The sequence below is a fragment of the Aethina tumida genome, chromosome 2 (genome assembly GCF_024364675.1).
Source record: "Aethina tumida isolate Nest 87 chromosome 2, icAetTumi1.1, whole genome shotgun sequence".
Classification (NCBI taxonomy): Eukaryota; Metazoa; Arthropoda; class Insecta; order Coleoptera; family Nitidulidae; genus Aethina; species Aethina tumida.
In genome coordinates, this window is record NC_065436.1 from 5,453,333 (window position 1) to 6,022,585 (window position 569,253).

The following is a 569,253-nucleotide window of genomic DNA, read 5'->3' on the forward strand; positions in this document are numbered from 1 at the left end:
CACTATTTCAGTGACTTTTGACTATGGAAATCCAAAGTGTGTAACCAACCCTACAAGCTTTCTAAGGGGCTCCAAAGAGTATAAGTTTACCACATGGATAAGCCTTTTAACACTCCAACATCGAAGGAATAACAAGACAGTTCCACTTTCGTTAAAGTATATATTCAGGGCTGCATCTGCAGCTGAGTGTACAGAGATCTGCACCTCCACCTCTTCGCAAGTAAGTTAAGTCTTTTTGATTTTGTTTTTGAGGTACTAAATTTGTACATGTACTTGTAGCCCTTTAATAAAAGTGAATATCCAATATATAAGTTGGTGTAGCTATTCTGAGACCCCTCAAATAAAGCTTTCAAGGTGACACTATGCCAGACATGACAGAATTGCTACCCTTTAGTCGGTTAAATAATACTAACCTCTAAATTAATGCACCTTTCACAGAAATAACTATCTCTTTTCAGTTGTCTTTTACATTTACAAATAAACAAGTTGTTATAAGACAAAGTAGTTTTGTCCCTTGAAAAATATATAATTATTGTTAAGGGGAATATATAAAATCCCAATATCGCACATTATCTGGGTGGATAGACGAAACGAACAAGAATCGCCTACATATTCATTCAAGTGATCAAAATGCGCAGCAATAAAGTGGTTTTACTTATCTCCGTCGTATTTTCCTTGAATATCATTAACATACATTGTAAGAACTCTTTGTGCTTTTAAACTGTCCAACTACTAAATTGATGTACATGAAAATATATTTTATTTATTAAACATTTTTATTGTCTACTTGAATTTTGAAAGGTTCGCCACTTCCTTCTTCAGTTTAGCGATATCTTGATCTCGGTAGTCGATCTGATTCTTCAGATCTATGACGGTCTGATCTTTAAGAGTACAATTCTCAATTACCTGAAATAAATTAGCGTGTTACTCTAAGAAAATTAATATTAATAACTACATTCAAGGTGGTACATGTAAAACGTACCGTGAGGCTTGAAAAAAACTTTTGAACATTTGAGAAAATTGGGAATGAAACCGTCATTTAAGGGATTGAAGGATCTGCTATTTAATGTCAAATATTGTTTCCCTGACGAGTTTTTGGATTTCGTCGAAAGGGTCTTTTCCAACTATAATACCTCGAGGTATATTTTAGCTGGACCACCCTGTATAATTATTAAGCTAATAAAACAAATTTACTTCTAAACTTACCAATTTCCCACACTTTCTGAGTTCATTAATGAATTTAAAAAGCAGATTCTTCTCAATAAGCAAAACCTCCCTCGACCTTTTCAAATGCTTGACATTGTAATTTTTGTGACACAGCATTGTTTCTATTTCATTGATACGCTTCAGTTGATCGCTGATTATAAACAAAAAGTTGTCAGCGTTCTTTTGGTTCTCTAAGAATTCATGTACATGAGCTGTAGCTTGTTCCTGATACTCCTGTATCAATTTTTCTATCTCAGATGGAGGTTGAGACTCTGATGTTACCAAATCGTACATCTGAGTGTATTGCGATTTTAATTCGCTTATTTCTTTGGATCTGGAAAACCACCACCACGTGAAATTTTTACTTACTTTTTATTTATATGTTGAAATGTTACTTTAGTACGATGAATTTGTTCATGTTGTCCCATAAATGTCGATCAACTATAATGCTGTTGTTGTCTAGAACTTCCACTGACTCGTCTTTTTTCTGAAATTATTACCAAAAATTGGTATTAAAATATATTATATTATCCTATAGTGTATTCACATAAGGTAGGGAGTGAAATAAATAACAGGGATGGCAAATAATATTTTAGACAGATATTAAAAGAGTATTCTTTTGAATTCAATAATTTAGCATAAAAATGGACACTATAACTGGTATTATTGGCTGTAATTTCAAATAAATAATAAATTAAATAAATATGTAACCAGAATGGCATTATACTCTCTATATGCCTGAATGCAAAATTTCAGTATGAAGTAGATATCTACACCAGCCAATCAGATATCTGCGACCATGTGCTTATCAGGCAACTAAACTTATTTATTTTACTTCGTACGTAGTTTGAATTGAGTATAGTACATATTCTAGTTTTTCAATTTATAACTAGCTTCCAGAGAGAATGGCGAGAGGGAGTAGATAAATTAACTTTGTTAAAAAGGTTATTATAGTACTTCATTCGTTTCTGTCAGTCAAAAATAGAGTTAAAGCTGATGAAAGATTAAATTTAATACAATTTTACATAATTTTCTTCGTATCAGTAATTTGTTTGAATAAATAATTCTAATATTTTGTATCAAATAGTATATTTACCTGAACGTTGACCTTCTCAAGTCTTTCCTTCTCCAATTGATTAACCCTCTTCAGTAAATTATCTAATTCTAAGTTTTGCTTAGGTACTTCATTTTTGATATCGTTCACATTTATAGCTGGGGAGGAATTTAAGAAAAGTAAACATCCATAATATATTAGTATTTTTACTATAGTAATACGTCTAAGAAACTTACCGGTTAGACAAAATGGACCTTGATGCATCATGGCAAATTCACGCTGATACTCAATATTCTTGTGGATGTGTATCAGTTCCATAGTCATCTTTTCGCATTGGACTTGAATTTCTAGTTTATCTTCTCTTTCACGTTTAAGTTGTTTGTCTACTTCAGCCATCTGTTTGTTCAGTTCACGCATTTCGGTAATGTATCCCTCCAATCTCTCCGCTTTTGCATCCGTCTCATCACGTCTGGAAAAAAATCATATCAATTATACACCCTAGTTACGACGTAATCAATGTAACACTTTAATTCGAAATCCTGTCTCTCTGATAACATGTTCTGTAGGATCTGATCCTTCTCCTTCATGTTCTTCCGCATTTCATCTCGTTCCTTCAACCATTTTGTCTCTCTCACCTTGAGAGAGTCCTGCGTATTTCTACGAAACAAAAAATTATCTTGTGCTGTGTACAATTGATTATACGTTTACTTTATCTTCTTGGTAAGACTGTTGTTTTCTTCCTCAGTTGTTTTAATTTTACTCTCTAAAGTTCTTATTTTAGATTTTAATATATTTATGGTTTGGACGTTCATGGCTGTCCTAGTTTTAAAATCCGAAACGGTTTTTTTCTCACAGTCAATTCCATGCTCTAAAGTCTAAATTAATAATTTAACATAAATAATTAAATAATTATTTTTACTACTTTAGTACCTTTATCTTTTGTTCCAGATCTTTGATAACTTTGTCATGCATCGCTGCTTGAGACAAAAGAAACTTATTTTGTTTTAAGTACTTCTTCACACCATCAGCATCCGGAATTTGTTTATCAATTTTTGCACCTCCTTGTGCCAATCGTTTTACTACAAAATCATTGACTTTTTCCTCGTACGTGTCAGTTAATGAACGCAAAGTGTCCTGAATATTGGAGCTATCCAATTTTAAATCATGGAAGCTCCTCGAAAACTCATCGACCGTCATTTCAGACGTGGCCACTTTCTCCAATAACTCCTCAATGGAAGATCTGTCATTGAGTAAGTTGTGACAAATTTCCATTAACTTGCGTGGTGTCTCCTCCAGGCACGTTTTCACATCCACAGCTGGAATAGCTTCACCAGCTCCCAGCTCTCTAAGTGGTAGAATTCGCTGCAATTACTTACCATTAAAAGAGTCATACTTTTACCAAAAGATTGTCACCTGGTGCTCCTTTAATTCTTGAGAGAATTGACAATTGACCACAATAAGCTCCTCCAACATCACGTTCTTTCCCAGACGACTTAACTTGTGCTTAATTGTCACCAGGTCTTCGTACAACTGGAGGGCCGAATTATGTTTCTCCATAATGGAGTTCGTCAATGTCGACAGCATTTTCTTTTTGTTGTGGAACTGCAGTTCTAAAGTGTGCTTGTTGTTGGGCGCTGTAAGTCTACGAGGGTAACTGGCCTCTGGTTTAACATTACCAGTTAAACGAGCGTGTGCAGAAAGGGGCCTAGCCTGAAACAAATCATTGTCATTTTATGACAGGTCAGAAAAAAGCTTGTCACTTACCATTATACTTTTTTATGCGACGCAAATCTTAGAAATAGGCTGAAAATACAATAATTATTAGTTGTAGTAATTTTTGCTGAAGTGGGACTTACGTAAATTTTCCAAGTAATAATAAAAATTTTAATAAATTCAAGTGCTAAAAATGCGGTTTTAAATTTGTTGTCAGTACTTGGCATTTGATAAAAAAATATAAATCAAGGCTTCAAACATTGGCACACAACGGCTAATTACCCTCGTTTTGTACCTTGTTATTTAAGGGGCATGAAATCAGATATCATAGCGGTGCAACTCATGAATAAAAAAAGGAATACTGAAAATTTGACGCAACGCTACTTTGACATAATGTCACTGTCTCTAACAACAATATTTAACTCATAATAAACATTAAATAAAAAATGTAATCTATTAAAATTGCTTAATAACTGATAATTAAAAACACTTTACCATATTTTGGTTTAATTAAATTAATGAAATTTTAAAAATTCTTCATTTATTATCAATTCCTACAAAATACATTATAAAATTCAATTGTTTTCCCATTGAAGGGTTCAATAAACTGTAACAATTTAAGATATTCAGGCTTGAATTTTTAATAAGTCTAAGTTTTAAAAACTTATTTCAGTTTGGTTAAGTTAATAGACGAGAATTTAAACTAATCCAACGGAGTTTAACAAGTTCCGAGGGAAACTTCTTGGCCTTAATTAAGCTGGTGATATACTTTCACTTTCTCTAGTTTCAATGTGGAAAGGATAAGCCACCACTTTGATCCACACAAAATTAAATTTGATGTGTGTGCTTTATACATATATATTATGAAACTAAATCGTCTATTTCAAGCTATTAAAATATCAGTAACTAAATTGGTTGTGCTGATGGAAAAACTAGAAGTGGTTAATTACATAAGAATATTTAAATGTAGGGTTAGTTTCTATTTGTCACTTCAGCCCGTTTCTTTGTTTTGTTTGAAATAACTAAATTTTCTGGGAAAAATTTTAATTTAAACAAAATTTCTCAACAACTTAATAACATTAATTAATTTTTATAAGGTATTATTACAGTCCATTTGTTTGTTTAAGTTTTTTTTTCTCACTAATTTTAAAACAAGAAAATAAGCATCTATACGACATCGATCTATTGGTCTCCACAAATTATTTTTGATGAATTTGATCTCTAATCACAAAACTGAACTGAACCATAATCTCCATAGTTAACACTAAGAAAATCACATCAGTGTTACCATTATTATAATTAACCTATTCTGTTAACTATTTATAATCAATTTTTTTTTTTTTTTTTTAGTAAATATATAAAAATTATTAGTATTTCTAATAATGTGCAATGATGGTTTAACAATTTTTAATATGAATGTGCAAAAGCAAATTAGATGTTCCTTTCCAAAAATAAAAATAATATTATGTTGTAACCTAATTATAAAATTTTAAATGAATGTTTTTCTTTTAGTTTAATCATGGAAAGGAAAAATCACTTTGATCTTCACAAAATTTTGTGTGCCTTATTCATAACATATAATATATTAAATTAATTAAATATTAAAATAAGTCATAGTTTTTCAACCTTTAATAATAATAATTATGACGGATGGTGTGGTATATAAAAGAAAAATTATTCATATTTTGTGAAAATATTTCATACAAGAGATAAAAAATATATATTGATTTATTCTAAACCTAATTTTGTCTCAGAAATGTTAATTAATATACATTAGAATATTTAAATGGAGGTTTAATTTGTATTTGACACTTCAGTTAGTTTCTTATTTTTGTATGAAATTTCTACAAAAAATTTTGATATATATAATCTTTTTCAAGAAATTCTTCTTTTACTTAATAACAATGGTAAATGTCTCAACAGTATTGTTACAACCTAACCATTTAGTTTGTAATACTAAGGTATGAGTTTATGTCATCTTTGAATTGAAACATGATGAGGAAAAAATCTCGTGAATAATTTTAATACATCATAGTTTGTTAAGATACTGTTCTACTAGTTTTCACAAATTGTTTTAGTTTCTAATCGCCCAGAAGTGATCAACTCTCACCCAGACGAAGACCATCTAAATTAGTTAGAAGAAACGAACACAAAACTATGAAACTGTGGTAAAATAAACCAACTTTTCAAATCAATGGAACACAATTTCATTTGTTAAAACAACAGTTACTCTGTTTTGAACTAATTGTAAACGTATCAAATGACAAATAATAGATAAATCCTTAATTTTAATTGTTAGTTTGGTCTTTTTAATTATTCGACACCTGGAAGTGACCGTAGTTTAATTAAACACCTATTTCAAACGAACATGCACTTGACACTCATTTACCAACTAATAGGGTAATAATTAATGTGAATACACTCACTAATGGCATTATCCGTTCTGCTCCTTGCTTGTTCAGGTCTTCGACAAAGCTTACTTTATTGTTGTTCTCAGATTTTAAATCGAATATTCTATATAAACAAGTCGCAGATGATAAGTTGCAGTGGTTACACTAAAATGAAAATAATCCCCAAGCTCATATTTTATTATTGATTGAGGCTGAACCTTTTATACTTTTTTCAGATGGATATTTCAAACATTTTACGTTTAGTCAAAAGGGAATAATGTGTATGAACGGCAGATATTTCGAACTATTATTACAATCAACAGTTATTTCTAATGTTATAAATTTGTTATTAATATGATACTTTATAATTGTGTCATCCCTGTTTCAGGTTAGGTAATGTTAAGATATCCACATACATTTGTTTACTGACGCAGTGTAAAAACTTTATGCAAAAATTAAAATATGTACATAAAAACTTTTATTTGATACCTTTTATTAAAAGTTTCCTAAATTTTTTTTATAGTCGAAATACCAATAGAATATTTATTGTTGTCTTGAAATGAAGCTTAAACAAAAATTTTAGTGTTTAAATGACATGATGTATTTTCATGAACTTTGCCTCAACTTTTTCGACAAGCACCGAAATAAATATAGTTTACAGTATCATTGGTTTGCCTTTCCTCAATTTTCAACAACAACAGCCATTTTAAATAAATTGGGTCATTTGGTATGATCAAAATAAGGATACTTCTTAGTTCAAAAGTTTATAATTAATTAAATATAATTCATTCAATTTGTGATGGCAATTTATTAAGGCCTTCAAAGTATCAAAAAGTGTATAAAAAAATTGTATCGACAAAGCTTCAATGGACCTAAATCAAACTGGTTTATAGGAAAGTGAATTTAAAATAACTGGGGATTTGTCGAAGTTTAGGTAATTCGGATAAAACTTTATGCATACAAGAGGGAGAATTGAATTTTTGCTTAGGTAACGACCTGAACAACCTAAGTTGGTCAAAGACTTTAATCGAAATATGTGGCAAACCTCTTTACCACGTATTAAATAGTAGATAAATTTATACTGTTAAAACATAGATGCAATAAAGGCCACAAATTGTAAAAATATTTAAACAATATTCAGTGGAGGAAAAAAGTATGGAATATTTATTTACTTCATACACTTTCACAAAGTTCAATTACTCTTTTCTTAAATTGAAGTGAAAAGTAAACGTGTTTAGGCATTACTACGTTGATTCCAACTAAAAATGTTAAAAATTTAAGTACAATTGAATAATATTCCATACTCTTCCCAAGTCAAAAAAACGTATCCGGTAAAAAGACAAAAAAAAAGATAAACAAAAACTGTAATAACAAACTAACGAATTTGTTTAACACCATTACAACATATATGAAAAATCTCATTTTTAAAAATATTTCATATTTTTTCCACCACTATATTTGAATAAAGTTGATAGGCTGAACTCACACAAACTTTATCTAAATAAACGTAACACAAAAACTAATTTCAAACACTGAAATGGTACTTATGAAATCTGTCATCCAATTTGATTAGCAACATGACAAGAATATTATTGAATGTTTGTATATTAATATGCTGTGGATGAGTTTCTGATAGTTCGGAGAAGGCGGATGATCAAAATTAAATTACGGGAATTACATAATGTATTATTGAAAACTTGTTACAATAACAACTTTAATGTGATAAAGCCTTTATTTAATAAGCACTGTAATTTTTTCAATTACTGAATGAAAGTATCGTAATTATCACATCTTATCTAAGAAATTTAAAATAATTTTTTTGGTATAAATATGTCTTAGGATGAAAAAGAATTGATAGACATGTTACGACTCTTGTACTAAAAACTTTTTAACATCTTGGAATGCTTCGTAGTTGTAATAAAATCTTATGATTTCAGGAATAATCAGGATATCCATTTCAGTTTTACTGTTAAAATTACAGAAAATTTCAACGGACCACAAATTTACAAGACTCAAATGAATGAACAATGGAGAAATCTTTTGTCAAGTGTCATAAACATCTGAGAAAATTTGTCAGATTCCAATGCAACGTTTCTTACATGTACATATTTTGAAAATTGTTAAATTCAGTGGAGAAGTTTTATTATTCATAAAAATTCATTATTTGTCCAATATTTTTGTAATAAAACATACAATTTTTATGGCATGTATGCAGTTTAATATTGTTTATCTTTTGAACTATAATATTATTCATTAAAATCGAGGGATGATAAAAATGTATCTGAAATAGATCACATTAAAATTTTATGTAGAAATAAAATAATCGTGGTATCTTAAAATATAACATTTTTATGTAAAAGCGTTTAGAAAACTTTTATTAATCATTAACATATTCTCACCAACAACTGCAGAATGCAGTGCTTGTATCTAAGTTGTTAAAATGAATGACGATGATGAAACAGAAGAGGGTTTTGTTCCACATTTCGATAGTGGTGGTTGACGCTACTATTGAAGAATTATCCCTAAATTACATTCGACAATGGCTTTAACACACTTCTTTCCACCACTGTATGTTGTTAATACTGTTGTTCATATTTATTATACATATTTTTTAATTTGTACACCATTGTAGTTATACAATTATTAAATATCACAGAAAAAATTATGTATTTAGTGTTCTATTTAATAAAATAATAACCGTAATTTTGCCTCACAGCAGTTAGTAAATAAAAATGGGTGCTTTTTTTATTCACCTTTATGTGGACCATAAAAAAATAGGATTTTTTATTTATTTTGTGTGGATCGTAAAATTTTAAATTTTAATCCTGCAAATGTCACTTATTCAATTCGTCAAAAAATTTATTAAAAACCAATCAATAGATTTTAACATTGTTTTGCACACATTTTATTTTTTAATGCCTGTCCTTACAAAAATTCAACGTTATTTTAATTTTTTTTATATTATTGATTAAAACTGCACCTGACATTATTTTTTATTGTAGTTTATACCTCAGTTTTTAATAATTAATTAATAATGATGCATTGGCTATACTGAATATATAGTGTTAATTAAATATCTACTATAAAAAAAGTGTAAATGTTGTGTACTAGTGCCTATTTTTTCAGTTGTTCATCATATTTTTTCATGAGTAGGTGCGTAGTCGGTCGGACGAGCAATAAATTGTGCAATAAATGCCTCAATCAATGACATTGGGAACGACGTTCAAAGGATATCGTGGAACCAACGGACCACAAAACTCGTATTATTTGGTTACGCAACGTTTAACTCACTTTTTGTGATTGCCGTGATTGTAAATCAAAGCAATCGCTTCTCGTAACGTCCCTGCAGATTATTCAACAGCGGTTTTCTTCAGTTTTGTTATCTAAATGTTATGACGTGATTATATAAATTATTTTTTTAGTTGTCCTTGTTATCCTTAAAAGCATTCGAAGGAGATGTAGGGGTAATTTGGTTAATTTATAATTATACAAATTGATGGTTCATAAAAATAATGGAGGAGTTTACAAAAATAATGAACTACATCATAAAAATGATTTTCATCTTTACTACAAAAATCCGAGGTTGATGTAATCATCAGTTACGACTGCTTTTAACTTTGAACCTGTAAAAAAATATTATAACTTATTTAAAACATAAAAATATTCTAAAGAAAACAAATTATAATTTATGGTCTTTCATTGGTCTCTGTTCATTTAAATTGACTTACTAACTATCTTTTGCATATTATAATTATTTAATTATTAAATGAAATTATAAAAAAATTGTAATTCACCATCACCAAGACTGAGAGAAACAAGAAGAGATGACTAAAAGGGACGACTAAGGGTTTACAACTAAATAAGTCAATTTTTTCTCGTTTTATTGATGCTATTTTAACATTGCTGTTGCAATTTGTTATATACGTCAAATTAAATTTACTTAATTACAATAAAATTTTAATTGGGACGCATCCACCATTATTTAAAATTTAAATATAGACCAATTCTAATTTTTTCTTCTAATTTTCTAAAGTTTCTCCTGAAGAAAATACAGCCCATCAAATTAAAATTTAATTGATCAATTAAAATATGTTAAATTGGGACCAATTCTAATTTTTTCTTCCAATTTTCTAAAGTTTCTCCTGAAGAAAATACAGCCCCTTAAATTAAAATTTTATGAATTAATTAAAATATGTTAAATTGAGCCCAATTATAATTTTTTCTTCAAATTTTCTAAAGTTCCTCCTGAAGAAAATACAGCCCCTCAAATTAAAATGTAATTAATCAATTAAAATATGTTAAATTGGGACCAATTCTAATTTTTTCTTTTAATTTTCTAAAGTTTCTCCTGAAGAAAATACAGCCCCTTAAATTAAAATTTTATTAATTAATTAAAATATGTTAAATTGGGATCAATTATAATTTTTTCTTCTAATTTTCTGAAGTTTCTCCTGAAGAAAATACAGCCCCTCAAATTAAAATGTAATTAATCAATTAAAATATGTTAAATTGGGACCAATTATAATTTTTTCTTCTAATTTTTTAAAGTTTCTGCTGAAGAAAATACAGCCCCTCAAATTAAAATGCAATTAATCAATTAAAATATGTTAAATTGGGACCAATTCTAATTTTTTCGTCTAATTTTCTAAAGTTTCTCCTGAAGAAAATACAGCCCCTCAAATTAAAATGTAATTAATCAATTAAAATATGTTAAATTGGGACCAATTGTAATTTTTTCTTCTAATTTTCTAAAGTTTCTCCTCAAGAAAATACAGCCCCTCAAATTAAAATTTAATTAATCAATTAAAATATGTTAAATTGGGACCAATTCTAATGTTTTCTTCTAATTTTCTAAAGTTTCTCCTGAAGAAAATACAGCCCCTTAAATTAAAATTTTATTAATTAATTAAAATATGTTAAATTGGGACCAATTATAATTTTTTCTTCTAATTTTCTAAAGTTTCTTCTGAAGAAAATACAGCCCCTCAAAATAAAATTTAATTAATTAATTAAAATATGTTAAATAGAGACCCATACTAATTTTTTCTTCTAATTTTCTAAAGTTTTTCCTGAAGAAAATACAGCCCCTCAAAATAAAATTTAATTAATTAATTAAAATATGTTAAATAGAGACCAATTCTAATTTTTTCTTCTACTTTTCTAAAGTTTTTCCTGAAGAAAATACAGCCCCTCAAATTAAAATTTAATTAACCAATTAAAATATGTTAAATTGGGACCAATTCTAATTTTTTCGTCTAATTTTCTAAAGTTTCTCCTGAAGAAAATACAGCCCCTCAAATTAAAATGTAATTAATCAATTAAAATATGTTAAATTGGGACCAATTGTAATTTTTTCTTCTAATTTTCTAAAGTTTCTCCTCAAGAAAATACAGCCCCTCAAATTAAAATTTAATTAATCAATTAAAATATGTTAAATTGGGACCAATTCTAATGTTTTCTTCTAATTTTCTAAAGTTTCTCCTGAAGAAAATACAGCCCCTTAAATTAAAATTTTATTAATTAATTAAAATATGTTAAATTGGGACCAATTATAATTTTTTCTTCTAATTTTCTAAAGTTTCTTCTGAAGAAAATACAGCCCCTCAAAATAAAATTTAATTAATTAATTAAAATATGTTAAATAGAGACCCATACTAATTTTTTCTTCTAATTTTCTAAAGTTTTTCCTGAAGAAAATACAGCCCCTCAAAATAAAATTTAATTAATTAATTAAAATATGTTAAATAGAGACCAATTCTAATTTTTTCTTCTACTTTTCTAAAGTTTTTCCTGAAGAAAATACAGCCCCTCAAATTAAAATTTAATTAACCAATTAAAATATGTTAAATTGGGACCAATTCTAATTTTTTCTTCTAATTTTCTAAAGTTTCTCCTGAAGAAAATACAGCCCATCAAATTAAAATTTAATTAATCAATTAAAATATGTTAAATTGGGACCAATTCTAATTTTTTCTTCTAATTTACTAAGGTTTCTCCTGAAGAAAATACAGCCTCCCAAATGAAAATGTAATTAATCAATTAAAATATGTTAAATTGGGACCAATTCTAATTTTTTCTTATAACTTTCTAAAGTTTCTCCTGAAGAAAATACAGCCCCTAAAAATAAAATTTAATTAATCAATTAAAATATGTTAAATTGGGACCAATTATAATTTTTTCTTCTAATTTTCTAAAGTTTCTCCTGAGGAAAATACAGCCCCTCAAATTAAAATTTTAAAAATTGTTTTTAGTTATATTTCCTATATACTTTCGTCCAATCGTGTTAAAATTTGGTATATTTTATATATATATATATATATATATATTCAATACTATAATTGAATGTTGTAAACTTTTTCATAATGACACAGTAGCATAGATTTGACGGGTTTTACTCTTTTTCTCGCCCAATTTTTCTCGCCACTGAATATTTTTTTCTTATTCTTTACATAATTTAGAAGAAAAAAAGTTCCTTTGTTTATTTTGATTATTACAGCCGATTTTAAGATATTTCAGTTTTACTATTTGAAGAAAATTAAAGTGAACATTAAATCTTAAATATGTCTAAAGTGGCTGTGATAATCAAAATAGTCAAAAGAATCATTTTTCTTCTAAATTATGAAGTTTATGATATTAAATTGTACGTATGTATTTTAAAATAATACCAAATACTTATTTCCAACTCAATTCAGAAGAATATATGTAACATTTTTTATAATAAGAATATTTTAGTTATATACAGCATAAACCATAAATTAATATTATTTTAACAGTTCCCATTAAATAAAAGTTATGGCTAAAATATATTGTTATATATATTTACCTTTTATTATAGCAATTTTTTAAAATGGTCCAGTACCATTAATCTTTACCTGCTTTAACCCATGCATCCATCTTTCTGATTTATAAACATAGTTTTTATAATACAATAGTAAATTAATATTAATTTGTCTGTTCACATTAAAATTATGGTTAAAATATTTAATGGCTATTACAGTACCCACTACTGTATGCTGAATATAAACTTTTAAACTAAATTGGACAAAAAACTGTAGACAAACACTTTTATTGCTTAAGTGGGTCAACAGCCATTACTTCCCCAGAAGTGCAAAGGCCTAGATATTATTCAAATTTCCACATTATCCTCAGTTATGGAATTTTAATGTGGGATAAGGCAAAGCAGGAAAGGTATTTAAACTGTAGAAAAGAGCAATATGGTGTATATTTGGCTTGGGAACAAGATAATCCTGTAAATCTGGTTTTAGGGAACTCCAGATACTTACGCTAACATCGATGAATATTTTAGATGTATTAAAGTATGTTGTCCATCGGAGAACACAACTTTGGCACTAGTCTAATTCTTTGTTGTTGAGGCACAAAACATTTTAATAAAGTACCTGAAAAGCTCTAAGAAGTTAAGTGAATTGAAATGTACTTTTCATTATTGATTTATTTTTTGATGCTTAAAATTCATACCATTAAGTTTTGATTCAAATCACCGACATTAAAATATTTATATTGGGTAAATACTATTACATAATGCATTATTATCCAATAACCACTTTTGTACACCATTCATAAAATGAATTATGCTTAATTAAACTTATGAATTATTTTAATGTAGGTATTTAATCAAGTAAATGATACAATAAATCATAAGGCACTTGATCTCCGAGTTTACACACAACAAAACTCTAACGAAAATTTACAAGCTGTTAAGCTGTTTAAAATAAGTACACTATAAAGTACGTGTTTGGGAAGTACATCTAACAATGCAGCTGCAGCTGTTACCCAACGCCAAAACTATTGTGCACATAATAAATTATCCTGTAACAAAATCAAAGACTTATTAACATGTAACAGATTTACGACCACACAAATATGATTTTTATTCCAGAAATTTGGTTGCGGTTATTTTTTGTACGGGATTCGTTTGATTAATCTCGTACGTCTGGCCGCAAGCCTCGTAACTTTTGATTAGAATTTAAGTCCAGCGATCCGTTTTTTTTATACACAGTACGTGTGTCAACCGATGAAAGCATATCGATTGACGTGAAAAACGTGCGAAGACAAATGCATCTCCGAAGGTACATTTTAAGCTGTCCCGAAAGTTTGTTGCGGAGCTATTGAACAAAAAACTGGACCAGTCGATCACGGGGGTACATTAAAAATGGTATTTGTTATGTGGGATTCAATAAAACGCCAAGTATGTTATTTTTTATTTATATAAATACTCTAGTAAAAATATAATTATGGTTTAAATAAGGCACTTCTTAAAGCAAATAAATGGCCACATTAAAATCACATTCTAAATTGTACACTACACTATTATGATTTAGTTTTAACAATCAATTAATTAATTTACACACACTTCTAAGGAACTTGATGATCTTACGTTAATAAATTGTCATGCAAAATACTAAATAGAAGATAATACAGTAAGTACATTTTGTACTATTTTATTAGATTACAAATAAATGATTGTCTTTAATCCGGTTTAGTTTCTGGCTTATTCATAAAACATCCGTAAGTCCATCGATCTGAAACAAAAAGAATTGTCTTACATAAATTTAAACTCACTTTATTATTATTATACCACTATATTTAATTCAAAGGCATATACATAATAATTATTCCAGAGTTCAATTAATAATTTATATCTGACTGATTATTAATTTCATCATAAAGGCTAAAGTAATTCATCCAATTGAGTACGTGTATCAAATAATCTGATGATACATTAACTAATGTTGAGCTACGAAGCTATTTTCATTTGCTTCAATCATAAATAAATGATTATTCGATAGCCCAAGCAGATATCGTTCCAGTATGTCAAATAACTAAGAAATTGTTGACTATTACATAACTAAATTAAAGCAAAAAACTCATGAAAGTATTATCAATATGTATTTTCATGAAATGAAATAGAAATAAACTGTTCACAATCTCAAACATAAATTTAGACATGCATATTAGTCTACACGAAAATGTATTTTCGTATAGGCTCATTCGCCATTTTTTAAAAATATTTCTAATATATTAAACTTAATAATATTAAGAAATTAATTAAATTTGTGTACTTGCGTCAATATATCTTATTCTGAGATACCTTATCTTTTACCCCTTGCCTGAACTAAAAAGTTTTAAAATTAAAAAAAATCAAATAACTAAGAAATTGTTGATTATTACATAACTAAATTAAATTAAAAAAACTCATGAAAGTATAACCAATAAGTTTTTTCATCAAATGAAATTGAAATAAACTGTTTAGTATTAGTTTAGTAAATATAGTCATAGTTATTCTATATATAATGATGATGATTTTTTATGACGCATTCGCCATTTTTTAAACACTCCATGTTAGGTTCACTAGTACAATATTCATTAAATTTGTACACTTGTATCAACATATCTGAACCATGGATTTCACTTCTCAACTGAACTAATATCTTTTCTAAAATAAATTAAAAAAAAAATTAAAATCAAATAGCCAAATATCTAAGAAATTGTAGAGTATTATTCACCTATATAATAAAATTAATCTAAAAAAATAATGAAAGTATATTCAACATATTTCTTCATAAAATAAAACAGAAATAAATTGTTCACTATCTCAAACATAAACATAAATATACATATTATTCTATATACAAAATAATTAATTAGTAAGGGAGCATTCGCCATTTTTATACATCTAAAATGTTAGATTTAATAATATTAAGATATTCATTAAATTTGTGCACTTAGTTAATATATCTGAACCAAAATAAAATAAATTTATAAAAATAAAATCAAAGAGTCAATTAAGTAAGAAATTGTTGAGTTATATAACTAAATTAAACTAAAAAAAATAATAACATATTTTTTCATAAAATGAAACAGAAGTAAGTTGTTCACTATCCCAAACATAAACACAGACATACACATTATTCTATATACAAAATAATTAATTTTCGTAAGGGCGCATTCGCCATTTTTTAAACTTCTAAAATATTAGATTTAACAACATTAAGATATTCATTAAATTTGTGCACTTATGTCACAATACATCCGAACCAAAGATTCAATATATTTCTCTTCTCAACTGAACTAATATCGTTTCCAAAATAAATTTAAAAAAATAAAATCAAAGAGTCAACTAAAAAATTGTAGAGTATTACAAACTAAAAAAAATTAATAAAAGTATATTCAACATATTTCTTCATAAAATGAAACAGAAATAAATTGTTCACTATCTCAAACATAAACATAGACATTCACATTATTCTATATACAAAATAATTAATTTTAATAAGGGCGCATTCGCCATTTTTATAAATCTAAAATTTAACTTAACAATATTAAGATATTCATTAAATTTGTGCACTTAAGTCAATATATCTGAACCACAGTTATATTGTCAATTACCTCTTAACTTAACTAATAACGTTTCTAAAAGAATTTATTTAATATCTCGTGAACCCTTCTAAAACAAAGATATTACAACGCATTCGCCAAATTTCAAAATTTTAATAACACTTTGGATATCATTAGTTTATGCAAATTCACAAATTTGGGAAATATTAAATATTGTCTATAAATAAAGCAATATTTTTACTAATATAAATTTATAAAAAATTACTATTTATTTTAGAGAAAAATTTTAAGCTTATTATTAGTTTTACATCCAACATCAAAATCAAAAAAGTGTTTTATTATACCTTTAAATTATTAATATAATATAAATCGAAATTCTTCATTTTGTATTATCTGAGGCTTTGTTATCTTATTTTTCATTTTTGAATTAAATAAAAAGTGAAATTAAATTCTTATTATAAATATATATAAATAAAGTAAATATCATATATTAAATAAGTTCCTTTTTTCTGTCACCCCCAGATTCTTAACATCCCTTGATATTAAAATTTTTACTCAGGACCTGATTCACAGAAATTTTATTACACTTTTAATAATTCAACCTGTATATTAAATATTAAACATATTTTATAGTTTTTCCTTTATTGTCAATGAGAAATGATAAATTTCCAGTGAAAAGTTAAATAATTTTAGGGTTAATTTAATCAAATATGATTTGTGGAAGTACTAAATATTTATTATTTTAAATTTATGTGTTTACATAAATTTTTAATTATTAAAATTATTAAACTATTATAATTATACTTGATATATTATTTTTGTTTTTTTTACGGGTAGTTAATGAATATACTCATAAAACAACAAATAAATATGCAGTGTCTCAAAATAAAATTATCGTTTTGATTTTATTTACTTTGAAACAAAATGATTATTTTCTTTACTAACTAGGAAAATAAATACTAATTAAGCTGTATTAAACTTTATAAATTAAAAAGTTGCACAGTAATTAATTTAATAGAAGAGTATAATATTACAAACATTCTTTAAAATATCGTAAAATATAAATAAATAAGCAGTTAAAATGAAATGTTCATACAGTAAAAGAGATAATTAGTCTAACTTAATAAAATGTCTCTTTGAATAGTTGTTAATAAATCATCAAATCTACATGAAAAATTGATAAACCATTAATATTTACCCAATGAGAATATAAACGATATTTATTTACTTAATTGAAAAATATCTATCAAAGTTCAAAACGATGGTGCAGCATACAAAACAGTTTTACAATTAATTTTTAACGCTAGTAAAAGCTACTGACGTCATCAGTGGTTGTGTAATTGTACGAACGTATACGAATGTATACTTTTGAGACTGTTTTTAATTATGTCTGAGGCACAAAATGAGAACTGTGTAATACCTACATGTGAAATTACATTTACTGCAAAAATATTATAGGGTATATCCCCACAGAATTCAAAAGTTCTCGTAAAAACTAAACTTAATTTGGTCATCATAATTATATATAATAGAAAAAAAATATATTTTTTTTACTTATTGAATATTATTAATTACAATTAGTTTCTGATTATCACCTACATCCTATTTTATTGTTTCATTTACACTTTTTTATATGTGACTGTACATTAAATAAATATGACCATTTAGTTTATTAATTTGTTTCAGCAAATCGTTAATTTTATCAACCGTTTCATACTTTACTGATTAAATTGGCTCACTTTTTATGATTCTTGATTAATTTAATTGACCACATTTTATGATACAACTCACATTTGAAATGTTGACCATAAAATTGAAATATTATAGCTTAGTTTGTATTTTTTTTTACTCTTTTTTATAACGTTATTAATTAATTGAAACAAGTATTTATTATTTAGTGCCCCAAAACAGCTTTGTTTTTTAATTTATTTCAACTTAAATGGTTATAACTGTTCTTATGTTACTGCTTAGTAGTTTAGCTAACTGAAACTAAAATAGTAAAGCAGCCCATAGAAATGACATACAGTTTGATTCCCGTTGGATATTGTGGTAGAATAAGACAGGTCACATCTGAAACGGGTCCGCAAGACATAAACTTACGTTAAAGATCATCTCTGGGTGTGGATTTGACCTCGTTGACGATAACCGAGTCCTCGGTATCGCTAATGTATCCCTCGTCGCCCGTGTAATGCGTGGGATAAAGCAGGAGAGGCGCCGCCGAAAAAGCGACCAGATCACGGCGTGGAAAGTGAACCTTCCAGGCGTCCTGCGGGTGTTTATCGAACAGTATCGGTAAGTATTCGTCAACAGGCACCAGTCGTGATAATGGATCGGCGTTTAGCAGCTTCTGGGCCCCTTTCTGGCTGAGCACGTACCCCAGGGTCCAATAGGAGTAGCCGGCGTGAACCAGTAAATTACTGCCCTCCACCCAAGGCTCGTCGGCTTCTTGCAGGCGCTTTCGGCCGAAGTATCTGCAAGAAATGGAGACGTGTGAAAGAAGTTTGGATTGCGTCTGACGTAACTAATCGCTGTGATAAGCCTTTTCACCTTTAGTACTGGTTATTATCTTTGTAGGCAGCTTTGTAAATGATACACTACCTAAATTATTCATTGTTAAAGCAGAAATTAAAGAATACTAGACACAAAATTTGTAGTAACCAATTTTTACATAAAATCTTTTTCTCAGTTCTATTATCCAAAATATCTTTTCCATTTAATTATTGTATTTTTATTATTATCTTTAAAATACATTGTATTTTTTTAAATAAATCTTCATACATTTTCCTTAAAACTGACTCCTTAATTTATTTAAAAAAATGATATAAAAATAATTTCAGTGTATATTGTCTAAATATTTCATCCAGTACTTTTAGTACTGAATGTCAAAATAATTAAGACACTTCATGTACTGTATTTTTCAAATTATATATGAAACCAGAAAATAAAACTGAAATTCATAATTGAAAAAACTGTTGCCTATATTCATAACATTTTTTATTATCTGAGACCTTTTTATCATATTTTTCATTTTTAAATTAAATAAAAAGTGAAATTAAATTCTTATTATTATATAAATGAAGTAAATATCATATATTAAATAAGTTCTTTTTTTCTGTCACCCCAAAATAATTAAGACAATTCATATACTGTATTTTTCAAATTATGTATGAAACCTGAAAATAAAACTGAAATTCATAATGGTAAAAACTGCTGCTTAAATCCATAACATAGGTAATATTTCATATTTTTAACATATCAATAACTAACGGTTTGTTAATCGAAAAAGTGAATATAAATCTAAAATAAAACTTTTAAATCAATATGCTCCGATTTCCTCTTTGATATTTACCTTGCATGAAAATGGATGAATGAAGATTCCAGAATAACAACTCGGTGTATCAGGATCATAAATAGGTTCACGAATATGTCGTAAATCCTACTATCTATTTTAATGCTTCTCCTCTAATACAGATATTAAACCACAATACATTATTTATTGCTATATTTGGGTATATATATTTTAGGTTGAAACTATTATTTGCCACTGTATTTCTTGTGTAGAAATAGAATAACAAATTTTATTCTCGGTTTTATTTTTATTGACAACTTTATATGATTTTAAGTTATTTAAAATTTATTACTAAAGAAACATGGAGTAACGATCATTATTATAGCAACGTTTTAAAATGTTAACTATTTTAGCCACAATTCTTTTATTTAATGTGAACTGTTAAAGTTAATATTGTTGTTTTATACTATATTATAATATATTCTTGGTTTCTAAAATGTTACATATATATGTCTGAATTGAATCATCAATCCATCATAAGGTTGGATTGTCGAATTATCCAGTTATTGATTTTCTTTTTCAAACTCAGACAAATTTTTCGTAGCCAGTGTCTAAATTTTTTAATAATACGAGAAACAATTGACTTATTTAGCCTTATTTAAGTATCTCTTCTTGTTTCTTTCGGTCCTAATAAATTATTACTAATTATAAATTTCATACATACGTTGATAGTTCAAAGAATCTCAGTTTTGAAGCTAAAGTCAAAGACAGTCAAGTTACAACTGATGATCTCCATTATTTGGCCCCCGAGTACATTTATTTAATAACCTTTAATCAAGTTAAATGCTTATTAAGAAAACTAACTGATTTAATTAAAAACTTCACGGTTTACTTGGAACTTTTCCTTATTTGAATCGGGGTAAAATTGACAATTATTAATAAGTTTACGAGAATCTTACACGTGCTGAGTAAAATACATGAGTAACTTTGTAACAAAATTTATGCACGTAGCTGTTGTTAGCTAAAATTAATTCACATCTACAATACTGCTAATTAAATACACCTCCAACTCCCTGTAAAATGTACCCCAAAATCAAAACACATTTTTGATTTGTAAATAAAACACATGCTAATATTTATGTACTAGCCCCTCTTGAAAAACATATTTGTTTTTGATTTATGCAAAGCACATATTCACCTCGATTTTAATTAATCTTGATATTTATGCGTTCATAAATGTTAACTTAAATTACCAATGAAAATAGATTTTATTTGTAAATCCACAAAAATGTTATTAATAGAGTTAATATATGAATTTTTTTTATTATTAAAAATATCTTTCAAAAGTTTCCATATTTTTGTCCAGTTCAATTCAGAAAAATATAACTTTTATAACATTTTATAGAATAAGAAATTTTATAATACTGTATAAAACAACAATGGTAAATTAATATTATTTGAACAATTCACATTAAATAAAAAAGTTTGCCAAAAATTTTAAGATTTTAAAAAGTTACTATAATAATGACCACTACTGTACGTATATATTAAATGAATGACAAGTTTTATTTTTTCAGCATCCGCATAAAAATAAGGCACAACATCTTATTCAATGTAATAAAGTTTCTTACAAATGCGTAGATTCTGTGGGTTCTTTTCTTTTCGTCACCCTATTTTCTACGCCACTGAATACTATTGTGTAAAGAATATGAAAAAATTAATAGTTCTAAAAAATATTCAGGGATGAGGAAAATAGGGCAAGAAAAAGTGGGACTCAGAATCTACAACACTTTGTTATTATGGAAAAAGTTATTTATATTTATTGTGGGTACATATTTTAGGATAATACTTATCAAATTTAAACATGATTGAAGCAAATGTTACGGAAATATAAATAAAAAACTATTATTGAAAATTATATTTCAGGGACTAATTTTCTTCAGGAGAAATTCATCATTATTGGTCCCAAATCTTCTTAGAAACACCTTATAGATTATTTTTATTAGTATATTAAATTATTTTGTCCCACAGCTTAAAAGTAAGAAGAATAAATTACAACCTTTAATAATTCATATTAAAAATTTGATTATTATTATTGTCTATTCAAAATTTTGAAGAACATTAAATTTTTCGATGTTTAATCTATAAAATACTCTCAAAATTATTTCCAAAATTGTATAAAAGGTTTTTAATAAAAAAATGAAACGACTTCTAATTAATTAAAATTAATTAACGTATATAATTTATAAAACATCAGAAGTTCAGTGAAAGGTTTAAACAGAATTTTCAATAATTTGAGTATGGATGTTAATAATTTTAAAGTTTTAAGAAGAATAAACTACAACCTTTAATAAATCATATTAAAAATTAACTAAAATTTGATAGTTACTATTGTCTATTCTTTGAAATTAAAATGTGAGAGGCCGTATTTTCTTCAGGAGGAAGTTTAGAAAAAAAATTTACTTAGATTTTCTTCATTACACCTATTTTAGACACATAATAAAATAAATTTTATTCGTAAATCCACGAAAATTTTATTGGTAGAGTTAATAAATGAAATTTTTTTATTATATTTATTTTTTATTATAAAAATATCTTTCATAATAAATATTTTTGTCCAATTCATTTCAGAAAAATATAAATTTTAACATTTCATAGAATAAGAAATTTTATAATACTGTATAAAACAACAATAGTAAATTAATATTATTTGAACAGTTCACATTAAACAAAAAATTTATGGCTAAAAGTTTTAACATTTTAAAAAGTTACTATAATAATAACCACCACTGTACGTATATATTAAATGAATTAAAACCTTAGAGACCAATTTAAAAAGTTTAGAATATTTTTCATCTTTTTTTCAGGATCTGTATTTAAATAAGGCACAACAATCTTATCATTCTTGATTTTCTTAGACCTTAACGGTTTTGTAAACACCTAACCATCACTATTTGTGGAACTTGTGTTTTATAAAAAGAAAAACATTCAAATAAAAATAAAATACTTGAAATAAATTGTCATAGGCACATACCACTAAAATTCCACTTTTATCAGGCCTCGAGTTGGATATTTGTAAAGTTGATAAGTTTGTAAACAAATCAAAGAAGTCAATAAGAGTATTATATTAAATAACATAAGTAAAATTTCAATCACAATTATTATACTTAGTATTGAACCAAACTTTGTCCCGAATACACAACATAATAAATCTTTTGAATCATCTCAGACAAATCTAAGTTTCTAATGGTGATTAGAATATGCGAAGTGTATAAACAATATTGTCTAGTTATCCAAGTTTGAAATCAGTCGATGAGTTAGGTCTGAGGAGAATGAGCCCTTCAGAATTAAATGCTTTTCATAACCACTAATCCGGACTAATCTTACTTTACACATTATTCAGTTGAACTAATAGAAATAGTTAAACACAGTCCGTAAAACAAAAGAAAACATTCTTTTAAACTCCAGAAATGTATTTATGGAATGTTACCTACGTGCTAATGGTATAAAAAACTGGAAAAGTAGTGGAAACGTACAACAGAAATGGGAAAAAAAATTAACAGACCCATGTTAGCGGACGCGTTGCGGAACAAAGGAGGCGTTAGTATTAAAACTTTACTTACACCAGGTCCCAGTCAGGAATTTTCGCCAGTTCCTCCATTACACTTTTCACGCGGGCCCGAAAGAACGGCTCGAAACGGATGTCGTCCTCCAGCACGAGCGTTGTTTCGTAACCTTTGTCGATGATCTGCGAACATCAAAGACGAATGGGCTTAACGATTTCTGTGATATATGCATGTCGACGTTGCATCTTACCTCTTTCCAAATGTGGAAGTGGCTCAGGAAGCAGCCTATTTCGCCCTTTGTCATCGGTCTGGAATTAATTTTTTTGAATTAATACTTTATATAACATAAAAATAAATAACATATATAAAATGTATTATACGTCCTATAATAAAGGAAATCCAAATATTTTTTTCTAGCTTCCCCTAATAAAAATACAGCAACACAAATTTAACTTTGTATAAACTTTTTCCACATTCTCTTTTCTTTCCTTCCTCTTTTTGTCACCCTATTTTCTACGCTACTGTATTTATTTAAAAACTATTAAGCTTTTTATATTATTTGCACAATTTGGAAGAAAAAATCAATTCAATCAATTAATCAATTTTGAGTATCACAGTCGTTTTTGAGATATTTCAGATTTAATGTTCAGTTTAATTTCTTCAAATATTAAAACTAAAATATCTTAAAAGCTGATGTGATAATCAATATTAATCAAGAGGACCTTTTTTCTTGTAAATTGTACAAAGAATATGAAAAACTTATATAACTATATTTTAGAATCATATACACCAAATTTAAACACAATTGGACCAAATGAACTGAGTAAAAAACCATTATTTAAATTTAAATTTGAAGGGCTGTATTTTCGACAGAAGAAACTTTAGAAAATTATTTAGTTTTTTCTTATTATTATTATTTTTCCCTTATAGATTATTATATTATTTGTCCCTCATAGATTATTTATATTAACATATAACACTTCATAGATTATTTTATTAGCATATTAAATTATTTTGTCCCACAGCCTAAAAATAAGAAGGATAAAAACTACAACCTTTAATAATTCATATTAAAAAATAACTAAAATTTGATAATTATTAATGTCTGTTCAAGATTTTGAAGAACATTATTTTTGTTTGGATGTTAAAATACTGTCAAAATTGTATTATTTCCAAAATTGTGTAAAAGGTTCTTAATGAAAAAAATGAAACGACTTCTAATTAATTAAAATGATTTAATGTATATAATTTATAAAATATCAGAAATTCAGTGAAAGATTTAAACAGAATTTTCAATAATTTGAATATGGATGTTAATAATTTAATAAATTTTTTTCTAAAGTTTCTCTTAAAAAAAGTATAATACAAATTTGATACGCATTATTCTAAAATATGTGCCTTCAATTCAATATAATAAACTTTCTTACAAAGGCGTAAATTCTTTGAGTTCTCCTCTTTTTGTCGTCCTATTTTCTACGCCACTGAATACTATTGTGTAAAGAATATGAAAAACTTAATAGTTTTAAAAAATTTTCAGTGACGAGGAAAATAGAGAAGCAAAAAGAGGGGCACCCTTCGGAATCTGCAACATTGTGTCATTATGGAAAAAGTTATTTATGTTTATTGTGAGTACATATTTTAGGATAATACATATCAAATTTAAACATGATTAAAGCAAAGGTTACGGAAATATAAATAAAAAACTATTATTGAAAATTATATTTCAGGAACTGTATTTTCTTCAGGAGAAATTCATCATTACTGGTCCCAAATTTTCTTAGAAACACCTTAGGATATTAATTATTTTGTTCCATAGCCTAAAAGTAAGAAGAATTAACTACAACCTTTAATAATTGTTATTAAAAATTTGATTATTATTATTGTCTATTCAAAATTTTGAATAACATTAATTTTTTGGATGTTTAATCTATAAAATACTCTCAAAATTGTATTATTTCCAAAATTGTATAAAAGGTTCTTAATGAAAAAAATGAAACGACTTCTGATTAATTAAAATTAATTAACGTATATAATTTATAAAATATCAGAAGTTCAGTGAAATATTTAAACAGAATTTTGAATAATTTGAATACGGATGTTAATAATTTTAAAGTTTTAAGAAGAATAAACTACAACCTTTAATAAATCATATTAAAAATTAACTAAAATTTGATAGTTATTATTGTCTATTCTTTGAAATTTAAATGTGAGGGGCCGTATTTTCTTCAGGAGGAAGTTTAGAAAAAAATTATATTTAGATTTTTTTCATTACTGAACGTGTTCCCCACTTATTTCAGACACATCTTGTATATTAGACCATAATTATTATAAAAGGTTCCCTAAGAATCAGTGAGTTTTATATTATGAATAACTGCACCCCACTGACTCATTCTGAAGAAGCTGTTAAATTCTTATAACGATAAAATTATATTATCAAAATTTTACGTCTTATAACAATTTTATGATAGTAAAATACAAATAAAAACATGTGGTCCTTTTAAAATGGAAAAGAAATGTAATTTTAATAAAATTTAAATGGGATTAATAATACCAAGGATCAAAAAAGTAATGTTTATAATGAGTTACTTTCAAAAGTTAATTAAAAATGCGACTTTATTTGCTCACTTTGCTTATACAATAGAAAACTAGTATAATTCAATTTGGTCATCATTCATTTATTAATCAAATATTTCGTATATCATGTATTAAAATAAAACAAGCATAAACCTATTTTATTTCAAATTGACGTCATACAATTTGATGGAACATACAAAAGCTTTTCTGAGGATTTATGTAACTGTAATGAATGCAACTTTATCATTGAATTTTATAAAGATGTATAATTTTATTTAATACGAAATTATATCACAAATACAATATATAATTAAGCATATTATAGAAACTTAAGGAAATGTTCATGAATTATTACTTATACCTTACATTATAAAAAAAAAAATCCTTTAAATCAGTTGTTAGAACCAGCCAATTAGGTAGACCAAGGGGATAATATCAGATTATCAATTACAGGGAACACCTCGAAGTGTATCCATCGGGAATTACCGAATTATACAGTTCTACTCAAGTAAGGCGTGTGATCAATCAATATTGTGTTGCACATTATTGATACACGTTTACTGCTAATACGTTAGTTAACTGTATTCAGTTATTATATATTATTGACTGGATTGATTGGTGTCGCTTATTATCAATTGTTACAAATACAATTAATATTAAATTTTGTCGAATATATTATTATTTTTTTAATAAAGATTAATGGCACATAGTTTGTCAAATATATAACTATGACTAACAAAATTTAATTTTCATTTATTAGATTGTCAAGAAAGTTTTTACGTTTTTTGATATTTAAAGTATAAAAATTATATGAATCCAATAAATATGGCCATAGTTCCATTATATTAGTCTTATTAAGAAAATTTTTAAAAAAGGTATTATAAAGAACTTCCTCTATAAAATAAAAAAAAAGTAATTATTAAAAAAAAAAACATGATAATAAATATTTGGATATTTGATGGATGTTATTATTTTAATTTTTGAAGAGGTTGTAACATCATGTTACAATATATTTTTTATTTAATTGGTAAAAAACACTTGTTTTTATTGATTTATTATATTTTCACTTTGATTTAATAAAACTTGTCGTGGGGCAACACAAATTATTTTTATAAATATAAAATAACCATAATTAACCATATAATACAAATTTTCCTTCTTCAAACTTAAGTAATTTACTTCTTTATGATGTAGTCAAATAGTACGCCTATTCTGTAGCATCAGCATTTTTTTTTACTTGTATTTATATTATAAGAAGTCCTTAAATATAATTGTCAGAAGCAGCCAATTAGACATTACAAGTAAACAATGTCAGCTTATCAATGACATCAGAGGCTTCAGAGAACACCACACAATGTATGATGCCAAACTGTCGGGGAATTACCGAATTGTTCAGTTCTACACAAGTGAGGCGAAAGGGAATCAATCAATATTGTGTTGCACAGTACTGATACATGTTTGTTGATGTTACGTTGGTTAATTATATTCAGTCATTATATATTATTGACTGAGCTGATTGGTGCCGCTTATATTCAATTGTTACAATCACAATTGATATTAAATTTTGTCGAAATATTTATTGAAAGAACGTTTATTATATTTTAATTATATAAAATATAAAACTACATAATTAAACTATGAGGAATGTGATTTAATTTTCATACAGTATAGCCACAAGCAATTTATACAAGCTATCAGAATCCAATAAATAAGCCCGAAGTTCGATTACTTTATCCCAAGTGAGGAAATTTCCAAGTTCCTCCAGCAGGGGCATTATAAAGAACCACTTCTGTATAATAAAACAGTAACTAGACAGACTCCTCGTTTCCAACATACTTTTCAAAATGTCGTACTTCAATTCCAACAGACTTTTGTCTCTAAAATAGTACACCAAAGAGGCGTTATACTTTTCAAAAAGCTTCGCTATAACTTGCACATCCTTCTCTGTCATCCTCTGTATGGCGTTGCGCAGACACTCTCTTGTCAAGACGTCATTCCCCAAAACTCTCTTCCGTATGTTCCAAAAGTCGGTGATGTAATATCTGGGGGAACGTTCATCCAAGTGCTCGATGAAGTACTCCCTGGTACTGCTAATTTTGTTGAAGTTGCCTTTTTTAATGTACTTCAGGAGACTTCTGAAAATTTGACGGGTCCCATCATCTTCGTCGACTTCCATGTCTAATTCTCTTCACTTCTAAACTTTGAAGTATTGGTGAATTCAGTTAAAATATTCAGTTGTGTAATTAAAAACTTCTATAAACATTAACTACACACACACACACACAAATAGTTACTTTGTTTGATTGACATAATAATTGCCTGAATAATATAAAAATGACAGTTTTAACAAACTATGAAAGGACGAGATTTTGTTAATAAAATATTGGGATTTTCTTGTGCATTTGTCTAATATTTTCTTGTCAATATATGTGAGGAAAATACCTTCAGTAACTAACACACAGTCGACCATTAAAGTTTAAGTTTTATAAAGTTGTGTAATATAGACTTTCCATTATGATTGATGAAATACATCAAAACTCATCTAAAGAAGTATATATAAACTGAACTTCCCAAAGACATAAAACAATAATGCACTTTGCATTTTATGTACAATACACGTTTAAATATTGGTTGAGCAAGAAACAATGATCATGAATTTTAAAAAATGTGAAAAAAGTCATATGAAAGACGAGGTTCCCATAGGAATGGATCTAATTGTAGGAAATAAAGAGCAGCGAAACTTTTAACAATGAATGTGCGACCAGAAGGCTTTATAAAACTGCTCTGGAAACCACTACTATAACAAACTTAAATTGAGACTTAACATACGGATTTTCAGTAGTATATTTCGATAGACATAAAACTTTTTATATATTTAATAGACATAAAATAAATACATTTTATTTCTTATAAAATTAATACTAATGTGTTATTAATTTCCCAAAGAATTTAATAAAATTTGTTTAATTAGGACGAGAGAAAATACATTTATTTTGATATTAAAAGGCTTTACAAGTGGAAAAGGAATACATTGGGTGTCGTTTGAAGTGGATAATATATGGTAAACATATATTGGAAATAATTCTAATACCCATTAACGACAAATATGGGCAAAGGAAATACAGGATACTATTTCAAGAGCATAAAATTATTGGTAATTTTGATTTATCCATCGGAAAGTTATCAGAAACGAGGGATCAAAAAACAAAGGCTACATCACACTCAAGAAATAAGTGTGTTGACAAATCAGGATCATATGCACAGGACATTTGTAACTTCAGATCCACTTCTTTCAAACAAACAGACAATGTAACAGTAAAATTGTCAATGTAATATTTTTTTTAATTACTTGTTTGATTATAAATTAAAGAACTACATAAATTACTACAGATTATAGATTTTAAGAAATTTTATACATAATTATCAACTCTGTGGTTTCTGAAACAAAAATGAACAGTCTCAAATGACATCAATTATTTTCATTTAATTGCTCCACAAATTCATAATAGTTCTGCAACAGTTTTAAAAGGACAGTTTGTGAAAAGCTAGGTCTACTTATATTTAAAGTTTTCAGATATTTTTATAAAGAGAAGATTTAACATAACTCTACTTTCTTCTGTAAGAATTGGATTAGTTGTTGTTTTTTGAGATGGACCTCAGGAATATAAAAAGGAGGAAAATTAAGTAAACCTGCCTTACAAATCAGTAATAACTACATGAAAATATACAAAAGAAAAATATATATATGTGTACAGTAGTGGTCTATATTGCTATATTTATGTCCAGCTCAATTCAGAAAAATATATGTAAACAATAGTAATTTTTTTAATACTGTACATAGTAAATTAATATTAATTTAACAGTTCACATTAAATAAAAGAGTTATGGCTGAAATATTTAACATTTTATAAAGTTACTGTAATAATGGCCACCACTGTACATGTCATAATTTTTTATATTAACATTTTTCAAGCAAAATTCAATCTTTTTTGTGTACCATAATTATTTTAAATTTAAAAAACACAACAACTGAATTGGTACAACGTTAGACAGAAAGTTTTAAATAATTTTCCCTCACTCACATTGAAAAAAAAAATAAAACAATAAAAAACTGTTTTGAACTTTTAATTTTATTGTTAAAATTAATTAATTTTTCGCCTACCTGGTTCTATTGTCAGTTATATATGACGAAAATTCCGCCGCAAAAATTTACCGTGGGATTTTTGATGATAAAAAATCTTTTAATCCTATCAAAGGACGGTAAAGCAAATAATTTTTTTCGTGTACGTTGAGATTATCTTAAAATGCCATTATGCAGTTGCCGTCCGAAACCCGTATCATAATTGAATCCGATCATTTTGTCTCTTTGCCGCCGGCTTTGCACTTAGTTGCCAACAAACTTTTTATATGACCACGGCCAATTTATTGACAAACCGGCATTATCCGTTGAATGAGCTCGAAAATTGCTTTCCACTCGTGTGTTAAAAAAGTTAAAAAGGAACACTATTTACTTCGACTTTGAACAAATATTACCTCCATTATGAATTGTTAAAAAAAATTAATCCATTTTCAATTAGACCTAAAGAAAATAATTTAAAAAATGCACCAAAAAGTAAATTAACAGTCCCCGATTGTGAATCTTTAAAAATTTGCTCCAGAAGTTATGTTCTTATTGAATTACTGGCTACAAAAAAGAGAAATTTATTATTTCCAAACGGGCGAAACATTTCGATTCCGTTTCTATACAATTCTGCCATCGCGAACGTTTTTGGAACGTTGGCAAGCTTAAATCCGGAAGCCAATTTCTAAAAAAAACCTCAAAATAGCCGATATGACGATGAAATGATAAAATGCATTCGATGGTGGTGTCGGTTATTTGGACGTTTTTTCTTCGGAATCGACATTAATCACTCAACTCAAATCAATAGTTTATATCAGGATGCATCGGGTGAGATTAAAATTCGGGTATTTTAATCTGGATACAAATATAGGAGATGTATTCAGAACAACTACAACAATATTGAATAAAAGCTGATGAATAGTTTTTATTCATTAATTAATTTTTATATGGAAACATTATTAAATGAATTAAAATCATTAAAAATAATGCTGTCATATATATTAAGTCTTCTTCAACCTGTTCCTTGTCACTAAACATGCACTTTGTCATAGTTGATTCTGATTCATTCCTTCGCCTCCTTTTCCAATTTTAGTTTTTATGTATGTTCAAGAATTGTATGTCCTGATAAGAAAAATTGAATATTTAATAATATTCGAACAGTTGTTGAAAATTTATACAATTATAAGTAGAAAATTTATAGAAATCTCTTAAATATTGATTAAAAATTAGTTAATTTGTGTATTTGAATATTTTTAAATGACTAAAACTCACTAAGAATTATGTTAAAGCTAATTATTTTATTAAGTCTTCTTCAACCTCTTCCTTGTCATTAAATATGCACTTTGTCATAGCTGATTCTGATTCATTCCTTCGCCTCCTTTCTCAATTTTACATTTTATATATGTTTAAGAATTGCATGTCCTAATAAGAAAAATTGAATATTTAATAATATTCGAACAGTTGTTGAAAATTTATACCACTATAAGTATAAAATTTATAGAAATCTCTTAAATATTGATTATTCAATAATTAATTTTTGTATTGAGACGTTTTTAAACGAGTAAAAATCACTAAAAATTATGTTAAAGCTAATTATTGAATTAAGTCTTCTTCAACCTCTTCCTTGTCATCAAACATGCACTTTATCATAGTTGATTCTGATTCATTCCTTCGCCTCCTCTTCCAATTTTAGTTTTATATATATATATTTAAGAATTTTATGTCCTGATAAGAAAAATTGAATATTTAATAATATTCGAACAGTTGTTGAAAATTTATACCACTATAAGTATAAAATTTATAGAAATCTCTTAAATATTGATTAAAAATTAGTTAATTTGTGTATTTGAATATTTTTAAATGACTAAAGCTCACTAAGAATTATGTTAAAGCTAATTATTTAATTAAGTCTTCTTCAACCTCTTCTTTGTCATCAAACATGCACTTTGTCATAGCTGATTCTGATTCATTCCTTCGCCTCCTTTCTCAATTTTAGATTTTATATATGTTTAAGAATTGTATGTCCTGATAAGAAAAATTGAATATTTAATAATATTCGAACAGTTGTTGAAAATTTATACCACTATAAGTATAAAATTTATAGAAATCTCTTAAATATTGATTATTCAATAATTAATTTTTGTATTGAGACGTTTTTAAACGAGTAAAAATCACTAAAAATTATGTTAAAGCTAATTATTGAATTAAGTCTTCTTCAACCTCTTCCTTGTCATCAAACATGCACTTTATCATAGTTGATTCTGATTCATTCCTTCGCCTCCTCTTCCAATTTTAGTTTTATATATATATATTTAAGAATTTTATGTCCTGATAAGAAAAATTGAATATTTAATAATATTCGAACAGTTGTTGAAAATTTATACCACTATAAGTATAAAATTTATAGAAATCTCTTAAATATTGATTAAAAATTAGTTAATTTGTGTATTTGAATATTTTTAAATGACTAAAGCTCACTAAGAATTATGTTAAAGCTAATTATTTAATTAAGTCTTCTTCAACCTCTTCTTTGTCATCAAACATGCACTTTGTCATAGCTGATTCTGATTCATTCCTTCGCCTCCTTTCTCAATTTTAGATTTTATATATGTTTAAGAATTGTATGTCCTGATAAGAAAAATTGAATATTTAATAATATTCGAACAGTTGTTGAAAATTTATACCACTATAAGTATAAAATTTATAGAAATCTCTTAAATATTGATTATTCAATAATTAATTTTTGTATTGAGACGTTTTTAAACGAGTAAAAATCACTAAAAATTATGTTAAAGCTAATTATTGAATTAAGTCTTCTTCAACCTCTTCCTTGTCATCAAACATGCACTTTATCATAGTTGATTCTGATTCATTCCTTCGCCTCCTCTTCCAATTTTAGTTTTATATATATATATATATATATATATATATATATATATATATATATATATATATATATATTTAAGAATTTTATGTCCTGATAAGAAAAATTGAATATTTAATAATATTCGAACAGTTGTTGAAAATTTATACCACTATAAGTATAAAATTTATAGAAATCTCTTAAATATTGATTATTCAATAATTAATTTTTGTATTGGGACGTTTTTAAACGAGTAAAAATCACTAAAAATTATGTTAAAGCTAATTATTGAATTAAGTCTTCTTCAACCTCTTCCTTGTCATCAAACATGCACTTTATCATAGTTGATTCTGATTCATTCCTTCGCCTCCTCTTCCAATTTTAGTTTTATATATATATTTAAGAATTGTATGTCCTGATAAGAAAAATTGAATATTTAATAATATTCGAACAGTTGTTGAAAATTTATACAATTATAAGTAGAAAATTTATAGAAATCTCTTAAATATTGATTAAAAATTAGTTAATTTGTGTATTTGAATATTTTTAAATGACTAAAACTCACTAAGAATTATGTAAAAGCTAATTATTTAATTAAGTCTTCTTCAACTTCTTCTTTGTCATCAAACATGCACTTTGTCGTAGCTGATTCTGATTCATTCCTTCGCCTTTTTTCTTAATTTTAGATTTTATATATGTTTAAGATGTCCTGATAAGAAAAATTGAATATTTAATAATATTCGAACAGTTGTTGAAAATTTATACAATTATAAGTAGAAAATTTATAGAAATCTCTTAAATATTGATTAAAAATTAGTTAATTTGTGTATTTGAATATTTTTAAATGACTAAAGCTCACTAAGAATTATGTTAAAGCTAATTATTTAATTAAGTCTTCTTCAACCTCTTCTTTGTCATCAAACATGCACTTTGTCATAGCTGATTCTGATTCATTCCTTCGCCTCCTTTCTCAATTTTAGATTTTATATATGTTTAAGAATTGTATGTCCTGATAAGAAAAATTGAATATTTAATAATATTCGAACAGTTGTTGAAAATTTATACCACTATAAGTATAAAATTTATAGAAATCTCTTAAATATTGATTATTCAATAATTAATTTTTGTATTGAGACGTTTTTAAACGAGTAAAAATCACTAAAAATTATGTTAAAGCTAATTATTGAATTAAGTCTTCTTCAACCTCTTCCTTGTCATCAAACATGCACTTTATCATAGTTGATTCTGATTCATTCCTTCGCCTCCTCTTCCAATTTTAGTTTTATATATATATATATATTTAAGAATTTTATGTCCTGATAAGAAAAATTGAATATTTAATAATATTCGAACAGTTGTTGAAAATTTATACCACTATAAGTATAAAATTTATAGAAATCTCTTAAATATTGATTATTCAATAATTAATTTTTGTATTGAGACGTTTTTAAACGAGTAAAAATCACTAAAAATTATGTTAAAGCTAATTATTGAATTAAGTCTTCTTCAACCTCTTCCTTGTCATCAAACATGCACTTTATCATAGTTGATTCCGATTCATTCCTTCGCCTCCTCTTCCAATTTTAGTTTTATATATATATATATTTAAGAATTTTATGTCCTGATAAGAAAAATTGAATATTTAATAATATTCGAACAGTTGTTGAAAATTTATACCACTATAAGTATAAAATTTATAGAAATCTCTTAAATATTGATTATTCAATAATTAATTTTTGTATTGAGACGTTTTTAAACGAGTAAAAATCACTAAAAATTATGTTAAAGCTAATTATTGAATTAAGTCTTCTTCAACCTCTTCCTTGTCATCAAACATGCACTTTATCATAGTTGATTCCGATTCATTCCTTCGCCTCCTCTTCCAATTTTAGTTTTATATATATATATATATTTAAGAATTTTATGTCCTGATAAGAAAAATTGAATATTTAATAATATTCGAACAGTTGTTGAAAATTTACACCACTATAAGTATAAAATTTATAGAAATCTCTTAAATATTGATTATTCAATAATTAATTTTTGTATTGGGACGTTTTTAAACGAGTAAAAATCACTAAAAATTATGTTAAAGCTAATTATTGAATTAAGTCTTCTTCAACCTCTTCCTTGTCATCAAACATGCACTTTATCATAGTTGATTCTGATTCATTCCTTCGCCTCCTCTTCCAATTTTAGTTTTATATATATATTTAAGAATTGTATGTCCTGATAAGAAAAATTGAATATTTAATAATATTCGAACAGTTGTTGAAAATTTATACAATTATAAGTAGAAAATTTATAGAAATATCTTAAATATTGATTAAAAATTAGTTAATTTGTGTATTTGAATATTTTTAAATGACTAAAGCTCACTAAGAATTATGTTAAAGCTAATTATTTAATTAAGTATTCTTCAACCTCTCCCTTGTTATTAAACATGCATTTTGTCACAATTGATTCTGTTTCATTCCTTTGCCTTCTTTTTCATTTTTTATCAGTAGATAAGTCCCAAAATTGTATGACCTGATTAGAAAAAATGCATATTTAATAATATTTGATCTGTAATTTTTACTAAAGGTGATTAATTTCAAAAAATGGTAGTTTACTCAGTGTTGGTAAAAGATCTCCTGGTTCACACATAACTAAAAATACATTTCTAAACAAAAGGTAAAACCTTAAAGATGACATGATACAAATGCATTCAACAGTTAGTGTCGGTTATTTGAATTTTTTTCTTTGGAATCGACATTAATCACTCAACTTAAATCAATAGTTTATATCAGGATGCATCGAATGACATTAAAATTCGCTTGGCAACGAATATAGAAGATGTATGTAGAAATTAAAAATGAATATGTGAATATAAATACCAATAACTTATGTAGAATTTTATTTTCTCTTTCTGTTAATTGGTCATTTATCTCTATAATTTTTGCTAAATGTGACCAGTTTCAAAAACTGTCAGTATACTCAGTGTCAAAAGAACATATCCTGATCTCAGTATTAAATCAAAACCATCAAATAAGTAAAAATATATTTGAAATTGAAAAGATAAAAGATAATACAAATGTATTCGATGGTTAGTGCCGGTTATTTGGACTTTTTTCTTTGGAATCGACATTAATCCTCAACCCAAATCAATAGTTTATATCAGGATGCATCGAGTGGGATTTAAATTCGAGTATTTTAAACTTGGCAACAAAAATAGAAGATGGGTGCAGAAATTTAAAAAATAAATCTGTCAATATTGGATTAAAAGGATTCATCGAACTAACATATGAAAACATATAAAATGTTAAAATTACAAATATAATATAAAATTTAATATTTAAAAGAATTCCATTAGTCATCAAATTATAAATAGAAATATGTGTTAACAACAATATGGAGTCTAAGCCATGAAAAACTAAGATTTTAACAATGAATGCAAATTAAATTCTAAACATATTAACTATTATAACAGTTGTTATATATAATATGTTTCCATCCATTAAATTAGATGATATTGGATTACATGTAAGTCTTTTACTAACTTTAATGGCACGTATACATATCAGAATTCACTTCTTCCAGAAACCTTACGGCTACATATTAATGATTATGAAAAACCATATTTTACAATAAGCAAATTAAGGCTATATTTCAAAATCCTTACCTAACTAAAAGTATATTTTTTAAACAAAGGATAATTAGATAATGTCTTTCAATCATATTTATTGTAAAGGTTTAAAATGAAACCTCAAATATCTCCACATTTCCTCCTGTATGAATTGAATACTGATATCAAAACTTGCCCCTTGTACATTAGACCAGGGTTGTGCAATGTCTTTAATTATTTATATATTTAGTTACTTTTTTATCCTTTCGACAGATTTGTTTAATTAATACCAGTATGTTGTATACTTTTTCCAGCTCCACCGACTTTAAATTGATGATCAACAAACATCAAACTGTTCCACTAACGCAAAACCGTTTTTAATTAATTAAATTTGGCCCTCCTACGCGACGTGGATAATCAGTTTAAATTTTTATCTGTCACTTTTCGCACACACTTCCCATTTTATTTTTAGAGTGGGCTGAATTATAAATTAAATTAAAGTGGTTTTATCATCCCGCAAACAATTATAAAAAATATTGTTTTATAAAATTATAAAAATCATATTATACTAACAAATATTTTTGAAGAGTTGACACCATTAAAATATTCACAGTTATACAAGATGTTTCTAAAATATATGGTCATAATTTGGGGCAGATAGAACATCTCTGGTTTTGTAATTAGATAAATTTTAACTTTTAACTATTTCGGTGCAATTTTAGAGTGTAGAATCCAAAATAGTCATTATATTTCGTCTACAATATTAAGTTTTGAGACTATATTTATCATCTTATTTTTGAACTTACTTACTTTTAATCTTATAATAAAAATACAGAGTTAAATATAATTATGTATCATTTAAAAATTTGTCTGGATAGAGTAGTTTTTAGTTTAATCTGGAATTAGCCAGACTCTTTTATCATATCTTTCAGCTGATAAAAACATCTGTTAAATCTGCCTCAAAGTCTGTACCATCTTCAGACAGTACAGAAAGAGGATGTAATGAAATTTCTTCTAAATTATTGAGGTGTTATTGCTCAATACGGATCATTAAAAACATTAAAATTTACTAAAAAGCCAAGATGGCTGTCCCAAAATCATTAATACGACTAACTTTAGACAAAATTGTTACTTTCTTTCAATGCCTCTTATTCATGAAATTTCAGTAACATGCTCAGCCATGTATACAAAAGTAGATACAAGATAATATAGACCAAGGAAAGGTATATCTGGCTAATTGGATCTTAATTTTAGGTATAAAAATTCTATTTTGTCTTTAAAAAACATCTTTACTTATGTTATGCCCTTTATCAGTACCCAAATCAATTCAAAAACTGAAGTTAATAGACGAAGTCTGTACTTTAAAAACATCCTTCATCAGTACTCATAAAAAATATTTTGTTGACCTGCCTTTTTGATAATTAGTGAAAAATGATATTACAAATAACATTTTCGATTAGTCTTTTGAAAGCACTTGATGAACACACAGCATTAAAGATAGAAACAAATTTGTCATTTAAAAAGGCGGTTTATATGTATCGACGAGAATAAAAAAGATAATAAATATTTTCCGCCCCAAATAGCAAATTACCCCCAAAGTGCTTTTAGCATTAAACGCCGATAATATTCCCGCAATAACAAACAAAGAAATGTTATGCTTCTCCTTAATAAAGTAACAATTTGGAAATAATGTTACATACCTCTTGTGATACGGATCTGCATAATTGGGCAGGAACGTAATTTTCTGAAGCTCGTCATCGTCTAATGATCTGAAAATAAAAAAATAGTTTCATGCAACAGCAAAATATCAAAGAATATTCAACCAATTCAAACAAATTTGCATTGAAACTCATACATTTGTAACAAGTCATTTCGTTCCATAATTAAAACTTTATACCTGTTGAAAACTATGAATGCACAGTTCGAAAGCGGAATATTTTCTACGAATGAAAAGAGAAAATATTAGCAATTGTGAAAATTACGTGCAATGTATGCACATTTATTTAACGTAGAGCTGTTTGTCGTTTTAAATTACAATGTTTGGAATAAATGTAAAATTTTTACATTCATTAAGATTTATCATGCAAGTCGGGTTGTTGAATATTCATTATTGCATAAAATTGTACATTTTGAAATTACTTTTCAGTCCAATAGTTGATGTGGGAGGAAGTATTGTACCACTGATTTTTATCAACTCGCAAATAATTGAATATTAAACTGAAATGTCATACTTTTATGTCCATGACTTTCATTGATCATCAGGAATTAATTATTACATACATAATTAGTTGGAGGAAATATTTTTAGTCTCATAGCTGAGCCCCATGAAAAACGAAAACACTTTTATCATCCTTAACAATGTGTATCAAGGATTTATGAACATATTTTACATATCGATATACAATTCATTAAAATTGATAACAAGGCCATCAAAGCATTGCCCCGATAAATATATAGGTAATGCACTCGTAAGCCTCACAACGGAACCCACAATGCTCGTGTACTGGGTGGTACTGCTCTTTGGTGCAGCCTTCGCATCCGACTGTAACGTGTTGAAGACGAAAAACGGCAGTGTTTGTGTGTGTAACTCCACCCAATGTGACTCGTTCCCACAACTCTCAGCCTTGAACAGAAACCAGTACCAAATTTACACCACCAGCAAGGAAAAACTGGGTTACTGGAAGGTGCTGAAAACTTTCGAAAATGTAAGAAGACAATATAAGTCGCCACACACCATAAGAGTGAACAGAAATCGAAGGCTACAAACTATAATTGGTTTTGGAGGAGCCTTCACTGATGCCACAGGTATTAACATTTTGGCCATGTCAGGGAAAGTGCAATCCCTCTTGGTGGAAAGTCTTTTCGGAGCAACTGGCAACGCTTACACACTATGTCGATTTCCCATTGGAGGAACTGATTTTTCACTAAGGAACTACTCATTGAACGACGCCCCCGACGATACCACCTTAAACAACTTCAGCCTACAACAGGAAGACTTTAATTACAGAGTAAGTAGCAATTACGAAACGATTTACGTTTAAACTACATTATGATCTCAAAAGATTCCGTTCATCAAACAAGCCATCAACTTAACCAAACAACAAAACTTGGAGCTGCGTTTATTCGGTACCGCCTGGACGGCACCCATTTGGATGAAGTCCAACCACGACTGGACTGGCGTTGGGGTACTGCTCGATCAGTATTACCAGACCTGGGCTGATTACCATTTGAAGTGCATCGAGGCGTACGACAAGCTTGGTATTCCCGTTTGGGGGCTCACCACAGGGAACGAACCCTCCAACGGGTTCGTCCAGGCCAAGTTTTTCCGTTTGAATGACATGGGTTGGACTGTTTTTTCAGCAGTGAGTAATACCAAGAGTAAACTAGTTAAGCTACTTGAGTCTCTTTTAGTCCTATTGGATTGCCAATAACTTGGGGCCCACTATTAGGAACTCAACTTATAATAAGACTAAAATTATTGTATTTGATGACAACATGGTTGTAATGCCATTTGCTCAACAGGTAACACTTACAACAACAAGTCAAGTCGAGTTTTATCTTAACGTTGTGTTATAGTTATTACAAGACGAAGGTGTTTTAAAATATGCAGATGGAATAGGAGTACATTGGTACAATGACGATGAGTACCCAGCCAACTTTTTAGAGTTTGTCACCAAACCAGGAATATTCATGTTAAATACTGAAGCTTGCAATGGTAACTTCAATTTATACTAATTTAATGGAGGGTATTAATTAGTTTTGGTTCTTAAAGGTTTTGAAACTTTCTTTGGTAGAGACGTGGCTGTTGTTTTGGGCAGTTGGGAAAGGGGGGAAAAATACCTAGCAAACATTATAATGGTAAAACCCATCACAGTACCATAAGACCTTTAATCGAAAATGACATTTTTAGAAACTCCGATATCATGGTTGTGGGTGGTTAGAATGGAACATGGTCTTAGACTTGCAGGGTGGCCCAACAATGATAAGTAATTTCGTAGATGCTTCCATCATAGTAAATCCTAAAACTGATGAATTTTACAAACAACCAATGTATTACATACTTGGACATTTTTCAAAGTTTGTCATCCCCGGATCAATAATGATAGAAGTTGTAACCTCCATAAAAAAAGATATTGACTGCGTGGCCTTCCTAAGACCCGACCATAAAATTGTCATCATCGTTTACAATTGGTAAGAAATTTGATTCCGTTTTTGCCGCCCTTAATGTGACGTTTTTTTAGGGGTACACCGACCAACGTACTCATTGAAGAGTCCGGACGTCGAATCGTATTAAACTTGGAGGCAAAATCATTAAAGACTGTAATTTATAACGCATAAATTTTTGTTTTTTAAATATATCGTTTGTAAATAAACTTTTTTAAAAAAGTTCCCGCATTAAAAAACTTGTCGAACTCTTTCATACCGACCTTTCTCTTGTTTCCCACAGATGTAAGCGATAAACGTCCCGTAAAATTTAATGAGTAAAACACTGCTCGTAATAAACTTTCCTATCTCAGACATTCCTAAGGGGTAAGTAATAATGTAAAGCACGAACTTTAATAATCTCATTCACCTATACTTCAGTACGTTCGAAATGCCCCCGATATTCTCTCTGATCCACTGTCAGTGTGATAAAGTTTTAATTAATGTTTGACAATTGATTGGTCTCATTGGCTATTTATAGTGTTTTAAAATATATGTATAATATATAACTTTCTTATAACTGAATTTTGTTCAAATACCTTATTAATTACCCTTCTTTAGACTGAAAGATTTTCTATCTTCTCAATAGACTCAATAAAAATCAGTTTTATATTATTAGCAACATTATAGTTAATTAAAGTATTCAGCTGAAAAAGGAGTTATAGCAAACTGTAAATATGAACATGTAAATTTTCATCAAAAAATACATATTATTCAAGGGAAATTATTTTTAAATTAAGCCAGTTCATTTTATCCTCTGAAATGTATCACATTGTTTATTATTTTGTGAATTATTCTAATATCTAAATGTGAGATGTTATTATTGAAGAAATATGCAAAATAAGTTTATACCAAGAAACTCCTCGACAGTTTTGCACATATGCACATTTCTATTTCATACACCCTCTAGGAAAATAGTTTTTGATATTTTTCTCAAAAGTTTGTTATGTAGACACATCTGGTTTTGAATAAAATAAGTCTGCACATCTACATCAACTCTGGTTATATTTTTAGAAATATTGTTATATTTACATTTATATTTTAATACATGTTTTTAAAATATTGCTTCTCTTAACATTTCATAAAAGAACAATACACACTATTAATTATATTAAAGACGTCTCAAATGCTAATATTGGTAATAAAGCTGCTTATTAAATGCAATCTTGAATGTTAATATTGAGAATACGTCACAACAAATAAAACATTCTCCACATTCAAACTGACACAGAACATCTATTTAGATTTTAATTGTACTTTTCTAGGACTAATTTTAAAGCCATTTTTCCAGCTTTGACACATATTTAAAAACAAGTTGAAATATTTATGATAACATAATAATAACTTTAACCCAAACACAACAGAAATGGCCAATATGAACTTGAGTTTGTGATAATATGATACGTTATTTGCTTCTCTTTATATTTTATAAAATAACAATAGAAATTATCAAAAGAAACCTCGAATGATAATATTGAGAATAGAGTTTCTGACGTCACACCATAAGACATCCTCCACCTTCAAACTAACACAGAACATCTATTTAGATTTTAATTTTACTCTGTAAGACCAATTTTAAAGCCATTTTTTCAACTTTTACACATATTTAAAAAGAAATTGAAATATTTGTGATAACATAATAATAACTTTAACCTAAACACAACAGAAATGGCCAATATGAACTTGAGTTTGTGATAATATGATACATTATTTACTTCTCTTTATATTTTATAAAATAACAATAGAAATTATTAAAAGAAACCTCGAATGATAATATTGAGAATAGAGCTTCTGACGTCACACCATAAAACATCCTCCACCTTCAAACTGACACAGAACATCTATTTAGATTTTAATTTTACTTTGTAAGACCAATTTTAAAGCTATTTTTTCAGCTTTTACACATATTTAAAAACAAATTGAAATATTTGTGATAACATAATAATAACTTTAACCCAAACACAACAGAAATGGCCAATATAAACTTGAGTTTGTGATAATATGTTACATTATTTGCTTCTATTTATATTTTATAAAAGAACAATAGAAATTATTAAGAGAAATCTTGAATGATAAAATTAAGGACAGAGCTACTGAGGTCACACCAATAAGACATCACCCATCTTCAAACTGACACAGAATATCTATTCAGATTTTAATTTTACTTTGTAGGACAAAATTTAAAGCTATTTTTCAGCTTTTACACATATTAAAAAACAAATTGAAATATTTGTGATAACATAATAACAACTTTAACCCAAACACAACAGAAATGGCCAATATGAACTTCATTTTGTGATAATATGATACATTATTTGCTTCTCTTTATATTTTATAAAATAACAATAGAAATTATTAAAAGAAATCTCGAATGATAATATTGAGAATAGAGCTTCTGACGTCACACCATAAAACATCCTCCACCTTCAAACTGACACAGAACATCTATTTAGATTTTAATTTTACTTTGTAAGACCAATTTTAAAGCTATTTTTTCAGCTTTTACACATATTTAAAAACAAATTGAAATATTTGTGATAACATAATAATAACTTTAACCCAAACACAACAGAAATGGCCAATATAAACTTGAGTTTGTGATAATATGTTACATTATTTGCTTCTATTTATATTTTATAAAAGAACAATAGAAATTATTAAAAGAAATCTTGAATGATAAAATTAAGGACAGAGCTACTGAGGTCACACCAATAAGACATCACCCATCTTCAAACTGACACAGAATATCTATTCAGATTTTAATTTTACTTTGTAGGACAAAATTTAAAGCTATTTTTCAGCTTTTACACATATTAAAAAACAAATTGAAATATTTGTGATAACATAATAACAACTTTAACCCAAACACAACAGAAATGGCCAATATGAACTTCATTTTGTGATAATATGATACATAATTTGCTTCTCTTTATATTTTATAAAATAACAATAGAAATTATTAAAAGAAATCTCGAATGATAATATTGAGAATAGAGCTTCTGACGTCACACCAATAAGACATCTTCCACCTTCAAACTAACACAGAAAATCTATTTAGATTTTAATTTTACTGTGTATGACTAATTTTAGAGTTACTTTTGTCAGCTTTTACACATATTTAAAAACAATTTGAAATATTTGTGATAACATAATAATAACTTTAAGCCAAACACTACAGAAATGGCCAATATGAACTTGAGTTTGTGATAATATGTTACATTATTTGCTTCTATTTATATTTTATAAAAGAACAATAGAAATTATTAAAAGAAATCTTGAATGATAAAATTAAGGACAGAGCTACTGAGGTCACACCAATAAGACATCACCCATCTTCAAACTGACACAGAATATCTATTCAGATTTTAATTTTACTTTGTAGGACAAAATTTAAAGCTATTTTTCAGCTTTTACACATATTAAAAAACAAATTGAAATATTTGTGATAACATAATAACAACTTTAACCCAAACACAACAGAAATGGCCAATATGAACTTCATTTTGTGATAATATGATACATTATTTGCTTCTCTTTATATTTTATAAAATAACAATAGAAATTATTAAGAGAAATCTCGAATGATAATATTGAGAATAGAGCTTCTGACGTCACACCAATAAGACATCTTCCACCTTCAAACTAACACAGAAAATCTATTTAGATTTTAATTTTACTGTGTATGACTAATTTTAGAGTTACTTTTGTCAGCTTTTACACATATTTAAAAACAATTTGAAATATTTGTGATAACATAATAATAACTTTAAGCCAAACACAACAGAAATGGCCAATATGAACTTGAGTTTGTGATAATATGTTACATTATTTGCTTCTATTTATATTTTATAAAAGAACAATAGAAATTATTAAAAGAAATCTTGAATGATAAAATTAAGAACAGAGCTACTGAGGTCACACCAATAAGACATCACCCACCTTCAAACTGACACAGAACATCTATTCAGATTTTAATTTTACTTTGTAGGACAAAATTTAAAGCTATTTTTCAGCTTTTACACATATTTAAAAACAAATTGAAATATTTGTGATAACATAATAATAACTTTAACCCAAACACAACAGAAATGGCCAATATGAACTTGATTTTGTGATAATATGATACATTATTTGCTTCTCTTTATATTTTATAAAATAACAATAGAAATTATTAAAAGAAATCTCGACTGATAATATTGAGAATAGAGCTTCTGACGTCACATCAATAAGACATCCTCCACCTTCAAACTAACACAGAACCTCTATTTAGATTTTAATTTTACTGTGTATGACTAATTTTAAAGTTACTTTTGTCAGCTTTTGCACATATTCAAAAACAATTTGAGGTTTTGTGATAACATAATAATAACTTTAACACAAAAATAACAAGAATGGTCAGTATGCACTTGTTTGACATTATAAAAATGAATATTTCCTTAATCGCACACTTCTACATACGGAATTCATTAAAGAATGCAAATTAATGAGTCAAAAATAACACGGGTTGATTCCTGCAATCGCAGAAGTAAATTATTTCAAAAGTAATTATAATTTATATTAATATTAATAAAATAAAGTCTTGTTAAATCCTCAAATTTATGTTTGTTTTTTAATTAATTTTAGTTAGCTAAAAAATATTCGTCTTCATAACTTTAAATTGCTTTACAATATGAAATATTTTATCGGTAATAAAAATGCCTTGTAACAATTATTACGAGATTAACAGAGACCTGAATTATTAAGGTCTTTCAATATCGTAAGCCATTTCAATTAAGGAAGATTATCTTGGAACAATCGAATTTATAATTCAGCCGGCTTATAAAAAAGGTTACTACTTTGTAAGATAGATATAATTATCATTTTTGTTTTATTTTAACATATTTTTTCTATAAATATTTTAATAGTATTTAAATTAGTGCATAATTAGCAAATTTAACATGCACAAACAACGTAACGATACGATTAATTTTTTATGTGAGTAATAAATAACTGAAAATGTTTAAGAAATATTTCGATAAGAATACATTTTTTTAAAAAGTATTTTAATTTTTTATGTGAAAATTAAGAAAAAATTCATTGTTTTATTATATACATAATTTGTTGCCATTGCCCCTGTATTGTTTAAAAAAGTTCTTAGTTAGTTTTGATGTTTTTTGTTCGGTCTAATACGTCCCAAAGGTGCTCAACAGGATTTAGATCAAAGGACTGAGACGACCATTCAATCATTGTTAAGTTTTTCATTAGATACCGCTTTTTATAATTTTATTTTAATATATGTAAAAATTAAGAAAAAAAGTCATTGTTTTATAATATGAATAACAACAAAAATCATTTTTTATAAAATTCAATTTAAGATTAATTTAAAATGAAATTAGACCGACAACTTTTCTCGTTCGTATAATCAGAACAATAATATAAAAGAACACTTTTGAACAACTATTGCCCAGTCCAATTTCTACCTCAGATGGATGAGCTGGTAAAGCACCGGAGTAATTCGCAAAGTTAGCTTTCCAACTATTTAAAATGTTTAGTTAACAAAACATTTGATTAAACAACTTACTTTATACGCATATGTATGGGGTATATTTCATACATAGCATACGATGCTCAGATATTCATTTAAGTTAATAAACCCCCATATAATTAATGCACACATCTGAGGCGATAGTTTTAAAGTAATATTCAAATCGCATTACATATTAAATCATGAAATTCGTTCAAAGCGAGAACATGCATTTCCCCTGTGACAAAACGCAAGCTGCGATTAACCGAAATTCAATTCGTAACAAACGACTGACTAATTTGCATGAAGAATTATTCCTCTTCTCGACTTTCATCTCGAACAATTAAACAAGCATCAAATATTACAACTAACAACACACATAAAGCTGCAGTTACCATAAGAACTGTACGAGAATTAGTTAGTTGAAACGATTTTTATAGCAAACAAAGCTAATAAAGTTCCTTGTGAGTCAATAACTCCAATAATAACCATTTATCCCTGATTCTGCTGACCAAAATAATTTTTTGCCAACTACGTTTTGGCTCCTTAGGCACTCTATTATGAGAACACATTCGTTTCTATGTTCATTTTGCTCTGAAGTGATTGATTAATTTTGAATAGACTGCATTAGAGTCATTCGATCATATTTTTAATTAATGATTTCATTCATTCGAAGCACTGCAATGGATTATTTTAGATAGGAATTTATTGAGAAAATTTAAAAAGCTTCCGAGTTGGTTTAATTAATTTCCAAGCTTTTGATTTCCAAGTTTATTGTAAAAATTTATAATTCGTAATCAATATCTGAATAATGTGTAAAGAATTTTTTTAGCAGAAACATTTGTTAATTAGACGTGGCTCTTTATTAAATTAAAATTCATTATATTTAATCGATCTTTATATTTTTTTAATTAATTATTTTACCCAATGTGTCTTAATTATGTCAACTAAAATTTTATATATTAATTAAATAAAATAAAAAGGTCAATATAACAAAGATGACAATAAGAAATAGATCATATACAGTGTTGCCCAAAGATATAACCAAAATTTATAATCTAACATTTTGTCAGATATTTCATAAAAGGATTTAATGCAAATTTTATCCAATTAGTATAAAATTTTGCTCATTATATAAACTGGGCAACTAAATAAAATATGTTAAAGGTGAATATCACAAAGATGACAATAAATAATAGTTCATATACAGTGTTCCCCAAAGAAATAGCACAAAATTTATAATCTGACATTCTGTAAGATATTTCATAAAAGGATTTAATTCAAATTTTATCCAGTCAGTATAAAATTTTGCTCATTATATAAACTGGGCAACTAAATAAAATATGTTAAAGGTGAATATCACAAAGATGACAATAAATAATAGTTCATATACAGTGTTGCCCAAAGAAATAGCACAAAATTTATAATCTAACATTTTGTCAGATATTTCATAAAAGGATTTAATGCAAATTTTATCCAATTAGTATAAAATTTTGCTCATTATATAAACTGGGCAACTAAATAAAATATGTTAAAGGTGAATATCACAAAGATGACAATAAATAATAATTCATATACAGTGTTCCCCAAAGAAATAGCACAAAATTTATAATCTGACATTCTGTAAGATATTTCATAAAAGGATTTAATTCAATTTTATCCAGTCAGTATAAAATTTTGCTCATTATATAAACTGGGCAACTAAATAAAATATGTTAAAGGTGAATATCACAATGATGACAATAAAAAATAGTTCATATACAGTGTTGCCCAAAGAAATAGCACAAAATTTATAATCTAACATTTTGTCAGATATTTCATAAAAGGATTTAATGCAAATTTTATCCAATTAGTATAAAATTTTGCTCATTATATAAACTGGGCAACTAAATAAAATATGTTAAAGGTGAATATCACAAAGATGACAATAAATAATAATTCATATACAGTGTTCCCCAAAAAAATAGCACAAAATTTATAATCTGACATTCTGTAAGATATTTCATAAAAGGATTTAATTCAATTTTATCCAGTCAGTATAAAATTTTGCTCATTATATAAACTGGGCAACTAAATAAAATATGTTAAAGGTGAATATCACAATGATGACAATAAAAAATAGTTCATATACAGTGTTGCCCAAAGAAATAGCACAAAATTTATAATCTAACATTTTGTCAGATATTTCATAAAAGGATTTAATGCAAATTTTATCCAATTAGTATAAAATTTTGCTCATTATATAAACTGGGCAACTAAATAAAATATGTTAAAGGTGAATATCACAAAGATGACAATAAATAATAATTCATATACAGTGTTCCCCAAAGAAATAGCACAAAATTTATAATCTGACATTCTGTAAGATATTTCATAAAAGGATTTAATTCAATTTTATCCAGTCAGTATAAAATTTTGCTCATTATATAAACTGGGCAACTAAATAAAATATGTTAAAGGTGAATATCACAATGATGACAATAAAAAATAGTTCAGTGTTGCCCAAAGAAATAGCACAAAATTTATAATCTAACATTTTGTCAGATATTTCATAAAAGGATTTAATGCAAATTTTATCCAATTAGTATAAAATTTTGCTCATTATATAAACTGGGCAACTAAATAAAATATGTTAAAGGTGAATATCACAAAGATGACAATAAATAATAGTTCATATACAGTGTTCCCCAAAGAAATAGCACAAAATTTATAATCTTACATTCTGTAAGATATTTCATAAAAGGATTTAATTCAAATTTTATCCAGTCAGTATAAAACTTTGCTCATTATATAAACTGGGCAACTAAATAAAATATGTTAAAAGTGAATATCATGAAGATGACAAAAAATAATAGTTCATATACAGTGTTGCCCAAAGAAATAGCACAAAATTTATAATCTGACATTTTGTAAGATATTTCATAAAAGGATTTAATTCAAATTTTATACAGTCAGTATAAAATTTTGCCCATTATATAAACTGGGTAACTAAATAAAATATGTTAAAGGTGAATATCAGAAAGATGACAATAAATAGTAGTTTATATACAGTGTTGCCCAAAGAAATAGCACAAAATTTATAATCTGACATTTTGTAAGATATTTCATAAAAGGATTTAATTCAAATTTTGTACAGTCAGTATAAAATTTTGCTCATTATATAAACTGGGCAACTAAATAAAATATGTTAAAGGTGAATATCACAAAGATGACAATAAATAGTAGTTCATATACAGTGTCGCCCAAAGAAATAGCACAAAATTTATAATCTAACATTTTGTAAGATATTTCACAAAAGGATTTAATTCAAATTTTATCCAGACAGTATAAAATTTTGCTCATTATATAAAGTGGGGAACTAAATAAAATATGTTAAAGGTGAATAACACAAAGATGACAATAAATAGTAGTAATAGTAATAATAATTAATTCAAATTTAATCCAGTCAGTATAAAATTTTGCTCATTATATAAACTGGGCAACTAAATAAAATATGTTAAAGGTGAATATCGCAAAGATGACAATAAATAATAGTTCATATACAGTGTTGCCCAAAGAAATGGTATAAAATTTATAATCTTGTAAGATATTTCATAAAAGGATTTAATTCAAATTTTATGCAGTCAGTATAAAAAATATTGATGGGACCATATGGAACATACATGGAACATATATGGGACCATATGGAAAGACAAATAAGAGCACTTCAACCACCACCAAACACTTTAACCCAACTACTAAAGGAAAAGATTGGAAAGACATTGATCAAGACATTAATTTTAAGTATGAGGCAACATTGTCATCCTAAATTTATTTAAAAAATAATATAAGAATAATAACATACTTATTTCTTTGTGTCAATTTTTAAAAGTATTCCAACTTAAACAAAATTTTATTAATTGAAATAAAAACCATTTGAGTCAATACATTTTTGCCAACAAAAAACATGCTCATTTATATCAATGGAGTAGAACTCCAAGGTTCTCTAAAGGTGTATATTACCTCACATCAACACCAAATATTCATCACTAAGAAACCGTATAACAAAAAACGCAGTAACTTTCTTGACAATCTGATACATTATTATATAAAAAATATTTGTATACAAGTCAATAAATACAATATACATTTATTACATAAAACAAAGGAAATGTTATGAAAGAGTTGATTGATTAGATATACCAGTAGGAAATGTTGGGTAAACAGGAACAATAATAAATCAAATCCAAATAAAAACTGTGAATAAAAATCCACTTCCACCATCCACTTTTCAACATAATAAGGCACACAATTTATGTACATAGGTTTCTAATATATCTCCATTACAAAAGACAAAATATGACAACGTAGGCATGTTCGTATTTATAATTCACTCTTTAACCCTCCATCGTCTTCTTATAAATCGTTCGAGGACAGTGAAAATCTGCCTGAAGGATATAAAAACTACCTGTCTCCAAATAATTTTCTAGACAGCTGGTTTTTTCTCACATTACTTTTTAAAACGAGGGTGAGTAACAAAAGAAAAAGAATTGACATGAATTTAAATTAATTCTTTAATACTGAAATATGAACGAATAAATCTGACCCTGCGAAAAGCTTTTTTGCGTTTCCCGTCTGGGTTTATCACATTTATGATGTACAAGAACATTAATAATGACATAGTTTGGAACATATATGGATAATTTAACTTACTTGCCATCGACGGCATCCAGAATGGTGGCATTAATACCTAATTCGTCGAAGACGTTCAGCATCCTCCTCCTCCTTTCGGGTCGCCTCTTGAGATTGATCATAAATATTTCGTCGAAATCCAGCTTGTCTTTGTCCGGCAAGCTGGTGTATGGTTTCAAAAGGTCGTGCAGAGGAAGGGGTTCCTCCTCGGACAGGACTTCGACTTTAATGTTTTTTAAGTTTTCGTAGTCACTGGACAAGGGGTCGTCTTGTTCTAAGGGCACAGTGATGAAGCCGAAGTTTTGCTCGTTACAAATGTGTAAACTAATGTTGCTTGAATTGGCGCCAATGGCGAAAGTTATGATATCATCCGTTGGACCTTCGAAGTCTTTTAAATTGTCTGGTCTGTAGGTGAGATAATCTGATTCTTGTCGTCTTAAATCTATCAGAACACATGAGTGTACCATTGGTACGTTAAAACAGCCTTGAGTTTTCCTATAGACTACAGGTTTGTATTGATCAGTTCTTAGGTAGTAATAGTCTTCGGTCATCCCATACCAAAAATTTGAGTACAGACCGTCAGACTTTAACATTGGAGCTGCTATTGTGAAGTTCTTGCTTATTAGATAGTTTAAGGTATCCTCGTTGGTGAGAAATACATCACTGTCAATGCTCTGAAATAAGGCAACATTAGATAAACACCTTGTGAATAATACTATGTAGCATCTTACCAATAAATAGTCGGCCCATTTTCTTCTGGCAAAATTTAACGCGGCTTCCTTCAGATTGATGACGTGAGTAAACCGTTCTTTGGTCCAATGAGCCGGCCCCCTTTCGTCCGGAAAGTACGTTTCATTTTCATCAAACTCCGTGTGGATGGAATGGTACCTTTTCCTTACGGATTCCACCCAGACCTTTAAAATCTCGATGCTTCTATCTGAGTTATGGTCACTGCGAATCCTGTAAACAAATTGATAATTATTCACGTCAAGTGTCGACTGTTTGTTCACCACTTTTCAACGTGTTTCCGGAATAAATAGACAAATTTAATCCGGCCAAATCAGTGTCAGTTTCGACCGTATCAAAGTTTTACAGTGGACAGTTTTGTATGGAGTTTCACGAGAGTGACACCCCCTGACAATTTAAATTCATTAAACACGTAATTTCGACACTATTTCACGCTTATTTACAGAAACTCCCTAACATCAATTTTAATTTCACCCACCATAATACCATAAAATACAATTGACGTTTTACACATTTTTTATTATGTTAAATTAGTATTGGAATTCTGTTGTCAATCAATGACTTAATGCTAAAATTCCTCTATATTAAAAAATGTGATATTATTTCTTTTTAACTATCTTATTAAGAAAATAAAGATTTCTTGGCAATAATAAGTAAAAAAAAATTCTTGAATAAATCAAAATAAATATTTTAATATTGAAAATATTTAATAATAAAATGTATTATAAAAAGAATTGTATGTAATGAGTTTTTTACTGAAAAGAAATCTTAAATGAATATTTTTTAAAAATCTCTATGCCCAACAATTAAAAAAATGCAATGAATGATACAAATTTTAGTTAGTTATTTTTATATTTTATTTATACTTCACATTATATTCTATTACTATTATTATTTAAATTTATGTTATACCCAAAAACATTTGTACTTAATTATAAGGATAACCATAAAAAACAATATTGTTCTTTTAATTGCTTAATCAAAGAAATTAAATTAATTTTCTTGTAATATAATACAATGTAATTTAATAAATTTTTATTTTAATTAAATAAATTAATTTTCTTTAATAAGACAAAATAGATTAATATTTGAATATTTATAAAATAAATCTTTTACTAAAAATATATCTTGAATATATATTTTAATAAAAAATTTTATGTCCAACAATTTAAAAAAATCCAATGAATTTGATTTGCCTTTTTTTATTTGATTCACAGTATATAATAAATAATAAATGAAATTTAAAACAATATTTTAATACCATTTAATTATTTATTTTTATATTTTATTTATACTTGACGTTATTTTCTATTACTACATTATTCAAATTTATTTTATACTCAAAAATAATTGTACTTAAATACAAAGGTAACGATAAAAAATTTAATATTGCTTTTTTTAATGACTTAATCATTAATTAAATAAATAAATTATTTTTCTTTAAGTCAATAAATATTTTAATAATTGAATATTTAATAATAAAATATATTATAATTAAAATTATATGTAATTAGTTCATTTTTTAACTAAAAAGGACAAATATCTTGAACATATATCTTATGATATTATCTTATAAATAATCTCTATATCTAACAATTAAAAAAAATCCAATGATAGATTCAAATTTAAAACAATATTTGAATACCATTTAGTTATTTATGTTTATATTGTATTATTTTGTATTACTGTTGTATTTTGTATTGTTTAAATTTATTTTATACTCAAAAACAAATGTTCTTAAGTACAAGGACAACTATAAAAAATTTAATTAATTTAATTTATTTAATTGTTTTTTAATTAATTAATCAAGAAAATTAAATTAATTTGCTTATAATATAATACAATATAATTTAATAAACTTTTATTTTAATTATTTTTATTATAATTAATTAAATAAATTAATTTTGTATAATAAGTCAAAATAAATATTTAAATATTTGAATATTTAATAATAAAATTTATTATAATTAAAATTGTATCTAATTAGTTCATTTTTTTAATAAAAAGGATAAACATTTTGAATATATATTTTTATAAAAAAATGCCCAATGAAAAAAATTTTCATTAGGCATTTCATGAAATTTAAAAACAATATTTTAATAATATACCATTATTTTTATATTTTATTTACACTTCACATTATTTTCTATTACTATTATTATTTAAATTTATTTTATACCCAAAAACAATTTTATTTAATAACCATAGAAATTTAATATTGCTTTTTTAATTACTTAATCAAAAAAATTAAATTAATTTGTTTATTTAATAATATAATACGATGTAATTTAATAATTTTTTATTTTAATACTTCATTATAATTAATTAAATAAATTAAGTATAATAAATGAAATTTAAAAAAATATTTTAATATCATTTAGTTATTTATTTTTATTATTTTATTTATAATTCACGTTATTTTCTATTACTATTATTATTTAAATTTATTTTATACTCAAAAACAATTGTACTTAATTATGGGGATAACTATAAAAAAATAATTAATAATAATAATTAATAATTTTTTTAATTACTTAATTATGAAAATTAAATTAATTTGCTATTTGCTAATTTGTTTACAATATAATTTAATAAATTTTTATTTTATACTTCATTATAAATCGAAATAGATATTTTAATATTTGACTTTTATATAATTAAAAAAATATAATAATTTTAATATCAAGCTTTATTTTTGTGGTTACTACATCGAGTCAAAATTATCAATCCCAATATTATCATTTCAACAAAATCAAACTGATAATAAATTAGGTCACATAAATTTGTAAACTTTAATATACATTTAATTATATTTATTTGAAACTCAGAACTATAAAATATTTAATATTGTCTATTTAATTATCTAATCAAGAAAATTAAATTAATTTGTTTATAATATAATATAACCAGATAAATTTTTATTTTAATTTATTATTAATATAATTAATTAAGTAAATTAATTTTCTTGAATAAATTAAAGTTTATATTTTAATATTTGAATTTTACAAGAACATTTTAATATCAAGCATTATTTTTCTATAACTAATTATACATCAAGTCAAAAGTATCATGTTAATATCATTTTAACAAAATCAATGTGATAATTTGATATATAAATTTGATAGATATTTATTTATATTTTTTTGATACTCAAAAACAATAAAACTGTAATTATAAAAAATATAATTTTATTATTTTTTAATTATCTAATCAAAAAAATTAAATTAATTTGCTTTTAATATAATTAATTTTTTATTTTAATATATTATTAATTAATTAATTAAGTAAATCAATTGTATCAAATTTGTTCATTTTTTACTAAAGGGAACAAATATCTTAAATACATATTTTCATAAAAATCTTATTTCCAAAAATTAAAACAATAATCCAACGAATAATGCAAATTTTATTGGAGTGTCCCTTTTTATTTGATTCACACTGTATATTAAATAATAATTTGATTTTGAAACAACTTTCTAATATCAAACATTATTTTTCTATACATAGAGATAATAAATTAGGTCAGCTGTGATCAACTAATATAAAACTAATTTAGTAATATTAAAACTTTATAATAGTGGTCAAAAGGAACGAATAACTGTATCAATCAATATGACGGCGATTCAAAAGTCGCGCCAAAATGTTCAACAGGTAAACCAATAGTGTAGCGTGGGCGTGGCCTGCACACCTTAACACGTGGTGAATGTAAACAAAACAGCAATTGCCAAAAATTACCCCAAACGTACTCACCACAAGGAAATCCTCTCTTTGGGATAATTCAGTCTTTCAATGGTCGACAGAAAATAAGGCAACGTGTGCGCCTTGTTCCTCACAATCATCGAGAAAACGATCGTCGGCTTTTTTAATTCCGACGCACCGACGTACACGCACAACACGCACAGAAACAACGAGGCCAGTTTCATTTTTGTGGGAATGTTTGAGCGTTTGGGAACGGATGCTGTGGGTTATTAATTTTGATGGTTATTCCAGAAGTGTACACAGCTGATGCGGTGCCGCCATGGGATGTGTGTGTCTGTTGGATGTTCCAAGGCGGGCCATTTAAAAAGCGTGGTAGAAAGGCTTACGACATACACATGCTTATTTTTATTCTAATAATATTGATATATTCATATATTGTCTTAGTTTAATAGGTTAAGGGTTTTAAAGCACTTTGATCAATACAAAGTTTTAGTTATCTTATTAGATTAGAATAAGAATTAGGTAGTATTTAATAAAAATAAATAAACATATTAAAAATGAGTTGTTTCATCCCTTTTCCTATAATTTTCAGAATCTGCACCTCTGATACCTTACCAAAACTACTAAGGGGCTTCAACTCTAGTATTATTTATAAGATAATAATATATAATGTATAATTAAAACTACTATTTTTTCAAATTAATATTTTATTAAATACCCATTTACATTAAATAATTTTTATATAATAAAAATATAAAATTCTTATACGATAACACAGCCTTAGTTTTAATAATTAGGTTTGTCCTTCTCATTACTATTGAGCATACAGAAACATGTTAAATACAACATAACAGTATAAAATATACAAAGGTATGCAATATACGAAGTATACAATATGTATACCCCTTGAAGGACCTACATTAGGGATGCAGTCGCAATGTCCATGGCTCCTGAAACATTTCAAATGGCAATGGTGTGCAGTGATTGGCATCAAAATCTATCATGTACTTGCCCGCCTAAAATAAAAATAATTCTCTTAATTATTACGTTCTAATATCTATCTTGGAAAGTCTTTTATCCTACTGAATTTTGAGAGAGACACCATGTATGACAGAGACAGTAAAAGATTCCCACTACGAATTAAATATGCAGACATTTCCTGTCTCTGTCGTACATAATGTCTCTTTCTATATTCAGACGGGTCAAAAACTTTTCCTACTGTATATAATATTGATTGCGTTCCTTAATTAACGTTAACATTATACACAGGAAAACTTACCAAAAAGAGAGCCATATGGATTTTTTGTTTCTCTGAATAATCCTTTCCTATTTTCAAAGGATAAGCATTAGTATGTTCTGTCACGTAGTTCTGCAGTTTTAATTGGCACTCAAAGTCATTTATTTTATAACGATTTACTATGTTATCTAAAATATCAGTGAAAGCATTAACGAATAATAAAATGAATATATACTTACTTTGGTACATTCCGGTTAAGCTGAGGTATCTTGATAGTTCATTTATAACTTTTTCAGTAATAATGTATGGATAACGATGCTTTAGTATGTCAATTAGCAAAAAATTGGCTCTGTTCGACGCCAAATCATCCTCACTGTAACAAAATAAAGAATAACGGTACAATTTTGAATATTTAACTTAAATTTTGACTTACTCTAGGCACATAATTTCATCCCTTGTTCTCCTAATAATCAGAATAGGTCCAGGATAATTCACTAATAAGGCGGATATGTTTATATTTATATAATTATTTACCGCAGCTTCGACGATAGAATGAAGCCAGTTAGGCATGGAATGTTTAGCCAGTTCCATAATATCATCGAAAGCCCCATCTAAAACCTATGAAATCCATTTGGACTAAAATCATCAGCTTAATTTAACTTAAAGAACTTACTAAACTATTTCAAGGACAGTTACAACAATTTAATCGTGATAAATAAGTTAATGTACAAATAAATATTTAATGTTCTTACTACTCCTCTGCATTCATTGTAATTGGCAGCAGCCCAACTGGCCGGATAAGCACCGATACTCCAGGAGTAGAACAGTATGTCTTTTCTCTTAAACCCTAAACTACGGATGGCATATTGGAGGACTGCATCAATTGCGTTTTGTACTTGAGACGGCATCGGCTTGCCCTACAAAATGAATGAGCAATTCATGGAGAAACTAAAAGCAAAGATGATCTTACAGTGCTGTTTCCAAAGCCAGGGTGGTTCCACCCAAGCATGGAGTAGCCAGCATATATTGGAACTTTGATGAGGCACCCATCTTCGAAAAAGGAGGCACTACCTTCGCAGCATATCACCAAAACGTCACCGAATTTGCTTTGGTCTCTTGCGTCCAGAAATATTGTTTCTATGGTGTTGCCTTCTTTGGTTGTCAGCTTTCTTAGCTCGCAACCGTGTTCTGCCAACAGCTCACTTCGTCTGCTGTTCAACCCTAAATTAATACATAAGTTTTTAGTTAAGAAATCCTATGTATTAAGAATTTGGCCTCATCTAAAATTAACCCCGTTATTTTTAGCCTTAGAATCTGTTCAAAGTCGTCTTCCAGATGATCAACTATATACACAAAAAACAGTTCAGGAATAGTAAAAACTAAACACAGACGTAAACAAACTCTCGTGAAATTCCGGTGAATACGATGAACACATTTAGTTAAGATTACCGACTCATCACAATACTAATAATAACATTAATACGTTGTAAAATGACAGTGGGTTAATAATAATTAAAGTAAAGTTACCCAGTATCTTCGGCATGAAGCAACAGGAGCCCGGATACAGGATCTTCATACCGAAAGTGTGCAGACCAACGTAAGCCAACCATTTACGAAAAGTCTCCATAACGTACGAGCCCCACTCATTGCACTATCGGGTATGCCAAATAATAAACAGTCTTAGTAACTTGTTTGAACACAGGTTGATCTAAAAATTGCTCGTAGATAAGATAAGCACAATCAATTACCTAGATAGAGATAATGTTCGACAAAAATATCCAATTAATAACTGTACAACAGACAATACGATATGTAATCGTGTATTAACATCTAAACGTGGATTACAGATATCGGAATATTGCGAAATGTTAGTACAGTGACTAATTTTATAATTGATATTCAATCCTTGCATGTGTTCAATTAGGAAGTGGCTATCGACATTATTGCTTTGTTTTTCAATCTAATTAACTTTCGTAAGCATACTCAGTGTGGATCTGTTACCAATATTATATTACAGCCTTTGTTAGATGTGTAATTATATATTAAATTTTAAAACAACCGGATAATGACAATAAAACTATATTATATATACGTCGTATATTTCCGGTTTAAGAAAATATTGCTATTTGAATATTAATGTTTAATCATACATAATTGTAAGTATATTCAAATTATAGCTTAGCTAGCTGTGAGATGCTATATTTAAGCATTATTATTGTTAAAAGTTATTTCATTGTTTCATAACATTTTCAAACACGTGTGCCATACAGATGATGATGGATCATATTGAGGTGATAACGCATAATTCAATACAAATCAATATTTTCGTCAAAAATAACTAATAACAATTTTTATCAATGTTATAATATTAATAATATGTTTATCTCTATATATTGCATTCAATAGTTATTTTATTTTCAAAGTACTAATTCTAAATACCATCTAAATTATGTAATTTGGTTGATTTTTTAATGATATAAGTACGTTCCCATAAATTTTCATCACGAAGTTATTAATCTAGATTATGTATGGCATTTTAATATATCATCAATCAAGACACTTAAAAGCAATTAGAAATCAATATGTTGTTTCATAAGCATACTAAGGTTTTATCTCGAGGGACGTGACACCCTCAACCCACTTCTTAGGACGCTTTATTGTTATCTTGTTTAAATTAAATATAATTAATTAAGATGTCGTACCTGCATTGAATGAAGCAATAAATAACTGTGGCAACACATTAACATGAAACAGGACTATTATCACATCACATAAATATTTATACATGTTTGTAACTTACAATATAAATAACAAATTCAAGAAGTAGCCCTCAGACGCAAACATACGCACTGAATATTGGTAACTACATGCTGCTACATACTTGACGTTTGAATGAGTATCATTCCATTAAACGAATTGTTTGTTATTGTAATTATCAGTATTGGATCCCGTTTACTTCGCATATCTTGTTGTGTTTCAAAGAATGAACACTATCAGTAGCGTCACCAGTAAATTAATTTATGTTATAATTAGACAATTATCAAATATATATTGATTATAAATAAACATCATTTTTGGACATAGTTAATTTACACATTTTGAATATCTACTGAGGCATTTACTTCTTGTATTCTTGATTCTAAACTAGATCCTTGTGTTTAGCAACTTTTGGAGAAATTTAAGTAATTAACATATTGGTATTAATAAATGTGAATTGATGTGGTGTGGAGGGAAAATCAATAGAAAACTATTTCTGCTAAGTACCTTTAATGACCTTATACATACAATTACAGTTCTAATAACTATGCGCATATCTAAACTATACCATACATATTTTTTATATTTAAATCTATTCTCTACTTGTTAAGTTAGAACAAAACCGTCTTCAACTTGTGTATCCCAGGGTTCTGTAGGTAGGTTAATGCAATAAGTTGCTTTGAAGTCCTTAAGGTACCATCTGGCCTTAAAAATGTTGTTCTTTGACATCGAATTTAACGAAAATGTCCTGTGAAATATAAGCACATGAATTTTATGTTTCACTTGAGATTCAATGTTACCTTAGGAATGTCCAGAAAGGGCCAGATAGTCTCTTAGAGAACAACTTGATTGGCTTCCATGACCTATGGATAGCTGTATTGAAACAATTTAATCATCATTTGACTTCAACGCCTTCCTTCAAATATATAATTTCGTCTTTTTTCCCCTGATCAACAATATTGGTTGGGGATATGCTGTAGCCAGTTAGGTGACGTACAAATTCGTTTGCTCCCTTCACAATAGGTTCTAATCAAGACGGCATGTAGTTCTCTGCTAATGGAAGGATGTCGTCGAAGGTGGCGTCCAAAATCTTAAAATATTTATGTATATTTTTAAAAAGTTAGTAGTTATTTATGTATTTATAAGCCCAACCTGGGTACGTCATTACGGCCCAGCTGGATGAATACCTTCCGATGCTCCAGCCAAAGAACAAAACATTCTCCGGTTTAAAACCCAATTCATTTATGGCGAAGTGAACTACAGCATCTGCAGACTTGTGTTCTTGGTTGGGATACTGACGACAGTAGATAATAAAACCATTAACAATGGAATAAAAATCTCCTATAGTATTTCCCCCAAATCCTGGGGGGTTCCAGCCAAGCACCGAGTATTAGCACCAATTGGAATCATTGTAATTACTAGTTATTTATGTACCCATAAGCCCTTTGCAATCAAGGTACGTCATTATGGACCAGCTGGATGAATACCTTCTCATGCTCCAACCAAAGAACAACATATTCTCCAGTTTAAAACCCAATTCATTTATGCCGAATTGAACTACAGCATCTACAGCCTTGTGTTCTTAATTGGGATACTGACGACACTATTAACAATGGAATAAAAATCTCTAACTGTACTTCTCCCAATCCTGGATGGTTCCAGCCAAGCAATGAGTATTAGTACCAATTGGAATCATTGTAATTCCAAGTTCTTAAAATCCGCCCTCGCAACATATTACCAAAGTTCCACCCTTAATTAATTAATATTGTAATTAGACTATTATCAAATATAAATTGATTGTAAATATATGTATCATTATAGAATTTTGGACTCAGTTAATCCACTCATTTTTAATTCTTGTTCCACTAAGATATAAAAGTTAATTTTTGTATACTTGATTTTGAACTATTTACCAACTTATACTATCAAGAAATTTAAGTAATTAACTTATTGGTATTAACAAATGTGAATTGATGTGGTGGAGAGGGATAATAAATAAAAAACTATATCTGCTAAGTACCTTTAATGACAGATATGTGCCTTATACAATTATAGTTCTAATAACCATGCGCATATCTAAAATATACCATAAATATCTCTTATATAAATACATGTGTAATTCATTTAAATCTATTGTCTACTTATTAGGTTAGGACAAAGCCGTCTTCAACTTGTGTATCCCAGGGTAACTGGAACATTTCTGTAGGTAGGTTAATACAATGGGTTGCTTTGAAGTCCTTCAGGTACCGTCTCGCCTAAAAATGATTTTTATTAAATAATTAAAGTAAATATGTTATAATAAAGGTTTACCAAAAACAATGCGGTTTGATTTTTTTCTTTTATAGAAAATTCTTCACCAAACTTCATGGGATATTCTTTGGAATACTCGGATACGTAAGACTGTATTAAAGATTCGAATTTTTGTTCTTCGACGTCGAATTTGATGAACATGTCATCTGAAATTTAAGCACATGAGTCGTTAATGTTATTTCTAAGGTGTGAGTTACCTTGGGAATGTCCTGAAAGTGCCAGATAGTCCCTTAAGAGAGCAACTTGATTAGCTTCCATGACGTGTGGGTAACGATACTGTAACAATTTAATCAGGAGATCATTGCCCCGATTTGACTCCAAAACGCCCTCCTTCAAGCATATAACTTCGTCGTTCGTTCGCCTGATCAACGAAATTGGTCCGGGATATTTCATAGCCAGCTCGGCCACGTTCAGATTCACTTGCTCCCTTATGGCGACCCTTACAATAGGTTCGAACCAAGACGGCATGTAGTTTTCTGCGAGTGGGAGGATGTCGTCGAAGGTGGCGTCCAAAATCTTAAAACATTCGTCTGTATTTTCAAAATATTACCACCTACTTAGGCACTCACAAGCCCCTTGCAATCGGGGTACGTCATTGCGGCCCAGCTGGACGAATACCCTCCGATGCTCCAGCCGAAGAACAAAATGTTCTCCAGTTTGAAGCCCAATTCGTTTATGGCGAATTGCACCACAGCATCTATAGCGTTTTGTTCTTGGCTGGGATAGGGACGACCCTATTTAATTAATAAAAGCGTTAACACTATGATAATTATGGAATAAATAAATACTTACAGTGCTTCCCCCAAATCCTGGGTGGTTCCAGCCCAACACAGAGTAATTAGCGTCGATTGGAGTCATGGCAATTCCAATTTCGTAAAATCCTGCGTTTCCCTCGCAACATATTACCAAAGTTCCACCGTTAATTGTTATGTTTCTTTTGTCAATGAATATGGAATCAATGTTATTGCCGTCCACGGTGCGGAGCTTGAATCTTTCCCCGTGATAGATTTCGACTAGCCTGGACCTCCCCTGAATTAGGCTGGGCTCTGAAAGTTCATAATTTTATTTGGGGACTAGTACAAATAAAACATTTAATTTTGTGATTATATGTATTAATTAATTAATGATTTGATGTTATTTTTAAGATAAATTTAATTAAATATTTGAGATTTTTAATGTATATAATAAAATTTTTGTTATATATTATATGTAGCATATATATAAGGACAAATATTTGTAAATTTACTATTTATTTAATAGTATTAATAATAAGATTCAAAAATTCAATCATAAGTCTATTTAAAAATTATTTTTGGAGGAAATGAAATTAGTTTAAAGTCTGTGAGAAGATGGTTAGTGAATTGGGGTTCATTTAATCCCATACCTATAAGAAACACTCTGTTTTCTACTAAAAATGTGAGTCTAATTTGACTTCCATATGATGACATTTATTGGACCAGACAAAAGGGCGAGTATATTTTAGTGACGACTATTTAGTGAGTGCTTCATTCTTCTTGTAAGTCTCTTTACACTGATTTATGTACAGCAATATATTAAACAACAATTTGCTTCCATATATAGAAGAAATGACTTAAATAAATAAATAAATATGTTTCAATATGAAAATGAAAGAAGTTTTAAAATGTAAACCAATTTTGATGTATTGAAATGTTCATTTATAAAGCATCAAAAGTCCAAGTATAAATGTTCCACACTAAAATTATTTAACTTTAATCATTTGTAATAAAAAAGTAACATACCCAAGATGGTTTTCAGGAACCCTATGGTTCCAGGATATATCAATCTGATACCAAAAGTGTGCATGGCTAAATATCCAATAACTCTGCAGGGAATTAGGGAAATGTCTCGGAAGATTGAAGAGTTACTCTCAGATTTTGGACTCCTGTAAAATTGGATGTACATTTAAATAATCATTAAATAATCTATGACTACATACTTTTTAGTGACATAGTAATCCACTGGCCAGGCACTAAAATCATAGTCATACTTCTTCAATTCCCTGATGGTACTACCACTACCATCAGTTGTGGCATTCTTCCAAGTGGCCAAGAACTTAAGATATAATGGATTTTGGGACCGACCCAGTCCCTTACAGCAGTATGAGGCAATTAAAATAACCCCCACTGTAGTAACAAGTCTTGTCAAAGTACCAAGATTCTCAGACTCAAAGTATCCCCTTTGATACAAAATTCCAATCAGCAGTGGTGAAGTATAGACACTAATGCGCCAAATAACAAAAAACTAAAACAATACATGTGGTATGTTTTCTTAAGATAATCGACAAATACTTACTGAAGTAATGACCGAGTCACCCCATTTTTCAATGGAGCTGGGCTGATAATAACTCTGTAAGTGGCATAATTTAATAATTATATAATTGTACAAAATTATTAATTACCTCATCGGGCCCACCATGACACTTAATTAATCTTGGGGACGAGATACATTCCCAAATAACTTTTAGTGCTGACATTTTGATTTGTTACTTATGCGTTTGTGTTCCTGTTTATTTGTTTAAGTTGTATTGTCATTGATTGTCTAACACTTGAGTTATGAATGAAAATCGTTAAATGTATCAAAGTCTAACTTATTTACATCTCAGATCGATTGACATTTCACCTGTAAACAAAGCAAAATCACCTGCTAGAAACGCAGACAGTAGGATCCTGGTTTGCTGATCCGTAGTTTTGTCTCCGTCATGTTACCATGCAAAACGCAGGGCCGTACTAAAATTTAATAGGCAATAAAACAACTTAGTCCTTCTATATATTTTTATTTATTGCAATTTTATTGAAAATTGAGAACAACATTATTAGGTAATGGGTAGTAATAGATTTACGTAGTTTTAAAATCAGACCAAGCACGTTAGAAAAAGGTGGCAAGTTTAACCATTGCCATTTCAGTCCGGTACTGGTTTATTAGACATGCGCATAATTATACTTATATCCCGGGGTGTAAATTCACATTGTCACAAACCTTGTAAAGTTGCAGAATCGGTCACTCTAAGGAACATTATCTAGCGCATGCGTCGTGAGGCGCTGATTTCGCGCTTCTTGAACATTTTGAAGTGCAGTGTTGTCGGTTTGCAACGGTCAAAATATTCGAATCATTTTTTATGGTTGAATTATTGTTGTGTTGTTGTGTATGTATTATACTTTTTATTTTTTTGGTAAGTATAGTATTTCTTCTAATTTGATGATTATTGTTCGTTATTAAAATATTATACTTTACAGATTATATTCTCATGGCGTTTTTAAAAACAATATATTATTCCTATTCTTCTGCTAATTACTTTCTTAATTTATTTGTATGCTCATTTAATATATTTTACTTTATAGATCTTTCTCATTTTTAAAATATTTTACTTTTATTCCTTTAGTAAGATTATTTTTAATTTGTTAGCAGTCATATTTTAAGTTATCTTACTTTATAGATTATTTGTGTGCTGCATTTATTATTTTTTTTGTACAATCTTAATATAGGACCATGACTGTTCCTCGGAAGATCTGTTTCCATCGTACCTTCACGAATTCATATGGAGAAATAAATTTAAAAATCATAATATGTTTATGAGCATTTTAAATTGTATCAGGAAGCAATATCCAGTGGAATAGATTTTTTTGTTTTAATTGATTTTGTTTTTTATTATAAAATACATAAATATATCTTTTTTGTTAATTTTATATTAATGTTGTAAATTTACCTAATTATTTAATAAAGAACTTTTAATTAGATAGTTAAACTATCAAAGAAATATAGAGTAAATAAAAAATGAATATACTAATTATAAAGTGATTTGCCGAATTTTATCTCTTTTCGAATTCAACCACATAAATAATATAAGTCATACATGAAAAACATAATAAATTACATATATATTTTTCTAAAATTCATTTCTCTACATATTTCGTTAAAAATGAAATCTGGCAACTATGCTGTCTAAAATCTCCGAAACAGACGATTTCAAATCCAGTTGACGCATGCGCTACAAATATTCCTTAGAGTGACCGATTCTGCAACTTTACCCTTTTTTTAAACTAAATAACCTGAAAAATTCAATAATATTTGACTAATTGAAACAGTTTAAATTATTATCCACGAGTCAAATGAACTACCCACACATTTTAAACGTCAAAGACGTCAACAAACACAAAAGTGTGCAACATTTCTGTATTTTATAAAAAAATGTGAATGGAATGTGGTTTATTTTAACTGTTACTACTGGTTATTATGAGTTTAATAAGCGAACTACATTTCTGGACGACTCAGGAAGATGTTCTTGTCAAGCACACGGATTATGGGTCATTTAAGTACATTTTTCATACTTACAACTATTTAAATACTTTTATTTAATGTATTTTTAAGGTACTTTCACAAAAAGGAACAGCAGGAGTCAATTTACGGTGTTTGTAAAAAGAATTACTGTGAACAAAGGAATGTTATATGGCAGTTAAACAATAAAAGACCAAACAAATTAAAAGATCGGTATGTAATATTTCATAAAAATTACCTTAGTTAATAAGTTATTACAGGTTGAAAGACTTGGAAGAGGCATTAGTGAACAATAAAATCGTAAATTACAATTGGTCTGACAACAAACTTCATTTGTTGCTGTCCACAGGATTGTTAGTCAACATTGTTGTCAATAATTCCACTGGTGACATTAATAATATTGTATTTGATAAGCAGTTATCTGCCAAAATACAAGCAAACATAATATGTGATGGTAATTTAATAATTTTAACACCTTGAACTTTATTCAACTCTGAATGGTTGTAGGTATTACAATAAATGACCAAGTAATTTGTATCTGCAATGATGGCCATGTGGTGGGCTATGGTGGGTTCTGGAAAGAGGGTTGGGTCTTAGAGGGTGGCCCACGTAGGAAACTTAACTATTATGGGGAGTGGCTGGCAGTGTGGGGTAAAGCAAGCTCCGAACACCCACAACCATGGAGCCCACTAGCTAAAGATCATCAAAGGGCCAACCTTCATCTATACTGGATTGGGGCAAAGGATCCTGAACTGTTGGCCTACAAAAAAACTGATGGAGAACCTCTACAAGTGGTTGTCAGCAAGATTTGCAGCCAGATGTTGATTGTGATAGAACAGAAAGTGACACAGAAAGGTGACAAATCTAAACTTGTACTTCACATACATAAGTATTAACAATATTTGTCCTAATACAGGTGCTGTTTCTGTTGAAGTAAGCAACTTTGAATTAGTAGGAAACAACTTAAAAAGGGCTTCAGTTACATCAGTTCCCCTACAAACTCAAGTGAGTTGCACAGCTTTAAGTGATTGCGAAAATCGCCTTCTTATTGGCTGCATAGATGGATCCCTGGCCATCTTAAACAGGCACAGAGGATCAACGCGTACCGTCAAAGCAACATTTATACCGACGTTCTGCATTTGGCATCCTCAAGGAGCTTTGGTAGCAATTTCTAATGATAGGGGACAGCTCCAGTATTTTGATACTGCCTTAAACTGCGTCAAATCGCAGATCTTAAGCGAGGATTTCAGCTCTACACCACTAACAGACATCTCAGGTAAGAATTTAATAAGTTATAATCAGTGGCAGCTCACGAGGTTTGAGTCTGGTTATTAAAAACCTTTCTACAACTGAATCCACCAGACTGACACGCCATCTAGATGTTTTTTTGAAACATCGGTAATGTTCGGGAACTTGTGTATTTTGTCGGTATTTGGAATTATCTCATTGGCTAAAGGCTCCCCTACCATTGAACTAATAAGCCCGACCTTAAAGAGCATGCGCAGATGTTGGAACCAAATAGAAATATTCAAGATTTACTTATAAAACGGATTGGTGGAGAACTTGAGCCCAAAATATTCATTGAAATTTAATATAAAATTGTTATTGATTGTATAATTACCGATTTTGCAACATATTAACCCTCTATCTTTGTTTTAATATTAAGTTATATTCTATATATTTTTTAATATTAACTTTATTTTAATAAAATCTTTTCATAATTGAGGCTGCCTCAGGTATTAATTAAATTTAATTCGTTTAATTTTGTTTCAGGTTATTTAAATGGACAATTTAATGTAGCTTCCTTAAACTGGGGACCAAAGTATTTACTATTTTCATTGGAGCAAGGACCAATATTATGTATAACACATTATGAAAATGCTCTTACATTTAAAAATCTAGCTAGAAATTACATATCAAATAATAAAGTCGACAAAACTATTAAACTGTTGTTGAGTTGGGAGTTTAATGACGATAGTTTTGCTATTTTACAACAAGTTTGTGCCCATATAATGAGGCAGCCAATGACACAAGAGAATGCACAGCATCTACAAAATGCTTTGGGATTTTTTCACAATCCGCCGATACCACTCTCATCAAATGTTAGGCACCACTTTGGAACACAAGTAAAGTGTTACTTACCTTTAAAATATATTCATTATTTAATGCTATTTTATGTATTTAGGTGTTTTCTTTAACACGACGGTTTTTCCATCAACTAGTTCGAGCCAATATGTTTGAAACTGCGTTTCTGTTAGCAGTAGACTTAGCTCATCATGATCTCTTCATGGACCTGTATTACATAGCTGTTAAAATTGGCGAAACGGAAATGGCAGCAGCTGCCCGTGCCCAAGCTTCGGCCCTTTTAAGCAGATGCTCAAGTGAAGGTATTTGAGTTACAATTTAAAAATGAAACAGAAACTATTGTATGAGTTTTCAGCTTCAAATTGTTCCCGTTCTTCTTGCTCTCAGTGCTCCCATACGGAGTCCTCGATAAGCGACGAAGAAGAGTACCAGTCAAATCAGTGGGCTGAATCGAAAAAGGTTCCAGACGAAGTGCCGACTCAGAAAACACACAATGACAATTATTTGACGACGTATTTTAATCAAATGAATCCGTCTACTTATAAACCTGTAGTTCAGGACAGTAATTCATGTGCAATAAATATGGAGCCAACTAAGTTGGCCTACACACCAAAAGCTACATACGTAAAGGCCCCCCAGGTGCCGCCCAGCTTCAGCAAAGCACCGCCCAATCCAGTGGTGCCCCCCCTTCCAAACTTAGCCAATACTCTTTCCATCCCCAGTATTAATTTCAACCGAATTTCAGAGTCAAATGCTGACCTGTATAACTTTTTTAGTAACAGAAGTACAGCCGGTTTTAACAAGCAGTTCCCGCCAACTCCCGCCACATCACAAGGCGAGAGCTTGTACAACAAATCGAATAACCTTTTGTACGGCAGCGTACCCAGTTTCTCTCAGATAAAACCCGTAGTTCCGCCACTGCCCCAAACAACCCAAAACACCACAACAACACCCAACGTGAGCCGACCGTCAACTGCGTCCGGTTCCGGAGCGGCCAAGAAGAACCAGCCGAAAGTTAAGTTTTCGGACACGGTGACGGCGTTCATAGTGCCCGAGTTGGAGAAGCGACCGCAGGGTAGGCCGCCCCTTCCGCCCTACGTGACTGATCCGAAAAAGGAACTGGCGGACAGTCTGCCCCTGTGTCATCCGAATGAGGATTATCTGAAGGATTTCACCCCCGTGAAGAAGAACAGCGAATCTGGTAGTAAGGAGGTTCAAGCTAAGGTTAAAGTTGTTCATTTTGGAGTTGTTTGAATTGTTAATTAGTTAAATTTTTATTTAAACTGACATAGATCTTAGATCTCAAATGAATTTGGTTACTTTAATAATAATGAAAAATAACAGCAAATAGCTTTTTATTCAAAGCTATTAATTCGATTTTAAAAGCTAAATGTTTTAATTTAGCGTTCACTGATTTACTCCGTCCATATAAATATTTACTATATATTTAAAATGATTAGCCATAAGGTAATACATTTTTTGATAAAATCTATTTTTATACATGTTAAACAATATACCTTTGATATTTATATTTTTTCTATTTACAACGATTTTATACTAATGACATAAATATATATTTACTAAACATGATGTTTATTTTTTTCTTTTTATCAACATTTGACGTAATATGCAATTATTTGTTCATAAATTCTTTCGAAGTCGAAATATAAAATCAAAATATATTTAAAAATGATCAGTATTCCAACTTCTGGGATGAATATAATTAAATATAGAATTGAACAACTTTAACTTTGAATCTAGGAGTCGGTAAGTATAATTTTCATCCAAATTGTGTAGATAATAACTAATTTTTTAATACTATTACAGAAAGAAGAGGATGAAGGCTTTGTCAGCAGTATATCAGGATTACAAAGAGGCAATTTCTTCAGCAATAAGTACTTTGAAGTACCCCAAGACGTTTCCGAAACTGCATTCGTCGAGGAACGGTAAATTTACTGCCCCCTCCGATTCTCTGCACGAGTCTGACGGTGGGAACGATTTCGTAGATTTCGAAGAAGAATTTGATCCTTTAATTATCTCTTAATTCAACCTCTCATCTAACCATGAGGATACCAATTTCTTAAATGAGTTATTTTAAAACTAAAACTAGTTTTATTTTTGTTATTCTTCTGTTATTATTTTACAATTGAAACAATACTGATGTATAAATTTGTTGAAATTATCAGATACATTCTTTCTACAAGAACACGCAATATTGTTAACAATCACATTAATATTTATAAAATATTAAACATATACATTTTATAAGTATTATGTTGTATTTTGAATTTGTAAAAGGATAGCAGAAATGGGGGCAAAACGCTATGTCGCATTTCTGTTATAATAAAAAACACAAAACAATAATAAATAACACAAAAGGCATATTCAAACTTTAAATATTCCCGGATAATTACTCATGTTTTTAGGTGTAGGTGTGTTATCTACTGCAAGCACACTAAACCAAAGTAAAACATAATACAGGTTTCTGTAATTCATTCTGACTGAGTTCAATATATTAAGTATAGAGGGCGATGGGGCACGTACTTGTCAATTTTTTAATAATTCAACAATTAACAATAGTATAAAATTATGATTAAGAAAATTGTTACACATTCATATATGGTACTCTCGATTTATCAAACTATTAAATAATTATTTCAATAAATTACAATATTGTGTGACATGCTAGTGACATTTAACGCCTGTATAAACAACTGTTGTGATTTGCATTACAGATTTCGTTTTTAAAGCGAGCTGGTTCGCTATTAGTTTAGACTGTTACACATAGAGGGCGAAGATGCAGTTTCTGCTACCCTGATATAAAAACTCAAATTTGTTGAATTTTATAGTGTGCTAACGAAAAATGTTTGTGTAATTGATACAAAAATAAATATTTAATATAATAAGTATAAATAAATCTACTTCATTTATTCAGTTTTACATAACCTTAACAAGTAATTGATAAATTCTGTAAGTAATGTGTGTATAAAATAAAGAACAATTAAACTTGACTTATTGTTTTATTTAACAACATTACCTAAACAGGTAAGGTACAGGTAAGTCAAAAATTAAAAAAATAGAAATTCAAAAATACGCGGGAAAACTCCTGATAGCCTTTTGGAGGGATAATACCTCTTTGGGCGTCTGTGATCCTGATGCAAACTCGCAAAAATCGTAAAAATTGGGTGAGAAAATTGAAATTTTAAACTTTGTAACAGGATAACAGAAATGCGAGGAGGTGTGTGCTCCTAATACAAAAATGGCGGGAAAATTCAAATTTTTAAAAAAAGGCGGGAAAACTCCTGATCCTTTTTTGGCGGGAAAATACCTCCTCGGGTTTCTGTGATCCTGATACAAACTCGTAAAAATCGGGTGAGAAAATTGAAATTTTAAGCTTTGTAACAGGATAACAGAAATGCGAGGAGGTGTGTGCTCCTAATACAAAAATGGCGGGAAAATTCAAATTTTTAAAAAAAGGCGGGAAAACTCCTGATACTTTTTAGCGGGAAAATACCTCCTCAGGTTTCTGTGATCCTAATACAAACTCGTAAAAATCGGGTGAGAAAATTGAAATTTTAAACTTTGTAACAGGTTAACAGAAATGCGAGGAGGTGTGTGCTCCTAATACAAAAAAGGCGGGAAAAATTCAAATTTTTAAAAAATGGCGGGAAAACTCCTGATACTTTTTTGGCGGGAAAATACCTCCTCGGGTTTCTGTGATCCTGATACAAACTCGTAAAAATCGGGTGAGAAAATTGAAATTTTAAGCTTTGTAACAGGATAACAGAAATGCGAGGAGGTGTGTGCTCCTAATACAAAAAGGCGGGAAAATTCAAATTTTTAAAAAAAGGCGGGAAAACTCCTGATACTTTATTGGCGGGAAATACCTCCTCGGGTTTCTGTAATCCTGATACAAACTCGTAAAAATCGGGTGAGAAAATTGAAATTTTAAGCTTTGTAACAGGATAACAGAAATGCGAGGAGGTGTGTGCTCCTAATACAAAAATGGCGGGAAAATTCAAATTTTTAAAAAAAGGCGGGAAAACTCCTGATACTTTTTTGGCGGGAAAATACCTCCTCGGGTTTCTGTGATCCTGATACAAACTCGTAAAAATCGGGTGAGAAAATTGAAATTTTATCTTTGTAACAGGATAACAGAAATGCGAGGAGGTGTGTGCTCCTAATACAAAAATGGCGGGAAAATTCAAATTTTTAAAAAAAGGCGGGAAAACTCCTGATACTTTATTGGCGGGAAATACCTCCTCGGGTTTCTGTGATCCTGATACAAAATCGCAAAATTTGTATCTAATTAAAAATAAAGAAAAATATTGAAAAATATTTGTGATTTTCAACGCTAGTGTCATCTATTACAAATACATTGAACAATTCCAGAATATAATGCTCAGATTACAGGTTTCTGTTATCGATACTAGTTGAGTTCGGTCTATTACGTACAGAGGGTGCTGGAGATTGTGCTTGGCATTACAGATTCCTGTATTATGGCCCAGTACGTTAAGGTTTGTTCCCACTTAAAGATGCATTAAATCAAAATTCTAGAGATTATTCTGAATTTTTTGAAATAAAATAAATCGAAAATACTTACCAGTTTCAACAAATTTGTATAAAAATTTAAATTTGGTTTAATGGATTGGAAAAATAAAACAAAACATATCAAGTATAACTTTTTATTTCACATTTGCCTTAACACAGACAGATTTTTAAATAAATTAAACAAAATAATTACAAAGAATAAATAAATGTAATTTGTGATCTTTTTAAGTGATCATCATCACTGTAACTTATTTTATAATCTGTGAAATATTTATAAAACTTTATTACTAATAAAATAAAACAAATTTTTATTAATTTTTGACTATTACAAAAAAGTTAATGTCAGTGAATTGAACAACTAAATGAATCGAAACAAACAACAACTTTCAGTATTAAAACAATATGAAGTCGAAATATAAAATCAAAATATATTTAAAAATGATCAGTATTCCAACTTCTGGGATGAATATAATTAAATATAGAATTGAACAACTTTAACTTTGAATCTAGGAGTCGGTAAGTATAATTTTCATCCAAATTGTGTAGATAATAACTAATTTTTTAATACTATTACAGAAAGAAGAGGATGAAGGCTTTGTCAGCAGTATATCAGGATTACAAAGAGGCAATTTCTTCAGCAATAAGTACTTTGAAGTACCCCAAGACGTTTCCGAAACTGCATTCGTCGAGGAACGGTAAATTTACTGCCCCCTCCGATTCTCTGCACGAGTCTGACGGTGGGAACGATTTCGTAGATTTCGAAGAAGAATTTGATCCTTTAATTATCTCTTAATTCAACCTCTCATCTAACCATGAGGATACCAATTTCTTAAATGAGTTATTTTAAAACTAAAACTAGTTTTATTTTTGTTATTCTTCTGTTATTATTTTACAATTGAAACAATACTGATGTATAAATTTGTTGAAATTATCAGATACATTCTTTCTACAAGAACACGCAATATTGTTAACAATCACATTAATATTTATAAAATATTAAAATTCAAATTTTTAAAAAAAGGCGGGAAAACTCCTGATACTTTTTAGCGGGAAAATACCTCCTCAGGTTTCTGTGATCCTAATACAAACTCGTAAAAATCGGGTGAGAAAATTGAAATTTTAAACTTTGTAACAGGTTAACAGAAATGCGAGGAGGTGTGTGCTCCTAATACAAAAAAGGCGGGAAAAATTCAAATTTTTAAAAAATGGCGGGAAAACTCCTGATACTTTTTTGGCGGGAAAATACCTCCTCGGGTTTCTGTGATCCTGATACAAACTCGTAAAAATCGGGTGAGAAAATTGAAATTTTAAGCTTTGTAACAGGATAACAGAAATGCGAGGAGGTGTGTGCTCCTAATACAAAAAGGCGGGAAAATTCAAATTTTTAAAAAAAGGCGGGAAAACTCCTGATACTTTATTGGCGGGAAATACCTCCTCGGGTTTCTGTAATCCTGATACAAACTCGTAAAAATCGGGTGAGAAAATTGAAATTTTAAGCTTTGTAACAGGATAACAGAAATGCGAGGAGGTGTGTGCTCCTAATACAAAAATGGCGGGAAAATTCAAATTTTTAAAAAAAGGCGGGAAAACTCCTGATACTTTTTTGGCGGGAAAATACCTCCTCGGGTTTCTGTGATCCTGATACAAACTCGTAAAAATCGGGTGAGAAAATTGAAATTTTATCTTTGTAACAGGATAACAGAAATGCGAGGAGGTGTGTGCTCCTAATACAAAAATGGCGGGAAAATTCAAATTTTTAAAAAAAGGCGGGAAAACTCCTGATACTTTATTGGCGGGAAATACCTCCTCGGGTTTCTGTGATCCTGATACAAAATCGCAAAATTTGTATCTAATTAAAAATAAAGAAAAATATTGAAAAATATTTGTGATTTTCAACGCTAGTGTCATCTATTACAAATACATTGAACAATTCCAGAATATAATGCTCAGATTACAGGTTTCTGTTATCGATACTAGTTGAGTTCGGTCTATTACGTACAGAGGGTGCTGGAGATTGTGCTTGGCATTACAGATTCCTGTATTATGGCCCAGTACGTTAAGGTTTGTTCCCACTTAAAGATGCATTAAATCAAAATTCTAGAGATTATTCTGAATTTTTTGAAATAAAATAAATCGAAAATACTTACCAGTTTCAACAAATTTGTATAAAAATTTAAATTTGGTTTAATGGATTGGAAAAATAAAACAAAACATATCAAGTATAACTTTTTATTTCACATTTGCCTTAACACAGACAGATTTTTAAATAAATTAAACAAAATAATTACAAAGAATAAATAAATGTAATTTGTGATCTTTTTAAGTGATCATCATCACTGTAACTTATTTTATAATCTGTGAAATATTTATAAAACTTTATTACTAATAAAATAAAACAAATTTTTATTAATTTTTGACTATTACAAAAAAGTTAATGTCAGTGAATTGAACAACTAAATGAATCGAAACAAACAACAACTTTCAGTATTAAAACAATATGTTTCTGGACATATTCAATTATTCTACCACAAAACAATATAATATAAAATAAGTTACATTCAATTGACTATAAATAATAATAATAATACATACGAGCAGTAATTAAAATAGTGGTAGAAGTTCGAGTAGGAAATAATAAAAGAAAACATTCTAAACAAAATATTTTCTCTTATTTTAGGTAGTAAAATTAAAGAAAATACTTTTCTTTGAAGTAAAATTCACAAATTACATTACATACATTTAACAAGGGTAAATTGTCATGGTGGTACCAAACTACAAACCTCTCAATAAACAGAAAATCATAGAGGAGAGATAGTGAAAAGTTTTAAACGTAATACTGAACGCGACAAAAATCTAACAAAATATAAGAGTCCGATTTAGCGATTTACTGCCACGTCTGTTGGGCGGATGCGGGCGGTGACGTTGGGTAACAGCGTTTGATCCTCCGCACCTCCGAGCTAGGTGGAACGTCGCAGTGGACAAATCTATGGAGAAGCGACCTTGATGACAGTCAGGCGGAGAACTGTAACAATCACTGGAGGTACCGTAGGAGATGTTCGTGCCTTTGGTCACGTTGGAGAAGGTTAAATCAGTCTGGAACAAGAAAATCAGTAAGGTGGAGGGTTGATTGTGATGTTGGGGGACTTACTGATGATTTTAAATGAAGAGATGCTGAATCAGAACTTCCAAAAGTTACTTAAACTGTGTCGGTATCTGTTGATCAAGTCGCAGTTGTTGTAGGGGCGCGTTATGGAAAAGCGACCGTGATGACAGTCAGGCGGAGAACTGTAACAATCGCTGGAGGTCCCATAGGAGATGTTCGTGCCTTTGATCACGTTGGAGAAGGAGAAATCTGTCTGGAACACGAAAATCAGTAAACTGGAGGGTTGATTGTGATGTTGGGTGACTTACTGATGATTTTCAATGAAGTAACGTTGAGTCGGACCTTCCAAAAGTTACTTAAACTGTGTCGGTATCTGTTGATCAAGTCGCAGTTGTTGTAGAGGCGTATTATGGAGAAACGATCATGATGACAGTCGGGCGGAGAACTGTAACAATCGCCGAAGGTACCGTAGGGGATGTTCATGCCTTTGGTCACGTTGGAGAAGGTGAAATCAGTCTGGAATACGAAAATCAGTAAACTGGAGGGTTGATTGTGATGTTGGGGGACTTACTGATGATTTTCAATGAAGTAACGTTGAGTCGGACCTTCCAAAAGTTACTTAAACTGTGTCGGTATCTGTTGATCAAGTCGCAGTTGTTGTAAAGGCGTATTATGGAGAAACGACCTTGATGACAGTCGGGCGGAGAACTGTAACAATCGCCGAAGGTACCGTAGGGGATGTTCATGCCTTTGGTCACGTTGGAGAAGGTTAAATCAGTCTGGAACAAAAAAAAAACAGTTTGCTGGAGGGTTGATTGTGATGTTGAGGGACTTACTGATGATTTTTAATGAAATGACGTTGAGTCAGACCTTCCAAAAGTTACTTAAACCGTCTTGATAACTGTTGATCAAGTCGAAGTTGTTGTAGAGGTGTGTTACGGAGAAACGACCTTGATGACAGTCAGGTGGAGAACTGTAACAATCGCCGAAGGTACCGTAGGAGATGTTCATGCCTTTGATCACGTTGGAGAAGGTGAAATCAGTCTGGAACAAAAAAAAACAGTCTGCTGGAGGGTTGATTGTGATGTTGAGGGACTTACTGATGATTTTTAATGAAGTGACGTTGAGTCAGACCTTCCAAAAGTTACTTAAACCGTCTTGGTAACTGTTGATCAGCAGTTGTTGTAGAGGCGTGTTATGGAGAAACGACCTTGACAGTCAGGCGGAGAACTGTAACCATCGCCGGAGGTACCGTAGGGGATGTTCATGCCTTTGGTCACGTTGGAGAAGGTTAAATCAGTCTGGAATTCGAAAATCAGTAAACTGGATCGTTGATTGTGGTATTTGGGGACTTACTGATGATTTTAAATTAAGAGATGTTGAGTCAGACCCTCCAAAATTACTTAGACCGTCTTGGTAACTGTTGATGAAGTCACAGTTGTTGTAGGGGCGTGTCGACAAGTTAATCAACCTTAGAATACCATTAGTGTGTTTAATTACATTTAGTTTTGGTACTACCGTTTGTCGTAGAATCCAGCATAGTTCTTGGTGTTTGGTTATAAAGAAATTAAGTCTTCTGGTTCAGGAGTATCCATTTTAACATATAGCAATAAATACTGGGAAGTTTGTTCCCAAATCTAACGGAATAATCATCGTTCAGTGATGCCTTTATGTACAAATGGATCTCTTTACTAAACAAATCTACAAAATAATCAAGGTTATTTATTTGCATTATCGATGAGAGATTTTGTTATTAAATTACAGGACTTCCTTAGGTACTCACTTTTCTTCTTAGATCTGAATTCCCTTGCACAGAACTTTCTTCTATCTTTTTTTATTGTTCGATCTTCTGGCTCAATATAAACGTTTGGTCTGTATTAAATTAATGTCATATCTATTCAACCATTCAATGTATTAAAATCTTTGAGTCTCATCTTCTTAAATTGCTTTCTGTCATAGCTACAGATTTGTTGTATACGTTACAGAAATCACCACTATCCCTGCTCATTTTTTCTTTATTTAAGAAGCTCAGGATTAACACCTCCAGTCAAAATTCTATGACATTATTTTTCTTCACCCCATGTCCACAACCCTTCAAGCACTCCAACAGAATACAAATGTTAAGACAACCAGTTAAAAACAATTTAAGTAGAAATTATTTTGGTGTACAATTTAATAATAATTTAATTATTTTTTTCTGTTTTTAATCATGTTTACCAGCAAATTAAAAACTTTTAATTTAATGTGTTTTTTCATTAAATTTAATTATTCTTTAGAATTTATTATAATGCATTTATAAACTTTTTAGTATTCAAGGTAAAAATAATTACTGAAATAACAAAGAAATTTGAACAAATCACTGCGTCAACAAAATTGCAATTGCATAAACCATAAAAACATTGTTCAAATAAAACAAGTAAATGATATTGGCACAGGCACTTAAAATATTATAAATAGTGCGTACATGTTTATATTTAAACTTTAAATTTATATAAATGTAGTACTGTCAATTAATCTTGGTAGTACTAGTTTCATTTCAATTAAAAATAACTTGACTGATAAAATATTTGAATTTATCAACTAGTTTCTGTACATTAGACAATTAGTGACAATTTGTTATCAGTTTCATTGATTAATCACAACCGAATAATTTTCGTTCACACTAGTTGACTTTTTGAGCCTACCTCGTATAACAGTGGATAATCCCCTCCCGCAAAGGTCAACAAACAATACAAACGGGCGCGTTTTGAAAGTAAATTCGTTTAATACAGTGGGTCGCCCGATTAGGTTAGGTTTTTATAAAAATTTCAATACTATTGATCAACAACAGTTAAAATGTTGTTCTCGGTAATCGGTTTTGGAGTTTTCGTGTATGGATTTATATATTTTATCTTGACGTGCGTTTGTGACTGTGATGTGGAATTAAAGTTTTACGAATTGTTTGGAAAGTCACCCAGTAAGTACATTATTTATTAAAGTAACGATTAAATTATTGGTCCGACATATTATTTAAATATTGCGTATTATGTAGATTATAAATTTGTTTATTAATACTTACACAAAAAAAAACTGATAATTGTATATTTATATGTTTTTTATTATTTTCAATTTTATCTGTAGCTGTAAACAGATGATAACCATGATTGTCATCATTTATGTCTAGTACTATAAAATTGAAATATACTCAGTGACAGAGAAATTGCAACACCAAGGGGGCGTGAACTCCCCTCTCTTGGTTTTGCATTTTTTTTGTCACTGAGTACATATTTTTATACTTAACTTGACAGAATTTGAATTAAATCCTTTTACGAAATAATGGTTGAATTTTGTACTGTATATATAGTGTGGGCCATTTGAAAATGGCCCATAAAATTTATAATTATTTTCCATTGTGAAGCGAAAAATATGGACATTTCAAGTAGTTAGTATAAAATTTCAATATTGAAAAATAAAATAATTTATGCTATTTTTGACAGTTCATTTTATAAATTACATAATTAAAAAAATAAATTCATATGAAAAATATGGTTTTTAATTGTCCCATAGAATTATTAATATGCATATTTTTTTATGAAGATTTCAGAAGGTGCTCAATCCAGTGGTATAGTTAGATTTTTTTTACGCCTAAAAATTACCCTGTGGGTCTATAAGTCCATATTTTCATACATTACAATTGAAAAAAGTCAAAATCAGACAAGAAATTTTAATTTTATGAGGGTGTCCCGCTTTCAAATGAGCCACAATGCATAAATTAGCATATTAATTATTTAGTAAATTGGATTTTTTCACTGTCTGTAAAAAATTCTATAACATTTAAAGGTTAAATGTTTATTGAATAAGTGTTGTTTTTTAATAAGAGACTATTCGACATTAATTAATTTTTCTTATGTAGGTTAGCTCTTGAATAGATTGAAATTTATTAAATATAAGTTTTACTACTAATAATTTTAATTAGTAATGTTATAAAGAAATTTAATAGAATGCTTTACTAATTATTTACAATTATTATTGAAATAAAATCATAAAATACATGTAGTTTAATATTTTCATAATTTTAATGATATATTTTCTATTTCTCTCTTAATAATGAATTAATGAAGACTTAAAATTAAAAGGGATTAATAATTTATTTTACTTTACTAATAATTTTAATTAGTAATGTTTTAAAGAAATTTATTGTAATGCTTAGTTAATTATTTAGAATTATTAATGAAATAAAATCATAAAATACATGTAGTTCAATATTTTCAAAATGTTAATTATATATTTTCTATTTCTCTCTTAATAATAATTTAATGGAGATTTAAAATTAAAAAGAAATAATAATTTATTTTACTTTACTAATAATTTTAATTAGTAATGTTATAAATAAATTTAGTAGAATGCTTTGCTTATTATTTACAATTATTATTAAAATAAAATCATAAAATACATGTAGTTCAATATTTTCATAATTTTAATGATATATTTTCTATTTCTCTCTTAATAATGACTTAATGAAGACTTAAAATTAAAAAGGATCAATAATTTATTTTATTTTACTAATAATTTTAATTAGTAATATTATAAAGAAATTTAGTAGAATGCTTTACTTATCATTTACAATTTTTATTGAAATAAAATCATAAAATACACGTAGTTCAATATTTTATAATTTTAATGATATATTTTCTATTTATCTCTTAATAATGATTTAATGAAGATTTAAAATTAAAAAGGGTCAATAATTTATTTTATTTTACTAATAATTTTAAATAGTAATGTTATAAAAAAATTTAGTAGAATGCTTTACTTATTATTTAAAATTATTATTGAAATAAAATCATAAAATGCGTATAGTTCAATATTTTCATAATTTTAATGACATATTTCTTATTTCTCTCTTAATAATGATTTAATGAACATTTAAAATTAAAATGAATTAATAATTTATTTTACTTTACTAATAATTTTAATTAGTAATGTTTTAAAGAAATTTATTGTAATGCTTAGTTAATTATTTAGAATTATTAATGAAATAAAATCATAAAATAAATGTAGTTCAATATTTTCATAATGCATCGTCAAAGTTATTCTTGAAGACTCATCTTTGTCGCTACGTATTAATTTAAGTAGATACGATGTTTTTTTAATCTCATGTTTACTTTAGAATGTTAAACACATTCTTGAGTCAACTGTACAACTCTCTCCCGAGAACGAGAAGAAAGTAGATAAGCCATATGATCGACCACTTTCATACATTTAACACTTTGTAAATAATCATTATTTTCGTTTTGTTTTGACATTAATAAAAACCCACAACATGGATTGTGTTAAATTGTGCTACCCTTTAAAATTTTTAAACCAGACACCAAAGAGGGAGAAATATGCTACTTATATTTAAAATACAAATATTCTTATGGAACGGTATTGAATGTTCATAACAGGAAGAAGTTACTTTGCACAATTGATAAAACTATAAAGTTAACCTACGAATGTAGTTCTATGATAAATATGTTGAAATATTTATTTAATTATTGACTTTCTCACATTGCTCTCTGTGAATTTAAATCGATTATTTACTAGTTGTCTTTTGTTTTTATAATTATTTAATCATTGACTGAAGTGAAACTGAAAGATGAAGCATAACCAAAAGAAACAAGGAGATATGGCTAAAAAATTGTTATAACTTCAGTGGTGGTCTTACAATTATTTCAAAATTAAAGTCATTACATTTACATTTATGTCTATTTTAATTCAGAAAACTATATGTAATATTTTTTAGAATAAGAATATTATAATTTTTGAGTTATAGCAACTTTTTAAAATGTTAAATATAATGGTCCAGTACCACCAAGCTTTACCAGCTTTAACCCATGCATAAAGCCTCTTTCTGAGGCTTGATTCGTAACATCTAATTTACAAACATAGTTAGCACAGTTCAAATAATAAACACAAATTAAAACAAAAACGAATAAAGCATAATTTATCTTTTCCTATAGCTAATAATTTAAATTATATAACGAAGCAATAAATTATTTTTCAGGACGTCTGAAAGGCAAAGTTGTGTTTGTTACTGGTGCTTCCAGTGGCATTGGAGAACATTTGTCTTATTCCTTGGCCAAACATGGGGTCAAACTAGTTTTAGCTGCTAGAAGAAACGACGAATTGCAAAGGGTGAAACGAAAATGTTTAGGTAAGTATTACTATATATTTTGTTACTGCTGGCCATCCAATGGGGCCTTGTTATCAACTGCCATTATAAAACAAATATGTTACCAGTACATATTTAATTTAACATTTAAATTACATTAAATACAACGTTTATCGTAAAATGAACTTACATAAAAATCATTGATAGGCAGTAATGACACAAATTAGAGAGTACCCATATAGATTTTTTTTGTTTGTAACTAATTAACTTTAATGACATATATTTATGTCTTGTAATCAGTAAATATAATTATGTAATTAACTTGTTAGGCAGAATTTATCGAAATTTAATATTAATTTTTTTTTGTTAGTAGTTTTTATTTTAGTTTTTTATTATTCCATATTGATCAAATTGGGGGTACCTTTTGATTATATGTTGGACATTGATTTTTTCCTTGAAAGTACATCAGAAATAAAAATGATCCTGAAAATTTGAGCCCGATTCGATCAAATCCGGTCACTGGAGAATTTTTTGAAATTTGATTTTATTAGTCAAGTTTCAAAAATTTGTATCTCAGCTTCTATATAAATTAGAGGTTCCATTCAAACGGCATTGTCGTCTGTGAACCCTCTACTTTCAAAGCAAAAATATATATTAGCGTTAAACTTATTTCCAGCTTAGCTGCAAGCTTCCAACTAAACCACTGCATTAGCAACATTTTACCTATTTTGAATATGGTCTAAGATTTATAGCTTCTAAAGTATAAATAACACTGATATTTTTTATGGAGGTGTCATGTCCGTAGACCACATCTACAACACCACAAAACACCACATCTAACTAACAATTTACGATTAAAACAGTCAAAACACTCACCTGATCTAAATCCTATCGAGAACTTGTAGAGATAGCTCTGAGGGGTAAAGTTGTCACTAATAAAGAATCTCCCTGGTTCCTGATGGAGGTAGTGTGGAATTCAATTCATCAGAAAACGTGCTGAAACTTGATAGACTCAATGCCTCGTCGATGTTTAGCAGTTATTAAAAACTTAGCCACTAAGTACTAAATAGATAGAACATTTACATTTTTGACAATTCTGAAATTGCCCCTATTTTACTGAACATGAAAATTTAAAGAACTTTGTAAATTTAGTCAAAATGATATATCAAATCGACTAAATGTGACCCAATCAGCAATTGAACCAATGAAAGAAGACCTGGACAGGGGTGAACATGAATAACTTCATCACTACAAGACCGATATTTAGACAAAGATTTGTAACCAGTACTTTACTGCAGCAACAGTTTTTATTGACCCATAATGTAGAAATAAACCAAGACACCATAAGAAGAAGGCTAAACAAAGACCCCTGCTGTAACAGGTCCCTTATTGACTGCAACATATCATAGGAATCGACTGAATTTCGGTCGAGAATAATCTCATTGGGAAGAAGCTGAGTGGAGTCATGTATTGTTTAATAATGAGTCTAGGTTTTCATTAAATAGTCTTTACTCCACAAATTAAGAAATGTGCATCAGCCTCTACATATATGAAATAAAATACAAATACATTACAGAAAACTGTAATTTAATCTTCCTTTTCTAATTTCAGTGACAAATTTCAGATTGCACTTTCTATGAAGCAAAAGACAAATTTTCAGAACTCATTTCTCCAACACCCAATGTAACAAAGAGAAGTGGTAACTAGTTCAATACAAAAAGTAATTCTTTACTCACATACTAAATTATTTACTTACCAGACAGTTCCGTTGCTTTTCCAGAAATCAGTCTGTTTGGGTTAAAACAAAAGCTAGTTTTGTTTTGCACCCTTGAAATTCCTTCCAACAGATGTTCAGCCTGCACTGCGATCATACAGAATTCCGTTATTTTAGTTTCATTATTTTCTAGTGAAGGTAGACCGGTGGTTTCCAGATCCAAGAATACAAATGTCTTAATATGATCTTTTTCGGTCATGTTATTTATATTTTGACGATTATAAATGGTGTTGAGGCTGTGTGATGTGTACTGTTAATATTTTACACTGATAAAATTGCACAAAGAGATGTGAATTTATATATACTTGTAGACCATCCTTTTGAGATAAGTAATACAAATGTGTGACTCATTTAAAAACCAATAATAAATTTACAGTGGTGACCAGAGAATTGGTATAAAATTTAAAAGAAATTAATTCAAATATTGACCAGTCAGTAAAAAAAAAAAAATATATTTCAATATTCTATACTCTTTTTACTATTTTTATTACACAATTTATCAACCTCGGAGATAATACTCTAAAAGCATTTATTAGTCTGATTCGGTCAAATTAAGGATTAGGAATTTCTACATATATTAAAAAACAAGATCATACATGACTATCTCAAAAAATATGTGACTTTTTAGTTTAGTTACTTTAAAAAAGCCATTAGTAAAATAAAAATTGTCAATTTTAGATCTGTCCCGTGGCCAACTGAATGATACGGATGTGCTCGTCCTCGTAATGGACGTGACGGACCTGCAGTCCCACAAAAAGCATTTCGACCACGCAGTAAGACACTTCGGAAAAATAGACGTGCTCGTCAACAACGCAGGAAGATCCCAGAGGGCCCTTTGGGAAAACATCGAAATGTCGGTGGACAAACAGATGTTTGAATTAAACGTCTTCGGAGTCGTGAACCTTTCCAGACTGGCAATGGACCACTTCATCAAACAAAAATCCGGACACATTGCGGTTGTTTCCAGTTTGGCCGGGGTTATTGGAGTACCCTATTCGGGGACGTACACCGGATCGAAACATGCCATACATGTAAAAAACGCCTTTACGTTTGTTTTATTTATTTAATTGTTTTGTTTAAGGGATATTTTAACTCGTTAAGGAACGAAAAATCGGGCCAGGGCATTTCGGTCACGCTCTTGTGTCCTGGGCCAACTTTTACAAACTTTTTGCAGGAGAGTTTCACCGAAAAAAGTGGAGAGGTGACAAATACCTTGTTCATTAAGTAATTAAATAAAACATTCATTAAATTTCAGAAATATAATCAAACTACCCAACCCACCGATCGTAGGATGACCGCAGAGAGGTGTGGTGACTTGTGTGCCATATCCATTGCGAATAAACTTCGGGAATCCTGGATGGGACTCTTCCCTTTGATGCCATTTACGTACACAGCAGTTTATTTTCCTAATATTTTCAATTTGTAAGTGTCTATTATATATTTATTTGCTGCACGTATTAAATTTATTTAAATATGTTTCAGCGCCTTAAAAACTGTGGGGCCACAAACGTTGTTCAAATTAAGGGACAGCAAGAAACTAGAACTGAATGAGGTACATGTAGTTTAAAACAATTAATTGGATAAGGTCTTATTCTAGTCACAAAACCATCCAATTTTATTATTCACAGTACAATTCCAAATGGAAAATCTATTAAATATGTAATTTTTTAAGATTAGTTTGACTTACTTAGTTATTAAAATAAATTGAATATAAAACATTTATATAAAATATTCCGGAATTTTTAATTGGCCACCTTTTTACATATAATAATGACAACCATACAAACAGGTAAAAATTTATAACCAACCTAAATTGTACTAAATAAATAAAAAATACTCATGCATGCATATAAAATTTGCTGATAAAACTTTTATTTACTTCCGAGTTAATTCTATTATCTTAACACGATTTTTCCATTATACTAATTCCTTTAAATTTACAGGGAAAAATACACTAAGTCGGCTTTGGTGATGGTACTGATTCTTACTAATAGTTAGATTCCTTCTTTTTTCTTGGGTAATGGTGGTGTAATTAGATTATATTTTACTATGCAGATCTGTCTCTTCTTGTATTGTAATTGATTATAAATATGAGACTAATCTTTCTTTTAATTTTTTAGACTATAAAAGACATAAATGGACAAACAGACAGACACACCTTAAACTATCTGACTTCTTAAAGACAGAAATACAAGACTATAAGAGCAGTAGTTTTAAGTTAATATTTTTAATTAACTCAGTAGAATACTAATAAGTTTCTTTATTCAGCATATTATTACCTGTATTTACAATAAACGTTATTGTTAATTAAGATGTTCTTTTCTTTTCTGCCTACCTTGTTTAATCACTTCATAAAAAAGCTCAATCAGGGTAAGTGATTAAATTTGGACAATGACAGTGGAAGTAAGTTACACCTGGACCCAGATTATCCATTCCTTTGAAACATTAAGTTGTAGTGTTGGCTCTCTATGTAAAACCTATATTGCTAACAATAAAACGAAATATATCTAATATATATACAGGGATTGAAATCATACATGGTACATGGAAAATATCAGAGTAACAAATTTATGTGCATTTATTTTATTTTAAATATAATCAAGGCGGGTTTTGACCCAGCTCATTTGGTGGCTGTGGGGTTTTAGAGAGTGGTGTTTTAGTGTCTAGTTTTATTGCTCATTAATATCCTAAACTTTTGTTTACCTATTGAAAGACGTTTTCAGGGATGCACACAGTTATACACTGCTGAAATGGGGTTGGGTTCTGGTTTAAACAATCCCTAAATGTGTAAAAAAAGACTAAGGGTGTGCATTATAGTTTTAAGGGGTGGTTTTATTATGTGTGATATGATTAGTGGTTTTTGTAAAGGTGTGTGTACATTGGGGGTGATTTTTTAATGATGGGAATCAGTTTTAGATAAGCAGTAAGAACTTAAATTACTTTTTTGGGTCTTAATATTTCACTGAAAATTATACAAGGAGGAACATTGTAAAGAGAATCAAAATAAATAGAATATTATAAATAGTTTATTGAACCTAATACTCTATACTTACAATAAATATTATTGCTTACTAAGATGTTCTTTTCTTTTCTCTTTGCCTCGTAATATGGCTTGCTTAAACAATTTACAATAAAGTTCTATTGCAGCTGGGGAGTCATCATTTCCAGGTACAGGGTAAGTTATTAAATTTGGATTACAGTTAGAATCGACGATTCCTGTAAAAAGAAAAAGACATATTATATATGATTTTGTACATTCTAATAATTTTTACTGTTTTAAAACAATAATATGATTGAATAATTTAAACAATAGAGTTATACAGCAAAGTGATCTTAGACTAACCTATTGTTGCTATGGCCATTTTTGCAGCATCCCTGACTGCTGTATGTTGTAACAGAACATTGTTTTGTGTGTTCAAAAATATACACAAATCTGGCAATCTGGTAACTGCCCCAAACTGCTTATCAGCATTAGTAAAAATGCCTCCTCTCCAAAACCTAGTGTGTGCAAACTCCCCACATTCTTTGGCTGTTTTTTCTACCAGGTGAGAATTTTGGGCACCACGTAAAAAGAACAATATTATACCATCTCGGTAGGCAACATGTGCGGCAATGTTTAAGGCAGCCCTTAAATACTCTGCAGTTTTGTCCAAATCGAATATTAAATGTCCCAGTCGAGTGCCATAAATGTATGGCAACATGCGGTCATCTAATGAGCCTTCTTTATGACCATAGTGAACTCTGGCATCGAATAAATCTTTTACTGTAAATAGGTTGTGGACATTAAAGTAGTCTGGGTTATTCAGCACTGAGTCTTCAGTGTTTTTGGGGTTAAGTGCTAAAAATTATAATAATTAAAAGACACTAAGTTAAAATGTTACAATATTTACCTTGTGCTTCTTGTGGTAAAACTGCAGTTGCTAATTTTTGGACATTAGGATTTGTACACAACGGTCTAAACTTTAATAATCTAGTAGCAAACATATTTAGTTTATGTTTAACTTTATAACAAATAAACTTAATTCATTTAAGGTTAGGGTAATATGTTAGGTTAACTCACAGGTTAACCTTCAAAAGCCTCTTATAATTTGGGTATTTTACAACAATAAACTATAAATGTACATAATTATTTTGTTGAATACATAATCAGTTAAATTATTAACTTGCCCCTCGAACTCTTTGTTTTAATTTTTTTTAGGGGCTACATTTGTGACCAAAGATTTTTCATAATTATTTATGTCTTTAATTAATTAAATACGATTTATATAATTGTTTCAAACCGACAAAAGCATTTAAAAATTCATATTAATGTGTAACATCCTGTAAAAAGGTCATATATTTTTTTACTTGATCTATATTTACAATAGATAAAAATAAAAATGAATTTTATTTATTTACACAGAAAATCTTTATCATGTCGTATCTTGTTTAAGTCCTTTTTAAATTTCAAAATGTACTGTACCAGAGCATACCACGAAGATATTAAAACGTTCGTTTTTCTGGATTCAGAAACTACAGGATTACCCAAACTTGAACAAAATAAAACCAGAATAACTGAACTTTGTATAATTGCAATACAAGCTGAACATATTCGATTGGGAGTTTTCCCAAGGGTGCAAAATAAAATAAATTTTTGTTTTAATCCAAACAAACAGATCTCACCTGAAGCCACAAACATTACTGGTAAGTAAATTGTGGTTATAAATCACACACATAAATCATGAAAATATCTTTAAATGTATATTTAATTAAAAAAAGTTTTACCATTCGATTTTTAGGTTTAAATAACAATTTACTCGAATATCAGCCTCAATTTAATTCAAATGTGGCACTTTTAATTAAAAACTTTCTTAATGCACATCAAAAACCAATTTGTATTGTTGCCCACAATGGAAATCGTTTTGATTATCCAATTTTAAGGGCTGAGCTGAGCAGACAAAATTGTAATTTAGATAATGATGTTCTATGCATAGATTCACTAGAAGCCTTTAGACAAATTGAACTGGGGGCTAACAAAATTCCTAAGGCTGAACATAAACAGATACCAGTTGAATTTAGCGATGGTTACGATCAAATATTAGTAGAGGCAGCTGAGGCTTTGGAAAAATGCCTAATAAGACAAACGGAAACACAAAACAATAAGTTTGCATTAAAAACAATTGGTAGCACCCCAACATCAAATAATAGGTGAGAAATTGTATAAATATTCCTTGGACAAAAGTTTATTTTGATTGTTTCAGTTTCAAACTGGGGGACATTTACACAAGATACACTTCTAAACAGGCATCAAATGCCCACAATGCGGAAGGTGATGTAAACATGTTAATAATGTGTGCTGCAACATTGGGAGATGAGTTTGTAGACTGGGCTAATAGAAATGCAAAGAAATTTTTAGACATACCAATTATGACCCCTGGGATGAGACTGTACTAACTTTGTAATTTTATATTTGATTTTTATAAAATATATTTTATATTTTTAAAGTCAACCTTTGCTGAATACTTTAATTTAACAACTATTCTTACCATTTATGTCAGCATAATACTCATTATAAGTGTAGACAATAATTTATTATAATAAATACAAACCACAATTTTGTAACTCACATACCTAAGTGTTCTATAATCTTAAATGACTGGTTTTATGTAATTGTATAAAGTGAATGACAACAGTAAGTTCTAAATTATCTACAAATTACTATCAGTAATACTTTTAACTAAATCCCCTTCAGCATCACTTAAACACCACTGATGATCAATGATTTCAAGGGCTTCCCACTCTGCTTTAAAGGCAACCTTTGGATCTGGTGGCATTGCCATTGCTGCCCCAGACATTTGGTCCTGCATCTGTCGGCTTTGGTCAGCAGCATTGTTTTCTCCCAGCACCAAGGCATAAATACTCCTCAAACCGAAGACGTTTAAGAAATACCAAGACGCAGATGACACCTAAAAAAGAAACATTTTAATTGTGCCAACATTTATGTAATATTTTTTATGTACCCATGAAGCATCAAGATGGGACAATTCAATTCCTCTTTGCAACATGGATTTGAAACGTAGCGTCAGAGGAAAAGGCACTTTAGTCGTGATAAACCCGGAGAACACCCAGTTAATCCAACCGCCGACAATTATCATGGGTAACACGTTGGTCAGATTGCCTTTCAACATGTCACTCATCATAGCTGGATCGGTCATCATATTCTGAGTGACTGGCGGCCTTTTCTGAGTGAGGTAACCGTCTTCCTCCTTGTTGAACGCGTGACGGCGATTTAAGAACGCATTCTTCGGTAAATATTTGCAATTCTCCCTCAACAGTCTGGCCCTCAAGAGGATTTGGCTGTCCATCAATTGCTGGATTTCCACTTTCTTCTGTGACGTAAGTAAAATGGACACATAGTGCCGTAATATTCCTACCAAGAATGTTATCACTACAATGGGCAAAAACACCCAAAACCTGATTTGGGGATCTACTATTAAGTCTGCAGTCATCGCGTAAATAAAATTTTGAGGTTATGAGTGTTTTGACGTTGACGTTTAGTTCTTGTTAATTACACATGAAGTATTCTGGGTTGCAGAGTTGGTATGATGGCGTACACATTTTAAATTATTTAATTAATTGTTTTTATTGTGTAACATACGCACTTGTCACTGAGAGTCTTAATTGTAAATTTGGGGCAACTAATTGAGACAATGAGGGTCGATTCGTATGAGAGTCGAACTCGATCCGTTTCTCCCAGAACCAGTGGCGGTTCTCGAATGAGGCCGTTTGAGGCAGTGCCTCACCTATGAAAATAATTTTATTGACATAACGTTAATATTAACTTTAATATAAAATAGTCACAATTATTTAAACAAAAATAGAATCGTAACATGTAAAACCATCTATTAAACAAGCAATAACAGTTACCATGTCTTTTATTTTCATTTTAAAAAATATTTTTTATAATTATATTATGGATATTAGTTTGTTGTAAAAATTGCCACAATTTACAAATATATTATTAAATTATAAATCAATTACATTAATAAAGTTGTGTTCACTGATAATAGTTTCGTCTATGATATAATTTTGTGTATCAATGGACATATTATGATAGTACCATCTTCTGTAATCGTACTGTCTTCCAATATATAATTTAGGTTGAATTTGGAATACATACATTTTTTTATTCCTTTTTATTCATATGTAAAACTAATAGGGATAATTTGATTATTTATTCATTTAACTGGGGGGATTTTTTATTCAACTTCTTACTAAATATAAATAAAAATAAAACCACTAATTTAGTATTTTTAATAATTTTATTGTGGAAATTTATACATATATTACAAATTATAGCTGGTTTTATATTAAAAAATCGAATTTAGTTTAATTATTCCATTTAAAATAAAGTATATTAATTTTGCTATAAAACCAGCTATCATTTAATTAAAAAGGTACACAAAATGTTATGAATAATTTCCAAATTTTAAATCTTGCAAAAAAAACTTGGGAAAAGGAGTTTCCAACAAAGGTAAAAACTGTTTTAAAATCACTAAACAAGAACAAAAATAAAATAAAATTAAAATCAAATAATTAATGAACAGGTACAGTGGTATGTTCCACGATTGCGGATTCGCGAACATCCCTGTCTTTATCTGCTTGCAGTCTCTTTAAAACCGATTCCAGTCCATCCAAATGTTCGTTCTTTGGATTAATAAAGTATTCTGTAACAAAATGAACGTTATTAATTAAATTAGTCCAAACAAGGAATTTCCTGTGGTTATTTACCGTTGTTTATTATGTAATTAGAAAGACTTCTGGCAACGACAAGTCTTATGTTGGCCACCGGATCCCAACTCAGGTCCAACAGGTGAGGCATCACCTCAGATGCAAACTGCTCCTCAGGAATAGTTTTGTTTGCCAAAAGATCCGAGCACAACAAGGCGTAACTCTGTCTCCTCTTCCAAATCTTAGAGTGCGCAAATCTTTCGGCAAGCTTAATGAGGAGGTGAGGCGTTAAACCGGGCTCCGACTTAGTGCTGTTAATTATTTCGATTATCAGTTGTATGGCAGTTTGACGGACCGCCGCCACTTTATCGCTCAACAGACACTGAGCAATTTTACCGATGTAATTAGCGGTGTCGTTAGGTTGGAACAGCTTCACAGCCTGTTGCAGTTGAATCCCTAGCTCGTCTTTAAAACGCCAGTTCGCCACGTTGTCGGTGGACATGAACTCAGACAGCTTGGGTAAGTACGAGGCCCGCTTCTCCGGACTGATAACAGCAAAGAATTCAACCAAGTGTTTGAGCATACCAATCCTGACAACGTCCACGTCTTTTATGAAGCTGTCGAAAAGCGGGGCCAGGTCTTGGGTGGCTATTTCCGGTCCCAAAATGACGGCGAGCTCGTGCAAACTGCTCGCCACTATCTTCCGCACTTTGTAGTGCATGTCGGTGGCGAGGATTTCGACCGTTTTCTTCAGCAGCTTCCAGTTGTCGGTGCCCAAAGTCAGGGCCACCGCCGGCAAAGAATAGGCGCAGTGTGAGGTCAACGCCTGATCCAAACACATGACCATGTTTTGGTCCGTCATTCGGACGAAGTAATCCACCAGTTCTTGGGGTACGATGGTTTGTTCCGGCTTCTTTTCGACGAGCGGCGGAGGGGTGGATTCCTTACTGTCGTCGGATGTTTCACCATTGCCTGCAAACAATTAATTGGTTGTAAAATTGCCACAATTTATAAATATATTATTATTAAATTGTAAATGTTTCATAGTCTGCCTTATACAAAGTTGTCTTCACTGATAATCGTTTTGTATATGATATAATCATCTGTATCAAAGGAATTAATATATAGAAATAGTTTGGATACTTACTGTTACTTAGATTTCCATCTTCTGTAGTGGTACTGTCTTCCAATATATCATTTAGGTTGAACTTGGAATACATATCTTTTAGGGTTTTCTGCAAAAGTTAAAACTGGTTTAATTTCGTGTACAACTCAAAAATAGTTATGAAAATGTGAAATTATTTCAGAAGGACGTAAGAATTATCTTCAAGTATGTGTCAGAAGACCGTCGTCAAATATCATCATTAAAAAAAACAATTTATTTAAAATAATTAATTTATCTTGATTAAATAAAATTGAGCAATGTAAGTTGATGTTTAATTTGAAAATACTTTAGGAAATAGTCCACGTGGTTTTTGAACAAGCAGTCGTCGTCAAATATCATAATCAAAGCAATAAACTTGAAAAAATATTTTAAAAATTAAAGACCACGTGGTTTTTGAGCAACCAATTGTCGTCATCAAATACCATAAAAAAAACAGCAGTTTAAAATAAAATCAATTGAATTAATTAAATATGTAACTTGGGATAACTTAAAGAAATATTTTAAAAATTAAAATCCACGTGGTTTTTGAACAAGCTGCATTTAAATTCATTTAATTGTTTGATATGAATAAAAACCAAAATTAATAATAAATAAATGAAGAAACAACTCACCTATAGTATGCATTTTAAACACGATTAAGTGGATTGAATTTTACAGACCAAAGATCAAATTGAAACTGAACCAAGCCACATGCTACTTCTAAAGGAAGTGAGATAACATCGAGGGAAATGACGTAATCGACGTGACAATTTTAGATGGCGCTTTATAAAAAAACCCGCCAAATTATGAACCAATTAAATGTGTTGACTTAATCTTTTAATGTGTACTATAGGTGAGGAATGAAAATGTAATTGTTACAAAAAATGTCAACTTTGACAAGGCGAATAATCACTCAAAAAATATAAAAAAACACAAATACTTACAATGCCTATTCAATAACTAGTCGAAGCATTATTAACACAAAAAAAGCTATCACTACCGTCAACAAGTACTTACAGCAGCTATGACAAAAATAATGGACCGTTACTGTCTTGTTCTAATGAATGAAGATGTCAAAAAAGCATAAATTTTTGAATACAAAAAAGTGATTTCATAAATAGTTTTCAGAGTAATTTCGAATGGGAAAAATGAGTGGGTACTTACCGTGTAGTCTTCGTCCGATTCGGTGGTATCAGTCTGATTTAAAATGTCAGGATCTAAGGGCAACTCGGGCTTGATGTACCAATAGTTATATGAATTAAACAACTGCAAATTGTCATCCTCCAGTTCATTCTCACTATTATTTACCTGATCAGTTTCTGCATTGTCAACAACAGGTTCTGGTTTGGTATGAGGTATATTACTATTTTCAGTGGACTCGATGTTTTTATTAACATCAGTTTCATTTCCTAATGTACCATTACTATTTACAGTTTTGACATTTCCATTTAAAGTTTCTATTGAACTATCTAAGTTATCACATTGCTTAATATCATCGTTCGTTTCATTGGTATTTAAGTTTTTAGTCTTGGTTTTTTTCTTATTTAAATACAGGGGTTGCTCAAGGCAATCTGATGTGGACTTGTCGACGTCCAACAAGAAATCATCAGTGACTGGTATGGATTGATCAATTAAATCGTTTAGTTCTTTTTCTGATATACTAGGAAGTGAGAAGATGCTGGGAGAATTTGATAGTAAGTCTGATAATCCAGCTGGAATAGCCTGATCTTCTGATGAAGGCTGAATGATATTTTTTAGTGGCTTTTTATCACAATCCGACATGTCATTGTCGTCCTCAAGGAAATCGTTGTTGAACGGTGTGTCTGTTGAAATGTCTCTATTGCACGTGTCCATCCTGAAGAACAAAACGTAGTGTTAGTAAAACTTAGTTTAATAATGATTGTGTAATACTCACAGGTATTCACTTCCATCTTTGTTGACTAAAACCAACTGTCCAACATTGTTGTAAGTGGCTCTAGTGACTGTGGGATTTGCAAAGGTGGAAATGAAAGGTCCCAATGCGTGGAATGCCGACGACTTCACCCACCTAGATTCATCTTGCAACAGTTTGATTATAATGGGCGACAGTACCGCTTTTCTTGTTTCAGGTGTGCAGGCGCACGACACGAACATTATCACCTCAGCGCCAGACTTACGAACGCTCCAAGTTTCGTCGCTGCACAGCTTGATGTACGAGGGCAGCTGCAAACAAACTTAAATAGTTACAAGTCCCAACAAACGTCCGAATTAATTCAATAAAACTGGAGTCAGGATGACGAATTTTACTTCAATTATGTGTCAGAAGACCGTCGTCGAAAATCATCATTTAATAAGTGTGACTGTAATTTTTATGCATTTATAACAGGGACTAACCAAGATGTTTTCGAAGCTGTCCTTTCCCACGACGGAGCAAATGTCGCCGATGTGAAGGCAACAGACCTTCCGCACTATGAACTGCTCGTTGGCACATAATTCGGTGAACCTCTTCAAGAACACCCTTTCGGTCACATCACGTCCCAGGAGGGGTGCCAGCTTGCACATCAACTGCAAGAGATAACGTAAAACTATGTAGAATAATTGCTTTGCCTAAATCTGTATTATTAAATCACACTGATACATAATAAAACAGCAAAAAATTAAATGGCTAAAATGTTAATTAGTACTTATTTAAAAGGAATTTTTGAAAGGTAATGAAAAAATAGATTTTTCTACTCAATAAAAAATTAAGTTAATAGATTTTCACTCATAATAAATGATGAAATATTTTTAAAAATTGGATTTTTGCCCTATGGAATTTTTCAATTTGTTGTAATGGTGCAAAACACCAATTTTTATTGGATACATCTTTTGACTAGGAAGAAAGTGTGGAATTTAATTTAATTTGCGGTCAATTGTACTTAAATTCTTAATATTTTTGGACGGTTTCAACGTAATAATGGCTAAACACCTTTAGTTTTTTTTTCAATTTAGGAAGAGTAATGTGATGTGGTTAAACTTTAAATATTACCTAGAGTGATATTTGTGTAAATTTTGTATTCAAGGTGATGTTGAAAATCGACGTTGCAACTCAGTTGCAGCAAAAAAACCGCCGTTATTAAAGGAAAACAGGGCATTTAAAAAATCCCACTTGTTAGGAACTCAGAAATAATTGAACACTGTCTTTTGGAGGGACGAAAGTAATTTTAATTTGATGGGGTCGGATGTTAGAACATTTGAGACAGTCTAGGAGGCAACAATACCACTTTAAACACCAAATTCCTATAGTTAAACATGGTAGTGGAAGCATCATGGTTTGGGGACGCTTTTCTTGATCCAAAGTTGGACCCTTTATATAAGTTTTTATTTGCTGAGGAAGAGATGCCACCATACAGGATCAGTGGCAACAAATTCCTGTTGACACATGGCAGAGCCTGGCGGACTCTATCCCTAAAAGATGACAGGGAGTGATGAATTTTTTTTAATTTTTTAAGAATAATAAAACAATCCATACTTTTTTCCAAATCAAATTGATTTTTTATTAAAAAAAAGATGCAAAAACATGTGAATAAATAAAGATCATTTGGATTAATTGCAGTTTTCAACCACAATATATAATTAGATTTTTAGGCTAAATCATTAAGTATTTTGAGCATAAAAAACATGAGTAATATGTAACAAATAATAGTTGAGGGACCTCAAACTGATGCTGATTGTTACAAATAGATGTACTTTTGTCAATTTTCAAAAATTTAATTGTTTTTCAACCATTTTAATTTTTTGGGAGCAGAGTATAACAAAATTGATCTTACGTACACCCAATTTTGGACCCCAACGTTGAGCACACTATCGCTAACGCTCATCAAAGCTGGCTGTGATATGAGTGCAAAATACCATTTCACCTCCAGCTGATGAGCATCAGAGGTAGACACCTTTAGTTCGATACACAGGACATAGGAAAACAAAACAAACAAAATAAATAAAACACTGGATAAACAAGTAACACAAATATAAATAACGGTTTACAACAAATCACAGAAGACATGGGAATTAAATGTTGTATCGCTCATCAAAGCTGGCTGTGATATGAGTCCAAAATACCATTTCACATCCAGTTGATGAGGGACACCCCATTCCATAAACAAGGACAACGCACAACTTTACCTTTTGTAGATTAGACGTTAGTGTTGACAACGAAACTCGTCAAAATGGCTGTGATACCAAAACAACCACAGGATTCACAACCAAGTTGACAAGTCTCGGCATTAACAAACCAATTACCAGCAACTCCGACGTACTGACCTGCCACCTAGCTCATCAAAGTGGCTGTGATATCTTGTCAAACGAACAGAATTCACAACCACATTGACGAAGAGGGCGCAAGCACTTAAAAGTGGAGTTTCGAAGTCCAGTGGGTGGGCTGATGGGTTGCGACCAAACAGTGCTCATCAAAGCTGGCTGTGATAGGATCGAAACTCTAATACTGCCAACTCTGATGAGCACCGGCAGGCACATGCTCTTTTCAAGACATTTGGACACTGCGGACACAACTTTGATGTACGTGCAAGGTCTGCATGAAAGACAAGGTAGTGAGACGGAGTGGGACACATCTCACTACCCATGTCTTTCACGAAGCCAATGCAACAATTAATCAATTAATTAATTAAATGATAAGTTTTGTAACATTAAGTAAGTAAGAGTAGATGTGGGGGTGATGAGTTACCTCGACTGAAGCTGCGGCGTTTAGTTCGGACCTCGACAGGGATAGTATGGTGGGACATATTCTGATTTCGACCTGTGTTTTGTTAATGAAGCCCTGCTCTATGAGTTGGGTGAGGGCTGGTATCACACTTTTGGTGTTGTCGATGTTTTTGACCACTAACGTGATCAAATAATCGTTGACGATGCTCTTGAGTTCACTACAGTCGGCCGAGTGTTCCGTTGCTTTAGCGGCAATGAGAGGTACTTGCTCCAGTAAATCGGCCGTAACTATATGATCTACAACAAAATACACATCAGTCACAAACGTGGTTTAATTACGGTGTCACCACACACTTATTTACATCCAATTAATAGAAAATGGCTTGAGGTTGCACGTATTGGGATGAAAAGCCGCGTTCGCGTGCCCGTACGGCCGGCACGGCCGAAAAACGCGGTAAAACGTGAAAGCACGCGGTTGCACCACCATTTTGAATCGACCGAAAATACTCTTGCAGGTTAACCGGAAACGCTTCGCCGAAATGCGCGCCAACTAACGTCGCACCGACGACAAAAACGGCACGCAACTCACCCGCCCGCCACGGCCGTCCGTTCGACGCCATCCCGCGGCACCGGGACGGCCGTTTTTCGCGTCGCAACGCAAAAATGTCGGGAGCGTTGGTTACGGCCATGCCATGGGAAAAACATGCTGCGGGACCGCGGACGCTTGGTGGCATCGGCGCGGCGTGGCGCTGGCGTCGCGCGGCGGCAACCCAACCGGCCCGACCGGAGATCGTTGAACGTTCGTAGTACACGCCGTGGCTGGTCCGTTTCATTCAACTTCGCGCAGCACCGCCCAGCGTCTGTCAGGGCGTTTTAAGAGCGTTTTTAAATGTGCGTCCCCCCCGGGCCTCGCACACACACACACAACACACACACGCCGCACTAATAATGTCTAATCGCACTCAGTTGCGTCGTCGAAATCGGTTCGGTTTAGGTTGAAACGACGGTACACACACGCACGACACGATCGTCGTCAAAAATGCAACGAACGGAAGACCACGACGACGACGGCGACAACGACGATAGGCGTGGATTCGGAGCGGTTTTAGGGGGGGTAAACGCACTACGGGGGATACTACGCAAACAACCAATTTGACACTTGTAAAAACGCATTTTACGTCGTCCCGTTCAAACTATTTATTAATCGGCGTTCTGCGAAACAACATTATCACACACAACACACAGCTGAATAGTCAAAGGCCACGTTTTATCAATGGACGCGGCTGATATTTATGAATGAAATTATGAAAACTGATACGTAACACATAGAAAGGATGAAAAAAAAAACGGTTCTAACGGCCACCGTGTGTAGCGACCGAACGGTTGGGAGAGCGTGCGTGTGTGTGCGTGTGCACTTACTAACTAAATGCGTAGATTGTCGGCTCCGGAATTTTAAGCTGGTTACGCCCGACTGATGGAACAGATGCAGGTAGACGGGAGAGATACGCGATGCAAATAGGAAAAAGGTGTCGGAGGCGTCGATTTAATTCACACACACTCACACATCTTTCGTGTTGCTTTGTCGGCGGGAAATTATTATTTTTAATCAGACGAGGAATGTTTTTATTCCAGGTTTCTGGGATCGTTGACGGAAGTCGGTTAAATTTTAAGCCGACAGTGTGAAACGTGAATAAACTGTACATATTTACAGTAAAAAGTGCAGAAAAATACAAATAAAATCAATTTTTAATGAAACAACTAATACAAACATGGTAAAACTAACTTCACTGTATATTTTAGTTAATGAATATTTTTGATAAGTTGGTAAAGATAAAAAAACACTAAATAAAAAGTTGGGAACCATTGAAACATGTGCAGAGCTTTTAAAACAATAAGTTATGAACATCAAAAAAAGTTCTTTTGTGAATAATATTGAAGAACCAATATTCTTTTTTACTTAAAAATCAATTAATCAATACATTCAAATTCAAATAGTTCTTAAGAATTAACCTCCTTTAATAATCCCTTTGAGTAAAAAATCAATGAATACATTTTAAAACTTATACAGTTCTTGAAAAAGTTAGAAATGATTAAAAATTTGACAAATATATCTTAAAACTATATAATTTTGAAAATGTTCAATTAGTAAATAAAATTTAAAATTTCAATAAAAGTGAGAGCTACGAACACCAAAAGAGGATTTCTAAGAGTTCTTTTGTTATATATGAATGAATAGTTCTTAAGAGTTAACCTCCTTAAATCATCCCTTTCAGTAAAAATTCAATCAATATATTTACAAGTTTTACAGTTTTTGAAAAAAATAGAAACAATTAAAAATTTGACGAACATTTTCTTAATCTTAAAAAATTATAAAGTATAATCTGAGCAGAGTTCTTAAAACTATATAACTTTGAGAAGTTCAATCAGTAAAAAAATAAAAATTTCAAAAAAAAAAAAAAAAAAAATGAGAGTTATGAACACCAAAAGAAGATTTCTAAGAGTTCTTTTGTTAAATATGAATAGTTCTTAAGAATTAACCTCCTTAAATCATCCCTTTTAGTAAAAACTCAAACAATACATTTTACAAGATACAGTTCTTGAAAAAGTTAGAAACGATTAAAAATTTGACGAAGTAGTATCTGAGCAAAGTTCACAAACGTATATAACTTTGAGAATGTACAAACAGTAAAAAAATTAAAAATTTCAATAAAAATGAGAGTTATGAACACCAAAAGAAGATTTGTGAGAGTTCTTTTACTAAATATGAATAGTGCTTAAGAATTAACCTCCTTAAATCATCCCTTTTTAGTAAAAATTCAAACAATACATTTTACAAGTTTTGCAGTTTTTGAAAAAGTTAGAAACGATTAAAAATTTGACGAAGTATTATCTGAGCAAAGTTCACAAACGTATATAACTTTGAGGATGTTCACACAGTAAAAAAATTAAAAATTTCAATAAAAATGAGAGTTATGAACATCAAAAGAAGATTTCTAAGAGTTCTTTTAGTAAATATGAATGGTTCTTAAGAATTAACCTCCATAAATCATCTCTTTTAGTAAAAATTCAAACAATACATTTTTACAAGTTCTACAGTTCTTGAAAAAGTTAGATACGATTAAAAATTTGACAAAGTATTATCTGAGCAAAGTTCACTAAAGTATATAACTTTGAGAATGTTCAAACAGTAAAAAAAAATTAAAAATTTCAATAAAAATGAGAGTTATGGACACCAAAAGAAGATTTCTAAGAGATCTTTTACTAAATATGAATAGTTCTTAAGAATTAACCTCCTTAAAACATCCCTTTTAGTAACAATTCAAACAATACATTTTACAAGATACAGTTTTTGAAAAAATTAGAAACGATTAGAAAATTTGACGAACATTTTCTTAATCTTAAAAAAAAATTGAGTGTCCATTCTGAGCAGAGTTCCAAAAACAATATAACTTTGAAAATGTTCAATTAGCAAAGAAATTTCTAGAGTTCTTCAAAAGGTTAAAGAATAATTAAAAATCTTACGACCCTTTTCTTAATTTTATTAACTCATTCTGATCTGAATTTATCTTATCGTTTGGTTAGCTGATAAGTACTGATGGCGTTCATTTATCAGTAATATACTTTGGTACAAATACTTCATCCTATAAACCAGTTCACAATATCAAAGTTCTTAATATTGTGAACTGTTTATAGGATGAAGAATTTGTAACATAGCATGTAAATGTAAATGAACCTCATCAGCAAATTCAACTAACCAGACAATAAATTGATTGAGAAATTAATTAATTTGACACAATCTTATTTTTTATACACCAGATCTTCATTTATTTTATAAGAAAACCACCTAGGAAAGGCTGTAGAACTCTTTAGTTTATATATTAAGTCATTTTGTAAGAATAAATTAACGAATAAAACCACTACGTAACAATTAAAGAGCTAAAATCCGATTTATGCAACGTTCGGCGATTGGGAGCACGGTGCACGTAGGAAACGAAGCCGGCCGGAAACGGCGAAAGTGCGTGGGTGTACTTTTGTGTAATGCGGACGGGCGGAGGAGCGAGAGAGTCCTCCGCACTCTTTCCCTATTGATCCGGCCGCTAGTTCCTCTCTCGGTTGCACGCCACCGCCGTCGGATTCTTCGGCACTTCCAGAGACGGACACATCTCTCCCTCCTGTTTGATTTATGACCTCCTTGTGCCGCCGCCGCCGTACCACTCCACAGCGGAAGGGCGGCCTCACCCCTCCGTCCATCGCCGAGCCCCAAAACGGTTTATTTCACATTAATTTATGCACATAATCACGCCGGTTTAAGACAACTCTCATTGTCGAAGTATTGACCCAGCCCCGGTTTACATGTGTGTCTGTCACCATCTCCATTCGACGCCAATTAACCCAAATGCCGCATCTGGAGCGGATCAATTTGTGGTGCGGCGGCGGACGATTTTTCCCCCCCATGTGTGAGGAAACGGGATGGGGGCCGAGGGAATCGGGGGGGGTCCCGCCGGTGTCATCCACGTGCGCCGCTTCCTGTCAACGTTCGGGAGAGAGGAAGCGACGCTGCACCGCCCCAGAAATAGAACGCGAAAAGGCTCCAACATCAACACACGCCCGATTTTTATCGGCCACAACACAACAAATTTCACGTGCATAATTGCCGAACGTTCCCGATGCATGTCAAGTTCAGCATTAATAAGCCGTCGACGGGACATTTTCGTTTGGCCGTGTGCATCGCGGGACGACATACCGGAAGGCGAGATCTAAATATAATCGGGCGCACACACATGTTTCGCTTTAACGTTCGCTGGGGGTAAGTCGGACGCTGGCGTGCGTCGCGACGGCCCGGCCAAGGGAATGGGCGGGGGAGGACCGGCCCAGACGGAATACCTTCGGTCGAAATACCGAGGGGTGTCTGGCTTGTAAATACAATAATGATGGCTAAACCCGAAGCTAACAAATTAAGTCTGGATGAGTGGAACGAAATTGACATTATGTTTGTAAATATTAAAATTTTGTTCATTATCTTGTGTTTACTTCCGTTTCATCGGGAGGTTTAATTACTTTATTTCAGGCATTAAAACTATTTAATGTAAAAATCAATGTTTGACTGATGTAAAATAAGTGGGAGAGCTTTTAAAATGATCTTGTTGAACTATATGTTTATCAGACACCTCTTCTCTTAACTTATAATGAGCAGCCAAAGATAAGCAGAAAAAAAAATTAAAGCTACAGAAATAAAATGCTCATTAAAGGTCCCATTGTGACATTAAATGCTCTTACAGGTTAAGAACAGATCCAAACTGGCTGTGAAGACCTAATTGGTACCTTAAGTATAACACATGTGCATTTAATTAAATGATTATTCTACAAAATATATAATGTATATAAAAGTTAACAGTTAATAAGAATTGTTTTTCAATCTTTAATTATTTCCTTACTTAAAAGATTTCGTCGAAATGCGTATTTAAATAGTATTTCTCTCTCTTTTCTTACTTTTTCTTGTCTTAACGGAATTCGAATTTTTTTTCATAAGATCATTTAATTACACAATAGGGCGCCCAATTAGCTTTTAATGAGCATTCTATTTCAGCAGCTTTAATTTTCTTATTCTACTGACCTTTTTCGTATTTATCAGATTATTTCCTTAACTGTCTTCATTTAAGAAGGTAAATTCGTTAAAAATATTTATTATTGATCGTTTAAAATGTAATTTATGGCAAAATTGTTATAGTCAATTTTAAATATTAATAAATAATACCAAGATAAATATATTTAATTAAAATTTAGACAGTTTTGTCAAGTGTAAACTTAAAAGTTGAGGCATCGTGTTAAACAGTGTAGTCAAAGACTGTTGTAGTAATTTTTAAATTGTATAAAACTAGTTTAAATACTTTAAGATAAGATAGTTTTAATCAACCACAAAATTAACAGTTTAATAAGACAGTTTTTGTCATTTCTTAAATGTAGTTTTTTCACAATTCAAGGTAGCTACCAAATTAAGAGTTTAATGTATCATTTTAGTTAAAATTGATACAGATTTATTCATTTTGAAAAACTGTATACCAAGATAAACATTATAAATACAATTTAGATAGTTTTGTCAACAGTAAAATTGAAAGTTAAAGCATCATGTTAAACATTGTAGTCAAATTTAAGACAGTTGTAGTAATTTTTAAATAGTATAACACGAGTTTAAACACCTAAGTCAAGATAGTTTTAATCAACTATGAAATTTACAGTTTAATAAAGTACCATTTTAAACATTTTACTCAAAATTGGGGCAATTTTTGCCATTTTTTAAATGTATAACTTAAGTTTTTACACTACAAGTCAAGATAGTTATAGTCAGATACCAAATTAAACCTTTAAAGTATCATTTTAGTCAAAATTAATACAGATTTAGAGAGTTTGAAATTGTATAATATCAAGATAAACATATAATTACAATTTAAATAGTTTTGTCAACTGTAAAATTGAAAGTCTTTTCTTAAATGTATAACTTAAGTTTTTTCACTATAAGTCAAGATAATTATATTCAGCTACCAAATTAAGAGTTTAAACAATCATTTTAGTCAAAACTGATATAGACTTAGTAATTTTTAAACTGTATAATATTGAAATAAACATTATAATTAACATTTATATAGCTTTGCCAACTGTAAAATTGAAAAATAAAGTATCATGTTAAATATTGTAGTCAAATTTAAGACAGTTGAAGTAATTTTTAAATTGTATAACACCAGTTTAAACACCTCAGTCAAGACAGCTTTAATCAACTATAAAATTAACAGTTTAATAAAGAACATTTTGAACATTTTACTCAAAATTGAGACAATTTTTGCCATTTTTTAAATGTATAACTCAAGAATTTACACTACAAGTTAAGATGGTTGTAATCAACTACCAAATTAAGAGTTTAAAGTATGATTTAGTCAAAAATGATACAGATTTAGTAATTTTGAAACTGTATAATACCAAGATAAACATTATAATTACAATTTAGATAGTTTTGTCAACAGTAAAATTGAAAGTTAAAGCATCATGTTAAACACTGTAGTTAAATTTAAGACAGTTGTAGTAATTTTTAAATAGTAAAACACGAGTTTAAACACCAAAAGTCAAGACAGTTTTAATCAACTACAAAATTAATAGTTTAATAAAGCACAATTTTAAACATTTTACTTAAAATTGAGACAATTTTTGTTACTTTTTAAATATATAACTTAAGTATATAGTAAGTATAAGTATTTACACTACAAGTTAAGATAGTTATAGTGAGGTACAAAATTAAGAGTTTAAAATATCATTTTAGTCAAAATTGATACAGATTTAGTGATTTTGAAACTATATAATACCAAGATAAACATTATAATTACAATTTAATTAATTTCGTGAACAGTAAATTTGAAAGTTAAAGTGTCAATGTTAAACACTGTAGTCAAATTTAAGACTGTTGTAGTAATTTTTAAATTGTGTAACACGAGTTTAAACACCTAAATCAAGACAGTTTTAATCAACTATAAAATTTATAATAAAGTACAATTTTAAATATTTTGCACAAAAATTGAGACAATTTTTGTCATTTTTTAAATGTATAATTCAAATATTTATACTACAAGTTAAGATAGTTATAGCCAGTTAACCAAATTAAGAGTTTAAAGCGCCATTTTAGTCAAAACTGATACAGATTTAGTAATTTTTTAAACTGTTAATACTAAGATATCATTATAATTAAAATTTGTTAAGTGTAAAATTAAAAGTTAAGGTAACATGTTAAATATTGTAGTCAAATTTAAGACTATTGTAGAAATATTAAAATTTTCCATAAGTTAAGATAGTTTTAACTAACATTTTAGCTAAAATATAAAATATAAACACTGTTCTAGTTATTATAAAGAATATTTAGCAGTTTTTAGGACGAATTTTTAAAATATTATTATTTATTATTATCATCTAACTTTCAGTATTATAACTAAATATTAAAATGTAAAATGAACCCTAAAAAAGCAGAAAAAATAAAATCCATAAACCCATCCTTTGAAACGTTTAAGTACAAATAAAACCTTTGAAAGTACGTAAAATAAACATTCCACATCGATATCAGACGCTTTATCAAAATTTGTGTAAACGCTCCGCTTTAAAAATAAATAAACTTATCAGTTAAAATTCCATTTTTTGTGGCGCCGCTTTCGAAATACGTGCTAACAAAATTCATTACATGGAATGTATATTAGTTTGGGACACGGTAACCGACATCATTCAAAGACTACGACAACATTGAGATGCAAAGTTAGGGGTTGTCTGGACGCCAATCTAACAGATAACTCACCTGCGGGGGAACCCCTTACTATATCTAGAAATATTAAATGGTAAATCATTTAATTGTACACAATTTGCGGTGTTCCGAGATAAAAGTGATTCATGAAGTTGTTAAATGGAGTGATTTTTGACTGAATCATTCGTTACTCATTAATGTGAATTACACAGGAAAAAATTCTAAGAAGTGGGTAAATTACTTTCCCGCCACACCGTACGTTTCCAACAATTTGAGCCACACTCTTTCAAACAACGTAACAATGGACGACAAGCCATTAATGAGATAGCTTGACCTTCCCTAACTGGGGCACATGCACCAAAAGCGGCAACTTTCTAAACAGTCATGGTTTTCAATGGTACCGCGAATTTGCGTACACGCTGTCACTCACCGTTACTCAGCTCGGTCAAAATCCTCATGATTTCCGGCATGTCCTTAACCAGGGTCTGGGCCGGCACCGTGCGCAACAGATCCTGCACCTTCCTGGCCACCATCTTTCTGCAATAAACAAGAAACAAAACGTTAGCCCAACAATCAAAGGACACGCGCACCCAACAGCGTCACCCACATCGAAGGACATTATCCCGGCGCTAAGAAAAAGACGCACACCTAATACAAACACACGATCACACGTGGTGCGGACGGCGTCGTACCGGACGAGAATTGGCGGGAAACTGGCCAGGCCGACTGGAACGACGCATCTTGCGTACGAGAGCCGGACGGGTGCGCGCGCACCCCCGCTCCCATTGGACGGGGAACGGTACCCTTTTTCTTTTTCTCTTTTCCCGTTCTCGCCGTTTTGTTTGTGCCCCGGCGGGTTCGGGGTACGACCGCGAGAGCGTCGATTCCGAGAAAAGCGTGTTTATGTGCGGCGGGAGGGGGGCACACGCGCGCAAGGGCCCCCCCGATTCAGGGGCGTCGGGAGGATGGAGCGGGTTCACGTGTTTCGACGAGTCTAACCAAACATTTTTATCTAGATCAAATTCAGGTACTATCGTTTAAAAAGTTTTATGGTTAACGTTGCGGTGAACTGCTCAAATATATAGTTCAACGGTTAAAACAAGACTCTTTCCTATAAATACATATTTTTTAATAATTTTAGGGTTGTTGAGGGTGAGTACACCCATTTAATGGGCGGAATTTTATGTTTACAACGTGAAACTATAAATTTTAACAAATAATACCTTGTTAGCCATGAAAAAATGTAAAATTTTGGTCTCTTGTATTTTTTCGATAAAACTAATCTTTTGCCAGAAAATCTTGAAAACAAGAAGGAGGAATTTTCAATATATCAAACTAACCCAACAATTAATTAATAAACAATAGTTAAAATCTATTCAATATATATTTCAAGACTCTTCTTAATATAAATGTCTTAAGATGCACCCCCTCCCAACTACAGCCATTTAAAATCTGAGGGACAAAAATCGATTATTCAAATTTCTGACTATAGTTATAGGTGAAATCTTTTCAAAATTTGTATGCCCAAATTTTTTGGAAACTTTGTATAACTTATTTTTCCCTTAAAAAATTGGTCTTGATATAGTTGAGGGTGAGTACACCCATTTAATGGGCGGAATTTTATGTTTACAACGTGAAACTATAAATTTTAACAACAATACCTTGTTAGCCATGAAAAAATGTAAAATTTTGGTCTCATGTATTTTTTTGATAAAACTAATCTTTTGTTAGAACATCTTGAAAACAAGAGGGAGGAATTTTCAATATATCAAACTAACCCAACAATTAATTTATAAACAATAGTTAAAATCTGTTCAAATATATATTTCAAGACTCTTCTTCCTATAAATATGTCTCTTAAGATGCACCCCCTCCCAACTACAGCCATTTAAAATCTGAGGGACAAAAATCGATTATTCAAATTTCTGACTATAGTTATGGGTCAATCTTCTCAAAATTTGTATACCCACATTTTTTGGAAACTCTGTATAACTTATTTTTCGCTTAAAAAATTGGTCTTGATATAGTTGAGGGTGAGTACACCCTTTTAATGAGCGGAATTTTATGTTTACAACGTGAAACTCTAAATTTTAACAACAATACCTTGTTTGCCATGAAAAAATATAAAATTTTGGTCTCTTGTATTTTTTTGATAAAACTAATCTTTTGCTAGAAAATCTTGAAAACAAGAGGGAGAAATTTTCAATATATCAAACTAACCCACAATTAATTAATAAATAAATAATAGTTAAAATCTGTTCAAATATATATTTTAAGACTCTTCCTCCTATAAATATGTGTCTTAAGATACACCCCCTCCCAACTACAGCCATTTAAAATCTGAGGGACAAAAATCGATTATTCAAATTTCTGACTATAGTTATGGGTCAATCTTATCAAAATTTGTATACCCACATTTTTTGGAAAACTCTGTATAACTTATTTTTCGCTTAAAAAATTGGTCTTGATATAGTTGAGGGTGAGTACACCCTTTTAATGAGCGAAATTTTATGTTTACAACGTGGAACTCTAAATTTTAACAACAATACCTTGTTGGTCATGAAAAAATTTAAAATTTTGGTCTCTTGTATTTTTTTGATAAAATTAATCTTTTGTTAGAAATTCTTGAAAACAAGAGGGAGGAATTTTCAATATATCAAACTAACCCAACAATTAATTTATAAACAATAGTTAAAATCTGTTCAAATATACATTTCAAGACTCTTCTTCCTATAAATATGTCTCTTAAGATACACCCCCTCCCAACTACAGCCATTTAAAATATGAGGGACAAAAATCAATTATTTAAATTTCTGACTATAGTTATGGGTCAAATCTTCTCAAAATTTGTATACTCACATTTTTTGGAAACTCTGTATAACTTATTTTTCGCTTAAAAAATTGGTTTTGATATAGTTGAGGGTGAGTACACCCTTTTAATGAGCGGAATTGTATATTTACAACGTGAAACTCTAAATTTAAACAACAATACCTTGTTAGTCATGAAAAAATGTAAAATTTTGGTCTCTTGTATTTTTTTGATAAAACTAATCTTTTGTTAGAAATTCTTGAAAACAAGAGGGAGGAATTTTCAATATATCAAACTAACCCAACAATTAATTAACAAACAATAGTAAAAATCTATTCAAATATATATTTCAAGACTCTTCTTCCTATAAATATGTGTCTTAAGATGCACCCCCTCCCAACTACAGCCATTTAAAATCTGAGGGACAAAAATCGATTATTTAAATTTCTGACTATAGTTATGGGTCAAATCTTCTCAAAATTTGTATACCCACATTTTTTGGAAACTCTGAATAACTTATTTTTCGCTTCAAAAATTGGTCTTGATATAGTTGAGGGTGAGTACACCCTTTTAATGAGCGGAATTTTATGTTTACAACGTGAAACTCTAAATTTTAACAACAATACCTTGTTTGCCATGAAAAAATATAAAATTTTGGTCTCTTGTATTTTTTTGATAAAACTAATCTTTTGCTAGAAAATCTTGAAAACAAGAGGGAGAAATTTTCAATATATCAAACTAACCCACAATTAATTAATAAATAAACAATAGTTAAAATCTGTTCAAATATATATTTTAAGACTCTTCCTCCTATAAATATGTGTCTTAAGATACACCCCCTCCCAACTACAGCCATTTAAAAAATGAGGGACAAAAATCAATTATTTAAATTTCTGACTATAGTTATGGGTCAAATCTTCTCAAAATTTGTATACTCACATTTTTTGGAAACTCTGTATAACTTATTTTTCGCTTAAAAAATTGGTTTTGACATAGTTGAGGGTGAGTACACCCTTTTAATGAGCGGAATTGTATGTTTACAACGTGAAACTCTAAATTTTAACAACAATACCTTGTTGGTCATGAAAAAATGTAAAATTTTGGTCTCTTATATTTTTTTGATAAAATTAATCTTTTGTTAGAAATTCTTGAAAACAAGAGGGAGGAATTTTCAATATATCAAACTAACCCAACAATTAATTAACAAACAATAGTAAAAATCTATTCAAATATATATTTCAAGACTCTTCTTCCTATAAATATGTGTCTTAAGATGCACCCCCTCCCAACTACAGCCATTTAAAATCTGAGGGACAAAAATCGATTATTCAAATTTCTGACTATAGTTATAGGTGAAATCTTTTCAAAATTTGTATGCCCAAATTTTTTGGAAACTTTGTATAACTTATTTTTCCCTTAAAAAATTGGTCTTGATATAGTTGAGGGTGAGTAGACCCTTTTAATGAGCGGAATTTTATGTTTACAACGTGAAACTTTAAAATTTTGATCTCTTGTATTTTTTTGATAAAACTAATTTTTGGCTAAAAAATCTTGAAAAAAATAGGGAGGAATCTTCAATATATTAAATTAAACAACAATTAAAATCATAACAATTGTTATGGATGTTATGGAAATGTCCCTCCCCTGCTGCGAACTACCCTTCATTCCACTTAGAAGGTCAGAGGGCACATTCCAAGTACCTAGCCGGATAATCCCATACAAATTAAATCCATTGATTTGGAAAAACCAGATTTAAATGGTGATGGAATGTTAAACTTCAATGACTCACATCTTTTGACTAACCTTTAAAGCCACTTTGCCCAATAAATTGGACAAATGGTTTTACAAAAATGTGCAAAAAGAAAGTACCAATGAGCCCATCCCCAACAATTCCTGACCAACAAGATGATGATGGTAAAGTTTGGGATTTCTTGTTGTAAACCATAAAATTTTGATCAATAAAGTTCTAGACACTCCCCAATAGTCCCAAAATCAAGTTTGAAACTAAAAATAAAACACAAATTTACAGAAAAATGTCATCTAATCGAATTTTATTAGATCACTGTGTATAATAAAGGTACGCCAACATAGTTATTTTATAAAAAGCACGTAATAAAACTGATTTGCCCAATAAAGGTTTTGATAAACAACTTTTATTGAATAAAAGACGTCCCAATAACAATATTTTGGGCACAATTTCAATGATTTTTATAAAGCCAACCAAAAAGGAAGACCAGGTAAAATTTCATGAGTCGCAGCATGATGCACTTCTGAGAAAACTGGAGCCTCCATAATATAAATAACCCCCGGGTTTTGTATACAGCCGAAACATTAAAAAAATAGAACAAAACATGTCCAACTGGATTCCACAAAACGTCCAATGTATAGGATGGTAGGTGGAAAAGTACGTGTGCGAAAAACACCCCCCATCAACGAGCCAAGTACGAAAATAGTGGATGATTAAATGAGAGAAAAATTCCGATGCTAATTTATTTAAATCGGAATGGTGCAGTTTCTTGGAAATGGTAACGCCGCACAAAGAGAACTCATTTGCATTCGATGTAATATTTGGGGGACTATCCAAATAAATTCCGAAATTTTGTACAAAACACACAAATTAAGTAAATTTCTGACAATAATTAAATAAGGAATTTTTGAAATTTTGTCAACTGAACGCAACGTTGGTAATATTAATAATGAGGACTATAGTTTTATTATAATCAAAATCCAAATAAAATAACTTTTATAGACATTCTTATTCAAGATTATTCTATAAATAATACGAATTAAACTATTAATTTTATTCCACTAATATCTGGATAAATTTTTAGGCAATTCATGGTAATATTAATACTTTTTTACATAAAATAAGATAAAAACAAGAGTTGTATCAACGTTTTATATTATTTATATTACAAATTCTGTGACCTCAATCATTCTAATGCTAATCAGAAAATTCTAGAATAAAGTGGGTATGAAATCAGATCTTCTAAATGCGCAATTTAAAATAATTTCATCGGTGTATTAATGAATTATTTCATTAATTTATGTGTTAAAACGGTTTTAGTGTTCATACTAATTTTAAATCATTGTCAATATGAAATAGTTTCTTAATATTTAAGGATTTAAAGAGAAATAATCTATTTGTAGAATAAAATGTAAACTAGATGTAAAAAAATCCAGTTAAATTTGGTATTAAACAAATAATTAATTGTTAAATTTAATCAGGCTTTGAATTTTTTATAGGAAACTGTTGTGTGGACATATAATCACTTACTATTCTCAAACATTGATAATTTGAGAAGTTTTACAAGACTTGTTATTGACTGATTATACATAACATTAAATTAATTAACGTTATAATAATTATATAAACACAATAATTACAAAATTGCTGTAATTGTGTTACTTGTTTCAGTAAACTTATGAAAAGTTTAACAACTATGTTATAATTAAGTTTAGTCTTCACATTCATCTGGTTTCTGTGGCCCTCCTTGTACTTCAGAATAATGGAAATATAAATTATTAACATTCTTAAATAAAAAAAATTCGATGGTTTTATCAATATTTTCTATATTTAGTAGAAAATATGGGAAATAATTTAAGTAGGGAATAAAATAAAAACAAATAACATCAATAAAACCAATATATTTTACATATAAACGTCTAATTGGCATTATTTTCCAATAATCTGAACATAATTTTGGGATTAGATGGAACAAATACGAAAATAACTCAACTAAGGGATGCTCCCATATCTATACTTAGACGTTTAATGTTCCTTTTCTCTTTTGAATGCATAATAAAATCTAATATACAAAGGGATATTTTCCACATTATGAACTTATCCAGGGATAAAAAATTTAATTAAAGTGCTGAACAACATTTTGGGGGTAGAATTTGAATGTTCTCAAGTACAGTGCTTTCATTTAATTAACTTATACTAAAGAAATTACAACAACATAAATGAGAAAGTCATATTTGGTGCCTTTAGTAGTTATCTAACAAAACACCATTGTATGAGATCCTTAAGTCTTTAGCTCCAATGGAGCCAATTTGGTTAACATTTTGAAAAGAATTAAGAAAGGATAGTCCCTAAATAACACCTCTGTTCACAATCACCTGGTAAGGATAAGACTATTTAATTTTTTAGAATAATACAGGTTGTTATAAGCAAATCTCATTCAAAAATTTGGAAATTGGGCATTTATAAAACAATTTAACAATATTTAAAGGGGTACAAGTTTAAATTCTTCAAATAAGTTGTTAATATTGGTTGTATTGGTGCCAAGTTTCTCTCTACTAGGTTCTAAAATAATATGGTTTGTGAAAGAAGGAAAGGAAAATTTGGTACTATAGGCACAACAGAAGTACTAGGTAAAGCCATTATTAACAGAAAATTAACATCTGGCTTATGAAAGATGGAAATACCAATTTATAATTACTAAATTAGCAATAAAAAACTTGTAAATTGGCATTTTAAAAATCATATAATATATTTCTGGTAAATCTTAATTAGACATTTTTTTTTAATTTAAAATCTAAAATTAGACATCAGTAAAATGTTTTTTTTTTTATTTGGAAAATTTTTCATGAATTGTAAAAAGGAATATTCGAGTTAATGGTACCATTTGGTACTTTCAAAATTTGAAATAAATAGCAGTACCATACGTAACGCCATTTTTAACCGAAACTTAACTTCTATATTTTGAAGGGAGGAAGTTCAACAATAAAAATGTTATAACATTTTGAAACAATAAAATTAGTAAAATAGTACTATTAAATACTTAAAAGAAAAGAGTTAAAAGAGTCATTTTTTGAAACAACAGACTTTTAAGTTCTTACAATAAGATTCGACTTATTGGTACTACTGGTCCAATTTTCGAACCACTGGGATTTGAAAAGAAAAGCAGTACTTTAGGTAATGATGTTATTTTTAACAAAAATAAACCATCTAACACCTAAAAGGATTAAAGTTCTTAAAATGAAAATAAAAATGTTGTAAAATGACAATTCTCAAAAATGAAATTAGTAAAATAGTACTATTAAGTACTTAAAAGGAAAGATTCAAGTTATTTGTACAATTGGAGCCATTTTTCGATATACTAGGCTTTGAATAGGAGTCTCCTAGGGCTAAGGTAAATATTTAAAAAAAAAAATCAAGTACCACCTGGTTTATGAAAATAGGAACGCCGAAGGAACAAATGTATAAATTCAATTTATTGATACCTTTGACGCCAAATTTCTAACCACAAGATTTCAAAACGAATAGTAGTACCTCAGGTAATGTTGTTTTTAACAGAAACAAAACATCTAGCTCATGAAAGAAGGAAAGTTTATACAATGACAATAAAAATGTTATAAAATGTCAATTTGAAATAATCCTCAAAAAGAAATTAGTAAAATAGTACTACTAAGTACCTAAAAGGGAAGATTCAAATTATTGGTGTCAATTTTCGATATATCAGGCTTTGAATAGCACAAAAAAGGAGTCACCTAGGCCAAGTTGACTATTTAAAGAAAAAATCGAGTACCACCTGTTTCATGAACAGACAAACCCTGAAGAAACAGATGTTCTTAAAACTGTATACAAATTTCTATAAAATGAAATTTTATGGAATAAATTTTTATATATTGCATACAAAAATAAAATTTTAAAATATCCAGTACTCTTGGCATGGAATTTATTTTAAATATAAGAGAAACTATTGAAGGGATTTATTGAATTCGTATAAATATACCATTTTATTTATATTTGCAACATTGAATTTTTAAAATCTTAAAATGGAAGGAAGATTCAAGTTACTGGTACTAGTGGTACCATTTTATTACAAGTTGGTGTTGTTATTTTTAACAGAAATAAAACATCCAGCTCATGAAGAAAAGATAGTTTTTATTATGGCAATAAAAATGCAATTTTAAAATAATGGAGATCAATAAAATGGTAGTTCTAAGTACTCAAAATGAGTAGATTGATTCAGTTGGCGCCAATTTTCGATCCACCAAATTCCAAACACAACAAAAAGAAGCCAGCCATAGCTAAGGCGACCATTTGAAGAAAAAACAAAGTACCACCTGATCCTCGAAAAGAGGAATTCCGAAGAAACAGATGTACTTATAATTGTACACAAAATTTTATACAATTTTTGAGTTTTTAAAATCTTAAAATGAAAGATTCATGTTATTGGTACTATTGGTACCAACTTTTTATATACTATAAGTTGGTAACTTAATTTTTAACAGAAACAAAACACACAACTCACGAATAGAAGACAGTTCTTATTATGGCAATAAAAGTGCTATTTTAAAATAATGGAGATCAATAAAATGGCAGGTTTAGGTACTCAAAATGGTAGGTTTGAGTTATTGCTTCAGTTGGCGCCAATTTTCGATCCACCAGACTCCGAACACAACAAAAAGAAGCCACCCATAGCTAAGGTGACCATTTGAAGAAAAAACAAAGTACCACCTGATCCTCGAAAAGAGAAATACCGAAAAAAATAGATGTATTTAAAATTGTAAACAAAATTCTACAAAATTTTTGAGTTTTTAAATTCTTAAAATGGAAGATTCAAGTTATTGGTACTATTGGTACTGATTTTGATCTACTACAAGTTGTTAACTTAATTTTTAACAGAAACAAAACATGCAGCTCATTAAGAGAAGGCAGTTCTTATTATGGCAATAAAAATGCCATTTTAAAATAATGGAGATCAATAAAATGGCAGTTTTAGGTACTCAAAATGGTAGATTCGAGTTATTGCTTCAGTTGGCGCCAATTTTCGATCCACCAGACTCCGAACCCAACAAAAAGAAGCCACCCATAGCTAAGGCGACCATTTGAAGAAAAAACAAAGTACCACCTGATCCTCGAAAAGAGGAATACCGAAAAAAAATAGATGTACTTAAAATCGTAAACAAAATTCTACAAAATTTTTGAGTTTTTAAATTCTTAAAATGGAAGATTCAAGTTATTGGTACTATTGGTACTGATTTTGATCTACTACAAGTTGTTAACTTAATTTTTAACAGAAACAAAACATGCAGCTCATTAAGAGAAGACAGTTCTTATTATGGCAATAAAAATGCCATTTTAAAATAATGGAGATCAATAAAATGGCAGTTTTAGGTACTCAAAATGGTAGATTCGAGTTATTGCTTCAGTTGGCGCCAATTTTCGATCCACCAGACTCCGAACCCAACAAAAAGAAGCCACCCATAGCTAAGGCGACCATTTGAAGAAAAAACAAAGTACCACCTGATCCTCGAAAAGAGGAATACCGAAAAAAAATAGATGTACTTAAAATCGTAAACAAAATTCTACAAAATTTTTGAGTTTTTAAATTCTTAAAATGGAAGATTCAAGTTATTGGTACTATTGGTACTGATTTTGATCTACTACAAGTTGTTAACTTAATTTTTAACAGAAACAAAACATGCAGCTCATTAAGAGAAGACAGTTCTTATTATGGCAATAAAAATGCCATTTTAAAATAATGGAGATCAATAAAATGGCAGTTTTAGGTACTCAAAATGGTAGATTCGAGTTATTGCTTCAGTTGGCGCCAATTTTCGATCCACCAGACTCCGAACCCAACAAAAAGAAGCCACCCATAGCTAAGGCGACCATTTGAAGAAAAAACAAAGTACCACCTGGCCCCCCGAAAATAGGAACCCACAAGAAACAGATGTGCGCCCGTACATCCGGAGGCCCTGCGCCTCCGAGGCAAGAACCCGCCGGCCGCCGGGCACCACGTGACCCCCGCACAAGAAAAAAACCCCGGGTGAGAACGAAACGCGTCCGTACGATCGGAGACAACTGCGTCTTAAGTTGGATCGCGGTCGGCCATCTTAGGGTCCTTCCGCGGGGCGGAGCCCGTGCCCGTCCAATGGAACGGCTCGATCGGCCGCGGGAGAGGTACCCGTGGCCGCTGCACACGCGAACAATCAGCACACATGCCGCGCACTCCTTTGATCGGCCGCGGAACCGGCCGAATTGCGTAGTACGGAATGTGTGTGCACGTGGCGGTGCGGCCGAAGGATAATCGAGGAATTTTCCAGTACTTGGCTGCGTACGTGGACGCGGTCGGTGCCGGAGGTGGGCCACATCGTCGACAGGTCGATGAAGATGGGTTTTAGATAAAATAGTACTAATAATAAACCAATTGGACATCTCAGTGAGCTTGTAAGGGTACTGCCAATTGATGATAATACACAAAAGGTACCACCAATAAAATAGTACCAAGCAAACAATAAAATTATATTAATTTTCTAAATTTATAGATATAAATAAGGTTCAAGGTTAGTACGACACGAAGACTGAAATCTGACCTACAGATATTAAGGTATGGGTGTGATTCCCCCGGTTAATAATTTCTTTGAATCACTTAATGCGTCAGTTAAATTTAATTTGTTGGAATTTTTCCTGACACCATCCACTTAGCCATTTGAATGACTAGTATTATTTACTTCTGTTTGTTTATTCATTAAATGTCAATAAGTAGATTTGAAATTTTGCCCTTTTACTAAATAATATTTATTTAATTAATAATGTTTTTCTGGAACAAGGTAAAATATGAACAAATTATTATAATCATAATTCCTAGTTGTATAAATAGAGTATATAATATTATAATCATAATTCTTAGTTGTATAAATAGAGTATATAAAAATATTTTTAAACATCCAAGAAGAAATTATACATATAAATTAATGAAATAGTAAAATTAAAAATTTCATAAAATTTAATTCAAAATTTAAAAAATTCTAATACTAATTCAATTTTAAAACTATTTGATACAAAACGTTTTAATTAGGATGATAAAAGTAAAGAAAAAAATTGTAACGTAAGGACCTTCGTAAAACACAAATAAGAATGTCAAATTTAACTCTTGAAATAGTAATTTGCTAAATAATATTTGGGTAATATATGTATTTTTGTGGAACAAGGTAAAAAATGAACAAATTATTATAATCATAATTTATAGTTGTACTAATAGAGTATATAAAAACATTTTTAAAGATCCAAGAAGAAATTATACATAAATTAATAAAATAGTAAAATTAAAAATGTCATAATATTTAATTTAAAATTTGAAAATTTCAAAAAAATTTTACAACAAATTAAATTTTTAAAACTGTGTGATACAAAACATTTTAATTAGAATGATAAAAGTAAAGAAAAAAATTGTAACGTAAGGACCTTCGTAAAACACAAATAAGAATGTCAAATTTAACTTTTGAAACAGTAATTTACTAAATAATATGTGGGTAATATATGTATTTCTCTGGAACAAGGTAAAAAATGAACAAATTACTATAATCATAATTCCTAGTTGTATAAATAGAGTATATAAAAACATTTTTAAAAATCAAAAAAGAAATTACACATAAATTAATGAAATAGTAAAATTAAAAATGTCATAATATTTAATATAAAATTTGAAAAATTCAAAAAAATTTTACAACTAATTAAATTTTTAAAACTATGTGATACAAAACATTTTAATTAGAATGATAAAAGTAAAGAAAAAAAATTGTAACGTAAGGACCTTCGTAAAACACAAATAAGAATGTCAAATTTAACTTTTGAAACAGTAATTTACTAAATAATATTTGGGTAATATATATATTTTTCTGGAACATTGTTAAAAATGAACAAATTACTATAATCATAATTCCTAGTTGTATAAATAGAGTATATAAAAACATTTTTAAAGATTTAAGAAGAAATTATATATAAATTAATGAAATAGTAAAATTAAAAATGTCATAATATTTAATTTAAAACTTGAAAATTTCAAAAAAATTTTACAACTAATTAAATTTTTAAAAATATGTGATACAAAACGTTTTAATTAGAATGATAAAAGTAAAGAAAAAAATTGTAATGTAACGACCTTCATAAAATATATTTAAGAATCTCAAATTTAACTTTTGAAACAGTAATTTACTAAATAATATTTGGGTAATATATGTATTTTTCTGGAACAATGAACAAATTATTATAAAGATAATTCTTAGTTGTATAAATAGAGTATATAAAAAACATTTTTAAAGATCCAAGAAATTATTCATAAATTAATGAAATAGTAAAATTAAAAATTTCATAAAATTTAATTCAAAATTTGAAAGATTGAAAAAAATTTTACAACTAATTAAATTTTTAAAACTATGTGATACAAAACAGTTTAATTAGAATGATAAAAGTAAAGAAAGAAATTGTAATTTAAAGACCTTCGTAAAATACAAATAAAAATGTCAAATATAACTTTTGAAACAGTAATTTATTAAATAATATTTTGGTAATTATACATAAATTAATGAAATAGTAAAATTAAACGTCATAAAATTTAATTCAAAATAAGAAATTAAAATTAATTAAATTTTTAAAACTATGCGATATACATTTTAATTAGAATGATAAAAATATAACAAAAAATTATATCATAAAATACAAATAAGAATGTCAAATTTAGTTTTTGAAACAGTAAAATAGGATTTAAAAATTACCAATTTGTATTAAAAGAGATAAAATAAAGTAAATTTGTAAAAAATATAAATATTTACCATATGCCATTCTTAAAATTAAGTTTTAGAAATAATTTTTGGAAAACTGAATTAAGAAAGATAAAAACAAAACAGTAAAATAGGATTTAAAAATTACCAATTTGTATTAAAAGAGATAAAATAAAGAAAATTTGTAAAAAATATAAATATTTACCATATGCCATTCTTAAAATTAAGTTTTAGAAATAATTTTTGAAAAACTGAATTAAGAAAGATAACAGTAAATCAAAAAATTTTACTGTAGGAATCTCATAAAATACAAATAAGAATGTCAAATTTAGTTTTTGAAACAGTAAAATAGGATTTAAAAATTACCAATTTGTATTAAAAGAGATAAAATAAAGAAAATTTGTAAAAAATATAAATATTTACCATATGCCATTCTTAAAATTAAGTTTTAGAAATAATTTTTGAAAAACTGAATTAAGAAAGATAAAAGTAAATCAAAAAATTTTACTGTAGGAATCTCATAAAATACAAATAAGAATGTCAAATTTAGTTTTTGAAACAGTAAAATAGGATTTAAAAATTACCAATTTGTATTAAAAGAGATAAAATAAAGAAAATTTGTAAAAAATATAAATATTTACCATATGCCATTCTTAAAATTAAGTTTTGGAAATAATTTTTGGAAAACTGAATTAAGATAAAAGTAAATCAAAAAATTTTACTGTAGGAATCTCATAAAATACAAATAAGAATGACAAATTTAATTTTTGAAACAGTAAAATAGGATTTAAATATTTACAATTTGTATTATAGGGGATAAAATATAATAAATTTGTAAAAAATATAAATATTTGCTATATGGTATTCTTAAAATTAAGTATTAGAAATAATTTTTGAAAAACTGAATTAAGAAAGATAACAGTAAATCAAAAAATTTTACTGTAGGGATCTCATAAAATACAAATAAGAATGACAAATTTAATTTTTGAAACAGTAAAATAGGATTTAAATATTTACAATTTGTATTATAGGGGAGAAAATATAATTAATTTGTAAAGAATGTAAATATTTACTATATGGTATTCTTAAAATTAAGTATTAAAAATAATTTTTGAAAAACTGAATTAAGAAAAATAAAAAGTAAAGCAAAACATTGTAATACAAATAAGAAGTTAAATTTAACTTTTGAAACAGTAAAATAAGATTTAAAAATAAGCAATTTGGATTAAAAAAAATAAAATAGTAAGTTAATTAATAAATAAATTGAAGTGTATAAAATGTAATTATTAAATTCATAAAATGAACTTTTCAGCACTATTTAAACATTATTTCACAACAAAAAGGATGATCATTATCAAAATATTGTTTGGCGTAAATTTCAAATCCAACAATACACTTGTAGAGTTGGAACAAATTTTGTTTTGGCAATCCGTTATTATGAATAATTTTACAAATATATTCTACAAGCTATTTTTTGATGTACACATGTTATTTTATATAAAAAAGTATTTTCAACGTTTTACAGGTTCCGTAAATTGTGTTCATGTATTTGAAATTGGTTAATATTATCATTTGTGCTGTAAAAAGTATGAAGAATTAAAAATTGATTGAATTGGAACAAAATATTGAATTTAGTTTTAAAATAAGATGATTCTGGCAACATTTATTGTCATGAAATAAAAGGGGGAAAATTGTACCTCGAACAACCTGTAAAGGTTCCCAATTCAATGGTATCATTATAATTCAATAGAAATAAAACTAATGAACAACAAAAAGTGGTTAACAATAGCATAATTTCTAAAATCAATGAATCAGATTGTTGGGAACAATAACAAAAGCATTAGTCATAGTCAATTTAGTTGACTTTTACACGAATCCACCCTCAAAAACCCATGACTAAATTCAACACATCCATCAGTGTTTGGGTGTACGTGTGGGGGTGCACGAAAAGTCACACACCGGACTCGAAATAAATCGGTTCGATATATCACCCCAGAGGGTGATTTTTATATTATGCGGTTTAAAAACCAGAATCTTAAATATTAGGAAACGATATTGTACAAAATGACAAAGGATTTTTCTAAAAAAACGTAGTTGTCCTAAATTAAGCCGTAGATGTTACTTTAAATTCATCAAAAGCTTTTAATATGTGAACTTTATTTTAATTTATATCAACTTTAAATACAATAATAAAAAATAAAATTAATTTAATTAAGACATATTTTAATGATTTATATAATTTTCAGGTGACACACTCAATTGTATTTATTTATAACAAATAAATGGTTATTATTTATTTTCTTTGTTTATAGTACCAATTTATAATGTTTGATAAAATTTTCAGTAGTAATATTATATTTCATGAAATTTTTTGAATTTAACAACATTTATTAAGAAAAAATTGACAACTCTTAATTTTTTACTATTTTTCAATTTTTAATTAATATTTAAAACTAAGAATATTTTAATTAAATACCTATTTTGTTATAGAAACATATATTTTATCATATTTTCAATGTTTATGTTTAAAAATTTTATATTTATCACAAATTTTGGATAATTTTTTAACTAATTTTATACATTTTTTTAATTAAATTCTATATTTATTAAGAAAAAATGGCTTAAACTTTTTACTATTTTTTAATTTTTAATTAATATTTAAATTTAATATACGAATATTTTAATAAAATATCTTATTTTTTATAAAAAAATATTTTTCATCATATATTTAATGTTTTCGCAAAAAATTATGTTTATAAATTTAATATGAAATTTGTTTAAATCAAATATATTAAATAAGAAAAAATATACTACTTTTTTTTCTATTTTGTTATAAAAAATATATTTTAATCATTTATTTAATGTTTTACAACAAATGTTTTGTATATAAATTTATTATTTTCCAAGTTTTAATTAATATTTAAATTAAATAAATATTTGATAATTTTTTAAGGTAAGAAAATGTGGAATAATTTTCTTAATAAATAAAAAACTGACTACTTTTTTAATTTTTTAACATTTTCCTATTTTTAATTAATATTTAAATTGAAGAATATTTTAATAAAATACCTTTTTTGTTATAAAAATATATTTTTAATAATTTTTTTAATGTTTTATAACAAATTTATGTTCATAAAAATATTAAATATTTTATTTTCATTGCAAATTTATGATAATTTGTTATTAAATTTTATAAAATTTGTTTAACTCAAATATATTTATTATGAAAAAATGTACTACATTTTTAATTTTTTACTATTTTCTAATTTTTAATCAATATTTAAATTGGAAAATATTTTGATAAAATATCTTTTTTGTTATAAAAAATATATTTTTAATAATTTTTTTAATGTTTTACAACAAATTTATGTTTGTAAATTTAACATTATAAAAATATTACAAATTTTTGATAATTTTTTATTCGATTCTTTGAAATTTGTTTAACTCAACTATTTATTAAAAAAATTGGATACTTTTTTAATTTATTTATTTTTAATTAACATTTAAATTTGATAATTAAATACCTACGTTCTTATAAAAAATATATTTATTATCATAATTGCAATGTTTCAGAATAAGAAAATTATTAAGAAAATATTGGCTGTTATTTAATTTTTATTATTCTCCAATATTGAATTACTATTTAAATTTAGGAATATCATAAATTATTCAACACAATTTGTATTTTATTGATTAATTAATAAGTTTATTAATTTAATAAATTTGATGTAGAAATTTGGTGCCATATCCAAATATTATTTATTTAGTCCACATAAAGTATTTAAACAAATAAATAAAATCCAATCGTCTCTACGTTGATTATTTTATGAAAACTAAATCACAAAAAATAACAACTAAATAAATAATGACATAATTATTAACATTCAAATATAAAATACAATTAAAATTTAAACTTATGGAAATATTGATTTCAGCTTTTACCATTAATAATTAATAAAGTGATCATCAGTGCCTTAATGAGATATCAATAAATTTTATATTTATAAATAACATTGTTATAAATTTACAATGTTATTCAAGTACAAATATGACATCTTACCATGTTTTTTAAAGACTTTTATTGACATACCTGGAACATAAAAATAATATATAAATAAAATTGAATGACTATAATTAAAATATGCATTTTTCACATGGATAAAATTAAAATCAACTATAAAAATGAATTATATGTATATGGTAGTTTAGCTCAGCTTTTTCTGAGTATTATATAATTCTTATATTTTACTATAAAATGCACGTTATAAAAAATATATTTTTGCTTTTATGACATGTTACATATTAAAATTTAGTTGTGCATTAGAATAATGTACGTTTTATAGTTAATAAATATTTTATTATTAAAAACGTAGATAAAACAGTGAAGCATAAAATAAATGAACTAATAGATATTGATTTGGATTTGGAATTGTGTATTATATACACATAATAAATAATACATCATAACAGATAATGGTAATAATGTAATGTATTATTCGTAGTTTTTGTGAATTAAAAAAATTGTAATAGTAAGCCACAACAAAACTATGGTCGATCAATGTCACAGGCAAACTAGAATAGCTTATCTGGACCATTATCTGGTGGCACGACCTCGCCCCGATTCGGAGCCCAACACGAGTTTGGAAACTTCTCCCGGACGCACCATTGTACCGTACCACAAGCCCCGTTATCGACGGCTCCCCCGTCCCATTGTGTCGCCGAAAATCCCGACGACCGGTCTACCCTTAGGCCGCCATGCCGGTTCGACGGGGGGGTTGTAGTCGGGTCGGCGTTTCCGCGTCCGCGGAAATTGCACCTGGCCCCCGTCGACGCCCAATGGCGGCGGACGGGACGGCGGGCGGCGGTGATTTGTGCACCGGGTGCCTCCGGGGCGTTTTTTCTTCGAGCACGGCGACAATTTCCGACAGACACTGACCCTTAACAACGTTACCAGGTGTTTTAGGGGTGATTTTAAAATTGACGACGCCTTATTGGCATGTGTTAATATGAATTAGGAAGTAATTATTTTTTGAAATAAGAAATTATTTTATTTAAATTAATTATAGGACTTATTAAGGTTGTAAAATAATTTATAATTATAGAATAAAAAAACAATACATATCTTTAAAAATTAATAAATTATTTTAATTTAAATAAAGTCTTTAAATAAATTTTACATTATGATGTCAGTTTAATTAATTATCTTGTATATAAATAGAATTTAAAGATACTTTAAAGACCATAAAATTTATTTTTTATATTATATAACATTAAAAATTCACTGAAATTAAAGAAATTATAAAAAAATATGTTTTAACAGCTTAACTAAATAAAATAAATTTAAAAAGTGTGCAAAAAACATGTTTTTTTAACATAATAAAATGTAGAATAAGTTAGTTTGTTAAATAAATTTCACATATTTAAACAAAATTTAAACATATTTTAAGACAACCAAACATTTTTTTTAATTTTTTATTATATAAGTATTTTAATTCAAAATAAAGAAATTTTAATGTTTCTTTTTTGTAACGTAATAAAATGTAGAATAACTTTAATTTAAGTATCTTAAATAAATTCTACATTTTGACATTAATTATTCTAATTAAATTATTATATAATATAATATAATTTAAAAATATTTTAAGGCTATAAAATATTTTTTCAATTTTTGGATAGAGAAAAGAAATATTTAAAAATTTAATTAAAAAATAATATTCTGTCTAAATATTAAAAATTAAATTTAAATAAATATTTGATAATTTTGTTTTAGAATTAATTTATGTTTATAAATTTAGTATTTTATTATATTCATTACAAATTTATGATAATTATATATTCAATTTTATGAAATTTCTTTAACTCAAATATATTTATTAAGTAAAAATATACTACTTTAATTTAATTTTTTACTATTCTCCAATTTTTTATTAATTAATATTAATATTTAAATTGAAGAATATTTTAATAAAATATCCATTTTGTTATAAAAAATATATTTTAATCATTGTTTTAATGTTTTACAACAAATGTTTTGTTTATAAATTTAATAATAATAATGATAATTTTTTATCCAATTTTATGAAATTTGTTTAATTGAATTATATTTATGAAAAAAAAAACTTAACTATTTTTTTTAATTTATTATTTTCCAATTTTTAATTAATATTTAAATTTAAATAAATATTTGATAATTTTTTAACGTATTAAAATCTAGAATAATTTTAATTTAAGTTTGTTAAATAAATTCCATATTTTGATGTTAATTATTCTAATTAAATTATTATATATTTAAACAAAATTTAAAGATATTTTAATAACACAAAATAATTTTAAATTTTTATATTAATTAAATATTTTCAATGAATATAAAGAAATTATAAAAAAATATGTTTTAGTAGCTTCGAATATAAATTAAAAAAATGGTTATAAAGAAAAAAATATATATATTAAAAATTTAGTTTAATATTTCCACTTTTTTTAGTATATTACATTGAAATAATTTTTGATATTTTTTAATGTAATAAAATGAAGACAAATTTTAATTTTATTAAATTTTACATTTTGATGTCAATTTTTGTATTTAAATAAAATTTAAAGATACTTAAAAATCATAAAATTTATATTTCTAATGTTATGTAACTTTTAAAATTCCTTAAAAATAAAGAATTATAAAAAATTATATTTTAACAGTTTAACCAAATAAAATAAATTAAAAAATGACACTAAAATCAAAATTTAATTAAAATATTTTGTTTAAAATTGTTTCAATGATGTTTTAACAATTTAATTAATAATTCTAGATATTTTTAGTATGATAAATTTAAATATTTTTTTGACGTAGTAAAATATGGAATAATTTTAATTAAAATTTCTATAATAAACTGTACATTGATATTTAATTAATTGAAATTATTGTGTGTATTAAAATATATATAAAGTATTTTTTACAATTTTTCAATTAAATATTTTCATTGAAATAAATTAAAAACAAATTGTCAGAAACAAAAAATGAATATTTTAAAATTTAATTAAAAAATAATATTGTTTAAGTATTGATTAATAGGGTTGATTAATATGTTAATTATTTCCAAATTTTTCAGCCTATTTAGTTAAATTATAAAAAATGAATGTTTGTACAGAGTTTTGTGAGTGAAAATAAATTTACACAAATCTAAACGAATAAAATAATTTATCTTTTTAATTAACTCTTTATATATTTTTTAAACAATCATATATATTAATATTATTAAATTTAAAAGCCCATTGTGGATTTTAAAAAATTAATTTTACATATAATTTGATGTTTTAAGAAGATTTGTATTATTATTTGATATTAATTATTGTTTTTTATTAAAAGAATAATAAAAATTAATAAAATTTATATAACATTTTACCGATATAAACTCACAAAATAAAGCTAAAATTGTTCAATAATAAATAACAAATACACCAGTTAATATTTCTGTAGAGTAAAATGTATTAAACAGTTTTTAAAAAAGTTTATTATTTTTGTATATTATTTAACATAATTTAAAATAATTCAACAACTAGTTAAATATTTATAAAGTTTTTATTTTGTTTTGAATAAAATTTAACTCAATAAACAAACACAAATAAAATAATCATAATTAATTTCAAAATTTTGTTTATAATTAGCCTTTAATCAAATGCACATCCAAATTGATGCAATAACGATGGCGCTAAGCAATTGACCGCGGCTTACTCCTGATAAGACGACCACAATATTTACAAACCAACCAGAATAAAATCAAACAGTCGAACTAATTGTCCACCAAAACAACAATCCAGTCAAAACCCAACGAACCATTATCATAATTATAAGGTGCGCAGCTAAAAACCTCCACGTTTTTACTTGTTCACAATTTAATCTCGCGGATCACGGCCACCCACGCAACGAGACACGGCACGGCATCAATGAATGACTGTCGATCCATTGAACGACAAGAGACGCGCCAGAGAGAGGGTTGACGCTGGATTTACATGCATGAATCGCAGGTGTCGGACGATTCATGCCTTCAATTTTCGTGTTGCACTTAATTGTTTAATTAAATGTTGTGACTGTTTGTGTTCAATTAATCCCTCACACAAATTTTAATTTAAACAATCAACTTCTTTGTTATTTTGTTATTTGACTTTCGCCGTAAATTAATTAGGTAATTAAAACTTTTATTATTGTTTCAATATTTAATTAGCAGTTTGCAAAAGACTTCCTTAATAAAATCAGCGGGTTAACTTATTAAATTTATCAATATTGTTGTGGGTGTCACAACTATTGGATTAAATGGGATTTTTGGACCTTGAATAAGTTCTCGCTGTTTCTTCAAAAATTTAAGATTTAAGATTCTAACAATTTAATTACTATTTCCAGATCTTTTTTAGTATGTGAAATTTAAATAAATATTTGATAATTTTTTAAAGTAATAAAATGTAGAATAATTTTAATTCAAGTTTGTTAAATCAGCCGCTAAAGTTATTAAATTCATTAATGGAACAAAAGTGTGTAATAAATGGGATTATTGTGGACCTTGAATAAGTTCTCGCTGTTTCTTCAAAAATAACAGTCTACTTCTGTGCCAAATAAAGTGTATTTTGTTTTATTCAAAAGAAATCTACAGCTAATATCTTGTAGTGCTTCAAAAATAATGATTATGGAACATTATGGTGCACCGAAGGCAAATAATTGGAAGAATTACTTGATCACGGCCGATGTCAGACACTTACAGAACTTGGAGGAAGATTAGAAGAAGATGTGTCTACAGTTTCAAGTCATTTAAATGTATTAGGAATGATCTAGAAGCAAGAACATTGGATATGGTATGATTTGAACATGGGAGACGTCGAAAGGGGTTTTCTCACGTGTGAAATACTGCTTCAACGGCAGAAAAGAAGACGTTTTTTGCACCGTATAGTGACTTGCGATAAAAAGTAGACACACTACGACAATACAAAGGGTACAATCGTGGGGTAATCCCGGACAACCATCAACATTATCCCCAAAACCAAATATTCATAGTTCGAAGCTTATTCCCTTCATTTCGTAGGATCTACAAGGTGTAATTTATTATGAACTGCTTAAACTGAAGAGACTGTCACGGGAGATCACTGTTTCGACTTCAATTGAGCCATTAGAGTCCAGTTCCAAAAGAAAAATGGCCGCTGTTTTGGTACATGACAATGATCGAAGGGTAAATCCAATGAAAACCCACCTGGAAACGCTTCAATGAGAAGTTTTACACCACCTACAGTGTTGTCCAGATACAGCCCTTTTGATTTTCACCCCTCTATGGTATATGGTCTGTCTGAGCAGCACTTTCATATATATGAAGATACTAAAGAATGGAACGATTGTTGGCAAGCCTCAAAAAACATATTGGTCTTTTCGTCAAGGAATCTAAATGTTTACACACAAAGAAAGAAGAAACTAGTGGCCAATGATGGGCAATACTTTGACTGAAACATTTTTGTTCCTTTCATTTCAAATAAAGCTTTTATTTTGTAAAAGAAACAGCGAGAACTTATTCAAGGTCCTAATCAAGACAATTTTCACATAAATAAGTAATACTAAGTTTGGATCGATTCTTAGCAAGCCTCAAAAGACATATGGTCTTTCCAACAACGAATTTATATGCTTCTAAAAAGAAAGAAGAAATTAGTGGTCAGTGTTGAACAATACTTTGACTAAAACATATTTTTCGATTACATTTCAAATAAAGAAAAAGAAACAGCGAGAACTTATTCAAGGTTCCACTTAAGCAAATTTTCATTAAAATATACCCTAAAAAGTATTTTTACTCTTTATAAAAATTAAGTCAAGTCAATTAAATAGTTTGTTTGAATATTTTCCAAGTCAGTGGACAGTAAGGTTGTAATACAACCAAGTAAACTAATATGCATCAATGACATAAGACCCAGAAACAGAATTGCCAAGAGTATCAAATTCAGAATTTATACAATAAAAATCATAAATATGTAAATGTGAGGCAGTAAAGATTGTCATAAATAAAATAGTATTTAAGCTAACCTTCTTTATAATATGCATATTTTAATGGGCTCATATTTATGCAGAGTTAAATCATAATAATTTTAAAATTTGCATTTCCACAACGATTAATTAAAATGAATTTCCTCGCAATAATGATCGTCCAGTTCAGCTTACGTTATTGCCAATTATACAATATAGTTTAATTAAAAATTGTAAATCAACCAGACAATTTATAAATGTGTTGTCATAATATTATTTTTGAAGATACTACCAAAGTGATCACTTTAAGTAGACTAACATGATTTAAAACTTTCATTTATTACAACATGAAAATGACAAGCAGAATCTTGTTTACGTCCGATACTGCTGATTTAAAATTCTCGACGGACTATAATTCAATAAAAGATAAACTTGGTTACTTCGTAAATTGTCGGAGACAAACAAAATTTAATCATGTTCCTCGAAACATGAAAAATGTGACACACTGTCAAAATTCATACTGTTTCCTTCTGCGTAATTTTTCTTCATTACTAAACTAACTACTAATGTTTCTTTCTTTGTGCCAATCGGTTTATTTAGTTTTTATTCTGCAGTCGTGCACGACCATATTCTGACAAAACTGCACATATATAGAGCGGAATTACGTTGTTGGCCATGAAATGCGAACATAAATTTGGTCGTCTGGCGAGTTGGCAAAGAGAATACTTAAAATCGTGTGTAAACAAACAACCTTTATTTATGCAGTTTCTGAACCAAACGATCACGATCAATTCAAACGCAGACAATGGGGGTGGATTCATTTTATTAATATTGTTATTATTTTATTTAATATCATTTAAGATTCAGTACAAACTGCCACAATCAGCATTTAAATTTTTACACAATTAAACCAAAGTAAAGAGTAAACTTTATTAAATATTTAAGTAAAGAGCAAAGAATAGATAATACAGTAAAATCATGAGTGAAATACGGGTAAGGAAAAGACTAAAGTAAAAAAGTAAAATGCAGAGAAAAGAAAAGGGTATACAATGAAGTAAAATAAATAGTAAAGTGAAAACTAAGATTAATGTAAAGAGTAAAATAGAGTAAAACATGGTAAATGTCACTGATAAAGGTAAAGGAACTAATAAAGTGTTATAAAGTTAAAGTGAACTAAAAATAAAATAAAACAAGAGAAAAGTAAATTAAATAGTTAATTAAAGAGTAAAATAAAGAGCATAGAAGAGTAAATAGATAATAGAATAAAATAAGAGGTAAATAAAAGAGAAAAAAATAAAATATATACCCAATAAAGTATTAAATAGAGTAAAGAGTAAAATAAAGAGTGAAGTGTAAAGAAAAGATTAATGTAAACTTCAATTAATAATAAAGAGAATATAGTAAATTAAATTGTTAAGTAGAGTAAAATAAAGAGTACAGAATAGAGTAAAATCAAGAGTATAATAAAAGGTAATGAAAAGAGTAAAGTAGAAAGTTAAATAAATAAAGAAAAGGGTAAAAAACAAAGTAAATAATAAAATAAATAGTACAGAAAAAGATAAGAAAACAAAAAGGAGTTAAAAAAACAGACGAATGGATTTATAAATACTTTTAAAATCATTATTATATGTTATTTAATAAAAATTATTATTTTTTCAACTTTTCATTTAAATTAAATTAATTAATTCAACTCTCCTTCAAATTTTAAATGTAATTTTTATGTTGATTAAGTTTTTGTTTTAAATAAAATATAATCCAATTTAGTACCAATAAAATAATCTTAATTTATTTCAAAATTTTGTTTATAATTAGCTATTAATTAAATGCACAGCCAAATTATCCAAATTAATGCAATAACGATGGCGCTAAGCAATTGACTGTGGTTTACTTCTGATAAGGCGAGCACAATATTTACAAATCAAAATAAAAACCTGGATAAATGAGTAAATAAACGAATACAGATTAGAGCAACATAACTAAACTAAGGAGGGTAAAGGAAAGGGTAATGTCAAATAAAAAATAAAGAGAAACAATGAATAAATAAAGAGTAAATTAAAAAAAATATATAAACGGAGTAAAAGGAGAAAAGAGTAAACAGTAAAATAGAGTAAAAGGAGTAAAAAGAGTAAAAAGAGTAAAAAGAGTAAGGTATAAAAATGACAAAAGACTAAAAAAAAATAGAGTAAAGTAAAAAAAGAATAAAGAGTAAAAAGAGTAAAGAGTAAAAAAAGTAAAGAGTAAAAAAAGAAGAGAGTAAAGAGTGTAAAGAGTAAAAACAATAAAGAGCAAAAGAGTAAAACAATAAAAGAGTAAAAAATAAAAAAGGTACAGAGTAAAAAGAGTAAAATGAGTAAAGAGTAAAAAAAGTAAAGAGTAAAAAGAGAAAAGAGTAAAAAGAGTAACGAGTAAAAAAGAGTAACGAGTAAAAAAGAGTAAAGAGTAAAAGAGTAAAAGAGGAAAAGAGTAAAAGAGGAAAATAGTAAAAGTGTAAATGAGTAAAAGGGTAAAAGAGTAAAAGTAAAAGAGTAAAAGTGTAAAAGAGTAAAAGAGTAAAAGAGTAAAAGAGTAAAAGAGTAAAAGAGTAAAAGAGTAAAAGAGTAAAAGAGTAAAAGAGTAAAAGAGTAAAAGAGTAAAAGAGTAAAAGAGTAAAAGAGTAAAGAATAAAAAGGGTAAAGAGTAAAAGGAGTAAAGAGTAGAGAAAAGAGTAAAAAGGAGTAAAGAGTAAAAACGAGTAAAGTGTAGAGTAAAAAGAGTAAAGAGCAAAGGAGCAAAAGAACAAGAGTAAAAGATTAAAGAATAAAATAGTAAAGAGTAAAATAGTAAAGTAGTAAAATAGTAAAAGAGTAAAAGAATAAAAGAGTAAATGAATAAAGAATAAAAAGGGTAAAGAGCAAAAAGAGTAAAGAGTAAAAAGAGTAGAGTAAATAGTAAAAGGGGTAAAAACAGTAAAGAGTGAAAAGAGTAAAGAGTAAAAAGAGTAAAGAGTAAAAAGAGTAAAGAGTAAAAAGAGTAGAGTAAAAAGAGTAAAGAGTAAAAAGAGTAAAGAGTAAAAAGAGTAAAAAGAGTAAAGTGTAAAAAGAGTAAAGAGTAAAAAGAGTAGAGTAAAAAGAGTAAATAGTAAAAAGAGTAAAGAGTAAAATAGTAAAGAGTACAAAGAGTAAAGAGTAAAAAGAGTAAATAATAAAAAGAGTACAAAAATAGAGTAAAAAAAGTAAGGGTAAAAGAGAAAAGAGTAAAGAGTAAAAAGAGTAAAGAGGGAAAAGAGTAAAAAGAGTAAAGAGTAAAAAGAGTAAAGCGTAAAAAGAGTAAAGAGTAAAAAGAGTAAAGAGTAAAATAGTAAAGAGTACAAAGAGTAAAGAGTAAAAAGAGTAAATAATAAAAATAGTAAAAAAATAGAGTAAAAAAAGTAAAGGGTAAAAGAGAAAAGAGTAAAGAGTAAAAAGAATAAAAAGAGTAAAAAAAGTAAAAAGACTAAAAAGATTAAAGAGTACAGTTAAAGATAAAGTTAAAATATTTATTATTTATTTTGTAACCAATCTGTGGACATTTTTGCTAATTACATCGAATTAACAACAGGAAATTGCAACGTTCATAAAAATTATTTACTTGCAACAAAGAAAAAAAAAAAACGACAATCCGGCGTGTACAACTAAAAGATTGTTTGTTTATCGGAGAGCCGTCCCGAAAAACAAAAACAAGAGCCCGACGAACAACGTGGCGGCGCGCATTAATTTCTTGCGTTCCGTCGTGTGTGACGTTTTTACAGAACGCAAAACCGGAGGAGAAGCGGGAGGTTGTTGACTGGGGCCCCGGCGTACGTTGTTGTGATTCTGTCTGAGACCCGCATTCTTTTCACCGGGTCACACGGACGCCGCAAAACACACGCTGCACTGCACACACACACACACACACACACACATGGCCGGACTACCACATTTCTTCGGTCATTTTTTTTTTTGTTTTCTTTCTTTTCGTACTTTTTGCAGTCATTTTTGGTGGGAACAGGTCCGTTTCGGTGTTGACACGGTCGAACAATACGCGAGAGGCTGCGGAATGTGCAGAAATCGGGCGATTTTTGTCACTTAATCTGGGTCCGTTGGTAATTATCATTGACAATTCTCACAGATAATTACCGTGTTATTTATGTCACAGCTAAAAGTAAGCCAAGCATTTTTTATACCCTCAAAATTCGTCTAAAAAGTACACAATTTTGTCCAATATTATAACAAAGATAATTTCTTTTTATTATTGAAAAGATATTTAAACATAAAATAATTGTTTGAAAAACTTCTTCGTCTAATAATCAATGAGAAAACTATATTTAAAAAAATCACAGCAAAAAGTAAGCCAAGAATTTTTTATACCCTCAAAATTCGTCTAAAAAGTACATCATTTTGTCCAATAGTATAACAAATATAATTTTTTTTATTAAAAAGATATTTAAACATAAAATAATTGTTTGAAAAACTTCTTCCTCTAATCATAATCAATGAGAAAACTATATTTAAAAAAATATTGTTTCAGAGTAAAATAAAAAGTTAAATAATGAGTAAAAAAAAATAAAGAGTAAAATAATGAGTAATGTGGAGTAAAATAAAGAATAAAGAAAATATTCATATAATGTATGTTTTTATGGAAAATCTGTATTTTGAATTAAAAATTGTTCAAAGAAGTTGATGAAAATAATTTCCAAACTTTTTCATTTCAATGTTTACTAAAAAAAAAGAGTAAAAAGTAAAGTAAAAAGTACGAATAAAATAAAATGTTAAGTCTCTACTTAAAATAAAGAGTAAAAACAAGATTAAAACAAAAAATTAAATAATGTATGAAGAAAAAATAAAGGGTAAAATAAAGAATAAGGAAAATATTAATCTACAGATATAAAAAGTAAGAAATGGGTAAAGAAAAAAGTATAATAATATTACTGTTATGATTATATATTATTTAATATTAACTATTGTTATAAACTTATTCATTTTAATTTAATAAAATAATTTAATCACATTTTTTATAATATTGTTTTTGATATCTAATTGTCTGATAACAGTTACAAATATAAGACTTTTGAGTAATCTGTTTGAAATGGTTACTTAATGTATGTTTTTATAGAAAATCTATATTTTGAATTAAAATTTGTTCCAAAGAAATTGGTGAAAATAATTTCCAAACTTCCGAATTTCAAAGTTAACTAAAAATAAAGAGTAAAAAAAAAGTGTAAAAAGGAAAGTAAAAAGTATGAATAAAATAAAATGTGAAGTCTCCACTTAAAATAAAGAGTAAGAACAAGATTAAAACAAAAAATTAAATAAGGTATGTATTTTGAATTAAAAATTGTTCAAAAAGTTGGTGAAAATAAATTCCAAACTTCTAAATTTCAATGTTAACTTAAAATAAAGAGTAAAAAAGAGTAACAAGTAAAGTAAAAAGTAAGAATAAAATAAAATGAGAAGTCTCTACTTAAAATAAAGGATAAAAACAAGATTAAAACAAAAAATTAAATAATGTATGAAGAAAAAATAAAGAGTAAAATAAAGAATAAGGAAAATATTACCGTACAGATATAAATATATCTGTTTGAAATGATTACTTAATTTATGTTTTTATAGAAAATGTATATTTTGAATTAAAAATTGTTCAAAGAAGTTGGTGAAAATAATTTCTAAACTTCTAAATTTCGATGTTAACTTAAAATAAAGAGTAAAAAAGGGTAAAAAATAAAGTAAAAAGTACGATTAAAATAAAACATGAAGTCTCTACTTAAAATAAAGAGTAAAAACAAGATTTAAACAAAAAATTAAATCATGTATGAAGAAAAAGATATAGGGTAAAATAAAGAATAAGGAAAATTCATTTAAATTAAATAAAATAATTTAACTACATTTGTTATAATATTGTTTTTGATATCTAAATTGTCTGATATCTGTTACTAATATAAGACTTAATTAAATAATCCCTTTGAAATGGTTACTTAATGTATATTTTTATAGAAAATCTGTGTTTTGAATTAAAAATTGTTCAAAGAAGTTGGTGAAAACAATTTCCAAATTTCTAAATTTTAATGTTAACTAAAAATAAAGAGTAAAAAAAAAACGTAAAAAATACGAATAAAATAAAATGTGAAGTCTCTACTTAAAATAAAGAGTAAAAACAAGATTAAAACAAAAAATTAAATAAGGTATGAAGAAAAAATAAAGGGTAAAATAAAGAATAAGGAAAATATTAATGAACAGATATAAAAAGTAAGAAATGGGTAAAGAATAAAGTGTAATAGAGAGTAAAGAAAACAATATAATAATATTACTTTTATGCTTATATATTATTTTATATTATATAATGTTCTAAACCTATTCATTTAAATTTAATAACTTCTAAATTTTAATGTTAACCAAAAATAAAGTAAAAACAAGATATACAATAAAATGTTAAATAATGAGCATAGAAAAAATAATGAGTAAAATAATGAGAAGTAATATTTTAATAAAATAATTCAACTTCAACAGCTTAAAATTTACAGAAAATATATAATTTTATTTTCTGAATTATTTAACTTCTTATTGTTTTAATGATTTTGAGTAATAATTTTGTTAATTATTATTATTTTATTTATATATTGACATCTAATTTACCGATATTTCTTATAAATTTGTATGAAAAATTGTATTTTGGAATTAAAATTGTTCAAGCAAGCCAATAAAGATAATGAATAAACGTCCACATTTATTAAAAATGATGAAATTAACACTATTATGAGTAAATGCTCTTAAAATGCTTAATAATGCTAAAGTTTAAAGATTAAAATTTCGTAATAAGAGTATGTCGGAGTGATAAATTAATAAAAACTAATCAGTTTCTGGCAAATTCCAAGAAAACCCATAAAAAAACGTTAAGTTATTTGATTCATCTTATCATTAACAAAAATGCGCCTTCAGTTATTGAGGGCACACCCAAAAACCCAAGTTCCAAGAACCAAGCCATTATCTAAAAAAAAGACCCAACGTCCCATGGCTCCATCCCAACGTAACTAACTAACTAACTAACTAAGGAGGCCTCCATCAAAAGATCTGCTTTCGTCGCATGCACAGGCGGTGTGAAATCCACACCGCCAACGGCCTAACGGACGAACGGCACAAACGTACACAAAAGTCACACACGTATGCGAGGAATGTGCGGACAACGGTACCGAATAACTTGACCAATCACCAGGACCCAGAATGTGTCGGCAGACAGGAAATATCGAATTAGACGTACGTGACACCGCTGAATTCCGATGTGATAACGACGAACCCGCAGAGATGTCAATGCCGATGACACCGGCACAGAATCCGACCTTTGGACCGATCGAAATTGGAGCGAGACGATTGCTCCAATCTAGTTTCGTTTTGTCCAAAATGCAAGACAGGTGTAAATTGTGTGTGAGCGTGCGTGTGTGTGTGTGTGTGTGCGAGTTAGTGTGTGTGTGTGAGTGTGGATACGAGCAGAGCAATCAACCAGGCTGGGTCATTGCACCGCGACATTCCGGGAATGTCTGTTCTGTATCGGAAAAATACGAGGCGTAGTCATCAACTGGTCATTAAGAAATGCACGGAGAACGGGTGATTAGTCATAAAAATCGCCGAACAATACGACAAAATTGGTCAAAACACACGAATCTACGAGTGTATCACCGATGACGGTATGGCGGAGCGTCATCGGACCGATGACTCATACGGTCAGGAATGCGTTGTAGGCTCCTGTCCAAAAACACATTAAACTCTGCTTTAATCACAGTTGTCAGATGCGTCGAAGGGTTTTGGTACCACTTTTGAGGTTTTGAAACTGTGCTGCTTTTATCCACATGTGATGATTTTTTGTTTTAATATTTTGTACTAGTTTTTTCAATTTATTTTGTACTGTTTTTGTCCAAAGAGATGTTAAACTCTACTCAAAATGGAGTTTACAGGTATGTGATGGTCTTTCTTCAATACGAAGGATTTTGGAAACATATTTTAGGTCTTGAAAGTTTGAAGATTTTTATCTAAATGTAAGTCATTTTTTGTTATAATGTTTTCTACGTATTTCAATTCATTTTGAAGTCTCCTTGTCCGAAAATTTGTTAAATTCTGATGAACATAAGAGTTTTCAGATGTGAAGGTTTTCCTTTTAATATGAACGATTCTGGTACCACTTTTGAGGTCTTGAAACTGTGCAGGTTTTTATCCAAATGTGATGATTTTTTTTTGTTTTAATATTTTGTACTACTTATTTCAATTTATTTTTAAATGTTCTTGTCCAAAAAGATGTTAAACTCTACTTAAAATGGAGTTCTGAGAAGTGAAGATCTTCCTACAATATGAAGGATTTTGGAACCATATTTGAGGTCCTGAAAGATTGAAGATTTTTATCTAAATGTAGTCATTTTTGTTATAATGTTTTGTACGTATTTTTTCAATATACTTAGAAGTCTTCTTGTCCAGAAAGTTGTCAAATTCTGATGAAAATAAGAGTTTTCAGATGTGAAGGTTTTCCTATTAATATGAACGATTTTGGTACCACTTTTGAGGTCTTGAAACTGTGCAGGTTTTTATCCACATGTGATGATTTTTTGTTTTAACATTTTGTACTAGTTTTTTCAATTTATTTTGTACTGTTTTTGTCCAAAGAGATGTTAAACTCTACTCAAAATGGAGTTACCAGATGTGATGGTCTTCCTAAAATACGAAGGATTTTGGCACCATATTTAAGGTCTTTAAAGTTTGAAGATTTTTATCTAAATGTGGTCATTTTTTATTATAATGTTTTGTATGTATTTTTTCAATATATTTTGAAGTCTTCTTGTCCAGAAAGTTGCTAAATTCTGATGGAAATAAGAGTTTTCAAATGTGAAAGTTTTCCTTTAAATATGAACGATTTTGGTACTACTTTTGAGGTCTTGAAACTGTGCAGGTTTCTATCCAAATGTGATGATTTTTTTGTTTTAATATTTTGTACTACTTATTTCAATTTATTTTTAACTGTTCTGGTCCAAAAAGATGTTAAACTCTACTTAAAATGGAGTTCTGAGATGTGAAGGTCTTCCTACAATATGAAGGATTTTGGTACCATATTTGAGGTCCTGAAAGATTGAAGATTTTTATCTAAATCATCATTGTTATAATGTTTTGTACGTATTTTTTCAATATACTTAGAAGTCTTCTTGTCCAGAAAGTTGTCAAATTCTGATGGAAATAAGAGTTTTCAGATGTGAAGGTTTTCCTTTTAATATGAACGATTTTAGTACCACTTTTGAGGTCTTCAAATTGTGAAGGTTTTTATCCACATGTGATGATTTTTTGTTTTAATATTTTGTACTAGTTTTTTCAATTTATTTTGTACTGTTTTTGTCCAAAGAGATGTTAAACTCTACTCAAAATGGAGCCACCAGATGTGAGGGTCTTCCTTCAATACGAAAGATTTAGGCATCATATTTGAGGTCTTGAAAATTCGAAGATTTTTATCCAAATGTAGTCATTTTTGTTATAATGTTTTGCATGTATTTTTTCAATATATTTTGAAGTCTTCTTGTCCAAAAAAGTTGCTAAATTCTGATGGAAATAAGAGTGTTCAAATGTGAAGGTTTTCCTTTTAATATGAACGATTTTAGTACCACTTTTGAGGTCTTCAAATTGTGAAGGTTTTTATCCACATGTGATGATTTTTTGTTTTAATATTTTGTACTAGTTTTTTCAATTTATTTTGTACTGTTTTTGTCCAAAGAGATGTTAAACTCTACTCAAAATGGAGCCACCAGATGTGAGGGTCTTCCTTCAATACGAAAGATTTAGGCATCATATTTGAGGTCTTGAAAGTTCGAAGATTTTTATCCAAATGTAGTCATTTTTGTTATAATGTTTTGCATGTATTTTTTCAATATATTTTGAAGTCTTCTTGTCCAAAAAAGTTGCTAAATTCTGATGGAAATAAGAGTGTTCAAATGTGAAAGTTTTCCTTTCAATATGAACGATTTTGGTACCACTTTTGATTTCTTGAAACTGTGCAGGTTTCTATCCAAATGTGATGATTTTTTTTTGTTTTAATATTTTATACTACTTATTTCAATTTATTTTTAACTGTTGTTGTCCAAAAAGATGTTAAACTCTACTCAAAATGGAGTTCCCAGATGTAAAGGTCTTCCTTCAATACGAAAGATTTAGGCATCATATTTGAGGTCTTGAAAGTTTGAAGATTTTTATCCAAATGTAGTCATTTTTTGTAAAAAAGTTTTGTACGTATTTTTTCAATTTATTTTGAAGTGTTATTGACCAAGTTGTTAAACTGTGCTAAAAATAGAGTTTTCAGATATGAAGATTTTTTTTTTTTTAATACGAAAAGTATTGGGTACCACATTTGAGGTGTTGAGAGTTTAAATATTTGTATATAAATGTGATAATTCTTTGTTACATGTTCAAAAAGTCATTAAAATCTGCTCAAAATAGATTGTCAGATGTGAACTTCTATTTCAAAATAAAGTGTTATGGTACCACCTTTGAGGTCATGAAGATTTAAACATTTTTATTCAACTTTTAAGGTATTTATCAAATAACTATTATTATTATTATTATTATTATTTACCTTAAGAAGGTTTTTTAAAAATCCTCGTTGCAGGAAACCTGCCAAAAACTTTCTGGCACCACAGTCTTAAACATACGTCAAAAGTAGCAGTACGCAGGTAACATGTCACACTTATGATTGGTCGTTAGTAATTTGCATATGGTATGCATAAAACCCGACTAGATTCGTCGTAGTTAATTGGCCACCTACCAGAGTGTGATCGTGGCAAGGACTGCAAGAAATGAATCGATTTGATTTGACGATTGTATGGCGATGACAAACTGCATAACATCGTGTGCCATGAATCAAACCAACTCATTTTTTATTCATGGACGTACCATGTGTAACATATGAATGTTGTTTGCGGTGGATTCTGGAATGATTTTAAATAAAATAATATGTATGCAGATACAGTACCAAAGGCCACCTTCCAATTTATCGAATGTTACGTTTCCTGTCTTTGCCGGAAATGTCAGAAACTCTGTTATTTAAATTCGTATTATTCCACAATGCCAAGTTCTTAATGCTAAGGCATTGTTATTTAAATTTCGCCTTGGAGCTGGCCGTGTCAATAATATCAGTTCATTGTACATTTTCGGGTTTCCTCTCTCCACACATCTCCAGAACAAAATCCGACCCGTACCGAAAAACCGGCGGAAAAACTTATTTTTAAACGTTCGCAGTTAGGAAAATATTTCGGTATAAATCCGTTACTTTTTTTATTTTTTTTTTTTTAAATACCCAGACAAGCGTTTTCTATTTCTCACCGGCGTAAAAATAAATTTTATCAGTCTGCGTTCTAAAAATACGCTCGGATACAGGTCAATAAAACCGTTCTCGAACCATTTAGCTCGGACGGCCGAACACGAAAAAGACAGTCGGTCAACGAGCCGAAACGATTTTTGGGACTGGCCAAAATTTCACCGGCCAGGTAGGATAAACTTTGTTTGGATTGGACAATTGCTAATAAATTTCGGTCAGGTAGGGACACAAGCAAAAAAAATGCCACAAAAATGCGTTTGTGGTAAGACATTTTTGCACCTACCACTCGTATACTATTACTAAATGAATGTTTTTTGGACAATTTACTACATAGTCGGTGTGTTTATCCCCTGAGGCAACTAAAAGTCATCTTCTTCATTGGCCAAGTTAAAAACAAGATTTCCTCAAGGTATTCATACCTTTATAATTATTAATTCATAAATAATATACAAAAATAAAGATAATGTAAGAGTTATTTAAATTATTGATCAACACACAACTAAGTAATTATTTCTTTATAATATATAAAATAATAGTTTTTACAGTACAAACTTTGGTCATCATCTGAATGTACATCAAGATGTGAACATTATCAAGGACAATCATCAGGTTTTGATAATTATCTGGAATTTATTATAAGATCCAAAATATTTAACTTTTTAATATTATTATTGTTAGTTTCTTAAGAGTAGTGGTTTGTATTTTATTGATGAAACTATCTGTTGTAATTTGTAATACAGATAATGTAAGAATTATCTAAATTATTGTTCATCACATGTCGCCTTCAACTAAGTAATTATGTCATTATAATGGACAAATTCATAGTTTTTAAAATACAAATATTAGTTATCATCTAGATGTTTATCAAGGTGTGAAAATTATCAGGACAATCATCAGATTTTGATAATTATCTGGAATATATTGTAAGATCCAAAATATTTAGATTCATAATATTATTATTGCTGGTTTTCTAGAGTAGTGGTTTGTATTTTATTAATAAAACTATCTGTTGTAATTTGTAATACTGATAATGTAAGAATTATCTAAATTATTGTTCATCACATGTCGCCTTCAACTAAGTAATTATGTCATTATAATGGACAAATTCATAGTTTTTAAAATACAAATATTAGTTATCATCTAGATGTTTATCAAGGTGTGAAAATTATCAGGACAATCATCAGATTTTGATAATTATCTGGAATATATTGTAAGATCCAAAATATTTAAATTCATAATATTATTATTGCTGGTTTTCTAGAGTAGTGGTTTGTATTTTATTAACAAAACTATCTGTTGTAATTTGTAATACTGATAATGTAAGAATTATCTAAATTATTGTTCATCACATGTCGCCTTCAACTAAGTAATTATGTTATTATAATGGACAAATTCATAGTTTTTAAAATACAAATATTAGTTATCATCTAGATGTTTATCAAGATGTGAAAATTATCAGGACAATCATCAGATTTTGATAATTATTTGGAATATATTGTAAGATCCAAAATATTTAAATTCATAATATTATTATTGCTGGTTTTCTAGAGTAGTGGTTTGTATTTTATTAATAAAACTATCTGTTGTAATTTGTAATACTGATAATGTAAGAATTATCTAAATTATTGTTCATCACATGTCGCCTTCAACTAAGCAATTATGTCATTATAATGGACAATTTCATAGTTTTTAAAATACAAATATTAGTTATCATCTAAATGTTTATCAAGGTGTGAAAATTATCAGGACAATCATCAGATTTTGATAATTATCTGGAATATATTGTAAGATCCAAAATATTTAAATTCATAATATTATTATTGCTGGTTTTCTAGAGTAGTGGTTTGTATTTTATTAATAAAACTATCTGTTGTAATTTGTAATACTGATAATGTAAGAATTATCTAAATTATTGTCCACCACATGTCGCTTTCAACTAAGTAATTATGTCATTATAATGGACAAATTCATAGTTTTTAAAATACAAATATTAGTTATCATCTAGATGTTCTATCAAGGTGTGAAAATTATCAGGACAATCATCAGATTTTGATAATTATCTGGAATATATTGTAAGATCCAAAATATTTAAATTCATAATATTATTGCTGGTTTTCTAGAATAGTGGTTTGTATTTTATTAATAAAACTATCTGTTGTAATTTGTAATACTGATAATGTAAGAATTATCTAAATTATTGTCCACCACATGTCGCTTTCAACTAAGTAATTATGTCATTATAATGGACAAATTCATAGTTTTTAAAATACAAATATTAGTTATCATCTAGATGTTCTATCAAGGTGTGAAAATTATCAGGACAATCATCAGATTTTGATAATTATCTGGAATATATTGTAAGATCCAAAATATTTAAATTCATAATATTATTGCTGGTTTTCTAGAATAGTGGTTTGTATTTTATTAATAAAACTATCTGTTGTAATTTGTAATACAGATAATGTAAGAATTATCTAAATTATTGTTCATCACATGTCGCCATCAACTAAGTAATTATGTCATTATAATGAACAAATTCATAGTTTTTAAAATACAAATATTAGTTATCATCTAGATGTTATATAAATATATATATATATATCAATTATCAGGACAATCTTCAGATTTTGATAATTATGGAATGTATTATAAGATCCAAAATATTTAAGTTTTTAAAATTATATTGTTGATTTTTCAGAGCAGTGGTTTGTATTTTATTAATGAAACTAACTGTGGTTATTTGTAATATTAAGAAATTATGTGATTATAATGGGTAAATTCACAGTTTTTAAAATACAAATTTTGACCATCATCTGGAAGTTTATCAAGATGTGAAAATTATCAAGGACAATCATCAGGTTTTGATAATTATCTGGAATTTATTATAAGATCCAAAATCTTTAAGTTCTTAATATTATTAATGTTGAATTTTCAGAGTAGTGGTTTGTAATTTATTAATGAAACTAACTGTGGTAATTTGTAATACAGATAATGTAAGAATTATCTAAATTATTGTTCATCACAAGTCTCCTTCAACTAAATAATTCTGTGATTATAATGGATAAATTCATAGTTTTTAAAATACAAATTTTGGTCACCATCTGGAAGTTTATCAAGATATAAAAATTATCAAGGACAATCATCAGGTTTTGATAATTATCTGGAATTTATTATAAGATCCAAAATATTTAGGTTCTTAAAATTATTATTCTTGTTTTTTTTCAGAGTACTGGTTTGTATTTTCTTAATGAAACTAACTGTGGTAATTTGTAATACAGATAATGTAAGAATTATCTTAATTATTGTGCATCACAAATCTCCTTCAACTAAGTAATTATGTGATTATAATGGATAAATTAATAGTTTTTAAAATACAAATTTTGGTCACCATCTGAAAGTTTATCAAGATATAAAAATTATCAAGGACAATCATCAGGTTTTGATAATTATCTGGAATTTATTATAAGATCCAAAATATTTAAGTTCTTAAAATTATTATTGTTGTTTTTTTCAGAGTAGTGGTTTGTATTTTCTTAATGAAACTAACTGTGGTAATTTGTAATACAGATAATGTAAGAATTATCTAAATTATTGTTCATCGCAAGTCACCTTCAACTAAGTAATTATGTGATTATAATAGATAAATTCATAGTTTTTAAAATACAAATTTTGGTCACCATCTGGAAGTTCATCAAGATGTGAAAATTGTCAAGGACAATCATCAGGTTTTGATAATTATCTGGAATTTATTATAAGATCCAAAATATTTAAGTTCTTAATTTTATTATTGTTGATTTTTTAAAGTAGTGGTTTGTATTTTATTAATGAAACTAACTGTGGTAATTTGTAATACAGATAATGTAAAAATTATCTAAATTATTGTTCATCACAAGTCTCCTTCAACTAAGTAATTATGTGATTATAATGGATAAATAGTAGTTATAGATAATAGTTTTTAAAATACAAATTTTGGTCAACATCTGGAAGTTCATCAAGATGTGAAAATTATCAAAGACAATCATCAGGTTTAATAATTATTTGAATTATTTCACATCACATTTTTTAACCATGCAAATAACTTTTAATTGATAATTATCTGGAACACTCAATATTTATTATAAACTTCAATGATCAATGATATGTTCTGTTCACACAAACACGGTGTGTTAACGTTTATAACTCGGAAGACGTCAGTGAAGCACATTTAAAAAAAAAAAAATATATATGTTGTTAACAACGTGTAAAAGAAAGTCGACACAAGCGACCTTATCTAACCGTTCCAGTTATTCGAAATGGATCGTCGACGATACGATAACGTATCGCTTGCGCCATACCCACACCATGAATGAATGAGACCCGAAGACTCACCCGATTGTAAATCATTCACAAAACAACAACAACAACAACAACAACAATAATAACAGAAAAAAATGCGACAATTTCCAATAATAGCGCGTCCAATTAGGACGTTGCCCATCGGAAACGTAAATGTGTTTGTGGAATCGCACACGAAAATAGACGCTGAGTAATAAAAGGCGGGAATAACGGTTCCAGATTTTTCGCTTTCGAGAACCGCGTATCCATTAAGAATCGATCTTGCCGGCCGTTCTATTTTCAAGCGTCACTTATATTAATAAACCCGGCCTGGAAGTCGCCATCGAACGTAGTCCGGGGGACACATGCGGCGGCGACCGGAAGGGCCACACCGGTGGTGCGGCCGATGAATGAAGGACACGTCGGTGCGTACGCGTAACAGCCCAAGGACGGGACCGATCGAGGTCGGCCACGACACGTACGTAGGTGGTACGAAGGAAAACTAAACATAGCCCCGACCTTCGGAGCCGGAAAGTGCAACGCATCCAAGCCCACGGTAGTACCTGGTTGGGCGCCAATCCGGATGAATGGACGCACCACGGAGAGGACGCGATCGACCTTGCCTCCGCGTCCAACACGAAAACATCACAGATACGCCAGTTATGCGCAATTAAACCGCGGCCCGGAATGAGCCGGGGGCCCGGGGGGGAAACCGGGGGGGGCACACACGACGGTGTTTTGTTTGTAACGGTACGCGGCGCATTCCGATGTCCGGAATGCTCTCACGGTACCGAAATGAGTTTAATTGCCAATTTAGGCGGAGGTCCGTGAGGAGATCTTACCTCGGGCGCACGTAATAAACGGTTTCCTGTTTGATAGCATCCTGTCGGTGCGGGGCCCTTGCACGTGTTCACCCGAAGCGACATCCTGTGTGCGGCAGACGACACTGGTACCGACACACCAACAACAGTCATCGGCAACTTTCACTCTGCTTTACAACCAACAATAATAATGATAATGATGATGATGATAAACACACTTTGGGCCCGAACTGCACTCAAACCATCACCATCAATCTGTCCGTGGTGGTCACTGCTGGGAGGAGTGAGTACTGTACTCGGTTGTGCGTCGAGAGTGTGCGTCGCTGAACAGCAGAGGGAACAGTCCAGTTAGAGACTTGCACAACGACTGGCGTGTACGACGAGATCGTTCAGATGGCGCGCCGGTGGAAGGGGGCATTGCTCTACCACCCCAGCGTAAATTTGGACTCGCCCGGAAGTTCCATACAGAATTTAAGACGACCATTTAAATTGACGCACAACAAAACCAAACCGCACTTGTCTCGGCTCCCTTAGCCGGTCCGACCTTCCCTTCCTCCACACGACGAAACTCATTGATGGAGCCGACCTCCACCTCGGGAGTCGAGTGCGTCACCGCTGAAAACCTACGGCCGTCGGGCCGATGTGTTTAAAAATCGATTCCGGATGACGTAAGGCGTACACAACAACAGTTTGTAAACAAACTTGCGAAGACGCCACGGTGCGCAAGGGGGCGCTCCTGCCTTCGACGTCCCTTCGAGACCTTGAACCCTCGTGACTCCTTATCGATTTTTACCTAAATCTCGCCTCTCTCTGTGTGCCTGTGTGTGTGCTGGCGCACACACAACACCACAAAACCCTCATCCAAACCAAAAAAAACCCAAACTGACTTAACACAATAAGTGATCCAAGTGATGGAGAGTGGAGACGGCGAAGCTGGCCTTTATTGTTTGTTTACGTTGGCGAGCTCGTAAAAAGGGAAACCGAGTCAGGGGGTTGATGCCGTCCGACGAGTGCAACATTCTGCGACGATGCCTCCCTAACTCATCACCCCCTCCCCCTCTCCACAGGCTCACGCCGCACCCTTGCCAACGTCGCAACTGGGCGAGAAGATGAAGATTTGCTATCAGCAACTAAACGGGCAAATATTGATTTCGAACGGTTCGGTGCTTCCGGCCCAACTGAGCAACTAACTTCTTCTAGCACTGAAACATCGAGTGGACGGTACCACACGTGATAATGGGTAATGTCACCAGAAGGAACGAAATTCCTGTCCGTTATATAACTGTGGCAGCGGCAGAAAGTGAACGGACAAGCGGAGCGTCGTCGACGGCCCGTTTGGACGGACGCCGCTGCCGCGACTTGGGCGGCCCCCCCCGATTGGGTCAATGCCACCGCACCGCAACTACGGACGACGGGATATTGGATGGATCCGACGTGCGGCGTGGTTTTCGTGTGGTGCATTCATTGCTGCGGACGAGTTCTTTGCCGGCGACGCACCGTGGAATTGTTTATTGGACGATCGGGGAATGGCTCGTTTGGTGTAACCAATTTATATGCCCGGATTAGACTGTTTTATTTATTTGACAGGTTCTTGAGGATTTACAATTAAAGATTTTTTTCATTATCTTTAATGTGAGACACATTAACTAAATTCTTCTCAGTTATTCTGTCGAGTAACGCTATTTTTTACCCAAAAAAATGAAGAAAGAAGTGAAAATTATGTTGCATTTATCAATTTTATGAAAATTTAATTAATAATAATCTAAATCTTGAGGTTTTACGAGTTACAGAAGTGCCAAAAAGCAGATGCAAGTAAAAGAATAACTAATGAGCTAAATAATTTCCATAAAAAAATGAAAAAGATAGTTACTTTCGTTAATTTTATGGACAATTAATTTATAATGTTAATTTACAATTAACAGAAGAGAAAAAATGAAAGTGAGAAAGAAATATTAACTAACTTATTCCTAGATGTTTAATTAGATAACGTTGAGTTGTTTCATATAAATAAAGGTGAAACAAATATGAAAATTTTGCCACATTTGTATCATTTTTTTAAAAAATTAATTTTTAATGAAGTCTTGAGGATGTATCAGTAAAAGAAGTGTCAAAAAGCAAGTGTGAATATATAAATAACTAAACTATTATTTATTGCTTAATTATAAAAGGAACTTCAGAATTTCCATAAAAAATTGAAAAAGAAAAAGTTACTTTCGTTAATTTTGTAGACAATTAATTTATAATGTTTAACTGTGAATTTACAATTAACAGAAGAGGAAAAATGAAGCTGAGAAAGAAATATTAACTAACTTGTTCCTAATTGATTAATTGGGTAACGTTGAATTGTGTCACATAAATAAAGGTGAAATAAAAATGAAAATTTTGCCACGTTTGTATCAATTTTTAAAAAAATCAAATTCTAATGATGTCTTGAGGATTTATCAGTAACAGAAATGCCAAAGAGCAGGTGTGAATGTAAAAATAACTAAATTTAATGATTATTTGCTGTTTTATTAGAAAAGGAGCTTCAGAATTTTCATAAAAACTTGAAAAAGAAAAAGTTACTTTCGTTAATTTTATAGACAATTAATTTATAATGTTTAACTGTGAATTTACAATCAACGAAGAGGAGCTGAGAAAGAAATATTAACTAACTTGTTCGTAGTTGATTAATTGGGCAATGTTGAGTTGTTTCACATAAATAAAGGTGAAATAAAAATGAAAATTTTGCCACATTTGTATCAATTTTTTGAAAAATCAATATTTAATGATGTCTTGAGGATTTATCAGTAACAGACGTGCCAAAGAGCAGCTGTGAATGTAAAAATAACTAAACTTAATGATTATTTATTGTTTTATTAGAAAAGGAGCTTCAAAATTTCCATAACAAATTGGAAAAGAAAAAGTTACTTTCGTTAATTTTATAGACAATTAACTTATAATGTTTAACTGTGAATTTACAATCAATGAAGAGGAAAAATGAAGCTGAGAAAGAAATATTAACTAACTTATTCCTAGTTGATTGGGTAACGTTGAATTGTGTCACATAAATAAAGGTGAAATAAAAATGAAAATTTTGCCACATTTGTATCAATTTTTTAAAAAATCAATATCTAATGATGTCTTGAGGATTTATCAGTAACAGAAGTGCTAAAAAGCAGATGTGAATATAAAAATAACTAAACTTAATGATTATTTATTGTTTTATTAGAAAAGGAGCTTTAGAATTTCCATAAAAACTTGAAAAAGAAAAAGTTACTTTCGTTAATTTTATAGACAATTAACTTATAATGTTTAACTGTGAATTTACAATCAACGAAGAGGAAAAATGAAGCTGAGAAAGAAATATTAACTAACTTATTCCTAGTTGATTGGGTAACGTTGAATTGTGTCACATAAATAAAGGAGAAATAAAAATGAAAATTTTGCCACATTTGTATCAATTTTTTAAAAAATCAAAATTTAATGATGTCTTGAGGATTTATCAGTAACAGAAGTGCCAAAAAGCAGATGTGAATATAAAAATAACTAAACTTAATGATTATTTATTGTTTTATTAGAAAAGGAGCTTTAGAATTTCCATAAAAACTTGGAAAAGAAAAAGTTACTTTCGTTAATTTTATAGACAATTAATTTATAATGTTTAACTGTGAATTTACAATCAACGAAGAGGAAAAATGAAGCTGAGAAAGAAATATTAACTAACTTATTCCTAGTTGATTGGGTAACGTTGAATTGTGTCACATAAATAAAGGTGAAATAAAAATGAAAATTTTGCCACATTTGTATCAATTTTTTAAAAAATCAATATCTAATGATGTCTTGAGGATTTATCAGTAACAGAAGTGCCAAAGAGCAGATGTGAATATAAAAATAACTAAACTTAATGATTATTTATTGTTTTATCAGAAAAGGAGCTTTAGAATTTCCATAAAAACTTGAAAAAGAAAAAGTTACTTTCGTTAATTTTATAGACAATTAACTTATAATGTTTAACTGTGAATTTACAATCAACGAAGAGGAAAAATGAAGCTGAGAAAGAAATATTAACTAACTTATTCCTTGTTGATTGGGTAACGTTGAATTGTGTCACATAAATAAAGGTGATATAAAAATGAAAATTTTGCCACATTTGTATCAATTTTTTAAAAAATCAATATTTAATGATGTCTTGAGGGTTTATCAGTAACAGAGTGTCAAAAAGGAGGTGTGAATATAAAAATAACTAAACTTATTATTTATTTATTGTTTTATTAGAAAAGGAGCTTCAAAATTTCCATAACAACTTGGAAAAGAAAAAGTTACTTTCGTTAATTTTATAGACAATTAACTTATAATGTTTAACTGTGAATTTACAATCAACGAAGAGGAAAAATGAAGCTGAGAAAGAAATATTAACTAACTTATTTCTACTTGTTCAATTGGGTAACGTAGAGTTGTTTCACTTAAATAAAGGTGAATTTTGCCACATTTGTATCAATTTTTTAAACAATCAATTTTTAATGACATCTTGAGGATTTAAAAGTAACACAAGGATAAGATTACTTAAGATTTACAGAAGTGGAAGGGGAGTAAATAAATTCCTCAATTGTTACTAAGTATTAAAAGTAAAAAAAGAAGGAAATAGTAGGTAATTTTTAATAAAGAGTATGTCCCAGAAATATATCATACGATTCCATGTTATGAAAGCAAAGCAAAACAAAATGACCAATCCGCAGCTAATGTTTGTGGTTGCTAACGGTGACAAGGGGTACATTATGGTTGTTCGTATCGATTGGCGGCTAATGAGCGAAAGTAATTGAATATATATCTCCTGCTAGTCTAGATAATTCGTGTTCGGTAATTAGCAATTAGCTCCGCCAATAATTATCAAAAGAAATTAGTGTCGTTGATGGTGTATCGTCACTGTTTCGTGCACAGACGCCGTCTAATCAGGACCCCCTCCTAGTTGGTTCGAAGCACCCAGGTGGGCGCACGTATGTGTACGTCAATCGATATTTCTTACTCGGTTTGGCAATTTTGGCGGCGCTAATGCACAACCTGATTTATCGATGTCGATTGGATAAGACAAGACTCGTTGTAGTTCCAGTTGCTTTGCTCTGCCTCTGCACTGGACGTTTAATTATCGACTTCAAAAATATCTTAAATAAATCTCGACTAGTTCGAGACACGATGTTGGAGAGTCTGGACAATTTTAAGCTTTATCATTGTACATGATGTTTTTGTGCAGTTTTCTGACATGTCGTTCACTAAACTACTAAATCTTGTAAACCAAAATGAGATCATATTTCAGATAATAACATTATGATATAAATTCTACAATTTACACATTTTATGTCAGTTTGAGACTCTGGACAATTTGAAGCCTTATTATTGAATGTGATGTTTTTATTAAGTTTTTCAACAAATGGTTCACTAAGCTGCTAAATCTTGTAAGTTCAAATGACATCTTATTCCAGAGAATGTCTTTGTGGTCTAAAATGTACAGTGTACACGTTTTCAGTCTTTTACCCTGGTTCATCAATCTTAGGAGTTTAATTAAGGACATCAGGAATATCCTTAATAAATCTAGTTAGTTGGAGACACGATGTTGGGAACTCTGGACAATTTGAAGCCTTATTATTGAATGTGATGTTTTTATTAAGTTTTTCAACAAATGGTTCACTAAGCTTTTAAATCTTGTAAGTTCAAAAGACATCTTATTTCAGAGAATGACTTTTTTGGTCTAATATTTACAGTTTACACATTTTCAGTCTTTGATCCTGGTTCATCAATCTTAGGAGTTTAATTATGGACATCAGAAATATCCTTAATAAATCTAGTTAGTTGGAGACACGATGTTGGGAACTCTGGACAATTTGGAGCCTTATTATTGAATGTGATGTTTTTATTAAGTTTTTCAACAAATGGTTCACTGAGCTGCTAAATCTTGTAAGTTCAAAAGACATCTTATTCCAAAGAATGACTTTGTTGTCTAAAATGTACAGTTTGCACATTTTCAGTCTTTTATCCTGGTTCATCAACCTTAGGAGATTAATTAAGGACATCAGAAATATCCTTAACTGTACAATGTACACATTTTCAGTCTTTTATCCTGGATCATCAATCTTAGGAGTTTAATTATGGACATCAGAAATATCCTTAATAAATCTAGTTAGTTGGAGACACGATGTTGGGAACTCTGGACAATTTGAAGCCTTATTATTGAATGTGATGGTTTTATTAAGTTTTTCAACAAATGGTTCACTAAGCTGCTAAATCTTGTAAGTTCAAATGACATCTTATTCCAGAGAATGACTTTGTGGTCTAAAATGTACAGTGTACACGTTTTCAGTCTTTTACCCTGGTTCATCAATCTTAGGAGTTTAATTAAGGACATCAGGAATATCCTTAATAAATCTAGTTAGTTGGAGACACGATGTTGGGAACTCTGGACAATTTGGAGCCTTATTATTGAATGTGATGGTTTTATTAAGTTTTTCAACAAATGGTTCACTAAGTTGCTAAATCTTGTAAGTTCAAAAGACATCTTATTCCAGAGAATCACTTTGTGGTCTTAAATGTACAGTTTACACATTTTCAGTCTTTTATCCTGGTTCATCAATCTTAGGAGTTTAATTATGGACATCAGAAATATCCTTAATAAATCTAGTTAGTTGGAGACACGATGTTGGGAACTCTGGACAATTTGAAGCCTTATTATTGAATGTGATGGTTTTATTAAGTTTTTCAACAAATGGCTCACTAAGCAGCTAAATCTTGTAAGTTCAAAAGACATCTTATTCCAGAGAATGACTTTGTGGTCTACAATGTACAGTTCACACATTTCCAGTCTTTTATTCTGGTTCATCAATCTTAGGAGTTTAATTATGGACATCAGAAATATCCTTAATAAATCTAGTTAGTTGGAGACACGATGTTGGGAACTCTGGACAATTTGAAGCCTTATTATTGAATGTGATGTTTCTATTAAATTTTTCAACAAATGGTTCACTAAGCTGCTAAATCTTGTAAGTTCAAAAGACATCTTATTTCAGAGAATGACTTTTTTGGTCTAATATTTACAGTTTACACATTTTCAGTCTTTGATCCTGGTTCATCAATCTTAGGAGTTTAATTATGGACATCAGAAATATCCTTAATAAATCTAGTTAGTTGGAGACACGATGTTGGGAACTCTGGACAATTTGGAGCCTTATTATTGAATGTGATGTTTTTATTAAGTTTTTCAACAAATGGTTCACTGAGCTGCTAAATCTTGTAGGTTCAAAAGACAACTTAATCCAGAGAATGACTTTGTGGTCTAGAATGTACAGTGTACACATTTTCAGTCTTTTATCCTGGATCATCAATCTTAGGAGTTTAATTATGGACATCAGAAATATCCTTAATAAATCTAGTTAGTTGGAGACACGATGTTGGGAACTCTGTGCAATTTGGAGCCTTATTATTGAATGTGATGGTTTTATTAAGTTTTTCAACAAATGGTTCACTAAGCTGCTAAATCTTGTAAGTTCAAAAGACATCTTATTCCAGAGAATGACTTTGTGGTCTACAATGTACAGTTCACACATTTCCAGTCTTTTATCCTGGCTCATCAATCTTAGGAGTTTAATTATGGACATCAGAAATATCCTTAATAAATCTAGTTTGTTGGAGACACGATGTTGGGAACTCTGGACAATTTGAAGCCTTATTATTGAATGTGATGTTTTTATTAAGTTTTTCAACCAATGGTTCACTAAGCTGCTAAATCTTGTAAGTTCAAAAGACATCTTATTCCAGAGAATGACTTTTTTGGTCTAATATTTACAGTTTACACATTTTCAGTGTTTGATCCTGGTTCATCAATCTTAGGAGTTTAATTATGGACATCAGAAATATCCTTAATAAATTTAGTTAGTTGAAGACACGATGTTGTAAACTCTGAACAATTTGAAGCCTTATTATTGAAAATTATGTTTGTGCGAAGTTCTCCAACTAAACTGTTAAACCTCATTCAAAGTCCAAAACAGATCATACTTCGGATAATAACTTTGTAGTATAAAATGTACAATTTACACATTTCCGGTCATTTATCGCAGCACATCAATATAATGTATATAGGCATTATGTCATTAGGTTAAAAAATGTTAAAAACTTAAGAACATGCTTAGAGACAATTACAGAATACGTTATTAGAAAATTAAACGCATTTAGTAATTAGTTAAATTAGTTTTTATGGTCTTCCCTAGGTAAGACTTTCAGACTTAAAATATCGTACCAGAAACAACCGCAAACAATACTGTATAACAATATAAAATTAATACAAATGTATTCATTAACTTTCTTTTGGTTCATTTTATTGCGCCATTATATTCAGAGTTTTACGGTTCTTTTTTAGATCTTCACTCTGAACGATTTCCTTAGTGTGTTATTTGGTTAAAGGTCCCACGCAATTTCCTGAAGGAATAATAATGGCTTCGAAAAACATTATGTCACGTTACAACAATCATATTACTTAAGAAAGGTATAATAAAATTTAGGTGTTTGTATGCTGATTTATGTTTTATGTTATTCATTCATTAAGAGAGAAAAATCCGAGATAATGAATAGTCTCTTTATGAAAACCGTTAGATTTTTATCTCTGCACATAAATACAAATGCAAAAAATGCAGCAAAGAAAAGTTTTCTGAGGAAATTACATGTGAGTGTTTCGTCTCTTTTACATATTCAACAGAAAATTAGAAAGGAGATATTAATAAGGAAAAATGCATTTATATGCTTGATTCATTTTCTTTATATTATTTAAAATGTTAAAGTGGTCAAAAATCTCTTTTAAAATAAATAAAATTGAAGATCTGAATACTTCAAAATTTACCATTATTCAGAAAATTATCAAAATTATTATTATTATAATTATAAAATTATTATTAATTTGGATATTTTTAAACCTTTTGTACATAACTGTCTAAAACTATCTAAAAATCTCTTTAAAATGAGCAAAATTGTAGATTTGGATATATTAAAATATTGATCATTAATAGGACAATTATCAGAAATAAAATTTTGAAATTTTTTTGGACAATCTGGACAAAAAACTAAAATAAAAAAGTAGTTTTTTAATAAAAAATAATAAGTTATATTAAGTCTATATTCTGATTAAAATTTGTGATTAAAAAGTAAGAATTATTTAAAATTATTTTAAATTTAAATATTTAACAGACCAAATATCTCTTTAAAATAGGTCAAATTGTATATTTGAATATATAAAAATGTTGATCATTAATTGGATAATTATTAAAAATAATAATTTGGAAATTTTTTGGACAATTGGGACAAAAAAACTAAAATGGAAAAATAGTTTTTTGATCATACAGTCATAATGCATTTATATTTTTGATTAATTGATCAAGTTCATTGTATTGTTTTTGTCCATTTTTAAGATTTATTAAAAATTCTGATTATATTTTGTGATATAAAAATAAGAACTTGAAAAATCATTAATCATTTTTTATTTTAAATATTTAACAGGCCAAATATATCTTTAAAATGAGTCAAATTGTAGATAGGAATATTGAAAAATGTTGATCATTAATTGGATAATTATTAAAAATAATAATTTGGAAATTTTTTGGACCATTGGAACAAAAAAACTAAAATGAGAAAGTAGTTTTTTTGATCATTCAGTCATAATGCATTTATATCGTCCATTTTTAAGATTTATTAAAAATTATGATTATTGTTTCTGATATAAAAATGAGAATTTGAAAAATTATTAATTATTTTCTATTTTAAATATTTAACTGGCCGAAAATCTTTTTAAAATATCTCAAATTATACACTTCAATATGTAAAAATATTGATCATTAATTGGATAATTGGAAAAGTAGTTTTTTGATCATTCAATCATAATGCATTTATATTTTTGATTATCTGATTAAGTATATTGTATTGCTTTTGTCGATTTTTAAGATTTATTAAAAATTCTGATTATAGTTTGTATTATAAAAATAAGAATTTGAGAAATTATTATTATTAAATATTAATAATTAATTGGATAATTATCAAAAATAAAATTTTGGGAAAACAATTTGGACAAATAAACTAAAATTGAAAATACTATTTTAATCCAAAATTCATAAGTCATAATGCATTATTATATTTCATTAATTGACTAATTTCTTTCTATTGTTTTGTTCAATTTTTAGATTTACTAAAAATTCTGATTATAATCTGTGATAAAAAATAAGAATTATTTAATATTTCTATTATTATAAATTTTGAACTGGCTAAAAATTTCTTTAAAATGAGTAAAATTGTAGATTTGAATATATAAAAATATTGATCAGAAATGGACAATTAACAAAAATAAAATTATGGAAATTTTTTGGACAATATGGACATTGGAAAACTAAAATGGAAAAGTAGTTTTTTATTTATATTCTTGATTATATTATATTCATTGTATTGTTTTTGTCAATTTTTAACGTTTATTAAAAATTCTGATTATAATTAGTGATAAAAAAATAAGATTTATTTTTTTTACTTTACATATTTAACATATTTAACTGTAAATTTGTAAAATCGTAGATTTCAATATATAAAAATTGATCGTTATTCGGGCAATTATCAGAAACTAATAATTTAGATTTGGACAATCTATACATTAAAAATCATGAAAAATATAAAAAAGTATAAGAGAAAAGTGTATTATCGACATTAACACAGAACAAGTAACTTTTTTATTAAAAATTAAAGATATACCATATTCTTAATTATTTTACCATTTTTATGACATTGTTTTTATACATTTTTAAGATTTAATTATAACTAATTTTTAATTTTAAATATTTAACTGACAAAAAATCTCTTGAAAATGTGTAAAATTATAATTTATAATTCTGACAATAATCAAAATTAAGTAATTCAAATATTTTAGAATTTAAGAGAAAAATTTATTATAGGTATTCATATCAAATAGTCTTTTTTCCATAAAAATTAACATTTTTTAAAATTTTGATTAAGATTTATTAAAAGTTCTGATTATAATAACGAATTTTTTATTCTTTATAAATATATAAAATTAAGGAAAATTCTAAAATTATTATAAAGACCAACTCATTCAATAAATTGACCAAGAAAACAACAAAACATTTTTAAAACGTATAAATGAATGAATTTAATACATTTGTATTCCTCATCTCATATTTCTTTAATTAATTAATATTAAAAGCTTAATCGTTGCATTATTAAGTGGTGAATGTGTGCATTCAAATGAATATTACTCACGTCCGACGATAGAACAATGCGTAATTATAAAAAACTTACGTATTAAATGTTATCCAGTATTTTATTCTAAAGTATACAGATGTGCATATTTACTATAAACCATTCATTGTTATTACTTTAAATATTACATTTTACACCTTTTTCAACATAAATTTTGGTTATAGTTATGTTTTAATCAGATTTAATTCATTTAAATTATATTATGGGAACTACATATAATTAGAAAAACTGATTTATCAATTTATTTGTTCATTGTTGCCTTCCAAGTACATTGTAAATGCAATATGCAAATGAAGTAGTAGATAAAATGTGCTTACAACTAATTACAACAAATGGAACTCAAAAATAAATGACATCATTTTTACAAGAATTTCATAACTAGTCACTCTGATGCATTTACAACTGAAAACACAATAATAAATATGTATGTTTGACTTTAAACGTAATTTTCTCCCGGTGTAGTTATTTTATCATCGCTATTCAAGTTAATTATATTATTACGTTACGTGAATAACGCGATGGACGGATTAGAAGCCATTTAAAGGCCGTGGAGAAGTCTTAATGACTAGCGCCGCAGCACTCTTATGTTAATGTAGACTCTAATATCCGGAAACCGTGAACGAATCAACGGAACTGAATCGAGCCTACTGTGTGACCAAAGTTTACGACGACCATGCCCATCCTGACTTATCGGTGAAGCTTATTTTGCGTCTGAATAATCCAGTAATGAGTCCAAGGAAGGGACAAACAACGATTTAACAACGAAAACACGGTCAATGCGGCAAACCGACTCGTCGAGCGTTTTAATTTCAGGGAGGCCTGAAGCCAGTAGGCCTTGAGAGCACCGCTGGTCGTTGTTCCCTTTTGCTCGGCGGCTCTAACGCCACATTCCGATCGTCTTGGTGCAGCGGCCAGCATCGCCGGGGATCAGCGGCCGCCTTTACCGAGAAATCCGGAGTCAACGTTTGGGTTTTTGAGCTTACGAAGGTTCGCCACCCCCTCGGCGATCGGGCGTTCGGACGGTGCGCGTGTCGGCTTGGGCACCCGACAAATCGACACCCCGAGGCCGGTTCCACGAAATGACAGAAAGTGATTTTCGGGCGGACTGGGTGACTGTCACGTACGAACCTACGGTGGTTTGAAGAGGTACCCGAAGCCAAAGCGTTTGGCTGAATTCTGTTGGTCGTAATTGTCGGATAAATCAGAGGCCAATCGGTATCCTTCCGTTTGTAACCACATACAGGGTGATTCGCCTAACTGATTCATTAGATAACCAACTGAGATATAAATCTAAAATTTTGATTACTTCAAGAAAACAATATTATCCGTTATTCTTAAAATATTTTGAGAGCAAAATCACTTCCGGTTGGACCGGAAGTGGCCTTAATATTATCGTAAATTTTAAATTCCAGATAAAACTTAAACTGCAAATGAAAATAGGAAAGTGATTCAAGGTCCAAAATTTTATGTAGAATTTGTTAATTATAATTTTAATTTAGGTAAAAAAACAATTTTTTAAATATTTTATTTTCAATATTTTCTAATTTAATTAATATTTTACTTAATTTAGTTGTTTTTACTTTACTCATTCATTATTCTCATCACTAAATTATTCAGATTATATTAAATTAACACATTTACATTTACTCAATTTTTATATGTTTAGTATATAAACAATTTACAATACAACATTCGCATTACCATTATTTATCTCTTCATTCATTTTAAATTACATATTTTGTTTAAATTTTTAATTTAAATTAAATATTTTATTAATTTATATTAAATATTTTGTTAATCATATTTAATTTTGAATAAAATATTTTAATATATTTTTTAATATTTTTAATTATAAATCAAATATTTTTCATTAAATTTTATTGTATATTTTAATATTTTTTAAATTTTAATTATGACATTAATAATATTTCTTAAAATTTAAATTTAAATATTTTATTTATTTTAATTTAAATTAAATTATTTTTCATTTTTTTAAATTTTAAATTTAAATAGATTTAATTATTAATTATATTTTTATTTTTCATAATATTATTAATATATGTCACATGTTCATATACAATATTATTGTATAGTTTTAATTCCATTTTTTGTAATTTTAATTTTTATTTGAAATAAACAAAAATTAATAGTAATTAATATTTCAATTTTTTCTTTTTTTTATTTCATTTAAATCAACATTTAATTTTTTTATTTTAAATTAAATACTTTATTTTTAATATTTCTCACTATTATAAATTACATATCTAATTATTAATAATATTTATGTGTTTTTTTTAATATTATATTATACATTTTATAAATTTTTCAAATGAAACCAATATTTCTAATATTAGGTTCGTCTTAATAAAGAAAAAATATTATATATCATTAACATATTTTTATAAATTATTGATATTATTCTCTAAAATAATTTTTAATATATCAATTTTTTATATTCTCAATATTTACTTCAATTTTTATCCATTATTATTAATTTTTCTTACCATATTAAATTATTGCATATTTAATAATATTGATATATTTTAAATTTAAATATATAAATAATATTAATTATATTTTTATTTTTCATAATATTATTAATATATGTCATTGTATAGTTTTAATTTCATTATTTGTAATATTAATTTTTATTTGAAATAAACAAAAATATTTAATGTAATTAATATTGCAATTTTTTCTTCATTAAAATTGAATATTGTAATATTTTTGAATAATATTTTTAATTTTAAATTAAATACTTTTATTCTTAATATTTCTTACCATTGTAAATTACATATCTAATTATTAATTATATTTATTTTTCTTAATATTATATTATACATTTTATATTTTTTCAAATTGAACCAATATTTCCAATATTAGGTTTGTCTAAATAAAAAAAAATATTTAATATCATTAACATATTTTTATAAATTATTGATATTGTTCTCTAAAATAATTTTTAATATTTTAATTTTTTATATTTTCAATTTTTACTTCAATTTTTATACATTATTATTAATTTTTCTTACCATATTAAATTATTGTATATTTAATAATATTGATATATTTTAAATTTAAGTATATTTAATTATTAATTATATTTTTATTGTTCATAATATTATTAATATATGTCACATGTTCATACACAATATTATTGTATAGATTTAATTTCATTTTGTGTAATATTAATTTTTATTTGAAATAAACAAAAATATTTAATGTAATTAATATTTCACTTTTTTCTTTATTAAAACTGAATATTGTAATTTTTTATTTATTTAATATAATATATTTATATATTTCTAAAATAATTTCTTAATTTTTTAATTTTTTATAGTTTCAATTTTTATCCATATTGCTGATTTTATTTTTAGTTTAATACTTATTTTTATTTCAAAATTTAAATAAAATATATTATTAACTTAATATTATATTAAATAATTTTATTATAAATAATATAAAATATTAAATATTTAATTATAAATTATAAATATTCTTCTTATTATTATTAATATATTTACACTTTTTCACTTTGTTTAATGTCACTTTTTATCTGAAAAAAATATTTGATATTTTAAATATTATTTACACTTTGAAATAATAATATAGTACCTGTTTTGTTGATTTTTTTATTAGTTCATTTTTTATACTTAACATTATTAATATTATTTTTTCATTTTTTTTTCTGAGGTACAATTTATTTGAAGATTTTATTCAATATATTATTAATTTTATTTATTTGTTTTTTTGTGTTCAAGTGTTTTAACTGTATTTCCCATAAAAATTTAATTTTGTAGTATAATAATAATAAATAATTTTTTAAATATTATTTTTTTATGGTCTCACATAATTACTCAATATTTATTTTTATTTTTTCCATTTTACTTTCCATTTCTATACACTTGGTTGGTTTTATTTCATCTATCCATTTTTCTCATTAGAATAAATAATATATTAATTATTAATTATTTTATTTTCTCAATTTTATTAATATTATTGAGTATTTTTTCATACAAAAGAATTTCCATTGTATATTAATAAATATTTAAATTAATTTCTTCTAATTTAATTTTTTATATAGAACAATAAATAAATATTTAATTTAATAACAAATTAATTAAAATAATATTTTGTAGCAAAAACTAATTTAAACTTATTAATAATAAATTTTTACGAAAAACAAAGAATATTCAAATTTTTATTTTTGTTTATTCTCAAATAATTACTCAAAATTTTTTATTTCTTCTTTATTTAATAAAAACTTCTTATAAAATTTTTTAACTATTTTTTCATTTTTTTGAACAACATAAATAAAATAAAAATAAATTTATTATATACTTAATAATTTTATTGATTTTTTTATTTTCTGTTTGACCCTCAATTTTTATTCATTTATTCATTTCACTTTATTTATTGATTCTCTAATTATTTTTATCCTTTCTAAATTTTATTTTTTTATTAATTCAATTTTCTACAAAAATATTTAAATTTTCTTTTTTCCATTTTTCCAAACATTTAATAACTTAAGATTTTTGAATAATTAATTAAAAGTTAAACGACAGTATTTTTTGTTTGTTAACAATTTTTAAATTTTATATATTGATTAACGATTAATATATTAATTTTTTTTTTCTTTTTATATGTTAAATTATAAATTTGTTAATTATTTTATTTGAAATAAATTATTATTTTTCTTATTATTACAAGCTTTTTCTTCTTGTTATTTTTTTTTGGTCATATCACCATTGAATATTTTTTTAAAAATATTGATCTTTTCATATTCTTTACAGAATTTAGAAAACAATAAATTAAGATGATTAATTTTTAATAATTTATTTTTAATGTTTACTTTAATTTTCTTCAAACTCGTAGTAATAAGTTAAACCACCTTAAAAAATTTAAAAATATAGAGAGGACCAACAATTTTTTACTGCTTCTGTCAATTTCTAAAAACGTCTCATTTATTGCTTCAATAAAACACCAAAGAACAATTCCGTTGAAGTCGAAGTGTTAACTGTCAGCATAAAATCGGCGGAAACTACAGAAAAGTTTGGGCAGTCACAAACAAAACACACATCAAAATTATTGGCGGCCCGGACATAAACCTTGCAAATTGGCCCATCGAACGGCGGCCCGACGAGCAAATAAATCCCGTAATTAGGGGCTGCTTCCCATGCGTCGGTCATTGGAAATTGTCGTAATCTTTTTATTGGCCCGTCGTATACTTTATTATTATTCGTATCGTATATAAGTGGAAGATTACGTGAGAAAAAACATAATCTCCGTAGAAACGGGAGAGGATGGGAAAAAAGGAAAAGGAAAAGAAAAGGGACGGCCGATTCTTCTTCGCAGTCCCGTCATCTTGGTCGGCGACCCGATAATCCGAATGATGTTTCCTTTCGTTGCCTTCTGGTGCACAAATACGGAATGGGTGCCCGTTGTGTTTGTGTGTGAGTGTGTGTGTGTGTGCGTTGCCGCTTTTGGGGCCCATAGCGGTCGTTTCCGAGAAACCGGGCGGCCTGCATAATTTTTGGCTTGATCTTTTTCGAACACGGAGGCCCTCTTTATATATCTCACAATCGGACTGACGGTAATTACTAATTAGATCGCGGTTTATACCGTCTTTTTGCCGTTGTTGCTTAATATGAGTGCACGTTTTGCCAATCACGTCATGCCAATTATCAAAATAAACATGTCAAAATAATAGTTTTGGAAATGCCATGCACAAAGTTCAGAAGCAATTTTTAGATTGGTTTTTATTGCTTTAATTTTAATAATAAATACAAATTTTAAAAAATTAAGTATGTAAGAAGTCAAAGAAGATTACACTTATTCATTATTATTATTATTATTATTATTTTTTATCAAACATAAAAATATTAAAGACAGTTCTGGATTCTTGATAAAAAAATTAATTTCTTTTGTTATTTTAAATATGCACTGAAAAACGAATGAATAAAGTAGAACCAACTAAGTGAATAGACATAAGACAAAAGACTATAAGAAATTAAAATATTAATTAATTATTTCAGAGAGTAAATAATAGTAATTTATAAAAATAAATGTTAATTACATTAAATATTTGCTGAAAAAACTAAAATAAAGAACATAAAATTCCTATTTGAAAACAAAATGCTCAATTTAAATTAAAAAATATAATTAAAATTAAAATTAAATATTAAATTTAAAATTAAAAAAATATATATAGAATATATTTAAAAAAAATGAATTTAAATTAAAAAATATTAAAATGTGAATTTAAATAAAGAAAATAAAATTAAAAAAATAATAAAATATTTAATTTTAATTAAAAAATCACAAACTTGAATAATTTATGGTGGTGAAAAAAATTAATATTTAATTTGATATAAAAAATTAATAAAATATTTAAATTAAAAAAATTTAAAAAAATAAAATATTTAATTTAAATTGAAAAATAATAAAATAATTGATGTGTTATTTAAAAAAATATAAATAAAATGTATTATTCTTAATTTAATTTAAATTAAAAACATAAAATATGAATTTAAATTAAGAAACTAAATTAAATATTTAAAAAAATAATTAATTTAAATTAAAAAATCATAATAAAAAATTAATAAAATATTATAAATATGAAAAAATGTAAAATATATTAATTATATTAAGAAAAATAAATTAATATTATTAATTAATTAATAATATATTTAAATTGAAAAATAATTAATATGTTATTTAAAAAAATATAAATAAAATGTATTATTTTTAATTTAATTTAAATTAAAAACATAAAATATGAATTTAAATTAAGAAACTAAATGAAATATTTAAAAAAATAATTAATTTAAATTAAAAAAAAGAAAAATTAATAAATAAAAAATATTTAATTTGAAATAAAAAAAATAATCAAATAATAATATATTTAATAAAAAAAATAAAATAATTAATATTATATTAAAAAATAATAATAAAAAGTATTATTTAAATTTAAAAAATAAATATTTATTTAAGTAAATAAAAAATATTTAAAATAAAATTAAAAAATCATAATAAAAGAATTAATATAATATTATAAACATGAAAAAATGTAAAATATATAATTATGTTAATAAAAATAAATTTAATTAATAATTAAATATGTACTTGAATAATTTAAGGTGGTGAGAAAAAATAATAAATAAAAAATATTTAATTTGATATAAAAAAATAATAAAATATTTAAATAAAAAAAAAATAAAAATATAAAATATTTAATTTAAATAAAAAAATAATAATAAAATAATTAATATGATATTTAAAAAATAATAATAAAATGTAGTATTTAAATTTAAAAAAAATATTAAATATTTAATTTAAATAAATAAGAAAATATTTAATTTAAATTAAAAAAAACAATAAAATGAGAATTTAAATTAAGAAAATAAATGAAATATTTAAAATAAAATTAAAAATAATAAAATATTTAATTTTAATAAAAAAAATCATAATAAAAGAATTAATATAATATTATAAACATGAAAAAATGTTAAATATATTAATTATATTAAGAAAAATAAATAAATAAAAAATATTAATTTGCAATAAAAAATAATAAAATATTTGATTTAAATTAAAAAATAAGAATAAAATAATTAATATGATATTAAAAAAATAATAATAAAATATATTATTTAAATTTATACAAACAAATATTTAATTTAAATATTTAAAATGGAATTAAAAAAATAATAAAATATTTAGTTTTAATTAAAAAATCATAATAAAAGTAATTTAAATTAAAATAATAATAACAAAATATTAATTTAAATTAAAAAATAAATATTATAACTATGAAAAAATGTAAAATATTTAAATATGTACTTAAATAATTTAAGGTGGTGAGAAAAATTAATAAATAAAAAATATTTAATTTGAAATAAAAAATACTTAATCTAATAAAAACTATATAATTTAAAAAATAATAAAATAATATATTAAAAATAAATAAATATTTAATTTAAATTAAAAAAAATAAAATACTCAATATTGAATTTAAAATTAAAAAATTAATAAAATATATAATTAAAATTAATGTAACAATGATGATAATATATTTAATTTTAATTAAAAATAATAATAAAAGAATTAATTTTTGTATTATAAATAGACAAAAAAGTAAAATATATTAATTATATTAAGAAAAATAAATGTAATTAATAATTAAATATGCACTGAATAATATTTATGAGGGTGAGAAAAATTAAAAAATAAAAAGTATTTAATTTAAAATAAAAGAAAATAATAAAATTTTTAATTAAAAAAATAATAATAAAGAATTTTATTTAAATTAAAAAAAAAAAACTAAAAAATTTAATTTAAAATGAATAAACACATAAATAATGTAAAGGAGAACTGAATAAAAACAACTAAAGTAAAATCAACTAAACGGACAAAAATTGAAATGAAAAAACTTAATTATTAAGTAATTATTTCAAAGTGTATATATTAATACTTTATAAAACTATGAGTGTTAATTAAATATACACTGAATAATTTAATCTGGCGAGAAAAATGAACGAATAAACTAAACTAAATTAATTAAAATGTTAGTTAAATTGGAAAAAATAAAATGTTTCATAATTGTTTAAAAGGTTAAAAAATTTAAATTCTTTTAATAGGTTTAATAATTTCCTTATAATTAAAATTATAATTATCAAAATATATTACATATAAAAAAAAATTGTTTCAAAGGTTGTTTTTATTTAAATAAAAACATGGAGACGTTGAATAAACTTAAATAAAACAAGAAATATGATATACACTCATTAGGTTAACAGTAAATCCGGAATTAAGGTAAAAATTTAATTTACATAAAAAACCAATTTCCTAGAAAAAAAAAATGTATATTTTCTCTTCAAATTTAGAGATCGTTGTCGGTAATTTATTGTGCAAGCACATCAACGAACCGTGTGGTCGTACTGATCCCGATTGATAGGAGGACGCGAGTCGACGGACGCGCCGACAAATAAGCACTAGGTGCACTCTTCGCACCGTGCGTCCTCTAGGTCGCACCGAAAACGACCGCTTGCGTCACCGCACCGGACGCAACAATTTTTTTCCACGTAAAACGCACGTAAATAAATCGCGTCCGTTCTTCCGTTTCGCGTGCACACCCCGAACAAATCGAATCAACGCTTCGCCGACAATTCATTACGTACGAATGCGACGTTTTTAATTTGTTGCCCCCGACGGTCCGAAACGTCGTTGAAGGACCCCCGTCTTGACGATTCCGTTGTTTTTTTTTTTTTTCACGTTTCGTCGGGGGCATCGACGAAAACTGGACGCGGACGCCGCCCTGTCATTACCCGGACGTTCGGGGCAGCGGCTCCGATGTCAACATATTACGGGGTGTGTCATTAACCGGCCGAACGCATTATCTGCTGCTTATGCGGGGAACGCTGATCCGGTGATTACGGTCGGGAATCAATTTTTTGAGGGACCCCTTTTTAAATATTTATCGGCTTTAGTCAACTACTACTAAATTTACTACACTCTATTTATTAAACTAAAAGGAGAAAACAAAAAGTTAACCTGTTACCGAAAAGCCAATTATATACAGGGTGTCTCAAATATCTCCTTAAATATAAACATATTTTAAGTTTCTACAAATTTAATACATATTGTCGTTTACAAATCAAACAGAACAAATTTAATTTAAAAATATATAAATATTTAATTTAAATTAAAATATGAGTTTAAAATGAATTTAAATTAAGAAAATATATAAAATATTTAATTTAAAATTAAAAAAAACAATAAAATATTTAAGTTTAATTAAAAAAATAATAATAACAAAATTAATATATTATAAATATGAAAAGATGTAAAATATATTAATAATATTCAGAAAAATAAATCTAATTAATAATTAAATATGTACTGAATAATTTAGGGTAGTGAGAAAAATTAATAAAAAAACATTCAATATAAAATAGGAAAACTAAATTAAGAAAATAAATTAAACAAGAAAATAATTTATTAAAATTCAAAAAAATAATAAAATAATTAACGTAATATAATATATAATAATTAAAAAATTAAGTATTTTATTTAAATTTAAAATAAATAAATAAAAAATTTAATTTTAATTAGAAAAACTAATAAAATAATATATTAAAATTAATAAAATATATTTATATTAATAAATTTAAATAAATAATAAATATATAAATTAAATAACTAAATATTTATTTTAAAATGAAAAATTAAAATATTCAATATATTTTAGTTCAAAAATTAAAAAACTAATAAAATACTTTACTTAAATTAAAAAAAAATAAAATATTTAATTTAAATATATAAATAAATAAATATTTACTGAATAATGTATAGTGGTGAAAAAAATTAGTAAAAAAATTAATAAAATAATTTTAGTAAAATTAAAAATATATTTAATTTAAACAAATAAAAAAATATATAAATTTAAAAAATTATAATAAAATAATTAATATAATCAATCAAACACATTATTTAAATTTAAAAGAATAAATAATAAATATATAATTTAAATATATAAATATTTAATTTTAATTAAAAAATAACAAGAGAATTAATTAAATATTATAAAAATAAAGAAATGTAAAATATATTAATTATATTCAGAAAAATAAATTTAATTAATAAATAGAAAAATAATTAAATATTTTATATAAACTTAAAAGAAAAATAACTAAATATTTATTTTTAATAAATGAAAAAATAAAATATTCAATATATTTTAGTTCAAAAATTAAAAAAATAATAAAATACTTTACTTAAATTAAACAAAATTAAAATATTTAATTTAAATATATAGATAAATAAATATTTACTGAATAATGTATGGTGGTGAGAAAAATTAGTAAAAAAATTAATAAAATAATTTATTAAAATTAAAAATTTCACTTAAATAAATGTAATTACGTTGCAAAAATATATTTAATTTAAATAAATAAAAAAAAATATATATAAATTTAAAAAATAATAATAAAATAATTAATATATTCAATCAAATATATTATTTAAATTTAAAAGAAAAATAGATAAATAAAAAATATTTAATTGAAAATAAAAGAAAATTGTAAAATATTTAATTAAAAAACAAAAAATAGGAAATTTAAATTAAGAAAATAAATAAATATTTAATTTTAAAAAATAATAAAACTCTTAATATAATAGAAAAAAAATAAAAAAATATATAATTTAAATTTAAAATAAATAATAAAATAATTAATATAATATTAAAAAATTAATTAAATATCTTTTTTAAATTTAAAAGAATTATGTTATGTTTATTTTAAATAAATGAAAAAATAAAATATTCAATATATTTTAATTCAAAAATTAAAAAAAAAATAAAATATTATACTTAAATTAAAAAAAGTGAAATATTTAATTTAAAATGAATAAACACATAAATAATGTTAAGGAGAACTGGATAATGTATTGTAAATAACACAGATTTAATCATTATGTCCACTTCAGTTCAGTAAAATATATGTAACATTTTATTGAATAAGAATATAGTAGTTTTTATGATACTGCAGAGAATAACAATAGTAAATTAAAATTATTTTAAATGAAAGAATTATGGTTAAAATAATTAACATTTTAAAGAGTTACTATAATTGTGGCCACTACTGTATATTATTAAATTCAAGATCAATAATTATGTCATCTGTTTCTGCGTCTTTAGTAAATATAAAAATTTAAAAACAAATAAAATAAATAATCATGTTTCTTAGACAAAAATTTTAGATTTTTATAGGAAAACAATATTTTTTAATTTTTTTTTTGAAACAATTATAAATAAAAACCTATTGTTAATTAAATACACAAAGGGCATTTTCAGAAAATATTAATAATAATTAATTATTATAGGTGTGGTATATTAATTTCTTGAAACAGTGTATTAATCATCTCATCTTATATATTAATAATTAAGATAGTTTAAGTCATTTCTGCAATATCTACGAAAAATGACACTATACAGATTCAGAAAAACTGAAGATTTTTATCCTAAAATAAGCGACTGTTAAGTATTTAAATATAATTAACCGGTTAATCTCATGGTTTGATCATATAATACTCACAGTTAACAAATGCATTTCACGCTCACCCACTCAAACTGAATTGAAAATCGGACGTACCTGTAAATAAAAAAGGGGCTTTAGCATTATTTAATTAATTAACACATAAGGTTTATTAAAGAATTTATCATTCATACAATTTAATAGGAATTTCACGCGTATTCCAAGACGAATTATGTTAATGGGATAACCATTCAAGGCTATTAGAGAGTACTTATACTGAACTTTCATTACTACTATCAACCGACTCATCAATCTTACTAATGTCTTAATACCTTCAGCAGTGCAAAAATAATAAAAAAAAGAAACACGAACGAATTTCTCAGAGGAAATGATTTAGTCAAGCTACGAATGAAATTGTTTCACTGAGGCAAGATAACATTGTGTCCTTTTTAAAATTAAATTTATGATTTTATGTACAATTGTCTACTTTTCATATTTTGATTAATGACTTTAAAATGGAGGTTTAAAACGAAAAATTTCAAATTAAGTATAAATAAAATAACAATAAAAAATTGGTTCAAATAAATTAAGAAAATAATCAGTATTGAGACCTTGAATAAGTTCTCGCTGTTTATTCAAAAATGGCATTAGTAGTACTAAAGGCGTGGTATTTCGAGTGGTACCGCACCTGCAAGGAAGTACTGGATCTAACCTTAAATTTCACTCTACGGCAGTTCATTTTAGTAGAAGTATAAATAAAATAACAATAAATAAATTAAGAAAATAATCAGTGCCAATAATATTGAAACCTTGAATAAGTTTTCGCCTGTTTATTCAAAAATGGCATTAGCAGTACTTAAGGCATGGCATTCGAGTGGTACCCACGTACACCTCTTGTGGTACCACCATAACTGGTATCGGTTGGAGTTGTTGAATGAAAAAACACGAATTGTCATCCTATAAAGAGCAAAACTGCGTTTCCTCTAATATTCAATTCAAAAGAACCAATTTGCCTACATCATTAGCTTTGATTGAACGTACGCTTGCACTGGCACACACACTCACGCATAACATGCGAGGCAATCAACCGAACAGGTTGATTCTGAGCCAGAGGAAAGAATGCATATCATTAGCGATGTTGATTTATTGCGTTTTATTAAAGCCGGATCGCCGCCGACCGATATCGCAGCGAGGCGGCGGGGTTGGACTTGGAACCCGGTCTTCTTCGTTTCTCGACTATTGGAATTTGTTCCGATGTACGGTGCGGGAATCTCATGAAATTTTGATGTCTTAATTAAAATTGCCAAGTGTTGTGGGTTTTTTGCCAAGTTTTCAATAACAGTCATTGGATTATCACACTAATTAATGGTTTGTGCAAAGATGGGGGAAGAAAATTGATCATTTTATGATACTCATGGTACTTACTTAATAACATATATCACCTACAAATTATGTTGGTAATTTATGATTTTCAAATCAGATAAACATATATATTTTCTGTTTTAATAAACTCCTTAAAAGTATTGAAAACAATTAATAGATTTAATTTATTATATCACTTTCAAGTGTTTGTTATTTTTGACCTGGAATATTGAATTCTCTATAAAAAAAAACAACAAAGAATTAGTCAAGTAAAAGTACCATACTTTCAGTTTTATTTAGTATATATTTTTAACTATTTGTTGTATTTTGAGCAACAATTAATATTTTATCTTAAAAATATAGACTTCTAAATTAATTGTTGTTACTTATTTCATATTTCATCGTATTATTTTAAATTAAAATTAGAATTTCCAATTGTTCCACTTTAAAATTTTTACATAAGCTGATGATTAAAACAGTTTTATGTCCATAATTTATATTTTTATTATTTCAATTTCATTTTCATTTTTCATCTAATATATTTTTATATATTTCAGTGGTTTCATTTTTTCATTTTTTTGTTTTGAATAATGACTGCTTTAAAACAACAATAAACAATAAATATTTTATGTTTAATTACATATTTCCTTCCATTTTCTACTGTATTAGTTAAACATTTTTAGCTTTATTCTTTAAATACGTTTCCAACCGTTTTTGAAAAAACAGCGAGAACTTATTCAAGGTCCTATAAAGTTAACACATCGGAGTCGATGGTGAAGAAACTAAGATACTAAGCATGTTTCATGGTAGTTTATCTTCTTCTGCGTCAAATCAAATTGGTGAGGGAGTTAATAACAGAATTGGACAGACATATCGTAGATTATACGAGCACCTACGAACCCGAGGACCAAATAGAATGGAGTCTAGTTTTGGTTGAAATCAAAGGTTTCATGACGTCCGACTTCTTGATGTCCTGTGTTACATCCAGATACGAAACCTATTGATCTATCCCACAGGTACTATTAAGTTATGCCAGCTTGGAAACTTAATTAATGGGCACGTCTCTAAAGACGTAAGTTCTCTCACAACATCTCCAGAAGAGAAGTCTCAGTACATGAACAGAACCTTGCAAGAAATTCTAATCGTAGGTAGTACTTCTGAGCAAGTCAAGTTTTCGGAACTCACGATGGACATGTTCAGAATGATTCAGACCCTACAAAGGGAAACAGAGGAAGAATATAATCACATCTATGATGCATCTTCGGCATCTGCAAGAGTTCCTTACAGGGTTCCTAGTCAAAAAGAGTACCACCTTAATCAGCAGGTTACTTAAATCACTGTTTGGTTTTAGTTATTTGGAGAATCGTGATCAGTCAGGAACAGCAGAAAATCCTCACAAATAACTATGATGTATCTTCGGCATCTGGAAGAGTTTCTTACAGAGTTCCTAGTCAAAAAGGGTACCACCTTAATTAGCACGTGTTGACACTTAAATCACTGTTTAGTTTTAGTTATTTGGAGAACCGTGAACGGTCAGTCAGTAAGACGAGAAAATCATCACAAATATCTTTTGTATAAACCTACTCTTAGTTAAGTTCTTGTGGTTTTAAACGTTTTGGAACTGTTGCTTCATCTACTTCTAATATTTTTCCAGGTTTTGATAGGGTGCGACATCGTTTTTGAACAAGTAATTCATCTAATTATTTGTTTTCAAATTTTTTCGATGCACCAGAATGTTTTTTACCTTTCAAGTTCAAAATCATTATTTTTAAAGAGTCTAAACCAGTTTCTACATGTCGTACCTGAAAGTGGATTGTCACCACAAGACTAGTGCACTTCAGCTGCAGATTTATTTTGTATATAATTCCTCACAAATACACTTTATTTGACATAAAAATAGACATTTTCAGAACCAAAAAAAAATTACTTTGTGTACACTAAAGTGAACTGGCATAGAGTGAAATTTAAGGTTAGATTCAGTACTTCCTTGCAGGTGCGGTACTACTCGAAAAGTCATGTCCTGAGTACTGCTAAAGCCATTTTTGTAGAAACAGCGAGAACTTATTCAAGGTCCCATATTATTGGCACCGATTCGACAACAAGCCGCCCCACAAAAAGATGAAGAAAAAGATCCGAACCGAAAACCGAATTACAATAAATATACGGGGAATTTCGGACCTGTTTGCATCGGTGGGGCGGCGTGCGTGGCCATTTGCCCGCAAGATTGGACGATCATCGTCCATTGCGGCACATAATAACACCGCACGGTCCGCTCGGTGGTCTGTCCACGGTTCAATAACACTCTCTCCACGCCGAACAACAACAACAAGTGTAACATTCCATCCATGGCGGCCCCACCGATAAATCTTCGATGCGTGTCGACGAAAAACTGTACGATCGAATTGGGGCCCACATTAAATTGATTGCTCTTAAGTCTGTTGATCTAGTAAATAGTGAATTACTAGTACTAGACCAACCCCGGGACATGGTTAAGTACCGGTGTTAAACGGAGACCGACGATCGGCACCAGAAGAGAAGAGGCTCTCGGTTGGAAGCGTCTCCTTGAACCGGCGTCCTTGTGCTTCGGCGGTGCATTCGCAGGGTCGCCGGACATTCCTGGCCATTGAGGAATGCCCCCGAGGGCCCGCGATGGACACAAACAATCCGACCGCTCCCCGCAGCCTCCACAGCCTCCATCCCGTGCACACGCAGAAGAAACGGGCACCGTTTAAGACAGAGAACGTCTCCTCGACCATTTTTAACACGCACTGATGCCAATTGTACGACGTGCCCGCCTGCGACTGTGGAGAACACTCCGGACGTCAGCCGAAATTGTCCCCGTCTCCTTCGAAGTGGGGCTCACGTGGGGGGCGGAAAGTAATGGGAAAACAAATGTTTTTGACGCACGAAAACTGACTCTCGCTCAAAGCCTTTCATCCAAACCCCGTTTTCCGTTGGGGCTGGAGCTTTTGACGAGCTTTCTCGTGGTCAGACTGACCCCTGCGAATTTCCGGCCTTTGTGAAATTTGTTTTTGATATTAAGTCGATTTTTATTCCGGCGTCCCGATTGAGCTGAACGTCAGTGAGGACCGGGAAAGTAACTACGTTAATGTAAATACCGCCATAACATTTCCTATAGTCTAACCAGAATACAACTAACTGACAGCTGTAGCTGAGTACACGTATACCGGTTCTGATCGATTTAAACTTATAAATTCCTGAATGCACATTAACGCCGATTCGAAATCGAACGCAAGGCTTTATCTTAAGACAAAAATAAACGGTCCGGGGTCAACAGATGCGGCGAAATGCAGCTCGCGTTATTATTCGGCTGTCCACTCCGGATGGACCATCGATAGGTACTTCACGTTTTCGATCTTGAATCTTATGAATTCCAGCAAGTAAATGATAATCAAATATCTTGACAAATAAGATATAAATAATAGTAATTTATGAATTTTTACAACTCAAATTAAGAGGCGTGATAGAAAGAGTTATACTTTGCAGATGAAGCCTCAATTATATATAGTATGACCTCACAGAAATAAGTAAGAAATATATATATAGTCAAAGCTATATACTCACAGACACCAACTATAAAGAACTCAAAACAATATGGCATACCACTGATGTAGCAGAATGATGAATGAAAGAGATTAAAGACGACAAATGTGTTTAACATTATCAATTAACATATAAAATATCATATAATATAGAATTTATAAAACTCAAAGGTATCAATTATAATAAACTCTCATTAATCACTGATAATGTGATATAGCAGAATGATGAAGATATCATTCACAAAGTCCAGAGAAGATGAATTACTGCGAAGAACTTAGAAGTATATTGTACCCAATATAAATATCACATCTAATTCAGTATTTTGAATTAACATCTAACAAATCTTCTAATTTATATTGGTGAAAGTCATTGTACTTTGAATTTGAAACATTGAGTCGTATTAATTGGAAGCTGAAATGACAAGATGATGAAGATATTATCATTTAGAAGATCTAGGAAATAAGTAGGTTATTACGAGAGATATAGAAGTACATCACACGTATTAAAGATGACAAATGTGTATCAGCATTATTAATTAACATCTAATATATCAAATAGATTAGGATGCATAACTTTTAAAGGTATCAACTATAAGAAACTCTCATTAATATGGCATATCACCCATAATGTGAAATAGCAGAATGATGAAGATATTATCATTTACAGAGTCCAGAAAAGATGAATTACTCCGAACAACTTAGAAGTATATTATACTCAATATAAATATCATATCTGTTTCAGTATTTTGAATTAACATCCAACATATCTTCTAATTTATATTGGTGAAGGACAGTGTACTTTGAACTTGAAACATTGAGTCGTATTAATTGGAAGCTGAAATGATAAGATGATGAAGATATTATCATTTAGAAGAGCTAGGAAATAAGTAGGTTATTACGAGAGATATAGAAGTACATTACACGTATTAAAGACGACAAATGTGTTTCAGCATTATTAATTAACACCTAATATATCATACAGCTTAGGATTTATAATCTTGAAAGGTATCAACTATAAGAAACTCTCATTAATATGGCACATCACCCATAATGTGATATAGCAGAATGATGAAGATATTATCATTTACAGAGTCCAGAAAAGATGAATTACTGCGAAGAACTTAGAAGTATATCGTACCCAATATAAATATCATATCTATTTCAGTATTTTCAATTAACATCTAACATATCTTCTAATGTATATTGGTGAAAGTCAGTGTATTTTGAATTTGAAACATTGAGTCGTATTAATTGGAAGCTGAAATGAAAAGATGATAAAGATATTGCCATTTAGAAGATTTAGGAAATAAGTAGGTTATTACGAGGAATATAGAAGTACATTATACGTATTAAAGACGACAACAAATGTGTTTCAGCATTATTAATTAACACATAATATATCATATAACTTAGGATTTATAACATATAGCAGAATGACGAAGAGATTCAGAAGTTCAGAAAACTACGAAAAACTTCAAAATATATATTTAATAAATTCTCAGACTACATAAACATATTTTGGATGAAACATAAGAGCCTTACTGAAGAGTAAAAGAATTTGTATAAAAATTTTGTATTGATTTTGAAAATAGACAAAATATTTCTTAATTTAAAACTAATTTCTTTGATCATAAATGTGAATCTCAAGCTTCTTCTAAACAAATATTAAACTTGCAAGGGTACCAATTAAAAAAATGTTTAACTAATACGTTTACTCATAAGTAAAGCTCTTCAATTTTTTATTCATATATATTAAAGTTGCCTGTTTATTAATTGAAATTTTAAAAGGTCTTTAGTTCTTCCAAATAAATGTTAAAGTTTTGATGAGAGGCTTACAATAGACAAAGTACTTTTTGATTTGAATCTAATCCAACTATGATGACCGTGAGTGAAGCTTCTCAGCTTCTTCCAAATGATTGCTGAAGTTGCCAGTGCACTAATTAAAAGTCAAAAATAAAAAACGGCGGAATGTCACGGTTGCCAACGAAATACTAATGAAAACTAAAAAAAAAAAATGAGATGTATCGGTACAAGTGGCATACGTGCAAATTATTAGCGAAAGCACACGGACAGCTTTATTCAGAAGTGGTAGGAATGCGCCTCCAAAAAGGAGCGCGGCCATCGGGAGCGCTTACAAGAAGCATTCAAGTAGGCAAAGGCGATTGCGGGGTGTACCGGGTGGCTGGGAGGGGGGGGAGGTGAGGAGGTAGACGGCGGTCGCAGGGCGAAAGAAGAAGCGAGGCAGAGGAAGGAGAAGAAGAAGAAGGTCCGAGAAGGAACGGCGGAATTTGTAGGCTAGCGACCGGTACACAAATCATCGGGTTGTGTGTGTGGTGTGATGCGTTCCCACGGTGATCGCCCCACGCCGCGTTTCAGGGGCCCCCGGAGCCCCCCTCGTGCTGCGGCCCCGCTCCGCCGCGGCCCGTGCGGCTCTCTTTCGCTACGTGGTGCTGGCTCTCTCTCTCTCGCTCGCTCGGGCCGCGCTCAAGACAACAACAACAACAACAACCGGAGGCGCTAACATGGAGGCCAGTGACGCACGCCGACGAAATTTTATGAAATATTAACACCAGTTAATTCTGCTTAAAGTTCGTTAACCAACCGATTTTTTGTGTGCGAGACAGTTTTTGTTGCTAGTGGTCAATGGCATTCACCATTCTTTAATTAATTAAACGCTATTTAACATTACAATATTAGTAAGGGTTTGTAATCTCTTCATCAAACTCAATTCAAAATATTTAGTTCACAGGCAACTTTAATATTTATTTGGATACAATAGAAGAAATGAATTAATTCTAAATTAAGGAGTATTTTGTGTATTTAAAGCTCTTCATCAAACACACCTTGAAATTTTGAAAGAAGTTTGAAAGCTTCACTTATGGGCAAAGCAGTTAGTTCCAAATTAAACAGTACTTTGTCTATTGTAAACTTAACTGAAAATTTTTGACTTTAATATTTATTTGGAAGAAGCTTGAGAGCTTCACTTATGACTAAAGAATTACTTCCAAATTAAAAAAGTACTTTGTCTATTGTAAGCTTAATTGAAAATTTATAATTATTGAATTGGTAACTTTAATATTTATTTGGAAGTCTAAATTATAAATTACTGGACAGGCAACTTTAATATATGTTTAGAAGAAACTTGAAAGCTTCACTTATGAATAAAGAATTAGTTCCAAATTAAAAACTAATTTGTCTATTGTAAATTAAATAGAATAATTTATAACTATTGGACAGGCAACTTAAATATTTATTTGGAAAAATCTTGAAAGCTTCACTTATGAGTACAGGATCAGTTCCAAATTAAAAAATATTTTTTCCATTGTAAACTCAATTGTAAATTTATAATTACTGGACAGGCAACTTAAATATTTATTTGGAAAAATCTTGTAAGCTTCACTTATGAGTAAAGGATTAGTTCCAAATTAAAAAGTATTTTTTCTGGTGTAATCTCAATTGAAAATTTTTAACTATTGGACAGGCAACTTAAATATTTATTGGGAAGAATCTTGAAAGCTTCACTTATGAGTAAAGGATTAGTTTCAAATTAAAATGTACTTTTTCTATTGTAAACTCAATTGAAAATTTATAATTATTGGACAGGCAACTTAAATATTTATGTGGAAGAACCTTGAAAGATTTACTTATGAGTAAAGGATTAGTTCCAAATTAAAAAGTATTTTTTCTGGTGTAATCTCAATTGAAAATTTTTAACTATTGGACAGGCAACTTAAATATTTATTGGGAAGAACCTTGAAAGCTTCACTTATGAGTAAAGGATTAGTTTCAAATTAAAATGTACTTTTTCTATTGTAAACTCAATTGAAAATTTATAATTATTGAACAGGCAATTTAAATATTTATTTGGAAGAATCTTGAAAGCTTCACTTATGAGTAAAGGATCAGTTCCAAATTAAAAAATATTTTTTCTATTGTAAACTCAATTGAAAATTTATAATTATTGGATAGGCAACTTAAATATTTATTTCGAAGAAGCTCGAAAGCTTCACTCAGGAGTAAAGGAGTAGTTCCAAATTAAAAAGTATTTTTTCTATTGTAAACTCAATTGAAAGTTTATAATAATTGGATAGGCAACTTAAATATTTATTTGGAGGAATCTTGAAAGTTTCACTTATGAGTAAAGGATCAGTTCCAAATTAAAAAATATTTTTTCTTTTGTAAACTCAATTGAAAATTTATAATTATTGAACAGGCAACTTAAATATTTATGTGGAAGAATCTTGAAAGATTTACTTATGAGTAAAGGATCAGTTCCAAATTAAAAAGTATTTTGTCTATTGTAAACTCAATTAAAAAATTATAATTATTGGACAGGCAACTTAAATATTTATTTGGAAAAATCTTGAAAGCTTCACTTATGAGTAAAGGATTAGTTCCAAATTAAAAAGTATTTTGTCTGGTGTAATCTCAATTGAAAATTTTTAACTATTGGACAGGCAACTTAAATATTTATTGGGAAGAACCTTGAAAGCTTCACTTATGAGTAAAGGATCAGTTCCAAATTAAAAAACATTTTTTCTTTTGTAAACTCAATTGAAAATTTATAATTATTGGACAGGCAACTTAAATATTTATTTGGAAGAATCTTGAAAGATTCCCGTATGAGTAAAGGATTAGTTCCAAATTAAAAAATATTTTTTCTATTGTAAACTCAATTGAAAATTTATAATTATTGGATAGGCAACTTCAATATTTATTTCGAAGAAGCTCGAAAGCTTCACTCAGAAGTAAAGGAGTAGTTCCAAATTAAAAAGTATTTTTTCTATTGTAAACTCAATTGAAAATTTATAATTATTGGACAGGCAACTTAAATATTTATTTGGAAGAATCTTGAAAGATTCCCGTATGAGTAAAGGATTAGTTCCAAATTAAAAAATATTTTTTCTATTGTAAACTCAATTGAAAATTTATAATTAATGGATAGGCAATTTAAATATTTATTTCGAAGAAGCTTGAAAGCTTCACTTATGAGTAAAGGATTAGTTCCAAATTAAAACATATTTTTTCTCTTGTAAACTCAATTGAAAATTTATAATTATTGGACAGGCAACTTAAATATTTATTTGGAAGAATCTTGAAAGCCCCACTTATGAGTAAAGAATCAGTTCCTAATTAAAAAATATTTTTTCTATTGTAGACTCAATTGAAAATTTTTACTGGATAGGCAACTTTATATTACATAACATATTTATTTGGAGAGTTTCAAACAAATTATTACCAAATTAAGAAATACTTTGCCCATTGTAAGAAGAGAAGAGCTTCACTCTTCTAAACTGGATTAAAGATTATTTCAATTATAGTGATGTTAATTTGACTTTTATCAAGTAGAAAGTAAGTGTACACTTTTGGATAGCTCTGTTACGTTATCTGCGTCATTTCCTTCCCAATATCAACTCCGTACATTTCAAGTAAGAAGCCATAAATCATGACACCCATAAAACCCTTTTTATCCGTTTTCGGTACCATAACCGAGACGCGTCAATTAAAATTAAATTTGGGTTCGATGATTGATGAAACATCGCAATTGTTGGCCGGACAAAGGAGTCCGACATGCGGTTTACAATGGTCATCGTCTTAGTTATTAAATAGGTTATTGACAAAGCCAAATGCATTTTCGCAATGAATCGACATTTAAAATCTTGCCTAAGCTTCGATTAAAGCTAAATTAGGACTAGCGTTCAGTTTGGAGTCAATTCCAAGGTTTGGCAACGTCGAGGATGTTTGTTTTGCTGCGTAGTTTCTCGAGAGAAGTCATTGAGCTGGGTCTCGTTTCTTTTTGATGGTGGTACTTTTACTTCCAGTGTAGTTTGTGGCTCTTCGATTAATTATGGTCTACGTAGTCACAAGACTTAAATAAATACTAATCTAATATCAATTTAATCGGTATCTTCCTTTGATACTCATTTAAACACTAAAGTATGGTATATAAATAACAAGACATTGATATCATTTCTAGATTGGGGGTATTAATATAAAAATACATCCAATACACCATCATAATTGATTACCTTTGACCCAAATATCTAAAAGTAGGTGTATTTGGTGAATTCGACGATGTCGATAAACAAGGGTCAAATTAAATTTAGTAAACACATCGAATAAATTGCAAATAAACGGGGAATTGATTTCGGAGAAAATCGAGAGAAAAAATACACTTTCGTCTCTTTCACGTTTTCAGTTTATTTGTTTATCTCGTTGCCAATACTGTCGGTGCGTCATTTACGTTGTTATCGTTCAAACTTTGTTATTTTCCAGGCAAAAAGGCATAAAACGAAGACCATTTAAACCATAAAAAGCTTCGTAATTATGTAAAAAGAAAACATCAAACACGATTATAATTTTTATAAAACCTATGAAACGTTCAAAGAGTTTTTTTTCATATATGTATATATAAACAGGGAAAAATTCACTTTCATTCATCAATGACCGCGTCACATTCATTAATGATCCATATAACCGGGCATAAATCTTTGAATTCACTAACACGCTCATAAATTACATTTTCATATCATTTTTAACACGCATGTAAAAACGATTTATTATTTCTCTGATGTGATAAAGAATCGTTGACCGTAAATAATAATCGAACGATTTGAATGGACATCAAAACAGTTTGGAAATTCACGTTGTTGCAAGAAAAGTCTATTAATTAATAATTTATTATTGCATTCCACAATATCTTACTTTTTTCATATCACCGGATAACATTTGAGTAATGTTTTAGATAATAGACGTCGTTTTTAATTTAAGTTGTTCCATTGATTCCGAACTTAAATGTTTGTTTAAAATTTTAGCACTTTGTCTAAATTTTTGATAATAGTTAAACAAATTTATTCATTTTACTTTTATCTCATTTTATATTATTTATGATTATGATTTAAAAAATGTTTCGTTAGATTATTTTAACAAATATTATATTTTTTACATTTCATCAAATTTATAAAAAATAAATTCATTAAATAATCAATCAATTTATCCCAAATACCAATTTTGAGATTTTTAGATTTGAAAAATTTACATTTTTTTGTTGATTTAGAAAATTTTGGATTAGATTCACAAATTTTCTATTGTTAATTATTTAGTTTTATCTCGTCTTTGATTTATAAAATGTTTCGTTAGATTATTATAATATAATAAATTTTATTTAACAAAATTGTTGTATTTTTTATATATTATTAAATTTTGTGAAATTTTGTAATAATTTGTATAAATTAATTAATTTCACACAAATAATAACTGATGTTGAAACTTTTATATTTAAAAAATATTCCAAATTCATTTTATTATTATTTTAATTTTATCTCTTTTTATATTATTAATAAAATTCAATTTTTTTAACGAACGTAAAACTAATTTTGAGTTTTGATTAGATTTAAAAAATATATTGAATTTACATTCTTTTTTTTCATTTTTTAATTAATTTATTATATAAAAGGACAAAACAAAATGTATGAAAAACTGATTTTGTGTCATTTTTATTTTATTTACATATTAGGTTTCTCTAATATTATTATTATAACTCTCGATATTGGTTATTTTTAACACTAGTTGACAAAAATTTTTGTTATTAGAAATCTCCATTTATTGTTTAGATAACAATATGATAACAATATTTGTAGTTTTAAAAAATCAAATTTTTAATATATTTTATATATTATTAATTTTGTAAATAAAAATAAATAGGTCTATAAATTAATTAAAAAATACACGAAAATGTAGGTTTTATAATTGTATAGATATTTTAAAAATTTAATTTTCTGGAATTTTTATAATTATCTTAATAAAAATTTTCACACTATTGTCAAATTTGTTATTGATTTTATAAAATTTAAATTTAGTACAATATTAACCAATGAATAATATTTTAACAATTTTATGATTATTATTTTTATAAAACATATACAGTATGGAACAATTAAATGGAATAAACTCAATATTTTAATTATTAGGCATATTTACAAAACGATAATTTATTGTTTCCAACATTTTGTTCATTTTTTACTGTAACTTAATTATGGATTTTTTTAAACAAAATATATTTATTTTATTATCTATACTTCATGTTTTAATTATACTTTTTATCAATTTGCATTCACCTTTTTTTGACTTATATTTGTCCATAAATTAAAATTTTTATTTATTTGTTTATCATCAATATTTCATATTTTAATCATGTTTTATTAACAATTTGTATGCATAAATGACTACAAATTTGTTTTAAACTTAATTATGGATTTTTTTAATATAAAATTAATATATTAATCCACATATTAAAGCACATCAATATTTCAAGTTTTAATATCCAATATTACCAATTTGTATGTAGTAAAGAAATTTTTTTTACTATTATTTTTTTTTTTAACTTAATTATGATTTTTTTTAATATAGAATTAATTTATTTATATCATTAGTACTATTAGAAACATTTTATGATTTTTTTTTATTAATTTCTTTTCTAAAATATTTTGTTCAATTTTTGTCTGTAAAATTGTTTTTAACTTAATAATTACTAATAATCATTAATATTTAATTAATACCTTTGTAAATATTTTACGATTTATAATATATTTAGAAATAATTTTAAAATATAAATAAATAAATTTTGAAAATTTTTAACTGCAAAATTATTTTTATTCTTTCATTTTTTTGTTTATTTTTTAACAGTAAAATTATTTATAAGTTAATTATAGATTTTGTTGAGTATAATATTGATATATTTATCCACATATTAATATTTTAAATTAAATTTTTTCATCAATATTATCATAATTATTTTTTTAATTGTACCTTTTTTAATTATACCTTAATTTTGATTTTTTTAATTAAATAATAGTGTTATTATTAATTTATTTATATTATAATTTATGTAATTGTTAATTAACTTTTGGAAATATTTTACGATTTATCATAAATTTAGATAGTTTGAACATTTTTAACTACAAAATTGTTTTTTTTTTTTATTTTAATTTCTCGAATATTTTGTTCATTTTTTTAACTATAAAATTGGATACATATCCACATATTAAAATTTTTAATTTTTTTCATCAATATTTCAAATTCTAATCAAATTTTTATCAATTTGTAACCATAAATGATTTTTATTATGATTATTTAACTTAATTATGGAATTTTTTAAAATACATAATTAATATAATTATATCAGCATCAGTACTATTGATTTATAATATATTTAGACATAATTTAAAAAATAAATAACTTCAAAATTGTTTTTAACTTAATTTTTTTTTAATACAAAATTCAATAATTCATGTTTTAATTTTATTTTTAATTAACTATAAAATTGATTTTTAATTAATTATGGATTTTAGTTAATATAAAATTGATATATTCATTCACATATTAAAATTTTAAATAATATTTTTTTATTTTTTTAAGTTAATTACGAAATTTGTCTTAATACATAAAATATTATGGAAATATTTTACTATTTATTTTTTATTTAGACAAAATTTTAAAATATAAATAAATAAATTTTTAACTGCAAAATTGTTTTTTTAATATATTTTCTAAAATATTTTGTTCATTTTTAACTGTAAAATTGTTTTCAAGTTAATATTACATTTTAAATTATATTTTTTCATCAATTTTTCAATTCAATTTGTAATCATAAATATTTTTTATTATATTTTTTCTAAATTAATTCTGAAATTTTCTAAAATATAAAATTAATATATTGTATTTACATTATCATCAATAATTTTGAAATACTTTTAAGAATTTTAAGATTTGTAATATATAAATATAAAACTTCAAAATTGTTTTTAATTATGATATTTGTTAACATAAAATTAATGAATTTTTCCAGATTTAATAATATATTTTTTTAATTAATTCGTCTTTTCGAATATTTGTTTCATGTTTTAACTAAATATTCAGTTAATATTCATCCATATATTAAAATTTTAAATTATATTATCTCTTCTTTACAAACGATTTTAACACATAAAAGAAGTAATTAAACATATAAATTTTGTTAAGAAAGAAAACAGGAGGTAAACCTTAAATTTGTTTGTAACAAAATTAGAAAGTTTTGAAAATTATGATAAACACACATGTTATAAATTTTAATACCAAACTATGTTTTTTTTTGCTTTAGTAAATTTATAAATGTGATATTAGTATAGATTTTATAGTTAAAATTTTTATTTTAAAAATTTATTTTATATTTATACTTCGTGTTTATGGTATAGATTTTTTTAATTAATATGTTCTTGACATTATTTTTATCTATTTTATGATTTTTATAGTACCATATAATAATATATTGTAGTATAACCTTATACGATTTATATGTAATATTTTATTTGATATTTGTCAAAACATAAAAATCACGTATATTTCATAAATCAATAAACATATTTCCTGGTTTGAAAAATACGTCAAACACAAACTAAAACAATGAATTCGATTGTCACTTACATCCATTTTTTTTTATTAATACGAGTTTACTTTTTAGTTACAATGTTAATTACAAATCGACAACATTGTTCGTACGATTAATCGACAACGTATCTTTCAACAACTTTTTAACAAACTTTCATTGCATCTGCAACCTTGTTGAAATCCTTGACACTCCATACTGTTTACACTCTTACGCACAAACATGCACGTATAATCCATCCAAGGCTGTTTGGCACAAGAGAAGGAAAAAAAAAACGAACCTGCTTTCAATTTCCATCGGTAGACAAAGCGGACTCGGTTGGCGTAGGTCCGGATAAGCCGCGTTACGGAAAAGCAGAAACTGAATATTAATCAACTAATGCGTCTAACGTGTCCATAATTAATAATAGTCGAAGGGGTTGAGGCCTCTAATTATCCACGAAGAACCAGTTTATTTTAGTGCTGAGTCGCGAATATGTATAACGTATGACGTAAGCCGAATTGTTTTAAACGCTTCTAAAATTAGTGGCATTACTCTATATTAAGACACACAAGTTAATTGGCTTTAATTGGCTCCAAAGATGGATGTGACCGTTAAAGACTCCATCCTAAACGATTAATTAAGTGGCTCCATTCAAGATGCGGAGTGAATTATCCATATTTAAAGGATTAATAACGTTTCAGCGAAGGCAAGGCTCCGTTTTTGGGCTAGGAAAATGGAAGGAAACTGTTTGGAGGTGACGTAGTGCTCAAGGACAGTCGGAACGATTGTCTGTTGGATGTGTACGATGATAGTTTGGCCAGATGATTTTTAAATTACGCTCTTATTCATAACCGCTGAGAGCTAAGAGCGAGGAAGGGAGGCGAGGTGATTCATAAAAAGTGGTCCATAGTTTACTACTACGTACTACACGGGCCTCCGTGGTGTAGTAAAGCGGCGCGACGTATCCTCTCCATCCGCGTAGTGGATGGATAATAATATTCAAGTGCAAAGGCACACACACACATACAGAACAGGCGGACGGACTTGGTGGTAATTTAGACGGGGGCAGAACGACCGACTGTCACGGACGGCACTGATATTAAACTGATTCACGTCTTAGAACGAATCCATTAATTAAAGACCATATTAATTTCTTATTCTATTAATTATATTTCATTAATTGATTCTTGTTACTAAATTTTAAGTATTTTATTATGAATAATGTACAATTTTATTTATAAAATATAAATGTATATAACAGTAGAATTTAATAGAAATAATGATTTATTTAATAAAAAATTAATATGTGCACGTATATTAAAATTTTAAATAATTTCTTTAACAATTTGTATTTTTTAAACTGCAAAAATTGTTTTTAATTTAATCATTTTTTTTTAATAACTAATTCGTTTTCTCCAATATTTTATTCATTTTTTTATTTACGTAATTGTTTTTTACTTATGTTTTATGTATTTTTATACAAAATTAATATTTTCCTATATCATAATAAAACGTCTATTGTATTATAAGTAATAAATCTTTTAATATTCCTTGTTAACATTTTGTTTGTATTCAAAAGATTTTTCTTTTATATGTATAACTGTTTTTAACTTAATTATGAATTAAAAAAAATAATATGTAAATAATATAACATTTCATAAATACTTCTTATTTTAAATAATTTTTTTACTGTAAAATGGTTTTTTTCCATCTTAATCAGGGATTTTTTTAAATAAACAAAAATAATCAATATTTCATGTTTAATTATATTTTTTATTAAATCATTTCCTTGAATATTTTTCTATTTCTTTGATAGAAAAAATATTATATTTTCCATATTTTAAAAATTTTAATTATATTTATTTTATTATGAATAAAATAAAAAATAATATCAATTTATATTTATTAGATAGATTTTTTTTATTTTTAAAAAAATATTTTAAAATTATATTTTCCATCAAATTTTAAATATTATTTATGTTCTCATAAAGACTTCATATTTTAAATAATTTTTTGACTACAAAATTGTTTTCATCTTAATTATGGACTTTTTTAATAAAAAATTAATTCATATTCTTTAAAAAAATTTATTATCTTGAGAGTAAAATTGCTTTTAACTTAATAGTAGATTTTATTAAAATAATAATATATTTAGTCCACAACCACATTTTAAATTGCATTAATTTTCTCATAAACACTTCATTACTTAATTAGGGATTTTTTTAATAAAACAATTAATAAATATTTCATGCTTAATTCTATTGTTTAGTAATTTTTTTTAAATTAGTAGATATTTTCTATATTTTAATTGTTTTCATTCTATTTATAAAAACTTTTTATTTTTTTGACATTGATTTAAATTAAAATATTATTGATTTTAATTAAAATAAAATTAATATACTTAGTGCATAAATTGAAATATTAAATTCCATTTATTTTAACATTAATACTTAGTATATTAAATATTTTTTGACAACAAAATTGTTTTCAAACTTAATGATTGTTTTTTTATATAAAAAATTTATTAATACTTCGTGCTTTAATAATATGTTTTAATGAATTGGTTTTCTTCAATATTTTTCCATTTTTATTAACCATATTCTAAAACCTTTAATTATATTTATTTATTTTATTATAAAAAACTTATGTCTTAATATTACAATTTTTTCAATTTGTATTTATTTTTAATTTTTTTGACATGGATTTTATTTAAAATAAAATTAATATAGTCCTTATACTGAAATTTTAAATATTTTTTTTTGACTACAAAATTTCCACTTAATTATGGATTTATTAAAAAAAAAAAAAAAATAATCAATACTTCATGTTTTAGTAATATTTTTTTATTAATTCGTATCCTCCAATATTTTTCCATTTTCTTTGACTGCAAAATTATTTTTAACTATAGTAGTAGTAATGGTTTTTTTATTAAAATTTACTATATTTTTCCTATTTTTATATTTATTTTTTTTATTTTAATTATATTTATTTTATTATTAATAACATTATTTTCTATCAATTTCTATTAATCAAGATTTTTTCTTGACTGTATAATTGTAACTTAATTATGAATTTTATTTAAAATAAATACTTCATACTTTAAATATATTTAAGTACAAAGTAATTTTCAACTTAATTATGGACTTTTTTAAACAAAATATTTATTAATATTTTATATTCTCTAAAATTTTTCCATTTTTTTGGCAGTAAAATTATTTTTAACTTAATTACCGATTAAAATAAAATTAATATAATTAGTCCATATATTGAAATTTCAACTTAATTATGTATTTTTTAATAAAAAATTTGTCAATATTTCATGCTTTAATAATATTTTTTTATTAATTTATGTCCTTCAATATTTTTCCATTTTTTTGATAGTAAAATTGTTTTTAACTTTATTATGGATTATTTATTCAAATTTAAAATATTTTTCTATTTTTAAATTCTTTAATTATATTTATTTTATCATAAATATTTCATGTTTTAACATTATTTTTTATCGATTTCTATTAATAAAGATTATGCATTTTTTTGACAGTAAAATTGTTTTTAACTTAATTATGGAGTTTTTTATTCAAATATAATATATTTTTCTATTTTTAAATTCTTTAAATATATTTATTTTAATATAAAGACCTCATATTTAACATAATTTTTTATCAATTTCTATTAATAAAGATTTTTTTGACTGTATAATTATTAGTAACTTAATTATGAATTTTATTTAAAATAAAATTAATATATTTAGTCCATATACTAAAATTTTACATATTATTTATTTTCTCATTGTTTTAATTTTAATTAATATTTCATATTCGATACAATTTTTCTATTTTCTTGATAGTAAAATTGTTTATAAATACTTTATGTCTTATGTAATGGCTTTTGATCAATTTGTATTTACAGATTATATAATTTTTTGACTGTTTTTAACTTAATAATAATTTTATTCAAAATTAAATCAATAAATTTAGTGCATATACTGAAATTTTAAATTCTATTTATTTTACCATTGATACTAAATAAATATTTTATTCCTTTTATTTAATATTTTTTCATGTTTTTGACAGCAAATTAACTATATTTTCCACATTTTAAAATATTGCTTTTTATCAATTTGTGTTCATAACGATTATTTTATTATTTTTGTATGAAAAATTATTTTTAACCTTAATTGGAGTTTTAAAAAAATAAAATTAATATATTTGTCCACATATTATTTTAACTTATCTATACTTTTTTATTATCAATATTTCACTTTTTTTACTACAAAAAAAACTTGATTTTGGAATTTTATTAATATAAAATTAATATATTCATTTACATATTAAAATGTTTAATTATATTTTTTTATAAACATTATTATTATTATAGTTTTAGTATATTTTTTTCAATTTATAATCACAAATATTTTATTATTCTATAAATCAATAAATTTTATCTAATAAAAACAGAAAGGAAATCAATTTTTATGTGGCAAATGTTTTTGAAAATCATTAAAAAAATTATTTTTATGATAATCTAATAATATTACATTATTTTTCATTATTTCAAATTTCCAAATTTTTATGAAACATTTATAAAAAATATGTATTTTAGATAAAATATAAATAAACTTTTATTTTAGATGATTTTTTTTTCAAAATCATAAATTTGATGTTTATTAATGATATATTATTTGATATATATCATTTTTATACAATAAATAAATAATAAATAAGTTTACTTTTTGAAAAAAAACAGTAATTTTGAATTTTTTTACATTTAAAACAATTATTAATACTTTTTAAATTAGGAAAACATTAAATATGTAAAAATTATAATAAATAATTTAGTAAATTGATATACAAACAATATAATAAGTAAGTAATTATTAGATAATAACAATAATATTAAAAATAAACTTTTGTTTTTGTCAATTAATTTTTTTGATAATGCTAGAGATATTTTAAATTTATCATTTTCTCAAAATTTGATACGTTTTAAATGATTTCGAAGTTTCTCCATTAACTGATTGATTATATTGGATTTCCGCCATTCGTTGAAGTTATATAATGAATATATAATTTCTTAGTTTAACCTGCAAAAACTCGAACAAAAACAAAGCACGCACGTCACTGCACCCAAACGTGGCCGGTATAGTGGCGCGTAGAAGATCCCAAGAGCCACATGCACATTTCCACTTCTTTGAGGATGAGCCAAACAACAAACGGGCGCCGCCGTCTTGCTTACTCGATCGCTTGATGGCGGGAAACATTGCTGCACGGCTCTAACACTACTCACACGGTGTACGAAGCCAAGAAATGTACTGGAGATGCTTCAGATGCAAAACAGGAGAATCTTTGCGCAATCGAAAAATTCTTTTTGATGTTAAATCAGTAGTTTCACTTCTTTATAAAGTTATTAAGTAAAGTAGATTTTGGTTTAGACAATAATGATGAGTCCACATCTTTTCTGCAATTAGGTAACACCAGGAAGAGTACCAATCTGAAGAAATTCAACGACAATGTTTTGTGGGTGGGTATATTTATTTTGAATGTGACGGTGATGGGTAACGCTTTAAATAAGACAGTTCCTTCACAACAATCGTTACGTTTCCATCCAATATTGCTTAATCTGTACCACCAAATCTCATGACAGCATCCTATAATTTCTTCTAAAGCCTATGTGACCAGAAGATGTATCAAGTAGAAACAATTCAATGATAAGGTTTGTGGATGGACAAATTTCATATGAATAAGACAATAATGGGACATCTTTAAATAGGCAGATCCTTCAAGGTAATCCTTAAGTTTTCGTCAAACATTTCTCAATCAATATAAAATCTTTTGATAACATCTCGAAGCAGATGTAGAACAATATCTGTCCAATTTGTGTAAAGAAATTATCGACTGTTGAAAGCTTTTTGTTTTTAAATTAGTAGTTTTATAGTTGGTGCCTTTATTAAGTGATTAATTAAATTAGATTGTAGTTTAAATAACAAAGATGTTGTCCACACTTATCCTCGAAGCATCTACCACACAGGGCTGTATCTGGCAGAAGCAATATAATAACAATTTTGGCAATGTTTGTGGGTGGATAAATTTCATATGAATAAGACAATAATGGGGACATCTTTAAATAGGCAGATCCTTTAAGGTAACCCTTAAGTTTTCGTCAAACATTTCTCAATCAATATAAAATCTTTTGATAACATCTCAAAGCAGATGTAGAACAATATCTGTCCAATTTGTGTAAAGAAATTATCGACTGTTGAAAGCTTTTTGTTTTTAAATTAGTCGTTTTATAGTTGATGCCTTTATTAAATGATTAATTAAACTAGATTGTAGTTTAAATAACAAAGATGTTGTCCACACTCATCCTCGAAGCATCTACCACTTAGTGGGGTATCTAGCAGAAGCAATATAAAAACAATTTTGGCAAGGTTTGTGGGTGAATAAATTTCATATGAATAAGACAATAATGAGGACATCTTAAAATAGGCATATCCTTCAAGGCAACCCTTAAGTTTTAGTCAAACATTTCTCAATCAATATAAAATCTTTTGATAACATAACGAAGCAGATGTAGAACAGTATCTGTCAAATTTGTGTAATAAAATAATCGACTGTTGAAAGGTTTTTGTTTTTAAATTAGTAGTTTTATAGTTGGTGCCTTTATTAAATGATTAATTAAATTAGATTGTAGTTTAAATAACAAAGATATTGTCCACACTTATCCTCGAAGCATCTACCACACAGGGCTGTATCTGGCAGAAGCAATATAATAACAATTTTGGCAAGGTTTGTGGGTGGATAAATTTCATATGAATAAGACAATAATGAGGACATCTTAAACCCTTCAAGGCAACCCTTAAGTTTTCGTCAAACATTTCTCAATGAATATAAAATCTTATGATAACATATTGAAGCAGATGTAGAACAATATTTGTCGAATTTGTGTAAAAAAATTATCGACTGTTGAAAGCTTTTTGTTTTTAAATTAATAGTTTTATAGTTGGTGCCTTTATAAAATGATTAATTAAACTAGATTGTAGTTTAAATAACAAAGATGTTGTCCACACTCATCCTCGAAGCATCTACCACTTAGGGGTGTATCTAGCAGAAGCAATATAATAACAATTTTGGCAAGGTTTGTGGGTGGATAAATTTCATATGAATAAGACAATAATGGGAACATCTTAAAATAGGCAGATCCTTCAAGGCAACCCTTAAGTTTTCGTCAAACATTTCTCAATCAATATAAAATCTTATGATAACATCTCGAAGCAGATGTAGAATAATATCTGTCAAATTTGTGTAAAGAAATTATCGACTGTTGAAAGCTTTTTGTTTTTAAATTAATAGTTTTATAGTTGGTGCCTTTATTAAGTGATTAATTAAATTAGATTGTAGTTTAAATAACAAAGATGTTGTCCACACTTATCCTCGAAGCATCTACCACACAGGGCTGTATCTGGCAGAAGCAATATAATAACAATTTTGGCAATGTTTGTGGGTGGATAAATTTCATATGAATAAGACAATAATGGGGACATCTTTAAATAGGCAGATCCTTTAAGGTAACCCTTAAGTTTTCGTCAAACATTTCTCAATCAATATAAAATCTTTTGATAACATCTCAAAGCAGATGTAGAACAATATCTGTCCAATTTGTGTAAAGAAATTATCGACTGTTGAAAGCTTTTTGTTTTTAAATTAGTCGTTTTATAGTTGATGCCTTTATTAAATGATTAATTAAACTAGATTGTAGTTTAAATAACAAAGATGTTGTCCACACTCATCCTCGAAGCATCTACCACTTAGTGGGGTATCTAGCAGAAGCAATATAAAAACAATTTTGGCAAGGTTTGTGGGTGAATAAATTTCATATGAATAAGACAATAATGAGGACATCTTAAAATAGGCATATCCTTCAAGGCAACCCTTAAGTTTTAGTCAAACATTTCTCAATCAATATAAAATCTTTTGATAACATAACGAAGCAGATGTAGAACAGTATCTGTCAAATTTGTGTAATAAAATAATCGACTGTTGAAAGGTTTTTGTTTTTAAATTAGTAGTTTTATAGTTGGTGCCTTTATTAAATGATTAATTAAATTAGATTGTAGTTTAAATAACAAAGATATTGTCCACACTTATCCTCGAAGCATCTACCACACAGGGCTGTATCTGGCAGAAGCAATATAATAACAATTTTGGCAAGGTTTGTGGGTGGATAAATTTCATATGAATAAGACAATAATGAGGACATCTTAAACCCTTCAAGGCAACCCTTAAGTTTTCGTCAAACATTTCTCAATGAATATAAAATCTTATGATAACATATTGAAGCAGATGTAGAACAATATTTGTCGAATTTGTGTAAAAAAATTATCGACTGTTGAAAGCTTTTTGTTTTTAAATTAATAGTTTTATAGTTGGTGCCTTTATAAAATGATTAATTAAACTAGATTGTAGTTTAAATAACAAAGATGTTGTCCACACTCATCCTCGAAGCATCTACCACTTAGGGGTGTATCTAGCAGAAGCAATATAATAACAATTTTGGCAAGGTTTGTGGGTGGATAAATTTCATATGAATAAGACAATAATGGGGACATCTTTAAATAGGCAGATCCTTCAAGGTAACCCTTAAGTTTTCGTCAAACATTTCTCAATCAATATAAAATCTTTTGATAACACTTCGAAGCAGATGTAGAACAATAATCTGTCGAATTTGTGTAAAGAAATTATCCACTGTTGAAAGCTTTTTGTTTTTAAATTAGTAGTTTTATAGTTGGTGCCGTTATAAAATGATTAATTAAATTAGATTCTAGTTTAAATAACAAAGATATTGTCCACACTCACCCCCGAAGCATCTACCACTCAGGGGGTGTATCTGGCAGTAGCAATATAATAACAATTTTGGCAAGGTTTGTGGGTGGATAAATTTCATATGAATAAGTCAATAATGAGGACATCTTTAAATAGACAGATCCTTCAAGGCAACCCTTAAGTTTTCGTCAAACATTTCTCAATCAACATAAAATCTTTTGATAACATATTGAAGCAGATGTAGAACAATATTTGTCGAATTTGTGTAAAAAAATTATCGACTGTTGAAAGCTTTTTGTTTTTAAATTAGTAGTTTTATAGTTGGTGCCTTTATTAAGTGATTAATTAAATTAGATTGTAGTTTAAATAACAAAGATGTTGTCCACACTCATCCTCGAAGCATCTACCACTTAGGGGTGTATCTAGCAGAAGCAATATAATAACAATTTTGGCAAGGTTTGTGGGTGAATAAATTTCATATGAATAAGACAATAATGAGGACATCTTAAAATAGGCAGATCCTTCAAGGCAACCCTTAAGTTTTCGTCAAACATTTCTCAATCAATATAAAATCTTATGATAACATCTCGAAGCAGATGTAGAATAATATCTGTCAAATTTGTGTAAAGAAATTATCGACTGTTGAAAGCTTTTTGTTTTTAAATTAATAGTTTTATAGTTGGTGCCTTTATAAAATGATTAATTAAACTAGATTGTAGTTTAAATAACAAAGATGTTGTCCACACTCATCCTCGAAGAATCTACCACTTAGGGGTGAATTTAGCAGAAGCAATATAATAACAATTTTGGCAAGGTTTGTGGGTGAATAAATTTCAAATGAATAAGACAATAATGAGGACATCTTAAAATAGGCAGATCCTTCAAGGCAACCCTTAAGTTGTCGTCAAACATTTCTCAATCAATATAAAATCTTTTGATAACATAACGAAGCAGATGTAGAACAGTATCTGTCAAATTTGTGTAATAAAATAATCGACTGTTGAAAGGTTTTTGTTTTTAAATTAGTAGTTTTAAGTTGGTGCCTTTATAAAATGATTAATTAAATTAGATTGTAGTTTAAATAACAAAGATATTGTCCACACTCCCCCTCGAAGCATCTACCATTCAGGGTTGTATCTAGCAGAAGAAATATAATAACAATTTTGGCAAGGTTTGTGGGTGGATAAATTTCATATGAATAAGACAATAATGAGGATATCTTTAAATATGCAGATCCTTCAAGGCAACCCTTAAGTTTTCGTCAAACATTTCTCAATCAATATAAAATCTTATGATAACATATTGAAGCAGATGTAGAACAATATTTGTCGAATTTGTGTAAAAAAATTATCGACTGTTGAAAGCTTTTTGTTTTTAAATTAGTAGTTTTATAGTTGGTGCCTTTATTAAGTGATTAATTAAATTAGATTGTAGTTTAAATAACAAAGATGTTGTCCACACTCATCCTCGAAGCATCTACCTCTCAGGGCTGTATCTGGCAGAAGCAATATAATAACAATTTTGGCACGGTTTGTGGGTGGATAAATTTCATATGACTAAGACAATAATGGGGACATCTTTAAATAGGCAGATCCTTTAAGGTAACCCTTAAGTTTTCGTCAAACATTTCTCAATCAATATAAAATCTTTTGATAACATCTCGAAGCAGATGTAGAACAATATCTGTCCAATTTGTGTAAAGAAATTATCGACTGTTGAAAGCTTTTTGTTTTTAAATTAGTCGTTTTATAGTTGATGCCTTTATTAAATGATTAATTAAACTAGATTGTAGTTTAAATAACAAAGATGTTGTCCACACTCATCCTCGAAGCATCTACCACTTAGGGGTGTATCTAGCAGAAGCAATATAATAACAATTTTGGGAAGGTTTGTGGGTGAATAAATTTCAAATGAATAAGACAATAATGAGGACATCTTAAAATAGGCAGATCCTTCAAGGCAACCCTTAAGTTGTCGTCAAACATTTCTCAATCAATATAAAATCTTTTGATAACATAACGAAGCAGATGTAGAACAGTATCTGTCAAATTTGTGTAATAAAATAATCGACTGTTGAAAGGTTTTTGTTTTTAAATTAGTAGTTTTATAGTTGGTGCCTTTATTAAGTGATTAATTAAATTAGATTGTAGTTTAAATAACAAAGATATTGTCCACACTCCCCCTCGAAGCATCTACCATTCAGGGTTGTATCTAGCAGAAGAAATATAATAACAATTTTGGCAAGGTTTGTGGGTGGATAAATTTCATATGAATAAGACAATAATGAGGATATCTTTAAATATGCAGATCCTTCAAGGCAACCCTTAAGTTCTCGTCAAACATTTCTCAATCAATATAAAATCTTTTGATAACATATCGAAGCAGATGTAGAACAATATTTGTCCAATTTGTGTAAAGAAATTATCGACTGTTGAAAGCTTTTTGTTTTTGAATTAGTAGTTTTATAGTTGGTACCTTTATTGTAGGTTAAATAACTCAGGGGCGTATCTAGCAGAAGCAATTCAATAACAAATGTGACAAGTTTGGGGGTTGATAAATTTCATATGAACAAGACAATAATGAGGACAGCCTTAAAAGCAGCAGGTCCTTCAGGGCAACCCTTTCGTTTCCATCAAATATTTCTCAATCAGTATAAAATCTCCTGATAACATCTCGAAGCATTTACCACTAAGGGGCGTATCCAGCAGAAGCAATTCAATGACAATTTCGACGACGTCTGTGATTGACAAATTCCTTATGAATAAACCGACATTGGGGACAGTATTAAGCCGACATTCCGTTTCCATCAAAAACCCAACAACCCACACCAAATCCCATCGACGACAACACCCGAACACACCCCTTGTGCGACCGTTTCCCCGTTTCGTGCCACGGTGTGCCGGCGGCACGGTCAACTGCGCAGTAGACCGGCCGGACGGGCGGCAGGGCGGCGAAGGGAGGCGCGCGCCGCGGCCCAAGAATGCGGCCGCGCCGACGACGACGGCCACGGCTACAAGGGCCGACCGCAACGTAAACAAGGACAGGCCCTAGCCCCGCTGAACGGCAGAACGTTAACCCCGACTGGTTTTATCAATGAACTCGGGGCATTCTTCGAATTGTTTCGGGCCGGGCGGACGCCCCTCGGCTCCCTCGCCCGCCGACGGTTCGGTCCGCGGGTTAACGGGACGCGGGGACGGATCCGGCGAATCCGGTGCATTTCGGAAACGGTGCCGGTTCACTCAGGTCTTACGTTTTTTTTTTGTTGTTGTTTCACCGAGTTGTTTTGTGTTGGGGAAGTAAATAAAATCACTAACCTCGTTTTGAGGTTTCCTACTTACAAAACATAATCCAATTAACCAACAATTAAGACTGAAAATTGAGTTTCTGTTGTGAAATATTATTGGCAACAAATAAAGCCTCAAGTTATATCGTGTACACATGCTGAAGTATTCTTATAAGCATCACTGGAAGTCTGCGAGTAAAAACAGAAGAAAATAAAGCATAAAGGCACACCAAGGCCTCCGCTGTCGTAAACAAGAACAGGCCGTAGTCATAGTTCTATTTTTAGTACTTCAGTACTTCAGTTTGAGCTGTTTCAAAGACTTTATGGAAAAATTTAAACGGTTTAACATCTTAATTTACTTACTGTACTTACTGTATCAGTTGGAAACCATTTTCTAAATATTTCACTGGGAACTTACCTGTAACAAATAATACAAAGATAAGTAAAACATTAATAAAATTACACAACAAGAACAGAACAACAAACTACTAAATTAATACAGTTGATTTTATAATTTATTTCTGTATCCCACATCCTTCCTTAAAGCTAAAAATGTTTAGAGGTGTCCATTTATCAATACAAATTAAATAAATTATAGACAAGTTCTGAAAGGTGAAAAACAGAGTGAAATTGTAGTCGATTTAAATTTAAACAAATAAATTTCGAGGACGATTTCCAATATTAACAGAAGGAATAGACTGAAAGGAGACTGACGTGGATGATGTTCTCGACCCTTTTATCAACGCATCCAGTATAAATCAAGAAATAAACGAAGTCAGTGTGTCGGTGACTAATATAAAACGAAGACTAAATGAAGATGGTCTCTGTGGTAGAAAATCAGCAAAGAAGAAGCCCTTCAATAAATAGAGCAGTGAGACAACTTTCTGCAGGAGAACATGTGAACTGGACAGATGAGCAATGGAAAACAATTAATAATAATAATAATCACTGATAACTAAAGAAAAAATAAAATTTTACATTAAAAATTTTTTTTTAGATGGTCTTTAAAACAATCTCATCACAGAGAAATTTTAATAATATTAATAATAATATAAATAAATGAAAAATATATTTTTTTACATTTTTCTAATTTTTTTGTTTAATAAAAGTGTTTAAATTTAAGTAAATAATTTAATATTTTTTATTAATAATATTTTTATTTTCCTTTATTGTTTTCTCAAATTTTAATATTTTTGAATTTATAATAAATGAATCTGTAATAACTTTCTAAATATTTTGTTTAATAGGTTTAAAATAATAATAATAAAACTGTTAAATAAATAAAAAAATAATAAATAAATATACAAAAAATCAAATAATAATAATAATAGTAACAATAATAATAATGAAAATTTTAATAATTTTGAATTTATAATAAATAAATATGTAACATTTTCTTTTCTTTTAAAAATTTTTGTGTAGGGTCTAAATATTTTGTTTAATAGGTTTACAATAATATTAATAAAACTGATAAATAAAGAAAAATTAAAATTTTAGATTTAAATTTAAACATATTTAAAAATTTGTTTAAAATGATATCTGAAACAATCTCATTATAGAAAAATTTTAATAATATTGAAATTACAATAAATAAATGAAAAGTATATGTTTTTTACATTTTTTATGTAAATTCTGATTTTTTTATTTAATAAAAGTATTTCAATTTATATTTTTTATTAATCAGTCTATTTTATTGGGTCTGTAATAACTATTTATTTATTTTATTGTATAATGTGTAAATATTTTGTTTAATAGTTTTAAAATTAAAATAATAAAACTGTAAAATAATATAAAAATTTATGTATAAATATATTTAATATAAAAAATAAATAAATAAATATATAAAAAATCAAATAATAATAATAATAATAAAAGCTGATTAATTTTTAGAAATAGTCATAATAATTTAAAAATTATTAAGGAAATAAAAAAAAAATATTAAAATTTCAGCATTATTTAAATTTAATAATACATAAAAAATAAAATTTTATATTTAAGTTTAAACATGTCCTAATTCAGAAGCAGAAATTCAATAAATTACATAAATAATTGTAAACAAAATATATTTCTTTAGATTCATTAATAATAATAAAATCTGTCAAATCAGTAAAAAACATGAAAAAGTTATGAATAAATAAAATAAACTAAAAAAGATATTTCAAAAAAATATATTGTATATTTGTGTTAAAAATTATATTATTATAAATTTAAACAGATTTAAAAATTTGTTCAAAATGATCTTTACAACAATCTCAAAATTTTAATAATATTGAAATTCTAAATAAATAAATCAAAAATATATTTTTTTACAATTTATATGTAAATCCTGATTTTTCTATTTAATAAAAGTATTAAAATTGAAGTAAATAATTTTATATTTTTTATTAATCACTCTATTTTATTTATTTATCATAATTTCATTTTCTTTTATTGCCTTTCTCGAATTTTAATAATTTTAAATTTATAATATAATAATAATAACTTTTTTTTTAAATTTTGTGTATAATGTCTAAATATTTTGTTTTAAAAGGTATAAAATAATAATATTAAAATTGTTTAATAAAAAAAAAATAAAATTTTAAATTTAAGTATAAACATATTTAAAAAACAAAAAAATATATAAAAAATATATTGTAAGTGATAAGTAAAAAATAAAATTACGTATTTAAATTTGCAAATATTAAATATTAAGGTTTTTATATGAAAAACTTCTGTTTAAAAGAGTTAATAATATATTTTTATTTAATTTTAAGTATAATAAAAATTTAAAAAAATGATAAAAAATAGGTTTAAAATAATATTAATAAATACTGAAACTCTAATAAACAAATGAAAAATATTTGTTTTTTGTTTGTAAATTCTGATTTTTTTGTTTCAAAAAGTGTTTAAATTTAAGTACACAATTTTATATTTTTTATCAGTCTATTTTAATAATTTTGAATTTACATTAAATAAATTTGAAATAACTTTTTTTAATTTTTGTTTAATAGGTTTAAAATAATATTTATATATATATATAGCTTCAGATCGATTCAGCATAGGTTAGACTACAGCATAAAAACCAACTCAACAAGTCATTGATGAATAAAAGAAATAATAGGGGTCCCAAGTTAGACCCCTGAGGTACGCCAGAGGATACAGTGTAAGTGTGAGATCAATTAAATTACTAAGACTATCACTAATACTAAAAGTATCAAGTTTGTTCAACAGTATATGGTCAATGGTATTGAATGCACGTGTAAAGTCTGAGTAAATGATGTCCCTCTGACTTTCAGGATCTATGGGTAAACTTATATCTTTAGTCATACATATCAAATTAGTTGTGGTGGACCTGTCTAACATAAAACAGTGCTGAAAGAAGAAATGGAAGAAATTTTATAACAAACTCTTTGATAAATGACAGAATATAACACCTGCTCAATTATTTTAGAGAAATCACTTAATATAAAGAGATAGGTCTGTAATTATTATATATTATTATCACCTTTTTTGTATATTAGGTTAATTTTGGCAGTTTTCTTTATAGACGGGAAGGTAATTGTTTTCAGGGACAAATTGAAAATAATTTGTAAATTTTATCTGATATCTGATCATCCCCTGCAGAATTTTGTTGGCCAACTTGTCGATACAATTTAGTTTCTCAGACTCATTCACTCATGAGCAACTTGATCCACGATATCTTAAGAACAAGTAAAGCTTCATCCCTCATTACTGGAGGTATTCTAGTAATGTCTTGTAGAATTCTTCTTGTTCTGCTAAATCAAGTATACCATAAAACATTCTATAAAATTCTGTGGTACAATCTTAGACATCTTCAAAATTGGCTTCGAAAAGTTAGAGAAGGGTTGGAATGAATGCATCTTGAAGGGGTTGTTGATGAATAAAGTGAAAGTAAGTAAAAAAATGTTTTGCTTAGTTAGACCGGAGACTTATTTATTATTGAGTGATGTATTAGTAAAAAAGCCCCATCAACATGGGAAACCTCTTCAACAAGCAAGCATCTCCTCACTTATAAACGAGCATCAAGAAATCGCGTGCCAGAAAGGGAAGGCACGCGGGGAAAAACGGCGGCGACACATCGAAATCCGACCCTGACGTGCACCCGGACGGGAGGGCAAGGGAAAGGAGGCGAACGAACGCCGCACGGACGGGGGCGAAGGAGGAAGCGGTTCCTGGAAGGACCGAGCGTACGGCATGTCGTCACACACATACACACATTGAGGGAGCGAGAGCCCGCCGGCGAGAGGGACGGAGACGGAGCGGCCCCCGTGCCCGGAATTAAAGAGTCATCGGCGGCTCTAAGTGCTGGTGCTCGGCCCGGCCGAAGAGTTACCGTCTTTCGGTGCCGGTTATTCTCGCGTTGTCGACGCTAATAGATGTGTTAAATGAGTCTGTTGGCACGCTGATGGTTGTTGGTTTTCGTCTTCTTTCCCGTGGCCAATTAGATTTGCAATTAACTGTGGTTTAATGTGATCGCACAACTATTTTGTAATGCAAGAATGGATTACGTAATTTACTATTGTCGCTGTTTCATATTAAATTGTGTTGGAATTGTATTCTGGGCACGTGCAGCATACATATTACATTCAGACGAAAATAATAATTTGCATAAACTCGATGAGCCACGGCCAAAGAATGTGCTCAAGTCTGTGGCGACTGCTTTTACGAGTCACTTTGTTTAAATACTATGTATATTTAACAACTATTGTTTGTTAAAGTTGCTAAATTAGACACTACATATATTAGTTTTGAAGAAAATTGAAAGAGTTTATCTCATTTCATCAGTTATCTATCTATATCTGACAAGAATCTCTTCAGAATTAGTAATGATCTTTGTTAGTAACAATGATTAATAAATGTAACACCTGTAAATAATTATTGTTGTTTATAGTGGAAATAATGAAGTAATTAGTACGGTTATACTTTTGTAGAAAATTGAAGGACTTTTATCCTTTCATAGATTAGCTATACTTGACAAGAATATCTTCTTGATTAACAGTGCTGTTTGTTAGTAATGAATAAATGCAACACCTGAATTATTAAATTTTATACAGGAAACAACCAAGTCCTGATCTTTAAATTTTTAATGCTGAGTTTTCTGATAGTACAACAATTATTACATTACTCAAAATGAGTAATAAATGATAATAAGTGATAGATAGTAAAGAGATTTTACATATGTAGAATACTGAAGGACTTTTATCCTTTCATGAGTTATCTGTGATTGTCAAGAGTCACTTCAGGATTAGCAATGCTCTTCGTTAGATCGAGAACGAATAAATGTAAGACCTGTAAATGATTTTAGTCCACTATCTAAACCACCAAGAGAAGCATTTATAAATTTTTTATAGTGAATTTTTGATAGCACAACAATTATTACAGTCAGTATCTCAAATTGAGTAATAAATAATAGATAGTAAAGAGATTTTACATATGTAGAATACTGAAGGACTTTTATCCTTTCATGAGTTATCTGTGATTGTCAAGAGTTACTTCAGGATTAGCAATGCTCTTCGTTAGATCGAGGATGAGTAAATGTAAGACCTCTAAATGATTGTAGTCTATTATTTAAACCACCAAGAAAAGCATTTTCAAATTTTTAATATTGAGGTTTTGACAGTACAACAATTATTACAGTTGGTATCTAAAAATGAGTAATAAATAATAGATAATAGAGAGATTTTACATTTGTAGAATACTGAAAGACATTTACTCTTTCATGAGTTATCTGTGATTGTCAAGAGTCACTTCAGGATTAGCAATGCTCTTTGTCAGATCGAAGACGAATAAATGTAAGACCTGTAAATGATTGTAGTCTATTATCTAAACCACCAAGAGAAGCATTTTTAAATTTTTAACACTGAATTTTTGGTAGCACAACAATTATTACAGTTACTATCTCAAAATGAGTAATAAATAATAGATGGTAAAGAGATTTTACATATGTAGAATACTGAAGGACTTTTATTCTTTCATGAGTTATCTGTGATTGTCAAAAGTTACTTCAGGATTAGCAATGCTCTTCGTTAGATCGAGGACGAATAAATGTAAGACCAGTAAATGGTTGTAGTCGACTATCTAAACCACCAAGAGATACATTTTTAAATTTTTAATACTGAGTTTTTGGCAGCACAACAATTATTACAGTTAGTATCTAAAAATGAGTAATAGATAATAGATAGTAGAGAGATTTTACATTTGTAGAATACTGAAGACTTTTATCCTTTCATGAGTTATCTGTGGTTGTCAAGAGTTACTTCAGGATTAGCAATGCTCTTCGTTAGACCGAGGACGAATAAATGTAAAACCTGTAAATGATTGTAGTCTACTATCTAAACCACCAAGAGAAGCATTTTTAAATTTTTAATACTGAATTTTTGGTAGCACAACAATTATTACAGTTAGTTTCTAAAAATGAGTAATAAATAATAGATAGTAGAGAGATTTTACATTTGTAGAATACTGAAGGACTTTTATCCTTTCATGAGTTATCTGTGATTGTCAAGAGTTACTACAGGATTAGCAATGCTCTCCGTTAGATCGTGGATGAATAAATGTAATAAGACCTGTAAATGATTGTAATCTACTATCTAAATCACCAAGAAAAGCATTTTTAAATTTTTAATACTGAGTTTTTGGTAGCACAACAATTATTTCAGTTAGTATCTAAAAATGAGTAATAACTAATAGATTGTAGAGAGATTTTACATTTGTAGAATACTGAAGGACTTTTATCCTTTCATGAGTTATCTGTGTTTGTCAAGAGTTACTTCAGGATTAGCAATGCTCTTCGTTAGATCGAGGATGAATAAATGTAAGACCTGTAAATGATTGTAGTCTATTATCTAAACCACCAAGAAAAGCATTTTGAAATTTTTAATACTGAGTTTTTGGTAGCACAACAATTATTACAGTTAGTATCTAAAAATTAGTAATAAATAATAGACAGCACAGAGATTTTACATTTGTAGAATACTGAAAGACATTTATCCTTTCATGAGTTATCTGTGGTTGTCAAGAGTTACTTCAGGATTAGCAATGCTCTTCGTTAGATCGAGGATGAATAAATGTAAGACCTGTAAATGATTGTAGTCTATTATCTAAACCAAGAAAAGCATTTTTAAATTTTTAATACTGTGTTTTTGGCAGTACAACAATTATTACAGTTAATGTCTAAAAATTAGTAATAAATAATTGACAGTAGAGAGATTTTATATTTGTAGAATACTGAAAGACCTTTATCCTTTCATGAGTTATCTGTGGTTGTCAAGAGTTACTTCAGGATTAGCAATGCTCTTCGTTAGATCGAGGATGAATAAATGTAAGACCTGTAAATGATTGTAGTCTATTATCTAAACCTCCAAGAAAAGCATTTTTAAATTTTTAATACTGAATTTTTGGTAGCACAACAATTATTACAGTTAGTTTCTAAAAATGAGTAATAAATAATAGATAGTAGAGATTTTACATTTGTAGAATACTAAAGGACTTTTATCCTTTCATGAGTTATCTGTGATTGTCAAGAGTTACTACAGGATTAGCAATGCTCTCCGTTAGATCGAGGATGAATAAATGTAATAAGACCTGTAAATGATTGTAATCTACTATCTAAATCACCAAGAAAAGCATTTTTAAATTTTTAATACTGAGTTTTTGGTAGCACAACAATTATTTCAGTTAGTATCTAAAAATGAGTAATAACTAATAGATTGTAGAGAGATTTTACATTTGTAGAATACTGAAGAACTTTTATCCTTTCATGAGTTATCTGTGTTTGTCAAGAGTTACTTCAGGATTAGCAATGCTCTTCGTTAGATCGAGGATGAATAAATGTAAGACCTGTAAATGATTGTAGTCTATTATCTAAACTAAGAAAAGCATTTTTAAATTTTTAATATTGAGTTTTTGGTAGCACAACAATTATTACAGTTAGTATCTAAAAATTAGCAATAAATAATAGACAGCAGAGAGATTTTACATTTGTAGAATACTGAAAGACATTTATCCTTTCATGAGTTATCTGTGGTTGTCAAGAGATACTTCAGGATTAGCAATGCTCTTCGTTAGATCGAGGATGAAAAAATGTAAGACCTGTAACTGATTGTAGTCTATTATCTAAACCAAGAAAAGCATTTTTAAATTTTTAATACTGTGTTTTTGGCAGTACAACAATTATTACAGTTGGTATCTAAAAATGAGTAATAAATAATAGATAATAGAGAGATTTTACATTTGTAGAATACTGAAAGACATTTACCCTTTCATGAGTTATCTGTGATTGTCAAGAGTCACTTCAGGATTAGCAATGCTCTTTGTCAGATCGAAGACGAATAAATGTAAGACCTGTAAATGATTGTAGTCTATTATCTAAACCACCAAGAGAAGCATTTTTAAATTTTTAACACTGAATTTTTGGTAGCACAACAATTATTACAGTTACTATCTCAAAATGAGTAATAAATAATAGATGGTAAAGAGATTTTACATATGTAGAATACTGAAGGACTTTTATTCTTTCATGAGTTATCTGTGATTGTCAAAAGTTACTTCAGGATTAGCAATGCTCTTCGTTAGATCGAGGACGAATAAATGTAAGACCAGTAAATGGTTGTAGTCGACTATCTAAACCACCAAGAGATACATTTTTAAATTTTTAATACTGAGTTTTTGGCAGCACAACAATTATTACAGTTGGTATCTAAAAATGAGTAATAAATAATAGATAGTAGGGTGATTTTACATTTGTAGAATACTGAAGGACTTTTATCCTTTCATGAGTTATCTGTGATTGTCAAGAGTTACTACAGGATTAGCAATGCTCCTCGTTAGATCGAGGATAAATAAATGTAAGACCTGTAAATGATTGTAGTCTATTATCTAAACCACCAAGAGAAGCATTTTTAAATTTTTAACATTGAATTTTTGGTAGCACAACAATTATTACAGTTAGTATCTAAAAATGAGTAATAGATAATAGATAGTAGAGAGATTTTACATTTGTAGAATACTGAAGACTTTTATCCTTTCATGAGTTATCTGTGGTTGTCAAGAGTTACTTCAGGATTAGCAATGCTCTTCGTTAGACCGAGGACGAATAAATGTAAAACCTGTAAATGATTGTAGTCCACTATCTAAACCACCAAGAGAAGCATTTTTAAATTTTTAATACTGAATTTTTGATAGCACAATTTTTACAGTCAGTATCTCAAATTGAGTAATAAATAATAGATAGTAAAGAGATTTTACATATGTAGAATACTGAAGGACTTTTATCCTTTCATGGGTTATCTGTGATTGTCAAGAGTCACTTCAGGATTAGCAATGCTCTTCGTTAGATCGAGGACGAATAAATGTAAGACGTGTAAATGATTGTAGTCTATTATCTAAACCACCAAGAGAAGCATTTTTAAATTTTTAAAACTGAATTTTTGGTAGCACAACAATTATTACAGTTAGTATCTAAAAATGAGTAATAGATAATAGATAGTAGAGAGATTTTACATTTGTAGAATACTGAAGACTTTTATCCTTTCATGAGTTATCTGTGGTTGTTAAGAGTTACTTCAGGATTAGCAACGCTCTTCGTTAGACCGAGGACGAATAAATGTTAGACCTTAAATGATTGTAGTCTATTATCTAAACCACCAAGAGAAGCATTTTTAAATTTGTAACACTGAATTTTTGGTAGCACAACAATTTTTACAGTTACTATCTCAAAGTGAGTAATAAATAATAGATGGTAAAGAGATTTTACATATGTAGAATACTGAAGGACTTTTATCCTTTCATGAGTTATCTGTGATTGTCAAGAGTCACTTCAGGATTAGCAATGCTCTTCGTTAGATCGAAGACGAATAAATGTAAGACCTGTAAATGATTGTAGTCTATTATCTAAACCACCAAGAGAAGCATTTTTAAATTTTTAACACTGAATTTTTGGTAGCACAACAATTATTACAGTTAGTATCTAAAAATGAGTAATAGATAATAGATAGTAGAGAGATTTTACATTTGTAGAATACTGAAGACTTTTATCCTTTCATGAGTTATCTGTGATTGTCAAGAGTTACTTCAGGATTAGCAATGCTCTTCGTTAGATCGAGGACGAATAAATGTAAGACGTGTAAATGATTGTAGTCTATTATCTAAACCACCAAGAGAAGCATTTTTAAATTTTTAACACTGAATTTTTGGTAGCACAACAATTATTACAGTTAGTATCTAAAAATGAGTAATAGATAATAGATAGTAGAGAGATTTTACATTTGTAGAATACTGAAGACTTTTATCCTTTCATGAGTTATCTCTGATCGTCAAGAGTTACTTCAGGAGTAACAATGCTCTTCGTCAGATCGAGAACGAATAAATGTAAGACCTGTAAATGATTGTAGTCGACTATCTAAATCACCAAGAGAAGCATTTTTAAATTTTTAATACTGAATTTTTGATAGCACAACAATTATTACAGTCAGTAACTCAAAATGAGTAATAAATAATAGATTGAAAGAGAATTTTACATGTGTAGAATACTGAAGGACTTTTATCCTTTCATGAGTTATCTGTGATTGTCAAGAGTTATTTGAGGATTAGCAATGATCTTCGTTAAGTCCAGTTAATGTAGTCTATAATGGAAATCACCAAGAAGAGTATTTTTAAATTTTAAAGTTGGTATGTAATGTTTTGTTGGCATTTCAACAATTTCAACAGTTAACATCTAAAAAGGAGCAATGTTTAGTCTGATACTAGAGTGATTTTATATTTGTAGAATATCGAAGGAGCTTTATCCTTTCAAGACTTATGAGTGCTTGTCAAGCGTTACTTCAGGATTAGCAATGCTCTTCGTTAGATCAAGAACGAATAAAAGTAAGATCTGTAAATAACTGTAGTCTATAATAGAAACCACCAAGAAGAGTATTTTTAAATTTCAAAGTTGGTAGGTATTTAGTGATGTTTCTTTGTGCCATTTCAACAATTTCAACAGTTAAAATCTAAAAAGAAGCAATGTTTGGCCTGATGGCAATCGGTCCGAAAACGATCGTCCGCCGAAGAGGTCAAGAACCGCCGCCGCAAACGGGCACACACAGTTTGTTATTATTCCGAGAAGTTTTTAATGGAACACACACACAAGAAAGATAATCGAAAGAGAAAACAGAACAAAACGCGCGGACCGTCGTCCACTTGGGGGCCGGACACCCGCGGTTAAGAAGTTGGCGCCTGCCATCGAGTACGTCTCATCGGCTCCACCGCGATACAAAAATGCCGGGGGTGTGAGAACGGTCCGCGGCGTTCGCCTCGCACCGACACATCGGTGTCGGTAAGCGTTAAGCGTCGCCCCCGGGCGGAATATTTAATCGGATCGGCGCCCGATACGCATCTCGTTCACGTCGCGGGCCCGACGTTAGTTTGGGTTCTTCGATAATCCGGCCAATCGGGCGGCGGAACGTGTCGTGTAGCCACCAGTGACAAATTAATTATGGACGTTTTGGTTTCATTCACTCACTCACTCACTCAATGGCGTCTGCCAAAGAAGATCCCTCCTAATCCATTTTCTATTAAAACCTTGAATAAGTTCTCGCTGTTTTTTATTTTACAAAGTAAAAGCAGGAAATCCCATACATCATACATTTCCTGTAGGTTACAACGGTACGTGGAGACTGGTTACTAAACTAGAAGTCCATGTCAGGGTAGAAATCGTACTACAACCCTTGCTCAATATGGTTTTTTGAGACTTAACATTGAGGCAACGGTTGTGCTACAAGAAGTTTATAGTTTCAATTAGAAAACGTAGAAGGGGTTCGAATAAATATTAAAAATATACGACAACGACTTAGGGAGGATAATTTGCAACCCCGTGTACCTGCTTGAGGACCAACCCTAACAGTGGATCACCGCAGAGTCCCTCTAAATTTTTCTAGAGAGCACGTCAATTGGATAGAAGAATTCTGTTCACAAATGAATCCAGGACACGTACCATAAATGCTTTCGTATATTTCGACGGCCAAATCAAAGATATGCTCAATGTAACTTCGTAAATACCCCCATATTTGGTGGGGTCTCAATTAAGATGTGGGGAGGCATTTCTTTAACAGCACGTACCGACTTGATGGTGAAAAATAATGGGAACCTCAATGCTGGGGGTTACATTTTGGACATTCTAGAAGAACATGTTCTGCATGACCTTAGGATATATCTGGGACATTCTTGGGAGACGTTTAAGGGATCATCCTAACCGTCCGAATAACTTAGAAGATGTGGAGGATCTTCTACTCGAAAATTAGGAGAATTTTGACCAAAATGAAATTCGATCCCAGATTTTGAGTATGAGTAGAAGATGTGAGGCTGTCATTCGTAGTAGGGGTGGAAATACCCCATATTAAGTTATTTTTTTTTATATTTTATAAACATCAAATTTTGATACTTTTTAATTCTTTACAGAAACAATATTGTCTAAGATTTTCTGTAACCATTATAAATAAAAACATTACCATTTTAAACATATATATTATTATTTTTATTTAACAATTTATTTTATTTATTATTTTCTTTTCTTTTTTGTTATTATTTTTAGAATTTTTAGTTCATCATAAAAAAAAAATAATAATAATCTTGAAATATACCTGAAGAAATATACTTTTTTCTGTTTGAAATTTTTTATTTTATCTATTATTATTTTTTCAATATTTGTTGTTTTGTAAAAAATTAATTATTATTTAAATTCATTTAAAATTTTATTATCTTTAAAACAATTTTTATGCAATTTCTAAACTTTTTATTCCGAATAAATTAGAAGATGTGGAGGGTGTTCTACTCGAAAATTTGGAGAATTTGGACCTAAATGAAATTCGAACCAATATTTTGAGTATGAGCAGTAGATGTGGGGCTGTCATTCGTAGTAGGGGTGGAAATACCCCATATTAAGTTAAATTTTTTATATTTTATAAACACCAAATTTTGATAATTTTTAATTCTTTACAGAAACAATATTGTCTAAGATTTTCGATTTTCTGTAACAATTATAAATAAAAACATTACTATTTTAAATTTAAACATATAAATTATTATTTTTATTTAACAATTTATTTTATTTATTATTTTCTTTTCTTTTTTGTTATTATTTTTAGAATTTTTAGTTCATCATAAAAAAAAATAATAATAATCTTGAAATATATCTGAAGAAATATACTTTTTTCTGTTTGAAATTTTTTATTTTATCTATTATTATTTTTTCAATATTTGTTGTTTTGTAAAAAATTAATTATTATTTAAATTCATTTAAAATTTTATTATCTTTAAAACAATTTTTATGCAATTTCTAAACTTTTTATTCCGAATAAATTAGAAGATGTGGAGGGTCTTCTACTCGAAAATTGGGAGAATTTGGACCTAAATGAAATTCGAACCAATATTTTGAGTATGAGCAGAAGATGTGGGGCTGTCATTCGAAGTAGGGGTGGAAATACCCCATATTAAGTTAAATTTTTTATATTTTATAAACACCAAATTTTGATAATTTTTAATTCTTTATAGAAACAATATTGTCTAAGGTTTTCTGTAACAATTATAAATAAAAACATTACTATTTTAAATTTAAACATATAAATTATTATTTTTACTTAACAATTTATTTTATTTATTATTTTCTTTTCTTTTTTGTTATTATTTTTAGAATTTTTAGTTCATCATAAAAAAAAATAATAATAATCTTGAAATATATCTGAAGAAATATACTTTTTTCTGTTTGAAATTTTTTATTTTATCTATTATTATTTTTTCAATATTTGTTGTTTTGTAAAAAATTAATTATTATTTAAATTCATTTAAAATTTTATTATCTTTAAAACAATTTTTATGCAATTTCTAAACTTTTTATTCCGAATAAATTAGAAGATGTGGAGGGTGTTCTACTCGAAAATTGGGAGAATTTGGACCTAAATGAAATTCGAACCAATATTTTGAGTATGAGCAGAAGATGTGGGGCTGTCATTCGTAGTAGGGGTGGAAATACCCCATATTAAGTTAAATTTTTTATATTTTACAACATCAAATTTTGATAATTTTTAATTCTTCCTTCCAGTACTTCCTCACAGATACGTTACCATTCAAAACTCCATGCACGGAGTACTACTGCTGCCATTTTCAAATAAACAGCGAGAACTTATTCAAGGTTCTAATGATTTTGTAAGTACTAGAAAATGAAACACTAATTTTAACATCCGACTAAAAATTTGGGTCAAATACGAAACGTTTCACAAAATATTGTTGCTGCCATTTTCAAAGAAACAGCGAGAACTTATTCAAGGTTTCAATATGATTTTGAAAATACGACTAAATGAAGACTAATTTTAACACCCGACTCAAAATTTGGACCAAAATTCGAAACGTTTCACGGAGTATTACTGGTGACATTTTCAAAGAAACAGCGAGAACTTATTCAAGGTTCCAATACGATTTTGAAAATAGGAGTAAATGAACACTAATTTTAACACCCGACCCAAAATTTGGGTCACAAAACGAAACGTCTCAGACCCCGACAATCGCGGACGGGTTTGCCAAAAAATCACGATCCCAAAATAAACTCTAGGACATCGCATTAAAGATAATCTCGTATGTAAGTATCGGAAGGTCAAAGAACAAATTGTCTAGACAAAATTTTTCATGCTCCGTGACAGATCAATTCGGAACGGAATTTTTAAATAAGAAACTTCAACGAAACAAACACGTAAGGAACTGAATTTTTACGAATAATTTTTACGAGTTTTTAATGCCTTTTATGTGATTTTTATGACACTTGATATTCTTTAATTTAAACACTTGATGCAATAAATTATTGAGATTTTACTCATGTCAATTTAAAGACGATAAAATTCGGTTACTTGAGCGGCAGTAATTAAATTTAATTAATTAATAAAATTAAAAGTCATTAATTTAAAAGTTATTACTTTTTCACAAGTGTAAAATAGTATTAATATTGCATTTATGTATTTACAGCTTTCCTTTTAGATTATTATTTTTTTGTCATTAGTTTATTGTATCTTAAATTAAGTGTATTAGAAATGAACTTTGATATTTCCATTTTGTTTAACCTTTTTAGTCACAGAAAATAAAATTATTTTTTTTTGGGTAATACGTAGAACGTAAATTTAAATCAGATTTTTTATTTATCAGTTTATTTTATTTATTAGCTTTTTTCTTATTATAACTGTTGTTTAAATACCTAAATTTGTTTATATTAAAAAAAAAAAAAATTTAATAATTTTGAATTTATAACAAATTAATCTGTAATAAAATATTTTTTTACAATTTTTTGTGTATTTTGTTTAATAAATGTTTGTTAAAATATAATAATATATTTAATGGTGAAAAATATATTTTTTTACATTTTTTATGTAATTTTTTGTTTAATAACTGTTTACATTTAAGTAAATAATTTTATTTTTTTATTAGTCTATTTTATTTATTATTAATTTTTTCATTGTTCCCTCAAATTTTAATTTGAATTTATATATAATAAATGGATCTATAATATTTTTTTTCTTTTAAAAATGTTTGTGTAATTTTTAAATATTTTGTTAACTGATAAATAAATAAACAACAAAATTTTAGATTTAAATTTTAAACACATTTAAAAGTTTGTTTAAATTTAATAATATTGAAATTGTAATTAATAAATGAAAAATATATTTTTTACACTTTTTTATGTAAATTCTGTTTTTTTGTTCAATAAAAGTATTTAAATTTAAGTAAATAATTTTATATTTTTTATTAATTAGTCTATTTTATTTATTTATAATATTTTCCTTTTCTTTTATTGTATTCTCAAATTTTAATAACTTTGAATTTATAATAAATGGGTCTGTAATATCTTTTTTTTTATTTTTTTGTATAATGTCTAAATATATGAATATATAAATGTTGTTGTTTAAATGTTTAAAATAATAAAAATAAAACTGATAAATAAAAAATAAATAAGAAATAAATATATAAAAAAATCAAATAATAATAATTATTATAACTATTATTATTATTGTTATTATTATATTTTAAAAATAGTCAAAAAAATTAAAAATTATTAAGGAAATAAAAAAAATATGAATAAATTGATAAATTAAAGGACACAGAATTATATATTTAAAATTAAACAAAATATTCAAAAATTTTTCAAAGGTGAAGAAGATAAAAATATTTAAATTTCATAATAATAAAACTGATACATAAAAAAATAAACTTTTATGTTTTAGTTTAAACATATTCTACTTCGGAAGCAGAAATTTCATAAATTACATAAATAATTGTATAAAAATGCATTTCTTTAAATTTATTAATGATAATAAAATCTGAAAAATCAGTAAAAAACATGGAAAAATTATGAATAAATAAAATAAACTGAGAAGATATTTCGGGAAAAAAATATTTTATATTTCCATTAAAAATTACAAAAAAATTTAATAGAAAAAACCAAATTTTATCAAAAATTTTTTTTTAGAACAAAATTGGGTAATGAAAAATATTAAATGTATTAATGTGTAATTGAAAAATAAAATTGCGTATTTCGTTTAAAAGAATTAATAATATATTTTTATTTAAATTTAAGTATAAAAAATGAAAAAATAAATAAAATAAATTGAATGAATGTGTGAATAATTTTTAGAATTTTTTTTGTTCCAAAATTCTAATAAATAAATGAAAACTATTTTTTATTTTTACATTATTTACGTAATTTAAGAATTTTAAGGTGAAAAAATTTTTTTTTACATTTTTTACGTATATTCTGAATTTTTGGTTCAATAACTGTTTAAGTTTTAGTAAATAATTTTATATTTTTTATTAATCAGTCTATTTAATTTATTTATAATATTATTATTATATATTATTATTATGATTAAAATGATTAAAAATAATATAAAATAATATAAGTGTAAATATATAAAAAATCAAAATAATAATAATAAAAGCCAATTAATTTTAAAAATAGTCATATAAATTTAAAAATTAGTAAGGAAATAAAAAAAAATTATAAATAAATTAAAAAAACACAATTCTATATTTAAAATTAAACACTTATTAAACAAAATATTCAAAAATGTCACAAAGCTGTTAAAGATGAATATATTAAAATTTTAGCATTATTTAAATTTAATAATTATTATTAAAATTTAATAATAAAACTGATACATAAATAAATAATTGAAAAAAAAAATGTATTTCTTTACTTTCATTAATAATCATAAAATCTGACAATTAAGTTAAAAATATGAAAAAATTATGAGGAAATAAAATAAACTGAAAAAATCTTTCAGGAAAAAAATATTTTATATGTGCATTAAAAATTTAAAAAAAATTGAAAAGGAAAAAATTTAAATTATTTTTTATAGGACAAACTTGATTTAAAGTGAAATGAAAAATATTAAATGTAGTAATGTAGGGGGGGAGGGAGTATATTGTAATTGATAAGTAAAAAATAAAATTACGTATTTAAATTTCGTAATATTCAATATTATGATTTTTATATGATAAATTTCAGTTTAAAAGAGATAATGTATTTTTATTTAAATTTAAGAATAATAAAATGATAAAAAAAGAAAAAAATAAATAATATAAAATGATAAAATGATGAATGAAAAATATTTTTACTTATTATCATTAAAATAAACTGAATATAAGGTTCAACAAATTAGTATCAAACATATTATCTAAAAAAACTAAATATATCCACGAAATATTTGAAAAAATACGTAAAATATTTAAATAACATTTTTGTGTCCATTGAACTTTATACAAATGTGAATAATTATTGTATAAAACAGATTTCCATAATGAAACAATTTTTTTTTCTTCATATGGTTACATAATTTGATAGATTGATAGTAATTTATACTCCAGTCTTATAAACTTATTTGGCTTCTTTTATTAACATATTGCATCTAAACTATAGGAGCAACATATAATATTATTTATTAAGCCCAGATAATAGTCCATCACATTCTCCAAAACACAAATCTTGCCTTTTTGGCAGTCCCGCACCGCGACAGGAACGTTGGCCTTCCGGCATTTTCGGGGTACGGGTTTGGGCGTACGCCGCGCCGCCGTTTTAAATATAGGCGGGCGTCGGTGGTTCGCGGGGGGCCGCAGTCATAACACCGGACCTATAAATAGGGCGGCCGTCGCGTTACGCCCACGCGCCGCGACGTCCGCGTACACGCAATCGTTTCGCGCCGCGATCTTTTCTCCTCGCCACCCTCCCCACTGCCCCGCGTCCCGACGCTCCTCGCGGCTACCGACGCGACGCTCCTTCCGTCGTCCCAAGTCGCCCCGCTTTTCACGCGTCGTTCCCCCTTCTTATTTATTTATTTATTTTACTTTTACGGAGTTTGTACGCTTTTAGTCTTGTTTGTTTGGTTTCACGGTGAATTGTACGTAATTTTACACTTGTGGAAAAGTTATAATTCTTAAATTAATACATTTTAAATTCATTCATGATAATAAGTGAACTCAAATATCACAAATTATCTAAAAAATTTTAACAGAAAACAATTTTTCAGACACATTTTAAATTTTCAGAAATATTAAAATTTAATAATAAGACTTTAATAGATAGATTTAATAGAATTTTCTATTTACTAATTAAAGAATTTTATATATTGGAATTATTTAATTACAGTAATTTAAAAAATTTCTTTAAAATCCTAAAAAAGAATATAAAAAAAATTTTAAAAATTTAAAAAAAAGAGTCAATTAAAGTTAAATATACTCATTAAATTAAAATTTAAAAATTATTTATGAAATGAAAATTTCCTATTAATAAAATATTACACAAAAAATGTATAAGAAAAAAATATTTCTCCAGATTTATTCATAAAAATATCATTATTATTTAACACACAAAAAATTATACAAGAAAAATAATATATTTTATTTAGATTCTTAAAGAAGCAAATTCAATATAAATGTTTTAATTCATTGTTTTTTTTCAATTTTTAACATATTTTCTATTTTTAATACATTTTTTTCTGAAATTTGTTACCAGTTTATTTTATTTATTTATATGTTTATTAAAATAATAATGTTGAAATTTTAATGAATGAATCTGAAGAAATATTGTTTTATTCAGTATTATTATTTTATTTTTCAGTTGTAATTTTTTCATTTCGTTAATAACTTTTAAATTTTAATAAAATTTTTCACAAATTACTAATTGATGTATTATTTTTAATATAAAAAATGTAATATTTTCTATTTTTAATATAATTTTTTTCCTCTAAAATTTCTTATCAGTTCAATTTACTTATTTATTTATTTTCTTTTTTTAAACATTTTTTATATTAAAAAAATGATGAAATGTAAAAAAACAATTCCTTCAGATTTAATCACAAAATTTAAAAGGAAAATAATATATTTATACATTTTCAGATTCATTTATTATTAATTCAAAATTTTTATTTAATCTTAAACCATATTCTACTTTACAAGTTGAAAATTCAATATAAATTTTTTAAATCATTGCTCTTTTTAATTTTTTATATGTCATATTTTTCATACATTTTTTTCTGAAATTTTTTACCAGTTTATTTTATTTATATCTTAATATAATAAATATTTCTTTATAAATAAAATAATTATGTTGGAATTTTAATTAATGAATCTGAAGAAATGGTTTTATTCAGTATTATTTTTAATACTTAATAATTATGTATTATTTTTATTATAAATTATTTTTTCCCTCTGACATCTAATTTGTTTATTTTTTTATTTTCTATTTTTAATATATTTTATTTGTATTAAAAAAATGTTTAAATTATATATACTTTTAATATATAAAAAAAAATATTTTCTATTTTATTATATTGGATTTTTACTCATTTTTTTTTAAATTACTAATTAATGTATTATTGTTAATATATAAAATATTTTTTCATATTTCTTTAAATTATTTTTTTCTATTTTTTATAATTATTTATAAATTTGTAATTTTTTAATAAATGAATATGATGAAATATTTTTCCCTTTATAATTATTTATGTAACTTTTCAATGTTTAATTTAAATGTAAAATTTTATTTCTTTCTATTATTACTTTTTTTAATTTAAATAAAAGTGACGTTTTAATATTATATTATATTATATTCTTAATTTTTCAGTACTTTTTAATGTTTTGTAATAGAAAACATTTTACAGATATAGTCCTATTTTATTTTTTATCAATTTATTTATTAATTTTTTAAAACAATCTTTTTATTATTATTATTATTATTTATGTAATTTCTGAATTTTTATTATTTATCGAATATTATTAAATTTAAATATATAATTTTATTTTTTATATATTCACACGATCTTTTTAACCAAGAATGAAATTAATAATTTTCTTAATTTTTATAATTTTTAACGTATTTTTTAAATTATTTTTAAATTCAAATATACAGTTTTAATTTTATTTTTCCATTTTTTATTTTATTGCTTTGTTAATTTTACTTTTTATTGTAATTTTCAACGTATTTTCCATTTTTTTTTTTAAATTATTTATTCTGTTATTTATTTCCACATATTTTATTTTACAAATGTTGTTTTACAATTTAAATAAATTTACTAATTAATTGTGATATTTTAAAATTAATTTTAAATCACGATAAAAATGTTTCTTCATTTTTTTTTTCCAATTTATTTAAAATTTCACTTTTAACAAGTTATTTCATTCATTTCAAAGTCATGCTTTTAAAGATTGTTTCTATCCAGAATATTTAGAATGTACACCCACAATCCAGTATTCATTTTTATGTTTTTAAAAATATGATTAAATGAAATACTAATTTTAACATTCAACTCAAAATGTGGGTCACACTATAAACTATTTTAGAGTCTACAATTGTAGATAGGTGTGCCAAAAAATAAAGATGTCAATCAATATTTGAAATATTTTTATTTTTATACCTGTTTCAAATTTTATTACGATATTATTGATATACAATTTATTATAAATAAAAATATTACCTATATTATTAATATAATTTAGTTTAAAATTATTTTAGGGCACACATTTTTAAGTTATTTATTATATTTAAAACAATATTATTAATAATAATTACAATAATAATGATTCATGGTTTAAAAAATTTCTTCCTCTGGAGTATATTTTACAAATGCCTCAAAATTAAATAAAAGAATTCCTTAGACGGTTGAAATATTTCTTGGGTGAAGAAAGAATAGAACTTTTATTAACATACACATTGAAAAATGTTATTAATAATACGAAAGAAGGCGCCGGTTCATAAGCAAAACAAATGACTGGACATAAAAAATAAGAGCCTCCACAAATACGCCACTTCCTCTTATAAATCACCAACCGGTAACATGCGGTAGTAAATTAGGGTAAAAGTGAAACTATTTTTGTAACACATACACACACATTCGTGCAGTTCATCAACGGGGTTCAACACTCCTGGCAGATGGAATTGTCATACGTGCTCAGCGCTAAATTCGGTGTTTATGGCTCGTGCCACCGTCGCAAAAACACCACGACATAAATAGAGAACTACCTTCGACACCCCCGAATAGTACGACACGTGTTCCACGTTTCCACGTGTGTCACAGTCAATTTTTTGCACCAACAACCGTCTAATAAGGCGCGGAGAAGATGGTCGCGAGGGGGAGGATCGCATGCAGAGGAAACGACCACCACGCTCGGTCTATTACAGGTTAATTATAAAACGTTAATTATTTTGCATTTGCGTTGGGACGCGCCCGTTCTTTGTCCATGCTTTCGAACCGGCCAACTATCTCATCGCGTCTGTTATTTATTTGTTATAATGCCCTGCGTCCCGTAATGATGGTGTTTCACCTTTTAGTTAAACAGCCTCATTCAAGCTTAACGTGTACGCTTCCGAAGCGGGGACCTCGTTTTGTGCAACTATGTTGCGTTCTATTATTAGATGTAACAGTGGACGGCAAAGTACCAGGTCTATTCAATTTCAAGTCAACGTATCCATTTTGGTGGAATTCCGTTGCACAAAATTTGAAGAGTCAATCGTATTAAGATAAAAATCTTCAAGATTTAGAAAAGGGACCAAAAGCTGTTCATATTGAAGCAAAACCTTCACATCTGTCAACTCTGGTTGAAGAGTTTTATATATTTTTGGAGAAGAGCAACATAAAATAAATGGTGAACATCTGTATTAAAAATTTAACATGAAACATGGTAAAAAAATTCAAACCTTCAAGATCAGAAAAGTGGTATAAAAACTGTTCATATTGAAGGAAAGCCTTCAGGCCTAACAACTCTACCTAAACAACTTTAACAAGAATTCAACGTGTTTTTAGACAAGAATACTTCAAAAAAATATTCTAACCTAATCTGGGAAGTGGTACCAAAATCCTTCATGTAAAAGAAAGGTGTTTACATCTGATAACTTTTTATTTAAAAAGAGTCTAGTGTATTTTTGGATAAGATCCCTTCAAAATATATTGAAAAAATTAGTATAAAACATTATAAAAAATATTTATAGGTAAAATTAATGAAACCTTCAAGATCTGAAAAGTGGTAACAAGACACATCATATTTAAGAGAAGCCACCATGTCTAGCAACGCTGATTGTAGAAGAGTTTAACATATTTTTGGACAAGAGCAGACAGATAAATTATAAACATCAGTATTAAAAATTATAACATAAAATATTACATAGGTAAAAACATTCACACCTTTCAAGATCAGAGAAGTGGTAAAAAACTCTTCATATTGAAAGAAAGCCTTCATCACGTCTAACAACTCTAATTTAAGAAGAGTTCAACGTGTTTTTAGACAAGAACATTTCAAAAAAATATTCTAACCTAATCTGGGAAGTGGTACCAAAATCCTTCATGTAAAGGAAAGGCGTTTACAACTGATAACTTTAATTTAAAAAGAGTCTAGTGTATTTTTGGATAAGATTCCTTCAAAATATATTGAAAAAATTAGTATAAAACATTATAAAAAATATTTATAGGTAAAATTAATGAAACCTTCAAGATCTGAAAAGTGGTAACAAGACACACCATATTTAAGAGAAGCCACCATGTCTAGCAACTCTGATTGTAGAAGAGTTTAACATACTTTTGGACAAGAGCAGACAGATAAATTATAAACATCAGTATTAAAAATTATAACATAAAATATTACATAGGTAAAAACATTCACACCTTTCAAGATCAGAGAAGTGGTAAAAAACTCTTCATATTGAAAGAAAGCCTTCATCACGTCTAACAACTCTAATTTAAGAAGAGTTCAACGTGTTTTTAGACAAGAACATTTCAAAAAAATATTCTAACCTAATCTGGGAAGTGGTACCAAAATCCTTCATGTAAAAGAAAGGCGTTTACATCTGATAACTTTGATTTAAAAAGAGTCTGGTGTATTTTTGAACAAGATACCTTCAAAATATATTGAAAAAATTAGTATAAAACATTATAACATCAGTATTAAAAATTATAACATAAAATCTTACATAGGTAAAAACATTCACACCTTTCAAGATCATAGAAGTGGTAAAAAACTCTTCATATTGAAAGAAAGCCTTCATCACGTCCAACAACTCTAATTTAAGAAGAGTTCAACGTGTTTTTAGACAAGAACATTTCAAAAAAATATTCTAACCTAATCTGGGAAGTGGTACCAAAATCCTTCATGTAAAGGAAAGGCGTTTACAACTGATAACTTTAATTTAAAAAAAGTCTAGTGTATTTTTGGATAAGATCCCTTCAAAATATATTGAAAAAATTAGTATAAAACATTATAAAAAATATTTATAGGTAAAATTAATGAAACCTTCAAGATCTGAAAAGTGGTAACAAGACACATCATATTTAAGAGAAGCCACCATGTCTAGCAACTCTGATTGTAGAAGAGTTTAACATACTTTTGGACAAGAGCAGACAGATAAATTATAAACATCAGTATTAAAAATTATAACATAAAATATTACATAGGTAAAAACATTCACACCTTTCAAGATCAGAGAAGTGGTAAAAAACTCTTCATATTGAAAGAAAGCCTTCATCACGTCTAACAACTCTAATTTAAGAAGAGTTCAACGTGTTTTTAGACAAGAACATTTCAAAAAAATATTCTAACCTAATCTGGGAAGTGGTACCAAAATCCTTCATGTAAAGGAAAGGCGTTTACAACTGATAACTTTAATTTAAAAAGAGTCTAGTGTATTTTTGGATAAGATTCCTTCAAAATATATTGAAAAAATTAGTATAAAACATTATAAAAAATATTTATAGGTAAAATTAATGAAACCTTCAAGATCTGAAAAGTGGTAACAAGACACATCATATTTAAGAGAAGCCACCATGTCTAGTAACTCTGATTGTAGAAGAGTTTAACATACTTTTGGACAAGAGCAGACAGATAAATTATAAACATCAGTATTAAAAATTATAACATAAAATATTACATAGGTAAAAACATTCACACCTTTCAAGATCAGAGAAGTGGTAAAAAACTCTTCATATTGAAAGAAAGCCTTCATGACGTCTAACAACTCTAATTTAAGAAGAGTTCAACGTGTTTTTAGACAAGAACATTTCAAAAAAATATTCTAACCTAATCTGAGAAGTGGTACCAAAATGCTTCATGTAAAAGAAAGGCGTTTACATCTGATAACTATGATTTAAAAAGAGTCTGGTGTATTTTTGAACAAGATACCTTCAAAATATACTGAAAAAATTAGTATAAAACATTATAAAAAATATTTATAGGTAAATTAATCAAACCTTCAAGATCTGAAAAGTGGTAACAAGACACATCATATTTAAGAGAAGCCACCATGCCTAGCAACGCTGATTGTAGAAGAGTTTAACATATTTTTGGACAAGAGCAGACAGATAAATTAAAAACATCAGTATTAAAAATTATAACATAAAATATTACATAGGTAAAAACATTCACACCTTTCAAGATCAGAGAAGTGGTAAAAAACTCTTCATATTGAAAGAAAGCCTTCATCACGTCTAACAACTCTAATTTAAGAAGAGTTCAACGTGTTTTTAGACAAGAACATTTCAAAAAAATATTCTAACCTAATCTGGGAAGTGGTACCATAATCCTTCATATAAAAGAAAGGCGTTTACATCTGATAACTTTGATTTAAAAAGAGTCTGGTGTATTTTTGAACAAGATACCTTCAAAATATACTGAAAAAATTAGTATAAAACATTATAAAAAATATTTATAGGTAAATTAATCAAACCTTCAAGATCTGAAAAGTGGTAACAAGACACATCATATTTAAGAGAAGCCACCATGCCTAGCAACGCTGATTGTAGAAGAGTTTAACATATTTTTGGACAAGAGCAGACAGATAAATTAAAAACATCAGTATTAAAAATTATAACATAAAATATTACATAGGTAAAAACATTCACACCTTTCAAGATCAGAGAAGTGGTAAAAAACTCTTCATATTGAAAGAAAGCCTTCATCACGTCTAACAACTCTAAGTTAAGAAGAGTTCAACGTGTTTTTAGACAAGAACATTTCAAAAAAATATTCTAACCTAATCTGGGAAGTGGTACCATAATCCTTCATATAAAAGAAAGGCGTTTACATCTGATAACTTTGATTTAAAAAGAGTCTGGTGTATTTTTGAACAAGATACCTTCAAAATATATTGAAAAAATTAGTATAAAACATTATAAAAAATATTTATAGGTAAATTAATCAAACCTTCAAGATCTGAAAAGTGATAACAAGACACATCATAATTAAGAGAAGCCACCATTTCTAGCAACTCTGATTGTGGAAGAGTTTAACATATTTATGGACAAGAGTATACATTGTAAACATCCGTATTTAAAATTATAACATAAAATGTTCATCATATTGTAGGAATACTTCAAAATAAATTTAAAATACTCTTATGAAATGTTACATCAAAAAATCTTCTAACCTAATCTGAGAAGTGGTACCAAAAATTAAAAATTTAATTTGTTGTTGGTAAATTTTGTTATCTAACTATTCATTAACTATAATAGTTAATATTTCAATTTACTAAATATTTATAAATTTTGGGTTCCAAAAATAGATTATTTTTCTTATTGTTTTATATTCTAGCAAGTTTAAAATCAAATCAATTAAATATTTTATCATTTATTAGTATTCATAATTATTTTTAAAAATGTTTTAAATTCCTCTCTTTTGTAACAATACGCTTCATTTAACCATTATTCAAATAAATGTTTGAGAGAAATTAATTCATAAATCCACTAGCACCTTTTTATAATAATTTAATTAATTCTCCTAAACGGAAAATATTTAACGCATGTAAAGAATATAATTCAACATCAACAGAGAAAATGTACCGGAGGCAACTGTCGTACATAACCATTTCAGAATTTCCCGTTTACCACACTTTTTCAGCGCATTCAAATAAACATGAAAATGTTCTTCATTATTAATTCCGCAACTATAAACACGTAAATTGGATTTTAAATTATGCACATCAGTTGTATTTAAAACTCCGTGCTCGTTAAAGCAACTGCGGTATGCTTTATTTATTTATTTATTTATTTATTTACGTTTTAACTGTGTAACCACTCGATAGACAAATTCCAAATTTAGACCTTTGAGGAAACTGGAAATCTCACCATACACACGCGTGCGGGTTATTTAACCGCATCTCAGGCTTATTTTTATATTTAAAAGGGCAAACTACCGAGTGGCGTGCCATTACATGGAAACACTTCCGAAATATTGTGTCTATTTTAAGGCGTGCGGGACACCAGCTGCAACGGTCGTTGGGGGTGGTTTAAGCGGGATGATTACTTCGTGAAATCTATATATCACGTTAGCAATCACTATGAGATAAATAGCATGCTAGGTGATGATAAATGATGGCTGTGCTACTTGTCTACAAGAGATAGTGCTTAATATACATGCAGTGTCTATTTTTGATATCTTTCGTTGATTAATAGACCCATTCACAAATGGGATAAACTTCGTAATGGTTACAATGTAACCAGTTGTTGCATTTTACTTAACAAAATGCTCTATTTTAAGCTTGTGTCACAATGCCGGTTCATATATTAATTAAACGATAAAATATTGTTACTACGTACTTCGATGGCAGCGAAACTTGTTTGGCACTTTTAATTAAATGCACGCTGCACTGACGTAAATGTAATTTGGTTTCCTTCAGTTCCATACTTTACCATAATAAATAAATAAATGCGCCGAATTTGTTGTCAGTTGATAAAATGCAAATTAACTGTGACTAAATGTACGTTGAACCTAAAATAATTACGTTGACTGATTTTTTGAACGTGTTGGCTTAAAATGGTACTGAAATATGTTGTTCCATGAGTAACTTCATTAAACACGTATGCTTTTTATTTATTAAAAAATCTCGGAGAATTTTAATGCAAAATTGGCAAATGACAAATATGAAGTACTACTTTGAAATTTTGTAGATTTCAAGATTTTTATCTAATAAAATTTTTTGTATAATATTTTATACAAATTTTTGTAATTTATTTTGAAGTACTCTTATCCCAAACACGTTAAATTTTTCTTAAATCAAAATTGGCAAATGTAGGTAGATGCCCCTCTTTTTATATTTTGGTACCACTTCTCAGTTCCGGTTTGATTTTCAGGTGAAGATTTTGTAATCTAATATTTTTAATTTTCCTGTTAGAAAACGAAACTTTAGAAAACTAATAACAGTGAACTGTTTGAGAACAACATTTTTTTGGAAAAATAAGATAAATCTGTGGTTAATTTAATATCGGAAAAATTCTTTCTATAAAGATGAGGATGAAAATTATCTTCACAATAAAATTTGAAAAAGAAATTAAATTTTTTTATTTCTTGTTAGAAAAGGAATATTTGAACAATTTATTTTAGCTCCCTTATTAAGATTAAAATATATTAAGGAACTAAAATAAATTAGGGAAATAAAATAAAAATTATAAATTATTCAAAGTATTCAAAGAATTGTCAGAAAAAAAATTTTTGGACAACTTATTAAGAATAAAATAAATTAAATTGGATAAAAAGAACTTAAAAAAATAAAGGGAGAAAAATTAATTAAACTATTAGAAAATAAAATTTACTAAAAAAAATTAGATAATTTTTTAAAAGTAAAGAATAAGAAAATTACGAATGTTTTTCTAAGAGAAATTAAATTACTAAAAAATAAACTAAAAATATTTTTTTTTTAATTAGTTTTCCTCACTTAATATTTTGAATATTTCTAATAACCATAAAGATAAATCTGTGGTTTGGAAATATTCTTTCTACAAAGATGGAAATGAAAATTATCTTGAGAATATAAATTGAAAAAAAAAAATAATAATTTTTTATTTTCATGTTAAAAAAGGAATTTTTGAGTAATTTATTTTAAATTCCCTTATTAAGACTAAATAATAAATATAAATATATAAATAAACTAAGGAAATAAAAAGTAATTATTTAACAACAAAATTTTGAGTAAAATTAAAACAAATCTGTAGATAATTTATTTTTTTTATTTTATTCATCTTTCACAAAGATGACGTTGACAATTATTTTAACAATAAAATTTGAAAAAAGAAATATTTAATATTCTTGTTATAAAAGGAATTTTAGGACAATTAATTTTAGACCCCTTATTTAAAATAAACTGAACTGTTAGAAAATAATTTATAACAAAGAAAAATATATATATATTCAAAGAAATTTAGTAAAATAAAATAAACTGTTAAAAAGTAAAAAAATTTCAATGTTCTCGTAACTTCTAAGTTAAATTACTGAAGAACAAACTAAGAATAAATTTTCTGAATTTAAAAATTTAAAAAGAAAAGTAAATTGTTAAAACTGATTTTACTTAATTAATATTTGAATCTTTCTGTTAACAATAAAGTAGACTGTTCAACAAAAAAATTGTGAGTAAAATTAATAGAAATCTGTAGTTAATTTTTTGTAGAATTCTTATTTTAAATAAAATAAAGTGTTATAAAATAATATTTAACAAGGAAATACAGTTTTCAAAGAATTTTAGAAAAATAAAATAAACTGTTAAGTAAAAAATAAAAAAAAATCCAAATGTTCTTCTAACAGAAGTTAAATTACTGCAGATTAAATTATGAACAAACAAATTTTCTGAATTTAAAAATTTAAAAAGACAAATAAATTTTTTAAACTGATTTTACTCAATTAATATTTGAATCTTCCTGATAATAATAAAATAAATTGCATTACAACAAAATTATGAGTAAAATTAATGAAAATCTGTAGTTAAATTTATTTTTGAAAATACTCCTTTTATAAAAATGATGATAATAATTGTTATATCAATAAAATTCGAAAAATTTTTAATATTCTTCATAGGCAATTTTAAGAATTCTTATTTTAAATAAACTAAAGTTTCAAAAAATAATATTTAACAAAGAAATAAAGTTTTCAAAGAATTTTAGTAAAATAAAATAAACTGCTAAGAAGTAAAAAATATTATTAATATTAATATAAACAAATTTAAAAAGAAAAGTAAATTTTTTAAATTAATTTTACTCACTTAATATTTTAATCTTTCTGTTAAAAATAAACAGTTTAAGAACAAAATTTCAGATAATTTATTTTTGAAATAACACTTTTTTATAAAGATGATGACAATTATTTTATCAATAAAATTCGAAAAACAAAATTAAATTCTATTCTAGCTAGGAAAGGAATTTTGGAACAATTTATTTTTAGACTCCTTATTTAAAATAAACTATACTGTTTAACAAAGAAAAAGGGATTCAGAAATGAAATAAAAAGTAAAAAATAACGAATTTTCAAATGTCATTAAATAAGCTGGAGAATAAATAATGAATAAATTTTCTGAATTTTCTGTTTTTCCACATTGAATATTTTGAATATTTTTGCTAAAAATATAGAAATTTATCTTAACAGTAAAATTTGAAAATTGAATTAAATTTTTAATTTTTGTGCCAGAAAATAAATTTGTGGACCTCTAATTAAATAGAAATTCAAGTGTTAAATTCACTGCCCCGAATGGAGGTTATTTTCCCCATTTTTCCCCAACACAACATATTAGATTAGTCGTAAATTGTTTCTAACACGCAAAAAACAAAACTTACAATACCGTCTAAGTATGTCATGAATTCACTGAAGCACCGATACAAGAATTAATATTTTAACGACGGCAATCTTAATTTTATGTTTTTGTTTGTTGCACTTAATTTGAAAATTTGCATTCAACCATTTATTGGAATTTTACTATTTTATTACACGACATTATTTACACTACATTAAAAAACATTAAGACAACGACTCGACGTGTTTCGCAAAGGATTTACAACAATATAATAATAATAATAATGCTTTCACCGGCTTATGACGTTCACAAGTTATGTTAAGAGCATGTGTGCCAATGTGACCAATCAGTGGGCATTGAAACCCGTAGAAGACCCGGAGATAAAGACCATCGAGGAAGTAAAAAAGAAAATCAGGGCGAACGCCGATAATTTACCCACATCTTTTGTCGATCCCATTTCATCCGGCCGAGTCCTAGGCAAACTTGCGAGGGGCCATTGAACAGAGGACCTTCGGCAAGATGTTTACGCCAGGTTCTATTCTTGTGCCCGTGTGTGTGTGTCGAGAAATCGTTCACCTTTTAAGGGTGCACGGTCGCGGATGTGTGCAGCTTGCATCGGCACATGTCGAAATCGCCATGTGGACGGTTTATTTTCGATGTGCCGGATCATCTGCACGTGCCGAAGAACGCGACGGACGGCCGATAACAGCTGCCGCCGCCGCCGAGACCAGATTTCACGACAACGGCGACGGCGGGCAAAATTAAAACCGTGCCTTCGCCGTTTTTTTTTTTCGTCTTGTTGCTCGTTAAGGTGGATAATTTCCTGTCGAGGAATCACTGGTCCAACAAAGGCTTTAAGGAAACGTTTATCTCGGGCCGTGGCACTTTGTACACCTACCCGTGGGCTAAATCGATGAAAACACCATTCAAACCATTACACTAATTTACGACAAGAACATAAATAGTTATGAAAGGATAGACAATACCAATCAATCAATTGTACTAGTTCACACCTAGAAATGTATCAAGTTTTATGTAGAATACAAAAATTTGTATTGAAACTTTTTTTTTATTACATTCTTTATTATTTTATTTTATTTAACTATGGTTTCAGTAATCAGTTATGACAAAAAAGAAGTAATATTTAAGCCTTCTTTCAATATTTTTTAAATTCACAGAAAACAGATAAAAACTAAGACTATGGTCTATGGTCTCGTCTGCTCCCAGTTCAGACCTTAACTCAACATATCTGTGACATCTTGGAAGATGTTTAGGGAACCATCCTAACTGCCTCAATAACTTAGAGGGTGTGGAGTGTCTTCTACTCGAACTTTGGGAGAATCTGGACCAAAATGAAATTCGAACCCAGATTTTAAGTATATATAGAAGATATGAGGCAGTTATTCGTAGTAGAGAAGTTCAAATTTTTATTTTTCATACACATTTTTGTAACAATTGTAAATAAAAACCTATTTTTGGGGTCACTAAAATGACTGTTACCTTTAAACTAACGGTCAGAATGTCATAAAATTTTGACACATACTGTTTAAATGTTATTACTATCAAAAAATCATGTGGGTCTGTCAATAATATCACCATATATGTGTCAGACTGGAGACTTATTGTGTGATGAGTTACATGGGCAACAACCACCTGGCATAGGATAAATATGGTCATTTCTCAGTTTGTAGGAAAGGTTTACAAAATTTTACTTCTTCCTTTATCATTCACATTATTATCAAGAAAAAGTAGTAATATTAAAATGTTAAAGTGTAAATTTGAAGTAAGTTTATGAACGTTGTTACAGTTATGTTAAATCCTGTCTATATAAATCTCTGCCTATTAAAAAACTGAATAAGTTAGATGTAAGAGTCCCGCATTTTAATACTTTATCATATTTTTTCAGAAACTGTATTTCTGAAATATTGATATGGCTCTAAAAATACATTTCCTACACTGTTATCTACATTATTTTCCTCATAATTGGATGAACATTTTGACTATTGAAAAGAGATCAAACTCGGTGATTATTGTTGTTAAAAAAACTAATTATAAGAAGTATCAATCATTGTCTTATTATCAACTAGCAACATAACAAATATTTTGTACTACAGTAATTTAAATTTAAAATAAACTATTGAAATTTAAGAGAAGGCAACACTCGGTTAAATAATTATAAAATTTTTATCAAATATGTGATGTAAAATAGTGGCCATAATAATAATAAGTAATTTATTAAAATATATCAAAAATATGAGCTGTACTACTTCAATCGGATGCCAGTACCAGTAATTAATGAGTTCCAATATGAAAACCATCTCAAAAACAAATTCAAAATTTTGGTTAAAAGACCAAAGCATCGATGTTTTGTCTTGTCAGTCCCAATTTGCAGACATTAACCCTATAGAAAACATGGAGATCACGTTTATAACCAAATTTGACATAAAAAGTCTATAAATCTAATTGAACTCATTAGTGCGATTCAAGAAGCTGGAAATTTATTGTAATCAAGTCTATGCCACGGAGATGGACCAAAATAATAAAACAAAAAGGTTATTATACAATGTGTTAATGTTTAATTTGAATAACAGATTTAATCTTTAAAAATCCCTTTCAAAATTAAAGTTGCTATATTTATGTCCAGCTCAATTGATTAAAATATATGTAAAATTTTATAGAATAAGAATATAGCAAAAACACATATATCAATATAAAGTATAAGTATAACAACAATACTAAATTAATATTATTTTAATAGATCATATTAAATAAAAATAAAATTTTTAACATTTTAAAAAGTTCCTATAATAATGTCCACTATTGTGTATTATTAAGTGAAGATCAATGTTTTTGTGATTTTAATGAATATGAAATTTAATTAATAATAATAGACAAAAATATTAATTATCTCAAAAAATTATTAATCCTTAATAATTATTAAAATAATTTAAACCATATTGGAAACATGCATTTGGCATATTCCCAAATTTCTTAACAAACAATTAAAATAAGTGATTGTAAAGTATTTTAATATAATTAACCGGATAATCTCGTGGTTTGATCATATTGTACTCACAGCTAAAAAATACATTTCACACTCACCCACTCAGACTAAATTGAAGATCGTACATACCTGTAAATAAAAAAAAGAGCTTTAGTAAGGTGTATTAAGGAATTTATCATTAATAACATTAAATAGGAATTTAAAGCATATTCCAAAACAAACAAAATATTAATATTATTATAACTTCTTAATAGTTAGTCAAAACTAAAACATAACCAGTGAATTCAAAAAATTTTATATTTTATATATTATGTTATATTTTATAAATTATATTTTATGTTTTATGATTTACATTTTACATTTTACATTTTACATTTTACATTTTAAATTTTACATTTTACATTTTACATTTTACATTTTACATTTTACATTTTACATTTTACATTTTACATTTTACATTTTACATTTTACATTTTACATTTTACATTTTACATTTTATATTTTATATTTTATATTTTATATTTTATATTTTACATTTTATATTTTGAAATCAAAGGGGATGAAGAGCAATAAATGAAATTTTAATTAATTTTATACTATAGATTAAATATTATAAAATTAATATTCAATAATTTTGCCCTTAAATTTAATACAGTATTAAAATATTTTAAATTACGAATCTCAACACACACAAATATTTTTTAAAAAAATCAAATAAACCATAAAACAAACAAATTTACAAATAATCAATAATTAATAGATAATTATTATATATTGTAATATATATTAATATATTATTATATATTTCAAAACTTTAAAAAACTAGTAATATTCAAAGAAAAGAAATTGGTATTTTGGAATATGCTAAACAGCATAAATTAAATTGCATGAGTTTCCGGCATTACTCTAATCAATCAATAATTGGATTTAGAATTGTTGCTGACAAGGAATGCCCTTTGGGCATAAGACAGGTATCACCGGAAGGGAAAAATCTCGGGCAGTTTACCTAAGGCAGGAGAAATTCGACTTATCGAAGGTAGTGCCAAATATTTAGTTCGAGTTATCAAGTAAAAATTACATATAATTTTCACCCCGACACCATTGCCAACCAATTTACTTCGAATTATAAAAATTTTGAGTTATCGAAGTTCGACTGTATCTCTTAATATTATAATTAGTAGTTTTACAATAATTTATAGTTTAAGTGAAAAAATCTATTTGTTAAAAAACACCAACTAAAAACACAGTATTAAATGCGAAAGAACGTGGCATGTTGTATATGCTAATGAAACGGTTGGCGAAAATAAAAACCCAAGTCCGGTCGGAATGGCACAATAACAAATAAATCAGTCGTCGTTCGAATAAAAAGTTGTTGCAATAATTTCTCCGCCGAACCGATTTGAAAACGTGTACGGGGAAAAAGAACGGCTCGCGCCAAATGCGAAGGACATGGGGCGATGGTGCGCCGCACAAAACACCCTGTGATTCTAACTCAAATTAATTAAACACTAAATTATAATATTTTTATTTATTCACATTTGTTTTTGCAGAAAACCAATAAAATAATAATTACATAATAAAAAAGTATATGAAAAGCTTGTTTAACATTTATGACAAATATTCCATACTTTTTTCCACCACTGTAAGTACAACATACATTTAAAATGTATATTTCATACTTTTTTCCTCCACTGTAAGTACAAAATACATTTAAAATGTATATTTCATACTTTTTTCCTCCACTGTAAGTACAAAATTCATTTAAATTTTATATGTATTTTGTACTTGGTGTTGTACAATGGTGGAAAAAAGTATGGAATATTTATTTGCCATCTATATAGTCAAAAAAAATAATTTTTAGAAGGAAAAAAAATTGAGTAAACTCCCCAGACTTAAAAAAAACAAATCATGAAACAAAACAAATTTCCAAATAATATATAGTAATAATCTAATCAGTGATCTCGACAATTTGCATCGGATCCGGTGCACGAGCCAGATCAACAACAGAAAGGAAGATGAACGCATCCAAAATGTAAAATAAATCCATCTGGCGCGGCACGAGCCGCAGCTGTCTCTGATTTGGTTGGTATTATTAAAAAGGTACACCTTATAGGAGCAGGTGATGGGCTCCCTTTCACCTTGTTCTTTCGACAATTCTTTAAGGCTTTCGTCATTAAATTCGGGACGGATGCCAGACGGTTTGCACCGTTGCCCTTTTTTTGATTTTTCTCCCGTCCCGTGTTGTTTGGGTTGGAATTTTGCGCTGGACATTCCGACCGAACGTTTCTATTTCAGGAATTGTGCTATGATGATATCTCTTTATCGCAAGTTCTTGTTCTTGTTGTGGTGAGGGTACATTGAAACTTTGTTCAGTTTAGTTGAGAAATATAATTTCAGGAAAATATAATTCAAGTAGAAGTTTGACATAGTTATCATTACCTTAAACTAGTCCAATTTTCGTGACTTCCTAAATGTGAAAGATTAATACAAGTTCTGTCATTAATTTATTTACACATTTCTAAGTTACAACTAATTCTGGTGTAGAGAGGTCAAATTTCAGCTTAGTTTTAGTTAAGTAAAAGAAAATAATTGGCAGAAGACATAACTCAAGCAGAAGTTTGAAGTAGTTTATTATTACTTTAGACTGGTCCAACTTTGATGAGTACCTAAAGGTGGATGATTTGTAGAAATTCAGTTGATAATTCATTTAAACTTGTGAAGAACACAATTCAGATAGATGTTTTCTAATTCCAGATTTCCATAATGACACCTTATCACAAGTTTCTGGTGTAAAGAAGTCAAATTTCAACTTAGTTTAGTTAAGTAAAAGAAAATAATTGGCAGAAGACATAACTCAAGCAGAAGTTTGAAGTAGTTTATTATTACTTTAGACTGGTCCAACTTTGATGAGTACCTAAAGGTGGATGATTTGTAGAAATTCAGTTGATAATTCATTTAAACTTGTGAAGAACACAATTCAGATAGATGTTTTCTAATTCCAGATTTCCATAATGACACCTTATCACAAGTTTCTGGTGTAAAGAGGTCAAATTTCAACTTAGTTTAGTTAAGAAAAAGAAAATAATTGGCAGAAGACATAACTCAAGCAGAAGTTTGAAGTAGTTTATTATTACTTTAGACTGGTCCAACTTTGATGAGTACCTAAAGGTGGATGATTTGTAGAAATTCAGTTGATAATTCATTTAAACTTGTGAAGAACACAATTCAGATAGATGTTTTCTAATTCCAGATTTCCATAATGACACCTTATCACAAGTTTCTGGTGTAAAGAGGTCAAATTTCAACTTAGTTTAGTTAAGTAAAAGAAAATAATTGGCAGAAGACATAACTCAAGCAGAAGTTTGAAGTAGTTTATTATTACTTTAGACTGGTCCAACTTTGATGAGTACCTAAAGGTGGATGATTTGTAGAAATTCAGTTGATAATTCATTTAAACTTGTGAAAAACACAATTCAGATAGATGTTTTCTAATTCCAGATTTCCATAATGACACCTTATCACAAGTTTCTGGTGTAAAGAGGTCAAATTTCAACTTAGTTTAGTTAAGTAAAAGAAAATAATTGGCAGAAGACATAACTCAAGCAGAAGTTTGAAGTAGTTTATTATTACTTTAGACTGGTCCAACTTTGTTGAGTACCTAAAGGTGGATGATTTGTAGAAATTCAGTTGATAATTCATTTAAACTTGTGAAGAACACAATTCAGATAGATGTTTTCTAATTCCAGATTTCCATAATGACACCTTATCACAAGTTTCTGGTGTAAAGAGGTCAAATTTCAACTTAGTTTAGTTAAGAAAAAGAAAATAATTGGCAGAAGACATAACTCAAGCAGAAGTTTGAAGTAGTTTATTATTACTTTAGACTGGTCCAACTTTGATGAGTACCTAAAGGTGGATGATTTGTAGAAATTCAGTTGATAATTCATTTAAACTTGTGAAGAACACAATTCAGATACATGTTTTCTAATTCCAGATTTCCATAATGACACCTTATCACAAGTTTCTGGTGTAAAGAGGTCAAATTTCAACTTAGTTTAGTTAAGTAAAAGAAAATAATTGGCAGAAGACATAACTCAAGCAGAAGTTTGAAGTAGTTTATTATTACTTTAGACTGGTCCAACTTTGATGAGTACCTAAAGGTGGATGATTTGTAGAAATTCAGTTGATAATTCATTTAAACTTGTGAAGAACACAATTCAGATAGATGTTTTCTAATTCCAAATTTCCATAATGACACCTTATCACAAGTTTCTGGTGTAAAGAGGTCAAATTTCAACTTAGTTTAGTTAAGTAAAAGAAAATAATTGGCAGAAGACATAACTCAAGCAGAAGTTTGAAGTAGTTTATTATTACTTTAGACTAATCCAACTTTGATGAGTACCTGAAGGTGGTTGATTTGTAGAAATTCAATTGATAATTCATTTAAACTTGTGAAGAACACAATCCAGATAGATGTTTTCTAATTCCTGATTTCTATAATGACATCTTATCACAAGTTTCTGGTGTAGAGGTCAAATTTCTGCTTAGTTTCGTCAAGTAAAAGAAAATAATTGGAAGAAGACATAACTCAAATAGAAGTTTGAAGTAGTTTATTATTAGTTCAGACTAGTCCAACTTTGATGTGTACCTGAAGGTGGATGATTTGTAGAAATTCAGTTGATAATTCATTTAAACTTGTGTAATACACAATTCAGATAGATGTTTTCTAATTCCAGATTTCTATAATGACATCTTATCACAAGTTTCTGGTGTAGAGAGGTCAAATTTCAGCTTAGTTTAGTCAAGTAAAAGAAAATAGTTGGAAGAAGACATAATTCAAATAGAAGTTTGAAGTAGTTTATTATTACTTCAGACTAGTCCAACTTTGATAAGTACCTGAAGGTGGATGATTTGTAGAAATTCTGTCGATAATTCATGTAAACTTGTGTAGAACACAATTCAGATAGATGTTTTCTAATTCCTGATTTCTATAATGACATTTTATCACAAGTTTTTGGTGTAGAGAGGTCAAATTTCAGCTTAGTTTAGTCAAGTAAAAGAAAATAATTGGAAGAAGACATAACTCAAATAGAAGTTTGAAGTAGTTTATTATTACTTCAGGCTAGTCCAACTTTGATAAGTACCTGAAGATGGATGATTTGTAGAAATTCTGTCGATAATTCATGTAAACTTGTGTAGAACACAATTCAGATAGATGTTTTCTAATTCCAGATTTCTATAATGACATCTTATCACAAGTTTCTGGTGTAAAGAGGTCAAATTTCAACTTAGTTTAGTTAAGTAAAAGAAAATAATTGGCAGAAGACATAACTCAAGCAGAAGTTTGAAGTAGTTTATTATTACTTTAGACTGGTCCAACTTTGATGAGTACCTAAAGGTGGATGATTTGTAGAAATTCAGTTGATAATTCATTTAAACTTGTGAAGAACACAATTCAGATAGATGTTTTCTAATTCCAGATTTCCATAATGACACCTTATCACAAGTTTCTGGTGTAAAGAGGTCAAATTTCAACTTAGTTTAGTTAAGTAAAAGAAAATAATTGGCAGAAGACATAACTCAAGCAGAAGTTTGAAGTAGTTTATTATTACTTTAGACTGGTCCAACTTTGATGAGTACCTAAAGGTGGATGATTTGTAGAAATTCAGTTGATAATTCATTTAAACTTGTGAAGAACACAATTCAGATAGATGTTTTCTAATTCCAGATTTCCATAATGACACCTTATCACAAGTTTCTGGTGTAAAGAGGTCAAATTTCAACTTAGTTTAGTTAAGTAAAAGAAAATAATTGGCAGAAGACATAACTCAAGCAGAAGTTTGAAGTAGTTTATTATTACTTTAGACTGGTCCAACTTTGATGAGTACCTAAAGGTGGATGATTTGTAGAAATTCAGTTGATAATTCATTTAAACTTGTGAAGAACACAATTCAGATAGATGTTTTCTAATTCCAGATTTCCATAATGACACCTTATCACAAGTTTCTGGTGTAAAGAGGTCAAATTTCAACTTAGTTTAGTTAAGTAAAAGAAAATAATTGGCAGAAGACATAACTCAAGCAGAAGTTTGAAGTAGTTTATTATTACTTTAGACTGGTCCAACTTTGATGAGTACCTAAAGGTGGATGATTTGTAGAAATTCAGTTGATAATTCATTTAAACTTGTGAAGAACACAATTCAGATAGATGTTTTCTAATTCCAGATTTCCATAATGACACCTTATCACAAGTTTCTGGTGTAAAGAGGTCAAATTTCAACTTAGTTTAGTTAAGTAAAAGAAAATAATTGGCAGAAGACATAACTCAAGCAGAAGTTTGAAGTAGTTTATTATTACTTTAGACTGGTCCAACTTTGATGAGTACCTAAAGGTGGATGATTTGTAGAAATTCAGTTGATAATTCATTTAAACTTGTGAAGAACACAATTCAGATAGATGTTTTCTAATTCCAGATTTCCATAATGACACCTTATCACAAGTTTCTGGTGTAAAGAGGTCAAATTTCAACTTAGTTTAGTTAAGTAAAAGAAAATAATTGGCAGAAGACATAACTCAAGCAGAAGTTTGAAGTAGTTTATTATTACTTTAGACTGGTCCAACTTTGATGAGTACCTAAAGGTGGATGATTTGTAGAAATTCAGTTGATAATTCATTTAAACTTGTGAAGAACACAATTCAGATAGATGTTTTCTAATTCCAGATTTCCATAATGACACCTTATCACAAGTTTCTGGTGTAAAGAGGTCAAATTTCAACTTAGTTTAATTAAGTAAAAGAAAATAATTGGCAGAAGACATAACTCAAGCAGAAGTTTGAAGTAGTTTATTATTACTTTAGACTGGTCCAACTTTGATGAGTACCTAAAGGTGGATGATTTGTAGAAATTCAGTTGATAATTCATTTAAACTTGTGAAGAACACAACTCAGATACATGTTGTCTAATTCCATATTTCTATAATGATATCTCATCACAAGTTTCTGGTGTAGAGAGGTCAAATTTCAGTTTAGTTTAGTCAAGTAAAAGAAAATAATTGGAAGAAGACATAACTCAAATAGAAGTTTGAAGTAGTTTATTATTAGTTCAGACTAGTCCAACTTTGATGTGTACCTGAAGGTGGATGATTTGTAGAAATTCAGTTGATAATTCATTTAAACTTGTGTAATACACAATTCAGATAGATGTTTTCTAATTCCAGATTTCTATAATGACATCTTATCACAAGTTTCTGGTGTAGAGAGGTCAAATTTCAGCTTAGTTTAGTCAAGTAAAAGAAAATAATTGGAAGAAGACATAACTCAAATAGAAGTTTGAAGTGGTTTATTATAACTTCAGACTAGTCCAACTTACTTTGATGAGTACCTGAAGGTGGATGATTTGTAGAAATTCAGTTGATAATTTATTTGAATTTGTGTAAAACATAATTCAGATACATGTTTTCTAATTTCAGATTTCTATAATGACATCTTATCACAAGTTTCTGGTGTAGAGAGGTCAAATTTTAACTTAGTTTAGTTAAGTCATAGAAGATGGATTGGAAGAAAACATAATTCAAGTAGAAATTTCTCGTAGTTTATCATTAATTTAAACGAGTTCCTAAAAATGGATAATTTATAATGACATATTATCCCAATTTTCTGGTCTAGAAAGTTTAGCTTAGTCAGGAAACATTATTTAAGGAAAACTTTGAAGAAGTTCATCATTAACATTAAGTCATATAGTCTTACTTGAAAAGTTTCTGAAGTTTTCTCAATAATTTACTTATTTATTTATTACTTTTATAAGACACAACTAAGATAGATGCCGTCTAATCAGACCACCATTCTCAAGACACGAAATGTTCCAAGGATTCCCTCGTCCAGCTAGGTCGTGACCAAGCCAAGCTATGTGTGGCATCCGGTCCTAACACACAGTCTCGCTACGTGCCCCAATATTACGCACCTGTCCCTCGTTTGTGACGATTTTTATTAAGGCGTCGAATATAATAGCGACCGAGAAATAAATATCGTCTTAATGGCCCCCGCCGAATTTTCGCCTTAATTAAGCATCGCCACAGCCTGGACGTGAGCCAATGTCGACCGACCGACCCACAGTTTTTGTTGTGTGCTGTTGCAAATCCAGTCAAAGACGAAATGAATGTTATCTTGTTTCAGTGAAACAATAATATGCATCATGTTCATGTTAATAGTGATTACATGCGACCACCAGAACCTTCTTGTTGGCCAGGTGGTCGACGCAATCATGGGCATTTCCGGTCACGTGCCACCACGGGGGCAGCGTCCCTTTCCACGTCTCAATTTTTCCTCGTTTTCGTCCGGCGTCGCCTTACAACGAGCCCCGCATCGTCTCGAGGGTGCACACCAGTTGTCGGAGTGCTCAGTCGTCTTCCTCAGGGTGGACCGACGATCTGCGTTCAGGAATCGATGATTTCGCGACACATTCGCCTTATTATGGAACGCTAATCCGCACATTAAAAACGCCCACGGGGGCATTAATGATCGAAATGCGCCACTGGTCCCGTCATTACATTGTATGCGGTCTGTAGCGGCAAAGGCAGCTGCATGTAACGGTACTTAAATGTTTGCTCGCATATTTATGCAATAATTACGAGATACCTGCAGTCTCGGTCATTTTTTTTCGGTGTGCCGGGTCCCCGACATTCCGAAAATCTTAACACCGGCCGCCGGCCGTCTGGCCCACACTGGCTTAATTTTTGTTTGGCTTTTTCTTTTGTATAAAAAGTATGCGACAGTGCTGTTTTTGTTGCGCAAAACGGAGAGATTTATGCCTTTTTATGGGTAACAACACAATTTACTCACATATTTTTAACGATGTTAATTTAATTTACGAAGATAAATGTAGAAGGAAAAACTTGTAAAAACATATATATATATATATATATATATATATATATATATATATTAATTTTCGTAATGTAATGTAAACATATAATTAAAATTGTTAAGTAAAAAAACACGAATAAAACAAATTTAATGTAAAAATATTTAAAAAAACAACTTAATTAAATGAATGAATGAAATTTTAAACATTCTCCAAAATATATAAAATAATAAAATTTAAACAATTTTCTGAACATGAACAATATGCATAAAATTATTATAAAAGATAATTTTTTGAAATTTCTTGATAATTAATGAAAAACTGTTTCAAAAGTTGTATAAAATTAAGCAAATTGATAAAATAATTAATAGAAAGAGTAGAAATTATAAATTTGAAAGAAATTCAATTTATATATTCATTGAAATTAGTTGGTAGTTATTAAAAAATTTTAAATAATATTAGTAATTTGAAAATTTAAGAAAACATGTAAACAATTTTCTTAATTTTAAAAATTAACAATATTTATATTAAATATAACAGATATTATTGAAAAAATAACTGAAATTATAAATTAGAAAGAAATTTAAAAAATTTGATTAAAAATACAAAAGATATTATTGAAAAAATACTTAATTATTAATTATTATGAAGGTAACAATATTTCAAAAATAACTGAAATTAACACAATTAAATACCTTATAAAATGTTAAATATTCAATAAAAAATTAAAAAAAATTCAACATTTGAATGAATAATAAAACAATGGACAATTTAAGAGTTCTTAAAAGTGAAATTAACAAAAATTTTTGAAAATTAAGACAATAGTTAAAAAAAACATAAACGAAAATGTATTAAGATTTCTTGACGAATTTAATAAAGATTAAATTAAATACCAACGACACAATATATAAAAAAATTTAATAAAATTGGCAAAATTATAAAAATTTAAATATATTTAAAATATTTAAACACTTTAAAAACTGTCTAAAATTAAAAATATTAATAAAAAGTTATTATTGAAAAATCAAACTTATGATTAATAATTAGGAGGATATTTAAAAACAATTAAAAAATACGATTAAATACCTAAAATCGTTAAATATTCAATAAAACTGGTTATAAAATGTTTCAAAATTTGTAAAAATTCTTCAAATTTACTATTTGAATGAAAATCAATAATTTATACAAAAAATGTAATGTAAAAGTTAAAATTTTTTGACTATTTAATAAAAGATTAAAGATAAAAATGTTTTAGGAATTGTCTAAAATTAAAACATTAATTAAAAAACTGATATTATTAATTAGAAAGCAATTTAAAATTGGTAAATTAAGTAAAGACCTAAAAATAAAAAATATATATTAAATATTTGTAAATAATATTTGTAATATGGCTTATGTATTCTATATTTATTATAAATGATTATTAAAACGGTAGAAAATTTAAAAAGAAATAATGTAAAAGAATTTATTGAAATTTTTTGATAATTTAATAAAAGATTAAATGTAAAAATATTTGAAAAGCTGTCTTAAATCAAAATATTGATAAAAAATATAAAACACATTATTAAAAACTGAAATTATAAATTAGTAAACTAAACTGAAAGTAAAACTAGTAAATTAAATACCTAAAAATTAAAATAATGTTATAAAATGTTTTAAGAACTGTCTAAAATTAAAATATTGATAAAAAATGTATGATTATATTGAAAAAAACTGAGATTATAAATTAGAAGTTATGAATGAAGTAAAGAGGATTAAATACCTAAAAATGTAAAATATTTAATACAACTGATAAAATTATAAATAAAATGATTGAAAATTTGTATATAATATTTGTAATATGTCTTATGTATTTTATATTTATTATAAAAGCTTATTAAAACATTGGATAATTTAAGAATTCTTCAAATTCCCTATTTAAATGTAAAAAACAACTTGAAAATTAACAAATAAATTTAAAAAATTAATGTAAAATAATTTATAGAAATTCCTTGACAATTTAATACAAGGTTAAATGTAAAAATATTTCAGGACCTGTCTAAAATTAAAATATGGATAAAAAAATATACAAGAAATTAATAAAAAAAACTGAAATTATAAATTACAAAGAAATTTAAAACTAGTAAATGTTTGAAAATTTATAAACAATATTTGTAGTATGGCTTAAGTATTCTATATTTATTTAATGATTATCAAAACAGTAAACAATTTAAAAATTCCTGAATTTTTTTCCTATATATATATATATATATATATATATATATATATATATAATAAAAAAAGTATTTAAATTAAAAAAAATACTTAAAAAATTAGTGTAAAAGAATTTATTGAAAATTATCGAAATTTATTGACAATTTGATAAGTAAGTGTTTTAGAAACTGACTAAAATTAACAATATTTATAAAAAAATATTTTATAATTATAAATTACGAGGTAATTTTCAATAAGTAAAAGTGTTTTAGAAACTGACTAAAATTAACAATATTTTTAAAAAAATATTTTATATTTATAAATTACGAGGTAATTTTCAATAAAATTGTTAAGTTATAGAAAGTTTGAAAAATTGTAAATGATTATTAAAACATTGTACATTCTAAAAATTTTTCATTCATTTCAAGCATTTATTACTAATTAAAAATTAACAAAAAATTGATATAAAAGATATTTTATAGAATTTTTTGACATTTTAATAAAAAGTTAAATGTAAAACTGTTTTATAAACTAATTAAAATTAGAATACTACATGTTGAAAAAAAAAAAAAAAATAAATATAGAATGTAATTCAAAGTTGATAATGAATGATTAAACATTAGATAATTTAAGAATTCTTGAAGCATAAACCTGAAATTTGAGAAGATCTAAAATTAACAAAATTTTGATATTAAAATTAGAGGTAGATTTAATGTTTATAAATTATTAAATTTTTATTAAAAATAGAGAGAAGTTACAAAAATTGTAAACAATAATTAAAATTCCGATATAATTATTAAAAATGAAGATTAAATGCATATGTAAATAAACATATATAAACTGTTATGAATTGTAATAAAAATAATTGAAACAAATAAAATAAATATGTTCAAACTTTGTTAAAAAAATTGTTAAATTTTGTATTATAATTCTTAAAAATTTCGACAAATGGCTTATGTCAAATCCAAATAAGCTAAAAGATGATAAAAACCTTAAAAAATACACCATAAAAAAACTTATAATAAATAAATTGAAAATTGCAACAAATTACTGGTAATAATTTCATAACAAAACTCGGATAAAAATGAAATAAATCAGCAATTTAAATATAACCTAACCTTTTGATAAATGTAAATGTTGTCAAAGATGTTATTACTATTTATGTAAATGAAAATTTATGGGACATGATAATATATCTTTAGAACCGTAATAGTAACATGAGTTGAAATTACGCAACATTTCCAATAAAACTTTCAAATTACCGTAGCAGCGCATCCACCATCATTTTTCCTATAATATATATACAATTTTGAACCGTTTAAAAACAGTAATTTAAACAGTAAATAAATTTAAACTGAAACAATCATTTCAAGTCACAGTTGAAATGGTAAAAACATAATTTATCTTTAATGGTTTCATAGAAAAACTATCATTAGTATTTGGAGCCTGAACGTTCGTTTTAATGGCATTAGGTGGGTGTTAAAACAATAAATTATCATTCTTCGACAAAACGTAATTAAAGGAACGTACCAAAAATAAGGGCTTACCTGAAACAAACAATAAAATAGATGAGCATAACAAAATTCTATCTAACACTATTCAAAAAATGTTATTAATTATTACTTAACTATTAAAAAAATTTATAATTATGACTCACATATTTTATATTTATTGTTACAAAAAATTAACGAAATGTATATTGTATACTGTATATTTATTTAAAAATAGGTTTTTATTTATAATTGTTTCATATTTATAGTTGTTGGGGTTTATAGGTCGACGTTTGTTGGAATTATTTCTTGACGTTTCACTAGCACGAGTGGATAGCATCTTCAGAGGGCTGACTTGGTTCTTGTCACCACATCTGATTGACAACTAAATGGCAACGGATGTTCTAGAAATTTGGTTCTGTTTGTTGGCCATTCTTATCTGCTTAACAATTTTGGTGTTTTTGAGCACTGGTGTCCATATTTCATAAAGCTTCAATGCTTTTTCTTTTCTGTTGAAGTTGTTTCCTTGTTTGGAATTTTATCTTATGATTCCCATCTAACAGTGCATGTTCAGCTACAGCAGACTTGTCTGACTGGCCTAGTTTGCAGTTTCGTTTGTGTTCCTTAATCCTAGTCTTTATTGAACGTTTTGTGGTACCCATATATACTTTCCTGCAAGAGCATGGTATGCAGTATATCCCAGAAGCTGTTTGATGGTCTCTCCTATCTTTGGCAGATCTGAGACTGTGTTAAATCTTCCTTGTTGGTATAAAAACAGTATGGATGTTATGTTTTAATAAGATTTTTCCCATTCTATCAGTAACTTTACGTATATATGGGAGAAAAGCTTTACCAATCGTGGGCTCACTAGGTGGATGTTTATTATTAGTATGAGGTCTCATTGTACATCTTATTTCTGAGCATTTGTATCCATTGGCCTGTACTGTTTTATCCAAGTGTTCTTGTTCTTCAGTGAGGTGGTGTGTGGCGCATATCCTTTTGGCTCGTTCAGTTAGTGTTTTAATGACCCCTTGTTTTTGGCCAGGATGATGGTTAGATAGTTTATGTAGATATCGATCGGTGTGTGTAAGTTTTCAGTATACTGTATAGACTAAATGTTCACCCACTCTTTTCACCAGGACATCCAAAAAAGGTATTTGGTTCTCCTTCTCCAATTCCATTGTCAATTTGATATCGTTATGTTGAGAGTTTAGGTGTTTTAGAAACTGATACAGTTTTTCTTGTCTTGGAACTCCCAAATAACCTTCAAGAAGTAGCTCAGAGAGATTGGAACAAAGTAAGTACCCCAAGACTTGATCCACACTCTTTTTGAAGTGATACTTATTTTATTGTGACTACTGTATTACTGATTAAAAATAAAGACTAATTACAATTAAGAATGAGGCCCCACTAATATATTTATACTTTTTTAAATATTACAGATATCTACAAAACAAAAATATACAGTTCAACGTCACCCTCAACTTACGAAACTAATAATACACCTGTTTTGAATAATTTTGGGCACTGGTGTCCATATTATATCAAGTTTCAATGCTTCTTCTTTTCTGTCAAAGTTGTTTCCGTGTTTATAGATTTCAATTGATTCCCTAATCATTCTGTTGTGTCCAGTTGTTGAGGCAATTGTGTATCTTGGAACTTTATCTTATGATTCTCCTCTAACAGTGCATGTTCAGCTATAGTAGACTTGTCTGACTGGCCTAGTTTGCAGTTTCGTTTGTGTTCCTTAATCCTAGTCTTTATTGAACGTTTTGTGGTACCCATATATACCTTCCTGCAAGAGCATGGTATGCAGTATATCCCAGAAGCTGTTTGATGGTCTCTCCTATCTTTGGCAGATCTGAGACTGTGTTGAACCTTCCTTGTTGGTATAAAAACAGTATGGATGTTATGTTTTAATAAGATTTTTCCCATTCTATCAGTAACTTTACGTATATATGGGAGAAAAGCTTTACCAATCGTGGGCTCACTAGGTGGATGTTTATTATTAGTATGAGGTCTCATTGTACATCTTATTTCTGAGCATTTGTATCCATTGGCCTGTACTGTTTTATCCAAGTGTTCTTGTTCTTCAGTGAGGTGGTGTGTGGCGCATATCCTTTTGGCTCGTTCAGTTAGTGTTTTAATGACCTCTTGTTTTTGGCCAGGATGATGGTTAGATAGTTTATGTAGATACCGATCGGTGTGTGTAAGTTTTCAGTATACTGTATGGTCTAAATGTTCACCCACTCTTTTTACTTGGACATCCAAATAAGGTATTTGGTTCTCCTTCTTCAATTCCATTGTCAATTTGATATCGTTATGTTGAGAGTTTAGGTGTTTTAGAAACTGATACAGTTTTTCTTGTCTTGGAACTCCCAAATAACCTTCAAGAAGTAGCTCAGAGAGATTGGAACAAAGTAAGTACCCCAAGACTTGATCCACACTCTTTTTGAAGTGATACCTATTTCATTGTGACTACTGTATTACTGATTAAAAATAAAGACTAATTACAATTAAGAATGAGGCTCTATTAATATATTTATACTTTTTTAAATATTACAGATATCTACAAACAAAAATATACAGTTCAACGTCACCCTCAACTTACGAAACTAATAATACACCTGTTTTGAATAATTTTGGGCACTGGTGTCCATATTATATCAAGTTTCAATGCTTCTTCTTTTCTGTCAAAGTTGTTTCCGTGTTTATAGATTTCAATTGATTCCCTAATCATTCTGTTGTGTCCAGTTGTTGAGGCAATTGTGTATCTTGGAACTTTATCTTATGATTCTCCTCTAACAGTGCATGTTCAGCTATAGTAGACTTGTCTGACTGGCCTAGTTTACAGTTTCGTTTGTGTTCCTTAATCCTAGTCTTTATTGAACGTTTTGTGGTACCCATATATACATCTTATTTCTGAGTATTTGAATCCATTGGCCTGTAGTGTTTTATCCAAGTGTTCTTGTTCTTCAGTGAGGTGGTGTGTGGCACATATCCTTTTGGACATCCAAAAAAGTTATTTGGTTCTCCTCCTCCAATTCCATTGTGAATTTGATATTGTTATGTTGAGAATTTAGGTGTTTTAGAAACTGATCTAGTTTTTCTTGTCCATGTTTCCATATCACCAAAGTATCATCCACGTAACAATACCAAACAGAAGGTTTGTGTTTGGAAGTCTCAATTGCTTTTTGTTCAAACTTTTCCATAAAGAAATTGGCAATCTGCCCATTGCTAATCCTTCAGTCTGTTAGTAGAATTAGTTGTTCCAAACGAAATAGCTTTTAGTAAGGCATGGACGGAAAAGATCCTCTATATCTGGAGGTAATATTTCTGATGTCACGTTTAAGGATTCATTGACAGGAACTTTAGAGAAAAGTGACACTACGTCGAAACTGACCAGTCTATCTTCCACATCAAGATGTAATCCTTTCAATACCTCAACAAAATGAGTGGAATCTTTGATTAAGTTTGGGATGTTTCCAATATAAGGTGTTTCGAAGTTAATACATACAATGTACTACTTACTTAAATAGACAAAATTAACGAAATTATAGGTGGTGCCTTAATTTCTTGGAACAGTGTATTACTTTAAACTTTAGTTTAAACGTCAACGGCATCATAAACCGGCACCGTATAAGTAAGTAAGTACAACTTAAAATACGAAACCGAATTAGTCGTGCAGACCCACAAATCCACCAGATTTGCACGTCCGATAAATAAAATACACCACACGAGATTCATTAGTCTCTCCCCCGAAAATTTACATGCCAGTTTTGAATACGATCCACGGACAAAACGTCACCGGTCACTTTGCATTCGGGCCCGAAACGGAAACGGCATTGTCCTGTTTACGATAATGACTAGCGCCGTCCAAAATACGCTTCCTTTGTGGCCGGGCCGCTTCAGAAATTGGCTTGTTTGACGCAATCGGCCCGTTTTAATGGTGGGATCTATAAAATCCTAATTGTCGTGAATGGGAGGCCTGTGACCGATAAATACAGATGCACTCTTTTTGAATGGCACCCAGTGAATGGTCGTTTGACGTCTTATTTGAATACGCCACGTGGAGTACAGTTAGGAACGTTCATTAATAATGTCATTTGTGTCGGAAAATGAATAATTAACGTTAGTTTACCTATTCCGTTTCAAATCGACCGGCTAATTCTTGTTATTATGAAACTGAAATGTATTTTTTCATACTTATATAGTTTGAATAACAATATAATATGATAAAGTAGTAAATAAATAAGTAAATTTATTATAAATTATTGAAATACCTGCAGAATACATAAAACCTAATAATTAAATCTATATTAAAACCCTTTTATCATGTTATTTAAGCTCTACAATATCTATTTAAAAAGTGAAAATTACCCCATTATCTAATTAAATTTCAAAAAAATAAATTAATTTCTTAATTCTTTCCTTACAATAAAAAAAATGAAAAATTATTTAGATCATTTTTCATCTTTTACTGCCTTTAATTATTATTAAAATCTCTTTAAAATAAGAAAACAAAAAATACAAAAAAAAAAAAAAAATAATAATTATGAATAATTACCATCTTTAGTTATGAAAAATCTCTCTAATCTTTTGCATTTCCTCTTTATTTAAAATATAGAAATAAATTTAACAATTATTTAAATTATTTTTTATTCCTTCTTTAATTCTGTAAAATATCTTTGAAATAAGAAGTAAAAGATAATCTTCTAGTTAATTAATAATTAATATTTTCTAAAATTTATTATAAACATCAAATACTTTAGAAAAAATTTCCTTCTTTACAATAAAAAAAAAGTTAGGAATTATTTTTCATCTCTTACTCTTTTTTAAACATGTAAATCCTCTTCAAAATAAGAAAATTAATAATTTTGAACAGATTAAAATTAATAATTACTTGCTCAATTAACAGTTTTCGAAAATTAACTCGGAAATTTTGAATTTCTTTTAGAAAAAAATAATGTTTCCTTTTTACAACAAAAAATTAAAAGGAAACTTAAAATTTACTTGAATCATTTGTGTTTTTGACAATCTTTGATTATGTAAAAAATCTCTCTAAACTTTTGTATTTCCACTTTATAAAAAAAAAATAAAAATGTATTCTGTAAAATCTCTTAGAAATAAGACGAAAAATAATTTTGGGAAGATAATTAATTAATTAATTATCTTCCCAAAATTAGTTAATTAACAGGATATTTTCTAAAATTTATTAAAAACATAAAATTTTTTAGAAGAATTATTTCGTATTTACAATAAAAATTTCGTATTTATATTAAAAAAAAATTATATTTTTTATCTTTTACATTTTTTAAATATGTAAAACCTTCAAAATAAGAAAATTAATGATTTTGCATAGTTTAAACTCAATAATTATTTGTTAAGTAAACAGTTTTTGAAAATTCTCTCGAAAATTGTTAATATTTTTACAAAAAATACTGTAATTTTGTTTTTTCAATAAAAAAATAAACCATCTTTAATTGTATAAAATTTCTCTAAACTTTTGTATTTCCTCCTTACAATAAAAAATAGAAATAAATAATAATAATTATTTAAATTATTTTTTATATTTATCTTCTTTAATTCTGTAAATTGGCTTTTAAATAAGACGAACACTTAATTATGAATATTTATTTTTTTAGTTAATTAACAGATCATGAAATTTTTTTCCAAAATTTATTATAAACATCATGTTTTTTTCAGAAAAATTCTATTTCGTCTTTATAATAAAAAAATTAAATTTAAGAATTATTTTTCATCTTCAGTTTTATGAAATATATAAAACCTCTTTAAAATAAGAAAATTAATAATTTTGAATAATTTTACAATAAAAAATTTATAAGAATTATTTGTACTTTTTACCATCTTAAATTATATAAAATCTCCCTAATCTTTTGTATTTCCTCAATAAAAAATAGAAATAAATTTAACAATTATTTAAATTATATTTTCTTATCTAATTCTGTAAAATCTCTTCGAAATAAGACGAAGAATAATTTTAAATAGTTAATTATCTAAATAATTAACAGATTAACAGAATTTTACAATTAAAAAAAAATGAAATTTTACATTTTACACTCTTTAAATATGTAAAACCTCTTTCAAAATAAGAAAATTAATTACCTTGAATATATTATAATAAATAATTATATTGTTAATTAACAGTTAATTATTAATTGTCACAAAAATTCTTAATTTTTTAGAAAAATTAATTCTGCGTTTCCTATTTTACTATAAAAAATTTAAGAAAACTTAAGATTTACTTTAATTATGTAACTTTAGTTAGTTAAGTTTATTTATTATTATTATTTAATTACTTTTTATATTTACTTTTTTAATTATGTAAAATCCCTTCAAAATAAAAAAAAAATTGAATAGATTAAAATTAATAATTTTCTAGTTAATTAAAAGCATAACAAAAATATTTAGAAAAATTAATTCTGAGTTACCTTTTTACAATAAAAAAATAAAAGAACTTAAGATTTACTTAAATAATTTTTTTCTTTATCATTTTTACTTATATAAAATTTCTGTATTTTCTCTTTACTATGAAATAAGTAACACTAAATTTAAGTCTTATTTAAATTATGAGTTTTACTTATGTTCTTCAATTTTGGGAATCTCTTTAAAATAATAATAAGAAGAATAATAATGTTGAATAGATAAATATTTGATTAATTAACCGTTATTGAAAATTGTTTAGAAAAATTATTAGATTAGATTAGATTTTTTAGAAAAATTACCTTTTTTTACTTTTTTTCTTATATAAAAATATTATGTATTACATTTTTTAATTATGTAAAATTTTTTCAAAATAAGAATAATAATTTTCAAAATCAAAATAAATAGTTATCTGGTTAATTAACAGCTTTTGAAAATTGTTTCGAATATTTATTATAAAAATGTGTTTTTTTTATTAAACAAAAATTAAAAAGAAATTTAAGATTTACATAAATTATTTTTATCTTTAACCACCTTTAATTATTTAAAAAACTCCCTAAAATATGAAAAATATTAATTTTTAATATACAAAAATTGATAATTATCAAATAATTCACTCATAAGTCACTTTTGTATTTCTTCTTTGCAATAAAAAAACATAAAAGTAAATTTAAGAATTATTCTTCTATTTCATCTTTACAAATAAAAAATTTGAAATTTAAAAATTATTTTCCATATAATAAATAATAATGCTGAATTTGTATTGATCATAATTAATAATTATCCTGTCAATTAATAGTTTTTGAAAATCGATTATATACATAATATATACTGAATTTTTGACAAATATTACTTCTATTTATATTTTTTTATATTAACATCTATTTAAAATAAGAAAAATGAAGATAAAAATTGACAATTTAATTTACAATCTTTAAGATTTAAAAAAATTCTTTAGAAAAATTAATTTTATATTTAATTTTTTCAATTATTATTATTTCTGTCTAAAATTTATTCTTAAAAATTGTTTCAAAAATGTATTATAAACATCGAATTTTTTTTAAAAAATTATTTATACCTTTTTCTATGAAAAATGAAAACTAACAATTATTTTAAATATCTTTTATCATTTTGTACTTTGATAATCAGGTAAAATCTCTCTGAAATGAATACAATAATTTCGACTAGATTAAAATTAATAATTATCTGATTATTTAGCAATTTTTGAAAACTGTTTATTTTTTAATAAATATTTTATTATAAATATTGGATTTTTGAGACAAGTCTGAATTTCTTCTGAAAATAATTTAAGAAATTAAATAATTATTTAAACAATTATTTACCTCCTTCAATTATGTAAAATCTTTATAAAATGAGAAGAATAAAGATAAAAATTAGTAATGTCTGAATACTTAACAATTTTTAAAAAATGTCTCTAATATTTATTAAAATTATAAATAAGAAAATATATATTTTGTCTATAGAAGAACATTTAGGAATATAGATTTTTTTTAACTTGTATCTTTTTTGATTTAAGAACTTACATTTCTAATAGAAAAACATTGTTATTTATTTGAATAATTAATAATAATATTTATACAAACAATTGAATAATGTCAAAATTTCATTTTATGTTAGAAATAAAATTAAAGAAATTTATTAGATTATTTAAATGATTTCTTATATCATTCCTTAACTATGCAAGATGTCTTTAAAGTAAGAAAAATTATAATTTTGACTAATTCAGAAGAAAGATTATTTAGTTTAAATGACTGTTTATCTTATTTCCTAACTATGCAAGATATCTTTAAATTAAGATATGTCAGACTAACCTTAAAATTTAAGATATCGCTGATAACACCTAATATTAACAATAATAACAACTAATATTTTTAAAATTAAATTACAAAATTAATAGTAATGAATGTTTTTTTTCAATTTTTTACAATTTATTGTAATATGTGAACTAACTATTATATTAATGATAAAATTTAAAAATGATGTATTTCTTCTTTGCAATAAAAAAACATAAAAGTAAATTTAAGAATTATTCTTCTATTTCATCTTTACAAATAAAAAATTTGAAATTTAAAAATTATTTTCCATATAATAAATAATAATGCTGAATTTGTATTGATCATAATTAATAATTATCCTGTCAATTAATAGTTTTTGAAAATCGATTATATACATAATATATATTGAATTTTTGATAAATATTACTTCTATTTTTATTTTTTACATTAACATCTATTTAAAATAAGAAAAATGAAGATAAAAATTGACAATTTAATTTACAATCTTTAAGATTTAAAAAAATTCTTTAGAAAAATTAATTTTATATTTAATTTTTTCAATTAAACAAATACAGGAATTATTTCTGTCTAAAATTTATTCTTAAAAATTGTTTCAAAAATGTATTATAAACATCGAATTTTTTTTAAAAAATTATTTATACCTTTTTCTATGAAAAATGAAAACTAACAATTATTTTAAATATCTCTTATCATTTTGTATTTTGATAATCAGGTAAAATATCTCTGAAATGAATATAATAATTTCGACTAGATTAAAATTAATAATTATCTGATTATTTAGCAGTTTTTGAAAACTGTCTATTTTTTTAATAAATATTTTATTATAAACATTAGATTTTTGAGATAAGTCTGAATTTCTTCTGTAAATAATTTAAGAAATTAAATAATTATTTAAACAATTATTTACCTCCTTCAATTATGTAAAATCTTTTTAAAATGAGAAGAATAAAGATAAAAATTAGTAATGTCTGAATACTTAACAATTTTTAAAAAATGTCTCTAATTTTTATTAAAATTATAGATAAAAAAATATATATTTTGTCTATAGAAGAACATTTAGGAATATAGATTTCTTTTAACTTGTATCTTTTTTGATTTAAGAACTTACATTTCTAATAGAAAAACATTGTTATTTATTTGAATAATTAATAATAATATTTATACAAACAATTGAATTATGTCAAAATTTCATTTTATGTTAGAAATAAAATTAAAGAAATTTATTAGATTATTTAAATGATTTCTTATATCATTCCTTAACTATGCAAGATGTCTTTAAAGTAAGAAAAATTATAATTTTGACTAATTCAGAAGAAAGATTATTTAGTTTAAATGACTGTTTATCTTACTTCCTAACTATGCAAGATATCTTTAAATTAAGATATGTCAGACTAACCTTAAAATTTAAGATATCGCTGATAACACCTAATATTAACAATAATAACAACTAATATTTTTAAAATTAAATTACAAAATTAATAGTAATGAATGTTTTTTTTTCAATTTTTTACAATTTATTGTAATATGTGAACTAACTATTATATTAATGATAAAATTTAAAAATGATGTATTTCTTCTTTGCAATAAAAAAACATAAAAGTAAATTTAAGAATTATTCTTCTATTTCATCTTTACAAATAAAAAATTTGAAATTTAAAAATTATTTTCCATATAATAAATAATAATGCTGAATTTGTATTGATCATAATTAATAATTATCCTGTCAATTAATAGTTTTTGAAAATCGATTATATACATAATATATACTGAATTTTTGACAAATATTACTTCTATTTATATTTTTTTATATTAACATCTATTTAAAATAAGAAAAATGAAGATAAAAATTGACAATTTAATTTACAATCTTTAAGATTTAAAAAAATTCTTTAGAAAAATTAATTTTATATTTAATTTTTTCAATTATTATTATTTCTGTCTAAAATTTATTCTTAAAAATTGTTTCAAAAATGTATTATAAACATCGATTTTTTTTTAAAAAATTATTTATACCTTTTTCTATGAAAAATGAAAACTAACAATTATTTTAAATATCTTTTATCATTTTGTACTTTGATAATCAGGTAAAATCTCTCTGAAATGAATACAATAATTTCGACTAGATTAAAATTAATAATTATCTGATTATTTAGCAGTTTTTGAAAACTGTCTATTTTTTAATAAATATTTTATTATAAATATTGGATTTTTGAGACAAGTCTGAATTTCTTCTGAAAATAATTTAAGAAATTAAATAATTATTTAAACAATTATTTACCTCCTTCAATTATGTAATATCTTTTTAAAATGAGAAGAATAAAGATAAAAATTAGTAATGTCTGATTACTTAACAATTTTTAAAAAATGTCTCTAATATTTATTAAAATTATAAATAAGAAAATATATATTTTGTCTATAGAAGAACATTTAGGAATATAGATTTTTTTTAACTTGTATCTTTTTTGATTTAAGAACTTACATTTCTAATAGAAAAACATTGTTATTTATTTGAATAATTAATAATAATATTTATACAAACAATTGAATTATGTCAAAATTTCATTTCATGTTAGGAATAAAATTAAAGAAATTTCTTAGATTATTTAAATGATTTCTTACATCATTCCTTAACTATGCAAGATGTCTTTAAAGTAAGAAAAATTATAATTTTGACTAATTCAGAAGAAAGATTATTTAGTTTAAATGACTGTTTATCTTATTTCCTAACTATGCAAGATATCTTTAAATTAAGATATGTCAGACTAACCTTAAAATTTAAGATATCGCTGATAACACCTAATATTAACAATAATAACAACTAATGTTTTTAAAATTAAATTACAAAATTAATAGTAATGAATGTTTTTTTCAATATTTTACAATTTATTATAATATGTGAACTAACTATTATATTAATGATAAAATTTAAAAATGATGTATTTCTTCTTTGCAATAAAAAAACATAAAAGTAAATTTAAGAATTATTCTTCTATTTCATCTTTACAAATAAAAAATTTGAAATTTAAAAATTATTTTCCATATAATAAATAATAATGCTGAATTTGTATTGATCATAATTAATAATATCCTGTCAATTAATAGTTTTTGAAAATCGATTATATACATAATATATACTGAATTTTTAATAAATATTACTTCTATTTATATTTTTTTATATTAACATCTATTTAAAATAAGAAAAATGAAGATAAAAATTGACAATTTAATTTACAATCTTTAAGATTTAAAAAAATTCTTTAGAAAAATTAATTTTATATTTAATTTTTTCAATTATTATTATTTCTGTCTAAAATTTATTCTTAAAAATTGTTTCAAAAATGTATTATAAACATCGAATTTTTTTTAAAAAATTATTTATACCTTTTTCTATGAAAAATGAAAACTAACAATTATTTTAAATATCTTTTATCATTTTGTACTTTGATAATCAGGTAAAATCTCTCTGAAATGAATACAATAATTTCGACTAGATTAAAATTAATAATTATCTGATTATTTAGCAGTTTTTGAAAACTGTCTATTTTTTAATAAATATTTTATTATAAATATTGGGTTTTTGAGATAAGTCTGAATTTCTTCTGAAAATAATTTAAGAAATTAAATAATTATTTAAACAATTATTTACCTCCTTCAATTATGTAAAATCTTTTTAAAATGAGAAGAATAAAGATAAAAATTAGTAATGTCTGATTACTTAACAATTTTTAAAAAATGTCTCTAATATTTATTAAAATTATTGATAAAAAAATGTATATTTTGTCTATAGAAGAACATTTAGGAATATAGATTTTTTTTTAACTTGTATCTTTTTTGATTTAAGAACTTACATTTCTAATAGAAAAACATTGTTATTTATTTGAATAATTAATAATAATATTTATACAAACAATTGAATTAATTTAAATAAATTTAAATTTAAGATATCGCTGATAACACCTAATATTAACAATAATAACAACTAATATTTTTAAAATTAAATTACAAAATTAATAGTAATGAATGTTTTTTTCAATTTTTTACAATTTATTGTAATATGTGAACTAACTATTATATTAATGATAAAATTTAAAAATGAGAAAACATAACATTTACACAATCAAATAAAAAAAATAATATTAATCAACAATATAATATAAAAAAATTGTAAAAAACGATAATCTTTCCCCGAATTGGTTCTTTAAAACTGTTGTTAAAATTGGCCCTGCCAATATCGATGATCAAATTAAAACGAGAAAAGAGAAAACCAACAATAATTATAATAAACCACTTAATAAACAGCGTCCCCGTGTATCTCTCGCAATCTATGCCTCTGACGTACTCGTGTCTCTCGGACGTCGACGTTCGGATGCAGCTGGTGGCTCGTGCCTCGGCGTCGTGCAGCTGGCGACCATCTGGCACCCCCGCGCGGCCTTCCGCCCAAGGTTGATTTTCGACTCGCACAACGCACACAACAACCACCCACCCCCTCACGCCGGTTCCGGTCGTCGCACCAACCCCTTCGTCGGTAACCGCCCCCCATGCCCCGGATGACGCGACGTCGCCGGTGACCCGCGGGCAGGTCGAAATTTCACCAATTTTAATTGAACCGGAACATTAATTCGATTTTCGCCGTGCGTCAAATTCCGGCTATGGAATTTATATTGGCGGAAAGTTCGCAGACTGTTTTATACGTAAATTAAATTGGTATGCACCGTCTAATTGTGGGTGTTTCGTACTTTTATTTAACGATGCAACTCTCTAACTTATTTTTTTATCTAATTCAATTTATTAAAGCCCCAATTTACGTTGGAAAGCCGGAAAAAAGCTTGTTCATGCATCAACCTTAAGAAATTACATGTGTTGTCGTTTTTATCCGATTATAAACAACATATACACAAATTTATGAGTGTGAGTTACTATTTTCGAATGTCGGAAGTGCGTTCGAATTCTTCTGCTTATATGGTGTTTGCATTTCGGATAAAGTGACTCGTACAAGGGAACATCTGTTTGCTTTAGGGAAACTGTGCACGATTGATGAAAGACAATGACGGTTTGTCTATTTTATTTTCAGAAGGATTCCTATACTCTGAACTCTAGACGAACTTTGAAGATATTTACAAAGCACACAGAATAAGTTTTGTTGGTGTTTATTCAATATTGCACAAGTTTAATACCTTTAAATCATTTAAGAAATATTTGGGAGGAGGAGGAGGAGCTGAAATAGAATCATTTAAATTTACAAAATATATATTTATCAATTTTATAACGAAATTATTATTTTTTTTTTTATTGTAAACATGAAATTCTGATTATTTAACAAATTTTAAAAAAACTGTCTATTTTTTAACAAATAATTTAATATAAATATTAGATTTTTCAATTACTTCTACTAAAAAATTAAATAATTATTTATGTAAAATATTTTTAAAAATTAGTAAATGTCTGTTTACTTGACAATTTTAGTCTTACATTGATTACATTTTGTATAATTGAAAAAGAACTATTAATTATTAATTTTTGATTAATCCAAAATTATTATTTGACTTATTTACGAAAGAAATTTTCTGAATTAAATAATTCTTAAATTTTTAATCTTAAAACAGAAATACATGAGTTTTCTAAAATAACCAATTATTATAATAATGTTTTGTAAGTAATATTAAAAATTATTAATAATTATCAATTTATATCTGCCAAAAAATATTTCTCTTATTTTAGAGAAATTAATATAATTAAAGATGGAATTTTAAATAATTCTTAAGCTTACTTTTATTTATATTATTTTAAAAGTGAAACACAATTAATATTTTTCTTTTTATAGGGGGGGTAGAGATTAGATAATTTTTAAGTTTCCTTATTTTTATATATTATTAATTATAAATTAATATTTATTAGGTTTATTTAAATTAAATTTTCAAATTAAAAAGTGTTATACTGAATACATTTTGTATAATTGAAATATAAAATAAAAAATCATTTATATAACTTTTTATAAATATTATTATGATTTATCCAAATAAAGATCAATATTTCTCTATTAGAGATGTAAATGCTCAAGTTAAAGATGTAAATTCTTAAATGTTCTACAGAAAAAAATACAAAAGGACCAATTTTTAAGTTCATTTTTCGTATTTTAAAGAAATTTTTCTATTTTGCTATGCTGTAAAGAAGAAATACAGAAGTGATATAATATTTCTCAAAATTCCAACAAATTTTCGATTTTCAAAAACTATTAATTATTAATTTTGATTAATTCAAAAGGTAAATAATTTAAATAAACCTTAAATTTTTAATCTTAAAAAGGAAATACAAAAGTTTTCTGAAATAACCAATTATTACTAATTATAATGTTTCTAAGAAATTTTAAAAACTATTAATTAATAGGATAATTATCAATTTTTATCTGTCAAAAATTATTTCTCTTATTTGAAAGAGATTAATATAATAAGAGATGGAAAAGGATAAAAATAATTTTAAATAATTCTTAAGTTTCCTTACTTTATTTTAAAAGTGAAATACATAATTAATATTTTTCTAATTTTAAAGGGGTAAGATTAAATAATTTTTAATGTCCAAGTTAAAGATGTAAATTATTAAATGTTCTACAGAAAAAATACAAAAGTATCAAATTTTATCTTTATTTTTCTTATTTTAAAAAGATTTTACTATTTTCCTATTTTGGTGTAAAGAAGAAATAATAGTGATAAGAAAGTGATAATATTTTTCAAAATTCCAACAAATTTTCTATTTCCAAAAACTATTAATTATTAATTTTGATTAATTCAAATCTATTGTTATACTTATTTCCTAAGGTAAATAATTTAAATAAACCTTAAATTTTTAATCTTAAAAAAGAAATACAAAAGTTTTCAAAAATAACCAATTATTAGAATAATGTTTGTAAAAAATTTTAAAAACTATTAATTAATAGGATAATTATTCAAAAATTATTTCTCTTATTTGAAACAGATTAATATAATTAAAGATGGAAAAGGATAAAAATAATTTTAAATAATTCTTAAGTTTCCTTACTTTATTTTCAAAGTGAAATACATAATTAATATTTTTCTAATTTTAGAGGGGTAATTAAAGAAGATTAAATAATTTTTAATGCCCAAGTTAAAGATGTAAATGATTAAATGTTCTACAGAAAAAATACAAAAGTATCAAATTTTATCTTTATTTTTCTCATTTTAAAAAGATTTTCCTATTTTCCTATTTTGGTATAAAGAAGAAATAATAGTGATAAAAAAGTGTGATAATATTTCTCAAAATTCCAACAAATTTTCTATTTTCAAAAACTATTAATTATTAATTTTGATTAATTCAAAACTATTGTTATACTTATTTCCTAAGGTAAATATTTAAATAAACCTTAAATTTTTAATCTCAAAAAAGAAATACAAAAGTTTTCTAAAATAACCAATTATTACAATAATATTTGTAAGAAATTTTAAAAACTATTAATTAATTATCAATTTTTATCTGTCAAAAATTATTTCTCCTATTTGAAAGAGATTAATATAATAAAAGATGGAAAAGGATAAAAATAATTTTAAATAATTCTTAAGTTTCCTTACTTTATTTTCAAAGTGAAATACATAATTAATATTTTTCTAATTTTAGAGGGGTAATTAAAGAAGATTAAATAATTTTTAATGCCCAAGTTAAAGATGTAAATGATTAAATGTTCTACAGAAAAAATACAAAAGTATCAAATTTTATCTTTATTTTTCTTATTTTAAAAAAATTTTACTATTTTCCTATTTTGGTATAAAGAAAAAATAATAGTGATAAGAAAGTGATAATATTTCTCAAAATTCCAACAAATTTACGATTTTTAAAAACTATTAACTATTAATTTTGATTAATTCAAACTTTTTATTTTACTTATTTCCGAAAGATTTTTCTGAATTAAAGAAGGTACAATAATTTAAATAAATCTTAATTTTTTAATCTATTAACTAACTATTAATTACTATTAATTATCAATTTTTATCTGCCAAAAAATATTTCTCTTATTTTAGATTAACGTACGATGGAAAAGGTAAAAATAATTTTAGATAATTCCTTTTATCTACTTTATTTTTAAATACATAATTAATATTTTTCTTATTTTAGAGAGATAATTAAAGAAAATTATTCATTAGTTATATAAAATATCTCTAAAATAAGAAAAATAATATTTTTTCATTAATAAAAATTGATAATTATCCCATTAATTAATTATATTTGAAAATTACTTTGAAGAAAATTAATAATTATCTGATTATTTAATAATTTTTTAATAAATAATTTACTATAAATATTAGATTTGAGTCAAGTATGAATATCTTCTTTAAATAAAATTAAAAATTAAATAATTATTTAAACAATAATAGAAATGTAAAATATTTTTAAAATGAAAAGAATAAAGATCAATTAATAATTATTTGATTAATTAAAAGTTCTGAAAAATCGTTTCAAAAAACCACATGTGAATTTTTTTCTTGAGAAAAAGAAAATTAAATATTATTTAACTCACATTTCATCTTTTACTTTCTGTAATTATGTAACATTTCTTAAAATAAAAAGCATAATAATTTTGAATAGAACATGATTAATAATTATATCATTTATTAAGTTTTTAAAGATTGTTTTAAAAATGTACTATAAAATTATACTTTTGAGAAAAATCACATTCTTATTTTTTCCTTACAATAATCTAAAAATTTAAAGAGTTTTTAAAATTATTTATCTTTTATATTCGTTGATTATATAAAATATGTCTAAAATACGAAAAATATTTTTGCATTAATAAAAATTGATAATTATCCTATTAATTAATTGTATTTGAAAATTACTTCGAAAAATTGTAATAAATATAAGTTATTTTAAAAAACTAGTTTCTGTATTTCCTTATTAAAATAAAGAAAAATAAAAGTAAATTTAAATTATTGTTCATTTGTCTAATATAATTGGAATATGAAAAATAGACATTCACTTTTTTGTTTCTCTTTAATAATAATGTATAAATATGTTTAAGAAAATATAGTGTTCCCAATTAGCTTAAAATTTCCAGACTACTAATTTTCTTCAAAGTATTTGATTTGGAACTCATTAAACATTAAGTAAACTGATGTGAACTGTAAGAGATAGATGAAAATGTTCAAAACTACCTTTAAAATTTTTAGATTTACTACAAATGTCTTTAGAAAATTTGGAACTAACGAAAAAGAAAAACTTTATAAAAACATAGGTACTTCAAATATGCTTTAGTTGACTATGCAGCTTCAAATTAACTGGTTACCTGCAGGAGGTAAATGTTTCTCATTCTTAGTAATGTTTTTTTATCTATATGCTCAGAACTAGCTACTCGTATATACTAGTATTTGTTAATAATTTGTCTAGTAATGACAGAACATGGATTTGGAGACTACCAAAGAATATTTTAATTAAGTTCTTCGTTTTTTAAAGGAACATGATAACATTCGAACAAGCCAGTCGATCCCAGTCGCACTTTCGCACGACCGCCACTTCCGAAATGTCCGTTGTTTTTCCCCCAACCATCCCATCCGCACACTCTCATCCCATCTTAGCCGGTGGAACCTTGACACCGCACAATAACTCCTCGGAGAGCGATTGCAAGTGAGAGAAAGAGGGAGAGATCAACAACCTCCGTTTTGTTCCTGAGCGCAGAACAAAAAAGTCTGAAAAGTTACCAGACTTAAAGCGAGTGGGAAACGGAAGGGTGGCCCCGATGAGACGGCACTCTTCTCGCCTCGGTTTGGGTAACATGCACGTACACACACACACACACACACACACACACGGGGTGGACGGATGATTCCATCACGGTGCGGATAGGGGTGAGCCCCGGCACAAGGTTATTGTACGTGCCACTAAATAGAGAGGAAAAAACGGCTCCGGACCCCGAAGGTCGTCTACGGGATAAAAATGGAGACCACTTCCTGTGATGCAACGCGAGACGAGTCTATGCGCACCTGTTTCGGTTAATGTAAATTTATTCACCGTTATGGACGGTGTATTTGTTTCGATTAACTAAAATCTTAATTTCTTCGCCGGGGACAAGTCGATGGAGCTGCCGCCATGTGTGTAATTGAGCAACGCAAGCGGATATCTGTCGTGTGTTTTTGATATTATGAGGCATGTTCACACGGTGGATAAAAACGCAATTCCCAGATAATTATTCAGATGTGCCTTTCCTGTTCTATTGCAGGCTGCTGGAACTGTTAATCGGCGACTGTGCGTTTTGGGCGAGACGTAACAACGTGTCGTCCGATTTAAATGACATGGTTAATTAGCAAATCGCGGTGAATGCCGCTCCGGCTCACGTGACACGGCGTGTCACTGACACAATACGCCTTTTTGCCACCTAGATAAAACCACGATTTGCGACATGTATTAATTTACGTTTTAGTTAAATGTGAATTGCCTTAATTATATATTAAATTAAAATTTTTAGAAGCACACATTGATTATTATTAATATCTGTAAAGAGGAAAAATAAACGTATACACTCTTTATATATTTTATTAAAAATTGTTTTTTATCTATAATTGTTACAAAATATCTTAAAAAAAACCTTCTGCAGGTGATCACTTTACTTAATGATTTGAAGCTGAGCAGTATCATAAAGCATGTTTAAAGTACCTATGCCTTTATAAAATGTATTTTTTTGTTAATTCCAAATCAATTCTTTTAAAGCAATTTAATAGTAAGTCTGAAAATTTAAGATAATGTCCACTTTTTCATTTATCCTTCTGCAGCTGATCACTGTACTTAATGATTTGAAGCTGAGTAGTCTCATAAAGCATGTTTAAAGTACCTATGCCTTTATAAAATGTAATTTTTTGTTAATCCCAAATCAATTCTTTTAAAGAAATTTAGTAGTAAGTCTGAAAATTAAAAATAATGTCCACTTTTTCATTTACCCTTCTGCAGGTGATCACTTTACTTAATGATTTGAAGCTGAGCAGTCTGATAAATAATATTTAAAGTAAAGTAGAATTTATAAATATTCATTTTTTGTTACTTCCAAATCAATTTTAAACAAATTTAGTAGTAAGTCTGAAAATTTAAGATAATGTCCACTTTTTCATTTACTCTTCTGCAGGTGATCACTTAACTTAATGATTTGAAGCTGAACAGTCTCATAAAGCATGTTTAAAGAACCTATGCCTTTATAAAATGTATTTTTTTGTTAATCCCAAATCAATTCTTTTAAAGAAATTTAGTAGTAAGTCTGAAAATTAAAGATAATGTCCACTTTTCCATTTACCCTTCTGCAGGTGATCACTTTTCTTAATGATTTGAAGCTGAGCAGTCTGATAAAGAATGTTTAAAGTACCTAAGAATTTATAAAATGTAAGTTTTTGTTACTTCCAAATCAATTCTTTTAAAGAAATTTAGTAGTAAATCTGAAATTTAAAGATAATGTCCACTTTTTCATTAACTCTTCAGCAGGTGATCACTTTACTTAATGATTTGAAGCTGAGCAGTCTGATAAATAATATTTAAAATACCTATGAATTTATAAATATTTATTTTTTGTTACTTCCAAATCAATTCTAAACAAATTTAGTAGTAAGTCTGAAAATTAAAGATAATGTCCACTTTTTCATTTACCCTTCTGCAGGTGATCACTTTTCTTAATGATCTGAAGCTGAGCAGTCTTATAAAGCGTGTTTAAAGTACATATGCCTTTATAAAATGTATTTTTTTGTTAATTCCAAATCAACTCTTTTAAAGAAATTTAGTATTAAGTCTGAAAATTAAAGATAATGTCCACTTTTTCATTTATCCTTCTGCAGCTGATCACTTTACTTAATGATTTGAAGTTGAACAGTCTGATATAGAATGTTTAAAGTACCCAAGAATTTATAAAAAGTAAGTTTTTGTTACTTCTAAATCAATTCTTTTAAAGAAATTTAGCAGGAAATCTGAAAATTAAAGATAATGTCCACTTTTTCATATACCCTTCTGCAGGTGATCACTTTACTTAATGATTTGAAGCTGAGCAGTCTGATAAATAATATTTAAAATACCTATGAATTTATAAATATTTATTTTTTGTTACTTCCAAATCAATTCTAAACAAATTTAGTAGTAAGTCTGAAAATTAAAGATAATGTCCACTTTTTCATTTACCCTTCTGCAGGTGATCACTTTTCTTAATGATCTGAAGCTGAGCAGTCTTATAAAGCGTGTTTAAAGTACATATGCCTTTATAAAATGTATTTTTTTGTTAATTCCAAATCAATTCTTCTAAAGAAATTTAGTAGTAAGTCTGAAAATTAAAGATAATGTCCACTTTTTCATTTATCCTTCTGCAGATGATCACTTTACTTAATGATTTGAAGCTGAGCAGTCTCATAAAGCGTGTTTAAAGTACCTATGCCTTTATAAAATGTACTTTTTTGTTAATTCCAAATCAATTCTTCTAAATAAATTTAGTAGTAAGTCTGAAAATTAAAGATAATGTCCACTTTCTCATTTACCCTTCTGCAGGTGATCACTTTACTTAATGATATGAAGCTGAGCAGTCTCATAAAGCGTGTTTAAAGTACATATGCCTTTATAAAATGTATTTTTTTGTTACTTCCAAATCAATTCTTTAAAAGAAATTTAGTAGTAAGTATGAAAATTAAAGATAATGTCTACTTTTTCATTTACCCTTCTGCAGGTGATCACTTTACTTAATGATTTGAAGCTGAGCAGTCTCATAAAGCGTGTTTAAAGTACCTAAGAATTTATAAAATGTAAGTTTTTGTTACTTCCAAATCAATTCTTCAAAAGAAATTTAGTAGTAAGTATGAAAATTAAAGATAATGTCCACATTTTCATTTAACCTTCTGCAGGTGATCACTTTACTTAATGATTTGAAGCTGAGCAGTCTCATAAAGCGTGTTTAAAGTACCTATGCCTTTATAAAATGTACTTTTTTGTTAATTCCAAATCAATTCTTGTAAAGAAATTTAGTAGTAAGTCTGAAAATTAAAGATAATGTCCACATTTTCATTTAACCTTCTGCAGGTGATCACTTTACTTAATGATTTGAAGCTGAGCAGTCTCATACAGCGTGTTTAAAGGACCTATGCCGTTATAAAATGTATTTTTTTGTTAATTCCAAATCAATTCTTGTAAAGAAATTTAGTAGTAAGTCTGAAAATTAAAGATAATGTCCACTTTTTCATTTATCCTTCTGCAGATGATCACTTTACTTAATGATTTGAAGCTGAGCAGTCTCATAAAGCGTGTTAAAAGTACCTATGCCTTTATAAAATGTACTTTTTTGTTAATTCCAAATCAATTCTTCTAAATAAATTTAGTAGTAAGTCTGAAAATTAAAGATAATGTCCACTTTCTCATTTACCCTTCTGCAGGTGATCACTTTACTTAATGATATGAAGCTCAGCAGTCTCATAAAGCGTGTTTAAAGTACATATGCCTTTATAAAATGTATTTTTTTGTTAATTCCAAATCAATTCTTCTAAAGAAATTTAGTAGTAAGTCTGAAAATTAAAGATAATGTCCACTTTCTCATTTACCCTTCTGCAGGTGATCACTTTATTTAATGATATGAAGCTGAGCAGTCTCATAAAGCGTGTTTAAAGTACATATGCCTTTATAAAATGTATTTTTTTGTTACTTCCAAATCAATTCTTTAAAAGAAATTTAGTAGTAAGTATGAAAATTAAAGATAATGTCCACATTCTCATTTACCCTTCTGCAGGTGATCACTTTACTTAATGATATGAAGCTGAGCAGTCTCATAAAGCGTGTTTAAAGTACATATGCCTTTATAAAATGTATTTTTTTGTTAATTCCAAATCAATTCTTCTAAAGAAATTTAGTAGTAAGTCTGAAAATTAAAGATAATGTCCACTTTTTCATTAACCCTTCTGCAGGTGATCACTTTACATAATGATTTGAAGCTGAGCAGTCTCATAAAGCATGTTTAAAGTACCTATGCCTTTATAAAATGTATTTTTTTGTTAATCCCAAATCAATTCTTTTAAAGAAATTTAGTAGTAAGTCTGAAAATTAAAGATAATGTCCACTTTTTCATTTACCCTTCTGCAGGTGATCACTTTTCTTAATGATTTGAAGCTGAGCAGTCTGATAAAGAATGTTTAAAGTACCTAAGAATTTATAAAATGTAAGTTTTTGTTACTTCCAAATCAATTCTTTTAAAGAAATTTAGTAGTAAATCTGAAATTTAAAGATAATGTCCACTTTTTCATTAACTCTTCAGCAGGTGATCACTTTACTTAATGATTTGAAGCTGAGCAGTCTGATAAATAATATTTAAAATACCTATAAATTTATAAATATTTATTTTTTGTTACTTCCAAATCAATTCTAAACAAATTTAGTAGTAAGTCTGAAAATTAAATATAATGTCCACTTTTTCATTTACCCTTCTGCAGGTGATCACTTTTCTTAATGATCTGAAGCTGAGCAGTCTTATAAAGCGTGTTTAAAGTACATATGCCTTTATAAAATGTATTTTTTTGTTAATTCCAAATCAACTCTTTTAAAGAAATTTAGTAGTAAGTCTGAAAATTAAAGATAATGTCCACTTTTTCATTTATCCTTCTGCAGCTGATCACTTTACTTAATGATTTGAAGCTGAACAGTCTGATATAGAATGTTTAAAGTACCCAAGAATTTATAAAAAGTAAGTTTTTGTTACTTCTAAATCAATTCTTTTAAAGAAATTTAGCAGGAAATCTGAAAATTAAAGATAATGTCCACTTTTTCATTTACCCTTCTGCAGGTGATCACTTTACTTAATGATTTGAAGCTGAGCAGTCTGATAAATAATATTTAAAATACCTATGAATTTATAAATATTTATTTTTTGTTAATTCCAAATCAACTCTTTTAAAGAAATTTAGTAGTAAGTCTGAAAATTAAAGATAATGTCCACTTTTTCATTAACCCTTCTGCAGGTGATCACTTTACTTAATGATTTGAAGCTGAGCAGTCTCATAAAGCGTGTTTAAAGTACCTATGTCTTTATAAAATGTATTTTTTTGTTAATTCCAAATCAATTCTTGTAAAGAAATTTAGTAGTAAGTCTGAAAATTAAAGATAATGTCCACTTTTTCATTTATCCTTCTGCAGGTGATCACTTTACTTAATGATATGAAGCTGAGCAGTCTCATAAAGCGTGTTTAAAGTACATATGCCTTTATAAAATGTATTTTTTTGTTAATTCCAAATCAATTCTTCTAAAGAAATTTAGTAGTAAGTCTGAAAATTAAAGATAATGTCCACATTTTCATTTAACCTTCTGCAGGTGATCACTTTACTTAATGATTTGAAGCAGTCTCATAAAGCGTGTTTAAAGTACCTAAGAATTTATAAAATGTAAGTTTTTGTTACTTCCAAATCAATTCTTTAAAAGAAATTTAGTAGTAAGTATGAAAATTAAAGATAATGTCTACTTTTTCATTTACCCTTCTGCAGGTGATCACTTTACTTAATGATTTGAAGCTGAGCAGTCTCATAAAGCGTGTTTAAAGTACCTATGCCGTTATAAAATGTATTTTTTTGTTAATTCCAAATCAATTCTTCTAAAGAAATTTAGTAGTAAGTCTGAAAATTAAAGATAATGTCCACATTTTCATTTAACCTTCTGCAGGTGATCACTTTACTTAATGATTTGAAGCTGAGCAGTCTCATACAGCGTGTTTAAAGTACCTATGCCGTTATAAAATGTATTTTTTTGTTAATTCCAAATCAATTCTTGTAAAGAAATTTAGTAGTAAGTCTGAAAATTAAAGATAATGTCCACTTTTTCATTTATCCTTCTGCAGATGATCACTTTACTTAATGATTTGAAGCTGAGCAGTCTCATAAAGCGTGTTTAAAGTACCTATGCCTTTATAAAATGTACTTTTTTGTTAATTCCAAATCAATTCTTCTAAATAAATTTAATAGTAAGTCTGAAAATTAAAGATAATGTCCACTTTCTCATTTACCCTTCTGCAGGTGATCACTTTACTTAATGATATGAAGCTGAGCAGTCTCATAAAGCGTGTTTAAAGTACATATGCCTTTATAAAATGTATTTTTTTGTTACTTCCAAATCAATTCTTTAAAAGAAATTTAGTAGTAAGTATGAAAATTAAAGATAATGTCTACTTTTTCATTTACCCTTCTGCAGGTGATCACTTTACTTAATGATTTGAAGCTGAGCAGTCTCATAAAGCGTGTTTAAAGTACCTAAGAATTTATAAAATGTAAGTTTTTGTTACTTCCAAATCAATTCTTTAAAAGAAATTTAGTAGTAAGTATGAAAATTAAAGATAATGTCCACATTTTCATTTAACCTTCTGCAGGTGATCACTTTACTTAATGATTTGAAGCTGAGCAGTCTCATAAAGCGTGTTTAAAGTACCTATGCCTTTATAAAATGTACTTTTTTGTTAATTCCAAATCAATTCTTGTAAAGAAATTTAGTAGTAAGTCTGAAAATTAAAGATAATGTCCACATTTTCATTTAACCTTCTGCAGGTGATCACTTTACTTAATGATTTGAAGCTGAGCAGTCTCATAAAGCGTGTTTAAAGTACCTATGCCTTTATAAAATGTACTTTTTTGTTAATTCCAAATCAATTCTTGTAAAGAAATTTAGTAGTAAGTCTGAAAATTAAAGATAATGTCCACTTTTTCATTAACCCTTCTGCAGGTGATCACTTTACATAATGATTTGAAGCTGAGCAGTCTCATAAAGCGTGTTTAAAGTACCTATGCCGTTATAAAATGTATTTTTTTGTTAATTCCAAATCAATTCTTGTAAAGAAATTTAGTAGTAAGTATGAAAATTAAAGATAATGTCTACTTTTTCATTTATCCTTCTGCAGATGATCACTTTACTTAATGATTTGAAGCTGAGCAGTCTCATAAAGCGTGTTTAAAGTACCTATGCCTTTATAAAATGTACTTTTTTGTTAATTCCAAATCAATTCTTCTAAATAAATTTAGTAGTAAGTCTGAAAATTAAAGATAATGTCCACTTTTTCATTAACCCTTCTGCAGGTGATCACTTTACATAATGATTTGAAGCTGAGCAGTCTCATAAAGCGTGTTTAAAGTACCTATGCCTTTATAAAATGTACTTTTTTGTTAATTCCAAATCAATTCTTCTAAATAAATTTAGTAGTAAGTCTGAAAATTAAAGATAATGTCCACTTTTTCATTAACCCTTCTGCAGGTGATCACTTTACTTAATGATTTGAACACATATGTTACAGTTTAATTGAATTCATTTTTCTAAAAAGATACATAAAAGTAACAATTTTTCATTTACTTTCTGCAGACTCCCAGTTTGTTTGATGATTTGAAGCTGCTCATACCTTTTTAAAGTATGTTTGAAGGTTTTGTACCTTTGTAGAATGTAAATTTCCGTTGGTTTCAAAGCAAATCTTAAAGAGAAATTTACTAGTAAATCACCGAAATTCAAGCTAGTTCTGAATAGTTCATGTGTTGTTAAACTCATATTTGCAAATATGAAACATTATTATAAAAAGTAACAAAAGGTAATGTAAACTTTCTGTGTACCAGCACTTTGTTTAAGGTTGTTTAAAGTATTTGTTCCTTTGTACTGTGCAATTTTAGTTATTTCCAAAGCAAATATGTAGAGAAATATATATTTCAAAGTACTGTACTGGTAGGTAATTTAAGAGCTTTGTTTTAAATTTACCACCAGCCATAAATACAAAAAATCAGGCATAATAACTAGGGGGTGATTTTTTTTTTGTGGCCAATGTATCAACCAAACTGTTAGATCAATTGATTACTTAATTCCGATGTCTGATTGTGAGCGTTCCATTGAATCGCGTGCAAGCTGCGTCTGGGCGCTAGGACCCGCAAACTAGAGGCCCGACTGGATTGGGGTCCTTCACACACCTGCCCGAAGGAGCAGATGCACCGCGGCGAATAAAAATCCCGTAAGCATAAACAATTCCTGGGCGCTACGATTGCGGATATGGTACAAAACTTTGCGGTTAATTAACGTGTAGTTAGTTCATTTTGGTACCGGCAAGTATGGGTTTTTGGGGGTCTTTTAGTGGTATATGTTACCATGGTATCGTACGTAGCTTAATTTTGGACATAAAGCTTTAATTAAACCATCCAACTTTCGGTCATCATTAGTTTTAATTAATATTTGTTCACATTTTCTTATCGAAGTCTTAATTTTTAAATATATTATATTCATAATTAAATTATATTTACCCAAATATATCCATAATTAGATGAATGAAATAAAGAATAAAAATATTTAAATTGGCTGTAACGACGAGTAAAATAGATTTTGTATTAACACTTACTAAACATATTATTAAGAAGCATTTTATTCAATTTTAAAAAGACCATTATAAATTAAAGTCTAATTAATGCACATCAACCACCCTATGTATTCAATATTCTATTGAATTATAGATTTATACGGGTGGGAACTAATAGATCAGGGTTGAACAGTTGGTCAAATTACAAAATTAAAACCAACACCATTGATGGTGTTTTACATCATATGCATTTTTGTTTTACACTTAATAAAATATATAAATTATTTTATATATTTTAATATAAACACTTATTTTAATTTAATTTTAATTTAACAGCAAATAAAAAATTCTTGTAAAATATAAAAATTTATAATATAATAATTATTTTTGAGTAAGTAAAAAATGATGAGATTTAATATAATTTTATCGTATAAATTATTGCAACCTTTAATAACAAAATTTATTTAAAAATTTTAATGTTGTGTTTCTTGTCTTATATTTTTTATATAATTTTATAAAAATATATAGTCTAACACAATTTGTAACCTATTTGCATTTATTTTTAGCTCTTCTAAATAATATGTAAAAAAATTAATTAAGTGTAAATATTTTTCAGTATGCAGAATCAGATTTTATTATTAATTATAGTTTTCCAATATTTAGTTAAGATATAATAATTATTTTTATACCAAAAGTATCTATAATGTTTTAAAAAAGTCTAACAAACAAAAAAATTTTTGTATTTAATTAATCTTGCCCAAGAAAAAAATATTTTTATATGTAATTTTATGAAAATTATGAAAATATAAAATATATAGACCAACACCATTTCAAATTTGTAACTTAAATAAATATAAATAAAAAATTAGTTAGTATAAATATTTTTCGAGTAGGCAGATTCAAATTTTTATTATTAATTAAAGTTTTCCAATATTAAATTAAAGATTTTCAATTTTAAATTAAAGTTATAATTACATAATATAATATTAATGATAATTAATAAGCTTCTTTAGAGTTTAATTAATCTTTCCTTAGACGAAAATATATTTTTTTATATTATGTTATGAAATATATTTTCAGTATGGAAGAATCAGATTCTTATTACTAATTAAAGTTTTCTAATATTTTAGGCAATATAAAATAATCAAATTTAAAAATGTTTAAAAAGTAAAATATTTTTGTATTAATTATTAATTTTGCCTTAGACAAAAATATTTTTTTACTTTATTGAAAAATTAATAGTGTAAATATTAACTTACTTCTATTTACACTAATAAATAATATGATTAAAAATATAATTAAAATTAATTACTATTTGTTAGAATATAAAAATCACATATCTAATAAAAAACTTTTAGATTAAAATGTCATTAATATAAAAATTTAAAAAATTGTATTTAGTACTAAAATTATTTTATTCCTGAAGGTTACATTTTTCAGTTAATTACAGTTTTTAACAATTACAAACACATTTTAAAATGTTACTTAAAAAGTCAATTATTTATAGAATTCATATATTTTTAGTAATAATAAAATTAAAATATTATTGATATATTTCTTCATTAATTAAATATATTTTGAAAAATAATAATTGAATAAAATATAAATATTATTTAAAAATTCAATTATGTAGAAGTAATAACAAAATATTATTATTATTGATAGACATTTTTTAGTAAATTTAAAAAGAATATATTTTTTAAAAATTAAAATTTTTGTATCCTTCGTTAATTAAAGACATTTTACATTATTTATTGAAAACACAAATTAAAACACATTCTTAAATATTTTAAAATTACTCTCTTACTGGTTCTAATTAAAATTTATTATAATTTGTAAGAATATAAAAATTACACATCAAATAAAAAGTTTTAATATACTGTTCAGTTTTCAGTTTATAGTTAAAATTGTTATTAACATTTTAAAATCAGTTTCATCGTCCCTTAATAATATAAAATTACTCATTTAAGAGAAAACTTCGTTTAGTTTTTAGACCAAATAGTTATGAATATGAAAATTAAAAAACATATTTAATATCAAAAATTATTTATTTTATTCATGAATTTCAGACACTCAGTTACGTCTTCTTTATTTTTGAAATGAACAAAAAAGTTATATAAGGTATTTTTTTAATATACTCTTCAGATTTGACTTTATAGTTAAAATTGATTATAATTAATTTAAAATATAATAAAACAGATTTTTATTATTCATATGTCTTACTGATTCTAATTAAAATTAAATATAATGGGTTAACTTATTATAGTTTTTAAACCAAATAGTTATCAATATAACAATTAAAAAATTATATTCAGTACCAAACATTATTTTATTCCTGAAAGTTACAAATTTTAGACAGTCAGTAAATCCTTCTTTATTTTTGAAATGGAAAAGAAAGTTATATAAAGTAAATTTTTTTAATTATACTTTTTAAATTTGAGTTTATAGTTAAAATTGATTAAAATTAATTATAATGGGTTAACAATATAAAAATTATACAATTAATAGAACACTTATTCTAATTTTAAGACTAAATAGTTATCAACGTAACAATTAAAAAAATATATTCAATACCAAAACATTATTTTATTCGTGAAAGTAACAAAATTTAGTCAGTCAGTAAATTCTTCTTTATTTTTGAAATGGACAAAAATATTATATAAGGTAAATTTTTTTATTATTTTATTTATATTATATATAAATATATTCTCCAGATTTCAGTTAATAGTTAAAATTGTTCATAATTAATTTAAAATCAGTTTTCAGCGACTCATAAATAATAAGAAAGTATTCTTAAAAATTTTAAAATATGATAAAACAGATTTTTTATTGTTCATTTGTATCATTATAAAAGTTACACATTGAATTGAATACTTCCACTTTTTAGACTAAATAATAATACTAAAATTTATTCCTGAATTTTACAAATTTCAGTCGGTTCTTTTTTTAATTGAACAAAAAGTAAAAGAGTAATTTTTTTTAAGATACTGTTCAGATTTCAGTTTATGGTTAATATTGACCACAATTAATTTAAAATCAGTTTCAAACGTCCTTCAAAGTATTCTCTTATGAATAGAAAACTTATTCTAATTTTAAGACTAAATAGTTATCAACGTAAGAATTAAAAAAATATATTCAATACCAAAACATTATTTTATTCGTGAAAGTAACAAAATTTAGTCAGTCAGTAAATTCTTCTTTATTTCTGAAATGGACAAAAATGTTATATAAGGTAAATTTTTTTACTATATTATTCATTTATATATAATTATATTCTTCAGATTTGAGTTAATAGTTAAAATTGTTCATAATTAATTTAAAATCAGTTTTCAGCGACTCATAAATATTAAGAAAGTATTCTTAAAAATTTTAAAATATGATAAAACAGATTTTTTATTGTTCATTTGTATCATTATAAAAGTTACACATTGAATTGAATACTTCCACTTTTTAGACTAAATAATAATACTAAAATTTATTCCTGAATTTTACAAATTTCAGTCGGTTCATTTTTTAATTGAACAAAAAGTAAAAGGGTAATTTTTTTTTAAGATACTGTTCAGATTTCAGTTAATGGTTAATATTGACTACAATTAATTTAAAATCAGTTTCAAAAGTCCTTCAAAATATTCTCTTTTTAATAGAAAACTTATTCCAATTTTAAGACTAAATAGTTATGAACGTAACAATTAAAAAAATATATTCAATACCAAAACATTATTTTATTCGTGAAAGTAACAAAATTATGTCAGTCAGTAAATTCTTCTTTATTTCTGAAATGGACAAAAATGTTATATAAGGTAAATTTTTTTACTATATTATTCATATTATATATAATTATATTCTTCAGATTTGAGTTAATAGTTAAAATTGTTCATAATTAATTTAAAATCAGTTTTCAGCGACTCATAAATAATAAGAAAGTATCCTTAAAAATTTTAAAATATGATAAAACAGATTTTTTGTTGTTCATTTGTGTCAGTATAAAAGTTACTCATTGAATTGAATACTTCCACTTTTTAGACTAAATAATAATACTAAAATTTATTCCTGAATTTTACAAATTTCAGTCGGTTCTTTTTTTAATTGAACAAAAAGTAAAAGAGTAATTTTTTTTAAGATACTGTTCAGATTTCAGTTTATGGTTAATATTGACCACAATTAATTTAAAATCAGTTTCAAACGTCCTTCAAAGTATTCTCTTATTAATAGAAAACTTATTCTAATTTTAAGACTAAATAGTTATCAACGTAAGAATTAAAAAAATATATTCAATACCAAAACATTATTTTATTCGTGAAAGTAACAAAATTTAGTCAGTCAGTAAATTCTTCTTTATTTCTGAAATGGACAAAAATGTTATATAAGGTAATTTTTTTTACTATATTATTCATATTATATATAATTATATTCTTCAGATTTGAGTTAATAGTTAAAATTGTTCATAATTAATTTAAAATCAGTTTTCAGCGACTCATAAATAATAAGAAAGTATTCTTAAAAATTTTAAAATATGATAAAACAGATTTTTTATTGTTCATTTGTATCATTATAAAAGTTACACGTTGAATTGAATACTTCCACTTTTTAGACTAAATAATAATACTAAAATTTATTCCTGAATTTTACAAATTTCAGTCGGTTCTTTTTTTTAATTGAACAAAAAGTAAAAGGGTAATTTTTTTTTAAGATACTGTTCAGATTTCAGTTTATGGTTAATATTGACCACATTTAATTTAAAATCAGTTTCAAACGTCCTTCAAAATATTCTCTTATTAATAGAAAACTTATTCTAATTAAGAATTAAAAAAATATATTCAATACCAAAACATTATTTTATTCGTGAAAGTAACAAAATTTAGTCAGTCAGTAAATTCTTCTTTATTTCTGAAATGGACAAAAATGTTATATAAGGTAAATTTTTTTACTATATTATTCATATTATATATAATTATATTCTTCAGATTTGAGTTAATAGTTAAAATTGTTCATAATTAATTTAAAATCAGTTTTCAGCGACTCATAAATAATAAGAAAGTATTCTTAAAAATTTTAAAATATGATAAAACAGATTTTTTATTGTTCATTTGTATCATTATAAAAGTTACACATTGAATTGAATACTTCCACTTTTTAGACTAAATAATAATACTAAAATTTATTCCTGAATTTTACAAATTTCAGTCGGTTCTTTTTTTAATTGAACAAAAAGTAAAAGAGTAAATTTTTTTAAAAATACTGTTTATATTTCAGTTTATGGTTAATATTGACTACAATTAATTTAAAATCAGTTTCAAAAGTCCTTCAAAATATTCTCTTATTAATTACTAAACTAAAAGTAATTATAATTTCCAATAATAAACATATATTTAATAAAAAATTTCTAGTTTTTAGACTAAATCATAAGTTAATAATATAACATTAAAAAAAAGCATTTTTTAGTTCTGAAAATTATAAATTAAAAAATTAAATATATATTTAATACATTACTTAGGTGCAGATTCTTACTATATAATTGAAAATGTAAATGAGTCTCAGCAAGTTCTCTAGCAATCGTAACTTGTTCTATAAATGTTTATAAATATCTGAATGTAAATTAAACCACATAATTAAAGTGTAATAATCCAGAACATTTCTTTAATTATGACGAGAATCAATATAATTTGCGCATCCACCATTTTTATGGTAAACTATTATTTTTTGGTGATAACTCAAAAAACAGGGGCTAATTTAACTTAAAAATTAAAATTATATGTAACATTATTTTAATTTAATTAATAAAATAAGAAACCATCAACTAATCAGTCTTAAAAATGTAATTAATCAACTTCTTTGGTGGACTGTTCGTACAAAGTAACATGTTTACGCCTATCCTTGTAAAAATCCGTGCAATAAACACCCTCCAGTCCATCAGCGAAGCGCCCAATCGTCTTGGGCGTCATCTCGCACCGAAATCGGCGCCTCAAACCTTTCGGATCATTGACACCGGGACATGCACCGTAAAGCGTTTTGCGGCCGGTGTCATAGACAGGAAGGCAATAACCCCCGGGGGTGCCGCACCCTTAAATAAATTAGGAGACCCGACTGGAAACCTGACCTGAGCGAACGCGAACTTGTGGGATGCAATCTTCAGGTAGGCAAACCGGATAGGGACCCGACGCCATTCTTATGCAAAAAGGGACCGCTTCGTCTTTTCGAACGCGCCCCGAAATATTCACACGGCCCTTCTTTTCTCACCCCGGACGACTGTCACGAATTTCGGTCGCATCGGAGCATTAATAAATGAATGGTGATGGGTTATTATTAATTATTGGCGATTTGAATACGGTTTTCAAAAAAATGTAGATACAATTTATGTATTAATTAATTACTAACATAATTTGTTGAGTTTAATATTACATATTTAGCCACAAAGTTTAAATCTACAAATCTATATTTTATTCAAATTTTATTAAATGACCATTTTTGTGTGATATATTTTGATCAATTTATCACATTCAATACTTTGAGACTTTTAGCTTGATTTTTGTGTGGCACAAAAGAATATTTTTACCTGCACAAAACAAATTTAACAAAAACTCACCAAATGTAAGTAAACATTAAATGTGACAAGCAATAAATTCCGCCTTTGGTTATCAATTTTTCTTGGAATTATTTCACTGATATTCTTGAAAGGAATTTATTTCACAATGGAACAATAAATTCTTTAGGAGTTTTATTTGCGTTAGTCGAATTAACAGAGAATGTCTGAACATTAAGCAATAAACTTTTATTTTCGTCGAATATCTTTTAAATGTTGAATAAAATGCGTCAGTAAATTTTATTTAACAATGAAAACATTATTTTTTACAAAAATGAAATTCAGGTTTCAGGTTAATTGATTCACATAACAATTAATTTATTCACATAAAAAAGTAATTGCTTAAAAAATCAATTATTTAGAAAATTTACATATTTTTATTAATAATAAAAAAGAAATGTTATTGAGATATAAAATAAAAAATTTAATTGATAAAATTAAAAAGAATAAATTTTTCAACAATAACAAATTACTTCGTTCAGTAAAATAAAAATATTGCTTAAAAAATCAATTATTAAGATAATATAAAATTTTTGATAATAAAATGAAAATATTATTGATAGATATAAAATAAAAAATTTTTCTTGGTAAATTTATAATTAACAATTAAAATTTTTATGTCCTTCATTAAATAAAGATATTTTAAATAATAATTCATTCAGTAAAATACAAATATTGTTTAAAAAGTAAATAATTTAGAGAATTTTTAGTAATAATAATATTAAAATATTATTGACAGATTAAATTTAAAAGGTATGCATGTTTTAATAATTAAAATTTTTGTATTCTTCGTTAATTAGAGACATTTTAAAAAATAATTAATTAAATAAAATATAAATATTACTTAAAAAAATTATATTTTTAGTAATAATATAATAAAAATATTATTGATTGATATAAAATAAAAAATAATTAGTAAATTTAAATTGATTCAATAAAATATAAATATTAATTAAAAATTCAATTATTTAGAAAATTTTATATTTTTAGTAACAATAAAATTAAAATATTATTAATTGATTTAAAATAAAAAACATTTTTTAGTAAATTTAAAAAGAATACATTTTTAATAATTAAATTAAAAAATAATTCATACAATAAAATATAAATGTTACTTAAAAATTCAATTATGTAGAAAATTCATATTTTTCAGTAATAATAAAATTAAAATATTATTGATTAATATAAAATAAAAAAAACATTTTTTAGTAAATTTAAAAGGAAATATATTTTTAATAATTAAATCAAAAAATAATTGATTGAATAAAATATAAATATTACTTAAAAATTCAATTATTTAGAGAATTTATATATTTTAGTAATAATTAAATTAAAATATTATTGATTGATATAAAATAAAAAAAATTAGTAAATTTAAATAGAATACATTTTTAATAATTAAATTAAAAAATAATTCATACAATAAAATATAAATGTTACTTAAAAATTCAATTATTTAGAGAATTTATATTTTTTTAGTAATAATAAAATTAAAATATTATTGACTGATATAAAATAAAAAAAAAATTTTTAGTAAATTTAAAAATAATACATTTTTAATTACATTAAAAAATAATTAATTCAATAAAATATAAATATTACTTAAAAATTCAATTATTTAGAGAATTTATATATTTTTAGTAATAATAAAATTAAAATATTATTGATTGATTTAAAATAAAAAAACATTTTTTAGTAAATTTAAAAAGAATACATTTTTAATTACATTAAAAAATAATTCATTCAATAAAATATAAATATTACTTAAAAATTCAATTATTTAGAGAATTTATATATTTTTAGTAATAATAAAATTAAAATATTATTGACTGATTTAAAATAAAAAAACATTTTTTAGTAAATTTAAAAAGAATACATTTTTAATAACTAAATAAAAAAATAATTAATACAATAAAATATAAATGTTACTTAAAAATTCAATTATTTAGAGAATTCATATTTTTTAGTAATAATAAAATTAAAATATTATTGATTATTATAAAATAAAAAACATTTTTTAGTAAATTTAAAAGGAATACATTTTTAATAATTAAATCAAAAAATAATTGATTGAATAAAATATAAATATTAATTAAAAATTCAATTATTTAGAGAATTTATATAATTTTAGTAATAATAAAATTAAAATATTATTGATTTATATAAAATAAAAAAACATTTTTTAGTAAATTTAAAAAGAATACATTTTTAATAATTAAATTAAAAAATAATTCATACAATAAAATATAAATGTTACTTAAAAATTGAATTATTTAGAGAATTTATATTTTTTTAGTAATAATAAAATTAAAATATTATTGATTAATATAAAATAAAAAAGCATTTTTTAGTAATTTAAAAGGAATACATTTTTAATAATTAAATTAAAAAATAATTCATTCAATAAAATATATATATATTATTTAAAAATTCAATTATTTAGAGAATTTATATTACTGATGGATATAATTTATTATATATTTATAATGTATATTATGTATTTTCAAAAATATTTAATTCAGGAAAATAAAAATATTGCTTAAAATGTCAATTATTTAGAAAATTTTCATATTTTTAGTAATAATAAAATTAAAATAATATTGATAGATATAAAATAAAAAAGATTTTTTGCAAATTTAACAGGAATACATTTTTTAATCATTAAAATTTTATGTATACATAATATGCCCATCCTTAATTAGAATATTTAAAAATTAATTAATTCACATAAAATTGAAGTAATTGACTAAAAAGTTATAATTTAAAACAACTTAGAAATTAAATAATTCACACGAATTAAAAGTAATTGACCACAAAGTAAACATATTATTGACATACATAAAATAAAAATAATTTCTTACTAAGTTTAGAAAGAATATTTATTGAATAAATATTTCTGTGTCCATTATTAATTAAAGATATTCTGCATAATCTTTAAGTACTCGACAAAATAGTAAATAAGTTAGAGAATTTACATTTTTTTTTGTAATATTAAGGTAAAAATATTATTAACAGACAAAGTAAAAATAAGTAATTAAAATTTTATACAATCAACAATTTTTTTTTCTTCAAAATTGTGACATGACAATAAAAAAATAACTAAATATTTATTCCCAATGATCAAATTAGATAGTTATTTTTATATATCCTAATAAAATTATTGATCCACATAAAATAGAGTGGAGGGTTACACCGAAATATCGGGCAGGTGTGGAAATGGTCCGCGTCGAAACCGAATAGAGCGAGAGAGAATAAAACAACATAAATCTAATCCTGTTGCAACAAAAAGAACAAACGCACGCAATCATTGTGTGCGGGGCAGGCAGGAACAGGGGCGAGTCGATAATTTTTCGAGCCGGTGTTTCTGGGGGTGCAAAAACCTACATATGTGTGAATGTGTGTAAATCCCATACGAGAATTCGGAATTTCGATTTGTGTCGATGGGAAAGTTCGGAAACGGTGAAATGTTCTCACACTCACTAATACATATTATACAGACATAATTGTAACAATTTACTCACGTTTATGGACTCAATAGATCAATATTTACATACCTGAAAATAGAAAAATAGAATATTAAAAAATAACATTTTCTGAACATTTATTATTACTTTTTTTGAAGCTTATTATTATTAATATATACAGAGTGATTCTCTAATTCTTTAAGAAGTTTATTGAAAACTTAATTCGGACTTCAATTATAGGAAACTAATCCAAAAAGTTTAAAACTTTTAATTTTATTGTAAATTTTATTCAAGTTAAATTAAGTTAATTGATTGTAATTGTCATGATTATTTTTATTTGTTGACTTTTTATACTTTATGAGCTTTTTTACTTTTGAAATCAATTGTTAACAACTATAACTAAAAAGAACTTTATGAATGTAATAAAATGATAATATTTTAGATAAGGGTACTCAGCAGTACTAAAAATTTTAAGGAAACTACTCAAAACTTTAAAAAGCTTCAAACTTTAAATTTTACTGTAAATTTTAATGAAGTTACATTAAATTAATTCTTTGTAAATATCATGATTACTTTTAATTTGTTAACTTTGTATTTTATGACCTTTTTTAGTTAGTTTTTAAAAATTTAATCCAAAAAGTTTACAACTTTTAATTTTATTGTAAATTTTATTCAAGTTAAATTAAGTTAATTGATTGTAATTGTCACGATTATTTTTATTTGTTAACTTTTTATACTTTATGAGCTTTTTTTACTTTTGAAATCAATTGTCAACAACTCTAACTAAAAAGAATTTTATGGATGTCATAAAATTATAATATTTTAAAGTTAAGAGTACTCAGCAGTACCAAAACCTTTGAGGAAACTAATCCGAAATTTTGAAAAGCTTAAAACTTTTAATTTAATTGAAAATTTTACTAAAGTTTTATTAAGTTAATTCTTCGTAACTATGATGATTATTTTTAATTTGTTTGTATTTTATGACATTATTTACTTTTGAAATCAATAAATGTTGATCAATAAATAACAAAATATCTTTTATTTTTAAGAAATTTATGACTGTCAACAACTCTAATCAAAAAGAACTTTCTGAATATAATATAATGATAATATTTTGAAGTTAAAAGTACAGTACTACCAAAACTTTTAAATTTATTATAAATTTTATTGAAGTTACATCTTCTTAATTATTATGATTATTTTTAATCTGTTAATTTTTTATATTTTAAAACCTTTTTTACATTTGAAAACAATAAATGTGGGTCAATTAATAATAAAATATCATTTATTTTTCAGAAATGTATGATTGTCAGCAACTCTACCCAAAAATAAACTTTTGAAGAACTAATCCAAACCGTTAAAAAGCTTAATTTTATTGAAGTTAATTCTTCATAATTATCATGATTATTATTAATATGTTAACTTTTTATATTTTATGACCTATTTTTATTTTTAAAATTAATAAATGTAAGTCAATTAATAATAAAATATCATTTATATTTAGAAATTCATGATGGTCAATAATTTTAAGAATTTTACGAATACCATAAAATATCAATATTTTAAAATTTAGAGCACTCAGCAGTACCAAAACTTAAAACAACTTACACAACAACAAATTAATCCAAAAACTTTAAACAACTTAAAGTTATATTTTATTCTAATTTTTATTGAACTTACATTAAGTTTGTCAACTTTTTATATTTTATGATACATTTTATACTTCTAAAATTAATAAATGTGAGTTAATTAATAATAAAATATTACATATTTTTCAGAAATTTATTATTGTCAATAACTTTAACCACAAAGAAATTTAAGAATGGCATTAAGAGTACCAAAAGTTTTGGGGAAACTATCGAAAGCTTTATAAAATTTAAAGTTTTTAATTTTGTTCAAATTTTAGTTAATTTCAAGTTACAGTAAGTTCATTCTTCGTGATTATCAAGATTATTCTTAGTTTGTGAGCTTTTTATATTTTATGACACATTTTTTAGTTTCAAAATTATAAATGTGAGTCTATTATTAATAAAATATTCCTTATTTTTCAGAAATTCATTATTGTCAATAACTTTAACCACAAAGAATTTTAAGATTCAATATTTTAAAATTAAGAGCACTCAGAAGTACCAAAATTTTTGAGGAAACTAATCCAAAACTTTATAAAACTTGAGGCATCTAATTTTATTCCAAATTTTATGGAACTTACATTAAGTTAATTTTTCGTGATTATCATGATTATCACAAATTTGTCAACTTTTTATATTTTGTGTCCCATTTTTTACTTTCAAAATTAATAAATGTGAGTATTAATAATTTAATATCACTTATTTTTCAGTAAATTCATTATTGTCAATAACTTTAGCCACAAAGAATTTTAAGAATTCAATAAAATGACAATATTTTAAAATTAAGAGCACTCAGAAGTACTAAAACTTTTGAGGAAACTAATCCAAAACTTTGGAAAACTTAAGGCTTTTAATTTTATTCCAAATTTTATGGAAGTTACAGTAAGTTCATTATTCGTGATTATCATAATTATTCTTAATTTGTCAATTTTTTACATTTTATGACCCATTTTTTACTTTCAAAATTAATAAATGTGTGTCTATTATTAATAAAATATCCCCTATTTTTCAGAAATTCATTATTGTCAATAACTTTAATCACAAAGAAGCACTCAGAAGTACCAAAACTTTTGAGGAAACTAATACAAAACTTTGTAAAACTTAAAGCTTTTAATTTTATTCCAAATTTTATGGAAGTTACAGAAAATTCATTCTTCTTACTTTAAGTTCATTCTTCATGATTATCATGATCATTTTTAAATTGTTAACTTTTTATACTTTATGACACCATTTTTACTTTTAAAATTAATAAATTTATGATTGTCAATAGATCAACAGTACCAAAACATTTAAAGAAACTAATCCAAAACTTAAAAAAGCTTAAAGCTTTTAATTTTACTGTAAATTTCACTGAATTTACATTTGGTGCATTTTTCGTGAATATAATAGTCATTACTAATCTGTTAACTTTCTATGTTTAATGATGTAATTTTGCCTTTAAAATTAATAAATGTGGGTATTGAATCAGTTAAGTGAAGTATAAACAGTGCTTCATTTAAATTTAATACTAAATACGTTCAACACTCATTAATTAAGAAAATATGCTTTTATTTTAAGTATACGCCTAACAGGCACCACTATATAATATATTCATAAAATACACATCGTTATTTATCGATTACAGTCATCAAACTAAACAATCGTTTCAAAATTGAAATATTAAAATTGTTAACTTAATTATAATGACGAACCATTTTGCTCATAAAATTTTCAGTCACTATTGTCCTCTTTAACAACACTGAAATTACTGCAATTCTTGGAATGTTCAACGATATTGACATTGATTAACGTCATAAAAAGTAACGAACTCGTTAAGTTTATATCCAATAACGTGATAAAAATTCAAATCAATTTTTACTTGTTACAAATGCAAATCCATTTTTATTATGCATTTCCAAGTTTTCCCCCACAATAAATCCCCACGATGCGAAGCAAATGTTCAGCTTCGATCCATTAAAATTATAGTTACTATTTAAAATCCTTTTTTCCAATCAACGCATACATTTTAAAAACATAAAACCGTTTATTTATCAAATTCCATTAAATGAATTATTCAACTGTATAACCCATCTATTATTAGTTGCAACAAGTATTGTTGTACCGAACAATTTAGTTACTTAAATACAAATTTATATCTTCCTGTAGGAAACGCTAATAAACGGTGAACAATGTGATGCACTGACACACTTATACGGGTGGGTCCAAAAATGGATTAGGATGTGTTTAAATAGAGTTGATGCAAACTAGTTTAATTTTAACTACTAATATTAATTAACTGTTTTACTAATAATATTGTACTGTTTTCCAAATAAATAAAAGGATAAAAAATATTTTTGATAGATTATTTAATACAACACAAAGTAATTGAAAACTTAAAACGGGATAATTAATGTGTCCATTTAATATTTTATATTAATTCATATGAAAAATAAATTAATCTTATTAATTATGATCAAAAATTTAATTAAAGTAAACCTATTTTCATGGAAAAATAGAAATAATAGGATTTTATTAAAAGAAATACTTATGAAAACTATTAGATGTTTAAAAATATTTATAATAAATAATAAATTTAGTTACAAACGTTTTTGAAATCATGAGATTACTCTCTAAAATGTAATATTTGGGATTATTTATTTCAATTTCCAACAATTTATGTATTATTTTAATAATGTTAAACAATCGAAATTTGGATGTAGTTATATATATTTTATATTCCTGAAAATTTGTTTCATTTATATTTATTTATACACATTTAAGCAGAAGTACATTTTTGAAACATTGAAAAGAGATGCTTAACAACATAAATATCTCGAATTTTTATAAACGTAAATAGTTAATTCAATAAATTTAATTCAATTTTAATTTTGTTAATAATAAATTTATTAATTGCTTAAATAAATTTGTCACTTTTCAAGTTATTAATCTGTAATTTGCACAGTTTGGAGTAAGTTGAGTTTCTTATTTAAACCATTTACTTTTTTAAATGTGTATTAAAATTTTTCAAATTATGAATGTAGTTAAACTTATGTCCAAAGTCCATGATATTTCATTAAAATGGTAACTAACTCAATTACACATGCAATGGTGCTAAAATTGTTTCAATCGAATGGAAAATAACTGAGTTACATACAGTTGATGAAATTTCAATTCGATTTTGAAAGTCAAATATTAATCAATTAAATAGAATTGCAGAATGTGGAACTGCTTAATTTTTAAATTATTTAATGGATAAAGATGTATTTTGTTCTATAAATTTCTATATTTTTACTAATATTAAAATACAAATAATTATTTATAAATATAAATTTAAATATTATAATATTATAATTATAAATAAATTAGTTTATTATATAAGTTTAATCTTTATTAAATATAAATACTATACTGAAAAAAGGAACAAAAATGTCCGATTAGCCTTAATCATTAAATAACTTTTAGAAATTAATAAATATAACATCAAACTAAAGAATCTAATTTACTAGAAAGCTGTTAATGAAGATGAGGATGAGCTGTTATCCAAAAAAGGAGTAAAAACAAAAATCCTCAATATCTGAATCGTTTCTGATCCTTCATGGAAATTAATAAAGGCAAAATCAAAGAGTTTAAAATACTAGAAGTTGCTACAGATTCCAGGGCTGTTGATGAGGATGAGGAAGAACACTCATTGGTTCAAGAAAAAGTAAGAACAAATTCTTTCAGAATTTAAATCGTTTCTGAATGATTTTAAAGTAATCTCAGCCTCAGTTGAATAGAGTAGCCAGGAGAACAATTCCTAACCAATTTGGATCAGTAATTTTTAATTAGATCAGCAACTTTGATTTTGGAAACGATATTAAAGACAAACTTAAGCAAAATCTTAAAAATTAATAAAGGCAAAACCAAAGAGTTTAAAATATTAGAAGATGGTAGAGACTGCAGGGCTGTTGGTGAGGACGAGGAAGGACAATCATTGGCATCTATTCAAAAAAGAGTAAGAACAAATACCTTCAACATTTGAATATTTTGCAAATGATTCTAGAGTAAATTCAGCCTTAGTTAAATAGAGTGGTCAAAACAGAACATTTCCTAACTAATTTGGATCAGTAGTTATTAATTTAATCAGCAACTAGTGTGTATACAGCTTTTGGAATTTGGAAAAGGTATAAAAGACAAACTAAAGAGTAAAATATTAGAAATTAATAAAGGCAAAAACAAAGAGTTTAAAATACTAGAAGATGGTAGAGATTGCAGGACTGTTGGTGAGGACGAGGAAGGACAATCATTGGCATCTATTCAAAAAAGAGTAAGAACAAATACCTTCAACATTTGAGTATTTTGTGAATGATTCTAGAGTAAATTCAGCCTTAGTTGAATAGAGTAGTTATACCTGAACATTTCCTAACTAATTTGGATCAGTAGTTATTAATTTAATCTGTAACTAACGTGTATACAGCTTTTGGAATTTGGAAAAGATATAAAAGACAAACTAAAGAGCAAAATGTTAGGAATTAATAAAGGCAAAATCAAAGAGTTTAAAATACTAGAAGATGGTAGAGATTGCAGGGCTATTGGCGAGGACGAGGAAGAAAAATTATTGGCTTCTATTCAAAAAAGAGTAAGAACAAATACCTTCAACATTTGAGTATTTTGTGAATGATTCTAGAGTAAATTCAGCCTTAGTTGAATAGAGTAGTTATACCTGAACATTTCCTAACTAATTTGGATCAGTAGTTATTAATTTAATCAGTAACTAGTGTGTATACAGCTTTTGGAATTTGGAAAAGGTATAAAAGACAAACTAAAGAGCAAAATCTTAGGAATTAATAAAGACAAAATCAAAGAATTTAAAATACTAGAAGATGGTAGAGACTGCAGGGCTGTTGGTGAGGACGAGGAAGGACAATCATTGGCATCTATTCAAAAAAGAGTAAGAACAAATACCTTCAACATTTGAATATTTTGCAAATGATTCTACAGTAAATTCAGCCTTAGTTAAATAGAGTAGTCAAAACAGAACATTTCCTAACTAATTTGGATCAGTAGTTATTAATTTAATCAGCAACTAGTGTGTATACAGCTTTTGGAATTTGGAAAAGGTATAAAAGACAAACTAAAGAGTAAAATATTAGAAATTAATAAAGGCAAAAACAAAGAGTTTAAAATATTAGAAGATGGTAGAGATTGCAGGACTGTTGGTGAGGACGAGGAAGGACAATCATTGGCATCTATTCAAAAAAGAGTAAGAACAAATACCTTCAACATTTGAGTATTTTGTGAATGATTCTAGAGTAAATTCAGCCTTAGTTCAATAGAGTGGTCATAGCGGAACATTTCCTAACTAATTTGGATCAGTAGTTATTAATTTAATCTGTAACTAACGTGTATACAGCTTTTGGAATTTGGAAAAGATATAAAAGACAAACTAAAGAGCAAAATCTTAGAAATTAATAAAGGCAAAACCAAAGAGTTTAGAATACTAGAAGACGGTAGAGATTGCAGGGCTGTTGGTGAGGACGAGGAAGGACAATCATTGGCATCTATTCAAAAAAGAGTAAGAACAAATACCTTCAACATTTGAATATTTTGCAAATGATTCTACAGTAAATTCAGCCTTAGTTAAATAGAGTAGTCAAAACAGAACATTTCCTAACTAATTTGGATCAGTAGTTATTAATTTAATCAGCAACTAGTGTGTATACAGCTTTTGGAATTTGGAAAAGGTATAAAAGACAAACTAAAGAGCAAAATCTTAGGAATTAATAAAGACAAAATCAAAGAATTTAAAATACTAGAAGATGGTAGAGACTGCAGGGCTGTTGGTGAGGACGAGGAAGGACAATCATTGGCATCTATTCAAAAAAGAGTAAGAACAAATACCTTCAACATTTGAATATTTTGTGAATGATTCTAGAGTACATTTAGCTTTAGTTGAATAGAGTAGTCACAGCGGAACATTTCCTAACTAATTTGGATCAGCAGTTATTAATTTAATCAGTAACTAGTGTGTATACAGCTTTTGGAATTTGGAAATGGTATAAAAGACAAACTAAAGAGGAAAATCTTAGAAATTAATAAAGGCAAAATCAAAGAGTTTAAAATACTAGAAGGTGGTAGAGATTGCAGGGCTGTTGGTGAGGATGAGAAAGGACAATAATTGGCATCTATTCAAAAAAGAGTAAGAACAAATACCTTCAACATTTGAGTATTTTGTGAATGATTCTAGAGTAAATTCAGCCTTAGTTGAATAGAGTAGTTATACCTGAACATTTCCTAACTAATTTGGATCAGTATTTATTAATTTAATCAGTAACTAGTGTGTATACAGCTTTTGGAATTTGGAAAAGGTATAAAAGACAAACTAAAGAGCAAAATCTTAGGAATTAATAAAGACAAAATCAAAGAATTTAAAATACTAGAAGATGGTAAAGACTGCAGGGCTGTTGGTGAGGACGAGGAAGGACAATCATTGGCATCTATTCAAAATAGAGTAAGAACAAATACCTTCAACATTTGAATATTTTGTGAATGATTCTAGAGTACATTTAGCTTTAGTTGAATAGAGTAGTCACAGCGGAACATTTCCTAACTAATTTGGATCAGCAGTTATTAATTTAATCAGTAACTAGTGTGTATACAGCTTTTGGAATTTGGAAATGGTATAAAAGACAAACTAAAGAGGAAAATCTTAGAAATTAATAAAGGCAAAATCAAAGAGTTTAAAATACTAGAAGGTGGTAGAGATTGCAGGGCTGTTGGTGAGGATGAGAAAGGACAATAATTGGCATCTATTCAAAAAAGAGTAAGAACAAATACCTTCAACATTTGAGTATTTTGTGAATGATTCTAGAGTAAATTCAGCCTTAGTTGAATAGAGTAGTTATACCTGAACATTTCCTAACTAATTTGGATCAGTATTTATTAATTTAATCAGTAACTAGTGTGTATACAGCTTTTGGAATTTGGAAAAGGTATAAAAGACAAACTAAAGAGCAAAATCTTAGGAATTAATAAAGACAAAATCAAAGAATTTAAAATACTAGAAGATGGTAAAGACTGCAGGGCTGTTGGTGAGGACGAGGAAGGACAATCATTGGCATCTATTCAAAAAAGAGTAAGAACAAATACCTTCAACATTTGAATATTTTGTGAATGATTCTAGAGTACATTTAGCTTTAGTTGAATAGAGTAGTCACAGCGGAACATTTCCTAACTAATTTGGATCAGCAGTTATTAATTTAATCAGTAACTAGTGTGTATACAGCTTTTGGAATTTGGAAAAGGTATAAAAGACAAACTAAAGAGGAAAATCTTAGAAATTAATAAAGGCAAAATCAAAGAGTTTAAAATACTAGAAGGTGGTAGAGATTGCAGGGCTGTTGGTGAGGATGAGAAAGGACAATCATTGGCATCTATTCAAAATAGAGTAAGAACAAATACCTTCAACATTTGAGTATTTTGTGAATGATTCTAGAGTAAATTCAGCCTTAGTTCAATAGAGTGGTCATAGCGGAACATTTCCTAACTAATTTGGATCAGTAGTTATTAATTTAATCAGCAACTAGTGTGTATACAGCTTTTGGAATTTGGAAAAGATATAAAAGACAAACTAAAGAGGAAAATCTTAGAAATTAATAAAGGCAAAATCAAAGAGTTTAAAATACTAGAAGGTGGTAGAGATTGCAGGGCTGTTGGTGAGGATGAGAAAGGACAATCATTGGCATCTATTCAAAATAGAGTAAGAACAAATACCTTCAACATTTGAGTATTTTGTGAATGATTCTAGAGTAAATTCAGCCTTAGTTCAATAGAGTGGTCATAGCGGAACATTTCCTAACTAATTTGGATCAGTAGTTATTAATTTAATCAGCAACTAGTGTGTATACAGCTTTTGGAATTTGGAAAAGATATAAAAGACAAACTAAAGAGCAAAATCTTAGAAATTAATAAAGGCAAAACCAAAGAGTTTAGAATACTAGAAGACGGTAGAGATTGCAGGGCTGTTGGTGAGGACGAGGAAGGACAATCATTGGCTTCTATTCAAAAAGAGTAAAAACATATACCTTCAACATTTGAATATTTTGTGAATGATTCTAGAGTAATTTCAGCATTAGTTGAATAGAGTAGTTATAACTGAACATTTCCTAACTAATTTGGATCAGTAGTTATTAATTTAATCAGTGTGTGTATACAGCAAAATCATCTTGTTTTTACAAAGTTTTGGTTTAATAGTATTTTTTTCAGTAATTAACTAGGTCTAGAATTATCAGTTTCTTATTAATTTAAATAAAAGTAAGTAAAATTTAAAGTTATGATTAACCCAGAACATTCAACAGACATTTTTTAAATTTGATTAACCAGTTCGAAATACTTAAGGAAGTTTTCATGTTTATTTAAGATGAGTTGATAATTTTAGTATAGTTTAATATAGATAAGATTCCGCAATATGTCTTAATTATTATAATAATAAAAAATGGTGGATGCGCCTACGACTAATTTAATACAATTATATATAAAAAATGTTGCTGTTATAGGTATTATTGTGTATATGGGGTAATATTGAACCAATTTTAATTTAACACCTTTCAGTAAAGATTTTTCAAGAAATTTCAATTTTTTATTTATTTACAAATAACAAGTTTATTATTATTTTTTTTTTTTTCTTTCGATAAATTGTGTTTAAATTCAGTTTTTTCGTCCAAAAAATGTTTGTTTTCAATTCAAATTGTAAAATCTTCTTAGATGCAATAAGAGATGTTAGTTTTGCCATTAAATTGTTTATGTAGACTTTCTATACATCAAATGAAAGTAGTGAAAAACTTTTCAGTTTTTAGTTGTTCATTGTAACGTACACAGTTTATTATCTATCTGAAACAGGTGCACAGAGGTACATTAAAGTGGCCTTCTTATAACAGACACTCTGTATAGAGTTAACGACACCCACATGTTCTCCAATCGCGACAAACGAGGAAAAATCAAATGGCGCCCACCCCAACCCACCGTTTTGCATAACTCAGAGGTCACGCGTGAAAGACACGCATTCGCACATGCAAAAGGGGCGCCATCCCTCGGAAAATGCCCCGTGCGAATGTCGTCCAGGACCAGTCGCCCGCTAAACGTATGCACATAAGTACTCGGGAGGTTCGCGAAACGAAAAGGCCACTCTCTCGCTTTCGTGCGACGTTCGGACCGGGTGCAGGATTGGCCGGCCGACCGGAGCCGCCGTGGCCGCGGGGTGGTCGACTCCCACCCGCTCGGACGAGGCGCGCGGCCATGCCGTGCCGGCGTGCCGGGGCGGTCGGCGAAAGTGGGAGGCACGCGGTGGCGGGTCGTAAAAATCGCGGCCGTTCGCCGACTGTCCCGCCAGCCGAGTGGTCAACGGTGACTTGCATTGCTGATTTTTCCTTTGGGGGTTTTTCTGATTTGCCAATTACCCTACAGTCTCTACCACCTTGTAGTATTTTAAACTCTTTGATTTTGCGTTTATTAATTCAATTCCTATGATTTTGCTCTGTACATCATCATCAAATTTATAATACACTATCTAAAATATGAATTAACTTTGACTATTTCCATGAAAGCTTAAAATAAGAGCTTTCAGGTCAAGGTGGACTAAATGTATAATAACCCTCTTAATTTATTTGTATTGTTTTTACAAAGTTTTTGTTTAATTGTATACTTTTCAGTAGTTAACTAGGTCTAGAATTATCAGTTTCTTATTAATTAAAATAAAAATATCTAAAATTTAAATTTGTGGTTAAACCCAGCACCTTCAACAGTCATTGTTAATATTTCAGGAAAACGAATTTCATGTACTATTAGTTTGAATTTGCTCAAAAAATGTACAAAATTTATAATACACTATCTGAAATATGCATAAACTTTGACCATTTCCATGAAAGCTTAAAATAAGAGCTTTCAGGTCAAGGTGGACTAAATGTATAATAACCCTCTTAATTTATTTGTATTGTTTTTACAAAGTTTTGGTTTAATTGTATACTTTGCAGTAATTAACTAGGTCTAGAATTATCAGTTTCTTATTAATTAAAATAAAAATAACTAAAATTTAAATTTATGGTTAACCCAGAAACTTCAACAGGCATTGTTTATATTTCAGGAAAACGAATTTGATTTACTATTAGTTTGAATTTATTCAAAAAATGTACAAAATTTATAATACACTATCTAAAATATGCATAAACTTTGACCATTTCCATGAAAGCTTAAAATAAGAGCTTTCAGGTCAAGGTGGACTAAATGTATAATAACCCTCTTAATTTATTTGTATTGTTTTTACAAAGTTTTGGTTTAATTGTATACTTTTCAGTAGTCAACTAGGTCTAGAATTATCAGTTTCTTATTAATTAAAATAAAAATATCTAAAATTTAAATTTGTGGTTAAACCCAGCACCTTCAACAGTCATTGTTCATATTTCAGGAAAACGAATTTCATTTACTATTAGTTTGAATTTGCTCAAAAAATGTACAAAATTTATAATACACTATCTAAAATATGCATAAACTTTGACCATTTCCATGAAAGCTTAAAATAAGAGCTTTCAGGTCAAGGTGGACTAAATGTATAATAACCCTCTTAATTTATTTGTATTGTTTTTACAAAGTTTTGGTTTAATTGTATACTTTTCAGTAATTAACTAGGCCTAAAATTATCAGTTTCTTATTAATTAAAATAAAAATATCTAAAATTTAAATTTGTGGTTAAACCCAGCACCTTCAACAGTCATTGTTCATATTTCAGGAAAACGAATTTCATTTACTATTAGTTTGAATTTGCTCAAAAAATGTACAAAATTTATAATACACTATCTAAAATATGCATAAACTTTGACCATTTCCATGAAAGCTTAAAATAAGAGCTTTCAGGTCAAGGTGGACTAAATGTATAATAACCCTCTTAATTTATTTGTATTGTTTTTACAAAGTTTTGGTTTAATTGTATACTTTTCAGTAATTAACTAGGCCTAGAATTATCAGTTTCTTATTAATTAAAATAAAAATATCTAAAATTTAAATTTGTGGTTAAACCCAGCACCTTCAACAGTCATTGTTCATATTTCAGGAAAACAAATTTCATTTACTATTAGTTTGAATTTGTACAAAAAATGTACAAAATTTATAATACACTATCTAAAATATGCATAAACTTTGACCATTTCCATGAAAGCTTAAAATAAGAGCTTTCAGGTCAAGGTGGACTAAATGTATAATAACCCTCTTAATTTATTTGTTTTGTTTTTACAAAGTTTTGGTTTAATTGTATACTTTTCAGTAATTAACTAGGTCTAGAATTATCAGTTTCTTATTAATTAAAATAAAAATAACTAAAATTTAAATTTATGGTTAACCCAGCACCTTCAACAGGCATTGTTCATATTTCAGGAAAACGAATTTCATTTACTATTAGTTCGAATTTGTTCAAAAAATGTACAAAATTTATAATACAATATCTATAAAATATGCATAAACTTTGACCATTTCCATGAAAACTTAAAATAAGAGCTTTAAAACAGAGGTGGACTAAGTGTATAATAAACCCTCTTAACTTATTTGTTTTGTTTTTACAAAGTTTTGGTTAAAATGTATACTTTTCAGTAATTAACTAGGTCTAGAATTATCAGTTTCTTATTAATTAAAATAAAAATATCTAAAATTTAAATTTGTGGTTAAACCCAGCACCTTCAACAGTCATTGTTCATATTTCAGGAAAACGAATTTCATTTACTATTAGTTTGAATTTGCTCAAAAAATGTACAAATTTATAATACACTATCTAAAATTTGCATAAACTTTGACCATTTCCATGAAAGCTTAAAATAAGAGCTTTCAGGTCAAGGTGGACTAAATGTATAATAACCCTCTTAATTTATTTGTATTGTTTTTACAAAGTTTTGGTTTAATTGTATACTTTTCAGTAATTAACTAGGCCTAGAATTATCAGTTTCTTATTAATTAAAATAAAAATATCTAAAATTTAAATTTGTGGTTAAACCCAGCACCTTCAACAGTCATTGTTCATATTTCAGGAAAACGAATTTCATTTACTATTAGTTTGAATTTGCTCAAAAAATGTACAAAATTTATAATACACTATCTAAAATTTGCATAAACTTTGACCATTTCCATGAAAGCTTAAAATAAGAGCTTTCAGGTCAAGGTGGACTAAATGTATAATAACCCTCTTAATTTATTTGTATTGTTTTTACAAAGTTTTGGTTTAATTGTATACTTTTCAGTAATTAACTAGGCCTAGAATTATCAGTTTCTTATTAATTAAAATAAAAATATCTAAAATTTAAATTTGTGGTTAAACCCAGCACCTTCAACAGTCATTGTTCATATTTCAGGAAAACGAATTTCATTTACTATTAGTTCGAATTTGTTCAAAAAATGTACAAAATTTATAACACACTATCTATAAAATAAACAATTTACTTGCGGCACCAGATAAATTGATATTGTTTTTAATTCCACAAACCGACTGATATTTAGTTTCGTATTCGCATTGGAAGGCCGTAAACGAGGGTCCAAAGTGAAAAACAAACAGCCCGACGAACGTATATATCTGATGGTGTTTGAGTGCATCGGTTCCTCGACACCGCCGCAAAACAGTTTCACGTTTGTGACGACCCATATTCCGGGAACTTTTCATTTGTTATTCTACCTGAGCATCCGCATTGTTTACGCGCCCGTTTCGGTCCGTTTCTGTATAATGCCCGTGGCGCGTCGTTTTCAACGGTTGCTTTTCGATGGACGGATGGTAAAATGCGGGCGTTACTGTTACTCTACTGTTCTATCTTTGAATTTGAGGCTTTATAATGGGGTTAGAAGTTGGATATTTTATCCATTTTAGTAAACTGTTTGTTCCAAATATCACAAATACAAAATATATGTATAAAAGCTTTAAAAATTAATGTTAAAATAGTTCAACCTTCTTCAGGCATTATTCAAATTTCAGAAAAATGGATTTGATTTACTATTAATTCGAATTTATTCAATTTATTTTGATGTTATTCAAAGTTATTCATCCAATTCTAGAAAATTGTATAAAATTTTATTATACAGTCATTTAAAATTAAATTTATGAGTATATTTTAATAATTTTCAGAACAAATTCAACTTTTTTAAAAACACAAATCAAATTACAACATTCTTCATTTAAATACACAGTTGTAATTCATCAAGTTACAGAAATATATTGTGTAGTTACTGAAGCACTGTTAATTTAAAATCTTCGATAAAAATTAATTTACGTATTTGGAGTTTAAGTTATTCAAAATTATACAACCAATTTTAAAAAATTGTAAAACATTTTAATATGCAGTCATTTAAAATTAAATTTATGAGTATATTTTAATAATTTTCAGATCAAATTCAACTTTTTTAAAAACACAAATCAAATTAGAACATTCTTCATTTAAATATACAGTTGTAATTCATCAAGTTACAGAAATATTGTGTAGTTACTGAAGCACTGTTAATTTAAAAGCTACAATAAACATTAATTTACGTATTTTGTGTTGATGTTATTCAAAATTATTCATCCAATTTTAGAAAATTGTATAAAACTTTATTATACAGTCATTTAAAATTATATTTATGAGTATATTTTAATAATTTTTAGAACAAATTCAACTTTTTTAAAAACACAGATCAAATTAGAACATTCTTCATTTAAATACACAGTTGTAATTCATCAAGTTACCGAAATATTGTGTAGTTACTGAAGCAAATGAAACTAATTCTAATTTGATTTGTTTTAAAAAAAGTTGAATTTGTTCTGAAAATTATTAAAATATATTCGAAAATTTAATTTTAAATGACTGTATAATAAAATTATATACAATTTTCAATAATTGAATGAATAATTTTGAATAACATCAACACAAAATACATAAATTAATGTTTATCGAAGCTTTTAAATTAACAGTGCTTCAGTAACTATACAATATATTTTTGCAGCACGATGAATTACAACTGTATATTTAAATAAGAATGGTCTAATTTGATTTGTGTTTTTAAAAGAGTTGAATTTGATCTGAAAATTATTAAAATATACTCATAAATTTAATTTTAAATGACTGTATATTAAAATTTTTTACAACTTTCTAAAATTGGATGAATAATTTTGAATAACATCAACTCAAAATACATTAATCCATTTTTATCGAAGCTTTTAAATTAACAGTGCTTTAGTAACTTCAAAGTAATTGTGTAACTTGATGAATTACAACTGTGTATTTAAATGAAGAATGTTCTAATTTGTTTTGTGTTTTTAAAAAAGTTGAGTTTATTCTTAAAAATTTAATTTTACATGACTGTATAATAAGAATTTTCAATTTTCTAGAATTGGATGAGCCAAGTACAAGATACATAAAACCAATGAAGTAGGAAAATAAAATAAATTTGATAGTAATCTAAATCAATGTTTAATAAAATTTCTTCCTCATATCTATCTTACACATCAACGACCTCTGTCGATGAGTCGATGCCTTCCTTCTGGCATGCAGCAAATGTAAATAGAGTGTTTGAACCGTGCAATTAGCTCTGAAACGGTGCTAATCAACGTTTGACACGTGCTCCCCGTTCGCATTGTCGAAGCTACTGCTGCTTGCTTCTTTATTTGTTCATTACTTAAAGAATGCACGCATTGTGCAAACACAGTTAAGCCGGTGACTGGGTTTTACCGTAGCGCAAAAGCAAGGATGAAGAGGGACGAGGGCATTCTTCTTCGCGCCGTATGCCGTCCAACTGTAAAATTGGCACGTTAGACGACGACGTCGGCGACGATTTCGTTTGCTGCGGGACTGTGAATTGTGACTATTTGAGTGGTGCGTTTATTAGTCGAGCTTTTTCTGACACATGGTATTTTCATTACTGTTCGATTATTGACAAGTTTTACTGTCAATATGTAAACGGGCTTGTGACATCAACTGTTTAACTTATTTTTATCTGATTCCAATATATTTTTTGCCAGGACAAAAAAAAATGTAACAGCAATGGCAGAAAGTAGAGCAACTTTAAGAATATACAAATTTTTACCGCCCTGTATATGCAAATCTAATATAATTTACACCAATTATGAATTTTTCTTGTATTGGACGAGCAAGAAAAACCAATGAGTTTCAAGATAACCAAATTATATCCTACTCCAAAAAAGATCCTTTCCTGAGTTCCAACAAAATAAAAGATCTACTTAAATGACTCTATAATACAATTTTATACAATTTTCTAGAATTAGACGAATAATTTTGAATAACATCAACACAGGACACATAAATTAATTTTTATCGAGGCTTTTAAATTTACAGTGCTTCAGTTTCAGAATAAACCCAACGTTTTTTAAAACACAAATCAAATTAGAACATTATTCATTTAAATACACAGTTGTAATTCATTAAATTACAGAATTACTGTGTAGTTTCTGAAGCACTGTAAATTTAAAAACTTCGATAAAAATTAATTTAAGTATTTTGTGTTGATTTTATTCAAAATTATTCATCCAATTCTAAAAAAATGTATAAAATTTTAATATACAGTCATTTAAAATTAAATTTATGAGTATATTTTAATAATTTTCAGATCAAACTCAACGTTTTTAAAAACACAAAACAAATTAGAACATTATTCATTTAAATACACAGTTGTAATTCATCAAATTACAGAATTACTGTGTAGTTACTGAAGCACTGTGAATTTAAAAACTTCGATAAAAATTTATTTAAGTATTTTGTGTTGGTTTTATTCAAAATTATTCATCCAATTCTAAAAAATTGTACACAATTTTATTACACAGTCATTTAAGATTAAATTTACGAGTATTTTTTAATAAATTTCAGACTAAACTCAACGTTTTTAAAAACACAAAACAAATTAGAACATTATTCATTTAAATACACAGTTGTAATTCATCAAATTACAGAATTACTGTGTAGTTACTGAAGCACTGTAAATTTAAAAACTTCGATAAAAATTAATTTAAGTATTTTGTGGTGATTTTATTCAAAATTATTCATCCAATTCTAAAAAAATGTATAAAATTTCATTATACAGTCATTTAAGATTAAATTTACGTGTATTTTTTTATTATGTTTCAGAAAAAACTCAACGTTCTTAAAAACATAAAACAAATTAGAACATCATTCATTTAAATACACAGTTGTAATTCATCAAATTACAGAATTACTGTGTAGTTACTGAAGCACTGTAAATTTAAAAACTTCGATAAAAATTTATTTAAGTATTTTGTGTTGGTTTTATTCAAAATTATTCATCCAATTCTAAAAAATTGTACACAATTTTATTACACAGTCATTTAAGATTAAATTTACGAGTATTTTTTAATAAATTTCAGACTAAACTCAACGTTTTTAAAAACACAAAACAAATTAGAACATTATTCATTTAAATACACAGTTGTAACTCATCAAATTACAGAATTTCTGTGTAATTACTGAAGCACTGTAAATTTAAAAACTTCGATAAAAATTAATTTAAGTATTTTGTGGTGATTTTATTCAAAATTATTCATCCAATTCTAAAAAAATGTATAAAATTTCATTATACAGTCATTTAAGATTAAATTTACGTGTATTTTTTTATTATGTTTCAGAATAAACTCAACGTTCTTAAAAACATAAAACAAATTAGAACATCATTCATTTAAATACACAGTTGTAATTCATCAAATTACAGAATTACTGTGTAGTTACTGAAGCACTGTAAATTTAAAAACTTCGATAAAAATTTATTTAAGTATTTTGTGTTGGTTTTATTCAAAATTATTCATCCAATTCTAAAAAATTGTACACAATTTTATTACAGTCATTTAAGATTAAATTTACGAGTATTTTTTAATGAATTTCAGACTAAACTCAACGTTTTTAAAAACACAAAACAAATTAGAACATTATTCATTTAAATACACAGTTGTAGCTCATCAAATTACAGAATTTCTGTGTAATTACTGAAGCACTGTGAACTTAGTATCTAGTGTTTGATTTTATTCAAAATTATTCATCCAATTATAAAAAATTTATTGTGTATTTTAATATACAGTTGTAATTCATCAAATTACAGAATTACTGTGTAGTTACTGAAGCACTGTAAATTTAAAAACTTCGATAAAAATTAATTTAAGTATTTTGTGTTGATTTTATTCAAAATTATTCATCCAATTCTAAAAAAATGTATAAAATTTTAATATACAGTCAATTAAAATTAAATTTATGAGTATATTTTAATAATTTTCAGATTAAACTCAACGTTTTTAAAAAGACAAAATAAATTAGAAGATTATTCATTTAAATACACAGTTGTAATTCATCAAATTACAGAATTACTGTGTAGTTACTGAAGCACTGTAAATTTAAAAGCCTCGATAAAAATTAATTTATGTGTCTTGTGTTGATGTTATTCAAAATTATTCATCCAATTCTAGAAAACTGTATAAAATTTTATTATACAGTCATTTAAAATTAAATTTAGGAGTATATTTTAATAATTTTCAGAACAAATTCAACTTTTTTAAAAACACAAATCAAATTAGAACATTCTTTATTCAAATACACTGTTATAATTCAACAAGTTACTGAAATATTGTGTAGTTACTTAATTTAAAAGCTTCGATAAAAATTAATTTATGTATTTTGTATTGATGTTATTCAAAATTATTCATCCAATTTTAGAAAATTGTAAAAAATTTTAATATACAGTCATTTAAAATTAAATTTATGAGTATATTTTAATAATTTTCAGATCAAATTCAACTTTTTTCAAAAAACACAAATCAAATTAGAACATTCTTCATTTAAATATACAGTTATATTTCATCAAGTTACAAAAATATATTGAGTAGTTACTGAAGCACAGTAAATTTAAAAAACTTCTATAAAAATTAATTTATGTATCTTGTGTTGATGTTATTCAAAATTATTCATCCAATTCTAGAAAATTGTATATTATTTTATTATACAGTCTTTTAAAATTAAATTTAGAAGTACGTTTTAATAATTTTCAGAAAAAAATTTAACTTTTTAAAAGTGTTTGAAGTACTATCAATTTAAAAGCTTCGATAAAAATTAATTTATGTATTGAGATTATTGAAAATTATTTATCCAAAATTAGAAAATTGTATAAAATTTAATTATGTGGCCATTTAAAATTAAATTTACGTGTATATTCAATTTAAACTTTTTTAAAAACATAAAGCAAATTGGAACATAAATTCCATTCCTTATTTAAGTACATAATGGTCACATTGCAGATAAAAGCTGTGAGTTATTTCGTCTGTTAGTTTATTTCTAAACATATCGTTCTGTTTGTCTATCGGCTTTTTATGTTTACCCATTTCGAAATCACACCAAACACGTTTAATGCACACATTCTTCTCCGGCAGCGGAAATAAGCGAAATTGATTGTGCAATATCCGCCCGACAATTTTAACTATGTTAGATACGTGTTCGTTGCTGTGTAAAACAATTTTCCAAATAATTGTTTTAAGGACAAAATTAAATGAAATATTAATAAAACACTCTCATGATTGGATAATCGTGTTAAGCATAAGTTAAATAAACTGCAGGAAACGAAGCGAATTCTTTTTGGAAATAAATAAGAAAACTTGTAATCTGATTATGTTAGTTCGTAACAACAAAACCAGATTACATCGGGTCAAGAGCCGAAATTTCTCGTGCAAAAGTAAACAGGCGCTTTATACGAATACAAATGATATATTACATTGGACAGCAGGAAACCTATATTCGTAATAGTTTTGATGTATAACGTGAAAATAGAAGGAGAACTAAGAATTAATTCGGTTTCAGTATGAAAAGTTAACATTGTCAAGATTTAGGATAAAGCTGAATTTATTAGATTTTCTGTGTAATAAATCTGTTTCTTACATTCACAAAGTTACACAAAATTGCCATTTAATCAAGTATTTCATAAGAATATTAAAATTGTACGTAACGTTTCAATATTTTGAAAATAATTATACATAAATTTCGCCATATAATTTTTATATATTTGTACAAAAAACAACTAATCAAAACTTCCACTGAAAAATAATAAAATTTAACTTTACTTAAAATATTATTTACATTTACCAATATATAACAAAATGTATGAATTTTTTACACAGTTTGATTGTTTATCAAAAACTACCTCAACTACGCAATGCAATATATTAAAAATAGAGTGTATTGTTTATTAAATAATAAATAAAGTCAATTTTGTTTTGTATTTATTTAGTTTCTACGGTTTTTAGATTATAATTGAATATCCCTGACACACTAACATGTATATTTTTTTGTAATTCAGAATTTACTGTCTGCATAAATAATTTATTTGTACATATTTTAAAGAAAAAAAAATGGTAATAAATTTTTTGTGCACATTTTAATCTAATATTATATATATATATATACTCTAGTTAAAGAATAACACATAACTTAAGATATAAATATTTGATGAAAAAAGTTAAAAAATTCTTGTAAAAAAGTAATTAATGAAAAGTAAAAATAATATGTTTTAGTCTAAATACGATACAAATACATTTGTACAACGTTATGAACAATTCCAATCATAAAAAATTAAATCAATAAAATAAAATAAATATAATTTACAAATTTAAATATCGTACGTACATACTAACTAAAAGGTAACATGTAAATTAGCAATATTATATCATTAAACAAATGAGCACGAACAATTTTAATATTAATTTTTTTTTTAAATTGATCTCTTTGATTATGCAAATTGTAAATTATAATAATGCTAATTACACAATTAAACATAATATAAAATTAAATAATTATAAGTAAGTACCTTAAGGTGATTAAAAAATAATATTTTAACTTATTTATTATAGTCATTGAAAAAGTAGTTACTCATTTGTTGGAGACAAATTTCAAAATATTACAATTTTTTTAAATTAATATTAATATTTACATATTTTTAATTATAATTTATATGATGTTACTTATATTTATGTAAATATTAATATTAATTTAAAAAAATTGTAATATTTTGAAATTTGTCTCCAACAAATGAGTAACTACTTTTTCAATGACTATAATAAATAAGTTAAAATATTATTTTTTAATCACCTTAAGGTACTTACTTATAATTATTTAATTTTATATTATGTTTAATTGTATAATTAGCATTATTATAATTTACAATTTGCATAATCAAAGAGATCAATTTAAAAAAAAAAATTAATATTAAAATTGTTCGTGCTCATTTGTTTAATGATATAATATTGCTAATTTACATGTTACCTTTTAGTTAGTATGTACGTACGATATTTAAATTTGTAAATTATATTTATATTATTTTATTGATTTAATTTTTTATGATTGGAATTGTTCATAACGTTGTACAAATGTATTTGTATTGTATTTAGACTAAAACATATTATTTTTACTTTTCATTAATTACTTTTTTACAAGAATTTTTTAACTTTTTTCATCAAATATTTATATCTTAAGTTATGTGTTATTCTTTAACTAGAGTATATATATATATATATATATATATATATATATATATATATATGTACATATACATATACATATACATATACATATACATATACATATACATATACATATACATATACATATACATATACATATACATACAATTTTTATTAGAAATTTAATTTTGTATTAAAAATATTGGAATTAAATAAGTAATTTATTAAATGTTTAAACAAAAGTCAAACTGATGGAAAATTTAATTGATAAAATTAATAATTTGAACATCAATGATTTGTATAAAATATTAGAAAAGTGTAAAATGTATGAAAATAAAAATTAAGTAATAAAGTAAATTTTAATTAATTTAATATTGTAAAAAATATTGAAATTAAAAAGTCTATAAATTTACACATAAAGAATATAAAAAATATATATAATAATAAATTAAAAATAAGACAACTTTTAGAGGCAAAAGTTTGTAATATAAAACTTATTTATTATAATATTTTAAATAATAATAATAAATAAAAATAATAAAATAAAGTGACAACATAAAAAAAAGGGAATAATGGAAGAAATTAAACAAATAAAATGAAATTATCTGAAATTCACGAAACAAAAACGATATTATAATTCTGAAAAACTAAACACAATATCAAAGAATCTATAAAATTATAATTATAAATAAATAAAAATATTATAAATAAAATAATTATAAATAACAAATGCATTTTCGAATATCAGAATTTTTTTAAATTGCTATTTTGAATTTAAAAACTGTAAAAACTGGAATTTATTTAAGATATTTGCCTTTTTTATTTTTTCAGCACAAACTGTCTCAAAAATTTAATACAATATCAAAGAATCTATAAAATTTCTGAAAATGATTAAAAATATAATTTATAAAATACTGAATATAATCTATTTTTATATTCATTTTTAAATGTTGAAAAAAACTTAAATAAAAATAGAATTTTAGGTAATTAAATTTTAAAGAAGTGAATTGAACAAAAAAGAAAAGAAAAAATATAGTTATGTAAAATACAATAAATCCAAAATAATAATTGATATTTTTAAAAAAAGAATTGAATTCTTCTAAAATATAAGAAAATTCTAAAATTTAAAAACTAAATTGAAATTAGAAAAAAATTACATAATTTTTAATTTGATTTGTGATTAAAATTTTTTTGGGGGTAAAAGTTAATGGTAATAAAATTTCCAATATAAATTATAAATAAAAAATGCATTTTTTTTTAAATTGCTATCTTGAAAAACTGTAAAAAATGAGATTTTTGCCACTTTTCTTTTTGTTTTATTTTTTCGGAACAAAGTGCATTAATGTCTATTTAGTTATAAGAAATTAAAATGAGAGAAAGAGTTGGACATCAAATATTTATATTTATTAATTAGTCAAAAATATAATTATAATGTACACATTTGAAAACTAAGTAAAAATTTTCTACTTCAAATTGAAAAAAATAGTAATTAATATTATTTACATTTATTAAATATGTTTAAATTTGATTTGTAATTAATATTTTTTGAAGGTTTTAGTTTTATTAAGTAAATTAAGGCAAAAAACGACTTGACAATAGAGTGGATTAATCAAAATTTATAAAAATTAACCGAGATTGAAATATACAATAATATTTTATAGTATTATAATAATAAAAATTTACTCCACTCTTTTCCAGATTATTTCCTCTAAATTTCTGGAAGTGATGACCAATGTGAATCAATGAACTTTTCCACAAAAAAAATTAACTATAATAGAATAAGTTATTAAAATTATTGACAAGAGGACATCCTTGAATATTTATAGTACTGATTATAAGAAAAAGGTACAAAAAATTACCACACGCTCTTTTCCCAGTAAAAACAGTAATTTTAAATGACATTAAATAATTAAATTATTTTAAATTGAACTAAATTTCAGTTGGAACATTTGTATCATTGTATTTTACATAAAAAATGTTTTAATTATTCAAATTAATTCAATTATAATGTATAATTAATACACTTTTTTGGTTAAACAAATGTATTTATTGAAAGACAAACTATATTAATGTCTATTTAGATTTAAAAAATTAAAATGAAGAGTTGGACATCAAATATATATATATATATATATATATATATATATATGGATATTAATTAATTTTAGTTTTATTAAGTAATTTTTATTATTAAAACCAATTGTGTAGAAATAGAAGAAAACATATATTAATAAATTAATATAAAATAATTATTCTAAAATATTAAAATTCTAAGTAGAGATTTGAAAAATATTATAATATAATATAGTATTATAATATAATAATATAAATTTCCTCCACCCTTTTCTAGATTATTTTCTCTAAATTTATGATATGCATTTCCTCTTCAATAACTTATCATTTATTGAAGAGGAAATTCCACCACAAATTATTTTAAAATGAACTAAGTTTCAGTTGAAACACATCTATTTTATATCATTGTATTTTAAATAAAAAATGCTTTTATTAATCTAATTTATTCAATTATAATGTAGAGTTAATATAATTTTTTGGTTAAATGAAAGTATTTATTGAAATGCTAATACTAGATGTCTATAAACAAGAAATATTAATTTTTTCATTTTCTGATATTTTTAATGCTTGAAAATTAGAAAATATGACAAAATGACGAAAAAATAAATGTATATTTACTATCAAATCCTAAAATATAGTGACCTACCATAGTTGTGTAAGTTATACAAAGGTTTATAATATTCGTGTATATTTCCTCTGTATTCTTATAAAAGTTACAGCTAATTACCATTAAAATTACCGGTTTTACAGACAAACAAAAATGTGGCGTAATTTTTACAAATATCTATTTTTTGTGAATATTTCTAGTTTTAAAAAAATACTAACATTTACGAATCTTATGAAAATTTGTGACAGGGAAAGTAAGCATGAGATTTCTCAAGATATATATTTTACAATAACTATTTAATTTTTTTATTATACGTCAGGGAGAACAAACATTTTTTATTTCTAAACAGAAATTGGAATACAAAAAGGCTCCTCCACCATGATTTCAAATTATTTCAGTGATTCAAAGTAGATATATTAAACATTAAAATTATGTACTTGAATATTCAAAAAATAATATATCTTATGTTATCTTCAACTAACATTAACACTGTCTTTCAGTATTATATTATTTATAAGTTTAAGAACATTTTGGCTCCTCCACCAAGATTTAAAAATTATTGAATATCGAAATATTATAAAATTTCAAACAACATAACGAGTACTTTTATAAGACTAATAATGGTGAAGTCATCATTCAAATCCAACAGTTTATGAAACAAATTTTTCAAAAGTCATTTACATTTCCCCACAGCATGACCCATTTCGTCCGTCACTCTTCCGGCCGATCACGGTTGACGTTTGACGTTGCGGGGTCATTTCTCCTCATTAAGCCGCCGTTTATAGGACAAATGGAGCGGAAACGGCCGTCCCCGTCCCGTCCGTCCGAACTGCAAAAGCCGGTCCTCCACCTCCCGCCGTTTGACCGATCCGCGGGACGCGCACTAAAAATAGCGACCGCCGGTTCCGAAATAGTGCGACGGGGGCCCTTTTTCCACGTTACCGCGACCGTGCGATTATGCAATCGGAAAACGGGATGATCATCCGACGGTGATAATGCGACGGTGCTGCCGTCGGTCCGCCAGACTGGTTTAAAAATAGGGCCTTAGTCATTGGATGTGCGCCCGTCGGTCCGTTGTGGCTTTTGGACCGGCGGATACACACGGTATGAGTGGCCCCGGTGCAAAAATAACGTCGACAATTATAACGGCACGATTCGGTCTATCGATAAATAGACAAAACAAATGTGTGATCCAGAAAAAAAAAATTTTATTATTATTTACTCTACGATCACTGTTGTTGAATAATTTCGACTATTTTTCAGAACAGATTGAGTAAAGTAAAGATTTTAGTAATTTAAGTAACACCACAAAAATTTAAATTTCTCTATATAAATATATGTAGAACTTTTTTATATTTCAAATGGAAACCATATTAGAATAAACTTTTTAAAATTTTATAATATGTAACGACATCTCTGGTAAATATAGAAATATGAGATATTGACATAACTAATATAAAAATTAAGAAAATAATAAATTATTTAATTTAAATAAATTAATAAAATTAAAATAATAAATAAAATACTTTAAAATATATTATTTTAAATTTTAAAAAATAATAAAATTAATTCAAACAAAATAATATTAATTAATTTAAATTTATAAAAATATAAATTATTTAATTTAAATTAAAAAAATAAATAAAATAATTAATATAAATTAAAAAAAATAAAAATAAAATATTTCATTCAAATAAAAAATAAAAACATTTAATTCAAATTAAAAAAATAAAATATTTAATTTGAAATTAAAATAATAATAAAATACTTAATTTAAAATATAAAATAAAATAATTAATATAAAATAATAAAATATTTGAAATTAAAATAGTAATAAAAAACTTAATTTAAAATAAAAAATAACATAATTATTAATTAATTATGTAACGATATCTCTGGTAAATACAGAGATATGAAATATTGACAGGAACTAATATAAAAATTAAAAAAAATAATAAAATATTTAATTTAAATTAGAAAAAAAAATAAATTATATAATTTAAAATTAAAATAATAAAATATTTTTAAATAAAAAATACATAAAACAGTTATTTTAAATTTTTAAAAAATAATTAAATCAATTCAAATAAAAAATATAAATTAATTTAAATTTATAAAAATATATATAATTAATAAATAAATAAATAAAATATATAATTTCAATTAAAAAAATAAATAAAATAATTTAAATTAAAAAAATAATAAAATATTTTATTTGAAATTTAAAAATATATATTTAATTTAAATAATAATAAATAATAAATAATATAATTTAAATAATAATAAATATTTAAAATTTAATTTTTAATTTAAACATTTAATTTAAAATGAAAAAATAAAATAATTAATTTAAATTAACAAAGAATAAAATATTGAATTTAAAATTAAAATAAATAAAATATTTAATTATATGAATTATTAATTTAAATTTAAAAAAATATATATTTAATTTAATATTAAAAATTAATAAAATATTTAATTATAATTTAAATCAATATATATATATATATATATATATATATATATATATATATATATATTTAATTTAAAGAAAAAACATAAATTTAATTTGAATAATAAAAATAAATAAATAAATAAATAAAATATTTAAATTAAATTGACAAAATATAAAATATTTAATTTAAAATTAAATAAAATTTAATTATATGAATTTGAATTATTATTATTATTATTATTATTATTATTATTATTATTATTATTATTTTTATTATTATTATTATTATTATTATTATTATTATTATTATTATTATTATTATTACACATTTTAAAAATCTGTCAGATGTCAATTGTTGTTGATATTTCAAATATGTTTCATGCCCTGAAAATATTTATAATAACTAAACTAACAATTTGAGATATCCTGTATACATATTTAGTTTTTTTTACATAAGTAATAAAACAAAAAACAAATTTTTATAATATTTTGATTAAATACAATATGTTTGTTCTAGCATCAAATAAATATATAAAACAAAAACAATGTCATTTATTATTGAAGAAACAAGAGCAGATATTTGTGTTATTAATGGTTAATAATCTCAAAATTATAATAAATCACTATATGATTAATCCTGTCACATTATTTTTTTATTTATTATACAAATATATGTATTCTGACACATTTAACTTATTTGTTATTTATATTAGTCGATATATCATTTTCCTGTTACAACACATATATTTTTGTCTAATAAATAAAAATAAATATTTGATTCATTTTAATTTTTTATATCTAAATAGACATTAATAATGTAGTTTTTTCTCGAAAAAATAAAACGGGAAAAAAGTGGTAAATATTTTAACTAATTTTCAATGTTTAAGGGTTTTAAATGACACAAATTTAAAATGACAATTAATAAAATATTATTCTTTGGAAAGACTACTGTTATTCATTATTAAAAATTGTTTATTTATAATATTATAGTTACTTATTTTATTACTGATACTTCTATATCTTTTTTATTAAAAATTTTCACTTATTTTCCATTTTTTTTATAAATTTTAAATTTAGAAATTAATTAGAGTTATTTAAAATATTGTTAATAATTTAGAATACTTATTTTTAAATTAATTACTTATTATTTTGTGAAGGCTGAGATATCAGATTAATTATTTAAATTTCTATCGTTTTTAATATCGTTCACCAATTAAAAATAATAATATTTACAATTGTTATAATCTAATTACAGAAACTGTTACTCTCAAAAAATCAAATTTAAAATTATTTATCCATAATCTATATTTTTTTTCAATTTTAATTTATTTTTGAAAAATTTTACGTTTTAATATTTATGTAAGTTTTTAATTTTTTTTATTCTTATACCTATAAAAATATGAATACCTAATTTTTTTACAATTTCAATTAATTTTTGAATAGTTTGAATATCTATATTCAATATCAATTTTTAACGACTTTTTTACTATTGATTTACTTCTCAGAATTTAATTGTTTCCATATATTCTGCGAATTCATTAACATCAATTATTATGTTTTTTTTAATTTAATTTTTTTTTTCCAATTTTCAACAATATTATTTTGTCATTTTCAACAACACTTCAACTTTTACTTCATTTTTTAAGTTGTGAGCTTCAATCACTCTTAATGATTTACTATTCATTAGATTATTTAAACAGTTTTTATAATATCAAACTTAATAATATTATAAACTTTTGCCAATAAAATCACTCAATGTTTAAATGACAATTAGTGTATAATTTTTTATTTTTTAAATCTTTTTTACAATATTAAACCAATTAAATTGTACGTTTCTAATTACTCAACAATTTTTATTTTACATACTTGTTTTTAAATTATTTTACTTTTTAATAGTATTTTCCACTTTTATTTAAATTATAATTATAACACATTTTATTTCTCACAACTTATTTCAACATTTTAAATTAGCATTTGAAATTTAAATCACATTATCCCAGTTTTATAATAAAAATTCAATATTTGAAATATTATTCAACATTTTTAATGAAATATTTTAAATAATATAGTGGATATAATTAAATTGACTTATTCTGTATTTGAATGTCATAAAAATCATACAGTTAACCACTAATTAAAAAATACTATTAAACGGTTTTTATATTTTTGATTATTTAAACTATTATTTTATTATAAATAAGAAGTTTGATATTACATACTTTTGCCCTTAAAATCTGCCTCGTTATTTTTTTTTTAATTTTTTTAAACTTGTTTATGCTTAAATTATATTTTTATAAACTTTTTGATTTCAATATTTTCAATATTAAAATATGTAATTAATTAATTTTTAATCAGTTTAATTAATGAAAATAAAACATTTAATCTCAAAAATTTTAATGCCAAATCAAATTTAAATACCTTAAATCCATATATCTATTTTTTTTTCCAATTTCAATTAATTTTTGAAAACTTTTACTTAGTTTAAATAGCTACATGAGTGTTCAATTTTTTTGAATCTTCTTATATTAACGAAAGATTCAATATCAATTTTTAATGACTTTTTTACTATTGATTTACTTTTCAGAATTTAATTCCTTTCATTTATTCTGCAAATTCATTAACATAAATTATTAAGTTTTTAAATTTTTTTTCAATTTTTAACAATATTATTTTAATCATTTTCAACAACTTTTCAATTTCTACTTCATTTTTTACATCATCATTAGATTATATAAACAGTTTAGATAATAATCAAGTCTGATATTATAAACTTTTGCCAATAAAATCTCTCTTTGTTTAAATGACAATTATTGTATAATTTTTAATTTTTTAAATCTGTTCATATTTTTATGTCTAAATTATACTTATATAGACTTTTTGATTTCAATATTTTTTACAATATTAAACCAATTAAATTGTACGTTTCTAATTACTCAATAATTTTTATTAGTACGTACTTGTTTTTAAATTATTTTACTTTTTAATAATATTTTCCACTTTTATTTAAATTATAATTGTAACACATTTTATTTCTCACATTATTCAACATTTTTAATGGAATATTTTAAATAATATAGTGGATATAATTAAATTAACTTATGCTGTATTTGAATGTCATAAAAATCATACAGTTAACCTCTAGTTAAAAAATAACACATAATTAACAACACATGACATAACATGAATAATAAAACTTTCGCTCAATTTATTTTAAGGAACGCTAGGTATGTTACAAGAAACAATCTACAACCTTGAACAATCTAAAACCCTGAAATTGCAATAAAGAAAGTTAATTGCAAATAGTTTAAGATTAGCTAGATATTAGTATAAAAGTATAAAATGCCAGAAACCCTTTCTGAATAACATATAAACAATAATTGTTGGTTTTAAAGTAACATTCAAGCAGTAAATGTTACAGAAAATATTCTCGATATAAATAAACATTTTAAGACCGTCCATTCATTCAATATTGAACTATTGAACGACTGACTGGGTGTGTCCCGATCCCTTGACGATTCTCCTCCAGCATCGCCAGTCAGGAGCGCGGTCGTCGAACCCTTCGAAAGGGGTAAACCGGACACACACCCCTTTCCCGGGACGCCGTCGCCGCACCGGGTCATGGGGTAAAGGTTGTCGGCCCTCTTACTGCGAACTGTACGGAACGATTTCGGCGACAGGTATTACTATTATTAAAGGTTTTTCAATAAATAACAGAAATAGATGCTGTTGTGCATCGTCTCATTCATAGTGTTATTTTGACTGCGGCCGAACGGAATAGTGTCATCGCTGAAATATTTTTATAAATACCTTCGCGTCTGTGGCGAATTTATATTAGGAATGGGGCGATCGAGAAATAGGTCGACCAATATATCAGACATCAAAATACACACAACAATATAGATGAGACTGTGATGCCGACGATCGACAGATTAGTCAGGGTTATGCACCAACGCCACAAAAACATTATTTTCTTTTACTATTATGCACTATTAACTGGATGCAAATTAAGGATTTGGCTCAAAATTGAATGAATATTGATGCACTGAAGTAATAATATATTTAGTATCCACATTTTGCTTATATTCATCAAATAACTGTTGAGTACCAACTTGAACAGGACCAAAAATATTAAGAAATGTAAGAGTATAAGAATGGTTTCTCTATTTGGTCATGGTGATATTACGTTTTGAGATGGAATCTCTTTTGAAGGAAGTACAGACCTACACATTTGTGATGGTTATAAGACTGCAATAGCAAATTACTTAGTCACAGCTGTTGAAGATAATGGTAATGAAATGCTGGACCCTTATTTAAGAATACCAGCATATTCTCTGAATTAGAAAATTTTTGATATATCAGTGTTAAGATAATCAAAGATAAGATTTTATAGAGTAAAAAGGAATAAAAACAAACCGTATTTGTAATATTTCATAAAACTATGTTAATTATACCTAAACTTGGCTTGAAACATGAAAAACATGGAAAGATTTTAGAAAAAAAACAAAATCCACCTCGAAAGTAATCTTTCTGAGACAGTACGTAAATACGTTTTTTAAGAATAAATGAAGAGTTTCTGATGTATATATTGATCAATAAAATGGAAATTTTGTCAGGTCTATTAAAATATATAAATAATTAATAAATATCACAAAAAAATATTCAATAATGTGACATCTATCATAACAGAAAATATTAGTTAACTTTTAAATAACAAAAATGACATATTTAATTATAAAAATCATTCAACATAATTCTTTAACACTCTAAAATTATTTGAACTTCACCCCATTTTATGAACAAACAGTTTGGTTTCATTTTTTTTTTCTTATTTTAAATATTTATTTAATATTTTATATTTTATTTTGATATATGTATTAACACAGAATTTCCTTTAATTTTAATTTAATTTTGTGCCTCATATTTTGATAGATGTGATATTTTTACTAAAGGCAAAATTAAATTCTTTCTAAGGAATGTATTGAAAATAAGGCATTTTAAAAAATAATTCTTTACCATTCTAAAATTGTATGTCATTCTTCATTTTCATGATAATTCACCATTTTTATTACAAACAAAATATTTGTTTTATTATATTTTTATTTTTTTATTTTAATTATTTGTTTGTATTATATATTTGTTATAATATATTTTATTATTATTTTAATTTTTTTTAATAAAATATTCCTTTAATTTATTTCTTCCATTTATCTTGGTAAATTTGATTAATAAAACAAACATTTTTATTAAAAATAATTCGCAATTTTTATTGTGAAGACAAAATTTAATTTTCAATATTTTAATTTCTTTTTTGTTTTAAATACTTTTAAAATATTTAAATTTATGTTATAAAAATTTTATAATAAAATACTCCTTTAATTTATTTATTTATTTATTTTTTTCACGTATTTTGGTAAACTAATTAATAAATATAACCTTTTTTTATTAAAAAAAATTCCTTAAAATTTAAATTTTTTTATAGAATTAATTAGAATATTCCTTTAACTTTTTCTTCACTTTTTAGTAGATATGATATTTTTACTAAAAACAAAATTAAGTGCTTTCTAAGAAATTAATTGAAGTAAGTAATTTATTCTCATTTTTATTATTTGAATTTATTTTAGAATTTGGTTTTCAATATTATAATAATAATATATTTTTAATATAATATTCCTTTAATTTATTTATTTTTTTCACTTATTTTGGTAAATTTGATTAATAAAATATTTCTTTTTATAAAAATAATTCTTAAAGGTTTCCTTTATTATTAATTTAATTTTAATTTAATTTTTTTCACATATTTAGATATATATGATATTTTTACTCACTACAAAATTAAGTACTTTCTAAAAAGTGTATTGATAATAAGACGTATTTAAAAATTATTTTTTCTCATTTTTTCTTTGATAATAATTCACCACTATTATTATGAACAAATAATTTGGTTTCCAATATTTCTCATTTTTTTATATTAGATATTGATTTATATATATATATATATATATATATATATATATATTAATTTTTTTAATAAAATATTCTTTTAATTTATTTTTCCACTATATTTGGTAATTATTATTTAATTCTGATTTATTAAAAATATTCTACAAAATTTGGAAAATTTTTAATAATAGAATATTCCTTTAATTTTAATTTCATTTTTTTTTTTCTCATATTGTATTAGATGTGATATTTTTCCTAAAAATAAAACTAAATACTTTCTAAAAAATGTATTGAGATAAGACATATTAAAAAATATTTTTTTTAAATTATAAAATTGTTTAAGCATATGTTATTCTTCTTTTCGATGAAAATTCACCATTTTTTAAATATTAATTGCTAAGAAATATATTAAATTTTTAGTGAAACATTTTTTAAAATAATTAAAATCAATTCTTTAAATTTTCTAATTTTAAAATTAAATATTTATTTATATTGTAAGTTTATATTATAATATCTCTTATAATTTTAAAATTACTCTAGTATAATGTTTTTTCAAACAATATAATTTTCAATAACTTTCATGTTTTTATATTAAATATTTAATTTTATATTTTTAATAATTTTCTTAATAAAATTTCTTTTTACTTCAATTTTTTTTAATTATTTTAACACGTTTCATGATTTTTTTTTATTATTAGAAAACATTTTAAGTTTTTCCATATAAAATTAATTTAAAATTAAATATTTTTTAATATAATTTGCATATTATTTTTTTTTTTTTAATTAAGAAAATTTTAATTAACTTAAAAAATTATTTCGACACTTGCAAATTTAGGCATTTACTTTCTACTTTTATCAACTTTTCCAGTTATTAATATCCAATACTTTTCTAACTAATTTTTAGGAAAGAGAATCTGAATTATTAATAAACTCTACAACAACCTTTTTAAACTTTTACTTCTATTCAATTATTCAATTATGTTTTCATTAATTTAACATTTTCAATAACCTTTTTGAATCAGCTATTATTGTTGACGCAGTTTTTGAAATTATAGTTCTATAATCTCATCTATAACAAATTTCGACGTACTTCTAAAATTTCAACAATTGAAAAATATATTTAGTGAAGTATTATTTGTATAAGAGATGTTTTTTTAACTTTCAAAATTTTATAACTAACAAATTTTAATTTAAATATATATTTTACAGAGATATAAGAATACAAATTATAATTGTTAGTGTCACCAACAATATACATGTTCATGTTTACAGTAATTATTTCATGCCTAGGACGTTAGAAAAATTAGGCTTCATTAAAACAAGTGAGAAACGAAGCTAACTAGGAACTATGAAATCCAATTCCGCCAGCTCCATGAAAATTGTATTAATTCCACAATTACACAACTTTCGTCAGCTCATGGCGAACGAAATTTAATTAACTGCCAACCTTAATTAAATAACAGTGTACGAGAGACAGAGTGAGGCGGTCCCGTATTGCGAAACACGGTCCAGCCGTGTCTGCGTATGCCGACGTCTAAATTTGCAATGTCCCGGTTATTCCGGGGCGCCGACGCCTCTCCTTAGCGCCAACGCCGACTTAAGGAAGGGAACAACTGCTCTTTCGTCGCGCTAATTAAAAATAACGTGCGGCACAGTTTTGTGCCGAACATTTTGTAGTGTGTGGAACGACAATGGTTTGGCGTTGTTTCAGCGTCCCATTGTAACGGGCCATTGTCGTTATTTCGAACAATCCGAACGCTCTCTCTAATCCAAAGCTTCGGCTGGCGCAGTTTTAATCAACGTCTCCGCCAGAAGGATAATGTCGGAGGCGGCGCAGTTCGCTTTAATCCGTCACGTACGTGTGGAAAACGGTTCGTCTGCCAAAGTTAATAATCTCACCTTACACAGATTTATTTTGGATACCGTACACGACGCCGGATTAAGTTTGACGTGGCCGACGAAAAAGTTTTGTTTTATCGTTAAGGGGTAACTAATACCGGTGGCGCATAATAATAAATAATAATAATAAGCTTTGTATGAAACGGTTCTTACCTGTCGCACACGTTCTCGGAGTACGCGTATTTCTGGATGATTTGGAGGGGTGGGATTGATGCATCCTCCTGCGAGTTGAGGGAACAGTCTCCTTGGTCGTAGATGCCGATGCCTAGAAAAAAAAAATAATTGTTTAGGACATTTTTATTACAAATATATATATATATATATATATATATATATATATATATATATATATATATATATATTAATTAGTGCAGAATTATTTTATAAAAGATTTAAATAAACTCTTTCATTCTTCATTTTAAATACAAAAAGACATTTTAAAACTGTATATCTCATTCTTCATTTTCATGATAATTCACCACTTTTAATATGAACAAAATATTTGTTTTAATATATTTTTATTTTTTTTATTTTAAATGTTTATAAATTTTATATTATTATTATATAGTTTATTATTTTAATTTAAAAAAAAAATATTTCTTTAATTTATTTTGGAAAATTTGATCAATAAAATAAACTTTTTTATTAAAAATAATTCATTAAAATAATTCGCCATTTTTATAGTGAAAAAAATTTTTAAAATATTAAAATATATGTTTTTACTTTATATTTATGTTATAACATATTATTTTAAATATTATAATAAAATACTTTACTTTTGTTATTTATTTATTTCTCGCATTTTGGTAAACTGATTAATAAATAAACTTTTTTTATTAAAAATAATTCCTTAAAATTTATTTTTTTCAAACAAAGTTAAGTACTTTTTAAGAAATTAAATGAATTAAAAATATTAAAAAATGATTTTTAATGATTCACTATTTTTATTATGAATTTGGGTTTCAATAATTTTCAATTTTTATTTTAAATATTTATTTATGTTTTTATTTTGTATTTTTTATACCATAATAACACATTATTATTTTATTTTTTTTAATATAATATTCTTTTTTTTCACTTATTTCAGTAAATTTCATAAAAAAAATTCTTTAAAATTTTAAAAACTTTAATATAATACTAAAAAATAAAAAATTTTTATAGAATATTCCTTATTACATTATATATTATTTTATTTAGATAAAAATTCACCATTTTGGTTAGATTTAAATAAACTCTTTCATTCTTCATTTTAAATACAAAAAGAAGTTAAATGAATGAGTTAAAAATATGATAAAAATGATATTAAAGGAAAAAATACATTAAAATTACATAATACAAAAAAAATCTTCTTCATCAATGTCTTTGTGTGTAACGTAAATTAATATAAGTGAAACGTATAAAAAATAATAAAAATAAAACCTAATCGAAATTTTAAAATGAAAATCATAGACGAACGCATAAAATTTACAATAAAATTTATATAAAAATTGAATAAATTGTTACTAAAAGGTGTCTGAAGAGAAAATTATCAATAATTTATAGTAACAAACAAATATTTATAGAAATGAGAAATATTACAATTTTTAAAATTATAAAAATTCTATTAAAATATTTGATCATTCTTAGTTAACAATTAATAAAAAAATATAATTTGTCACTACACCAAAAAATACTACAAAATTATTTCATTTACAATAATATTTAATAAATAAAAAACATATAATCGACTTTTAGACAATGACCAGACAGAAGACTGTGACTTAATCCTTTTAAAAAATAATAAAAATTGTATTAAAAAGATATCTGATGAGAAATTTGTCAATAATTTATATTAAATGATAAGAAACAAACAAAAAATGATTATAAAAGGATAAATATATAATGAAATACATATGTATAATTAATATAAATATAAATAAATTCTTCACAAATATGTTGTAAAACAATAAAAAAAAATATGAATTAATATAACTAAAACTTGATTATTTTTAAATTTAAAAATTCTAAAAAGTTATTTATAAATATGAATTATTACTTAATTGTCACTACAACAAAAAATACTACAAAATTCTTTCATTTACAATAATATTAAATGAATACAAAATATTTTATCGAATTTTAGACAATATCTGACTTAATCCTTTTAAAAAAAGAATAAAAATTGTGTTAAAAGATATCTGATAAGAAATTTGTTAATAATTTATATTAAATGATAAAAAACAAATAAAAAAGGACTGTAAAAGTAAAAATTTATAATGAATTATGTATGTAAAAGTAATATAAAATAAAATAATTTGTGAATTTACAAAAATTTTGTGCTAAACATATTTTTAAAACTATTTTTAAATTAAAGAAATTCTATTAAATGATATTTGATTAGAATCTTGTTAACATTTAATAACAAAAATGAATTATTACTTAAATGTCACTACAACAAAAAAATATTGCAAACAAAAATTGATTATGAAAGAACAAATATACAAATATATATGTAAAATTATACAAATATATATGTAAAATTTATATAAAAATAAAATAAATTGTGAATTTTCAAAAATTTTGTACTAAATATATTCTTTACAAATATGTTGTAAAACTATAAAAAATTAATATAATTAACTTCTTACAAAATTATTTTTAAATTATAGAAATTGTACTAAAAGATATTTGATTAGAATCTTGTTAACAATTAAGAATAAAATATGAATTATTACTTAATTGTCACTACAACAAAAAATACTACAAAATTCTTTCATTTACAACAATATAAAATGAATAAAAAATATTTTATTGAATTTTAGACAATAACTGACTTAATCCTTTTAAAAAAATAATAAAAATTGATTCAAAAGATATCTGATGAGAAATTTGTTAATAATTTATATTAAATGATAAGAAACAAATAAAAAAAGACTGTAAAAGTAAAAATTTATAATGAATTATGTATGTAAAATTAATATAAAATAAAATAATTTGTGAATTTACACAAATTTTGTACTAAACATATAAACATAACATATAAAAATTCTATTAAATGATACTTGATTAGAATCTTGTTAACAATTAAGAATAAAATATGAATTATTACTTAATTGTCACTACAACAAAAAATACTACAAAATTCTTTCATTTACAACAATATAAAATGAATAAAAAATATTTTATTGAATTTTAGACAATAACTGACTTAATCCTTTTAAAAAAATAATAAAAATTGATTCAAAAGATATCTGATGAGAAATTTGTTAATAATTTATATTAAATGATAAGAAACAAATAAAAAAAGACTGTAAAAGTAAAAATTTATAATGAATTATGTATGTAAAATTAATATAAAATAAAATAATTTGTGAATTTACACAAATTTTGTACTAAACATATAAACATAACATATAAAAATTCTATTAAATGATACTTGATTAGAATCTTGTTAACAATTAATAACAAAAATGAATTATTATTTAATTGTCACTACAACAAAAAAATATTGCAAACAAAAATTGATTATAAAAGAACAAATATACAAATATATATGTAAATTTTGTATAAAAATAAAATAAATTGTGTATTTTCAAAAATTTTGTACTAAAATATACTTCACAAATATATTGTAAAACAATAAAAAAATTAATATAATTAAAACTTGATACAAAGTTATTTTTAAATTAAAGAAATTGTACTAAAAGATATTTGATTAGAATCTTGTTAACAATTAATAATAAAATATGAATTATTACTTAATTGTTACTGCAACAAAAAATACTATAAAAGTCTTTTATATACAATAATATTAAATAAATAAAAAAACATTTAATTGAATTTTAGACAATAACTGAGCTAATCTTTTTTAAATATAATAAAAATTATATTAAAAGATATCTGATGAGAAATTTATTAATAATTTATATTAAATGATAAGAAACAAAAAATGATTATAAAAGAAAAAATATATAATGAAATACATATGTAAAATTAATATAAAAATAAAATAAATTGTGAATTATTCAATTAAAATTAAAATTTTACTACAAAATTCATTCATTTAAAATCAATATTAAGTAAATAAAAAACATTTAATCGAATTTTAAAAAATAACTGACTTAACCCTTTTTAAAAATAATAAAAGTTCTGCCAAGAGAAATCTAATGAGGAATTTGTTTATAATTTATATTAAATGATACAAAACAAAAAATGATAGAAAAAGAAATAATATGCAAGGAAAAGAAATAATATGAATTACTTATTTAATTTTTATAAAATATAAAATCAGGACTGAAATAAACAGTCCTGAATGAAATGAAGACCCTCTTAAATCTATGTTAAATAAAAAGTATTTAAATTGTTTCCCCTTTACTTTCTATAAAATTTGAACACTTATTTATTTATTTTATATATAATTCTCAAATGTCTTTTTTTTTAATTTAATTTAATAATCCAATATTTTATTTTTTTTTTTCAAATATTTATTAAACATTTCTTGTTTTAATTGTTTATTTTTTAATTCAATTTAACCATTTTTCCCTTAAATTTACTGAAATTTCAATTAAATCCTGCACCAAGCATGCCCAGAATAAACAGGTCGATTTTAAATGAGACATGCCTCCTTAACCCACGTTTAAATTCCACGAATTATTTTCTTTTGAGTACGTACCATTCCTTATCTGTACAAAATTCATTTTACCGAAACGACATCATAATTTCGTTGTATCTAACCCAGTTTCGAAGAACGTGATCACTTCAACTGCACTTCTCAAGGTGCGACCAAGTTTCGAATGGGAGTTTGAGCAACTCATATTTGTTGCTTGCACCCATTATACGGTGCCCGGCGTTTTCACGACCATTGTGAACGGTGTTAACGGATGAGTTTTACGAGCTCTTCTCGGCCAATTTCAGTTACGTCGTCTGAGATGCTGTCACCGTTTTAGTTATGCGACGAACCGTTCAACTATTTTCCTTCATCTTGATTTGTTACCCGGAACATTTTCTTGGCGTGCACGTTTTTTAATTTAGGTTTTAATACGTCCTGTCGTTGCATAATTACGAGGAAAATATTCATTTTTCCGACATAAAATGTTTATTGAAGGTAAAATATTCCAATTTGCATTCGGGAATATAAATTGGATTCGATTCGAGGATTAATTTCGGTTCAAGTGGGCACTTGGTTCGTAACCAAAAGTGAAATCGACTTAGGACCTGCGTTTACCCCAAAGCTCGTTTAAGGACTTTTATTATCGCCGAGTATTTCATTCATGACTGGGCTAATATCGTTTAGTCGTTTTAGTGACTGTAAAAAGTTTTAACCGCAACAATAGCTATGTAAACGTTTTAAACATATTTTTATTATTTTACAATGTTAAATGAAGTTAGAAATTTTAAATGACTAAAATAAAATGAAAAAAAAAAATATAAATGAAGAAATATTCATTGGTTATTATCAACTTTTATTAATATACTTATTAATGAATTTGTCAAAAAAAAAGTAATTTTATATTTCGTATCATGTCAATTTTTGGAATCTCAATTAAAAAAAATCAGCTTTTTTCGTTTTTACATTTTCGTTTTTCGAGTGTTTTCATAATTTTATAAAATTGAACAATAAACATGTCTAATAATGTAATAATTATTAATATTTAGTATTTATGATTAAGTCTAAGAGAAAATCTTTAAATTAGATTGGAATATTAATTATCATATTGGAATTTAAACGTGGGTTAAGGTCAAATCGACCATGATTTAATTGAAATTTCAGTAAACTTAAGGAAAAAATGGTTAAATTAAATTAAAAAAGAAACAATTAAAACAAGAAATGTTTAATAAATATTTGAAAAAATTAAAATATTGGTAAATATTTAAACTATTCATAAGCATAACTATAATTAGACAATGACGTCTTAGTTGATTATCAAATTAATGTAATTAATAACACAATATTAAAAATTTTTTAAGAAGAAAAAGACAAAGATATTTGGGAATTATGTATACAATAAATAAATAAGATTTGTCAAATTTTATAAAAAATAAAGTGGAAAAAATTTAAATAGTTTTCTTTTGACATAGGTTAAGGAGGGTCTCCATTTTATTCAGGACTGTTCATTTCAGTCCTGACCTTATATTTTATAAAAATTAAATAAGTTGAATAAGTAATTTTAGACGAAATCCTTTTTGACTAATTGGGAATAGTTGTCAGTAAAGGGGTTACTTATTCCAAAAAATAAAGTTCTATGAAATTCATTGTGAACAAGACAACCAAATATTGATAATTAATGATAAAGCCTTTAATTAATTTGAATAGTTTTTAGTGTGTTTCACCTAAAACATTTAAAAGCAGTAATGGTTAATTATTTCAGATATTAAAATAATAGTACAATAAAAATTCCTTATTAAAAAAGACAGTCAAATATTCATAGTTATTGATGAAACTTTCGATAAAAAAGAGACTTTGATGTGTCAGGCAGATTTTCAGTCTAAAACTGGAAAAACTACTAAATCGTAGTCATACTAGAAAATTGACAATTTTAGACAAACCAATTTTCAACTTCTTGATGGCACTTTACAATAAAAGAATGATTTATTTCACAGAATTAAACGAAAAAGTGATTAGTAAAGAAGAGATTGAAATACTGATGATTAATGAAGAAGTTGATGAAACATTTGATACAAGAGTTTTTGGTGCCACAGTTTCATCTCAAAAATTAACAAAATTACTTACTACTAAGAAGAAGCAGTAAAAGTAAATTATTCCACACCAAAAAGGTGACACAAATATTGGTTAGTGAAGGGGAGAAGTTCTATGAAAATTCGTTGTAAACAAGACAATCAACTACTGATAATTAATGATAAAACCTTTAATTAATTTGAATAGTTTTTGGTGTGTTTAAACTAAACAATTGAAAAGCCTTCTAGTAAGTAGCACTAATGGTTAATTATTCCAGGCATTAAAATAAAAGTACAATAAAAATTCCTTATTAAAAAAGACAGTCAAATATTCATAGTTATTGATGAAACTTTCGATAAAAAAGAGACTTTGATGTGTCAGGCAGATTTTCAGTCCAGAACTGGAAAAACTATTAAATCGTAGTCATACTAGAGAATTGACAATTTTAGACAAACCAATTTTCAACTTCTTGATGGCACTTTACAATAAAAGAATGATTTATTTCACAGAATTAAACGAAAAAGTGATTAGTAAAGAAGAGATTGAAATACTGATGATTAATGAAGAAGTTGATGAAACATTTGATACAAGAGTTTTTGGGGCCACAGTTTCATCTCAAAAATTAACAAAATTACTTACTACTAAGAAGAAGCAGTAAAAGTAAATTATTCCACACCAAAAAGGTGACACAAATATTGGTTAGTGAAGGGGAGAAGTTCTATGAAAATTCGTTGTAAACAAGACAATCAACTACTGATAATTAATGATAAAACCTTTAATTAATTTGAATAGTTTTTGGTGTGTTTAAACTAAACAATTGAAAAGCCTTCTAGTAAGTAGCACTAATGGTTAATTATTCCAGGCATTAAAATAAAAGTACAATAAAAATTCCTTATTAAAAAAGACAGTCAAATATTCATAGTTATTGATGAAACTTTCGATAAAAAAGAGACTTTGATGTGTCAGGCAGATTTTCAGTCCAGAACTGGAAAAACTATTAAATCGTAGTCATACTAGAGAATTGACAATTTTAGACAAACCAATTTTCAACTTCTTGATGGCACTTTACAATAAAAGAATGATTTATTTCACAGAATTAAACGAAAAAGTGATTAGTAAAGAAGAGATTGAAATACTGATGATTAATGAAGAAGTTGATGAAACATTTGATACAAGAGTTTTTGGGGCCACAGTTTCATCTCAAAAATTAACAAAATTACTTACTACTAAGAAGAAGCAGTAAAAGTAAATTATTCCACACTAAAAAGGTGACACAAATATTGGTTAGTGAAGGAGAGGAGTTCTATGAAAATTCTTTGTAAACAAGACAATCAACTACTGATAATTAATGATAAAACCTTTAATTAATTTGAATAGTTTTTGGTGTGTTTAAACTAAACAATTGAAAAGCCTTCTAGTAAGTAGCACTAATGGTTAATTATTCCAGGCATTAAAATAAAAGTACAATAAAAATTCCTTATTAAAAAAGAGAGTCAAATATTCATATTTATTGATGAAACTTTCGATAAAAAAGAGACTTTGATGTGTCAGGCAGATTTTCAGTCTAAAACTGGAAAAACTACTAAATCGTAGTCATACTAGAAAATTGACAATTTTAGACAAACCAATTTTCAACTTCTTGATGGCACTTTACAATATAAGAATGATTTATTTCTCAGAATTAAACGAAAAAGTGATTAGTAAAGAAGAGATTGAAATACTGATGATTAATGAAGAAGTTGATGAAACATTTGATACAAGAGTTTTTGGGGCCACAGTTTCATCTCAAAAATTAACAAAATTACTTACTACTAAGAAGAAGCAGTAAAAGTAAATTATTCCACACTAAAAAGGTGACACAAATATTGGTTAGTGAAGGAGAGGAGTTCTATGAAAATTCTTTGTAAACAAGACAACCAAATACTAATTAATGATTAATGATAAAGCCTTTAATTAATTTGAATAGTTTTTGGCGAGTTTAAACTAAAAAATTTAAAAGCAGTAATGGTTAATTATTTCAGACATTAAAATAAAAGTACAATAAAAATTCCTTTTTAAAAAAAGACAGTCAAATATTCATAGTTATTGATGAAACTTTCGATAAAAAGGAGACTTTGATGTGTCAGACAGACTTTCAGTCCAACACTGGAAAAACTACTAAATCGTAGTCATACCAGAATTGACAATTTTAGACGAATCAATTTTCAACTTCTTGATGGCACTTTACAATATAAGAATGATTTATTTCACAGAATTAAACGAAAAAGTGAATAGTAAAGAAGAGATTGAAATACTGATGATTAATGAAGAAGTTGATGAAACATTTGATACAAGAGTTTTTGGGGCCACAGTTTCATCTCAAAAATTAACAAAATTACTTACTACTAAGAAGAAGCAGTAAAAGTAAATTATTCCACACTAAAAAGGTGACACAAATATTGGTTAGTGAAGGAGAGGAGTTCTATGAAAATTCTTTGTAAACAAGACAACCAAATACTAATTAATAATTAATGATAAAGCCTTTAATTAATTTGAATAGTTTTTGGTGTGCTTAAACTAAAAAATTGAAAAGCCTATTAATAAGTTAATTAATGGTTAATTATTTCAGGCAATAAAAATTCCTTATTAAAAATGACAGTTAAACTTTAATGACGAATGATGATGAGTTTTTGGTGCCACAGTTTCATCTCAAAAATCTCAAAGATTACTACTAGTAAAAGGCAGTAAAAGGGTGAATTACTCGACGCCAAAAAAAAGTGCCACAAATATACGTTACTAAAGGAAACAGCCAAATATTGCCCGTTATTGATCGAATTGAATTATTCGTTTTTTAATTGTTCGACCGTGTCAAAAGGTCGTCGTCCCCGAATATCGGCCCCCCAATATTTGAACGCAACAACAGGACAAACGTTTTCCAATTCTGAGTGTCAATAATGGGAGAGAAATTCCAAAAAGTCAGATTTATCGTCTGCAAATCTCGTTTCCGGTCCGCGTCGCAAAACTGCGTGTGGGAAGTGGATGTTTGCTTTCTCCTTCGTTAAAAACGCAACAGCGAAAACAAATAAAGAACTGGTCCGTTGTAATACTTTGCACCCCCTCGTGTGTGTGTCCAATCGTTTCCTGCAGTGACATCACTAAATAAACACTATCGAAAATGAATGAATGGATGGGTGGATGAAAATTGATTTATTTTTTAATTGAAGCCAGTCAATGTTATTTCATTTTCAATATCAATAAATAAAAGTACTATGTGGTAGTAAACAGTTACTGGTTTTTGATTGGATTTAAAATTGATTATATTAATTGGAAAAGCAATTATGTAATTAAATGATGTAGTCAAACTAAGTGACACGGAAGGCAGTTATTAAAAAGCACAATGAGCCAGATAAATTACATGAAATGTATAATTAATTTACGTAATTAATGAGTAGATTTATTACAAATAAATACAAACACAACGTAAATATTAATATTTATATTATTACAAAAAGTTTAACAATTTTTGATCGAATATTGTTGGGTACTTACCAACAACAATTATTAATTCTCTGGATGAAAACCGATTATGAATTTGTATAAAAATGATTACAATTAAATTTAATTAATAATTTCGATAATTACAATTAATCATTAAATCATACTTTTTATTTATTAAGCAAAACATACTAAATAGTCAAAGTACAAATGTATTATTTGTTTATATAATGAAATAAATATAAAAAATTCATAGTTAAATAAATAAAAAAATAAAAAAAAATGTTTATTGGGTATTTGCCTTAAATGTATCCAAATATTTTATTAAAATTTAATTTTAAATTTATATAATTTTCGTAAAAAATAAACAGATTAAAGTTTAATAAAAATAACTTTTTTTAATTGATTAAAATAAAAATAAAATGTGTATATAAAATGGAAGGAGCTAATAAATAAATATATATACAATATAAATCTATGATTTACATGTATAATCTATTCAATCAATGTATAAAATATAATATGTATAAAACAATATTTTGTTAATAATTGTAACTAACAAATAGAGATTTGTATGTCGTGAAATAAAATGAATGAAAAAATTTAAGTCTACAATAAATCAATTTTATTATTATTTATTACTTTTTACATGATATTAAGGAATAAACTTAAAATATGGCTAAATTATAATAAATGAAAAAACAAAGGTGATGTAAATATATATTTATATTAAATTGATTAAAATAAAAATAATATATAATAATGAGTTCATAAAATTATTAAATTGTTATGAAAATAAAATGAGAACTATTAAAAAAAATAATATTTCTACAATATTATAATACATATTTATATTCTCATTTTCAATTCAATAAACAGAGTACAAAATAAAATGTGTATAATGAAATACTATTAGATTTTTTCTCAAAACAGATTAAAGGAGTAAATATAATAAGTAAGAAAAATATAACTAAATGTTAGATTGAAGATCAGACAAATGGTAAAATAATTTAATAAACTTATAACGAGTCACTATGACACATTCTCGATAAATATTGACTGAAAAGATTATACAACTTTTGACATTTTTAGATAAACATAGTAATATTCACTTCTAGTAAAAAACTACAAGTTTTTTGTTAAAGAAATTGTATGTATAACCAATTTATAGAGAAAATAGAGTCATTTTATTCGAATTTATTAATATTTTGTTAATTTTTTAATAAAAGAAAAATTATATTTATATTGGTTAATATTTAAATTCATAATTTTTCACAACCAATTTACTTATCATACACAAATTTAAATCGTAATAAATCAATCAATATAATATATTCTTTATTAAGTTAATAAACGTTTTAATGAACACTGGCAATTTAAAAGTGAGTGTAAAGTTTACAAGATTATAGAACTTTTGACTGATTTTTATAAAACATTAATAAAAATTTATTTAATTCAATTCTAGTAAAAAACACATTTTTGGGTGATTAAAATCTATTTATAACAAATTATAGACAAAAACGACTTCTGTTATTCCAAATTATTAATATTTAATACTTTTTTAACAAAATAATATTTATAAACTACATTTAAAATTATAATTTTTCATAACCAATTTAATTAACGTATTAAAAAATAATAATATATAAAATATTTTATTCTAGTAACTGATGTAATAGAAAGATTATAAGTTTTCTAGAAAAATATAATTTGTTATTTAAAACATATAATTTAATCACAAGAATTACTATGACATACTTCAGAAGTAACTAAAAAGAAACTAAATTTTAGATAAAAATGAGGTAAATGAAGTTTGAACTTGGATGGTAAAGAGCCATTATGACACAAATTTAAATCACCAATATGATACATTCCCTATTAAGAAATAAATATTTTAGTGAACACTGTCATAATTTAAAATCAGTGTAAAATTGAACATTGAACAACATGGAATTTTTGACCGATTTACACAAACATTAATAAAAATTAATTTAAAGTTTTTTGAAGATTAAAATAAATTTATAACAATTTATAAACAAAAACGATTTATTTTGTTCCAAATTGTTAATATTTAGTATTTTTTTAATAAAAGAAAAATTAAGCTTTCAAGACCAATAACTTATTCAAATATAATTAACTATAAATAATTTCTAACGTTTTATGAAATATTTCGAAAGAATCTAAAACTACTAAATTTTAAATGAGATAAATGATATAGTAAGCTTGGATGGTGAAGTCATTATACCACAAATTTAAATCGTAATAAGTCAATCAATATAATACATTCTCTATTAAGTTAATAAATGTTTTAGTGGGCACTGACATAATTTAAAATGAGAGTAAAATTTATAAGATTATAAAACTTTTGACTAATTTATATAAAATATTAATAAAAATTATTCTAGTAAGTTTTTTGTTGAACAAAATATATTTATAATCAATTTATAGAGAAAAACAAGTTCTTTTATTCCAATTAATTAATATTTTCTTAATTTTTTAATAAAAGAGAAATTTTATTTATACTGGCTAATATTCAAATTCATAATTTTTCACAGTCAACTTAATTTTATTATAATATTATATTAAATGTATTAAACATTATATGTATTATAAAATAATGATATATAAAATATTTTCTGTTAGTGTCTGATATAATAGAAAAACTTATTAAAATATAATTGACTATCAATAATTTCTAACATATTATGAAATACTTCGAAAGTAACTAAAATAACTAAATTTTAGATGAGATAAATGATACAGTAAGCTTGGATGGTGAAGTCATTATGACACAAATTTCAATCAATATAATATATTCTCTATTAAATTAATAAATGTTTTAGTGGACACTGACATAATTTAAAATAAGAGTAAAATTTATAAGATTATAAAACTTTTGACTAATTTTTATAAAACATTAATAAAAATTATTTTAATTCAATTCTAGTAAGAAAACTACAAATTTTTTATTGAACAAAATATATTTATAATCAATTTATAGAGAGAAACAAGTTCTTTTATTCCAATTTATATAAAACATTAATAAAAATTATTTTAATTCAATTCTAGTAAGTTTTTTGTTGACCAATATTTAATACTTTTTTTAACAAACGAAAAATTATATTTATATAAACTAATATTTAAAATCACAATTTTTCACCACGAATTTAATTAACATATTAAAAAGTAATAATACATAAATATTTTCTATTGATATTTGGTATAGTAGAAAGATTATAAGATTTCTAGACAAATATAACATATTATTTAAAAAAAATTAAACTTCTGGTTGATTTACATAAACATTAATAAAAATTAATTTAATTCAATTCTAGAAAAAAAACTACAAATGTTTTGTTGACCAAAATAAATTTATAATAATTTATAAACAAAAACGACTTCTTTTGTTTCAAATTGTTAATATTTAGGGCTTTTTTATGAACAGGAAAATTATATTTATATAAACTAATATTTAGATTCATAATTCCTTACAACCAATTTAATTAACGTTTTAGAAAGTAATACATAAAATATTTTGTGTCAGTACCTGTTACAATAGAAAGACAAGGCTTTCTAGACAAACAATTAATTATTTAAAAAATATAATATAATTTAAAAATTTTAATTTCTTCATAAGAATTTCTAACGCACAACAAAATATTTGTTAGAATCAACCAAAATGAATATAATCGTTAGATAAGAAGATTAGACAGATGATGAAATGAGCCAATAAACTTATATGGCGAAGAGCCACAGTGACACACCCCCCAATTAAACACAACCAGAAAATGTTTTAATTTCCACCGTGATAATTTATAATGAGTGTATAATTTGTAGGTATGTGGTGAGTCAGATTGTCAAACTTTTAATTACATCAAATTGTACCAATAATATAAGTCGTGGGTAATTATAAAATTTAAAAAATTTCATAACTGTTAATTGGTTAACAGAAATTAGTTATTTATCAGGGAATTTTGTAAGTTGTAAATAATGGTAGGCCATAAATTGCTTGTAAAATAGTGAGATGCTGTGTGGTGGGTTAAAATGAACCGAAACTAGGAGGGGACAAGAAGACAATCTTGAGCAAATCAATATTTATGTTCGAACCCATCACAAGACGCACCTCACACTAAATTATCTCACAATTCAATTCAGACAGAATTCAGAGCAAATTAGTGCACATTGTCGGGTTGAAAATGCGATACAACTTTACGTTTTAATTAATTAAGTCGAGGCTAGGCAGAAAATAAACCGGAACGTCCCTCCAACGAACGGGCAAGAAGAAGTAAAGGGGATGATAGTGCGGCATGTAAACTGTTGCCGTAATAACATAGCTAAGTAAAAACAGGGTGCGGACCTTGTGCGAGTGCGATCTAATGCGTCCATGCCGCCGCCGCCGCCCACGTGAACCACGCCGTACGTCCGCCGCCGCCGCCGCCCACCAGCCGCACTCAACACGACGCGTGTCGACCGTTCGCGCCGCCATCGCACCATCGGTGCCGCCGATTTCCGTCCGGAGACGTATACGCCGGCAGTGCCGCCGACTTGTGACCGCGGCGACGACGCCGACGCCGGGCGGAGACGGTCGGGTACGGTGCGCCGCCGCGACGGTGCCGGCGGCGCCACCGGTCGGACCGGCGTCCGCAGCCGCCGATCAATAGGAGCGTGCGTGCACGGGCGTGGCCACCGGCCGGCTCCTTCGGAGGCGTCGTGGACCGTCGTCGTCGCCGCCGCCGCCGCCGCATTATGTTCTCGAATCGGCTTTATCGCCGGGGAACGTGTCGGATTATAAATAAGAGAAAATACTCTGCGAACGGACATTTTCACCCTCCTAGAATGTAATAATTTCTTATTATGATGGTGTAAATAATGCATTAATAACTAACGAGGTTTGGAACTCAATTAATTTATGACAATTACCCAAGAATAACATGAAAATTAAATTGTTTAACAATGCACAACAATTATTTATAAAATTAAACGCTGAAAAATTAACTACAACTGAAATTTAAAAAATTATACAACTTTTGACTCTTTTACATAAACAACAATATTGAATTGTAGTAAAAGACTACTTTGTGGAACAAAATATATTTATAATAAAAACGAATTCTTTTATTCTAATTCATTAATATTTTGTTAATTTTTTAATAAAAGAAAAATTATATTTTTAACACGTGGGCTGAAAAGTTCGTAGGCTGACACATAACATTCATAATTTTTTACAACCAATTTAATTATATTATATGTATTATAATATTAAATGTATTATTAAATAATGATACATAAAATATTTTCTGTCAGTGCCTGGTATAATAGAAAAACTAAGTTATCTAGACAAATAACTAACAAAGATTATAGAACTTTTGACTAATTTATATATGACATTAATAAACATTATTTTAATTCAATTCTAGTAAAAAACTATAAGACTTTTGTAGATTAAAATAAATTTATAATAATTTATAAACAAAAACTACTTATTTTATTCCAAATTGTTAATATTTAGTATTTTTTTTAACAAAAAAAATAAGTTTTCTAGACAAATAACTAGAAAATTATTAAAATATAATTGACAATCAATAATTTCTAACGTATTATGAAATACTTCGAAAGTAACTAAAACTACTAAATTTTAGATGAGATAAATGTAACATTGAGCTTGGATGGCCATGTCATAATGGCAGAAATTTAAATCGTAATAAGTCAATCAATCAATATAATACATTCTTTATTAAGTTAATAAATGTTTTAGTGGACACTGACATAATTCAAAATGAAAGTAAAATTTATAAGATTATAGAAATTTTGACTAATTTATATAAAACATTAATAAGAATTATTTTAATTCAATTCCAATAAAAAAAATACAAATTTTTTGTTGAACAAAATATATTTATAATCAATTTATAGAGAAAAACGAGTTTTTATTCCAATTCATTAATATTTTGTTAATTTTTTAATAAAAAGAAAATTATATTTATATTTTATAATATTCAAATTCATAATTTTTGACAACCAATTTAATTATATTATAATATTATATTAAATGTATTATAATATTATATTAAATGTATTATAATATTATATGTATTATAAAATAATGATATATAAAATATTTTCAGCCAGTGTCTAGTTAATAGAAAAACTAAGCTTCCTAGACAAATAACTTATTAAAATTGACTATCAATAATTTCTAACGTATTATGAAATACTTCGAAAACAACTAAAACTACTAAATTTTAGATGAGATAAATGATACACTAAGCTTGGATAGTGAAGTCATTATGACACAAATTTAAATTGTAATAAGTCAATCAATATAATACATTCTCTATTAAGTTAGTAAATATTTTAGTGGACACTGACGTAATTTAAAATGAGAGTAAAATTGATAAGATTATAGAAATTTTGACTAATTTATTTAAAACATTAATAAAAATTATTTTAATTCAATTCTAATAAAAAAAATACAAGTTTTTTGTTGAACAAAATATATTTATAATCAATTTATAGAGAAAAACGAGTTTTATTCCAATTCATTAATATTTTGTTAATTTTTTAATAAAAAGAAAATTATATTTATATTTTATAATATTCAAATTCATAATTTTTCACAACCAATTTAATTATATTACAATATTATATGTATTAGAAAATAATTATATATATAATATTTTCAGCCAGTGCCTAGTTAATAGAAAAACTAAGCTTTCTAGACAAATAACTTATTAAAATATAAATGACTATCAATAATTTCCAAGGTATTATGAAATACTTCGAAAGTAACTAAAATAACTAAATTTTAAATGAAATTAATAATACAGTGAGCTTAGATGGTGAAGTCATTAAGACACAAATTTAAATCGTAATTAGTCAATCAATATAATATATTCTCTATTAAGTTAATAAATGTTTTAGTGGACACTGACATAATTTAAAATAAGAATAAAATTTATAAGATTATAGAACTGTTGACTAATTTATATACAAGATTAATAAAAATTATTTTAATTCAATTCTAGTTAAAAAAGTTTTTTGTTGACCAAAATAAATTTTTAACAATTTATAGACAAAAACGACTTATTTTATTCGAAATTGTTAATATTTAGTACTTTTTTTAACAAAAGAAAAATTATATTAATATAAACCAATATTTAAAATCACAATTTTTCACAACCAATTTATTTAATGTATTAAAATGTAATAATACATAAAATATTTTCTACTATAATAAAATAATTTAATGACAAGAACTACTAACATATTATGAAATACTTCTGAAGTAACTAAAATGAAACTAAATTATAGATAAAAAAAAATGAAATAAATGATACACTGAGCTGGAACTTGGATTGTGAAGAGCCATTATATTATTAGAATGTAATAATTTCTTACTATGCTCGTGTAAATAATATATTAATAATTAACAAGGTTTGGGATTCAATTAATTTATAATAATTACCCAAGAATAACAGAAATAGTAAATTGTTTAAGAATGTACAATTATTTACAAAATAAAACACTGAAAAATTAACCAGAACTAAGTTCAAAAAATTGGTGGATGCGCCTTCTTCACAATATGCTATAATTATGTATTAAATTGAATTAAAATATGTTAAACTAAAACAATATTACAGGGCGATTCAAAACTTGTATATATACAGTGATGATCAAAATATAAAATCAAATAAAAAACACAAAATGTAAGATATTTCAGAAAAAGATTTAATTCAAATTATGTGCAGACAATATAAAAAATATATTACAACATTCTACATTTTACTAAATATTATTTAATAACATTTTAATGTTACAAAAAACTACTTTACTTTTTAAATATCTGCAGAAAAACGAAAATGATAGAAATCATTACATTTTTTCTTAAAAGAAGTTTTGTTACTGTCAGTGAGAAGACAGAAACTTTACTCTCCAGAGAAGAGGAAAATAATAATTAACCTGATCAAAGTCTAAATATTATGAATACCGTTGAAAATTTATGATTCTTCCGGAAAATGATTTATAATGCTTTTTAATAAACATAAAACAACACACTAAAATGAAAATACAATAAGAAAATGTCCTAACAAAGGATCAACTCCTTTTGTTAACAGACAAATTGGAGAAATCAGTAAACGACATCCTTTCTTATCCTCTAGGTAAATAAAAAGTGAATTAATTGGGTCATACAATATCAGAGTGTCAAGTAGAACAGACAATTCAGTCGACTGAATGAACAAAACTTGCAAGGATATATTTCAGTTAAGAAACCACTGGTATCAAAAAAGATATTCTAACATGACTAAAAGTTTACTCAAAATTATTTAATATATAAAGATATAGTTTTGTGATAGTTAAAAAGGTTTATACTTCAATTTCCTTTTGTTTAACGATAAAGAAAAACTAACATTTTGATTTAGGGAAGATTTTTAATTATTTTTACTCAAGTAAAACATTTTTAAAACATATACATCACCCTGTACAATGTAATAATTCATGCAGAAACCCATACAAGCAACATTATAGCATTTTCTCATTAGATATTAATTTAATTTAAAAATACAAATGAGTAGAAAGTTACATGTATTTAATAAACAAAATTGTTCACAGTGAAATAATGATCTGATTTATCGAAATTGTAGTTAAAATGACTACACAACTTCTTACCCAACTTCCTGATTAATTCGAAATAATTAGCTGAAAATAATAACCACAAAGTGCATAATTATACTCAACTTAATTCGTACCATTATTTTAATAACAAAAAAAAACACACACACAACTTATGCAATTTGATTAAATCCAGGACAAACACGTAGTTAATCAATCAAAGAAATACACATCGAGAAACAAGTCATGAACAGATGTTTGCTTAAAACTACTAATTTTCATTTAATGAATATGCTAAACAGGCCAAAGAAGTTTTAATTGGTCGATCCGCCGCTGCGATTCCGTACACCACACACAAAGCTCAAGGATTAATCTATATTATTAATTAAAGTGATTTAGTTTGTCGATGGCATAATCGAATATAATATAATTTATTGGGGCGACGTGGCACGAACGTTCTGATAGGAAGCAAATACAAAAAGATGCGTCAGAATTTATAGAAAACATTACAAAATATAAATTATTCAATAAATAAATAATCAATTATCTCTTGATAAAATGAAAATTTCATACATACGTCCATTAGTGTATATTAAAAACATTTATATCAATTTTAGGTATAATTATTCATATTTATTGACTTATTTTTGTTCATCCCTTCTCACATTCTATTTGTGCAAGTTTTAGTTTGACTCCAATGTCAAATTGGGACAGGAAACTCCTACAATATGTAACATGTTTAAAAAAAAACAGTTGTAAATTTGTCTAAATGTATAATCTTGTAAGGTAAATAGAGAAACTATTCAAAGACTTCGAATTAAGTTCAACTAAAGTCAGGGGATGTGATGAAAGCATGGAACTGGTTTCGTTGTTTTGTTGATAACTTTTGGGAAACTTCGAAGGATCAATTTATCAACAAGTCATTGAAATTTTGCTTACAAGCAGTAAGATTGTGTTACAGTTCAAAACATTTATTATTGTGTCTCTAAAAAATTCAAATTCTTAATAATTTGACCATTAAATACGATAAAACTAGTGAAGCAATAATAACTAAATAACGCTCTTAAGTCAATTAATTTAATTAAATTAAGCAGTAATAAGTAGGTATGAAAATATTATTACAAAGTTATTTTATTTCAATTTAATATTATACTTTTACTGTACATTTTTTCTACATTTTTTTATTTTTTAGTCACAGTTTAATTCTAAAATTCGATCACTTTTGGTTTTATTATTTTTATTTGATGTTATGATTCTAAATGAAACAATTTTCTATTATTTTTAATATCAAATTTCTCATTAGTTACCTTTTATTAGAATTTTTATAATTTTAAAAAGGGTTTTTAATAAGTTTTACTCATTAATTTACCAAATATTTATTGTCTTACAACACATTTATGAAGAACAATTTTTGATTTATACGTATAAAACACATAGGCATCTATAAAATAATCCAATTTTAAAGCATTGTTAAGAAAATTAATAGAAAATTCAATTACCTTTACTTTGACACAAAAAGAGTTGAGAGTAAGTGGAACCCTTTAAGAACTCTATTAACTTTATGCTCCATTTTCAGAATCAACATGCAATTTTACATAGAAAATTACTAAATTTTCAGAGGTTGAAATCGTTTCAAACATTATACAGGGCCTAATATTTATGTACCAAGTAGAAGAAAGTGAACATGAGTGTTCAGGTGAAAATTTAGTCAATAAAACATGAGGAAAAATATACATACAGTACAAAAAGAGTTTGATACTTCTGAATCCTGAGAGAGACATCATGTGCAATAGAGACAGTAAGTCTCCCACCATAGGATAGACTCTTACTGACTCTGTCATGCATGATGTCTCTCTCTAAATTCAGACGGGTCAAACGATTTTCCTACTGTATACAGTGGTGGAAAAAAGTAAGGAATATTTTTGAAAACTTGAATAACAATTGTAATAAGTAAATAAATATCCCATTATTTTTTCCATCACTGTATATTTTCCAAATTATACATTTTCAGGAGATACAACAATTTTTTGTATTTGTACATAATTTTTGTGATTATTTTTAGTACCAGTGTAACAAATTATAAAAATTTAACATTTTAAATCAATTTTTCATAAAAGCTAAAGAACTACTTTTAACAAAGATCCGCCACTGGCAAATATTTTATTATTCAGTTTATTATCTCCCGTTAATTTCGGATTAATATGCATAAACACATTTAATCAACTCATTGGAATGCAAAATTTGCAATAAAAAATTCGTTTGACGTCTAAAACTATTTCCATTTTAACAGACATTTCAAAGCTTGAGTTATAACATTCGATAAAATATTAAATAGCACTTCCAATACATTGTAAATCGTGCATAGGAACGGCAAGATCATCCCGATAAAATATTTATGAAGTAGCTGATTAACATAAACGTTGTACGTTGCGTATTTCCGGAGCCGGAAGGAAACGGCCTCGTGTGAAAGACGTACAACGCAAGTTCAAGTTCAACGCATATGGTGTATCGGTGACAGCCACTCAGATAAAGCAGATGAGGCAGTGCCTCAGGAAACGATTTTATTGACTATTAATATTAAAAATACATTTTTATGTATTTTTTAAAATAGAATATAATAAATAATAAGTTGTAAAACCCACAATTAAACAACTAATGTCAGTTTTATATTAAAAGTTCTCCAGAGGCACTTTTAAATGTGCCTCTTCGCGCCAACTCATTTCATAAGTAAATCTTGAATGTTTCTTTTTGGTTGCAACATTCACGCATGCGCTTTAAGGTCCTGATATTGTTTTAATGGTGGGGGACCTGAGGCGTGCCTTTAGCCAATGAGATACCTCTAAATACCGACAACTTCCCGAACATTGCCGATTCTTCAGTTTCAAAAACTACTTTATTGTGTGTGTGTGTGAGGGAAGGTTTTTAATACTGTACATGTTTTTTATTATGATGTGGGGTCAATTGATACAATAAATTTGATTGGCTAGCGGGAAGTACAGTAATAAGTAAATTATTTTTCTCACCATGTCTTTTATAATCAAAAATTAGAGAAGATAGGTTTTGTAATTTGTCTTGAGGACTAAATTTACATAACAAAAGCGTTGACCATTCAATTTGTGTGTTATTAATTGGGTTTAAATAAAAATAAAATATTGTTTTTGATTTTCTGTCCCCTATATAATGTGTTTTGCCCCTCTCAGACCTCACGAGGCGCCGCTGTAGCATATACAGGGACGGTTCTTGCAAAATTGGGGGCGTCTTACGCCACTGTCTTATCGACAATATGTTTACCGGAAACGACGGTCGACACCCTCTGAAGCTGTTGAACACATGAATTGAGAAATACTTGGTTAACGGGCAGCCTCACGCCCGCAGTGGACTTAGTATTACACGACGATTTAAAATTAAACCAGTATTAAATATAAACAAGATATAAAAACGGATCAATGACGGTCAATATGACTTTGACATTTCGTCGAACCATCGGCAATTAGTGCACAAGCCAACACAGTACATGATTTAGTGCATTTCATTCATTAAATCGGATGATAAATTAATCAATGAGGAAAATAAGTTTTAATACCCAACAACTGTCAAACACTGCGAAGTATTAAACGGGAATTTGCCTGTTTCAAAGCGATAAAACGTTGATTGGGCACAACTTTTAGTACTGTCCGCATTATAATTCACCGGTTTAGCATAATATTAACAGATGTAATGCAACATTTAATTTATAAAATGCCAAACTTAACCTGAACGACGTGAATGAAAACGTAGGATAATACAATAACTGTTACATACCTTCATCCGAATCGTCGTTGCAATCGATTTGCAATATGTCTAAAAAGTACATTGATGTCCAGTCAATTTTTTTATTAAATAAAATCACAGTTTACTTACTCGCCATTTTGTTTCAGCATCAAAACATAGCAGTTACAAAGGCACGTGATTACAAATTTAGCATTTATTAAAAATTTCGGCTAAGCACTTTTGATCTTAAATCACATGGGAATTGTCAAATTTGACGGATTTATTGTTGTCTTAATTAATCACTTCAAAATAATATTTTGGAGTGGAAATGTTTGATCATGGCCTTTTTGTAAAGTCATACCAACATTGATTGTATAAATCACCACGGATTTTCGCGCCAAATTCAAATTTTACAAATGTACAATATATTTTTTAATGTTTAAAATTTTGTAAAAACTAATTGTGAATAAATACGTTTAATTACATCTAAGAATTACGTTTTAATTTTACGAAAAATTAGTTTATTATTTCCTCTTATAAAAAATTATGTTATACAAGGTGTCTTTGAAATAAGTGGTCAAAATTTAAAAAACAGTTAAAACACGTCCAATAAGAAAGAAAATCTAAATAAAATTTTATCCCAAAGTTTCTCCCAAATATAATACAGCTCCTCAAATTTAAATATAAAAAATTGTTTTTTTCTTATATTTTCATAACCTTTGGTCCAATCGCGCTTAAATTTGGTATGTATTATCCTAAAATACATCCCTATACTCTAATGTAATGAACTCTTCCCACATTGTTACAGTGACGTAGATTTTGGAGGATGCTCCTCTTGTTCTCACCCTATTTTCTACGCCACTGTATATTTTTTAAAACTATTAAGCTTTTCATATTCTTTGCACTGTTTGAAAGGAATAAGTACTCTTGATTAATTTTGATTATCATAGCCGTTTTTGAGATATTTCAGATTTAATGTTCACTTTAATTTTCTTCAAACATTAAAACTTAAATACTTTAAAAACGACTGTGATAATCAAAATTAATCAGGAGTACTTTTTTCTTCCAAATTGTGCAAAGAACATTATAATATAGTTTTAATAGTTTTAAAAAATATTCAGTAGAGAGGAAAATAGAGTGGAAAAAGGAGGGGAACCCCCCCGAATCTACGTCAATATGTCATTACAGAAAAAATTTATTACATTGAATTGTAGATACATATTTTAGAATAATACATTACAAATTTAAACACAATTGGATCAAAGGTTACGATAATATGAGTAAAAAACAATTTTTAAAATATAAATTTGAGGGACAATATTTTCTTCAGAGGAATTTTTTTAGATTTTCCACATAACATATTAACATTTTTCTCAAATTAATCTTGTTGGATTCAGACAACATCTACTAACAATTATTACAAAGTAATAAATAAAATAATTAATATATAAAATAAATAATTTAAATAATTAATTTTAATATTTATTTTAATTTTCAATATTAAACAAACTGTTTTCAAATTTTGACCACCCATTTTAGAAACACCTTGTATAGTTACATTTATTGTTACTATTATAAGTTTTCAAAGGAATAATTTATTTTATTATTAAAAATGTATGTCAACTTGAAATCATTTAAATGTAGTAAAATATAAAATATTTAGTCAAAATTAATTAAAAAAATTAAATTACCTCAACAAATATGCCCAAAAAATTTTATAATTGTAATAAAATTTCTAAAAGTTGAAAGGAAGAGCCACATTCTTCTTTCTATATGATTTTCTTAATACATTTATAAAAATATTTTTCATTTTAAACCCATGTAAACTGTTGTTTTTAGATCACTTTTAGTAATACAGGGTTATTCTACTTAAAATAAAATATGTCATAACATTAAAATATATTTGAAAATACTTACAAATAAAACAACATTTTTATATTCCTATGCAAAAAATATACATCTGCAATAATACAATAATTTTCGTAATATATTACAACCTGAATGATTTAAGCCTTGGACCATTATATACATATATTTATAATATATTCAAAAACTAAATAGCACATATTAACTAAATTAAATTTAAACTATTAATATGTATAAAATAAATAAAACTAACATGACTAAACATATAAAAAAGTTGGATTATCTATTGAATTACATATTGGATAAAATCTGATGAGGATTCAAAAGGGCACAAAAGTTCAATGAATGGAAATGTAACCTTAAACATCCCTTGTAAAATATATACAGGTTTAAACAGTTGAAACATTATTTATATTTATAATCTAGTTACAGCTCTTCTTTCTTCTAAGTAAAAAAGCATAGATTTTATTAAGTAATTATAGTGAATATTTATTGAAAAATGTAATTTCTTTTATTAATCAAAGTCTCAATTATGATATAATCAAAATAATGAAGAATAAAGAAATTTTGGCACAGTACACTTAGACCAAAAAAAAAAAACACAATATTAATTACTTCAGTAAATACAATTATAATATAAATATGTTTCTAAAAACAAACTGGAGTACATATAAAATAGTCTTAAAAAAGAAAACAAAATTGATACAGATTCTAAAAAAATATTGTTTAATGATTATCACTGCACATGTTGTATCTACTAAGCAATAAAAAAACAGACTATGTAAATGAATATATTTTGATAATGAACTAAATTAAGTAACAAAAACAAATGCACAAGTTTGATATTATTAAGCGTAAAAAGTTAAACATTGACGCAATATCTTATTTAAAAAAGTTCAACAATATTTACAATTAAAGGTGAAGTCACAAACTGGGAATGATAATAAAGCTGTTTAATTGATAATTTATATTTTTTTTTGTACCCCTAATGTTATAAAGTGACCCGTTTTCAACATCTAACGAGGAATTCGTATAAAAAACTATTAATGCGAACCAGGTCTTTCATAAAGCTCACTGTTCGTCAAGATGTTAGCTCCGCAATTTTCTCCATGTGGAACGGAGCTCTGCACATCGGACACTCTAACAATTGATTTGCACATGATTCACAGAAACCCCTTAAAAACAAAAAAAAAGATGTAATTAATGTGTAATAATATTAATAAGTCACTTTTTCTGGGACCGAATATAAAATATAATAAAAGGGGAGTCTAAAAGAGTTACTTACGAATGTTCACAAGGTAACAGTCGGATAGAAGCCTTCTGGTCGTAACATAGCGTACAACTGTCCTCGCCGATTTTCTGTTGTCGCAGCTGATTCAGGAATATGTGCCGGGGCAGGACGATCTTGTCCTCCGGCCTCAGAAAACCGCACTCGTTGAACGTCGAATAAATTCTCTTCGGTGCGAATTTAAATGGTTCCGCACCGAAATTGAATCTGCACTGTTGAAACGACATAAAACTTGCCGCAGCGAAAAAGCCAGACCTGAAATTAAATTATTTATTTTAAAATTACTACAATTAGAACATGATGTGATTCAAATAAAAATATGTTAATATCTTAATTTAAACTTGTTGGATTATATTATATATCTTTATACAATATACAATTAATACAGTTGTGAAATATTCTAAGGCATTTTGTATACAATGTGGATCGTTTTAAAGTTTCTTATATCTTCTATATACAATTAAAAGAGTCTTCAAGCTTCCTAGGACACTTTGTATACAATTAAAATGGTTTCAAAATTTTTTAAATTCGTCTATATATAATTAAGTCACTAATAAAACTTAATAAGTCATTGTTCAGAAATTTAAAACACTTATATAACTTCCTAGGGCACTTTGTATACAATTTAGACAGTTCCAAAACTTCTCAAATTCTTCTGTATGCAATTAATACAGTTGTGAAATATTCTAAGGCATTTTGTATACAATGTAGACCGTTCTAGTTTTTTAAATTCTTCTGTATACAATTAAAATTGTATTAAGACTTCCTAGGACACTGTTTATACAATTAGAATAGATTCAAAACTTCTTAAATTCGTCTATATATAATTAAGTCCCTAATAAAACTTATTAAGTCATTGTTCAGAAATTTAAAACAGTTGTGAAACTTCCTAAGGCACTTTGTATACAATTTAGACAGTTCCAAAACTTCGCAAATTCTTCTGTATACAATTAAAAATCTTCAAGCTTCTTAGGTCACTTTATATATGATTAAAATAGCTTCAAAACTTCTTAAATTCTTCTATATATAATTAAGTCACTAATAAAACTTATTAAGTCATTATTCAGAAATTTAAAACAGTTGTGCAACTTCTTAAGGAACTTTGTATACAATTTAGACAGTTTCAAACTTCTCAAATTATTCTGTATTCAATTAATACAGTTGTGAATTATTCTAAGGCATATTGTATACAAAGTAGACCGTTCTAAAGTTTCTTAAATTCTTCTGTAAACAATTAAAAGAGTTCTGAGACTTCCTAAAGCATTTGGTATACAATTATAATTTATATGATAAATTTATAAAAATTCATGCTCAAGTTGGAGTGTTTGAATTTCCCGCCTGTAATTAACCTTAACAAAAACATAACCTTTTAAAAAACATGAAAAGTAGTATTTTGCCCAAATTTGCATTTAATATTTTAAAAGAGGCAGAGACCAAATACAATGAAACCGGCTCATTTAGCGACCAAACACTCGAGGAACTGTACAATCTATTTGGTGAAGCATTTCAAACAGCAGCCGAACAAATTGATAGCAGCAAGATTGTTGAATACCAAACTCAGAATGGACGAAGGATTTTTAAAGTGACACGGTCTAAAGATCAATATACAGTGTATGATAATATTAACTTTTGTTCCTGTGACTTTTTCCACACAAATGTTTTGGACAATCAATCATCGATTACGTGCCCACACGTTTTACTTGTTAAGTTAGGTCAAATAATGGGCAAATTGAAGGTGGAAACTGTTACAGATGAACATTTTGTAGAATTCCTCAATGATCAATTGTACGTCGTAAAACAATACTCTGAACAAATTTAAAAACATGTTGTATGTTATTTATTTTAAATAAATTTTGTTAATGTTACTCACTTGGCATGATTGAACACATCTGTATTTGGTGGTAAACTCGTTCCGTTTACTGAAAATATTATTTGTTGAAGATCTAAGTCTATTAAACAACCTAAAACGTCGCCAGACTCCCAACGGGGCAGCTCTTGGGGTTCCGACCTGGCGTTGTGCCAAATTAACTTCCGACAGCCATCGTACGCTAGTGAATACTGGTCATCTCCAATGCCATAACCCTCCTAAAATTAACAGAAAACTTATTATTTACTAATTAGCTTCATGAACATCATTTTCATTGACACATTCATTCAAAGGAATTGGGAAGTCCATTAATAACATCCTAAATAATGAATTTTTGTGTCAGTTTGTATATAATTCAGCTACAGATGTAGTCAGAGAAATAGTAAATTGGAAAATCAGAAAACTACATCCTTTCTTGTCCTCCAGATGAATAAAAAATGAATTAATTGGGTCAACATCAGTGTGTTCAGTAGAACAATCAGATGTCAACTTTGTGAATAAAAGTTGCAAGGATATATTTCATTAAAGAAACCAAAAAGAATATTTGAGCAAGACTAAAAGTTGCACAGAAAGTTATAAAACTTCCTAAGGCATTTGTTATACAATTTAAACAGTTCCAAACCTTTTCAAATTCTTCTTTATACAATTAATACACTTTACGCTGTTTCAAAATTTTTTAGATCCCTCTGTTTATAGGTAATTAAAAGTCCTAAAACTTCTTAAGGCATTTTTGTATAAAATTAAGATTGTTTCGAAACTTCTTAAATTCTTCTATATATAATTAAGACAGCAGTAAATAATTTTGTACACATTTACAATAAATAATTTTAAATAAAATATAAATATTTTTCTGACCACCACTGTATATATTGGCACAAAATGTGCTTAAATTATTAAATATAAACATTTTGAATTTTTCTTTGCTCAAACAATTCAAATATTGTGAATCCAATAAAGATTAAAACAATTACCTAAGTGAATTACACATGACTGAATCAACTATTTGAATGACTCAACATCCCTGTTTATAATACTCCCATATATTCACAAATATATAACTCACATGATTAAGGAAATTACTATTCTTCGTTGCCCATCCAATTTGCATCACTCCTGGCGTTATGATAAGAACTTCATAATACCAAACTCCCGTGTCTGCTTGCGCCGTACATCGGACACTCTCGAAGGAGTATGCGTCACACCTCGCCTCCAAACCGTCTGGAGATATCTTCAGATATTCGCTGACGTCCCCAGTATTGAGCATCGCGTTGATTTGTTCCATGTTCACTTGTAAATAGGAATACTTTCGGTCGGTGACTACAACTATAAAATCCATTAGGCACAATTGGTATGAGTAAAAATTGGGTACTTACAAAGATTGTCTAAGATCCACTGAGCACAGAATCCCACCTGTCTTTTAACGTAGTGCTCCTCTTCCTTCCAGGTTTCTAAAGCTGATATAGGACACGGTTTTACAGTCTCCAGTTTCTTTAGTATCGTAATTTTATTTAGACTAGTTTGTGCGAACTTTTCTAAGGCTATCAAGGAAAATAGTATAACATTCGGATCCGTTTCTGGGTCCTGAAACCAAAAATATTGATAAAATCTGTTAATTAACAAAGTTAAGGCTCAGCACACCAAGTTTGTAAGCAGATATTCAATCGTGGCGTCCGTCAGGATGTCCAAATTCCGGGGACCGGCCAGTTTTTCAGCGATACAGCCTAAGACAACGCAAATGTTACGCTGCCGCGTCGAATTTTGTCTGCCGGCGATGGCCGTTTCTTTGGACAGTTGCAGATTGCCCACCACCATGTACACGGACTCTTTGGACGGAAGAGGACAGTCGTCCAGTAGCAGGGTGATGACCGACGGTCCGAGGGCATCGCCGAGCGGTATCACGTCGATCATGGAATTCACCACCTGGATCCAGCCGTCCTCGTTGTCCGCGATGTTGTGGAGGGACACCATAGAGCTGGGCGGCTCCTGCTCACTGCCACAATAGAAATAGTTTATTAATAAATATTGAATCAATAAATAAAATATTTATAATGAGATTAAAATACTTAATTTAATTAAAAAAATAAAACAAAATATATAATTTAAGTTAAATAAAGATATTTCAAACTAAAAAATAATAAAATTTTTTATAATATTGAAGTATTTTATTAAAATTTAAAAAATAATATATTTAATTTAAGTTAAAAATAAATTAAAATATGTGATATTTATTCAAAAAAAAATTAAAATATTTAATTTAAGTTAAAAAAATAATAAAAAAATTAATTTTAAATAAAAAGATAATAAAATATTTAATTTAAATTAAAAAAATATTAAAATGTTTAATTTAAAGTTTGAAATATGTAATTTTTATTAAAATAAAATATTTAATATAAATTAAAAAATTAATAAAACATTTAATTTAAATTAAAAAAATTTTAGAATTTTAAATGTAAAATTTTTAATTTAAATTAAAAAATATTACAATGTTCAATTTTAAATTTAAAATATTCAATTTTTATTAAAAAATAAAATATTTAATTTATATTAAAAAGAAATTAAAAAATTAATTTAAAATAAAAAATTTAGTTAAATTTAAAAATATTAATTTTTTATTTAAATTAGAAAGGAATAAAAATGTTTAACTTAAATGAAAAAAAAATATATAAAATATAGTATTTAATTTTAAATTTAAAAAATAATAAAATATTTAAATTTAAATTAAAAAAATAATAAACCATTTAATTTAAATTAAAAGAATATTAAAATGTTCAATTTAAAATTTGAAATATCTAATTTTTATTAAAATAAAATTTAAATTAAAAAATTAATGAAATATTTAATTTAAATTAAATAAATATTAGAATGTTAAATTAAAAAGAAATTAAATATTTAAATATAAATAAATATTTAAATTAAAAAATGAATAAAAAAATTAATTTAAAATATAAAATTTAATTTAAATTAATTGAATTTATATTGAAAAGAAATTAAAATATATATTATATATATCATTTAATATTTAATTTAAATTATTTAAAATATTAAAGCATCTAATTTTGAATAGTGTTAAAACTCCAGTTTTATTAGCCAAAAGTTTAAAATTGACTTTTATTACATATGAAATAAACAATTTACTTTTAAATAGACATAATTTACAGTCATATTCATGATAATTTTATTAAGAATTTTGAAACTGATGACTGATTTAATTCATAATTTCAGTTCAAAAAAATATTATTATATCTAAAAAAATGAATCTCATAACAAAATAATTTTAAAAAAAGCAAATAAACTTGTATTTTGTACCATTTCAAACAATAGTTTCTTTTTTCAGTAATAATCTTAGTCTCTAGTAATATTTTCACAAACAATTTTATATTATTAAGGATATTAAATGCATATTAATAAGCAACATCATTCATTATAACGTAATTTATTTATAAACCATGATAAAAGTATAAAATCATTATTGTGATATCTTTAATGCATAATTAAATAAGTAAGTATATTCTAGAATGTCAACAATTAAATATTTTCCATTGTTATTAACATATTTATGTTAATAGAATTTGGAATAATAAAATATTTAATGAATAAGTGATTAATAAAATTTAAAAATTAATTAAGTAATTTAAAGCATTTTGAAAATTGAAATATTTATTGCAATCATCAATATTTGAATAATGATTTTAACTATACTAAGCTCTTTATCAAATGTATAAATATTTATATTGTGTAAAAAAATTACCAGAATTCAATAAAATACCAGTTAGTTGTAAATTTATTTTAAAAACGGATTTATTATGATTATATATATATTATATTCAAAGGAAATACCCATACCATCTTATTAAATTATTTACAGTATTTGTGAAGATTTTATTGTGAACATTTATAAACTAGTTCAATTATAATAGATAAACCAATATATATTTAATGACACTATATTTTTTATTACATAATTAAACAGTATTTATATAAATATTATTATAAATTAAATTAATTGTAAAAAAGATATGATCAGGATTTAAACATAGTTACTCATATCAATTAATAGTTTATTTGATTGTAGTAATTTTTTGATTGCTGTAGCATAAAATGGTAAAATTAGTCAAGCATTAAACAACAAAAACTACATTTATAAATATTTTCTTTGAACTTAATATTTGCCTACAAATATGTGAATCATTAAAATTATTTGTTGAGTATAGATGTTCTTTTCTTAGTATTTATAATTATAATCTAATCTTTAAGTAAATACATATATACAGTGATGACCATAGAAATAGCACACAATTTAAAAACAAACATATTTGAACAACAAGAATATTTGAACAAAACTAAATATTTCTACAAAAATGTATTATCCCTCAGAATTTTTGAGAAGGTGCCTTGAGATGAATCAATTCTTAATAGGTTCAACAAGGTGGTAAAAAATACATTCATAGTTTCATTCACAATAAAAATTGGGATTCCTGTTACTCTACAAAAACTTTAAAACAATGTGGAGGAAAAGTTTTAGTTTGGAGTTCCTTTCCTTTGTACTATATAAGACCAAATAATTATTATTAAAATGGACCTTTTCATATATAGACATCATGAGAGATGTAATGGAACCATTTGCTAACGATAATTTACTAATCACATTGATTTTTATACAAGATAATGATACAAAGCATTTATCCAAAGTTGTTCAGAGTTGGTTAATTGATAAAAATGAAATTAATGATAATATAACTAAAAGAAACTATAAAGGTACCACTTTAGAAGTATTCAACTGTTGCTATTTAAAAATAACATAAATATTTACTATTATTTAGTTAATAGATATTTAAATATTATCAAGTAAATAAATTTTATAGCCAGTGACACATGTACATTGAACAAAACACGAATGACCTCAAATAACAATCATAAATTTTATAGAAAAAAAATTATTTCAACCAAATTACTTACTTGTCAACTAAAGTGGCAATCACCCCCAGAGTCTCTAAAACAAGCCTGTCAACATAATCCGGATCAGGTGGTTTATAAATACATTGGAAAGATGGAGGTGGTCGAAGCACAGTTGTATGGACAGTTACGTTAGGAATAGGTGCTATCTGTTGTGTATAACTATCCTGTTCTTCATTCTTTGGCTTGCAGCAACAAACACCCATCACGTTAATAGTTCACACTCCTAACATTACTTTTTGACTACATACTAAAAATAAGTGTTTATATTTATTGGTGCAACAATCTTATTTATGTTGGTGTAATCATGAACATAAACATATTTGACGTGCCAAGTGGTGCAGTTGGTGGACGTCCGACCTTCTGCATTAGAGTTTGATTTAATGTTTCATTAATAATTTTGAAGAAATTACTACTGAATTGGATTAGTGTTAAATTAGAGTTGGTTAGGAATTTTACTGAAAACGTCAAATGACTTGTTTTTAGGTCATGTTTTTGCCAACACAATTCAGTAAGTTCCCCTATGATTTATAACTTCCTTTTTCACCTAGCGTATATATTTTATCAAAACTTAATAATAAATACACGTAGTAAAAAATAAATATTAAACTAATAATATGTTGTATGTTTTATTGTATGCAACCCAGTTAACACGTGAGCGCCAATTTTTTTATCAATACATTTTTAACATGATAAAAATAAAAATTTAACTTACTGCTTTATTCATATTATTGTTTTGTATAAATAGGGCGTTGTGTCATATTTATAAGAAATAAAACGCTGTAAATGCACTAATAACAGGTCTTCTCTAATAAATTTAAGATTACAGACAGTCAAATTTTATATCACATTGATTGACACTAGAATAAAATGTAGATTGGATCAAAGATTAAATATATAAACTTAATCTTTGATAGGACGTTTATATTACAATTACATCTATAAAATTAAATGAATTAATCATTATGGATATTTTATGCAGCTTAACACAAACAATTTTAATATTCCTGTTATTGAAATTATTCCATTAATGTCAAAAATGTAGGATAATAATCCAAAATACTCTTGATGATGTACTTGTAAGTTATAAATAAAATAATTGCATCAATTAAATTTGTATGACAAATAAATTTGACCCAAAAAAACCTGGAAGGCGAATTCATATTAACTTTTTGCTTGGCACAACATCAGGTTGAATCATATTGGCGTTTGAATTATATCTCCTGGGAGATTTAACCATACTGCTAGGCGAAAACGTGTCCGCAATTAAGTCTTCTTCTTTGTGAACTCTACGAACGTGGGACCTTAAGTTGTCTCTCCTTGATGACCTGTAGGTGCAGTGGGGGCACAGATGTGGCTTCTCTCCTGTATGCATACGTCTGTGCTGAATTATCTAGTATCAAAATAATTTAATTAGATGTAACCAATAATGGTTGATGTGAATAGTTACCTTTTTTAATTGGACGCTCTTAAATTTACATAGATCACAACAGAACTGCTTCCCCAACTTGTGCTTCATAAGATGGATTTGCAGGGACTGCTCCGATTTTCTGTCTTTGCCACAGACTGGACAGCTGAATGGTTTCTTGTCGGACGAGTCGCAGAATCTTAGGTGTTTGATAAAAGCATTTTCTGTTGTGCATCTGTATGGGCATTGTGGGCAAACGTATTCCTCCCTTGAAAATCTAGTAAGGGCAATTTTTAGATCTTATTACTTTTATTAGTTTGTCCTTACCTGGTTCTATTAATCTTTTTACTTCTTCCCTTTATTTTTGTTTTGTCAGTCTCTAATTTACTAATTGTTTCATTAAACTCTTCAGTATCCTGTTCTGTGTCCTTGTTTAGGGAGTCTTCTTTAAGGGTTTCGATGATTTCAGTCTTGTCGAATGTTTCACAGTTATCGTTGATGTCTCTTTGGTTGTCATCTTCAATTTCACTACCACTTTCACTTTCATTATCTTCTATTTTAACATTATGGGTCTGATAAAGTAAAGCATTGTGTGATACTGGGATAAGTGGTAGAGACTCTTGGGAAATAATTATGCCTGGGACGTTTTGTTGAAATCGGACCCCACAGGCGTTTAATAAAACTTGGTTCCATATTGCTGAAATGTCCATCATGCTGTTCTATATTATATTTTATAATAAAAATCCATTGTAACCTACAGAAAAAATAATAATTAGTAAAATATTGTGGTTTGATTTTTTAAATTCTAAAAATAATATCTAATAAAACTGATTATTTTAATTAATTAATTAATAATTTATTTAAACAATTATTTAAATATCATTTATTATTTACAAATAAAATTAATTTTTAAACTAATTCTTTTAGTTACATATTAAATTTCTATATTTTTTGGACTTAAAATTAATTTTTATTTAAAATGCCTCATGTTTGAGTGAAAGCGCCAAATTGTGCAATTAAATAATTAAGCCACATATACTTACAATTAGATTAAATATTTTTCTAGTTCATTTTAATAAATCAACTTGCTAATATTTGCATATGTGACCATTTTTACAAGTAAACACTCAAGAATAAATATATATATATTCCTATTTCATATTATTGGCAAAGGCCGCCTCACAATGCAAAATCCAGTTGCATTTCAGGAGTTCGTTGCAATAGCACTGAAGTATTTTACAAATGTGTGAATCGGGTTGCTTTCATAAATAAAATGAATAAAATAAATGTATTTAGTTGGCGCCAATTATAAGATCTGAAGTAATAATATTGTTATAATAAAGGGTGGAACTATAAAAATGTATAATAACAATTAAATTACCCAAAGTGGCTTTGCTTTATAAACCTGAAAAATGAAATCCTTCTCGTTGTTATAAAAGTGGTGGATGCGCCAGTAAAGACATCAAATTTTGTACTAAAAACTGGCGCATTCTTCATTTTTGTAACAATTAGACTTAATTTGTTTTATTTTTATCATGGTGGTATGTTGCTAGGGTAAATTAATGATTTGATCAATCATAATCTGACAATTTACTTTCAATATACCGCACATTTTAACAATGAATTTTTTACCACGTTTAAATAACATCCTGCGCACCAACTTAAGAAACTATTGTTCTACCAAAGGTGAAGAATGCAAAGAAAAGACCGCCCCCAAAGTGACTAAATCTGTGCCACCAAGACCCAAGATATTTCAAATTTACAGATACATCCCCGGAGACAAATGCTCACCCAAACCGTTCAAAAAGTCCTACACTCTAGACCTAAACAAAACAGGTCTTAAGGTGTTAGACGCCCTGATAAAAATAAAAAAGGAGATCGACCCCACGTTGGCGTTTAGGGTGTCGTGCAGAGAAGGTATTTGTGGCTCCTGCGGCATGAACATCGACGGCAAAAACCAACTGGCCTGTTTGTCAACGATAAAGCCGAAGGGTGTCACCAAAATTTACCCCCTACCTCACATGTACGTGATCAGAGATTTGGTCGTTGACTTTAGACACTTCACCAAGCAACACAAAAGAATCATGCCCTATCTGATCCTCAAAGATCAAGTACCGGAAGAGAACCAGCTGCTACAAAGCATGCAGGACAGAGACAAAATAGATGGCACCGTGGAATGCATCCTGTGCGCCTGCTGCTCCACCTCCTGCCCCGAGTACTGGTGGCACGGGCACACCAAAGACAAAAACGACTTTCTGGGGCCGGCAGCTCTTTTGAACGCCTACAGGTGGATCATTGATTCCAGGGATCAGGCGCAGCAAGAACGCCTCGACATCATGACGAATTACTTTAATGTTTACAGATGCCACACGATTAACAATTGCACCAGCTGTTGCCCTAAACAGTTGAATCCTGCCAAGGCGATAGCCAATCTTCGGTTGATGCTGGGCAAGTTGAAGTCCAAGCCCAAGCCTGAAATGGAAGGGTCGATTCCTGCTGAACCTAACAAGATGTGCGAGGAACGATGCAAATAATAGTCATATATTTATATTATTATAAATTTAATAAATAAGAAGTTGTGAAAGAGTTATTTTTGATTTGATAAACCCCTAAATCTTTTTCTCATCCAAGGGGTCTGTATTATAAGTTGTAAGCCAAATTTCAAATCACTTTTATCTAAGCCAAAAGAAAGTGGAAGTCAGTTTAATTGTTTAGAGAAATTAGTTCAGGGACTATGATTGGAAGTTTAGAGGATGGAAATTTGTTTGGTCATAGACCTGCAAAGAACATGCTTTCTAGTAAAAGTTTAATCTCGATCACTGGACCACTGAGAGGTGGATAATTTATGTTATTGTCTTAAGGAAGTACCAAAACAGTTTGTTTTACTCACTGTGAAACACAGTGAAGGTAATGTATGTACAATGATGAAACACCAATTTGCTGAAGAAATGATTCCATTAGGAAATGTATTTCAAAGAGCAAAGAAACTTACTATATTTTCTCTGAAAAATAAAATAGAAGTACTACCTTTTTAGAAGTAAGGAAGCTTATGAATTTAGGAAATATATTGTAGTAAATCTGTAGTCTGTAACTTTTTAAATAATTATTTTACCTTTAATCAAAGATTAAATATATAGATTTCCATAAAAGAGAAAAACAATAATTAACATGAAACATTTACATCACTAGATGTGCTTATTTGTGCGACTAGCCACATTTCTCATTTATTTTGTTTATTTCATTTAAGTATATAGTATAATTATTTTAAATAAAAAATATTATATATATATATATATATATATATATATATATATATATATATATTATTATAAATATTTTGACAGGATTTTATTTGAGCTGAGCCTTTCCTAATTTTCTGGCCACCACTGTAAATTTAATCTTTGCTCCAATGTCACATGTTGGCAACATTGCCATAAAAATTGTCAAGTTTGTTTGCCCTTTTTAAAAACATGCAACGTTTTGACATTCGATAAATCGAACAACAAACACAACGTAGTCAGTGTTCAATTAAAATGGGTGTGATTTAACAGTAAACACGTACCATGGCTGAAGGAATTCAAGAGGGATTTTTGTGTCCCAGTTGCCATAAGGACCTTCGGTCGCCGAACAATTTAATAGCCCATTTCCAGGATCTCCATTCAGAAGAGCAGGATATTTTGAAGTCTATAAAAGACATCTATGGCAAGGCCAAAAAGAAAATATTAAAATTGGATGAAAAAGATTTGGAGGTGTTCAGGAATGAAGTGCGTTTAGAAAAGTATTACATTGAATACAGTGAGCCACAAGATCCAGGCCAAACTAATAACCATACTAATTACTTCAAAACAGTACGAAGGGATAGACTGGACCATCGTACAACTGAAACCAACAAATTGGTCATCAGGCTGGACAGACTATTGAGATTTTTTGGTTCAGATAGAAAACAACAAGAACAGGAACTTGTGGCATGGCTGGACGGGTCCACAGTAACAAGGTGCCCCTCTTGTGCCTCTTCCTTTAACATTACCAGAAGGCAGCATCATTGTAGGTTATGTGGGAGCATTATGTGTCACTCATGTTCATACTTTTTGTCCTATGAGGCTGCCCGTAAGTTCCTCACTATTAGTATTTTTTAAGTTTACATATTTGTTTGTTGTAGAAACAATTATTGCTCCTGTTCATAGTGGAACATTAGACTCAAGTCAGAGCAGGGACTCTGAAAATTTGAGGATCTGTAATCATTGTATTGAAATGTTGGAGTGTCGAAGGAAAGTGCAAATTGAACAGATGGTTCAACCAATTATTTGTCAATTATATGCCCATTTGCAGAACATGAAAGTGCAAATACAAAGTTCTGTTGAGACATATCTTAAGGTAAAAATCAAATTATATTTACCATAATTTAGTTCAATGCTCCAACCACGAATAAGTTAAAAAATCTTAAGGACTCTTATATAATATAAGAATTCAATATTTACCAATTTATTAAATGAATAATTTGGAATTTTCTGTATTAGAAAAGTGTTGGAACAAAAAATAAACAATTAAAATAGACAGGTTAGCTTTATCCAAAATAAATATTTATTATAAACATAAAAACAAATGGGAAAAATTTGACCTACATTAATTGTAAAAATACCTTTGTGTTGATAGTTTAATTTTAATGATTCATAGCTTAAAAATTATACAATCCATCGATAGAAATCAACTGTAACATTCTTATATGATTAATCAACATTTATATTATTTTTAGGTTTATAATTCTTTAACAATGGGAGAAACTATATACATCTTGCAAGACGCCCAAAATCTTAGGACCACAATAGCCAGAAAAGCAGAAATGATAGATACACTAAGCAAAAAAATAGCATCAATGCCAGTTGACCCCGATAGCCCAAAACAAGCAACTCTACAAAATAACATAAGAAAAGCGATATCCATGTATATAAAAGACTACCTCTTAACACTCCCCGCACCTCCAACGACTGAAGACTTGGAACGCTTTAGGAGGGAACGTGCTGCTAAATTTGTAGACGATGATTATGGACACACTCCTAAAAACAGCATTAAGACTGTGACAGTGACCACGGGTTGGACGCCTACCAATGTTGCCTCGGAGAACTCGGGGCAGTCCGATGAAAATCCCCTAATTGAGCAAATTAATATAGTGAAGAATTATATTGAACAGGCCAGGCAAGCCCAGAGGTTCGATGAAGTTGCCTCGCTGCAAGAGAACTTGAAAATGTTGAAGGAAAGCTACAAACGTCAAGTTATGAACACCGACAAGTGAAATGCACTACTTCATATTTAAAATAGCATTTAATGGATGTACTGTTTTACTTTCCAAGCAATGTGAATTAATTGTGTTGACATCTTAAGCCAAAGAGTATATAACTACTTATTTACTTATTTATTTTACAGTAAAGTAAATGCATTTTATATAAATGATATTTGTTATGCTTCTAAATCTGTTTATTGTATATACATATATAAAAATAAATGTTCTCAAAAAATTGTTTTTGTATTTACCTGATTTCATGGCCTACTAGTTTTATGTCAACTAAAATTATTAACCTTAAAATATACACAGCACAAAATGCAATTAGTTAAATTAAATCCTGATTTGGTTTCTAAAATAAGGAGTTCAGTTACCGTTAATTCAATTCCTCAATGTGTCAGTGAGTTGGTAAGAATTAAATTTCATTCTGTAATAAACAAATATTTACAATTAGAATTGTTTAAATTGTTGGGTATCTACAGGGTGAGTCAGAAGAGATGCATTAATTTTAGGGGGCCATTCTACAGGTTATTTAGAGCCTTTTGAACCCCATATTGCCTTATTCAAAAATTATTAGTTTTGGAGATATTTGATTTTTTATGATATATAATCAGGCCCAGTTTTATGTTTTTTAAAATTTCACTAGAATAATTAAATATATTTAAACAATTCTTTTTTTAGTAGATAGTATACACATTAACACATGCCACACAGTAATTGTTTTTCCAAAAAAGCCTTAAAGGACTTCAATACAACACTTATAAACTAAATTTTCTACACTAATTTTAAAGACGTGTTAAGTTCATCATGATTTTTTTTTAAATTTGACTACACACTTTTCTAATATGTGTATAAAAAATAGGAAATCACAAAAAATCAAATCTCTACAAAACTAATAATTTTTTGATAAGGCAATATGGGTTCAGAAGACTCTAAATAATTTGTATAATCACCTCCTAAATATAAAGCATCTACTTCTGATTCACTCTTTATAGGGTTTATACTTTGACGTTAATAGGAATTATTTCCAGACGTTTCTCTAGCACGAGTGGGTAACATCTTCAGAGGTCTGATTTAGTTCGTTTTGTAGTACCGATATATACTCTTCAGCAAGAGCATGATATGCAGTATAGGTAACAAGAGGTCATCTGAGAGTCTCTCTTTTCTTCAACACATCTGAGTTTGTGTTGAATCTTTCTTGTTGGTGCCCTTCTTCTTCATTATCTTGTCCAAGTGTTCATCCTTAGGTATCTAGGGCATCCAAAAAAGGTTCTCTTTCTTGTGAATGAAACCATTATCAAAGTTTATTGTCATTATCTTGTGTATTCTACTTAATTCAGGAACAATAGCTGTACGTCTTGAATGTAAATTGGCTTCATAAAGTCTGTTCCCTACCTGGTTCCTAACTGGTGAGATATTCTTGTTCACTCTTGAAGTGACAACCAAATGTTCATCATCTCGAGAACTAGTCAGTGTCTGAAGAGCAGTATGTGGTCTCCTATGAGTGATACCAATTTCTCTGCACCGATTATACATTTCCAGATCAGATGTCTTTGTGACACGAACCAGATCAGGCCTCTGGAGATGCTAGCCACTTAATAATAATATATTAATTCCAATAAACGTCGACCAACAAACCTGAACAAATATAGACTCAATTAATGGTCACGAAAGCCTTAACACTTCACATTGTTTGTATAAATAGTTATTTCCGAAATACTAAAACTATCATTTTAGATTTTAAACAGTCTAGATGCAAAATCAAAGTCCATCGCCATCCGAGTAAACCCAGTAACTCTCCGAATCCAAGTCGTGGACAATGGAGAAGGAATCACTGAATCAAACATGAGAATTGTGGGTGCACGCTACACTACCAACAAAGTGTACGACTACAAAGATCTATCAAGGAAAGCGAAGCTCTACGGCTTCAGAGGCGAAGCTCTGGCCTCGATTTGCGCCGTCACCAAACTGGTGAACGTCACGTCCAGATGCAGGGACAGCGACGCGACCTACACAAAATCCGTCTTCGACAACAGGTCCTCTGATGTGATCGTCAGCAACTGCAGGCCGAGCTACGGCACCACCATTACCATAGAACACTTTTTGCACAACGTTCCTGTTAGGAAGCGACTGATTAACTCCGACTCTGTTATGGAGGAAATTAAAATTTCAATTGAGAAGTTGCAAATGTTAAATCCTCAAGTCTCTTTCACATTGAGGAATGAAGCAACCGGTGACTTAATTTTAAATTTACAGAAGAAAAAGGATGTTGTTGATGTATTCTCGTACTTACACCCTAAACTGTCCAAAGAAGTCAAGTTGCTTAAAATTTCAAAGGACAAGTTGATCGTGGAAGGTTTCATACATAAAGAAACATACAAGAACAAAAAGTTACAGTATATTTATGTGAATAAAAGACCTGTTGTCAATGAACAACTGCAGAATTATCTTTGTAGCTTGCTTAAAACATCAAGCAAGACCAAAACGTGGCCCATTTTTCTAATTAACATTCAGTGTCCATATAATGAGGTCTACTTAAGTCCCTCCAGTTTAGAAGTTAATTTTACGACTTGGAGTGCTGTTAAACAATGTTTGGACAAGTTTATTAATTGTTCAAAGTCTCCTGATAATCTAATCAAAGATACTAAAGTAGAATTAGTAAAAAAGTCATACAAGGGCCAATGTAATGCTTGGACTATAAACGGAGCAGTTTGTGGAAAAGCCTTTAAAAGAAAGTTGTACACAGACAATATTGAGGTAGAAATTAATGATGAACTTGAGAAAAGGTGTAAAACTGATGAAAATACAGATAAAATGAAAGTAATCACTAAAGGAAACGATTCGTTAGAAGATTTACATGTTGAAGAATATAAAGGTAAAAATAAAAAAGAGTTTAATATATATAATCAATGTGAAGATATAAATAATTATGAAAATATAAGTAAACAAGCTGAGCTAGGTGGTTACAATGTTCATTGGCTGAAACAATTCAAGGAAAAACTTGAGAAGAATAAATATGCTCCAAAAAAGTTGCCAAGAAAAAAATCAGCAATGATGAAAAGGCAAGATGACTCAAAGGAAAATTACTCTATTTATTTTACAGACACAGAGGACAAACACAAAATAATAAAGCCAAATAAAACCTTGTTCAAAAATTGTCTTCCTATTGTCGTCAACCCTAAAAACCAAAACGAAAATAATTTGTCGACATATTCAAAGTTTACAAACAATGAAGTCAAAGGCAAAAATTTGATTATGGATATGTTTCTGAAGTCGACCCAGGTGTACTCAAATAGTACTCAAAATTACTCGATAGTTTGCAATCCTGATTGTGTTGAAACAAATTTAGAACCGAAGGATGTTGTTGAATATAATGAAAAAGGAATTCAAACTTCGTTCAAGATGCCAAAACAAAATTACAAAAGCATGGAAATAACAATGAACAAGACTGTTAACATTGAGAATTATACATTTGTTGTGCCCAAATCTGTCTGTGACTTGAAGGATGCTGGCCTGTTCTCTACAAACAATGAGAGCAAATGTGTTTGTAAGAAGTCTGAGTTTATGTTTAATTTCACAACTAAAAGACACGTCCCAAGAATGCCAATAAAATATAGCAAAAACAATGTTACTTTAACCAACATCAATTTAAGCCCCATACCAAAGGAAGGAGGACCAAGTCTGTTTAACGAATGGAACAATTTTTTGAAGGACCAGTATTCAATTCGAAAAACCGACGAAAGGTGTGGTGTTAATTACCCAGAAAGTCCTTATTTCGTCACCAACACCAGAAGACTACAGTATAATGAAAATAAAAACTACTCCTTTTATACTTTCAACAATGTAATGACAACTGCGAGGTGTACAAAGAATGAAGAACCAAAAGCTGAAACACAAAACAAAGATCATTATCAAATGGGGAACAAATTTCAGCCCTTATTATTCAGTACGCAAAAAACTGATTCCTTGCGATTTCCATTTATTCAAAACCATTTTGATGGTACTGCTCCTGTTTTATGTACCACACGAACTGTTGTGAATACTTTTGATTTTCCTGAGTGTGCTAATCAAGCCACCAATTTTAGTCACAGAGAAAAGGGTAAGAAAATATATTTATAGTTTTATGTTTATTTTAGAAACATTTTGTATTTTAGAATCCGAAGTAATCAACTTAAGGAAGACGTTGGATCCTTATGATTTTCATGATAAAAACAAATTTACCTTTTTAAACGATTCAATAAACGTTTTAACCAGAGAACAGTTAATAGAACAAAAAATAGAAGATAAAGAGAAAAACCATGTTGACTTCATATTTAACAAAAGAAATGATCTAGTTTATCAAAATTCAGGTAAATAGAAGTTGATAGAGAATACATGTGGATGTAAATTAATTGAATTGCGGCTTAATTTTTAGAACCTGACCTTTTTACATTTGAAAGTGTACCACAACCATTTAATTATAAACCAGATAAACCACTTAATTTTTTAAATAACTCATTAAATATAAAAGTATTAGAAGAAGATAAAGAGAATGAAAACAAGGGATGTGAACTGGATCAGCAATCACGTAAAGAAATAATATAAAAAATATAATTTTTTTATAAGTATATTTCTTTCCCAGACAATTTATTCCCTACCTCACCAAACATTTTAAACAGTGTGAAGTCACTAAAACATGAACAAGATGTAGCATTTAATTTCCCAGGAGGTGCAACTCACGAAGACCTGAACAAAGGATTTATCTTTTTAAATAATACTGTGAACCCATTAACTGAAGATGAGTTAATAAACAAATGTGGAGGAACACCGAAAAAGTGCGACAAACCTATAAATTTAAAGAACATTTCTGATATGTGTAAAAATACCCAACAAAATATAAGTAAGGTGTTTGTAAATTATTCACTAGATGAAGTTATCAATAATTTTTCCAGAAAAGCCTTCGAAGGACAATGACAGTAAATTTCCTGTGAGTAAACCATTTTTTTCCATGAAGCAAAGACCTAACTTCCTCCCGAAAGGTCTTTCACCCGTTTTACTAACAAAGAACATAGAAGTAGAAACATCGATGACTCAACATTCGAAAATGTTCTTCCACAACGCCTTGTTCCAAAATGTCGACGATTTGAAGCTGCTCAAATGGGAGAATTATTTGCAATATCAAGGCAAAGTAGATGAAAAAAATAATTGTGTCAGTTAGTAATTTTGTGTCTTCCAGATCCTAAAATATTTTTCCAAAAATTGTACGAAGAAAAGGCCAAGTTATTCGAAGACGATATACCAACTGCAGATGCCATTCCCAAGAGTTTAAGGTCTGCAAATGGCAAAACCTTCCAAAAAGACGTATTTAAGTTTCTACAGGTAATCGGGCAGATAGACAAGAAGTTCATTGCAGCTATAGACACAAGAGATAAATTATTGATAATATTTGATCAGCATGCTGCCCATGAACGACTACGTTTGGAATATTTGGAAGAGAGTAATTACATACATTCGACTACAATTTAATTTTATTAACAACAAAGTTTTAGACTACAGAGGTGTTAAAGTAGAATGTGCTACAACCACCATTTTTATTAGACAATGTGAAATTAAGCTTTTACGAGATAATCAACCATTTCTGGACTCAGTTGGGTTGTCCATGGAGTTTCTAACAAACTGTGTGATTATAAAAATGATTCCCTTGTGTGTTTATAATAATTCAAAAAACGAAGTAAGTATATTATTAAAAATAGTTGAAAATAAACTAGTCACAATGAGATAGGTATCACTTTTTGAAGTGATTGTGACTAGTTTATCAATTGTCCATTTCAGCATGACCTGAGCATCCTAAATAAAACTGTAGAAATATTAATACAAGAATTAATAGAAATTTTACAAGAAAGAAGGAATGTGACAACTGTGACACCCAATATAATTAAAAAAATAATCAGCATGGAGGCTTGTAGAGGTACAAATGGTTATCACTATTCTTATTTAATTTAAGACTATGTGATTTCAGGTGCAGTGAAATTTGGGGACAAGTTGGACGCCGAATTTTGTAAGAACTTGATTGTTGACTTGGGAAACTGCAAATTACCTTTTCAATGTGCCCATGGAAGACCCACTTTGACTCCTTTAATTTACATAGATACCTGCAATGATTTAATTAATTAATTAATTTTGTACATTTTACTGGGAAACATATAATTTTTCCCAGCACTATACAACATTGAATAATTAAAATATGTTCGTAATATGTAAATGTATAAATTATCAAGTCTTCGTTTAATTATATACTTTATATTTAATTAGTACTTTATCTTTCTATAAAAAAATGTCTATATATTATTGAAAGAATTGTTAGTCAATCAGAACAAGTGTATCAAAATGCTCAAAAATTATCACTTAAGTTTCCTAAAAAAAGTTGGAAAAATGTGTGGCTTAGGCGAAAAACTTGATCACGAAAATAAAATCTTCAACAGCATGTATAAAATTTATTGTCTGACGAACAAACCATTTTACATAATAAATCTATCGTTGGTTATTATAGAAATGTTTATGAAAATGGATGATCCACAAATAGTGAGCGAAAGTTTGAGTTACATCGCTTTGTACATAATGATGTTTGTTAGTTTGATGTACTTACAGTCCAACGACGTTCAGAACTTGTTCAATCAAATTGACGAGCTGGAAGAGACTTTGTTCACAACGTCCAACAGCAGCATTTTAGCCATTTATGCCAAACACCGTAAAATAAACAATGTCGTTGGCCAACAAATTTTTGGGGTGCTTGGCACGTTTTGTTTTTGTTTAGGGGTGCACCACCTTAAACTGTTAGAAGGGAAACGATCGTTTATATATTATCAGTGGTACCCTTTTGACACCGACGTGTACTACTGGGGCATCGCCGTTAATCAAAGCTTCTTTTTGACCGTGGGCTTTTTCTACATGGCGTTCACTAAGCTGTCACCTCTTGCCTTTTCCACCTACATTTTAGGGCGCATAAAAGTTGTACAGCATATTTTGGTTGGACTAGAAGATTATGCTAAACTTGAAACTGAAGAAGACATACATGAATCACGATTTCAAGTTATTAAAAAATGTGTTGCCCTTCACAACGACCTTATCCAGTACAAAAAAATCAATTATTATAGTTATTACTTTGGTTAAACAAGGTTATTTTCAGATATGTTACCTTAATAAGACGCCACACAAGTACTTTTATTATGTTAGATTTCATGCTTTCATCCTTACAACTTGGCTCCATTCTTATTACCCTGATGTCCAATAATCCAGTAAGATATAATAATACACCCTCAATTGGATTTATTTGATTTAAGTAAACTTTTTTTAGAATGTTAGACTCGTGGACAAGTTTGTTCTTTTGTGGTACTTATTTGTAAATATTTACATTATGTGGGTTAATTATTATTATGGAAATGAACTTATTGTACAGGTACTACTTAACTTTATTAATATTAGGGGGACCGAAAAGTAATGTCGATCTTTGATGTGGTGTGCCAAAGACATTTTAAAGTTTTTGTTACTTGTTCACTTCTAAATAATTCCATATTACTTTTTTGGGTAATTTGGGGTGAAAAGGACAGAAGTGGAAACAAGTCCATGTCAAATAATCAAAGAACAGTTAGTTACGAATAATTATGTCTTTCAGAGCCTCAATATATCAGTGTTGGTGTATAATAAATTAAAATGGTACGAATTCAATGTAAAATGTAAACGAGGACTTATCTTAATAATGGCGAAGGCGCAGACACCACTTTCTATAAGTATTGGTCCATTGGCTGATTTATCTTTGCAGGCTTTTTTAACGGTAACTTTATTAGTATTGTCTTTGTACCATTGTGTGTAATTTATTTTTTTTTTTAGGTGATTCGTGCAACATTTTCCTACATGACATTCATGAAAAGTATTTATGAATAAGCCATTTGATTACAAAACAAATCGAGTAACTTTAACCTGTTAGTTAAATGAATTAATTAAAAACATTGTTAAAATAATTAGTTTTAATACACATATTTACAAAGTTAATGAAGTGTTTCCAAATATATGACATAAAAATAAAACATTTCCACAACACAACGAAATTAGTTTCAATTTCTTGTCCAATTAAAGGAATTCAACAAGTATCCTACTAAAAATTATTAAAAAATTTAGAGAAACTGCCCAAGTGGTACTTTTTAGTGACAAGGATAAATTTCATTTATATAAAAGTGATAGTTCTGCTTATGTTAAACATGTGAAAAGACAAAACTACTTAAAAAGTTTGTTACTCCCACAGAGAAACATGATGGTGGTTCTCCTTAGACTTATTTTTGCTCAGGGATATATTAAATAACAATTTGAAAAGTTACATCAAGCTAAATATCTCGATATTATCCTCCATTTAAACAAAAGAATCTAAAGAATCTAAAGAATCTAAAGAATCTAAAGAATCTAAAGAATCTAAAGAATCTAAAGAATCTAAAGAATCTAAAGAATCTAAAGAATCTAAAGAATCTAAAGAATCTAAAGAATCTAAAGAATCTAAAGAATTTAAGAATCTAAAGAATCTAAAGAATCTAAAGAAACTAAAGAATCTAAAGAATTCAAAGAATCTAAAGAATCTAAAGAATCTAAAGAATCTAAAGAATCTAAAGAATCTAAAGAATCTAAAGAATCTAAAGAATCTAAAGAATCTAAAGAATCTAAAGAATCTAAAGAATCTAAAGAAAGAATCTAAAGAATCTAAAGAATGTAAAGAATCTAAAGTATCTAAAGAATCTAAAGAATCTAAAGAATCTAAAGAATCTAAAGAATGTAAAGAATGTAAAGAATGTAAAGAATCTAAAGAATCTAAAGAATCTAAAGAATCTAAAGAATCTAAAGAATCTAAAGAATCTAAAGAATCTAAAGAATCTAAAGAATCTAAAGAATCTAAAGAATCTAAAGAAAGAATCTAAAGAATCTAAAGAATCTAAAGAATCTAAAGAATGTAAAGAATCTAAAGAATCTAAAGAATGTAAAGAATGTAAAGAATCTAAAGAATCTAAAGAATCTAAAGAATCTAAAGAATCTAAAGAATCTAAAGAATCTAAAGAATCTAAAGAATCTAAAGAATCTAAAGAATCTAAAGAATCTAAAGAATCTAAAGAATCTAAAGAATCTAAAGAATCTAAAGAATCTAAAGAATCTAAAGAATCTAAAGAATCTAAAGAATCTAAAGAATCTAAAGAATCTAAAGAATCTAAAGAATCTAAAGAATCTAAAGAATCTAAAGAATCTAAAGAATCTAAAGAATCTAAAGAATCTAAAGAATCTAAAGAATCTAAAGAATCTAATGAATCTAAAGAATCTAAAGAATCTAAAGAATCTAAAGAATCTAAAGAATCTAAAGAATCTAAAGAATCTAAAGAATCTAAAGAATCTAAAGAATCTAAAGAATCTAAAGAATCTAAAGAATCTAAAGAATCTAAAGAATCTAAAGAATCTAAAGAATCTAAAGAATCTAAAGAATCTAAAGAATCTAAAGAATCTAAAGAATCTAAAGAATCTAAAGAATCTAAAGAATCTAAAGAATCTAAAGAATCTAAAGAATCTAAAGAATCTAAAGAATCTAAAGAATCTAAAGAATCTAAAGAATCTAAAGAATCTAAAGAATCTAAAGAATCTAAAGAATCTAAAGAATCTAAAGAATCTAAAGAATCTAAAGAATCTAAAGAATCTAAAGAATCTAAAGAATCTAAAGAATCTAAAGAATCTAAAGAATCTAAAGAATCTAAAGAATCTAAAGAATCTAAAGAATCTAAAGAATCTAAAGAATCTAAAGAATCTAAAGAATCTAAAGAATCTAAAGAATCTAAAGAATCTAAAGAATCTAAAGAATCTAAAGAATCTAAAGAATCTAAAGAATCTAAAGAATCTAAAGAATCTAGAGAATCTAAAGAATCTAAAGAATCTAAAGAATCTAAAGAATCTAAAGAATCCAAAGTATCCAAAGAATCCAAAGAATACAAAAAATCTAATGAATCTAAAGAATCTAAGGAATCTAAGGAATCTAAGGAATCTAAGGAATCTAAGGAATCTAAGGAATCTAAGGAATCTAAGGAATCTAAGGAATCTAAGGAATCTAAGGAATCTAAGGAACCTAAGGAATCTAAGGGATCTAAGGAATCTAAGGAATCTAAGGAATCTAAGGAATCTAAGGAATCTAAGGAATCTAAAGAATCTAAGGAATCTAAAGATTCTAAAGAATCTGTATTTCAATAATACTAAAGACTGTGTAAGCAAATTTCATATAAGAAAAGAAAAAATCTGATTTTCTAAATATTTTAAGTTGAATTTAAAAAATAATGGAATTTTATGAAGGTTTTAATAATTGACTTTAATATTCTCATAAAATATTTACTATATGCCCTGTACATAATGATATGTTAAAATTTTGAGAATATTGGTGAACTTATGTGTAAGTCAGATATGTAGTTACCAGGGTCAGGGGTAGCGTGACAGCTTCGGGGTCGGTCCCGCCTATCATTCATTTAAAATGTATAGAAACATTCGCTAGAATTATTAATATGTTTTTGTAATATGTGTATGTATAAATTATAACGTTTAATTCTATTGTCTCTATTATTTTAATTACATACTAGCTCCTATTGGGTCAGGAATATGAAACGCTTAATAATCAGTGGCGTAGAAAAAATATATTTAGGTTTTCTTCTTTATTTAATTTGTTCTACATGTTTTGATCACCCCTTTTGGAAACATCTTGGTATTTCAAAATCAGTTTATGATTACCATGATGAAAACGAATTTACCTTTTTAAATGAGTCAATGAACATTTTAAACAAAGAATAGATAATAAAACAAAAAATGGGAGATGATATTTGACAACAATTATTCAGTCTATTAAAAGATAAAATAAAAATTCATAAAGAATGCTTGCGGAAGTAAATTAATTGAATTGTTGCTTAATTTTTATAAACCTGACCATTTTACAATTGAAAGTGTATCACAACCATTTAATTATCAACCAGATAAACTACTTAATTTTTTAAATAACTCATTAAATATAAAAGTATTAGAAGAAGATAAAGGCATAAAAACAAGGGAAGTATATTTCTTTACCAGACAACCTCGCCAAACGTTTTAAACAGTGTGGACTCACCAAAACATGAACAAAATGTCGCATTTAATTTCACAGGAGGTGCAACTCACGAAGACCTGAACAAAGGATTTCTCTTTTTAAATAATACAGTGAACTTATTAACTAAAGATGAGTTAATAAACGAATGTGGAGGAACATCGAAAAAGTGCGACAAGCCTATAAATTTAAAAATCATTTCTGATATGTGTAGAAATAGTCAGCAAAATATAAGTAAGGTGTTTGCAAAGTACCCACTAGATGAAGTTATCAATAATTTTTCCAGAAAAGCCATCGAAGGACAATGACAGTAAATTTCCTGTAAGTAAACCATTGTTTTCCATGAAGGAAAGGCCTAACTTCCTTCCGAAAGGTCTTTCACCCGTTTTACTAACAAAGAACATAGAAGTAGAAACATCGATTACTCAACATTCGAAAATGCACTTCCACAACGCTTTGTTCCAAAATGTCGACGATTTGAAGCTGATCAAATGGGAGAATTATTTGGAATATCAAGGCAAAGTAGATAAAAAAATAATTGTGTCAGTTAGTAATTTTGTGTCTTCCAGATTCTAAAATATTTTTCCAAAAATTGTACGAAGAAAAGACTAAGTTGTTCGAAGATGATATACCAACTGTTGATGCCATTCCCAAGAGTTTAAGGCCTGCAAATGGCAAAACATTCCAAAAAGACGTATTTAAGTTTCTACAGGTAATGGGGCAGATAGACAAGAAGTTCATTACTGCTATAGACACAAGAGATAAATTATTGATCGTATTTGATCAGCATGCTGCCTATGAAGGACTATGTTTGGAATATTTGGAAGAGAGTAATTCAACATACATTCGATACCAATTTAATTTTATTAACAACAAAGTTTTAGACTATAGATGTGTTAAAGTAGAATGTGCTACAACCACCATTTTTATTAGACAATGTGAAATTAAACTTTTACGAGATAATCAACCATTTCTGGACTCAGTTGGGTTGTTCATGGAGTTTCTAACAAACTATGTGAATATAATATATTCACTTTCTTCTCACCTAGTAAATATTTGTAGTAGAGCCATGATAATTGCAGCTTATCAGTATCACTTCGTTGTAAGTACTGAATAATTAATATGTCTTTGTGTATACATAAATTATAAGATGCAACTGCATCATCCATATTGTTTTAATTATACAGATATTTCAACTTAATTATTACTTTATATTATTACAATCAATATTTATATCAGTATATAAAGGGTTCATTAAAAGAATTACCTCATTGTCATTCGTTAGTTAGTCCATCAAAAATGCAACAGAAGAGGCACTTAGGTTTCCTAAAAAAGGTGGGACAAATGTGTGGCTTCAGTGAAAACATGGACCACAAAAATAAATTTTTAAGAAGCATTTATAAAATTTATTCACTAATGAGCCAGCCCTATTACATCGTGAACCTCATATTGGTGATTGGAGAAACGTCGACCAAAATGGATGATCCTGAGGTGCTGAGCGAAAGTTTGAGCTACATTGCTTTGTACATCATTATGTTCGTTAGTTTGATGTACATACAATCAAAGAGTGTTCAGAGATTGTTCAAGCAAATTGATGAAATGGAAGAAACTATTTTCAAAATGTCGAACAAAAATATAAAAGATATTTATGGAAAATACAGCAGAATAAACATTGTTGCTGGCAAACAAATTTTTTACGTGCTTGGAGCAATGTGCTTTTGTTTAGGTGTGCACCACCTTAAAATATTAGAAAGGAAACACTCCTTTATATACTATCAGTGGTACCCGATCGACACCGAAAAGTACTACTGGTTCGTCGCCTTCAATCAGAGCTGCTTTTTGACCGTTGCCTTCTTCTACATGGCGTACACAAAACTGTCCCCCATTGCTTTTTCCACCTACATTTTAGGGCGCATAAAAGTGCTGCAGCACATTTTGGTCGGGTTGGACGATTATGCTAAATTACAGCCCGACCAAGACATACATGAATCACGGTTTCGTGTAATTAAAAAGTGCGTTTCTATGCATAACGATGTTATAGAGTGAGTTTTTGGACAAACATAAATTCAGTCCATTTATTAAACAAATTTTCAGATATGTTACTTTAATAAGGAGTCACACAAGTACTTTTATTATGTTGGATTTCATGTTATCATCCTTTCAACTGGGTTCAGCTCTTATTGTTTTGATGTCGAATGACCAAGTAAGACAAAACAAATCTTATACAGCTCAGTTTGTTCCACATTTTTAAGTTCAACATTTTTTTAGAATATTAGACTTGTGGACAAATCTATTCTTTTGTGGTACTTACTTATAAATATTTATATCATGTGGGTCACTTATTATTATGGGAACGAAATCATTGTGCAGGTATTAATTACTTTTACTGTTTGTATGTACCTATCATTGTTTCTCATTCTATGTTCTTTGTCAGTAAAACGAGAGAAAAGCTTTTCGAAAGGAAATTAGGTCTTTGGTTCATAGAAAAACTATGATTTACTTGCAGGAAATTTACTATTATTGTAGACTGAAGGCTTTCCTGTAAATTCATAGATTACTTCATCTAGTAGATTAGCTTGAAAGGAATTTGAAGAATTGTGATAACCATTTGTACCTCTACAAGCCTCCATCGTGATTCTTTTTTTAATTATATTGGGTGTCACAGTTGTCACATTCCTTCTTTCTTGTAAAATTTCTATTATTTCTTATATTAATATTTCTACAGTTTTATTTAGGATGCTCAGGTCATGCTGAAATGGACAATTGATAAACTAGTCACAATCATTTCAAAAAGTGATACCTATTTCATTGTGACTAGTTTATTTTCAACTATTTTTAATAATATACTTACTTCGTTTTTTGAGTTATTATAAACACACAAGGGAATCTTTTTTATAATCACTCAGTTTGTTAGAAACTCCATAGACAACCCAGCAGAGTCCAGAAATGGTTGATTATCTCCCAAAAGTTTTATTTCTCATTGTCTAATAAAAATGGTGGTTGTAGCACATTCTACTTAAACACCTCAGTAGTCTAAAACTTTGTTGTTAATAAAATTAAATTGGAGTCGAATGTATGTAATTACTCTCTTCCAAATATTCCAAACATAGTCGTTCATGGGCAGCATACTGATCAAAAATTATCAATAATTCATCTCTTGTGTCTATAGCAGCAATGAACTTCTTGTCTACCGGTCCAATTACTTGGAGAAACTTAAATACGTCTTTTTGGAAAGTTTTGCCATTTGCAGGCCTTAAACTCTTGGGAATGGCATCAACAGTTAGTATATCATCTTGGAACAACTTGGTCTTTTCTTCGTACAATTTTTGGAAAAATATTTTAGAATCTGGAAGACTCAAAATTACTAACTGACACAATTACTTTTTTATCTACTTTATCTTGATATTGCAAATAATTCTCCCATTTGAGTAGCTTCAAATCATCGACATATTGGAACAAAGCGTTGTGGAAGTGCAGTTTCGAATGTTGAGCCATCGATGTTTCTACTTCTATGTTCTTTGTTAGTAAAACAGGTGAAAGACCTCTCGGAAGGAAGTTAGGCCTTTCCTTCATGGAAAACAATGGTTTACTTACAGGAAATTTACTGTCATTGTCCTTCGAAGGCTTTTCTGGAAAAATTATTGATAACTTCATCTAGTGAATAGTTTAGAAACACCTTACTTATATTTTGTTGAGTATTTCTACACATAACAGAAATGTTCATTAAATTTATAGGTTTGTTGCACTTTTTCGGTGTTCCTTCACATTCTTTTATTAACTCAACTTCAGTTAATGTGTTCACTGATTTATTTAAAAAGATAAGTCCTTTGTTCAGGTCTTCGTGACCTGTACCTTCTGTCAAATTAAAGGCGACATCTTGTTCATGCTTTGGTGGTCCATACTGTTGTCAGTTTGGAAGAACAGAGAATCAAGGTAAACAGAAAAGTAGGATTTCTACAGTCTCCACAAACTCAAAGCTGCTAGAAAGATACCAAGAACATCATACTGGAAGCAAATGGGATGATTGTGTTCTACTCTCTAAAGAAATAAATGAAGAGATCTAGGGAAAAGATTTTAAAATTGTTATTTAATTAACTTGAAGGAATATTAGACCATCCAGATAATAATTTCTAAAGAGAAAGTAAGGGCATCAGCCAAAATCAAAAATCAAATCAGTCAAAGGACTGACAAGTTGACCTGTTTTAATTGTCTAAACATATTTGACAAGATTTTGGATAGTAATATCACCATATTCATAAAAATCAACTAAATAAATAGGTAAAAGACCCCTGTCCAAGAGACCAGTAAACTAATACAAAAGTATTAATGTGTCAAAAACTATTTTGTTCAAAACGAATATCATACAATATTATCAAATTTATTTAAAAGCAGTGCCACACCAACTCTAGTGGTTTCAAATTTGCAAGAACACAGAAGCAGATGAACAATAGGATAACCAAAATGTAGGAAATATTCGGAAACTCTTTTTTGGAACTATTAGATCAGGATTAAGCTAGTTCTTACAAACAATATATAATATAATTTCTCATGTCGTCACCAAAAGAGATTAAAGGTTGATAACACCACATTCACAGATAAATTAGAAGGAAAAACCAGTTTAGGATGTTTCCATTGTAAATTAATTTCTAATAAAATGGACATCAACATTTTATGGTTCCATTTTATGATGTGTATTGTGTATTAGTCTACGTTCTTATTAATAATATGTTTAAAATTATATATGTAATTAGTAATTATGTCACATTTTGCAGAGCCTCAATGTATCTGTGTTGGCGTATAATAAATTAAACTGGTACGACTTCAGCCCAAAATGTAAACTGGCACTTATCATGATAATGGCCAAAGCTCAGACACCACTTGCTATAAGTATTGGTCCCCTGGCTGATTTATCCTTGCAGGCTTTTTTAACAGTAATTGTATCAGAATCTTGAACTGTATATTATGTTTAATATAATTCTTTTTACAGGTAATTCGTGCAACCTTTTCTTACATGACATTCATAAAAAGTATTTATGAATAACTTTATTACACACATTTTAGAAACAAACACATTTTTGCCACTGATATTACTATAAATATAATAATAATAATATAATAATATATAATATAGTATGCACAACACTTAGACTTAATACTAGAATAAAAATAACTGAAATATACACGAACCTAATCAATAATGATTAATGTTTTACTAATGTAAATCACCCACAGCTAACAGTTGATCAAATAGTTTTAAATAAAATGCATAAGAGAAAAGTTTGTCTTCTTTGTAGCCAAATCCTGTTTCAGAAGCTTTCAGTTGCAACTGAGACAAGCTGGTCTTTAGGTATTTGATGAGTTTATTTTACATTTTTCTTTGTTTCTACTAGTACCAATTTTGATTTTTCCCATGCTTTAGGATGTTTACGAAATATCTTCATTACCCTCTGTATATATGGTAGATAAGAGCACGATTCTTCTCCTGCTTCTAATATGATGGTTTTGGAGTTCTTTCTAGTAGCTTTAAATAGCTGAAGCTGAAGATACAAAGTGATCTTTAGGTATTTGGTGAGTTTACCCTTCTCTTTGTTTCTATTAGTACCAATTTTGATCTTTTCTATGCTTGTGGATGTTTACTATTTATGAGTCATTTTAAAGACTTTCAGCAGATACTCTCCTTGTGACTTTCAACCAGTGCTTCTACAACGCCAGGAGTAAAGGTGTCTTTATATTTTTTATTGTAGCTGCTACTCTTACTTTTTCCTTAGTAAGTCTAAGTAATGAAAGTTCAATGAAATTGAACAACAATACCACAAATAGTAAAAGCAATTAAGACAATTGTTTTATTCTCTTTATTTAGGTAAACGGTGGATGAACTGTCACTAATACTGCTATCTATTTAAGTGGAACAACAAATACTATTTAAAATATACATATTAATAAGACCTAGAAACTAGATTATAACTAGATATTAATTATACAATATTAATAATAAGCACATATGAATTATAATTTTTGTAGACCAAACCAAAAACCATTTTCAGAAGTCAAATTGAAGCTTTTCCTGCAAATTTTCAACGGAATTACCGACTCCTTAACAGGTATAATTTTAAAATTAGCTAAAAGGTGGAAGTAGACTGCTTTGGTTTCCATAATGGCAAACCTTGATCCAATACAGCTTCTTGGCCCAACTCCGAAAGGCAGATAAGTGTAGGGTTTGATGTTGCCTTTGTTTTCATCATTGAATCTTTCTGGATCGAACTTATCTGGATCTGGGTAATATTGAGGATCTCTATGAAGGCCGAAAAATGGCAAGAAGATTACGTCGTCTATCTTTAAATGTATCGGTTTTTCGTCTGGGAGTACTGGTTCGATTGTGTAAGGTTTAGTGCAGATTCTGTCTGTACCGGGAGCATTGGGCCACTTTCGAAGGCTTTCTAAAATATTAAACAACATTATAACATAAGTAGGTACAAGTTTTTTGATATTTTACCTGATACAACCATGTCCATGTACTTCATTTTCATTAAAGCCTCATAAGTTAATTTTGCTCCACAATCTTTTAGTGTCTGCTGAATTTCCTCTCTAAGCCTATCTTGGACATCTTGATTGACGGCTAACTCGTAACACATGAAACACATCAAAGAGGACACAGTTTCAAAACCAGCAAAAAAGAAAACCAAAGCCTGTGCTGTCACATCATCATCGGTTAGACTAATATCTTTCTTTGTTTTGCCAATTTCAGATTCCTCAACAGTTGCAAAACCGGTATCAATATCTCCACTCTTTCCATCTTCGTATTTATGCAAACCTTTCCTGGCTTCCATTAAAATCTGTATCAAATCAGAACGCAAAATTCCCTTTTCTTCCCTGGTTTTTATTGTTTCAACGATTATACTTTTGAAAAATGAATACTCGTCTTCACTAAACATTTTAATGTTCAATAACTGAAACTTGAGTAATTAAAATATGTTCCAAGTATTGATAACATTCTTACTTTGAATAATTTTGGAAAAGCGAAGAATCCTAGAAACTTTATGCCCTTCCAGAAGCCACTAAAGTTGGTCATATTCCTACCCATGACATAAAACTCATTGTCTTTGTCTTTTAATGAATTAATTTCAATTCCAAAAACCGCAGTTGCTATCACGTCATTGGTAAATCTGGTAAATATATCCTTCATTTCTATTGTAGTAACATCCTGGTTACTATTTTGTTTAAAATGGTCAACAAAGTCGTTGGCACATTCGGAAATTAAACCAAACATCATCTTCATTTTACTACTTGTGAAGGAGGGACTTACTGTCGCTCTCATGTCCTTCCATTTTTGACCTCTTAAGGAGACTAAATTTTTTCCAAAGATGTTATCACTTTCCACTGGAACGAGTGGTCTATGATCCATGAAATGATCAAAGTCTTTGACTGCCATTTGCTTGATCAGATCTGGGTCCCTTAGTATAAGAGTTGGTTTTAAGAACTGATAAAATCCGGAGTATCTGTCTTGAAAAAATATGTTATTAGCAATTACAGTTTAAAATACTAAATATTTAATATGTCTAAAATCAATTTACCTGTTTTATTAAACACCATCATAATTAAATTAATTACCTAGTGTTTGGAAACATGTTGTAGAGATACAAAACCATTTCAGTGAAGCTTTGTTTACGGGAAACCATTCCCCAACTGTCACCAAAGAAAATCGTAGGATTGCCTTGTTTTACACCGACACTCTTCCAGTATTTGTGGGGCTTGATCACATATAAATATGTGACAGCCATACAAATCAGTGAAATTAATATCCACAGCATTGTGATCAGAACGTCTGTAACAAGAATACAATTAGTGAAATAAATGAAATACCAAAAAGTTTAAAAAGACATGAAATATATAAATAGAAAATTATATCCGTTGCTTCATGTTTCCTATTTTCTAAGTCCAGTTTGAGGTCGAGAATAGCTGGCTGCCTCCTTGGCATTCACTAAATTAAAGTGAGGCATAATTTTTAAGGCAATGCTTCCCATTCTTCTGTCAGTGCTGCCATCTTCATGCAAGTATCCATATCATCTCTTCCTTTCTTTGATAATCCTCTTTTGGTTTTTTCCTCTTCTTCATCTATCAAATCAATTTCTTTGTCTTCCTTGACACCCTTTTTCATAATAAAAAACAAATGATCCAACCTATAAAGGTGGTCTACACAGATTCTATTGGGTTAGAGCTCCGAGACCCTACCTAAGTCAGCATGACGTTTCTTTCCCCCTTCTTTCTAATTCTTCCTATCATATACTTCATCCTCATCATCCTCTTTGGCATCTCTTGCAGAATCATCGTCTGAACTCTCAATCCAACTAGCCATGTTAGATATTTGTCGAAGTGTTTTTCTTTGATGCTCTTTTCGTTATCTTTTCCTCTTCATCACCTTCCAAATCAAATTCCTCATCTTCTTTGACACACTTTTTCATGATAAAAGTAAAATTAACCAAAAGCTTGCTGCTTTGCCGCTGTATTTTGTAAGCTCAATGATAAAATTAAAGAGAGCCAGAACTCTTGAGGCACTGCTTCAATAAAATATTCAAAGGTAATAGATTGGTTATTTCTGATATGAAGTTACCTTTGTAGGTGATCTACACAGGTTCTATTGGGTTAAGTTAGGTGAGTTGGGACCAAACTCTTATACAAGTGAAACCATAATAGGTTGAATAACTCCAGAAGACAAAGATGACTTTCTGTGAGAGAGGTACATAAATCTAGTTACAAAGTAGAAAATGTTGTTTGCCAACATAAAAAAATGAAAGATTCAGATTAGTCTAATCTTAAATCTATGAAGTGTCTTCAGACTCACTATCATACATTCATGTTTTCTACCTCAGTTACTTCACCCTTCTATCTAATTCTTCTTCCTATCATACACTTCATCCACATCATCCTCTTTGACCTCTCCTGCAGAATTATCGTCTGAATTCTCCATCCAACTATACATATCAGGTATTTATAGATGCTCATTTCTTTGCCTTTTCCTCTTTTTCATCTTCCAAATCAATCTCCTCGTCTTCCTTGAGGTCATCAATTAGAATACCACGTTTCTTTTCTTATTATTCTTCCTGTCATATAATTCATCCTCATCGACCCTCTCTTCAGCTGATCATCTCTTAGTCTTTCCCTCTTCTTCATCTTTCAAATCAATTTTCTCTTAAGGGAGACGCTTTTTGATCATAATAGAAAATTTATTCAAAAGTTTGCTGCGCTTACTAAACTGTTCTTCGGTTTCTTCAGCTGACAATATATTATGTTAATATATGAAGTAAACAACTTTCTCCTTCACAAGACATAAATTTTATTTTATTTATAGTGAACATAAAATAAATAATGGTTTATTAAGGTAAAAAACTATACGAAATAAATATAATTAATAACAAGTGTATATAAATAAAATAATTTTTAATATTTGTTTATTTTAAATTAAAAAAAGTCGAATAATTCCATTTCCATTCGAGTGACTCAGACATGGTCACTCGTCATGATATAACCTAATTATTCAGGTTAGTTTAAAAATACAAACAATATTCAGTTGTAACTTATTGCTTACCTTTATTGAGTCACCATAAAAAACACGATTCACCTTTATTATACAAAAACTTGTCACACTATGACTATATAAATAATATCTAAAAATTAAAGATAACGATTGATATTGGATGTAGTAGAAATTTTAGATTGTTTATACACACGAGACGCATTACAGTGTTATAAATACATGTCATGTAATGATGAGAAACGCAAGTCACGATTAATAAACAAACAGTGATAAATTGGATTTTTATAACTTGTAATGATTTTAAACGAATTTAATAGTACTATGTTTACCATCCGGTATACTTTGTTTATTGTTTAGGTCTTTTATAGAAAAGGTTTTTAAATACATACAATGCATTATTGTTTGGGGATGCTTTTCTCGATCCAAAATTGGATCCTTGATTCAAGTCAATTTATGTGTACCAATGGAAAGAATGATCATCTATGTTCGATGTTATTTTTTAAATTATAATATTCATATTATACTCTAAAATTACCATTTTTTACTACATTGCACTGAATAATAAATATGTTTTTGTAATAAGTATGTGCAAAAAATTATAACGTCCAGCTACATTGTCTCTGTTATTTTAATTACTTACTTCTACTTAATTATTAGTTTATATTACCATAAAAAAAGCTTCATTACTTGTGTAGTATTAATAAAAGAATTGTGTCACCATTATTTGTTAGTCAGATCAGATTTAATCTTGGTACGCAAAATGAAAGAATTTTTCTTTCATTTAAGTTTTTTAAAAAAGGTACAACAAATGTGCGGCTTAAGTGAAGGACGGGATCACTCAAATATGATTTTAAACAGTATTTATAAAATTTACTGTTTAACTAATAAGCCCTTTTATATATTAAATCTTTTACTGGTTGTTGTTGAAATGACGATGAAAATGGATGATCCCCAAATTGTGGGGGAAAGTTTGAGTTATTTTGCCCTGTATATTATTATGTTTGTTAGTTTGTTGTATATACAGTCCACGGACATTCAGAAGTTGTTTAAAGAAATTGATGAAATGGAAGAAACGTTGTCCACGACGTCAAACAACAGTATAATAGAAATTTATGGAAAATATAGTAAAATAAATATAGTTGCTGGACAACAAATTTTCGGTGTTTGTGGAACATTTTGCTTTTGTTTCGCAATACACCACCTCAAAATTTTAGAAGGAAAGCGGTCCTTTATATATTATCAGTGGTACCCGGTGGACACCAACAGATATTATTGGGTCATAGCTGTTAACCAGTTCTTCTTTTTGACAGTGGCTTTTTTTTATCTGATGTACACTAAATTGTCTGTTATTGCTTTTTCCACCTACATTTTAGGACGCATAAAAGTTTTACAACATATTTTGGTTGGAATGGACGATTATGTTAAATCTGACTCAGTAGAAGACATACATGAATCTCGGTTTAATGTCATTAAAAAGTGTGTTTTACTTCATAACGAACTCATAGAGTGAGTTTTTTTCTATATTTTATATATTATTAATATTTTGCCATTTTGTAATGAGAGAAAATTATTTTTCAGATATGTTATGTTAGTAAGGCGACACACAAGCACATTCATTATGTTGGATTTCATCCTATCATCTTTACAACTGGGTTCTGTCCTAATTGCTCTAATGACCAATGATGAAGTAAGACATAATCAGTCCTTTACAATCCCTAAATAATTAATTTACTTTTTAACGTTTAATTTTTTAAAATATCATAACTTTTATTCATCAAAATTATTTCCATTACAATCAATAGTTCTTTATTAACCTTTTCGAAGCAAATTTACACCATGAAGAAAAGGTACGTGAAACAGAACAAAAGATTAAGTTGTTATGACTTCTTTACAATTAAACCATTTAATAAGTAACATTAGACAATAACGTGAATGACAGAATTTCTCATTTAACTTTTTGAAGCTTCCTTAGAGTCTTTGAAGCCACATGTGTCATTTCTATTGACTAAGGAAGCTCGTCTTTGATTAAGTTTTTCAAAAATTGGGTAAAATTGTAACTAACCAGTAGATACTTTAATTAATTAATCCCTTAATTTATAAATACATTTCTTTTAACACAAAAAGCATATCAAAACCTTCAATCCCCTAAGTGAGGGTGGGTTAAAAGTTGTCCCCCTGACAATCTCTCAGTTTGTAATATACAGTACGAAAAGAGTTTGATACATCTGAATCCTGAAAGAGACATCATGTACAATAGAGACAGTATGCCTCCCACTATGGGAGAGACTTCTACTGTCTCTATCCTGCATGATGTCTCCCTCTAAATTCAGACGGGTCAAATGCTTTTCCTACTGTATATAGTTTAACAGAGAAATATTAAAATATAGTATAAATGTTTAATAAACCCAAAAACGTAAATTACTTCCTACACCTTGAACATATATTTATAAAATACATTTTTAGAATGTTAGATTTGTGGACAGAGTTGTTCTTTGGTGTTACTTATGTGTAAATATGCACATCATGTGGGTCTCTTATTATTATGGAAACGAAATTATTGTACAGGTATAAAATATTTTTATAACTACAAATATAATTCGTAAATGTTATATTTTACAGAGCCTTAACATATCGTTGTTGGTCTATAATGAATTAAATTGGTACGAATTCAACTTAAAATGTAAACGAGGACTCATCATAATTATGGCTAAGGCCCAATCACCACTTTCTATAAGTATTGGTCCACTTGCCGATTTATCTCTTCAAGCTTTTTTGACGGTAACACCATTAATGGTACTATAAATAATTTTTGAAGTAATTTTTTTTAATAGGTAATTCGTGCCACATTTTCTTACATGACATTCATGAAAAGTATTTATGAATAAGTCACATAAATTTACAATGTAGTTCCAATAAATATAAAATGTTAAATGTTTCATTGTTAAAATTAAATCAATATAAATCTTAAAACAATTGATTTTAATTTATTATGTAAAAATTCAATATTACATCAGACTATAACAATCTTATTTTGAATTTCTGGCTGAAATTCACAATTACATACTAAATAAATAAATTTATTTTCCCATATTATTAAGTATACTTAAAATATAGCTCCCTAAATCTTCGTCTTGGTTGGTCCAAGAAACGTATACACTTTTCTGATCGTCCTCGTCTCCTTCAACTTTAACCAGTACCGACTCAACAGATATTTCACCTTCTGAAAACGTTACGTTCCATTGGGGCAATTTTTCCTTAATGAAATCGTGAAGTTTGTGTGCAGTTGCAGAAGCAGAACCCGAATCATTTATGTGAACTGTAGACGTAAACCGGACTATATGCCGAACAATGCCTGGGAAAGAAAGACAAGGTGCCACAATTAATATTTAAGGGCTTTTTGAAGTCTTACCAGCTTCTCTGCACGCCTCGTCCACTTCCATCATGCTTACACTACTGTCCTTCATCAGCAGAACCCCGTGAATGGTCCTGCGACGCTTCGGATCTGGTGGCAGGAGACTGTATTTCTTCGCTTCCTTCTTCAGCAATGGCAAAGACACGTCGATCGGAATCTTGACTGGGGTCGTAATGATTGCTGTTTCGCCGTTCGCCGGATTGTAGCATTTGATTTTGAACTCCTGGTGGATCTTCTCTTTCAGGAACTCCATTTTTTCGGCCTCGCCGTGCACTAACATCACATTGCGGGGCTCACAATATTGAATCAGCTGCATTATACCTAGAATTCAATTAATTGTACACCTAATATTAATAATAAAGAGGTAAAGTGTACCTTTAGCATCAGCATGGGCAGAGAAGCTCATATATTCCACAGCCATTTTAACTTCAACCACCATACGGTTTTCAAATTCTATTCTCTTTGCCCCATTAAGAATTTTGTGCCCAACTGTGCCTTGTACACAAAATCCAGGCATGATGACCATGTTGTTCTCTGATGGGGCCCATTTCTTGAATATCTGTAAACTTAAGCCTGCGTGAAGCATACCAGGAGTAGCAAAAACCACCATAGGACCAGGATTATCAATATATTGCCTGTCAAATGGTTTAATATGTTTGAAATCAAACATATTCCTTTGCACAAAAGTCTTCCTAATTTTCTGATTAGTCCAAGTTATGAACATTTTATAGTAATTGTTGGCTTTCTCTGTTAAACCTAAGGCAAAATAAACTGGGGCTTTCAGATTCATACGTTCCCAATAAGTTTCTAATAATATACACAATTCCTGCGCCCTACCGAGGGCGAATACAGGGATTAAAACCTTTCCACCTCGGTCTATACATTCATGGACTTTTTTCAGGAAATCCCTTTCTCGACATCGTTTGGAATCACGTATTGTGGTGGCGTAGGTTGACTCAGATATCAGTAAGTCTGGTCGACACTTATCCACCCAGGCTGCCCCCAAATGTCTATCTGGAGTCATATTATAATCACCTACAAAATAAATTATTGTAGTAAAATTCTACCAATAAAGAAAGACAACATACCAGTGTAAACAATTGACTGAGAACCAACTCGGACCCAAAACATGGCTGCTCCAAGTACATGTCCAGCATAATAGGCTTTGATTTCTAACTCACTATCCACCATGACGGATTGATGTAAAGTGACAGCCACCACTTTCTTCATACAGTCCTTGATCATTTGTGAGGTGAAGAAGTTCTGGTCGCCTTTTTTCTCCACAGAGACTTTCCTCATGTCCTCCAGCAGAATGGGGGCTATGGCTTTGGTGGGGTGGGTCATATAGATCGGCCCACTGTAACCCACCATCTCAGACATATAAGGAAGGGCACCGCAGTGATCCAAATGGAAATGAGATATGATGACAGCATCGATGAAAGGTGTAAGTGGCCCATCGGGACTTATGTATGTGAAGTCTGGGAACCTTCGTTCATCGTTGTAACCCATGTGCATTCCGCAGTCCAGCATGATGTTCTTACCGCCCATTGAAAGTAGTAAGCAGCTTCTGCCTACATCTTGGCCGGCGCCAAGTGGAGTTACTTTTATGTCCGGCATTTTTCAATTTCAAGTTTGTGTTAGCTATCACCGGTAATGTTTAATTGACTTATTTGTCTATAAACACTCTATCAACATATTCATTTGTCTTTGTTTATCTAGAAACCATTTGTTTTGATGGCATACTGTGATACCTTGTTATTGTAGGTTAATCTTCTTCTTCAACAACTTGCCGCCTTAATATAAATAATAAACATTTTTTTAACCATTTGTTATAACTTATTTAAAATATTAAATTAATACTTAATTGGTCGTTAGATTAATTTAGTGGGTACAAAGCAAATGTGTTTTAGTATAAAAAGTAAAAGTATGTATGTGTATCACTTTTTCAGGTTTGTTAATATTTGTGCATTCCATATAAATTAAATCAATTGAATTCAATTCACAATGCGCTTGAAAATTATTTAAAAATAATTGTGATTAGATATTTCTACTTCAGTAGCCTTGATCTTAGGAAACAATAATATAACCTATAATTTTCACGGTTTTGTTTGGATGAATTAGAACTTCTAATCTAATCTAATCTAATTTAGAAGTACATCTTACTTAGTTTGTTTATCAGGTAGTTCTTTGTATGAAATACTTAAAATTATGTGCTAAGTAAGACTCTAACGTATGGCTTTTGGTTAAGTAATTTCTGTTACTAAACTACTTAGGTGTGTGTGCTGTGTGTATCAAGAAGGTAAAAATGTTACGAAGGAAATTATTCCATGATGAACAAGCTCCTTCAAGCAAAGCTATAAAATTAAACGATAATCAAGTATCAGAAACATCTAAGTACTTTACTCCATCTTACCCCGATCAGATTTTAAAAATCCAACTAAACTTAAATCAGTTGTTGGCAAAATTGAACTTTATTGAAGGTAAAATACATTACGTATATAACCCCCTGGAATATGCCTTCGACACAAATGAAATGTACATCAGAAAATATTGCACATCAAGAAAGCAAGTAGTATTTGTTGGTATGAACCCAGGCCCTTATGGCATGTGCCAGACGGGCGTTCCTTTTGGTGATGTTAGTATGGTTCGTGATTGGTTACAATTATCCGGGGACGTAAATAAACCCCTAACAGAATGTCCCAACAGACCAATTCAGGGGTTTCAGTGCACTCGAAAGGAACAGAGTGGTCATAAATTCTGGACGTTGCTGAAGGAAATTTGTGGCACACCTGAGACTTTTTTCAAGAAATGCTTTGTTTATAATTATTGTCCGTTAGCTTTTATGAAGGCGGATGGTGGAAATGTGACACCATCTGAGATTAAGGTATTTATGTATGTCTAAAGTCGATGAAATGAGTTTATTTTGTTATAGGATCATTCTTAAAAATTACAAGACTTGGAGAAAGACAAATTTTGGTTTTTATTTTTATAAAAAATGTTGTAACACTTCAAAATTGCATACAAAAATTAAATTAGGGGGCTAAATTTTTCCAAATTATGATTATGTGAGTTTGGAATATTTAATGTACATAAGTTCATTAAAAATATATTATGTTTTGTTAGTTTTTTAGTTTTACAGTGCATCAGGTAATTTTTTAAAAATTTCTTTGCTCTTAACTTATGAATATTGGATCACCTTATTGATTTATTACGTTTAAATCTTTAATTTAATATATATAATTAATAATTATATATTTTGAAAATAATTTAACACAATATTGCCCCAAATATTGGGTAAAAAATAAGTACCTAATTTATTTCAATAGTTTATCTTATGGTTATTGGTGTAGCAAAATTTTTTGAAAAATTACTTTGAGTATATGTATTTAATAATTAATTATATAGTCTCTATAAAAAAGTGTGGAGATCCAAAATTAAGTTATGGCTATTTTCAAATAAATTCAAATAATACAAAAGACAGTTTTATATGAATGGAAACGTTGTTTTAGGGAGACCAAAAGAAAACTCTAGAAACAGCCTGCGACGCCGCCTTTTTCGAGATAATAGAACTCCTGAGCCCGGAAATAATTGTCGCCGTTGGCGAATACTCAGAAAGAAAGGCCAACACGTTGTTAAAAGTGTGCAGTCCACCGCTGGGCAACATCAGAATAGTGCGACTGCCACATCCGAGTCCTCGGGCACTGAACAACCAAAACTGGCCGGAGAAGGCTAGACAATTTTTTGAGGAGAACAACTTGTTGCCCTATTTAAAAAATGAGTGATACTGCAAACGACTTGACTGACGAAGAGGTGGGGTTCATGGACAAAGCATTCTCCTACGCTTACGAAGCGTTGGCAGAAAAAGAAGTGCCAGTCGGTTGTATTTTGGTGTACAACAACGAAATACGTGGCGTTGGTCGCAACACCGTCAATGAAACAAAAAATGCCACAAGGCACGCCGAACTAAACTGCATAGATCAATTATACGAATATTGCACTTCTAACAGTCTGGACCACAAAAAGGTGTTTTCAGAGACTTCTGTATATGTAACAGTAGAGCCTTGTATAATGTGTGCTGCAGCCCTGTATGATTTGGGCATCAAAAACGTGGTTTATGGATGCAAAAATGATCGATTTGGTGGACAAACGGTTTTTAATGTGGCTCAGGTTTTAAACACAAGGACGGTTGTTAAAGGGGGCCACAGAAGTGAAGAGGCACTTAATTTGTTGAAAGAATTTTATGATGGTGTTAATCCAAACGCCCCACCTTCAAAAGTCAAAGTTAGGGGGAAGAAATGTTAATTTTATAATACTTTATACTTTTTATATTTTTATAAAAACAAATCGTCTTTTTATTTTTCTGTTAATATTTAAAATAATTCATTTTTATTTTTTATACTTATTTTTTATGTCATTATATTATGTTATCTTTTTGAAGTAAATATTTTAATTATTTAATCAGTCTATTAATAATAAAACCTAAAACTAAACCTCATGACACTTTATACAAGTATTACTTGAACTACAAAAAATATTTATGGACTTATTTATTGCTATATTTGTATATTTTTGTTAAGTACATAACTACAACCGTTCTAATGATTTAGGAATCACAATTTTTAAACTGCAATTATATTCTGTCTTCAATATCTTTGAGTACGTTTTACGGTTCCATAATTCCAATAATTTTCGATCACGTAGGTACATTTTTTCTCTCAAACCTTTGATCTCCTTCTCATTGTTTATCTAAAATAGAAAGTTATAAGTAACTCTATATCTACATCTGAAAGATGATCAAAATAATACTTCAAAAATAATAATGTGGTGCTAAAATTGTATCAAAAAGCCTAAGTTGTTTTAATTAATACTCCAGAAATATCAAATATAAAATACTTTCTAATAATTTCACAGTTTTCGATAAAGTTTTAACGTTATTATAGCACTAAAAATTTTTACATTACATTTTCTACTTAACATGATGAGTTTCAGCACCTTTGGTACCACATTTTTGATCTATTATCAAAAAACAACAAAGATATCTTATCAAAATTATAGTGATTTATAAAAATTCTTAAATTTAGATAGTATTTAAAAAAATCATAAGTAAATGACCAAATACATATTATTACTTTTTCTGCAAGTAACTTATCCTGTGATTTCTTAAGCTGCTCTATAGTATTATCACGTAATATAAGTTGAATTTGCATTTCAGTTAGATCCAGAATTGCCTTCTTAGTGACTCCTTCAAAATCACCGTTTTCCTTTACAATAAGCTGCTTCTCCATTTCCATTAGCTTCGTCAGTTGGAGAAACTGGTTCATCAGATCATTAGATTCCTTAGATCTAAAAGTATAAATAAATAAAGATACAAATTTGTTGAGTAAATTTACATCCTTGAGATTTCCTTGTTTGTTTGTTTCCAAGATTCCATTATAATATAATATTCAACGTCATAGCATTCCTAAGATGTACATAAGTTAATAAAAATTAAAGGAGGTATTGTATTTAATACTTCTGTGCCTTCTTCGGTATTCTCAAAAGCACATAGATATTCAGTATCTTCTGGTTGGAGATTATATGCTGATGAGACCTTGTCTTCACGTCCTTCCTCCACTGAGTTATTCAAATCTGCTTAACAAGAATGGAGAAAATCAAGAAACTGGATTATATCTACTTATGTGTACTTATACTCATCAACTCTCTTTGATTTCGAACTTCTTTTTCTTTTTCTAGTTTGTTATTCAATCCAACAACTTGAGATTTTAGCTCATTAATTTCAACGATCAATTTCTCCGTTTGTTTACTCTTCTCTTCCACTTCTTTGCATCTAATAAAATTAATTATTTACCTTAAATATATCAGACGTTATGTTTTGTTACCTAGCTTCGAACTGATTCCTCTCTTTGGTAATTTTCTCTAGAGTTTCCTTTTGTTGTTTCATAATATTTTTCAGCTCTTCTTTTTCCTTTAGCCACTGTTCTTCCTTCGACTTATGTATGCTTTTAATTGCCCTTTAAAACAAACATAAACTAATAATAATGAAATAAATGTTTGATAATATTACTGTAGCTTTTTAGTAAGGTTCGAATTTTTTTCTTCCTCTTCTTTAACATTTGTTTCTAGAGTACGCATTTTAGCTTTTATTATTTTTATGCTTTCATTATTAATACAGTTTCGATTTTTCTGCTCCAATGAGGATTTCCTTTCGAGTACAATGTCATCATTTAAATCCTAGAATTAGTTGTAACGTAACTTAGAAGAACTTCTAAGCTACAATTTGTGACAAAATATCAACATAACTTAGAGATAATAGAAAATATTGTGAAGGCAATTTAAGAATAATGAAAGAAACAATTTAATTTAGAAACCTTAATTTTCTTCTCGAGTTCTTTGATGGTTTTTCCATATTTCATGGTTGCTTCTAATAACTTCTTATGCCGGTTGTTTCCAATTTGATGTATAACATGGTGACCACCCATTTTCTCTTCTTCTGGTTTGTTGGACACCAATGTCTTCCATTTGCACACAATATCCTCAAATTTCTTTTTCTGCACTTCAACTACTAAATCCAACTGCTTCTTCATTTCCGACCCCTTCTGCTTTAACAGGTTGTCATCCATTAACTCAGATGTTTCATCTGTTTCTAACATAGTTGATATAGAAGTGGTATCATTTAATAAGTTATGAAATATTTCCACCAACTGCTCTAGCATCATTTGTATGGAATATCTTAAGTTCTCTCGACACTCAATTTTAACGCTTTTAGTATCATCTTCTAAAATGTCTTTGTCAATGTCTATATTAACCAGTTTTAACTCTTTCAACTGAACTTGCTTGTCTAATTCCTTCAATTTGTGCTTAATAACCATCAAGCTTTCATACATTTCAAGACCTGACCGTTGCTTCTCATGAATCTCTTTAGTCAATAATGTAAAACGCTTTTTCTTATTAATAAATTGTCTCTCCAAGGAGTATCTGTTGTTGGACGGTGTGAACGTGTTGCAATATACTGCCAGGGATTTTTTATGAGATGCTGACATTTTAGAGGACGTCATCCTGGTCTAAAATATAAGTATTATAATGTAGATGACTACGAATATAAGCTTACCATGATTTTAATCTTGTGGTTTAAGTTATATTTGAAAACATTTATTAACTTTGACTGATGTTTCAATATACAAATGAATTACTTAAATTTCTTTAAATTTTATACATATAATTAACATTAGCTACAACATTACAAGAAGAAGTTTTAACATTTTTATGTGACATGTGTCAATTTTCCGAATATAAAAAAAACATATTTAATTTGCCATAATGTGTAATATCTACTCACGTTATTATTGCTTATACATATATTTATTTATTCTTTTTATAATTAAGCATATACAGTATATAAAAAAAAATGTGACTCCAAACAGAAATATCAAGTGGAAATAATTGACATATTAATCAATCAATATTTGAGGTAATCACAGTGATTTGAAAAACAAAAGGAGTACAAAAAATACATCTTAATACAGTTTTAGTTTTTGTATCACATTTTAATTTTAAAACTGGCGCATCCACCATTCTATAATTCAATTAGAAATAATAAAATTTTAAAATGTAACGACTCAGAAGCAAACTGACGTAAATTGTTTCTTTGGGAGTTACAACTAGAAAACGCTTATTTCTGCCCTTCTTCAGTTTTTTAGGTATAAGAGCACTTGTTTGTTCTAGAAATCAACTTTATTCAACCCTTCTAGATGTACATAAATGAGATTTAAATAAAAAGTTGTTTAAAAATTATATTAAATTTAACTGCTATGGGTGTATATAAAAATTGTTTAAATTCTGAATTATTTACACGTAAATTGTTTACGTTAGCTTACTTCTGCATAAAAATAAAAATTGATAATTGTGCATAAATATAAAATAAACACTTATCCATATAACAAACAAACAAATTATCTAGTCCATATTATCTAATAAAAAATTCTTTTACTTTTTTAAGCAAATTGCTGATGATATAATAGAGTAATTATTATTATTTTTAACCATGATTATATACAATTTTTTGAACAAAATTTATCGGTAAAGTCCGTCGTCCTTATGAACTAAAAGTAATCATACATTTCTTTGTTTAATATTATTCATGTTGTGTGTGATTACTTAAACTATATATTATATATATGAACCACTTCAGAAATATAATTTGTCGTTTTTTGTTATTTAATAAGCAGACGACTCTAATAGTGAACATTTTGAATAATATTGTTGTGGTAATTAGAGTTAAAAGAACGTTTGAACACTTTTGACATGTTATGTTAAATAAATTCTACTATAATACAAAATCTACAAATGTGTGTGGCATCATTCTAAAAATGAAAAAATCTTGTTCTTCCATTTAAGTCTACTCTAGTCCGACTTTGTCCACCCTCCACTTTCTACAATAATTCTGTACAAAAATTCACAACCTTCTCTGAACAAATATGTCTCGTGTTATGTAAAATTGTGCGTTTAGATTCTTAAATGTATTCGAATTTGTGTCTAAGCAGAAAACACAATTAATGTAACCCACTGTGTTTAATTAACATGGAAGAAATGTAAAATATTATTGAACATTGAACTTCTATCATTCCCCTTCTTCAGAATTCTAAACCTCAACATTATTCAACTATTGTAGATGTAAATGGAATTAAAGTAAAAATTAATTGTTACAGAAAAATGATAATATTAACGTTTTAGTTTATATTTCAGATTTTGATTTTAGAACTGGCGCATCCACCATTTTACTAAAATTCCTGAAACTGAAGCATACTTCGGTAATTAATATTTAAATGGGGGAAAAATAAAACAAACCATGAAATTCGTGAAACTTGTAATATGTAAATTGAATCGATAATGTGTATTTATAATTTATTACAAGTTATTACAAGAAAATATATTTACAACATAGAAACAAATATAGGTACACATTTTGAATCAATAATCTGACAATATATGATCATTGAAAAATTAAAACATTAACTCATGTATTTAAGAATAATTTCACAATAAACAGTCTTTTGTTGGTATAATTGCGGCTTGAATGGAACTATTTGCTAATGTAGTAATTGTTCAATGACCCCATTGCTTAATAAACTTTGAAACACAAATAAATTAGGTGCGGGTGAGTTTAGGGAAACTATAAAGTAGACAATATTTATATACAGGCACTAAATATTTTTTCTTTTATAGAACATCACATATGTAATTGGAGGATGCCATTTATATATGTATATATATTTTGGTATGTGGAACGTTTGATTATAATTTATTTATCGACTAATTAATTGTAAGTCATACATTGAAAAAATGATGTGAAAGGTTTGTCGGTGACTAGCTAACATTTAAATCATTTTACAGTAAAGGTTTATTAAAATATTTCAAATATGTAATGTAACATTTCAATTATTCACGAATACTTAAAAACTACGACATAAACCAATTTTTCTAACACTATTAAATTGCAGGGGAAACTAGTAACATTCATTTTTATTAAACACGTAACGTGAACATAACGTTTATACGTTATAGTAAAATAATGATTACTATTGTTTGTCCACTCTTACCATAATTTATTTTCATGTCATATACGGTGTTCTATTAAAATATCCATTTTCCTTGTATATATATTTTTATGATGGAATTTGATGAAGGGTAATTCCTTTGCCTTTTACGAGATCTAAAATAACAGCAAAGAAATCACAATTCAGTGTGTTCAAAGAAGTAAAAAATTCAAGATGTTTCACCCACCCATACGTTAAAAAGTAGTCCGGAAATTTCAATCAACTTACAACTATTTAGAAATAGCAAGATAACCGAACTTTAAAACTAATCTTAAAAATATTTTTTTTTGTAAGTTTTATTCGATTCTTTCTTATCAGTTTTCTAGAGAGTTTCTAAAGAATATTATTTTTGTCACTCTTTTTACAGGTTTCAAATTTCGAAACGTTGCAACAAATTTCAGTTATCTTACCGTACAAATGTACACCTATGTGTATGTGTGATTGAAAACAAAAAAACTATAACGAATATGAAATGGCTTGGCAAAACTATTTTTTTATTAATAATTTGAAAATATGTCGCAGCCAGATTTGGAGACACCTTTTTGTGTACACTATAAAGTAGTGAAAAAGTCTGTTGTTGAAGACAAATTGTTTGTAATTTTGTTCCTATTAAATAGCTTCGAACGACTAATGTACACAATTGGTGTTGTCACCAAGTTTTTAACAATTGCACAATAATGTTCTAAAAAATGTCACCTAATAGTTTCAAATAATGAAAAAACAATTTGTTTGCTATTTGGATCGACAAATTTTTGTGCATACATTCGCCATACTTTTGTACTTTCAGATAAAACTCAAAGGGTAACTTTTTAACTTCGTGTCGAGTGATAAAATCAGTATTATGGGAAACCCAATTATCATAAATTGCTTGTTAATTGAAGAAGCATAAGCTCGTATAAACTATTTTAGTATAAATGCTATGCAATAAGAAAGTCAACATTAGTTTACGTACTATGTATATTTTTTCTATATGAATTCAAGTAGAAATAATAAAATTTCAAAATGTAACGACTCAGAAGCAAACTGACGTAAACTGTTTCTTTGGGAGTTACAACTAGAAAACGCTTATTTCTGCCCTTCTTCAGTTTTTTAGGTATAAGAGCACTTGTTTGTTCTAGAAATCAACTTTATTCAACCCTTCTAGATGTACATAAATGAGATTTAAATAAAAAGTTGTTTAAAAATTATATTAAATTTAACTGCTATGGGTGTATATAAAAATTGTTTAAATTCTGAATTATTTACACGTAAATTGTTTACGTTAGCTTACTTCTGCATAAAAATAAAAATTGATAATTGTGCATAAATATAAAATAAACACTTATCCATATAACAAACAAACAAATTATCTAGTCCATATTATCTAATAAAAAATTCTTTTACTTTTTTAAGCAAATTGCTGATGATATAATAGAGTAATTATTATTATTTTTAACCATGATTATATACAATTTTTTGAACAAAATTTATCGGTAAAGTCCGTCGGCCTTATGAACTTTAAAAGTAATCATACATTTCTTTGTTTAATATTATTCATGTTGTGTGTGATTACTTAAACTATATATTATATATATGAACTACTTCAGAAATATAATTTGTCGTTTTTTGTTATTTAATAAGCAGACGACTCTAGTAGTGAACATTTGAATAATATTGTTGTGGTAATTAGAGTTAAAAGAACGTTTGAACACTTTTGACATGTTATGTTAAATAAATTCTACTATAATACAAAATCTACAAATGTGTGTGGCATCATTCTAAAAATGAAAAAATCTTGTTCTTCCATTTAAGTCTACTCTAGTCCGACTTTATCGACCCTCCATTTTCTACAATAATTCTGTACAAAAATTCACAACCTTCTCTGAACAAATATGTCTCGTGTTATGTAAAATTGTGCGTTTAGATCCTTAAATGTATTCGAATTTGTGTCTAAGCAGAAAACAGGCAATTAATGTAACCCACGGTGTTTAATTAACATGGAAGAAATGTAAAATATTATTGAACATTGAGCTTCCATCATTCCCCTTTTTGAACCGGCAATAGAAGTGATTGTAGTAGTTGCCTACTGAATTGATATGTTAAACATTTTCTAATTTTATTATAATTAGTTGTAAACACTCCTTTAATTATAATTAATATTATAATTAACCTCCTCTCTCAAACTAGAGAAAACTAATAAAAATAACGAAGCACTATTGCTAAGGGCCACTCCTGAAGTAGTTATATATAAGATTGTGCCTAATTTTTGCAATAGTATGTCCTAAGTCTAGTCATGCAGTTAAAAATGTTTTTTTTTAAATAGGTTTTTAATACGTATCGTTTGACGTTCACGAAAAGGCGTATTCATCACTGTTGGTCTCAGGTAGAAAAAATTCCAAAATTGTCGTTCCTTTATGTACATACATAATTATATTTACAATAGTTTTTAATTAATATTTAATGGGACTGATTCAGCTTCGACGGATTTTATGTTACAGTTGTAACATTAAGATTATTTTATGTACCAAACGAAACAATGTAAGACACAATGTTGAGCAAAATAATTTTACGAATTTCACCCAAAAACAAAATACTAAACTTTATATTGTTACGCTTTATAATTTAATTTTTTATGTAACTTCATTATTGTTATTATTATTATTATTATTATTATTAGATGCATATTGTAATCGTTCAATTTTACAGTCATCATATTACGTATGTTCTTTTTTATTCCAAAATGAAATGTGTTGTTATGAAATAAAAATACTTTTTACGTTATAAATAAATATTTGTTAAATTTAGTTTTGGCACTGGCCAGATATTAATATTAACTTAATCAAATAAAATAAACGATTTATGAAAAATTATAGAATACAAAATAGTTTTTTTATGAAATAGTTGGAATATTAACAGCTAATACTACTTCTAACTATTAACATTTTAATAACAACATTACTAATATCGTTTTTTATGTCAAATTTGATAAATTAACAGTTAATATTTATTATTATTTAGTTAATTTGTTAATATATTAATAATAAAATTAAATATTAACAATCAGCATTAAATATTAGCTGTTAATATTTCAAATTTAATCAGAAAATATACTATTTTATCAAAATATTACACTAACTGTTAATATTATTCTGAACATTACCATTATAGAAATGGTATTTCATAAACAAAATTTGAAATGTTAACAGCTAATATTTATACCAACTGTCAAAAAAGTTTTCATAAAGAAGCAATATCATCTAATCAAGTTTGATATATTATCTGCCAATATTTGAATAAATTGTTAAAATATTTATAATATTAAATATTAACAATTAATATTAGATGATAGCTGTTAATATTTTAAATTTAATCAGAAAAATTACTATAAAGTGTCACGTCTTGTCTTTGACAAAAGAGGTTATTATTTAATAAATATAGTTTTCATAAAAATGCAGTATTAGTCAATCAAATTTGATATATTAACAGCTAATATTTAAATAAATTTTTAAAATATTCATGGTAATATTAAAAATTCACAATTAGTAATAAATATTAGGTGTTAATATTTCAAATTTAATCTGAAAAAATACATTTTTATCAAAATATTACGCTTATGAATCAATATTAACTGTTAATATTTTAAATTTAATCAGAAAATATACTATTTTATCAAAATATTACACTTATGAAACAATATTTTTATAATTTAACATTATCAAGAGATTTGTATTGCACAGAAAAAGTATTTTAGTATTATTTTATTAGTTATATGTTAATATTAGCTGTTAATATGTTAAAGTTGATCAGATAATATTGTATTTTTGTATAAAAACTTTACTCATAGAATAATTTACCTTTTTGTTAAAAATATTGGATTTTAAAAATATGGCTAGTCATTTATTCATAAAACTGCAATTTATAAATTTAATTATATTATTAAAAAAGGTAATATCCTCTAACCTAAAATAATGAATATTAAATAAACAAGAAATAGTGGGTTTTCAATAATTTAATTGCTAATAATGATTTTATTAATATGTATTGTAAAAAAATAATATTTCATGAATATAATATTTTTCTAACCAAATTTGAAATATAAATAGTTAATATTTAATTAATATCATCATTATTAACAATTAGTTTTATTCAAAATCCATTTTAGCAATTTTACAAAAACAATTACTAGTCATATTTTAAAAGCCCAATTTCTTTGACAAAAATAATGTTCTTATTATATGAACGTAGTTTTTATAAAAAAGCAATATTACCTTATCAAATTTGATGTATTAACAGCTAATAATTAATATACTGTTAAAATATGCCTAACATTATTAAATATTAACTGTTAATTTAGTATTAATTATTATAAAATAATTAGTAGGCGTTCTTTTAAAATCTAATATTTATTTAAAATAAATTTCACAAAATTACTACTTCATAAATGTAATGTTTATAAAAAATTTCTGGCCAAATAACAAATATTAACAGCTAATTTAAAATTGCCTTTTATGAATATCTTTTTTTTAATGAATTAAACTTATTTTTAAATTTATTATTTTTAATGTGAAAAGTATTTTTATTCCATTATATAGTTAATATTTATAAAACAATTTTTTTTGAAGGAAAAAAAAACTGTATGAATTGGTAATTGTAAAATTTCATCATACTATCACAAAGCTTATTTAAGTTACTAATAAATGAACATTTTTTTATAAATTTAAGCTAATTTAAATGATAAAAATTAAGCAAATGACATTATTAATTGTCCAAACTTATTTTAATTAACTTGAGCAATGTTAATAAACTTATTTGTTATAGTGTTGCCGCATTATTTTACAAATCGTTAAAAAATAATTTTTACATAACATGACAAAATGATTATATGAAAATATTGAAATTCTCTATGGACTATGTTTTTTAGTTAGTAGTTAGTATTAGAATTTTTTTCGAGTATCTAATAACGTACTTATTAATATTATTATTTTATCATCGACATTATAAATTGTAATTTACTTATCATGTTGGAACAGACATTTTTGGGGAATTCTTTCGACAAGAAGAAAATAGATTTTATAATACAGAGGATGGTGAGAAGAAAATGGCAATGTTTTAAAATACGTTAAGGTCCAAAGTCGAGATTTTAACGATAAATCGACAAGGGAACGGATTTTGAAAGACGATGTGCTCTGCACTGAGCCATATTATAATATCACCGTATTTAATTTTACTAAAGCTGTCCAAAAATAAGACGACGTGCGGTCATCCTCATTCTTTCCTAATACTGGATAAGTTTTACCACACATTCCAATTAACATGTAAAGTGTCCAAAAAAATTGTAAAGCTCCGACAACGTTATACGCAGGGTGCGCATATGCAAGCAGCAGAAACACTGTGGCGAAGGCTGTCATAGTGAATAGATTCTTCAAACGATTTCCATCCTCATGGGTATGCCCGCCGCCCCACCTAAACCCCACACACGTCCATGAGGAGGAAATCCTTGATCATTCGATCTCGTGGCTCTCCATGAAGTGCGTACGCACTTCCAGGTGGCTCGCCAGCTCCAGCACGTAGCCCTGCAACGACGGGTGCTCGAGCAGTTCCGCCTCCGGCAACGGCGGTTGGCATCTGGGACGGTATTGGCGTCCTCTGAATGCACGGTGCAGGTGCAGCACCACGTCGCAGAAAACGTAACGCAGGAGCAACAGGCGGAGGAAATCGTCGCCGAAGAACTGAATGTATGACGAATCTGCAAAAGTTACACGCTATTAATGAAGTGATTCAATTATTGGACACCAACATGAATCTAAAGTACTAAGTAAATTTGCAGATAACTGGGGAGGAAAACTTTATAAAATTTGTTGTTTTCCTCTGAGGTCTTGCGCATCATCTATTAGCTACTCAGTTATTGAACAATTAACCAGTTCACAATGGCTTTATCTAATATTAGCTTATGTTATGCTATTATTAACTGTAGGAATTTAATTTTAAAATACAGTCAGTGACAAACAAATTGCAACACCAAGAAGGCGGTGTGTGGATTGATAGTCCCCAAAACCGAAGAAGAGTAGGCACCAGACGTCGAAGGGGCACAGATGTAGCTCTAGAACGACGTCTAAGACTTATGGCCTTCAGAGACCGATTTTCGACAACTAGATCTTTGACTGATGAGTGGTTATGAGAACAAGGGCATGAAGTAATTGTCCGAACGGTCTACCTCCGTATAAGGTCATTTGGACTGCAGCATTCTCAGCCCCATCTTTTGCTACCTGTGACCACTGAGCATCGAAAACAACGACTACAGTGGTGTAGAGAATGACAACATTGGAATGTGGAAAGGCATCCAGTCGTCTTCTCTGATGAATCCCAATCCTGCTTGGGTGGACATGATGGTCCAAAAAGACTCAGACGACGTCGGGGAGAAACACGTCAACCTCAGTTTGATGTTGAGCGACATGGTCACCGAACAATGGGCGTTATTGTATGGGGTGCTATTGCTCATGGAAGTAGGTCACCTTTAGTCTTTATTAGAGGCAACACGACAGCGCAACATTATCTTCAGGAATTAGTGGAGCCGAATGTTCTTCATTACCTTAATCGGCCCAAGGATCCAATATTTCAGCAATATAATATTCTAACCCATGTTTCCAGGATTAGTCTAAACTTTTTTGAAGAGACCCATGTGAATCTGATGCCATGGCTAGCCAGATCTCCCGACCTGTCACCCATAGAACATGTTTGGGATATGATGAGCAGAAAGCTATGAAATTTACCCCAACCCTCACGGACTTTGGGGGTTCTAAGACATGAAGTATGGGTAGCTTGGGATACCACACCTCAAGAGGAAATAGATCACCTCACTGAATCAGTGCGAAGACCTGTTGGGGAAGTATTTAGATAACATCGATAGACCAACACATTATTAACTAAATTATTTAAAAAATCTTTGTTTCCAAATTTTAATCGTGGCTTGCTATAACATGTATGTTTTACCAAAAGAATAATAAATTTGAACACCCCCTTCTTGGTGTTTTTTTGTCACTGAGTATATTAGGGGGATGGGAAAGTAATGAGGTTTCTGTGCATGTCGAAATTGTTCATCATTTGTTAGCTCATTGTGTATCTCGAAGGTGTGTCAAAGTCATTTTAAGGTTTTTGTGACTTGTTCACTTCTAATTAAATCAATATTAAACTTTCCATTACTTTTCAGTTCCCCTAATAATTATCAAGCATAAAGTTACATGCGCCTACTTGATTCTACAATGTAACCCCTAATATATGAGTTAATTTTACTTGTTGAAAGGTAATTACTAGAAAGTGTCTAAAGATGCAAAATTTTGGTCTCGATTTAACAAAATTTGTTAATAATATTGATCTAATTAAGTGTCTATCTATTTTTCTAAAGAGAATGTTGTCAATAGTTGCTCCGTTATGGTGTCCAAATACTACCTGCCCTGTCAGTCAACCTAAAAATCAAATTAACTCGTTGCTGTTGAATTAGCCACTGTACCCTGGTCGCGTACACCACCGATCCTAGGGACACAATACTAAATCCAACATACCTTCATCATACTCACCGACTCTGGATCTGGCGAACAGCCTCGAAGCCTCGGTGACGAAACGGTCGACGAAACTCTGGCAACGTTCCCAGTGGTGGAACGGTATGCTGGTCAGGTTGCAGCAGTAACAGAAGGCGGTCAGCGGTGAGTGCAGGAACAGGGTGAAAAGTGAACCGTTGTGCTGTTGATCTGCACACAAAACATTAGTACTCAAACTCAAAATAAACGTCTTTATGTAACAGTTACCTAGAAAAGCTGGAGGAGTGTCCTGCGGTGACATGAGAGTGACTAGCGGTTGACCAAAGTATCGGGGAATGTGTTGGAAAACGAAACTGTTGTCCGAATCGACAATAACGAACAAAGGTCTCCTCGTGAACGGATACAGATCACCAGGATAAAGGCAGTGAGCTTCTTTTTGTTTCTTGTGTTCTCCATCTCGTTTACTGCTTGTCAGAACACCACCCAAATCATAACCCACTACAATTAAAGTTTAAATACATGTAAGACAACTTCTGCAGTCTTTACTTACTATCTTCTGGATGTTTTGTAGTAGAGAAACAACCATCAGCAGACAGATATAATAGTAAAGCACCATTTGTAGGTAGTTCCTTGAATCCGCTGGCCAAGAACACAAGAACTTGACTAAGAGTAGGTTTGTACAAAAGATATTTGTGAGGATTTTCTCGTCTTCCTGGCCGATCGCCGTTCTCCAAATAACTAAAACTAAACGGTGATTCAAGTGTCAACACGTGCTCATTAAAGTGGTACCCTTTCTGACTAGGAACTCCGTAAGGAACTCTTCCGGGTGCCGGCGATGCGTCGTAGATGTGATTATAATCTTCCTGCGGTTCCCGTTCCAGGGTCTGAATCATTCTGAACATGTCCATCGTGAGTTCCGAGAACTTGACTTGCTCAGAAGTACTACCTACGATTAGAATTTCTTGCAAAGTTAAGTTCATGTACTGTGACTTCTCTACTGGCGGTGTTGTGAGCGGACTTAATCTAAAACACGTGGCCGTTAGGTAAGTCAACAAACTGGCACAACTTAACTTAGTACCTGTGTGATAGAACAATAGGATTCGTATCTGGATGTAACACAGACACCAAGGAGTCGGACGTTATGAAACCCTTGATTTCTTCCAGAACTAGACTCCATTCGATTTGGTCGTCGGGTTCGTAGGTGCTCGTATAATCTGCGATATGTCTGTCCAATTCTGTTATCAAGTCCCTCACCAATTTCATTCGACGCAGAAGAAGACAAACTACTATGAAACGTGCGTAGTATCTTAGTTTCTTCACCATCAACTCCGATCTAAAGAATTATCATTGGTTTTGTTAATATTATTAGGACCTTGAATAAGTTCTCGCTGTTTCTTCGAAAATGGCAGTAGCAGTACTCAGTGCAAGGAATTTCGAATGGTAACGCACCTGCAAGGAAGTACTGTGTCTAACCTTAAATTTTACTCTATGATAGTTCACTTTAGTGTCAACGAAGTAATTTTTTATTGGTTCTATTCAAAAGAAGCAGCTGAAGCACACAAAATTATTGAGGTGACAATGCTCTGTCTGATGCGACATACGGAGACTGGTTTCGACGCTTCAAAAATAATGATTTTGAACTTGAGGATAAAGAACGTTCTAGGGCACCAAAAAAAGTTGAATACAAAGAATTGGAGGACTTATTTGATCAAAACCAATGTCAAACTCTGACAGAACTTGATACAATAGTTTCAAAATGTTTCAAAGTGTTAGAAATGATCTAGAAACGAGGACATTGGGTGCCATGTGATTTGAAGCTGAGAAACGTCAAACAGAGTTTTCTCACGTATGAACTACTGCTTCAAGGGCAGAAAAGAGAAGGTTTTCTGCACCACATGGTGACTGGTGATGAAAAGTGGATTCACTACGATTATCCAAAATATAAAATCGTGGAGTAATCCCGGACATGCTTCAACATCATCCCCAAAACCAAATATTCATGGTTCGAACCTTCTTCCCTGCCTTTGGTAGGATCTGCAGGATCTAATTTATTAAAGCTTCTCAAACCGAATGAGACTATCTACTGGAGATGGCTATTGTCTTCAATTAATGCATTTGAGTTGAGCTATAAAAGGAAAATGGCCCCTATACGAATAGAGACACGACAAAGTGCCCTCATGTTGCAAAACCAATGAAAACCTGTCTGAAAACGCTTCAATGAGAAGTTTTACTCCACGAGCAGTGTTCACCAGACATAGCCCCTTTCCATTTACATCTATTCTATTAGATGGCCCATGGTCTGGCTGAGCAACATCATTACGAAGATACAAAATAATGGATGGATTCTTGGAAAGCCTCAAAAGACGTATGGTTTTTCCGACGAAGGATTCATATGGTGACGAAAGATAGAAGAAAGTTGTGGCTAGTGATGAACAATACTTTGAGTGAAATATGTTTGTCCCTTAAATAAAGTTTTTATGTTGTAAAAGAAACAGCGAGAACTTATTCAAGGTCCTAATATAATAGTCTGTAAAAGTCAAGTCTTCGGTGATGCGAAGTCTTTGATTCCCAAATAATAAACTAATCACAATGAGATGGGTATCACTTCAAAAAGTCTTTGTACGAGGAGTGGTCAGTCTCTAAGGAGTATTATATGGTTCCACAATCTGTGAATAGCTGACTTGTTTGGAGGAGCCACGTACCTCTGCCATCAACCTTCTTGCAGAAGTACAAAGGCCCTAACAACTTCATCTCGATTGAGATGTCTTCTTTGTACAAGAGGTCTTCCAAGTGCATCGTTGTTCATGACACATCAAAGTGAAGGCGACCAATAATTAGTTAATTATTATTAATTTTAATACCTATTTCATTGTGACTAGATTAGTTTGACCACCCATGTCTTACCTATCTTCTTTTGCAGCCCTCGAATAGTACGCACGTCCTCTAATAGCTGAATAAAACGAGTATGCTTCATTTAAGTAATTTGTTTCGCTGGTTCTCAAACTGCAACAAAGTTAATTTGTTTATTTCATTTGATTTTATTGCCAGATTTACTTACTAATAATGATAATATAGTTGTCCAATTTTAGATGCGATTTCACCAATCTGCCACCTCTTCAGTCCGTATTTTGTATCTAAAATTTGACGGTGCTGCTGTTGAAATTTCCATAGTTTTGTGTAAATGTCGAAAGTCCTTCCGAAATACGCCTGCCATTGTTTGTGTCCGTACTGAGGCAAATCCCTGAAAATTTACATCAAAATTTTATTACATTTTAATTAATTAATTAATTTTTATAATGAAGTTTTAATAACATACATAGTTTCCTTGTTATGGCCCATTTCCATTTCCAATTATCTGGCTAACGAATTATTATTTGTTTTAGTATAATTTTCAGTTTTTGAAACAATTTTTATTTTGTAATTTGAGACAAAAAATAAACCTTTATTAAATGTCTGTGATGGAACTGTATTAAAAATAAAAATAAGTAAATGCTATTTGTTGGTTCTAGAAGTGTTTTAATGTATAAATCCTGCGCACAAGTTAATTATTTTATGATGCTTTGCTGCGCAATCAGTCAATTATAGTATAAGTTACACAATAGTATAGTATTTTTATAAAAATAGACAATAGACAACTCTTTAATGAAATATCTAATACCCATTTGGGCCAATTTAAATAGAAGATAAGCCTATTTAAATATTAAATTTTTTAGAATAATTATTAAGACCTTGAATAAGTTCTCGCTGTTTCTTTTATACAATGAAATCTCTGTTTAAAACATATATAATACTCATTTGGGCCATTTTAAATAGAAGATAAGCCTATTTAAATGTTAATTTTTTTATTATTAGTTTATTTAGAATAATTTTTTAGGGCTTGAATAAGTTCTCGCTGTTTCTTTCACAAAATATTTAAAATATAAGGATAAAAAATATTTCATTCAAAATATTGCCCACCACTAGCCACTACTTTCTTCTATCTTTCTGGCAGCATATAATTTCCTTGTCTGAAAAACCTTGTCTTTTGAAGCTATGCAGGACTCCATTCTTTTGTATCTTCATAAGAATGGAAGCACTGCTCAGCCAGGTCATGGACCATCGAATGGAATAGATGTAAATGGAAAGGGGCCGTGACTGGTGAATACTGCTCGTGGAGTGGAACTTCTCATTGAAGTGTTTCCAGACAGGTTTTCACTGGTTTTGCCACATGAGGACACTTTGACGTGTCTCTATTCGTATAGAGGCCATTTTTCTTTTATGGCTAGACTCAAACGCATCAATTGAAGACAATAGTCATCTCCAGTAGATAGTCTCATTCGGTTTGAGCAGCTTTAATAAATTAGACCTTGCAGGTCCTACCAAATACAGGGAAGAAGCTTCAAACCATGAATATTTGGTTTTGGGGATGATGTTGATGCTGTCCGGGATTACTCCACGATTCTACATTTTGGATAATCGTAGTCTATCCACTTTTCACCACCAGTCGCCATATAGTACAGAAAACCTTCCCTTTTCTGTCGTTAAGGCAGTGGTTCACACGTGAGAAGACTCCTTTTGACGTTTCTCAGCTTCAAATCATATGTCCTTGCTTCTGGATCATTCCTAACACTTTAAATGTTTTGAAACTGTTGACTCATCTACTTCCAATGTTCTTCCAGTCTGTCATCGGTTTTGATCAAGGATTTCCTCCAATTAATTGTCTTCAAATTTCTTCGTTCTTTATCCTCAAGTTCAAAATCATTATTTTTGAAGCGTCGAAACCAGTCTCTGCATGTCGTATCAAATAGAGCATTGTCACCTCAATAATTCTGTGTGTTTCAGCTGCTTCTTTTGAATAAAATAGTGTAATAAAATTTCCCATAAATACATTTTATTTGGGACCAAAGTAGACATTTTTAGAACTAATAAAAAATTACTTTGTTGGCACTAAAGTGAACTATCATAGAGTGCAATTTAGGTACAGTACTTCCTTGCAGGTACGTTACCATTCAAAATTCCATGCAGTGAGTACTGTTACTGCCAGTTTTGAAGAAACAGCGAGAACTTATTCAAGGTCCTAATAATTAAGATATGTAATTGAAAAAAATTAATTGTAATTATTGTTATTTAATTTAGTTGTCAAATATAACATTAAATTTATTAAAACTGGATTAAAACATAAAGTACACCATGAAAAAATCATACACAGTTGTAAAATATACATTTTCCAATTAATTAATGTTAGTTTAATGAACAAAGAATATGACTGATGAAATGTTAAAAACTATGTATAAAAATTGGATCCAAACATAAATGTAAAATGTAAATTGGTGTAAAATTAGGAAAATGAACATTTTACAAATTTATGAAATGATCAAATCTCACACACTGAAACGTGCTGGCACATATTAGATATTACACGTAATACCCAATGGGAAACGTTTATGATTCATTTTCGCGGTACCCTAATGTTTCCCATAGATCAACCCTCAGGAAACGGTGCCGCAGAGAGCACCCCCGACGAACCCATTAAAACTGGCGACGCACAAACGCAAAACGAACGTGCACAAAGTGTGCTCAAAAGACACCGACCACTCACCTTAACCCGTTGAACAGTTGTTTGGATTTTTCCAGCAAGTGACAGAATTCCGTGACGATCTTCCTTTCGTGATCGTCCATATTCGCCATTCCGACCATTTTACGTTCCTTTCAGAGCGGCATCGTTCCTATTTCATCTGTATTTTGTTGTTGAGGCCAAAAGTGACGGCTTTCGTCGAAAAATCGAACAGCAGACATCGTTACGACGCGAGCGCCGCGACGTCCTCGACGATGGCACAGTAATGCCAACGCCTCCCCTCGAAACTTCCGACGCTCGCTTGGCCGTGGGTAGGTTTCGTTTTTCACGCGACCGAGTGCGGGGGTTGAATTCGATAGTGGCTGGTGGGTGTCACGGTCAAATGCGGGGATGTTTGCTTTGAACATACAGAGTTCTATTTTCATTGTTTCGCAACTGTTTCATGGAAATTATGCGGTTGACCTTTAAGCTTCGTAAATAAACAAAATGCCTGTTAATGCAAATTGATTGGGACAGGCAATGTGTAACTTGTTATAATTAACTGATTGATGTGAATAATGTGAATTAATCAAGCGGCAGATTCTGCGTGGTGTATCTTAAAATTGACTGATGAACTTTATGTGGTAGTTGGTAAACTCTTTAATAAAATATACCATTCAATTAAATTTGAAAGAGAAACACTGCTTTAGCTGAAGAAGAATGATGAAACTTGCTAAAGAAATATTTAGATAAAAACGGTTCACAATGTTGAAGATGAAAGAGAAAGAATAAAGTCAACTCTATAGAAATTTTTAGCTACAACAGACAGTATTCATGTAACACTAAAAGAATCTACTTTTAAATAACTGGTGATGATTCAATGAGAAGAGATACCGATGACGGTACTTATGTGTCTCATACTTTGTTGTACAGATTCAAAAAGCATTATGGTGATAATGCAACGGTAGAATTTTGTTATGAAATGAAAATTCTTAGACTTGTCCGTGACTTAAGACCTGAATAAATATGTAATGGGAATGAAATTGAACTTTATTTTTAAATTTTAAAGTAGATTTTAATAAGGAAGAAGAAGGACTGTGTATGGTTGAGCTTAAAGTTTCCAGAATAGGAACATCTAAACATCCAAGGAGGTTTAAACATTTACCATCTGACTAATACAATTAAAAAAAACTGTTAAAGCATGTCTTCTTCAAGTTTTCATTGATATGAGAAACAACTAGCTTCCAAACAAACCTATAATACATTTGAAAAACTGACCAGCTTCTTCTATTGCAGAGAAGTTAAATGTGTTGGCAACAAACTTTGATATGTTCTCTTCCCACTGTTATATTCCTTGTTCAACAAATAGATAAGAAGTTATAGAGGTCGTGAAGAAGATTTATGGTACTGCTAGACTCTGGAAATGCTTTTATTTAGTTTCGGAAGTCCATTAATTTAAAGAATACATTAAAAAAGATTTTGATAATATAATAAGAAAATGTTGATTTATAAAATTAATATATTATAACTATTACCTTAAGAAGAACAGGATTTAAAAAAATGTTGAAATAGAAGATACTTGATGTTCATGCCCCAAAAGAGCATATCAACAAGTTAACTAATGTACGAATGTAAAAAATGAAAATAAGAAAAACAGATTTTTAGATTAAGTAAATAATTACTTTAGGTATTTACCTAGAGTAATTATTACTTTACTTATATACATACAGAATATTTTATTATAAACATAAATTTTTTAAAAAATTAATTATGTTGATATTATATATAATATCAACATTAAATTTTCAGATTTAAAATTAACGAAATTTTAATTTTTTATTATATTACAAAATATTATATTTCTACATATTAATATTTTTGGTAAATTTAGGAATAATTTATTAATAATTCATAAATTTTTACTATATTTTTTTGCGTATAAATAATATTAATTTTATTACACTATTTGTAGGATTCTATTTAACATTTTATTAATTACTTTGTTATATATAAATATTTTCTAGTAAATTACTATAATATTTGTAGTTTGAAGATTTTATAATAAAAAATGCAAAGAAAAGAAATTATATTAATTTTTAAATTAATTAAAATAAATATTTATAAATGAAAGGTCAAAAATTAATTACTTATAAATTTCATAATTCATAATTTTTTACTATATTATAATATAAATATATTTTTGTACATTAGTATTTTTAGTAAATTTTAAAAATATTTTATTAATTAATTATAATTTATGTTACTTGGACATGTAACATTTTATTTATTATTTTTTTACATATAAATATTTTCTAGTAAATTACTATAATATTTGTAATTTGAAAACTTTTGATTAAAAATGGAAACAAAAGGAATTATATTAATTTTTATAACAATTAAAATATCATTATACATATAAAAATGGTTCAAAATTAATTACTTTTAATTTATAAATTTCTTAATTTATAATTTTTTACTATATTAAAATATATTATCTTTTTGCATATTTACATTTTTAATAGTATTTTGTTAATTAATTATAATTTATGCAATTTGAAGATTTAATAATTAGAATTGGAAAGAAAAGGAGTTATATTAACTTTTATAGAATTAAAAAATTATCATATTTATAAAAAAGGTTTAAAATTAATTAATTAATAATATTTTTTATTTGATAAATTAAAGATTCATAATTTTTAATATATTATTTTACATATTAATATTTTTAGTAAATTTTATAAATATTTTATTACACAATTTTTAAATTTCTAATTAATAATTTATTAATATTAATTTTTTAATATTTTATTAATTTATTATGATTTATCTAACTTAGAGATTTGAGACTTAAAATTAATTATATTTATAAAAAAGTATTCAAAAATAATTAATTAATAAGATTATTAATAGTTCATAATTTTACGATATTATTTTGCATATTAATTTTTTTAATCAACTATAATAAATATTTTATATAACAAAGTTATTTTTTTACTTTTGTACATATAAATATTAGAAAAGGAATTATATTAATTTTTAAAACAATTGAAAAATGATATATATATATATATATATATATATATATATATATATATATATATATATATATATATATATATATTAAAATATATTATATTTTTGCATATTAATATTTTTAGTAAATTTTATAAATATTTTATTAATTAATTTTAATTTATGTAACTTGGAAATTTAATAATTAAAAATGGAAATAAAAGGAGTTACAATAATTTTTATAGAATTAAAAAATTATTATATCTATAAATTAAAATTCGAAAGTTAAATTAAATTAAATAATCATTATTTTTTATTTTATAAATTTTTTAATTAATTTTAATAATTTTTTACTGTATTAATATAATAATTAATGCATTATATTTTTGCCTATTAATATTTTTAATAAATTTTATACACAGTTTATTAAATAATTGTTAATTTTCTAGTAAATTAGTAATTTATTATATTTTTTTCAATTTGGAGGTTTTTTAGGCCAAATAAAAAAATAATATATTTCTAAAAGCTACATTCACTTCTAGTGTAGTAAATAACTTTTAAAAATTAAATAGTTTAAACATTCAAAATGTTAAAAATTGAAACATTTTATAAAATTTTAAACATTTCCAATCGTAGATATATAAAAATAAAAATATTTTTTTAATTGAAAGAGTATCTTTTTAAAAAGATTAGCCCTCTGTCGAGGGTAACTGAATTCATTAAAAAAAATCAATAACTTGCCCTTACTGAAGGGCAGTATAAATGAAATGAAAACTGTAATTTATTATGCATTATATAATATTAATTTATTATTTAATATTAATATTTTAGCAATTATAGAATTTTAGTTTATTATTTATTATTAATATTTTAGTAATACATTTTTTATCAAATTATAAAATAAGTAAAAAAATTTATACACAAGTAATGTAATACGGTAATGATTAAATTATTATAATTTTTCTAATTTGGAAATTTAATAATTACAAATGGAAAGAAATGAATTATATTAATTTTTGGAGCATCTAAAGATATTATATTTAGACATGTAAATTAATTTTTGAAAATTAAATAATTTAAAAAATTTAAAATCTTAAACAATTTTAATATTTTAGGCATTTTCAATTGTAGAATTTATATAAAAATATTTTCTTAAATAAAAAAATACATTTTTAAAATGACCAGCCCTCTATTGAGGGAAATCGCATTTATTAAAGAAAATCAATAACTCACCCTTACCGAAGGACAGTAAAAATGAAATGAAAACTGTAATTTATTATGTATTATATATTAATATTTTTGTAATAAATAATTTTATAAAAAAATATATATTAATCTTAATAAGTAATTATTTATATGGTAATGAGTAAATTATTTTAATTTTTCTAATTTAGATATTTAATAATTAAAAATGGAAAGAAAGGAATTATATTAATTTTTGGACCAATTAAAAAATTGTATATTTTTAAAAAACGTGTAATAAATTAATATTTAAAAATTAAATAAAAAATTAAAATTTTAAACAGTTTATAATGTTTTGGAAAATATCAGTTGTAGAATGTATATAAAATTATTTTCTTATATGAAAGAATGATTAGCAAGCCCTCTGTCGATGTTAACTGAATTTATTAAAAAAATCAATAACTTACCCTCACTGAAGGGCAGTATGAAATGAAAACTGTAATTTATTATGTATTATTTGTTGTTGTTTTATTATAAATATTACAACAATAAATAATTTTGTATAAAATATATATTAATAAAAACAAACAACAGTAAAGTAAAAAATAATAATCTATATGATAATTTGTTAATTTATATATATATATATATATATATATATATATATATATATATATATATATATAAAAACTAATGTAATTACTACAATATTAATTCTAAATATTTATTAAAACAAAATAAATTAATACGTGACAGCAAACAACATAACTGAAGCAAAAAATCGATAAGTTATCCTGTAGTAGTAGGGTGAATTTAATGGGGTGAGCGAAAACTGTAATACACGTGTGGTTAGTTGGACCAACTAAGGAAGGTCACTGTATTTATGTTTTCTTTATGAAACTGCGATCAATTTATATTAATTCTTTATTATAATATAATTATTTATTTAATTCTGTACATTTTAATTTAATATTAATACAAATAATTTATATAAAATAATATTTTACAAGTATAATAAATAAATATAATATAATATATATATATATATATATATATATATATATATATATATATATATATATATATATATATATATATATAGTACGAGTAATCAAAATTTTTGAGGAATAATTAGTGTTGATTCTTTTAAAAATTATTTAATGTAGAGTAAAAAATAGTAATGTCAAATTATTTAGGGGACACCTATTTTTAAATTATTGCAGTAAAACCAAAAAAACTAATGTGAAATTATAATCAATTAATAAAAACAAGTGTTTTTTATTAATTAAATAAAAAATATTTTGTAAAATGATGTTACAACCCCTTCAAAAATTAAAATAATAACATCCACCAAATATCCAAATATTCATTTTTATGTTATTTATAATAATTATGCCATATTCGTTTATTTTTATTAAAAACTAATCCGGACGTAGCTCCTCGGTTGTTTACGACCTCCCTAAATCCATTTGGTGCACTCAACATTAGGCTATTGAGTAAGTTTTGGTCCAAAATTCGTCACACCTTCTGTATCACCAAAATTAGCTGCTGATGGTCTCCATAATGGTTTTGGCGATTCAAAAGTCTTCTTTTCATAGCATCCCATAATTTTTCTATTGGATTAAAGTCTGGAGAGTTTGCTGGCCAAAATAATTTCCCAATTAATGTTAAAATAGTAATTTGTTCTGTATATGAATTTAATTAAAGTGAAAATTCGTTAGAGAAAAAAATTTTATAAGTAAATTACGTGTAAAAATAATTAGAAAACTTAAATTTTGGGAGCCCCAAATAAGATGGTGTGATGGTGTTGTGCAGATACTTTTAGGGAACGAAAACAAAACCGAGAATTATCTCAGTGCATTTTATGGAACGGCGAAAATATTTTAGAAGAGACCGTGTTTGATACACAGTTATAGACTCCGGGTGTAGCTTGGTGGTGGCAACCAGTGCGTGGAGCGTCAGTCAATTGTCATCGCACCGGAACTTGCATTGTGCACTCCTCTGCCGGAAACGGCCGCCATGCAGCCAGGATTCAAATACTAAATCCTCTCCTCCTGCCAAGGATATAATGCCTCCTATGCCTATAACTTACGTCTTTTGATACCTATCCCCCTCATCTCTTGTCGAGATACGACCCTGCGTAGCCATGCGGCGATATTAATTGGGGATGGGTTTTGCATAGGGAAGTTTATGTATGTTTATATGTATATTATTATATTTTATTTATGTAAATTATATGGCAATAAAGGGACTTATTATTAATATTATTCATTCTGTTATTGAGCAGTAGAAACACCCTTAAAACAAAACTATTTTCAAACCAAACAATGCCTGGGCGACCCTTAAAATTAAAATTACATTTAAGGTCCTTATGTATCACATTCTTGAGCACCCCCTTAATTAAAAGGGCCATTATCAGTGCACGCGGCTAATTAAGTGACACTTTCTGCGTCTGCTTAATTACATTCTCTCATTTAGCTGGGGTGGTTGAAAACGGTTACCACTTATACCTACAAATGTGTTTTAATTATTTAATCTGATTTTATGCTGATTGTGAGTTTAAGACAACGAAATAATATATTTTCCAAAAATTAGCATACATAGATCACGATATGTTGTGCCATTGGAATATATTACGGTGTCCGAATGAATGTTCGTAGAGAAAATGTGTCCCGAAAGAAAAGAAATGTTTGATCTATGGTTTCCTCAATCGGTTTGTTTGTTGCGGCCATATCGTCAAACGGAAACGCAAAGTCAGTAGTGTTGTCGCATATATTTGTTATAGGAAATTAGCTTAGTGAATAACAAGCAAGACGCATGTTTCTATATCCTGGTTGACCCTTGTAAGACATGGTCAACTGATTGAATATCTAATTTTGTATGTTTTCAATTATCGGTTTAGATTTTATGGGGTTGTAAGGGTTGACTTACTATACCTATCATCAAATACGGCAGCTAAAATGGCTGACCATGTTTTACCTACTCATTATCACATAAAAAGTAAACTAAGAAGTACTAATTTATAAAAAAAAATATTTAGTTTAAATTTAGACCTTCGAATAGACATTACTCATTATATTCCCGTCCCCCTAATATACTCAATGACAAAAAAACACGAGGAAGGAGGTGTATAAATTTATTATTCTTGTGGTAAAACATACATGTTATGGCAAGCCACGATTATAATTTGGAAACAATGATTTTTTTTAAATAATTTAGTTAATAATGTGTTGGTCTATCGATGTTATCTAAATACTTCCCCAACAGGTCTTCGCACTGATTCAATGAGGTGATCTATTTCCTCTTGAGGTGTGGTATCCCAAGCTAACCATACTTCATGTCTTAGAACCCCCAAAGTCCGTGAGGGTTGGGGTAAATTTCATAGCTTTCTGCTCATCATATCCCAAACATGTTCCATGGGTGACAGGTCGGGAGATATGGCTAGCCATGCCATCAAATTCACATGGGTGTTTTCAAAAAAGTTTAGACTAATCCTGGAAACATGGGTTAGAGTATTATATTGCTGAAATATTGGATCCTTGGGCCGATTAAGGTAAGGAAGAACATTCGGCTCCACTAATTCCTGAAGATAATGTTGCGCTGTCATGTTGCCTCTAATAAAGACTAAAGGTGACCTACTTACATGAGCAGTAGCACCCCATACCGTGACGCCCATTGTTCGGTGTACATGTCCCTTAACATCAAACTGAGGTTGACGTGTTTTTCCCCGTCGTCGTCTGAGTCTTTTTGGCCCATCATGTTAACCCAAGCAGAATTGGGATTAATCAGAGAAGGTGACTGGATGCCTTTCCACATTCGAATGTTGTCGTTCTCTACACCAGTGTAGTCGTTGTCTTCGATTCTCAGCGGTCAGAGGTAGCAAAAGATGGGGCTGAGAATACTGCAGTCCAAATGACCTTATACGGAGATAGACCGTTCGGACAATTACTACATACCCTTCTTCTCTTAACCACTCATCAGTCAAAGATCTAGTTGTCTAAAATCGGTCTCTGAAGGCCATAAGTCTTAGACGTCGCTCTGGAGCTACATTTGTACCCCTTCGACGTCTGATGCCTTCTCTTCTTCGGTTTTGGGGACTATCAATCCACACACCGCCTTCTTAGTGTTGCAATTTGTTTGTCACTGACTGTATTTTAAAATTAAATTCCTACAGTTAATAATAGCATAACATAAGCTAATATTAGATAAAACCATTGTGAACTGGTTAATTGCTCAATAACTGAGTAGCTAAAAGATGATGCGCAAGACCTCAGAGGAAAACAACAAATTTTATAAAGTTTTCCTCCCCAGTTATCTGCAAATTTACTTAGTACTTTAGATTCATGTTGGTGTCTAATAATTGAATCACTTCATTAATATTCATTCAGTTCTTCGGCGACGATTTCCTCCGCCTGTTGTTCCTGCGACGTGGTGCTGCACCTGCACCGGGCATTCAGAGGACGCCAATACTGTCCCAGATGCCAACCACCGTTGCCGGAGGCGGAACTGCTCGAGCACCCGTCGTTGCAGGGCTACGTGCTGGAGCTGGCGAGCCACCTGGAAGTGCGTACGCACTTCATGGAGGGCCACGAGCTCGAATGATCAAGGATTTCCTCCTCATGGACGTGTGTGCGGTTTAGGTGGGACGGCGGGCATACCCATGAGGATGGAAATCGTTTGAAGAATCTATTCACTATGACAGCCTTCGCCACAGTGTTTCTGCTGCTTGCATATGCGCACCCTGTGTATAACGTTGTCGGAGCTTTACAATTTTTTGGACACTTTACATGTTAATTGGAATGTGTGGTAAAACTTATCCAGTATTAGGAAAGAATGAGGATGACCGCACGTCGTCTTATTTTTGGACAGCTTTAGTAAAATTAAATACGGTGATATTATAATATGGCTCAGTGCAGAGCACATCGTCTTTCAAAATCCGTTCCCTTGTCGATTTATCGTTAAAGTCTCGACTTTGCACCTTAACGTATTTTAAAACATTGCCATTTTCTTCTCACCATCCTCTGTATTATAAACCCTATTTTCTTCTTGTCGAAAGAATTCCCCAAAAATGTCTGTTCCAACATGATAAGTAAATTACAATTTATAATGTCGATGATAAAATAATAATTTTAATAAGTACGTTATTAGATACTCGGAAAAAACTATAATACTAACTACTAACTAAAAAACATAGTCCATAGAGAATTTCAATGTTTTCATATAATCATTTTGTCATGTTATATAAAAATTGTTTTTTAACGATTTGTTAAATAATGCGGCAAAACTATGACAAATAAGTTTATTAACATTGCTCACGTTAACTAAAATAAGTTTGGACAATTAATAATGTCACTTGCTTAATTTTTATGATTTAAATTAGCTTAAACTTATAAAAACGTTGTTAACAAATTGTTTAATAAATATTAATTATGTACTGGAATAAATTCATTAAAAAATAAGATATTCATAAAAGGCAATTTTAAATTAGCTGTTAATAATTGTTATTTGGCCACAAATTTTTTATAATTAAATGATAAAGTTTTTTTCTTATTAAATTTGAAATATTAACAGCTAATATTAAATAATGATTTAGTCAGAAAAAAATTAAATTATTTTGTACTAGTTGTTAATATTTAATATTATGTATACTTTAACAGTTTAATTATTTATTAGCTTTTAATATATCTAATGTGATTAGATAAAATTGCATTTTTATGGAAACTATATTCTTAAAACAATGCATCTGTCAAAGATATTGGATGACGGTTAATATACATAATAGCTGTTAATATTTAAAATTTGGTCGGAAAACAATATTACTAAAAAATAATGCTAAAATACTATTTCTGTGCCAACACATTTTTTTTGTTAATATTGTATTTTAGAAGAATGTCTAGAAATTATTTTATAAAAATAGTGATTCATTAGTGTAATATTTTAATCAAAAAGTATTTTTTCTGATTAAATTTAAAAAATTAACAGCTAATATTTAATACTAATTGTTAATTTTTAATATTACATGAATATTTTAACAATTTATTAAAATATTAGCTGTTAATATTTCAAATTTGATTACCAATTTTATGAAAAATATATTTATAAAACAATCCCTTTTCTCTCTTTTTATGAACACATATTTCAGAAATAATTTTTCTGTGCATCAGAAAATTTTTGATAATGTTTTATTTTAGAAGAATGTCTATTAATTATTTTATAAAAATATTACTTCATAAATGCAATATTTTGATAAAAAAGTATTTTTTCTGATTAAATTTAAAATATTCACAGCTAATATTTAATACTTATTGCTAATATTTAATATTATTATGAATTTTTTAACAATTTGTTTAAATATTATCTGTTAATATTTCAAATTTGGTCTTAAAAAAACTATATGAATACATTTTATTTATAAAATACCAATTCTATGTAAACCTATTTTTTTCTAATTAAATTTGAAATATTATTATAAATATTTTAAAAAATTTATTTAAATATTAGCTGTAAATATATCTGATTTAATTAAATAAAATAGGTATTTATGAAATACTATTTTTGTACAAAACAAATTTTTTGATAATGTTAAAAGAAAGTTGAAATATTAACACCTAATATTTAATACTGATTGATATATTTAATTTTATTATTACAGTTTAAAAAATTATATAAATATTAAGTTAATTTATCAAATTAATTATTTTATAAAAATATTACTTCATAAATGCAATATTTTCATAAAAAAGTATTTTTTCTGGTTAAATTTAAAATATTCGCAGCTAATATTTAATACTAATTGTTAATATTTAATATTATTATGAATATTTTAACAATTTGTTTTAATATTAGTTAAATTAATTTATTTTAATATATAAAAATAATGAATACTGAATACGAATTTTTATTTGTAGGATTGTATTTATTTAATTCTATTCTACTTTTTTAGATTTCCTCTGAACAATTGTACACAAAAATATAGAAACAATATGTCAGTTTAATATACCGATTGAAAGGTGAACATCTGCATTGACTTTTATCAGCTGCCCTTTCTATGGACACCTCATTACGTGCCCATACAATTACCAATTATAATAAATCCCTGAAAATGTTTAATATTAATTAATAATATCAATAGAATTAAAAAATAAAATATTAAACAATAATTCTTTAATAGTTTACAGTAATTAATTTAATCTTCACACCCCTTCCGACTTAATGATTTGTTAAGTTGCGTTTCACAGTTGGTTGGCACACAATCAAAGGCCAGGTGGTTTTTAAACGAAGGGTAGATTGCACATCTAAAGTTACATTTTGTTTAAGTAATTTAATAAGACCGTGATTAGTTGCAGCTTGTCAGCGTTAACGTGGTGTAAATAGCTTTTAATGAATTACATGCTGAGTCACAACACACGCACCCACCACCTAAGGGTGAGTATTAAGTTTAAGTATGATTATTTTAATTCTGTTAAGACAAATTTTTTAGCCATTTAATAAATCCACACGTAGATAGATACGTGGATGTAAATGCAACATATATCATTGGGGGGTGTTAGCAACAATGCGGAACCGTAGGATTGCAAAAGCAAACGCCCTCCACCCCCCCTGATAGATACACGATCGTTGCGGAGCACGAAAATAGCTGATCTGATTTAGATTATTCTGTGTTGTGGATGGGTTTTTACTTGGTAACGTATTTGCTGAATGGATCCCATTATGGAACCTGTCGCAACCCGAGATTTACTTGTCAATTGATAACTCGACGCTATCTAACGAAAATAGATTTCGCACGATGCAAAAATGTTTTGCGAATTTATGAGCGACAGGTGATTGAATTTTGTTTTAATCGGGGATGTTTTTTTATTAATTAATAACAACGTGGGTGGTGAACAACTTATATAAATTTTATTAAATGTTGAAACGGTGTCTGAATATTCAAAACTATTATTATTATTTGTATTAATTGTATGAATATTTTACATTTGAAGGAACAACACCCAACAAGGTTATGAGAATAATTCTATTTTATACAAATACTTAATTTCTGATATAATATATACTAAATGACAAAGTAATATTACATGATCAAATTTGATATATTAACATATGAAAAAATGTTCTATTAAAATAATTACTGAGCATTCTTTTAAAATCTGTCATTTGTAAAATATGTGTTCATAAAATATCATCTTTTTCTAATCAAATTTGGAATATTAACAGTTAATACTACTTCTAACTATTAACTGTTAAAATTTTAATAACAACATTGCTGTAGATGGTTTTTATTTCAAATTTGATAAATTAACAGCTAATATTTATATAAATTGTTAAAATATTAATAACAAAATTAAATAATAACAATCAGTATTAAATATTAGATGTTAATATTTCAACATTCTGTTAACATTACCAAAAAAATTGTTTTGTACAAAATACCTATATTATTTAATTAAATCAGATATATTTACAGCTAATATTTAAATAAACTGTTAAAATATTTATAATAATATTAAATATTAATAAGTAGTATTAAATATTAGCTGTTAATATTTCAAATTTAATAAAAAAGGTTTGCATAGTATTGGTATTTTATAAATAAGATGTATTCATATAGTTTTTTTCAAGACCAAATTTGGAATATTAACAGCTAATATTTAAATAAATTGTTCAAATATTCATAATAATATGAAATATTAACAATTAGTATTAAATAATAGCTGTAAATATTTTAAATTTAATCAGAAAAATACTTTTTTATTAAAATATTCCATTTATAAAGTAAAATTTTATTAAAATAATTAATAGGCATTCTTCTAAAATACAACAAATTTTCTGAAGCATAAAAAAATTGTTTCTGAAATATGTGTTCATAAAAATATATATATTTTTTTTTGACCATGTACTTTTAGAATCTCATATCTTTGGCAAAAGAGATTATTTTATAAATATACTTTTCATAAAAATGGTAATAAAATTTTATATATTAACAGCTAATATTTTAATAAATTGTTAAAATATTCATAATAATATGAAATATTAACAATTAGTATTAAATATTAGCTGTTAATTTTTCAAATTTAATCAGAAAAAATACTTTTTAATCAAAATATTACATTAATGAATCACTATTTCCTTAAAATAATTACTAGACATTCTTCTAAAATACAAATTTTAAATATTATCGGTTATTATTTATATTAACTGTCATACTTTTGTAATCCAATACCTTTGACAGAAGAGATGTATTGTTTTAAGAATATAGTTTTCATAAAAATGCAATTTTATCTAATCACATTTGATATATTAACAGCTAAGCATTAATTAATTAAATTGATAATAATGAAGAAAATTTAAATAAATACAATCCTACAAATAAAAATTTCAACTAAACTATTCATTATTTTTATATATTAAAATAAATTAATTTAACTAATAATTAAATTAAATATATTGGTCTTATATAATAAATAATAATAGAATATTTTAATTTAAATTAATAATACAGTTACTAAAATATAATTTTTATTAAAATTGAGGCATAAAAATACAGTTACTTTTGTATTTAATTACGTGTAATGTCAAAAGAGTCGTAAATGACATTTTATTATTATACGTTAATCATTAAATATAAGATATCAGTAATTAAGCAGTTATATAGGGTGAGTAATTTTTACAGGTGACACGCGTTTTATGTCCGAAAATTTTTATAGTCTGCAGCTTATTTCAATTCATAAAATTACAGTCTAGTCCGTATAATTAATGACCAAAACTAACTAGATATAATGCCATGCATTAAACGCTGTTCATTACAAGTTGTAGCACTAAATATGTGCATACGTAATAACGATACCCATAAAGATTTATCAAACTGATAACGTATGAATTATTAATGTTCAAAATTCAAATATTGCTGTTTTAATTAATGTGATATATTGCTGTGTATCCCCTTGATTCCCACCCTATGTTATTAGCATCAGATTTGTGAATTTTCGAAAACTCGTCTTCAAACCAAACCAAAGTTTATTAAATTGTATTTGTAACTCACAAGATAACTCAAGAAAATAATTTATATTTAATATTTTATTAATCAACCAAAATTATATTTTTATTGCAATGAAAAAAACGAAGTAAAATTTATTTATTTAACAAAATATGTACAATAAACTTTTATATTTTGATTTAAAAATATTGTTGAACCATATTATATTATATTATATTATAAATATTTGTATATAAACTATTAAACACGTTATTTTTAGTTAAAAATAGTTTCCTTAATGAAAAAAGTGTGATTAGGTTCTTTATTATAGAAGTTACTAAACTTTTGTAAAGTATTGTGCACATTAAATATTTCAAATTTTAGAAAAAATAATAGTAAAAAAAGTTGGCCCATGAGGGGATCGAACCCGCGACCTTCGCGTTATTAGCACGACGCTCTAACCAACTGAGCTAATGGGCCACCTGTACAATATTGTTTTTTACATAGTCTATTCGTAACAGTTATTATAAATAGTTTTTATTTTTTAGGTGGGGGAATACTATTACACACATTAGTACCGAATACCAATATTCATATTCAGTGTATCATTAACCACACTGAATATGACTAGCCAGAGAGTATTGCATTGAATATGACTAGCTAGATAGTTCTTACTACCTACCTACTAAAGGTAGTACCCCCCCAAGACCTCACAATGTACTGCCAGTTTACCAGATTGTCTGCTTTTAAAACCTACCTAGAAAGTAGAAAAGTAGTGATACTACTTTAGAGTACTCGATACCAAATGCATACAGAATCAGGGATAGAATAAAGGAAAATTTAACGTAATAGTTAGTTACTTTGAAGTGTTCTCAACATCTCTGGACTTTCAACTCTCCTTTCTCAGATTTTTGCAGACCTTCAATGTAAAATAGAAGTGGTACCATACCTAAACTAACATAAATAATTAAATAAATCTGTCCATTATCTGTATTTTATTTTCTATAGACAATGAGTAACTGAAAAATAAAAATTTTACATATAGAATTGTCATTTCGTCATCTTATAGGTAGTACCGGTGGTTCATTAGAGAGAATAATATTTTGAATCTTTTACGAGTACTTCAACGATATACCTTTTGGACAAAGGAACCAACTGATCTAATGAGCCACATGTGTAATATTGTTTTTTATATAGTCTGTTTATAATAGTTATTATAAATATATTTTTATTTTTTTGGGTGAGGGAATATTTTTACACACATTAGTACCAAATACCAATATTCATAATCATCTACTCTGAATATGACTAGTCGGAGAGTATTACACTAAATATGACTAACAAGAGGGTACCACCTACCTATTAAAGGTAGTATCGCAAGATCTCACAATGTACTGCCAGTTTACCAGATTTTCTGCTTTTAAAACTTGGGATTACCTAGAAAGTGGAAAAGTAGTGATACTACTTCAGAGTACTCGACGCCAACTGCATACAGAATCAGAGATAGAATAAAGGAAAATTTAACGTGTTCTTAAAATCTCTCCCTTCTCAGATTTTTGTAGACCTTCAATGTAAAATAGAGGTGGTACCTTAGTCTAAACTAACATAAACATATCTAACCATATCTTATCTTATGTCTTATTTTCTATATTTATATTGAATTTTTACGTATAGGAATATTATTTCGTCATCTTAAGGGTAGTACCGGCATCTCATTGGAGAGAATCTCTTACGAGTACTTCAACAATACTCCTTTTGGCCAAAGAAACAATGCTAAACTATGAACGTATATGAATCAAGGTAAGTAGGCAGCTATACTCTATTCAAACATTCAAACATTGTTTACTTCATTCTGTACCTTATGTGAATAAACTATAGATAAAAATTATTATAAAAAAATAGCATATATTTATTATAAAGGAGAAGAAAATAAAATAAAAACTCAGTCATATAGAAGATTTATTTTAAAAAATGAAAAACTACAAGAAAACCAATAGTACTCGATTCTTGTACTCGACCCTCACTTGTAATAAATAATCCTTCAATTAACTATCAATGTTTAATAGTTTAATTTAAAGTAAAAGACAGAAAAATCAAGTGTAATGTAAGACTCCATCCAATCTAATCCAATAACAGAAACATAAAGTATCTGATTATATATTCAAAATAATTGACAACCCATACTACAACAATTCGACATGGGAAGTTCAAAATCGCATTTCTAACGTGCACAGCAATCACAGCAGATGAGTATGTGGACCACATCATTTTCCCATAAACGCAAATGGATTCGACACGCTTCTCCAGAGATAGAGCCGAATCGACTGGCAGTAAGTAAATTAAGGCGTATCTGGCTGCATAAAGAGCGAGATCGTAGCGGAGGGCACCATTAAATCGGGCTGCCGGTGGTCCTCTTTCGTTCACAATGAATACTGATGATAGGGGTGTGTCTCGATTAGTAATACTACAATCTTGAAGGGGGATGAGATCTCCACTGGCTTTATGCGATTGTTGTGAACACCATTTTAGGATAAGTGTCATCGAGAGATAAATATAGAAGTAAATTTATTAAAATTTAAGGTACAGTGGTGGAAAAAAGTGAGGAATATTTTCAAAAATTTTATTTTTTATTAAAAAAAGTGAAAACCTGTGAATATAGTAATCATTGGGAAAACATTAAGTAACATTTGTAACTAAATATTCCATACTTTTTTCTGCATATTCTTTGGGAAACTCCACTGTTGAAGATAATGAAAATGAAGAGAGCTAACTCATCTAAAACAGCATAATAATTTCTTGGATGTATTTCCAAATAGATTAACTATAAATTTTATACAAATATGTAACTAGAATAAATTTAGAAACAGAAGGAAAATTATTTTATTTTTATGTTTAGCTGTAATAACCCAAGTGGAGTTCCCTCGTCCCTTTTCAGATGGTATTGTATCGAATTAACGACGACTGTAGCTGATATATCAGTTTAGCATTGTGGGGTGACAATCTTCGTTCGCCATTGGGCTCTTAGCCACTGGTTTTATTGTTATTTTACTTTCCAGAATAGGAACTTTTATGTTGATTATGAGTTTAGTATAATAAAAATGCGTTTTATTTCACTGGGAATCTCATAAATCTGAATAATTATTACCTATAAATTTCGAATAACGTACCATTAGTCGACCAGGATAACACGGATTGTTTTATTTTATGTAGATTCAAAGGATACTATTATGAATGTAATGTATAATCAATGCATTTTTATTTAAAATTATAAGTATTAAAAAGGCAATAACAAGCTTGAATTATAGATATTAATGGCCATAAACTTTTTTAATAAACCAAATCAAATTTACAGTACTAATGTTACCTGTAATTAATTTGATTTTTACCATATTTTATAAATTAATCATTATCAATTGTATTTAGATTAAAATGGATTCATTAAAAGGATTATAAGGACATGACTACCTGTTTCAATTGTTTAACAAAATTAACATAGGAGAGTCTACCTAATTTAAGGTACCCAGCTTTCTATTTAACAGCATGCAGTTATCATTCAAAGTCACACCGAAACTCTATTTGAACAATCGTTTAAAGTCATGAATAACCATAAAAGTTTATATCTTCAAAACAACGGACAAAACTCTAACAACATTCAAGACTTAAGACAACCCCATCATAATTCCCAGCTGCACTGTCAGTTACAAGTTCCTCCGATATACTTCCAACCTCACATCATGCAGCAAAAAACAGTCTTCGTGCCCCCACAAGTTAGTGAACAAAGATATTTTAATGGACAGTACCTTCAAGGATACTACCTCATCCAACATCAAAATCCAGCAGGAGGGTTTATTTTTACGGTGCAACAACAGAAGCAGTTAACTCCAGAAGAAGCCCCGGTGACAAATGGTCAACAAGTGCAACCTGCAGGAAACAATAACCCTGTGATTACTGAGGATAATCAACGAAACCAACTACAAGTAAATTCAAAGAAGCAGAAGCTTTCGAATCCTCAAAAAACGATGGAACAACAACATAAGCAGTTAACTCCAGAAGCCCCGGTGACAAATGGTCAACAAGTGCAACCTGCGATTACTGAGGATAATCAACGAAACCAACTACAACAAGTAAATTCAAAGAAGCGGAAGCGTTCGAATCCCCAAAAAACGGTGGAACAACAACAACAGAAGCAGTTAAGTCCAGAAGGAGTCCCGTTGACAAGTGGTCAACAAATGCAACCTCCAGTAACCAATAATCTTGGAGTTACTAAGAATAATCAAAGAACACAACAAGTAAATTCAAAGAAGCGGAAGCTTTCGAATGAATTGATTCAGAATGATCAAAGACTGCAACAACAGGTAGTTAAGACGAAGCAACGGCAGCGGTCGCCTTTGCTGGTTCCTGCACGCCGACAAGAAGATTTTTTTAAGAATTATGGATGTGATATTTGTTTGATGCGTTTCGACAAATTGTCTGAGAAAACTGTACACATGGATTCAGTTCATCCTAATATTCAAGGACAATTTATATTCCCATTGCTTTTTTGTTTTCATCTGCAAGCCTCTAACGAGCAGCAACAATCGAGTCCACAAGAAGTACCATTACTCTCAGCTTTTCAACAGGAAGCTTCTGATACTAACAACAAACAGCTGCAGTCGGGCTGCTCCAGTGGTCAACAAGAGAAGCAGCGGGCTCCAGTCCAAGAAGAATTGTGTCTTCCAGAACAGTCGCAGCAGCTAACTCCAGGACAAACCTTGACAGATGACCCACAAATGGAAGCTACAAGCGCGTTGAATCCTAACAATCAGCAACAATTGAGTTGGAAAAAGGAAGAAGTTGTTGTGCCGTTGGGTCAGCCTGAACAAAAAAAGGACACAACCCAAAACACGGAACAACATCAGCAACTGCCACCACAGAAATCCGCACTGAAAATATACAAGTGTGATTACTGTACAAGACGTTTCTCTAAGATGTGCTACAAAAAGCAGCACATGAACGACGTACATAATGAGGAAAATAAAATTAAATGTGTGACTTGTGGTAAGAAGTTCGATACGGAAGAGAAGCGTGATAGACACGCTTTGTGGCATACGACAGAAAAGGACACATAAATGCTACATATGTCCCACGTCTTATACAACAACATCGATGTCTGTAATGAATAATAAATATTTCTACAAAATATGTTGTTTTTATATATGTAATATAGATTATGGTAAATGTACAACTGTAACAGTACTAATATTATTACACTCAATTGAAAATACAAAAAGAAGACGTCTCCTTCAAGTGGCCCACACTGTATATATTATAAGGAATGGCCTATTATACATACAAATAAGATATAAATAGAAAGTGATGAATATTATTTACGGAAAAGGAATATCTAACACGCATAAACTGATATATACTAAAAAGATGCAATATATAACAATTTAACTGTACAAATAATTTAGTTTACTTACCAATTTTTAAGTGTTTGGACCGTGGAGGAATGAATAAATCCAAAACAACATAACCCCCAAATTCAATACCCATCAATATTTTGTGTTTGTCCTACGTAAAGTTTGAATCAAATTTATTTATTTGTTTTAAAGTTAATGTTAATAAAGTTAATAGGAATTGTTGTATGTGCATAAATTTTTATAATTTAACGTGTAAGTAATCCAATTTTTATTTAAATATATATGCGGTTATGACGCACACCGAAAGGCATTTTCAATTTCAATTGTTCCTGGATTGCTTTTTCAAATTAGTACTTAGATTTTGTCTATGTACAGTGTATGAAAAAAGTATGGAATATTTATTAACAAATGTTTTCCCTGATTTTTTGTAAATCTGAACAAATCTAATTTACTGTAATGTCGGTCCATTAATCACAATAATATTAATTTCACAGGTTTTACTTTGTTGAATAAAAAATCAATTTGGTCTGGAAAAAGTATGGAATAGTTTATTAATATTTATAAAAAATTGACAATAACTCAAATATTTCAGTATTTTAGGTATTTAATCTACCATTCTCTGCAATGTGACAACAGGAATTTGTTGCCACAGCTCCTGTATGGTTTGAAAATGTTCTTGTCTGCTCAATAGGTAGGATTTAGGTAGGAGGACTGAGATGGCCATTCAAGCACAGTTAAATTTTTCATTAAGAAACACTCTTTAACAACTTTAGACCTGTGTTAGGGATCGTTGTCTTGTTGAAATATCCAACCAAGTGGCATCTCTTCCTCGGCAAATGTAAGCATGATGTTCTCCAGAATGTTTCTTTATTGAAAACGATGCATTTCAGCCTCCAATTGAATCCATTGTTATATTATTAACTTTTAGATTAAATTGTGTCGATAGTTCTTCCATAATTTGTCTTGATGTTTTGCGAGGATCTTTGAGGAAAAGCATTCTTATAATTTCATCTCTCTTAGAAGTGGTTTTTGATAGACGTTCTGGTTTGCGTCCATTTTCAACACTTTCTTGAGTAGTGCATGGAGTTCTACAGAATGTTTCTCTATTGAAAACGATCCATTTTACCGTCCAATTGAATCCATTGTCATATTATTAACTTTTAGATTAAACTGTGTCGAAATTTCCTCCATAATTTGTCTGGATGTTTTGCGAGGATCTCTGAGGAAAAGCCTTTTATAATTTTATCTATTTTAGGAGTCGTTTTTGCTGGACGTTCTGGCTTGCGTCCATTTTCAACACTTCCTTGAGTAGTGCATGGAGTTCTACAGAATGTTTCTCTATTGAAAACAATCCATTTTAGCCTCCAATTGATACCATTGTTATATTATTAACTTTTAGATTAAACTGTGTTGAAATTTCCACCATAATTTGTGTTGATGTTTTGCGAGGATCTTTAAGGAAAAGCCTTTTTATAATTTTATCTATCTTAGGAGTGGTTTTTGGTGGACGTCTTGGCTTTTTTAACACTATTACAACAAATATAAAAAATTCCAGGGGATAAAAATCCAATTTTTAAAAACATTCCATACTTTTTTCCACCATGTATATAGATTTTATCTATTAGATGTAGTTTTTGAGATATTTATTCTTTTATGATACACTTTTCACCTTATAGTTGAAAAAAAAAACAACAAACAATTTATTTATATACATTTATTTCCGAAAACAATTATACATACTTAATAGTTGTAGAGTCTCAGTGAAGATTCCAATAAGTATCATTGGTATTGATCTTCAATAGTTATAATATTCTGACGGAATCTTTCAATTTTTTCTTCGTGAGAGTTATCCTTTCTACTTATATTAAAGTTTGAAACCACATTTTTCTCTAACCGTGTATAATTCTCTTATCTTTCCCATATAAAACAAAATCGAATTCGAGTTAAAGACTTTACAAAATGCTTCATAAGTATCAGTTTAATATGCATTGACCAGAAATAAGATTTTCTCAAAGAACTAAAGGTTAATTGATAATTTTTAATCACAATTTTTGATAACCCAATACTGATTCTTCCACTTTATTATCAAAGAAGGAAGTTAACCATTTTTAAATCAACACAACTTGCTCACTGGTGTTCTTCATACTTAATTTGTTTTAAGGCTATAATATAAGATATATTAATTTTGGGTATAAGATTTCTATTTTAACCTCAAAAGATATCTTATTTAATTGCTTTTGATGTTTATTTGGCGCCCTTATTGCCCATTTAGGTTGACAAAATGATACAAATTTTTCTAATTACTCCTGTAGTTGAACAACTCAGCAAACTTGATTATAGGCATTAATTAAATGCCTCTATTTCATAGTTAGTATTATTTCATAGACCATTTTTGCAATAAGAATGTGGATCTATTTATTTAAATTTAAGTCTATAGTTCCCATTACAAATTAATTTATAAACTAACTAACAATCTTGATAACTAAAAGTATTTATAAAATGTTAAAGACAATGGCTAAATTGTAGAGTACAATTTCTTATTTAAACAAAAACGAAAATTAATCAAGGAATCGTTATATTTTAAATTAGTTAAAATATTAGCTAATATTTTATGTGTTACCAGAAATTTTACTTTTCACATTATATGTCTTGTATAATTTATTATCTAGTTATATAAACTACCTTATATAGATTGAACACATCCAATAATGGAGAAAATTTGAGTTTATCCTAAAGTAATTGAGCCTCAAAAAACCTCTCCTAAATTTTAGAAAAACCTTGTGTAATTCCTTAATTATTTCAACAAATAAAATGTTGATTGATAACTAAGGTAACATTAAGTTTTTAGTTTGAGTGTGTTAAAAGTGGTGTAATTAGTCGTAATTATATATAATTAATTTTATGTATAAGTTAAACCCTGAATGTTAGTTATTATTTTGGTTGAACACTGTTGTTTTATACTTTCAACATTGTTTCTTCCAGTTGGTCCGGCAAGAGGCACAGCGATATAATGTTACGGAAATGACGTAACTGTTGAGGGCCAGAAACAGGAGTTGTGCACGCGATGCATTAATATTAAGTGTCCGATGGCTCGTTCACTTAACCGTACTTCATTATTTATTGCCTCAAGTCCCACCAGATGAGTGAATTTTTTTAGTGCAGACCTCAACACATAATTCTTGCTTGTTGTTGCTCAAATGAGCTTTAAAACAAGAAGTTTCCAGTTCAAAAAGCATATTATGCATAAGTACATAATCACGACCAGATTACAATAAAGATTAGCCAAGTTATCAGTTGAAATATGGGTCATTAGAGCCCATGTTCGGCGTTTAAAAATAAGAGAGTGAGCTATTATCCTTGGATAGGACGAATTTCCAGTGTCAGATGGTAGTAATGGCATCTTCGAAGCTCAGGAAGGCATGAACGCCATTTGAGAACATAATGGGACGCTGCCAACTTTGATCAGGGACCGTGCACAATTAGAAATAGACCCGGCAACATTGGCACGCTCGATCGCATCCAGTGTTTCTAACGACAATTAAACCGGTTAATATTCTATATGTAATAGGATAATGATTCAAGGGGTGGTTACAGTCTTGGGGAGACTTTTTTGACCTGTAATTAATCTGTATAAACGTATGCAACCTATAAGTTAATCCAAAATTAACTAAATTTAGAAAATAAGAAGTGACTACAGGTAATGTATGCATTGAAGTTATACCTGACAACATATATAAAAAGTTATGCATTGATTCAAGTTGTATCAATCAATCCAGACATCGATAGCTAATTGAATTGAAGACAAAATGGTTTCTTCAATAATCCCAGCTTTCGACAAAGCCAGTTACAGTGATTCTTCTGAAAACACTTCGGAGTCCAGTGTTAAATCAACAAAGAGAAGAACCACCTCGAATAAAAAGAAGGGAAAAACATGTCGCAACTGCTTGGAGACATTTACTAATATAGAAGACTTTTGGCAACACTCCAGGATCCACATAAGAGAAGATAAATTAATAGCTTGTCCAGTATGTCCCTTTGTAACGGAATACAAGCATCATTATACCTACCACATGGGCCACCACACCGGAAACAAGCCATTTAAATGCGACCAATGCACATACGAATGTATCAGCAAGTCCATGTTGATTTCCCATCAGAAATCCCATTCCGACTTGTGCCAATATCGATGTGCTGATTGCGACTACAAAGGGAAATTTGCACGCCTGCTCAAGATTCATGCCAGAAGAACCGGCCACACTCCCGGACAAGTTTTGAAACCCGATGGTACCCCGGATGAAACCAAAGTCGTTGAGGTTTACGGGAGGAAGCGCCTTCGTAAGAGCAGTGTGGGGAAAAGTCATGAAGTTAAAACTGAAATTGAACCTTATGTTCCACCACCTAAGGCTAAATGCTTAGATGATTCGATTGATGATTTGCCAGATCCTTTCGTGTGTGATTTTTGTTGCTTGGAATTGTATGTGGATTACGATAAGCACATGGCTTACCACAACAAAGATGATCCGATGTCTTGTAATGAATGTGGTGTACGTTATTTGTATGGATTGGAATTTTTTATTCATCTTGAACTTAAACATAAAAAATAAAACATTATTAACTATATGTCATTTTTCTTGGACCTTTACCTTCCACTTTAATCAATCAAACATTGTACTACTACATTTCCAACTTAATAGATTCCAACAGGTGTTATTGATCTTCCAATGTTCTGATGGAATCTTCCACCATTTTCTTCGTGACAGTTATCTTTTGTACTGTAGTTTGAAACCATATTTTTTCTAAGTGTGTTAACTGTATTTGGTTTCAACATTTGAGTAATCTCTTTAAGATTGAGTTATTGTTTAAATAGTGGGGAGTTGAGGCCCTTTAGCCAAGGAGATAACTCTTATTTTCATAGGGTAGTGAAGTTATTTGCTATAAAAGAGTTTTGAAGCACTGATCATTCGAATTGTGTGTTGTTAATTATTACTTACTAATAAAAAAGATTTTTAAATGCTTTAATAAAATAAAATTTACTAAATAAAACAAATTTGACTAATTGTGTCTTACTTTTACATTGAAAGTGAAATAAAAGGAAACAAATTTTAAAAATTATATGATTAATATTTTAAAATTGACAAAAGTGAAATAAATGAACTAAAATATTTGAAAATTGAAATAAAGTCATTTCTAAAAATTGAAAAATATTAAAATTTAATATATAAGTTAATTTAATTTTAAAAATTATTGAAAAAAATAGAAAGTGAATAAATTTGTCTAAATTATTTTTTAAAATTATTGAAATATGTACATACAATAAATTCTACAATATTTAAAATTACTTATTCTAATCTTTTTTAACACCAATAATATTTAAACTACGAAATATAACGATTTGGAATAATTATGTCTTATGTTATATCAATAAGAAATTTAAATCTCAATAATAAATTTAAATTATAATTAATAATGAAAGTAAAATGTTTTTTGTATGTTATTATAATAAAAATGTATTTCTAAATAATTAAATAATAGAATTTTAAAATAAAATTATCTAACAATTGTCAAATATTATTTTAAATAAGTTTATTAAATTTTAAAATTATTTAAATGTTATATAAAAATATATTAAATGAATGAACTATAACAATTAATAAGAAACTTAACATTTTTAAAAATTATTGAAACAAAATAAATTTTGAAAATCATTATATAAAAACGATTTTTAAATGCATTAATAAAATAAAATTTACTAAATAAAACAAAAGTGACTTAATTGTGTCTTACTTTACTTTGAAAGTGAAATTAAGAGTAACAAATTTTAAAAATATATAATTAAGTGAATTAAATAAACTAAAATGTTGTTACAAATTAATGAAATAAAGTCATTTCTAAAAATTAAAAAAATTATTAAATAATTAATAAATAAGTTAATTTAATATTTAAAAATTATTATAAAAAATATCTTAAAATAATCTGAAAATTGAAAAAAACAGTCAAATTTATTTTTTATTGAAATATGTTTCTCTAATCTTTTTTAACACTAATAATATTTAAACTACGAAATAAAACGAATTTGAATAAATATGTCTTGTTTTAAAATTAAATCAAAAGAAAATTATATTTTAAAAATTATATATTTAAAACTGGACAAATATTAAAAGCGTAATAAAATGCTTTTTATAAGTTGTTATAATAAAAATTTGTTTCTAAATAATTAAATAACAGAATTTTAAAATAAAATGATCTAAAAATTGAGAAATAGTAAATATTTAATAAATAAGTTTATTAAATTTTAAAATTATTTAAATATTATATAAAAATATATTAAATGAATAAGTAACTAAATCAATTAATAAGAAAGCTAATTTTTTTAAAAATTATTGGAACAATAAAATAAATTTTAAATATTATATAATTAATTAAATTTTATTTTATTATATAATTAATTAAAACAGACATACATCAAAAGTGAAATAAATGAATTAAAATATTTTTACAAATTATTGAAATAGAGCCATTTTTAAAAATTGAAAAATATTAAATATTTAATAAATAAGTATAATTTAATTATAAAAATTATTGAAAAAATATCTTATAATTATCTAAAAAGTGAATAAAAAATCAAATTTATTTTTTAAAATTATTGAAATATGTACCTGTAATAAATTCTATAATATTTAACACTTTAAACAATGAAAATAAAAAGAATTTGAATAATTATATCTTAACTTAATTTAAAAATTAAATCAAAAGAAATTTATATTTTAAAAATTATATAATTAATACCTGAAAATGGACAACACAACAATGTAATAATATTTTAATATTTTTTATAAGTTATTATAATAAAAATATCTAAAAACTGAAAAATATTAAATATTTAATAAATAAGTTTATTAAATTTTATAATTATTTGAATATATTAAATGAATGAATAAATATAACAATTACTAAGAACATTCTTAAAAATTATTGATATAATAAAATAAATTAAACGAATAAATAATTATAAAATCAAATTTAAAGATTTTACAAAATGCTTAATAATTATCAATTTAGTCGCAAATTTATAATTTACACTTCTTAAAGAGACCATTTATCACCCAAAAAATATTTTAAATACAATATAACAATAAAATAAATATCTATCTGGTCGAGGTAGAAATCCTGCAACAACTCCTGCTTAAGATCATTTTTTGAGACATAACTTTGAGGTAATAGTTTGTGACTACAAGAATTTTACAGACTCAGTTAAAAAACGTAGAAGGAATTCGAATAAGCATTGAAACTATTGGACAACGACCTAGGTAAAGTAATTTGTAACCCCAACCCTGATTTTGAGTGTGAAGATGTCATTCGTAATTATCATAAGTATTTTAAATTTTTTTAGTAAGACTGTATTGTTTAAGATTTCTTGTAACAAATAATCCTATTTTTAAATAAAAATACAAATAAATGTAAACATTATTTGTCCCTTTTTCAGAAAATATTTATAATAATCAATTAATATTGGTGTGGTGCGTTAATTTTTTTTGTACAAGAAGTCATTACAATTGACATCGTCCTTTCTTTCGAAACAAAATGAATGAGTTGATAAAATTGTTTCAAGTATCTTTAATACTTTGCCCTTTGACCTCTTTATGGAATTTATATTGCTCAGCAGATAGCAGTAAACAGTGTACATGATCTAGTCAGGAAATATAGGATGCGATACAACGCATGATGTGCCTAATTATCAGCGGCGATTAGGGATGAACAGAAACCGCGAGGATTGGTGGCAATATGGGGAAGCGCATGCGACGTAGGCGGGGTTATAAGCTCTTCCTGCTGAATACCGAAAACCAGCAGTAACTTACACATGTTGAACACGAATTAAATGTTAATATTTTTAGCAAATTTCTTGAATAAATATTAATAATTATTAGGTGGGCATATTTCCAATCTTTGTCTAAATTTAAATAAATAAAATCAAAAATCAACGTCATTAAAATTCCAATATTTATTAAGTATAATATTATATTTAATTGTTCAGAATTTCAGACAAGGAAATTTATAAAAGAAGCAATAATAATTGGGGAATACATTGAATATAAATTCGGGTAAAACAATGTAAATTTAAGTATTCAGGAGAACAATGTTTGCGGTGCGTCTCCGCAGGAAAATCAGGAACAGACCAACGTAAACAGCACCATTCATCAGCGAAATATTTACACGTTAATTTAATAATGGAAACATAGGGCCGAGCAACGGGCACGTTGAAATATTAGTCCGGGACCCGATAGCGACGCACGTCGTCCCCCAAAAACGCCGAGCATCCCCCGTGTACGTGCAGGGGTGGCGCGGACCCCGGTGGTGGGGGTAGGAACCGCCCCGCCCCCAAGAGGAACCGCCACTTGCGATATTGTTTCCTGCCATTCCTGACGACGCTTCGTGTTCCGCAGGACCTGTACTACACTTCCTGTCGGCACTGCCTTCCTGATCTGTCACCGAGCGATTCCTGGCCCCAAAAGGATCACGTCAATTAACCCGGTGCCGGTCAGTGGTGCGGCCCAGGACGTTCGCACATACTTTCCTCCTGTCGTCCGTCCGAGGTCCTCTTACGCGATTTCCTGTCGGCACCGTCGCGTTCACGCCGCCTTGCCACCCCCCATGGACGCGATCTGATACGACTGTGCTCCTGGTGGACTCGATCTTTTTACACGAAAACATTGACTTTTACCCAGAGCTTTATTTAAACATTTTGTTTTGTGCTTTTATCTGATACACCCGTAATATTTATGTGATATAAGAAGGTTGTCTTGAGGTAAGTTCAGCTACCCCACTTTTACGTCGTAAACAACAACTCGAAAGTTTATTTTCCTGCAATTGTTTATCGGTATTATATTATACATATATAAATTTAATTAAATGTATTTACTTTATATGTATATACTTTTTGAATGTTAATATTTAAACAAATTATTTTAAAATATATTCTATATAAATGAACCTTCATTATTCTGTTCTCCTATTAACATTTATTTTATTTAATCAGGATATCAAAACAATACAGAGGTGTACAACTTAATGCTCGTGAGCTTTTTCAAATATTTTATAAAAGAATTCCTTTACTTATCTTACATATTCATAATATTCTGATGGGTAATACGTTCATTTTGTAAACATCTTATCCTATAATTATTTATATTTAATAAACTATCACAATTGTTTACAATAAAATTGTGGCGTTAATAAATTATTATTATTATTAATTTGGATAATTCTTAATTAATTGATATATTAATTTGTTTGATTGGATTTTTTATAAATCTTGTAAATATTACACTGAATATTGATAATAATTTAATAAGAGTATTGTATGTATTAACTTATATTTCTTGTACATTTAAAATGTAAGGGGAAAATTAATTATTTCTTACCTTTATAAATATATTTTAATAATTTTATATATAAATATTCAAATTTAAGTATGTGTATTAAATTATAAATAAAATTTTTATTTGTTATTTCGTACCAATAATAATATTATTAATTAAGTTAATAATAAAATAAATAAATTACTCTGTAAAGTCCAATACTTCTAATAAAATTCATAAAATGTTTAAACAAAAAACAGATTTGACAACAATTAAATAAATTAAACATTTCGATCTATTAAAAAAATACATATATTTCAAATTTATTTGTTAATATTTTCGTTATTTAACTTTATATTTTTGGTGGAAAAAAATACTATTTAAAGATTAAATGTGGATTCTTTTAGAATTTGTTGTGCTGCTAATTGCAATTAGAGTTTATAATAAAAGAATAAGATATACTAATTTACTGCAATTTTTATATGTATTAAATTATACAAATTTGTATATGTATATTATTGTATAATAGATATTAATAAACTTTCAAATATTTTAAATAATAACGTTGATATATTGACTTTAATGATAAATAAATTGTATAATTTATATATATGTATATGTATATATAAAATTCATTAAGAGTATTGTATTATGTTTTTATTTATATTTTAATATAAATAATTATCAGAATACTATTATAAAAATTTTATTTTCTTTTTCCTGAAAAATACCATATCACCATGTTCTTTAAAATTGAATCTTACCAAGTATATATTATATGCATTAAAATTAATTGGAAAATTAATATTTTTTTATTTTTGTGAATATATTTTAATAATCAAATATAAAATTGTACATTAACTTATATTAACTCATATTAAACAATACCATAGTCCTTAAAAAAGATATTTATTCTATATAAAAATTTTATAATGTTTTAAACAATCAGGTTTATATTGTATATTGACTTTAAATTAATGGTTAATGATTTGTATTCATACTAATTAACTAAGATATTTTAATTGTATCTTATCAATAATATTAAAAACATGTTAGTAGTTTTTAAAATTTAATATTTGTGATAAAACTGGTCAAGAACATAGTTCTATAATAGAAACTCACCAAGTAAAGTATAACAATCTATTTAATGTGCATAAAAATATTATATAATATAAAATTATACAAATTTTTGTGTGTTTATTAACTCATATTAAATAATAGTTTAATCCTTGTATAAAAAGCTATTTATTATATACAATAAACATTAAATTTTATACAATAATGTTTATATATTGACTTTGAATTAATAAATCTTTTGTATTCATACTAATTAACCAAGATATTTTAATTAATTTAATTGTATCATATCAATAATATTAAAAACAATTTAGTAGTTTTTAAAATTCAATATTTATGATAAAATTGGTAAAGAATGTGTGTTCTTTAAAATAGAAACTCACCAAGTAAAGTATAACCTTAATCTATTTTATATGTTTTAAAATATAATATAATATAAAATTATACAAATTTGTGTATGTATATTAACTCATATTAAATGATAATTTAATCCTTAAATAAAAAGCTATTTATTATATATAATAAACATTAAATTTTATAATATTTTAAACAATAACGTTTATATATTGACTTTAAGTTGATAGTAAATTATTTGTATTTATATCACATCAATAATTTTAAAAATAATTTAGTAGTTTCAATTCAATTCAATATTTATGGACAAAAAAAATTGAACAAGAATATTTTACCAGAAAAAAAAAAAAATGAAAATAATAATAATTAAAAAATTTGAACAAGAAATTTCACAAACAACTTCTTGTTTCCTTTTAAATTCACTTGTTGATGCTTCTGTTATTGCTAAATTTATTTGTTTAAGGAAATAATTATTTTTTTTTTTTTAATTTATTTATTGTATGTTCATAATAAAACAAGATATTTTAGTTTAACATAAAAATAAGTAATACAAATAATGAACATAAATAGTTAATTAAATTTTTAACTTTTACAATAATTTAAATTTTTTAGGCCTCACTTTTATACACGTTCTATAAAATATACTCATTAAGGAACGTTATAATATTTGAAGATTATATATATAATTTTTTATTTTATAAATTTATTATGCATAATAAACAATAAATTTTATAATATATTAAATAAATACGTTTATATATTGACTTTAAATTAATAGTAATTAATTTGTATTTATACTAATAATCAATTATTCAATTATTTTACCATATTTTTTTATATCAATAATTTTAAAAATAATTTCAATACTTAATATTTTAACACATTTTCAAATATTGTTACTGTTTTTTTCCTGCAAAACTCCACTCCACTTCTACGTCCTCTAAAATATAAATTAAACTAAATAACTTATAATCGTAGTGTATATTAAAAGTATTTTGTAATTGGAACATTAATAATTTATTATTACAGATTATCCTTCAATAATTCCATATAAAATCAATTATCAATTAAATTATATCAAATATATGTTAAATAAAAAAAAATTATGATAGGCTCATTTAAAATAATGAGGAGTAATATGTATTTATTCTAATAAAGTTAGAATTTTTAATTGTTACATTTTAAATGTGTTATAAATATTCAACAAAACTATTTTACAATAAAAAATGAAAATATATACAATAATAATTAAAAAATTTAAACAGATTAATATTCCATGAAAATTTTATAGTCAGTTTCTAAATTCACTTATTAATGTTTCCATTAATCTTAATTGTTTTAAGGAAATAATAATCAAATTATTTAGTATTATCAAATTTATTAACAATTATATTTTCTAATAAAACAAAGGATACTTAATCTACAATTTTTCAAGTAATCTTTCTTTCTATTATTATTAAGATAAATAAAGAATGAATATGAGTAATAATTAATTATTTATTAGTTGTTTTTACAACAATTTTAAATGCTTTGTTTTGTAAAAGTTCACTACTTCTATAAAATTAAAATTCTCATTAACATCTCATTTAACATAGCTATTTTATTGTGAATTGTTAATCAGTTATCTATCTTTATTTGTTTCGTTGAAGTTTGTTGATTAAAATCGTAAAGATAATATTCGTAAGGTAATATTACGATTTACAATAAACATTTTGAAAGGGGCGACGTGTGGAATATTATGTACAAAATAAATAATTATTTATAATATATATACATATTTTAATAATTTTGTAAAAAATTATAATAAATAATTAAGGAACAAATTTAATTTATTTTAGATTCAAAATTTCAAAATAATCTAATAGCACCTAAAATTCAATATTTATTATAAAATTCACCAAAAATGTTTCACAAAAATAAACGCAGATAGTACAAATATTAATTTAAAACATTTAAATAACTTTAATAATTTAAATTTTTGCTTTATTTCAAATACGACTTGTTGATGTTTCCATTATTGTCAACTTCTTTTCCTTAAAGGAAATAATAATAAAACTTTATAAGGAGCTTTATGTGATTTTTTTTTTTAATTTATTGTATTGTAAATTGCAATTAAAATTTATAATTAAACAAAAGGATATTTTAATCTTCATGTAATCATTTTTATGGTATTAATGTAAAAGAAGTAAGTAAAATAAAGAATGTACGTGACTGATAATTATTTGTTTTTTTAAAAACATTTTTCAATAATTTTAATTTCTTTATCCTGTGAAACTTTACCATGATACGTCATTTTTTTATCATGTAGAAATTACAGTCCTGTGGAAAAATAATAATAAATATATTAATTTTAATCATTTACATGTTATGATACATTTTTTAATAAAATTTAACTTCTAAAATTTAACAAGAGTATTGCACAAGAAAAAGTCGAAATTATATAAGATTAATTATAAAAAGTTACCTGGTTCCATCTATTTCAAGAAATTATAACTTTTTAGAATGCTAAATGTAGATTTTTTTTAAATTAATTGTATTGCAAATTGTAGTTACAATTTATAGTAAAAATATTTAAGAATTAAGAAAAAAAGAAAAAAAGGAACATGACTAGCAATTAAATATATTTTTTTTTTACGTATTTTGTAACAAATTTAATTTCTTTGTCCTGCAAAATTGCGTCATCACCCCCTTTAAAACTGAAAGTCACATTTATTTGTACCCACACCATTTGGCAGGCAAAGTTTTTTCGTCCGAAGTGGAGACGACAGCTCTGGCCGAAAAAAAAAGCCAACATAAACGATAGTAGTTGGTTGCATTTAGATATGAATAGTTATATGGGTATAATAGATCGTTGGGTCCGGCTTTTCGACTATATTTCACATTTTTATCAGTTCCGGTGTGTGACAAAGTCTTGTCGTGCAACATAAAGCACGAACCGCACCTCAACGCAAACGACGCTGCTCTTGGTGGCCTTATCTATGTTTTTGTATTTAAATAAAATTTTCCTAAAGTCATATACTAAATTTATTACATTATAACATTGTTAAAGAAACTGGTATAATTTTTAAAACTATATTTATAATAGGTTTCACAAAAATCTGTTGTAAATTGTAAGAAAATGAGGATTTGCTCTATTTATAAAGTGTCTAGTAAAACTAGTGACCATTTTATTTATGTTCCAACCACAATATAGCCGAACAGTCTCTTAATCATTTGTAAATAAAGCTTTTCTGTCACAAGTTTGAGTTGGTGCCAAAGAAGGAGTGTGGTAAAAACTCAAATATACTTCCAACAAACACACACATATTTGCAAATATAAATTTAAACGGCGATATAATTTATATTCATTGTTAAAAAACTGTTTATAAATTCAAAATGTTTATGTTGCAAGTTTTATAATTTATTAAACACTAGAATCTGAAAAAAAAATTATAAAGTAACAATTTACAATGTTATCATTAAATCAGCTCGGCATATAAATTTATAGTGTTTTAAATAAATTCTTGAGATTCTAGCAATGTTCATACGATAATTAATATTTAATGTTGGCAAAGAAAATGTGTTAAGTTTTAACAAAAACTTGAATTTAATTAATTAACTTACTTATTGAAATTCATATTTGGTTAAAAAATAAATATAAGATTTTTTAACTAAAATATTGTGATATGAATGAATGAATACTTCGTTGTCAATTTACAAATATTTTGGAAATCAAGTAAATTTACGGCTCAGACATGTACAGATATGTAATTATTTTTATGTTTACAATTTTTATTATTAAAAATTAACTGTATATTAATATTTGTGTTAAATAACTCACTGTCACAAATAGAATATAATAAATTAATCGCTTATATACAGGAAATCTGTAAAAAATCTTGAAATGTGTATATAATTAGTTTTTTCCATAAAAAATCCACAAAAATACTCTAAATGCTTAATTATGTCACTATTTTTAAACTTACTTTACTAAATTTGTACTTATTTTATTTATATAAATTATAAAATGTTTAAAATATTATATAAAGAATCATGTTATTATAGGCACAAGTAAAAATTAACAAACTTTAGGAATAGTTATTTTGAATTTATAAAGTTGACAAAACTTCATAAAATTTCTAAAATCGTCTAAACTGTTAATACAGAATAACTTACTTCAAATACAAAATGTATTTCAATAAATATTTTAAATGATATACTGAATTCACAAAAATTTAATTAATTAATTTTTATAACAAAATTTTCAATAAACTAACTAATTACCACAAATAGAATACAATAAACTTATCATTATCTCAGAAAGAATTAAAGAAAATATATGATTAAAAAACCTGTACCAAATTTGTTTTTTCATAATAAATTTCAAATTTTTATAGTTCATAATAAGTTCCCAATGTTTTCAAAGAACTAAGTTATCACAGTAAAAAATAAAAATTAAAAAAACTAGAATTAATTATTTTGAATTTATTATAATATAATTATTACTGAATAACTTACACCAAATACAATTTAAAATGTTTTTCAATAAATATTTTAAATATTTTTTTATTTTATATAGTAAACTTTCATTATAATTATAAATTGTGATTAAAAAATGTGTACTTAATTTGTTTTTCATTCATTCAACTATTTACATATTAAAAATTAAATTTAGGCTGTCTTAAACAAACATTTAATTTAAAATTACTTTTTACTTATTTACCCATACTTTATATTAAGTTATTATTATACAAAGAACTAACTAATCATGATAATAAAATTAACTTTAGAAATAATTATTATGAATTTAGGAAAATTTTCATTAAAATATTTAAAATATCATAGAATAACTTACACTTAATAAAACTTAAAATCTTTTTCAATAAATACTTTAATAATGTTATACCGAATGCACATTTTTTTTAATCTATTAATTTTTATAACAAGATTTTCAATAAATTAACTCATTATCACAAATGGAATACAAAAAATTTATATAAAAAATAATGTATTAATATTTTATTAGTCATTAAATAATAATACTTATTTTTTGTATAATATTATGATTTAATATAGAACGTGAATAAATAAGTATAAACTAATTTTACATTAAATAATTGTCAAAAGAGTCTAAATTTAATTTTTAACAGGTAAATTTTTTAATAATTATAATTAACAAGGTAATAAATAAAAATTAAATACATTCATATTTTATATTTTATTAAATAGTAAAATTAAAAAAGTTAATAAAATTATTATAATTAAAATTCAAATACATATTTTACTAAAATTCTTTAAAATAATTATTATTAAAAAAATAAATAAAAATTAACAAATATAGAAATAATTAATTTATAATTTCAAATTTTTTACAAATTTTTATTAAAATTAAAACTTAAAATAATTTTTTTTTTAAAGTATTTTAAATATTATATAATATTCACAATTTTTTTTATTTATTTAATTATTATTTATTTTATTAATTTTTGTAAACAATTTTAAATAAATTAACTTATTACCACACACAGAATACAGTACAAATTACAAACAATTTAACAAAAAAAGAAAATATGTGATTCAGAAATCTGTTTTTAATTTATTTTTTCGTAATAAATTTAAAAATTTTTATAGTTATCAAAAAATATTATTACTATTATTATTAGTTATTAAATTATGAAATTAAAGAAGTGATTAATATTATTAATCAACTATTTACATGTTATGTATGTATATACAAATATTTAATTTAAAATTAATTTCATAGTTCATAAATATTATTCATAATTAAAAAATTGTCTGAAATCCATACATTATAATAAACTAACACTGGTTAGTAACTAAAAAATATAAATAAATATTAATTATTAAGTTTTTTATTTTAATGATACTTTTCACATATTTACTCAAACAATACAATACATATATATTGATATTATAAAATTTGCATTAAATAATAACTGGGGTAAAAAAAGGTATTAAACACATTATAGTAAATTGAAAATCAATTGTACTCTAATTTGTATGTACAAAATGGAATAAAATTATAAAATATACTTTTTTCTTTAATATATATTAAAACTATTTATGTAATTTATAATTTATATTAATTATAAAAATAAGTAAAAATTAACAAACTTTAGGAATAGTTATTTTGAATTTATAAAGTTGACAAAACTTCATAAAATTTCTAAAATCGTCTAAACTGTTAATACAGAATAACTTACTTCAAATTATAAAAATAAGTAAATACGAGTAAGTTTCTTCTACTAATAATTTATTAATAACTAAATATGTATTTTTCTGACTATAGAAAATGTTAAATAAATTATTCATAATTATTCATTTTTTTTATTGACATAATATTTCAACAAAAAATATATGTAAATTTGACAATAAATCAAAAGACTTATTTATTAATGATAAATATATATATATATATATATATATATATATATATATATATACATATATATATATATATATACATATATATACATATATATATATAATGTATTATCAATGATGATCTTATGATGATGACAAATTTTTGGTAATTACAAAAATGTAGGTCTAATTAGTTTTTATACTGAAATAATCAAAAACAAAAAATGTTTTTTAATTAATCAATTTATATATGGTAAATTGTAATCGAACAATAACAAAAGAAATAATTGAAATGAGCCATTTAAATAAGCCAAACGTTAAATTTGTGGTGTTTTTCAAAAGGAAGTCAGCTAATTAGCCTTTTATAAACAAACAAACACTCCAATCACACAATTTGACGTAACGACTTCCTCCGCGTCCCAACGGCTGACCGTCCAGTCCCGTCCAGTCCCGTCCAGTCCCGTCCATTTCGCCTAATGCAATAAACATGCAATATAAAAAAATTACTTTCAAATAATGGAAGTGGCATTAATCTAAAAATAAAATTTGTAAAACAGTGCATAATGAGATGAGGGACCTCTTCCTGTAACTTAATTGAAACGGAAGCGAACAATCGCGGCGGCCGCGACAAACTCGCGTGGCCTACTAGACGTACTCGTAAATTGTGTATACTAAATATTAAAGCTCGCGATACCGTCACACTCCACTCCTATTTTATACTATTTAGTCCTGCCGGCGTGTCCTTTTTGCTTTTGCCGTTCGCCTTCGACTTCGCATTTGCATTTGCTTTTGCTTTTGTGTGCGTGTGTGCTGTTTCCAATCGATACGGGAAGAGGGAAGACTCGATTTTTGTTTTGTTGCGGTTGTTCCAGGGACTGGCGAAATTGTTATTTTGCGTTTGGGATGTCTTAATTGAGTGAACGGACCAAAGGACCAAACATGAGGTGACGGTTACTATTTTAGATGTACAATTTAGAAACTTTTATATATTTTTTTATTAATAAGTGCTCATGTACCGGATATGTACCTAAATATTAAATATTTTTTGTATAATATTTGGTCTGTCAAAATTTATGTGACTAACATTCTATTTTTGTTATTATAATTAATAACAAATTTTGTAATATTATTAACTTAGACCTCATAGAACACAATTTACAATAACAATTTATTAAAGAAGTGACTTTAAATATCCTATTTATTGAACCTATAAGTTTCAAATTCAACTTGTTAATAACTTTCGAACTATATTTTTGAAAACTATAATATATTTATTAAAAATATATTTTTTCTTTGCAGTTTAATAATAATTTTTATGTATATGGTTTGTTTAATAACCATTTATTCAAACTCATATATTTAGTTTAAAAACAGAAAAATTAAATTCATAAATTATTTGTCAGTTCTATTCTGATTTTTTTATTTATTTACCAAATTATATACTTATTTGTTATTTATAAATATATTATTATTATATATTATAATAAAATAAACAATATATTAGATATCCAATTGTCGAATCATGAAAATATAGATACACATGTACAAGAAAAATATTATTATTAATTTATTAAAAATATATTTACAAAATTTTATTTATTTAATGTTTAATATAATATAAAGTGTTTTTCATTCCTTTTTTATCAAAATACATTTCTGATAACAATGAAAAACGATTCACATATTTCAGACATATCCACTTATCAAAATATACACTATAAATGTAATAAGTAATTACATTAACTAAATTTCATTTAAACAGTCAAAAAAAAATATATTTTAATAAATTATCTTATATTGTTAATTTCAATTGTGAATATAAATCAATTCTGATTATAAATCAGAATTAAAAATAATAAATAATAATAATAAAATTATATATATTCATTATTATTTATGTTATACATAAAACTTGAATAACTTAATTTTTTTTTCTGAAACATACACTTGTACATGTATGTTTTTTTAAGTTAAGTTCCTTCTAATAATAATTTGTTAATAACTAAATAAATATTTGTTGATATAGAATAGAAAATATTAATTAAATGAATATATACGTTTTTTTTTTTCAAAATCAAATTTAGTAATTAAGAAATTTATATATATATATATATATATATATATATATATATATATATATATATGTATATATATATATATATATATATATATATATAAAGAATTATGGTAACAGAAGAAAAACAGAGGTAAATTGTGTAACTTTTAATATTTTATATCAATTATTGATATTGATTGTATATAATATTATTTTAATAAAAATGATTAGAAACTAAATATATTTCTGATAATAATGAAAAACGATATATTTATTATTTATATAATATTTGCTTAGACAATTTATAAATTAAACTATTTTCACAATTATATCAAATCATTCATTCATCATGATTTTTAACTCAGTATGAACACTAATTAGAATAGAATATATATTAAAACTATAAATGTAATTTATAATTTAAATTAAACATAAAAAAGTTTATAAATTTGACTGTCAATGTACACTAAATCAAAAAAGTTAAAATTTGTTAGTGATAATGGATGTCCAGAAAAACATTTACTTTATTAACATCACATTTATATAAGTTTAAATTATAAATAAATAAATAATAACATATAATAAATAACAATAAATATAACATGTTAAATAAATTATTTAATTTTTTTATTAATACAGTATAGTAACATAAATAAATAGATAATAACATATAATAAATAACAATAAATATAACATGTTAAATAAATTATTGGTAATTATTCAATTTTTTTATTAATACAATATTTCAACATAAAAATATATAAATTTGATTATAAATGTACAATAAATCAATATATATATATATATATATATTTGTTATAAATATATATTTGATGTCCATAAAAACATTTACTTTATTCACATCATATTCATAGTTTATAAATATAACTATTTTTCACAATAAAAAAATCTCAAATAGAATTGGTTTGTAACTATATTTTTAATAATAAATATAAAACAAAAAAAAATGTGACACAAATAATTATTAATTATTCAGTTTTTTAATAAACTTATAACATTTGGAATAAATTATAATTCGATAGGAATAAATTTTTTATTACACTTATTAAAGATAAACAGTATATTACTTAGTTCTGTTGTAAAATGTGTAATAATTAAACAGTATTATTAAACTGACAAACTGAATTATTGGTTGGTATGTTTTTGTCTTAATAATATGTCTTAATAATAATAATATTATTCAAGAATACTTACAGTAACTAACTTTCATTTAGATTAAACAAAAAAAGAAAAAATAAAAAACTAACTATAAAAATGCATAAAAAAAGTTTATAAATTTAAATAAAAATTTAAGCAACTAAATATATTTTTAATATCAATAAAAAACGTCAAATAAATAATTGTTCAGTTTAGTTTTTCCTTTGTTGTTATTATTTACATAGTATCTACACAAACAAATTATAAATAACACTTTTTCCATAATAAATTAAAAAATACATAGTGTAGTTTAATCACCCGGGGTATCATTTGAAATTACCGTATACATACTTCGATAAAAAAATCATCAACGTTGAACGTACGTTAAAACATAAGAAACATAATTCTGAACAGTTTATCTCACATAATAACTTTAAAATAGTGAAACTAAATTAGACAACGATATTATAAAAAATTAACAAGATATTAGATGTCCGAAAACACTGCTCTCATCTAGAAATCTATACATGAAAAATACTATTTTACGAGATCATATTATTTCTAAATAAACAAGGATAACAATAAAATGATTGCAAATTTCGAAATACTGAAACAGAATGTGAGAGGGATTTGAAATAAAAAGCCGCCACCACGTACAAATTTTACACATGACACCGACAAACATTCGAAAGATTTAAACTAAGAAAATATACTCTATATTTCAACAAACAGAAAAAACACAGATATTAGAACAAAATGAGGCATTATGAATAAGAAATATGTAAAAATTCCTACCTAGATTTTGATTAAGTAATCGCACATCCGAACTACTTGAACTCTCGAACGGAAGAGAGCGAATCCTACCATTGGTCTAAACTTTTTATAAACTTATTACAATCTTGAACAAAAATGATTGATACAGTGACAATCATAAATAATATTACATTAATTAACTCGAATCCCTAAACATTAAACAACAATAACAATCGTATACTTAATATAATAATACATATTTAAATATATCTAACAATAACAATATTCATTAGTTTTAATACAATATTTATTCGAATGGTCACCCCATACTGAAAAAAGATGAAGTCAAAGATAGCGTGAACTTAAATTTAAACACAAACCACTGCAAAACATGTCCATTTCTACAATCATGTAAAATATACTACGAAATATCATTTGGATTATTGTCATTAAAAAATAGATTTACAAAAGTACTTTATTTATAAATTGAAATAAAAAATTAATTATCAAAATAATATAACTAAATGTATGTAATTTATAATTTAAATTATTTTTTTTTTTAAGTTAAACAAGTAAAACTAAATAATTTTCTTCTAATAATAATCTATTAATAATTAAATATATATTTTTTATGACCATAGAAAAAGTTAATTAAATAATTGATATCAGTCAGTTATTTTTCCTTATTCATACAATATTTATACAAATTATGAAAACTCGTTGGTTATTAACTAATTTTTTTAAATATTAATAGGAAACGTCAAATAAATAATTGTGTATTATTCATTTTTCCCTTATTGTTATTGTTGATATTTACATAATATGTACACAAACAAATTATAAATAAGAGTTTATTCATAATACAGTAAAAAATTTCCAATATTTCTTTAATTACTTTACTCATTTGTGGATATTTAAATAAACATTATTATATATTATTTATTCATATTAATTATATAATAAAAATTATATTAAATAACATAATAATAATATTATAATAAATTGGAAATTGTATTATAATAATTATGAATAAAATAGAATATAATATAAATTTTATTAGATAGATTAAAATATATTTATTATTTTTTAAAGTCTTATATATTAAAAAATAAATTAACAAAATTTACTTTATTTACTCTTTAAGTTATCTAAATAAAATCAAGTTCATTCTAATAATAATTTATTAATAATTAAATATATATTTTTATATGTTCACAGAAAATTATAAATATATATAATAAAAATACATATATAAAATAAATATATTATAAAAATATATATTTTATATTTATTTTAATATTATTGTTGTTGTATGTTATATATTCTCAAAAAACAAAATATACTTGAAACTTTATTTAATTACTTTACTCATTTGTTAATGTTAAAAAAATCAATTTACTATATATTTTGTATCAATATTATTGAACAAACTTCACACATTTCAGACATACCACCTTATCAAAGTATATAATATACTACTTATCAAAATATATACTATGTATGTAATAAGTAATTACTAAATTTCATTTAAACAGTCAATAAAAAATAGATTTTAATGTTGTTAATTTCAATTGTGTATATAAATCAATTCTGTTTATAAATCAGAATAAAAAATAATAAATTATAATAATAAAACTATGTATACACATTATTATTTATATTATACAAAAAATTTGAATAACTTGATTTTTTTTCTGAAACTACTCTTATACATGTATGTTTCATTAAGTTCATTCTAATAATAATTTGTTTAATAACTAAATAAGTATTTGTTAAATAAATATTAAGTTTTTTTTCCTTATTCATATATTATTTAAACAAAAAAATATACGTAAATTTGACATCAATAAAACAAAAAAACTTAAAAATTTGTCGTGATTAAATATATTTTTTATGTCCATAATAAACGTCATATATGAATTAATAATTCTGTGTTTTACCTTATTATTCATATTTACATAAAAGTGTATAATATATAATAAATTGTGAAAATTGTTTAGTAACTAATATATATTTTTGATGTTAATAAAAAACGTCAGATAAATTATTGTTTATTTTTTATTTTTTCCATATTGTTATTATTTCTATTTAAGTATAAAAATAAAAATAGAAATTTCAGATATTATATATAATTAAGACATTATTTTTTAACTACTGTTCTGATATTTTAATATTTAAATAAACAATTTATTAATTATTATTGAAAAATTTGTAGCCAATTTTATTATCTTTATTGATTCGTATGTTTTTATTATTCTGATGGTCACTTTAAACCATATTTTAATAGTATTAGTGGACGTGAATTTTGTTTTTGATTTTCTCAATTTCAAAATGTATCTCTTATAATTAATTGACCACTGATAGATAATATACGTTCAATCTACTTCCTTAATAATAATAATAATTTTGTTCAAATTTCTATATTTAAACTTTTCTCTTTTCCTTCAAATCAACCGTCAAAGTTTTTGAACAATTTTCCTAAAGGAAATGAATATACCACTTCAAACTTTGTTATGCAACCAAAATTTGAAATAAAATACACGTAAATGTATTTAAAGAGCAGAATGAAAATGTTATAAATATTTATGAAGATTGATAGAAATATGTTTCTTTCATCAAGTAAATTTAGTGATTACTCAAATATTAAGTGATTTTCAAATTCACTTAATATGTCTAAAGTAATCCAGTAACAATCAGAGACCTTTTGTTTTCGATAAAATCTATTCATTATTAAAATAATTTAACATAATTAATGTTTACAATCAAAGAGATTGTAAATTTTTGTAATTTTAGCTGAACATATTGTTTCTGTTTAAAGGAAAAAGTGTCCGTTGAGGCGCAAAATGTACGAAAGCTCGTGTTCGTATCAGGGCGCCCTGGAACTTAAACGCAGTACGACCACCACCTGTCCACTGGGCATCAAAACCGAAGAGTTCGGCTCAGCCGCCGACTGGCCTGCCTACAGGTTCTGCAACCCCAGCACCTTTGAACAGCTGAAGCAGAGCGTGGAAAAGGCCAAAGCTGCTTTACAGGTAATCCTGAAGAGTCAATCTGAATACATCCAACTTCGGTACTGTACAGTACTGCTTCAAATTAAGTTTTTACGTATAAAATAATTGTTTTACAGCATTTTTTCTCTACTTTTCTAGGACCGTAGTGGTTTTTTTGGTAACGGTAGTGCTTTTAGTGACTTGTATAATGTTTCAACGACGGGACGTTCACAAGAAAACTCAGTTCAAGACAGTAGTAGGCTACGTGACAATACAGAAGCAGACATTAAGAGAACAGGTAAGTTTTTAGCTAACTTTTTATAATTAAAACTTGTGTGGAACAAGGTGAAAGCCTCCCCACAATATTTAAGGACAAATAAACACAGTCCCCTATCAATAATTTAAAAAGTGTAAAGGGGCAAAATATTCCACGACAGAAAAAAAAACGCAATTAAATAATAAATTTCGGCCACGGACCCGGGAAATAGAGAGATGGGGACACGGCGAAACAATGGCCTGAAAAGAAATAATAAAGAATCCCTCTGAATTATAAATTCAAAGGAAACAAAAAGGACCGTGAAAGGAGTGCGCCGCCGTAAAGTTCCTCGAACGGGGAATATAAAAGAATAATAAAAGTGTGTTCACTTTTAAAATTAATGATTTATTTTGGTGTAGGATAAGATGGCGGCCCGGATTCGCTGCGGGCCGTGTGCCTGCTCGAACCGGAAATGGTGGTCCGGGCCGAGAGGCTGGGTACAGTTCAAATTGTTACCTGCACCGAAAGTTTTTGTATATGTGTTTATAATTGTGTGTTTTTTTATTTTTTATTTACAGTAAAAAGTAAAATATTATTATGACTATACTAATAAACAAAATGTGTTGATTAAAATCAATGCTATTATAAATAAATTTGAATATTATACATATACGTAAATAGTGATAATATTATAATATTAACAAAAAATGTCAATTTATAATACTATAATAATCAAGAATTCTAATTTAATATATCAGATTTGTCACAAATATATGTTGATCATAATTATAACTAATGTTTTAAAATATATTATTACATATCAATGAAATATCATTAAAATTATTCAAACCAAATATTAGTGATCAACACAATCGAATAAAAAATCATCTGAATAGAACTATTTACTAATTTATTTAATAAATAAATATGATTTGATCAGTGTGATCAATCGTTAGGAACGTTTTATTTGATTGCATCGTCGTTAGATAGTTCTTAATATGAGTATAAACAAATTAATTAATGTTAATCCATAATTAAAAAGCCATTTAGTTATTTATATATATATATATATATATGAAAAAAATATGAATATAACAATAAGAAAATAAACATATACTTGATTTATTCGATAGTCGTTAACTATTAGAATTATTCGAAAGGCAACAGACATTTTTATGCCATCTGCGAAATACGAATCGAATAGAACTATTTACTAATTTATTTAATAAATAAATATGATTTGATCAATGTGATCAATCGTTAGGTACGCTCTATTTGATTGCATCGTCGTTAGATAGTTCTTAATGTGAATATAAACAAATTAATTAATGTTAATCCATAACTAAAAAGCTATTTAGTTATTTATATATATTATTATTAAATTTATGATAATTTGTACATTTTCTTCTTAAAAAATATGAATATAACAATAAGAAAATAAACATATACTCGATTTATTCGATAGTCGTTAACTATTAGAATTATTCGAAAGGCAACAGACATTTTTTATGCCATCTACGAAATACGAATCGAATAGAACTATTTACTAATTTATTTAATAAATAAATATGATTTGATCAATGTGATCAATCGTTAGGTACGCTCTATTTGATTGCATCGTCGTTAGATAGTTCTTAATGTGAATATAAACAAATTAATTATTGTTAATCCATAACTAAAAAGTTATTTAGTTATTTATATATATTATTATTAAATTTATGATAATTTGTACATTTTCTTCTTAAAAAATATGAATATAACAATAAGAAAATAAACATATACTCGATTTATTCGATAGTCGTTAGCTATTAGAATTATTCGAAAGGCAACAGACATTTTTTATGTCATCTACGAAATACGAATAGAATAGAACTATTTACTAACTTATTTAATAAATAAATATGATTTGATCAATGTGATCAATCGTTAGATACGCTCTATTTGATAGCATTGTCATTAGATAGTTCTTAATGTGAATATAAACAAATTAATTAATGCTAATCCATAATTAAAAAGCCATTTAGTTATTTATATATATATTATTATTAAATTCATGATAATTTGTACATTTTCTTCTTAAAAAATATGAATATAACAATAAGAAAATAAACATATACTCGATTTATTCGATAGTCGTTAACTATTAGAATTATTCGAAAGGCAACAGACATTTTTATGTCATCTACGAAATACGAATAGAATAGAACTATTTACTAATTTATTTAATAAATAAATATGATTTGATCAATGTGATCAATCGTTAGATACGCTCTATTTGATAGCATTGTCATTAGATAGTTCTTAATGTGAATATAAACAAATTAATTAATGCTAATCCATAATTAAAAAGCCATTTAGTTATTTATATATATTATTATTAAATTCATGATAATTTGTACATTTTCTTCTTAAAAAATATGAATATAACAAAAAGAAAATAAACATATACTCGATTTATTCGATAGTCGTTAAATATTAGAATTATTCGAAAGGCAACAGACATTTTTATGCCATCTACGAAATACGAATAGAATAGAACTATTTACTAATTTATTTAATAAGTAAATATGATTTGATCAATATGATCAATCGTTAGGTACGCTCTATTTGATAGCATCGTCGTTAGATAGTTCTTAATGTGAATATAAACAAATTAATTAATGCTAATCCATAATTAAAAAGCCATTTAGTTATTTATATATATTATTATTAAATTCATGATAATTTGTACATTTTCTTCTTAAAAAATATGAATATAACAATAAGAAAATAAACATATACTCGATTTATTCGATAGTCGTTAGCTATTAGAATTATTCGAAAGGCAACAGACATTTTTTATATCATCTACAAAATATAAATAGAATAGAAATATTTACTAATTTATTTAATAAATAAATAAGATTTGATCAATATGATCAATCGTTAGGTACGCTCTATTTGATAGCATCGTCGTTAGATAGTTCTTAATGTGAGTATAAATAAATTAATTAATGTTAATTTATAATTAAAAAGTCATTTAGTTATTTTTTATATTATTAAATTCGTGATTTAATTAATATGTATAATTTCTTTTTATATACATGAATACCTATGCAAATAAAACATTAAATATATATTCGATTCACTCTATAGTTGCTAACTATTAGGATTTTTAGATAGGCAGGAGAAATAATAACTATTTTCTTATTACAACCAACGAAATGTAAATTAAATGATATAAAACTTTTTATTAAATTATTCAATATGTTGATGAAATATAACCAATCACGACATTCATTAAGGACAATTTATTTGATAGTATCATCATTCGATAGTTCTGAATATGAGTGTAAATGAATTAGTTAAAATTAATATTAAAAAATTATTGATTTATTTATTTATATAATGAAATAAATAATAAATAGCATATTTTCTTCTTAAAAAATATTAATATACCAATAAGAAAACAAATATATATTCGATACATTCGATAGTTGTTAACTATTAGAATTATTCGATAGGCAACAGAAATAATAACCACTTCATCACTATGAAATGTAAATTTAATAAAATAACACAATTTACTAATTTATTCAATACATTAATGATATGAAATCAAAGTTGACATCCATTAAGGCCATTTTATACGATAGCATCATCATTCGATAGTTCATAAGTATAAATAAATTAATTAATCATTTGTTTTTTATTTATATTACTAAATTGGTGATAAATTGTATATTTTCTTCTTAAAAAATATGAATTTGAGGTTGGGAAGACTTACAAATTTGGTTTATTCGATGGTGTTAATTATTAAAATTATTCGGTAAATATAAAATTATTATGTATTTTGGGTACTACGAAATGTCAACTGAATGGAAAAAAACTATTTATTAATTTAGTTAATTAATTACATAATTTTTTGAATAGAATTAGGAGAGTGTTAATTCATTTGTATTAAACTAATGACTTTGGTATTATTATTATTTACGAGAAATTATCATAAAAATATTCCCGTTTCAAATGTTCCTTCGTATCCCTATCAGGACCCGTAATCGCGAATCGGTTTAAATAAGCGTTACGAGAAACGTTCGTTCGCGTTGGGATGGCGACGCCGCAACGTGAAATAATGCAGGACGGACGGAGAGGAGCGCATCCTGCCGCGTGCAGAAATAACAAGGAGCACGTTTGTCCAATAAGATTGAGGCAGGGGTTGCCATGGATACCCGGTTTTCATCCCAGGATTGCCATCTTATATTTTGGTCGGTGTCACACCGATATTTGTGCCAATTTCGTTTGCGGTTTGGGGCCCTTCGATTCGAATATTTCTTTCAACCAACGACAATATTGTGTCACTTTATTATAAATCGATTATAACTACTTTTTAATAAACTTTTTTCTCAAAAATAAAATAAATAAATTTAAATAATTCTTTCTTTAAACATGTTTTCGATTAACAATAACTTCTTAAATTGTGGAAACAGATAAAACTTCTTCTTTGTTAAATGGAACTAAATTTCATGACTTATCTGAATGTTCCAAACGTCCATACTCTCTCTCTTCCAAATTTTTTCTTTTACTTTTACCGTTTGTAAATAAATTTAAATAAATCTTTCTTTAAACATGTTTTCGATTAACAATAACTTCTTAAATTGTGGAAACAGATAAAACTTCTTCTTTGCTAAATGGAACTAAATTTCATGACTTATCTGAATGTTCTAAACGTCCATACTCTCTCTCTTCCAAATCTTTTCTTTTACTTTTACCGTTTGTAAATAAATTTAAATAATTCTCTCTTTAAACATGTTTTCGATTAACAATAACTTCTTAAATTGTGGAAACAGATAAAACTTCTTCTTTGCTAAATGGAACTAAATTTCATGACTTATCTGAATGTTCTAAACGTCCATACTCTCTCTCTTCCAAATCTTTTCTTTTACTTTTACCGTTTGTAAATAAATTTAAATAATTCTCTCTTTAAACATGTTTTCGATTAACAATAACTTCTTAAATTGTGGAAACATATAAAACTTCTTCTTTACTAAATGGAACTAAATTTCATGACTTATCTGAATGTTCTAAACGTCCATACTCTCTCTCTTCCAAATCTTTTCTTTTACTTTTACCGTTTGTAAATAAATTTAAATAATTCTTTCTTTAAACATGTTTTCGATTAACAATAACTTCTTAAATTGTGGCAACAGATAAAACTTCTTCTTTGCTAAATGGAACTAAATTTCATGACTTATCTGAATGTTCTAAACGTCCATACTCTCTCTCTTCCAAATCTTTTCTTTTACTTTTACCGTTTGTAAATAAATTTAAATAATTCTCTCTTTAAACATGTTTTCGATTAACAATAACTTCTTAAATTGTGGAAACAGATAAAACTTCTTCTTTGCTAAATGGAACTAAATTTCATGACTTATCTGAATGTTCTAAACGTCCATACTCTCTCTCTTCCAAATCTTTTCTTTTACTTTTACCGTTTGTAAATAAATTTAAATAATTCTCTCTTTAAACATGTTTTCGATTAACAATAACTTCTTAAATTGTGGAAACAGATAAAACTTCTTCTTTGCTAAATGGAACTAAATTTCATGACTTATCTGAATGTTCTAAACGTCCATACTCTCTCTCTTCCAAATCTTTTCTTTTACTTTTACCGTTTGTAAATAAATTTAAATAATTCTTTCTTTAAACATGTTTTCTATTAACAATAACTTCTTAAATTGTGGAAACAGATAAAACTTCTTCTTTGCTAAATGGAACTAAATTTCATGACTTATCTGAATGTTCTAAACGTCCATACTCTCCCTCTTCCAAATCTTTTCTTTTACTTTTACCGTTTGTAAATAAATTTAAATAATTCTTTCTTTAAACATGTTTTCGATTAACAATAACTTCTTAAATTGTGGAAACAGATAAAACTTCTTCTTTGCTAAATGGAACTAAATTTCATGACTTATCTGAATGTTCTAAACGTCCATACTCTCCCTCTTCCAAATCTTTTCTTTTACTTTTACCGTTTGTAAATAAATTTAAATAATTCTTTCTTTAAACATGTTTTCGATTAACAATAACTTCTTAAATTGTGGAAACAGATAAAACTTCTTCTTTGCTAAATGGAACTAAATTTCATGACTTATCTGAATGTTCTAAACGTCCATACTCTCTCTCTTCCAAATCTTTTCTTTTACTTTTACCGTTTGTAAATAAATTTAAATAATTCTTTCTTTAAACATGTTTTCGATTAACAATAACTTCTTAAATTGTGGAAACAGATAAAACTTCTTCTTTGCTAAATGGAACTAAATTTCATGACTTATCTGAATGTTCTAAACGTCCATACTCTCTCTCTTCCAAATCTTTTCTTTTACTTTTACCGTTTGTAAATAAATTTAAATAATTCTTTCTTTAAACATGTTTTCGATTAACAATAACTTCTTAAATTGTGGAAACAGATAAAACTTCTTCTTTGCTAAATGGAACTAAATTTCATGACTTATCTGAATGTTCTAAACGTCCATACTCTCTCTCTCTCTTCCAAATCTTTTCTTTTACTTTTACCGTTTGTAAATAAATTTAAATAATTCTTTCTTTAAACATGTTTTCGATTAACAATAACTTCTTAAATTGTGGAAACAGATAAAACTTCTTCTTTGCTAAATGGAACTAAATTTCATGACTTATCTGAATGTTCTAAACGTCCATACTCTCTCTCTTCCAAATCTTTTCTTTTACTTTTACCGTTTGTAAATAAATTTAAATAAATCTTTCTTTAAACATGTTTTCGATTAACAATAACTTCTTAAATTGTGGAAACAGATAAAACTTCTTCTTTGCTAAATGGAACTAAATTTCATGACTTATCTGAATGTTCTAAACGTCCATACTCTCTCTCTTCCAAATCTTTTCTTTTACTTTTACCGTTTGTAAATAAATTTAAATAATTCTCTCTTTAAACATGTTTTCGATTAACAATAACTTCTTAAATTGTGGAAACAGATAAAACTTCTTCTTTGCTAAATGGAATTAAATTTCATGACTTATCTGAATGTTCTAAACGTCCATACTCTCTCTCTTCCAAATCTTTTCTTTTACTTTTACCGTTTGTAAATAAATTTAAATAATTCTTTCTTTAAACATGTTTTCGATTAACAATAACTTCTTAAATTGTGGAAACAGATAAAACTTCTTCTTTGCTAAATGGAACTAAATTTCATGACTTATCTGAATGTTCTAAACGTCCATACTCTCTCTCTTCCAAATCTTTTCTTTTACTTTTACCGTTTGTAAATAAATTTAAATAATTCTTTCTTTAAACATGTTTTCTATTAACAATAACTTCTTAAATTGTGGAAACAGATAAAACTTCTTCTTTGCTAAATGGAACTAAATTTCATGACTTATCTGAATGTTCTAAACGTCCATACTCTCCCTCTTCCAAATCTTTTCTTTTACTTTTACCGTTTGTAAATAAATTTAAATAATTCTTTCTTTAAACATGTTTTCGATTAACAATAACTTCTTAAATTGTGGAAACAGATAAAACTTCTTCTTTGTTAAATGGAATTAAATTTCATGACTTATCTGAATGTTCTAAACGTCCATACTCTCTCTCTCTTCCAAATCTTTTCTTTTACTTTTACCGTTTGTAAATAAATTTAAATAATTCTTTCTTTAAACATGTTTTCGATTAACAATAACTTCTTAAATTGTGGAAACAGATAAAACTTCTTCTTTGCTAAATGGAACTAAATTTCATGACTTATCTGAATGTTCTAAACGTCCATACTCTCTCTCTTCCAAATCTTTTCTTTTACTTTTACCGTTTGTAAATAAATTTAAATAATTCTTTCTTTAAACATGTTTTCTATTAACAATAACTTCTTAAATTGTGGAAACAGATAAAACTTCTTCTTTGCTAAATGGAACTAAATTTCATGACTTATCTGAATGTTCTAAACGTCCATACTCTCCCTCTTCCAAATCTTTTCTTTTACTTTTACCGTTTGTAAATAAATTTAAATAATTCTTTCTTTAAACATGTTTTCGATTAACAATAACTTCTTAAATTGTGGAAACAGATAGAACTTCTTCTTTGTTAAATGGAATTAAATTTCATGACTTATCTGAATGTTCTAAACGTCCATACTCTCTCTCTTCCAAATCTTTTCTTTTACTTTTACCGTTTGTAAATAAATTTAAATAATTCTTTCTTTAAACATGTTTTCGATTAACAATAACTACTTAAATTGTGGAAACAGATAAAACTTCTTCTTTGTTAAATGGAACTAAATTTCATGACTTATCTGAATGTTCTAAACGTCCATACTCTCCCTCTTCCAAATCTTTTCTTTTACTTTTACCGTTTGTAAATAAATTTAAATAATTCTTTCTTTAAACATGTTTTCGATTAACAATAACTTCTTAAATTGTGGAAACAGATAGAACTTCTTCTTTGTTAAATGGAATTAAATTTCATGACTTATCTGAATGTTCTAAACGTCCATACTCTCTCTCTTCCAAATCTTTTCTTTTACTTTTACCGTTTGTAAATAAATTTAAATAATTCTTTCTTTAAACATGTTTTCGATTAACAATAACTACTTAAATTGTGGAAACAGATAAAACTTCTTCTTTGTTAAATGGAACTAAATTTCATGACTTATCTGAATATTCTAAACGTCCATACTCTCTCTCTTCCAAATCTTTTCTTTTACTTTTACCGTTTGTAAATAAATTTAAATAATTCTTTCTTTAAACATGTTTTCGATTAACAATAACTTCTTAAATTGTGGAAACAGATAAAACTTCTTCTTTGCTAAATGGAACTAAATTTCATGACTTATCTGAATGTTCTAAACGTCCATACTCTCTCTCTTCCAAATCTTTTCTTTTACTTTTACCGTTTGTAAATAAATTTAAATAATTCTCTCTTTAAACATGTTTTCGATTAACAATAACTTCTTAAATTGTGGAAACAGATAAAACTTCTTCTTTGTTAAATGGAACTAAATTTCATGACTTATCTGAATATCCTAAATGTCCATCCCCTCTCTCTTCCATATCTTTTCGTTTACTTTTACCGTTTGTGTGAGTAGAAAATGGTGTAAAGTTCCTTCTTCTTTGATCCAACCATCTCTAATACTTGTTTAGAAAATAGTCTACAGAATAACTAACTACACTCAATATTCTCTTCATATTATTAAAGAAATTATTAAGCTTAAAAGAAAACTCACTTACCTTCTTTCAAAAACTAAATATTCAAAGAATTATTTCAATGTAAAATGTTTGATGTTTGGAATTGAATTTTTATTATTATTATTATATATATTATTTTAAGATTTAAAAATTGTCCTTATCCACTTTCAGATAATAATAGATCAAATAATTAATCAAAAATGTTTGATATTTATTTATTTTTGATATTAATTTAATTTTTGGGGCTTGGAAATATTTCTTTTGGGATAGAAAATAGAAAATTTTCAAAATATACTAGTATTCTTTCCCCTATAAATTAATTAGGCATTAATTACATTTTAAAATTTTCATCGACAATTTATATTGATGTTTATTTAGTTTTAGAGGTTTGGAAATGGTTCTTTTGGGATAGAGGATAGAAAGTTTCAAAATTGTCCTTAACCTCTTTCAAAATGAGTTCATATAATTAATTAGAAATATTTGATAATTATTTATATTTGATATTAATTTTGTTTTTGGGAATTGGAATTAAAAATTTTCAAAATATTCAATATATTCTTTCTACTAAAAATTAATTACGAATATAACGACATTATGAAATGTTCAACGACAATTTCTATTGATATTAATTTAGTTTTTGACGTTTGAAAATGGTTCCTTTGGGATAGAAGATAGATAGAAGTTTCAAAATTGTTTTTAACTTCTTTCAAAAAATGATTGTTCAAATAATTAATTAGAAATACAATAATATTTTTAATATTTGATATTAATTTGGTCTTTTGGAATTGAAGATATTTCTCTTGGGATATAAAATAGAAAATTTTCATAACATTCTTGTGTTCTTTTCTCCAAGAATTTTTTAGGAATATAATGACATTTAAAAATGTCCAACGACAATTTCTATTGTTATTAATTTAGGTTTGTAAATGGTTCTTTTGGGATAAAATATAGAAAATTTTAAACTTGTTCTTATCGTTTTTTAAAAAATAATAGTTCAATTATTTAATTAGAAATACAATGATCTTTTAAATAATAAACTTGATATTTATTTGTATGTGATATTAATTTAATCTTTGGTCTTAATTGGAAATATTTCTCTTGGTATAAAAATGCTTCTTTTGGGATATAAGATAAAAAGTTGATGATTCCTTTCTTCAGTCTCGTTAACTATTCTTTTAAAATTTTCTTCACAATCTGATCTGTTATGTTAAGATATTATGATCACAATAAATTTAATAACGTCTCTTTCAGCATTATGGTTTCTTATAAAAAAACTTGTTAAATGAAAATAAATTTCTTGATTTCCATTAATCTATTGTCCTTTTTAAGGGTCCTCTCACTCTCTCTTCCAAATCATTTCGTTTTTAGTTTTCTTTAATCCAACCAACTCGTTTAATCGTCTCTTTACACTATTACAGATATCATTGACTTTTCCTAGTGAAACTTTCATAAAATTTTATTAGGTTTATTATTTTGTATAAGGACATTAAATTAAAACATACCAGGTAAATATTACACAAGAAATATTGATCAACTCACAGGTAAAACCTTTCTGGTTCTTTCTAGAACACCCAGAAAAATTTAGCTGTAAAGCTTTAAGTCTGTTTCTAAAAAATCTCTTTGGTAATTAAACTAAAATTATTAATATAATGTTTTATTAAATTAAATCTATTACAATAAATATATGGAATTCAATGTAATTTATGTCATGTTCATTTGGTTTGGTTTGGTTAAAATGTCTCGTCCTATTATCAAGATTATTCTGCTTTAATACTTAAACGTTTCATCCAGCCAACTTTTGTACTTCCTCGAAAAATTTGCTTTTGAATAACGTACCACCCTCAATTTTCTCTTTACATTGTTAAAAAAGACTGCTAGTTTCTTTTCTTCACTATCGTCAGCTCGACGTTTAAAAATATGGTCCTCGCAGAAACTTTTTAAGGAATCCATGTTATTAGATTTAAAAATCACATCCACAATATCTTTGTTTAAAATAGATGTTGATGTTTCTTTTACTGCCTCGTCTGATGAACGTCCTGAAGACGTTGACTCGACTTGAAAGCTGTTATCCTTCTGTTGCACCAAAGATCCTTTTTTCTCCTTCGTTGCTTTGCCATCTGATGAAACTTCTGGAGAATTCGTTAGTTCAGCATCTGCATCCCCCTCCATAATATCTTTGTTTAAAATAGATGTTGTTTCTTTAACTGCCTCGTCTGATGAAAATCCTGAAATGTTTGACTTGACTTGCACCAAAGATTTTCCTTTTTTCTCTTTAGTTGTTCTGCCATCTGATAAAACTTCTGGAGAATTCGTTAGTTCAGCATCTGCATCCCCCTCCAAAGATCTACGTTGGACACTGCGTCTTGATTTTGGTGTGGGACTTTCGAAGAATGAAGACCGTGATAGTTGTTCTTGTCCTTCAAACATAAATGGCTTTTCCAACCAACAATCGTACTTACTGGCAAATAATTGTTTTGAGTAGGAAGATTTTTTTAATCTTCTTTTTACCTTGTCGAAAAATCTGTAAAGCTCTTTTTCTTCTGCCTTATTTACTTCACGATTTAGAATGTGTTCCTTACAAAATACTTTTAAGGAGTACACGTTGTAGTTTTTAAATATCACGTTCACAAGGTCCTTGTTTAGTACAACTGCCATTTTCACTGATGCAATTGTAGTAACTGGTAAATGGTTTTAAATTTTTGAATTTAAATATTAAAATAAATCCTCTCAGGTAATCAATGCAACAGTAAATGTATTGAATTAAGTTAATATTAAAATATCCTAATACAATATATAAATATGTATAAGGTTTTAATACTATTATAATTATTATTAATCGATTATTAATGAATATTAAAAAAGCTTAGAAAAACTTTTTTTTAACTTTAATTAGATTTGTATTGCTTCATTATTTTTAAATATATATTATTTTTGTATAAACTTCGCAAACAATTAATTACTTTGTAATCTTAAGAAAAATGGACAACCCTTATTATTTTTATTAAAAATTAACAAAAAATGAAACTACCCCAGATGGGACTCGAACCCACAATCCCCGGCTTAGGAGGCCGATGCCTTATCCATTAGGCCACTGGGGCTTATGATATTACACCCCTAATGTGGAAATTTGGTTTATTTAATAAATTAAAGAATAAACACATTGATTATACAGGGGGTATCATAAATTTATATAAATATTAAAAATACTAGTGATACTTTATCTTGATCTTGGACATATAAATAACTACCCTATGAATACAAAGTATAGTAACATACATGCTTATATATTAATATAGAAATTAACAAATAAAATGAGATTTTTATTTAGTTATTTAATTACAGTGATATTCAGAGAAATAGCACCAAATTTAAAATCAGATAACTTTAAACACAAATTGTGTGCATAGGGAACATCTATATATAATTGATTTATTCTTCTTCTATCCCAAAACTTCAAAAACTATATTAATATGAAATAATTATCAAGTATTTCAAAATGTCATTGTATTTCTAATTAATTATTTGAACTGTTATTTTTTGAACAAAAATTTTAAAACTTCCTATCGTCTATCCTAAAAGAACCATTTCAAAACCTCATAAACTATATTAATGTCAATATAAATTGTCGTTGAACATCTTAAAATTTCATCATATTCCTAATTAATTCTTAGAATAAAGAATATAAGAGTATTTTGAAAATTTTATGTTCTCTATCCCAAGAGAAATATTTCCAAACACCAAAAACTAAATTAATGACAAATATAAATAATTATCAAATATTTCAAAATATCATTGTATATCCAATTAATTATTTGAACTGTTGTTTGAAGGAGGATCAGGGCAATTTTAAAACTTTCTAACTTCTATCCCAAAAGTACCATTTCAAAACTTCAAAAACTATATTAATATCAATATAAAATGTTGTTGGACATCTCAAAATGTCATTTTAGTCCTAATTTATTCTTACAGGAAAGAATACAAAAATATTTTAAAAATGTTCTATCCCAAGAGAAATATTTCCAAGCTCCAAAGACAAAATTAATATTATACATAAATAATTATTAGATATTTTAAAATATCTTTGTATATTTAATTAGATTTTTGAACTATTAATTTTTGGATGCAGATAAGGTCATTTTAAAAATTTTCTCTTCAGTTTCAAACAAACCCTTCGTTCTCTAAATATTTTAAGTTATCTATAATAATAATTATCAACCCCCAAAAACTGAATTAATATGATCTGATATTTTATAATGTGATTGTAGTCCTAATTAATTTCATTAATTTTTAATTTTTGAACGAATAGTCTTGTTAAAAATTTTTATCTCCTATTTCACAATAACCATTTCCAGACCCAATATGTCAGCACAAAGAGCAAATTATTCATTGTCTAACCACGTCGGAAAAATTGCCACCGTTACACTTAAACACAACGAAAGAAAAAAACCGTGAAGATAACGTCAAATATTTTGTTGGCAATGAGCGTTCATGTTTCCGCCTCCTTAAGGGAGGACGATAACGATAATTATAAGTGACAAGCATTTTTAATTTCTCGTCGCGTCTCACCGCCCCCGCCCGTCGCCCTGTTTTATGTTGTTTCATTACATTTTAACTTTCGACCAGAATAAACAAGGGGGACGGAGTAATTTACGGCGTAAACGAGCTGTTAAACGCTAAAGGGTGAGAATTGTAAATAAATTATCTAAGTTCGCACCCAAACTTATTAAGTGGGTATGCGTTAAAGATGTGACGGTTCTAATTAATCTATAATTGGCGGAATGATTTTGAGTTACATATTTAGAGTTACAATTATGATTAGTCAAATCATTATTAATTAATTGGTAAAAATGTACAGTGGTAATATAGTTTTTGAGGTTTTGAAATGGTTCTTTTGGGATAGAAGGTAGAAAAATTTAAAATTGCCCTTATCCTCTTTCAAAAAATTACAGTTAAATTAACATTTTGAAATACTTGATAATTATTTATATTTGATATTAATTGGGTATTTAAAACTTGGGAATATTTCTCTTGGGACAGAGAACAGAAAATTTTTAAAATACTCTTTTATTCTTTATTCTAAGAAATAATTAGGAATATGATGACATTTTGAGATGTCCAACGACATTTTCTATTGACCTTAATATATTTTTTCAAGTTTTAAAATGATTCATTTGGGATAGAAGATAGAAAGTTTTAAAATTGCCCTGATCCTCTTTCAAAAAATAACAGTTCAAATAATTAATTAGAAATACAATGATATTTTGAAATTTATGATAATTATTTACATTTGATATTAATTTAGTTTTTGGTGTTTGGAAAAAATATTTCTCTTGGGATAGATAACAGAAAATTTTCAAAATACACTTATATTCTTTATTCTAAGAATTAATTAAGAATGTGATAAAATTTTAAGATGTTCAACGACAATTTATATTTACATTAATATAGTGTTTGAGGTTTTGAAATGGTTCTTTTGGGATAGAAGATAGAAAGTTTTAGAATTGCCTTGATCCTCTTTAAAAAAATAACAGTTCAAATAATTAATTGAATATACAATAATATTTTGGAATATTGGAAAATTATTTATATTTGACATTAATTTAGTTTTTGGTGTTTGGAAATATTTCTCTTGGGATAGAGAACATAAAATTTTGAAAATACTCTTATATTCTTTATTCTAAAAATTAATTAGGAATATGAAGATATTTTAAGATGTTCAACGACAATTTATATTGACATTAATATAGTTTCTGAGGTTTGGAAATGGTTCTTTTGGGATAGAAGATAGAAAGTTTTAAGACTGCCCTCATCCTCTTTCAAAAAATAATACTTCAAATAATTAATTAGTAATACAATGATATTTTAAAATATTTAGTAATAATTTAATTTTTGGTGATTGGGAATATTTATCTTGGGATAGAAAATATAAAATTTTAAAATTTACTTTATCCTCTTTCAAAAAATTATATTTTAAATAATTAATAAGAAATAGAATGGTATTTTGAAATATTTGATAATTATTTACATTTAATTTAGTTTATGGTCTTTGGAAATATTTCTTTTGGGATAGAAATAGAAATTTTTCAAAATACCCTTGTACTCTTTCCTCTAAGAATTAATTAAGAACACAATGACATTTCAAAATGTCCATCGATTATTTGTAGTGACCTTAATTTAGTTTTTGAAATTTAGAAATGGTTCTTTTGGGATGGAAGATAGAAAGTTTTAAGACTGCCCTCATCCTCTTTCAAAAAATAATACTTCAAATAATTAATTAATAATACAATGATATTTTAAAATATTTAGTAATAATTTAATTTTTGGTGATTGGGAATATTTATCTTGGGATAGAAAATATAAAATTTTAAAATTTACTTTATCCTCTTTCAAAAAATTATATTTCAAATAATTAATAAGAAATAGAATGGTATTTTGAAATATTTGATAATTATTTACATTTAATTTAGTTTTTGGTGTTTGGAAATATTTCTTTTGGGATAGAAATAGAAATTTTTCAAAATACCCTTGTACTCTTTCCTCTAAGAATTAATTAAGAACACAATGACATTTCAAAATGTCCATCGATTATTTGTAGTGACCTTAATTTAGTTTTTGAAATTTAGAAATGGTTCTTTTGGGATGGAAGATAGAAAGTTTTAAGACTGCCCTCATCCTCTTTCAAAAAATAATACTTCAAATAATTAATTAATAATACAATGATATTTTAAAATATTTAGTAATAATTTAATTTTTGGTGATTGGGAATATTTATCTTGGGATAGAAAATATAAAATTTTAAAATTTACTTTATCCTCTTTCAAAAAATTATATTTCAAATAATTAATAAGAAATAGAATGGTATTTTGAAATATTTGATAATTATTTACATTTAATTTAGTTTTTGGTGTTTGGAAATATTTCTTTTGGGATAGAAATAGAAATTTTTCAAAATACCCTTGTACTCTTTCCTCTAAGAATTAATTAAGAACACAATGACATTTCAAAATGTCCATCGATTATTTGTAGTGACCTTAATTTAGTTTTTGAAATTTAGAAATGGTTCTTTTGGGATAGAAGATGGAAAGTTTTAAAAGTATCCTTATCCTCTTTTAAGAATAGCAATTGAAATAATTAATTAGAAACACAATTATATTTTAAAATATTTGATAATTATTTATATTTGATATTAATTTAGTTTTTAGTGCTTGGGAATATTTCTCTTGGGATAGAAAATAGAAAATTTTAAAATTTACCTTATCCTCTCCCACAAATAATAATTGAAATAATTTATTAGAAATAGAAAGAAATTTTAAAATATTTGATATTAATTTAGTTTTTGATGCTTGGGAATATTTCTCTTGGGATAGAAAATAGGTATGGTATAGGAATTTCTAGTCTAATTTTAAATTTATTAGTCACAAAAAATACAGGCTTCATCCAATTTGTAAACGTTTGAAGCTTTTTAACCAAATTTTTGTTCTGGAATAGTTTCGCCACCCCGTTAAAATACCCGCCACTCCGAAAATAGCCCATCCCGCCGTCAACGCTGATTTATTTCGTGGCCGTCAGAAATATCAATTTATTATTAGCGAATCGACCGGCCACCGTTTCTCACGACGGCTCACAAAAAGGCCCATAAAGTGGTGCGAGCCGAATCGGCGTCGGAGTGGCATGAATAACGCACGCATCGGCACCGCGTCCAATATATCAATTAGCAGCACCCGCTAACCACCGGGGCGTGGCGAGCACAATATCATCGCGGAGAGAGGATCGCTACGCTCCGTGGCACGGACGGACCCCAAGCGGATCTAAGCGGGGTGTTCCGTGGGGCCAACCCCCCTGCGGTGATCCGCACGACCCGACAGACACCCGATATTTGCGTCGATGCTATCGCACGGATCGCTCATAATCAATTGTCACGCTCCTGATCTGGTTGGTGGTGATATGAATATATCAACTTTCGTTCGTATTCGTGATTGTGACGTCAGTATCACAAGATATGCTGCGTGTGATAAATGTTGATCCAAACAAGTTGATGTAAATATTTAAACAATTTATTGATATATTAAATACAAATTCCTTTCAAATGTCTTTAAAATCATTAGCCATTACTTTCATATATAAACAAAAAGAAAATATTTATCAAATAATATAAAATATCATTAATATTCCTAATTAATTTTTTGAACATTTAAAAATTTTCCAAAATTCTATTTTCTTTCCATTCTAAAAATTTATAATTCTGTAATACCAAAATACAAATAATTGTTCATTATTTTAAAATATATAAATTATTATAGCTTCTTCGTACATTTAATTTTTGAACAAATGAAGTTTGTAGTAAAAACTATCTTTAAAAAATCCTTTAATGTGTGACATGATTTTAAAAAAAATTCACCTAAATACAAATTCCTTTCAAATGTCTTTAAAATCATTAGCCATTACTTACATATAAAAACAAAAAGAAAATATTTATCAAATATTATAAAATATCATTAATATACCTAATTAATTTTTTGAACATTTAAAAATTTTCCAAAATTCTATTTTCTTTCCATTCTAAAATTTTATAATTTTGTAATGCCAAAATACAAATAATTGTTCATTATTTTAAAATATATAAATTATTATAGCTTATTCGTACATTTAATTTTTGAACAAATGAAGTTTATAGTAAAAACTATCTTTCACAAATCCTTTAATATGTGACATGATTTTAAATAAATTCTCCTAAATACAAATTCCTTTCAAATGTCTTTAAAATCATTAGCCATTACTTACATATAAAAACAAAAAGAAAATATTTATCAAATATCATAAAATATCATTAATATTCCTAATTAATTTTTTGAACATTTAAAAATTTTCCAAAATTCTATTTTCTTTTCATTCTAAAAATTTATAATTTTGTAATACCAAAATACAAATAATTGTTCATTATTTTAAAATATATAAATTATTATAGCTTCTTCGTACATTTAATTTTTGAACAAATGAAATTTATAGTAAAAACTGTCTTTTAAAAATCCTTTAATATGTGACATGATTTTAAAAAAATTCTCCTAAATACAAATTCCTTTCAAATGTCTTTAAAATCATTAGCCATTATTTACATATAAAAACAAAAAGAAAATATTTATCAAATATTATAAAATATCATTAATATACCTAATTAACTTTTTGAACATTTAAAAATTTTCCAAAATTCTATTTTCTTTCCATTCTAAAAATTTATAATTTTGTAATACCAAAATACAAATAATTGTTCATTATTTTAAAATATATAAATTATTATAGCTTATTCGTACATTTAATTTTTGAACAAATGAAGTTTATAGTAAAAACTATCTTTTAAAAATCCTTTAATATGTGACATGATTTTAAAAAAATTCTCCTAAATACAAATTCCTTTCAAATGTCTTTAAAATCATTAGCCATTACTTACATATAAAAACAAAAAGAAAATATTTATCAAATATTATAAAATATCATTAATATACCTAATTAATTTTTTGAACATTTAAAAATTTTCCAAAATTCTATTTTCTTTCCATTCTAATAATTTATAATTTTGTAATACCAAAATACAAATAATTGTTCATTATTTTAAAATATATAAATTATTATAGCTTATTCGTACATTTAATTTTTGAACAAATGAAGTTTATAGTAAAAACTATCTTTTAAAAATCCTTTAATATGTGACATGATTTTAAAAAAATTCTCCTAAATACAAATTCCTTTCAAATGTCTTTAAAATCATTAGCCATTACTTGCATATAAAAACAAAAAGAAAATATTTATCAAATATCATAAAATATCATTAATATTCCTAATTAATTTTTTGAACATTTAAAAATTTTCCAAAATTCTATTTTCTTTTCATTCTAAAAATTTATAATTTTGTAATACCAAAATACAAATAATTGTTCATTATTTTAAAATATATAAATTATTATAGCTTCTTCGTACATTTAATTTTTGAACAAATGAAATTTATAGTAAAAACTGTCTTTTAAAAATCCTTTAATATGTGACATGATTTTAAAAAAATTCTCCTAAATACAAATTCCTTTCAAATGTCTTTAAAATCATTAGCCATTATTTACATATAAAAACAAAAAGAAAATATTTATCAAATATTATAAAATATCATTAATATACCTAATTAACTTTTTGAACATTTAAAAATTTTCCAAAATTCTATTTTCTTTCCATTCTAAAAATTTATAATTTTGTAATACCAAAATACAAATAATTGTTCATTATTTTAAAATATATAAATTATTATAGCTTCTTCGTACATTTAATTTTTGAACAAATGAAGTTTATAGTAAAAACTATCTTTTAAAAATCCTTTAATATGTGACATGATTTTAAAAAAATTCTCCTAAATACAAATTCCTTTCAAATGTCTTTAAAATCATTAGCCATTACTTACATATAAAAACAAAAAGAAAATATTTATCAAATATCATAAAATATCATTAATATTCCTAATTAATTTTTTGAACATTTAAAAATTTTCCAGAATTCTATTTTCTTTCCATTTTAAAAATTTATAATTTTGTAATACCAAAATACAAATAATTGTTCATTATTTTAAAATATATAAATTATTATAGCTTCTTCGTACATTTAATTTTTGAACAAATGAAATTTATAGTAAAAACTGTCTTTAAAAAATCCTTTAATGTGTGACATGATTTTAAAAAAAATTCACCTAAATACAAATTCCTTTCAAATGTCTTTAAAATCATTAGCCATTACTTACATATAAAAACAAAAAGAAAATATTTATCAAATATTATAAAATATCATTAATATTCCTAATTAATTTTTTAAACATTTAAAAATTTTCCAAAATTCTATTTTCTTTCCATTCTAAAAATGTATAATTCTGTAATACCAAAATACAAATAATTGTTCATTATTTTAAAATATATAAATTATTATAACTTCTTCGTACACTTAATTTTTGAACAAATGAAGTTTATAGTAAAAACTATCTTTAAAAAATCCTTTAATATGTGACATGATTTAAAAAGAAATTCACCTAAATACAAATTCCTTTCAAATGTCTTTAAAATCATTAGACATTACTTACATATAAAAACAAAAAGAAAATGTTTATCAAATATTATAAAATATCATTAATATTCCTAATAAATTTTTTGAACATTTAAAAATTTTCCAAAATTCTATTTTCTTTCCATTCTAAAAATTTATAATTTTGTAATGCCAAAATACAAATAATTGTTCATTATTTTAAAATATATAAATTATTATAGCTTATTCGTACATTTAATTTTTGAACAAATGAAGTTTATAGTAAAAACTATCTTTCAAAAATCCTTTAATATGTGACATGATTTTAAATAAATTCTCCTAAATACAAATTCCTTTCAAATGCCTTTAAAATCATTAGCCATTACTTACATATAAAAACAAAAAGAAAATATTTATCAAATATCATAAAATATCATTAATATTCCTAATTAATTTTTTGAACATTTAAAAATTTTCCAAAATTCTATTTTCTTTTCATTCTAAAAATTTATAATTTTGTAATACCAAAATACAAATAATTGTTCATTATTTTAAAATATATAAATTATTATAGCTTCTTCGTACATTTAATTTTTGAACAAATGAAGTTTATAGTAAAAACTATCTTTAAAAATTCCTTTAATGTGTGACATGATTTTAAAAAAAAAATCACCTAAATACAAATTTCTTTCAAATCTCTTTAAAATAATTAGCCATTACTTATATATAAAAACAAAAAGAAAATATTATCAAACATTATAAAATATCAATATTCCTAATTAATTTTTTTGAACATTTAAAAATTTTCCAAAATTCTATTTTCTTTCCATTCTAAAAATTTATAATTTTGTAATACCAAAATACAAATAATTGTTCATTATTTTAAAATATATAAATTATTATAGCTTCTTCGTACATTTAATTTTTGAACAAATGAAGTTTATAGTAAAAACTTGTGAAATTGTGGATCGATCTGTCAATAAATTAGATTTGTTCAGATTTGCCACAAATATTACATATTTTTTTCCACTACTGTATATATAGGTTTAGGAATTTAAAATTCAGTTCTATTTTAATCGGATGATTTGTGTTCTTTCTCACAAACTTTTCTAACAAAATTAACTAAATTAAACAATGAGATCCTATAAATATTTCATTTTTTTATTTAGGATTTCATCGGAATTTTTTGTGACTACTTATAAATTTATTTAAATTATAATCATCGACTAAAATTTCTAAAAATTAAGGTAAATTCAAGTAACATTATTAAACAAATTAATAATTACATGGCCTCTACAAACAAGTAAAATTAATTTATTTTAAAACATAATTCTTTTATATATCTCCTGTTCCAAAACTTCGAACTAAGTATTCCTTCCAGCAGTGATCTCATCATTAGAGTCAAACTTTCTCCAATCACTTCTGAAGTGATATCGTCATTGGACGACCTGAACGATCTTCATCAGAAATGTTTGTATGGTCATATTTGAATTCGGCTGACCAAAAATTCCTAAAATTTTGGGAATCTTCAAGAAAAATTATTAAACGACTTATTAAGTACTTTGCTTTTACCAAAAAGTAAAATTAATTTATTTTAAAACATAATCCTATTAATTAGAGTCACTTAGTTCCATGTTTTCTTATCTTTTATATATTCAATCTCCTGTTCCAAAACTTCAAATTAAGTATTCGTTCCAGCATTGATCTCATCATTAGAGTCAAACATTCTCCAATCACTTCTGAAGTGATATCGTCATTGGACGACCTGAACGATCTTCACCAGAAATGTTTGTATAGTCATATTTGAATTCGGCTGTCCAAAAATTTCTAAAATTTTAGGAATCTTCAAGAAAAATTTATCTATTTTAGAACATAATCACTTTAATTAGATTCAATTAATTCCACGTTTTTCCATCATCTGTTCTAATCCTTAGAGTCAGTCTTTTTCCATCGATAAATGTCCTGAACGATCTTCAATAGAAAAGCTTCCACCTTTGAATTCCTTGTCCTTACTAAATGAGTATACATTAAAAATAAAGATAAATTATGGAAATTTGGAAAGAATGTCTTAACTAACTTCTTCTCTGACAAAGTTTTTGTATCAGTATCAGTTTTAAGAGATAAAATAGTTCAATTTCCTCGTGATAATCAATAAATAATGTAAGGAATTTCCTTACAATCTTGCCTGACAATATGAACTATACGGTTGGTGTGACCACCCCGCATTATACATAACCAGCATCAGCCACAATGGCAACAATACGCAATACAGGACACGATAAGCGATAGATTACCGCCGCACAGATGACTAGATTGTCCTGGACGTGGAGTGTGCGACGTCCACGTTTGGAGAGGTTGATGCGAAAACAATCGTGGCAACAGTCCGCGATAACGTGGAGCACAATTAAGCTGCCGAACCATCATGGCGGCCGGAAGGCTTGCATCAATCACTTCGCACACGTCAATTAGCCCCCGGAAACACGTCACTATCAATTTGAGCTACGCCCGTTCGGATCACATCACATAACCTATATTGATTTGTCGATGCACTTTTTCAAATCGGGCCTAATTGATGCGACTTTCTTTTGGACAGTTCAATTTAGTTAACTTGAGTAAATATGGTAAACTACAAATATATCTTAAGACATAAGTATAAAACAGTTGGAGTGAACTATTATGAAAGCAACGTCAATAAATCTCGCCTCGGACAATGCAAGGGGGCGCATTATTATGATTGGGGTTGTTCGCAAAAGAAGAAGGCAGACCGGGAATGGTTAAGGACAATAAATAATGCCCGTCGTGGCATCATCACTTATAACTCGCCGGGACGTCCTTTTAGGCTGCTTTATCACACTTCGGTCGTCGCTTATCGCCCACCTACCGCCGCCGAATGACTTGCAGGAATACATCGTCCCTTATTCACTTTTGTTAGCTGTAGAAATGGCTGCGAACTCTCCACCTCGCGTTTGACGTTCGTGAATTATACACCCTTTGTTCGGTTAGTTCATCACTTTTACGGAGTTTGAACGATAAATTTTATGCTAAATGGAGGGGTTGGAGAATGTGCATTGAAATGCAGCTTTTTTAGGGAAAATTATGAATAAAAAAACTTCAGTTTCTTATCTAATTTCTGAATATTTTATAAAAAACAAATTAAAAGATTTATAAGAAAGAAAAGAAATATTCAGATTGAAAAGTAAAGTATTTCTCGATCTTATTTTGTAATTATTACAAAGAAATTTAGATTTAATATCTTCTAAAATTGACACTATTATTAAACACATTAGTGTCAGTTAAGAAGTTGACATGTTCTTTCCAATTTTCCATAAATTATTTGATAGATCAGAAGAGAGTTTCTCTTAATCTTAATTCTTACTTATTTAGAAAGCTACATTTGACAAAATTTTAAAATAATTTCGTATTCTGTAATTATTACAAAGAAATTAAACTTTAATATCTTTAAAAATTGACTTTATTACAAAAGATATTAGTGTCAGATAAGTAGTTAAGATGTTCTTTCAAACTTCCATTAATTATTTGATAATTCTTTAACATCTAAAATCTTACTTATTTAGAAAGCTACATTGGAAAAAAATTGTCTTATTCAGTGATTATTACAAAGAAATTTAATATCTTCTAAAATTGACACTATTACTAAAGACATTAGTGTCAGTTAAGAAGTTGACATGTTCTTTCCAATCTTCCATAAATTTTTTGATAGATCAGAAGAGAGTTTCTCTTAATCTTAATTCTTACTTATTTAGAAAGCTACATTTGGCAAAATTTTAAAATAATTTCGTATCTTATTCTGTAATTATTACAAAGAAATTAAACTTTAATATCTTTTAAAACTGACTTTATTACAAAAGACATTAGTGTCAGATAAGTAGTTAAGATGTTTTTTCAAACTTCCATTAATTATTTCATAAATATGAAAAGTTTTCTTCTTTAACATCTAAAATCTTACTTATTTAGAAAGCTACATTGGAAAAAATTGTCTTATTCAGTGATTATTACAAAGAAATTTAATATCTTCTAAAATTGACACTATTACTAAAGACATTAGTGTCAGTTAAGAAGTTGACATGTTCTTTCCAATCTTCCATAAATTTTTTGATAGATCAGAAGAGAGTTTCTCTTAATCTTAATTCTTACTTATTTAGAAAGCTACATTTGACAAAATTTTAAAATAATTTCGTATTCTGTAATTATTACAAAGAAATTAATCTTTAATATCTTTTAAAACTGACTTTATTACAAAAGATATTAGTGTCAGATAAGTAGTTAAGATGTTCTTTCAAACTTCCATTAATTATTTGATAAATATGAAAAGTTTTCTTCTTTAACATCTAAAATCTTACTTATTTAGAAAGCTACATTGGAAAAAAATTGTCTTATTCAGTGATTATTACAAAGAAATTTAGTTTTAATATCTTCTAAAATTGACACTATTACTAAAGACATTAGTGTCAGATAAGAAGTTGACACGTTCTTTCCAATCTTCCATAAATTATTTGATAGATCAGAAGAGAGTTTCTCTTAATCTTAATTCTTACTTATTTAGAAAGCTACATTTGACAAAATTTTAAAATAATTTCGTATTCTGTAATTATTACAAAGAAATTAAACTTTAATATCTTTAAAAATTGACTTTATTACAAAAGATATTAGTGTCAGATAAGTAGTTAAGATGTTCTTTCAAACTTCCATTAATTATTTGATAAATATGAAAAGTTTTCTTCTTTAACATCTAAAATCTTACTTATTTAGAAAGCTACATTGGAAAAAAATTGTCTTATTCAGTGATTATTACAAAGAAATTTAATATCTTCTAAAATTGACACTATTATTAAAGACATTAGTGTCAGATAAGAAGTTGACATGTTCTTTCCAATTTTCCATAAATTATTTGATAGATCAGAAGAGAGTTTCTCTTAATCTTAATTCTTACTTATTTAGAAAGCTACATTTGACAAAATTTTAAAATAATTTCGTATTCTGTAATTATTACAAAGAAATTAAACTTTAATATCTTTTAAAACTGACTTTATTACAAAAGATATTAGTGTCAGATAAGTAGTTAAGATGTTCTTTCAAACTTCCATTAATTATTTGATAAATATGAAAAGTTTTCTTCTTTAACATCTAAAATCTTACTTATTTAGAAAGCTACATTGGAAAAAAATTGTCTTATTCAGTGATTATTACAAAGAAATTTAGCTTTAATATCTTCTAAAATTGACACTATTACTAAAGACATTAGTGTCAGATAAGAAGTTGACATGTTCTTTCCAATCTTCCATAAATTATTTGATAGATCAGAAAAGAGTTTCTCTTAATCTTAATTCTTACTTATTTAGAAAGCTACATTTGACAAAATTTTAAAATAATTTCGTATCTTATTATGCAATTATTACAAAGAAATAAACTTTAATATCTTTTAAAACTGACTTTATTACAAAAGATATTAGTATTAGATAAGTAGTTAAGATGTTCTTTCAAACTTCCATTAATTATTTGATAAATATGAAAAGTTTTCTTCTTTAACATCTAAAATCTTACTTATTTAGAAAGCTACATTGGAAAAAAATTGTCTTATTCAGTGATTATTACAAAGAAATTTAATATCTTCTAAAATTGACACTATTACTAAAGACATTAGTGTCAGATAAGAAGTTGACATGTTCTTTCCAATCTTCCATAAATTATTTGATAGATCAGAAGAGAGTTTCTCTTAATCTTAATTCTTACTTATTTAGAAAGCTACATTTGGCAAAATTTTAAAATAATTTCGTATCTTATTCTGTAATTATTACAAAGAAATTAAACTTTAATATCTTTTAAAACTGACTTTATTACAAAAGATATTAGTGTCAGATAAGTAGTTAAGATGTTCTTTCAAACTTCCATTAATTATTTGATAATTCTTTAACATCTAAAATCTTACTTATTTAGAAAGCTACATTGGAAAAACATTGTCTTATTCAGTGATTATTACAAAGAAATTTAACTTTAATATGTTTTATCGAATCGCCATTATCTCTAAAACTATGTAAATATTTATATTTTCCTTCTATTATTCAGAATGTCATATTCATTGTTGTTCTTATTGAAAAGTAATGTTAAAATTACATTAACTAAAGACTAAATAAGTTATTTGTCAGTAACAAATCCCCTCAAGTCCCAATAAGTACTGTCGTAATCCCCCACTGGATTGCCGACTTAATTCCACAACGATCATTAACATTAATCTACTTGTCGATCTTAAATGATACACGAACAATCGCAGAAAATAATAAATGTTGACATCGGAATCGGGAGGGTCGTCCCGGGCATATGTTTCCAGCCATTTAACGAATTAGGGCCTGATCAGAAACACGATCATTATAAAGTCCTGTCTGTTTAGGGGTGGCCTCCTCTGCCCCGACGATTCCCACGGGTGACTTGACTCCGATGCGTGCCAACAACCACTAAACAAACAAAGAAGGATCGTGCATAATGCAATTAACGGTGATTGTTCGGTAAAGTGAGCAGTGCGTCCGAATCGTGGAAAGTGTGTCTATGGGAATCAAAATAAATATTTGGAGGTGATAAATGCTCCGGAAAATTTTTATTGTGCCCTTTTATTTGAAAAGTATTATGTATACTTGAATATATTCATCATTTATTTAATAAACATCAATCAATTTTTTATTATTTTATTAATAATTTTTAGTATTTATAATACAATGATTTTAAAAAAATAACAAATTTATGTTTTTTAAAATATCTCCTACTATAATTTTAATTTAATCACTTTTATGTTAGAAGTTAAACTTTTAAAAATGAGCTTATAATACAGAATTAAAGTATTACATCGCTCTGTAATATTGTTCTTGGAAAAGACTATGCACAGATTTCCTTTATAATTTTAATACATAATATATAAGTTTAGAAGAAACTTCCTAATTTGAAAGTTGAGCAGATTTTATGTGATAAGTATTAAATAAATTTCACTGTTTCTGAAAATAATATTGTGTATTAACTCTGATGCTATTGTCTTTTGAAGTTGTTTTATTTTAGAAGATACTAAAGTTAAGTTGTCCAAAAAGGAGTAAGAGTAAGAATTGTAATACCTAGTACAAGTTTTAGAAGATATGAAATTAGGACGTTCTTTTCAAACTTCCATAAATTATTTAGTAGATAAGAGATACTTTCTTTTTAGCAATTTTATTTCTTACTCATTTAGAAAATTACATTAAACAAAATTGTAAAAGAATTTACTTATCTTATTTAGTGATTAACATAAAGAAATTAACTTTAATATCTTCTAAAATTTACACTATTACAAGATATTAGTCAGATAAAAAGTTAAAATGTTCTTTCCAAACTTTCATAAATTATTTAGTAGGATAGAAAAAAGTTCCTCTTTAGCATCTTAATTGTTATTTATTTAGAAAGTTCCACAAAGCAAAATTTTAAAGAATTTCCTTTCTTATTCAGTGATATTTACAAGAATACTTAACTTTAATATCTTCTAAAATTTACACTATTACAAGAGACATTAGTGTCAGATAAGAAGTTAAGATGTTCTTTCCGAACTTCCATAAATTATTTAGTAGGATAGAAAAAGTTCCTCTTTAGCATCTTAATTCTTATTTATTTAGAAAGTTCCACTAAGCAAAATTTTAAAGAATTTCCTTTTTTATTTAGTGATATTTACAAAGAAACTTAACTTTAATATCTTCTAAAATTTTCACTATTACAAGAGACATTAATGTCAGATAAGAAGTTAAGATGTTTTTTCCAAACTTCCATAAATTATTTAGTAGGATAGAAAAAGTTCCTCTTTAGCATCTTAATGCTTATTTATTTAGAAAGTTCCACTAAGCAAAATTTTAAAGAATTTCCTTTTTTATTCAGTTATATTTACAAGGAAACTTAACTTTAATATCTTCTAAAATTTTCACTATTACAAGAGACATTAGTGTCAGATAAGAAGTTAAGATGTTCTTTCCAAACTTCCATAAATTATTTAGTAGGATAGAAAAAAGTTCCTATGTAGCATCTTAATTCTTACTTATTTAGAAAGTTCCACTAAGCAAAATTTCAAAGAATTTCCTTTCTTATTTAGTGATATTTACAAGGAAACTTAACTTTAATATCTTCTAAAATTTTCACTATTACAAGAGACATTAGTGTCAGATAAGTTAAGATGTTCTTTCCAAACTTCCATAAATTATTTAGTAGGATAGAAAAAGTTCCTCTTTAGCATCTTAATTCTTATTTATTTAGAAAGTTCCACTAAGCAAAATTTTAAAGAATTTCCTTTTTTATTCAGTGATATTTACAAAGAAACTTAACTTTAATATCTTCTAAAATTTTCACTATTACAAGAGACATTAATGTCAGATAAGAAGTTAAGATGTTCTTTCCAAACTTCCATAAATTATTTAGTAGGATAGAAAAAGTTCCTCTTTAGCATCTTAATTCTTATTTATTTAGAAAGTTTCACTAAGCAAAATTTTAAAGAATTTCCTTTTTTATTCAGTTATATTTACAAGGAAACTTAACTTTAATATCTTCTAAAATTTTCACTATTACAAGAGACATTAGTGTCAGATAAGAAGTTAAGATGTTCTTTCCAAACTTCCATAAATTATTTAGTAGGATAGAAAACGTTCCTCTTTAGCATCTTCATTCTTATTTATTTAGAAAGTTCCACTAAGCAAAATTTTAAAGAATTTCCTTTCTTATTCAGTGATATTTACAAGGAAACTTAACTTTAATATCTTCTAAAATTTTCACTATTACAAGAGACATTAGTGTCAGATAAGAAGTTAAGATGTTCTTTCCAAACTTCCATAAATTATTTAGTAGGATAGAAAAAGTTCCTCTTTAGCATCTTAATGCTTATTTATTTAGAAAGTTCCATTAAGCAAAATTTTAAAGAATTTCCTTTCTTATTCAGTGATATTTACAAGGAAACTTAACTTTAATATCTTCTAAAATTTTCACTATTACAAGAGACATTAGTGTCAGATAAGAAGTTAAGATGTTCTTTCCAAACTTCCATAAATTATTTAGTAGGATAGAAAACGTTCCTCTTTAGCATCTTCATTCTTATTTATTTAGAAAGTTCCACTAAGCAAAATTTTAAAGAATTTCCTTTCTTATTCAGTGATATTTACAAGGAAACTTAACTTTAATATCTTCTAAAATTTTCACTATTACAAGAGACATTAGTGTCAGATAAGAAGTTAAGATGTTCTTTCCAAACTTCCATAAATTATTTAGTAGGATAGAAAAAGTTCCTCTTTAGCATCTTAATGCTTATTTATTTAGAAAGTTCCATTAAGCAAAATTTTAAAGAATTTCCTTTCTTATTCAGTGATATTTACAAGGAAACTTAACTTTAATGTCTTCTAAAATTTGCACTATTACAAGAGACATTAGTGTCAGAGAAACGTTCGTTCCAAACTTCCATAAATTATTTAGTAGTCCATCTTAATTCTTATATTCAAAGAACCTTATTCAGTGATATTGACAAGAATACATAACCTTCTAAATATCTTCTAAAACTTTACACTATTACAAAAGAATTATAAATGATTTAGTAAATCAAAAGAGACTTCCTTTTTGCATTCTAATTCTTGCTTATTTAGAAAGATTCATTGGACAAAATTATAATTAAAAAATTTAACTTTTAATATTTTCTTAAAATAATACTGTCTAATCTAGGTCTAATTTTGAAATATTTGTAATTATAACAATCTAAAAACATGGCTACATCCATTTATTATTATTATATTTTATTGAAAAGACGTTTTAGGGCTCCAAAAAATTTAAAACGAGTAAATGAAATAAAACTCTTGGCAATGGTTTAATGATGGCTATTACCCACTTCCTTATCATTAAGCCCTTATTAAATAATATACTAATAATAAAAGTAGCGAGTTATTTTTATTACAGTCATTTAAAGAAAGTAGTTGCGGTGGAATAGAGAAGTTAACAAGGGAGTTATTTATGTTAAAAACCCTATTGCCACATAAAAACTGTTGATGGAAGAAGGCCGTATAAAAAAACACAACCATTACCAACAACCAGTGTATCTTAACGATAATACGTGATATTATGCAAAGTAACTATAATTGCAGAGTTCTAAGTAAGTAGGGTTTTATGTTCCCTATCTTAATGTCGAAACTTAAGATAGAGAAGAAGCCATTCGATTCGCATAATCCAGCCGGTGGCCGCGCCATGGATGTCATCACGAAAGGGAACATAAAAACAATAATAGTAATAACTGTGGCATTAAATCAGAGTGAGTTGTGTTGTCGTTAGCGGGGTAATACAGCAGTCGTTATCAGATTATTCAACCCTAGCACAAAACTTACGAACTACTAAATGGGTGGATTGCGGCAGTCTATTAATCAAGGGCCCTGCGAGGGTGGGCTGCGAGTATCTACATTTCGCTACCATAAATACGGGGGCGATAGTGATTGCAGATACGCCGAATGTAAATTATGTTTTATTGTAGCATAACCGACTGACAACATGCCGCTGGTACTGCTGCCACTGCTGATATATTCAATTATACATTATGTATATGTTTGTGTGTGTGTATGCGTGCTGCTGGCTATGGACAATCTGTGTTCCCTGTCAACGATAATATTTTAATCAGTTGTTGAATATATTTATGATACACCGATTTAATTTACTGCTGTTCTTCTTACTCGATTTATTTTCCTGTCACCCGCCCTGTAGTTAATTGTCTATGTGATGGTTTATGGATAATCAATTTAGATCTATGAATTATCTTTAATATCTTGTGGTGTTTTATCTATGTTGGAAATTCTAACGAATTTATTGAATATCCAAAATTGTATGAAAACGGATTGATTTTCATTTCGTTTCATAAAAAATTATCATTAGACTAATTTAAATATATTTTTGATAAAAGTTTAACAAACACTAAAATAACAAAAAGTTCAAACAATCATATTATGATTAAAAATATAAAAATATTATTTATTATTGATAAATAATTTTTGAAAAACTATGTTTTCTTTAGTTTTACAACATATATGATATTTTTTTATTATATAATATTATATTTTATTTTATATATAAAAGTAAATTAATTGTTTGTTTAATTTAAAAATTTACCGTCCAAAATGTTTCAAATATGTTAATAATTTATATTTTCACATTCTACCATTTTCTTTTTTAGAAATTTTATGATTAGGGTACCAATTTTTCTAGAAATTCTTATTAAATTATTTATTTATTGTAAATTTCAAAATTATTTGATTAATTTATAAATATTTTTTCCTAAATTAATTCTAATATTTTTCATGTTTTTATTTAAGAAATAATAGTAAATTATATTAAAAAGTAATATACTAATTTGTTTATAATAGTTTACAAACATTTATTAGATTAATATTTATTATATTAATATTATAATTAAATATAATATTATAATAAATAATAATTTAAAATATTTTACTTATTTAGTTAATTATAAAAAGTAGTAAATTATAAATATGTCAAATATAAAAATATTTTAAATATTCTTAATTTTTTATATTAACTTGTTAATAAATTTATTATGGTTTTTTTAATTTTAATATTAATTTCAAAATATACTTTTTATTTAGTTGTTAAATATAAAAATTATTTAAACTTTTTTAATATTTTATATTGCCCAGTCAACAATTTAATTTTAATACAATATTAATTTTATCGAATCCATTAGATATAAAAATAATTTAAATTTAATTATTTTTTTATATTATCTATTCAATTAGTTTATTATTGATATTTTAATTTTAATGTCATTTTTAAAATGTATTATTTATTTAGTTTCTTTATAAAATATTAAAAGTGCTATTAATAAACAATTTTATGTCTGCCAAATTTAAAATAATTTAAATTTTATTAATTTTTTATATTATCCAGTGAATTACTATATTATTATTTGTGACTTTTTAATATTATTTTAAAAAATACTTTGAATTTAATTTCAAATATCCTCAAATATTCCAAATAGAAAAATAAATTGATTTTATCTTAATATTAATTTTAAAATGTATTTTTTACTTAATTTATTTAAAAATTATTAAAAGTACCAACAATAAATTGCCTTGGATCATTTAAATATAAAAAAATAGACTTTATTAATTTTTTATATTATTCAGGCAATAAATTTATAACTGATCTTTTATTTTTAATGATTTCAAATCTTAATATTAATTTTAAACTTGTAATCAGTAAAATATGAAAATAATTTAAATTTTATTAAATTTTTATATTTCATATAAAAGTTTATTACTGCTCTTTTAATTTTAATGATTTTAATCTTAATATTAATTTTAAAACGTATTTTTTATTTAATTTTTTTAAAAATTATTAAAATTACTAAAATAAACTATATTGAATCTATTAAATATGAAAATAATTTAAATTTTATTAATTTTTTATATTGTTTAGTCAATAAATTTATTATTGATTCCTTAATTTTAACGATTTTCATCTTAATATTATTACTAAAAAATATATTTTTTAATTTAATTAAAAATTGTCAACAATTAGATCTTGAATTTATTAAATATAAAATTTGTTTAAATTTTCTTAATTTTTTGTATTGCACAGTTCAATAATTAATATTAAGATGAAAATCATTAAAATTAATAGTAATAATTTTAATTATTTTCATCTTAATATTAATTTTAAAATGTATTTTTTATTTAATTTGTTCAAAATTTATTAAATTGCTAAAAATAATCTATTTTTTACTTTTTTTTTAAATTATGAAAATTACTAAAATAAACTATATTGAATCTATTAAATATATAAATAATTTAAATTTTATTAACTTTTTATATTGTAAATTCAGAAAGTTTATTATTGATCCCTTAATGATTTTTATCTTAATAATAATTAAAATATATATTTTTTATTTAATTTGATTAAAAATTATTAACAATAAACTACCTTGAATCTGTCAAATAAATAAATAAATAATAATATGTTAATCTTAATATTAATTTTAAAATGTATTTTTTATGTAATTTTTTTAAAAATTATCAAAAGGGTTAACAATAAAATACCTTGAAGCAAAAAAATATAAAAAATATTTAATTTTTTTTAGTTTTTATTTTCTTCAGTCTATACGTGTATTATTAGTCTTTTAATTTTAATCATCTTAATATTAATTTTAAAATATATTTTTTACTTAATTTGAAAAACTTAAATTAATTCATACTAAAACTTATATTTATAAAAATATTTATAACAAATCTTATTTTTACGCCAAAGATAAACGTATTTTATATTAAATTTTTAATAAATTAATAGTTTTATATCTTATTTATATAAAAACGACACGATAAAATATTTGATAAATTAGTTTAAATTAATTACACTTTCTTAAAAAATTACCACACAAGTTATCACATAAAAAATTAAATTAAATTATTCCTGATATTTTTCATATTTTTTATAGAAAATAATGAAAACAGAGAATTATATATGGAGTATTTAATATAAGTTTTTTTATGTCAAAAAATTATTATTACTTATTCATATGTATTAATTCCTTTTGAATTCTGTATAATATAAAGACAAATTCAAGTTTATTATTATTTTTATCAGATTAATTTTAATATTGTTTTATGTTTTGTATAAAACTTCTAATCATAAGGTTTTCATAACTTTTTTAATGTTTATGCATATTATATAATACAATAATTTGTTATTCATAAATTTATAAAAACAGTCGGTCGTCCTTAGAATTATGATTACGTAATATTTAACTTATATATGGAGTATTTAATATAAGTTTTTTATGTCAAAAAATTATTATTATTTATTCATATGTATTAATTCCTTTTGAATTTTGTATAATATAAAGACAAATTCAAGTTTATTATTATTTTTTTTTTCAGATTAATTTTAATATTGTTTTATGTTCTGTATAAAACTTCTAATCATAAAGTTTTAATAACTTTTTTAATGTTTATGCATATTATATAATATAATAATTTGTTATTGATAAATTTATAAAAACAGTCGGTCGTCCTTAGAATTATTATTACGTAATATTTAACTTATTCTAATTATTATTTAATACTATTATATATTATTATTATTATTATTATGTTTTAAAATATTCTTTAATTTATGGTAATTTGCTTAAAAAGAGCTTGTGACGAATTAGGGAATAGTCCTTGATTAAAATTTAAATTTATTTAAGCATAAATTATTTAATATATATTTAACAACCTAAAAATGATATATATATATATATATATATATATATATATATATTTAATAATTACAAAACTTCTTATTCTTTTCTACAAAAATCATTATTTAACGACTCTCTCTAATTTTAATTTTAATTAAAATTTACAATCTATATTTATATATGGTAAAATTTGTTTTATTTATAATAGTAATATATATTTTCATTGATTTTGATTTTGATTTTTTGAACAAAAATTATTACCCCAGAATTAAAAAAAAAACTATATAGGAAGAGTTTGTAATAATGATGATTATTATTATATTATATATTATTTATAATATTTATAAATATTAGCAATATTAAAAAAATCCTCGATTACAGAATCAACTGTAGTCAGTAATTATTTCCCACGATAGATGTCATTTTCACAAATCACTTTAAGGAATCGCTATCCTAGAATCCGAAGGACTCAGCCCAAACACGAAGGAAACGTGAGGGTTGATCTGCCAGGGTTGTTTTGTAATACACAACAATCCTAACAGGGGGCGTTTGATTTACATTTACTCTAGGTTTGACTTCTCTTCCACAGATTGCGCAAAGATAGCATTTTACTCAAAATTATAAACTATATGTAAATTGTTATTAATTATTTTTATGATTTAGAATTTTTTAAATTGAATTGAATGATTTACCGGAAAATATTAACTAGAACATTATGTTATATACTGAAGTTTACAAACATACCTTACCAAATATCCATTCAAAACAAAAATCATGATGATCATGATGAAATTTATTTTATTTTTAATTTATGTGTCTTGAAAAGTTTTGTTAAAAAATAGTGTACGTGTAAATAGATAGTTGAAAGCTGTTAAAGTAATTAACTAGTCTGCGCATTTTTGTAAGAGGCACTCGCTTCCCGAAAACATCGTCCGACAAACTCTCCAGAACAATGGTACGTGTTGGATACCGCGAACGTTTACGGAATATGGAAACACGAGTGACAATCATCGGGTGCGGGCGCCTGAATGGATGAAAGTTTACCGCAATTGTCAGTCGCTTCACACTCGAGCCGCTACAGCTTCCACTTACTCCCAAGTGACTAATGAATAGAGCCTGATTGGAATTATTTGTGCCTCGCTCACGTCAAAGCTCTCGTCTTGCTTGGGAGATGGGAATTCCGGGCCGGTCGATTGCTTTGGACGATTTAATCACGAAAAAAATTGAATAACCAACCTAATTTGTCGAGATTACAATTTTTAAGTAGTGTTTCTACTAAAAGTGGTGAAATTTAAATTTAAAACAAAATATTCCATAACAAAATGATCAAAAAAAGCTTGTCTTTGTTATTTATAGTTTTACGATGAACAAAAAGCAACTTCCCCACACTTTTTTTTTTTTTGAAAATTGTAGAATAACTTTAATCTGCAGAAGAAAACTGAAATTTGAAATTTTGGTATGCCAATAATAAGAGACTATCATATAAGATGATTACTCTAGTTCAATCACAAAAGGCACATATGCTAAAAATTATAAGAATAAATATTTTATTTTTTATAATAATAATAAGTTCAAAAAATTATTAAATAAAAAAATATAAAATCAAACAAAAAAAGTTATTTTAAATAATTACTGTGATACAATAAAAATACATATTTTTACTAAACTGTTACAAATTGTATACCTAAAACTTAATATTTATAAAATAATTTAAAAAAAAAATTGAATTAAATTTTTTTAGTTATTTTTTAATTTATATTAAATATTTTATTTTTTCTTTTTATTTTAAATTACGTATTTTACCAAATTTAATTTTGATTCAATGTTTTATTTATTTTTTTAATTTAAAATGTAATTTTTTTAATATTTAATTAAATATTTTTTTTATTATTTAATTAAATTAACTTTTTAAATTTTAATTCAAATACTTAATATATTAAAATTATTTTTTTTTAAATTTAATTTTAATAGTTCTTTATTTTTAAAATTCGAATTAAATATTTATTTTTTTAACTTAATTTTTTTTATTTTTAATTGAAATTCAATATTTTATGATTTATCTAATTTATGTTAAATAATTTATTATTTTTCTAAATTCAATTTAGTTTACTTAATTTTAATTTTTTTTAAATATAAGTTATATTTTATCTATTTATTTATTTATTTATTTATTTATTTAATGTAAATTAAATATTACATTATTTTTTTAATTTTCAATTAAATATTTTATTAGGTTTTTAATTTAAAATAAATATATTTATTTTTTTGTAATTTAAATGAAATATTTAATTATTTTATCAATTTTTAATTAAATAATTTATTTTTTAATTTAAGGTAAATATACTATATATACAATATATATATATATATATATATATATATATATATATATATATATATATATATATATATATATATATATATATATATATTGTAATTTAAATGAAATATTCTATTTTTTTATCTAAATTAATTTAATTATTTTATAAATTTTTGATTAAATATTTTATTTTTTAATTTAAATTAAATACTTATATATTAAATTTATACATATTTTATACAATATTTTATATTAGATATTCCAATTTTTTTAATGTCAATTAATTTATTTTTAATTTTTTGTAATTCATATTAAATGTTTCATTTTTTTATAATTTAAAATGAATATTTTATATATTTTTTAATTTAAAATAAGTATTTTAATTTTTTTAATGTAAATTATATTTTATTTAATTATTTCTTTAATATAAATTTGATATTTCATTATTTTTTTACTTGTTTTTAATCGAAATTCAATATTTTAAGATTTATCTAATTTATGTTAAATATTTTATTATTTTTCCAGTTTCAAATTGAATATTTTACTTAATTTTAATTTAAAATAAATAATAAATTAATTTAATAAATTATATTATATTTAATTATTCTTGTAAATTAAATATTTTATTATTCTTATAATTTAAAATTTAATATACCATTTTTTTAATTAAATTAAATATTTAATTATTTTATAAATTTTTCAATTTTTTAATATAAATTAAATTATTTTTATTTTTTTAAATTAAATATTTCATTTTTTACAATTTAAATTGACTATTTTATATTTTTTTTTATTTAAGATAAGTATTTTAATTTTTTAACATAAGTTATATTTTATTTATTTATTTCTTTAATATAAATTTAATATTTCATTATGTTTTTACTTATTTTTAATTTAAATTCAATGATGATTTATTTATTTTTTAATTTATACTAAATATTTTATTTTCTATTTAAAAATTTCTTTTATTATTTATTTCTTTAACTTAAATATATTTTTTTTATTTTTAATTGAATAATAATAATAATAATAATAATAATATTTTATGATTTATCTACATATTATTTTTCTAATTTAAATTGAATATTTTATTTAATTTTAATTTAAAATAAATATTTTAATTTGTTTACTAATACTATCTTGCTGCTTTAGACTTGTTACCAAAATCAATAATAGTTTTCTGACGGTGTGAGTTTGTTTATGTAGAATAATTTACCATTTAATCAATCTTTTTTTTTTTTTTTTTTGGCGGAAATCCCATCATTATCATTCCGTTTTTTTCTATATATTTCTTGTCTGGCTGAGATCACGACACGTGACCTCTTGCACCCCGCCGTGAATTAATATGTGGTACTTAATTCGGTCGGGTGGCTCTAAATGCCCACCCCAGCCGGTTTGCACGGTATGTGCTCCAACATGTTACCACGTATTGTGATCGGAATGATAAATTTTAATGGTTTGTTGTTATTTTCGACTATTGTAATTAAATCGAGTGGAGGCACATTACGTGGGAACGGTTGCGATTCAATCCATTGGGCCATCGATATTTATGATCTGTTGCATCGACAATATCGTCGGTTTGCTGAGATAAAACTCAATAAAGTTTGTGTGGAAGTAACAACATTTCACACGAATTAAAATTGAAAATAAAATTAAAATTGTAAAACTACACTACACCCACATACGATACTAAATCAATATAAAGTAATATATGCATTGAGCACTTCGTGGGTAAATCAACACGGCACATTTTTGAGCCAAGTTGCGGAAAATTGCTGTTATTATCGCAATTCATCTCCGCTCTACGTCGTTCGTCAGTCTAAAACACCACCAAGTACGTGCCAATTTGGGCACAATAGGGCTGAATAACGAAGCAATCACTTAAAGTTCCATATTTAAGTGGTTTTGCTTTTTCTGTGGCGCATCATTACTTTCACACTATTGTGAAAGGATTGGATTTCTTAACTTATTCCACAGAACTAAACTCCAACTAAAAATTCAAATGTACTATTACTGAAAATTATTATAATTTATACCTACATTTGAAAATTTTTATAAATTTTTTTGTTCTCTTTGTTTTAATACTCATATTTTTTTAATCAATGTGTATTTGTCTATACTATTTATATATAATTTTCAAAATCATTATTTTAGAATATGTAAAAGTAAATATTTTTTTTCTGTATTATAATATATTTTAAAATGCATATTTTATTTTTAATTTAAAGAAAACAGTATATTCGATGATTGAAGATCTATCTATAATATATATTTTATTATTATCAATTTTGTTTTAAATTTGTATAGATTTTAATAATTTAACAAATAGTGTATAAAATTTCTTTTTATAGCCACAAAATAAACTCTATTCTTGATTGTTTTATGTAAATACACAAAGTTAATTTTGTATAATAATTTTATTAACAACACAACACAGTTTTAAAAAAAGTTTATATTATTTAACAAAAATTAAATAGTTTTATACATGAAATATTTATAAAAAAATTTTTGAAAACCTGTTTTGTTAATAAAACTAAGAAAACAAAAGTAACAATAACCATTTTATTAACTTTTTAATATTTTTGAATTTATTTTAATTAATAATTTTAATAATAATTATATAATTAAACCTTAATTTTTTATTTTGTTTATTTAAACATTAAAAAGTAATTAAATGTTTAATAAATACCAATGCCAATATTATTTAACAAAAATTAAATAGTTTTATACATGAAATATTTATAAACAATTTTTTGAAAACCTATTTTGTTAATAAAATTAAGAAAACAAAAATAGCAATAACCATTTTATTAACTTTTTAATGTTTTTAAATTTATTTTAATTAATAATTTTTATAATAATTATATAATTAAATCTTATTTTTTTTATTTTGTCTATTTAAATATTAAAAAGTAATTAAATGTTTAATAAATACAATAAGTAAATACAAATAATTTGTAAAATTTACATTTTAATGTAAATTTATATAAAATACATAAAAACGTTTACTTTTATGTAAAGAAGTTTTTATTTTTATAGCTTTTAAATTAAATTTTAATTAAACAAATTTTTTCTATACAAATTGTTTTTCTAGAGCTTATACTTATCTTAAATCTTATTCTGTCTCTTAATAAATTAATTTTAAGATTTTACTTTCATAATTGAAATTTATATTATTTATAATAAACAATTAAATTTAATATTTTATTATTTAAATTTAATTCATTTTTGTCTAACAGTCATTAAAATAATTTCTATTTTAATGTGAATTTATATAAAACAAATGTTTACTTTTATGTAAAGAAGCTTTCATTTTTATAGTTTCTAAATTTAAGTTTTAATAAGATACATTTTATTAGATTTTTATATAAAAAGTTTTTTTAAAAATTTGCACTATATATCTTAATTTGTCTTTTAATATATTAATTGTAACATTTTGTTTTGCAAGTCATTTTAAGTAAGTGTAATTGAAATTTATATCACTTATAACAAATAATTATTTTTTTTTTTAATTTACTCCTTTTGAATCTTTGACATAATGTGTAAAATTTATATTCATTTTTATAAATTAAACGTTTATATTATGTAAAGAAACTTTTATTTTTACTGCTTCTGAATTTAAATTTTAACAATATAATTTTTATTGACTTTTTATACACAAATTGTATGTTTTACAGCAATTACCTTAAATTTTATTCTGTCTTTTAATAGATTAATTTTAAGATTTTACTTAGCAAGTAATTAAGAACGACTAAATTTTGAGTAAAGTAACTATTTATAATTGTTATTATAATTTATTATAAATAATTATTAATTTTTATTTAAATTTTATATATTTTCATTTAATGGCTACAAAAAAATTATATTTTAATATGAATTTATACAAAATAAACTTTTACTTTTATATAAAGAACATTTTGTTTTTACAGCTTCTAAAAGTTTTAGTAAAACACGTTTTGATTTAATTTGTTTAAATTTTTATTTTTATGTTTTTAATTGTTTAAATTTCATGCATTTTCAATTAATAATAAATAAGCAAATTTATAAAATTTTTATTTTATTGTGAATTTATACAAAATAAACATTTACTTTTATGTAAAGAAGTTTTTATTTTTATATTTTATCAATTTAAATTTTAAGGACACGTTTTTTCAACTTTGCACTCTTTCTATATTTGTATTTTTATTAATTAATTTAACATTATAGTTTCACAACTCGTTAAGAATTAGTCAATTATTTTTAATTTGCATTTATTTGTTTAAATTTTAATATTAATTTATATAAAATAAACGTTTACTATTATAAAACTTATTTTTAAATCTTCTAAACTTAAGTTTTTTCTGTTTTTATAATTATATTATACTTTTTTAGATTTTCCTTTTATCCTGTAGCTTATTATTTATTTTAATTAATTAATTTTTAAGCTTCTGATTTATAACTCATTAAGAATTAGTGAATTTTAAGTATTATTTTTAAATAATTTATAACAAATAATTAATTTTTATGTCTTTATTATTTATATTTTATTCATATTCACTTAATAATCATTAAAATTACTAAATTTTTATTTTTTATTGTGAATTTATGTAAAATAAACGTTTATTATTATGTAAAGAACGTTTAAATTTAAATTTTAATAAATCAAAGATGAGATCATTAGATACTTTTATTGACAATGTGTTTTTTATGTATCTTTTATCTTATTCTGTATTTTAATTAATTGTTTCTTGTTTTGTTACCCATTAGTAATTAGTAAATTTTAGATATAATCACTAATTTTAAATAATATTTATATGATTAAAAATAAGTAATACAACTTTTTTATTTATTTCTTATAATAATCACAAAATATTTAAATTTAAAATTAATAGTTATTTTTTATAAATATAATATATTTATTGAAACTAAACATTTTTATTATTATATTCATAAAATATAATACTTTAATTATTTATTCTAATCAAAATTACAAATAAATAAAAAATTCACATTTTTATTATTAAATTTATTATTATAATTATTATTATTATAGTATTAAATTGGAATATAAAAATTAAAAAAGTTTTGTTAATTAATATTCTTGACAACAATAAAAATATTTTTTTATTTTATTTTGTTGAGATATTAAAAATTTATTATTATAATAATTACAATAATCTTATAATAAAATAATTTATTACTGTATTTGTTGCACAATGATATTCATTGTAGTTTATTAAAGTGGCGAATTGGCATAAAAATAAACGGCATAATATAAACATAATTTATAGATCTACATTAAAAAACACTCCAGATAGCATCTGCAGGAAAACGGTGCGAAGGAAGCGTCGCGACGCCCCATCCCGTTGGCAGCGGTCAGCCCGAGCGGACGGTGGACATTAGCGTCGGAATAAAATAAATTCGGTGTGAAGTGGTCGGCGGAGGCGGTGGCGTTTGCGATGGCGGCGGCGGCGGCGGAGGCGGCGGCGGCGGCAAAGAGAGAGAGCCGGTGTAGTCGGAAGCGGGCTGCCGGCGGATACCGCTGTCTCCGGGACACTTCCTCCCCGGGGCCCGGCCAATTTCACCCGGAGCGAGCGCTTTCCGCACCCGTCGCCGGATCCGATGCGCGCAGCGCGCCACCGCCGACGGTAGACGGCACCGCGTTGCCACGTCCACCTGTCCATGTCTTCACGCATTTATTCTATTTATACCATATATAATATTCTCTCATACTCATGAATGTTTATATCGTGATTATTATTATTATTATTATTATTATTATTATTATTATTATTATTATTATAAAATTTTATAGTAATTAAATATAGTACATATTTAATAATTAATAATAAAAAGTATGCCTTTCATAAATTTAAAAATATAAATAATTTTTAATTTGATATTTCTAATAAAAAATAAAGAAATAGATTTAAAAATAAAATATATTACAAAAAATTTAAATTGTTCTGTTTAAAAATTAATAAAAGAATAGTAATTGTAATATCAGATTATTGACAAAATTGGCACATTTTTAATATTATATATAATTATATAACTAGTTTAATTAATTAAATAATATTCATTTAAACGATTGTACTAAAAATGTATAATTAACAAAAAAAAAAAACATAACATAATAAAAAATATTAAGAGTTTTTCCAAGTTTGACAAAGTAATTAAATAAATTAAAAATATAATATTATATTTATGATTTTTTATATAATTCTTATATTTTATTTTTTTTAATTGATATAAAATAGTACATTAAAATATTGAATTAAATATTATTAATTTTTAAATCATTTAATGTATTATATATAATTTTGATATTAATGTTCATTATTTTGATTTTATAACATATTCTAAATGGTATAATTGAAATAATTAAATAAATTAAAAATATAATATTATATTTACGATTTTTTTATAAAATTATTATATTTTATTTTATTCAAATTGGTATCCAAATAGCATATTAAAATATTAAATTGTATTATATATAATTTTGACATTAATTTTCATTATTTTTATTTTATAAAATATTTTAAATGGTATAATTGAAATAACTTATTAATTAAATAAATTAAAAATATAACATAATTTTATATTTATGATTTTTTTATATAATTATTATATTTTATTTTTTTTTACTTGGTATAAAATTGTAAATTAAAATGTTAAATTTAAATTTATAAATTTTATTAAATTATAATTAAATATTATTAATTTTTAAATCATCTAATGTATTATATATAATTTAGATATTAATTTTCATTATTTTGATTTTATAAAATATTTTAAGTGGTATAATGGATATAATTTATTAATTAAATAAATTAAAAATATAACTTAATTAATATTATATTTATAATTTTTATATTATTCTTATATTTTATTTTTTTTAATTGGTATAAAATAGCATATTAAAATATTAAATTTAATTTTATTAATTTTATTGGATTATAATTAAATATTATTAATTTTTAATTCATTTAATGTATTATATATAATTTTGATATTAATTTTCATTATTTTGATTTTATGAAATATTCTAAATGATATAATTGAAATAATTTATTATTTAAATAAATTAAAAATATGACATAACATTATATTTATGATTTTTTTATAAAATTATATTTTATTTTTTTTAATTGATATAAATTTGCAATTCTTATATTTTATTTTTTTTAATTGATACAAAACAGCATATTAAAATATTAAATTTAATTTTATAAATTTTATTAATTTTTAAATCATTTAATGTATTATATATAATTTTGATATTAATTTTCATTATTTTATAAAATATTCTAAATGGTTTAATTGAAATAATTTATTAATTAAATAAATTAAAAATATAACATAATTTTATATTTATGATTTTTTTATATAATTATTATATTTTATTTTTTTACTTGGTATAAAATTGCATATTAAAATATTAAATTTAATTTTATAAATTTTATTAAATTACAATTAAATATTATTAATTTTTAAATCATTTAATGTATTATATATAATTTTGATATTAATTTTCAACATTTTATAAAATATTCTAAATGGTATAATGAAAACAATTTATTAATTAAAGTAATTAAAAATATAACATAATTAATATTATATTTATGATTTTTTATATAATTATTATATTTTATTTTTTTTTTAATTGGTATAAAATTGCATATTAAGATATTAAATTTAGTTTTATAAATTTTATTAAATTATAACTAAATATTATTCATTTTTAATTCATTTAATGTATTATACATATTTTAATATTAACTTTCAACCCCTAATCCCCCCCCTTCAATTATTTGGATAAAACATACTTTAAACATTGTAATTGAAATGTATTTATTTCATAATAGAAAAAAATAACTATTTTTACATATTTTTTATAAAATTTTGAATAAAATAAAATATAAAATTTAATGTATTAGAAATAATAAAACAAATAAAAAAGAAAATGATGATGATGAGACTAAAATATCCCTTTTTACATTTATTTAATATATATTTTTTATAAAAACATCAGTAAAGTTTGAATTTTAATATTTTAAAAAGGAAAAAAAAAAATCATTTTTTGATTAAATAAACATTCTAAGCAGTGTAATAGAAATGTATTTGTTTCAAATTAATCTAAAATAGGCTATTTACATTTATTTAATATATATTTTATATATATTTCAATAAAATATAATAAAAAGAATTATTTTCTTAATAATACTATAATTAATTTATGTGAGATATTATAATTTTAATAAATAAAAGAATATTTTTCGTTTTGATATTAAAAAATATTTTAAACATTATAACTGATACATATTTATTTAAAAAATTGGTTAAAATATCTCTTATTATTTCTTATTTAATATATATTATTTATAAAAATTATTAAATTAATGTTAGTTCATTATCCATATTTATTGCTATTGTGAAATTATATTTTTTAAAGCTACTATATCACCTCCTAAAATTTTTACATTTTTAATCATGTTCTTTTAAAATTATTTAAAAAAGAAAAAAATTGTAATGTAATATTTTATTGATATAATATAACAATAAAATATTTTGTTTTTTCATTGACTCTTTTGAAATTATTTATATTTTTAATCTAATTTCAAATTTAGATAATATTTTGATTGACATTTATTTTACTTAAATTTACTTTTAAAACAAACAAATTAATGAAATCTAATGAAAAGTAACTAATATGTTTTTGTAAACTATACTGTACTATAATATACACTTTTATTAAAATTTGAGTATAATTTAAAATACTCCTCCAAAAAGACAAATTTATATTTCTTTTACTCTTTAATTAGTTGTTGCCAGGAATATTAATAAAATTATTTAATATCATTTATAATTATTATAAAAAATAATAAATCAAATTACCTTTTTTAATAATTTTTATGTGAAAAATTTAATACAATAGTTTTTGTTATCAGTATGAAAACAAACTTAATTTTTATTTAAAATTTTATTTTTAAATTCTGAATATATTTTATCATATTATTTTTCAATAAATAAAATATTAATTTAATGAGAGAGATGCAATTTTTTTACATACAGTGAATATAATAAAAATTTCATTCTCACTTGATAAAAAAACAATTAATAATTAGTTATATCCTAATTATTATCAGAAATAAAACAAAAAAATATATATTCAAATTAAAATTTCAGTACTATAGTATTAAATTCGTCATCCATATGAATACAAGTTGAATGTTTAATTTAAATTTTATTCATACATTCCGAACACCCTTCCTCGTGTCCCTCCAAAAAAAAAAGCTCCACGCTCACTCTACATATGAAATAATCTCGTCATCGTAATTACCGGGAGCAAAAATAAAGTGATATAAATACAGTATATTAATGTCGTGAGTGTTTCGGTAGAGTGCATCGGGTCACGTGGCGGTGCATGGGGTTGCACGGACGGGGGGCAACAGTTATGGACACGAAACTGTGACCTACGCCGTCGCATGCCACTTTCCGTTGACGCTGATTTATCACCTAATGTGTACGTTGGGCGTACTTCACCTTTTTTAGTTTTGGTTCCAGATGAGGGTATTAAAAAGTGATTTGTGCAAGGTTGACACATGACTCGTCGGGGTGTTTGTTTGTTAACACTCACAGTTGTTAACTGGTTGCCTGAAAATCCTTTTCGAAGGAGAATTCTTTGAAACACTTATCCTTTCTTTAATTATCAGGACTGTGGCACTGAAATTACAGCTCCAAATTTATTATTGTTTTGTTAAAACATGGATGAAAGCAGTAATAAATAAAAAAATGATATTTCTGAGGAACAAGAAATTAATTGATATGATCAAAAGGCAACAACCCTTAATATAAATGTTATTAAATGCGATTATCAGGTCCTTTCAAACGAATTGAAACAATTATGCGTCATTACGTTAAGAAGTAAATTGCAAACGGCAAAATTGAAGAAACACAAAATGAATTTCCAGTCGGGTAATGGCAATATTAATAGCAATCTACCTCAAGACCGACTTATTTCCTGGCCCGGCAGCTCCGGAGCGCCAAGTTTCGGTCTCCTCACCCGACTTTCTGATAGTACATTAGATAATCCGCGAGGCGAGGATCGGCGCGGGGGTGGTTGGCGGAGGGTGACGCGGTCGAAGCACGTTATCCGGGTTTAATTTAAAATTAATATAGCACAGGCGGCGAAAAGCCGGAAATGAGCTTTAGAAGGTGTGGGGAGTGGGGGAGGGGGCTTGTGGAGAGGGGCGGCGATGGGGGGCGGCTCCCGTTGACGCTTTCAAACAGACAAGCTTAGTAAAGATCCTCCACTAACATCCACTTAGAGACGCTTCCATGCCCCCACACTCTCTCCCGCTAGCTGGCTCCGTTCGCTGTTTTAATGGAGTTTCGGGTAATTAGCACCACTTTTTGCTGATGCCTGATGCGCTTTTGTCATCTGGAAGCGCTAATTAAAAACGAAATAGATTCGCCTAAAACATTATTTATCTGTTGGTTGGGGAAAAGATTCAAATTAAGCTTACAGATATTCATTAAGATGTAAAGTTAAATATGACTCAGAAAGAAGTAATAAATGTTTATATAACTATTTATAATATATTTACAATTAAATATTACATTTCTGTCTTCTTGTTCCTCTTAATCAAAGTTTTTCTACCTCCACAGAACTCACTATCTTTTTTACCCCACTGAGTGTCCAAATATGTGGAATTATAAAAGTAGTTTTTTACTGATTTGAAAATAAAATATTCTTTCAAAGATTTCAGAAATTTAAAGAGGAACATTTACTTACTCCACCACTTTGGTGCTCAGAAATGATCAGTGTCTCCTAATCAAACTTCCCCAGTAGTTGATTTTTGTTGGAGGTTGCATTAATCAGTGGATACAAAAATATAAAATACATGTAGGAACCCGAGTACCGTTTAGGGCACCAGTATTATTTAAAGTATATTATGAACAAAATATGCTGAAAAATTTTCATATTCCTTAAGGGCATCACAGGTATGACAGATATTGATTCCAGTAATTATTATGGCTTTGTTAATATTCTTCTCTTCATATTATTGACAAACTAAAGCCATACTTCTGTTCTTTTCTACAGCCATCTTGTTCTTCTTAATTAAAGTTCTTCTACGACTTCCACAGAACTCATCAACATCTTTTTCACCTCAATTAGTGTCCAAATTTGTGGAATTACAAAAGTAGTATTTTAATGATTTGAATATAAAATATTCTTTCAATGATTTCAGAGATTTAAAGAGGAACATTTACCTAGTCCATCACTCCTAATCAAACTTCCCCAGTGGTTGTTTTTTGTTGGAGGTTGCATTAATCAATGGATACAAAAATATAAAATACATCTAGGAACCCTAGTACCATTTGGGGCACCAGTATTATTTAAAGTATATTATGAATAAAATATGTTGAGAAATTTTCATATTCCTTAAGGGCATCACAGGTATGACAGATATTGATTCCAGTAATTATTATGGCTTTGTTAATACTCTTCTCTTCATGTTATTGACAAACTAAAGCCATACTTTTGTTCTTTTCTACAGCCATCTTGTTCTTCTTAATTAAAGTTCTTCTACGACTTCCACAGAACTCATCAACATCTTTTTCACCTCAATTAGTGTCCAAATTTGTAGAATTACAAAAGTAGTATTTTAATGATTTGAATATAAAATATTCTTTCAATGATTTCAGAGATTTAAAGAGGAACATTTACTTAGTCCACCACTTTGGTGCACAGAAATGATCAATAACTCCTAATCAAACTTCCCCAGTGGTTGTTTTTTGTTGGAGGTTGCATTAATCAATGGATACAAAAATATAAAATACATCTAGGAACCCTAGTACCATTTGGGGCACCAGTATTATTTAAAGTATATTATGAATAAAATATGTTGAAAAATTTTCATATTCCTTAAGGGCATCACAGGTATGACAGATATTGATTCCAGTAATCATTATAGCTTTGTTTAATACTCTTTTCTTCATATTATTGACAAACTAAAGCCATACTTCTGTTCTTTTCTGCAGCCATCTTGTTCTTCTTAATTAAAGTTCTTCTACGACTTCCACAGAACTCATCAACATCTTTTTCACCTCAATTAGTGTCCAAATTTGTGGAATTACAAAAGTAGTATTTTAATGATTTGAATATAAAATATTCTTTCAATGATTTCAGAGATTTAAAGAGGAACATTTACTTAGTCCACCACTTTGGTGCACAGAAATGATCAATGACTCCTAATCAAACTTCCCCAGTGGTTGTTTTTTGTTGGAGGTTGCTTTAATCAATGGATACAAAAATATAAAATACATCTAGGAACCCTAGTACCATTTGGGGCACCAGTATTATTTAAAGTATATTATGAATGAAATATGTTGAAAAATTTTCATATTCCTTAAGGGCATCACAGGTATGACAGATATTGATTCCAGTAATCATTATAGCTTTGTTTAATACTCTTCTCTTCATACTATTGACAAACTAAAGTCATACTTCTGTTCTTTTCTGCAGCCATCTTGTTCTTCTTAATTAAAGTTCTTCTACGACCTCCACAGAACTCACCAACATCTTTTTCACCTCAATTAGTGTCCAAATTTGTGGAATTACAAAAGTAGTATTTTAATGATTTGAATATAAAATATTCTTTCAATGATTTCAGAGATTTAAAGAGGAACATTTACTTAGTCCACCACTTTGGTGCACAGAAATGATCAATGACTCCTAATCAAACTTCCCCAGTGGTTGTTTTTTGTTGGAGGTTGCATTAATCAATGGATACAAAAATATAAAATACATCTAGGAACCCTAGTACCATTTGGGGCACCAGTATTATTTAAAGTATATTATGAATGAAATATGTTGAAAAATTTTCATATTCCTTAAGGGCATCACAGGTATGACAGATATTGATTCCAGTAATCATTATAGCTTTGTTTAATACTCTTCTCTTCATACTATTGACAAACTAAAGTCATACTTCTGTTCTTTTCTGCAGCCATCTTGTTCTTCTTAATTAAAGTTCTTCTACGACCTCCACAGAACTCACCAACATCTTTTTCACCTCAATTAGTGTCCAAATTTGTGGAATTACAAAAGTAGTATTTTAATGATTTGAATATAAAATATTCTTTCAATGATTTCAGAGATTTAAAGAGGAACATTTACTTAGTCCACCACTTTGGTGCACAGAAATGATCAATGACTCCTAATCAAACTTCCCCAGTGGTTGTTTTTTGTTGGAGGTTGCATTAATCAATGGATACAAAAATATAAAATACATCTAGGAACCCTAGTACCATTTGGGGCACCAGTATTATTTAAAGTATATTATGAATGAAATATGTTGAAAAATTTTCATATTCCTTAAGGGCATCACAGGTATGACAGATATTGATTCCAGTAATCATTATAGCTTTGTTTAATACTCTTCTCTTCATACTATTGACAAACTAAAGTCATACTTCTGTTCTTTTCTGCAGCCATCTTGTTCTTCTTAATTAAAGTTCTTCTACGACCTCCACAGAACTCACCAACATCTTTTTCACCTCAATTAGTGTCCAAATTTGTGGAATTACAAAAGTAGTATTTTAATGATTTGAATATAAAATATTCTTTCAATGATTTCAGAGATTTAAAGAGGAACATTTACTTAGTCCACCACTTTGGTGCACAGAAATGATCAATAACTCCTAATCAAACTTCCCCAGTGGTTGTTTTTTGTTGGAGGTTGCATTAATCAATGGATACAAAAATATAAAATACATCTAGGAACCCTAGTACCATTTGGGGCACCAGTATTATTTAAAGTATATTATGAATGAAATATGTTGAAAAATTTTCATATTCCTTAAGGGCATCACAGGTATGACAGATATTGATTCCAGTAATCATTATAGCTTTGTTTAATACTCTTCTCTTCATACTATTGACAAACTAAAGTCATACTTCTGTTCTTTTCTGCAGCCATCTTGTTCTTCTTAATTAAAGTTCTTCTACGACCTCCACAGAACTCATCAACATCTTTTTCACCTCAATTAGTGTCCAAATTTGTGGAATTACAAAAGTAGTATTTTAATGATTTGAATATAAAATATTCTTTCAATGATTTCAGAGATTTAAAGAGGAACATTTACTTAGTCCACCACTTTGGTGCACAGAAATGATCAATGACTCCTAATCAAACTTCCCCAGTGGTTGTTTTTTGTTGGAAGTTGCATTAATCAATGGATACAAAAATATAAAATACATCTAGGAACCCTAGTACCATTTGGGGCACCAGTATTATTTAAAGTATATTATGAATGAAATATGTTGAAAAATTTTCATATTCCTTAAGGGCATCACAGGTATGACAGATATTGATTCCAGTAATCATTATAGCTTTGTTTAATACTCTTCTCTTCATACTATTGACAAACTAAAGTCATACTTCTGTTCTTTTCTGCAGCCATCTTGTTCTTCTTAATTAAAGTTCTTCTACGACCTCCACAGAACTCACCAACATCTTTTTCACCTCAATTAGTGTCCAAATTTGTGGAATTACAAAAGTAGTATTTTAATGATTTGAATATAAAATATTCTTTCAATGATTTCAGAGATTTAAAGAGGAACATTTACTTAGTCCACCACTTTGGTGCACAGAAATGATCAATAACTCCTAATCAAACTTCCCCAGTGGTTGTTTTTTGTTGGAGGTTGCATTAATCAATGGATACAAAAATATAAAATACATCTAGGAACCCTAGTACCATTTGGGGCACCAGTATCGTTTAAAGTATATTATGAATAAAATATGTTGAAAAATTTTCATATTCCTTAAGGGCATCACAGGTATGACAGATATTGATCCCAGTAATCATTATAGCTTTGTTTAATACTCTTCTCTTCATATTATTGACAAACTAAAGCCATATTTCTGTTCTTTTCTGTAGCCACCTCGTTCCTCTTAATCATAATTCTTCTACGACCTCCACATAACTCATCAACATCTTTGTCATCTCAATTAGTGTCCAAATTTGTGGAATTACAAAAGTAGTATTTTAATGATTTGAATATAAAATATTCTTTCAATGATTTCAGAGATTTAAAGAGGAACATTTACTTAGTCCACCACTTTGGTGCACAGAAATGATCAATGACTCCTAATTAAACTTCCCAAGTAGTTGATTTTTGTTGCAGTTTGCATTAATCAGTGGATACAAAAATATAAAATACATGTAGGAACCCTAGTACCATTTGGGGCACCCGTATTATTTAAAGTATATTATGAATAAAATATGCTGAAAAATTGTCATATTCCTTAAGGGCATCACAGGTATGACAGGTATTGATTCCAGTAATCATTATAGCTTTGTTTAATACTCTTCTCTTCATATTATTGACAAACTAAAGTTATACTTATGTTCTCTTCTACAACCATCTTGTTCCTCTTAATCAAAGTTCTTCTACGGCCTCTACAGAACTCACCAACATCTTTTTCACCTCAATTAGTGTCCAAATTTGTAAAATAATAAAAGTAGTTTTTTACTGATTTGAAAATAAAATATTCTTTCAATGATTTCAGAGATTTAAAGAGGAACATTTACTTAGTCTACCACTTTGGTGCACAGAAATGATCAATGACTCCTAATCAAACTTCCCCAGTGGTTGATTTTTGTTGGATGTTGCATTAATCAGTGGATACAAAAATATAAAATACATGTAAGAACTCAAGTACCATTTGGTACACCAATATATTGTGAATAAAATGCTGAAAAATGTTCATATTTTATAAGGACATCACAGATATGATGATATTGATTTTAACTTTGTTTAACACTCTTCTCTTCATATTATTGACAAACTGAAACTATACTTCTGTTCTTTCCTGCAGCCATCTTGTTCCTCTTGTTCAAAGTTTTTCTTCGACCTCCACAGAGCATCTTTTTCACTTAACTGAGTGTCCAAATTTGTTGGATTGTAAAAGTAGTTTTTTAATGATTTGAATATAAAATATCCTTTCAAAAATTTCAGAGATTTAATAAGAGAAACAGTTTCTTAATCCATTACACTGATAAACTGTAATGATTAATGCCTCCTTATCAGACTTCCCTAGTTGTTGGTTTTAGCTGGAGATGCCTAGTCCAGAAAATGATATTAATTTTTTAAGTATTTTCTTAAAGAGTGTTTAAAACTCTGGATACCCTTGTATGGGCTAAGACGACCCTGCTCCAAAATTACATATTAAAGCATCAAAGTATTACCTAGTTGAGCAATATCAAACTACACAGAAGTAAGAAAAAAACGTCCCAACAAATTTTCCTCAAAGAAAATATCAGTGGCATTAGCATTTCGGTAAGCGTTTACAAAAAGAGAACACAATGCAGACTGGAGTTCTGGGTGTGAGGATATTCGAGCTGCGAACAACAAAGGAGCACAAATAGCTGTCAATTTATCACAAAGGTGCGGCGCGCTCGAGGCAATTTGGAGGATTCGAGCTTGTCTTGTTCGCGAGGCCTCGATAACTCACTACCATACAACACGCAGTAGCGTACTCCCACATTCCACGACGTGGAAGGGTTATTTTAGTAAAATATTAGTTTTATTTAACGGGGTCACAACTTAAGGAGTTGAGATTTAAAGGAAACCATCAGTGTAGTCATACACCCAACAGGAACACTTCGCCTCCAAATTTCCTGCGTTGTTTTTGCTCGTAAACCCAAAGACATGTGTTAAGTCTTCGGGGACATCGCCGAAAGAAGAGGCGGAACGGCGATTGTAAGATGCCAACACCTTGGACGTGGTCTTTTTGTCGCGTCAACTTCCCACCGAAACCGTTGGATATTCCGGCGGTGTCGGTTGACGGCGCTCCATGCCGGAAACGCTGTCATGGCAACGCGGCAGCCACCATCGATTGCCGCCGCCGCGGCCGCCGCTCGCACCAAATGAAAATAATATGCCCGAGCATCGCGGTCCGATCCTATCTTGCGCGCTCCATTCATAATTTTAATCCCTGATTCGAATTAATATCGATTAAGGGTTACACGTTGTTATGTTCGTAATACTTGATTCACTGGTTTGAGTCGGGGGTACGTTCAATTCAGTTTTGAACGGCAATGACATCAATTCATAAAATTAAAAATAAACAAATAAAAACAATTTTATTTATTTTAATAATTCATATCTATAGTTGTTCGGGTTTATAGATCGACGTTTGTTGAAATTATTTCCTGACGTTTCACTGGTGGCTAACATCTTCAGACGTCTGATTTGGTTGGTATCTCTTTGACATCTGATTGATAACTAAATGATAACTTAAACAACTGATGATACTTCCGTGATATGGAAACATGGAGAAGAAAAACTAGATTAGTTTCTAAAACACCTAAACTCAACGTAGCAATATCAAAGAAGGAGAACCAAATACCTTTTTTTGGAGGTCCTAATAAAATGAGTGGGTGAACATTTACACCCTCCACTTATTAATGCAACCTCCAACAAAAATCAACTATTGGGGAAGTTTGATTAAGAGTCATTGATCATTTCTGTGCACCAAAGTGGTGGACTAAGTAAATGTTTCTCTTTAAGTTTCTGAAATCATTGAAAGAATATTTTATATTCAAATCATTAAAAAACTACTTTTATAATTCCACAAATTTGGACACTAATTGAGGTGACAAAGATGTTGGTGAGTTCTGTGGAGGTCGTAGAAGGACTTTCATCAAGAGGAACAAGATGGCTGCAGAAAAGAATAGAAGTATGGCTTTAGTTTGTCAATAATATAAAGAGAAGAGTATTAAACAAAGCTATAATGATTACTGGAATCAATATCTGTCAAACCTGTGATGCCCTTAAGGAATATGAAAATTTTTCAGCATATTTTATTTATAATATACTTTAAATAATACTGGTGCCCCAAATGGTACTAGGGTTCCTACATGTATTTTATATTTTTGGATCCACTGATTAATGCAACCTTCAACAAAAATCAACCACTGGGGAAGTTTGATTAGGAGTCATTGATCATTTCTGTGCACCAAAGTGGTGGACTAAGTAAATGTTTCTCTTTAAATCTCTGAAATCATTGAAAGAATATTTTATATTCAAATCATTAAAAAACTACTTTTATAATTCCACAAATTGAGACACTAGTTGAGGTGAAAAAGATGTTGGTGAGTTCTGTGGAAGTCGTGAAGAACTTTGATTAAGAGGACCAAGATGGCTGCAGAAAAGAACAGAAGTATGGCTTTAGTTTGTCAATAATATGAAGAGAAGAGTTTTAAACAAAGCTATAATGGTTACTGGAATCAATATCTGTCATACCTGTGATGCCCTTAAGGAATATGAATAGTTTTCAGCATATTTTATTCATAATATATTTTAAATAATACTGGTGCCCCAAATGATACTAAGGTTCCTACATGTATTTTGTATTTTTGTATCCACTGATTAATGCAACCTCCAACAAAAATCAACCTCTGGGGAAGTTTGATTAGGAGTCATTGATCATTTCTGTGCACCAAAGTGGTGGACTAAGTAAATGTTTCTCTTTAAATCTCTGAAATCATTGAAAGAATATTTTATATTCAAATCATTAAAAAACTACTTTTATAATTCCACAAATTTGGACACTAATTGAGATGACAAAGATGTTGGTGAGTTATGTGGAGGTCGTAGAAGAACTTTGATTAAAAGGAACAAGATGGCTGCAGAAACTAACAGAAGTGTGGCTTTAGTTTGTCAATAATATGAAAAGAAGAGTATTAAACAAAGCTATAATGATTACTGGAATCAATATCTATCATACCTGTGATGCCCTTAAGGAATATGAAAATTTTTCAGCATATTTTATTTATAATATACTTTAAATAATACTGGTGTCCCAAATGGTACTAGGGTTCCTACATGTATTTTATATTTTTGTATCCTCTGATTAATGCAACCTCCAACAAAAATCAACTATTGGGGAAGTTTGATTAAGAGTCATTGATCATTTCTGTGCACCAAAGTGGTGGAGTAAGTAAATGTTTCTCTTTAAGTCTCTGAAATCATTGAAAGAATATTTTATATTCAAATCATTAAAAAACTACTTTTATAATTCCACAAATTTGGGCACTAATTGAGGTGACAAAGATGTTGGTGAGTTCTGTGGAGGTGGTAGAAGGACTTTGATTAAGAGGAACAAGATGGCTGCAGAAAAGAACAGAAGTATGGCTTTAGTTTGTCAATAATATGAAGAGAAGAGTATTAAACAAAGCTATAATGATTACTGGAATCAATATCTGTCATACCTGTGATGCGCTTAAGGAATATGAAAATTTTTCAGCATATTTTATTTATAATATACTTTAAATAATATTGGTGCCCCAAATGGTACTAGGGTTCCTACATGTATTTTATATTTTTGTATCCACTGATTAGTGCAACCTTCAACAAAAATCAACCACTGGGGAAGTTTGATTAGGAGTCATTGATCATTTCTGTGCACCAAAGTGGTGGAGTAAGTAAATGTTTCTCTTTAAATCTCTGAAATCATTGAAAGAATATTTTATATTCAAATTAGTAAAAAACTACTTTTATAAGTCCACAAATTTGGACACTTATTGAGTAGAAAAAGATGTTGGTAAATTCTGTGGACGTCGTAGAGGGACTTTGATGAAGAGGAACAAAAGAGCTGCAGAAAAAAAGAGAATTTTGGTTTTTAAACAAATATTAAAAAAATATTCTTTCTGACTCAATAATTTAGCACAAAAATAAACATTATAATTTCTATTAATTACCGTAATTTTAAGTAACTAAACATTTTAATAAATTAAACAAATATGTAAACGAAATGATACGATATTCTTTATGCCTGGATGCTACCCTGGCAGATTTAAAAGGGGAGTACGTATCAATACAAGCCAACCCTTCAGAGCTAACCAGTAAGAAACGTGTTATCCATCAGTTACCTACGATCACGTGTTTATTACACAATTAAATTGTTTGTTTATGTTACTCTCTACCTAGTTTGAATAGAGTATAGTATTGTACCATAACTGTACTATTGATTTCTCCTAAATCGATATTTGGATAATTATTTGACCTCCAAAGCTGCCTTTAATAAAAAATAGGTATATATTAACAAAGTCATCGATTATCGTTCATTTCATTTTTTATCGTTGCATGTTTTTAGTGAATAAAATTTTTCGTTAACACATCAAAAGTACGCAATATAAAAGCCACCGATCATATCTCTTTATTAACTTTTTGGCTAAATTGAGATTAATGTGCTTGTATTCTTTCAGGCCTTTACAAAGTTCTTCAATAAATAATATCTCTTTTGACAAATTTGTTGTTACATGAACTAGCTCAAGATTAGATTAGTTATCGAAGTATTTTAATAGGAAACTGGCTTGAACAAAGTGAACTAGTCATGTTTAAATAGGTATCACTTCAAAAAATGTCTGTAACTTTTTATCTAATAAATACATGGAAATGAAATTTAAATCAGTTATAGCTAACACCCTTATAAAAACAACTGAATAATAAATTTTACAAAATTTAATCACAAATATGCACTAATATTCAAACTAATGTAATTATAAAATGTCGAAAAATCAAAGATGTCCCAATATTTAATAGTGAGTATGTCTTCCTCTACTTCTTAGAAGTTCGACACAACGTTGAGGCATTGACTGTATCAACCGGAAGATCAAGTCTTGGTGTACATTGTTCCATTCCCTCTGAAGCTCTAGACCAAGACGTGAAGGACTGTACGTCGATTTAAATCCTCCTCCAAGCCACAGTTTTATTCAAATATCGTTCTCTATGGCTTCTATATTCATGTTCCAGTTAATGTGTTCATTAACTAAGATTCTTCTCATTCTCCTGTGTGTTCTAGTTAAGTCAGGAACAATAGCTTCACGTCTGGAATGTAAATTGACTTCATGAAGTACAGTACGTACAGTTTGAGTAGATAACTGTGTCCCTCTGGCCATAAATTGAAGGTTTTTTAACTGGTGAGCTGTTCTTGTTCACTCTTGTAGTAACATCTGAACCAAATGTCGATCTTCTCAAAGATCTTGGTCAGTCTTTGATGAGCAATATATGGTCTGATACCAATTTATATATTTCTTTCTCTTCTATTTTAGTTTTTTAACAGAGATCAAATAATAATAAAGATGTTTTTTGTAATATTAAAATGTACTGTGATGTGTAAATTCCTATTTCATTGTTACTAATTTATAAATAAATACAATAGATTAAGTAACATTGTAAGTTTGTGATCCATCGCCGTTGAACGAAATGAGTGCCAAAAACTATCGAACTATTGATAAAATTTGATAGTTTAAAAGCCCATCCGATATCCCCGGCACAAAAGTCAAGTGGGGCAATGAAGCTATCATCCCACGACGTGGACGCGCCGTATGAAAAAGCCACCCCGCACGATGTGCACAGTACACGAGCCGGTCACACGTCCCGATGCTCACTTCCTTTGTCCCCGACAATGGGGTTTATTTAGGGATGACAATTGACATACGCCAACAATTTACGACAATGACAATCGTGATCGGTGTAAAGTGAAGTGCGCCGTTCCGCCGCCACCTTTGTGCCCGGCGGTCCTGTGGGAAAAAACCGGACGATAATTCACCGGGCACTTGTTTTGATTTCGGAGGTGGGACGGAGGATCGTTTTAATTAAGTGTTTAGCCGTGACAATTGCACGCTGGGGATGTGTTTTGTGTCCTTTTTATGGGGACGAGCTGAAGGATGATTGTTTGCAAATGGATACGCTATTAATCCTGTTGACTGTGACAAAGTAGATTTAAAAGTTGCCACAAGTAAATATAAGTTTCAATTTTATGAATAAATTTAGAAAATTATAAAATTTATAGAAAATTTACAAACGTATTATATGTTATATTTTATTGATTGAACAAATATATTATAATTTATAAAAAAAATAAAAATAAAAAGATCAATCAATATTTTTATGACCACTTAACAATCACAATTTATTTTTTTCCTTTTGTTTTATTTATTTTTCAATGAGAATTGATTTAGGTAAAATGATATTTATAAAATATTTTTTGTTTTTTTTTTAATTTATTAAAAATACGTTTTTTTGCTATATAAAAAAAATAATTAAATTATTTTTTTTTTTTCTTCTGAATATAAAAAATAAAAAATTCTATTAGCTGATATTAATATTTTTAGAAGTAAAAATTTTTTTGAATATGTTAAATTTTACAATAAAAAATACAATTATTAAAAATAGATGTATCTTTTATTAAAATTAATAATTATAAAAATATTCACATTTCTAAATATTTTAATTAGATTAAGTCATTAATGCTGATATTAATATTTTTAGAAGTAAAAAATTTTTTGAATATGTTAAATTTTACAATAAAATATATAATTATTAAAAATAGATGTATATTTTATTAAAATTAATAATTATAAAAATATTCACATTTCTGAATATTTTAATTAGATTCAAAGTCATTAAAGCATTTAATATAATTAAACATTTGTTTAATTATAAAACAAAACATGCTTTAAACAATTTTATTTTCTAAATTATTATTATAATACTAATTTTATTAAATAATCTTTTTATTTTTGTAAATAAATATTTTTGTAAGCAAAAAATAATTAAATTTGTTAAAACAATAACAATTACAACAGTTAAAAATAGATAATTTTTTTGAATTTATAATTAGATACTAAAATATTCAATTTATTTGATAGAAAGAAGTATAAATCAAATAAATTTATTAAGCAATGAGCTTATTTTTAAATTTAAAAAATAAATAAACTATTTTATTTTTATTTATTTATTTTATCTCTATATTTATTAAAAAATAATTTAATATTTTAATGAATTTGTAATAAATTATTACAATTTACTTAATAGAAACAATTACAAATCAAATTAATTTATTAAATTATCAAATTCATATAAGAATTAATAATATTTAAAATAAAATCATATATTAATTTAAATGAATATTTAAATTTTCGAATATTCAAAACTGTAATAAATTATATTAGTAATAAGAATAATTCTATATCTACTAAATGAACATTCAATAACTTTCATTAAAAAAAAATTGAAACTTATTTGTAGGCTGAAACTATTTGATTTTTTTAAAAATATATATCTTATATGTTATATCTTTTTATCTTCTTTTATATTATGATAAACAAATTTAAGGTATTGAACGACTTTAATTTTTATTCTGAAAAATAAAATAACTAAGTAAATATTGTTTTGTACTTAATTATTTATTATTAAATATATACGAGAATATTTTCTCATGTAGAAAAATAATTAATTAAACAGTTAATTAATTAAAGTTTTACTTTATTTATGACATTCATTTTTTTTAAATAATAATATGATTATTAATAGAAATTGAATTAATTATTGAAATACTTAAATTTTATATTCCATTTCTATTCCATATCTGTTCCACGTCTGTTCCATATCTATTCAATTTTTATTTTAATTATATTCTATTTCATTTCATGTTTATTTCATATCTATTCTATTCATATTAAATTTCATATATATTCCATTTCTATGCCAATTTTGTTCCAATTATATTTCATTTCAATTCTATTTCTATTCCATATCTTTTTCATTTTTATTCCATTTCATTTTTATTCTATTTATATTCTATTCCATATATATTCCATTTCTATTCAGTTTCTATCTATTTCATTTTTTGTCTATTTTTATTCTGTTTCATTTCTGTACTATTTATATTTTATTTATTCCATTCTATGTATGTTCTATTTTTAATCCATTTCATTTCTATCTATATTTGTTTAATTTTTATTCTATTTCTATTCCGTTTTTATTCTATTTTTATTCTATATTATTTCTATTCCACATCGATTCCACTTACATTCCATTTCATCAATTTTATTTCTATTTTATTATATTTCTATTCCATATCTGCTTCATTCCTATTCCTTTTCCATTCTATTTATATTTTATTTCTATTCAATATCTATTCCATTCCATTTCTCTTCCATACCTATTCCATTTCTATTTAATTTTTATTTTAGTTATAATCTATTTCTATTCCATTTCATTTCTATTATATTTCTATTCTAATTTCTTTTATTTTAATACCATTTCCTTTCTATTTAATATCTATTTCATTTTATTTCTATTTTATTTATATTCTATTTATATTATATTCCATTTCTATTATATTTCTATTTCATTTCTTTTCTATTTATGTTTTATTTATATTCCATTCCATTTCTATTCCATATCTGTTTCATTCCATTTCTCTTCCATACCTATTTCATTTATATCTCATTTCTATTCCATATCTATTCTATTTCTATTCTAATTTCATTTATTTTAATACCATTTCCTTTCTATTCAATATCTATTTCATTTTATTTCTATTTTACTTATATTCTATTTATATTATATTCCATTTCTATTATATTTCTATTCCATTTCCCTTCTATTTGTGTTTTATTTATATTCCATTCCATTGCTTTTCCATATCTTTTCCATTTCTCTTACATACCTATTTCATTTCTATTCCATTTCTATTCTATTTCTATTATAATTTTATTCTAATTTTATTCCATTACAATTCTATTACATAACAATCCCATTTCTATTCCACTTCTATTCTTTTCCATATCTATTCTATTTCATTTATATTCCATATCTGTTGCATTTCATTTCTATTCTATTTATATTTTATATATATATTCCATTCCATTTCTATTCCATGTTTATTATATTTATATTTTATTTATATTTCATTTTATTTCTATTCCATATCTATTCTATATCTATTCTATTTCTATTCTGGTTCCATATCTATTACATTTCTATTCTATTACATATTTATTCCATTTCTATTCCCTTTCTATGTCATTTCTATTGCATATCAATTCCATTTCTATTACATTTCTATTTTATTTATATTTTATTTCACTTTTATTCCATTTCTATACCATTTCTATTCGATTTCTATTCCGTTTGTTTCTACTCCATTATTAACTGACTTATACTGATAAAAAATTAGTACGTATAATACACAAATTGTTTCTAATAAATTGGCTAATAATATAACATTAAAAACATTAATGATTTTCATATTTAAATATCCCCATTCAAATTATGACGTAACATATTTATGAACAGGCCAAAAAAAAAAAATTAAGTTTTTAATTTAATTGAACGAAACAAATAAAAAAGATATATCAGAGTACATATACATCATGGTAGTTTCGTGTTGGGAAAACAGACAAGTAAAAACATTTGCGAACGAACCGTACGAAATCCACATTTATCTAAAACGCCAACCCACCCCCACCGCCGCTATCATGCACCGTGGAAAAACCCGTGCAAAGGCTAATTGAAGACAAACGTAAATACAAAGCGCCTATCATAAAACATACGTACAAATCCGCGATAGAGATTCACCCCCTGCCAGTGATCTAGTCATCTGCGGGGTTCAAACGGGGGTGGGGTTTATTTATGACGTAACGAGCCATTTGATTCCCAACCCCGGCGATTGGCCGTCCAGCAACCCCTGGCTCCACCTATTCGGGCGCTCCGCGTGAAAACATCGTGAAAAACTCGAAGGCACAGTCGATCATAAATGCGTTAACGACACGGCACAAGTGACAGATTGCGGGGGCATTATATTTTCTGACAACGTTGTCATACGAAACGTAAAGTTTTACGACCGTTTCTACGTTTGTTTTTGGTGCATTCCGTATTCCGTATTTACCGGATTCGTTGTTTCGACGGACTCATGTGATCAGCAGTGGCTTTTCGAAAGTTTTAGTGGGACAGTGTTACTTTGACATTTGCGATGTTGGATATTAAGCCAACAGCTGACTACCTGAGCAGGAGTTCCACCTTCAGTAATTTCTCTATGTTATTTGCTGGTAAATATTTATTTTACCTCTACATTGTGTGTGTGTATGTGAACGAATTTTAAGACATAATAATAACTGTTCCAATTGGTTTTAACCTTCTGACTTATCTCTTCTATTAAATAGTATTGATAACAATATTTATCAAAAGTGCGAGTTAATTATCAAATATTTTTTGATTTGTTCTGTTACTCATACATACTCATAAATCGATATTAATTATATATATTGATATAATATAATCTCAATTTTAAAAAGAACTATTACTTTTAATGTGTGTTATAAAAAATATATTAAGAAAATTGAAAAAAATTTTAATATTTAAGTTATTCATTTTCATATATTCATGTTTTTCTTTTGATTTATCTAATTTGTTAAATAATATTTATATCAATATTTATTAATAAACACAAGAAACCATTTAAAGTAATTCATTCATAACGTGTTATTGTTAAATAATTTAAAAAAATGTATATTTAATGATTATTATTAAAAAAATAGTTTTAATATTAATGTCTAATATTATAAATATAGTTTGAATATAAGTGAAATGAATGAATATTTCAATATAAATTTAAATTATTCATTTTCATATATTCGTACATATCATATCAATATTTATTAATAATTTTATTTAATACATATACAAGAAACTATTTAAAGTAATTTATTAATATTATTAAAATTTCTTTGAGTTACTGTTTAATAAAATACTTAATTTAAAAGGAATCTTGTATTTTTAGTTTGAAAATAAGTGAAATGAATGAATATTTCAATTTTAATTTAAGTTCATCATTGCCATATATTCATTCATATTATATAAAATTTGGATGATAATAATGGTTTTAATTTTCAGATTGATCTCATTTGTTAAATAATATTCATATCAATATTTATTAATAATTTTATTTAATACATACACAAGAAACTATTTAAAGTAATTTATTCATAAGATTAAAATTTCATTGTGTTATTGTTTAATAAAAATATTATTAAAAATATAGATTGAAAATAAGTGAAAAAATGAATATTTTAATTTAAATTATTCATTTTCATATATTCTTTCATATCATATAAAATAATATAATAATTTTAATTTTCGGATTGATCCCATTTAATAATATTCTTATCAATATCTATTAATAATTTAATTTAAAACACACAATGTCATTGTTTAACAAAATACATAATTTTAAAAGAATTTTGTATATTTAATGTGAATTATTAAACATATAATTTGATAATATGTGAATTGATAGAATATTTTAATTTAAATTTTGATTATTCATTTTCATATATTCATTCATATCATATAATATTTGGGTGATAATAATAAATTTATTTTTCTAATTGATCTCATTTGTTAAATAATATTCATATCAATATTTATTAATAATTTTATTTAATACATACACAAGAAATCATTTAAAGTAATTTATTTGTATTATTAAAATTTCATTGTGTTATTGTTAAATAAAATACAAAATTTAAAATGAATCTTGTATTTTTAATGATTATTATTAAAAATATAGTTTGAAAATAAGTGAAATTGATGAATATTTTAATTTAAATTTAAATTATTCATTTTCATATATTCATACATATCATATAAAATTGGGATGATAATAATGATTTTAATTTTCGGATTGATCTCATTTATTAAATAATATTCATATCAATATTCATTAATAATTTTATTTAATACATATACAAGAAACTATTTAAAGTAATTTATTAATATTATTAAAATTTCATTGTGTTACTGTTTAATAAAATACTTAATTTAAAAAGAATCTTGTATTTTTAATGACTATTTTTAAAAATATAGTTTGAAAAGAAGTGAAATGAATGAATATTTCAATTTTAATTTAAATTAATCATTGTCATATATTCATTCATATCATATAAAATTTGGGTGATAATAATGGTTTTAATTTTCAGATTGATCTCATTTGTTAAATAATATTTATATCAATATTTATATTTAATACATACTCAAGAAACTACTTAAAGTAATTTATTCATAAGATTAAAATTTCATTGCGTATTTGTTTAATAAAATACATAATTTAAAAAGAATCTAAAAGAAGAATTTAATGAATATTATTAAAAATATAGATTGAAAATAAGTGAAATAAATGAATATTTCAATTTAAATTATTCATATCATTTAATATTTGGGTGATAATAATGATTTTAATTTTTTAATTAATCTCATTTGTTAAATAATATTCATATAATTTATTTTAATACATACACAAGAAATTATTTACAGTAATTTATTCATATTATAAAAATTTTATCGTGTTATTGTTTAATGAAATATATAATTTAAAAAGAATCTTGTATATATGAAAATAAATGAATTGAATGAATATTTTAAATTTAATTTAAATTATTCATTTTCTTATATTCATTCATATCATATAATATTTGGGTAATAATAGTGATTTTAATTTTCTGATTGATCTCATTTGTTAAATAATATTTATTAATAATTTTATTTAATACATACACAATAAAATATTTAAAGTAATTTATTCATAAAATTACAATTTCATTGTTATTGTTTAATAAAATATATAATTTAAAAAGAATTTGTATATTTAATGACTAATATTAAAAATATAGTTTGAAAATAAGTGAAATTAATGAATATTTCAATTTAAATTTAAATTATTTATTTTCATATATTCATTCATATCATATAAAATATGGGTGATAACAATGATTTTAATGTTCGGATTGATCCCATTTGTTAAATAATATTCTTATCGATTTTTTGATTGATCTCATAATATTCATATCAATATTTATTAATAATTATATTTAATACATACACACGAAACTATTTAAAGTAATTTATTCATAAGATTAAAATTTCATCGTTATTGTTAAATAAAACACATACTTTTAAAATAATTTGTATATTTAATGACTAAACTAAGAAAATATTCATATCAATATTTATTAATAATTCTATTTAATACATAAAAATTCAGTGTTATTCTTTAATAAAGGATATAATTTTAAAAAAATCTTATATATTTAATACTCATTAAAAATATAGTTTGAAACTGAGTGAATGAATATTTTTATATAAATGTATAATATTAATTTTCATATATTCATAAACGTCACATAATATTTGGATAATTTTCATTTAATGTTTATCTCGTTTGTTAAATAATATTTATATCAATGTATATTAATAATATAATTTAATTCACATTGATATATTGATATTGAAAATATAGTTTGAAAATGATTAAATGATGTAATAATATGTATTATATAATATTTGGGTAATATTAATATTATTAGTATTTAATTTTCTGACTTATTTCATTTGTTAAGTAATATAGATCAATTCATCAATCAATTTTTAATAAGCACTAAAGAAACACATATAATATTAAATAAAATATATAATTTACAAAAATTTTCCAGTTGATTATTCCAATTGAATTGAACTTTCATATTTATTAAATGATATTAATATCAATAATAAGTATAGTTTATTGTGTGAATTAATTATTTAATATTTCCAAGGGATTCAATTAACTGTACATACCCATCAAACGATCTAAGTATTAAAATATTTATAAAGAAATCCTAAGATAATTTTTAAAATTTTTACAGTTTTAATTTTATTTATAATTTAACTACCCTTTAATTCTGGCAGTCAAAAACAGATCAGTCTATCCCCAATGTGTTAGTATTAGGGTTAGACCAATCTGCCTTTGTCTATCCCTATTACAATGAATTTCATATTCAATTAAGAAGTGTATTAGTTAAACTTGCATGTCGTAAAAAGGAAAATAATGTCCAAATATTTACATAGTTCCAAGGAAATGTATTGGTGCTAAAATTAGTACTTCTACTCTCTACCCTTAGGTGCTATACCTGGTACCTGGTATTATAACAAAATTAATTTTGATAGACTCCAGACTGTGATAGACTGTTAAACTCGAGGAAACTAGATTTTTTTCTATTTCTCCTATTAATAACTTCAATAATTATTTGAAATGAGGGTCGAAGACCAACTTTAATTTTAATCCCTTTGTCCCATCTGTCGGGAGGGAGGAGTACTAATTTTATTTCCCCTACAGCAAATTTTGATTATGGGCAATTTTTTGTAAATTACTTATCACATGAGATATTTGAGGGTTCAGATTAAAAAAATACATTGTATAAAATACAGTAAAAAAAATTCTCACCTGTTTTTCAAACTTTCAATATGTATTTGTAATGTTTAATACTCATGATTATAATATAAAAAACATATTTATAAATTATATTCATTTACAGATACATCTTATAAAGGATCGTGGAGTTCTCATGCATCATCACAATCACAGGGTAAGATAATAATCTTAATAATAATAAATGAGTACGCCACCATTGGAAAATCCAATTTGAATTTACGTGTGAAAATGCAATTTTTAAATGAAAAAACGACAGAAATGTTGGCGAAACACAGAATTATTTAGTCTAGTGGTATACAATATTCATTTATCGAAATCCCGGGAGTGAACGCAGCCGGGACTTAATTGACTTTTGATTGAATGTTGAAAAATTTGAACAATAATGAAATTCCATTATCCGCCGGTAATGATGAAAAAGCTGTTGCAAGAGGAAATGGAAAATCCCGCCGCGACGGAAGAAATGTAAAAATAAATGACAGCGGAAAATCCTGTTACACAAACTATATAACCGAACACGACAAATCGGCTAATACAAATTTCCTAAAAGCTAAAATATAATCACATAAATTTCATTCGATGTATTCGCTCGGGTGCCTTTTCGCATTTCTAACGATTTTTATCAACGTAATTTTATGCATCGAATTTTTGTTATAATAAAATTTCTTGATAGTTTTCAATATGTATCCAGATAAATTAAAAAAAAAAGATACCACCGAAATATATAACAGTGAATTTGTTCATTTTGGTTACAATTTAAACTAATGATAATTATCTCATGAGGTAGTTTTAATTTTTTATATACCTTAAATACAGTAGTTAAAAATAATTTATAATTATTAATAACTGGTTTCGTTCATACAAATACAATAAATAAAATACTTATATATTGTATTATATTATATATTGTTTATTATTATATTATTATATTGTTTATTTTATATTATTGACCAATTATGAAAAAAATTATTTATTTAAATAACATATTTTGTAAATTTAAACTACAAATAATATATTGTCTAATGTTTATCAAGTTCTGATTAACTCATAAAAATATTTAATAATAATAATAATAATAATAAATTAATTGATTAATTTGTCAATTTATTATTTATATTATTATTACTAATTATTATTATTATTATTTTAATTATTGTTATAAATCTTTATAAACATTCCTTATTCCTTAATTTAAAATATTAATAATATATTTTTTATAGATATACAGCCAAGGTAGGCATTTAATATTTTAGTAACAATTTGTGATTAAATTCATATTTTAGTCATGTACATTTTTGATAACCTTAAATTGTTAATTAATAAATTAATAGTAAACCCCAAACATAGATACTACTAAAAATGATAAAATTCTATTTAATAAATTTATTTATTTTTTCCTTTTAGTTTATCACAGTTATTAAAAATAGTAAGTTAGATTTGAATTAATTTATCAATTTCAATTAATGGAAATTTCCTAATATATCGAAAAAATTGTATATTTTTGATTTAAAAAATTATAGATTTCTCACTTTAATATGACAACGATGGAGGAATCAATTCTGAATTTAAACAAAATTAAACAAAAATTGATAATTTTATATTATAATATTTTTTAAATTTATTAATATTAGTTTGAGGAGTATAAATAAAAATAAATTGCTATAATTTAATGATTATAATATTTTTTTTTTAATTAAAAAATAAACTAAATAAAGCGATTTTAATTTTTAAAAATTAAAATAATAAAAAATTTATGCAATTTGTGTTTATTAATCTTCAATGATTTAGAAAATTTTTTCGTTCATTTGAAGGACACAAATTAATATTTTTAATTAATTACAATATGTTAATGTATATTAAAGATACATAATGTTTTTATAATTGTGGGAAATAATTTGTAACTAAATATGTATTAAAAATAAATTTAAAAAATATTGGCCCATGAGGGGATCGAACCCGCGACCTTCGCGTTATTAGCACGACGCTCTAACCAACTGAGCTAATGGGCCGATGCTGTCCTGATTTTTTCAAAAAAATTCAGAATTTCTAAACTAATTGCAAAAATTTCTTATATATTATTTTATATACCTTTTTTATGATTTTTATTACATTATATATTTTTGAATAAATTTATAAACTTCTCACGAAATTTCATACATATTTGAAAAAATAGATTTCATTTAAAATATTTCATTTATGTTTCAAAATTTTCAATCATTAAACAGTATTCCAGGTAAGTTCTTCATACAAAAATTCTTAGAAACATAAATACTGAAAGTTGTAAGGAAAATGTACAATCTTAGTTTGTATATTTGTTTTTGTACTTCAATCTAAATTATTATTAATAAATATACATGTTTTTGAAATGACTTGCTGGAAATTTTATTAAAACTATTATTAGATTTAAATTATTGAGAAAATGACAAGTTTTAGATTAATTAGTATTACATTTCTTTTACTGTATTTGTTGTTGAGATTTTTTGACTGGTTTTCACATTTGAGATTTAAATATATATTACAGTGTAACTCAAATATAAAATATTTGTATGTGCGTATAAAAATAAATTAAAAAATTAATGGCCCATGAGGGGATCGAACCCGCGACCTTCGCGTTATTAGCACGACGCTCTAACCAACTGAGCTAATGGGCCGATGCTGTCCTGATATTTTTTAATTCAGGATTTCACACCTTAAAAAAAATCTCAGTCAATGTTTTTTCACCATACATTGTTTTGAATTTATTTATAAACGTCAGCATTTAGCCTGAAATATAATTTGACAGTTTCTAATAACATCTAATTGTAAGTGAAGTTATCCCAGTTTAAAAGGTTATTTTTGTTATTTGGCATTGTGCTGTGGCTGGAACATCTAGATATCCAATCTGCTGAAGTAAATAATGGGTGCACATAATTCGGGCGTTTGCATAACAAAATCGCAACTGAGTTTCTCTCAGAAGTTTATTGATCACTGTGAGTAAATGGAGAAGCTGGTTCGGATTGAGAAGTACGAATGAGAGCACAGGAGCGACGGGCTATTTAAAAGGAGAGTAGGTACTTCTAAATCCGACGAGCCTTCCCGTAATCTAACTTAAAACATCCAAATATTACAGGAATTTCCCATAATAACTCCTACAATACATAGTAAAATATAATTTATGTAAATGCAAGGAATTTCCATGAGGCATGGGCCCCACAGTTATTTTAAAATTTCTGTGATTTTTCATACGTTTGGTTAAGTTTGTCGAAAAAGTTTGATATGATAAGGTTGGGGAACAAATACTGAAATAAAAAAAAATTGTGTTATTAGTCATATAGACTAATAAGACTAAACGACAACCATAAAAATATATATATATTTTTTTATTTTAAGAACCAAACTTGTGAAAATTAATAATAATAATAATAATAATTAATTATTATTATAAGTACAACTGGTTTTAGGAATATCAATAAAAGAAATTAACGTAAAGATAAAAACATTTTTATAATTATGAATAATAATGTATTATAATTGTTTTAAAAATTAGCTGAAAAATTAAAAAAATTAATGGCCCATGAGGGGATCGAACCCGCGACCTTCGCGTTATTAGCACGACGCTCTAACCAACTGAGCTAATGGGCCGTTATAAAAAATAATTTTAATGTAAAAATTGACCACTTCCTATTTTAAATATTTGTAATACTCGAAATATATTGTATGTCTAAAAATAATTAAGATAAGAATAAAACAATGTGTGTTAGAGGACTGAAAAGGTTATCAGCAATTTAGTATGTGGCCCATTAGCTCAGTTGGTTAGAGCGTCGTGCTAATAACGCGAAGGTCGCGGGTTCGATCCCCTCATGGGCCAATTTTATTTTTTAATGAATTAATTTGATATTATTAAATACCATCATTGGTTTTTATTTTTCCAGTTTTCAGCAAATATTAATAAATAATCAATTATTATTGGTGTGATTCGTTAATTTTTTGGAACAATGTTAATTTGTGAGATGTGTTGTTAACATAAATATTAAATTTCATTAATAAATACATATTATTTTTTACTGAGTACAGTATAATAACAATTTATTATTGTTACAGTCCATGACGAAAAGCGTTTGATTATATGAACTGAAACTGAATGAAGAAACCAATTAATATCAATTAATCGATGGTGTTTTTGAAATAAATAAAGGATTTATAGAATTGTAATCAGAAAATCATGAAAATTAGTAATAGTTTAATTTTTAATTCATAAATTTGTCAAAATTAGCAAAAAGGATCAATTTTTTGAAATTTCATATTTTTTTTTTTTTCCTAAAATTGTTACTAGTTAATTTAAACTTTGAGGAAAATTTAAGAATTTATAAGAAAACACTAAACAATCTAAACTAATTCAAAAATTCCATTAAAATTCGTTAATTTTTATCATTTTAGGAAAAAATCTGCTAATATGTACAAATTTTTGGAAAAATTATCCTAAAGTTTATCAATTTTTTGAAAATAAAATTGACAATTAACACTATTTGAAAATGTACCATTTTCAATTCATTCAATTCACAAAAATTCGATAATTTCAAGACCAAAATAAAAAATAAATTCAGTGAATGTTTATAAATTTTTAATGAAAAAATCGTAAAATTAGTAAAATTTGGATATTTTAGTACTAAAATGCAATAAATTTGTCAAATTTTTACAGAAAAATTTACAATAAATTTCATTAAAAATATAATAATTATTTTTGAAAACAAAATAAAAAATTGACAATATTTTCAATTAATTCCTATGATAAAAATTCAACATTTTCCAAGACAGAAATAAAAAAAAAATCATTTAAGATGTATATTATTTTATATTTTTAATAAAAAATAAAAAATATAAAATTTTGCTACTTTAATTCTTTCCAATTTACTGAAAAATTCAGTTAAATTATCCATGATTTGAAAAATGGTAAAAGTGCAAAAATACAATTGTTTTTCAATTGTCTGACAAAATCAGTATAAATTACATTTTTTTCTTTATACTAATTTGTTTGTTTGTACAGTATAGCAACAATTTATTAGTGTTACAGTCCATAACGAAAAGCATTTGATTAAATGAACTGAAACTGAATATTGTTGTACAATCACTGAAATTTAATTGAAGAAAGATGTATGTGGCATAGAAACAATAAGGCGCAGTATAAATTACATTTTTTACTTTATACTAATTTGTTTGTAATTTGTTTTTAATTGTAATAAACAAATAAATACATATTATTTTTTACTAAGTACAGTATAGTAACAATTTATTATTGTTACGGTCCAAGACGAAAAGCATTTGATTAATTGAACTGAAACTGAATGAAGAAACCAAAAAAAAAAAAATTAAAAGGGTTTAATTTTCTAATAAAATTGGTAATTTAATAGCTTAAATTTTAATTCATAAATTTGTCAAAATTAGCAATTTTAATTGAAATTTCATATTTCTTTATCTCTAAACGAAAACCAGGAAAATTTTTATTAAAATTTATTTATTTTAATTTACACAAATTTGAGGAAAATTTAAGATTTTATAAGAAAACACTAATCAATCTAAACTAATAGAAAGGTTCCATTAAAATTCCTTCATTTTTTATCATTATCCTAAAGTTTATCAATTTTTAGTCAAAAGTAGCAATTTATACAGAAAAATATCATTTTTTTTTTAAATAAAATTGACAATTAATACTATTTGAAAATATACCATTTTCAATTCAATCAATTCACAAAAATTCAATAATTTTAAGACCAAAATAAAAAAATAAATTCAGTTAATGTTTATAAATTTAAATAAATAAATGAAAAAATTGTAAAATTTTGCTATTTTAGTGCCAAAATCCAATAAATTTGTCAAATTTTTAAAGAAAAATTTACAACAAATTTCATTAAAAACATTTTTGTAAACAAAATAAAAAATTGACACTATTTTCAATTAACTTCAATGATAAAAATTCTATATTTTCCAAGAAAAAATTATAAAAATAAATCATTTAAGATGTATATTATTTTATATTTTTAATAAAAAATAAAAAATATAAAATTTTGCTACTTTAATTCTTTCCAATTTACTGAAAAATTCAGTTAAATTATCCAAGAAGATTTGAAAAATGGTAAAAGTGCAAAAATACAGATGTTTTTCAGTTGTCTGACAAAATCAGTATAAATTACATTTTTTGTTTATACTAATTTGTTTGTTTGTACAGTATAACAACAATTTATTAGTAATACAGTCCATGACAAAAAGTATTTGGTTAAATGAACTGAAACTGAATATTGTTGTAAAATCACTGAAATTTACTTTGCACATAGTTGTATGTGGCATAGAAACAATAAGGCGTAGCATTCGATATTTAATTAGAGCCGCCCGACCCCACCGATTTAATATAGCCCGTGTGTGCAGGCAAACACCGTAGGCGAGCAATATCGCGGCACAATAACCAGCTTGTCATATGCAATATAAGATCGCCGCCGGCGTTTGCTCCACTATCTAAACTTAATAAAGCCAGTCAAAGCGGTTTGCGGCGGTGACGTTTCGGCGGCACGGTTGGCCGCCTCACATCACAAGATCCAAGCCGGTGATGGGCCCGCGTACCCGGGGCGTCGCCCCGACCGCCGCCGGATCGCGTTCCGATTGTCGACGTTTTCCTGCAAACGAACGCCTCCGCGGCGTCGACACCTGCGGGGATTTGTTTTTGCGGTTGGTGCGGCGCTTTGATTTGCACAGGGGGTGTGATCGGTTCCGACGTATTTGTAATGGATAACACTCTTTGTAAATTATCTTAAACTATTTATTATGTTTGTCGTTTAGACAGTTTTTATAAATTTATGGCAGATAATAAAACCGTATTCGTAGTTATAAAAGTTTATCTATCACTTTGACCTTTGAATTTATAATGTGTATAGGTATTATGCAACTATTCAATTGATTATCATTCACCACTCCATAATTTTAAATTATATTATAATGTAATGTTTGGAAATAAACTTATATATTATATAATATCTGACATAAATTAATTCTTAACAAGACAAAAAATGAACAAATATAAGATTTACTATAAATTTTAATATTTGAAAATTAAAAAAATCAGGACAGTATCGGCCCATTAGCTCAGTTGGTTAGAGCGTCGTGCTAATAACGCGAAGGTCGCGGGTTCGATCCCCTCATGGGCCATTACTTTTTTAATTTATTTTTATACGCACATACGAATATTTGAGTTACACTTTGTAATATATATTTAAATCTCAAATGTGAAAACTGGTCAAAAAATCTCAACAACAAATACAATAAAAGAAATGTAATTCAGAGCTGTAAATTATAATCAAAATTCAAAAATTCGTTTAAATTTTGTTGATAATCAGAATTGTTATAAGTTTATTAAATGAGGTATACATTTTTAATTTTTTTGGATATTTTGAAGTTTGAATTACTTTTTTTTTAGTTTATTTTTTATTATATTTTGTAGTACATAATTAATTACTAAATTATAAATATATTTACAAATTGTGGTGTTATTTTAAATATCTTATAAACCTTTAATTTATTTTATTTTTATATATATATATTTATATTATGAAACATTTATTCTTAATTTGCAAAACACTAATTAATCTAAAACTTCTCATTTTCTCAATAATTTAAATTTAATAATAATTTTAATAAAATTTCCTGCAAGTCATTTCAAAAACATGTATATTTATTAATAATAATAATAATAATTTAGATTTAACTATACAAACTAAGAATGAACATTTTCCTTACAACTTTCAGTATTTATGTTTCTTAGAATTTTTCTATGATGAACTTACCTGAAATATTGTTTAATGATTGGAAATTTTGAAACAAAAATGAAATATATTAAATGAAATCTATTTTTTCAAATATACAAATATTAAGAGAAGTTTATACATTTATTCAAAATTATATAATGTAATAAAAATCCTAAAAAGGTATAGAAAATAATACATAATAAGTTTCTGAAATTAGTTTAGAAATTCTGAATTTTTTTAAAAAATTCAGGACAGCATCGGCCCATTAGCTCAGTTGGTTAGAGCGTCGTGCTAATAACGCGAAGGTCGCGGGTTCGATCCCCTCATGGGCCATTACTTTTTTTTAATTTTTCAGCTAATTTTTAAAACAAATATAAACATTATTATTCATAATTATAAAAGTGTTTTTATCTTTACGTTAATTTCTTTTATTGATATTCCTAAAACTAGTTGTACTTATAATAATAATTAATTCTAAAACTAAATTTTTATTGAAAATATTAATTTTCACAAGTTTGGTTCTTAAAATAAAAAAAATATATATTTTTTTATGGTTGTCGTGTAGTTTTATTAGTCTAAATGACTAATAACACATTTTTTTTATTTCAGTATTTGTTCCTCTCAACCTTATCATATCAAACTTTTTCGACAAACTTAACCAAACGTATGAGAAATCACAGAAATTTTAAAATAGCTGTGGGGCCCATGCCCCATGGAAATTCCTTGGATTTACATAAATTATATTTTACTATGTATTGTAGGAGTTATTATGGGAAATTCCTGTAATATTTGGATGTTTTAAGTTAGATTACGGGAAGGCTCGTCGGATTTAGAAGTACCTACTCTCCTTTTAAATAGCCCGTCGCTCCTGTGCTCTCATTCGTACTTCTCAATCCGAACCAGCTTCTCCATTTACTCACAGTGATCAATAAACTTCTGAGAGAAACTCAGTTGCGATTTTGTTATACAAACGCCCGAATTATGTGCACCCATTATTTACTCCAGCAGATTGGATATCTAGATGTTCCAGCCACAGCACAATGCCAAATAACAAAAATAACCTTTTTAAACTGGGATAACTTCACTTACAATTAGATGTCGTCAGAAACTGTCAAATTACATTTTAGGCTAAATGTTGACATTTATAGACAAATTAAAATCAAAGTATGGTGGAAAAACATTAACTGAGATTTTTTAGGGTGTGAAATCCTGATATAAAAAATATCAGGACAGCATCGGCCCATTAGCTCAGTTGGTTAGAGCGTCGTGCTAATAACGCGAAGGTCGCGGGTTCGATCCCCTCATGGGCCAGTACTTTTTTCATTTATTTTTTATGGACATATACATATATTTTATATTTTTTTAAATCCCAAATGTGAAAACTAAAAAATCACAACGAGTAAATTTGTTATACACGCCAATTTTCAAAAATTTAAACTATAGAGGAAAATAAAGAACTAACATACAAACACATTGTACTAATTATATTTATATATGTTTCTTCTTTTTATCAAATGTGAAAACTGGAAAATTTCTAAAATTTTTGAACCAAAATTGTTTAATTTTGTCAAATTTTATGAAAAATTTCTTACTTTCTATATCAAAATAATGAAAATTGAATTTTTCACAAAAAATATTAATCAATTTAGGCAAAAATTATTATGTTCCTAAATTTTGACAGTACCAGGATAAAAAAACACTAAATTTGTCAATTTCGAAGACAAAAATAAATGAACTTTTCTAATTTTTACATGAAACTATTTGAAAATATGACTATTTTAATAAAAAAATTTTGTGTGACCTAAATTTTGACAATTTTAGGCCACACATTCACCAAATTGTTATTTCTTTTTAAATAATCAGTGAATATTTAAAAATTTGCAGAAAAAAGCTTAAAATTTTCTTGAAAATTATAAAGTTAATTTTTTTAAATATTTTAATAACAAATTAACTAGTTTTTGTAAAATACTAATATATACAAATTTTAGGAAAAAGTATCTTAAAGTTTATCAATTTTTAGTGAAAAGTAGTAATTTTTTCTGTAACATTTTAGAGGAAAATTCAGAAAACGGTTCTCAATTTCTATAAAAAAACTAATTTTTGAAAATAAAATTGACAATTAACACTATTACTAAATATATCATTTTCAATACACAAAAATAAAATAATTTCATGACCAAAATAAAAACAAAAAATCAGTTGGTGTTTATAAATTATTAATGAAATAATCGTAAAATTTGTAAAATTTTGCTGTTTTAGCATTAAAATCAAATTTTTACATAAAAATTTACAACAAATTTTAGGAAAAAAACTACTCAAATTTCATTAAAAATATAATAATTCATTTTTGAAAACAAAATAAAAAATTGACACTATTTTCAATTAATTCAAATTATAAGGATTCAAAAAAAAAGAAAAATTCATTTAAGATGTATATTATTTATATTTTTAATATAAGAAACAAAAAAAATGTTTTAATTCTAGATAATTAACTGAATAAATTTTAAGTAAAAATTCAGTTAATATTTCGTTATTTTTACATTAATAAATCTTTAAATCTAAATATTGTCTATTTCTGAAATAAATATGTACATCAGTGAGGAATGTAATTCTAGAGTCTAATGATGGGAAAAATTTCACCTTTATAAAATTTGAATAATTTTACTATTTTAGTATTAAAATTCAGTAAATTTGTCAAATTTTTACAGAAAAATTCACTAAAAATTTTGAAAAAAGAGACTACTCAAATTTCATTAGAAAAAGTAATAATTTATTTTTGAAATCAAAATGAAAAATTTTCAACTATTCTCAATTAATTCTTAAGATAAAAAATTCATTTAAGATGTATATTATTTTATATTTTTAATAAAAAAGAGACAAAAAAAATATTTAAAATTTTGCTACTTTCCAATTTAATGAAAAATTCAGTTAAATTTTCCAGAGAGGCCAAGAAGATTTGAAAAATTGTAAAACATAAAATGAAAACCTGATAAGTCATAATTGTTACTAATTTGTTTGTAATTTGTTTTTAATTGTAATAAACAAACATTTTTTTGGGACCGACTGAAAAAATTCCTCCATTTATAAATAATTACTTATTAAAGTAATTAATTTAATATAATAAATTAATAATAATAAAAAATTCAAATATATATCTAAATAAATTATTAGTTTTTAGTGTTTCATTTTCAATAGAAATGAATAAATGTTAAGAATTTGTTCACCAACAAATTTTAACTAATAAAAAATAGGATTATATTTTTAAAATATTTTACTTATTTTTTTATAAACTAAATTTTTATGATGGAAACTAAATTTAGTTAATTTACAAAAAACATATCGAATGAACACATTAATCTCTCTTATGACAAAAAGGCTATATACTATTTTTTTATTAAAATTATAAATTAAATAAAATCATTTTTCGTAATTTATTAAACATCAAAATAAATAAATATATGTTTCATTATATCAAATTATTACAATATTTTCAAACAACGCTTTTATTATAAAATTTCATAGTATATAAAAGAGTGTCAAGTTCAACATCGTCTTGAAAGTCAACCGAATTGCCCCAATATATATCCCCCCAAAATGTTCCAACACACTTATAAATATTTGTGAATCTGCGAAAGGGCATTAAAGTTCTCGAGTATTTGCGTTCGGCGTCGGGTCACGTTAAAACGAACCCACCGTTCGGGTCCGCGTCCGGGTGCGGCGTGTGTTGCACGGAGGGGTCGCACCGCCGCCGCCCTGCGGAAAGGATTCTCTTGTCTCTTTCCACGCCAGTTGTCTCCGCAAACACGGCTGAAGTGAGCCGTGGAAAACAAAAGCTAGTGGAGCGGACGCGGGATTTCACAACTATTGTCATTTCGCCCGATGCTCCGCGGACATCGCACAAGATAATTTCGTTTTCGGGATGCTCTTTTTTGATGCGGACTGAATGGGGGATTTCTATCTCGGTTAAGTTTTGTCCTGCATCTTTCAAAACGACGAAGTTTTTTTTCGTTTACTTTTTTTTAACTTTGACTGAATTTATATTTTCTATATTATTTGAAAGCAAAGCTTTATAATGTTATTAAAGTTATCAATTTAAAATTTTGGTTGTGGTTACACAAAAATATTATATATTTTTTATAATATTTTTACAATATTCTTTGTTTTTCAAAAGGAACTCTATAAATATTAAATTATATTTTTTAATTCTAGATAATTAATTCAGTAAATTTGTCAATTTTAAGTTAAAATTCAGTTAAGATTTCATTATTTTCACACTAATAATAAGTCATTAAGTCTAAATTTTGACTATTTTAGGAAAAAATATACTATATAAAAGCACATCAATGAGGAATGCAATTCTAGAATCTAATGATGCCAAAAATTTAATGTGAAAAAGTTTAATATACTCTCAATAGTAATACAGACAGACACTTTAAGTGACAAAGTTTAATATCACAACAAACTTTCAGATTATTTTCTCTTTTACTTCTCAATAAACATCAAATGAATCAATTACGTGAATCACCCTGTATAAAAAAATTTAGCTTTTAATTTATAGAGTTTATTTTTTATTTTTTTCTTACCTTAATCTTAGACAGAAATGATGGCTTAAAAATGAAAAACAAAACAAAAAAAAATAAATGTAATAATGTTTAGAATATCAATTAATATATGGAGTCTCTGGAATAAATATAGATCCCTTTATTTATTCCAGAGAGTAATTTAATAGTTAAGGAAAAATTTTCATATAGAAATTTTTCAAAATTAGCAAAAGGTATCAATTTTAATTGAAATTTCATTTTCTTCATTTCTAGACGAAAATCAGGAAACTTTTTATTCAAATTGTTATTAGTTAAACAAATTTGAGGAAAAGTTAAGATTTTTTAAGAAAAAGAGACGAAGTTAAAGTAAAACTTTAGTTAGTTTCATTTATATACATATATAAATAAAATAAATAAAATAAATTTAAAAAATTATAAATATATGTATATATATATATATATATATATATATATATATATATATATATATATATATATATATTTATATTTATAGATATATAAATTAAAAGCTAAGATTTTTTTATACAGGGTGATTCACGTAATTGATTCATTTGATATTTATTGAGAAGTAAAAGAGAAAATAATCTGAAAGTTTTTTGTGACATTAAACTCTGTCACTTAAAGTGTCTGTCTGTCTGTATTACTTTTGAGAGTATATTAGACTTTTTCACATTAAATTTTTGGCATCAGATTCTAGAATTGCATCCCTCATTGATGTGCTTTTATATAGTATATTTTTTCCTAAAATAGTCAAAATTTAGACTTAATGACTTATTATTAATGTGAAAATAATGAAATCTTAACAGAATTTTAACTTAAAATTATATATATATATATATATATATATATATATATATATATATATATATTTATTTATTTTTAATTTTTTAAATTTATTTTATTTTTCTTAGTTTGAATTAAATTAACTTTATATCGAGTATTTTATTTTTTTTTTTTAATGTAAATCAAATATTTTAACATATATTATTTTAATTTTAAATTAAATACTTCTCAATTTCAAATTAAATGTTTTAATTTGTTTATATTTTAATTAAGTTATAAATTTTAAATTAAATATTATATTTTTATTTTTTGAATATTTTATTATTATTATTTTATTTCATTTTAAATTAAATATCCCATTTTTTTAATTTTAAATTAAATATTTTTATATGCATACATATACTTTTTCTATAATTTTAAACTAAATATTTTAATCTTTTTTAACTTTAAGTTATTATTATTATTTTTTTTAATTTAAATAAAATATTTTAATATTTTCTTTATTCCAAATTAAAAATATATTTTTTTCTTTAATTTTAAATTAATTAAATTAATTATATTTTTTTAATTTTATATTAAATATCCCATTTTTTTAATTTTAAATTAAATATTTTAATATACATACATATATTTTCATTTCCAATTAAATTTTTTGTTTTGCTTATTATTTAATTAAATATTTTATTTAATTTTAAAATAATTATTTTATTTATTTTTAATTTATATTATTTCAATTTAATGTTAAATTAAATATTTTAATTTTTCTTTAATTTAAAATTAATTTTTTAACATTCTTTTTAATTTTAAATTAAATATCCCATTTTTTAAATTTTGAATTAAATAATTTAATATTAATTAATATTTAATAATATTTTTAATATTCTTTTTAATTTTAAATTAAATATTTAATTTTTTATGTATATTTCATAAAATTGTGAAATTTTAGAAAGTTTTATATCTAAAAATAATAAAACTAAACTAAATCTTGGTCCCAAAATTGTCTAAATGTAGAAAATTTTTCAATTTTCAAAACTTCTAATTTTCAAGATTTTTGTGCTCAAGTACAGAAATTTCAGCAGATTTTTTTTTCTGAAATTAATTAACTTGAGTTTTTTATGAAATTGTGAAATTTTAAAAAGTTTGACATTTTTCTTAAAGATTGTTTTTTATGTACCAATTAAGAAAATTCAGTTAAATCTTTCAGTCAATTTGACTAATTTGATAAATTTTGTTATGAAATTATCAGATTTTAGAAATTGGAAATCTAATATTTTATCGGAAAATTAAGAAAATTTAAAAATACTCAAATTTGTCATTTTTGATTAATAAATTTTCAAATCTTTCACATAAAAATAATTAAATTGTAACAAAATTTTTGCCCCAAAATTATCAAAATTGTAAAATATGTATGAAAAACTATATTTAATTTAAACATTCACATCAAAATCCATAATTTAGTACTGTCATTTAATTTACAAAACTAATTAAAGTCATCCTTACATCAGTGAAAAGGAATTTCTGTATCTATAGCCGTTGTGTCCCGAATTATAATTGAAATGTAAAGCTGTTCGTTTCAATGCCCAAATTATTACAATGAAAACTACGATAAGAGAGGAATACCATTAAATTTGACAATCGATCCAGAGACTATTTAAACGTCTCTCAATGAACGTGTCAATCATTCTATTAAGATAATTTGGAGCTGGCGTTGCGCGTATGCTCCCTCCCCCTACGGCGAACGAAAAAAAAAAGCTTTTGTCACATCCCTTAAAATATCACAGGCGCGAAAGCACACATCAGAAAATCATAAATGCCCCCGATATCGACTTCCAACGTTATTCCAGCTACGTGTCCGATGAAATTTACAGTGTTTTCACACGCAATTCAATTGTTATTCTTCACGCAAATTTAGTGGTCCGTGATTGTAACACTGTTGATCAAAGCTGCCGAGGCCCCGGGGTGTTCTTGATTTTCCTTTGATGTCGCATTGTCATTTGGTTCTCTTATTCTTTGTCGGTGGAGTTGTTTGCACACTTTGCTACGTGAAAATTGAAACGGCAAATATATGTAGTTCTGCACGTTTATTTCGAAAAATAAAGTGTCATACAAATTCTTTCCATATTAATATAATTTAAAGCTTAACATTGTATTTACGAGTAAATTGTATTTTGCCTGATTATATTTATTAAAGTTAATAAAAATAGTTTCAGTATAAAAATAAGGTTTGCTGACATCTTTCTGCCTCAATAAATCTATTTTATGATTTATTTAACTACCTTTCATGTTTGTAACAGCTGATATAAATCTGTTTTTTTTTTTATTAATTGTAACCAATTTTAGAATTACTTATCCATTTTTATATTTTCAATTTACAAGTTTAGGATATTTATTATATTAGGACAAAAAATCACTGAAAACAAATTATGAAAAATTTTCATAAAAAGTTTTTATATTTGTCCATTTTAAAGAAACATTTCAGTTAAGATTTTTAGATAATAATTAATAATTTTAAGAAATATTCAAGAAAAATTTATCACATTCAGATTAAGATGTCATCATTTTAAATTATTATGAATCTTGTCATCTTTTATGATCAGATTAGTTAAATTTATTGAAAAAATCAGCTGAAATTTCTCAATTTCTTAAAATCATGTAAATTTTGAAATTTTTAAGAAAAATGCAACTAAAATTTGTTAATTTTAAACAAAAATTTAAAAAATTGAGTATTTCTAAATATAGACAATTTTCGGATAAAAATTTAATTATTTTCTTTAATAATAATTTCATGAAAAAATCAATTAAATGTGTTTTGTTTTGGAACAAATTCTGCTGAAATTCCTTAATTTATACACAAAAATCATGAAAATTGAAAGTTTTCAAATCTGCATCAAAAATGCAGCTAAAATTTGTTAATTTTAATCATGAAATTTTCTAAAATTTGATAATTTCATGAAAAAATCAATCAAATTAACTAAATTTAAGAAAATATTCTGCTGAAATTTCTTAATTTGTATAAAAAAAAATATGAATAATATTTCAAAAATTGAAAAATTAAAGTTATGAGAATTGTGGCACAAAAATTGAATTAAGATTTAATTATTTTTGAATGAAATACGTGAAACTTTTTAAAATTTGACAATTTCATAAAAAAAATCTATAGAATTAGTCGAATATAGGAAAAAATTCAGCTAAAATTAAAAAAATTAGAAGTTTTCAAATATTTAAGAAAAATGCAACTAATATTTGTATATTTAAAAATAAAAATTGAAAAAAATTGAGTATTTCTAAAGTTTAAAATTTTGGGACAAAAATTTTATTAAAATGAAAAACATGAAACTTTTTAAAATTTTTAAAAAAATTTGTCAATTTTAAATATTGTTTATAAATTTTGACAATTTTGAGTCAAAAATTTAGTTAAGATTTGATTATTTTTAAATGAGAAACATGAGACACATTTTTAAAATTTGACGTTTTCTTGAAAAAATTAAATCAAATTAACCCAATTTAGGAAAAAAATCAACTGATTTTTTTTAATTTGTACACAAATGTTATAAAATTTAGAAGTTTTCAAATTTTTAATAAAAATACAGTTTTGTAAATTTTAAACAAAAACTAGAAATTGGAATATTTCTAAATTTTCTATAATTTGAGAGTTTCTTGAAAAAATCTATTAAATTAACCAAATTAAAAAAAAGTGTACCAGCAATTTTTTTTAACTGTAATAGTTGTGTACACAAAAATTGAAAAAATTGTGTATTTCTAAAGTGTCGCAATTTTGGGATAAGAAATTTATTAAAATTGGATGGAAAATAAAAAGAAATTTTCTAAAATTTGACAATTTCATGAAAAAATATATAAAAAAATATACAAATAACCAAATTTAGGAAAAAATTCAGCTGAATTTTCTTAATTAGTACACAAAAATTAGAAGTTTCTAAATCTTTAAGAAAATACAGTTAAGATTTGTCAACTTATTAACCAAAATTGAAAAATTAGAATATTCCTAATTTTGACAATTTTAGGACAAAGATTTAGTTGAAATTTCATTATTTTTAAATGAAAAACAACATTTTCTAAAATTGGAGAAGTTCATAAATAAATATATCAAATTAGCCAAATTTAGGAAACATTTCAGCTGAAATTATGAAAATGAGAAGTTCAAATATTAAAGAAAAATACAGCTAATATTTGTTTATTGAGAATCAAAAATTGAAAAAAATTGAGTATTTCTATATTTTGAATGGAAATTAAAAAAGTTTATAAATTTTGACAATTTTGGGACTAAAATTTAGTTAAGATTACATAATTTTTAAATGAAAAACATGAAACTTTTTAAAATTTGACATTTTCCTGAAAAAATCAAGTCAAATTAGCCCAATTTACAAAAAAGTTTTGTGAATTTTAAACAAAATCAAAAAATTGGCGTATTTCTAAATTTAACAATTCTTCGGGCAAAAATTTACTTCAGATTACATTATTATTATTATATGAAAATCATAAAACTTCCTATAATTTGACAGTTACTTGAAAAAATCTATTTATTAAATTAACCAAATTTACCAAACCAAAAATTTCTAAATTTTAGGACAAAAATACAAAAATAAAAGCTCACTAAGCTTTAATAGATTTTCACTTGAAACAAACGCAATTAATATTTTATGACTTATTTAACTTCCTTTCGTGTTTGTAACAGCTGATATAAATCTTTTTTTTATTAATTACAGTCAATTTTAAAATTACTTAACCACTTTTTTTTTTTATTTTACAAGCCAACCATTCTTAACACTTGACACATTAAAGATAAAAAAAATAAAATCAATACGGCGAAGACAATGCCCAATTAATCGGACAAAGAATGACTGTTACTGTTTAGTCCCCCTCAACATCGGATAATGGCCCATCGCCCCATATTTCACCGGTCCACGAGAAGGAAAAAAAAATACTTCGAAAAACAAGCCGAAAGCAATCGAGATAAATTCCGAAGGCGAAATAATAAAAAGACGGAGAGGAGGAACTCATCGAGGCGTGCCGTGAACGGCGATAGCGGGACAGAGAATCGGAAAAGGACATTCGCTCCGGGAGTCCGGGAAGGAAAGACTCTTTCCTTTTCCGGGAACCCAATCAGACTTTTAAGGAATAATTGATAACAACTACATACCGACCAGATATCATCTTGCGAATGTTTCCTCGTCTATTTTCGGTCGTCCCTCAAAACTTACTCGTATCTGGGTCAGTCACTCGATAATTATGTTAATGAAATTTGGTTTATCGATTACACAACTATTAGTTTCAGCAAAATTAAATCTATTATTATTATTATTACAGGTTATGGATCAAATTCATTATCTGGAATGACGAAGTCGTCGTTAGATCCTCATGGACACCTTAGACAACCCGGTAAATATTCTTACTTACTCTAAGCTTAAGACATTATTACCAATATTGAATGCCAAAATGTTGCTTTCTCCCCAAAATCAAACCCAGTCCGGTAATTACGCAGCAATTACCGACAACTAAAATAAAATTAATCATTGTCCTTTTGTAATTGTAGCCGGTGGTGGAGTCGTACCCCCCGGGGGAGCGATGGGGTGAGTTCCCCAGTGGCCAATAAGTCGGCGATCAAAGCAAAGATTCAATAATTACCTGATTACGGGTCCCTGCATTGCCTCCGACTGATTCAATGATTGTCCCCATTACACCCAAACATTGCTCCCTTGTGTTTGTTAATGTACGTGATTATTGCCGAACAGAGGACGGCACAATCAACTTTTCATTTCATTTGCCGTTGCTGTTCGCCGGTCTCGTTATCGATTCGTAATAACGTTACTTTGTAACGAAATTCATTTTGGTGCAATTACAATTTACTTTCTTGGATGTAGCTGCTGATGGAACGACGTTTCGTGGTGATTACTATTATTAATGTCTAATAAAGGACTAATTATTAGGTGTACTGAATGAAAGTTGATCAATCTTCAATCATCTTAATAAATAACAGCCAAATTGCTCCAATACCCAATAGTAAAAATATTATAGACATTTTGGAAGTTGGAGTTGGTGCCCAAAGGGTGAAACATTGTTCTGAATTTTGGCTTAGCTTCTGTACTTCATTGTCCATCCCCCTTTTACGTGTTTGTCCAACGACCTTCAAGGATTCATCTAATTTAGTGGCTCTTTTTCTTAATAAACTCGAACGAAACGTTCGCACATGACCGGACTGAATGGTCTTCGCTATTTGCCGAATGACCTTCCCTGTTTGCACACACATCCCGACTGTTTGCACAGGCCTACTAGCCGTAATGCATGACTTTGTTAAGCAAACACAGACCGAAATTTAACATTGATTTGCTAAAACTCACCCCCGATTTTTACTTCGGAATCTGACGGCATCGGCTAATAAATATTGATTTATTGATATTGGATTTTGGGAAGCAACAACCTTTAATAAAAGTTTCTGTCGGATCGTAAATGATTATAATTACTCATATTTCTCTTCAAGACTTGTTCATTGAATTAAAAGTAATCAAAACGAAGAACAATTAAGATAATTAACACAATTATTGAGAAAAATATGAAGTTTATGTGCAGTTACAGAATGAAACATGCCAATTCACCAAATTGTGTAACTTCTAATTCAATATTTATGAATGTGATACCTGTTCCTTGTTTATTTCTAACTTTAGTAATCCAAAATAAAAAAAAATAAGATATTTATTGATAAAAAAGTAAAGTTTATAAGTAGTTATTGGATAAAACATTCCAATTCACCAAATCTTGATTTGAAAATTACAAGAGTCCCCAATATTTCCATTGCGTTTAATATTCTATTGATGTAATACCAGTTGTTAGTTTATTTTGACTATAATTGGCCAAGAACAGAAAAATTTAGTACATTTGTTGACAGAAGTAAGTTGATGTGCATATATTGGATAAATTTTGTAAATTCTCCTATTCTTATTTGTTGAAGAGAGAAATCCTTTAAGATTTGTGTAACTTCTATTTCAATATTTATGAATGTGATATCTATTCCTTGTTTATTTCTTACTAGAAGTAATCCAAAATAAGAAAAATTAAGATATTTATTGATAGAAAAGTAAAGTTTGTAAGTAGTTATTGGATAAAACATTCCAATTCACCAAATCTTGCTTTGTTGAATAGAAGAGTCCTCCAATATGTCCACTGCTTTTAATATTTTATTAATATAATACCAGTTATTAGTTTATCTTTGACTACAATTGGCCAAGAACAGAAAAATTTAGTACTTTTGTTGACAGAAGTAAGTTGATGTGCATTTATTGGATATATTTAGTAAATTCTCCTATTCTTATTTGTTGAAGAGAGAAATCCTTTAAGATTTGTGTAACTTCTAATTCAATATTTATGAATGTGATATCTATTCCTTGTTTATTTCTTACTAGAAGTAATCCAAAATAAGAAAAATTAAGATATTTATTGATAAAAGAATAAAGTTTGTAAGCAGTTATTGAATAAAACATTCCAATTCACCAAATCTTGCTTTGTTGAATAGAAGAGTCCTCCAATATGTCCACTGCTTTTAATATTTTATTAATGTAATACCAGTTATTAGTTTATCTTTGACTACAATTGGCCAAGAACAGAAAAATTTACTACATTTGTTGACAGAAGTAAGCTGATGTGCATTTATTGGATATATTTAGTAAATTCTCTTATTCTTATTTGTTGAAGAGAGAAATCCTTTAAGATTTGTGTAACTTCTAATTCAATATTTATGAATGTGATATCTATTCCTTGTTTATTTCTAACTAGAAGTAATCCAAAATAAGAAAAATTAAGATATTTATTGATAAAAGAATTAAGTTTGTAAGTAGTTATTGAATAAAACATTCCAATTCACCAACTCTTGCTTTGTTGAATAGAAGAGTCCTCCAATATGTCCACTGCTTTTAATATTTTATTAATATAATACCAGTTATTAGTTTATCTTTGACTACAATTGGCCAAGAACAGAAAAATTTAGTACATTTGTTGACAGAAGTAAGTTGATGTGCATATGTTGGATAAATTTTGTAAATTCTCCTATTCTTATTTGTTGAAGAGAGAAATCCTTTAAGATTTGTGTAACTTCTAATTCAATATTTATGAATGTAATATCTATTCCTTGTTTATTTCTTACTAGAAGTAATCCAAAATAAGAAAAATTAAGATATTTATTGATAGAAAAGTAAAGTTTGTAAGTAGTTATTGGATAAAACATTCCAATTTACCAAATCTTTATTTGAAAAATAGAAGAGTCCTCCAATATGTACACTGCTTTTAATATTTCATTGATGCAATACCAGTTATTAGTTTATTTTGACTACAATTGGCCAAGAACAGAAAAATTTACTACATTTGTTGACAGAAGTAAGTGGATGTGCATTTATTGGATAAATTTTGTAAATTCTCTAATTCTTACTTGTAAAAGAGAGAAATCCTTTAAGATTTGTGTAACTACTAATTCAATATTTATGAATGTGATATCTATTCCTTGTTTATTTCTTACTAGAAGTAATCCAAAATAAGAAAAATTAAGATATTTATTGATAAAAGAATAAAGTTTGTAAGCAGTTATTGAATAAAACATTCCAATTCACCAAATCTTGCTTTGTTGAATAGAAGAGTCCTCCAATATGTCCACTGCTTTTAATATTTTATTAATATAATACCAGTTATTAGTTTATCTTTGACTACAATTGGCCAAGAACAGAAAAATTTAGTACACTTGTTGACAGACGTAAGTTGATGTGCATTTATTGGATATATTTAGTAAATTCTCCTATTCTTATTTGTTGAAGAGAGAAATCCTTTAAGATTTGTGTAACTTCTAATTCAATATTTATGAATGTGATATCTATTCCTTGTTTATTTCTTACTAGAAGTAATCCAAAATAAGAAAAATTAAGATATTTATTGACAGAAAAGTAAAGTTTGTAAGTAGTTATTGGATAAAACATTCCAATTTACCAAATCTTGATTTGAAAAATAGAAGAGTCCTCCAATATGTACTCTGCTTTTAATATTTCATTGATACAATAATAGTTATTAGTTTATTTTGACTACAATTGGCCAAGAACAGAAAAATTTACTACATTTGTTGACAAAAGTAAGTTGATGTGCATTTATTGGATAAATTTTGTAAATTCTCTAATTCTTACTTGTAAAAGAGAGAAATCTTTTAAGATTTGTGTAACTTCTAATTCAATATTTATGAATGTGATATCTATTCCTTGTTTATTTCTAACTAGAAGTAATCCAAAATAAGAAAAATTAAGATATTTATTGATAAAAGAATTAAGTTTGTAAGTAGTTATTGAATAAAACATTCCAATTCACCAACTCTTGCTTTGTTGAATAGAAGAGTCCTCCAATATGTCCACTGCTTTTAATATTTTATTAATGTAATACCAGTTATTAGTTTATCTTTGACTACAATTGGCCAAGAACAGAAAAATTTACTACATTTGTTGACAGAAGTAAGCTGATGTGCATTTATTGGATATATTTAGTAAATTCTCTTATTCTTATTTGTTGAAGAGAGAAATCCTTTAAGATTTGTGTAACTTCTAATTCAATATTTATGAATGTGATATCTATTCCTTGTTTATTTCTAACTAGAAGTAATCCAAAATAAGAAAAATTAAGATATTTATTGATAAAAGAATTAAGTTTGTAAGTAGTTATTGAATAAAACATTCCAATTCACCAACTCTTGCTTTGTTGAATAGAAGAGTCCTCCAATATGTCCACTGCTTTTAATATTTTATTAATATAATACCAGTTATTAGTTTATCTTTGACTACAATTGGCCAAGAACAGAAAAATTTAGTACATTTGTTGACAGAAGTAAGTTGATGTGCATATGTTGGATAAATTTTGTAAATTCTCCTATTCTTATTTGTTGAAGAGAGAAATCCTTTAAGATTTGTGTAACTTCTAATTCAATATTTATGAATGTAATATCTATTCCTTGTTTATTTCTTACTAGAAGTAATCCAAAATAAGAAAAATTAAGATATTTATTGATAGAAAAGTAAAGTTTGTAAGTAGTTATTGGATAAAACATTCCAATTTACCAAATCTTGATTTGAAAAATAGAAGAGTCCTCCAATATGTACACTGCTTTTAATATTTCATTGATGCAATACCATTTATTAGTTTATTTTGACTACAATTGGCCAAGAACAGAAAAATTTACTACATTTGTTGACAGAAGTAAGTGGATGTGCATTTATTGGATAAATTTTGTAAATTCTCTAATTCTTACTTGTAAAAGAGAGAAATCCTTTAAGATTTGTGTAACTACTAATTCAATATTTATGAATGTGATATCTATTCCTTGTTTATTTCTTACTAGAAGTAATCCAAAATAAGAAAAATTAAGATATTTATTGATAGAAAAGTAAAGTTTGTAAGTAGTTATTGGATAAAACATTCCAATTTACCAAATCTTGATTTGAAAAATAGAAGAGTCCTCCAGCTTTTAATATTTCATTGATGCAATACCAGTTGTTAGTTTATTTTGACTACAATTGGCCAAGAACAGAAAAATTTAGTACATTTATTGACAGAAGTAAGTTGATGTGCATTTATTGGATATATTTAGTAAATTCTCCTATTCTTATTTGTTGAAGAGAGAAATCCTTTAAGATTTGTGTAACTTCTAATTAAATATTTATGAATGTGATACCTATTCCTTGTATATTTCTAACTAGAAGTAATCCAAAATAAGAAAATTTAAAATATTTATTGATAAAAGAATAAAGTTTGTTAGTAGTTATTGGATAAAACTTTCCAATTCACCAAATTTTGTTTTGACGAATAGAAGAGTCCTCCAATATTTCCACTGATTTTAATATTTTATTAATGTAATACCAGTTATTAAATTAGTTTATATTTGACAATTGACCAGGAACAGAAAAATTTACTACAGTTTTCAAGGAAAGAAGTCCTCGAGAAAAAAATCTAATGTAATATTAACAATAGAAATAAATGGTGAAAATTTATTGGTTAAAACCTGCGCATTCACCAATTGTTGTCAATGTCTGCACCGGTTTCCCACTGCTGCCATTGAAGGGAAGAAGTATCGTGCCGTCTAGATGTTGGGCACAAGGGTGGAAGTCTCGGTCCGTGATATGTGCGAGTGTGTCGTATCGAGGTCAGATCTTGCATGTCGGCCGCCGCGGCCGCCCGTACACGGGGTCATAATGCCTTTCTGTCTGACGGCGACGGAAAATTCACGGCCGCTATCTGGCTACAGGATCAGATCGACGCCGATTGGCGGACGCGGGTTTCGGTTCGCGTGAACCGCCCGCGGCACCCACGATCCAGGCCTGGCCTGGCCCGGCTTTTCCACGATTAAAAAGTCAAATTTCGAGTCGCTATCGCGTAACGGGCGCCTAATTTAATTGCACTTCAATCCCCGTAAAACGGCGGGGGCGGATTTTTGCCGCACGATATTGAATTTACGGGCACGTTCCAAATTGACCAAGCTTTTTTCAGGCGGGTTTAGGATTATCTTTAATACGCAATTTGTGAAACATTCAGTGTATTTTAAAATCACCGTTTATTATTTAAATGAAACTTTTATTGAACAATTTTACAAGAAGATGTTTAAAAAACTAAAGGATAATAAATAATTATAAAAGTAAATAATATATTAAATATTTGTTATAATTATTGAAATAAAAAAAAAATGTTTCATTAAATAGTAATCCACTTAAAATTTATATTTTTACATCATATGAGAATTTAAAAATTCATTAAATTAATTTCAAAAGACACTTTTTAGTTCATAAAGGAAGAGGTAATGTAAGAGTTGAAATAGAAAAAAAGTTTAATGAATTAAAAAAATATTTGAACTCAAATAATTACAAAAATAAATAATATAATAAGTTGTTGGTTCTTGAAGGAGGAAATAATGTAAATTGAACGTCAATAAATAACAATAGGAACAAAAGAATTTGTGAGAAATTTCAAATATAACCATTTAACGTTTATATTTTTACATCATATGAGAAATTAAAAATTCTTTAGATTAATTTCAAGAGATATTTCAACAAAATTGCCTTTATACGTATAATAGTTAATGGTAATTTAGTATTTCACTAATTATATAATTTTGGAAATCATTTTTTATAATATGTTAAATTTTTAGTTGTTGAAGAGGTAATGTAAGAGTTAAAATAAAAAAATGAAGTTTAATGATTAATTAAAGAAATATATTAATTATTGAGTTTTGATTATATGTTTTTAACTCAAAAAACTTAAAAAATTAAACAATTCTACAGGAAGAGAAATAAAAAACTAAAAGTTAATAAATAATTATAAAAATAAATAATATATTAAATTGTTGGTTCTTGTAGGAGGAAATAATGTAATTGAATGACAATAAATAATAATAGAAACAAAAGGATTTGTGAGAAATTTAAGCAATATTAAGGGAATATTTTAAATGTCCATATCAAAAGTTAATAAAAATATTTGTTTATTTAAAAATCAAGATATTCATAACAGTTTTATTTCATATATAACTACTTAACATTTATATTTTTACACCATATGAGAAATTAAAAATTCTTTAGATTAATTTCAACTTCTCCAAAATTGCCTTTAATATAAAGTGCCCTTTATACGTATAATAGTTAATGGTAATTTAATATTTCACTAATTATATAATTTTGGAAAACATTCTACAATTTTTAATAATATGTTTTAGTTCTTGAAGGAGGAGGATAGTTTTTTTTAAATGATTAATTAAAGAAATATATTAAATATTGAGTTTCAATTTTATGTTTGAACTCAAAAAACTTAGGTCCTTGTAGGAGGAAATAATGTAAATTGAAGGTCAATAAATAATAATAGAAACAAAAGGATTTGTGAGAAATTTAAGCAATATTAAAGGAATATTTTAATTGTCCAATTTAAAAGTTAATAAAAATAATTGTTTATTTAATAATCAAGTGATTCATAACAGTTTTTTTTCAACTAAAACCACTTAAAATTTATATTTTTACATCATATAAGAAATTAAAAATTCTTTAGATTAATTTCAAGAGATTTTCAACTTCTCCAAAATTTCCTTTAAGATAATAATTAATTAATATTTCACAAATTATATAATTATATAATTTTGGAAAACATTTTTCAATTTTTAATAATATGTTAAATTTTTAGTTATTGATGGAGAAGGTAATGTAAGAGTTAAAATAAAAAAATGAAGTTTAATGAATTAAAAAAATATATTAAATATTGAGTTTCGATTTTATGTTTGAACTCAAAAAACTTTAAAAACTAAACAATTTTATTAGAAGAGAAATAAAAAACTAATAGATAATATTGAGGGAATATTTTAAATGTCTAGATTAAAAATTTATAAATATAATTGTTTATTTAATAATTAAATTACAATATTAAATTGTTCCACTAATTTACAGAATATCGTTACTAAAAGTAAGTTTTTTTTATATTGAAGACAAATAATTTGAAAACTTAGGTAAATAAATAATCAAAAAATAAACAAGATATTAAAGTTGTAATATGTCTATTAAAACAATATAAATTTTAGTAATATAATATCAAAAATAAAAAATCTTAAATATCAATTTTTTATGTTGACTTATAACTGCCAGTTTTAATTGAGATTCAAAAATTTTAAATTAACAGTTAATAATGAGAATAGAAAATTGACCAAATGTAAAGAAATAACTTAAATTATCAGATAAAAAATTAATAATTATAATCATTCATTTAATATATAAGTTAAAATATTGTATAATTTCAATAATTATAGATTAAAACTATAGAATATTTTGTTTTGAAACTGGAACAAAATTTTAATTTCAAACTATATAATTTCTGTATGAAGTTTTATAAACAATTATAAGAATTTATTCTATAATTTAAAATTTACATGAGAAAATCAAAAAATGCAGTTTGTAAAACGTGTTAAAAAGCATAAAATAGTTTTTTCAAGTTAAATAGAATAATTTAAAATAATCCAATTTGACAACATGTATAATTGTTGTTTAAATAAAATATCAAATAGTATATTAACGTAATTATTTCACGAAAAATTCTTCAATTAATCTATGATTATATTTATTTATAACTTTAAACGGTATCATTATATTCCCCCTTAAAAGGTCGAGCCTGTAAATCTATAGTCGGTTTAATATACTCGAGCCGCCCATATCGCATGATCCCAAGTAATTATTGCTACATATAATAGCTGGAAAATAACGTTTTCCCAACAACAATATATTTAATAGAAACATAATTATCGTGAGCGAAACTGTGACCGGAATGTTTTACGTAGGTCGAACTTTGTGGTGCTATATCTAATTATAACACCTAAAAACTATTGTAAAAAAATTAACCAGGTCTAAAATGACACTTTTTTATAAAATATTACGTTTGTTTCTTATTATAATTATGTAATTTGATTTTGATTGATGTTCCTAAAAAATTTAGCATGTGAAATTATGTCGTTTGCGAAAGAAACAGCAAAATAACGTAAGTTTGGAAGTAGGAAAGTTCCCCATCCGTGATGGCAGCCGACTTACAAGTAATTTAAAATACATAACAGCAATTTGTACGAAAACATTGATAATATTTGGGTGTAGAAAACATTGCATGTGTAAAAGTTCGGTGGAAAATTGCCTTCCAAGAAAACGGGCATGGCCAACATAAATGAATGTTTACGACAGAAAAGTCGTGTTCGGAATACGGTTTCTTTTATTTTTACTTCATTATTATAATACTTTGTTTGTCAGAAATTATAGAAATGTTTACACGCAAGTGCCAGTATGCATATTACCAGTTTTACGGACGTTTTGTGCTAAATATTGCAATAAAACTAATAGCTTTCGTTTATGAGTTTCTCAATATTTTAATTGGACCAGCAAATATTAACTTTATTTTTAAGGTATAATATAAAATTGCCTTCTCTATTAATTTTTTCAAATAATCTAATGTATATGACATTTGGATATACTTTAAGTCAATATAAGTTTAGTATTTTAACTATTAAGAAATAGTATGTATTAAAACTATTACTTTAAAATTATTTAATTTTATTAATTTTTTCAAATTCAAACATACTTACTAAATAATTTTTTAATCCTAAATTTAATATATTGTTTACTTTAATAATTATTTTAGAATTTATTTATTTAAGTATAAAAACAAATCTCTATATTTTATTTATTCTTATAATTATATATGTATTTAACTTAAAATTTTAATAAAAATATTTTAAATATTTCCTTAATATTGTTTAAGTTTTTCACAAATTGTTTTGTTTCTAATATTGTTTATTTTTATAATTATTATTTATTTTGAATTAGTACAAATATACTGTAAGTCATATGAAATTTTAATATTTTAACTAAATTAATAAATAATTGTATTTATTAATTGTAATCAGTACTTTTAAAATATTCCCTAATATTGCTTAAGTTTCTCACAAATTCTTTTGTTCCTAATATTTTTTATTTACCTTAAATTTCTATTACATCCCCTCAAATAACAAAAAATTATTTTATTAATTATTTATAGTTTTTTATGTCTCAGGTAATTTAATATTCATTTATTCCTATTATTAATTATTAAACTTCCAATATATAAAAATATCCCATACTTTTTTCCACCACTGTACATATATTATTTAATTAAACTGTCAATGTTATACAATTCACAATAATAATTTATTATATCAATCAGTAAAAGTATTATTTATTTTAAAATTTTATTTAAATTGTTACTAACTGAAAAATATTTATTAAATATTATTTAATTTAACTAAAAATATATTTCAATGCACAATAAATAACATAAAACATATTTTTAATATTGAAAATGATGCATTTAAATAATCCTGTTGTTTTTTCCATGAATTTCTTTTATTTAATTTTACTGTATGATATCTGAAAAATTTATAATAGTAAATAACTGAGACAATTTTTATATTTATTAAAGATTAGTTAATTAATTTATAATATATAGTTATAATGTATAAGTACAAAATTGAATGAAAATTTATATTTTAAATATATTTTATTTAATTCTTTAACATAATGATTATCTAATATAATGTATGTTTTTCTGAAAGGAAGAAAAAATATATAAATTTTAAAAACAACGGATATGTAAAATCTCAGGGGATAAAAATCCAATTTTATAAAAATATTCCATACTCTTTTCCACCTCTGTACATACATTATTTAATAAACTGTCAATTAAACCGTTATTCAATTTACAATAACAATTTATTATATTATTATAATATTATTTATTGTATGTCCCCTCAAATACCAAAAATTCAACATATTATTATTTATTTTATTAATTATTTATTATCTTGAAGTTTTTTATGTTTTAGGTAATTCAATATTAAATTATTCCTCGTATTAATTATTAAACTTCATTATTTTTTTTAACAATTCTTTAAGAAATGGTTAAATTTTTTAAGATTTTTGAATTTCAATGTAAAACCAAAAGTACTTTATGCATATTTTTAGCACAAATATACAATCTGAAAATTTAATATTTTAACTAAATTAATAAATAATTGTATTTATTAATTGTCAATCAGTACATTTAAAATATTCACTTAATATTTCTTAAGTTTCTTACAAATTCTTTTGTTTCTAATATTGTTTATTGACCATCAATTTCTATTACTTCCCCTTCAAATATCAAAAATTTAACATGTTATTATTTATTTTATTAATTATATATTATCTTGAAGTTTTTTATGTTTCTTTTTATAAAATTGTTTAAGTTTTTAAGTTTTTTGAATTAAAATTTAAAACGGCAATTCAATATTCATTTATTTCTTGTATTAATTATTAAACTTCATTATTTTTTTAACAATTCTTTTAGAAATACTTAAATTTTTTAAGATTTTGAGTTAAATAAAATTATTAGTTTAATTAATTAAATAAAATTAATAAAATATTTTAATCAATTATAGAGTATTTACTTAATTATTGCAAAGGTAATTCTATATACTTTTATTGAGAATTGAATAATATTATCAGTTAATTTATATATAATCATCAATTACAAATAAAGTTTTTTATTGATTGATAAAACCATAATTATTACTATTCTGAATTGAATAATATTGTCAATGAAATGATAAATAATGAAATAAACAAAAATAATCATATAATAATAATTTAAATTAGAAATAAATAATAGAGCTTTTCATTGATCACTTATTTCTTAATCCACATGATCAAATGATAGGACATATTTCCTTTTCCACTAATTTTCGATTCATTCTGTTTGAGTTGAGTTATTAGAAACCGGTATGAATGCACAAACTTGAGTTACTTAACAGATTAATCCGCGATAATCGTCGTGGCCGAGATGGATATCCGAAATCCGTGAGCTGGAGTGGCTTAAACCGCCGCCCGGTGGGGTGTCTGCGACGCGGATTACGTATCACAGATATCGCTGATGAAGTGGGAATGATCCGCACGAGTGGCGTTGAGGCGCCACTGCATGACGGCGTCCCGACGCTCCCCGCCTTCCAGATACGGTCTCCCCCTCGAATACGGAACCGTCACCGGGGAGCGGCGATGCGATCGTTCGACCAACAAAAGGCGAGACGTCAAACATATTGCATTACATCGTCGGGGACCTATTTCAGACTTGTTCGATGGTATGCCTTACGCATATCAATGATCGAATGGATTTTTGTAGTGGACGTAATAACTAATATCGATGATGTTTCAATTAGACTCTTACTTAAATATTTTTATGTGAATCGAATTTAATTACTTCCTCTGATATTATATTTATATTTATAATTTATATACAAGTGTCTTATTTTATATAAATGGAATTTTAATTTATTGTATATTCAGTGACAAAGAAATTGCAACACCAAGAAGGGGGTGTTTGGTAAAACAAATATTATAGCAAAAAGTAATCGATTAAAATTTAGAAATAAAATATCAGAGATTTTAGATTATTTTTAATAATTTTGTTAAAAAATCAATGAATTTTGATACCTATATTGTTGATAGAAATGTTCTATTTAAATTATGTTTATTTTTTATTAATTAAAGAAACTAATTAATTTATATAAAACAATACACTCACATTTTATTAATATATTAATTTTATTAAAATATAAAAAAAATATTTTTATTTAATTTTTGTTATAAATATTATTATCTTTTATATTTCATAAAATGACAGTTATTTTTTAAAAATTTAATTTTTTCTCTTCTCTGAATAATTTTTAAGAACTGCTGTTAAAAAATCAGAACTTGATTAATTTATATAAAACAAGACACTTACTTTAAATTAATATATTAATCTTATTAAATTAAAAAATATATATTTTCATTTAATTTTTGTTATAAATATTGTATTATCTTTTATATTTCATAAAATGACAGTTATTTTTTAAAAATTTAATTTTTTCTCTTCTCTGAATAATTTTTAAGAACTGCTGTTAAAAAATCAGAACTTGATTAATTTATATAAAACAAGACACTTACTTTAAATTAATATATTAATCTTATTAAATTAAAAAATATATATTTTCATTTAATTTTTGTTATAAATATTGTATTATCTTTTATATTTCATAAAATGACAGTTATTTTTTAAAAATTTAATTTTTTCTCTTCTCTGAATACTTTTTAAGGATTACTGTTAAAAAATCAGAACTTGATTAATTTATATAAAACAAGACACTTACTTTAAATTAATATATTAATCTTATTAAATTAAAAAATATATATTTTCATTTAATTTTTGTTATAAATATTGTATTATCTTTAATATTTCATAAAATGACAGTTATTTTTTAAAAATTTAATTTTTTCTCTTCTCTGAATACTTTTTAAGGATTACTGTTAAAAAATCAGAACTTGATTAATTTATATAAAACAAGACACTTACTTTAAATTAATATATTAATCTTATTAAATTAAAAAATATATATTTTCATTTAATTTTTGTTATAAATATTGTATTATCTTTAATATTTCATAAAATGACAGTTATTTTTTAAAAATTTAATTTTTTCTCTTCTCTGAATACTTTTTAAGGATTACTGTTAACGAATCAATAAATTTTGATACCTATTTTGTTGACTATTTAAAATATAATTTTTATTTTTAATCTGGTAAATAATTGAGACATCTTTTTATTAATTAAATTAATTATTATCCTATATATTTCATAAAATGACAGTTATCTTTTAAAACTTTTCTCATCTCTGAAAACTACTGTTAAAGAATCAATAAATTGTGACAGATATATTCTATTTCAAATATAATATTTACATTTAATATATTGATATTCACAATATATAATACAATAATTGAGATATTTTTATTGATTTAATTAAATTATATAAAACAAAACACCCTGTATATTAATTTAATTAATTAAAAAAATATATTTTCAATTAATTTTTATTATAAAATATTGTATTTTCTTTTATATGAAATTTAATACTTTCTCTATGAATTCTTCAAAGAATTGCTGATAAAATATTAATAATATATATAATTATAAATATAATATTAACTTTCAATCTATAAGAGACAATTTTTATATTTATTAAAAGTTAATTAATGAATTTGTAATATATAGTTATAATGTATACAATATTTTATACAAAGTTGAATTAAAATTTATATTTTAAATATATTTTATCTAATTCTTTAAAATAATCTATTGTAATGTAATAATAATTATATGGAAATAAAAATGATTGTAACTGAGAATAAATAATTTTTCTCAAAAATAAAGAATAAAAATACATAAATTTTAAAAACCACAGATATGAAGAATCTCAGACGATAAAAATCCAATTTATAAAAATATTCCATGTATAATGTATATAATATATTACACAAAATTGAATTAAAATTTATATTTTAAATATATTTTATTTTATTCTTTAAAATAATGATTATCTATTATAATGTAATAATTAATTATATGACTGTAATAATCATTATAACTGGGAATAAATATTTTTTCTGGAATAAAGAAAAAATATATAAATTTTAAAAATAACGGATATAAAAAATATTTTTTTCCACCACTGTACATATATTATTTAATTAAACTGATAATGTAATTCAATTCACAATAACAATTTATTATATTAATCAGTAAAAAATATTATTTATTTTAAAATTTTGTTTAAATTCTTACTAACTGAAGAATATTTTTTTGATGTTACTTAATTGAACTGAAAATATTTTTCAATAAACAATAATTTTTCTGAATTTCCTTTACTTAATATTGCTGAATTACATCTGAAAAATATATAATAGTAAATAATTGAGACAATTTTTATATTTATTAAAGGTTAGTTAATTAATTTATAATAAATAGTCATAATGTGTATAATATATTACACAAAATTGAATTAAAATTTATATTTTAAATATATTTTATTTTATTCTTTACAATAATGATTATTTATTATAATGTAATAATAATTATATAACAGTAATAATGATTATAACTGGGAATAAATATTTTTTCTAAAGTGAAAAAATAATAATAAATTTTAAAAATAACGGATATAAAAAATATTTTTTTCCACCACTGTACATATATTATTTAATTAAACTGTCAATGTAATTCAACTCACAATAACAATTTATTATATTAAACAGTAAAAATATTATTTATTTTAAAATTTTATTTAAATTGTTGCTAACTGAAGAATATTTTTCAATACACAATAATTAACAAAAAACATATTTTAATATAGAAAATTTTGCATTTAAATAATCCTGTTGTTTTTTTTCTGAATTTCCTCTATTTAATTTTGTTGAATTATATCTGAAAAATATATAATAGTAATTAACTGAGATAATTTTTATATTTATTAAAGGTTAATTAATTAATTTATAATATATGGTTATAATGTAGCATATATAATATTATATAAAATTTAATTAATATTTATATTTTAAATATATTTCATCTAATTCTTTAAAATAATGATTATTTATTATAAGGTAATAATAATTATAAGGTAGTAATAATGATTATAATTGGGAATAGATAATTTTTCTCAAAAAAAGAAAAAAATATATAAATTTTAAAAACAACGGATATGAAAAATCTCGGGATAAAAATCCATTTTATAAAAATATTCCATACTTTTTTCCACCACTGTACATATATTATTTAATTAAACTGTCAATGTTATTCAATTCACAATAACAATTTATTATATTAATCAGTAAAAATATTAGTTTTTTTAAAATTTTATTTAAATTGTTACTAAGAGAAGAATTTTTTTTAATATTATTTAATTTAACTGTAAATATTTTTCAATACACAATAATTAACAAAAAACTTTTTTTAATATATAATCCTGTTGGTTTATTTATTTATTTATGTATTTTTTGAATTTCCTTTATTTAATTTTGTTGAATTATATTTGAATAATACCCACTAAAAGCTAATTAGACATGTATCGCCTTAAATCGCTTATTTGATTGCATTGTAATAACACGAAATTATTTTTTGATTCGTCCCTGCCATAAAAATTAATTATAAATAAATTTTCGTTACAGATCCATATCAAATGTTTGGACCAACCAGTAGTCGTTTAGCGAGTTCAGGTAAGACTAATCTAAAATAAATTACTCACCCCCACCCTCAGAAACAACAACAATCCCCCTCTATCCCCAAATAAAATTATTCGGTCATTTTCATTACGCAAATAAAGTCATAACACCTTGGCGAAGCAGTGGGAAAAAAAAATTGTACGGAAGGCGCAATTCACGGAACGCTAAACGAAAATTAGCATGCGACAATCAAGGATAATTAGGTCCGGTTATTAGGGCAAAACAAAAATCAAATAAAAAGCAATAATTGCATGCGGGGCCGAAATCAAATCAAATAAATGACTATCGAGGTAATTACCGGTCACGTGTGCCGGCGTACGCGTGTCAAATCGGCAGGTTATGCGAGGTATGTCGCCCTTCGGGGTTGCACAATCTGCCCCACCCCCCCCCATGTGAAACAAAGGCTAAATGGGACCAGAAAGCTGTCATTAAACATGCATTAGCCGGCGTTTAAGTCGATTTTAAGTTAAAAACCTCGGACCACTCCCAGATTTGACCCCCACGGTGGCGGTGGTTTCAATCGACGTTCGTTATTTTTACGACCGTCAATTTTATTTGCGCCAATAATGATTTATAAATTATTGTTAATTGTTTGTTTGTGTGGAAAAAACCGTTAAGCTTTTGGGGTCGCGATTGGGGTTAATTTAGATTTCTGACGGCGATATGCGGGGTATTTTATTTTTAACTAACCCTAATGCGGTAATCGCTTAGTTTATTTGAAACGACGGAGTAATTGAAGTACTTGACTTCATCAATTACTTTTTATATGTATGTATGTATATATATATATATATATATATATATATATATATATATATATATATATATATAAACAAATTTCACACATTTTGTTTCCATTTGGTTGTACCCTCTTGTTGCTTATATATGTTTTGTCAAACTCGAATTGAAAACAATGTTTTTTTTTTGTTGAAAAAAATGTGGTAAAATCCACAATAATATTTAAAGCTTTAAGCTTTTTAAAATTTTTGGTTCTGGTATTAATTTTTTTCCCATAAAGTTTATTTTTGGCACGAATGTTAACTAAGGATCATGCTGTATAAAGCCATTATTAGTCCTCCCCAATTATATACAGGGTGTTAGTTAGTTTTTAAAATTGAATATTAGAAAACCTTTTTAAGTTATTATAATGTTTTTAGACTTTTTAGAATTTATCAAAAAATATTATCATAAATATTTACATAAAATTAATTGGAAAAAATATATAACATATGTATTATAACTGTTATTTAAATAATTTATATAAAACAAATTTTATTAGATTGTTTAAAACATCAATTTTGTTTTTTAGTTTTAACTTCCTTTAATTAGTAGAAAAAAAGTCTCAATTATTATTATATTTTAACTATTTATTTCTGTTATGTATTAAAATTTATATTTTAATTTTCCCAAAACTTAAAAATTATTATTTTGAAAATTTTAAATATTTTTTCCTCTTTTTGAAAAACAAAATAGATTTGTTCATAGTTTATAATTATTATTATAATAATTATTATTATATTAGAAAATTATTATTTTAAAGAATAAGTTAAAAATTTCAATATTATGTATTTTTAAATTATTATACTGTAATAATTATACAATTATAATTAAAATATAAATATAATCAATCAATTTATTTAAAGCATAATATTACACAATTTTATTTTTTACCTTCTTTTAATTAATAAAAAAATAATTTCAATTATTTACTAGTTTGAAAGTAAATATTATATTTTAAATAGAATGTTTAAATAAGTCTCAAATTATTTTTAATGTTTATGCTTTTTTTTTAAATTAATTAAATTATTAAATTTTGAATTCAAATTATAATACAAAATATTTTCATTCTCAAAGAAATATTTGTATATAAAATATTTGTAAACAAAATTTACAAAATCTAAATTTACACACCACATATATAAATAAATAAATTTTATATTAAACTTATTATATTTTGATTAAAATATTTTTTAGCTTTATTACTGTTTATTACACTAAATACTAACTAAACAAAATATATTCAGAAATATATATTTATGTGTATTTTTGTGACATTTAATAAAATAGTTTGTTTTTGATTTCCTTTTTTAAACAAAATATGTATTGTTAAATTATTATAATATTTGTAATATTAATAAAAATGTTAGTTTTTATCAAAAAATATTATCATAAATATTTACCTAAACAAATAGATGAAAAAATGTACATCGTCACTTTAATTAATTTAGATAAAGCAAATTTGATCAATTTATTTAAAACATAATATTTTATATTTTAAATTTCTTCAATTAATATTAATTATTTACTAGTTTAAAAGTAAATATTATACTTTAAATAGAAAGTCTCATACAATTTTTAAAATTTATCCATTTTTTGCTTTTTTTAATTATTTATTTCTAGTTATAATAATAATTATTATAATAAATAATTATTATTTTAAGGAATAAGATAACAAATTTTAAATTCAACTTACAATTCAAAATATTTAAATTTTCAAAAAATATTTATATATAATTTTTTATTTATAAAATGTTAATTTACACACCTATTTAAAACATTATATTTTATATTTTAACTTTCTTCAATTAATAAAAAAACCTCAATTATTTACTAGTTTAAATGTAAATATTATACTTTAAATAGAAAGCCCCATATAATTTTTAAAATTTATACATTTTTTGTTTTTTTTTTTTAATTACTTATTTTTAGTTATAATAATAATTATTATAATAAACAATTATTATTTTAAGAAATAAGATACAAATTTTAAATTTAAATTACAATTCGAAATATTTAAATTTTCAAAAAAATAGTTATATATAAATTTTTATTTATAAAATGTTAATTTACACACCTAAATTTTATATTAAACTTATTATATTTTAATTAATATATTTGTTTAGCTTTATCAATGTTTATTACAGTAAATACTAACTAAATAAAATATATTTAAAGAAATATATTTATGTATATTTTTGTGGTATTTAATAAATTGTTAAATTATTATAATATTCATAATATTAATAAAAATGTAAAATTGTATAAAAAAAATCGTCACTTTAATTAATTAAATTATATAATATAATAAATAATTATTATATTAAGGAATAAAATAAAAATACATTTTAAGTTTAAATTATAATTCAATTTGTTTTAATTCTCAAAGAAATATTTTAAAATATATAAAAATATTGTTATAAATATTTACCTAAAATGATCATTGAATTTAATGAAATAAAAAAATAAATAAAATAAACTGACTTCTTCTATATAATCTTTTAAATAAATTGATAAAATTTGTTTTAAATAAAGTAATATATTTATATAAGAATTGTCTGGATTATGTACTAGATTAAAAAATATATATATTATATATATATTATATATATTATATATATAATATATATTATAGATATACAATTGAATTTATTTAAAAATTAGTAAAATTTAGCCTTAAAATCAAATTTAATTATAGTTTTAATTTTTAATAAAAGTTTGTACATTTTACCTCAAAAACTTAAAAAGATATATTTTATTAAGACAAATGTTTTATACTATATATAAGTTTGGTCAAAAATAAATAAATAGAAAAGTTGAAAAGTTGAGAATGAATACAATATATATAATAAAAAGTCATCCATTATTTGATTTATAAAACAATATTTTTAATATTATATAAACATTTTTACATTTTGTCAAAAAAAAAAAAAATATCACAAATTTTTATCAAAAAAATTATAAAAGGGAAAACGTATGTACAACAATTTTATATTTTTTTTTTCTTTTAATTAACAAAAAATTTCTCAATTATTTAGTAGATTGAAAGTAAATAGAATATTTTAAATAAAATATATAGAATGAAAATTTATACTTTAATTTTATCTATTTTAGCGTCATATATTATCTTTAAAATTTATATATTTTTTGTTTTTTAAGAAAAATGATATATTCCTAGTCATAATCATTATTATAATAGATAACTATTATTTTAATAAATAAGATAAAATAAATTTTAACTTTTAAACATAAAATTATTTAATTTTAAAAGAAATCTAATTTATACACACACACACACACATTATTCACACATATTATACAAACGTTATTTGGATTTTATCAAAAAATATGTACAATGTGTCCCAAATTACTTAATTACGAATATTGCCAAACTAGACAGAGAAAAATTTAAGTTAACTTAGTGTCCAACATTCATTATTAGTATATTATATTAATATCTATTGTGGATATTTATAAAATATGGAAAATAGATTTTTGTTAAAACTACCAATTATTTAATAAAAGTACTAGTACTAATATCTTAAAAATTAGTAAATTTTTGCACTTAAAAACATAAATAAAATCAATTATAAATAAGACTTTCCATGTTTTGAAGATAACAATATTAATTATCTTGTAAATTACTAAATATATCAAAAATTATATATTTTATAAAAAAGGTTATATTTTTCGACATTTTTAAAAGCAAATTTAATAATTATTTTCATTTGAAATAAAAAAGTTAAACATTAATTTAAAATTAAGGAAATATAGATCTGTAAAAAAACCATATTTTTTAATAATTTTAATTTTAACTTTTCAATATTTATTATAATTATAAACATATTGTTTAAGGACAAACAAAAACCCAATGATTTTTAAATTGAATGTTTTTTTTTTATTTTTTTATTATATTCTTTATGATACCATATTATACCATATGAAATTAAATAAAACAATTTAAAAATATTAATTTTCCTGCAAAACAAGTTTATAATATCAAACCTTGATGAAATGTTTGTCAAAGAGCCTCATAATGAATTAATTTTAACGAGTGTGAAAATACAATTGAAGATTGATTAGAAGGAAATGTTCGACTTGGCGACACGATCAAAGTGTACCGGAAAACGCAATATGTTCCCGCGGACCGAACATGTTATAAAAATAAACAGCCATTTGTAATCCCAGCTAATTACCATAAGCGCAAAATTATTCAGCTCACTAGGCAGTACTCCGGATGCCGTTTCTAATAATCTTAACGCAACAGCAACACCATAATTTGTACCGGCTCTATCGCGTTTCCCAAAACGTAAATAAATTGGACGTTGAATAATCCGGCAATCATGTTTTTGTCAAACGTCCTTATTAGAAATGCAAATGTCATTTAACTTGTAAATATGCCGCCGCGGCAGGAAGGAAATAAACGCATGTCGCCACAGCACCGCTGATTTAGTCACTTGCCGCCGTCCAGGGCACACCTGGTTCTGTCACTCGGAAGCCTGGACACATGTCCTTTGGGCATTAATATTCCTCGGTACGTACGACCGCCTAAAAATTAAATTATATCCGATATTTGAATTGCAAAATTTTACGATTACGTCGTGTAATTTATTTTATCACCTCGATCTCCACGAATACTTAATAATGGCCGGACCTTAATTAACAAGTTTTGCTTGTGCCGTACAGGATGTGACAACTCAGCACACCCCATAAGGAACACCAAACACAAAAACAACTCCACACACACACACACACACACGTTAAATAAAATTATGTACTTGATTTTTTTATTTTGGTTTTGTTTAAGGTTCAGGACAAATACAACTGTGGCAGTTCCTGCTGGAGTTGCTGAGCGACTCGTCGAACGCGGCCTGCATCACATGGGAAGGCACGAACGGCGAATTTAAACTCACAGATCCGGATGAAGTTGCCAGGAGGTGGGGCGAACGAAAATCCAAACCGAATATGAATTATGACAAACTGTCCCGGGCGTTACGGTGAGAATTTCAATTATCTTTCGACGAGAGAATTGCGCTTAATTAATGGTTTTGTAATATTCGATTTATTGCTTCGTAAAACACAACTGGAAGCTGTAAAATACCGTTAATTAGATTTATTAGTATCTGCCTATATATTTTTATTGAAATAAATAATGAATATCAAAATAACTTAAGACTAAAAAAATTAATGTTTTTCTCATCATTTTATATAAAAATTGATACATCGAATCATTGGAGTATATTATTAAGTCCTAATTATGTGTATTAAAATTATATTTCATGTAGTCTATATATATATATATATATATATATATATATATATATATATATATATATATATATTTTCCGGAAATAAGTTAAATAAATTTTTAAGTATCCTAAACTTAAACTGAAAAAGCTTCAAGCTATGCAAATTTCCAACATTTTCAATACATTAAGTTGTAAAAACTTGTATAATGGTTTTGCCTTCAGCTTCTTTCAAGAGACACTTACCTAATTATGGTAGATATTAGTAAGTTATATAAAATTGATACATCCAGTCATTGAAGTATATTATTAAGTCCTAATTATGTGTATTAAAATTATACTTCATATAGTCTATATATTTTTTTCCTGAAATAAGTAAGATAAGTTTTTATGTATCCTAAACTTAAACTGAAAAAGCTTCAAGCTATGCAAATTTCCAACATTTTCAATACATTAATTTGTAAAAACTTGTATAATGGTTTTGCCTTCAGCTTCTTTCAAGAGACACTTACCTAATTATGGTAGATATTAGTAAGTTATATAAAATTGATACATCCAGTCATTGAAGTATATTATTAAGTCCTAATTATGTGTATTAAAATTATACTTCATATAGTCTATATATTTTTTTTCCTGAAATAAGTAAGATAAGTTTTTATGTATCCTAAACTTAAACTGAAAAAGCTTCAAGCTATGCAAATTTCCAACATTTTCAATACATTAATTTGTAAAAACTTGTATAATGGTTTTGCCTTCAGCTTCTTTCAAGAGACACTTACCTAATTATGGTAGATATTAGTAAGTTATATAAAATTGATACATCCAGTCATTGAAGTATATTATTAAGTCCTAATTATGTGTATTAAAATTATACTTCATATAGTCTATATATTTTTTTTCCTGAAATAAGTTAAATAAGTTTTGATGTATCCTAAACTTAAACTGAAAAAGCTTCAAGCTATGCAAATTTCCAACATTTTCAATACATTTATTTGTAAAAACTTGTATAACGGTTTTGCCTTGAGCTTTTTTCAGGAGACACTTACCTAATTATGATAGAAATTAGTAAATTATATAAAAATTATACATCCAATTATTATTAAGTCCTAATTGTGTGTACTAAAATTATATTTCATATAGTCTATATCCATTTTTTCCTGAAATACGTTAAATAAGTTTCTATGTATCCTAAACTCAAACTGAAAAAGCTTCAAGTTATACGAATTGTCAACATTTTCAATAAATTACTTTGTAAAACGGTTTTGCCTTCAGCTTTTTTCAGAGGACACATCTAATTATGGTTACTGGTTAGTAAATTACCTAATATTGAGACTATATTATTAAGTTCTGATTACGAACAATAAAATTATATTTCACATACATGTCTCTACTAAAATAATTAAAAAAAGTTTCTGTATACCCTAAACTGAAAAAGCTTTAAGTTATCCAAATTACCAACATTTTCAATAAATTAGTTCATAAAAACTTCTGTTACTGTTTTATCTTGAGCTTTTTCAGAAGACACTTTAATTATGATAATTTGTCATACCGTAAAGCATTTTCACTGAGGAAGCTTTAAAGCTTTTTCATTATATATAAATAATCTAACAATGCTGTCTATTTTTTTCTCTTTTGATAAAGTACTATTACAATAGTAATTGTGATGAAAATGAGCAAAATTAATCTGTAGAAACTTGTATAACGATTTTGGCTTGAGCTTTTTTCAGGAGACACTTCTCTAATTATGGTAGAAATTAGTAAATTATATAAAAATTATACATCCAATCATTATTAAGTCCTAATTATGTGTACTAAAATTATATTTCATATAGTCTATATATATATTTTTTCCTGAAATACATTAAATAAGTTTCTATGTATCCTAAACTCAAACTGAAAAAGCTTCAAGTTATACAACATTGCCAACATTTTCAATAAATTAGTTTGTAAAACGGTTTTGCCTTCAGCTTTTTTCAGAGGACACATCTAATTATGGTTACTGGGTAGTAAATTACCTAATATTGGGACTATATTATTAAGTTCTGATTACGAACAATAAAATTATATTTCACATACATGTTTCTACTAAAATAATTAAAAAAAGTTTCTGTATACCCTAAACTGAAAAAGCTTTAAGTTATCCAAATTACCAACATTTTCAATAAATTAGTTCATAAAAACTTCTGTAACTGTTTTATCTTGAGCTTTTTCAGAAGACACTTTAATTATGATAGTTTGTCATACCGTAAAGCATCTTCACTGAGGAAGCTTTAAAGCTTTTTCATTATATATAAATAATCTAACAATGCTGTCTATTTTTTTCTCTTTTGATAAAGTACTATTACAATGGTAATTGTGATGAAAATGAGCAAAATTAATTTGTAAAAACTTGTATAACGATTTTGGCTTGAGCTTTTTTCAGGAGACACTTACCTAATTATGATAGAAATTAGTAAATTATATAAAAATTATACATCCAATTATTATTAAGTCCTAATTGTGTGTACTAAAATTATATTTCATATAGTCTATATATATATTTTTTCCTGAAATACGTTAAATAAGTTTCTATGTATCCTAAACTCAAACTGAAAAAGCTTCAAGTTATACGAATTGTCAACATTTTCAATAAATTAGTTTGTAAAACGGTTTTGCCTTCAGCTTTTTTCAGAGGACACATCTAATTATGGTTACTGGTTAGTAAATTACTTAATATTGAGACTATATTATTAAGTTCTGATTACGAACTATAAAATTATATTTCACATACATGTTTCTACTAAAATAATTAAAAAATGTTTCTGTATACCCTAAACTGAAAAAGCTTTAACTTATCCAAATTACCAACATTTTCAATAAATTAGTTCATAGAAACTTCTGTAACTGTTTTATCTTGAGCTTTTTTCAGAAGACATTTTAATTATGATAATTTGTCATACCGTAAAGCATCTTCACTGAGGAAGCTTTAAAGCTTTTTCATTATATATAAATAATCTAACAATGCTGTCTATTTTTTTCTCTTTTGATAAAGTACTATTACAATAGTAATTGTGATGAAAATGAGCAAAATTAATCTGTAGAAACTTGTATAACGATTTTGGCTTGAGCTTTTTTCAGGAGACACTTCTCTAATTATGGTAGAAATTAGTAAATTATATAAAAATTATACATCCAATCATTATTAAGTCCTAATTATGTGTACTAAAATTATATTTCATATAGTCTATATATATATTTTTTCCTGAAATACGTTAAATAAGTTTCTATGTATCCTAAACTCAAACTGAAAAAGCTTCAAGTTATACAACATTGCCAACATTTTCAATAAATTAGTTTGTAAAACGGTTTTGCCTTCAGCTTTTTTCAGAGGACACATCTAATTATGGTTACTGGGTAGTAAATTACCTAATATTGGGACTATATTATTAAGTTCTGATTACGAACAATAAAATTATATTTCACATACATGTTTCTACTAAAATAATTAAAAAAAGTTTCTGTATACCCTAAACTGAAAAAGCTTTAAGTTATCCAAATTACCAACATTTTCAATAAATTAGTTCATAAAAACTTCTGTAACTGTTTTATCTTGAGCTTTTTCAGAAGACACTTTAATTATGATAATTTGTCATACCGTAAAGCATCTTCACTGAGGAAGCTTTAAAGCTTTTTCATTATATATAAATAATCTAACAATGCTGTCTATTTTTTTCTCTTTTGATAAAGTACTATTACAATGGTAATTGTGATGAAAATGAGCAAAATTAATTTGTAAAAACTTGTACAACGATTTTGGCTTGAGCTTTTTTCAGGAGACACTTACCTAATTATGATAGAAATTAGTAAATTATATAAAAATTATACATCCAATTATTATTAAGTCCTAATTGTGTGTATTAAAATTATATTTCATATAGTCTATATCCATTTTTTCCTGAAATACGTTAAATAAGTTTCTATGTATCCTAAACTCAAACTGAAAAAGCTTCAAGTTATACGAATTGTCAACATTTTCAATAAATTACTTTGTAAAACGGTTTTGCCTTCAGCTTTTTTCAGAGGACACATCTAATTATGGTTACTGGTTAGTAAATTACCTAATATTGAGACTATATTATTAAGTTCTGATTAAATGATTCTGAAAAAGCTTTAAGTTATCCAAATTACCAACATTTTCAATAAATTAGTTCACAAAAACTTCTTGAGCTTTTTTCAGAAGACACTTTAATTATGATAATTTGTTATATTGTAAAGCATCTTCACTGAGGAAGCTTTAAAGCTTTTTCGTTATATATAAATAATCTAACAATAACTGTTTTTTTCTCTTTTGATAAGGCACTATTACAATAGTAATTGTGATGAAAATGAGCAAATCGCTTAAAATGGATTCGCCCAATCATTGGTACCTAATTCTGGGACACAAACGTTGAAAAAAAAAACAATCAAACGGCATTTTCTGCACAAATCAAAGCCCGCTCATGAAAAAGCGATTTTCCCATTACAGAAACAATCACGTCTCCGAAATGACGAAAAAAATTGTTCGGTAAACGCATTAAGCCGTCTATCCACCGCTAATTGCTACAAATGAACACCGAAATGGAATTACTCCGCCCCGAAAGTGGAAGGTTGCGATCGGCAAACTAACGACCGTCCGACCGGCCGCAATCGCACATCGCCAATAATTTTCGTTTCGACTTACGATCGCGATCGTCCTTTCGTTTGGGCCGCTGCACCGTGACAAATGTCATTTGCTCCGGCACTGATCCGAAATAGGAGATTTTTGTTTCGGTCATGGACCACGGTGATTTGAAATTTATGAGGCGGCCGCCAGTTTGGTCCGGTTTATCTTTGATTATGGCGCGTCCATAAAAATGCTCATAAATCTGAGGAGCCGTGACATTGATGGTCAAACATTTTTTTCCAGTTCCAATAGATCATGGTTTATCAATTTAAAGGTCAAAGGATTTTCGCTTTGATGGTGAAATGTGTCTACGACCACTTGGTGCTTTAACTGGTGGTTTTTGTGGCAAGACAGTAACGAGTTGCTTTCGTTTCAGGTATTACTACGACAAGAACATAATGACAAAAGTGCATGGAAAGAGGTACGCGTACAAGTTCGATTTTCAAGGATTGGCGGCTGCCACGCAGCCAGCAACCAGCGATCCCAGCAGCTACAAGTACCAGAGCGAGCTGTTCATGAGTTCCTATCACCACAGTGCTAAGCTCGGCAGCTTTATGAGCCCGCACGCCACAATTCCCAGTTCGGCTGGTAAGTACAATAAATTTATACATAGTCATACTTCTAGAACTGACAAGTAACAAATAAGTAAAGGAAATAAATGGTCTTCATTTTGGAGCTAATACTAAATCTACTGCTGATTAACGATGAGTATTAAAAGAATATTGCTTTTATAGTTCTCCTGACACAATTAAATTCATAAATCTGTTAATTAAACCTAGTAGTAACTTTCTAAATCCACTTGTAATTCATTTTGGCAGAGATAGGTAACCAACAGATCAATTAAAGTAAATTAAAACTCTTAATTTTGGAGTTAACACTTAAGCTTAATGCTAACTAATGATGGGAATTGTCTTTATAATTCTTCTAACACAATTTGAAATAGTAGTCTATTTACCATCCTCAGCAGTACCTATATGAACCTGCTTCTAGATCTTATAGTAACAAATAACAAATTTAGTAAGGGAAATAAATGGTCTTCATTTTGGAGCTAGTACTAAATCTACTGCTGATTAACGATGAGTATTAAAATAATATTACTTTTATACTTCTCCTGACACAATTAAATTCATAAATCTGTTAATTAAACCTAATGGTAACATTATGAATCCACTTGTAATTTATTTTAACAGAGATAGATAACCAACAGATGAATTAAAATAAATTAAAACTTTTAATTTTGAAGTTAACACTAAGCCTGTTGCTAACTAATGATGGGAATTGTCTTTATAATTCTTCTAACACAATTTGAAATAGTAGTCTATTTACCATCCTCAGCAGTACCTATATGAACCTGCTTCTAGATCTTATAGTAACAAATAACAAATTTAGTAAGGGAAATAAATGGTCTTCATTTTGGAGCTAGTACTAAATCTACTGCTGATTAACGATGAGTATTAAAATAATATTACTTTTATACTTCTCCTGACACAATTAAATTCATAAATCTGTTAATTAAACCTAATGGTAACATTATGAATCCACTTGTAATTTATTTTAACAGAGATAGATAACCAACAGATGAATTAAAATAAATTAAAACTTTTAATTTTGAAGTTAACACTAAGCCTGTTGCTAACTAATGATGGGAATTGTCTTTATAATTCTTCTAACACAATTTGAAATAGTAGTCTATTTACCATCCTCAGCAGTACCTATATGAACCTGCTTCTAGATCTTATAGTAACAAATAACAAATTTAGTAAGGGAAATAAATGGTCTTCATTTTGGAGCTAGTACTAAATCTACTTCTGATTAATGATGAGTATTAAAAGAATATTGCTTTTATACTTCTCCTGACACAATTAAATTCATAAATCTGTTAATTAAACCTAGTAGTAACTTTCTGAATACACTTGTAATTCATTTTGGCAGAGATAGGTAACCAACAGATCAATTAAAGTAAATTAAAACTCTTAATTTTGGAGTTAACACTTAAGCTTAATGCTAACTAATGATGGGAATTGTCTTTATAATTCTTCTAACACAATTTGAAATAGTAGTCTATTTACCATCCTCAGCAGTACCTATATGAACCTGCTTCTAGATCTTATAGTAACAAATAACAAATTTAGTAAGGGAAATAAATGGTCTTCATTTTGGAGCTAGTACTAAATCTACTGCTGATTAACGATGAGTATTAAAATAATATTACTTTTATACTTCTCCTGACACAATTAAATTCATAAATCTGTTAATTAAACCTAATGGTAACATTATGAATCCACTTGTAATTTATTTTAACAGAGATAGATAACCAACAGATGAATTAAAATAAATTAAAACTTTTAATTTTGAAGTTAACACTAAGCCTGTTGCTAACTAATGATGGGAATTGTCTTTATAATTCTTCTAACACAATTTGAAATAGTAGTCTATTTACCATCCTCAGCAGTATCCATCTGAACCTGCTTCTAGATCTCATAGTATCAAATAACAAATTAAGTAAGAGAAATAAATGGTCTTCATTTTGGAGCTAGTACTAAATCTACTTCTGATTAATGATGAGTATTAAAAGAATATTGCTTTTATACTTCCCCTGACACAATTAAATTCATAAATCTGTTAATTAAACCTAGTAGTAACTTTCTGAATCCACTTGTAATTCATTTTGGCAGAGATAGATAACCAACAGATGAATTAAAGTAAATTAAAACTCTTAATTTTGGTGTTAACACTAAGCCTATTGCTAACTAATGATGGGAATTGTCTTTATAATTCTTCTAACACAATTTGAAATAGTAACCTATTTACCATCTTTAGCAGTATCCATCTGAACCTGCTTCTAGATCTCATAGTAACAAATAACAAATTAAGTAAGGGAAATAAATGGTCTTCATTTTGGAGCTAGTACTAAATCTACTGCTGATTAATGATGAGTATTAAAAGAATATTACTTTTATACTTCTCCTGACACAATTAAATTCATAAATCTGTTAATTAAACCTAATGGTAACATTATGAATCCACTTGTAATTCATTTTAACAGAGATAGATGACCAACAGATGAATTAAAGTAAATTAAAACTCTTAATTTTGGTGTTAACACTAAGCCTATTGCTAACTAATGATGGGAATTGTCTTTATAATTCTTCTAACACAATTTGAAATAGTAATCTATTTACCATCCTTAGCAGTACCTGTCTGAACCTGCTTCTAGATCTCATAGTAACAAGTAACAAATTAAGTAAGGGAAATAAATGGTCTTCATTTTGGAGCTAGTACTAAATCTACTGCTGATTAATGATGAGTATTAAAAGAATATTGCTTTTATATTTCTCCTGACACAATTAAATTCATAAATCTGTTAATTAAACCTAGTAGTAACTTTCTGAATACACTTGTAATTCATTTTGGCAGAGATAGGTAACCAACAGATCAATTAAAGTAAATTAAAACTCGTAATTTTGGTGTTAACACTAAGCCTATTGCTAACTAATGATGGGAATTGTCTTTATAATTCTTCTAACACAATTTGATATAGTAATCCATTTACCAACCTTAGTAGTATCCATCTGAACCTGCTTCTAGATCTCATAGTATCAAATAACAAATTAAGTAAGGGAAATAAATGGTCTTCATTTTGGAGCTAGTACTAACACTACTACTGATTAATGATGAGAATTAAAAGAATATTGCTTTTATATTTCTCCTGACACAATTAAATTCATAAATCTGTTAATTAAACCTAGTAGTAACTTTCTGAATACACTTGTAATTCATTTTGGCAGAGATAGGTAACCAACAGATCAATTAAAGTAAATTAAAACTCGTAATTTTGGAGTTAACACTAAGCCTGTTGCTAAATAATGATGGGAATTGTCTTTATAATTCTTCTAACACAATTTGAAATAGTAATCTATTTACCATCCTTAGCAGTATCCATCTGAACCTGCTTCTAGATCTCATAGTAACAAGTAACAAATTAAGTAAGGGAAATAAATGGTCTTCATTTTGGAGCTAGTACTAACACTACTACTGATTAATGATGAGAATTAAAAGAATATTACTTTTATACTTCTCCTGACACAATTAAATTCATAAATCTATTAATTAAACCTAGTAGTAACCTTCTGAATCCACTTGTAATTCATTTTGGCAGAGATAGGTAACCAACAGATCAATTAAAGTAAATTAAAACTCGTAATTTTGGAGTTAACACTAAGCCTGTTGCTAACTAATGATGGGAATTGTCTTTATAATTCTTCTAACACAATTTGAAATAGTAATCTGTTTACCATCCTTAGCAGTATCCATCTGAACCTGCTTCTAGATCTCATAGTATCAAATAACAAATTAAGTAAGGGAAATAAATGGTCTTCATTTTGGAGCTAGTACTAAATCTACTGCTGATTAATGATGAGTATTAAAAGAATATTGCTTTTATATTTCTCCTGACACAATTAAATTCATAAATCTGTTAATTAAACCTAGTAGTAACTTTCTGAATACACTTGTAATTCATTTTGGCAGAGATAGGTAACCAACAGATCAATTAAAGTAAATTAAAACTCGTAATTTTGGAGTTAACACTAAGCCTGTTGCTAAATAATGATGAGAATTGTCTTTATAATTCTTCTAACACAATTTGAAATAGTAATCTATTTACCAACCTTAGCAGTATCTATCTGAACCTGCTTCTAGATCTCATAGTAACAAGTAACATATTAAGTAAAGGAAATAATTGATCTTAATTTTAGAGCTAGTACTAAATTTACTGCTGATTAATGATAAGAATTAGAAGAATATTGTCTTTATACTTCTTCTGACATAAATTCAAAACCCAAATCTATTTGATAATAGAAAGAATTAACTTCTTTGGTTCAAAATTTGATGATTTTAAAGACAAATTAGAAATATACAACTAACTGTTTTTTATTCTCTAAAAAAATTCAGTTCCATTACTTCTAAATGAAGAATTGATCGATCGGCAAAGTAGCAAAGCGCCCGAAGCGGATGCCATTGACAAACGCACTTCATAAAGCGAAATAAACTATATAATAATGCCCAATTATTCGAGTCTCATTCTTATTCGGCCATTGTTTCGGAGTAAGCTTTCGACTGCGACCACGGTCTTTAGTTAACACGTACAACTCGAAATGGAAATAACACTTGCATCCCCCTTAATGACGTAATGCGTTGATTGTGCATTGTTTAGTCCCCACGGGGGATGGAGCGGACCGACATTACCCGTCATTTAGTGGAACGGGCTCCCGGCACCCGAACGGCGATATTGTTAACAAACTGCCCGATGTCGATTCCAGGGCCGGGGTTGATTGTGGACGACTTTAATGCACATTTTGTTCACTTACTGACGACGGGTTAGGGCCACTTTGTTCCTGTGGGAGTGTTTATTAGCCGCATGGTCGATTTGTGGGACAGTAATGAGAGATTTGGGAGATTTATATGTTTGTCGGATAGTTTCCTCGGTGATTCTATGTAGCTAATCTCTTTGAATAAGCTATATGTATGTGGGTAATCTTGTCAACGCAAAAATTTGTATATATGTATATTTCAAATAATTTTAAATTGAACAAATTGGAATTGAATCAAAATTTTTATATTTTAAATCAAAATTGTTCCTCAAAATTAAATTTTAGTTCATAATATATAAAAGAGTTTAAATACCAAAAGTTTTTTTTTAATTATAATATTCTGAAAAGATTTGCTTTTGTATATTTATAAATTTTATCCAAAAGAAAGAAATCAAATTAATAAAAATATTCCAAATTTTTTTCCACCGCTGTATTTCTTTCTGAAAAATCTGAAAAATCATCATTGTTTCTAAGGATTCTTGAAAATTATAATTTTAGTTGGTAACAATATTTAAAACAATTTAATTTTTATTTGACATGTAATTTTATATTTTCTATATATAATAAATTCAATTAAAATCAATACTTAATACTATCAATATTTAACATTACAAAGTATAACTTAAATAACTTTTAAATTAGTTCTGAAAAGATTTGCTTTTGTATATTTACAAATTTTATCCAAAAGAAAGAAATAAAATTAATAAAAATATTACAATTTTTTTCCACCGCTTTATTTCTTTCTGATAAATCTGAAAAATCATCATTGTTTCTAATGATTCTTGAAAATTATAACTTTAGTTGGTAACAATATTTAAAACAATTTAATTTTTATTTGACAAGTAATTTTTTATTTTCTATATATAATAAATTCAATTAAAATCAATACTTAATACTATCAATATTTAACATTACAAAGTATAACTTAAGTAACTTTTAAATTAATTCCGAAAAGATTTACTTTTGTATAGTTATAAATTTTATCCAAAGAAAGAAATCAAATTAATAAAAATGTTCCAATTTTTTTTCCACCACTGTATTTCTTTCTGAAAATCTGAAAAATCATCATAGTTTCTAAAGATTCTTAAAAATTATAATTTTAGTTGGTAACAATATTTAAAACAATTTAGTTTTTATTTGACATGTAATTTTATATTTTCTATATATAATAAATTCAATTAAAATCAATACTTAATACTATCAATATTTAACATTACAAAGTATAACTTAATTAACTTTTAAATTAGTTCTGAAAAGATTTGCTTTTGTATATTTACAAATTTTATCCAAAAGAAGGAAATCAAATTAATAAAAATATTACAATTTTTTTCCACCGCTGTATTTCTTTCTGAAAAATCTGAAAAATCATCATTGTTTCTAAGGATTCTTGAAAATTATAATTTTAGTTGGTAACAATATTTAAAACAATTTAATTTTTATTTGACATGTAATTTTATATTTTCTATATATAATAAATTCAATTAAAATCAATACTTAATACTATCAATATTTAACTTTACAAAGTATAACTTAATTAACTTTTAAATTAGTTATGAAAAGATTTGCTTTTGTATATTTATAAATTTTATCCAAAAGAAAGAAATCAAATTAATAAAAATATTACAATTTTTTTCCACCGCTGTATTTCTCTCTGAAAAATCTGAAAAATCATCATTCTTTCTAAAGATTCCTGAAAATTATAATTTTAGTTGGTAACAATATTTAAAATAATTTAATTTTTATTTGACATGTAATTTTTTATTTTCTATATATAATAAATTCAATTAAAATCAATACTTAATATTATCAATATTTAACATTACAAAGTATAACTTAATTAACTTTTAAATTAGTTCTGAAAAGATTTGCTTTTGTATATTTACAAATTTTATCCAAAAGAAAGAAATCAAATTAATAAAAATATTACAATTTTTTTCCACCGCTGTATTTCTTTCTGAAAAATCTAAAAAATCATCATTGTTTCTAAAGATTCCTGAAAATTATAATTTTAGTTGGTAACAATATTTAAAATAATTTAATTTTTATTTGACATGTAATTTTTTATTTTCTATATATAATAAATTCAATTAAAAGCAATATTTAATAGTATCAATATTTAACATTACAAAGTATAACTTAATTAACTTTTAAATTAATTCTGAAAAGATTTGCTTTAGCATATTTATAAATTTGATCTAAAAAAAAGAAATCCAATTAATAAAAATATTCCAAATTTTTTTCCACCACTGTATTTTTGAAAAATATGAAAAATCATAATTGTTTCTAAAGATTCCTGAAAATTGTAATTTTAGTTGATAACAATAATTGAAACAATTTAATTTTGATATGACATTTAATTTTTTATTTTCTATATATAATAAATTCAATTAAAATCATAATAACATAACTTAATTAACTTTTAACATAATTCTAAAAAAAATGTATTTTATATATTCATAAATTTTATAGAAATTGTAAAAGAAAATCATGTTTTCTTCATTTATATTTTTAGTACAGAATGTATTTTTATGATATATAAAATAAATTATAATTTTATCATTTTTATATCATAAATTAAAATTTTAAGAAACAATAGTGTAAAAATTTTCGCTTTAAAAAGGGGCAGTAAAATTGGGGTTCTTTTATTATTTATTTTCAAAATTACCCGCGTACCCCAATTATTTCCGTCACATAAGCCACACCATAAAACAACACTCCACTGTAAGAAAGTCGCCCGCCCGCACAGAAAAACTCATCAAACGAGTTAATAATTACGCAAAACATAATGGCCCCGCCGTTCGCGAATTAACAAGCCAGCGTGGCGTCCGCCCGTGGGGGGGCGTCCCCCAGGCCCCCCGGCCCATTGTTCTAACGATAATTATCCACGGGCCCGGGGGCAATAACTCAAAGAAATGTATCTTTAAAGCGCTCGCCCCTTTCTCGGGGGGTTTTGTCCGTAGGCATTCATCGGATGATGTACATCCACATATCACGGCACCGCTGAATTTATGAGTGGCCTAATGCAATTCATTTGTGTTGTCATCGAACGGGCAATTTGCGATAATTTATGGGGTGTTCCATTTAATGCGCGTACTGGATCACTCAATGGCTTTTGTTCGCCCTTCCTCGCCCACACATGTTCCTTTGCTGCGGATGATGTCGGACAGTTTTGTTATTTCCAACGCGATTATTTGGTACTGTGCATATTTTTTTATTTGCATTTCATCTTCACGCCCTTCTGTACTCTTGTTCATTATAATTTTAATCAATATTCTTACTGCAAATTTTTATAATTTCGTGTTACAATATAGTTAATATAGCATACAATGATTTGTAAAAAGACAAGATGTATATAAAGGTTTTGTCACTTTGAATTCCATTCAAATAACCCTCACTTTCTATACCCCCAAGGAGAATATTCATTATTTGCACAGGGAAAATAATATTGGCCATGGCAAGTGACATATGTACCCATTTGAATATTTACATTGCTCTTCAGCACTTGATGAGTGCAGCAATTTTATTAGCATATTTACAAACAAACTGGTTATATGAAGCTGACCAAAAATTACCATGGGCGCTTCAATAATTTGACATTATTTTATTTTAAATATAGATCAATTAGTCTTTTGAAATTAATACTAAACCAACTGCTAATTAATGATGAAAATTGCCATTACACTTCTTCTGGCACTATTTCATAGGCAAGCCTATTGACTAATATCAATAGAAACAGTTTGAACCCACAGTAACAACCAATAGATCAATTAAATAAAATGAGAAGTCTTGATTTTGAAATAGGCACCAAGTCAGGTGCTAATTAATGATAAAAATTAAAAGAATATTGCCATTTCACTTCTTTTGACACTATTTCAAAGACAAGCCTATTAACTAATATCAATAGAAACTGTTTGAACCCACAGTAACAACCAATAGATCAATTAAATAAAATGAGAAGTCTTGATTTTGAAATAGGCACCAAGTCAGGTGCTAATTAATGTTAAAAATTAAAAGAATATTGCCATTTTCACTTCTTTTGACACTATTTCAAAGACAAGCCTATTAACTAATATCAATAGAAACTGTTTGAACCCACAGTAACAACCAATAGATCAATTAAATAAAATGAGAAGTCTTGATTTTGAAATAGGCACCAAGTCAGGTGCTAATTAATGTTAAAAATTAAAAGAATATTGCCATTTTCACTTCTTTTGACACTATTTCAAAGACAAGCCTATTAACTAATATCAATAGAAACTGTTTGAACCCACAGTAACAACCAATAGATCAATTAAATAAAATGAGAAGTCTTGATTTTGAAATAGGCACCAAGTCAGGTGCTAATTAATGTTAAAAATTAAAAGAATATTGCCATTACACCTCTTCTGACACTATTTCAAAGACAAGTCTATTAACTAATATCAATTGGAAGTGTTTGAACTCACACTAACAACCAATAAATCAATTAAATAAAATGACAAGTCTTGATTTTGAAATTAGCACTAAGTCAGGTGCTAATTAATGATAAAAATTAAATGAATATTGCCATTACACCTCTTCTGACACCATTTTAAAGACAAGTCTATTAACTAATATCAATAGGAAGTGTTTGAACTCAATGTAACAACCAATAGATCAATTAAATAAAATGAGAAGTCTTGATTTTGAAATTAGTACTAAGTCAGGTGCTAATAAATGATAAAAATTAAATGAATATTGCCATTACACCTCTTCTGACACTATTTCAAAGACAAGTCTATTAACTAATATCAATAAAAACTGTTTGAACTCACAGTTAACAACCAATAGATCAATTAAATATAATGAGAAGTCTTGATTTTGAAATTAGCACTAAGTCAGGTGCTAATTAATGATAAAAATTAAAAGAATATTGCCATTACACTTCTGCTGACACTATTTCAAAGACAAATCTATTAACTAATATCAAAGTCAAGTGCTAATTAATGATAAAAATTAAATGAATATTGCCATTACACCTCTTCTGACACTATTTCAAAGACAAGTCTATTAACAAATATCAATAGGAAGTGTTTGAACTCACAGTAACAACCAATAGATCAATTAAATAAAATGAGAAGTCTTGATTTTGAAATTAGTACTAAGTCAGGTGCTAATAAATGATAAAAATTAAAAGAATATTGCCATTACACTTCTTCTGACACTATTTCAAAGACAAGTCTATTAACTAATATCAATAGAAATTGTTTGAACCCACAGTAACAACCAATAGATCAATTAAATAAAATGAGAAGTCTTGATTTTGAAATTAGTACTAAGTCATCTGCTAATTAATGATAAAAATTAAATGAATATTGCCATTACACCTCTTCTGACACTATTTCAAAGACAAGTCTATTAACTAATATCAATAGAAATTGTTTGAACCCACAGTAACAATCAATAGATCAATTAAATAAAATGAGTAGTTTTGATTTTGAAATTAGCTCTAAGTCAGCTGCTAATTAATGATAAAAATTAAATGATAATTGCCTTTACACCTCTTCTGACACTATTTCAAAGACAAGTCTATTAACTAATATCAATAGAAACAGTTTGAACCCATAGTAACAACCAATAGATCAATTAAATAAAATGAGAAGTTTTGATTTTGGAATTAGTACTAAGTCAGGTGCTAATTAATGATAAAAATTAAAAGAATATTGCCATTACACTTCTTCTGACACTATTTCAAAGACAAGTATATTATCTAATATCAATAGGAAGTGTCTGTACTCACAGTAAGAACGAACAGATCAATTAAACGAAATGTAAAGTCTTGATTTTGAAGTTAGTACTAAGCCAGCTTCTAATTAATAACGAAAATTAAAAAAATATTACCATCACACTTCTTCTGACACTATTTCATAGACAAGTCTATTAACTAATATCAGTAGAAACTATTTGAACCCACAGTAACAACCAATAGATCAATTAAATAAAATGAAAAGTCTTAATTTTTTAATTAGTACTAAGTCAGCTACTAATTAATAATAAAAATTAAAAGAATATTGCCATTTAACTTCTTCTGACACTAATTCAAAGACTGTTTGAACCCATAGTAACAACCAAAAGATCAATTAAATGTAATGAAAAGTCCAAATTTTGATGTTATTATTAAAATTATTAAAAGAATATTGACGTTGCCCTTCTTGTGACACAATTTCAAACACAGCTCTATTTAGTAAACTCCGTAGGAAGTTTCCAAATCTACAGCAACAACCAACAGGTCATTTGGATTTTGAATTTAGCCAACTGCTAATTAAATAAATTAATTTTTCTAACATATTTAAAGATAAGCTGACAAAAATTATCCTTTTTATAAAAGTGTAAATGTTTTCTTATTGTCAATTTGTTACAGCGTCAATATTCCCATCACCTGGATCATATTGGAGCAATCCAAGTGCGAATCTGTACTCGAACATTGCGGCGAGTACACATTCCATAAGTCATCACGCCGGACCTCATCTAGGAGCTCCACCTCTGGGGTCATATCCTCATTATGCATGACCTGTTTCCAATTCATCCGCCGGCTCAGACTGGACGAGGAAATTGACAATGTAATACCAAAATTGTCTAATAATAAAAATTGATAACGCAGACGTGATTCAATTGCTAAATATCCACTGAACATTTGATCATGTTTAAAGTTTGTAATTTATGAAGTCATTTATAAAGCTTAAATAACTTTCAAAATTATTTTTAATCATGTCATTTTGTTTCAACATAAAGCTTTAGCAATTGACCATCTGGGTTTGTCAATTTATAATACTCAGAGTGTCTATATCACAAATTGTAGTATATAATCAAACTATGTGAAAGGATCAGTATTTAGAATACAATTTAAATTAGTAACATTTTTTGTCACTATATGTAGATGTTACTTTGTAGAAGACTGTCGGATTTTTACAATTTTTACACAAAAAGGATTATATGAGATATGTAAAAAAATTACATAGACCTTGAAAACTTTCGGGGCTTAATATATATTTTAATTTTAACCTCATTCAATAACTTTAAATTGAAATTGCCAATTTTGATGATCTAAAATCCACAAAATGTATAAGAATTCTTCATATATTAAGGTTATTTTATTACTTTAAAATTAACTCTACAGTAGATATTTGATGAAAAGTTGGCCCTGATATTTTTCTTTGAAAAGTTCTATGCGTAACTGTTCAAAATCTTCAGATTACATTTAACTTAAATGTTGTCTAAAAGTTTCGGTCGTTAGTACCTAATTGTAAATCAATATGTTTCCAAATGAGAACTTCCCTGTAAATATATATACAAAGAAGCAATCAATTTCAATAAGTTTCTAGTCATGTCCAAAGATATTTTGTTGTTGTTATATTATAAGTTATTGAAGAGAGTAGATGGTGAAACCAGTGCAATGTTTCAGTGTACATATACAAATATAATATTAATGAATTTGAAACGTGTAAAGATAGACACAACACCGTTCGTACGGCGACTGTGATAAAATTTTTGTTTTCTTTGATGTTACCAAAAAACAACTGTTAGGAAAAATTCAATATTATGTTACTTCAGCAATTTGTTTTCAATTTTTTCAATTTGTGTACAGTCACTGTCGTGTAGCATAGATCTAACAGCACACAAATCAAATTCAATGATAATTATGTTTGATGGTAACTGTACTCAAATTTGTTTTGAAATAAATTGTAATATAAGTTTCGTTGTAATGATTTTTTTCTATGTGTAACTCATGTGTTTGTTTCGTTCCTTTGTTTAGTCAAATATTTATTTTTAATTTATAAAATATTGTATAATCAGTATCCATATACTAATGTATATAGACGTGTATATTGTAACAGAGGGTATTTGTTGTACTGCTTGATAGATAATAGAGTAGGGATATAAACTGTTCACAAAAAATATCATAGATATATTAAGACTAGTCATACTATTAAATGTCAGAGCCATTTTGTTTATGACCACAGAATGGTTGTCATAATATTAGGATGTATAAATGTTATGTATTTATTATACAAAATATAGTATAAAACACCAACATGTTTTTTAATTAATTTATTTAATATTATTTTTGTACAAAGAAGGTAAGTAAAAAAATTACATGAAGAACATAAATAATATAATATTTTATATTCTGTTACTATGTTCTGTTACCATAAAAGGATTTAAAGGGTAAAATATAATATATTTTGATTGCATTTAATTAGAGGTGTGAGTTTCCTAATTAACTTAAGATGTAACGTGTTCTATTTTTTTGGCCACCACTGTATATATACTAAAAATTAGCATAATTGCTACAATTGTAATGGCAATAAAAACAGCCCTTAAAATAAGATTTAATTTAAGTGAAAATTATTT

The 569,253-nt window shown here is 26.5% G+C and overlaps 28 protein-coding genes, 2 long non-coding RNA genes and 9 other non-coding genes across 52 annotated transcripts; 18 read left to right on the forward strand and 21 right to left on the reverse strand.

Moving 5' to 3' along the window:
- Window positions 1-737: 737 nt before the first annotated feature.
- On the reverse strand, window positions 738-4,317 carry LOC109606022 (major antigen-like). The gene is made up of 12 exons (XM_020022596.2): window positions 4,269-4,317; window positions 4,117-4,160; window positions 4,025-4,063; window positions 3,674-3,970; window positions 3,191-3,622; window positions 2,969-3,135; window positions 2,786-2,917; window positions 2,497-2,729; window positions 2,303-2,418; window positions 1,602-1,693; window positions 1,207-1,540; window positions 738-906 (listed from the first exon to the last, which is right to left on the reverse strand). The coding sequence occupies exons 3-12, from the start codon at window positions 4,025-4,027 to the stop codon at window positions 784-786; spliced, it is 1,929 nt and encodes a 642-aa protein (XP_019878155.2). The 5' UTR covers window positions 4,028-4,063; window positions 4,117-4,160; window positions 4,269-4,317; the 3' UTR covers window positions 738-783.
- A 10,260-nt stretch (window positions 4,318-14,577) lies between these two features.
- Window positions 14,578-56,086, reverse strand: LOC109605799 (glycosyltransferase 25 family member). Its single transcript, XM_049962756.1, has 8 exons — window positions 55,610-56,086; window positions 51,844-52,072; window positions 51,134-51,786; window positions 38,436-38,504; window positions 23,825-23,882; window positions 23,632-23,756; window positions 18,820-19,190; window positions 14,578-14,903 (listed from the first exon to the last, which is right to left on the reverse strand). The coding sequence occupies exons 1-7, from the start codon at window positions 55,780-55,782 to the stop codon at window positions 18,821-18,823; spliced, it is 1,677 nt and encodes a 558-aa protein (XP_049818713.1). The 5' UTR covers window positions 55,783-56,086; the 3' UTR covers window positions 14,578-14,903; window position 18,820.
- On the reverse strand, window positions 27,779-29,011 carry LOC126264500 (uncharacterized). Its single transcript, XM_049962758.1, has one exon. It carries the CDS (start codon window positions 28,322-28,324, stop codon window positions 27,800-27,802), a length of 525 nt encoding a protein of 174 aa, XP_049818715.1. The 5' UTR covers window positions 28,325-29,011; the 3' UTR covers window positions 27,779-27,799.
- Window positions 38,879-41,116, forward strand: LOC109605797 (lysosomal acid glucosylceramidase). The gene is made up of 7 exons (XM_020022389.2): window positions 38,879-39,743; window positions 39,798-40,097; window positions 40,147-40,257; window positions 40,312-40,450; window positions 40,508-40,593; window positions 40,646-40,926; window positions 40,977-41,116. The coding sequence occupies exons 1-7, from the start codon at window positions 39,060-39,062 to the stop codon at window positions 41,071-41,073; spliced, it is 1,698 nt and encodes a 565-aa protein (XP_019877948.2). The 5' UTR covers window positions 38,879-39,059; the 3' UTR covers window positions 41,074-41,116.
- A 157-nt stretch (window positions 56,087-56,243) lies between the features above and the next one.
- LOC109605829 (phosphatidylserine lipase ABHD16A-like) lies at window positions 56,244-59,689 on the reverse strand. The gene is made up of 9 exons (XM_049962757.1): window positions 59,596-59,689; window positions 59,498-59,522; window positions 58,323-58,446; window positions 57,766-58,016; window positions 57,548-57,712; window positions 57,229-57,413; window positions 57,035-57,168; window positions 56,838-56,983; window positions 56,244-56,574 (listed from the first exon to the last, which is right to left on the reverse strand). Exons 1-9 carry the CDS (start codon window positions 59,637-59,639, stop codon window positions 56,479-56,481), a joined length of 1,170 nt encoding a protein of 389 aa, XP_049818714.1. The 5' UTR covers window positions 59,640-59,689; the 3' UTR covers window positions 56,244-56,478.
- Window positions 59,690-61,560: 1,871 nt separating this feature from the next.
- LOC109605830 (phosphatidylserine lipase ABHD16A) lies at window positions 61,561-64,568 on the reverse strand. Its single transcript, XM_020022429.2, has 9 exons — window positions 64,282-64,568; window positions 64,176-64,229; window positions 63,820-64,124; window positions 63,623-63,765; window positions 62,655-62,908; window positions 62,432-62,596; window positions 62,060-62,378; window positions 61,863-62,008; window positions 61,561-61,807 (listed from the first exon to the last, which is right to left on the reverse strand). Exons 1-9 carry the CDS (start codon window positions 64,354-64,356, stop codon window positions 61,697-61,699), a joined length of 1,572 nt encoding a protein of 523 aa, XP_019877988.1. The 5' UTR covers window positions 64,357-64,568; the 3' UTR covers window positions 61,561-61,696.
- A 1,303-nt stretch (window positions 64,569-65,871) lies between these two features.
- LOC109605828 (WD repeat-containing and planar cell polarity effector protein fritz) lies at window positions 65,872-69,830 on the forward strand. 2 transcript variants are annotated; one of them, XM_049962739.1, is made up of 9 exons: window positions 65,872-66,193; window positions 66,249-66,368; window positions 66,416-66,609; window positions 66,663-67,010; window positions 67,072-67,431; window positions 67,929-68,281; window positions 68,341-68,542; window positions 68,596-68,961; window positions 69,017-69,290. In XM_049962739.1, exons 1-9 carry the CDS (start codon window positions 66,114-66,116, stop codon window positions 69,139-69,141), a joined length of 2,148 nt encoding a protein of 715 aa, XP_049818696.1. In that variant the 5' UTR covers window positions 65,872-66,113; the 3' UTR covers window positions 69,142-69,290. The 2 variants fall into 2 exon arrangements, with proteins under 2 accessions (XP_049818696.1, XP_019877986.2); XM_020022427.2 differs by having other exon boundaries at window positions 65,875-66,193; window positions 68,596-69,830.
- A 5,334-nt stretch (window positions 69,831-75,164) lies between these two features.
- LOC109605833 (uncharacterized) lies at window positions 75,165-84,448 on the reverse strand. 6 transcript variants are annotated; one of them, XR_007547282.1, is made up of 10 exons: window positions 83,784-84,448; window positions 82,904-83,023; window positions 77,678-77,995; window positions 77,251-77,595; window positions 76,995-77,195; window positions 76,731-76,938; window positions 76,466-76,673; window positions 76,203-76,410; window positions 75,940-76,147; window positions 75,165-75,884 (listed from the first exon to the last, which is right to left on the reverse strand). It is a non-coding gene; the product is annotated as an uncharacterized LOC109605833 (long non-coding RNA). The 6 variants fall into 6 exon arrangements; XR_007547281.1 differs by having other exon boundaries at window positions 76,466-76,579; window positions 76,845-76,938; window positions 83,784-84,445; XR_007547283.1 differs by having other exon boundaries at window positions 76,466-76,579; window positions 76,845-76,938; window positions 77,251-77,365; window positions 83,784-84,442.
- Window positions 78,518-86,112, forward strand: LOC109603093 (dehydrogenase/reductase SDR family member 7). Its single transcript, XM_020019550.2, has 7 exons — window positions 78,518-78,850; window positions 81,920-82,069; window positions 84,480-84,832; window positions 84,883-85,002; window positions 85,057-85,223; window positions 85,284-85,353; window positions 85,745-86,112. The coding sequence occupies exons 1-7, from the start codon at window positions 78,730-78,732 to the stop codon at window positions 85,757-85,759; spliced, it is 996 nt and encodes a 331-aa protein (XP_019875109.1). The 5' UTR covers window positions 78,518-78,729; the 3' UTR covers window positions 85,760-86,112.
- Window positions 86,113-86,814: 702 nt separating this feature from the next.
- LOC109603094 (28S ribosomal protein S2, mitochondrial) lies at window positions 86,815-87,818 on the reverse strand. Its single transcript, XM_020019551.2, has 3 exons — window positions 87,692-87,818; window positions 87,145-87,639; window positions 86,815-87,017 (listed from the first exon to the last, which is right to left on the reverse strand). Exons 1-3 carry the CDS (start codon window positions 87,783-87,785, stop codon window positions 86,863-86,865), a joined length of 744 nt encoding a protein of 247 aa, XP_019875110.1. The 5' UTR covers window positions 87,786-87,818; the 3' UTR covers window positions 86,815-86,862.
- A 362-nt stretch (window positions 87,819-88,180) lies between these two features.
- Window positions 88,181-89,289, forward strand: LOC109606320 (three prime repair exonuclease 2). Of its 2 annotated transcripts, none has more exons than XM_020022879.2 (3): window positions 88,181-88,484; window positions 88,580-88,988; window positions 89,042-89,289. In XM_020022879.2, the coding sequence occupies exons 1-3, from the start codon at window positions 88,181-88,183 to the stop codon at window positions 89,232-89,234; spliced, it is 906 nt and encodes a 301-aa protein (XP_019878438.2). In that variant the 3' UTR covers window positions 89,235-89,289. The 2 variants fall into 2 exon arrangements, with proteins under 2 accessions (XP_019878438.2, XP_049819081.1); XM_049963124.1 differs by having other exon boundaries at window positions 88,775-88,988.
- Window positions 89,290-89,356: 67 nt separating this feature from the next.
- LOC109606322 (ER membrane protein complex subunit 3) lies at window positions 89,357-90,325 on the reverse strand. Its single transcript, XM_020022881.2, has 2 exons — window positions 89,801-90,325; window positions 89,357-89,746 (listed from the first exon to the last, which is right to left on the reverse strand). Exons 1-2 carry the CDS (start codon window positions 90,287-90,289, stop codon window positions 89,489-89,491), a joined length of 747 nt encoding a protein of 248 aa, XP_019878440.1. The 5' UTR covers window positions 90,290-90,325; the 3' UTR covers window positions 89,357-89,488.
- Window positions 90,326-91,083: 758 nt separating this feature from the next.
- On the reverse strand, window positions 91,084-336,210 carry LOC109606321 (serine/threonine-protein phosphatase 4 regulatory subunit 1-like). 5 transcript variants are annotated; one of them, XM_049963848.1, is made up of 12 exons: window positions 336,022-336,210; window positions 335,923-335,961; window positions 332,179-332,208; window positions 313,536-313,647; window positions 106,035-106,141; window positions 97,355-97,629; window positions 95,029-95,199; window positions 94,571-94,857; window positions 93,964-94,510; window positions 92,659-92,746; window positions 91,572-92,483; window positions 91,084-91,507 (listed from the first exon to the last, which is right to left on the reverse strand). In XM_049963848.1, the coding sequence occupies exons 1-12, from the start codon at window positions 336,026-336,028 to the stop codon at window positions 91,377-91,379; spliced, it is 2,706 nt and encodes a 901-aa protein (XP_049819805.1). In that variant the 5' UTR covers window positions 336,029-336,210; the 3' UTR covers window positions 91,084-91,376. The 5 variants fall into 5 exon arrangements, with proteins under 5 accessions (XP_049819805.1, XP_049819803.1, XP_049819804.1 ...); XM_049963846.1 differs by having other exon boundaries at window positions 93,820-94,510; XM_049963847.1 differs by lacking the exon at window positions 332,179-332,208 and having other exon boundaries at window positions 93,820-94,510.
- Window positions 336,211-337,753: 1,543 nt separating this feature from the next.
- LOC109603491 (RING finger and SPRY domain-containing protein 1) lies at window positions 337,754-346,384 on the reverse strand. The gene is made up of 7 exons (XM_020019990.2): window positions 345,849-346,384; window positions 342,531-342,882; window positions 342,266-342,473; window positions 341,956-342,215; window positions 340,896-341,110; window positions 339,023-339,280; window positions 337,754-338,912 (listed from the first exon to the last, which is right to left on the reverse strand). Exons 1-7 carry the CDS (start codon window positions 346,049-346,051, stop codon window positions 338,819-338,821), a joined length of 1,590 nt encoding a protein of 529 aa, XP_019875549.1. The 5' UTR covers window positions 346,052-346,384; the 3' UTR covers window positions 337,754-338,818.
- Window positions 346,385-346,829: 445 nt separating this feature from the next.
- On the reverse strand, window positions 346,830-348,640 carry LOC126264518 (zinc finger and BTB domain-containing protein 14-like). Its single transcript, XM_049962841.1, has 4 exons — window positions 348,297-348,640; window positions 347,581-348,007; window positions 347,296-347,530; window positions 346,830-347,238 (listed from the first exon to the last, which is right to left on the reverse strand). Exons 2-4 carry the CDS (start codon window positions 347,964-347,966, stop codon window positions 347,005-347,007), a joined length of 855 nt encoding a protein of 284 aa, XP_049818798.1. The 5' UTR covers window positions 347,967-348,007; window positions 348,297-348,640; the 3' UTR covers window positions 346,830-347,004.
- A 186-nt stretch (window positions 348,641-348,826) lies between these two features.
- On the forward strand, window positions 348,827-349,839 carry LOC109603500 (succinate dehydrogenase [ubiquinone] iron-sulfur subunit-like). Its single transcript, XM_049962840.1, has one exon. It carries the CDS (start codon window positions 348,873-348,875, stop codon window positions 349,785-349,787), a length of 915 nt encoding a protein of 304 aa, XP_049818797.1. The 5' UTR covers window positions 348,827-348,872; the 3' UTR covers window positions 349,788-349,839.
- Window positions 349,840-350,706: 867 nt separating this feature from the next.
- Window positions 350,707-352,767, forward strand: LOC109603498 (rabenosyn-5). Its single transcript, XM_020019997.2, has 3 exons — window positions 350,707-351,360; window positions 351,413-351,627; window positions 352,007-352,767. The coding sequence occupies exons 1-3, from the start codon at window positions 350,817-350,819 to the stop codon at window positions 352,541-352,543; spliced, it is 1,296 nt and encodes a 431-aa protein (XP_019875556.1). The 5' UTR covers window positions 350,707-350,816; the 3' UTR covers window positions 352,544-352,767.
- Window positions 352,768-352,849: 82 nt separating this feature from the next.
- LOC109603484 (DNA mismatch repair protein MutL) lies at window positions 352,850-358,774 on the forward strand. Its single transcript, XM_020019984.2, has 9 exons — window positions 352,850-352,939; window positions 354,269-355,406; window positions 355,635-356,630; window positions 356,686-356,880; window positions 357,463-357,693; window positions 357,747-358,007; window positions 358,060-358,241; window positions 358,343-358,478; window positions 358,530-358,774. The coding sequence occupies exons 1-9, from the start codon at window positions 352,850-352,852 to the stop codon at window positions 358,682-358,684; spliced, it is 3,384 nt and encodes a 1,127-aa protein (XP_019875543.2). The 3' UTR covers window positions 358,685-358,774.
- A 6,303-nt stretch (window positions 358,775-365,077) lies between these two features.
- On the forward strand, window positions 365,078-368,742 carry LOC109603497 (odorant receptor 30a). The gene is made up of 5 exons (XM_020019996.2): window positions 365,078-365,692; window positions 365,745-365,853; window positions 365,919-366,020; window positions 368,423-368,581; window positions 368,638-368,742. Exons 1-5 carry the CDS (start codon window positions 365,127-365,129, stop codon window positions 368,689-368,691), a joined length of 990 nt encoding a protein of 329 aa, XP_019875555.2. The 5' UTR covers window positions 365,078-365,126; the 3' UTR covers window positions 368,692-368,742.
- LOC126264520 (uncharacterized) lies at window positions 366,052-366,780 on the reverse strand. The gene is made up of 3 exons (XR_007547211.1): window positions 366,736-366,780; window positions 366,502-366,683; window positions 366,052-366,189 (listed from the first exon to the last, which is right to left on the reverse strand). It is a non-coding gene; the product is annotated as an uncharacterized LOC126264520 (long non-coding RNA).
- A 745-nt stretch (window positions 368,743-369,487) lies between the features above and the next one.
- On the reverse strand, window positions 369,488-373,387 carry LOC109603490 (cytochrome P450 9e2-like). The gene is made up of 5 exons (XM_020019989.2): window positions 373,234-373,387; window positions 371,259-371,472; window positions 370,648-371,146; window positions 370,144-370,597; window positions 369,488-370,087 (listed from the first exon to the last, which is right to left on the reverse strand). The coding sequence occupies exons 2-5, from the start codon at window positions 371,456-371,458 to the stop codon at window positions 369,657-369,659; spliced, it is 1,584 nt and encodes a 527-aa protein (XP_019875548.2). The 5' UTR covers window positions 371,459-371,472; window positions 373,234-373,387; the 3' UTR covers window positions 369,488-369,656.
- Window positions 373,388-373,973: 586 nt separating this feature from the next.
- LOC126264517 (odorant receptor 13a-like) lies at window positions 373,974-376,067 on the forward strand. The gene is made up of 5 exons (XM_049962837.1): window positions 373,974-374,688; window positions 374,761-374,869; window positions 375,646-375,747; window positions 375,802-375,960; window positions 376,014-376,067. The coding sequence occupies exons 1-5, from the start codon at window positions 373,991-373,993 to the stop codon at window positions 376,065-376,067; spliced, it is 1,122 nt and encodes a 373-aa protein (XP_049818794.1). The 5' UTR covers window positions 373,974-373,990.
- A 77-nt stretch (window positions 376,068-376,144) lies between these two features.
- LOC109603492 (integrator complex subunit 11) lies at window positions 376,145-378,324 on the reverse strand. The gene is made up of 4 exons (XM_020019992.2): window positions 377,683-378,324; window positions 376,970-377,629; window positions 376,592-376,915; window positions 376,145-376,534 (listed from the first exon to the last, which is right to left on the reverse strand). Exons 1-4 carry the CDS (start codon window positions 378,209-378,211, stop codon window positions 376,260-376,262), a joined length of 1,788 nt encoding a protein of 595 aa, XP_019875551.1. The 5' UTR covers window positions 378,212-378,324; the 3' UTR covers window positions 376,145-376,259.
- Window positions 378,325-378,578: 254 nt separating this feature from the next.
- LOC109603493 (single-strand selective monofunctional uracil DNA glycosylase) lies at window positions 378,579-380,376 on the forward strand. The gene is made up of 3 exons (XM_020019993.2): window positions 378,579-378,811; window positions 378,868-379,478; window positions 380,104-380,376. Exons 2-3 carry the CDS (start codon window positions 378,900-378,902, stop codon window positions 380,374-380,376), a joined length of 852 nt encoding a protein of 283 aa, XP_019875552.2. The 5' UTR covers window positions 378,579-378,811; window positions 378,868-378,899.
- Window positions 380,369-381,052, forward strand: LOC109603494 (tRNA-specific adenosine deaminase 2). Its single transcript, XM_020019994.2, has one exon. It carries the CDS (start codon window positions 380,369-380,371, stop codon window positions 380,894-380,896), a length of 528 nt encoding a protein of 175 aa, XP_019875553.2. The 3' UTR covers window positions 380,897-381,052.
- Window positions 381,053-381,124: 72 nt separating this feature from the next.
- LOC109603485 (coiled-coil domain-containing protein 39) lies at window positions 381,125-384,025 on the reverse strand. 2 transcript variants are annotated; one of them, XM_049962836.1, is made up of 9 exons: window positions 383,931-384,025; window positions 382,963-383,655; window positions 382,659-382,825; window positions 382,474-382,605; window positions 382,285-382,421; window positions 382,107-382,222; window positions 381,985-382,055; window positions 381,724-381,937; window positions 381,125-381,340 (listed from the first exon to the last, which is right to left on the reverse strand). In XM_049962836.1, the coding sequence occupies exons 2-9, from the start codon at window positions 383,647-383,649 to the stop codon at window positions 381,179-381,181; spliced, it is 1,686 nt and encodes a 561-aa protein (XP_049818793.1). In that variant the 5' UTR covers window positions 383,650-383,655; window positions 383,931-384,025; the 3' UTR covers window positions 381,125-381,178. The 2 variants fall into 2 exon arrangements, with proteins under 2 accessions (XP_049818793.1, XP_049818792.1); XM_049962835.1 differs by lacking the exon at window positions 383,931-384,025 and adding an exon at window positions 383,703-383,842.
- Window positions 384,026-391,022: 6,997 nt separating this feature from the next.
- On the reverse strand, window positions 391,023-399,425 carry LOC109603495 (protein SCAI). Its single transcript, XM_020019995.2, has 9 exons — window positions 399,280-399,425; window positions 396,760-396,942; window positions 396,606-396,704; window positions 394,780-395,034; window positions 394,491-394,724; window positions 394,252-394,439; window positions 393,969-394,199; window positions 393,741-393,911; window positions 391,023-391,912 (listed from the first exon to the last, which is right to left on the reverse strand). Exons 1-9 carry the CDS (start codon window positions 399,375-399,377, stop codon window positions 391,668-391,670), a joined length of 1,704 nt encoding a protein of 567 aa, XP_019875554.1. The 5' UTR covers window positions 399,378-399,425; the 3' UTR covers window positions 391,023-391,667.
- Window positions 399,426-413,807: 14,382 nt separating this feature from the next.
- On the reverse strand, window positions 413,808-413,881 carry Trnai-aau (transfer RNA isoleucine (anticodon AAU)). The gene has a single exon. It is a non-coding gene; the product is annotated as a tRNA-Ile (tRNA).
- A 3,116-nt stretch (window positions 413,882-416,997) lies between these two features.
- LOC109603486 (transcription factor SPT20 homolog) lies at window positions 416,998-418,509 on the forward strand. The gene has a single exon (XM_020019986.2). It carries the CDS (start codon window positions 416,998-417,000, stop codon window positions 418,507-418,509), a length of 1,512 nt encoding a protein of 503 aa, XP_019875545.2.
- Window positions 418,510-418,946: 437 nt separating this feature from the next.
- Window positions 418,947-568,933, forward strand: LOC109604214 (DNA-binding protein D-ETS-3). Of its 2 annotated transcripts, none has more exons than XM_049962839.1 (9): window positions 418,947-419,055; window positions 442,739-442,952; window positions 443,070-443,208; window positions 510,156-510,206; window positions 528,489-528,560; window positions 544,754-544,801; window positions 550,392-550,581; window positions 555,888-556,099; window positions 567,263-568,933. In XM_049962839.1, the coding sequence occupies exons 2-9, from the start codon at window positions 442,764-442,766 to the stop codon at window positions 567,409-567,411; spliced, it is 1,050 nt and encodes a 349-aa protein (XP_049818796.1). In that variant the 5' UTR covers window positions 418,947-419,055; window positions 442,739-442,763; the 3' UTR covers window positions 567,412-568,933. The 2 variants fall into 2 exon arrangements, with proteins under 2 accessions (XP_049818796.1, XP_049818795.1); XM_049962838.1 differs by lacking the exon at window positions 418,947-419,055 and adding an exon at window positions 436,796-436,897.
- Window positions 419,294-423,407, forward strand: LOC109603487 (protein hunchback-like). Its single transcript, XM_049962842.1, has 3 exons — window positions 419,294-419,339; window positions 419,396-419,641; window positions 421,786-423,407. Exon 3 carries the CDS (start codon window positions 422,610-422,612, stop codon window positions 423,405-423,407), a length of 798 nt encoding a protein of 265 aa, XP_049818799.1. The 5' UTR covers window positions 419,294-419,339; window positions 419,396-419,641; window positions 421,786-422,609.
- On the reverse strand, window positions 455,381-455,453 carry Trnar-ccu (transfer RNA arginine (anticodon CCU)). The gene has a single exon. It is a non-coding gene; the product is annotated as a tRNA-Arg (tRNA).
- On the reverse strand, window positions 511,985-512,058 carry Trnai-aau (transfer RNA isoleucine (anticodon AAU)). Its single transcript has one exon. It is a non-coding gene; the product is annotated as a tRNA-Ile (tRNA).
- Trnai-aau (transfer RNA isoleucine (anticodon AAU)) lies at window positions 512,627-512,700 on the reverse strand. Its single transcript has one exon. It is a non-coding gene; the product is annotated as a tRNA-Ile (tRNA).
- Trnai-aau (transfer RNA isoleucine (anticodon AAU)) lies at window positions 513,597-513,670 on the reverse strand. Its single transcript has one exon. It is a non-coding gene; the product is annotated as a tRNA-Ile (tRNA).
- Trnai-aau (transfer RNA isoleucine (anticodon AAU)) lies at window positions 513,823-513,896 on the forward strand. The gene has a single exon. It is a non-coding gene; the product is annotated as a tRNA-Ile (tRNA).
- Trnai-aau (transfer RNA isoleucine (anticodon AAU)) lies at window positions 517,149-517,222 on the forward strand. The gene has a single exon. It is a non-coding gene; the product is annotated as a tRNA-Ile (tRNA).
- Trnai-aau (transfer RNA isoleucine (anticodon AAU)) lies at window positions 518,078-518,151 on the forward strand. The gene has a single exon. It is a non-coding gene; the product is annotated as a tRNA-Ile (tRNA).
- Trnai-aau (transfer RNA isoleucine (anticodon AAU)) lies at window positions 519,056-519,129 on the forward strand. The gene has a single exon. It is a non-coding gene; the product is annotated as a tRNA-Ile (tRNA).
- Window positions 568,934-569,253: the final 320 nt, after the last annotated feature.

Coding starts and splice junctions, on each gene's coding strand:
- LOC109603500 (XM_049962840.1), top strand. CDS start 348,873: ATGAATTTTTTACCACGTTTAAATAACATCCTGCGCACCAACTTAAGA.
- LOC109605828 (XM_020022427.2), top strand. CDS start 66,114: ATGAGTTTAATAAGCGAACTACATTTCTGGACGACTCAGGAAGATGTT. Junction 66,610..66,662: donor AGCAAACATAATATGTGATG/GTAATTTAATAA, acceptor GAATGGTTGTAG/GTATTACAATAAATGACCAA. Junction 68,543..68,595: donor AAGCAGATGCTCAAGTGAAG/GTATTTGAGTTA, acceptor ATGAGTTTTCAG/CTTCAAATTGTTCCCGTTCT.
- LOC109605797 (XM_020022389.2), top strand. CDS start 39,060: ATGAAAAACGAAAACACTTTTATCATCCTTAACAATGTGTATCAAGGA. Junction 40,098..40,146: donor GTTGGACTGTTTTTTCAGCA/GTGAGTAATACC, acceptor AGTCTCTTTTAG/TCCTATTGGATTGCCAATAA. Junction 40,594..40,645: donor ACCTAGCAAACATTATAATG/GTAAAACCCATC, acceptor TGACATTTTTAG/AAACTCCGATATCATGGTTG.
- LOC109605830 (XM_020022429.2), bottom strand. CDS start 64,356: ATGTCAGCACTAAAAGTTATTTGGGAATGTATCTCGTCCCCAAGATTA. Junction 64,230..64,281: donor GTCATGGTGGGCCCGATGAG/GTAATTAATAAT, acceptor TGCCACTTACAG/AGTTATTATCAGCCCAGCTC. Junction 64,125..64,175: donor GTGACTCGGTCATTACTTCA/GTAAGTATTTGT, acceptor GTATTGTTTTAG/TTTTTTGTTATTTGGCGCAT.
- LOC109605799 (XM_049962756.1), bottom strand. CDS start 55,782: ATGAAACTGGCCTCGTTGTTTCTGTGCGTGTTGTGCGTGTACGTCGGT. Junction 23,883..38,435: donor GCAGATCCGTATCACAAGAG/GTATGTAACATT, acceptor AATTAATTCCAG/ACCGATGACAAAGGGCGAAA. Junction 23,757..23,824: donor ACTTCCACATTTGGAAAGAG/GTAAGATGCAAC, acceptor TGATGTTCGCAG/ATCATCGACAAAGGTTACGA.
- LOC126264518 (XM_049962841.1), bottom strand. CDS start 347,966: ATGATGGACATTTCAGCAATATGGAACCAAGTTTTATTAAACGCCTGT. Junction 347,531..347,580: donor AAAAAGATTAATAGAACCAG/GTAAGGACAAAC, acceptor TGCCCTTACTAG/ATTTTCAAGGGAGGAATACG. Junction 347,239..347,295: donor AGAGCGTCCAATTAAAAAAG/GTAACTATTCAC, acceptor TTTTGATACTAG/ATAATTCAGCACAGACGTAT.
- LOC109603485 (XM_049962835.1), bottom strand. Junction 382,606..382,658: donor AACCTTACTAAAAAGCTACA/GTAATATTATCA, acceptor TTTGTTTTAAAG/GGCAATTAAAAGCATACATA. Junction 382,056..382,106: donor ATACCGAAGAAGGCACAGAA/GTATTAAATACA, acceptor TGTACATCTTAG/GAATGCTATGACGTTGAATA.
- LOC126264517 (XM_049962837.1), top strand. CDS start 373,991: ATGTGCGGCTTAAGTGAAGGACGGGATCACTCAAATATGATTTTAAAC. Junction 374,689..374,760: donor CTTCATAACGAACTCATAGA/GTGAGTTTTTTT, acceptor ATTATTTTTCAG/ATATGTTATGTTAGTAAGGC. Junction 375,748..375,801: donor GAAACGAAATTATTGTACAG/GTATAAAATATT, acceptor TATATTTTACAG/AGCCTTAACATATCGTTGTT.
- LOC109603094 (XM_020019551.2), bottom strand. CDS start 87,785: ATGTTTGCTACTAGATTATTAAAGTTTAGACCGTTGTGTACAAATCCT. Junction 87,640..87,691: donor TTTACCACAAGAAGCACAAG/GTAAATATTGTA, acceptor TATAATTTTTAG/CACTTAACCCCAAAAACACT. Junction 87,018..87,144: donor AATGGCCATAGCAACAATAG/GTTAGTCTAAGA, acceptor TTCTTTTTACAG/GAATCGTCGATTCTAACTGT.
- LOC109603493 (XM_020019993.2), top strand. CDS start 378,900: ATGTTACGAAGGAAATTATTCCATGATGAACAAGCTCCTTCAAGCAAA. Junction 379,479..380,103: donor TGACACCATCTGAGATTAAG/GTATTTATGTAT, acceptor ACGTTGTTTTAG/GGAGACCAAAAGAAAACTCT.
- LOC109606022 (XM_020022596.2), bottom strand. Junction 3,136..3,190: donor ATCTGGAACAAAAGATAAAG/GTACTAAAGTAG, acceptor TTATTAATTTAG/ACTTTAGAGCATGGAATTGA. Junction 2,419..2,496: donor AGGTCCATTTTGTCTAACCG/GTAAGTTTCTTA, acceptor ATTCCTCCCCAG/CTATAAATGTGAACGATATC.
- LOC109603491 (XM_020019990.2), bottom strand. CDS start 346,051: ATGGGTGTTTGTTGCTGCAAGCCAAAGAATGAAGAACAGGATAGTTAT. Junction 342,474..342,530: donor AATATCTGCTTACAAACTTG/GTGTGCTGAGCC, acceptor TTTTGGTTTCAG/GACCCAGAAACGGATCCGAA. Junction 339,281..340,895: donor GATGTGTTCAATCATGCCAA/GTGAGTAACATT, acceptor ATTTAATTTCAG/GTCTGGCTTTTTCGCTGCGG.
- LOC109603490 (XM_020019989.2), bottom strand. CDS start 371,458: ATGCTGTGGATATTAATTTCACTGATTTGTATGGCTGTCACATATTTA. Junction 371,147..371,258: donor AACATGTTTCCAAACACTAG/GTAATTAATTTA, acceptor TTTTCAAGACAG/ATACTCCGGATTTTATCAGT. Junction 370,088..370,143: donor CATGGACATGGTTGTATCAG/GTAAAATATCAA, acceptor TTAATATTTTAG/AAAGCCTTCGAAAGTGGCCC.
- LOC109606320 (XM_020022879.2), top strand. CDS start 88,181: ATGAATTTTATTTATTTACACAGAAAATCTTTATCATGTCGTATCTTG. Junction 88,485..88,579: donor TGAAGCCACAAACATTACTG/GTAAGTAAATTG, acceptor TTCGATTTTTAG/GTTTAAATAACAATTTACTC. Junction 88,989..89,041: donor ACCCCAACATCAAATAATAG/GTGAGAAATTGT, acceptor TGATTGTTTCAG/TTTCAAACTGGGGGACATTT.
- LOC109606322 (XM_020022881.2), bottom strand. CDS start 90,289: ATGACTGCAGACTTAATAGTAGATCCCCAAATCAGGTTTTGGGTGTTT. Junction 89,747..89,800: donor CCCATCTTGATGCTTCATGG/GTACATAAAAAA, acceptor TTTCTTTTTTAG/GTGTCATCTGCGTCTTGGTA.
- LOC109603492 (XM_020019992.2), bottom strand. CDS start 378,211: ATGCCGGACATAAAAGTAACTCCACTTGGCGCCGGCCAAGATGTAGGC. Junction 377,630..377,682: donor TCAGTCAATTGTTTACACTG/GTATGTTGTCTT, acceptor TTTATTTTGTAG/GTGATTATAATATGACTCCA. Junction 376,535..376,591: donor CGAGGCGTGCAGAGAAGCTG/GTAAGACTTCAA, acceptor TTTCTTTCCCAG/GCATTGTTCGGCATATAGTC.
- LOC109603487 (XM_049962842.1), top strand. CDS start 422,610: ATGGTTTCTTCAATAATCCCAGCTTTCGACAAAGCCAGTTACAGTGAT.
- LOC109603498 (XM_020019997.2), top strand. CDS start 350,817: ATGGCTGAAGGAATTCAAGAGGGATTTTTGTGTCCCAGTTGCCATAAG. Junction 351,361..351,412: donor TTTGTCCTATGAGGCTGCCC/GTAAGTTCCTCA, acceptor TGTTTGTTGTAG/AAACAATTATTGCTCCTGTT. Junction 351,628..352,006: donor CTGTTGAGACATATCTTAAG/GTAAAAATCAAA, acceptor TATTATTTTTAG/GTTTATAATTCTTTAACAAT.
- LOC109603486 (XM_020019986.2), top strand. CDS start 416,998: ATGAATAACCATAAAAGTTTATATCTTCAAAACAACGGACAAAACTCT.
- LOC109603497 (XM_020019996.2), top strand. CDS start 365,127: ATGGATGATCCTGAGGTGCTGAGCGAAAGTTTGAGCTACATTGCTTTG. Junction 365,693..365,744: donor ATGCATAACGATGTTATAGA/GTGAGTTTTTGG, acceptor ACAAATTTTCAG/ATATGTTACTTTAATAAGGA. Junction 365,854..365,918: donor TTTTGATGTCGAATGACCAA/GTAAGACAAAAC, acceptor ACATTTTTTTAG/AATATTAGACTTGTGGACAA.
- LOC109603494 (XM_020019994.2), top strand. CDS start 380,369: ATGAGTGATACTGCAAACGACTTGACTGACGAAGAGGTGGGGTTCATG.
- LOC109603484 (XM_020019984.2), top strand. CDS start 352,850: ATGCAATTAGTTAAATTAAATCCTGATTTGGTTTCTAAAATAAGGAGT. Junction 352,940..354,268: donor CTCAATGTGTCAGTGAGTTG/GTAAGAATTAAA, acceptor CTATCATTTTAG/ATTTTAAACAGTCTAGATGC. Junction 358,242..358,342: donor ATAATAATTCAAAAAACGAA/GTAAGTATATTA, acceptor TGTCCATTTCAG/CATGACCTGAGCATCCTAAA.
- LOC126264500 (XM_049962758.1), bottom strand. CDS start 28,324: ATGGAAGTCGACGAAGATGATGGGACCCGTCAAATTTTCAGAAGTCTC.
- LOC109605829 (XM_049962757.1), bottom strand. CDS start 59,639: ATGTTTGCGTCTGAGGGCTACTTCTTGAATTTGTTATTTATATT. Junction 57,169..57,228: donor GATGAAATTATGTGCCTAGA/GTAAGTCAAAAT, acceptor ATTTTGTTACAG/TGAGGATGATTTGGCGTCGA. Junction 56,575..56,837: donor TCCATATGGCTCTCTTTTTG/GTAAGTTTTCCT, acceptor TTTTTATTTTAG/GCGGGCAAGTACATGATAGA.
- LOC109604214 (XM_049962838.1), top strand. Junction 510,207..528,488: donor TGCATCATCACAATCACAGG/GTAAGATAATAA, acceptor TTATTATTACAG/GTTATGGATCAAATTCATTA. Junction 556,100..567,262: donor CACAATTCCCAGTTCGGCTG/GTAAGTACAATA, acceptor AATTTGTTACAG/CGTCAATATTCCCATCACCT.
- LOC109603495 (XM_020019995.2), bottom strand. CDS start 399,377: ATGGTCGGAATGGCGAATATGGACGATCACGAAAGGAAGATCGTCACG. Junction 394,440..394,490: donor GGAGTTCCTAGTCAGAAAGG/GTACCACTTTAA, acceptor GTTTAGTTTTAG/TTATTTGGAGAACGGCGATC. Junction 391,913..393,740: donor GTTCGCCAGATCCAGAGTCG/GTGAGTATGATG, acceptor TAACTTTTGCAG/ATTCGTCATACATTCAGTTC.
- LOC109603093 (XM_020019550.2), top strand. CDS start 78,730: ATGTTGTTCTCGGTAATCGGTTTTGGAGTTTTCGTGTATGGATTTATA. Junction 78,851..81,919: donor ATTGTTTGGAAAGTCACCCA/GTAAGTACATTA, acceptor ATTATTTTTCAG/GACGTCTGAAAGGCAAAGTT. Junction 85,224..85,283: donor TTTCCTAATATTTTCAATTT/GTAAGTGTCTAT, acceptor AATATGTTTCAG/CGCCTTAAAAACTGTGGGGC.
- LOC109606321 (XM_049963846.1), bottom strand. Junction 106,142..313,535: donor TCCGAGAACGTGTGCGACAG/GTAAGAACCGTT, acceptor TGTTTATTGCAG/AAAGATGGTGGCCAGGAAGG. Junction 95,200..97,354: donor ACGCCGCAGCTTCAGTCGAG/GTAACTCATCAC, acceptor TATCTCTTGCAG/TTGATGTGCAAGCTGGCACC.